The 461,072-nt window shown below is 41.7% G+C and overlaps 2 protein-coding genes, 1 non-coding gene and 1 pseudogene across 4 annotated transcripts; 2 read left to right on the top strand and 2 right to left on the bottom strand.

Annotated features, from left to right (window-relative positions):
- Window positions 1-45,779: 45,779 nt before the first annotated feature.
- Window positions 45,780-47,785, top strand: LOC124789574 (V-type proton ATPase subunit S1-like). Its single transcript, XM_047256980.1, has one exon. It carries the CDS (start codon window positions 45,876-45,878, stop codon window positions 47,079-47,081), a length of 1,206 nt encoding a protein of 401 aa, XP_047112936.1. The 5' UTR covers window positions 45,780-45,875; the 3' UTR covers window positions 47,082-47,785.
- Window positions 47,786-136,572: 88,787 nt separating this feature from the next.
- Trnaa-cgc lies at window positions 136,573-136,645 on the bottom strand. The gene has a single exon. It is a non-coding gene; the product is annotated as a tRNA-Ala (tRNA).
- A 928-nt stretch (window positions 136,646-137,573) lies between these two features.
- On the bottom strand, window positions 137,574-449,928 carry LOC124790026 (heparanase-like). Of its 2 annotated transcripts, XM_047257580.1 has the most exons (8): window positions 449,476-449,928; window positions 351,012-351,232; window positions 337,042-337,212; window positions 304,723-304,954; window positions 288,981-289,114; window positions 236,563-236,744; window positions 208,103-208,341; window positions 137,574-139,353 (listed from the first exon to the last, which is right to left on the bottom strand). In XM_047257580.1, the coding sequence occupies exons 1-8, from the start codon at window positions 449,667-449,669 to the stop codon at window positions 139,188-139,190; spliced, it is 1,539 nt and encodes a 512-aa protein (XP_047113536.1). In that variant the 5' UTR covers window positions 449,670-449,928; the 3' UTR covers window positions 137,574-139,187. The 2 variants fall into 2 exon arrangements, with proteins under 2 accessions (XP_047113536.1, XP_047113537.1); XM_047257581.1 differs by lacking the exon at window positions 208,103-208,341 and having other exon boundaries at window positions 139,201-139,353.
- Window positions 449,929-459,336: 9,408 nt separating this feature from the next.
- On the top strand, window positions 459,337-459,454 carry LOC124790759 (annotated as a pseudogene).
- The last annotated feature ends 1,618 nt before the right edge of the window (window positions 459,455-461,072 follow it).

Here is a 461,072-nt window from a genome sequence, read left to right as displayed (position 1 = left end):
GCAGAAATGTCAGGCTCTGCAGGAAAACGCGCACTGGAGCGGAAGAAAGGATTAAAAAGAAGAAATGAACAGGCACCATTCAACAACACCAACAACAAATAACAAAGGACGTAAACATTCCGACAGCGCTCAACAACGGTATGTCTGACAATTTTAATTTAAACGAAAGATCAATCTCCCTTCCCTGCAGGGGTACTTTGAGGATGGCACAGGTTGGTAACTCATTTAGCACTCAACTTACGCAAGAAAAGAGTAGTAAACCAAGATAAAGGCTTTCGCAAACAAATGTATAGGATCAAAACAAATGTAACAGATATCATAGTGAAGCAGTAGGTCCATTTTATGTATTTGTTGATGGACTTAATGGTAATGTAGGTAAATACCACCCCATGGTCTTGGGGAGGATACTGTTTACCTCCGATTCTGAGTACAAGCAGAAAATCACAAATCTCAAGGTTTTGGGGAAAAACTGTGAGGTTGCAGGGAAAAACCGAGTTCGGATTGCTTTATCAACAAGAGAGGCTGCGATCAAGTTTGAAATTTGTACCCATCCAATGTACAAGAAGCTGACCTAATAGAAACGTGTTGGAAAGTGATTAGTCATTCATATATACATAAATTTGCAGTGCGGCACCAGATATTGAAGTTTGAAGACCACCCAAAAATTGATAATTAATGCCACAAGTACGAAACTTCGTATCTAAGTAAGTAAATACATATATTTTGAAAATATTTTATTTTTAGAGCTATATTTTTTATTCACATTCCTTGGAATACGATACTCACACTTTATTTGTTTGTAAAAAAAGTTGTCAATCCTAGCCATGGTTCATGTATAGCGGAAACCACTGAAAGCAGGTGAGTAGGTTGTCTCGCATTGAATGAAGCCACTCAACTCCAGTGAATGAGTGAAAACTCCCACATAGCTGACATGACTGCAGAGACTAGTTTAGTTAGTTTTTTTTTTCATTCGATTGAAAAAACCAACTGAAGGAAAAAGCAATCGATTGGCAAATCAATTGTTAAAAACAATTGGTTGTTCCATAAATATTTCTGGAAATTGCTTCAGCTAGTTTAGCTTAGGCTGTTAAATCACTGTTTTCTATTTGTAACAGAGCTGAAGATGGCAGTGGTCAAACCTAGTAATTGTGAACTGTATAATTTATGCAATAAAGTCAGACCTCTACAAATAAAGAGGCAATACGGTTACATAACAATTAATTATCCTTTTCTAGGAAAGAGCAGATCAATGACTAATGTGGCATGAACAAAATTCCGAACGTGGTCCTAGGCATAAATAATCAGTTACCATGAGACACTTAAAGTAGTAAGGGAGTTTTGCTATTTGGGGAACAAAATAACTGATGATGGTCGAAGTAGAGAGGATATAAAATGTAGACTGGAAATGGCAAGGAAAGCGTTTCTGAAGAAGAGAAATTTGTTAACATCGAGTATTGATTTACGTGTCAGGAAGTCGTTTCTGAAAGTATTTGTATGGAGTGTGGCCATATATGGAAGTGAAACATGGATGATAAATAGTTTAGACAAGAAAAGAATAGAAGCTATTGAAATCTGGTGCTACAGAAGAATGCTGAAGATTAGATGGGTAGATCACATAACTAATGAGGAGGTATTGAATAGAATTGGGGAGAAGAGGAGTTTGTGGCACAACTTGACTAGAAGAAGGGATCAGTTGGTAGGACACGTTCTGAGGCATCAAGAGATCGCCAATTTAACATTGGAGGGCAGCGTGGAGGGTAAAAAACGTAGAGGGAGACCAAGAGATGAATACACTAAACAGATTCAGAAGGATGTAGGCTGCAGTAGGTACTGGGAGATGAATAAGCTTGCACAGGATAGAGTAGTATGGAGAACTGCATCAAACCAGTCTCAGGACTGAAGACCACAACAACAACAACCATTACCCAAGGCTGTATCATTCGTTCACACTATACACGACATTTCTGCATGTCACTCTTTTTGAGTTGTCTAAAGAAGCTGCGTCTGGATTCGATGGTGAAAGGAGAGTGCGGATTTCATGGGTAGAGGTAGAATAATCAGCAGTTGTACCTCAGAGTGTGATACAGGTATAAGTAGTATTGAACGTCTTTCCATCAGTCATGTGAAATAGCTCCACTGGAACAGTGGCTCTCAGCAGCGATGTGGCAGTGCATGACGTCGGTGAGCAGTGAGGCCAATAAACTGGTGAGGCTGCCGGGAAAGTTTCATGTGTAGTCTCTTTGAATATATTATGACTGAGGGCTCGTTATTTAATGATGACCTCATAGTCTCTGACTGGAAATCGGTGTTGCTGTCAGCTGTCAGGTGGCAGTGAGAAACATTTGTTTTGTAGGAGCAAATAGTAACTGGATGGATGGAACAGTCCAGGAGACGTCAGGTACTATCCATATAGTTAGATAGGTGTGTAGATAGGGCTGATCCAAACCATGATCATGGCTGATGGCAAGACGTGTTCTCCCAAGGAGAAAAAGTAGATATTACAGAAATTTTGTCCCTTAATGTAGATCAGCTTAACAGTTACAGACCAGCTCAATGATAAAATGCGTCAATTAGAAATGTAAGAAGGTAAAATCGTGGGTTTCCTCACACAAGTCTAGCTGCTGCTCCGACAGTGGTCCTTTAGTGGAACTACAGGCCTAATTAGAGCCCAGCCTCGTTGTTGCTTCCTGCTCATTCCTGTGACAACAGGGATTAAACGTGACATGCGACCCTAGCATACACCAGTCAGTCTCTTGGCGACTCTGTCTCAGGTATGAGTAAACATTGGCTGGAAAGATAGTTCAGAATATGTTCTTGGGATGTCCCTCAGTATAGTAGCCCAGCCTGGCAGCTCAGGGGTGCGGCCGTCCCCCAGTCCTGCTTGTTGTGGAAGCTGCCATGCTTCACCTCGAATGTGGGTCACCGCTGTCTCTCATCAGGCCGCCACATGACAGCGCACCGCTATTTCTGAGACATCTGCCTATCTCTGCTCTCCAGGAAATCGATCGCATGTCGACTTCTCATGTCGCCAACCGCCCGGGCCCCATCTGGACAAATATTTCGCATGCCACATAAACAACTGGCCTACACAAGTCGTATGCACAGCACACATGACATACACTAAACGTTATATCTTGAATAATAGTGAATAAACTCCTGAAGGAAGGACTGAAATACATACTCCTATGATCTTCTCTGGTAGTCATAGTTACATATTAAACGAATAAATTGACAAATAAAAAAAACACTTTAGACATCATACAAATAATAATAAGTACAAGTAAACCTGAGCTTTGGGAGTAAATGTATGTGGTGTCAGAATCCAGTAGTAGATTAGTCTTAACTAATCTGTCTACTAGCACAATATGACTCAAAGTGACTCCATCCTCAAGTGCCAGTAGCCTACTAGTCACCCGTGAAGAATTAGTACCTTCATAGTGAACTAAAGGTAATTACATTCTTATGCTGTTCCTCTGAGGCTTAAACACGACAATGTAGCCTATCATGCACACAATTAAACTAAGCTTAATTGAGGAATAGAAAGAAGTTACAGCTGGTAACCTTACTCTCCAACATTTCCTTTGCAAACTTTTCGTTGCCATCCTTGGGCAAGCTTCGATGACTGAATTGGTCAATCAGTGATCAATTTAGAGCACACAACCACACAAACAAATCTCAATCAATGACGTACGGCTTCTGGATGGATGGAATTGTAGAAAGATACACGTGATTCGTCACTGCCATAACTGGTCGCAACGGTTCTACCCAGTATTCTCTTACCTTCTGTCCTGCAATACATATTTACCAAATAAGACGGATGTATCACATCCCTTAATTTCAGTGCCTTTACCATTGATGTGTCTATTTGAAACGTAAATTCTCACTCTGTCTCTTTCATTTCAAGGCATTTTTTTCTTACTTTTTTTAATATTTTGCATCTGAAACTCACAAAACGATTTTACCCGAATGCTTCAAATTCCAAACACATTAAGGGGCTCCGGAAAGGCTCAAAATCATGAAAAGTTCAATTTTTACTTTTTTGCGTTTTCTGAATCTGCAGACTATTACCTTTTAATAGATATATAATTTATTCAATTCCGAAGACTACAACTATTTTTAATTGTTTTTTGAAATGTGTTCTACATGGGCATGACCCACTGTGGCGCTGTTAAACTGCTGTCAAATGGTGTTATTATTAACGTCCGTGTTCATCAGGTACATTTTAGTGATGAGAGATAAAGTATGTGTTGTGGCTAACCTGCGATGGTTCAATATATATCGCTGGTGTGGTTGTCGATTGTTTCATGTTTATTTACTCTGTCGTTATCTCGAAAATATTCGTAATTAATTCTGTTTCTTGAGTCTCTGTTTTGTTGAAGTATAATAATGAGTAAAAGTAAAGTTATTAGAAATCCTCTGAAGGCTTTTAAGAAAAGGAGAAATGTTGGAAAGCCAAAGGTATGTGTTATTACTGTAAACAATAAAGACGATAACCAAGTAAGTGAACCTAACCTCTCAAGTACACCTGCCCATAGCAGTCAAAGTGGGAAAGAAAATACTTCACAGAAGAAGCTTGGTTCAATGAGTGAAAACTATAAATGTTTTATGGGCGAATCGGATGTGAATGAAATATTTGATATGTCGGTTCTCAAAGGAATTTTTTCAAACTGTGTAAGATGTATTCATTGTAGTGAAGTTGGTCTGGAACTCTCCATAATAAAGCACGTAGGACTTGCTAGTGAAATACAACTGAAATGTGGTAAGTGTTCATACATGACCACCTTTTGGAACAGTGTTGCAGTAACTGCAACTGAAGAAAATGGTAGCAAAATCTACGAACACAACAACGAGCGATGCTTGCTTTAGACAAGGAACGCCTTCGGGCTGCAGACAAGGCTGTAAAGAGTCTAGAAATACAAGCAAGAGTAAACAGGAGGAGGAACAAGAGGAAGCTGGAGGAGGAGTTTGCAGAGGATGAAGATAATCCATCATATGGACCTGGAATGCACTAAAAAGTTAATCCAATCTTTGTCGCTCGATTCCCAAAACTTTTATTTTCTCATACTAATTACATGTTTTCTAAGGATCTTCCAAACATATTTGTTTCAAACTTTCAGTAAATGTTACACAGTACCTTCTACATAATTTAACACAGCCTTTTTCCAAAAACCAGAATATATAAATAAAAAATTGCAAAAAAATGTTGTGAATTTTCATTACAATTGAAAAAAAATCATCTTTAATAACTGAACTAAAATTTTGTAAAATCCCTGTGTTAAGTTGTAGCCCATATTCCAATAAATAATCTTTAAAAAGTTCAACTTCCTACCTCAAATACTTTGTGAGGAAAGATGTAATTTATAAGCGTTATTTTAACATTGCAAGTATAGGGCGTTCCGGAGCCCCTTAAGATAAGCACAGCTATCGGTTATCACAATGGTGTTAATTTGTGCCATAGAGCAAATACTGCACCCTGCAACTGTACTCCTCCTCTTGGTCAATCTTTTTCTTCCCTTCATACGAGGGAACCAGAACTCATAGCGCCCTGCATTGAGTGTGCAATAAAAAACATCTATAGCGAGATAGTGCACACGCGCCATCGCTTTGCACACATACTGAGATGTGGGGTGTCCACAAATCTCTTGCACATCACCAATCGTAGGATCTGACTACCATCCCAGATTGGACCAAACTCTTTAGGTTCAACTCGAATAATATACACATCCAGCATGTGGACACAATTGAAGACACCCAAAAAAAAAAAAAAAAAAAAACAAAGGCATGATGCTTCAGCTATGTGGTCAAATGCAGTGACACAAAAAAGGAACACCAACAACGTCGACTATCAGAGCAATGAGGACGAAATCTTAGATCCTAAATAATTTGAAACACAGAATGTTGATCAAGCAAGCAAATTCTACCACTTCGCCCAATGCCAACAGGATGTGATGGGCAAGCACAGCTTCCTGGATCATCTCTCTGGATAGGTGACAACAATGACATCTGATTCTGTTATCTGCAACACAACTATGTACACTGACAGGGTAAGAATCGCGAGGCCAAGAAGGAGTTGTGCGACATAAAAAAAGTTGGTAGAAATGGCTCTACGTATGAAAGATGATGTCCGTTCATATTTCGCACCAGTTACATATGAGTGGCGCTAGTAGTGATACTATGAGGATGCCGATCAGGTTTGCTTTAAATACACACTGTAACGGTCGCGAGCGTTAGTCATCTTTTGAAACTGGTCGTGGTGAGTTGATGTTAGTCAAGAATGCCTTTAAGGCGACAAAGACGCCATTGTCAACACCTCACTGAGTTTGAACGAGGTCGTGTGACAGGGCTTTGAGGAGCTGGATGTTTCCTCTGCTGTACTGCAGAAAAACTTAGCAGGAATGTAGCCACTGTACATGTTTGCTGGTAGTGGTGGTCACAGGATGTATGATAGCAAGAAGACTGGGCTCCAGATGGCCACATGGTACTACGGAGAGGGAAGACCATCATGCTAGACGTATGGCTCTGGTGCATCGTACTGCATCTGCAGCAGCAATTTGAGCAGCAGTTGTTACCACAGTCACACAATGAACTGTTAGACATTGGTTACTTCAAGGACATCTCTGAGCAAGATGCCCTGTAGTATACATTCCACTGACCCCAAATCACAGCCATTTGAGACTTTCGTGGTGTCAAGCGAGAGCTCCTTGGAGGACAGGTTGGAAGTCTGTTGTGTTTTTGATGAAAGCTTGTTCTGCCTCAGTGGTCAAGCGCTGGTTAGAAGGAGGTCAGGTGAGGGCCTGCAGCCCACCTATCTGCGTGCTCCTGGACCTACACCTGGAGTTATGGTGTGGGGTACGATTTCATATAACAGCAGGAGCACTCTCATAGTTATCCCCAACAACCTGACTGCAAATCTATATGTCAATCTGACGATTCTACCTGTTGTGCTGCCAGTCACGAGCAGAATTCCAGACGGTGTTTTCCAATAGGATAAAGGTCGCCCTCATATCGCTGTTGTAACCTAACACGCTCTACAGTGTGTCGACATGTTGCATTAGCCTGATCGTTTACCAGATCTGTTTGCAATTGAGCAAATATGCAAAATCATAGAGCGACAACTCCGAGGCCAACTACCATCACAATAACTGTCCCTGTATTGACTAACAAAGTGCAACAGGCATGGAACTCCACTCGTAAACTGACATCCAGCACCTGTGCAACACAATGTATGCATGTTTGCATGCTTACATTCAACATTACCACAGTTATACCGGTTATTAAAGTAGCAGCATTTCACATTTGCAGTGGCTTATCTCTCACTTACATTAACCTGTGATCTTGCAATGCTAATCACCTGAATATGTTACCTAGACGAATGTATTATGGAAATTTCATAATTCCACATTAATTATTTTTTGGTGTTGCGATTTTTTTCCATCGATAGATTTCCTCTGTATACCCTGAACAAAATAGTTAATCACGCCTCAAACTACCATGCTAAAGCTGGTGCTCTGTGCATATCCACAATTTATCTATGACACGGTACATACACAGCCATCCATAAAACTCTGAACAGAAACATCGTGTACATTCCCACACAAAACATGTTATACGATAATCCACAATATAACATACCTAAAACTATTCAATCTAACCTAATAAAAATTTCATCTTTCAGCTTATCACTCATTCCACAAACATTTTATGTGGCTGACATGGTTGATGCCGACCTACTTTCTTGACTTTAATGCCTCTAGTTCTACAGCATTTGACTGTGCAGTTCTTTTGATGCATACCAGTCCATTGTCGACAGCAAAAACTTGTGACACAGTTTCTTCTGTTTGTCGCTGAGCTGAAACGATATAACACTTTCTGTCTCACAAAGAATTCTCATTCTCGAGCTTTCCTGTCAGAGTATTCCTTAATTCCCCTCCCTGCAATCTGGATGTTGTGCTGTGTATCCTCTACTATCTTTTTGTGCTGTTCTTAGAGTCTCGGGGAGAAGTTGATGACTTCTCATTTTGGGTCATTAATCTGACGATTCTTGAGTACTGAGACAGCGATTATCATTGTCTCCCTGTAGGGTATTTCGTTCATTACGGCCTGAAAATCTTGTAGGAAGATGTCCCACATCGTGTGCTGTGTTGCATAATATATCTGACATAGATTGCCCAATTCGTTCATCATACATTCTGCTGGATTTTACATGGGTGTTGTGACGATGTATATATGAGGTCGATCCAATGACGCCCAAATGTCGCCTGCCACATTTTGGATCGATATTGTGGCCCACTGTCTGAAATAATTTAGCCACGCGGGGTAGCCGCGGGTTCTGAGGCGCCTTGCCACGGTTCGCGCGGCTCTCCCCCTGCCCCCCGCCCCCGCGTCGGAGGTTCGAGTCCTCCCTCGGGCATGGGTGTGTGTGTGTTGTCCTTAGCATAAGTTAGTTTAAGTTAGGTTAAGTAGTGTGTAAGCCTAGGGATCGATGACCTCAGCAGTTTGGTCCCATAGGAACTTACCACCATCTGAAATAATTTTGTCAACATGTCCTACAAATGGCAAGAAATCTTTTCTTAAGACCTTTGCCACTGTTAAGCCTGTTGCTTTTCTCAGAGGAGTCAAGGTGACATACATTTATGTCAACTCGACATTTTTCACGGAAATAAAATGTTTATGGTCGAAATCAAAGACCTCAGTTGCATGTGCTCTCACTCCTCTCTCTCTGACCCCAATGCATTCGACATCCTGTGGAACTTCATCCCATTGACCATTATAGCTCCATAGAGCTCCCATCGTAAATTTATGTGTCGAATCTCCTAATAGGGCCGGCCATTATGGCCGAGCGGTTCTAGGCACTTCAGTCCGGAACCGCATTGCTGCTACGGTCGCAGGTTCGAATCCTGCCTCGGGCATGGATGGGTGTGATGAACTTAAGTTAGTTAGGTTTAAGTGGTTCTAAGTCTAGGGGACTGATGACCTCAGATGTTAAGTCCCATAGTGCTCAGAGCCATTTGAACCATCTCCTAATAGGTATGCAATTATGTTCATTGTTCTACTACCGTGATGTGGGTCTCTACTTGCGCATATACATGGAATACAAACATAAGTAGATCTCTGCTGTAGGGATTCAACGACATTTACGGGTTCAGTAGTATCAGATCGAGTGCCTGTTCGATTCGCTGCTGACACTGCTCATCCTCCTTCTGCCTATTAGCTCATTGAACCTCCGACTATTTTAGATTCCTACTTGTGTCCTTAACTTCCTTCAGAATCACAGGACCCTATCATTGTCTTGTTGTAGCTGCGACAACTTTGTTGCTTTTCTTCCAGTGACATAATTTTCATGAAATGCTCTCAGTCTGTTATTGAGTCTCCCATATTATGTCGTGTCCTTGAGCCTGCACTGCATTATGAACTTTGCTGGTTTGATAGTTACACACTTGACTGATGTAATATACTTCTCAGCCACCAATGTGACCTTCCAGGTACCAACTGTCAGCTTTCTAGCAACACAAATGTCTTTTTTGCTTCCGTGTGATCTCCTTTGCTTCACCTGCTAGCTTCTTGATCGTCGCTACCTCTCCTAACACATCCTTGATACTTTGTGATAACCTGCCTTAGAATTCTGTGGCCGCTCTTTTTTTTCCACTTGCGCTTTCCCCATCCTTTCCGCTCACTCAAGCTCCTTCTTCTTAACTTTTTCATTTGCTTTAATCACCTTTCTAGATTATTAGCTTCTTCGTACCTGTTCTCTTCGAATTGCCTCAGAAACTCAAGGATGTGCTTCATCTACTGCTACTTTATGCATTTGCGCTCAGAGATAGGATCATCCTGTTATTGTCAGCCGCTGATGGGTTTCTAATGTTAACTTCTATATCAACATGACGCGAGTCTTCAATATCTTCGCCTCTCTCACAGTGTCCCCTAAATGTGATACTGAACCGAGCCTGTTAGTTACATCTGAATTTGAGTGTTCTTTCTCCAGATTCGACCTGATCTATAGTCTGATTGTTTTCCATATTAACAGAGCTGGTTATTCCACACCTAACCGTAACGACTCTCGCCCTGTTTCTAGTTAACATACAGACGTTAAATAAGCATCTCAGAACAAGATGGGACCTGCAGTGAACATAATTACTCCAAAACTATGGATGAAGGGCAATGGGCAGATTCCATATTCCTAGATATCCGAAGAGCATTTGATATACTGCCGCACTACAAACTGTTAAAAAAGATGTAAGCGAATCGAACAGATTACCATATATGTGAATGACTCAAAGAATTCTTTAGTAATAAAACATAATGTCTTGTCCCTGATGGCGAGTGTTCATCAGAGACGAGGTTATCGTCTGGAGTTCCTACTTAAAAAATCGCAGTTGATATCTGTTTGACCTAAGGCAGTGCCATTTAGCGGGCCAACCATAGCGCCATCTGGTTTCCCCCTTCAAGCTAGACGAGTTTAGTTCTTTGTAGTTATTTCGCTTGATACTTATTTTGTGAGATATTTGGCCCAGTCACTATCAATGGACCACCCTGTATACATAAATGACTTGGCAAACATAGTGGGCATCAGTCTGCTGTTGTTTGCTGATGATGCTGCGCTGTACAGGAAGCTGTCGAGGTTGAGTGACTGTAGGAGAGTACAAAAGTACAAAATGGCTTAGACAAAATTTCTAGTTGGTGTGGTGAATGGCAGCTAGCTCTAAATGTAGAAAAATGTTAAGTTAATGCATATGAGTAGGGAACACAAACCCTTAACGTTCGGATACAGCATTACTGGTGTCCTGCATGACACAGTCACGTCGCTTAAATATCTGGACATGAGGTTGCAAAGCGAAATATTAGATTTTGGTTTATTGGGACAATTTTGGGAAAGTGTAGTTCATCTGTAAATGAGACCGCATATAGGACGCTAGCGCGATCTATTCTTCAGTACTGATCTACTCTTCAGGATGTGCACCGGGTTGGATTAAAGAAAGACATCAAAGTAATTCGGAGGTAGGCTACTAGATTTATTAACACAGATTCGAACAAAACGCAAGCATTACGGAGAAACTTCAGGAGTGTACATGGGAGTCCTTGGAGGGAAGGCGACGTCTTTTTTTAAGATCGTTATTGACATTAGAAGCAGACTGGGAAACGATTCTACGGCTACCAATATACATTTCTCATAAGAACCAGAAAGGTAAGACAGGGCAAATTAGGGCTCATACAGAGTCATATAGACAGTCAATTTTCTCTCACTCTGTTTGCGAGTGGAACAGGAAAGGAAATGACTATATGTGGTACACATGACCATCTGCCACACCCTGGACAATATCTTGCAGAGTATGTATGTAGATGAAGATACCTTCACTACCCAAACACACCTACCCATCAAAGAAATAACCCTCCAAAAATTCAAAACGCTATTTTCAGTTCCTGTAGTCAAACAATATATGTGGTGCATAAACCACAGGACACAAACATACAATAAAATTAGCACCTGAAAAGAATATACCTGTATTAGTATATATGGCGACAGCAACATAAGATTACTGTGAATCTAATTTGTTCAGTCTCTTTCTGACATGAAACACTATAAGGTAAACACTATTTATCTGACTACATAACTGAATTATTATACTGGAAATAACCTGGCAAACATCCCCAATTTATACAAAAAACCATGATGGTTTGGAAATACAAAGAGGTAAAATATAATTTACGTTACTGGTACACCTAACGCAGAATCTCCTGCCCATGTCAGAACCATCCTTAAGGCTCACCACTGATAATATTCGAGTAACAGACTAAACAACCCTAACAATCACACTGTGGCCCCCAGCAGTGATCTCAAGTTGGGTATTGTATTATAAGAATCATCCCCTCCTAATGTATCCTTAACTCACAAGAAAATTAATAAATTCGTAAATGATCAGGAAGAATAAGCCACTGAAACGAAATATTGTTTTCCTCACACTTAGTTTATCATAAAAAACATGGGGATACACGGAAGTAAAAGACTGGTCAAAAATGAAAAACAAACATGAAATAAAATTCACACTCACAGATGATAACGACGGTTGGGAAAGTTATTAAAGGGGAACGGTGTGATAAAGTCAACATGATGACTCCCATAGAATAACGGCAACAAACGCCGTATGACTGACATGAGTTGAATTCACAAAGATTATGAACGTTCGAAGAGAGATGCATTGGCTGAAATACAAGAGCTGCCAGTCAGACGGACTGGCTGCAGTGAAGACTACGATCCTCAAAGAAAGATCCCTAATATTTGTGGGCTGGCTCACCAATATACTGTTCAACGAGTGATGTGGAGACAACTCGTAGGTGCATAACAGCTAAGACTGCAACCAGTGCACCCTTGCACCAAAATGAGTGGAGAATCACCATTGGAACCCATCGGAACACCAAGACCATACTCTCTAGTGTACCTCCATTGATTGCCACGAAAGATCTTCTCATCATTCCCTTCTCAACATCATTGCTACATGAGGAGCACCGACAAAAATTGTAATCACTAATCACCAAGCAGTGCCCATTTCGCGCCAGTGGGGTGATTAGGACACCATGCCAGAACTCACTCCTAGACATGGCGTAAAATATTCTGCCAGTGAGGAAGCTTGCCGCCAAAGAACTACGTACACTCCCACAACGAGTTCTGATTTCTATGGCTGGCCTCCAATCATGCTGCAATATCATCCCATACGTGGAGGTCGTCCCTCGTCAGAAACCTTGAGGTTTGGCTCCAATGCTACTCTCATGCCATAGCGTCGTACAAGCATGCCTTCCTGTGGCAGACAATTCTCTTCTACCCAGAGCGATACTTAAGGTAGACAGCAGGGTGGTGCATGCTAAATCCTGAAGTAAATGGCCAGCACCTTCCGAGCTGGACAATACGTCCCATAGCGCAATGAAAAGCGCCAGACAATGTCCTGCGGCATGATGGTTGTTCACCTGGGCTTCCAGGGATTAGAAGGTCAAACATGAAAGGCGCCCAAAACTATCGGTATCCACGATTTGGTGCGGTCATTACTTTTGTGGCAGACTAGGTGAACCAGTGTGCACCTCCCACAAAACTGCTAAACCACCACCACACCCCCATCCTCACCCCCTCAGCTTTCACCTGGGCACAAAACGATAGAACTACCTGCCAGGCATACTTGCTGACACGAAAAATGATTCACACCTCTAACTGTAAGTTGCTCCCAGCTATTAGTCCTAGCAGAAAACAAACTCTGCGTTCTATGCTACACATTCATTTAATTTGCCTGATTGGTCACTACATAACAGGTGGCTGTAATGCCTCTTATTTAATTAAAAAAGATGAAAGAAAGTGAGCCCAAAGACTTATCTACCTTTCAATCCAAAACGATTACCTATTTTTGTGGTGTCACCGCCAGACACCACACTTGCTAGGTGGTAGATTAAATCGGCCGCGGTCCATTTAGTACATGTCGGACCCGCGTGTCGCCACTGTGTGATCGCAGACCTAGCGCCACCACAAGGCAGGTCTCGTGATACGAACAAGGACTCGCCCCAGTTGTACGGACGACCTAGCTAGCGACTAGATGTACGAAGCCTTTCTCTCTCATTAGCCGAGAGACAGAATAGCCTTCAGCTAAGTTAATGGCTACGAACTAGCAAGGCGCCATTAGCCTTACAGTGATTGTAATTAAAGTCTCCTGTGTATCGTCAAGAGCGATGTACCACAATGATTGATTAAAGATAAGTATTAATCCAGCTACGTACTTTTCTTCATAGCATTAATTACATAGCCTGTTCCAGTACTTCACGCCCGTCTGGGTTAGTCTAGCGTGCATTTTCAGCCATCTCGATCTACAAGGTGTTGGCCCAGCTGCCGACACATCACATGGCGACGAGTCTACAAAGGATCTTGTGTTTTACTTTGCTCTGATTTATTTGTGTCATGTCTTCGCCACATTCTCCAGATGTACTGTCCGAATTTTATCGCTTGCAGAATCAACAGACGCAGGCGTTATTGGATGCCCTTGGACAGCTCGTCCAGGGTCAACGTGCCATTCAAACCGATGCGGCCGCCGCCGCTTCACCGGTACCGCAGCCACAACCTGCCATTGCACCACCATTTCGAAGTTTTGATGAAACCCACGAGACTTGGCGGGAATGGTCCCGCCAGTTTGCCTTCCACCTCGCCGCCTACAGAATTCAAGGTAATGAGCGGCAGCCGTTTTTGCTTTCTTGTGTCGGTGTGTCCACCTACCGTGTGATAGTGAAATTGTTTCCCCGACGCGATGTAGCAACTCTGTCCTACGAGGAAATGTTGTCTGCTTTAGATGCCTATTTCAAAGAAACAGTTAATGTGGTTGCCAAACGGTATACGTTCTTTCGTACAAAACGTACGGCCGCTCAAACTAATAGGGAGTGGGTAGCAACATTGCAAGGACTTACTAGGGACTGTGCCTTTGACTGTGACTGTGGTCTTTCTTATTCAGATACAATGGTACGTTATGCTATTGCACAGAACGTTTCTGATGTTCGCATACGGGAGCAAATTTTGAAACTAGTTAATCCCTCCCTTCAACAAGTGATAGACATATTGGATAGACAAGACACACTTGACTGTGCTCAGGAATCTTTTGAAACTTCGCCAGCAGTGTGTAACATTAACCGGCCCGCCGGGCGAGCTGCGCGGCCCGGTCAACTGCCCTCGCGCAAACAAACGCAGCTGCCGCCGCGCTCTAAGCCACGTGTGCCGCGCCAGCCCACAAATACAGTGAAATCATGCCCGCGGTGTGCTACTAGACATTCGCGTGAACATTGCCCGTCACGCCAAGCTATTTGCTTTTTCTGTAATAGGAAAGGACATGTTCCAAGTGTTTGCCAGAAAAAGCTCCGATCAGACAATCACAATCATTCCAGGCCCTTTGCTTCGCGCCGGAATCGAACCAAGGACACTCAGGATCGTGGACCTTCGCCCATGGACATTCATGTAGTTAATTCCGATTCGTCCAGTGCCACTTTCTCTAACAGTGACTGTGTTCGTCCCACAAAAACTGTGCATCGACGTCGCCGGAAATCACGTCAATTAGCAAGTGATTCTGTACCAGTGTCTGTTCAAATTGCACAAAACCGTCGCTCTTGTCGTCAGCAGAACAATAAACTTTTTGTGGACTTAGACTTTGAAGGCAAAGTGATACCATTCCAGCTCGATACCGGAGCTGCAGTTTCATTGCTCAATCACGACACGTACAAACAACTGGGCGCACCTCCGTTGCGTGCCGCAAATGTTCAGTTAAAAAGTTATTCCGGACAGACAATTCCTGTGTTAGGACAGTGCACTCTTCTTGCAACATATAAAGGACAAACAAAACTTGTGTCATTTTACGTTCTTCGTTCTTCTTCTGCAGTGAACTTGTTTGGCTTAGATTTATTTCAGTTGTTTAACATGTCTATTGTAAATCAGGTCCTATCAGTGAATCAGACTGTGCCTTCAGACAGTGTTTCTCGTCTGTGTGACGAATTTGCAGACATTTTTGCACCGGGCTTAGGTTGCGCTAAAAACTATGAAGCACCATTGGACCTGACAGTAAACGCGCAACAGCAATTTTTCAGAGCGCGCAATGTTCCTCACGCATTGCGTCATGAGGTCGCAAGAACATTGAACAATGTAGAATCACAAGGTGTGAGTGAATGTGCGCAATGCCTCTTCTCTTTCAGCTCCGCTTCATCGCGTACGCCGTGCAGGTGTTCCGTTTCTCTGGACGACGGAATGCGAACGTGCTGTTCGCCAGTTGAAATCGGCGTTGCTTTCTAATACTTGCCTCACGCCTTTCGATCCCCAGAAACCCCTTTTGTTGATGGTAGATGCATCGGATTTCGGGATCAGTGCTGTGCTTGCGCACAAAGTTGGCTCGCATGATCGCCCTATTGCCTTTGCGTCCAAATTGCTCTCGTCTGCGCAAAGAAATTATTCCCAAATAGAGAAAGAAGCTTTGGCTCTCGTGTTTGGTGTTACTAAGTTCCATGATTTCTTGTATGGTCGTCATTTTACCATCATCACAGACCACAAACCTTTGACATCGCTTTTTCATCCGAACAAGCCTGTACCTCCGCGTACAGCGCAGAAATTCATTCGCTGGTCTATTTTCCTCTCGCAGTACCGCTACGATATCTTGTATCGGTCCACTGCTAAGCACGGCAACGCTGATGCGTTGTCCCATTTGCCTGTTGCTGAGGATAAAGCATTCGATTCTTCCGAACTTGCTTGCCTGTTCATTGATTCGGAAACCGATGAAGTGGTCGAATCGTTTCCGATCGATTTTCGTCGTGTAGCTACAGCCACAGCTGCTGACCCTGTCCTTGCTACTGTTTTGCATTTTGTTGCTACGCAATGGCCTTTGTCAAAGTCTCGGATCGAGGATCCGTTGGTTCGCCGATTTTTTGCTCACAAGGAGAGACTTTTTGTTCGACGTGGTGTTTTGTTGTTGCGTTCTGATAATGATCAGTCCAGAGTCGTGGTCCCACGTTCGTTACAGTCCTCTGTTTTACGGCTTCTTCACCAAGGACATTGGGGTATAGTGCGAACGAAACAACTTGCTCGTCAGCACTGTACTTGGTTCGGAATCGATGCTGCGATTACGAATATGTGTTCTTCTTGCATGGCGTGTGCCGAACAACAATCCGCACCTCCGCGGAAAGTCTTTGCATGGCCAAAAGCCACTTCCCCTTGGCAACGCTTGCACATTGATTTTGCTGGTCCATTCTGGAATGCTCGATGGTTGGTTCTGGTCGACGCCTTCAGTAATTTTCCTTATGTTGTCCGGATGTCTTCTACGACGTCCTCCGCCACCATCCAAGCATTGTCTGCTATCTTTTGCATTGAAGGTCTTCCGCAGACTATTGTTTCCGACAATGGCCCACAATTCACGTCCGCAGAATTTCAGTCATTCTGCCAGGCCAATGGTATTCAACATCTGACATCCGCGCCGTTTTCGCCTCAGTCAAACGGTGCCGCTGAACGATTGGTCCGGACTTTCAAGTCACAGATGTTGAAATTGAAAGAGTCGCATTCTCGGGAGGACGCATTGTTGCTCTTTTTGTCTTCGTATCGCTCTCAGCCCCGAGATGGTCGCTCGCCGGCTGAGTTGCTCCATGGTCGTCCTCATCGTACCTTGATGTCTTTGCTGCATCCGCCGCATCAGGTTTCTGTGCTGCGGCAGACTCCTGCTTTTGCTCCAGGCGACGTTGTATTTTATCGCAACTATCGCGGTTCACGGCGTTGGCTCGCAGGGCGCATTCTTCGCTGCCTCGGCCGCGCGATGTATTTGGTTTTGGGGGCCTCTGGTGAGGTGCGTCCGCATCTCAATCAGCTGCGCCTCTGTCGTCGCACGGGTTCCGCCGCTCCCCGTCTGCTTTCAGCGACGGTGCCGTCCGGTCAGCGCCCTAGGGACCCATCTACTGGCTCGCCTCATCCCCAGGTGTTACCGACGATGCCTTCCATTTTGCCCCATGGCGACGCGCCGCCGCCGCCGCAGCCGCCGCAGACGCCGGTACTCCGGCCGGCGCCGCCCGCATTCGACGCTTCGCTGCAGCCGCCAAGCGCCTCCCAGGGTCACGCGCCGCCGATCGCTTCCCGTGACCAGCTGTCCTCCGCCATGGAACTCCCACCCGCTCCGGACCACATGACGTCATCGCGCGTCGGCTACCCCGACGCAATGGAGGTCGACCCTTCGGCCCCTCCTGTTTCTTTACGGGCGCATACACCGCATGTTGACGTGCACCCTGGACTAGGTTTTCAGGCGTTTCCTAGCTCCCCTCGGACCGAATGGCCGGGTGCGGGTGGCACAGCCTCGCCTGTTGTTAGGCTCCCCACCTCATTGCATACGTCAACATGGGGTCCTCCCCACGGCGGGCGGAAGCCTTATCTCACGACCGTTCGCCGATTTGCGGGGGAGGAATGTGGTGTCACCGCCAGACACCACACTTGCTAGGTGGTAGATTAAATCGGCCGCGGTCCATTTAGTACATGTCGGACCCGCGTGTCGCCACTGTGTGATCGCAGACCTAGCGCCACCACAAGGCAGGTCTCGTGATACGAACAAGGACTCGCCCCAGTTGTACGGACGACCTAGCTAGCGACTAGATGTACGAAGCCTTTCTCTTTCATTAGCCGAGAGACAGAATAGCCTTCAGCTAAGTTAATGGCTACGAACTAGCAAGGCGCCATTAGCCTTACAGTGATTGTAATTAAAGTCTCCTGTGTATCGTCAAGAGCGATGTACCACAATGATTGATTAAAGATAAGTATTAATCCAGCTACGTACATTTCTTCATAGCATTAATTACGTAGCCTGTTCCAGTACTTCACGCCCGTCTGCGTTAGTCTAGCGTGCATTTTCAGCCATCTCGATCTACAAGGTGTTGGCCCAGCTGCCGACACATCAATTTTTCTGTCTTCCTATGCTTGCCATTACAACTTCTGTCATTATGTGACTGTCCACCGAGGTTCTTTTCACCGTTTCCCGAAAGCCTCTATCGTATTCGAGTTCTTCACTTCCCTGTCGTCCATACAATGTATCTGGTTGTCCCAAAGATGACTTTATTGCGTCTACTTCGGTCCTTGAGGATCCCATCAACATTTCCTGAACAGCTACCAGCAATTTACATTTGACCAGGCTCATCCACATACTAGTTTTTTTCATAATAGTCTTCGAAAAACTTTTTAGATTTGTGTCGCATCCTCTTTCAAAAACTTTTGCCTTGCCACAAAGTGTTTTGCATGTCATTCTGATTTCACCTGTACTATATTATTTTAAAAACTCCTTTTCAAAGTCATCATACGTCTAGCATTTCAGTCCAGTTCTCATTCCTCAAGTTCCAGCTTCACCCTACAGTCGTGATTGAATGAAGCGTATCTTCTGCTTTTCATCCCATAGTTAATGTAGCATCCCTTTAAAGTGATCTAAATAGTCCTCAGATGACATCTTCCGTTTGGACCAAATTTTCTGAAATTCCAAATTGTAAGGAAGACTTCCTCATTTTTTCCCATCCACTATATTGCCTCCTTTTACGTCCCCAGCACGTAGTAGTGATTAGACTCCATTTTCACCTCTTGTCTAACCCCCTGCTTAACATTGCCGATAAGTGATCGTGTCCCGGTCACATCAACACACACCTCCTCCAAACAGTGTGTGTAAGCATCGTGGTTCAGTGCCAAGGTCTGCACTCTGTGTTTACACTCCTGAATTTCCCAGTCCTGTCTGTGCAAGTGCTCATCGTAGACTGTAATTTTTCTGCTGAGTTTGCTTTGCCCTTCACCGATTTGACATTCTCAAAACGTTTTCAGTACTCTTCGACCTGTTGATATAACCAAGCAGTGAGCATATCTGTTTTTTGGTTATAGCTTCATTGGTTTCATCAGTCTTTGCAGGAAGCCTTATTACTCTGTTCTAATTGCTAACTAGTTTGGTCTATTTGCTTACTATTCTGTTCCATTTGCTTACTTTCTCTTCTATTTTTTATTAGTTTGTTCTATTTTATTAGCGCTCTCCTCAAATACCTTCTTCAGCGTCTTCATCAATGTTGTGAACATGTTAGACTGGGCCCTACGTTCTTGTCATCTGTGTGTCCCTGGATAGGTGACGATTCATCACCTCGACTTCCCATGTCTACTAACAAACTACAGTCCCCTATACCGGAATATTTCGACATATCACCACCGCTTGCTTCGTTTTTGATGTTTGTAGGACCATTTTCACGTGATGAGTGTGCATCTGCCTTTCTGACTATTGCTGCACCATTGATCTCATTGACTGATATGAGCAGAAAATGTAGTTGGGACACTGAATCACAATAACTCTCTTCTGCAGTGCACAAACAGAACGATAAATCAAACTACTATGCTTTATTCGTTTCAACGCCACATTTAGTGTAAAATTCACGCCAGGTTTCGATCTCTTCGAGGAAGACTATTCAGAAAATTTAGGGAACTGGCGTTTGAATCTGACTGCAGACCGTGTCTACTGCTACCAACATACATTTTGCGTAGGACCATGAAGATAAGATAGAGAAATTAGGGCTCATAAGGAGTTATAATGACAGTCGCTTTTCCCTTGCTCTACTTCAAAGTGGAACAGGAAAGGAATTGCTACCAATGGTACAAGATACCCTCTGCCACATACCTTTCAGTGGCTTACAGAGTAGGCCTACGCATGTAGATGTATATTGATGTAGGCATACATACAATGAAATAACACAGGAATGAACTTATATTTGTACAGTTGATTCAATTCTGATTTAGTATTGCATTAATAAATTAATATGGGCTACTATGGCAAAACTGAGCAACTACATTTACCTTACTGATTAATAAGCAGAAAGGTATAATACCAATATTAAAAGTTGCCATCACTATATTCATTTATTCCTGTTTGATTCTACTGAAATTACCTGATCTAAAGCCTGCATTACCAGTCAGTTACACTCCAGTGCTCTAATTGCTTGAGAGATCGTTGCACAGCAATCAACTCTGCTCGGCTGCTGGCATGTCTCCTTTGATGTCGCTCCACTTCCAGATGTTGTGTGTTGATGTGCAGCAGTGCCACCCATTGGCCATCTGATGAACCATTGCAATAGTCGCCTTGTAGTTGCTCGTAGGTGTCGCCTGTTTCGCAGGTACTGTAGCATGAATACTAGAATCACACCTCAACACAGGCTCTTTGTACTGCACAAACGCGAGTATTATCACTGTAATCCAAGATCCTTGTCTGAAGCCACAGTCTGTCTAATATCACACAACAATGAGAATTCTGATCACTGTTTATGCCCAATCACTCACAGTTTTGAAATTACAATATCGGCACTTCATCACCGAAGATTACGAGTCCTGTCACAGTTACCATATAAGATGCTTAGGGGCAAAGCATTGTAATAACGACCGGTCTTCCCAACTTTGTTAACTGCACAGCTAACATAAATACAGGTATGACAGCTGGATATTTAATGATCGCATGCCTAAGCCCTATGTAAGTGGATTTCTTATGGCTTTCTTCTTGCTTCTTCCAGTGCTAGTTAAAGATTTTGTCCTGTAATGTTAATTACTTGTGAGAGATTGGGTGTCTACACACAATGAGATCCAAGTTAATATATTCTGATAACCAAACACTTTAAATTTTTTAACGCACTGTTCACATATATCAGCAGTTGGTGTACTCATTCATGGGCACTTGTTGCATGTTAATCACTCATTTCGAATGCATGGAGCGCAACACATGAAAATCCATTGTTCAGACGGGCTGTAATAAATTTACAAGAGTGATACAGCGCTTGCAATTAGCGTTAATCAATTCTAGTGACGTTATTAGCTATTTTCGTGAGTGATTGATCGTAACATGTCTGGCTAATGATTTGGTGGTACAGTGTCCAAAGGAAAAGTACCTGCACTTGTGATATTTGGCCAAACTGATGACATGTCTCTCTCTTCATTTTTAATGTTCACCTGGATGACTATTTAGTACACGTTACTAGTACTGCAACCAACGCAGTTGATTGTTCTTCTCTGGTACGAGGCATGACTGCTCAATTATCATTCTGAAATAAATCACCAATACTGAACTTCCACACTGATAAGAAATACATAATTTCTGTGACATAAATTTCAAATACTTGGACAAACATATAGTATATTGTGTTCTGCAATTGCAGCAGTGACGCTGTGTGAGACACCCACCAAGGAAGCTAACCCACGACTCCCCTGCAATCATGCTCTGTACTCGCCCGAGAGGTGACTATCAATATTCGCGTGCAGGATAGGTATTGATACTACAACATGCTTACACATACGAGCCCTGATTTTTCTTATCTTGTTTCTGTGATCCTTAAGTAACATATACATAGGTGGCAGAGGAATTGTTCTGCAGTCTGTTGCAAATTCTGGTTCTCTAAACTTTTTCAAAATTCCTACTTCAGTTCATGGGGGATTTCTATAACGCTTACACATCTGGGAGCCTATTCCATATTCTTGTACCTTCGTTAACAGTCTGTATTGGAACACCATGTCAAATGCTTTTCGAAAATCTAGAAAAGTGGAATATGCCCGTTGTCTTTCATCCATAATTCACAGAATGTCATATGAAAAAAGAGCAAGCTGATTTTCACATGAGCTATCCTTTCTAAAATCGTGCTGATTTGTGGACATAACCTTTTCAGTCTTAATTAATTTTAATATTCAAACTCAGAATATGTTCAAGAATTTTGCAAGGAATTGGTGTTAAGAGTATTGGTATGTAATTTCGTGGTCTGTACTTTTAGCCTTCTTATATACAGGAGTTACCTGCAATTTTTTCCAGTGGCTTGGGACTTTGAGCTGGGTGTGAGATTTGCTACAAATGCAAGTTGCATTAGAAGCCAATGCCATAGAATACTCTTTTTAAAATGGAAATGTGATTCCATCCACACTTGGTGATTTATTCGTTCTCAGCCCTTCCATTTATTTCTCTATGCCATGATGCTCATTACTATGTCGTCCCTATGGGACTGTGTGACATGATCAAATGACAGTGTGTTTGTACAATGCTCCTCAGTGAACAGTTTCTTAGACGCGAAATTTAAAGTCCAGCTTTCGTTTTGGTATCTTCTACTGCCGCAGCAGTACGGTCAACAAATGGTCAACGAGTGACTAGATGGAAGCCTTACACCTTTTTACTAATCTTACATATATGGTGTGCACAAACATAAAACGTAAGAAAAACATTTTCCCATGGCAACAGATTTCAAACGTAATGACAGTTTGTTATCAGATATTAAATTTATGCTGCAGCAAATAATTTGTGATGTTGTTATACAGCTGTTCCATTCAAAGGAACTTTCATACTAATTTCCTCAGCGTACACATTTAGATTACAGATGGGTCTTTCGCGAACTAATGGAACCAAAGGAATGGTTCACCAAGATGAACGGAAGGACCGAAGAACGAATTTTAAGGAACGGTCTTTCATAGTTCACTTCGGTCGCCGCTGTCTACTTACAGTTGCCGGTAACAGGAAACGGTCGGTCTCGTTCTCGTAACGGCACATCGGCCGGTCTCGTTTCAGGCTGGGTCCCGTTCCCGTCTCTGTCTCGTCTGCCTTGGCCAGACTCGTCCTTCTTCGCGTGGCCACTAGTCGCAGTTCCACTGCCGACTGCTTCTAGTTAGTTCAGTATCGAGTTGTTGTCCATATCGTTCTCTGTGCACTTCCATTCTAGACCTGTTTCAAACCTTTTTTGAACTCTGGACTTCTGGTTCTTTTGGTATTCTATTCAGCGTCCATTACCGGCAATTAAAACGTATTTTATAATAATGTAAATTATATGAATTTATGTGTTATGTAATACATACATCTTTTCAGGTAATAAAAGGGCATATCACCTTACTTCACTATTTCGATAAACAGGTGAAGCCATATTACAAAAAGGCAAGCTTTTTTGTTATTACATATGCAAATGAAGTCGACACAGCTCACATGAGTGGCCATTTTCCGTCTTTTTTTGATCCAAGGTAAAACAGTATGTTCATTGTTATGGGAGGAAGATGGACTTACAACCGAATGAACCCCGTGCTCCATAATCGACTGTCTGGTGTCGCATTTTGTAAAGAGAACATGATAACTTCTACAATATTATTTCTGTGGTACAGCGAGGCGCACAAAAATCGGCCCCGCATACTAGAATGCTCATTGTCGCCCACCAATCGTCATCTATTGTTTCGAATTTGTTGTTTTCATTATTACATGTCTTTCTCTTCTGCTTGTAGCGGTCAACAAATTGTGCGTAATTGGCGAGCATTCTGTCCTCGGTTTTTCGTGCGCCATGTTATATGACTCGTATTTTACTGCGACTAGCCACATAAAGCTATAGTTGGTTAAACGAGAGGTTTTGCAAAATCACGAAAATTACTTCTACAAGTGTATGAGAATTCTGTAATGAATGAAAACTCTGTACACCAGGGGGGAGGCAAATGCCCCCTCGTAGCGCTTTCTATCTTCAGTCACCTATGTTACTAATTTTCAGTTTTTCATAAGAACCTTATACCATGTACAAATGAACGGTGAATGAGTAAAACTGAACGCTTCTCAAAAAAGAGCGGTCACCACTGAACTAGTTCCCAAGAATGAACGAGTTTGCCCATCTTCAATTTGGATACAGTGCCATGCAAGCTTTCACAAGCAATGCAGTTGTGATCAGGAACTTTCATAAATCATTCCTAATCCCTGTACATTGACAGGGTTCTGGGTGGCAAAATGTTAAAAATTTTTGTGTAGCTCTAAACTTGATATATTACTTATTTGATCCTCTAAAATCTCGGCCATTCAAACGTGCATCAACTGTTATAGGTAAAAGTGAACATTTATTATCTATCCAACTATAGACTTCACGTTTGAATAGGCCTAAACATACTAAATTAAAATGTTCAAAGTTTTTCAATAGGCATGAAACCCAATATAATTTGTTCCTTTGCAGGAAGCTCTTGGTTTGCAAGATCCTGAGCAATCTGAATGGTGTTGTAATTTAATGCAACACTTTCTGTCAAGTACGGGAATCTACTGGCGAGTTCCAACTGCTGCATACAACCCAAAGAGCACCTCAAACAAATACAACATAACTCAAATCTTAGCACAAATGCATAACATTGTATGTAAGAATGTAATTTAGAAACTCTAACCTTTAACAGAAAATTAATTACCGACAACTTTTCTCATTTATAGATGATGAAGATACACAAAACTTCGCACCTCTGACTCTTAAAGGAAGAATCCCGAATTTAGCTCGCAAAAATACTGTATCTTTAGACATCCTGGCAAATACAAATGAGTAAGTATGTTACTATTTTCTAAGAAGTCTGATTCAAATATTAAACATTATAATAAATATAATTTTTCTTTTTATTTATATACAATAGATATGTAAACACAGTTCATATTTGTCTTTCATATTAAGTAATTAATTATTATTCATCTAGTCCAAACATTCATACTATTATGTACTGATTCTTAAAAGCAACTAATTGAAGGTACATCAGGTAAGTACCCAGTCATAATTATGACAATTAAGTATGAAATGTTTTGACATAGGTTTATGTGACTCACGAGTATATTCAGCTAAAATACTTAAGGAAGCAATACAATCTGAACCCAAGTTTGAATTTTTATTTCCTTCCACTGACAACCTGCAGAAATATAATGAATTACAGTATGGTATCACTTCCACTAGTCATACCTAAATTTTTACACTCATCTGTGAAACTTTTAATCTCACTTTACTTAAGCCACTCTTAGTTTCTATTGTGACGTATCCTTTTGTTTCAGTGTCTTTCATTTATTTTTTTCCAGACTCACAAACTACTTTGCTTAAGTAATGTGGCAGACTTTGGAATGTTATTGCTATCCCATCATCATCTGCTTTTGGTCGAGGGTACTGTTCTTCATTTTCATTGATCCAGTTTTCATTTTCATTGCATCCAGTTGAACAATTTCGACCCTGGATTTTTTTCTGGTGGAAGCGAAATTTTTGGTTACTCTCTAATACACTTAGGTGATATTTTTAATGATTTTATATGTATGATTTGTACAAATATACTTTGTATGTATAGTTTGCATGTACCTGTTTTCAAGGCCTAAAATAAATCATTTTGAAATATTCACTGTTGTAATAAATAAACTAATAAATCAGTAATCACCAAGCAAAGTAACGATAATGATATTCAGTTATACAGTGGAGTAGAATTATCCAACATTTTCCATGAATTCTGGCGATGACAAGCTTCTGTGCACTGCTACATTCACTTGTTGATGTTTGTACAGTGATGTCCAACAGGTGAGTGTACTTCTGCATGATGAAAAGACTAAACATGCACTGATGTGTATATGAGGTTGCCATTAAGGAAAAATATTTCTGTTGCAGTTAATACACATTAAATATTAATGTACACAATTAAAGCCAGTGGGTCTAATAGGGTTAATAGCAAGAAATCTTGTTTTAGCTAGAGTCAGAAATAATGTAACATGAGAATTCATATGGGTGGATGTTGTATATAAGGTTATTTGATTTATATTCAGATTAAATCTGTAAGGAAGCAACATTTGTAACCGGCAGACTTTATAATAAATTAAATTTAGAGTCGTTCCATTGATATCCATTTATTACCTTCAGTCTTACCTGAACTTAGAGACAGCTCTGTAAAGATTTTAATTGTATTTTCTGTAATCTAATCTTCATTTTTCTAATGAATGTCATCCTCTCACTTCAGTCTTCTTTTACCTGGGTCTATCTCAACACATATTTAGCTGGTTTCCTTAAACAATGTGGTAGATTGTATTAAAGTCTTGGACTTGCACATTCATATAATTTTAGTCTATTGCCTGACTATCTCTTCCCATTTTTTTGCAAATCTTGAAACTTGAACAATATCACTTGTTATCATGCCCTTTTCTTCAAAATGCTTACTGTAGACCATGAATCTCCTTTCTTCAAAATGGTTTTGTACATGTCTGCATCATTTGGTAACTGGAATAGTGTCATATAGGTCTTGTTGTCACTGTACCAATAACTGCCTGCATATACTAGGAAACAGTTGTAGCGTATCCTTTAGTGATTTCCATTGCAAGGTAAGCTCCTGACTTGATATATTAGTGTGTCAGCTCTGCTACCATCATAAGTAGCTCCCCATGTGAAGTTGATTGTGGAGAGCTATGTCAGATGAACTGCAGGAGTAAATCCCAAGATGTCTGCTCACCTCAGGTCTTTTATAGACATCCCAATGTCCCATTGATTAACTTCTCTATTGTTTGCATATTCTTGGCTTCCAGATAAACAGTGAGATTTATGACTGTAATCAGGATCGATATGAGAGGGTACTAGGGTAGGTCTGACATTATTTTATTGGTATCATTTGCATATTCTTGGCTACCATATAAACAATGAAATTTATGACTGTAATCAGGATCGATATGAGAGGATACTAGAGTAGGTCTGACATTATTTTATTGGTGAGAATTTATACAAGTCAGTCATATGATTAATAGGAAAATCCCATACTAGCTTGATGCATAACAAGTTTATATAATTGTGCATCTAGGAAAAGTTGAATAGAAAAATCAATTCGAGGATTAGAACTATCTTTATTATGTATGAAGATTCATTATGGAGCACATTCTGTTGTGGTTCATTCTATTTATTTGTCTGAGGTATTGCTAAGGGGCAGAGTGTGGCAGTGAGAGCTGTAGTACTGTAATTGACGTCTCCACATGCTAAGCAGAGAGCTTCTGCATCATACACAGCTCCAAGGATATCAATTACTTGAACATGGTCCACAGCTCGTGGTCGTGTGGTAGCGTTCTCGTTTCCCACGCCCAGGTTCCCGGGTTTGATTACCGGCGGGTCAGGGATTTTCTCTGCCTCGTGATAGCTGGGTGTTGTGTGATGTCCTTAGGTTAGTCAGGTTTAAGTAGTTCTGAGTTCTAGGGGACTGATGGCCATAGATGTTAAGTCCCATAGTACTCAGAGCCATTTTTGAACTTGAACATGGTACAGTGGAATAAAGTCACTGTTTGCTGAATCTCTTTGAATCAGAATTTTGCTTAGTTGGTTGAATGTGAGAGTCTGAATAGGATGTCAGACTCTCACATTCAACTTGAAAGACTGCACCAGGCGAACGGTCTACCCGAAGGGAGGCCCTAGCCACACGACATTTCATTTCATATGCATAGTCAAAGTATGATAAATCCTGTTGGTAACTCCAAGTAGTGAGGATACTGATTTAGTAGATATTGGCGTTGAATCAAGTATTAAGAGGATTTCATCTAGTCAGTAGTTTGACAACTGCTATAGAAGAGATGTGTAGTTTATTTTTAAGACAAACATTGACCACACTATTGCATGTGGCAATCCTGGAATGAAAGTAAAGTGAAAGGAAAGAAGATTAAACTGGGAATTAAAAATAAAGAAGATGAAACGAATTACAGACCTATCGGTGAAGGGAAGAATTCTTACTGGTCTGATATTATGAGAATGATTTTTAAAGATACCCTGAGATCGTGCAGCTACATAATAAACTGGATAGATGTAACTTATAAATAAACCCTCCAATCTAAATGTCCTCTGTTTCCCACTTTTTGTGAAAAAATCGAGTGTAATCAAACCTGAAGTTCTTGTATCAGATTTGTTTTACTATTGTGTAATGATGTGTGACCTGGTGTACTTCACGTCTTTTTACTTTATTGTGAAGCTTAACTGCTACATCTAACCATCTATTAGCATGTAACAATATTAGAGAAGGAAAGTTGCTACTCACCATGTAGTGGAGATGCTGAGTCACGATAGGCACAACAAAAAGATTCACACGATTATAGCTCTCAGCCATTAAGGCCTTTGTCAACAATACACACACATACACACACGCACAAACACACGCATTTTTTACACTGCACAAGCACTTTATTAAGCACAATTTTCACTAAATTTGACCATGTATTACACACACTTTCAAGGCAATCGAATTTTTATTTCTAAAGTGTAACGTGGATGTGTGGTTCGATTATAATCTGTAACACCAACACAAATATTCCACTGCACTCCGTACATAATTTATCCCTTACATAACTTGGTTCTATCCACTAATCAACGATATTGTTGTTAAAAGACAAGTTGAGATCTGGTATTAACATACCATGTGACAATCCCTCTGAAACAAATGTTATTCTAACAAAAACAGTCGCCATCTTGGAAGGAGCAAAAGTTTAATTTTTATGACATTTACTATGAAATTCTGAAACTTATAACTTTATCTACTTTTATACTTGAATACAAGATGGGTGCAAGCAACGTAGTTATTATGTAGCTCTGTGGTAACCATATATAAGAACATGAAGCATGAATAATTATTGAAAATAGTCATTAACAAACTGTATATGCAATTCAAACGAATTTACCATTTATAAGCAAAAGTCAATCACAACCATCTATATTAATATAAGAGTAGCTGCTTGAGGTTAAACAATAACAATATCATAAAAAACAATATCAAAAAATCTGATGTGATATTTGAAATATCTATTAAGGTGATAAAACATTATATTTTTAAACTTTGATCAACATCAAACATGTGTTCATAACTGACTATAATTTCTTTGCACACTTCCAAGAAAATTAGTTACAATAAAGTTCTTGCCATGAGGGTTGTTGTGTCATCGAAAACTATGGTGCCAAATAAATTTCATAGCAGTTGTTCACACCTCTGTTCATGTGGGTCAACAAAGCATTGTAGGCCTATTGTGGCTCCCAATGGAGATGGACTTGCATAGTGCAATTCCAAGGAAAGGCTCGATAAATGTCAATAGATCCATTATGAAGAAGCAGTCATATTAACAAATGGTAATTTTAAAGAATTGCAAGGATATGAGCAGAGGTGCCTAAGAACTCCACTTGAAGGAGCGATTCCTAGAATTTTTCCCAGTCTACTGCAATAGTTAAGTACACAAGCAAAATCTGTGTATGTGAAAGACTGAAATGAAATAAGAGTGAACCAAGAGAAATGTCTCTGTAAGAGAAGTGAACAGAGGCTTGTAGACAATGTAATTAAAATGTTATAGATATTTTTTCCTCGAACACTTCAGGTAAAAAAATACATCAATTAAACATATACTAACTGATTCTAATAATTACATGTTGGTTTTCATGAATAAAATACTGTGGTGATAAAACAGCATAAAGTAAAGGATGCACAGATTTCAAAACGTTTACTGAGCGAGATGTGGCAAGCACACTGGACTCACATTTGTGAGGACGACAGTTGAAACCCGTGTCTGGCCATCCTGATTTAGGTTTTCCATGAGTTCACTAAATTGCTTTGGGCAAATGCCAGGATGGTTCCTCTGACAGGACATGGCTGTCTTCCTTCCTCATCCTTCCCTAACCTAATTGGCGAATGACTTCACTGTTTGGTCCCTTTCCCAAAATCAACCAACCAACCAATCAAAAAGTTATCCTACCACAAAGCTTTTAAAACATTTACTGTAGGGAAAGCTGTGTTCACATCGCACGCTTCTTCCAGGATTACTGACTTTTTATTTTTCTATTTGCATAAAAAATATTAGGACAGCAGCATGCCTATAGATCAGAATGCACAAATGTACAATAAATGTACTTTTTCGTAATGTGTGGATAATTCTGCTGCCGACTGCTCGTTTTGATTGTTCCAGGTGCCTTTGACAGACATGGTGCTACAAAATGAGCCCTCCAGAGTTAGACACCGAAAACTAGCGAGTGCATGACGTACACAGCAGAAACAAAGTGGTGAAAGTGTAAGACTATGAAAATGAGAGTGTGAATGTTATGTGGACAATAAAGTGTTATTATTCATGTTTTTACCTCATCCAACTTATGTCTAGGAAATTTCATGTAAATGTTGGATATTTTAACTAAGAATGATTAAATTTTGTCTAAATGAGATATGTTTTATGTTGTATGCATACATGTAATTGAAATAATGTAAGCCTTGACTACATCTATACAGTGGAAATTGTCTTATGCACAGTGTTCCGTATTCACATTTCATAACTTTCAAAATTTGTTGAAATTACATTTGTGACAGTTTGAATGGGAAGATATTGGTGATTTGATCTTGTATGGATATGTTAAATGTACAAATTGTATATATTAGAGAGAAAAGTCTGATTCACACTAGACTTCAATGGACCATCCCATCATTTTCCTGTCATATTAAGCCATATTCACACTAGATGTCTCTTCATATCAATTCACTTATACCCAGCACTGAGCGGTGTAAATAAGGCTATGCAAATGATACTCGCATTTGAATGAGCTTGAGATTTCCTGATATACTGCAGTATTTGATACAGTATCGAGGTAGTTCACACAGTCATGTGACAGTTGACCCACATGGGGCGAGTGCAAGGGATACACAAGAAGCTATGGACTAGCCACAACAATAAGCTGCAGCTCTTCATAGATTTCACAATTTCGGGAAACAATGGACAAAAGAGATTTAAATCCTACCACTACACAAACTCCTATTGCGTTTGAACAGATTTACAGTACGTGTTCTCATACATTATACAGGGTGGTCAAATTGATAGTAACTGGGCTAAATATCTCACGAAATAAGCGCCAAACCAAAAAAAATACAAAGAACAAAACTTGTCTAGCTTGAAGGGGGAAACCCAATGGCGCTATTGTTGGCCCTCTAGATGGCGCTGCCATATGTCAAACGGATATCTACTGCGTTGTTTTAAATAGGAAGCTCCATTTTTTATTACATATTCTTGCAGTACGTGAAGAAATATGAATGTTTTAGTTGGACTACTTTTTTCGCTTTGTGATAGATAGTCCTGTAATAGTCACAAACATATGGCTCACAATTTTAGCCGAACAGTTGGTAACAGGTAGGTTTTTTAAATTAAAATACAGAACTTAGGTACGTTTGAACATTTTATTTCGATTGTTCCAATTTGATACACGATGGCTGCGACAAGTGGAACATTGGTGGGTTAATGTATAGATGTATAGTGCGACATTATAGGAGGAAGGATAATTGGCCACCATTTTATCGGTGCAATGTATGCTGATTTCCTACGTAATGTCCTACCGATGTTACTACAAGATGTTTCGCTGCATGACAGATTGGTGATGTACTTCCAACATGATGGATGTCCGGCACATAGCTCACATGCGGTTGAAGCGGTATTGAATAACACATTTCATGACAGGTGGATTGGTCGTCGAAGCACCATACCATGGCCCGCACCTTCACCGGATCTGACGTCCCTGGTTTCTTTATGTGGGGAATGTTGAAGGATATTTGCTATCGTGATCCACCAACAATACCTGACAACATGCGTCAGCGCATTGTCAATGCATGTGTGAGCATTACGGAAGGCGAACTGCTCGCTGTTGAGAGGAATGACGTTACACGTATTGCCTAATGCATTGAGGTTGACTGAGATCATTTTGAGCGTTTATTGCATTAATGTGGTATTTACAGGTAATCACGCTGTAACAGCATGCGTTCTGAGAAATGATAAGTTCACAAAGGTACATGTATCAGATTGGAACAACCAAAATAAAATGTTCAAACGTATCTATGTTCTGTATCTTAATTTAAATAACCTACCTGTTACCAACTGTTCATCTAAAATTGTGAGTCATATGTTTGTGACTATTACAGCGCCATCTATCACAAAGCAAAAAAAGTGGTCCAACTAAAACATTCATATTTCTTTACGTACTACACGAATATGTAATAAAAATGGGGGTTCCTATTTAAAACAAAAACAGTTGATATCCGTTTGACTATTGGTAGCGCCATCTAGTGGGCCAAACATAGCGCCATCTGGTTTCCCCCTTCAAGCTAGACAAGTTTCGTTCTCTGCAGTTTTTTCGTTTGACATTTGTCCTCCAAAAAATATTGCTTGATGAAACCCTGTATAATATTCTATTTCATTATGAGAGGCGGTAATGATTTATCGGGGGTTGCTGAAGAGCAGTTCAGTCCCTGTTCACATATTTACATAACAGATAAATTCTTTACCAGTTTATAATCACTCTGAAAACAAGACAACAAAATTCAGATGAATCAATGAAGACAACTAAACAAAAACTACATGTTGAATAAATGAATGTACTGTAATTATCATGAGAATAAATTACAGTGTAATCTTTTATTTGTTTATTAGTTTGCATTGTTACGGTTGACCTGAACCCTAGAAGATATTTCACTGCGTGTTTCAAAGCATTTTTGTTGATAAGCCCATAATGCATTAATATACTACGATAGGTCGTTGTGTTATTACCAACAAAAGACACTAGATCGCAGACCGATCGAAAGATCGAATAGAACCCAAGATTTCCTGAACTGTGATGTAAAATGTTCAAACACTTCGACTCATTTGTAAATGAGGTTTTGGGGTACTGGTAGCGTCTATGGTACAGAAGGACAGAACACCGTATCGTAATTAAGGAACTAAAAACAATAAAATTTATTTATGGCCAAAGCAAACTTCATCAGTTTTATGTGATAAAATGCTGAGAAGTGAAACAGCGTTCCAAAAAAGTCGACATTTATTAATTAGAGACTATATATGTATATATACATGCACATCAAACAATATTTATAAGGGAATAACAGTATAGGGGTCAGTTCTATTCTCTTATTGTACAACTTAAATCATTTTTCGCCTTAAGATATTTGACACTGCTTATGAGGACAATCAATGAAAAAAATACTGTTCAGGAGCAATAACACAAGAAAAACGTGAAAACCTCACAATTAGAAGCAAAGTATATGAATGAAGTAGTATATATATATATATATATATATATATATATATATATATATATATATATATATATATACTGTTTTCTGGATGGTAAATAAAAATTGAGACACACATAGCAATGCTACCAAAACTGCATACACTGATGACCACAGCAGTTAAGTCCCATAGTGCTCAGAGCCAAAACTGCATAAAGTACAATAAAAGTAATCCTTGTAGAAATTCCTATCTATTCAGTCAGTGATTTCATGCTAAATTCAAAAAACTGGAAATAGGCATAGAGTTAATAGGTTAAAATATGGGTAGGTAGACTAGTAGTAGATGCAAGATGTGCACTTAAGTGTGGTGTAAGAGAATTAAAATGTGCTGAGATAGACCAGTAGTAGATTCAAGATGGAGTAATAGATTTAAAATATATACAGGTATATTGTACTGTGGATTCAGAATATAAGAATTTTTAACATCGTGCAGACCCATCAGCAACATTGATAACTAAACATATAATACGTCAGCCTCAGTTGCAAGTAGAAACAAATCTTTATGTAGGTTTCAGCCAAAATAATTTTGCCTTCTTCAGAAGCTATTGCATGCCAAAGTTTGGCCATGTGAAGTATAAAACTATAGCACAGTAGTACCCAGTCATAAATCTACATTACCTCGCTGAAGAGAAACAGCACGCCCCACTGCGCAGACGAGGTCGGTAGGCCGCGAGAGCAGCGCCGGAACTAATCACAGTGAGCAGCTTAAAGGTCCATGGCTTTAAGATTGCATATTCTACGAATAACAGCCTCAAAAAGAACTTGGGCCACTCGTTAAAGAATACTAATGACAAATTATCTCGTTCTGGGGTGTACAAAATCACCCGTAGTGATTGCCCAAGTTATTACATCGGCCAGATAGGGATAGCCCTCTAAGCTAGATCTAAAGAACATGTACCCACGAAAACTGGTGATGGCACGCATGGCTGGACTTTTGCTGAGCACATTGTTCTATTGGTCCATGCTCCCAATCCAACAAATAAGACAGAGCTTTTAAATTGCCAGGTTAAAGGCACTAGGCTTGACATCCTTGAGGAGTTGCAGACCTTTAAACATCTGTTGCTTGATAAAGAAAACCTAATGACCAGCTACAACTGAGAAATAAGAACTTTTTCGAAGGTTTTCAACCTTTGCTTCACCGGGCCCTGATGCTACGCTGCCTTTGCAGTCGCCGACCCCACTTTCTTTAGTCGAATAGTGATGTATTCAAAATTGACAAATAATTTTGCCGAGTAATAGCTAGTCTTTCTTACAGGCTCCGAATCCGTTTATAGGGTTCTCGTTCTTCCCAAAAGTAAGTTCGATTACATATTACGCCATTAACGGTTTTAATGGTTATATTAATACAATTCCTAACGTAAAAGTAGCTACTGTTATGCATCTATATGGTCACGTGCACATGCACATGACTATCAGCGGTGCTCGGTACAAAGCTGCTCGCTGCTATTAGTTCCGGCGCTGCTTTCGCGGCCTACCGACCTCGTCTGCGCAGTGGGGCGTGCTGTTTCTCTTCAGCTAAGTAATGTAGATGTATGACTGGGTACTACAGTGCTATAGTTTTATATTTGACATGGCCAAACTTTGGCATACAACAGTTTAATGTCAATAGCTTCTGAGGAAGGCGAAATAATTTTGGCTGAAACCTAGGTAAAGATTGGTATCTATCTGCAACTCAGGCTGACGTGTTATATGTTTGATTCAAAATATGCTCTTATGTATGGTGTTACCATATTTAAAAACGATAAACCTGTGATAATTAAATAGTGTATGAGATCATTAATTTGTAAAATGGACAATGCAAAATTGTTCTAGTTCTGTTGGTGTCTAAGTAAGGAATTCAGGTTAGAAGTATTTTCACAGTCAAGTGCTTTTCTTCAATATTCATGTCCAATTTTGAAATGAAAAACTGACTAGAGTCCATTCATTTCAGAACACTAAATCTAGTTCCTGGATTATGTCAGACATTAAGATAAACTGTAGGAATTTAAAAATGCACATTCTCAAATGAAAAGATCCACAGATACCGAGTTTATAGAATATGTAAAGACATGTAAGGATATAAGATAATTGTAAAGGCCTCTTAGAAGTGATATAATATTGGGCAGCAAATCACAATCTGTATGGATATTGTAAAGATTAAACCAGGGAAGATACATGAGGAGCAGGAAATTACACTTATATATACTGACGATACTGTTGTGGGTCTAATAAATTCACTTTACTGCAACATTTGAAACTATCCCAGAACACATACAACTTTTTCTAGACAGAAAATTCAAACAACAGACTAATTAAAGAACAGGGAAGAAACATAAGTCAAATTGGGAGATTCAGCATCTACATCTACATGGAATCTCTGCCAGTTACACTTAAATGCCTTCACAGTAATATTCTGTTACTCCAATCTCGAACAGTGTGTGGAAAAAACGAACACCTATACCTTTCCATACGAGCTCTGATTTCCCTTATTTTATTATGATGTTCGTCTTTCCCTATGTAGGTCGACATCAACAAAATATTTTCATATACAGAGAAGAAAGTTAGGGTTTGAAATTTCGTGCGAAGAATCTGTCACACTGAGGAACGCCTTTGTTTTGATGATGTCCACCTAAAATCCTGTATCATATCCATGACAATCTTTCCCCCTTTCCTCAACATCACAAAACGTGCTGCCCTTCTTAGAACTTTCTCAATGTATTCAATTAATCCTATCTGGTAAAGATCCCATACCATGCAGCAGTACTGCAAAAGAGGACTGACAACTGTATTGTAGGCAGTCTTTTTAGTAGTTTTAAGTGTTCTGCCAATAAAAAGCAGACTTTGCTTCACCTTCCAAACGACTTTTTCTATGTGTTCTCTCCAATTTGAGATGTTTCGAATTGTAATTCCTATGTATTTAGTTGAAACTATGGACTTTCGCTTTGACCGATTTATCATGTAACCAAAGTTTAATGGAGTCCTTTTAGGACTCATTTGGATGATCTCAAACTTTTCATTATTTATGGTCAATTGTCAATTTTCGCAAAGATTCAGATATCTTTTCCAAACAGTTTTGCAATTTGCTTTGATCTTCTGATGACTTAACAAGATTGTAAACTACAGCATCATCTGCAAACAACCTAAGACAGCTGTTCAGATTGGCTCCTAAATCGTTTATATAGATAAGGAACAGTGGAGATCCACAACACTGCCTTGGGGAACGCCAAACATCACTTCTGTTTTACTCGATGACTTTCGTCATTTACTATGAACTGTGACCGGTCGAACAGGAAATGCTGGCCGGTGTGGCCGAGCGGTTCTAGGCGCTTCAGTCTGGAACCGTGTGACCGCTACGGTCGCAGGTTCGAATCCTGCCTAGGGCTTGGATGTGTGTGATGTCCTTAGGTTAGTTAGGTTTAAGTAGTTCTAAGTTCTAGGGGACTGGTGACCTCAGATGTTAAGTCCCATAGAGCTCAGAGCCATTTGAACAGGAAATCACGAATCCAATTGCTAAACTGAGACGATATTCCATACTATGCAATTTCATTACAAGCCACTTGTAAGGTACAGTGTCAAAAGCCTTCTGGAAAGCTAGAAATATGCATTCAATCTGATATTCCTGTCAATAGCACCTAACACATCGTGAAAGCAAAGAGCTAGTTGTGTTTCACAAGAATGATATTTTCTAAATCTATATGTCAATAGACCATTTTCTTTGAGGCAATTCGTAATGTTCGAACACAAGTTCCAAAATCCTGCTGCATATCGACGTTAATGATACGGGTCTGTTATTTTCTTGAATACTGGCGTGACCTGGGCAACTTTCCAGTCTTTGGGTACAGATCTTCCATCGAGTGAGCGATTGTATATGATTGTCAAGTATGGAGCTATTGCATCAGCACACTCTGAAAGGAACCTAATTGGTATACAGAGTGGACCAGAAACTTGCTTTCATTAAGTGATTAAAGCTACTTCAGTACTCTGAGGATATCAACTTCTAAATTACTCATGTTTGCAGGTGTTCTTGACACGAATTTTGGAATATTTGCTTCTTCTTCTTTGGTGAAGGAATTTGGGAAGGCTGGATTTAGTAACTCTGCTTTAGCAGCTCTTTCATCGATAGTACTTCCATTGCTATAGCACAGAGATGACACTGACTGTATCTTGCCACTAGCATTGCGTCAGAGATAATCAACACTTGGAATAATGACTTGCAAGCATAACGCTGTACTTCACTCACGCTGCTCTTCAGTTCCCCCTTTAGTGTCAACAATATTTCTTGTTGAATCAGACATGTCATGCAGACCATCCAGACAGGCCTTACACAGGCTGCTCCTGGATAATCAGAGATAACCTCTCATACCTATTGCGGCTTATCTGTGTTGGGCAGTGGAGCAGTTGATGCATTTATGAAGCCTATAGTGGCTGTGTCCATAGCTGTGTCTGTACCGATGAAGAGGGTGCAGAAACCTGGTTTAAGCGTTTCGATGATGATGGTGGTTGGCATACCCACCACGTCGGCCTAGAACGTCTTTTCCTCCTTACTGATAACACGATAAAGTCCATAGTAAGTTGACTGCAGCGGCTTGTGCACTTTGTCATGCCATACAAGAACATGATCACATCCCTGTAGCTCCTCGAAAAAAGTGGGTTGACGGTCTATTGGTCCCTCAAGGAAACAGGACATAGCTGCCGGATTTGTGCACACAGATTGTGTACGAGGTCTCACGGTTCAAAGTGAACGTCATTGTGTGAAACAAGCAGTGGCAGTAAGACAGTAGGTATACCCTTATGATGGTGGGAGCGGTCTGATGATGTCCAGATACAAATATTTAAAACTTTGCTCCGGTGGATCGAATGTGCCAAGAGGTGCCTTGAGATGCCGGCTAGTTTTGTTCTGCTGGCAGTCCATGCAATGGCGCAGATAGTCCTTACAATCTTTGTCAATTCCTGGCCACACAAAACCTCGTTTCACTATGTTTGTGCCGCCCTGAACTCCAGGGTGCGATAGGTAATCTACGGAGGCCAATGCCTGCAGTCGAAAGTCAACGGTCACAAATGGCTGCAGTTCGGTAGTTGCGACATTACAGATACAGTAGTGTGTTTGATGGTGGCGCTGCAACACGGCGGAGCTGTAGGCCAGATGGTTGCATCATAAAGTCTTGCAACTCGCTAACTTCTTGTTGCGGTGCAGCAAGAGATCCGAAATCAACTGCATAAGTGATTACTTCGATCCAAGAGAGACTGTGCGCTGCCACAGCCATGTCTCCCTCGATATAGGCTATATAAGTGGTTAACTGTCCGATATGGTCCAAATGGCGCAGTTAACGCGTGAAGCTTTCCCTGGATGCTAGCGGAAAGCGTGCGTCAGTGGATTGTGGTATGTGACTAGGTTGCACTGCTGTTCCTCTTAACCTGTAGCGAAACTTCTCAATGGAAGCATATGAAGTGCACATTTCACGGTCGTACATGGCTAGTCCGACAGTGATGGCGATAATTTCTGACTGAATAAGGCCGAGGGCTGCCGTGTTCACCTACTTGATGTTGTAGTGCAGAACCGATTGTAGTGGCAGACAGGCCGGCCATTAGATCGAGAAGCATCTGTGGTACTGGTTGTGCTAACAGAGTAGCTTCTTCAGTAAGCGTCTACACCTCGTTAAATACCCGCTCGGCCTTGCTATGCAACAGCAGTTTGTCTTTTGACCTAAGTTCACCACACAATAATTAATTCAAAGGTGCATCCAAGGACCGGCCGGTGTGACCGAGCGGGTCTAGGCGCTTCAGTCTGGAACTGCGCCTCCCTCGGGCATGGATGTATGTGATGTCCTTAGCCAGGGGGGCATGGCTGGGAACGAGACGACGACAGAAATTGGTGATGGCAAGGAATCGTCGTATTTCTCTAACTATCTGAGGCCAGGAAAAATTAACTATAGCATCGACTTTCTTCTGTGGAGGCCATGCATCTTGAGCATTTATATAGTAGCCTAGGAACTGAATCTCAGCTGCTTTGAAAATATACTTCGATGGGTTGATAATAAGACTGTGTGCATGAAGAAGAGTGAAAATCTGCTATAAGTGTGACAGGTGTTCTGCCTCAGAGCTTGACGTGACCAAAACAGCGTCTATGTACACACAGCAAAAATCTAGGTTGCGTGTAGCCTCAACCGTAAATCGTTGAAACGTTTGAGCAGTATTAAAAAGTCCAAAAGGTATTCTAGTGAACTCAAACATTCCAAATGGTGTGCAGACAGAGATCTTATTAATGTCATCTGGTGCCACACGTATTTCATAGAACGAACATACTAAATCTATTGTAGCAAAAATGCGCTTACTATAGACAATGAATATGAAATCTTCGATATACCATATCCGATACTGTTCATGGATGGTTCTGGCGTTGAGCCATGTATAATCTCCACATGGGCATCATCCATTGTTCTTCTTTGGGACCATATTCAGTGGGGGTAACCAACTGGTGCTCGATGGGTGGCAGATTCCCTGTGAAATCATGGACGAGAATTCCTGTTTCACTACCTTCAGTTTCTCTGGTGTCAGGTGGCGTGGTTGAGCATGAAGTGGGAGTCCTGGTGTGGTTAATATGTAGCATACTGTCGAGTGTTGCACAGGTACTAGTGTGGGCGTCCGGTGTATGATCTCTTGGAAGTGCTTGAGGAACTCTGTAAATGGAGAGTTATTGGTTATCACCAGCTCTTTAGTGTCATTTACACAAGGTGCTTGCCCTTGGCTTACCATGCTGGTAATGGTGTCAAGGAGGCACGAAGGTCAGGTAGGATTCCATAGAATGGTAGGAAGTATGGCTGTGTTGTGTCCACTATGATGAACTACCAGTCGAATTTGCGCCGCCGACCTCAGGTTAATTTTAATGTGAATCGGCCATTTGTTGAGGTCGCCTGCAACGACATAATTATAACTGGTGTCATCTGTGGTTATGTGTGCTAGCACAAACTGACATGTCAACACTCTTGTCTATCAGGAACTGTAGCAGTATATTATACTCTGCCACGAACTGTCGACGGCTGCCATATGGAGAGTGAGTAGCTGTCATCACTAACTTCCTGCTGAGTTTAAATTCTCAATGGAATTCTACACCTCAGAGCCAAACCATCGGTGGTACCAGCAGATCCTTGCTGACAATGGTGTGAGCAGCTGTGCAATCCCTGACAGGATTGGTGACAGGATTGGCCACAGTTACTCTGAGTGGTAAGGCACTTACTTGTGAAGTGAGTCAGTGATGTACACTTGTAATGAGGCAGGAGCGTTATCTGCGTGAGGCTATGGGCATACTTAGGCGACCATCGGATACATCTCCACAACGCAATCTGGAGCTTGCATGAGTGCATCGAGATTTCCTGTGAACACCATTAATATCTTCTGTTGATCATATGGCAGATGTGATAACCAAATATTCTGCAGGATGTCTTAATTGACAGTACTGCTCGCTAACATATGCAGGTGGCACAGTAGCTGTGATGGAGTATGATTATCTAGATTTTCGGTATGGAGTAGCTTCTCTAATCTCTTTGCCTCACATTGTGAGAGGTGGGTAAATAGAACGTTCTTGATAGCTGTTTAGCGATCAGCGCCCGTTGGTAACACCAGAATGTCTTACACCTCCAAGGTCGTATCTTAACTGAGCCCTGCAATGACATAATTGTAATTGGTGTCATCTGCAGTAATGTGTGCTAGCAAAAATTGTCTTTTTAACTGTGTGAGCCACAGGACAGTATTCTTTTACCAAAACGGTAGTGATTTTATTATCATATAATTGATTACTGTGCCTGTAGGCATGGCTGCAGCTGGTAGCAGGTATAACATCATTGAGTTACCATGACAGACATGTGTGACACAGTTGACATGGACGTTCCTTACTTTGTGTTAAAGCAATCCTGTAACTCATACGACTATTCTTGGACAGGGAATTTCAACAATAGAACAATTAATAAACAGAGAACAAATGTAAATCAAATAGTGTGCGTGTAACAGAAATAATGAGTGCATGGACTTATCACTTGCATGTGTAGCACTACACTTCACTTTACACTGAACTTTAGTATCAATATTTGCAACAAAGACCTGTCATAATGCTTTAAAATGTTTCCCAGATATTTAGCTTAAATTTCTTTAATCAAGATAAACTTAGATTTTGTACACGAGCATACAGCATGAGGTTAGTTATAGCTAGTGAGCATGGTGCAGTAGAGTTGATTAAAATCCTCAAATGGAAAATATGAGCTGCTGTTGATGATGTACCAGAGTCACTTATAATCTGTACGCTTCAAAATTGCAAAATCCTTAGATCACATTGTTAATTGAACTTTCACTGAGGAAGCATTCCCCCAAATATTAAAATTATCGAATATGATATCGTCATTCAAGAGTGGGAATATGCATAAGGTCGAAAATTACCGAGCCATTTCACTCCTCTTGGCATTCTCTAACTTAACTGACAGATAAATGAAACACCTAATCGCCAAGTATTTAGACAATCACAGCCTCCTGAATAATAATAAGCATGGATTGCGAACAGATAGAAGTACAGAAACAGCCATAAATGATTACAACAATGAAATAATTAGAAATTTGGATGATGACAATACTGCTGTAGGAGTTAATTTGTATCTTTCTAAAGCTTTCTGTATGATTAGTCATGAAGTTCTTTTAGCTAAGTTGGAAGTAATGGGAATAAAATATGTAGTAAACAAGTAGTTTCAATTACATTTGAAAAATAGATCACAGGTTGTGAAGCTCACATCAGCTCATGCTAATCATGAAATCAGATTAATATCTGATGCAAGGAATGTCGAAATAGGTGTACCTTAGGGTAGTGTGTTAGGTCCCCTTCTTTCGTTATTTACGTAAATGACATAAACACCTCAGAAACTTTTATTCATGATGCCATTAGCAAAATAGATCATATGTTGTTAAGCTGCCATCACCTCATGCTAGTCATAAGATCAGATTAGTATCTGATGCAAGGACAATAGAAATAGATGTACCTTAGGGTAGTGTGATAGCCCCCCTTCGTTCTTGTGACACATTTCGTTTGTATGTACCCATCTTCAATTTTCCATGGATTTACATTACCCTCACTTAAGTTCCACTGAACACAACTTGTGGCATTGCTAGTGTTTTTGTTGTGATAGCGTATTTATCGTCAACTTATAGATTGCTGTCACATGCTCATTGTCTTACATTTAACAGACGTATTAGATTTGCTTATGATCTAATTACTGTCATGTTGTGTAGCCTAATCACTGGCCAATTAATAATGTGGTTTGTCTTTTAGACGATATGTATGCCTGGTATGTTTCTTTTGAAATTTTTCCTGCTTGGATGTAATGACTTTTTGTTTTAATGTGGTGGAAAAACCAATGTGTGGACTGGTATAGTATTCTTATTAATAAGTATATGTCATTTTAGATTTAATTTTATTTTTTGTGCTCACTTGTGTTTAATACATATGAGTACTTTTTGAGTGATTTGCTAGTCAGAAAGCTTTACTGATACTTCATGAATAGATACCGCTAAGGCATCTTTTATGGTGTATTGCATCCTCACAAGCTAGTTAGTGTTCTTTTGTGTTATTGTTTCATGGCAGTACATGACATATGGATGCATTCACCTGTGAATGTTGTTCACCACGAACAGTTCTTGTGGAGGTTTTTCATATGTTCTGCATATGTTATGTTCATAGGTGGTGTCCTACATTTGGTCCTCTGACATGTTTTGGACAATCATTTTATCTATATGACATGATCGTGTGCCCCTCAAAAGTTTACACCACAGCATTTTATACTTTGACACAACTGTCTCGTTCACACATTTATCATTTTCTAGTTATTGTGTCCTTCAGGTGTTATTTCAGGCTGTCCAGATAATGTATCATCTGACTGGCCAATAAAAATTATGGAATATTTGTTTAATGAAGCTATTAATAAATAGTATACTTGTATAATGTAATGAGTGGAAATTCGTTATGGTATACTTTAGGTATGTGGCAGTCAATGTATTTATTCGTTCTATCAAATGATTACCGTAAATGCACTTGTAGAGTCTTGTCTTTGATTCTCATTTTGTTTTTAATCTGTCTTTTTACTACAAGGTTGATAAATTCGTAATGCTATCATCACTGTTTATGCATACAGGCCTGAAGATAGTGCATTGAAGCGCTGAAACTGGTAGCTACACACTAAATGGCAGCATAATAAAGGCTGTAGGTGTTTCATTTTCCTACTCTAGTGAATGGCCATAGTCCCCCAGATCTCCTGGCGCAAGGTTGGACATACAAAATCTAGACGCAGACTTGGTGACCTGCAAAGCTACTTCGATTACCATAGCTATAATATTTGAAGCTATGGGTCCCTCCATATAGCCACTTTGGTGTTATTCTTTATAATTCACTACCAACATACATAAAGACATTGGAGATGGAAACAGATTTTAGAACAGAGTTAACTCATTTTTTAGAAGTATTTCTACAACATAAATGAATGCATTAGCTTAAAAGACTACTAGACCCTTATTTATTGTTGAGTTCCTTTAATTCGCCTAACTCATATACCATGTATGCTGTGTTTATGTATTCCCTGTCTGGCCATCCCGACTTGGGTTTTCCACAGTTTCTCCAAGTTACTAAAGCCGGGTCCATACGCAACGATCTGTCTGCGCAGACATCGGCACAGATGTCTTTACATGCAAAAGATTGCTGCAAATGTGGTGTGTTCACACAACACAAACCCCAATCTACTACTCGCCCGCTATCTGTCGGTGTACAAAAGAAATCAGTAGCAAGCGACTATGCTCCCCATAAACGTCAAAAATTTAATTCAGTTATTTTGAAATACAGAAATGGAGGAAGTTCTGTTGTGGTCTGTGTTCGCAACTTGTGTTGCAAAAAACATTCAGACCAACCGCAGGAAACAGAGAAAGTGGTCAAAATGATGTAGACAGTGGCTGCTAAAGCGAAAGCAGTTTTCTCACGTAAATTTACTGCGAAAGTTGAAGGGTGAACCTAACGACTGGCGAAATTATTTGCGGATGGCTATCGAAACTTATAATTATCTCTTAAAGCTTGTAACCCCTCATATTATGTGAAGAAATACTTGTATAGAGAAGGGCCATTTCTCCTCATGAACTGCTGGCGGTAACATTAAGATTCCTAGCAAGAGGAAGGAGCTACAAGGATTTGGAATTTTCAACTGCAATATCGAAACAAGAGTTGAGTGAAATAATACCCGCAATTTTTCAATTAGAGCATTGTATGCTGCTGTCTTTTTGTCTCAGTCACTATATTCTTTACTTTAATCTTCCACAAATATTGGTGGTTTCTATATATTTCAATGAATTCACTTACAAACTCTCGAGAACACTGACGAGTATCAGCAATTTTAATGCCCTGTGCGCACAAATACAAACACTAGACTGAACAAACAGCTGTTTCGCGCCAGATTTGCGGCGATCTCCTGTTCACACGCTCCAATTTGTCTGCGCAGATGTGGTTTGAACGCACAGATTTGAGAGGTTTCGCTCGAACCTCCCACTCCAACTTCCAGGTTTGCACATACCTCAGGTTGGCGCAAATCTTCTGTCCACACGCAACGATCTGTCTGCGCAGATGTGATGTGCGCAGACAGATCGTTGCGTGTGGATGGGCCTTAAGGTGAATGCTGGGATAGTGCCTTTGATTAGGCCATGATCGATTTCCTACTCTATCCTAACCTAATCCTATCCTACGTTGTTAATGTTTTGTATATGTAAATTATATATTATTTCCGTAAAATGTCTGATTATATAGTACTAAATGGTCTATAGACGAGTAAATAAATATGTACATCCAAAGCTGCTAATCGAAATACATAAATAAACCCCCTAGTCGTCATGGAAAAATTGGGATTTTTTCCAGGAACACAAAGCAGAATAACAAAATAAAGATTAAGAAGAAACAATAGCACGAAATTCACTAGGTACTAGAACGTGAACGACCGCGGTGAAAACAGGTTAGCTACCGATATTAGCAGACAACGACATCCGCCTAACTCTCTTCCGGGGAACGGTGACGAGACGTAACAGTCCGTTGATGGTCCGTATGAATGTTGCCATTCGAAATGCATCATGGCACGCTTTGATGATGCTGCACGTGTGAAGTAGCCTTAAAACAGCTTCGTTTTTAACTACAACGAGATGCCTTTTCTGAACTCGCGGCAGTCTATTTGATACCCACACGATGTTCTCATATTGAAGGCTCTGCCTTGTGTAGACTAGGTTATGGTCCAGCCCACCAACAACATCGTCAAAACTTTCTTCCTGGCGAATCTTGTAGCTGACGTTCTGTTACGCCCCTTCCCGTTGACATCTTGACGTTCCATTCCGTCAAGTATAAATCGATAAAACTCTTGGGCAGATGCGCTCTGCAACTTTGATTTTACGACGCCAAAGATGTAACAATAATATCTTTGAGTCATATGACCGATAGGGCGTAAGAAGTGAGAGTTTTGGTGCAAATTTGGCTGGAATTGTGGAACATATAGCCAGAATGATGTTCAATTTGTATGTGGTTGTGCTGTGTATTTCCTTTGTTGGGACGAACTCCGAATACATACCTGTATTATTGTGGCAGCCTGATGAAGTTAATGGTAAAGTTGCTGGATCTCCACCTTCTCTTGCAAAAGTTAGTGTTGAACAATTTTCGGACTATTTTTCAAAGAAGATTGGTGAGCGGAAACATATTGTGGTATTTCTGGAAGAGAACTTAAGTATGGAAGATTTTGGAGGTTTGAATTTGGATGACACTTTCAGTAGCTTGAAAAATATAACCAGTTCATCTCATGTTAATTTTCTGCCATCTGTCCAATCTCCTTATAAAGCCTTGAAAACTTTGGGACTGAAAATGAAAGCTGTGAATGTTAAGGACTTTGATTACACGTTTCCAAAAGCAGGAAAAAGTATCTTGGTGTTTAAACTGGGCGACGCTCGGTCAGAAGAAGATCGTCCAGACTTCTTAAAGCGTCATGATAATATAATTGGTGAAGTATATAACAGTTTGGTTAACAAATATGATGATGTACTTGCTGTATACACAGCCCATCATTCATCGTGGATAGAACCATATTTAAAACCCAATGTTCGCAGGGTTAGGCAGTTGTTAGAAACCAGCAGTGAACTCGAAACTAACGGTAGCTTCTGGAATCGGAATAATACCCTTGTGTACACCAAACGCCCACCTGTCTTTCGTCATGGAACCGACGAAATTAATATTACTGATGTGATATCGGTAACCACTTCAACAATAGCAGGCAATGTCATGTTAAGTGTTAGAATGAAGAGTTCTGTTTCCATGAGACTTACTTTTAGTAAATCTAGCGGGTACTGGTCCTTCGATAAAATTGAAGTGAAGAACGACACGCAAAATTATACCGTTTTGCCATCAGCTCCCATAACTGCACCACTCCATTTCTCGTACCACTGTTCCTCCAACGTTATTTTCACATCTAAAGACAATGAAGCAAGTGTAACATTTTATGGGCTCCAAGTGGAGCCCTATGTTTCTTCTAATGATACATTTAACGACGCATATGACTGCGTCCCCTTTTTTTCTGCTCCAATATGGTCTGGTATTTTCATTACTGTACTTCTGGCTATAGTCATGATATGGGCCCTAACAATGATAATGGATATCAAAACCATGGATCAGTTCGACAATCCAAAGGGGAAGACAATCACCATTAATGCCACTGATTAATTGACATGAGGGAAATTTGTAACAGCTATTTCAGGTTTTTTTTTTATTTTGGCTTGTTACTGTGCAGGTGACATTGAAGAGCACTAAAACCAGTAAGGTTTTTGAACAAGTAGAAGTTGAATGTGACGTGTAAGCTCACATTAGGTAGTCACATTGCACAAAGAATGAATTTTATTTTGTATGTTTACGAAACATCTAATTTTTGGTGTAATGGTTGTTGATTTACTGTAATATAATTGAGTGTAGATAATGTATAAAAGTCTTTTGTTGAAATTGTGTGTGGGATATAATGTTAATAGCTGATAATATTGTAAAAATATTCATTGTTATATCCATGTAAATGCCCATTTTTCACCAGTATTATAATGTAGGATAATTTTTTTCATAAAGTGAAAACATTCCCTATGTGTCAGCATTTACATAGTGAAGATTTACTGTGATTGTTATAAAAGTTGGTTGCAGCTCAGCGTTACTTAAAATATTGGTGTTTTTTCAGTATGTTGTGACTTTATATCCTTATCCTTTAATTTATTCTGAGAACACAGATTTTATAAATGAAACTTACCAGAGTAGAGAACTGTAGGTATTGAACATGTAAAAAAAAAAAAAATGTATATACTATGACTATATGGAGAAATTCTGACATAGCTTGTAAATATAAATTATACAATAAATTAAGTGGCATTATATTGCCATCACTTGAATGCCCTGCTTTTAATGTTTTGATGCCCTCAGCATGTAAAGTTGTGTACTATTACTCTTTCATACTAATTACCAGTTACGTACTGGGATATTACCAGAAAGTTTCACTAGCTCTCTCTGGTGTCAGTCATCTTTGGTGGATTAAAGTTACGTAATGGGGTCATTGGAGGCAACTTATTCCACCTGTCTGCTTTGACTTAAGACATTAATGCAGTGTGTGACATCACTGTGGCACGGTGTTTTTGAGTTAGTTCATGTTTGTAAACGTGGTGTTTTACTTGATGATGTCCTATTGTAGCAGTTGTTGACTAACATGTGGTATTGTTTTCATTTGAGTCGTGGTTATCACTATGGTAATGTGGGTTTATGTCTGTGTGGGTAGTTACTGCTGTAATGTGGATTTTGAAGTGTTTACTTTGTTTTCAGTGAGTTGTTATGGTTTTTTCCTTGTTTGTTTGACAGTTTTGTTTTGTATTTTGGTTGTGTTTCAATTGACCTAATGAATATGGAGATTTTTGGAAATCAAGTTATTGGTGTTTTGGTTTTGGTGGTGTTTTGTGAGTTATGCAAGGTTCTCCCCCACCCCCCCTTAGATATCAAGAGTGAAGGAAAACATTGGATTCCACATTTTGGAGTTTTAGGTGCTGGTGTGGTTTTTTTTCCCGAGAGCACAGCTGTGTTTGAGCTATATAGGTTACTGGAAATACCCAATTCCAGTTTTCGGGGGTGTTTGTTTTTGGTATTGAGAGCTTCATTTGAACTAGCCTATATAGGTATAGTGAGGCTTAAGATTTCTGTTCGTTTTGTTTTGTGGGTGTAGTGTTATGTTGTAAGTTCAGTTTTTTTATAATAGCCTATTTGTTTTGGGATGGTGCAGTGTTTTGTACTGTTATATATTTAGCTTGTCCACACCATAAACCCGCTATTTACTGTGGTTGGCCTGTTAGTTTCATTTTGTTGTTGGCGTTAGAAGTTCTTGTAATTTTTATTTCTTATAGGTTAGTTTTCAGTTTGAAAGTTTTTATTTCTGTTCACGTTTGTTCCTGTGTACGTAGTGACAACATCTTCGCTATTTTGTATATGCTGGAAGTAGGTGTTTCTGCCATATTGATGACATCATGAGTCAAAGCAGACGAGTGGAATTGGACGCTTCCCTAATGCCGCATGGTGGACACCCTGTGTTTATCTCCCATTATATTTTTTGTAATCTATGTGGTACTTGCAAATGATAAGTCAAAATATTCACCAGACACTTTTCCATTATGTAGTGTAGGTTTTCTGAATTTACTGTATGATTTGTTTTTATAATGAAAAATGTGTTGGATATGGTGCAAGTATTGATAGACTGTGCCACAAATCAGTCTGTTAGCACAACCTTTGTTTCATAGTCACATTTATCAGGGTGGCGATTTTATCGGAAAACCAGGAATGTCTTAAAATCTAAAGGTCTTCTGTATTTTTAATGTAGCATTGAAACTTGAATTTATTGGTTTTTATAAATCACAAATTTTAAAGTACGTAATATTTCAAAGTGTATCGATTATATGAATATTATTCCATATAAATTGATGTTTAAAAGCTCTGGTTAAACTACTGCTTATCGGTGGTATAGCCCAGCTGATAGGAAACAAAAATCATCGTATGCCATCCTTCACTCACCATCATTTTATCAGGTAGTTCTTGAAACCATCTCCTCCTCTCACGTGGAATTCTGAGGGAATTATTGTTCCAAATTTGCGTAACCACCATGTTTATTAAGACATCACAGAATCGGGGGGAGGGGGGGGGTGCTATAATCACACTGTAACCTCTTTGGTGTATGGATTGCCCTAAAGCAGGTACTAAAATGTTGTGTGATCATAAAAAATCATATCAGATCTTACAACCAAGGAAAAACATTGTTTCACTTCAGATTTTTTGTTTCACTTTATAGGTTTAATTAAGAGACTGATCAGTTTAAGTTGAATTTTAATTATTTACAGTCATTCAGCCCATATTTATGAAATAAAATTTAAAAAATTCACTGTTACTGTGATTTAATATAGTTTATGGTAACTGGTCAGAAACAAGATTAACTGATTTTTTCTCACTCTGCTATGTTGTCAGTTTGCACCATTTTATAGTAAAACTGTGTCTACTATGTGGGAAAGTGAACTACTGTACTTAGTTTCATGCTCTACATGAGGTTCTGGCATGTCTTGTCTTTTTCCCTTAAATAGTTGCGTTAAATTTGTGGGGCCAACAAGTGCACTCTTTTTATCTAATAATAGTTTTTGTGTTATGTATGTCATATAACTCACCTAAAGCCTAAATTGTCAGGGTCAGTGTGAAATAACTTCTCAAAAATGTTGACACGTGTGAAAATTTCAGAGTGCTCAAATGAACCATCTTGAGTGCCAGTCTTGGGAGGTATATATCTGACTAAGTAGTCACTTCACATATGAAATTAAAAAAAATAAAAGTTGAACTGTTCATTCATCTGTTAATCTTTCTTTCCTTAATGATACAGATGTATTGTGATAAGTGCTAAATGTTTTTCACAACATGAAAATGGTGGTCCTGCTTTAAGCATGTACTTGTCTACAGTACGAGTAGATATTGGAAGCAGTGCAAACTTGCCCAGAAACTGTTAATGTTCTCTTATGAAATCCCATTCTAAATTTGCACCAATGTTTGTGTTGAGAGCAAATAATAGTCCACTGAGGATGTACAGCCTTTGTCTTGCCTCAGAGAAGGGTCAGCATGGTTATTAATGGATGTGGCATGTTTAATGTAAGTGGTGGCAGAATACCCTTCCTGTCACTGCCCTGTTAGCCCCATGATATGGAATGTGTGTACCCCAACTGTCTGCATATAGAGTTATTCATGTGAAAGTGGGCACTAATTTTCTAAATATATGTGTATCACATAATTGAGGCAGGACTTGGGTTCCAGCCCAGTATTCACCTAGTGCAGTGGTTCCCAAATTGAGGATAACAACCCCCTGAGGGTAAAATCAAGGTGGTTCAGTTCTGTTTTGGTCACAAGAATAAATAAATTTAAAAAGATAATTACTATTATCATTATTTCATAAGACAGTGATGCAGATTACATGAGTTACCAATAATTACTTTTTTGTGAAATACTAGCTTTAGTGCGCGACACTATATAGTAGATATTGTGGCCTGTGAATTAAATTGCTGGGTACGGGCTTTGTGACGCCAGGTTCCTGAGCTGAGGACTGGTAAGTGCTGCCAGTCCTCTGTTACTATAAGCTCCAGGCATGCTTCAGTGACCACTGTGCTGCGCGACAGTGGAATGTAGGGTGATTCGGAGAACAGGGGGCTTGGCTTCACTGTCTGGACTGTGAGGAAGGTATACACGTCTGTAAAAAAAAAACCTCAACAACCTCAAAGTGTGCTGCATGCTGATGAGGTGATGGCTGTTGAGGTAAAACAGTCTGTAGCAGGCAGCCTCTGGGGCAGCTTCCTGTTGTCAACCCCCCGCCCCAGTTGTATAAGGCTCGCTGGGCTCTCCCTGGGTTGATGTTTGTTTCCCTAGAGTCTCTCATGGTGTCACTGTGGAACAGTGCATCAAACAACTGCTCCTGACGGGGTGGGTGTACCGTCAGGTAGCACCTACACTCGTTCATCAAAGAGAGCTCGGTCCGTTAGTCCATCCCAAAAGTAGTTTCAGAATCGCAGTAACAGGGCACTAGTGTGCCATAACACTTTCATTGTAATCAAGAGAATGGGGAACCTTTGAGAAGGTCTCCCCCTTTCTGTATTCACAAGAAACTGGAAGGTATTGCTGGGTCCGTAAAAAGTGTCAAATGACTTTGTAATGGAACACTTATAGTCGGAACTGCCAATTCAAACCAAGGATCTAAGCTTCTGGGGTGTAAGGCCTTAGGTGATTTCATGGTCAAGGCTGAGTTGCACAACACGCTTTACTTCTGTAAAGGCATGGTTACCTGCTCCAATATAATGGAGTGGCCCCTATGGAGTAATGCGAAGAATGGAAAAATACGGGCTTCACAGAAGTGCAGAACTATATGAGGAGAGTCAATGGAAGAATGTAAAAATCTGCGACATTTCTTCTAACGTTTAGCACTCTAGAATGAACACATTCTTGCAGGCTATATCTGTCTTAAGGTTTGCCCATTTGTTCCTAACCCAATGTGATGCTTCAAATATCAAAGCTTTGACCATACCACTGTCAGGTGTAAAGGGAGAGCTATGTATGGAAATTCTGGAGGCTCAGCTCATGAATCTGGCAGTTCTTGTACACTTCCCCTGAAATATATAAACTGCTCCAGGCATCGCCCAGTATGGATCAGAAAGTGTGACATTTACAACAACGAAAGGAAAGTTGAGGAGTTGACATTTACGAGTAGCAAACCCTATGGTGAAGCTAAAAAAAAGCTTTCAAAGCGTCTTTTCCATCGACTCTTAAGAGGCCAATCGCCAAGTGTGATGCCTCCACACAAACTCGAACCACAGATTCAAATATGAGCAGTTGCACTTGTCATTGTACCTGTGGGGGAAATGCTACACTTGAACCAGAAACCATTTGGAAGCCATTGGCAACGGGCTTGCAACTTAAGCCACATGTCGCTGCCCACCATCACAAGCCTGCTAAGCCATCCCCTCAACCGAAGCAACCAGCTTCTCCCACAAGTAAGAAAAAACATCCCTCAAAAAGTAGTTCAAAGTCAAAGAATGTAACAATTAAAACTTTGAATCACTGAGCTCTCTCCTTCTCAGATGGGGACTTTGTCTTGAAGATATGGATTTCCACTTGGAGGAACCGGCTAATGTATCTCCCGACCTTCCAGGTAAATCACTATCTCAGAGGGAGGAAGACAAGACCTCCCATCGCTAATCAATAGCTCCCGTGGTGACTTCTGTGTTGCAGTGAAGTTAAAATAGATACGGATCACATTTGGAAGAATTACAGCTCCTGGTGTAGGAGTAACAGTTCTGCATCTGCGTACAAGAAACTCATTTTAGTCACTGACACCTGCATTAAGGGAAGGATGATATTACTGGAGACAGGGCTAAAGATCGAGTGGCTGTTTCCATTGCTGACAGAAGCTGCCCTCTTACACGGCCATAGTAGCAGTTGGTGTGAGAGCTCTAGTACCATTTAACATCAGACTGTGTTCTTTATATCTTACATCCATAATCTTTTGGATGCAGATGCACTGACAGAATTCTACTTGGCTCTCACATGCCCATTCCTCCTTGTGGGGGACTTCAGTGCACAATGTTCTGAGACACTCGGCTACAACTTGCTCCAGGGGTCGAATTATCAAGCAATTCATCCATTCTGAGAATATCTGCCTTTTGAACTCTGGTCAGATGACACACTTTCCCACAGCTACAGGGTCTTTTCAGCCGTTGACCTTTGTTTTGGCTCCCCAGCTATTGCAGGATCAGTTCAGTGGGAAGTGGTTACAGGTTTACTGACCACTTCCCATGTGGATATGTCTGTTGACTCGGATGGTGGTCTACAGGAAACCAGGAAGATGGATGATTCAAAGGGCTAATTGGTTGCTGTATAGTCGATGATTTTTGAAGAAAAGTGTTGTGCACAGGATATTGTGACCCACATCGCTTGAGAGTTTCAACTGGCTGCCAAAGATTCCATCCTCCAGTTTAGCAACCACCCCACACAGCAGCTTGTACCTGGGTGGAATGACGGCTATTGCTTGGCAGTCAGAGCCAGACGAACAGCTCTGCAGAACTCCAAACACCATCCAACTACAGAAAACCTTCATGCCTTCAGTTCTATGAGAGCACATGCGAGGTTAGTGATAAAAGAATGTAAGAGAGATTCCTGGAAGGAATTCATGACTGCCGTTAGTCAGTCAACTTCCGCTGTGCAAGTTTGGGAATCAATGAGGTGGAAGGCAAGGGAAGCACGCATTTTCTTATGACCTTGTTGAGAAATGGGGTCGTGGTGGACATGCCTAAAGACATGGCTTGGGATTTAGCTGAACACATTTTTACAGTCACTGCACCATCCAGACAAGCAAACTCCTGCGTTTCAGGTGTTCCATAGGACTGCAGAGATGAGGAAGATCTTCTTGCATAATGAGGAAGTCTACAACCTTCCATTCTCCATGTGGGAACAGGAATCTGCTCTATCTGTGGCCAGAAACACTGCTCCAGGAGTTAAGATCCATTATGCTATGCTCCGTTATCTGTGCCTCGAAGCAAAGGGACAGCTCCTGTCTTGTTTCAGTCAAATAGCTGGTTTGGTGGACATTATCCGATGACTTGGAAGGAGGCAATATTAATTCCATTATGGAAACCAGGCAAGGACTGTAGTGTCCCTAACACTTACTGGAGTGTAGCCTGTACCAGTTGTATAGGTAAGACTGTTAAATGTGTGGTCAACTGGCACTTCATCCGGCTGCTCAAATCCCAAGGTCATCTGAGCCACTCCCATTGCAGTTTCAGGTGCTACTGTTCCACCCTTGGCAACTTAATTCTACTGGAGATGGTGATACAGGAGTCATCACACAGAAACCATTTGGTTTGTAGGCTTTTTGGCTTTGACAAAGCATATGACACTACTTGGACGTACAACATCCTTTGCCAGCTTCATGAATGGGGGACTATGTGGACATCTGTTTCTTCGTATCCAATCTTTCCTTTAGAACCGATGCTTTCGATATCACATTGGTGACTCCTTGTCTGACTGCAGTGTTCAATAGAATGGGATCCCCCAGGGCAATGTACGCATTGTCACATTGTTTGCAATTGTTACTGAAGACATTTCCTCTACAGTCAGGAGCCCTGTCAAATGCTCTTTGTTATTGGATGATGTCACAGTCTTCTACTCTGCCTCCATTCTTGCAGTAATGATGAGACAGTTAAGCCGATCATAGGGAGGCCAGAAACCTGGGTCAAGACAACTGGTTCTCGGTTCTCACCAGAGAAGACTACACATGTCAATTTTAACCAAGCTTGTTCAAGATTTAATCAATCAGTGCTCACAATGGGGGGGAGGGGGCAATATTTTATGTTTTCATGAAACGGTGCACTTTTTGGTTTTATTATTTGACTCCCACACCTGAAAGACTTATGAACAAAGGGCTTCCAGTTGAATATTTTGAAATGCCGTAGCAGAAAAGCATGGGGAGCTGACCACAACCTGCAGTTTTATAGGGCATTTGTTCAGTCAGGTTTCGATTCTGGCAGCATGGTCTATGGCTCAGCCCATATTTCCTACCTCAAAATGTTAGACGCTGTCCACCATGAGGGCATTCAGATATCGACTGGAGACGTTCGGACCAGCCCGGTTCAGAGTCGGTGTGCAGAGGCTGCTGAACCACCACTCCGAATTCAGTGACATATCCTTTTGGCTCAACAGGGACTGAAACCTGCATCATCATCTCAGTCATTGACATTTAGTGCTGTGGCCCAACCAAACTTTGAATGGCTGTTTGAAAATCGGCCCCATGCAACCAAGCCATTCAGGATACATGCTACTGACTATCTCAAGGATCTCTGATGGGAGGATCCACCACTCTGTGATGTTTGTGATGTGCCGCTTTCAGTTCAGCATATTTTGGCAATGTGTGTCTTTATCTACTGATGTGAGGGTAGCTCAGTCTCGATGGAGATCTGCCCACCATTCTCGCCGATACTGATTCAATTTCCCCCGTACTACGGTGTGTTCAAAAAGCCTCTCCGCAGTGCCGTAAGATTGTTAGCCACCTGTGCCGTATGCTGCAGCGAATATGTTATTAATTTATTGAATATTCATTTTTACTTACAAATTTTGACATTAAATGTGGAATGTGACCCCCCCCCCCCCCTGTTGTTGAATTCACTATTTAATTCCTCTAATCATGTTTCCAAACACAAGCTGTAACATTTCTTATGTAATGGAAGCAGTGATAGTGGATATTGCAGTTTTCAATTCATCAATGGATTTTGGATGGTTTTTATAGACAGTTGCTTTTGCTGCATCCCAGAAAAAAGTCATGGGGTGTTAAGCCAAGTGATCCTGGAGGCCAAAGTCCCTGTGAAATTATGCGATCACCAAAAACATCAGCAAGCAGTGACATTGAAATGTGATCTGTATGCGCGGTTGCACCACCTTGTTGAAAATAACCATTCAGTATTTCACTTAACACAAGTTCTCCTATGAGTGGGTACAGAATATCACTGCAGTATCATTGTGCGTTTATTGTTTCGTTGAAAAATATGGGACCCACAATCCGACTTCTTATTTTCACAGAATGAAGTGGTTCCTCATGAATACACAATGGATTTGCAGTACTACACATAGAGAATTTTGGAAGTTCATGTACCCATCGCATCAAAGACATGCCCAATAGCTGGTTGTGACAGATTGACAGTACTCATGAGGGCTGTATTTGGAAATGAACATCTTCCGTACACCTCACAATGGTTCTATCTCTCCCTTGGCATCTTCTAAATATGATGATGATCTCTTTGCTGCAGAAGACACACTTAGATGCGGCTTCATTTCTGAACTGGTGTTGTAACACTGTTGATTGTAGGAAAATGAGGAGCTACTTTTCAGTAAAGAGGCACTTCAGTATACTTTAAGTGATGCCTTGTTTTATTCCACACTGTAAGTCATGCCACAGCATCGTTACCACCAGATGATTACACAATCTGTCACACATGTAAACTGCTGACACACACACATCCAGTAATGCTTGATAACTTTATTACAAATTTTCTGAGTGGTGCACCAAGCTATGCAGACTACCATTCGTACTGTTAACAAAACTTTACGCTCATGACCGCAACTGACTTTCGCCATCACATACAAGTCTATTATTGACAACAACCTGCACACAATTTGTATAATGCACTCTCGTGATGCACATATATGACTGAAATCGATTTAATCCATCACAAACCTGACCTTTCACTTTTGCATTCACCACATAACTGTAATAATAATGTAGTTACTTTATATAAATGGCTGTGGCCATCACATGTGTGACTGTTCACATTGGCCATTGCCAGCCCACTCTCACCACCAATGACAATAGAATTGCTGTCTCAAATCTTTCAATCAGGGGCCAGGAAAATCCACAGTATGTTATAAAGGAGTCTGCTTCCTTCAGTCAGTATGAAGTGAACAAGCTTCCTCCAGATGGATTGTGATGCTGTAACTCGCCACAAAGATGCCTCCATCTCATGACAGGCTCCTTAACAATAGAGCTTGTTACATATTGCACATTATTACACTCTGATTCTATTTTGCAGTAAATGTTCCCGCCATTTTTTAACTAAATCGTGTATGCTACTCTTCGTTGAAATTGGTGTTCGAAAATTGTTCTTCAAACACATGACATGTTTCTTCCGATGATAGAAGAAGAATACTGGTCTCAAATATAGCTATCTTCTCCTCGATTGACTAGAGAGCATTTTATACAAGCACAGCTGCACCCACAATAGTGCAGTGTAATGAAACCTATACTGCAATGACACGCATGAATGTGATGACCAGCAGCAACACTCATACATCTGCTAGAAGCACTAATTTTGAGAGAGTCTTTAATAAATAGTTTTGGCTAGCATTTTCATTACGGGTTCAGTTTTGTACTGCTTATTCTCTATATTTCTATAAAGTCTACTTTTATTTTTATTAAACAGCAGTCTCACTGACTATTAGTTTTTTTATATACATTGGGATGTGGGTAACTGACTGAAAACCTCATCCAGGCGGCCAACACATCAATCCTCATCATTAATCAGCCAGGAAGGTTCGATCCGCACACCTTCCTGTCCCAGAAGCGACGCTTTAACACACACAGCTATCTGGGCGGGTGTCAGTTATAAAAGACATGTAAAATCTGTGCACCAGGTTGTGACTTGAACTCTGACATCTGTCTTTTCCAAGCAGCACCTGCCTGCATAAAAAAACCACCTTTAATTTGCAACCTAGCACCCAGTTTGTCACAAATGATCCATAAAAAATATAATTTACTGCAAGATAATTTCATTTCATATCTGCTTTATATTTCAGTTATGTATTTCAACTTTGACTAAGCATACTGCTGTAGAGGACAGCCTTGTACACAGAATGTAATGAAAAAAAAAATCATTTAAGTGTAACAGTAGTTTGTGGTTCACGCAGCTGTCTCATGAGAGAAGCCCATGAAATTTCTGATCTCAGAATTCTGGTATTTGAGAGCCTGGGATATTTTGTGAAGTCTAGGGATTGCTGTAGCACCAAATCGTAACTCCAACTGCTTGTATGGGCTGGCTGGAAGCAAGATACTGATCACACCATCCACTGTCAGACAGCAGCTAATCAACTGGAATGTGCCACTCTTAACCCTGTAGAAACTTTAAATAAAGCAGAGTTCGGTGGAAGTCATTATAGTGGAAAGTCCAGCTCTAATTTCTGAAGAGAAACACTATATATCTTTACTAACACAGAATTTAACTTTTTTTTTTTTTTTTTTTAACATTCAGTGTACTAACTCTGTAGCTGTATTACATTATTAGAAGGCCTGCATCTGATAATTGTAACAAATTTTGTAATATTCACAGAGTGTATAGTGGCTGCAGATTACAGTCTCATAAGTCAATGATTGTTCTGCATAGATTTGCACTTTCTGATGTGAGATTTATTGTGATATAAGTAGGAAAATGGTGTTCCAATTTGATTAACCTCTTGCAGAAAGTTACCTGTTGATGGCTATACTACTGAAGTGAACAAAATTTGTGATGATTCAGTGTCCAATCCATAAAGCCAATTTTCTGTCTAGAGCAAGTTACATATTATAAGTCCTCATACATGTTTGAAGCCTTAGTACAATGGAATCCAAAGTTGATTGTTCACTTAAGATCTATTTCCCTGCAATGAATGGTGTTATCTGTCCATATTGCTGGGGTGGTGAGAGCTAACAGTGAACTTGACTAGTCATATGAAAGCTTGCTCTTGCTATGAGACAAAACAAATTTTTTTAAAGGTATTCAGTATTGTCAGCATAGAATTATACAATGAAACCAGCCAATCAGTTTAAACTCCTTTCCTTGTTCCTTCTATATCTTCATACTGTGAGTGTATGTTTAGTGTGAAGTAATGTATAAAGACACCCTTATTGAAATGATAATTTTTTCCTAGTATGTTTCTAAACTTGATTGAAAATGAAAAGAAGTGATAAAATCAAACAATGGAAACTATAGGTTGGAATTCAACCATGTAAGTAAAAGATAGATTGCTACTCACTGTGAGGATGATACGTTGAGTTGCAGACAGGCACAACGAAAAGACAGTTAAACATTTAGCTTTTGGACACACACACACACACACACACCAATGACCCTCTTCACCTGAAATCGCGATTCAGAGCAGTCCTCACTATCATCAAAATCCTCTAAGGATAGTAAAGACAAAAAAAGTCCTCCAAGAAGCAATACATTCTGGTGGCCTCCATGTCACCAGATCCCACCTGTTTCAGTCCTGTGGCCAAGGTAGAGATTCTAGCGGCCACTGAGGCCCTGGTTCGCATCACCCAACGGAACCCAGAACCTATATCCATTGAAGCCATAACCCTTCAACCAGTGGCAGCAGGTGATCCTAAGGCAGAACTTGGCCCCTTGGTGCCTTCATGGCCTCACAGTACATTGACAACATTATTCTCCAGTGGAATTATAGTGATTTTTTTCCACCACCTGGCAGCTACATCTTTTAAGCACATCACCTGTCTCCTGCACTGCCCTTCAGGAGACTTGGTTTCCAGCAATGCGAGCCCCAGCCCTTGTGGATACTGGGGACGATATAGGAATCGTGCAGCCTGTGACAGGGTGTCGGGTGGAGTTTGCACATGTGTTCTAGACACTCTATACAGTGGCCTCGTGTCTCTTAATACGCCTTTAGAGGCTGTGGTTGTTTGGGTAAAGGCATTTCAGAATATTAACATCTGCAATGTTTACCTCCTTCTCAATGGTTAAGTGTCTCAGAACATACTGTTTGCATTGGTTTCTCATCTGCACTCACCTTTTCTACTCTTTGGCGATGTCAATTCCCAAAATGGTTTGGGGCATGGAACTGTGGTCACTGGCCACAGTAAAGACCTCACAAATGTATTGGCACAAATTGACATTTGCCTCTTGAATACTGGTACCTCCACACTTCAGTGTGGTGCACTGAACCATCTTAGCCACAGACCTCTCCATTTGTAGTGCTTGTCTTGTCACACTCATCCACTGGAGGATCCAGGATGACCTGTGTGGTAATGACCAGTTCCCGATCTTCCTGTACCTACCTCCATGTCACTCCCCTGGACGACTGCCCAGAAGGGCTCCCAACAGTGCTGTTTGGGGTGCTTTTGCCTCTACTGTTGACCTTGGCTCCCTTCCGCATGAAGATATCAATGCAGTCCAGAAGATACCTGGTGAATACTCAGTATTGTAGAACACTCAGTATAATGTCCTTTATTGAAACTGAACTACACTTCTCGAACAATCATTACACACACACACACACACACACACACACACACACACACACACACACACACAAAAACAAATAACTTGTAGACGACCATTCATCCTGAGCATCGGTGAGGTCCGTCGGAGCTGGTCCTAGCTCGGCGAGGAACTGGCTGTACTGCTGCTGCGCTGGCCTTATAAAGCCGTCGGAGCCCGGTGGAGTACTCCAGCTTTCCCTGTATCTGTGAAGCGTGACCTCTGCAGAAAAAGGTTCGCATTAGTCTCTAGCAAGTTCTGTTTGTTTTGAAGAATTGTTTTCCTCTTGGTTGCACCTGCAAGTGCTTGTGTATGTTATATGGTACACAGGGGTGTCTTGAGTGTAGTCTGCATGGCAGGGGCCGTCTGTGGCAGACGTAACAATAACTACAACCTTTATTTTGGTAGCTGATTTAGCACCTGTTTCTTGGTCCTCGGAAATCACAGAGGCCATTTGAGATTATAGGCAGGCTCTCCAACGCCATAAGCAGTACCCATTGATGGAGCACCACATTGCCTTTCAGCTCTGTGCCTAGCTAACAAAAAGACAGAAGCGAGAATGCTTGGAATGGTACATTTCAATCATCCGGTCACGTACCTCTGCTTCACAGGTTTGGGCTAAGATCAGACGTCTCTGTGGATACCAGACACCTGCATGTGTACCTGGTATGACCTCGAATGGCACTGTCTACACTGACCCAATGCCATCGGTGAATTGCTCTGTACTACGCTCAAGAGTCAACGGCTGAAATTTATCAACCTGCCTTTTATGTCCTAAAATGGTGGTTGGAATGAAAGTGATTTTCTTTCACTAAACGCCACTTGGAGACACACAGCACTCCATTCAGTGAGTGGGAATTTGTCAGTGTCCTCGCCCACTGCCCTGATGCAGCCCCAGGGCCAGACCTCATCTGCAACCAAATGATCAGGATTGTCAGCATCATATCCTTGCCCTCTTTAACCACATCTGGAGCAAGGGTAAGTTCCCATCACAATGGTGAGAAAGCTTCACTGTCTCAGTATTGAAACTGGGCAAGCACCCTGTAGAGATGACAGTTATCATCCAATGAGTCGCACCAATGTTCTCTGTAAGTTGCTCACACACATGGTGAGCCGGTGGCTAAGTTGGCTCCTTGAGCCTCAGGGTCTTCTGTACCCATCCCAGTGTGGTTTTATGTAAGGCTGTTCCACTGCTGATATTCTGGGCTACCTGGAGTCTGCCATCCAAACAGCTTTTGCCCAATGTCAACAACTTATAGCTGTCTTCTTTGACCTGCAAAAGACTTATGACACTACTTGGTGATACCGTACATGAGTGAAGCCTCCAGGATCCGCTCCCAATTTTCATCCAGAATTTCCTTTCTGTTGTATTTTCTGGGTTCAAATTGGTGCCTGCCACAGTTGACCCAAATTCAAGAGAATGGGGTCCCACAGGGCTCTTTACTAAGTGTCCCTCTCTTTCAAGTAGCCATCAATGGTCTAGCAGCAGCTGTGGGGTCCTCATTATCACCCTCCTTGTATGCTGAAGACTTTTGCCTCTACTATTTGTTCTCTAGTGTGGCTGTCATTGAATGTCAACTGCAAGGCACCATCTGAAAGGCACAGGCATGGCCCCTCACCCATGGCTTTCAATTTTCCGCCGCCAAGACTCGAGTCGTGCACTTCTGTAGAAGTTGTACCATTCACTCATAACCAGAACTTTACCCCAACAACCAACTACTCAGTATGGAGGAGACTTATCGCTAGGACTGGTCTTCGATTCTCAGTTGACATGGATTGGATTTCCCATCTTCACCAGCTTAAGCAAAAGTGCTGGCTGCACTCTAATATACTTTGCTGCCTGAGTAACAGCAGGTGGGGTGCCAATTGCTGTACCCTTCTGCAGCTTTACAAACCCCTGATACAATTCCGCCTTGATTATGTGATTATGGTTCAGCATTAACCTCAGCATTGCAGATACTGGATCTGTTACACCACTGTGGTGTTCAAATTGTGACAGGAGCCTTTCGAACTATCCCTGTGAACAGCTTAATTGTGGATCACATGCCAACAACTGCTTTTTAATTATGCTACACACATTCGCAGCTCCCTAAGCATCCAAACTACCTTCTCCTCTTTCCAAACACAGTAATCCATCTCCCGCAATGGCGGCCCCAATCAGGGCTTACGATCACATTCTGCATCTAGTCTATCCTACCTCAACTTCAGTTGCTTCCTCTTCCACCAGTCCTCTGGTCCCACTCCTGTACACCTCTGTGGTCTATCCCTTGGCCACAACTTCATCTTGACCTATCACAAGGTCCGAAAGACTGTTCATCTCGAGGCCCTCCACCACCAATTTTTCTCCATTCTTGACACGTCCCAGGGCTCAGAAGTCATCTACACTGATGGCTTAATTGTTGCTGGTGATGTAGGCTTCGCTCAAACTCATGTGGGACATACTGAATCGTTCTCCTTGCCGGATGGCTGTAGTGTTTTCATTGCGGAGTTGGTAGCCATCTGTATTTCTCTTGATCATACCCATTCGTGCACTGTTGGGGTCCTTTCTCATCCAGTTCCCCCTGCGGGCCCATGAGTTAGAACAGACCAGAGGTATTCCTGCTTGTCTTCAGAGGCCCTGTAAAGTTGACCTCCATTTTTATAAAATTTTCCCAAAGAGTTAGCCAATTGAGAAAGGGCACCTTACATGGTGCATCGTGTCCATTGTGCACTGAGATCTTCAGCCCACTTTCTCATCGTGGCATTGCAGTCCTGCTCATCCTCCATCTCTTGAGCAAGGATACCTTCCTGGGTGCATTTTCCCCCACCCACTATGCAGTGTCGTTTTCTGCACTGACGAGGACCATGGAATTCTTTGCACCTCATATCTAGCACAGTAGTCAGTCCATTGTGGTGGGGCCACCATGTACCATGTTGGTTGTAGCCCCCTGACTACACAGGGATCACTCTGCTGATGCCTGTGCCATTAACTCCCTATGTATGCCAAGGAGTAGATGGCCATCACCCTGGGGCATCAGGACTCCCGGTAATGGCCATCCTGCCAGGAGGTCTTTGCTGTGGCTGGGTGGTGCCCGTGAGGAGGGCCCCTGGACAGAGTGGGTGGCATCAGGACAGATGACATGCAATGAAGCATACCATGTCATCACTTGCTGGTGATCAAACGCCAGCAGTCTCTAAGTGTTCAAAGTCTCAGTAAAATGCAAGGAAGTATGATCCTAAATCATTCCCCTCCCTGGCCACACCATGGGAGGACACTAGGGTGATGGCAGCAAACCTTATTCGCCCTGGTACTTCATATGTATGAGCTGATGGGGACTCCTTTGTCTTGATGAAGCCTCACTTTTTTGTGGAGCATTTAGAGGACAAGTTTGGGGAGGTGGAGAGCTTGTCCAACATGCAGTCAGGGTCAGTCTTGATAAAAATAACATCCTCTGCCCAGTCACAGGCATTACTCACTTGTGACAAGCTGAGGGATGTTTCTGTTACCATCACACCTCATAACATTAAATATGGTCCAGGGTATTATATTCCACAGGGACCTTCTTTTACAGTCTGATGACGAGCTGCGCGCCAACTTAGAGTGACAAGGAGTTCATTTCATCCGGCACATCTATCAGGGTCCGAGGAGTAATCAGGTTGCCACCGGTGCCTTCATTTTGGCCTTCAAGGGTGACACATTACCTGAAAAGGTCAAGGTGATGGTCTACTGCTGTGATGTGAAGCCATATATCCCTCCCCCAATGCGGTGCTTTAAGTACTGGAAGTTCAGCCATATGTCTTCCTGCTGTACTTCCAGCATCACATGTCGAGATTGTGGACATCCATCCCATCCCAATACTCCATATGCCCCGGCTGTCAACTGCGGAGAGCATCATTCCCCTCGCTCATCAGACTATAGGATTTTATAGTAAGAAAGGAAAATTATAGAATACAAGACCCTGGACCGACTGACATACACTGAAGCCAAGAGGAAATTTGAGTGCCTACATTCTGTGGCTATGACCTCCTCTTATGCTGCCGCTACGAGAACAGTTGTAGCCACATCAGTTCCGCGAGTTCCAGTCGGCTCTCACAGCCAGAAGACTTTACCTGCCCCTTGATGGTGGGGGGCACTAACCTCCCTGTTGCTCCCGCAACACCTACCTCGAGAGCACTGTCTTCCCCAACCATTGGGGACACCAGTCCCCACTTCTCAGCCGGAGAAGTATAAGTCTTCTTCAGATCCTCTAGCTAGGAAGGGGTCCCTTGGGTCACACCCTTCCCAGGCTTCTGCTAGTGGGAAAGATGATAGCTGCCAGTGGCCAAAGTGTCCAAAAGCAGCTGGTCATAGGGCTTCACGATCATCCTCAGTCCCGGAGATTGAATCAGTGAAGCCCACCCAGCCAGAGAAACCCAAGGATCAATGAGAGAAATCCAGAAAGAAGACCCCAAGACCAAGGGAATTCTGGCGGCACCCACACCACTGCTGCCTACAAGCTCAGTGTCTGAGGATGAGGTGAAGATTCTGGCATCTGCTGAAGACCTAGATCTCGCCAGACCCTCAGACACAATAGATATAGCCTGTGCAGGAAATAAGTTGGTGGCAACAGGTGACCCTGAGGCACAGATTACCTCGTTCAGTGTTTCATGCCTTCCCAGTCTCACGATCACGTCGTCCTCCAATGGAATTGCAGTGGTTTTTTCCACTACCTGGCTGAGCTATGGCAACTGTTAAGCTATACACCTGCTTTCTGCATTGCCCTCCAGGAAACCTGGTTCCCGGCAATGCAGACCCCTGCCCTTTTTGGCTACAGGGGATAATACAAGAACCGTAGCGAATATAATAGTGTCAGGTGGAGATTGCTTTTATGTCCTGAACTCGGTATGTAGTGAACCTGTGCCCCTACGAACTCCTCTTGAAGCTGTGGCTTTCAGGATACAGACGATGCAGGAAATAACTGTCTGCAACATATATCTCCCTCCAGATGGTGCGGTACACCTGAATGTATTGGCTGCACTGATTGATCAAGTCCCTAAGCCTTTCCTACTTCGTGGAGGTTTTAATGCCCATAACCCGTTGTGGGGTAGCACCATGCTTACTGGCCGTGGCAGAGATGTCAAAACTTTACTGGTTCAGTTCGACCTCTGCCTCTTAAATACTGGGGCCACCACACATTTCAGTGTGGCTCATGGTACTTACTCGGCAATTGATTTATCAATTTGCAGTCCAGGACTCCTCCCATCTAGCCACTGAAGAGCACATGACGACCTGTGTGGTAGTGAGCACTTCCCCATCTTCCTGTCACCCCCCCGGCGTCATGCCCACGGACACCTACTCAGATGGGCTTTAAACAAGGCAGACTGGGTAGCCTTCACCTCTGCTGTCACCATTGAATCTCCCCATGTGGTGCCATCGATGTTGTGATTGAGCAGGTGACTACAACAAAAATTTCTGTGGTGGAAAATGTGATCCCTCATTCTCTAGGGTGCCCCCAGCAAAAGACAGTCCATTTGGTGGTCGCCGGAAGTCGTTGAGGCGATTAAAGAGCATTGGCGAGCTCTACAGTGACATAAGCAGCACCCTTCCAGAGGGCACCTAATAGCCTTTAAGTGGCTCCGTGCCCACGTTCGCCTGCTTATAAAACGATGGAAACAGGAGTTTTGGGAGAGGTATGTGTCGACCATTGGGTGCCATATGTCACCTTCCCAAGTCTGGACGAAGATAACACGTCTTTTTGGGTACCAGACCCCAAAAGGTGACCCCGCCATTAACATCGATGGCGTGCTATCTACCATTGCAAATGCAATTGCTGAGCGCTATGCTCGAGCCTCTGCATCGGAGAACTACCCCCAGCTTTACGCACTCTCAAATGGCGGATGGGAAGGAAAGTCCTCTCATTCACTACACACTACAGTGAACCCTATAACGCTCCATTTACAGTGTAGGAGCTTCTGAGCACCCTTCCACATTGCCCCAACACAGCTCCTGGGCTGGATTGGATCCACAGTCAGATGTTTTAACATCTCTCGTCTGACTACAAACGATATCTCACCATCATCTTCAACCGGATCTGATGTGATGGCGTCTTACCATCACAATGGTGGGAGAGCACCATCATTCCGGTGCTAAAACCTGGTAAAAACCCACTTGACGTGGACTGCTATTGGCCCATCTGCCTCACCAACGTCCTCTGTAAGCTGCTGGAATGTATGGTGTGTCGGCAGTTGGGTTGGGTCCTGGAGTCACAAGACCTACTGGCTCCATGTCAGGGCGGCATCTGCCAGAGTCTCTCTACCACTGATAATCTTGTGTCCCTTGAGTCTGCCATCCAAACAGCCTTTTCCAGGCGCCAACATCTGGTTGCCATCTTTTTTAACTTACATAAAGCATACGACACGACCTGGCGACATCGTATCCTTGCTACATTGTATGAGTGGGGTCTCCGGGGCCCGCTCCTGATTTTTATCCAAAACTTACTATTGCTCCGTACTTTCTGAGTCCAAGTTGGTGCCTCCCATAGTTCCCCCCATGTTCAGGAGAATGGCGTTCTGCAGGGTTCCATATTGAGTGTATCTCTATTCTTAGTGGCCATCAACAGCCTAGCAGCAGCTGTAGGGCCGTCTGTCTCGCCTCCTCCAGTACTGTTGTTGCTGAGCAGCACCTACAGAGAGGCATTCACAAGACGCAGTCATGGGCTCTAGCCCACGGCTTCCAGATTTCAGGCGTGAAGTCATATGTCATGCAATTCTGTCAGCATCGAACCGTTCGTCTGGAACCTGAACTTTATCTTAATGATGATTACAGTTCAGCAGCGCCCTCAGCATTGCATTTCGTTGACCCAGTGCACCACTGTGGCGTTTGCCTAGTGACGGAAGCTTTTAGAATGAGTCCAGTGACCAGTGTCCTTGTGGAGGCCGGGGTCCCTCCATTGTGGATCTGACATGCACAACTGCTCGCCAGTTAATTCATAGTTCCAATGAGCATCCGAATTACAGTCTCCTTTTCCCACCCACTGCAGTTCATCTCCCGCATCGGCGGCTCACGATTGCGGTTCGCGTGCGATCCTGGAGTCCTTCCCTTTACCACCTCTACTTGAGGTCCTTTCACGTATACCTCCATGGTGTACACCTTGGCCAAAGCTTTGTTTGGACCTTGCATGGCCCTAAAGATTCTGTTAACCCCTCCGCTCTCCGCTGTCACTTCCTCTCGATTCTTGACATGTTCCGGGGCTCTGAAGTTGTTTACACCGATGCCTCGATGGTAATGTTGGCTTCACCTATGTCCACAGAGGCCATATTGAACAGCATTCCTTGCCTACTGGCTGCAGTGTATTCACTGCAGAACATGTGGCCATATCTCGTGCACTTCAGTACATCCGTTCCTGTTCTGGTGAGTTATTTCTTCTGTGTTCGGACTCCCTTACAAGCTATCAACCAGTGCTACCCTCCATCCTTTGGTAGCGACCATCCAGGAGTCCATCTGTGCCCTGGAATGGTCCAGTCGTTCAGTGTTGTTTGTGTGGTCCCCAGGACACGTTGGAATCCAGGTAACGAATTTGCTGACAGGCTGGCCAAACAGTCTACGCGGAAACTGCTTCTGGAGATGGGCATCCCTGAAACTGCCCTGCGTTCTGTCTTACGCCACAAGGTTATTCGGCTTTGACAGATGGAGTGGCATAACAGTATGCACAAGAAGTTGCATGTCATTAAGGAGACTGCGAATGTGTGGAAGTCTTCCCTGCAGGCTTCTCGCAGGGAATCAGTAGTCATTTGTTGGCTCCGCATTGGAGATACATGGCTCTCACATGGTTACCTCCTCTGTCATGTCGCTGTGGCTCCCAAATGACAGTCATCCACCTCTTCCTGGACTCCCAGCATCCTACCTTCGGTGTTGGGCGACAATGCCCCAACAGCAGCTTTAGTTTTACGTTTTATTCATGAGGGTGGGTTTTATCGTTTGATCTGAGTTTTAACGCATGTCCTTTGTCCCTCTGTGTCCTCCACCCTAGGATTTTTAGGGTGGAGGTTTTAATGGGTTGCAGAGTGGATGGCTTCTCCTTTTTTATTCTCATAGTCAGCCAGCCATTGTAATCTGCTTCTTGTTTTTAATTTCCTCTCCTTGTTTTTTGTGTGTCTCTCTGTGGTTTTCTTGTCCTGTTTTGTCCACTGTAGTTTTTGTTGTCATTCAGTCATACTTCTGGTTCTTCCTTTCTCCTGTTATTGTACTGTATGTCGTCTTTGTTTTCTTCTTTCTCTTGGGTAATTGTTCTACTGGGAACAAGGGACCAATGACCTTGCAGTTTGGTACCTTTTCCCTCATTTTAAACAAACCAACCAACCATCCAATCATCCATTCCTTGCTCATTGCTATCCAGGATTCCCTGTATGCCCTTGAACAGTGTGGATGCTGAGCGATCTTCGTCTGGACCTTGAGCCACATTGGGATCCCAGTGAACTCTCCGATAGCCTGGCCAAACTGGCTACCAATAAACCGACTCTTGAGATAAGTATTAGAAACAGTTCACTGTTAGGCTATTGTTTCAGGTGCCTGAAATATGAAATGGCTCACTCTGCCTTCACCAAAAGAACTACGAGTGATACACAAGACTACGAATCTTTGTAGGTCCTCCATACGAGCCTCTTGCAAGGACTCTACCATCCTTTGCCAGCTGTGCATCGGCCATACTTAGCTGACTCATAGTCATCTCCTCCATTGCAAGGACCCACCCTACTGTCATTTTAGTGCCTGTTTGATGGTGGTCAACATTTTGCTGGGCTGTTCCGACCTAGCCGCCCTGTGGTGGAGTCTTGATCTCTCTGACTCACTACCCCTGGTGTTAAAAGACGATGCCTCAGTGACTGACTTAGTTTTACATTTTATTCGTGTTGCAGGCTTTTATCATTCTCTTTAAGGGAGGGCCTCTTAACCTTATCAGCCCACTGAACACTCTTTTGCCGCCTCAGCTGTATGGGCTTGGTGATCCAGCCTGGCCCTCAACCTACCTGCTTGCTCTTTCACTCTCCTCCCCCCCCCCCCCTCCCCTCCTTGTGTGGTTTGTTAGACTTGTTCATCTTTTGTCTCTCTTTCTTTTTCTTGCCCTGTCCATGTTGCTAGTCTTTCCAAGGCAGTCTTGGAGTAGAGAACCTTTGGTAAGTGTAAGGGGCTGGGAGATGTATGGTCCCTTCTTGCACTCTGCTTTCAGGGGCTTCCAGCTGCTCCCTAGATGGGGCACTTTGCTCGCATTTCCTCCTCTGTCGCCCTGTCTTCTTTTTGTCCCTTACCTCAGCTCCACTGACATTGGTAGACCTTAGGGTTTTCTTCCCGTGGGTTTTGAACCATTGGCAATCTCTGATCTACAATCGTATAGACCCGTCTGTTCAAGAACACAGGCTGGTGTCCCTGTAGTTTGGTCCCTTTAAGTATGCATCCAACCAATCAACCACCCAGTGGGGCTCAGAATGTGAAAATGCACTAGGAAGATACAAACAAGCTTTCCAGGAATCAACAGAAAAAAATCCCAAGAAAACCTGTATCATGCTTTCCAGGAATACAACCGTAAAAAATCCCCAGAAAACCTAACTCATTTTAACAAGTTGAGAAAACGGGCAGCAAAACTGACTAGGCAAACCAAGAGAAAGTACATGAAGAAGCAACTGGATGCTATGAGGAAATTTTCTGCAACCATAACACGAGAGAATTCTATAGGATTATTGCAAGAAAGGTCCATGGGTACACACCTCAAAACTTAAGGCTTCAAAAAATAAGACGGATAACTGGCATTAACTAATGAAGAGAACTGTCAGGAACTTGTGCATTGCTTCTCTGACCACCTTAACCAGTCTGAACCTGAAATGAGATTCGCAACACAGGACTGCATCTCCACTCACCCAGAATTACTGCCACCAACATGTCAAGAGATCTGTAAGTATATACTTAAATTAAAAAACAACACATGGTGAAGGCAGCATCATTGCAGAACTGTCAAAGAACCTCAAATCAAAGTCTTTATAGGATTATACACAAATAATTACATGCAGCTGGAAAACAGAAAAATTTTCTAATGTCTTGAAATGTGCACTTAGCCACAAGAAAGGAGATAGGGCGAATGTGAATGACTACACAGGAATCCCCCAGCTCCAAGTCACCTCAAAATATTCTCAACATACTTACCCCAGAAAACACAAGAACAGTTAAAACACAAAGTTAGTGAATACCAGGCACGCTTCTGATCCAGTTGTTCTTGCGCAGAACAAATCTTCAGTCTGAAAACAATTCTAAAATACAAGGCTGTCAGGAATACTCTGCGTGCGAGCAGACGACCACCAACAAGACTCACCAATAGAATTGTGATTCACATGCAAGGGGTCAGGTCAACAATACCACGGATCACAGAAGTCAAACATGGGCTGCAAAAAGCACAAATCGATCAAATAGCAACTGAAGACAGAAACACGTACAGATGCAAGATATATAAGTGGAATGATAGGTCATAGGATGAAGTCCCAAAGAAACCAGGGACAAAATGGACAGAGGATAGGAAGGGACTTTATGGAGAGAAAAAATGAGACTCGTGGAAGATCAGATAGAATGCTCAAATGAGGCACAATGGTCTGTATGATCCTAAGGGTCTCACCACAAATAATAATAATAATAATAATAATAATAACCCATATCCTTACCTAATGGTCTGATCTGTTGTAGCTATTACTTTATTATTTCTACAATATTAGGAAAAGATAAGATTGCTACTTACTGTGAAGATGACACGATTGAGTTGCAGACAGGCACAATGAAAGACAGTTACAAATTTAGCTTTTGGCCAAACCCTTCTTCAGAAAAGGGGACACACACACACACACACACACACACACACACACACACACACACACACACACAGGGTATGGGTGATGGGAAAGAGAAGAACTGTCTTTGACACAGTGTGCAGGGGCTAGACTGCCAACAGGTGCAGCATTGGAAGGCAGCCACACCTCCCTGCCCCACAGCCTCCCTCCCTGGTGAGAGATGCCAGAGGCAGGTGACTTGTCTCCAGCTGGGAGGTGGGGATCAATGTCCCTGGTGGGTGAGAAGCCATTGATTCTGATGTAGATGGGGGGGGGGGGGGGGGGAGAGAAGGGGAAGCATCAACAGAGGAGCCCCCAACCATCACAGGGGCAGGCACGATTAAGCAGCCGGGAAGGCCCCCACTGTAGGAGATGTAAAGGGCAGGAGTACCATCACCAAAAGGGCAATATCATCGTAGCTGTAACATATGACATTATTTGACATGCTTTCACCGCTCATACTTCTTCTTGGCCTTTGAGTTTGTCCAGTCTTGTATCCTTGTATTTTCTTTTCCCTCTGGAAAACAGTGCAGTGCAGTGCAGTGCAGTGCAGTGCAGTGCAGTGCAGTGTGGCGAGCAGGGAGAATGGTGCTTTCCACAGTTGACACAGATTGGAGGAGGTGCACAGGGAGCATTCACATGCAGTGCTCATCAACAGTCTCTACAGATGGGGCTAGTGTTGTAAAGATATGGGCCTAGATTTCAACCAGTTGAAGCACTGTCTGTGGGAAATAATGCCCTGAACTAAATTTAAACTATTATGGGGAATGACAGTCACTGGTATGTCACCCATCATGTTACAAGCAAGCAGCGCCTGTAACTCGGCAGGGATTCCGTTTTGATCAGAATTGACCCACTTTTCATTTTAGACATGGCTGCCACTTCCCCAAATATGTCTTCTAAGTTCTCCACAAAGAACAAGGGCTTTGTGGCCAAGAAGGAATCACCATCAGTCCTTGTACAAACCAAGTATTGCAGGGATTATTGCTCTGCTTGCCGCTTACTTCTACACTCCTCCCACGGCGTAGCCATGGAGGGGAATGTTTTAGGGTCATATCTCTCTGCATTGAAGGAGGACTGTCCTTTCATAGAGACTGCTGGGGTTGTATGGCCACCAGTGGGAGATAACTTCATCCACTTCATTCGCTTCTGATCTGCAACACTGCCACCAGCTCCAAATGGGGGCTCTCCCATAGGAGACACCCATTCTCAGCAATGGCTATCTGGCCAGTAATCCATTGCTTGGAGTCCTCGTAGCCCAGTCATGATGAGCACATACTCCTTGGCATGCATGGGGAGTTTTCACCTCAGGCACCAACAGTGCGATCCCTGCGTGGTCAGGGGGCTACCACTGTGCAAGTACTTGATGACACCCCATAACAGAATGACTACTGTAGTGAGTTTTGGGTGTATTACTGTGTTAAAGTGAAGGGTGCACAGATGAAAAGGTGCAAAGGTGGAGCACTGGGTGACCTTCCCTGCACGATTCGCACTTCTGGAGAATTTTGAAAACTAGTGGCAGGTCAGACTCAACTATGGGGATCATGTGTTTTATTTGATGAAAAGTTGTAGAGTATGCTGGAAGTGGAAACTTGAGGCCAAATCATAAAACAGACCCAAGCAGGGTTGGCACCAAGAAAACCATCCAACGGAGAGGCAGATGGAGAAAGGGAGAGTGGTAATATATGCATGTAACACAGAAAGTAAAGTAATACCGCAAAGGTTGGTGCCCTGTGGTAGCCAAGCATGTACTCACACAAGAGTTGTGAGACCCCTGGGAAGCAACCATAGGTGTTTAATATTCTTTTTATATGATATCAGTTCTTGTGCTTTTTGTGTGATATTTCTAATTAAAACATAAAGTGTAGTAAAATGCCAGATTACACATCCAAAGCTCTTCTTACATACTCTTGGCCAGTCCAGGTTAAGTCAGTTAAAAGAGTTGAGGACAGTAACGGCCCACCACCTCAAACAGGACCACACCCAGGAAAGCACTGTAGTGTTTGAACTGGATTCCGGACTGATGCCTGCCTTACCTAAAATATAACAACCAATCAATACATACTTTTAACTTAGCCAGCAGTGGCCCAAAGACCATATCCAAAAAGTAAGACGGGAAATATGTACTTTATTTCGTCATATATAATCTCATGCTGTGCATTCATTCACTGGGACATAATTTCTGTACACAGAAGAGTTTACTCACATATAAAATTCCATAGACCACATACTGCCATCGTTACAGGGTGAATGAGTCAGACATCTTTAAAATCTTCTTCAGACCAAGTGGCTTGATGAACCAACGGGGACTACATTTCTGGTAAACCCTGCGTTTGGAGATAGGGACTATGACCTTACTGACTGGAGATCAGGGTAACACTTGGGCTCCACCTTTGTGTGGTTGATCAGCTTGTTTCAACCTGTCAATGAATATTTTATTCCTATTTGGCTACTGCATTTGCATGACTGTCTCGAATGTGTTGTTAATGTCTGGTGTATCTCTTTTTGGAAACTGTTAGTTAGCATTGAATGTCCTGTCAACAACAAGGCCATTAGAGTTTTGGAAATTAGTTGGAAATTGAACTGGTGGTCATTCTGAACTGTGTAGTAAGAAAATATTCCTGGTAAGTTACTATTCAGCTGTGCACTTTATGTTTGAAGAGAGAAGCAATAATTGTTATAAAGAATCACCCTATCACTCAGTTAATTTCTGAACAGTGGGGGGGCTTCAGAGTTTGTATTCTCTGTATCATAAATTTATCTGACTGAAGTGATGCTAAATATGATTATACATCTTCACTTCATCAGTTCATTAGTCAGTGCTGAAGGCATCACACTGATGCAGATTCTGACATGTTGGTTGACCACTGGTAACTGATGGCATTGTGATAGAAGATTGCACTGTAATTCAGTTGAGGTCGCATTAGCTACCAACACAAAGTGGGTTCTCCGATGATATATGTGCTTCACCAAGTATGGGCCAATGTACAGAGGGCACTTATTGCTTGTTCTAACTTCAGAAACTGATGTTGGTGTTTGGGAGGTGATAGGCTAGCTTATCTTTTATTAGGCAATGATGTAGTGGTGTGGCAGCATAATCTATACTATGAGAGATGTCATGGACAGACATGGTTCTTGAATAAGGGCATGCATTGTCTTCATATTTTCACAGCTTAAAAGTTACTGGGGGGTAATCCTCCCAAGTATTGGTGGGTAAACCATAAACCTTAACTGACATGAGAAAATCCTTGTCAGGTACTGACCATCTGGTGCACAACAAAATATTAATGCAAAGATCCATGATAGACCTAGCAAACCAGTGTTAGTGAATCATCATTGCTTTCAGCAATCAAATGAGCTTCAGATCAAAATCAATGCTGAAAGTGGCAAAGCCTTTGAGCAGACCTGTCAGGTATGATGGATAACATGGCACCAATCAAAGATGGATTTGTCTGAAGAAATATATGATAATTGGTATTAATTATGTTGAATTCTCAGAAAAGGGCACAGGAATTCATGGAATCACATCAATAATGACAGAAAGGAATGCACTGATAGTGGGTCTAAGTGAGGTAAGAAATAAAGGGAATGGTAGTAGGGTGCTGGAAAAAGAATATAAAATGTGATGGTCAGAAGAGGCAAAAGAAGAAATGTTGTTGCAATAATACCAGCAAACAAAGTACTTAAAGTGGGAAATGTATGCGACAGAATAATTAAAGTTAAGATAATGTAGTGAAGAAATATCCTTGATGTAATCCAGGTTTCAGCAAAACAGCTGAAAAGGAAAAATTCATCACCAAACTGAAGAATGCTGTAACATCTAACAAAACTGTAACTATAGGAGACTTCAGTGCTAGAGATGGAAATTATAGAGGTGAATATGAAACAGTCATAGGAAGCCATGGAGAAGGTTAGGAACTTGTTAGGAATAAATGGATAATTGGTAATATATATAGGGAAACATTCCACGTGGGAAAAATTGTATATAAAAAACAAAGATGAGGTGACTTACCGAACAAAAGCGCTGGCAGGTCGATAGACACACAAACAAACACAAACATACACACAAAATTCAAGCTTTCGCAACAAACTGTTGCCTCATCAGGAAAGAGGGAAGGAGAGGGAAAGACGAAAGGAAGTGAGTTTTAAGGGAGAGGGTAAGGAGTCATTCCAGTCCCGGGAGCGGAAAGACTTACCTTAGGGGGAAAAAAGGACAGGTATACACTCTCTCTCTCAAGCGCGCTCGCGCGCGCGCGCACACACACACACACACACACACACACACACACACACACACACACACACACACACACAAGCAGACATATTTAAAGAATATATATATATATATACACAAACCCCCCCATGAACCATGGACCTTGCCGTTGGTGGGGAGGCTTGCGTGCCTCAGCGATACAGATTGCCGTACCGTAGGTGCAACCACAACGGAGGGGTATCTGTTGAGAGGCCAGACAAACGTGTGGTTCCTGAAGAGGGGCAGCAGCCTTTTCAGTAGTTGCAAGGGCAACAGTCTGGATGATTGACTGATCTGGCCTTGTAACAATAACCAAAACGGCCTTGCTGTGCTGGTACTGCGAACGGCTGAAAGCAAGGGGAAACTACAGCCGTAATTTTTCCCGAGGGCATGCAGCTTTACTGTATGATTACATGATGATGGCGTCCTCTTGGGTAAAATATTCCGGAGGTAAAATAGTCCCCCATTCGGATCTCCGGGCGGAGACTACTCAAGAGGATGTCGTTATCAGGAGAAAGAAAACTGGCGTTCTACGGATCGGAGCGTGGAATGTCAGATCCCTTAATCGGGCAGGTAGGTTAGAAAATTTAAAAAGGGAAATGGATAGGTTGAAGTTAGATATTGTGGGAATTAGTGAAGTTCGGTGGCAGGAGGAACAAGACTTCTGGTCAGGTGACTACAGGGTTATAAACACAAAATCAAATAGGGGTAATGCAGGAGTAGGTTTAATAATGAATAGGAAAATAGGAATGCGAGTAAGCTACTACAAACAGCATAGTGAACGCATTATTGTGGCCAAGATAGATACGAAGCCCACACCTACTACAGTAGTACAAGTTTATATGCCAACTAGCTCTGCAGATGACGAAGAAATTGAAGAAATGTATGATGAAATAAAAGAAATTATTCAGATTGTGAAGGGAGACGAAAATTTAATAGTCATGGGTGACTGGAATTCGAGTGTAGGAAAAGGGAGAGAAGGAAACATAGTAGGTGAATATGGATTGGGGGACAGAAATGAAAGAGGAAGCCACCTGGTAGAATTTTGCACAGAGCACAACATAATCATAGCTAACACTTGGTTTAAGAATCATGAAAGAAGGTTGTATACATGGAAGAACCCTGGAGATACTAAAAGGTATCAGATAGATTATATAATGGTAAGACAGAGATTTAGGAACCAGGTTTTAAATTATAAGACATTTCCAGGGGCAGATGTGGACTCTGACCACAATCTATTGGTTATGACCTGTAGATTAAAACTGAAGAAACTGCAAAAAGGTGGGAATTTAGGGAGATGGGACCTGGATAAACTAAAAGAACCAGAGGTTGTACAGAGATTCAGGGAGAGCATAAGGGAGCAATTGACAGGAATGGGGGAAATAAATGCAGTAGAAGAAGAATGGGTAGCTTTGAGGGATGAAGTAGTGAAGGCAGCAGAGGATCAAGTAGGTAAAAAGACGAGGGCTGGTAGAAATCCTTGGGTAACAGAAGAAATATTGAATTTAATTGATGCAAGGAGAAAATATAAAAATGCAGTAAGTGAAACAGGCAAAAAGGAATACAAACGTCTCAAAAATGAGATCGACAGGAAGTGCAAAATGGCTAAGCAGGGATGGCTAGAGGACAAATGTATGGATGTAGAGGCCTATCTCACTAGGGGTAAGATAGATACCGCCTACAGGAAAATTAAAGAGACCTTTGGAGAAAGGAGAAACACTTGTATGAATATCAAGAGCTCAGATGGAAACCCAGTTCTAAGCAAAGAAGGGAAAGCAGAAAGGTGGAAGGAGTATATAGAGGGTCTATACAAGGGCGATGTACTTGAGGACAATATTATGGAAATGGAAGAGGATGTAGATGAGGATGAAATGGGAGATACGATACTGCGTGAAGAGTTTGACAGAGCACTGAAAGACCTGAGTCGAAACAAGGCCCCCGGAGTAGACAATATTCCATTGGAACTACTGACGGCCGTGGGAGAGCCAGTCCTGACAAAACTCTACCATCTGGTGAGCAAGATGTATGAAACAGGCGAAATACCCTCAGACTTCAAGAAGAATATAATAATTCCAATCCCAAAGAAAGCAGGTGTTGACAGATGTGAAAATTACCGAACTATCAGCTTAATAAGTCACAGCTGTAAAATACTAACACGAATTCTTTACAGACGAATGGAAAAACTAGTAGAAGCCAACCTCGGGGAAGATCAGTTTGGATTCCGTAGAAACACTGGAACACGTGAGGCAATACTGACCTTACGACTTATCTTAGAAGAAAGATTAAGGAAAGGCAAACCTACGTTTCTAGCATTTGTAGACTTAGAGAAAGCTTTTGACAATGTTGACTGGAATACTCTCTTTCAAATTCTGAAGGTGGCAGGGGTAAAATACAGGGAGCGAAAGGCTATTTACAATTTGTACAGAAACCAGATGGCAGTTATAAGAGTCGAGGGACATGAAAGGGAAGCAGTGGTTGGGAAGGGAGTAAGACAGGGTTGTAGCCTCTCTCCGATGTTGTTCAATCTGTATATTGAGCAAGCAGTAAAGGAAACAAAAGAAAAATTCGGAGTAGGTATTAAAATTCATGGAGAAGAAATAAAAACTTTGAGGTTCACCGATGACATTGTAATTCTGTCAGAGACAGCAAAGGACTTGGAAGAGCAGTTGAATGGAATGGACAGTGTCTTGAAAGCAGGATATAAGATGAACATCAACAAAAGCAAAACAAGGATAATGGAATGTAGTATAATTAAGTCAGGTGATGCTGAGGGAATTAGATTAGGAAATGAGGCACTTAAAGTAGTAAAGGAGTTTTGCTATTTGGGGAGCAAAATAACTGATGATGGTCGAAGTAGAGAGGATATAAAATGTAGGCTGGCAATGGCAAGGAAAGCATTTCTGAAGAAGAGAAATTTGTTAACATCCAGTATTGATTTACGTGTCAGGAAGTCATTTCTGAAAGTATTCGTATGGAGTGTAGCCATGTATGGAAGTGAAAAATGGACGATAAATAGTTTGGACAAGAAGAGAATAGAAGCTTTCGAAATGTGGTGCTACAGAAGAATGCTGAAGATTAGATGGGTAGATCACATAACTAATGAGGAAGTATTGAATAGGATTGGGGAGAAGAGAAGTTTGTGGCACAACTTGACCAGAAGAAGGGATCGGTTGGTAGGACATGTTCTGAGGCATCAAGTGATCACCAATTTAGTATTGGAGGGCAGCGTGGAGGGTAAAAATCGTAGAGGGAGACCAAGAGATGAATACACTAAGCAGATTCAGAAGGATGTAGGTTGCAGTAGGTACTGGGAGATGAAAAAGCTTGCACAGGATAGAGTAGCATGGAGAGCTGCATCAAACCAGTCTCAGGACTGAAGACCACAACAACAACATATATACAAAGATGATGAGACTTACCAAACAAAAGCGCTGGCAGCTCGATAGACAAACAAACATACACACAAACCCCCCCTGCGGGTTCAGGGGTAAGAATAGGCCCGCGGTATTCCTGCCTGTCGTAAGAGGCGACTAAAAGGAGTCTCAAACGTTTCGGCCTTCTGTGATGGTCCCCTCTTGGGTTTGACCTCCTTTTTTTTTTCCAAATTTCCGTTGTCAGTGCGTGCCATTTGGGGAAGGACACCTTACGTGGTGTTTTTCTATTGGTCCATCATGCTCCACCATCTTGCATGTTACCTATTGTCGTGTGCGGGGGGGGGGGGGGGGGGGGGGGGGGAGACTACGCCCAACATCTTCTGGGTTGTCTCCTTCTCGCCTTGTGCGCACTCTTCTTCTTAGCGCCTACGACAACTGTGGACCCTTTAAACACCTAAAATCCAGCACGGTAGCCAGTCCGTTGTGGTGGGGTCGTCATGTACCCTCTTGGTGGTAGCCCCCTGACCACGCAGGGATCGCACTACAGATGCCAAGGCTGTTTCCTCCCCATGCATGCCAAGGAGTATGTGCCCATCTTGTCTGGGGCACGGGGACTCCAGGCAACGGGATATCGGCCAGGTACACGTTGCTTTGGCTGGGTGGCGCCCTTGGGGAGAGCCCTCGTTCGGAGTAGGTAGCATCTGGGTGGATGTGGCGCAGTGAAGCGCAATAAATCACACCAAGCTGGTGGTCGCACGGCCACCAGCGTCTCTAAGTGTGGTAGAGTAGACTCTGATGCTGCACAATATGACCCTCAGTCGTTCCCCTCGTTGGCTGCGCCATGGGAGGGACGCCGATCTAGTGCCAAGCGGGAGCCTTACGTACCGCAATACCTTGTCTGCAGCAGGACTGATGGTGACTCCTTTCTTATGACGAAGCCTCTGTTTTTTGTGGAACACCTGGAGGATAAGTTTGGGGAAGTGGCGGGGTTGTCTAAAATGAGGAATGGGTCCATCCTCCTCAAGACGTCCTCCCCAGCCCAGTCACGAGCGTTGCTCTTGTGCGATAAGCTGGGTGACGTCCCTGTTACCGTCACTCCCTACAGTAGCTTAAATATGGTCCAGGGGATTATTTACCATCGTGACCTCTTGTTACAATCCGATGACGAGCTGAGAGCCGACTTGGAACGACGTGGTGTACATTTTGTCCGTCGTGTACATAGAGGGCCCAAGGCTAACAGGGTGGCTACCGGTGCCTTTATCTTGGCCTTCGAGGGTGATGTCTTGCCCGAGAAGGTCAAGGTGATGGTTTACCGTTGCGACGTGAAGCCATATGTCCCTCCCCCGATGCGGTGCTTCCAGTGCTGGAAGTTTGGGCATATGTCCTCCCGTTGCCCATCCAGCGCTACATGTCGAGATTGCAGACGCCCCTCTCATCCCGATTCTCCATATGCGCCTCTGCCTGTATGTGTCAACTGTGGGGAGCACCACTCTCCATGCTCGCCGGATTGCCCCGTTCTTCATAAGGAGCGGAAGATCGTGGAATTTAAGACCCTGGACCGGCTTACTTATCGAGAGGCAAAACTGAAATATGAAAGGTTGTATCCTGCTTCCATTCGACCATCTTATGCTGCAGCCACATTATCGTCGCCCACGCGAGCGACGGTTGTCGCCTCATCTGTGCCGCCTTCAGTGGGCCCTCGGGGCCGTGTATCTCTGTCTGCCCCCCTCGTGTCTGGGGGCAAGCCTTCCTCTGTTGCCCCCTTAGCAGTTGGGGGCAAACCCTCTTCTGTCGCTCCCCCCACGCTTACTTCGGGAGTGACATCTGCTCCACAACCGGGAGGCTCGATTCCTCCCCCTCCTTCTCCGCCGGCGTTGCCTCCGCCGGTTCCTCTCTCGCGGAAAGGGTCCCTCGGTGCTCTCCCTTCCTCCGTTTCTTCTCCTTCCCAGCCAGATGTCAGCCAGTGGCTGAAGATTCCGCCACCTGCTGGTCGTAGGGCTTCTGCGTCATCGTCAGCCTCCGACGCTCCTTCAGAGAAGCTCTCCCAGCCCTCTCACCCTAAGGGCCGACGTGAGAAGAAGGAACGGCATGTGTCCAAGAAGAAGGACGTTCCACTGGTTTCAGCACCGCCTGCTGTACATAGTCCTGGCTCCGGGGATGAGGTGGAGATCCTCGCCTCTGCCGCAGATCTCGCCCTCACGGAACCCTTGGGGGCCTCTCCTATGGACTCAGCTGACTCTCCCCCGGTGGCGGCAGTTGGCTCTGAAGCGCTGTCTGCGTCTTAGTCGCATTCACGCCCTCCCAGTCCCTTCCTGCTTCCATTCTCCAATGGAACTGCGGCGGTTATTTCCGCCACCTGCCTGAGCTCCGGATGCTTCTGAGTGATTCCCCTGTTCTCTGCATTGCTCTGCAGAAAACTTGGTTTCCTGCACTGGGGACCCCCGCCCTTCGCGGTTATCGGGGATACTATAAGAACCGTGCTGCCTGTCAACGAGCGTCAGGTGGAGTTTGCCTCTTTGTTCACCACTCTGTCTGTAGCTCGCCAGTACCCCTTCAGACGCCTTTGGGTGGGGAGCTCCCCCGACATGTCTTGGCTGCGCTGCTGGCTCAACTCCCGCCACCATTGCTGCTTCTGGGCGATTTCAATGCCCACAACCCTCTATGGGGTGGGACTGTCTCTGATGACCGCGGTCGGGCCGTGGAGCATTTGTTGGCTCAGCTCGACCTTAGCCTCTTGAACACCGGTGCTCCCACGCATTTCAGTGTTGCCCATGGCTCGTTCTCGGCCATCGATCTCTCTCTTTGCAGCCCTGGACTTGTCCCCTCCCTCCACTGGAGGGTGCACCCTGACCTGTGCGGTAGTGACCATTTTCCCATCTATTTGTCACTACCCCAGTGTCGTTCTTCTGGGCGCCTGCCCCGCTGGGCTCTCCACAGGGCAGACTGGCCGGCTTTTACTTCTGCTGCAGCCATTGAGTCTCCCCCATAGGGTGACATTGACGAGGTGGTCCGTGTTTTAACCACGTCCATCATTTCAGCGGCCGAGGCTGCCATCCCCCAATCTTCTGACCTCCCTCGGAGGAAGGCTGTACCCTGGTGGTGGCCGGAGATTGCTGAGGCTATTCGCGACCGTCGGCGGGCTCTCCAGCGTCATAGGCGGCACCCGTCTCTCGAGACCCTCATCGCCTTTAAGAGGCTCCGTGCCTTGGCCCGTCGTCTTATTGCACGGCGTAAGCAGGAGTGCTGGGAGAGTTATGTCTCATCCTTGGGCTCCCATGTCTCCTCCTCACTCGTGTGGTCCCGGATCCGGCGGATTTATGGATACCAGACCCCTATGGGTGTCCCTGGGCTCTCCTTGGATGGCGCTGTCTGCACGGACGCTGCCGCCATTGCTGAACGGCTAGCCGCGCACTTTGCTCAGAGCTCTGCGACTGCATCCTATCCCCCCGCCTTTCGCTCTCTAAAGGAGCGAGCCGAGCGGACGCCGTTCTCATTCCACACGCGTCATTCTGAACAATACAACGTTCCTTTCAGCGAGAGGGAATTCCTCGCTGCCCTCGCCGATTGCCCTGATACAGCACCAGGCCCAGACTGCATCCACGCGCAGATGCTGAAGCATCTCTCCAGGGACTGCCAGAGACACATTCTCGCATTTGGAGCAAAGGCGTGTTCCCGTCGCAATGGCGAGAGGGTGTTATTGTCCCCATCTTGAAGCCCGGTGCGGACCCACTGGCGGTGGACAGCTATCATCCCATTACCCTCACCAACGTTTTGAGCAAATTGCTCGAACGTATGGTGGGGCGGCGTTTGTGTTGGGTCCTTGAGTCACGCGGTCTCCTCGCTCCATCCCAGGGTGGCTTCCGCCGGGGCCGGTCTGCAGCGGACAATTTGGTGCGGCTGGAATCTGCTGTCCGTACGGCCTTTGCCCGACGTCAGCATCTCGTTGCTGTATTTTTCGATCTGCGGAAGGCGTATGACACCACATGGCGGCATCATATCCTCGCCACGTTGCATGAGTGGGGTCTTCGTGGTCAGCTCCCAGCTTTTCTTCAAAGCTTTTTATTGCGCCGCTCTTTCCGGGTGCAAGTCGGTGCCACCTCTAGTTCATCTTATGTACAGGAAAATGGGGTCCCGCAGGGCTCGGTGTTGAGCGTCTCCTTATTTCTAGTGGCCATTAATGGTCTGGCTGCAGCAATGGGGTCGTCGGTGTCTCCTTCTTTGTATGCCGACGACTTCTGCATCTCATTTAGCTCCACGACTACGGGAGTCGCCGAACGCAGGCTGCAAGTCGCCGTTCGCGAGGCAGCATCATGGGCTCTGTCTCGTGGTTTTCAGTTCTCTGCTGCTAAGACTCGAGTTATGCACTTCTGCAGGCGTCGGACGGTCCACCCTCATCCTGACCTTTACCTCGACGGCCACCTGCTTGAAGTGGTGGACACTTGCCGCTTCTTGGGACTCGTGTTTGATGCCCGGCTCACATGGGTTCCTCATGTTACTCAGCTGAAGCAAAAATGCTGGCGGCACCTCAACGCCCTCTGCTGCCTTAGCCACACGTCTTGGGGTGCAGATCGCTGCACGCTGCTGCGATTGTACAGAGCCCTTGTGCAGTCCCGGCTTGATTATGGGAGCCTGGCCTATGGGTCTGCGTCCCCCTCAGTGTTGAAGTTGTTAGACCCCATACACCACTGTGGGGTTCGGCTGACAACTGGCGCTTTTCGCACCAGCCCCGTGGATAGTCTACTGGTGGAGGCCGGGGTTCCCCCGCTGCGGGTTCGCCGCCATCGTCTGCTCGCCGACTATGCTGTCCACGTGCATTGCTCGCCAGGCCATCCCAATCGTCGCCTGCTTTTCCCTGCCATGGTCCTCCATCTGCCCGAACGGCGACCTAGGTCTGGGCTTTCCGTAGCTGTCCGTGTCCAGTCCCTGCTGTCAGAACTGGGGTCATTCCCTCTTCTGCCTCCCTTCCGGGTCCGTACACCTACGCCTCCCTGGTGTTTGTCCCGGCCGTCCGTCCGTCTGGATTTGGCACAGGGACCTAAGGACTCGGTTCCGCCTGTGGCCCTCCGTCGCCGTTTTCTTGCGCTCCTCGCCTCATTTCCGGGCTGTGAGCCTGTCTACACTGATGGTTCCCTGGTTGATGGTCGCACTGCCTACGCTTTTGCTCACGCTGCCCATGTTGAGCAACGCTCCTTGCCGGATGGCTGCAGTATTTTTACTGCAGAGCTGGTGGCCATCTTGCGCGCTCTTGAGCATATGCGTTTCTGCTCAGGTAGGTCCATCGTCATCTGCAGTGACTCCCTGAGCAGCCTTCAGGCCATCGACCGCTGCTATCCCTCTTCTCCTCTGGTGTCCTCTATTCAGGAGTCTATTTCCGCCATTGCCCGCTCTGGTCATTCGGTGGTCTTGGTTTGGACGCCAGGTCACGTTGGCATCCCGGGGAACGAACGTGTTGACAGGCTGGCCAAAGGGGCGATCGACGCCCCAGCTTTGGAGATTGGCCTCACAGCTCGCGACCTGCAGCTGGTGTTGCGCCGTAAGGTGCTTGGGGTGTGGTCTGTTGCGTGGCATGGCATGACAGCCCAGAATAAACTGCGGGCCGTCAAGGAGACGACCGATGTGTGGCGCTCCTCCCTGCGGTCTTCTCACAGGGAGTCTGTTATCCTGTGTCGGCTCCGCATCGGCCATACATACCTGACGCACGGCCATCTTTTGCGCCAGGAGGATCCCCCCCTGTGTCGGTGTGGGTCCCGGCTGACGGTCGCCCACGTTTTATTGGAGTGTCCCCGACTGCGCACCCTTCAGCAGTCTTTTAATCTCCCGGGCACCTTTCCTTTGATTTTATGCGACGATGCCTCCATGGCTGACAGTGTTTTACATTTTATCCGTGCTAGTCCTTTTTATGGTTCCATTTAGAGTGGTCCTGCACCTTTCCCTTTGTGTGTCTCTTGTCCTCGAATCTCTCATATTTGATTGCAGATTTTAGTGTGTAGTCGGTTGGTTGACTCTTTCCCTTTTTTGTTGTCGTGGTCAGTCAACCAGTCTCCAGTCATCTTCTTTTGTTCTGTTTCCTTTTGTCTGGTGTCTTCATGTCTGTAGTGTTCGTTACCGCATTTGTGTTCTTTTAGGGCCTGGGGGGGTGTCTCCTTCCCCTTGGGGTTTTACCTGCTTCGTGCATTTATGTCTCGCCTTTTTTTGGAATGGGGGACTGATGACCTTAGCTGTTTAGTCCCCCTTCAACATCCCAACAACCACCACCACCATACACACAAAATTCAGGCTTTCGCAACAAATGGTTGCTTCATCAGGAAAGAGGGAAGGAGAGGGAAAGACGAAAGGATGTGGGTTTTAAGGGAGAGGGTAAGGAGTCATTCCAATCCCGGGAGCAGAAAGACTTACCTTAGGGGGAAAAAAGGATAGGTATATATTCGCGCGCGCCCACACACACACACACACACACACACACACACACACACACACACACACACATCCATCCGCACATACACGGACACAATCAGACATTTGTAAAGGCAAAGAGTTTGGGCAGAGATGTCAGTTGAGGCGGAAGTACAGAGGCAAAGATGTTGTTGAATGACAGGTGAGGTATGAGTGGCGCAACTTGAAATTAGCGGAGGTTGAGGCCTGGTGGGTAATGAGAAGAGAGGATATACTGAAGGGCAAGTTCCCATCTCCGTAGTTCTGACAGGTTGGTGTTAGTGGAAAGTATCCAGATTACCCAGACGGTGTAACACTGTGCCAAGATGTGCTGGCCGTGCACCAAGGCATGTTTAGCCACAGGGTGATCCTCATTACCAGCAAACACTGTCTGCCTGTGCCCATTCATGTAAATGGACAGTTTGTTGCTGGTCATTCCCACATAGAAAGCTTCACAGTGTAGGCAGGTCAGTTGGTAAATCATGTGGGTGCTTTCACAAGTGGCTCTGCCTTTGATCGTGTACACCTTCAGGGTTACAGGACTGGAGTAGGTTTTTTCCCATGTGGACTGTTTCCCTCTATTATATTCATATCATTAATTTGAACCCAACAATTATGTTTGTTATTGTCACTGTTGCATTTCGTAATCTTTCCTGTCACTTACTTTCTCTTTCTGTTTTTGCAAGTAGTTTCACTTTGTATTCACCTTCTCCTTTTTACCGTAATCTACCATACAATTTTATCCCACCTATATATATACTCAATAATACGCAACCCAGTTCCAAACCATTAACAAAATTTTTTTCCCGCTTTTAATACTACCGCTGCTATAAAATCTACCGTTTCCAGTTCACAAACAGTTCCTTTCACTTATTAAACAACCATTTCGGCTAGTTCTAATAACTTTCGCTTTATTTCCATTTCCGTTTTTCCCACATCACTGATCATTTTTAGCCGCTTCCCGCAGGTTTTAACGTCATTATTTCTTCGTCAGACAATTGTTAGCCTCATTTTCATAATCTGCCACCACAAAACCACTCCTTTCAATACATTTACACTCAGTTTTTTCGAAATTCTCCCAAATTTCTCCACCCTTTAACGTGTTTTGGCGGCAACACAACCACCTAACCTTTGTGCACATCGTCGTTTACCAACCCAAGTTCACCACAGGATCAACATAGCTCAGCTTTAACCAACATTTTTTCGACTTTTTTCACACCAGATCTCCAGTTGCTTTCTAGTTCACCTTTATCTCTCCCCATATATTTTTATTTTCGTTTTCATTTCAGCCTCATGTTACACTTTCCACCTTCTAATACCATGTCACCCTCACAACATCCCCAGAACGACCCCATTAAGTTTTATTTACATTCCTCCGCAAACATGCCTTCGCTCTAGCCAGATTACGCTCCCATATTTTATTTACTCAGGCTTGTCTGACATTTGGCATTACCCCCAAAGGCCTCACACTTAAAGTTCCCATCTCCGGCTGCAACCCATCTTTCCATCAGTCCGTATACCAATTCCAAACTGAACAATCCATTGCCCTCACCCACCTAATCCTTCACCTACACATCAACTCAGCCAATGAACACACCCGTCAACTCCTATCCTTAATAAAAGTCCTCAATCTTTCCTCTCCCACATCCACACCGGCTGTTCAGAGCATCCTCCTACAGGCCAACCGCAAATTAGAACAGCATGACACCCTCCACCTCAAAAAACTATCCAATCTCCTGGTTTCCCACCTCCGGGAAGGCAACTCACTCACCCTTCACAACCTTTCCAACAAACCTCAACCTCCTCTCATTGCACACAAACCCAGTCTCTCCCATCTATTCAATCTCCCACTTCCAGCTCCACTCCCCCCAAAACCTCAAAATTCCAATCAACACAATCTGGAACCACAACACCCTAATGCAGTAGTTAACCTTTCCTCCAAACCTCTCTCCCAATCCGAAACCTCTGTCCTATCCAAAGGCCTCACCTTCAGCCCTACTCCCAGATTCAACCAAACAGCGCTCGTCAAAGATTTACTGTCCTACACTCGTACTCTCTGCTGGAAAAATTACTTTGCCACGAAGAAAAATGATCCTAATCCTACTCCTAATGATTCAACTCCCCAAGACACTATGCAGATTGAACCCTGCCTGGAACAGTTCCGTCCTCCATCACAGCAGGACCCAACTCCTCTTCCTCAAAATCACCCTCTTCAAACTTTCCAGGAATTTCTGACTTCCAGCGTTGCCTCTCAATCCTTCTTAAAAAACCTTAATCCTACTCCCAACATCACCACTGCTGAAGCCCAGGCTATCCGTGCGTGATCTGAAGGCTGACCGATCCATTGTCATTCTTCCGGCGGACAAGGGTTCCATGACTGTGGTACTTGAACATCGGGAGTATGTGGCTGAGGGACTGCGTCAGCTTTCAGACAACACTACATACAAAGTTTGCCAAGGTAATCCCATTCCTGATGTCCAGGCGGAGCTTCAAGGAATCCTCAGAACCTTAGGCCCCCTACAAAACCTTTCACCTGACTCCATCAACCTCCTGACCCCACCGACACCCCACACCCCTACTTCTACCTTCTTCCTACTTCCTAAAATTCACAAACCCAATCATCCTGGCCGCCTCATTGTAGCTGGTTACCAAGCCCCCACAGAACGTATCTCTGCCTACATAGATCAACACCTTCAATCCATTACATGCAGTCTCCCATCCTTCATCAAAGACACCAACCACTTTCTCGAACTCCTGGAATCCTTACCCAATCTGTTACCCCCAGAAACCATCCTTGTAACCATTGATGCCACTTCCTTATACACAAATATTCCGCACGTCCAGGGCCTCGCTGCGATGGAGCACTTCCTTTCAGACTTGGGTAACCAAGAAGGCTTCCTCTAAGCGACCCATGAATAGGTTGGCGTACGAGGGGGCCATCCTGGTGCCCATGGCTGTTCCCTTTAATTGTTGGTATGTCTGGCCCTCAAAAGTGAAGAAGTTGTGGGTCAGGATGAAGCTGGCTAAGGTGATGAGGAAAGAGGTTTTAGGTAGGGTGGCAGGTGATCGGCGTGAAAGGAAATGCTCCATCGCAGCGAGGCCCTGGACGTGCGGAATATTTGTGTATAAGGACGTGGCATCAATGGTTACAAGGATGGTTTCCGGGGGTAACAGATTGGGTAAGGATTCCAGGCGTTCAAGGAAGTGGTTGGTGTCCTTGATGAAGGATGGGAGACTGCATGTAATGGGTTGAAGGTGTTGATCTACGTAGGCAGAGATACGCTCTGTGGGGGCTTGGTAACCAGCTACAATGGGGCGGCCGGGATGATTGGGTTTGTGGATTTTAGGAAGAAGGTAGAAGGTAGGGGTGCGGGGTGTCGGTGGGGTCAGGAGGTTGATGGAGTCAGGTGAAAGGTTTTGCAGGGGGCCTAAGTTTCTGAGGATTCCTTGAAGCTCCGCCTGGACATCGGGAATGGGGTTACCTTGGCAAACTTTGTATGTGGTGTTGTCTGAAAGCTGACGCAGTCCCTCAGCCACATACTCCCGACGATCAAGTACCACGGTCGTGGAACCCTTGTCCGCCGGAAGAATGACGATGGATCGGTCAGCCTTCAGATCACGGATAGCCTGGGCTTCAGCAGTGGTGATGTTGGGTGTAGGATTAAGGTTTTTTAAGAAGGATTGAGATGCAAGGCTGGAAGTCAGAAATTCCTGGAAGGTTTGGAGAGGGTGATTTTGAGGAAGAGGAGGTGGGTCCCGCTGTGACGGAGGACGGAACTGTTCCAGGCAGGGTTCAATTTGGATGGTGTCTTGAGGAGTCGGATCATTAGGAGTAGGATCATTTTTCTTCGTGGCAAAGTGATACTTCCAGCAGAGAGTACGAGTGTAGGACAGTAAATCTTTGACGAGGGCCGTTTGGTTGAATCTGGGAGTGGGGCTGAAGGTGAGGCCTTTGGATAGGACAGAGGTTTCGGATGGAGAGAGAGGTTTGGAGGAAAGGTTAACTACTGAATTGGGGTGTTGTGGTTCCAGATTGTGTTGATCGGAATTTTGAGGTTTTGGAGGGAGTGGAGCTGGAAGTGGGAGATTGAGTAGATGGGAGAGACTGGGTTTGTGTGCAATGAGAGGAGGTTGAGGTTTGCTGGAAAGGTTGTGAAGGGTGAGTGAGTTGCCTTTCCGGAGGTGGGAAACCAGGAGATTGGATAGTTTTTTGAGGTGGAGGGTGGCATGCTGTTCTAATTTACGGTTGGCCTGTAGGAGGATGCTCTGAACAGCCGGTGTGGATGTGGGAGAGGAAAGATTAAGGACTTTTATTATGGATAGGAGTTGACGGGTGTGTTCATTGGCTGAGTTGATGTGTAGGTGAAGGATTAGGTGGGTGAGGGCAATGGATTGTTCAGATTGGAACTGGTATAGGGACTGATGGAAGGAAGGGTTGCAGCCAGAGATGGGAACTTTGAGTGTGAGGCCTTTGGGGGTAATGCCAAATGTCAGACAAGCCTGAGAAAATAAAATATGCGAACGTAATCTGGCTAGGGCGAAGGCATGTTTGCGGAGGGAATGTAAATAAAACTTAATGGGGTCATTGTGGGGGTGTTGTGAGGGTGACATGGTATTAGAAGGTGGAAAGTGTAACATGAGGTGAAATGAAAATGAAAATAAAAATATAGGTGAACCAGAAAGTAACTGGAGATCTGGAATGAAAAAAGGCGAAAAGGTGTTGGTTACAGCTGGGCTATGTTGGACTTGGGTTGGTAGACAACGATGTGCATAAAGGTTAGGTGGTTGTGTTGCCGCCAAAACACGTTAAAGGACGGAGAAATTCGGGAAAATTTCGAAAAAACTGCGTGTAGTATATTAAAAGGAGTGGTATTGTGGTGGCAGATTATGAAAATGAGGCTAACAATTGTCTGACGAAGAAATAATGGCGTTAAAACCTGTGGGAAGCGGCTAAAAATGATCAGTGATGTGGAAAAAACGGAAATGGAAATAAAGCGAAAGTTATTAGAACTGGCCGAAATGGTTGTTTAAAAGGTGAAGGAGCTGTTTGTGAACTAGAAACGGTGGATATTATAGCGGCGGTAGTGCTGAAAGCGGCAAAAAAAAAAAAAAAAAAAAATATTTTTTTGGTTATGGTTTGGAAGTGGGTTACGTATTGTTGAGTATATATATAGGCGGGATAAAATAGTATAGCAGATTACGGTAAGAAGGAGAAGGTGAATACAAAGTGAAACTACTGGCAAAAACAGAAAGAGGAAAATAAGACGACAGAAAAGATTTCGAAATGCAACAGTGACAATAACAAACGTAATTGTTGGATTCAAATTAATGATATCAATATAATGGAAGGAAACATTCCACGTGGGAAAAATTATATATAAAAACAAAGATGAGGTGACTTACCGAACAAAAGCGCTGGCAGGTCGATAGACACACAAACAAACACAAACATACACACAAAATTCAAGCTTTCGCAACAAACTGTTGCCTCATCAGGAAAGAGGGAAGGAGAGGGGAAGACGAAAGGAAGTGGGTTTTAAGGGAGAGGGTAAGGAGTCATTCCAATCCCGGGAGCGGAAAGACTTACCTTAGGGGGAAAAAAGGACAGGTATACACTCGCACACACGCACATATCCATCCACACATACAGACACAAGCAGACATATTTAAAGACAAAGAGTTTGGGCAGAGATGTCAGTCGAGATAGAAGTGTTGAGGCAAAGAAGTTGTTGAAAGACAGGTGAGGTATGAGTGGCGGCAACTTGAAATTAGCGGAGATTGAGGCCTGGCGGATGACGAGAAGAGAGGATATACTGAAGGGCAAGTTCCCATCTCCGGAGTTCGGATAGGTTGGTGTTGGTGGGAAGTATCCAGATAACCCGGACGGTGTAACACTGTGCCAAGATGTGCTGGCTGTGCACCAAGGCATGTTTAGCCACAGGGTGATCCTCATTACCAACAAACACTGTCTGCCTGTGTCCATTCATGCGAATGGACAGTTTGTTGCTGGTCATTCCCACATAGAATGCATCACAGTGTAGGCAGGTCAGTTGGTAAATCACGTGGGTGCTTTCACACGTGGCTCTGCCTCTGATCGTGTACACCTTCCGGGTTACAGGACTGGAGTAGGTGGTGGTGGGAGGGTGCATGGGACAGGTTTTGCATCGGGGGCGGTTACAAGGATAGGAGCCAGAGGGTAGGGAAGGTGGTTTGGGGATTTCGTAGGGATGAACTAACAGGTTACGAAGGTTAGGTGGACGGCGGAAAGACACTCTTGGCGGAGTGGGGAGGATTTCATGAAGGATGGATCTCATTTCAGGGCAGGATTTGAGGAAGTCGTATCCCTGCTGGAGAGCCACATTCAGAGTCTGGTCCAGTCCTGGAAAGTATCCTGTCACAAGTGGGGCACTTTTGTGGTTCTTCTGTGGGGGATTCTGGGTTTGAGGGGACGAGGAAGTGGCTCTGGTTATTTGCTTTTGTACCAGGTCGGGAGGGTAGTTGCGGGATGTGAAAGCTGTTTTCAGGTTGTTGGTGTAATGATTCAGGGATTCCGGACTGGAGCAGATTCGTTTGCCACGAAGACCTAGGCTGTAGGGAAGGGACCGTTTGATGTGGAATGGGTGGCAGCTGTCATAATGGAGGTACTGTTGCTTGTTGGTGGGTTTGATGTGGACGGACGTGTGAAGTTGGCCATTGGACAGGTGGAGGTCAACGTCAAGGAAAGTAGCATGGGATTTGGAGTAGGACCAGGTGAAACTGATGGAACCAAAGGAGTTAAGGTTGGAGAGGAAATTCTGGAGTTCTTCTTCACTGTGAGTCCAGATCATGAAGATGTCATCAATAAATCTGTACCAAACTTTGGGTTGGCAGACTTGGGTAACCAAGAAGGCTTCCTCTAAGCGACCCATGAATAGGTTGGCGTACGAGGGGGCCATCCTGGTGCCCATGGCTGTTCCCTTTAATTGTTGGTATGTCTGGCCCTCAAAAGTGAAGAAGTTGTGGGTCAGGATGAAGCTGGCTAAGGTGATGAGGAAAGAGGTTTTAGGTAGGGTGGCAGGTGATCGGCGTGAAAGGAAATGCTCCATCGCAGCGAGGCCCTGGACGTGCGGAATATTTGTGTATAAGGACGTGGCATCAATGGTTACAAGGATGGTTTCCGGGGGTAACAGATTGGGTAAGGATTCCAGGCGTTCAAGGAAGTGGTTGGTGTCCTTGATGAAGGATGGGAGACTGCATGTAATGGGTTGAAGGTGTTGATCTACGTAGGCAGAGATACGCTCTGTGGGGGCTTGGTAACCAGCTACAATGGGGCGGCCGGGATGATTGGGTTTGTGGATTTTAGGAAGAAGGTAGAAGGTAGGGGTGCGGGGTGTCGGTGGGGTCAGGAGGTTGATGGAGTCAGGTGAAAGGTTTTGCAGGGGGCCTAAGTTTCTGAGGATTCCTTGAAGCTCCGCCTGGACAAGTGCCCCACTTGTGACAGGATACTTTCCAGGACTGGACCAGACTCTGAATGTGGCTCTCCAGCAGGGATACGACTTCCTCAAATCCTGCCCTGAAATGAGATCCATCCTTCATGAAATCCTCCCCACTCCGCCAAGAGTGTCTTTCCGCCGTCCACCTAACCTTCGTAACCTGTTAGTTCATCCCTACGAAATCCCCAAACCACCTTCCCTACCCTCTGGCTCCTATCCTTGTAACCGCCCCCGGTGCAAAACCTGTCCCATGCACCCTCCCACCACCACCTACTCCAGTCCTGTAACCCGGAAGGTGTACACGATCAGAGGCAGAGCCACGTGTGAAAGCACCCACGTGATTTACCAACTGACCTGCCTACACTGTGATGCATTCTATGTGGGAATGACCAGCAACAAACTGTCCATTCGCATGAATGGACACAGGCAGACAGTGTTTGTTGGTAATGAGGATCACCCTGTGGCTAAACATGCCTTGGTGCACAGCCAGCACATCTTGGCACAGTGTTACACCGTCCGGGTTATCTGGATACTTCCCACCAACACCAACCTATCCGAACTCCGGAGATGGGAACTTGCCCTTCAGTATATCCTCTCTTCTCGTCATCCGCCAGGCCTCAATCTCCGCTAATTTCAAGTTGCCGCCACTCATACCTCACCTGTCTTTCAACAACTTCTTTGCCTCAACACTTCTATCTCGACTGACATCTCTGCCCAAACTCTTTGTCTTTAAATATGTCTGCTTGTGTCTGTATGTGTGGAGGGATATGTGCGTGTGTGCGAGTGTATACCTGTCCTTTTTTCCCCCTAAGGTAAGTCTTTCCGCTCCCGGGATTGGAATGACTCCTTACCCTCTCCCTTAAAACCCACTTCCTTTCGTCTTCCCCTCTCCTTCCCTCTTTCCTGATGAGGCAACAGTTTGTTGCGAAAGCTTGAATTTTGTGTGTATGTTTGTGTTTGTTTGTGTGTCTATCGACCTGCCAGCGCTTTTGTTCGGTAAGTCACCTCATCTTTGTTTTTATATATAATTTTTCCCACGTGGAATGTTTCCTTCCATTATATATATATATATATATATATATATATATATATATATATATATATATATATATATAGTTTGAAGTAAACACAACAATCACAGAAATACTTAAAGCATCTTAATACACATTCATCAAAAGTGAGATTCATGTAAGAGGTCTCAAGAATTTAAAAAATAGACAGGGTGCTGGACTGTCATCAGGTCTATTAAATTCCCTTTGGGAAGACCTCAGTGGTGCTGTAGGAACCAAAGCCAAAAGGTCCACAAGATTACCAGATACTGTTAGAATTTGCAACAGAAATCCTTAACACATTATATAATAATAACTGAAGGTATCAGGAGATGCCTGAGAGAAGTGAAGAATTAGTCTGTGGCAACCACAGACTATTGGTAGGGACACTGAAGTGATTCAGAAAGGGTAATATGGGAGGAAATGTCAGGCAAACATCAAATGCTGGAAACACAAGAGATATGTAGCGACAGGATTCAGACACAGTTTCCTTAAGATGAGAGGAAGAATGTAGAGGTAAAATGGATGATGTTAAAACAGGCCATCATCAAAGCAGCAGAAATACATTTGGAAAGACAGCAATAAATATCAGACCAAAGAAACTTTATGGTGGAATGATGAGAGAATTTTCAGAAACAGAACGGAACATAAGAGAGACAAATGGAAACTACTAGGCAGGATAGGAAGGAAAATTATAGCATCAGCAAATTGTTTCTGTAAAAATTCATAAAAAAATAGGAGAGACTTCCTAGGATGGCAAGAACATATTGCACCACAATTTAGGTAATGGAAGGAAGCAAAAAGAAAGACTCAAAAGATACCAACAAAGAAGAAAAACCTGCTTGGGAGGAAGAAGTAGTAGTCTTGAAAGTATGGAAAGGATACTTCCAAAATCTCTCTGAAGGACAGTATGAAACAAATACAACACCTTCACAGAAGAACTGATATATAAATGAATTGACAAAAAAGAAAGAGGAGACTTGCCGATGTTGCAGTAGAGGAAGCTGCATTAGAAATTAGAAATGGCAACGCTCGTGGAGTGGATGACATCACACGATCAAAGTTACAGGACCTATCAGAATTCAGTGGCTGTATAGAATAATGAGTATAGTATGGACCTATGGAGAGATTCTTTATGACTGAACAAAGATAGACACTGTACCTCTTTTTAACCCTTTACTGTCCAAATTATTATTTACTGTAGAAAAAAATATATGCACGGAATGTTAAAGAATAATGTATTTAACACATATAAGGTGAATGTTTGTTTTTAAAAGTATTTATATTTTCAAAATGGTCTGTGACTTTGAGGTCACATTAGGCAGTTGAACTTTTTGTTCAGTCTTGTATGAATATTGTAGTTGTAAGGGTCTACGGATTGCGCGCAGCAGTACAGTGCATTAACATGCGCTCGGCAGCCGACCTGTCTGGAGTGCTGACGATTCACTTGGCCAGTAGACGCGCGTCCGGCCGCACTGCGACGGAAAGTACACGACTGGCCGCCAAGCGCAGCGGGTAGTATTAACTAGTGCAGCCTCGGGCGCGAATATGTCTCTTTCCTTAGCTCACCATGGAGCCTTTCGATACGACCATAATTAGCCGATGTTAGGATGTCAGACACAGTGATGATGGGTGTGTGTAAGCATACGTGTTTTAATCCGTCTTTGTTAATAAAACTGTTTACAATTACTTCTCGTGTTCGCGTATTGCCGTACCTCAAGGACCCACCGCTTACAAATCCTGACAAAATATTCGTGTAATCATCATCAGGGGCAACAACACAGACTAATCCCCTTATAGAAGTGTCAGCACGGGGATAATTGTGAAAAATCTACAGTCCTGAAGAGACGCAGTACAATGTGAACTTCGAGCAGGAGCAGTGTGAACATCTTCCGACTATGCGGGGACATCCAACGCTGGAATTCAGGTTGGTCTACTCCAGTTTGGCTGGAATACGAAAGTCAGTGATGGATTTTTATTTTACATTTGAGTGACTCATTGGTGTTAAATTAGACGAAATGTCGCATCCCAGTCAGAGTAATGTTGTTGATCTACAAACTCTTATTAATGAACTGCAAGAAGAGATTCGGCAGTTAAAAGCAGAAAGAAGCGAGTGTAACATTCCGAGAGACTTGTCAAATGATAGTTCATGCAGTACAAGTACAACTACAATAAAGAATTTTTCAATATTGCCATCAGTACCCGAAGATGATGTGAAAGTGTTTTTTCGTAAATTTGAAGGTGCCGCCCTGTTAGGATCATGGACAGATTTCGATAAGCTAGCGGTTGCCAAATTAAGAATTCAGGGAGCAGCACAAGATTTCATTAGTGCCGAGCCTACTTGCATGAAAACCGAATATTACGATGAGTTTAGAACGATTGTTGTTCAGAGATTTAAATGTAAAAACGCGATCAGATTTTACGGAGAGCAACTTCACAGTTTTCGAATATGACGAGACGAATCTATCGAGCAGTTTGCCGACAGAATTTGAAACATCAACGCGCAAACGTACGAGTTAGTAGAAGATGAAAATGAAAATCGAATTCAGTTTTTCGAAGCCGACCCGAGAGCCTTGGACACATTCATTCGTGGGTTGCGTGGAGAGGAAGTAAGCAAAGCTGTTAGATTGGTGCGATGTAAAACGTTTAGGAAGCAGTAGAATCAGCTGTTGGTTTCGTTGAAGCACTAAGAAGACTGAATGAGATGCAGAAACAAGAACGCAGAGTTTTCAACACATCAGTACAATGCTACAGATGCAATAAGCTGGGTCACAAGCATAAGGATTGTAAAGAGAATCGAATCTGCTATCACTGCTGGATGTAGGGTCATGTTTTGAGAGATTGTCGCAACAAGAAGAAAGGTAATGCGAACAACAGAAAATCTGCCAGATCTTTAAATGAGTACGGGGATGTATGGGCCACCACTCCGTCCACCCATTGCCAGAGACAGCAATTCCTGTTAGTTCCAGCGAAAATCAGACCGAAAATTACTTCGTGATAGGTGCTGTATATCGTGGGAGAAACATCAAGCTACTTATTGACACAGGAGCACAGACCTCATTAATGTGGTGTTGCGTAGATAAACGGGATAAATTGAATCCGCCGCTATTAAAAGTGTGAGGGTTAAACGGAGGAAAGCTACATAACTATGAAGTAGTTGATGGAGAATTAATTCTTGGCCAAGGCCAAGATGAAGGTGGAAATAAAGATAAATAAACAGCAAGGTTGCAAGTAGTTTCAAATAACGAAACACGTTATGATGGTGTACTTGGATATGATTTCTTGTCCACTAATGAGGCAGAGATATTTGTCACAGAAAGAAAGAGCAGACTAGGCTGTAGTAACTACAACCTAGGAAATCTTTCTTCAGATCGTACTCAAAGGAGCAGCAATACTGATGTCGTGGGAATGGACCGCCAAAATGATGCATCAGTTCAAACTGAGTTGATGTTGAAACTGATCAGCCTCAGCAAATTCCCAAGGGAGCAGGAAAGACAATCCACGTTGAAGTTAAGTCGGAAGGAACTTTGTTATTAATTGAGCGATCCCAGAAAAGTGAGTTATTGGATACAATGCATTGGTATGTTGCTAGAAGTGTAGGTGTTGCTACAGTGGTGAGACAGAATGTCGCTAAAGTCCCGGTTACAATAATGAATATGAGCAATGAGGATGTTGTTTTGCCATGAGGAACAAAAATTGCTGAAGTGTCGAGCGTAAGTAAAAATGACGTAATACAGATTCCAGATGACGTAACAAATGCTGCAGTTATAAACACAGATTTTTGTAACAGTACCACAAAATTGCAATGAGGAGACAAAGCACAAGATTTGGGAAAAGATAGAACATTTGACAGTTAATGAACAGAAGATTTTAGCACCTGTTTTGCTGGAGTATGCGGATTTATTCCAAGAACGTGCGAATTTACCTGTCACTCATTTAGTTCAGCATCGTATTCATACAGGGAATGCTGCCCCAATGACACAGAAACCTTACCAAATACCATTTAGTCAATGAGAGTGGGTAGAAGACATGGTTAAAGAACAATGAGAAGCCGGAATTATAAAACCAAGAGATCCTTCAGACCCACCGTGGTGTTCGCCTGTTGTAATTGTAAAGAAGAAATCAATTTCAGGACAACCACAGTTCCGTTTTTGTGTTGATTATTGATCTTTGAATCCCGTGACCACACCCAAAATTTACCCCTTACCAAATTTAGTGGAAACCTTGGTTTACTTGGGCAGATGTCGAATTTTTTCAGTATGTGATTTAACAAGTGGTTATCACCAGTTAACAGTGCATCCAGATGATCAAGCAAAAACTTCATTTGTAACAGCAACAGGAGTATACAAGTATCTTTGTATGCCGTTTGGACTTCGTAATGCTCCAGCTACATTTCAACGCCTGATGGATTCAGTTTTACAAGGGCTCACCCCAACACAAGCACTTGTTTACCTTTATGATGAAATAATTTTTGGTGAAAACATGAAGCAGCATACTGAAAGCCTACAGGCTGTTTTTGAGTGTATAAGAATTGCAAACCTGTCTTTATCAATAGATAAATGTTGTTTTGCACAAAGTAAATTTAACTACCTGGGTCATGTTATAACCAGTGAAGGTGTTCGACCTGATCCAAAATTAATTGAAGATATAAAGAAATTTCCTGAACCACAGAATTTGAAAGAATTACAATCATTCTTGGCATTGTCAAAATTCTACAGACGATTCATAGCCGGTTATGCGAATATAGCATGTCCAAAGACACAGCTACTGAAGAAAGGAGCCACATTTAATTGGTCAACAGAATGCAAAAAGGCAATGGAAGAGCTTAAAACTGCTCTAACCACAGTCCCAGTGTTAGCCTATCCGGATTTCAGTAAACCTTTTATTCTTTCAACAGATGCATCCAATTTTGCCATAGGTGCAATCTTGTCTCAAGAAGTTGATGGTCATGAACATCCAATCTTATTTGCTTCCAGTCAATTAAACAAAGCAGAATGTAATTATACTAGTACTGAGAAGGAGCTTTGTGCTTTGGTTTTTGGCATAACACATAACATGTTTCTTAACAGGAAGAGAATTTACAGTTATTACAGATCATGCCACACTTAAATGGTTATTGGGATTAAAGGATCCAAGTTCCAGATTAACAAGATGGGCATTAAGACTGAGTGAGTACCAATTTAAGGTTATTCACCGACCTGGTAAACAACATGTGAATGCTGTAGCGGAACTTTGAATTTCGCCGCGCTACACTCGTTCCCTCAGATATAAATTATACTGCCGCAGCGGTATGAGCGCTCGACGGCAGAGAAAACATATAAGAAAACGAAATTGTAACTCTTGTTGTCATCCATCCGTCTTTTGTCTCTTGAGAGCGGAAGCTTAACTTACATATTAGCTAGTCTTGGTCGGATTAAGACGAAAAAACTTATTAATGTGCAGACGTATTGTGGAAGTTTGTGTGGTTTGGAGGATGGAAGCAGCAACATAAAATACATTTACATTTAATATCAAGACGATTTTGATTTGTATAAATTGGTGATTCTTGGACGATTGCAAGATTTCGGAGCAGCTACTACTTTTCACGCAGAAATGAAGTAGGAGATTTTTGAAGACCTAGACGCCGCACGAAAGAAGACATGTTAACATGGTAAAGGATGAACTCTTATCTACGCCCTTTAATCACATTTTGTTATTCTCTGTTCTCTTTCAAATAATTTTTGTAATGGAAATTGGTTTGACTTTTGCTCAGAAACGCCACAAGGACCACCCCAACAATACCTTTTCCGAATCACAAAGTCCGATAACTTTTCTGTAATACGAAGTCCGATTTGCATTTCATTCTTACCCTTTTTCACGGTCATTAACGATTTTAAAACCCCCTATTTATTCACCATTTCTTCCCGCATGTTCAATCCAACCTTTTCTTTTCTTCTCTTCTCTTTTCTTCTCTTCTCTTTTTCTTTTTTATTAACCACTACAACTGGCTCCCACGACAGGACACAATCTTCGGATGTGTCGTTTTTGAGCAAATTTTAAACTTTAATTTGTATTTTTTCCCAACAGACAATAACCAAAAATCCTGAAGTTTAAATGGTAACTAAAAGACCAACTTTATTGTACCTAAGCAAATGATTATACAAGAATATTGTAAAGAGTTTTTGTAACTAATTTAATCTGTTTTTCTTTGCATGGCATATATTGCTGCAAAACTGTTATTTTGAGACATTTTGGTAATTATCCGATGGAGATGTATTAAGAAAAGCGATATTTTGACGAATACGATTTATGCAGAAGTGACTGACCAGCCGCTGCAGGACAGAAAATTTAATGGCGAGTCACACAATTATATTTCATTCAAACATTCAATAGCCATCTGCAGAATCCATTTTTCCCTTTCCACACATCCTGTAGTTTTCTTCTAGATTTTTCCAAAATTATCTCTATTGTAGTTTGTTGTAATTATAGTATTGTTGTAGCATATAAAGATCGTGAATCTGACCGCCAGTCAGTCATTTGTTACGAAGAATTTTGCCCGCGCTGCTATATCTTTCTCAACCATTGTTGCAATAGTGCAATCATTTACATTGACGAGAAAATATTTCAACCTAAATTTGAGTCAAATCTTTATTAATCAGACTTATATTATTCCCTTTTTTGACTTACGATTATACATCCTATTACAATGGAAAGCGGTATGGTCGAGATAGTTTCGGCAGATGAGTTAAGTGAACTAGATTTATCGTTCAACCAACAAGAACGTCCGCGTTTCCCTCCATGGACGAGTTCACAGATCAATGCAATGATTTTGCCTCAAACTCGCAACATTTGTGATAATACACAGATAGCGACTTTAAATGATGAAATGTGGAATGGACACGAGACTAGACCATCAGCGCCATTGTTAACATCAATGTCAGAACCGAATAAGAGACAAATTCAGCAACGTGACACAAATCGGATACAGGAGACTGACAAACTGGACTGACTATTAGTTATTTGCAGACATGAAACGAGACGTTAGTCAGAAAATTGACGTATTAAACCATACTATGACCGAAAATTTTGAACAAACGACAAAACAGATGACAGATTTAATACCACCACTCAACAGCTCAGCCAGCGATTTGACATTGTCCGACCGAGTCACTAAACAGGAAGAAACTTTGGTTACATTCACACATGAAACAAAAAGCAATATCACCCGATGTGAGAATCAGTTAACTCAAATATTTAATGTGCAGCAGGAAGTGAACACCCATGTGGAAGAGTTAGCTCAGGCCCACACTTCAGCTAGCTCCACCCAAGAAAATCAGACTGAAGAAGTGGGAAATATTACCCAACAGTTCACAATGGTAGTTCTTGAACTAACCCACCTCCAAGGAATGATAGAAAAATTAGAAGACCGAGCGGACCTCGCGTCACCAAACAAAGACACCAACATGGCCGAAATAACTGTACATGAGTGTAAATTGTGTGATGATTATCTGGACAAAAACTTGAAACAATTACACAGGACATACTTTCAAAAACAAAGATACATATTAAAGACGAGACAAAACATATAGAAGATGAAGTGACAAAATTACGAGACAATGTTGTGCCGTGTTTGGCGATTGGTGGAAACACATCGTCAGGGAACGACAGAACAGCTAAAACCATGGCTAATGACACAGACAGAACACCTATTGTGGAATCACCCATTTCCAATCAAAATTACACTGTGCCGCTTTCTTTTCCATCACACGAGCAATATTACGGTATAACACCTAGAGTAGCAAGTGACACAAACCACATTGATACAGTTATGCCAACCGATATGGCCGATGACACGTTTATAAGGCATGGGTATTTCCAGAGACGACAAGCACAAAGTCCACCCTTATGTGTTTATTAGATCATTTGACGGTGTTTTTCCACGTAGTTGGTCAGAAGTCGATAAAATCAGATATGTCACCAATCTCACGAGAGGACGAGCAGCTAAGTGGGGTGCCGCTATGAAATGGCGGTGCCTTACGTTTGAACAGTTTGAAGAAGCCTTTCTGGACGAATTCTGGTCCGAGAATGAGCAACAGAGTCTAAGGAGAGAAGTGTGCAACTCCGAGACCTATGACCCTAAAAAAGAGACATTAAGACAATACTTTGAGAGGTACCTAGACAAGACACTGTACTGGTCCAAACCAGCCGACTTGCCAGCGATAATTGGCACTTTAAAGAGCCACTTACCCTGTCCATACCGAGACAGATTAACAGGAGTACCGGAGAATGACATTAAGACTTTCTTAAACTTCTTAGATCAAATGGATGTAGTTTACAGAGGCAATTCACGCCATTCAGATTTTACTCACATTAGTAACCATAATCAGCACTCACCCTAAAGGAACCGTAGTGACAGTGGTTGGTGGAACCATCCGTCTGCGCCGCGACACAATACGATGCCTGCGTGCGAAACATATTCAAATGGAAACGTATACGACGGTAGAAACAACCGCAGGAATTCGTGGAATAATAATAACAATAATTATCACCCATATCAAAATGGTAACTACATGCAAAATGAAAATCACAGACAGTACAACAACAACTGCAATAGGAGACGTGAGAATAACCGGTACAACCCGGGTACTTTGACAGGAACATGCCGTATAACAGACATAATTATCACCAAAACAACAACAATCACCGACAGAATATGTGGAACACACAAAATTCATGCATGACAAATCATAACCCTCCACGGAATCCGCCGCCGTTCCCCAGTACAGTTATGCACTCCCCGCCACGAAGTAGCAATAACAATTGCGGCGCGCCATCAGCTGACGCGTGGGCGCCAACCGGCCGGAATGTAAACATAGTGGAGCTGGTCAATGAACCCAACCAAACACAGCAGACGAAGGTAAACAGTCGACGACTGAGCTAAGTGCTCGTGCTTCGGTCATGAGGTGTTGTAAGAGCGCAACGGCTGAGATGGTTTGTTTCCTCAGGTACAATGACAAAATGACAGCAGAACAGGAATTAACCGACGAGAAAAACATTAAATCAGACAGTTGTGTCAAAGAATTCATACAAGCTACGGCATGGGTTAAGTTAGTGGGAGTGACAAGTCTATAGTCGACAAGACACGGAGAGATTCTCTTTGCAAGTGGGGTTCTTTGGAGAAAACAATGAGTGTTCATTTTCCCGCATTAACCTATGTAACCATTGTGTTTGTGCGGTACAATAAAGGTGGTGGTTCACAGTATAAACTCCACACAAGTGTTTTCCTTTATGTAGTGAAATTACTCCTACATAAGTGGTGACCCCGTAACTAAGCGGTGTGACAGTAGGCAAGTTTCTTTAGATATCTTCCTCGACGTCTTGTATCGACATGTCGTCTGCACAGAACCTCTTCCACGACATTGACAGCGTCATCCAGAACATCAAGAAGGAGCTCGACACGATGCAGCAAAACCCTCAGTTCACAGTGCCACGGACGCCTACATCTCAAACCGACTTCGTCCACGACATTACGTTTCCAACCGCGCCGATGCCACAGGATATTGCCTCGCACAACCAGCCCGCAGGACACGCCAATATCAGACCAAAAGTGCTCCTGTTTTCTTCACCCGCATCGGTACCGCTCCCACTAGTTTCGCACTTTCCGTTCACCAGTGATTGTGGCGCACCCGCGTCATGGTTACAAATCCGACCCCCACCTTTCGTTCCCGAGCGTCAGGAAATTTGGTTCGCTATTATGGAGAACATTTTCGTGCAGCAGCAAATAGTCGACGATTTTGAACAGTTCACACTAGTGATATGCAACTTGGACCAACGTGCGTCGTCAGTGGTATCGGATATAATTATGCAACCCCCACCACAACAAGCCTACGCCACTCTCAAGACGGCTTTAATTTCGTGTTGTACAAAACCTGTGGACCAGCGGATAACACAGCTCCTGTACCATGAGAAATGCGGCGACAGGCGCCTTCAGACTTTTACCGGCATTTACATGCTATGGTGGACCATTCCATGTTCTCAGACACATTACTTTTGCACATATGGCAACAGCAGTTACCTCCGCAGGTGGGCTTAACCTTAATTGCTTACGAGGGCCGGCCATTAAGCGAGTTGCTGCAAGTGGCCGATAGAGCACACTCCCTGTTAGACTCGCGCGCCACAGTGGCCGCCGACGCAACCACCTCGGCCAACGACACCAGCCCAGCATGGCCGGAGCCGGTCGACGCAGTGCCTCCAGCTTGTGCTGCCATGACTGCACGACGAGCGCCGGATGTGACTGAAGATTTCCAATCTCTCCGCGCTGCCATCGATCAGCTGACCGCCCAGCTACAGCAGCTATAGCCACACGATGTTGCGGCACCTGACACACACACACGCGTCGTCGCCAGCCGACGCGCCAGCCGCGTCGCAAACAACGGCACCGATTATTGCTGGTTCCACCAGCACTTCGGCATGCAAGCTATGAAGTGCTCACACCCAAACGCATCCCACGGCCCGCTTTAGGCGCAGCCGACCGTGACAACAAGCAACTGCGCCTACTCTCAGAGACGCATGGAAGGAGAACACCCCCATTTCAGCACGAGCTTATGTTATGCGGATCGACTTCTCCCACAGCTGTAAGGTACGCTGCTTCACAAAGACTTTTCATTCCTGATTGCTCTACAGGATGGATGTTCTTGGTTGACACCGGCTCAGATGTCAGCACTCTGCCTGTAAATTTGTTCCCTTCAGACAAACGCACTGAAGAGACCACTTTGAAAGCAGTCAAAAATTCAGTCATCCACACATATGGACAGAAAACACTGCCAGTGGACATTGGGCTACCAATAAATGCAGCTGGACCTTCGTTATAGCTGATATCGATCAACCTATACTAGGTGCTGATTTCCTGGCAAAACATGCATTGTCCGTGGATTTACGCAAGTCACAACTCGTCCATTCTGCCAATGGATGGGTTATTCCGGGAATACAAGGACGTCTGACCTCTCATGCATACCAAAGGGTAGATAACCTCAGTGCACTCACCTGGGAGGACACCATAGCAACGAAGGAATCTGACCGGCAGATGGCTCAAACGACATCAAAACAGTTGACGACACAACAACAGGCTCCTGCTGTTTCAACCACAAAGGCGACACCCAAACCACAACACGGAACAAGAAAGAGCAGGACGAAGCATGAGACGGTGCACCACATCCGTACAACACCAGGCCCACCAGTCTCCTCACGTGTTCGCAGGCTTGCACCTGATCGCTTGCGGGAAACCAAGGCCATTTTCAACGAGATGCTACAGGAAGGAACTATACAGCCATCCAACGGTCCGTGGTCCTCTCCTCTGCATCTCGCCCGTAAAAAGAATGGGTCATGGCGCCCGTGCGGTGATTATCGAGCTTTGAATGCCCAAACCATTCCAGACAGATACCCTGTGCCACATATACAGGATTTCAACCATTAACTGGCCGGGACAACCATATTCGGTGTTTTGGATTGCCGTAAGGCTTATAATCAGATCCCAATGGCAGAGCAGGACATACCAAAGACTGCAGTGACAACCCCATTCGGGCTGTTTGAATTTTTGGTGATGCCATTTGGGCTGAGAAATGCTGCCCAGACATGGCAATGGTTCCTATACAGCGTGCTAAGAGGGCTAACATATTGTTTCGCCTATTTAGACGATATTCTGGTGTTTTCGGGGAATGTTTCTGACCATCAGAAACACGTAAGCGAGGTGCAAAGCAGTTTTAGTGCTCATGGAATAACACTTAACAAGGACAAGTGCGTGTTTGGGGAACAGGTGGTAACCTTCCTGGGCTATAAAGTGTCAGCTCAGGGCATTTTCCCACTGCCAGAGAAGCTGGAGTTGTTGCGTACCCTACCACGGCCTAAAAACTACCACGATCTCCGACGATTCCTAGGGACGATAAATTTCTATCATCGCCACCTCCCCAGAACAGCAGCAATCTAGACGCCACTGAACAATGCCTTGGCCGGACACAACAAAATTGGCAAGCGCCCACTCCCATGGACACCCGAGATGGACTCGGCTTTCAAGGCACTGCAAAACAGCCTTCACAACGCAGTGGGGCTTGCACACCCTGCACCAGGAGCTCAGCTAGCCCTAGTAGTGGACGCAAGCCAAGTTGCAATCGGTGCAGCACTGCAACAGAGAGAGAAGGGTCATTGGCAGCCACTAAGTTTTGTTCTCACAAAAACTACAGATGAGTCAAACTCGTTGGAGTGCATACGACAGGGAACTCCTCGCAATGTATGAAAGTGTCAGGCACTTCCATCCCTTCATTGAGGGCAGGCAATTCACCATATACACCGACCATAAACATCTCGTGGCAGCTTTATACAGAGTCAACGATTCATGTTCCCCCCCGCCAGGCCCGCAATATAAAGTTTATATGCCAGTTTTCGACAGATGCGTGTCACATCCATGAAGCCGACAACATTGTGGCAGACTATTTCTCAAGTATTAATGGGATAAGTCCAATGTTGGATTATTCCGAATTGGCAAGGGCACAGGCTTCGGATGCGCACCTGCAGTCTTTGTTGGTGGACCCGTCCACTGGCCTACGTTTACAACTTGTGGACGTCCCCTGCAGCCCATGTAAGGTATGGTGTGACACCTCCATGGTTAGACCATGCCCATACATCACCCCCCCAGTTCTGACGAAAGGTATTCGACAGCATTCAGAACCTGGCACACCCGGACCATACCGAGTGCTAGGACGGGACACACACACAATGGATATCCTCCTCCAGGGAAAGTCGACCAAGGTTTCCATTGAGCGGGTAAAACCCACTTGGACAATGACAGCACCGACTACAGTCTCACAGACGACTTCAGACACAACTTGCAACGAACCCACACCTTCCACAGAACCAGACAGCTGTGACCCTCAGGAACCCCACACCAGGGGACCTAATGCAGCAATGGAACCATCAAGCAGCACCCACACCCGCACTATCCGCACTCGGGCAGGCCGAGAGGTGAAGTTTAAGTACCCCACCATACCGGGTGCTCCGCACTTTGGGGGGGGGGGGGGGGGGGCTGTGTGGGAGTGACAAGTCGATGGTCGACAGGACACGGAGAGATTCTCTTTGCGAGCGGGGTTCTTTGGAGAAAACAACGAGTGTTCGTTTTCCCGCGTTAACCTATGTAACCATTGTGTTTGTGCAGTACAATAAAGGTGGTCGTTCACAATATAAACTCCACACAAGTGTTTTCCTTTATGTAGTGAAATTACTCCTACAAGTTTAACGATTATGATGAACACATTTTATTCGATACTGGTGCTGCTGCAAGTGTGATGTCAACCGCATTCTATAATGAATTGAAACAAATTATAAACATACCTACTTTACCCATACAGAATTGCCACGTGGTTAGTGCCTCAGGTACTAAATCTAAGAACATACGCATGCAAGCCCTAGTTAACTTCACGTTTTCCAATACACAGTTCAAGTGTAATTTTCTCATTGTAGACAAGCTTATTGTACACTGCATCCTAGGGATGGATTTCTTGAATGAACACAAAGCAATCATAGATTTAAGTAACGGCATATGTCAATTATCTGTAGGAGAACAACTGATCAATGTTGAACTTAACAAGAATACCCGTTATCTCACAAGCCGAGGGGGCTGCACCCCCACAGACATTTGAAACCCTTTGTGCACTAAAACAACATAATATAATGACAACTAATGTGAACATGAGCTAGTTGCTGTGAAAATGAGATCGTAAATATTTGTATTGAATACACGGACATTAAGTTATACAGCCTAAGAACACAAACGTTAATTTATGGAAATTATATACTGCAGTTACACTTGTACACATAATTAAGAAGAGAATGTAAACCCAGGTAAGTACACTTATTGAACGAGAAAAGATATTCATATAGGAATGAGATCTATGCAGGCTACATTTGTTGTTAATTGTAAATTATGAGTTATTTCAAGGCACTCTAATGAGAGGAGATAATAGCTATTGAGATCAGTAATAACATAGGTATGTAGCAGAATGAATGAGGATGTAAGAATGAATGATCAGTATGAATGAGTTAATATTTAGGTTAATATAAGAAGGTAAGTTACTGTGAAGTAGTTGATGGAGACAAGAGATTATTTGAGGAAGATATTATTGGAGTTTTATGAGAATGGAAGTGCCAGATGGCCCCACATATGTGATATATTAATGTTTGATGAGGAATATGCTTAATGTATAAGGATATATACAGGGTGAGTCACCTAACATTACTGCTGGATATATTTCGTAAACCACATCAAATACTAACGAATCGATTCCACAGACCGAACATGAGGAGAGGGGCTAGTGTAATTGGTTAATACAAACCATACAAAAATGCACGGAAGTACGTTTTTTAACACAAACCTCCGTTTTTTTAAAATGGAACCATGTTAGTTTTGTTAGCACATCTGAACATATAAACAAATACGTAATCAGTGCCGTTTGATGCATTGTAAAATGTTAACTACATCCGGAGATATTGTAACCGAAAGTTGAGGCTTGAGTACCACTGCTCCGCTGTTTGATCGTGCGTATCGGAGAGCACCGAATTATGTAGGGATCCAAAGGGAACGGTGATGGACCTTAGGTACAAAATAGACTGGAACAGCACATTATGTCCACATGCTAACACCTTTTCATTGGTCTTTTTCACTGATGCACATGTACATTACCATGAGGGGCGAGGTACATGTACACACGTGGTTTCCGTTTTCAATTACGGAGTGGAATAGAGTGTGTCCCGACATGTCAGGCCAATAGATGTTCAATGTGGTGGCCATCATTTGCTGCACACAATTGCAATCTCTGGCATAATGAATGTCGTACACGCCGCAGTACATCCGGTGTAATGTCGACGCAGGCTGCCACAATATGTTGTTTCATATCCTCTGGGGTTGTAGGCACATCACGGTACACATTCTCCTTTAACGTACACCACAGAAAGAAGTCCAGAGGTGTAAGATCAGGAGAACGGGCTGGCCAATTTATGCGTCTTCCACATCCTATGAAACGCCCGTTGAACATCCTGTCAAGGTACTAAAATGTAGACTTTCACGGCCGGAAATATCATGTCCATTATAATTATCCGGGCTGTTATACAGTGGTTGTGTAGGGAAGCAGCCTACTCACGCCGTGGTAAATTCACAGCAGTCTTTCCATTGTGTGCCAGCCAGTCCGTTGTAACTAGCTCTGACGTCATAAATGTTGTGCAATACTTTAAAAATCAAATAAATAACCTGAAATGTTTCTAGCATGTCAGGAGTAATACTAAATTAATATGTGTTGAATATCAGTTCGATAACTTTAGCCATTTTCGAAATTTGGACGTTTTTCTGTAAAAATCATTGGCACAACAGAAAAGAGCTAGAAAGTTAAAATTTTATATTTAGATTCATCTTTCATAATAATTTAATAAAAACAGTACTTTGGATTTCACAAATTAAAATTTTAGTGGAAATTCATGATTTTCTGGTTTTCGTCTTAAAACTTAAGGAAGCAAGATAGATTACGTAGGCTAATAAATAAGGCTAGGATGTTAAGTAGAATGGAGATCCGCTATCACCATAAGGATGTGAGAAGTTTCATTTGAATACCTATAAAACTATAGCGATAGCGTATCTCCAAAGGGCCAGTTTAGAGCTCGTCTACTGCGTGCAGTGTAATTAAATTAATTCTCTCGCCCAAAATATTTAACTTAGCCACATCAAAATTTTATTATGATTACTTACCTGTGTGCTGAATGCACATTTAAATTGAGAGCTTAATCGGCCATCAGCAAAAGAAGCTATGATTTATTCAGTAACCTAATGTGGTGCATTACTAGCCCAGCGGCTAGTCGGGAGAGCCGATTTGATCAGGTGTTCCCTTAGCCGTCCGCACCGCGGCTTTATATATAAGAACGCTGCGCGAGGAAGGAAGGCCCCAGTTCTCTCCAGACGCTGAATAGCACGCCATCTGTGTCGGGAGTCGCGTCACGTAGGTATCATTGCTACAAACAGCCTCGGATGCCGTCTTAAGTTACTCGAGATACGCGTAACCATGAAATCATTTTCGAGTGAAGTGTTAATTCTGGGTTGACTTTAATTATCAATCTTCAGTTTGTGTATTGTCGTATTTTCACGTGCCGCCGCGGGACAAACATTCTATCATTATTTAGCGTGGCGTTTGATGAACCTAATCATCAAATTATGGCGAGCATTCTTTTAAATATTTAATTTGGACAGTTATAGTGACTTCAGCGCATTAGACTCTGAACTGCTCTGTTAGTTAGATTGTGTGGATTCTTTTATTTTAATCTGTAACTCTCAGAATACAGAACGTTTTTTCACGACCGTTTTTGATTAGAAATCCCAGACAATCTCCTAATTCCTCAGAGCTATAAGCTGTAACTATAAGTGTATTCTCAGATGAAGTGGGCACTAGGAATTCTAATTACAGGCTTCACGTTTTGCTAATCACTTTCTGGTTGCCAATATTGTGGTTAGAAAGCCAGTGTTGAGAACGGCAAAAGACAGCATAAATAATAGGAACATTTAACAACAATAATTCCACCCGCCGCCGCACATATGGTTAATCGGCTGGGAAATGCAGTGTTTCTACATTCAAACATTAATATAACAATTAATTCTACCCGCCGCCCCACAGTTGGTTGATGAATTCAGCATCGATTCCCAACGTTTCGTCTCCGACTGCGGGAGACATCTTCAAGGGGGTCCGTAGCTCGAGGGAAGGTCCAACACACCCACTGGCTCGCTACTGAAGATGTCTCCTGCAGTCGGAGATGAAACGTTGGGAATCGACGCTGAATTCATCAACCGACCACGGCATAACAGCCCGGATAATTATAATGGAGACGATATTTCCGGCCGTGAAAGTTTACATTTTAGTATCAGTCACCTCTACGGGGAGGAGATGTCAAGAGAAGTGCGACGCCTGGAAGGACTCCAGAAGAAGAGAGTGGAGCTTTTGTGTTCCCTCACATCCCTTTCTCGTTGCAGAGCCGTCGGCGTTATACTGAAGTTTCTGAAGATAAAGCGACTGTTCTATTCGGGAAAGGCACAACGCATTTTCAAACGATCTGAGGAGGCCTTACTACGAGAGTGCATTCCGTAGACCCGACGGGACTTGGCAAGCACAAACTGTAAGTTAATGTCTCTCCATATTACGATCAGTAATAAACTATGCAGCGGTGACTGGGATAAAATTGATAGACTACTGCATGATACCATCGGGAAGCGTATGTTGACAACGTCTAGTAGACAGAAGAAGTAGTTTGATAATTTGCTACCTAATCAACTGTTCGGCATTTAGACGTTTCCCGGACCATTATCAATTTGTCCAAACGTTCGTTATCTGACGATGAGACATCTGTGCTTGCCAAGGGAGGAAATTTTGCTGTTAGTCTGTGTTTTGTGCCCACGGAAGAAATTATAGCCAGTGTAGAAGCAGGAATTCGCAGTGTGGATTGTGTAACAGCTGAAGAAATCCGTATAGAAACAGTAAGAATATTAGCCAATGCAAAACCGCCGAAAAGTAATATAACTGTGGGCGAGAGAAGAGCTTTAAAACCCCTGAATGACGACGATAGTGTTTTGGTTCTCCCAGCTGACAAAGGAAGTGCAACGGTGGTTATGGATGTGGCCGACTATCAGAGTAAAATTACTGATCTACTGGATCCGCAAGCATATAGGAAGCTGAATAAGGAGCCCACTAACAACGTTCTCAGAACTGTGTCGCGGTTAATAAAAAAGTCCTCCATTGAAGAGAGTGTACAGAAAGGTCTCTGCAATTCGGTTGCGCTACCACCGAGGCTTTAAGGATTGCCCAAAATTCATAAAGAAAATGTGCTGTTAAGACCGATACTAAGTGCCATGGGTACGCCCACCTACTCGTTAGCCAAGTTTTTGACTACACTGTTAAAACCACATGTGGGCCGTTCGGATTCTTATATAAAGAATTCGACACATTTCATCAGCAGATTGAATGGCATAGTGGTCCAGCCGGAGGACATATTGGTCAGCTTCAATGTGGTATCGCTGTTTACCATGGTTCCACTTAATGATGTATTGGAACAGCTGGATCGAATTTTTCCTGCCGATATTTCAGAACTGTTTAAGTGTTGTTTGACGACCACATACTTAAAGTGGAATGAACAGTTTTATGAACAAACGGATGGCGTGGCTATAGGAAGCCCCCTAAGTCCCGTAATTGAAAACTTCTTTATGGAGAAATTTGAAGAACAGGCCTTAGGTACTGCCAACAAAAAACCAAATGTATGGTTCCGATACGTGGATGACACGTTTGTGCTGTGGAGACATGGTTTGGTGGAACTAAGCCAGTTCCACGAACATCTGAACAGTATAAACTCGAGAATTCAGTTTATAATGGAGGAGGAGGTAGACGGCAATTACATTTCTTCGATGTGCTTGTTTTTAGAAACGAAAATGGTAGTTTGGGCTACTCAGTATACCGCAAACCCACGCACACGGACCGTTATTTGCACCGGGATTCGAACCACCACCCACAACAGAAGCGGGGTGTTATCAAGACGTTAGCGGACAGAGCTAGAAATATTTGTGAACCTGAGTTGCACGGTGCTGAGATGGAACATCTCCACGACACACTAATGAAGAACGGATATTCGTCCGCCGAAATAAAACGTGCGTTGAGGCAGCCACGCAGAAATAATACTGACGTACAGGCTACTGCAAAATCTAAGGTTTTCCTGCCGTTTGTTAAAAATGTAACGGAAAGAATAGGGAGGATCTTGACGAAGCGGAATATTACCGTAATTTACAAGCCCACCAGGAAGATACAGGAATACCTTAAGCCTGCCAAGGACGCTCGCAAACCATTGGAAAAGGCTGGAGTGTATAGGATCCCATGCAGCTGTGGTGATGTTTATGAGGGTACCACTAAAAGAACTGTTTCTAAACGTTTGGAAGAGCACATGGGAAATTGTAGAAGAGGAGAAACGGAACGATCAGCTGTTGCGGAGCATGCTTTCCATCCAAGGAACCACAATATTCGTTACGAGGAGACACAAGTACTAGCGGCCACCTCTACAGGGAGGCAATCGAAATCACTAAACACCCAAATAATTTCAACCGAAAGGAGGAGGTCGTGAAATTAAACGGTATATGGATGCCGGTGTTAAAGAAGATGTGTACCACCTGTCCACTACTGGGTGATGGCAACGGCGATCAATAGCAACGGACAGCGGCCAATTGCACTGACGTTTTCAAAACACGTGACGTCACGCCGTGGGAGCGCGTGGACACAGAATTTAGCGGCAGTCAGTAGCGAGCCAGTGGGTGTGTTGGACCTTCCATCGAGCTACGGACCCCCTTGAAGATGTCTCCCACAGTCGGAGACGAAACGTTGGGAATCGACGCTGAATTCATCAACTGACCACGGCATAACAGCCCGGATAATTATAATGGACATCCTGTCAAGGGTCAGCCTAGTGTTAATTGCGGAATGTGCAGGTGCACCATCATGCTAATACCACATACGTCGACGTGTTTCCAGTGGGACATTTTCGAGCAACGTTGGCAGATCATTCTGTAGAAACGCGATGTACGTTGCAGCTGTTTGGGCCCCTGCAATGAAGTGAGGACCAATGAGGTGGTCGCCAATGATTCCGCACCATACATTTACAGTCCACGGTCGTTGTCGCTCTACCTGTCTGAGCCAGCGGGGATTGTCCACGGACCAGTAATGCATGTTCCGTAGATTCACTGCCCCGTGGTTTGTGAAACCCGCTTCATCGGTAGAACAGCAACGCATTCTCTATTAATGCCCATTGACAGAATTGCACTCGATGATTAAAGTCATCACCATGTAACTGCTGATGTAGCGACACATGAAACGGGTGAAAGAGGTGACGATGCAGTATGCGCATGACACTACTTTGACTCAGTCCACCGGCTCTCGCAATGTCCCGTGTACTTATGTGTGGGTTCATGGCAACAGCAGCTAACACACCAACTGCACCCGCTTCTCCTGTGACGGGCCTGTTACGGACCCGTTTGCATGCTACGACCATACCTGTTGCATACAGTTGGCGGTAGATGTTTTGCAATGTGCGGCACGTTGGATGCTCTCTGTCCGGGTACCGTTCTGCATACACCCTGCAGGCTTCAGCTGCATTTCGTTGACACTCACCATAGATGAGTATCATCTCTGCCTTTTCAGAGTTCGAATACACCATGGTCACAGTTCCTGCAACACTACACTATTACAGACGTCTGGTAACACGGTGTACTACAGTTGGTCTGCGTGCGGAGATGAATGCAGAATAACTATAGCAGCAAGCTCTACATGCGGACACTGCGACAGCTAGACCAAACCACAAGAGTGCACTACAGCCACACTCGTAAATATGGTTGTCATCGTAAACATGTCCCTGCAGATGCTGCTCGCCGACCGTGGCCCGTGTTTGTTACAACACGCAACTGAACGTCGGAGGTTTCAAGCGTCAACTTTAGGTTACAATATCTCCGGATGTAGTTAACATTTTACAATGCAACAAACGGCACTGATTACGTATTTGTTTATATGTTCAGATGTGCTAACAAAACTAACGTGGTTCCTTTTAAAAAAAATGTAGGTCTGTGTTAAAAAACATACTTTCGTGCATTTTTGTATGGTTTGTATTAAACAATTACACTAGCCCCTCTCCTCACGTTCGGTCTGTGGAATCGGTTCGTCAGTATTTGATGTGGTTTACGAAATATATCCAGCGGTAACGTTAGGTGACTCACCCTGCATATATTATGATGAATAAGAGAAATATGTGAGTAAGGAATGAGTGAGAATGTTTTGGTACATGTTTTGTGCTACATAGAGAAATGAGAAAATAGTCTACATCTTTAAGATTACATAAGAATTTCAGTTTGAAAGAAAAGATTTGTGTTGAGTTAGAACATGTGAGTACAAGACGTTAAATGTGAATCTATTTTCAGTGCCCTTGAAAATGAACGAATGCAAGAAAAGCAGAGTGAACATAATGATGATTACAGCTGTTGAAAGAAGTGTAATAAGAATGTAACTTGGAAACACATTAACTTTAATTTATTTCAGAAGTGTAACTTAGTAACTTTTCGTTAAGTTTTGTTAAGCCACTGTGTGGAGAACGATATTTTAAGGAACTTAAGTTGACATATAGTTTTTACACAGCCCTCATGTGAATACATTTGTATTAAAAAAAAAAAATTACCAAAGTGAAATTTAGTGCTATGTTAGCCTTTATTATACTTACACATGACAGAAAACCCTGAGGAAGCAAAAGATAGGAGAGTTATTAAGGCCGTTTTGCGACTCGTACAACACCTCCACTTAAGCGAACGGATGACAAAATTACATCTACTTTGAAGACAACATTTGGACTTTTCAGGTAATGCAAGGAAAGGAGCAGTGACCACCCGTGCAACCGACGTCGAGCAACGGACACTGAGAAAGAGATATTTTACCGTCAGTTATAATGCTATGTTCTTTATTTATGTTTTATAGAAAGAAATGATATATATAAACAACATACATGATGTTTAACCTTCACTAAAGTAGAAGGAAGTTCATGGTTGAACTCTTGAGAGGAAATTTGATACGTTATTATATAATACACATTCTGAGAGAGACAATCTCTGTGAGCTATATTTTCCATTTGTATAGACTGTATCCACAAGGAGTGGAGATATCGAGGAAGTACTGAGCAGATATGTGATTTACTCATGCAAGGATTTGTTAAGGTATAAGACACTTAGTGATATGAACAGTCAGAACACAAACTGAGAATCTGTCATGATGTTATGCTACACAGACTTGACGTAAGGACACTTACATTTACCCATGATTTGGTAAATTGTAAGCACCTCCTTTCGCACACCCCTTGAAAGTGATGCAAACGTTATAATGTATTATGTTCTCTTTTTATGTAGTAGCTGTAGGATTTGGTAGTTTATAGATAGTGAATAGTTTCTTCCATTCTATCTTTCTTTCTTTCTCCATTATCCTACCACCTCCTGCAGCTGGGTATTGTTTGTTTATGGAATGTAAGAATATGTTGTGTGACAGTAAACTTTCAGGTATGAATAAAAAGACATGAAGAAAATTAAAAGGATTATTGATGGCATTACAAGCCTGGTCAACCACTAGCCAGATATGGAATCAAAAGAAAGAAATAGATAATAAATGAAGGAAAGCCCGTGATTTAAATATTAAGTCTGATATCCCTTGGCACGCCCAAACCTGAATTAAGAAACTTAATACCCCAATAAAAGAAAGCCAATGGGACTTAGTATAATTTTAGTGTAAATATTTCACATGCATATTCTTGTAAATTTATATGTATTTGTATGTGTGTTAAAACTTTGCATATTGTCAACATATTTTGAAATGTGACTACGAAGGGTAAGTTTTCATAATTAACGATGTAAACATGCTTGGACACAGCGAACTTTGTTGAAATGTAAATATGGCAAAAAGTGTTGCAAACTGTGAACATTATAAACGACGAATTTTGTGTTATTTGTGAAACTTATGGTGCATAAACCAAATAACTGTTTGTAAACCGATATAAACTGCAATTTACTTCGATGATAATGAGGATTTTCACACTGCAAATGAACGTTTGTTGGCGAGTGTAAACAACGTGATGAAACACCTGCCTTTGCGGCGTTGTTCCTGGCCGGCCTTCAGATGCTTTGGAGACAACAATCTCAGCACCTGTTGTAGGCGATGTGGAGGCTAAAAACTACATCGACCACGTATGCCCCGGGAACAATAGTCATGAAAACGTACAAGAACCTGGAGTGTTGTGTCGTAACAGAAGACATGGACATTGTTTCAAATCACGCAGACGCTCAATTTTATGGTGTCGCCAGACTTAACATGTCATTTATGCTGGAATAATAACTTATAATGAACACTATGTGAAAGTGAATACTGTACAAGACTGTCTTAACACAGCGATTTTGAAACTGCCGCACGCGAAATTCAGTATTGCTATTGCGCATGCGCAGAGACTACGTGCTGCCAGAGATGATTGGGAAACCAACCATAGAGTAAATATTTATTCTATGAAACCAACGCTGGAAGCACACAACATTAACTACACTGGTGAGCAGCTCGCTCAAACAAACTCTATGTAAATATATATGTATATTAATTTTGTAAAAAGGATCAAAACTGTAACAATTGTATTTAGTATATAGGTTTACAAATTAAGTATTGACAAAGATTATCCCCTATGAATGCACGTGGTCTTTCCTATGAAAATATGTATATATTGACATTTAGGTATATCTATTATATTGTTTGCTAGCCTGCCACGCTAAATGTTTTAGAGTGACAGTCGAGGGGGCGATGTAGCGGGACTTTGAATTTCGCCGCGCTACACTCGTTCCCTCAGATGTAAATTATACCGCCGCAGCGGTATGAGCGCTCGACGGCAGAGAAAATATATAAGAAAACGAAATTGTAACTCTTGTTGTCATCCATCCGTCTTTTGTCTCTTGAGAGCGGAAGCTTAACTTACATATTAGCTAGTATTGGTTGCATTAAGACGAAAAAACTTATTAATGTGCAGACGTATTGTGGAAGTTTGTGTGGTTTGGAGGATGGAAGCAGCAACATAAAATACATTTACATTTAATATCAAGACGATTTTGATTTGTATAAATTAGTGATTCTTGGACGATTGCAAGATTTCGGAGCAGCTACTACTTTTCACGCAGAAATGAAGTAGGAGATTTTTGAAGACCTAGACGCCGCACGAAAGAAGACATGTTAACATGGTAAAGGATGAACTCTTATCTACGCCCTTTAATCATCTTTTGTTATTCTCTGTTCTCTTTCAAATAATTTTTGTAATGGAAATTGGTTTGACTTTTGCTCAGAAACGCCACAAGGGCCACCCCAACAATAGCTTTTCCGAATCACAAAGTCCGATAACTTTTCTGTAATACGAAGTCCGATTTGCATTTCATTCTTTCCCTTTTTCATGGTCATTACCGATTTTAAAACCCCCTTTTTATTCACCATTTCTTCCCACATTTTCAATGCAACCTTTCCTTTTCTTCCCTTTTTCTTTTTTATTAACCACTACAATACTGATGCAATGAGTTGAAAAGTCAATGTTGTGTTACAATAAGTTGAGAAGAAGAGTTAAAGGCAGCTCAAGAAGAAGATCCACAATGCAAATTATGGGAAAATGATCAGTGTTTTGTAGAAATAGATGGATTATTGTACAAAATCACTAGTAAAGGAAACCGCCTATTTATTCCAGAAAGCATGAAAGAGCAAATCATGAGAAAGCAACATGATTCTTCATTATTAGATTAGATTAGATTAATACTAGTTCCATGGATCATGAATACGGTATTTCGTAATGATGTGGAACGAGTCAAATTTTCCATTACATGACATAATTAAGTTAATTTAACAACATAATTAAGTTAATGTAACAACGTTTTTATTTTTATTTTTTTATAATTTTTTTTGTTTGGTTTTTTTTTCTTAATTTATATATAAAAATTCTTCTATGGAGTAGAAGGAGTTGTCATTCAAAAATTCTTTTAATTTCTTCTTAAATACTTGTTGGTTATCTGTCAGACTTTTGATACTATTGGGTAAGTGACCAAAGACTTTAGTGACAGTGTAATTCACCCCTTTCTGTCCCAAAGTTAGATTATCAGAACTTTGCGGTAAAAAAGCAACAAATATTAAAATAGCTCAAATGTTTTGGTGGCCGAGTCGCAAAGCTGACATTTTTGAATTTGTTTCACAATGTGATTACTGTAACAGACGGAACAATGTAGGAAAAAGTAGAGCACCATTGCAAGAACTGCCAGAAACAAGTGAACCATTTGAACGAGTAGGACTAGATGTCATAGGGCCGTTGCCTAAGACTAAAGACGGAAACAAATACGTATTGACAATGTTAGATCATTTCTCTAGATACCTTCTCATGATATCAGTACCTGATCAGATCGCTGAGACTATAGCTGAAGTTTTTGTAAAAGAATGGATTCTTAAGTTTGGATCACCATTATAGTGATCAAGGAACGAATTTTATGAGTGAATTACTTAAACAGACTTGAAAGATCATGCAAATAACTCAGTTAAGGACTACACCAGCACACCCTGAAGGAAATGGAAGCGTCTAGTGAGTCCACAGAACAATTATTAAAATGGTTAGCCATTATGTGAGCAGCAAACACGACAATTGGGATGTCTGTTTACCGTACTTGGTAATTGTTACAATGCCAAAATGCACAGCTCAACTGGCCTAAGTCCATATGAGATCGCCAATGGAATCGACAATGAACACGTAAGGGATCTAGGAAGCATGGAGGGGAGTGAAACAGTGGAATCATCAATCCCTTCTTCAGCAAGCAATACAACACGACCGCCAGACAGCAGTGCCACAGTATCGAGTTGGAGATCTTGTGTATCTGAGCAACGTGGTGTTAAAGAAGAGTCAAGTCAAAAAGTTTAAGAAGTTTTGGAAAGGACCATATCCAATCTTGGAGGTGTTGTCGCCAGTCACTCTTAAGCTCCAACTGCCCTTTCATTTGCATGTAAAGCCCTTTCTGAGTAGATTTCCTGTAGTATTGCAAGATGACAAGGACTGACTGAGAGGCAGACCTGTTGTTCTCAAACCCAGGAAGCGAGAATTGTTAGTTCACAGTCCAGACTTTGAGGCCGAGGCATCATCACGTTCCAAGCGATTCTGTTCCAGACACCCCTACAATCTGCGTAAACGTGTGTAGTGCATGCGAGTGCAATGTGTGTGTTTATTTCAGCCATGTGCTTATGTGAATGTGTTGTGAAAATTTAGTATTGAAGCTATTACACGAGTGCACAAGTGAAACTAAACCTTTTATTCCACAGGTTACCCCAAGAAACTCACATTATTTTATGTTCATTGTTAACTCTAGTATTTAGAACTAATTAACCCTGTTCATTTTTATTCTAATGCTTGCTATGATAGCATATTCTACTAATGCTGTAGTAATAGTACCACAGAGTAAAGGTGTTTTGTTTGAACCACGATCAGACATAGCAGTTTCAACAAGTAATACAAAACTTGTCCTCAAGTACAATCTGAGTGAAATCCAGCAACAGTTCAATTCTGTAAAGAAGCAAATTGACCTAATTCGTTCTGTTAAGGGTAATGATACAATTTTGGAAATAGGTACATCTTGGTATAATAACTAGATCACAGCCAAAATGCAGTTAGAGTCTACATTTGCTAATTAAGAACAAGAGATTTACTGTTTTTTAAAGCTTTTGCCACATAAAACTTTAATTAGGCATAAACGAAACTGGCTTGATTTTGAAGGGAGTATCCTTCGTACTGTATTTGGTACTTTAACTAGTCAAGATCTACTGGAAGTTAAAGGCAAAATATTAGCTCTTGAACAACAGTCCAGTACAGATTCAACTAATCTCTCTAATGAAATTATCATGTTAAAGAATATGCAAAGAACCATTACTAACCACACAGTTTTCATTGAACAGATTGTAAAGCAATTTATCTCACATTTCCATGTACTCCGTAATGAAATGAACGCAAATATCCAAGAACTATTCCAAGGATTAAATGCTGTGAGTGCACACTTAGATTTAGACACTCTTTTGTTAAGGATTACTGATAGTTCATCAGATGCTAGAATTGATGCCCTTAACTTAAGAACAGCCTTAGAAAGTAGTTCAAATTATTGTCTGAGCAGCGTACTACTATGTCCAGAACAATTTTTACATATCCTACTATCAATTGAACGAAAGCTAGATGCAACATACGGTATACCATGATTTACCCTGTTAACTCTTACAATTTATATGCTTACTATAAGTTAACCACCACACACTCCTTAATGATTGAAGACGAATTAACTGTTATTGTTTGTATTCCCATTGCTAGATCAAAGCATAATTTTGAAATGTATAAGATTTATACATATGCTGTGAAATGGAGACAGGCAGGTATTCATGTAAAGTATGTACTGAATGATTATCTACTGATTAGCAAGGATCAAAGATATTTTGTGTCCCTAAATGAAAATGATTTGCATATGTGTAAACATAGTCATAAGTTAATTTGCCCTGAATCAGCAGTATTCTTAGACAGTAGAGTGTACAGCTGTGAGAAAGAATTGTTTATGAATCATCCCCCAACAGATGATTGCTCTAGAATTTTAATGCATTTTTATCATCTATTTCTGAACCGATGTTCTGAAGGTGTAATTTTCTCATTTAACTCCACCCGTGATGTCACATTTACATGCAAAAACTATGATACACCTGAGCTACCCTTTACACTAAAATTGAACAATAGTGGATTAATCTTGAATGCCACACATTGTGATTTATCATGTGAACTACTTGATACGCCTAGTGTGTTGCCAACATTTCATGCAGCTGGACATTTGCCATTAACTAGAATGTTATCTGTTTATTACAATGATTTATACATATTAACATATGGAAAGCATTCCTTATCAAGTTTTTCTGAAGACAATAATTTTATTAAGGACATCCATGAAAATGTAATCTCTTCAAATAATGAGTTAAATTTCATTGAAGCAGAATAGAATAGAATTAAGTCCTTAGATTCCTCCAGTAATGTTAATTCTTACTTGATTGTCAGTATTGTGTTTTTATTGCTTTTATTAATTTGTCTTTTGTCAACAGCATTTGTCATGTATGAAATTGTCATCTTGAAGGCATGCTTCTCTGTACCGAACATTACTGTGTCTGCAAATGAAAAACATGTTGCAATGCCTTCTGATGCCACAAATGGCGAAATAGATTCATAACGTCCAGGAGGTCATTTTGAGCCACCTATGGTTGCTCTTTTTCTCTGGAGAGAGTGATGTAAGGATCTACAGATTGCGCACAGCTGTACGGTGCGTTAACATGCACTCACCAGCCGACCTGTCTGAAATGCTGATGATTCACTTGGTCAGTAGACGCGCGTCCGACTGCACTGCGACAGAGAGTACATGACTGGCCACCGTCCGCAGCAGGTAGTATTAACTAGCAAGGCCTCGGGCGCGATTATGTGTCTTTTCTTAGCTCACCATGGAGCCTTTCAATACGACCGTAATTAGCCGGTGTTAGGATGCCAGACACAGTGATGATGGGTGTGCGTAGCATCCATGTTTTATAATCAATCTTTGTTAATAAAACTGTTTAATCTTACTTCTCTTGTTCACATATTGCCGTACCTCAAGGACCCACCACTTACAAATCCTGACAAAATATTCATGTAATCATCATCCGGGGCAACAACACAGACTAACCCCCTTATATAGTATTTCTATTACATGACAAGAATGTAGCTGCATGTTACAATAAAACAGGAAGTAAGGAAAGAAGAATGGGATAACAATTAATTACAGGCAGAAATACACATAATACAATAATTAAAAAAAAAGTTAAAAATTTATTTTAGTGTCATCATTTTTCAGGCTTATTTTCAGCTTCTGATATGAACTGTTTTGTATGAAAATAAAAATAAAAAATTAGACTTTGGTGTAAAGCAAAGATGCACTTTACATTTTGTACAAAGCACTTTTGGTGCACCATTACATCCTGGCTTCTTGCAACATTCTCTTTTTTCTGAAAATTGAAGCCTTGGCCCACTCCATCCTTCCTCACATCTTTTTGAGGCAGCGGTGCTACTGACCTAATTTTCTTCTTCAACTGAATTGCAGTTTCAATTGACGAACTACTAGGTCTTACCCTTTTTCTCTGTCCATCCTTATTCTCTTTGCAAAGACAAGCAGCAACAGTAGCCTTGAAGACCAACAGGCTGAGCTGATTTAGTTTTCCCAATTTACACTCTGTACAATCTCTTCTGTATAGTAGCCAAACATTGACTACAGTCAGATCAAGCAAGTGAAATACAAGTCTCAAATACCACTTCTTCGACTGGATCTTGATGCAATACAATGCTGTCAGCGAGTCCAACAGGTCAACACCACCCATGCACTGATTGTAATAATAAACAGTACTGGGGCATTCAACATTTTTTTTCTTTGTACAGTCCCATCTCTCCACTGTTAATGTTGGATGAGCACCAACAAAAGTACTGAGCAAATGAACAGGCTTGTTGTCATATTGTTTTACTGCACACAACGTAATGCCATCAATTCTAGATAAATGTTCCTCACAACTCCCTCGACTGCTCTTTTTCATCTCTTTGTCAGATGTGAACGTACAACCTTTCAGCTGATTAGGTCTCGTAGTTCCTAAAGACTGAGTACCCATTTTTTCTAGTTCAACTACTAACTCAACTCCTGTGAACCAATTATCAAAATACAGTTTATGAAACATGTGTCTAGGTATCACAGAAGCCAAGCGAAGAACGTCGTTTCCACTCGCATCGACATCAGGCAAGACACAAGACAAATGCTTTATAACCCCATTTTTTAGGTTTTCTTTTCACATAATTCTTTAAGCTATGTCTTCCCTAGAAAGGAATCATCTGTTCGTCTACTGACAACTTTTCATTCATGGGGATACTTCGAAAATTTCCAGCCAATGACTCCAGAAAGGGCCTGATCTTATACAATTTGTCAGATGGATCTATATTTTCGTTACCACTGAAATGGAGCCGTAATTTCAGCTGCTCTTACCTATTGCGGCTTCTTATACCAGCAACAGGTGGAATCCGAGTAGCAGTTTTCCAATACATAGGAGATGATGGAAGTCCATAGATGGACATGTACATACAACAACCAAATAATTGTTCAATTTCATTTTTATCAGTGTTTATTTGGTTTAGTAGTGTCTGTCTGTAGTGCATATAAGTTGGTTTGAGAAGCAACATTTTCCACAACTTTTTCATCTAACAACTGCCTGAAATAGATCACAGGTTAATGAAGCTCTTCCGGTGCACAAGAGAGAGAACTCTTGTGTGGTTGAACAGGATGAATAATACAGTGGGTAGTACGTCCCCAGTCATTATTGACTTGAACTTCATCACTAATGTTCTCGTTATCACTTTCATTATGCACAAGTATGACATTATCACTGTCCTCTGCACTATCGTTTATACTCTCTGCTATAATTATATTACCTTGATAATTTTCTGTTATCTCAATATCATCCTCACTATCTGAAGCCAAGACAGAATTTGGGAAAGCCATCATAGTTGCATTCATAGAAATACAAAAAGCTTATAACACTGTTAGTAGGCAAGAGGTATAGCAAAGTCTCAATATACCATCACTGCCCAAAGAAATGCAACTCAAAATGAGAAACATATATAACAAAGCCGAGAATTGTGTAACAATTGAGGACAGAAAATGCGGGTGGTTTGGAATAGACAGAGGTATTTGACAAATAAGTGTGCTCTCATCAGTGCTTTTCAATAAAACCATGAACAACATCAAAAGGACAGTTTGCAAAGGGTCAACAGCAGGCAAACAGTATGATGATATGGGAAGACAATGGGCAGAAACTGGAAGAACAACTAAATATCTGTCAGAGGGTAACTGAAGAAGCAAGCATGGAAATAAGCTTAACAAAAATTGAGGTAATGAAAATAAGCAGGGAAAATGGAAAAATTAAGGATGTAAGTTGTAATGAAAAACGTGCTTTCAAATGTCTACAAAGTAAGCTAATCACCAAAGGAAATATCGGGGACGAAATTCAGAGAGGATTGCAAATTGCTCAAAATTGTTGTATCAGACATTACCAGGAACTGGAAAATTCATGCCAAATAAATACCTACTAGTTTTGGCTTATGGATCAGAATTTGGCCTTGACAAAGAAAGATCTGAGAAGAATTCAAGTGACAGAGATCTGCTTTCTGTGTGATATCCTAGGTAAGACAAGAAGGGACAGGATAAGAACTGAAACAATATGAAACACACTTTGCACAGATGCCCATGTTAAAAGGGGGTGGGGGGAGGGGGAAGAGAAATGCTACCTAGAAGAGCTTTGGAACTGACAGAACTTGGAGGAAGACCAGTTGGAAGATCACAAACAAGATGGAGGATGATGTGAATTGGGGAGTACTACTATGGGAGGAAACGCTGAACGACAGACTGCAGGAGAAAAGAGAAGTTTAAAAGAGGCTTTGTGGATGACTTGCATAATTATAAATCTTTGAGAAGAGGAAGAATAAGAATTATTAAATGTACAAAGAAACTTATTGCCTGATGAGGTGTGGCCTGTAACTCATGCATGGATACATGTTCCACACAGTCCTCAATATCGGATATGTCTGCTTGTGTCTGTATATGTGTGGATGGATATGTGTGTGTGTGCGAGTGTATACCCGTCCTTTTTTCCCCCTAAGGTAAGTCTTTCCGCTCCCGGGATTGGAATGACTCCTTACCCTCTCCCTTAAAACCCAAATCCTTTCGTCTTTCCCTCTCCTTCCCTCTTTCCTGACGAAGCAACCGTTGGTTGCGAAAGCTAGTATTTTGTGTATATGTTTGTGTTTGTTTGTGTGTCTATCGACGTGCCAGCTCTTTCGTTTGGTAAGTCACATCATCTTTGTTTTTAGATATATTTTTCCCATGTGGAATGTTTCCCTCTATTAATATATATATATTATATATTTTTGCTGTTCCACCATGTAGACATTCTGTATGGATTTCACCTACAAATTATAACAACTTCAAATAGTGTGATGCTTCCACTTACTAGTGAGTTACTTACACTTTTACACGACCACATAAGTGTAAGTAACTCACTAGTAAGTGGAAGCATCACACTATTTGAAGTTGTTATAATTTGTAGGTGAAATCCATATACACTCCTGGAAATTGAAATAAGAACACTGTGAATTCATTGTCCCAGGAAGGGGAAACTTTATTGACACATTCCTGGGGTCAGATACATCACATGATCACACTGACAGAACCACAGGCACATAGACACAGGCAACAGAGCATGCACAATGTCGGCACTAGTACAGTGTATATCCACCTTTCGCAGCAATGCAGGCTGCTATTCTCCCATGGAGACGATCATAGAGATGCTGGATGTAGTCCTGTGGAACGGCTTGCCATGCCATTTCCACCTGGCGCCTCAGTTGGACCAGCGTTCGTGCTGGACGTGCAGACCGCGTGAGACGACGCTTCATCCAGTCCCAAACATGCTCAATGGGGGACAGATCCGGAGATCTTGCTGGCCAGGGTAGTTGACGTACACCTTCTAGAGCACGTTGGGTGGCACGGGATACATGCGGACGTGCATTGTCCTGTTGGAACAGCAAGTTCCCTTGCCGGTCTAGGAATGGTAGAACGATGGGTTCGATGACGGTTTGGATGTATCGTGCACTATTCAGTGTCCCCTCGACGATCACCAGTGGTGTACGGCAAGTGTAGGAGATCGCTCCCCACACCATGATGCCAGGTGTTGGCCCTGTGTGCCTCGGTCGTATGCAGTCCTGATTGTGGCGCTCACCTGCACGGCGCCAAACACGCATACGACCATCATTGGCACCAAGGCAGAAGCGACTCTCATCGCTGAAGACGACATGTCTCCATTCGTCCCTCCATTCACACCTGTCGCGACGACACTGGAGGCGGGCTGCACGATGTTGGGGCGTGAGCGGAAGACGGCCTAACGGTGTTCGGGACCGTAGCCCAGCTTCATGGAGACGGTTGCGAATGGTCCTCGCCGATACCCCAGGAGCAACAGTGTCCCCAATTTGCTGGGAAGTGGCGGTGCGATCCCCTACGGCACTGCGTAGGATCCTACGGTCTTGGCGTGCATCCGTGCGTCGCTGCGGTCCGGTCCCAGGTCGACGGGCACGTGCACCTTCCGCCGACCACTGGCGACAACATCGATGTACTGTGGAGACCTCACGACCCACGTGTTGAGCAATTCGGCGGTACGTCCACTCGGCCTCCCGCATGCCCACTATACGCCCTCGCTCAAAGTCCGTCAACTGCACATACGGTTCACGTCCACGCTGTCGCGGCATGCTACCAGTGTTAAAGACTGCGATGGAGCTCCGTATGCCACGGCAAACTGGCTGACACTGACGGCGGCGGTGCACAAATGCTGCGCAGCTAGCGCCATTCGACGGCCAACACCGCGGTTCCTGGTGTGTCCGCTGTGCCGTGCGTGTGATCATTGCTTGTACAGCCCTCTCGCAGTGTCCGAAGCAAGTATGGTGGGTCTGACACACCGGTGTCAATGTGTTCTTTTTTCCATTTCCAGGAGTGTATATATAAAACATGGTCATGTAAAAGTGTAAGTAACTCACTAGTAAGTGGAAGCATCACACTATTTGAAGTTGTTATAATTTGTAGGTGAAATCCATACAGAATGTCTACATGGTAGAACAGCAACTTAGCAGACCTACTTGCTGTATCGACATTTAACTGTGCCACACTGTCACCACTTGGTGTTTTGGATGTCTCAGGGAAGAAGAGCCATCAATACGTGTAAAAACAAATGAAGACTGAAAAACGATTTGTTCATTCTTTAATAAGCTGAACTTGGGTCACTAGACATGACAGATATATTTAAATATGGACTCATGTAATGACATGGAAATTAGAGATCTGTTACAGTATATTATAAGGTTGTTCAAGACAATTTAAATACAATGGTTTTGTGAGAAAATGTTAAGCTATAATTTTGTAGCTGCTGGACATATTTAGAAATCTTCTACAGTCTTTGCACCAACTGCATCCGAGAAGAACCATACGTGGTAACCAGTGACCTTGATTAGCTAGTCCACAACATCAAGAAATCATCAGAAAGCGACCATAATTGAGAATAATTCCAGGTAAAACTTGTGGTGCAAGCTAGCAAAAGGTGACAGAACCTTAACACTGTTATCAGCATTAATATTACACAAAGCACAGGCCAGCACTTTCCTTAAAAAAGCACAATTCTTAGCATTGGCAATGGGTACACCAGGAATTGCACCTCCTTAATGTAATAACTATTCATTCTTTCACTCTGTTATTTTATCAACTGAATTTTCCATTTGAAACTGTATTTATTAAATGGTTCAAATGGCTCTGAGCACTATGGGACTTAACTTCTAAGGTCATCAGTCCCCTAGAACTTAGAACTACTTAAACCTAACTAACCTAAGGACATCACACACATCCATGCCCGAGGCAGGCTTCAAACCTGCGACCGTAGCGGCCGCGTGGTCCCAGACTGTAGCGTCTTTAACCGCTTGGCCACCACGGCCGGCTGTATTTATTACTTATGTCCTTGCATCCTTTGCTTAAAAGTCATTTAATAGATTCTAACACTGTTCATTCCTACATTGTCTGTCTGGATCTTAGTTTAGTAAACTGCAAGTTTGCCCCCAGTTCCTTGGTTGTTGTGGCTTGAAACAAGGAAGAGGAATCAAGAGTTACAAAGTGAAGGTGAGGAGTAACTGTCACTAAACCATTGGTCAACTTTGACATTAAAACAGATTTAATAAAACTTTGCCTTTGTTAATTACACCTGACTCATAATTGGAGGCATATTTGGTACAGTAATTACAACAAGGAGCATCAGAGGAAGGTGCAGTTGATTAAATTTAAATGGTGAGGGGAAAAGTCTATATTTAATTGAAATCATTAAGCTCTGTACTTTATATTTGTTGTGCCCCAATGAAGCTAAAAGATGGCAGTTATTGCAATTGAAAAAGAGACAAACAAATGTTTATGTCAACTAAAAAAAAGAGATGAAAAAATATTTATGTAATAGTACACCTGGTGGAAAAATGAAAAATTTGAGATTTTTACCTCTTGGGAAAACTAAAATGTGAAAAAGAGATCTATAGTGCTGGCAATGTTCATCTGCCTGAGTGCAGCAATATACTGATAGCAATTGTTGATGGCAGAAAACAAGATAAATACTTCAGTCTGAAATTAGATTCACGACCTGGAGGCAGCTGTGAACTCCATTACAGACATTGAGTAGAAAGTGAATGCTATGTATGGTAACTGTATGGAAAGACACTTGAAAATTGAGGTAAATGTGGGTTAACAGTTATTAACATTACAGTGATCACAAATAATTATGAATAATTGCACGTGTTCATGGAACTTGAAATTTTAGTGCTGCACGTTTCTCAGGCTGAATATTACTAATATTTTATTTATTTGTTTCTAGTTACTCCAGTAAATAATTTTAGTACACTGTACATATAATGTAGGACAAGTCAGGTGTCACATAATTAACTTACAACTACAGTAGTTCTTAAGTGAGACTACGTGATCAACACAATCAAAGTAAATAACAGTAATACAAACTTACAATAATACAGATTTGTACACCAAAGTACAAAAAAAACTGGTGTATGCATGTGTATTCAAATACAGAAATATGTAAACAGGCAGAATACAGCACTGTAGTTGGCAATGCCTATATAAGACAACAAGTGTCTGGCACAGTAGTTAGATCAGTTACTGCTGTTAAAATGGTAGATTATCAAGATTTAAGTAAGTTCGAATGTGATGTTATAGTCGGTGCGTGAGCGATGAGACACAGCATCTCTGAGGTAGTGATGAAGTGGGGATTTTCCCATATGACCATTTCATGAGTGTATCATGAATATCAGGAATCCAGTAAAACATGAAATCTCTACGTCGCCGTGGCCAGAAAAAGATCCTGCAAGAATGAGACCAATGATTACTGAAGAGAATTGTTTAATGTGACAGAAGTGCAACCCTTCCACAAATTTGCAGATTTCAATGATGGGCCATCAACAAACATCGGTATGCGAATCATTTGACAAAACATCATCGATATGGGATTTCGGAGCCAAAGGCCCACTCATGTATACCTGATGACTGCATGACACAAAGCTTTACACCTTGCCTGGACCCGTCAACACCAACATTATACTGTTGATGACTGGAAACATGTTGCCTTGTAGGACAAGTCTCATTTCAAATTGTATCAAGCGGATGGACATGTACGGGTTTGGAGACAAGCTCATGAATCCATAGACCCTTCATGTCAGCAGGGGACTGTTCAAACTGGTGGAGGCTCTGTAATGGTGGGGCCTGTGCAGTTGGAATGATATGGGACTCCGGATACTTCTAGAGATTTCTCTGACAGGTGACACGTACGTAAGCACCCTGTATGATCAGCTGCATCCATTCATGTTCGTAGCACATTCTGATGGACTTGGGCAATTCCAACAGGACAATGTGACACCCCACATGTCCAGAATTGCTGCAGTGTAGGCCCAGGAACACACTTCTGAGTTTAAACACTTTCGATGGCCACCAGACTTCCCAGACATGAACACTGTTGAGCATATCTGGGATGCCTTGCCATGTGCTGTTCAGAAGAGATCTCCACCTCCTTGTACTCTTATGGATATACGAACAGCCCTGCACTACCTCATGCATTAGTCGAGTCCATGCCACGTCGTGTTGCGGCACTTCTTTGTGCTTGCAGGGGCCCTACATGATGCTAGGCAGGTGTACCAGTTTCTTTGGCTCCTCAGTGTATAATTAACAATATTTGATAAACAATGGAAAATACAGGATTGAATACTGACAGTATTATGAAATGGACAGATTGCTACTCACCATGCACAGAAGATGTTGAGTCATTGACAGGAACACTGAAAAGTCTACTACACATGTGAGCTTTTGGCCAAAATGCATTCTTCTTAAGTAGACAACATACACAAATTTATGCAAACACAACTCAGATACACATTACCACTGTGTCTGGCCAGACTCATGGCCTCTGTGGCCATGTGCAATGTGAGTTGTACTTGCTTGAGTGTATGTATGTCGTCTACTTTAGAAGAAGGCCTTCTGAGCAAAATCTCACATGTTTAGCAGACTTTTTAGTGTGCCTGTCTGTGGATCATCATCTCCTCTGTGTAGTGAGTAGTTTGTCCTTTTTATAATATTGCCAACTTTACTTTAAATGCATTTAATGCCAGTATGCATTTTAAGTAAAAGGGGTATGTTTACATAACGTAGCTCCAATATCTTCTGCATATGTTTGTACTTACTGTGTTTACACGCAGGTTATGCTTCTGCCTAGTTTCATATGAGGGTAAATCATAGTTATGTTTGAAATAGTTTTCTTTTTTTTAAGATACTCCCTTTTGTAAAAATTAGTATTTCATATATGTACAAACAAGTCAGAGGCAATATTTTTTACACATTTAAAAAGACGTCAACAGGAATCCCTACAATTATTGCAGTTTAATTGTTTCTTTTTTAAATTGTGGAATTCCTCCAAAAATGACTCCATACATCATACTGCCAAGGTACATTGTCACCAATGATGAGCAGCTTGTATTTTGATTATCTTAACAGGATATGTAAGTGTATTTAGTTTTTTATTTAGATTATTAACGTGCATCTGCCACATCATATCCTCCTGAATATGTATGCCTCAAAATTTTATATGACTCACATTTGAGACATTTTGCCCTTTAATGGTTAAAACAGGGTTTGGAGGCTGGAGGTTTTGTGTGATGAGAAAGATTAACTGCAACAGTGTTTTCAGAACTTCTGATAAGCCTGTTGGTCCTGAACCACTGTGCTAAACATTACATAACCAGTGTTGCAGTTTCCTGCAGATTTTCCTCACTGTGGAATATAATTAGAATATTAGTGTCATCTGCAAAGAGTACCATGGTTCTGTCACTTATTTTACCAGCCCCATCATTTACCTACAGGAGAAATAGGACATGTCATCTCATAACTGACCCTTTGGGCCTCCATACATGATTTTTTTCCCCTTGTTACTGTAAAAACCAGAAATTCTATGTGGTTCACTGTCTCTGTACTTTATTTCTGTGATCTGTTGATGATCATTGAGGTATGATTAGATCCACCTTTTATAGTAAGATTCGTGAACAACAGTGGTTCGTGCATGTCAAGGCAGCGACAAGGATTGCATTGTTGCCAGTTCCAAGCAACAGTTGGGGTACATGTATACTTGTGCTTTGTGTTTGAAGAAAGTGCATAAACTGTACATTATCTCTCTCACTTGCTTATGTAAAGTTGTCACTTACCACCACCATCATCGATGACAACACGTAACAAGTGGAATAGAAATTCACCAAATGACTCATTACGATCACATTTAATGTTCGTGTTTGCTATGGCACTCACAGCTGAGCTCTCAGAAGACTACTCAGTGTTCATTTCTGTTGGATAATGCAGGTTGTAGATGTGCAGAATAAGCCTAAACTTGTCTGCCATCATTCGTGGCTCCAACTATAGACTGGCCTCTAATTCCATAATTACTTAACTTATGCAAGAGAATGTCATGATTAATAACATCAATGGCTTTATCCAGAAATATTCCAGATACATGTTATTTCTCATCCATTGATGTTAGTATTTCATCTAAAAAGGCAAAAATTGCTGACTGGCTTGATTTTCCAGCTCTGAACCCACGCTGCAAGTAATTTGAAAGCATTTTTTTAATTTTTACTTTTTTTTATTTAAGAAGGTTGTTAATCCTCTACAGAACATTTTTTCCATAAGTTTGCTGAAGCCTTACAAACCTGAACCTGGTCCGTAATTAGCAATTTCCATTTGGCATCCTTATGTAGAGGTGTTACTTTTGCAGTTTTTAGTTTATGTGGTAATACACCATTCTAAAATGAGGAATTTGCTGTGTCTGCTAGTCGTTCTACAATAAACTTTGCGCTAGCTTTGTTGACAGTATCTGGAATCTCACTGAATACGTATTAGGTAATCCCTTTACAATTTTCAGTTCCTCAGATGTTGAAGGGCACATCAATAATGCATTTGCACAAATTTTTGATGTCACTGTGAATTCTGATTGCCTAGCTGTTTGTCATGATATATATTTATCAGTTGCTATGCAACATTTGAGAAATAATGATTGAAAGCACTAGCCCTTGTCTGGGGCCAGTTACCTTATTGCTATTCTTAATCAGCTCTATATTACTGTGATTAACTGTCCTTACACCTATTTCTCTTCTTGTAACTTACCAGGTTGCATCAGTTTTATTCTTTAGCTTGTGTTAGTGTTTGCTTATATCTTTTGAAGTAGGTAATAAAATCAGGACTTTTTTAAAAAAGGATTTCATCTTGCTTTCAGCTGAGAGCAAGATGACATTCTTTAAGAAATTTATAGAAGCTGTGGACCCATATTACAAGAGAATATAATCAGGACTAGTATTTTGCTCGGAGTACTCATACAATCTCCTCTTTTTTTAACATGATATCTTTATTCTTCATTTGATCCCCTGGTTTGTTTATTAAATAGAGTTAAATATAGTTGTTTTCTTGGGGAAAGCTATTTTTCATTGATATTATTACAGGCATATACACACCACACCCAACCACTTGTATATCACATATGGATGGCCTCAGGTGGTGCACTGTTAAAGAACAGGCTAGGGTTGAGCAGCATCACCTCAGTCACCCTAGAATATGCCACAGTGAATCTAAGCATGTTACAATGCACAGCTTTGATATTACAAATGAGCAGAGTCTGATTTCATAACTGTGCTAAGATGTGCATTGCTCTTTTAGTTTCATGAGGCTTATTCTTGCATTTACTGCTCCCCTTCAATCTAAGCCCACATACACTCCAGACATGCATGTGTTGCAAAACTTTTTTTAAATCATTTATGTAGCTTTCTCCATAGAGCATCTTTTCAAAAAGATGAGTTGTGAGTCAGTTAACAACAGAAGCATTTTGAAACAACTAGCTGGAGTGAAATGTGATAATAGAGTAGTTTTACTCTCCTCATTTTTTCATAGAAGTATCACTAGTACGTAATTTATCAAGGAAATTATCTGCTTATGTTCCATACAACAAATCATTCCACATTCACAAATCTCCAGAAACGTTTATATAGTCTGGAATAACAAAAAAGACAGTACTAAAGCTTTGTTAAATGTTGTAAAATAGTTTACTCTGTTTGAAATTACACGAATGCACAATGCGGAAATAAGAAAACACGTTGATGAGATTGCCTGCTCACCTTCCACGTTGTTTTACGATCAAGTGTTTGTAATTCAGGATTTGAAACCAAAACACTGCTACTGCACAAAGCCTGCGACTAAGATCATTTATCATCTGACGTGTGCAAAGGCGAATTCGAAGTGAAAAATCTGGCTCTGTCATCAGTGCTGCAAAAATGATTTAGGTCTAAAACTAGAAAATGTCGCCAACAAAAACATTGTCATCTCCATACTACTGGACAAGATAGAAGTTTTGAATCATAAATATGATGTATTATCGGAGAAAAATGGACTTAATGAATGTGAAACAGTAAAGAAGTGTAATTTGCAAGGTGCTACCAAACATTGCTCGCGTAATTTCAAACTGCCAAGGAAAAAAATAGCTGTACGCCAACGAAAAACGTAAACGATGCTGCTAAAGGCACAGCTGATATCATAGAGAAAACAGTCGGCCACTTCACAACCACAACTAAAAACGTTGCGGATAAAACTAGTAGAACTCCCAAGAATATAAAAAATATGGCAAACAAAGTAGTGAAGTCGAAGTGTAGTAATAAAATACTTATGCTGACTGATAGCCATGGACGTGGCTGTGCATCAGTCATTAATGAGATGTTAACCTCGGACTACAAAGCATCAGTGATAGTTAAAGCAAATGCACGTTTTGAAGATGTTGTGAAGGAAGCAAGTGAACTCACTGGTGACTTCACAATGAATGATTCAGTGATTGTTGTAGCAGGCGCTAATGACATTAACCAACAAAGAAGAAACTTCAGTGCTACTGCTCAGAAGCTAATCTCGGTGATAAACCATACACAGCTGATACTATGTACAATACCATACTGATATGACAAGCCATACTTGAACAAATCTATATTTAATCCAATAGCATTCTATTGGATGTTATGAGTGATGAAGTCCGAGTAGTGGATATCAACTATCTTTTACAGAGGTATGATTACACAAAACATGGGTTACATCTCAATGCAAGAGGGAAACTTAATTTGTGCAGAAGCCTTGCTGTTTCAGTTAAATGCACATGGAATAGAACAGAGGTAATGAAAACAGTTCCCAGTTCAGAAAATGGGTTTAAATCGGACCTGAGGCAAAGTACTCAGTTGATGGAATGCAGTAGGACTACTACCCAGCCCCCTGGTACATTATAGAACTCCCAACAGAGGAGGATGCCTGCAAAAGCCAACACAGAACCTGCAAATGTTAACTGTGATACATCTTTATTCTCTGCTGAGGTGGTGCAAAAAGCAAGCAGCCAGACCATGTGTAGCATGAAACAAACTGCAGTACGGGTGTCCTCTAGGGCAAGAAAGCTACCAACGAGAAGCAACGATTTTTTATGGTTAGCTCCAGTGAATCTGCATCACCAGCACCTGGATCCAGCACCAACAAGGAGTTAGCAGCATGTGTGAGTAAGCCAACTCCAAGTAACAGAAGACTCCACAAGGCAAGTTCACAAACTGATGTACAATTGCAGAACAATTTAGACCTACCATCATGTAACAATGAATCCCTTTTATTCATGCATATAAATATCATGTCTTTAAGAAATAAAATTGATGACTTGAGTATTCTTTTAGGAAAGAACAAAACCACCATACTATGTGTTAATGAACATTGGCTAAGTGAAGGTCAGTTGGATTTGTATGTACCACTTTGATTTAGTTACAGGATTCTGTAGAAAAACACAACAGTGTGGTGGAGTTTCAATTTATATTAGTAGTGATCTAGATTTGCAATATAGTGTCTTTAACATTGCTGAATACTGTATAGAGACTGTGCTTGAAGTTGCTGCAATACTACTTCCAACACTAAAACTCACAATAGTGTCAGTATACCATACTCCAGGTAGTGACAGTGAATTATTTACACAGGTCTTAGAAAAAATGATCTTACACTTTGAAAAGTTAAGCAAATATAGAATATTAATATTTGGAGACATAAACATTGATATAAGGCTAAAGACATCAAACCAGCTTTATCTACAGAATATGTTAAGATCACATGATCTATATTGCATTAATAACAATCCAACAAGGCAGTTATCCTGTCTTGATAATGTTATCATCAATGTTGCAAAAGATCTGTATGAGCTAGGGTTGTTCAGTACTTATTTTCTTTCAGACCATAAGGGGATATGGTTAAAATTAAAAATCAATAAACCTATATCTAACTGCCCCAAAGCAAAGCGTATCAGGCTACTGTATGATCAAAATATTGACAACTACAGGACACCGTTGCAGATGGTTAGATGGAATGACATCCTACTTGATAGTGTCGAGGATGCATTTACAGTTTTTATCAATATACTCACAGACATTTTTAAGACCTGTTGTCCAAAAGTTCTGAAAAGAAATACGGCAACAACCAGAAAATATGACTATACGCCCAAGTGGTTCACACCCACTCTGCAGAGGCTTAGAGCATTGCTTATGATTTATTATGATAAATATAAAAATCATGATGCAGACAAAGCTAGTTATATTAAGTTAAAGAGTAAATACAGAACAGAAATCACATTAGCAAAGTGTGAGACAAATGACACTTACATTAATAATTCTGACAACAAATGTAAAGCTGCATGGAATGTTGTAAAGACTGAACTGGGGAGAAGTAAGAACTGTAAAAGTGATGACTGTAATGTGAATATCACACCAGATGAATTCAATGCCTATTTTGTTAATGCTTGTGACATTAGTTCCTCTGCTTCAGCTGAGTCAAATAATAAATGTCAACAGGACCTAAAGGAAGCTGTATCTTTCCTACAACATTTGGAACACATTTTTCCTGCATGTGAATGGCGGTGGGTAGTGTTTAACGTCTCGTCGACAACGAGGTCATTAGAGACGGAGCGCAAGCTCGGGTTACGGAAGGATTGGGAAGGAAATCGGCCGTGCCCTTTCAAAGGAACCATCCCGGCATTTGCCTGAAACGATTTAGGGAAATCACGGAAAACCTAAATCAGGATGGCCGGAGACGGGATTGAACCGTCGTCCTCCCGAATGCGAGTCCAGTGCGCTAACCACTGCGCCACCTCGCTCGGTGCATGTGAATGGAAAGAGATCCAGTTAAATGATGTCATGAGATCAATTGCAAAATTAAGAAGTTCAAGAGCAGAAGACATTTATGGTCTTTCTAATTTTGTTATTAAAAAAAAGGAGATATAATAGCATTTCCACTCTGTGTACTTGTAAATTGGATGTTTACTAGTGGTTGTTTCCCAACATGTTTAAAAATGACAGTGGTCACACCACTACACAAAAAAAGGAGACAAGTCATGCCCAAGTAATTATCGACCAATTTCTCTTATACCCATTCTATCGAAAGTAATAGAGCATTGCATGCAACTCCTAATCCATAAGCATCTATCTGCCAACAACCTCCTTAGTGATTCTCAATTTGGATTCAGACCTTTGTTATCAACTGTGAAGGCAGTGGAAAATATTATTTCTTTCACTTTGTCTGCATTTGAATCCAAACTTTCTGTAAATCCCACACTTGTCGATCTAAGTAAAGCTTTCAGTTCTGTCAACCACAGAATTCCATTAAATAAGCTCTGCTCGTATGGTTTTGAAGGCAAAGTACTATCTCTGATTATGTCTTATCTGAGTGAGAGAAAACAAATAGTACATTTTAACAGAAACATATCAAACACACTGGGTGTAACACGAGGTGTGCCACAAGGGTCTGTGCTTGGAACCTTGCTTTTCATAATTTATGTAAATGATTTGTCCAATATATGCAGACTATATGCTTACTATATGCAGACGACACCACCTTTCTTACAGTAGATAGGGCCTTGGACATACTCAAGCACAAAAGAGCAGAACAGCTCAGAATATTCAGTGTATGGTTCGGAGCAAATGAATTACAAATTAACCACTCTAAAACTGTAAACATTATATTCAGCTTATGTAACAATGACAACTGTAGTTCCTCAGTTAAGCTTCTTGGCATTCATCTGGACCCAAAATTAACCTGGGAAACTCACACCAATTATGTATGCAAAAAGTTATCCCGACTCACCTATCTGCTAACTAACTCAGGACTTGTGTGACGGACGAGCTACTGCTAAATGCCTATTATGCCTTTTTTTCATAGCCACCTCACGTATGCAGTACTGTTAAGGGGCAATGCCTCTGGGGCAAAAAGAATTTTTCTTTGGCAGGAAAAGGCCATTAGGTCTATTGCTGGAGTGAGAAACCATGTATCATGTAGAGACTATTTCAAAGAGTTAAAAATACTGACACTTACATCACTGTTTATTCTCAGTTGCTTAGTGCACATAAAGGAAAACTAAGAAAGCTATAAACTGCGCGAGTCTGTACATAGTCATTACACACACCAAAGGCAGATGATGGACATCCCAGTTACTAGGCTTAAACAAACCCAAAACAGTTACACATACACAGGGATACAATTATTTAACATGCTACCTCCTACAGCACACAGTGTATCACTGAATGTCTTCAAAAATATTACAAAAAGGTGGCTTGGACAAAAAGCATTCTATACAATAGAAGAATTTAAAGTATGTAATAAAAATGGTCTAATGTATTAAAACTGCTGTATGATATGATCACCATATTATATGAGCACTTCTGAAAATGTTATTGTATCATGCAGTTGTGCTTTATTTACATAATGTATTTTTACTCAATAGTTAACTGCTGTATGACATGACCACCCTATTACATACGTTCTTCTGAAAATGTTATTGTACCATGCTGTTGTGCTTTATTTACATAATGCATTTTCCCCAATGGTTAACATGTATTAAGCCTGTCTCATTTATATTCGTTAAAATGTTTTTTCTTAGCATGTATATTGTGTTACACATATAGTATCTCCTTTTGTCATTCTGCAAAACACATTTATGTTTAATGACTACTAAACATGTGCAGTATAAAACATATTTACTCATTCAGAATGTTAAAAATGTACGGCTTATTTTGTAATTATATAATGTATGTAAAATGACGACATCAATTGCATGAAAAATGCTTAAAGATGGATCAATAAATCAATCGATCAAATTCAGCAAGGCTAGAAAGACACACAATTACTGTTTTATGGTAAATATATTGATAATACAGCAACTCACTAGGTGAATCAAATGTTTCTCAACATTTCAGAATATACATTGTATAATATCATTGTACAGCCATATGCTATACACTAATGTACATATGGTACACATCACTGATTAATTGCACTAATAAAGTTAACTGCTGGAACAGTTGCATTTTTTGGACTATAACCCCGCTTGCAGTAAGTTAAGTATGAAAATAACATATGGTAGATTGATTTGCATTGAGATTACTGCTGTGAAACATCTGTTGGATACAGAAAGTGAAGAGCTTTGTCCAGGAAGGCACTTCAACAGTCTTCAAAGATGAAATATTTTTATACTGTACGTATGTTTAAAAAACTATTTTTCTAGAATCCTTTGCTGCATTTATATAACCATACTGCAAGTAATACATTTCATTGGAACTTTTATATGCAAGTAAATACAGTACTTAAGTATTTTCAGCACACATGCTGATATTCTAAAAAATGTAAGGTTCAGTATTTGAAAGTTACAGAATATAGCATTCTTGAACTTTGTAGACAGCAGTAACCCAGAAACCGAGAGAAAATCCTGGGATCAGTATTGCCTCATCCAGACTTACGTTGAGTGGAATTACTGGTGGCAGGGTTCTGTCTTTATTGAGCTGAAGTGTCTTTCCATTAAGCAAAACTGACCTGGAAAAGAAAATTGTAAACTGTTTATCTTAATTGCAGGTCACAGAAGAAAAGTATTATATCACAGAATTACAAACAAATAACTCAGCAGCAGTGTTTAGAGATAAATTAAAAGGAAGAAAGCTGGGAAGAGATTTATAAAGCAGACAATGTCATTCTTTAAACTAATGCTCGCAATACAATAATTCTTGTTTTCCTATGGAACAACAAGGGCAAAATAAAATAAATGCTGGGACCTGAGATGGATAGCTCCTGAGATTAAAGCATTCTGTGTTAAGTAGATAGAGTCCTGTCTAGCTCAGAGGACAACCTGCAGTCAAGCGCATTGTAAAATGATCAAGTCTGTTATTAAAAAAGCAAAACACTTGCATTATGGGCAATAAATAATCCATCCCAGAGCATAAAGCAAAAATAATTTGTAACAGTTTAAATAAGAACCTACTGCTGGCCGCAGTGGCCGAGCAGTTATAGGCGCTTCAGTCCGGAACTGGCACACAGTTTTAATTGCCAGGGAGTTTCATATCAGTGCACACTATGCTGCAGAGTGAAAATCTCATTCTGGAAACATCCCCCAGGCTGTGGCTAAGCCATGTCTCCACAATGTCCTTTCTTCGAGGAGTGCTAGTTCTGCAAGGTTCGCAGAAGAGCTTCTATGAAGTTTGGAAGGTAGGAGACGAGGTACTGGCAGAATTGAAGCTGTGGGGATGGGTCGTGAGTCGTGCTTTGGTAGCCCAGTTGGTAGAGCACTTGCCCGCGAAAGGCAAATGTCCTGAGTTCGAGTCTCAGTCTGGCACACAGTTTTAATCTGCCAGGAAGTTTCATATCAGTGCACACTCCACTGCACTGCAGAGTGAAAATCTCATTCTTGCATTCTGGAAACATCCCCCAGGCTGTGGCTAAGCCATGTCTCCACAAAATCCTTTCTTCCAGGATTGCTAGTTCTGCAAGGTTCGCAGAAGAGCTTCTGTGAAGTTGGGAAGGTAGGAGATGAGGTACTGCAAGAATTAAAGCTGTGGGGATGGGTTGTGAGTCGTGCTTGGGTAGCTCAGTTGGTAGAGCACTTGCCCGCGAAAGCCAAATGTCCCAAGTTCGAGTCTCGGTCTGGCACACAGTTTTAATCTGCCAGGAAGTTTCATATCACACTCTGCTGCAGAGTGAAAATCTCATTCTGGGATACAGAACAATACATTTTTTCTGATTTTGTATCATTTTGTTCATACACTTACCTACTCAGAGTAAAAGCACATATGATAGAACCTGTACAGTTTTCGTGATTGTGTACCATTTCCCAACTTATATACTGCTTTTGTGTAAGTGACATAAGCATTTTAACAGAAGGAAACATTCCACGTGGGAAAAATTATATATAAAAACAAAGATGAGGTGACTTACCGAACGAAAGCGCTGGCAGGTCGATAGACACACAAACAAACACAAACATACACACAAAATTCGAGCTTTCGCAACCTAAGGTTGCTTCATCAGGAAAGAGGGAAGGAGAGGGAAAGACAAAAGGATGTGGGTTTTAAGGGAAATGGTAAGGAGTCATTCCAATCCCGGGAGCGGAAAGACTTACCTTAGGGGGAGAAAAGGACAGGTATACACTGGCACACACACACATATCCATCCGCACATATACAGACACAAGCAGACATTTGTAAAGGCAAAGAGTTTGGGCAGAGATGTCAGTCGAGGCGGAAGTACAGAGGTAAAGATGTCGTTGAATGACAGGTGAGGTATGAGTGGCGGCAACTTGAAATTAGCGGATGTTGAGGCCTGGTGGGTAGTGGGAAGAGAGGATATATTGAAGGGCAAGTTCCCATCTCCGGAGTTCTGACAGGTTGGTGTTAGAGGGAAGTATCCAGATAACCCAGACGGTGTAACACTGTGCCAAGATGTGCTGGCTGTGCACCAAGGCATGTTTAGCCACAGGGTGATCCTCATTACCAACAAACACTGTCTGCCTGTGTCCATTCATGCGAATGGACAGTTTGTTGCTGGTCATTCCCACATAGAATGCATCACAGTGTAGGCAGGTCAGTTGGTAAATCACGTGGGTGCTTTCACACGTGGCTCTGCCTTTGATCGTGTACACCTTCCGGGTTACAGGACTGGAGTAGGTGGTGGTGGGAGGGTGCATGGGACAGGTTTTGCATCGGAGGCGGTTACAAGGATAGGAGCCAGAGGGTAGGGAAGGTGGTTTGGGAATTTCATAGGGATGAACTAACAGGTTACGAAGGTTAGGTGGACGGCGGAAAGACACTCTTGGCGGAGTGGGGAGGATTTCATGAAGGATGGATCTCATTTCATGGCGGGATTTGAGGAAGTCGTATCCCTGCTGGAGAGCCACATTGAGAGTCTGGTCCAGTCCCGGAAAGTATCCTGTCACAAGTGGGGCACTTTTGTGGTTCTTCTGTGGGGGATTCTGGGTTTGAGGGGACGAGGAAGTGGCTCTGGTTATTTGCTTCTGTACCAGGTCAGGAGGGTAGTTGCGGGATGCGAAAGCTGTTTTCAGGTTGTTGGTGTAATGATTCAGGTATTCCGGACTGGAGCAGATTCGTTTGCCATGAAGACCTAGGCTGTAGGGAAGGGACCGTTTGATGTGGAATGGGTGGCAGCTGTCATAATGGAGGTACTGTTGCTTGTTGGTGGGTTTGATGTGGACGGACGTGTGAAGTTGGCCATTGGACAGGTGGAGGTCAACGTCAAGGAAAGTGGCATGGGATTTGGAGTAGGACCAGGTGAATCTGATGGAACCAAAGGAGTTGAGGTTGGAGAGGAAATTCTGGAGTTCTTCTTCACTGTGAGTCCAGATCATGAAGATGTCATCAATAAATCTGTACCAAACGTTGGGTTGGCAGACTTGAGTAACCAAGAAGGCTTCCTCTAAGCGACCCATGAATCATTACACCAACAACCTGAAAACAGCTTTCGCATCCCGCAACTACCCTCCTGACCTGGTACAGAAGCAAATAACCAGAGCCACTTCCTCGTCCCCTCAAACCCAGAATCCCCCACAGAAGAACCACAAAAGTGCCCCACTTGTGACAGGATACTTTCCGGGACTGGACCAGACTCTCAATGTGGCTCTTCAGCAGGGATACGACTTCCTCAAATCCTGCCCTGAAATGAGATCCATCCTTCATGAAATCCTCCCCACTCCGCCAAGAGTGTCTTTCCGCCGTCCACCTAACCTTCGTAACCTGTTAGTTCATCCCTATGAAATCCCCAAACCACCTTCCCTACCCTCTGGCTCCTATCCTTGTAACCGCCTCCGATGCAAAACCTGTCCCATGCACCCTCCCACCACCACCTACTCCAGTCCTGTAACCCGGAAGGTGTACACGATCAAAGGCAGAGCCACGTGTGAAAGCACCCACGTGATTTACCAACTGACCTGCCTACACTGTGATGCATTCTATGTGGGAATGACCAGCAACAAACTGTCCATTCGCATGAATGGACACAGGCAGACAGTGTTTGTTGGTAATGAGGATCACCCTGTGGCTAAACATGCCTTGGTGCACAGCCAGCACATCTTGGCACAGTGTTACACCGTCCGGGTTATCTGGATACTTCCCACCAACACCAACCTATCCGAACTCCGGAGATGGGAACTTGCCCTTCAGTATATCCTCTCTTCTCGTCATCCGCCAGGCCTCAATCTCCGCTAATTTCAAGTTGCCGCCACTCATACCTCACCTGTCTTTCAACAACTTCTTTGCCTCTACACTTCTGCCTCGACTGACATCTCTGCCCAAACTCTTTGTCTTTAAATATGTCTGCTTGTGTCTGTATGTGTGGATGGATATGTGCGTGTGTGCGAGTGTATACCTGTCCTTTTTTCCCCCTAAGGTAAGTCTTTCCGCTCCCGGGATTGGAATGACTCCTTACCCTCTCCCTTAAAACCCACTTCCTTTCATCTTCCCCTCTCCTTCCCTCTCTCCTGGTGAGGCAACAGTTTGTTGTGAAAGCTTGAATTTTGTGTGTATGTTTGTGTTTGTTTGTGTGTCTATCGACCTGCCAGCGCTTTCGTTCGGTAAGTCACCTCATCTTTGTTTTTATATATGATATAAGCATTTTGTTGATTATCTATAAATCACTGTTTTGGCACTTGACCCATTATTTGCCTACATACCACAATTAATGTTAACACATTAGAAACTTTCAAACATCAACTGCAGCAGATTAATTGAACCCCACTGTATACAGAAAGAAATTTTAATACTAAATTTAACCTATCTGCAGATGAAGTCAAGTCTCTATGTGAAGCAGTATTTCATTAGAAAACTTTAAAAATTAATCCACAGGCTATCAAAATGAAACCCTGGATTACAAAAGGAATAAACATTATATTCATATTACAGCTCCAACAACAAAATAAAAACCAATAAGGGTTTTATTAGAAGAGAGCATGGGAAGAAAAATGAAAAGGGATTCAGCACAGAAATAAGACACAGCTGCAAGTGTCTTCAATAATCGCTTTCTAACAGCTGCTGAGAAAACTGGCTGTAAGGGCTCAGTCAAAAAGGACTACGGATTTCTGAAAGGAACTGGATTGTGCAAAATAAGGAAATGCATGTAGCCTCTTTCATAGTCAGTAAGGTGAAAAGGCTCATCACTAAAATGCAAAACAAAAATTCATTTGTCTACAGTAATATTTCCACAATGGTGCATCAAAATTGCCATAATGCTATTTATCTAATACTTTGTCATATATTTAATGAATCCCTTCAAAAAGGTTACATCCCAGACTGACTTCATAAGCTGCCGCTTCATTTCAACTATCTCCTCATTCTTTATCCCTTCTGCTATGACACTAAAACACTTATTCGAATGTGCTAAACTAATGTATATACTCTTAATGTCCTTAACCATTACTATTATTAATGCCAATTATCACCACCACCACCACCATTATTATTACTACTATCCTGTGATTTTTTTGTAATATCTTTGGTACGTGCTGTTCCTGGTCAGGTATAGAAGAGGGCCTTAAGACCTTAATACGCTCAAGCTAAATAAATAAATAAATAATCAAGAGAGGGAATAAAAGTGATGCTTCAAACTACCACCCTGTTCTGCTTTTAACATGTTTCTCCACAGTTCTGGAGAAACTTATGCATAAGAGAATTTTTGAACATTTGAACATCCATAACGCACTTAGGCATGTTTGGAAACTGAATTGAAGACTGGATTGAGTTGGTACATTTTATGATCTTACCAACCATGAAATTATCCTTACAAAGACAGTCTTTTATGGCTTACATGACACAGCAAGAATATGGCTTAGATTGTAACTAACTGACAGAAAACTGAGAGTATCATAGAGATGGTACAATAGCTTCATATGACTGGGTAATGCTAAGTATATGAGTGCTACAAGGTCCTATATTGGGCCCCTTGCTCTTTCTTATTTTTATGAATGATCTACCACTATGTACAAAAGCTACAAGCACATTTACTCTCTTTGAAGATGGTACATCTGTCATATTTGAAAATACATCAGACAACCATTTTTCAACATCTGCCAACTATGTTTTCTCTTATCTTAAAAAATGGTTCAGTTGCAATAGCCTCACTTTAACATTATCACCTTTCTTTTCTGTCCGAATTCTAAATGGGGTTAAAAGAAGTCATTCATGCAGAAATCTTTCCAAAAACATAAAACATTATTGTAGTGTAGTTACCAAGTTTCTTAGCAAAAGTAATAAGAAATAGAGAGAATACTGCCATTAAGTATTGCATTAGCAGCTGTAGGCAGGTAGCTGGCGTGTGGTGATGTGGGTCAGAATAGCTTGCACATAGGAGGATTGAGAGACTAGGATAGCTGCATTCAACATGAAACTGCACCACACAGTGCTAATGACTGTGGCAGGCAGGCTGATGTCATCACACTGGGCAAGTCTCTTGTTATGGGGGATGTGACTAGGTGCTGGACTTTAGTAAAACAGATATGCTTCTTAGTGACATAAATATATCTGAATTTTTTTAGGCAGCGGCACTTCTTGCTGTCGGAGTCCGGCAACACCACCACAATGTCAGGGCCATGCTGGACAGCAAGACGAATGAGCATCACCAGCAGCAGCTTTGGGTTCAGGAACAGGATGCACATGTATCTGCCACAACTAAGCTTCTAATGGGGCTGCCTACATGCCACCTGCCAGCTGCACCTGTGGCCACCAGCTCACTAGCTTTGTGCTCCCTCTCTGGAAGTTAGTACCACAGTGCCAGCCATCATCCAACTCCTGCCACAGAGCAGTGAATAAAATCCCGCACATAGCAGGCTTCACACACCGCCGTAGTAACTGCCAGTGGAGGTGAGGAGCCATCCCGGGAGCCTTCCTGACAGCAGTAACAAGCTGCTGACATAATGACAGTGGCCTACAGGGGCTACTGGTCATCTGTGGGCCTGCCATCAGCATTGCAGGATGCCTAAGCAGCGTCCTCTCTCTAGAGGAGAGGGAGGGAACGGGCAGGTTGCAGCCTTACATCAGTGCGACTGTGGTTAGCCCCATGAGGTGTGTTTTGACTAACCGAGCCGTGACAAAGCATCTGCCAAGACTTGAGTAAAAACCTTCTTTATTGTCAGCAACATTCCACTGGGCCATCACCATCGCCACTCACCTCTGCGAGTGCAATACCATTCTTCAGAGTAGTGTCAGAATGGTCATCTCCTCCCCCTTTGGAGTGGTGCCAGAAGTGGGATTTTGGAGTCTGTCACCAGCAGTTTGCTGACAGCAGAGGAAACATCACCTACAGTATCTTCGTTGCTGGGTGAGTGCAGTCTTGTTTCGTTTTTGTTTGAGAGCAAGATAACAATAAATCAGTGAGTTTTGCCAGGGGTTGAGTTGCCCTTGCACATACAGCATGCAACAGGTGACCTCTGATGGTATTTTGAGGAAGCATAAATATAAGTGTTAGTTCATATGGGAAATACAGGTGTCATGAGTTATTGACGTTAGGCGGGTCATGGAGCCCCTCAGGAACATAGCGGCTAGGGCAGGGAAGAAGTCCAATGTTCACTCAGTGTGCTTTCTGGGGAGGTGGGGGGGGGGGGGGTGCTTGTCTCGGATGTGGAAGAGGCTCTTCCAGCAGCTATCGAATGTGCGGGGTGCAGACAGCTGCAGATTGTCGCACATATCGGCACCAACGATGCCTGTCGTTGGTGTTCTGAGGAAATCCTTGGGTCCTTTCGATGGCTGGCTAAATTGGCAAAGGCGGCCTCCATCTCTCGAGGAGTGGAAGCTAAGCTGACAATCTGCAGCATCGTACCCAGGGTGGACCGGGGACCTCTGGTTTGGAGTCGAGTGGAGAATCTAAACCAGAGGCTACATCGACTCTGTGACAAAAATGGTTGTAGATTCCTCGACCTACGTTATGGGGTGGAAGGTTGTAGGACGCCCCTTGATAGATCAGGAGCGCACTACACACAGGAAGCAGCTACATGGGTGACAAATTACAAGTTTATGTCACTAATGTGGGTGTGCTTGTTAGTTCGCTTAAACAGGACATTCCAAAGGATTTAAATATGCTTAATCTCATGTTAGTAAATTGTTGAAGTGTCTGTACCAAGATCCCCGAGTTACTCTCTGAAATAAACAGTAGCAATGCCAATATTGTATTAGGTACCGAAAGCTGGTTGAAACCAGACATAAAAAGCAGTGAAATCTTGAACTCAGATTGGACAATGTTTAGGAAGGACAGGACTGATGCTATGGGAAGTGGTGTGTTCATTGCAGTTAAAAGCTGTTTAAATGCAGTTGAGATCAATACTGGGCTGGACTGTGAAATAGTCTGGATAAAGCTGTCAATCAGACAAGGATTGACCATTGTATTAGGATGTTTTTATAGACTGCCAGCATTTGCAACAAACATCGCAGAACGTTTCAGGGAAAGTCTTGAGTCTAGGAAATAAATATCTAAATTATCCATTAGTTATAGGCGGAGACTAATCTGGCATCCATTGACTGGGAAAATTACATGTTTATCACAGGGGACAGAAGCAAAGATTCGTGTGAAGTTATTCTAGGAGCGCTCTCAACTTGCAACCTTGAGCAATTGGTTAGAAAACCAACTCGAGATGGGAACATATTAGATATCTTGACGACAAACAGACCTGATCCTTTTGAGAGAGTTAATCCAGAATAAGGTATTAATGTCCATAATGTCATTGTGGCTTCTATGTCAGTGGAAGTTGCAAAAAAACTGAAGAAACAGTGTAGAGTTTTCTTGTTTGGAAAAGCGAATAAAAGTGTCATTAATGAATATCTTCATAGTCAGCTCCAAACATTCACTGCGGGACACAAAGATATTGATCATCTTTGGTAGGAATTTAAAGGTATTGTCCACCATGTGCTAGAGAAGTATGTGCCTAGCAAAAAGATAGGGGAGGGAAAGGATCCACCTCGGTACAACAAACATATTAGGAAGTTGCTGAGAAAGCAGAGAATTTTGCACAGTCATTTTAAACATAGTCACTGCCCCGCTGACAAAGAGAAATTATGCAAAATGAAAGCATCTGTCAGAAGGACAATGAGAGATTCTTTTAACGAATTTGAAAGCAATATTTTATCTGCAAATTCTAAAAATAACCACAAAAAATTTTGGCTGTATGCAAAATCTATGGGCGCTACAAATAATTCAATACCTTCTCTTGTTGACAATACAGGTAATGTAACTGATGATGATAAACAGAAGCCCAAAATTCTAAACCTAGCTTTCAATAACTCATTTACGATAGAGGAATGCAGCACCATTCCCCTTTCAATTATCAAATGAAAGGATGGCTGACATAGTGTTTAGTGTATCTGGGATTGCAAAACAGGGGATTGTAAAACAGGGGATTGTAAAACAATTAAGACCCTTAGACGCCAGGAAGGCATCTAGCCCAGACGGCATCCCTGTAAGATTATATGTTGCCTATGCTACCATTCTTTCCATCGTCTATCAGAGATCATTGGAACAGCGGAAAGTTCTGCGGGACTGGAAGAAGGCCCAGGTAATAGCAATCTATAAAAAGGGTAGAAAATTGGATGCACTTAATTACCAGCCAATTTCACTGACATTGATTTGTTGTAGAATCATGGAACATATTTTGTGTTCACACATAATGACCTTTTTAGACTCTGAGAAGCTCATCTGCAGAAACCAGCATGGTTTTAGGAAACAGCGGTCATCTGAGACACAGCTGGCCCTCTTTGTGCCTGATATACAACAGGCTCTAGATACTGGCTCCAGGTTGATGCCATATTTCTCAACTTTCGAAAGGTGTTCGACTCAGTTCTACACTATCGCCTCCAAAAAGTGCATGATTATGGTCTATCCCATGAAATATGTGGTTGGATAGAAAGTTTTCTAACAGAGAGGGAGCAGTATGTTGTCCTGAATGGGGTGACTTCAGCAGAAATGAGCATAACTTCAGGTGTGCCCCAGGGCAGCATGATAGGTCCACTGCTTTTTACGATTTACATAAACGATCTGGTTGATGGTATTGACAGTGGTATTAGACTGTTTGCTGATGATGCTGTGGTCTACAGGAAAGTAGTATCACATGAAAGTTGTGAACAAATCAATGAGGATTTGCATAAAATAAATGTGTGGTGTAATGACTGGCAGTTATCTCTCAATATCAGCAAATGTAACCTACTGCGTATAACAAGGCAAAAATCCCCATTAATGTACAAGTACAAGTACAAAATAAATGACCAGTCTTTGGAAGTGGTAACATCTGTCAAGTATCTGAGCGTGACTGTTCAAAATGATCTCAAATGGAATGATCAGATTACACTAGTAACGGGTGAGGCAAACTCTAGATTGTGGTTTATTGGTAGAACCCTGAAGTGATGCAGTCCTTCAACAAAGGAAACAGCTTACAATATGTTAGTTCGTCTAGTCTTAAGAGTATTGTTTGTCTGAATGGGACCCTTACCAGTTGGGTCTGACTCAAGAGATTGAGAATGTCCAAATAAGAGCGGCAAGATTCATGACTGGTACATTTAGCCATCGCGAGAGCGTTATAAATCTCATAGAAAGTTTGAAGTGGGACACACTTGCAGACAGACGGCGTGCTAAACGGAGGGGCTGCTTACTAAATTCCAAAATCTGATCTTCACCGAGGATGTAGATCATATATTTTTACCACCAACTTTCAAATTGCACAATGATCACCATTCAAAGATAAGGGAAATCAGAGCTCGTACTGAGGCGTTCAGACAGTAGTTTTTCCCTCGTGTGATATGCGAGTGGAACAAAGGGGGGGGGGGGGGGGGGGGGAATATGACTTTGACGTGAATTGTGCCCTCCACCACACACTGCTTGGTGGCTAGTGGAGTGTATATGTAGATGTAGATGAGCATGAGCTGTAGATCACTGTCTACTAGTATGAGCTGTTAAACATGGGTAGTGATTCAGGAGGTACAGCTAAGTTGGGTTGTTGTTTCAATGTGCAGTGTGATTATAAGCAGCCACTCGGGTAATTTGTAATTTGTAATTTATTTGCGTGAAACATGTAATTACATGTATAGCAATTGTCAGTACAATACAACAGTACACAATCTAATTCTACTTTATAATAGGAACTTAGGGTTAGAGTGATTAAGTGATAGAAACATAGTGTTACAGTTAAGTGTTATTGTTGCTTGATTTTGTTTTGTACAGAGCGAGGTATATGATTCAGTATTTAAGCATGCGAGGTAATGAGAAGCATAAGGATAGTAGGTATGTGTTAACGGTTTTTTCCACTTTAATTTATGTTTGTGTAACTGGTAAGAGGTAATCATGTTGTGGTCAGTATTGCAGGTAGTAGGGTTGTTTATACTACAAGGACACACCAGAGAGGGGTTGTTTAAAATTTTAAGAGATGAAGTAGATAAATTGTAAGCAGAAAAGGTGGATTGAGATAAGAGATTAGAAGGTCTTGATGCTGAGGTGGAGGAAATGACTTATCACAAAATTCCAGATTGCACAGAGAAGTTGTGGGGGAGCATGAGGACCCGATATTGGAAAGCAGACTTACGTTGCATATGCAAAGGATGGAAAGAAAGAAAAATGAGGAAGTGGAGAGAAGGGAGGAGGAGGAGGAGGAGGAATCTAAAAGGGAGAGAAGCATGCTTGTGGGTAGTTACTCATTCTGGCAGAGTGACCATCTACTGTTAATGTAGTTGAACCTGCTAGTCCTGAGAAGAGTAGAGAAGAACGTCAGAGATGGGTGGACAATCTTTTTAGTGGAAGACTAAATTAGTTGGAGATGGTGCCATAATACAAATTCATGGTAATGCACACGACGCACAGAACAACAACACTGTTAAGTTAAGGAGAATAATGTAGAAGCACCAGCTCTTATGCCCAGTGAAATTGTGGAGTCTGGGGTAACTGTAATGCCAGCTAGTATGAGTGTGGGCTGTATCGAAGTGATTGAACGTGGGAATGGCTACGTGCCTAATTTAAGTGCAGTAGTATGGGCCTCATTTGGTGAAAATGGGTGTTGTGTTGAGGCCAGAGTGCCTGGGCCAGATGCACAGGGAACTGCATGGGCCAGTGATCATACATCATCCAGAGTGGAACTGCAGACAATGTTGTTTTATTAGATACTATAGGGAATTTAAAAGAGTTTGTCGATAGTTGCGTTGCAAATGTTGCAGTATAAACGGTACATGCACATATATTTCATCAGCAGCAGTATGAATGGAGGAAAAGGAAGAGAAGACAAGTCTGTAGAGTGAGCAATCAAGTTCACAAGGCTGAATCTGTTGAAGAGTGTGTGTGCCAGAAGTACAGGGTATAGTGCGAACACATTACTTGGTTACAGCCTTGCATGGCAAGCAGGTGACATGTGGACTGCCAAAGTCTGATGTACGTGAATAGTGCGATGTGGATGTACAATGCAAGCCTAAAAATAAATGTTCTGACTGAACATCATGCCAAAGTTAACCTATGGTGGCAGAAAGATGTTGCCAATGTAGAGTTGTCATGAGGTGTGTCTACTGTACGAGACAAACAAGTTAAACTGTGTACAAATACATTAAGGAGAATTTTGTCTGGTACAGTGCCACCAGGCATCAGGATGTTTTGTTTTGGGTTAGCAAGAGTACCAGAAAACCAAGCATTTCAAGGAGAATATGGTTTGTAATGGGTCCTACAGGAAGAGGAATAAGTGGGACTACTTGTCAAAGTATTGTGAATGGTTGTGGTATATGTGGTTCCCTTAAGAGGATTGGTTTTGGAGTTTTGTCTTGGGAAACATAAGAAGAATTGTTCTTGTAAGGAAGAAGTTCTGAATGTTGTTCCAAATCAAGAAGTTTAATGAAGCCGTAACAGGTTTTGTTGAAGGTTGACATGTTAGCGACAGTTTATTAAGAAAGAAACAGAGTTATTTTAGTTTGTTAAGTGTGGAATGGGGAGTTGGAAGTTGTTTGTGCATAAGTGTGTCAAGAGGCCTAGCACTAAAATACATTTTGTAATATGTGAGTTAATGAGCAGTGCAAGGTATTCTTGAGAGATGTTGTTGTTGTGGTCTTCTGTCCTGAGACTGGTTTGATGCAGCTCTCCATGCTACTCTATCCTGTGCAAGCTTCATCATCTCCCAGTATCTACTGCAACCTACATCCTTCTGAATCTGCTTAGTGTATTCATCTCTTGGTCTCCCTCTACGATTTTTACCCTCCACGCTGCCCTCCAATATTAAATTGGTGATCCCTTGATGCCTCGGAACATGTCCTACCAACCGATCCCTTCTTCTAGTCAAGTTGTGCCACAAACTCCTCTTCTCTGCAATTCTGTTCAATACCTCCTCATTGAGAGATGATGTGAGATGATGTGAGATTAAGCAGTGCCATTAAGAGATAAGAAGTACGTTTCTAGAGCTTTTAAAGATTAAGGTAGTAAATATATAGCAGTTAAGAATAGCCAATTTAGTAGCATTTACTACTTTTACAGACTGAGGGTAAAGCAATTTCAATAGAGAATCAGTCTGAAGCCAGATCCAATGGACCACGTCTTTTCCTGGAAGGGGGCAGTGTGTTGTCACCACCAAATCTTCTGACAAAAGTAATTAGAAGTGGTGAGAACGCCACCATGATGTATTGCAATAGCAGCTGCAGGCTGATAGCTGCAGTGTAGCAATGTGTGTATCAGAATAACATACACATAAGGGGATCATGAGACAAGGCTAGTCGTGCTCAGCAGGAAACTGTAGTACCACTTTGCAGCAGGTGAGTGATGTCACCACACCAGGGCAAGTCCCTTGTTATGGGCCATGTGACAAGGCACCAGGTTTTAGTGAAACAAATGTGCCACAGAGTGACAAAAATATGCATTAATTTTGAGGAATAGGCATTTCTTGTCACTGAAATCCAGCAGCCATTCCACAACAGCCACGGGTTCGAGACTGGTATCCACCTGTCGCCATCTCACTCACTTAGAGCTCTCTTAGCAATTTATGCCCCTGCACACTGCCTGCAGTCCACTTTATAACAATTGCTGTATCTCTCTGGCACTCATGGCACTCTACTATTGATATCTAGCCTACTTCAACCTGTGTGAGGTAGACCTACATTTACCTTTACTGAGGACCCCTCACATCCCGACCCAAAAGGCTCCCTTGTAGGCACTAAAGAATATAGGGAAAGTTCATACAAGTCCAAAAAGAATGAAGACATTAAATCCAAGTACACCATGAAAAAATTCCCTCAGACTCCAGTCGTAAACTGCCTCTACACAAAATGTTACACAAAATACTCAACACATCTTACTGGAAAAATGGGAAATACTTTACACAAATTTTTTATGTTACGTACAATAAATTTCTCTGTTCAATAGTTTGTGTGTGCCATAAAACGCTAGATATCTATTATGTAGCACAGCACAAAAACATTTATTAACTTTATTTCAGATACCCCTTGGGTTTGCTGGCCTTTCAGCAGGGCTTGCAATCCAAAAACACTACCACTATCACCTCAGTTCAGCACAACACAAGGAGGAGAGGAAATACCTCTAATTATTGACTATTCTCTATTCCTAACACACCAGTAACACAAAAGACATCCGACAACATACAATAAATAATACAAATAACTGGCAATCGCCTTACTCCTTACCAGGTCAAGCAAATGAAAGTCTATCACTAATGTGGTTGTATCAGAACCAGTTTTCAAAGAGATGGCTATATTAATCTGCCCTAGGCTATTTTTACCCAATTTGAACAGTTGTTATTAACATCGCACAAAGGATACCTTTTGTTACATAGATTCAAAATTTGAAATATCAGTTCTCATCATTTACCACACGGTGCCAACATTCTACCTTTACATTCAACCTCGATTACATATCTTATTGACCTTGACAGCTAATTAGATCACTGAATAATTATTTCTCTACTCTTCATGAATTATTCTCTATCTATCAATGTACCTTCTTCATCATTACAACTTGTAAATACACACTGATAAAAAATAAGATAACTCATTTGAACATAAATAACATTCAGACATCAATTATTATTCTACATGCATCATACTCCACGCATCTTACAACTTATGTAAATCTACATGAACATATGCATATCTACCTTAACATCACAATTCAATATCACCTTTACTTCAAATACATATTCCTTTGTCATCCACTAATCATCTTCATTAATCTTCATATACACAAAAACTCAACAATGCTTCATTAATTCTCAACGTATTATAAACCTCATTAACTTCATAATGTGAGTTCCCTTTATATCTCAATATTACTCGCGCAGACCATTACTTGCCAATTACATGCCACTATACACTTTCTCCTATTGACCATACCCATCAGCTGTTATTTAGCTACAATTCCGTACAGTTTGCTTACACTTCCATTACCCATGAGACAAAAGTGGCAAGATTACATAAAACCACTTACTGATACTAATTAGTTCCTTTCCATATTTCAAAAGATGCTTACCTTCAGGTCTGGCATTTCTATTTTTGTAATTTAACTTCCAAACAATTATATAAGATATGACTTCTTCAATACTTCATATTTATTTCCTGTTACCATAATGAAACGTACCATAGGTATTACTAATTGGTCTTTGTTGGAATGTCTGGACAACCACAATGACTATGACAACAAAATAATTTAAGTAATTAATATAACCAATAACTCCCATTTCTAGATGTTCTCTGAATAACCAGTATTTAATCTATTTATTGACCTAATGAATAAACTCTACTATTTTCTTAACTGCTTCTTAGTACTAACCTGGATTTGCTAATCATCCAATGAATTAATGCCTAAAAACTTCTTAAACCTATGGACAGGAAAGATGGTAAAGGAATGAGATCTGAAAAAGGAAGAAAAGTCTCACTCAGCTGGGAGTGCATCAATCGCCAATTGGTAGACAGGCAAAAGAACTGTCTGTTCCCTACACTTTAACTATCTTGGTCATTCCTTTCATCCAGACTGCTCTTCCATCTACCGTCTCCCCCCTCATAATTCTGAAACCTCATCTCTTCTGGAATCATTGTAAAACTGATGGCCATTTCCTTGGTTCCTGTACCCATGATGACCTCCTCTTCCTCGGTGGGATGATTGGTTACCAGAGTGATTTCGTTGGCAGTTATCTTCTCCTTGGTTTTGCTCATTCATGCTCAAGTACCTCCATCAGTGCATCTCTATCCTTGATCACGCTTACTAGTAAGTTCTCTTGCATTCTTCTAACCAATCTTCCCTTAATGGCAGACATCATTATATCCCCATTTAAAGTTGCATTAAAGTTCATTCACTTCCCACAAATGTTCAGCAAACTTCCTCAGCGTATCTCTCCAGTTCTTACTTGATTTTTAATGTAGTAGGCCTTCCAATGTTGCACACTGACGACTTCTCAATAGTACTTCTTTAGAAGTAAGTTCTCCTTCAATTTGATCATAACTGTTAACTACTTCTTTCTTCTTAACACCCCCCCCCCTCCCCCCCCCCCCTTGTGAAAGATTTACACTCCATACTACCAATCACAAATTGAATCTTGTCTTTACCCTTGAAATGTGCAGGGAAAATGCCTTTTAACAATTTTGACAATATCATTGGGTGCAAGATTCCCTTAAGTTTATATCTTTGTCCTTCATGACTCTGGGTGTATCTGTTATCACAATTTACCATATTAACCTTAACCACCACTAATGCTGCACTGCCAATCTTCTTATAAATTTCATCAGTTTTCATTTCTAGTGGTTAGATTTCTGCCTATAAGTGCCACATATCCTGCATTATCTTCTGATTATCTTTCCTACTTTGAACTGCTATAGCATTCTTTATATTTACAATCAGTTCAGCTTGCGTATCCCCATGTTCCTGAATAGTGGCATGACTTTGCCATTGCTTGTGTGTCACCTATTCAATCTGTTGACCAAAACGTATCCAACTTCTTGGATCTTTCCATCCAATTCTTCCTTGACTTCCTTAACATCATCTTCAATTTTACTTGTCTCCTCCTCTTCCACCTTGACCCCTGTAACTCTTTCTTTAAGTGGCAGTCCTGTTCTTTTAATATCTTCCAAAATATTTCTTCATTCTTCTGGTCAGCTTCTCAAAACACTTCATTCTTCTCGTAACACTTCATTTTTCTTGTCAATTTTCTGGAATCTTTCTTCATTCTTCTGATCAGATTCTTTATTGCTTTGCAAAATCACTGATAATTGATTGCATCTTTTCCCACCTCTTCTCATCTGGATCTCGTTTGTTTTCTGTTAGTTTTACTGGCGTCTTGGATTATCACCTGTATCACAGTTTATGGGTCCTCACAGAACTGATCAATTTCAATCATTTAAAACGCAATTTCAAGCATAATATCACTGGAAAACAATTCACTGATATTCTCATTATGAGTATCTGGTGCATTTCATCATGATAACGTTCACTTGTGTCTCTCATTGGTATTCAATTTTCACTGTTTTTCGTGTGGATTTTCACGTTTGCCTTGTGCGGCACAATTTGTTGATATCATTTGTATTGTCTGGAATGCTGAAACTAGTCTGTTCACTATTACAAGACTCTGTTGCATTGTACTGTCCAAAATGTATTGTTTCTTCCCATGATTTTTTAAGTTTGCACACTATGTTGTAGTAAACTGACCAAAGTTCAATACTCATTATTACTCAATTCAGTTCACAGATTGTAGTCACAGTTGCAACAATAAATTATTGTGTACTGAAATACTGTTCTTCACTCAAAATTTTGCAATTGTTTATCCACCCATAAATCAAGATGAAATGAAATGAAATGTCGCGTGGCTAGGGCCTCCCGTCAGGTAGAACGTTCGCCTGGTGCAGGTCTTTCGAGTTGACGCCACTTCGGCGACCTGCGCGTCGATAGGGATGAAATGATGATGATTAGGACAACACAACACCCAGTCCCTGGGCGCAGAAAATCTCCGACCCAGCCGGGAATCGAACCCGGGCCCTTGGGATTGACAGTCTGTCACGCTGACCACTCAGCTACCGGGGGCGGACAGGAACGTCAATGAAACTGTATGTGCCAATCGAAGACTGATTGTCCAAGAGATTGCAGAAGATGAAATAGCAGCACAAAATCAAACATTATTTACAGTAGTCCCCTTCATCCGAAAATTGCAAATGTCCTGTCATGGTCATCACAATTGGTTTGGATATTATTAATCACCGAGTAGCAGCCTAATAATGAGTTAGATTGACCATGTCCTAGGATAATGGGCTGATCAGCTAATACTCCCATGAGAGTTGTTTTGTATCAGTGTTTTCGCTGCTAAATAATGCATTCACACACTCAACTTGTTTTTATTGCAGTAATAAAAAATCAGTATGGTGTTCCATTGCAGTTAAGTTCTATATTCTTGATCTTACACAAATGTGAGGCAGTTACTCCCTTTGCCTTACAATTTAATGATGGTTATTCTCATCACAGGTCACACTGTGATACCTTCACAAGCTATTGCGTTATTTAGCACGGAAACATCACAATCTTCAGTGCAATCCAATTGCAGGTAGCCAGCACTGTTGAAGCAAAACACGTAATCATGGTATGATGTAGATACTAAATAAAACATTTCAATAAACTCTCTTGTCATGATTGGTAAATTGCTGAGGGTCAATCCACGGCATCGGGGACATGCTCAGTCAACAATATGTATTATGGGTGGCCTTCCACCATTACACCACGTCCTGCTTGCTTAGAGCTCTCTTAGTGATTTCTGCCTCTGCACACTGCCTGCACTCCACTTACTAACAACTGATCTCTCTCTCTCTCTCTCTGGCACTCGACTATTGTTATCTAGCCTACCTCATCCTGTGTGAGGCAAAACTGCACTTCTCCTTACACAAGGGGCTGTGGACCCCTTACAAGCAGCACTACTCTTCAGAGTGGTGTCAGAGTTATTGTCTCCTCTAAGCACTCTTCATGATCAATGGTCTCATGGTATATCCTATGCCTTATATACTTTTTAATTAAGAACTGCTTCATGTACATAACCAATAGTGCCTATAATGACCAAGAAAAATGATCAAAACATGAATTGCATACCAACAGTAAGAACTTGAGTCTAGTGCAAAAGGAGGAGGTAGTGGTGGTGGTGGTGGAGGAGGGTTACAACATTGCTCAAGCACATAGATGTTCAAGGCACTCCCATCTGACATAAAAAGCACTACCACCATAACACCACAGTTAAGATTATCTACTGGAAAATTCTTTCACTTTCTTCATTAATTTTTTAATGTATATGTTTCTCCATTTCAGTTTGCAAAAGAGACACTGTACAAGTAATATTTGTTATTATCACTTATTATTACACACAATATAAAGAACAATAATTCTTACTCTGCCTATTCTCAGTTTCCTAATACACTTGGAAAAAGTTAAGATCCTCACTCTGGAGCACATTCAGGGTTTGTTCATAAATAAATAACCCAGTATTTTTGTACAAGTCTGCTCACATTAAATGACAATGAACTGCCATTAAATTTTGCTTAAATAATGATTTATGCCTTCTTGACAAAAACATGTTTTGGTTCTCTTTTCAGCTGTAGTGTCAATGTGACTGACAACTTTTATATTAGCACAGTTTTTAGCAGCCCTTGCACAATAGTAAGCTGTTCATTAAATAACTAAACAAGCATGACAATATGTGAGGTATTCATGCTGTACTCCTTTATTGTGTAATTGCAGAGAATACAAGATTCTTACAAACATTTGCATAATAAACATGTCATAAAAGACATCATAAGTAAATGCATAAAACAGATACACCCAAGAGTGGCTTTCAGGATTGATAGCCATCACGCAATGCTTTCATCTGAAATATTGTTTGTTGAAATCGCTTGAAAGTTTTAAAAGTTGTTGATTCAGAGATTCATTGTAAAAATACTGATTTGCTGTGAAATACACACTTCTGTAGTTTTAAGGATATTGAAATAGTGTTGTGTGATTGAATGCACTACATTTTTATGAGATTGCAGATGTATTCAGATTTGGTTTAATACTCGACTGTGAATGATTACACTGTCTGCATTTCAAACTTTTTTCCTGTGGCCATGGGTTTTTTAGGTGCTCTTTTATATTCAGTGCACACCGAATTCAAAAATGTAACTCGTGTTCCTGAATCGGGGTACATTTCTTTGCTGCTTTGCTGCCTCAGTATTTAGGTAGTAGCCTGTTAGGTTATTTCAAGTGTTTGAAAGTTTAAAGTTTATTATCACAAAGCAGAATTATTTCCATATCACAGAGCTATGTTAAGTATCTGTTATTCAAATAAATGCAGTTAACAAGGATGAAAATATACTTCTAATTATCTGTGTTTTCTTTAAGCTCTTGAAAATGACACTATAGGTACAGTCATTGCTGCCAGCACTATATAGAGAGATGGACCTGGCAACCCTGTAGAAGAGAGAGTTGGAGGTTGAACGGAACTGGCCTTTCTTCTACCTTGTATCAACCTTCAGGCTACTATGACTTGAGCTCTCTGAGTGAAAGCAACATTGTTACACAATAAATTGTGGTAAAGTCATCAAGCCACACAGATAGTTAAAAAATGCTGCTTTTGTTAGGAAAATGAGCCATGCATACTTTGGAGTTTGAATTGGTAATGGGGGCATGTCCTTTGAACCACACATGCGCTGCAAAATGTGTGCTGAAAGTATGCAGTGCTGGAGCAAAAAGTAGTTGAAGTGTTTCAGTTTTGGTGTACCTATGATTTGGAGGGAAGGAAGAGATGATACTACCGACTGTCATTTCTGCATTTACAAATTTATGCGGTAAGATGATGACTTTGATTCTCCTGCACTTAATACATCTCTTTATTACTGCTTTTTAAATTAATTGGAATATGTCTCTTATTTGAATTAATTTAATCAATATATCTGCCTTTACTTTCAGTATAAACCAAAAGAAACAAAGAGAGAGAGCATCTGCTGTAACATCAGTGCCTCATGGACCAGGAATCTGATCCAAACACCTGATAACCAGAGTGAGTTAGCTGGCCAAGATGATGAAGTGAACATGAAGAGGAGATTAGGTGTATTGGTGACACATATCAAGCCCCCTGAGATTCATGCTAACCAAAACCCCTAACCCAAGCTGAACTTAATGATTTGACATGTGATTCGTGCTTATCCAAAGAATCTGTCCAATTACTAGGACCATGCCTTTGTGAAAACAGATTGTTAGTTTCTGGAACAACTGTTATCATGAAGAAGAGCTCTGACAGTTTTTCAGAAAGGATGCAGAAGCTTCTCTAGTTAACTGTCATGACATTGGTTGTCTCATAGAAGCTTCAGGCATATCTCTACTGAATGGTGGCTTTTCATAGATTCTTCAAAAAAAAAAAAAAAAAAAAAAAAAAATAACAAAAAAACAAAAAAGTTTGAAAGCCGTACTATCCACATTTGTAATGTGATTGTTCCTGTTCCAGTGGGTCATTAACTACAAACGTGTGAAACCTACAGTAATATGGAACTTTTGTTAACTGCTCTGAAATATGATCATCACAACTGGAAGATATGTGGAGACTTAAAAGATATATTTTTGAGCTTAATTCACTGTATGTTTAATGTGTTAATTTTGTATGTCATACAATATAGGTATACATTAGCCCTCTTTGTTATAGGTTGTGGCCATACTGCTGGGTCTAGGTGGTGTCTACACAAAATATGCGTGCTTTCTCTGCCTATGGGACAGCCAAGCAGATAAGAAGCACTACCTACCACATATCTGCAAAGCAAGACGTATTTTGGCACCATGTTTGTACAATGTCAAATCACAAGCTCTTGTGGAACCTCAGAAAATTCTCCTTCCATTGCTGTGCATCAAACTTACTTTGATAAGTGCCTTTTTAAAGGCAGTGAACAAAGAAAGAAGGGCTTTTACTGTCTTAAAACAGAAATTTCCACATGTCAGTGAGGCCAAACTTAATGCACATATTCTTGATGGTTTTCAGATCAGGGAGCTTATGAAAGATCCACAATTCAATGGAAGTGTGGATGATACAGAGAGGAATGCTTGATCAGAATAAAAAAAAAAAAAACAATAAAAAAAACTTACTTCACAGCTATAGGAGGCCAGAATATGAAAATGCTGTCAAGAAACTCCCGCAAAACTTTCAGGTTCTTGGTGCTCATATGTCAATGAAAACACACTTTCTCAGCTGACATTTATGTTACTTCCTTGCCCACTGTGGACATTATAGTGAGCAGCAGGGTGAGCATTTTCATAGAGATATTAGTGATGGAGGGGAGGTACCAGGGTTGAGGTGTGAACATGCTTGCTGACTATTGTTGATGCCTCAAGGGAAACATTCCTACAAGCGAAGCATCTACAAAAGTCCTTGAAATGAGCCTTTCTTCCATACACTGATGTTAATGTATGATCTTACACACATAATTTAGACTTCATCCGAATGCAAGACAGTTTCCAAACCATGTTGTTGTTGTGGTCTTCAGTCCTGAGACTGGTTTGATGCAGCTCTCCATGCTACTCTATCCTGTGCAAGCTTCTTCATCTCCCAGTACCTACTGCAACCTACATCCTTCTGAATCTGCTTAGTGTATTCATCTCTTGGTCTCCCTCTATGATTTTTACCCTCCACACTGCCCTCCAATACTAAATTGGTGATCCCTTGATGCCTCAGAACATGTCCTACCAACCGATCCCTTCTTCTAGTCAAGTTGTGCCACAAACTTCTCTTCTCCCCAATCCTATTCAATACCTCCTCATTAGTTATGTGATCTACCCATCTAATCTTCAGCATTCTTCTGTAGCACCACATTTCGAAAGCTTCTATTCTCTTCTTGTCCAAACTATTTATTGTCCATGTTTCATTTCCATACATGGCTACACTCCATACAAATACTTTCAGAAACGACTTCCTGACACTTAAATCTATACTCAATGTTAACAAATTTCTCTCCTTCAGAAATGTTTTCCTTGCCATTGCCAGTCTACATTTTATATCCTCTCTACTTTGACCATCATCAGTTATTTTGCTCCCCAAATAGCAAAACTCCTTTACTTCTTTAAGTGTCTCATTTCCTAATCTAATTCCCTCAGCATCACTCAACTTAATTTGACTACATTCCATTATCCTTGTTTTGCTTTTGTTGATGTTCATCTTATATCCTCCTTTCAAGACACTATCCATTCCGTTCAACTGCTCTTCCAAGTCCTTTGCTGTCTCTGACAGAATTACAATGTCATCGGCGAACCTCAAAGTTTTTATTTCTTCTCCATGGATTTTAATTCCTACTCCGAATTTTTCTTTTGTTTCCTACACTGCTTGCTCAATATAGAGATTGAATAACATCGGGGATAGGCTACAACCCTGTCTCACTCCCTTCCCAACCACTGCTTCCCTTTGATGTCCCTCGACTATTATAACTGCCATCTGGCTTCTGTACAAATTGTAAATAGCTTTTCGCTCCCTGTATTTTACCCCTGCCACCTTCAGAATTTGAAAGAGAGTATTCCAGTCAACATTGTCAAAAGCTTTCTTCAAGTCTACAAATGCTAGATGTGTAGGTTTGCCTTTCCTTAATCTAGCTTCTAAAATAAGTCGTAGGGTCAGTATTGCCTCACGTGTTCCAACATTTCTACGGAATCCAAACTGATCTTCCCCGAGGTCAGCTTCTACTAGTTTTTCCATTCGTCTGTAAAGAATTCACATTAGTATTTTGCAGCTGTGACTTATTAAACTGACAGTTCGGTAATTTTCACATCTGTCAACACCTGCTTTCTTTGGGATTGGAATTATTATATTCTTCTTGAAGTCTGAGGGTATTTCGCCTGTCTCATACATCTTGCTCACCAGGACTGGCTCTCTCAAGGCTGTCAGTTGTTCTAATGGAATGTTGTCTACTCCGGAGGCCTTGTTTCGACTCAGGTCTTTCAGTGCTCTGTCAAACTCTTAATGCAGTATCATATCTCCCATTTCATCTTCATCTATATCCTCTTCCATTTCCATAATATTGTCAAGTACATCGCCCTTGTATAGACCCTCTATATACTCCTTCCACCTTTCTGCTTTCCCTTCTTTGCTTAGAACTGGGTTTCCATCTGAGCTCTTGATATTCATACAAGTGGTTCACTTTTCTCCAAAGGTCTCTTTAATTTTCCTGTAGGCAGGATTATTTTCAGACCATGATCAGCATATACAGGGCTATTACAAATGATTGAAGCGATTTCATAAATTCACTGTAGCTCCATTCATTGACATATGGTCACGACACACTACAGATACGTAGAAAAACTCAAAAAGTTTTGTTCGGCTGAAGCCGCACTTCAGGTTTCTGCTGCCAGAGCGCTCGAGAGCGCAGTGAGACAAAATGGAGACAGGAGCCAAGAAAGCGTATGTTGTGCTTGAAATGCACTCACATCAGTCAGTCATAACAGTGCAACGACACTTCAGGACGAAGTTCAACAAAGATCCACCAACTGCTAACTCCATTCGGTGATGGTATGCGCAGTTTAAAGCTTCTGGATGCCTCTGTAAGGGGTTATCAACGGGTCAGCCTGCAGTGAGCAAAGAAACGGTTGAACGCTTGCGGGCAAGTTTCACGCATAGCCCGCGGAAGTCGATGAATAAAGCAAGCAGGGAGCTAAATGTACCACAGCCGACGGTTTGGAAAATCTTACGGAAAAGGCTAAAGCAGAAGCCTTACCGTTTAGAATTGCTAGAAGCCCTGACACCCGATGACAAAGTCAAACGCTTTGAATTTTCAGCGCGGTTGCAACAGCTCATGGAAGAGGATGCGTTCAGTGCGAAACTTGTTTTCAGTGATGAAGCAACATTTTTTCTTAATGGTGAAGTGAACAGACACAATGTGCGAATCTGGGCGGTAGAGAATCCTCACGCATTCGTGCAGCAAATTCGCAATTCACCAAAAGTTAATGTGTTTTGTGCAATCTCACAGTTTAAAGTTTACGGCCCCTTTTTCTTCTGCATAAAAAACGTTACAGGACACGTGTATCTGGACATGCTGAAAAATTGGCTCATGCCACAACTGGAGACCGACAGCGCCGACTTCATCTTTCAACAGGATGGTGCTCCACCGGACTTCCATCATGATGTTCGGCATTTCTTAAACAGGAGATTGGAAAACCGATGGATCGGTCGTGGTGGAGATCATGATCAGCAATTTATGTCATGGCCTCCACGCTCTCCCGACTTAACCCCATGCGATTTCTTTCTGTGGGGTTATGTGAAAGATTCAGTGTTTAAACCTCCTCTACCAAGAAACGTGCCAGAACTGTGAGCTCACATCAACTATGCTTTCGAACTCATTGATGGGGACATGCTGCGCCGAGTGTGGCAGAAACTTGATTATCGGCTTGATGTCTGCCGAATCACTAAAGGGGCACATATCGAACATTTGTGAATGCCTAAAAAAACTTTTTGAGTTTTTGTATGTGTGTGCAAAGCATTGTGAAAATATCTCAAATAATAAAGTTATTGTAGAGCTGTGAAATCGCTTCAATCATTTGTAATAACCCTGTATACTGCATAAAAATTTTTTCTTAAATGTCATATCTTAATTTCAAGACCGTCAAGAAAACATCGTTGTCAATAAGACAAACGACTGCACCGCAACTGGCCCGACAAGCGGAGTAGCACTTCATCAGCGGTGGAAGGCCAACATGTGCTCGTGTTGCAGTATCGCTGACGCAGCGAAGCATCATGTGGCAGCTGCTACATGACGTGGCAGCCGTCTACCCACGGAATACCAGGCGACCATTGACCACGGAAAGGCCATGAAAGCAACACACACACACACACATACACATGACCAGCTGAGGCCATACTGTGAGCAGCAGCACTTGATGGGGTTAAGGAGATGGCTGGGATGAGGAGGGGGATGGACGGCAGTGTAGGGTTGAGGGTCAGTAAACTGCTGCTTGTGGGAGTGCGCAGGGATGAGGCGAAGGGAGGGAAGGAAAGTTAGGTGCAGTTGGGAGATTAGATGGAGGGAGGAGTAGTGGAAAAGAAGAGAACTAAAAAGTCTGGGGATGTGTTGATGCAATAGAGGGCTGTGTACTGCTAGAATGGGAAGGGGCTGCATGGGTAAGCACAATGACTAAGAAAGGTTGAGGCCAGGGGGGTTACAGGAACGTAGGATATATTGCACGAAGAGCTCCCACCTATGCAATTTAGAAAGGCTGGTGTCGGTCAGATAGCACAGGCTGTGAAGCAGTCACTGGAATGAAGAACGTCATGCTGGACAGTGTGCTCAGCAATGGGGCGGTCCAGCCGTTTCCTGGTCACTTCTGCGAAGCAGTCACTGAAATGAAGAATTTTGTGTTGGGCGGTGTGCTCAGCAACAGGACAGCTTGTTGGTTGTCACACCCACATAGAATGTAGCACAGTGGTTGCAGTTTAGCCTGTAGATCACATGGCTGGTTTCACATGTAGCCCTGCCTCTGATGGGATAGGTGATGCCTGTGATGAGACTGGAGTAGGTGGTTGTGGGAGGACGTATGGCGCCCAGGTCTTGCATCTTAGTCTGTGACAGGGGCATGAGCCATGAGGAAATGTGTTGGGAGCAGGGGTTGTGCTGGGATGGACGAGGATATTGTGTGGGTTCAGTGGGCGGCAGAACACTGTTGTGGGAGAGGTGGGTAGGACATTTCTCATTTCAAGGCACAATGAGAGGTAGTCAGAACCCTGGCAGAAAAGGTTACTCAGTTGCTCCACTCCCGAGTGATACAGAGTCATGAGGGGTATGCTCCTCTGTGGCCAGACAGTGGGACTTTAGGAAGTGGGGGAAGACTGGAGACATCAGGCATGGGAGATGTTTCTGTACAAGGTTGGGAGGGAAATTATGGTCTGTGAAGGTCTCAATGAGACCCCTGGTATATTCTGAGAGGGACTGTTCATCACAACAAATGCGAAAGCCACGGGTTACTAGGCTGTGTGGAAGGGACTTCTTGGTATAGAATGGGTGGCAGCTGTCAAAAGTGGATGTACTGCTGGTGGTTGGTAGGTATGAAATGGATGGAGGTACTGTTCAGCTATCTTTGAGGTGGAGGTAATCATTGAGGAAAGTGGCTTGTTGGATTGGGGAGAATCAGGTGAAGTGAATGTGGGAGAAGGTGTTGAGGTTCTGGGGGAATGTGCATAAGTGTCCTCACACTTGATCCAGATCACGAAGATGTAATCAATGAATCTGAACGTGATGTGTAAAACCACCGCAGAAGTTTGGCAAAGACAGACTTTAAAGATTGTCTTTGTAACAAAATTACACTGTCAGGAGAATATTCAATTTTTTCGAGTACTTATGTTTTAGATCTCATACAAAAACGATGTGCAATTTCTACTCGTGCTTCAACAATGTAGTAATAAATGCTATGTGTCATTAAAAAAAAGAAAATACATATATTAAGAGTTACCATAGACGATCAATGGACCACCTGAAAGCAGGATACAGAGATGAATTTTGCAGATACTTTTTTTTTTACAGGGTAAAGGTAAGTGAAAATGGTGATGTACTCAACAGAACAGGTGAATAAAGTGGCTGCATACTGGTGTAAAAGAATGACTGAATCAGTGGCCTCTGAGCTACTACACATTTAGTTTTAAGTTTTTTTCTTTTCAGCGACCAGTGCATTGACACGACATGAAAGAAGAGATGATAAGCTTCAAGGGTGGCATGGTACCACACAATTTTAACAGGCCACACCTAGCGAATAAAATTTAGTTGTGAGAAATATTATATACAGTAGAGCGTCGATTATACGAATGTCGGTCAACCGAACGATCACTTAACCGAACTGCGTACTCGCTCGCACCTGTTACTCTCCCACCCTGCCGTCCATCATCCTCCTCACTCCCAAACCAAGTTTCCCACAGTAGTCGCCGCACTGGGCTACCGCTGGTGGAACAATGCTTCTAATGGGGCCTTCACAAGGCGCTGCTGACCGTAAGTTATTGTTAGAAAGAGAAGAGGATGGAGAAGAAAGTCTCTTAGGAAATCATAAGAATATTGACTTGAAAGACGCGTCCTACATGATCAGTGCAGCATGGAATAGTGTAAAGGAAGAGAATTTGAAGAAAGCCTGGAATAAAATTTTGGACACAGAAGAAAATTCACAATGTATGATTGAAAATGACGAACAGAATGATATGTCCGAAATTCTCGGTATGCTAAAAGAAATAGATTGCCACGAATGTGATGAAGAAGATGTTCATGAATGGATGAATATCGATGATGCAGATCCAGGACACCAAATCATGCAGGACAGCGAGATTGTAAACGTCGTCACTGATAAAGATGATGCTGCCAGCATCTCATCAATCAGTGCTCCAGAAAGTGAAGATGAAAGTATACCAACAGCTTCTGAGGCGATAACTTGTTTAGGTACAGCCTTGCGATGGCTTGAAGCCCAAGATGAAAAGACCAGATTCAGATATCTGTAATGAAAAAAGTATGTGACTTAGCTGCTCGTAAGCGTGTAGGCTTGCTTAGACAGACCAAAATAAAGGATTTTTTTTAAATGTTAATTTTGTATACTGTGTGTATTGTTCATGCAAAATGCGTATGTAATACATATATATTTTTGTTTAATAAACTGTGCCACATACTATATATTCCTACTGAAGTTGCCTTTGTATGTTACTTTGTAATACTAAAAGAGATGCCTGTTTTTATGAATAAATTTACTGTACAGTACTTCTTTTTGGCAAATAAACATGTACAATTCGATTATCCGAACAAACCAGCTTTCTGAACCCCCATGTCCCCCAATTACTTAGGATAATCGACGCTCTACTGTATATATAAGTGATGTGAATGAATGATTCAATGTACATGCAGTGGCAATCAGGTAAGTGATATCGTAATGATATGGGTTTGATGCTACCGAACAAGTAAAGGGCCAACTTACACACTTGGTACAGTCACTGCTTCAGGAACACCCAACACCCATTTTTCTCATTACAATATTTATATATGTATATGAATATAATAGAGGGAAACATTCCACGTGGGAAAAATATATCTAAAATCAAAGATGGTGTAACTTACCAAACGAAAGCGTTGGTACATTGATAGATGCACAAACAAACACTAACATACACACAAAATTCGAGCTTTCGCAACCTAAGGTTGCTTCATCAGGAAAGAGGGAAGGAGAGGGAAAGACAAAAGGATGTGGGTTTTAAGGGAGATGGTAAGGAGTCATTCCAATCCCGGGAGCGGAAAGACTTACCTTAGGGGGAGAAAAGGACAGGTATACACTGGCACACACACACACATATCCATCCGCACATATACAGACACAAGCAGACATTTGTAAAGGCAAAGAGTTTGGGCAGAGATGTCAGTCGAGGCGGAAGTACAGAGGTAAAGATGTCGTTGAATGACAGGTGAGGTATGAGTGGCGGCAACTTGAAATTAGCGGATGTTGAGGCCTGGTGGGTAGTGGGAAGAGAGGATATATTGAAGGGCAAGTTCCCATCTCCGGAGTTCTGACAGGTTGGTGTTAGAGGGAAGTATCCAGATAACCCAGACGGTGTAACACTGTGTCAACATGTGCTGGCCGTGCACCCAAGGCATGTTTAGCCACAGGGTGATCCTCATTACCAACAAACACTGTCTGCCTGTGTCCATTCATGCGAATGGACAGTTTGTTGCTGGTCATTCCCACATAGAAAGGTGGTGGGAGGGTGCATGGGACAGGTTTTACACCGGGGGCGGTTACAAGAGTAGGAGCCAGAGGGTAGGGAAGGTGGTTTGGGGATTTCATAGGGATGAATCAAGCGGTTACGAAGGTTAAGTGGATGGCAGAAAGACACTCTTGGTGGAGTGGGGCGGATTTCATGGATCTCATTTCAGGGCAGGATTTGAGGAAGTCATATCCCTGCTGGATAGCCACATTCAGAGTCTGATCCAGTCCCGGAAAGTATCCTGCCACAAGTGGGGCACTTTTGGGGTTCTTCTGTGGGGGATTCTGGGTTTGAGGGGACGAGGAAGTGGCTCTGGTTATTTGCTTCTGTACCAGGTCAGGAGGGTAGTTGCGGGATGCGAAAGCTGTTTTCAGGTTGTTGGCGTAATGATTCATGGGTCGCTTAGAGGAAGCTGTCTGCATGAATGTCCTCCGCCAAACTGTGACCAAGAAACAGCTGGACCACTCAGCTGCTGAGCATGCTGTCCAACACAACATTATTCATTTTAATGAGTGCTTCACAGACTGTGCCATCTAGATCCTTATCTTATTTTCCCAGTCCGTCCTGGCCTCAACCTTTGTTAGTCATTGTCCAACACCCACCAATCCCTTCCCTGTTCCCTCTCCAGCATTACAGAGCCTTTATTCCACCAACATGCCCACTGTGGAGTCTTTTAATTTCTCTCCTTTTCTGCTTTTCCCCCACCCCCTCCTTTCACCTTCAACTATCTGCCATATCCTCTCTCTCTACCTATCGCTGTATGCCCCCATAAGCAGCACTTTATTGTCCCCTGCATCTACCTTGCTATCCACCACATTCCCCCCCCCCCCCTCCCCTCTCCCCCCCCCCCCCAGCCTCATCCTTACCTCCATACCCAGATTGCTTCTCTTATCATGTGCTGCTAGTTGCAGTCTGCCATCAGTAGCCAGAGACTGTGGCCATGTGTGTGCAAGTTGTGGTTGGGTGTGTGTGTGTGTGTGTCATTATGTTTAAATCCAATGACAGCCTTTTACGTCGGAAGCTTGCTTATTTGACAGTCTTTTTGTTGTGCCTATTTGGGACTCCATCTCTGCTACACAATGTGAATCTATCCTCAGTGGAAAACTGCATTCTAAATTCGTCAATGTCCTATTTACATAATAAAAACTTTAACATGAATTCATCCCCGTAATTTTACATACCCAAATAGACTCAAAACCCTCCGAAAACAACATAAATTATATAATTAATCTCAGTAATATTCCCCCAAAAACTTAGCTTATACATTGCACCTAACCCCGTGTTCTACTACCACCAGAAATGAAAATTTTAATGAGATCTTATAACCTCCATGCACCAAATTTTGTGTGAACTGTAATTACATATTACTGGAGAAACCCATCCACAATACTAATATAACATACTTAAATGATTTAAATGAAGTGTTGAAATTTCACCCTTAGTTCAGTACAGTTCATTCCTCACTTACACAACTCATGTTCTGCCGACCTCCGTGCACCAAGAGTTATGTGGCCAATAGTAGCTGACTCCTTGCACTACGTTCTGCCTCCACACATTTTACGTACATCTCAAATTCACCATTTTTGCCCTTTACACAAGCTATACAACACCCTCCCAAAATATATATATATATATATATATATATATATATATAAAAAGGACAGGTATACACTCGCACACACGCACATATCCATCCACACATACAGACACCAGGTGTCTGTATGTGTGGATGGATATGTGCGTGTGTGCGAGTGTATACCTGTCCTTTTTTCCCCCTAAGGTAAGTCTTTCCGCTCCCGGGATTGGAATGACTCCTTACCCTCTCCCTTAAAACCACTTCCTTTCGTCTTCCCCTCTCCTTCCCTCTTTCCTGATGAGGCAACAGTTTGTTGCGAAAGCTTGAATTTTGTGTGTATGTTTGTGTTTGTTTGTGTGTCTATCGACCTGCCAGCGCTTTTGTTCGGTAAGTCACCTCATCTTTGTTTTTATATATAATTTTTCCCACGTGGAATGTTTCCTTCCATTATATATATATATATATATATATATATATATATATATATATATATATATATATATATATATATATATATATATATATATATATAAATAGAAGGAAACTTCCACGTGGGAAAAAATATATCTAAAAACAAAGATGATGTGACTTACCAAATGAAAGTGCTGGCAGGTTGACAGACACACAAACATACACACAAAATTCAAGCTTTCGCAACAAACTGTTGCCTCATCAGGAAAGAGGGAAAGACGAAAGGATGCGGGTTTTAAGCAAGAGGGTAAGGAGTCATTCCAATCCCGGGAGCGGAAAGACTTACCTTAGGGGGAAAAAAGGACGGGTATACACTCGCACACACACACACATATCCATCCACACATATACAGACACAAGCAGACATATTTAAAGACAAAGAGTTTGGGCAGAGATGTCAGTCGAGGCAGAAGTGCAGAGGCAAAGATGTTGTTGAATGACAGGTGAGGTATGAGTGGCGGCAACTTGAAATTAGCAGAGATTGAGGCCTGGTGGATAACGGGAAGAGAGGATATATTCAAGAGCAAGTTCCCATCTCCGGAGTTCTGACAGGTTGGTGTTAGTGGGAAGTATCCAGATAACCCGGACAGTGTAACACTGTGCCAAGATGTGCTGGCCGTGCACCAAGGCATGTTTAGCCACAGGGTGATCCTCATTACCAACAAACACTGTCTGCCTGTGTCCATTCATGCGAATGGACAGTTTGTTGCTGGTCATTCCCACATAGAATGCATCACAGTGTAGGCAGGTCAGTTGGTAAATCACGTGGGTGCTTTCACACGTGGATCTGCCTTTGATCGTGTACACCTTCCGGGTTACAGGACTGGAGTAGGTGGTGGTGGGAGGGTGCATGGGACAGATTTTACACCGGGGGCGGTTACAAGGGTAGGAGCCAGAGGGTAGGGAAGGTGGTTTGGGGATTTCATAGGGATGAACTAAGAGGTTACGAAGGTTAGGTGGACGGCGGAAAGACACTCGTGGTGGAGTGGGGAGGATTTCATGAAGGATGGATCTCATTTCAGGGCAGGATTTGAGGGAGTCTTATCCCTGCTGGAGAGCCACATTCAGAATCTGATCCAGTCCCGGAAAGTATCCTGTCACAAGTGGTGCACTTTTGTGGTTCTTCTGTGGGAGGTTCTGGGTTTGAGAGGATGAGGAAGTGGCTCTGGTTATTTGCTTCTGTACTAGGTCGGGATTTGGAGTAGGACCAGGTGAATCTGATGGAACCAAAGGAGTTGAGGTTGGAGAGGAAATTCTGGAGTTCTTCTTCACTGTGAGTCCAGATCATGAAGATGTCATCAATAAATCTGTACCAAACTTTGGGTTGGTAGGCCTGGGTAACCAAGAAGGCTTTCTCTAAGTGACCCATGAACCTAATGATCCAACTCCCCAAGACACTATCCAAATTGAACCCTGCCTGGAACAGTTCCGTCCTCCGTCACAGCGGAACCCACCTCCTCTTCCTCAAAACCATCCTCTCCAAACCTTCCAGGAATTTCTGACTTCCAGCCTTGCCTCTCAATCCTTCTTAAAAAAGCTTAATCCTACTCCCAACATCACCGCTGCTGAAGCCCAGGCTATCCGTGATCTGAAGGCTGACCGGTCCATCATCATTCTTCCGGCGGACAAGGGTTCCACGACCGTGGTACTTGATCGTCGGGAGTATGTGGCTGAGGGACTGCGTCAGCTTTCAGACAACACCACATACAAAGTTTGCCAAGGTAATCCCATTCCTGATGTCCAGGCGGAGCTTCAAGGAATCCTCAGAACCTTAGGCCCCCTACAAAACCTTTCACCTGGCTCCATCAACCTCCTGACCCCACCGACACCCCGCACCCCTACCTTCTACCTTCTTCCTAAAATTCACAAACCCAATCATCCCGGCGCCCCATTGTAGCTGGTTACCAAGCCCCCACAGAACTTATCTCTGCCTACGTAGATCAACACCTTCAACCCATTACGTGCAGTCTCCCATCCTTCATCAAAGACACCAACCACTTTCTCGAACGCCTGGAATCCTTACCCAATCCGTTACCCCCAGAAACCATCCTTGTAACCATTGATGCCAGTTCCTTATACACAAATATCCCGCACGTCCAGGGCCTCGCTGCAATGGAGCACTTCCTTTCATGCTGATCACCTGCCACCCTTCCTAAACCTCTTTCCTCATTACCTTAGCCAGCTTCATCCTGACCCACAACTTCTTCACTTTTGAAGGCCAGACATACCAACAATTAAAGGGAACAGCCATGGGTACCAGGATGGCCCCTTCGTACGCCAACCTATTCATGGGTCGGTTAGAGGAAGCCTTCTTGGTTACCCAGGCCTGCCAACTCAAAGTTTGGTACAGATTTATTGATGACATCTTCATGATCTGGACTCACAGTGAAGAAGAACTCCAGAATTTCCTCTCCAACCTCAACTCCTTTGGTTCCATCAGATTCACCTGGTCCTACTCCAAATCCCATGCCACTTTCCTTGATGTTGACCTCCACCTGTCCAATGGCCAGCTTCACACGTCCGTCCACATCAAACCCACCAACAAGCAACAGTACCTCCATTACGACAGCTGCCACCCATTCCACATCAAACGGTCCCTTCCCTACAGCCTAGGTCTTCGTGGCAAACGAATCTGCTCCAGTCCGGAATCCCTGAAGCATTACACCAACAACCTGACAACAGCTTTCGCATCCCGCAACTACCCTCCCGACCTAGTACAGAAGCAAATAACCAGAGCCACTTCCTCATCCTCTCAAACCCAGAACCTCCCACAGAAGAACCACAAAAGTGCACCACTTGTGACAGGATACTTTCCGGGACTGGATCAGATTCTGAATGTGGCTCTCCAGCAGGGATACGACTTCCTCAAATCCTGCCCTGAAATGAGATCCATCCTTCATGAAATCCTCCCCACTCCACCACGAGTGTCTTTCCGCCGTCCACCTAACCTTCGTAACCTCTTAGTTCATCCCTATGAAATCCCCAAACCACCTTCCCTACCCTCTGGCTCCTACCCTTGTAACTGCTCCCGGTGTAAAACCTGTCCCATGCACCCTCCCACCACCACCTACTCCAGTCCTGTAACCCGGAAGGTGTACACGATCAAAGGCAGAGCCACGTGTGAAAGCACCCACGTGATCTACCAGCTGACCTGCCTACACTGTGACGCATTCTATGTGGGAATGACCAGCAACAAACTGTCCATTCGCATGAATGGACACAGGCAGACAGTGTTTGTTGGTAATGAGGATCACCCTGTGGCTAAACATGCCTTGGTGCACGGCCAGCACATCTTGGCACAGTGTTACACCGTCCGGGTTATCTGGAAACTTCCCACTAACACCAACCTATCCGAACTCCGGTGATGGGAACTTGCTCTTGAATATATCCTCTCTTCCCGTTATCCACCAGGCCTCAATCTCCGCTAATTTCAAGTTGCCGCCACTCATACCTCACCTGTCATTCAACAACATCTTTGCCTCTGCACTTCTGCCTCGACTGACATCTCTGCCCAAACTCTTTGTCTTTAAATATGTCTGCTTGTGTCTGTATATGTGTGGATGGATATGTGTGTGTGTGCGAGTGTATACCCGTCCTTTTTTCCCCCTAAGGTAAGTCTTTCCGCTCCCGGGATTGGAATGACTTCTTACCCTCTTGGTTAAAACCCACATCCTTTCATCTTTCCCTCTTTCCTGATGAGGCAACAGTTTGTTGCGAAAGCTTGAATTTTGTGTGTATGTTTGTGTTTGTTTGTGTGTCTGTCGACCTGCCAGCACTTTCATTTGGTAAGTCACATCATCTTTGTTTTTAGATATATTTTTCCTACGTGGAATGTTTCCCTCTATTTTATATATAAAGAAAAAAGAATTCTTACATACCGTCAAATGGGGTGATTTCGGATGGTTTTGTTGTTATCTTGATTGTAACTTTTGTATATATTGTTAGATTAAATTGACTGTTATGGAAGTGGTAGGGTATATGAGTAACGAATAAAATATCACAGAACCAGAAAGTGTATGTCTAGGTATATTTATCTGAGGCAGTTAAATAAAGTGTCTGAAGTCACCCCATGGATTGGGGTGATTTCTGATGTGTTTTTTTAAATCTCTATCTGAAGTTACAATATATCAGGGCTTAACAACTGGCCGGTTTTGAGCGCGAGTACTTGTGTCTGCTCAGGCACGAGCTCGTGAACAGGTTCAAGGTCGCGGAGTAGGGAAGGAGGGGAGGGAGGGGAAATGCGCGCGCACGTTTGAATAGGGCCGCAGTATGCCTATTGAATTTGCACCGACTGTGTAACATTTAAAGTACTATGATCAGCTCTAACAGTCACTTCGCTGGTTAAGAATCATGTCAAGTCGCCGTTGTGTAGCCCCAACCATGCTTTCGCAGTTCAACCCCCATTGGGAGGAATTGTATCTGTTTACAGAAAAAGATGGAGTTGCAAAATGTTTAGTATGTCACAAAACGCTGAATTCTTTTAGGAAATTTAATTTGCAGCGACATTATATCTCGTACCACGCGAAAGACTACGGAAGTGGAAAATGTGATGGACCAGATCGTGCACAGGAAGTTATTAAACTTAAAAGGAAACTATCCGAAGAAGATCTGGACGACGAAGAAAAATCAACTGAGGCAACTCTCAGAGTGAATTACAAAATTGCTTTGCTTTTAGCAAAATCCCTGCGCCCCTTCACTGATGGCGATTTAATAAAAGAATGGTTGGTAGCTGCAGCGGAACATTTGTGTCCATCTCAAGTTGAACAGTTTCTGATTGTGCCATTATCTAACATGACCATTATGCGTCGCATACAGGACATGGCAGACGACGTCCAGAGCCAGCTTGCAAATATCTGTAAAGATTTTATGGCGTATTCTCTAGCTCTGGACAAAAATGTTGATATCACTGGAACAGACAGCTTGCCATATTTATTAGAGGTGTTAATAGAGATCTTCAGGTGAGGGAGGAGCTCCTCGATGTAGTAGTCATGAAGAACACTGCAACTGGAGGTGATATTTTAAGTACTGTTGAAGAAAGTGTTGAAAATATAGGATTGTCATGGAATTCCTTAGTTTCAGTGTCTACAGACGGTGTACCAGCGATGACAGGGAAAAAATCAGGTTTCGTTGCGCTGTTGAAGGAGAAAATGCAAAAACTGATCGTGCCGAATGAAATAAGCGGCGTTCACTGTGTGATCCACCAGGAAAACTTATGTGCAAAGAGTATCACTCTAAAAAATGTGATGAGTGTTGTTGTTCATACAACCAATTATATAAGGAAGCGTGGGCTACAACACAGACAATTTAAAAGCTTTCTTGAGGATGTAGAAAACCAGTATGGTAACCTGCCTTATTACAGTGAGATCCACTGGCTTAGTCGTGGCGAATTATTAAATCGATTTTTTTGCCTATTAGATGAGATAAATATGTTCATGGAAATAAATAACATGTGTCTTCCTGAATTGAAATAGCCTTCATAGAAATGTGATCTCGCGTTCTTAGCAGATTTAACTAGGCATCTGAATGCTTTGAACATTTCACTACAAGGTAAAGATCTGCTAATTACTCATTTCATAGATCGAATATGAGCTTTTAAAATGAAATTGACACTTTGGGTGAGTCAGCTGGAAATAGGAAATCTAGCTCATTTTCCTAAATTACCATCCATGCAAGATGTTTACAAAAACTGTGAACATTATTCACATAGTTTAGTTGCCCTTAAGGAAAAATTTGATCAACACTTTCAAGATCTGACAGCACTAGACAGTGATTTTGATCTATTCTCCTCTCCATATTCAGCGAATATTGAAGAGATTCGTCCTGAGTTGCAACTAGAAATTATTGACCTGCAGTGTGACAGAGAATACGGAGACAAATTTTAGAACAAGAAAAACATTTTGGAATTCTACAGACACTTCCCTCAGCATAGATTTCCTCGTTTGCACAAACTGGCGGCTACAATAATATCAATGTTCGGTTCCACGTATGTTTGTGAACAACTGTTCTCTGCAATGAAATGTAACAAGATGCACCTGAGAAACACATTTTCTGATCGAAATTTAAACTGCACGCTGCGCCTACAATGCACAAGAACAATTACTCAAAACATAAACGCAATTGTAAAGGGCAAAAAATACAAGATAACCGAGAATCCCACACTTCAGTGACACTTTTTATTGTGTAACAGTTCACAAATTAATACGAATGTAGAGGCATACACTAAGCTAATAAAATTATCTGGCACGTGTACATTCGCCTTTATTTGTTTCATTTGTCGCAGTATAATTCATGAGTGATATCCCTGCAGGTGGCCATGGATTTACATTGACTGGCGGCAGCTGTTGTGTGCCTCACATGACTCTCCCCACTCTCTGCTCTGGTCCGGTAGTGGGGGTAGCGTGCTCGCGCTGCTCCGTGCTTGCGCCTTGCTGCTCACAGCTTGCTCCGCGAGCACGTATGTTGTGAAGGCCTGCAGTATATAGAGGGCAAATTCAGACAGTTACTGCCTTTTTTTTAAATTCTCCATGCTTTCATGCTTTTTATTTGATTTTGGTGACATTTCACACATTTAAGGTAGCCCTTTGTTACGAATAAGTGATATGGAATGATATAATGAATTTTATATATTACAGATAAGTTTTTATTTTGCAACAATTTAAATAAAAATTTTTTACAGTTCTTAACTGAAATATAAGAAACAGACAGAAACAAACGAAGTAATTTAACTAAAAGTCCAAAATAATTTTTCTCACTCATCATTCTAAATTAAGTTACAAATATTTTAAATAAATGATCATCTTCGAGTCTAAAGCACATCTTCTTTAAAAATGGAAATTCCTCTCTTCTCAACTGGTGCGGGGAAGTATGCTTGAAATTTACAATTTTTGTATTGTGTCTTCATTGGTGACATTAGGAAACACAAATATGTTTTTACTGTTCTCGTGTGGGTGCATGAATTTCACACTTACTTCTGTAGCACCAACATTTGTGGCCACTCCAACATACTGCCCTGTTTGCTCCTTATTTCCACATTTATATTTGTACTCTGCAACAAGAAAAGCCTCTTCTTTCAGCAGTAAAACTTCATTGGATGATGTGTCGTTTTCACTTTCACTATTGCTAGAAGCACTGTCACTTGTCTCAGCACTGTTTTCGTTTACTTGAAAATCTCGGCCAGGGATTGATTTTCCAAGCTGAATGTCTAGTTCATGGGCGGCGGGAGCTACCAAGCTTATTTGGACGATACTGAATTTCTTTGAGCATTTCTTCAAAAGTGGAAGACCATGACTCTGCATTGCTTTGCTGGCTCTCCTCATTAGCAGGCAATTTTTGTAAGACATGATCTGTATCAAAAGGGATTAGGCCTGTGGCACAAAATCCACCCTTTATGTTTTCCTTGGAGTTTGCTGAAATCTTAACCAGTGTCTGCTTCAGAAGAGATGGGATGGCATCCTTGGAAATGGTCCCACGAGTGTGTTTCTTCCAATCAGTTAATACAGCTCGCCACGCTACTTTCATTGGCCTGAAGAAGCTTACATCGAGAGGAGGAGGTTAGTGCTCTTGGGGGGAAGGAGAATGAATGAAATATTGTTCCGCTCACACTCTTTAATAACACGTAAAGACACGTGACTGGATGAGTTGTCTCCAATCATGACTGTTAGCCCATTTTGCCTCTTCAAATAGGGCAAAGCGATTGTAAAGAACCAGTCTTCAAATACTGGCAGGTCAAACCATCCACTTTTGTTCCTATTGAAACGGGTTCCTTGTGGTCCACCTTCTTGCCACATATCCCACAAATGCTCTGATTTGTAAAGGACGTACAGAGGAAGCAGTTTACCATCAGCACTAGCTGCCGTCATTATTGAGACACTAGATTTTGATGAGCCCATCACTTTTTCAGCATGCTTACTCCCTCGTTTCGTAATTATCTGCTGCTTGCCTGGATCATGTGACATGTTGGTTTCATCATAGTTGATCATGCTGCTAGGTGGGAGATTTTCCAGCTTTGCCTTGATATTGGAGAAAAACATCTTAACAGTCTCTTTGTTCACTTCAGCACGAGCTCGTTTAATATTTTTGCTTAATCAAACGGAAAGATCTTCTGACTCGTTTGAGGAATAAATGCACCCATTCTTCTCCTGGCTAATTATTACGAAATTTCTTCTCTTTTCGGCCAGATTTATCAAGGTAGCCTTTAACTAAATATCTAATATCCAATTTAGCGAAGGGAAATCCCCAATGTGCAGCCCTCCAGATACCTTGCTTCAACATATCTTCTTCTTTATTTAGCACTGGCTGTCCTCCCACTTTTTTCGGATGAGCTTCCTGCACTTAATTTTGTAGGGTTGATTTAGGTATACCATACAAATCACATGCTTTTCTGTATGATAATTTACCACTCTGAATATCACGAACAGCTTTATCTAGAAGTTCCGGGTCATAATTACACCGTACTGTAGCACCTCTCCTGCTCTGATATATTCTTGGTATTGTCCGATATCACCCCACACAGTACACAGTTTTACAAAAACCTTCGTTATTTTATAACTTTGCACGAGAAACTCAACAAACTTGTACAGAAATTGTCTCAATGCTGTTAGCTACTAAGCATGTCGACAATTACGGTTACAATAGGGTGCCCATTTCATTTTCATTGAAAAAGGGGACATTTAAAATAAATTAGAGAAAAACCTGGGACAATGAAGAAAAAAACGGGACATAAATATTGTATTGACTAAATTTAATACACATACAAGTTTACCTTTACAACGTGCACTCAGATGACCCCAAATCAGTTTTTACAATTATTTTGCCACACTATCACCATAATTTTCACTTTTATGTACTTTATCACGAAGTGCATTTTTGTTTGAAATTGTATCATAAAAGTCAGTACACGATACACCATTAAAGTGTGAGTTGACAATGAGCAAGGCCCTCACTGTTTCAACTTTCATTCTGGTTTCCCCCCCCCTCATCTGATCACAAAGAGTTCACTAACGACAACACACGTTCCACAGCAGCATTTGACCCAAGAATTGCCAGACAAAACTCCACCAAATGAATCATGTTTTTCATGTTAATGTTTTTACTTTTGAAATAAGCAAATATTTTACACCAAGTTGCACTAACACTTTCTTTGTCTCCTCCTTCACTTTTTATGAAGTTCTGTGCACATGAAAATTCATTGAAACGTTCATCTTCATCAACAGGAAAATTTGGTACAATACTTTTAACAAAAACACAACAGCCATGAATATCCTTCCACTGTAGCTGCTCCTTTCAGTATTAGCCCAGTAAAATGCCTTAAAAGATGTGAGAAATGGTAAACACCATTCATTCTTTAATATACTCAATACAAGAGTCATAGAAGATGTCAGCATAAATCTGAAATTGTTCTACAGTGATTTCACCCTTTTCTTCCAGCTTTCTTAGAGTATCATGTACAAAGGATGTGAGAAATCTTTCAGATGTTCTACATTGTTATTTGCCCAATAATTTGTTTATTTCTTGATAAACTTCCACTATTGTGATTTCTTGTTTCTCAATACATTTAATTGTTGTGGAGAAAGGTTTTAGCTGGCTAACAAGAAAATGTCTAAAAACAATAGACACAGGGTTATCAAAGAGTTGTTTAAGGACAACAGGACACTTATCAAGGGAAATGAAATATGATTTCAAAGCAGGAAATATCTCTACAATTCTTTCCAATGCTGGTAGCAAAGATAGCCACCTTGTCTTGCTGTGCCCAAGTACAGTTTTGTATTCAGTTTCAGTAAACTTACAGAATGACTTCAGAGATTCAACCCTTACTGTATATATGTGGAAATGCTGGTTGATTTTGTTTACAATTAATTGGCAGTCGATGGGTAGGCAATCTGAGCCAGTTTGTATAGAATTGTGCACCACATATGCTGGACAGCCAACACCTACTATATTATTCACTGTGTTCTGTTGCAGTTTATAGAACAAATTGTTTTTTTTTTTCCTTTCCTCTACTTACCACCAAAATTGGTGTTAGTGTTGTCTGCAGAAACTGCAATCACCTTTCCCTCAAGATCATATTTCTTTAAAACCTCCAGCACATAATTCTGAAGTAAATCTGAAGTTTCTCCAGCTAAATTAACCAGTTGGAGCGCTTTCACCATGATGCCATTTTCAGGGTGAAAATACCTGATAAGGAGAGGAAACAACTTCAAATCCAGATCATTCTATGTATCAATCATTTCAGAAATGAATCGAGGACTTTTCAGTTCATTTAAAACCCGCTGAGCTACATACGGTGCAATAACATTTGAAATGATTGCATTACATTTTGTGTGTCCACATGTGAATTTAGGATTGAAAAGTTTTTTAACAACTGCTGTAGTACAGTCCATTGACTTAAAGCTATGGTTATGCATGGCACCGTGGTATGCAAACGTAGCTTCTTGTGCTGCCAACTGCCTATCCATTTCTGTTACTGATTTTAAGTTTACATAGTAATCACTCACGCATTTATTTGCTCTTTTCGTTTGATCACTCATGCGATGTTTCTTCGTCTTAATGTGATTCACAATGTCAGACCTTCCACCATGACCAACAGCAAATTTTGATCTGTACAACGTACATTCTACAGTTTCTCCACTACCAGTTATAAAAAGAAACTCGCTTTTTATATTGCTGTTAAAATTATACTTTCGTTTTGGCATAATGAAACAGTGATTGCATAGTGCAGAACATTAACAGTGTGGTGACGAAAGCCAGAGAGCAAGTATCAGTGGTGTAGAGTATCCTGGACCGAAAGGACGGATTCAGTGGATTGATTTAGAAGAGAAGAATCTTCGTTATTATTGTAATCTATAGTGCGTTTAAAATTACTTGCGATTTTTGACAGTTCGGTACATTTTTGGGGTATGATGAAAGTCAGCACATGCTTCCTAGCGTAAATAATTCCGCAGTTAATAGCAAGTCAAACCACCAGCAGCGTAAAACACTCTAGCCAAGCAGAATCATAAAAAAACGGGACGTTTGAGCGACCCCAAAAAAAATTTCGGGACAGCAGGACATTTTGGTAAAAAACGGGACTGTCCCAGGAAAAATGGGACTAATGGACACCCTAGGTTACAATAACTTCCCATTCGGCACAACAATAGAAAGTTTCCACTTTACAATAATACATGGATTTTTAACACCGAGACTGTTCATCAATTATTCACCTATGGAAACAATTGACGCAAAATAAAAGTTGTGGAAACCGATTAATGCAGTCTTGCACTTAAAATAACTGGCACACGGATGTTAAAATAAGTAACTCTTTGTTTCCATGCAGTGGCAAAGAGCAAATAAGCCATACTGTCCGAATTCGCCCCGGTGTCCAAAATCACCCCGTTTGACGGTACTGCATATGAAATTACACTTAAATACATTCGTATAATTATAAACAACCAGTTCTTCAATAACGAGCTGCAACTCTGCCACCGTTGCTCAATAGTGTGAGTACCATTTAAATCTCACCTTTTTGCACTTTTTCACCTGCTCAGATTCAGGCCTTCTATCTTCATTCGCCTCTTAATTTCACAGACAAGTTTAAAGGTGATGTTCCAGCGGTAGTCACAAATTTTGACTCCTTTCTCAAATTAATGACATCAGTAGCTGCAATATTCTCACAATTAACCACACAACTTAAAACTTTCTCTCTCTTAAGCAAATCCTCACTTATTTCCTTCAAATAACTACAAACTTTATTACAATTAACTCCATTAACACTCACTGATAACTCATAAACTTCTTTACTTAAAACATCCATCAATATATTATAGAAATTATCACCACAAACTCCTTCAACCTCAACCAATACACCATATAAATTGCCACTACTCCATTGTTGCAAATTAGAATTCACAGTACACTCAATTTGGGCCAAACTCAGATCTACCTTTGTCTGTGTGGCCTGAGCTCCCAGTTGGTGCACATCGACAGCGCAGAAAGATACGTATATAGCTTCTTTTCTGTGTTTACTTCGTAGATTCTTACTTACATTGCATGTGAGTTTCGTGTAGGAGGTGTAGTTTCGAGTTTTAGTTACTGTAATCGTAAATTCAGGCAGATTGTAGTGCAGTCGTTAGGTATTTGTTTTGTTTTGGTACGTCAGTGGCACTTGTCTGTCTAGTAGGCTCTCAGAGACCAGTGTAGCCTGAGCTCCCAGTTGGTGCACATCAGCAGCACAGAAAGATACATATATAGCTTCTTTTCCGTGTTTACTTCATAGATTCTTACTTAAATTGCGTGTGAGCTTCGTATAGGAGGTGTAACTTCGAGTTTTAGTTTCTGTAATCGTAAATTCAGGCAGATTGTAGCGCAGTTGTTAGGTATTTGTACAGGTTAGTTCATACATTCTTTGCGTGTTTCCCTTGTGTTACCTAGGCACGGACTTGTGTTTCAGTAACTGTTGTTCAACATCGATTAGAATGGACAGGGACTGTGATTGCTGTGTTCGAATGAGGGCTGAGTTGGCATCCCTTCGCTCACAGCTGCAGGCAGCGCAGACTTCGGTCACGCAGCTTGAGGCTGTTGCCAATGGGCACCACTGTGGGGAGCCGGACTTGGGTATCACGGGGACGTCAACCTCGTCCCATCTGTCCCCAGATCGGTCTGCCGCTGTGGTTGCCCCGGTTGCTGCTCGTAGTGGGGCTGAGCCCTCGCCTGTGGTTGATTGGGGGGTCACTCCAAAGCGTGGCAGGCAGCGAAAGACGTCCCCCGGAGGCTGATCAGAAAGCCTCCCCGGTGCGCCTGAAAAACAGGTTTCAGGTACTGTCTCTGGCTGAGCCAGATGCAGCTGCCTGCCCTGTTTCAGAGGATGATTCTCAGCCTTCAAGGTCCGGGCAATCGCAGAGGGTGGGCTTACTGGTAGTTGGGAGCTCCAATGTTAGGCGCGTAAAGGGGCCCCTTAGGGATATGGCGGCGGCTAAGGAGGGGAAGAAATCAGTGTGCACTCCGTGTGCATTCTGAGTGGAGTCATTCCTGATGTGGAAAGGGTCCTTCCATATTCCATGAAGAGCACAGGGTGCAGCCAGCTGCAGGTGGTGGCACATGTCAGCACTAATGACGTGTGTCGCTTTGGATCTGAGGAAATTCTCTCTGGATTCCAGCGGCTATCTGATTTGGTGAAGGCTGGGGGTCTTGCTTACGAGTTGAAGGCAGAGCTCACCATCTGCAGCATCATTGACAGAACCGACTGCGGACCTTTGGTGCAGAGCCGGGTGGAGGGTCTGAATCAGAGGCTCAGACGATTTTGCGGCCATATTGGCTGCAGATTCCATGACTTGCGCCATATGGTGGTGGGGTTTTGGGTTCTGCTGAATAGGTCAGGAGTTCACTACACTCAGCTGGTGGCTACACGGGTAGTGGAGGCTGTGTGGCGTGGACTGGGCGGTTTTTTAGGTTAGAAGGCCTCGGGAAATTACGGGGTGGGCTGCAACCTCAAAGGATGCATGGCAAATACATGACGTGCTTGGATCAAGGAACAGTCGGAATTGTAATTGTAAATTGTTGTAGTTGTGCTGGGAAAGTCCATGAGCTTCAAGCGCTAATAGAAAGCACAGAAGCTGAAATCGTTATAGGTACAGAAAGCTGGCTAAAGCCTGAAATAAGTTCTGCAGAAACTTTTACGAAGTCTCAGACAGTGTTCACGAAAGATAGATTAGGCAGAATAGGTGGTGGAGTGTTTGTGTCTGTCAGTAGTGGTTTATCATGTAGTGAAGTCGAAGTAGATACCCTGTGCGAATTGGTATGGGTGGAGGTTATACTTAACAGCCGAAATAAATTAATAATTGGCTCCTTCTACTGACCCCCAGACTCCGATGATATAGTTGCTGAACAGTTCAGAGAAAATTTGAGTTTCTTAGCAAATAAATACCCCATTCATATGGTTATAGTTGGTGGGGACTTCAACCTTCCCTCGATATGTTGGCAAAAATACTTGTTAAAAACCACTGGTAGGCAGAAAACATCTTCTGAGATTGTCCTAAATGCTTTCTCCAAAAATTATTTCGAGCAGTTAGTACACAAACCCACGCGAATCATAAATGGTTGCAAAAACACACTTGACCTCTTATCCACAAACAATCCAGAGCTAATAGAGAGCATCATGACTGATACAGGGATTAGTGATCACAAGGTCATTGTAGCTAGGCTCAATACTGTTTCTTCCAAATCCACCAGAAACAAACGCAAAATATTTTATTTAAAAAAGCGGATAAAGTGTCACTAGAAGCCTTCCTAAGAGACAATCTCCATTCCTTCTGAACTGACTATGCAAATGTAGATGAGATGTGGCTCAAATTCAAAGATATAGTAGCAACAGCAATTGAAAGATTCATACCTCATAATAATTGGTAAGAGGTGGAACTGATCCCCCATGGTACACAAAACAGGTCCGAACGCTGTTGCAGAGGCAATGGAAAAAGCATGCGAAGTTCAGAAGAATGCGAAATCCCAAAGATTGGCTAAAATTTACAGACACGCGAAATTTGGCACGGACTTCAATGCGAGATGCCTTTAATAGGTTCCACAACGAAACATTGTCTCAAAATTTGGTAGAAAATCCGAAGAAATTCTGGTCGTATGTAAAGTACAAAAGTGGCAAGACGCAGTCAATACCTTCACTGAGCAGTGCCGATGGTACTGTTACTGACGACTTTGCTGCTAGAGCGGAGTTATTGAACGCAGTTTTCCGAAATTCCTTCACCAGGGAAGACGAATGGAATATTCCAGAATTTGAAACGCAAACAGTTGCTAGCATGAGTTTCTTAGAAGTAGATACCTAAGGGGTTGCGAAGCAACTCAAATTGCTTGATACGGGCAAGTCTTCAGGTCCAGATTGAATACCGATTAGGTTCCTTTCAGATTACGCTGATACAATAGCTCCCTACTTAGCAATCATATACAACCGCTCGCTCACCGATAGATCTGTACCTACAGATTGGAAAATTGCGCAGGTCGCACCAGTGTTTAAGAAGGGTAGTAGGAGTAATCCATCGAACTACAGACCTATATCATTGACATCGGTTTGCAGTAGGGTTTTGGAGCATATACTGTATTCAAACATTATGAATCACCTCGAAGGGAATGATCTATTGATACGTAATCAGAATGGTTTCAGAAAACATCGTTCTTGTGCAACGCAGCTAGCTCTTTATTTGCACGAAGTAACGGCCGCTATCGACAGGGGATCTCAAGTTGATTCCGTATTTCTAGATTTCTGGAAAGCTTTTGACACCGTTCCTCACAAGAGACTTCTAATCAAGCTGTGGGCCTATGGGGTATCATCTCAGTTGTGCGACTGGATTCGTGATTTCCTGTCAGGAAGGTCGTAGTTCATAGTAATAGACAGCAAATCATCGAGTAAAACTGAAGTGATATCAGGTGTTCCCCAGGGAAGCGTCCTGGGACCTCTGTTGTTCCTGATCTATATAAATGACCTGGGTGACAATCTGAGCAGTTCTCTTAGGTTGTTCGCAGATGATGCTGTAATTTACCGTTTAATAAGGTCATCCGAAGACCAGTATCAGTTGCAAAGCGATTTAGAAAAGATTGCTGTATGGTGTGGCAGGTGGCAGTTGATGCTAAATAATGAAAAGTGTGAAGTAATCCATATGAGTTCCAAAAGAAATCTGTTTGAATTCAATTACTTGATAAATAGTGAAATTCTCAATACTGTCAATTCAACTAAGTACCTGGGTGTTAAAATCACGAACAACTTTAGTTGGAAGGACCACATAGATAATATTGTGGGGAAGGCGATCCAAAAGTTGCATTTCATTGGCTGGACACTTAGAAGATGCAACAAGTCCACTAAAGAGACAGCTTACACTACACTCGTTCATCCTCTGTTAAAATATTGCTGCGCGGTGTGGGGGCTCCTTACCAGGTGGGATTGACGGAGGACATCGAAAGTGTGCAAAAAAGGGCAGCTTGTTTTGTATTATCACATAATAGGGGAGAGAGTGTGGCAGATATAATATGCGAGTTGGGATGGAAGGCATTGAAGCAAAGACGTTTTTTGTCACGGCGAGATCTACTTACGAAATTTCAGTCATCAACTTTCTCTTCCGAATGCGAAAATATTTTGTTGAGCCCAACCTACATAGGTAGGAATGATCATCAAAATAAAATAAGAGAAATCAGAGCTCGAACAGAAAGGTTTAGGTGTTCATTTTTCCCGTGCGCTGTTCGGGAGTGGAATGGTAGAGAGATAGTATGATTGTGGTTCGATGAACCCTCTGCCAAACACTTAAATGTGAATTGCAGAGTAATCATGTAGATGTAGATGTCTGTTACATTTTCTCTACTCTTGGATTTCTCCGACATGTTGTGATCTACTATCTAACACATTACTTTCACATTCGTCCTTCCACATACACTCATAATTCATGCTTTCATCACAAGCCATTGGTTCACTTCCATCAATAGAAATAAATGCAGAAACTCCTTCCTTTGATATATCTAAATCAGTAGCTTCAATATTTGTAATTTAAGCACCTAAAACATCACCTTTACCTCCCTTTAACAATGACTCACCCACATCTGCTGATACGTTATAAAATTCATCACCAGCAGGTGAGACTGTTACTATGCCATCTTCACCATTTCTTTCACTTTCTGCTGACGGAAGTGAACAGGTGGCTCTTGATGAAAACAGAATTTTGAGTGGATGTTGAAGGATAAATATGAAAATGTGTCAGACAGTATATTAAAGTGTAAAATGGCAGAGGCATCTGATAAAGGAGAAAAAATAAAGGAGAAATGATTAGAGCCTAGTCTGGCAGAATTCAAGTTTACTTTGAATTCTAATGTGGAGCGAAGCAATAACAGCAGTTTATATGGTGTATTGACGGAGGTTAGCAGAACTATTGTTGGTGATTTCTGTAATGTACCAACATATGTAATGGATGTCTTAAATAATGAATCTTATGAGTTGTCCAAGGATTTTACTGGAGTTAATTGTGATAAAGTTTTTGCTGAATAGGCGGAAATAAGTGTCTTTTCTGTAAGGGAGACAAAGTTTTAAATTGTGTGGTTAATTGTGAGAATGTTTCAACTAATGATATCATTAATTCAGAGACAGGAACCAGTGCACTTGATTCCGAACAAGATAATGAAATAATGGATTTTGCAAAAGATTTAGATGCTGCAGATGATTTAGAGGTAGACAGGAAGAATATAGAAATGGGTAAAGGGGAAAATATTTTTTTAGGATGGAATGGTACAATAAGGAAGAAGGTGACTATTAATGATTGGAAATGACATGGGAAAATTTTGAAGTTGGTAGTACCTCATTAGTGGACACGGGAGAAATATAAAGTAGCAATAGGAAGGCAGGAAAGATGAAACTGTGGTGAAGGAAGTGTTTAATGAATTATTTTATGGTGATAATGAGACTGAGGGTTTTCTGACATAGCAATGTGTACAACAGATATGGAGGACAAAAGAAGGCATACTGAAAATGATAATTCCAGGGAACAGTGTTTAGAGAGGGATGAAATTAAAAATATGCAGCCTATAAGTGAAATGAACATTGTTTATGAAAAAAGAAAGTGTACATATCTTGAGTTTAAAAGTGTTGTTCCAGCAGTAGTCACAAATTCTGAACACAAACAAGAGTCCATTGGTGAATGAGGAAAAAGAGCTTGAATTTAGTAAGCGAAGAAGTGGAAAAAAGTGAGATCCAAAAGATACTCCCACTGGTGAGAAAAATACTATAAAAGGCAACAGTGGTAGAGTTGCACTTTTTGAATGAAGAATGAGGTGTATATATATATATGGAAACATTCCAAGTGGGAAAAATTTATCAAAAAACAAAGATGATGTGACTTACCAAACGAAAGCACTGGCAGGTCGAAAGACACACAAACACAAACATACACACAAAATTCAAGCTTTCACAACAAACTGTTGCCTCATCAGGAAAGAGGGAAGGAGAGGGAAAGACGAAAGGATGTGGGTTTTAAGGGAGAGGGTAAGGAGTCATTCCAATCCCGGGAGCGGAAAGACTTACCTTGGGGGAAAAAACATATGTGTGTTTGTGTGTGTGTGTGTGTGTGTGTGTGTGTGTGTGTGTGTGTGCGCGAGTGTATACCCGTCCTTTTTTCCCCCTAAGGTAAGTCTTTCCGCTACCGGGATTGGAATGACTCCTTACCCTCTCCCTTAAAACCCACATCCTTTCGTCTTTCCCTCTCCTTCCCTCTTTCCTGATGAGGCAACAGTTTGTTGCGAAAGCTTGAATTTTGTGTGTATGTTTGTGTTTGTTTGTGTGTCTGTCGACCTGCCAGCACTTTCATTTGGTAAGTCACATCATCTTTGTTTTTAGATATATTTTTCCTATGTGGAATGTTTCCCTCTATTGTGTAAAGAGTAAATTTGGTGAATTTAATATGTATTTAATAAAGTATGGAAACACAACTTAGTGCAAGGAGGGTGTTGATATTGGTCACACAAATCTTGGTGTAATGAGCTCGACAGAATGTAATTAATGTCATTATTTATGTAAGAGAGGAAGATTAACTGTTTTTATGTACGATTTGGGGGAAATTTCAAGGGGTTATATGTGTATGTTGCTTGTAGTATTTTGGACTTGCCTCTCATGTACCAGATGTAGTTTATTTGTAACTATTGTTCGCACAAAATTTGATGTGTGGAGGTCATTATTAAAATTTTAATTATTTGGAGTAGAATATGGGGTCATGTGCAAATTATAAGCTTTGTTTTAGTGGTATATTACAAAGGTTACTTTTGATGGGTTTTGAATAGACTTATCCAAGTAAAATTACAGAGATAAGTTCACAATACATTTGTGAGAATAAAGTCTGGGGATAAATCATTTTTAGTGCAAATAAAGAGTTGACATTTGCTGAATTTATGATACAGCTATCCAATGAGTTAAAATTGACAGTTAAATGGGTGATTTCTGTACAGGATAGTACTAGTTTTAAAGTTTCTAACTAGACACAGTAAAAGTGGAAAAATGAAAAAAAGGGTTAGTTGATTTATGGTGCTAAATAAATTTCATAGCACAAAAGATACATTTTCTAACAGTAACATGGACAGAATGTTTGAAATGTTAAGCTGAATCAAATGTGTTTTGCTAACGATATATACCAGTTTCTGCTTGCCATCTTGTTTGTGAATGTATCAATTCAACTGCGGAGGGCGTTCAGTGGGTCATGAAATTCTGCAGAGGTGGCCAGACTGTGAACCATCTAATCTTCGATGCCAGAACACCAATCGTGTGTTGTGTTGGTGATGACAGAGTGCTATGTTTTAGTTAGAGCAATAAAGTGCTATCAGATGAGTGCGAAAGCTCTAAAAACATAATGTGACATATCCTAGGACATACATGCTGCTTAATACACCACCACATTACCTACACTATTGTTCTGACATGCGTATAGGGTATTCTGTTTATGTATGTGGTGTATTTATTTATCAGGGAAGTATGTCAAATCTGATGTGACTATATGCACCAAGTTAGCAAGCTAATGTGTAAGTGGTGGCATGTAATGTTATGAGCAAGTAGGAAGGTAATTTGTCCATGTAGGGCTGGTATTGAAGAGATCTGATTTGTTTGCTTGGCTGAGTGCGAGTCAGCAGGAAAAGGGTGTCACGTGGCCACACCAGGTGAGCTTAACTGCAGAGACAACGTGTGCTTTGCAGGAAATGGGTAAATCCCAAAGCTGGAAACTTGGACGGCTGTTGTTCGCATGGCTTTTGTGCAGGAGACAATGCTCCAAAAATGTTGGAGTGCCAGACAAGCTGAAAGGTAGCTTAGTCTATAATAATTCACAATCAAATATAAATGCAAAACTGAATACATCAGTGATCCCAGAAATAATTCACAATCAAATATAAATGCAAAACTGAATACATCAGTGATCCCAGAAAAATGAGGTGCATCCAATGACACAACAATTTCAATACCTTTGAAACAACAAAAGTTAAATGTTATGAACATGGCTGCACTTCAGCAACGGTTAAAGAATAGCAGGTGAATAAGACAGCCAACTGGTTGTGATAAACGGTGGTATTCAAGTAACCTTAACCATGGTTTCAATGCATTTAAACACATCTTCTTCAGAAGGACAAGAAACCTGCATACAGTTTGACAACATAAATTACAATCTCCCCAAAGTCCTCTTCTATGCCCTTTGACTTCTCTGTGTCATGCAGATGCTGTGTTCTTGTGATCTTCAGTCCAGAGACTGGTTTGATTCAGCTCTCTATGCTGCTATATCCTGCGCAAGCTTCTTCATCTCCCAGTACCTACTGCAGCCTACATCCTTCTTAATCTGCTAAATGTATTCATCTCTTGGTCTCCCTCTATGACTTTTACCCTCCACGCTGCCCTCCAATACTAAATTGGAGATCCCTTGATGCCTCAGAACATGTCCTACCAACTGATCCCTTTTTCTAGTCAAGTTGTGCCACAAATTTCTCTTCTCCCCAGTTCTATTCAATACCTCATCATTAGTTATGTGGTCTACCCATCTAACCTTCAGCATTCTTCTGTAGCATCACATTTTGAAAGCTTATATTCTCTTGTCTAAACTATTTATTGTCCACGTTTCACTTCCATACATAGCTACACTCCACATAAATACTTTCTGAAATGGCTTCCTGAAATTTAACAAATTTCTCTTCTTCAGAAACGTTTTCCTTGCCATTGCCAGTCTACATTTTATATCCTCTCTACTTCAACCATCATAAGTTATTTTGTTCCCCAAATAGCAAAATTTTTTTACTACTTTAAGCATCTCATCCCCTAATTTAATTCCATCAGCACCACCCAATTTAATTCGAATACATTCCATTATCCTCGTTTTGGTTTTGGTGATGTTCATCTTATATCCTCCTTTCAAGACACTGTCCATTTCTTTCGACTGCTCTTCCAGGTCCTTTGCTGTCTCTGACAGAATTACAATGTCATTGGCAAACCTCAAAGTTTATATTTCTTCTCTATGGATATTAATTCCTACTCTGAATATTTCTTTTGTTTCCTTCACTACTTGCTCAATATAGAGATTGAATAACATCGGGGATAGGCTACAACCCTGTTCACTCCCTTCCCAACCACTGCTTCCCTTTTATGCCCCTCGACTCTTATCACTGCCATCTGGTTTCTGTACAAATTGTAAATAGCTTTTCGCTCCCTGTATTTTATCATTGCTACCTTCAGAATTTGAAAGAGAGTATTCAGGTCAACATTGTCAAAACCTTTCTCTAAGTCTACAAATGCTAGAAATGTAGGTTTGCCTTTCCTTAATCTATCTTCTAAGATAAGTTGTAGGGTCAGTATTGCCTCACGTGTTCCAACATTTCTACAGAATCCAAACTGATCTTCCCCGAGGTTGGCTTCTACCAGTTTTTCCATTTGTCTGTAAAGAATTCATTTTAGTATTTTGCACCCATGACTTATTAAACTGATAGTTCGGTAATTTTCACATCTGTCAACACCTGCTTTCTTTGGGATTGGAATTATTATATTCTTCTTGAAGTCTGAGGGTATTTCACCTGTCTCATACATCTTGCTCACCAGATGGTACAGTTTTGTCAGGGCTGGCCCTCCCAAGGGTATCAGTAGTTCTAAAGGAATGTTGTCTACTCCCAGGGCCTTATCGGACTTAGATCTTTCCATGCTCTGTCAAACTCTTCCACTTTATCTTCATCTACATGCTCTTCCATTTCCATACTATTGTGGTCAAGTACATCGCCCTAGTGTAGACCCTCTATATACTCCTTCCACCTTTCTGCTTTCCCTTCTTTACTTAGAACTGGGTTTCCCTCAGAGCTCTTGATATTCACACAAGTGGTTCTCTTTTCTCAAAAGTTCTCTCTTAATTTTCCTGTAGGTAGTATCTATCTTACCCTTAGTGATATATGCCTCTACATCTTTACATTTGTCCTCTAGCTATCCCTGCTTAGCCATTTTGCACTTCCTGTCGATCTCATTTTTGAAACATTTGTATTCCATTTTGCCTGCTTCATTTACTGCATTTTTATATTTTCTCAATTCATCAATTAAATTCAATATTTCTTCTGTTACCCAAGAATTTCTACTAGCCCTCGTCTTTTTACCTACTTGATCCTCTGCTACCTTCACTATCTCTCAAAGCTACCCATTCTTCATCTACTGTACTTCTTTCCCCCATTCTTGTCAATCATTCTTTAAAGCTCTCCCTGAAACTCTGTACAACCTCTGGTTCTTTCAGTTTATCCAGGTCCCATCCTCTTAAATTCCCATCTTTTTGCAGTTTCTTCAGTTTTAATCTGTAGTTCATAACCAATGGGTTGTGGTCAGAGTCCACATCTGCCCCTGGAAATGTCTTACAATTTAAAACCTGGTTCCAAAATCTCTATCTTACCATCATAAAATCTATCTGAAGCCTTACAGTATCTCCAGGCCTCTTCCATGTGCACAACCTTCTTTCATGATTGTTGAGCCAAAGCTATGATTAAGTGTTAGTTATGATCAAGTTATGCTCTGTGCAAAATTCTACCAGGTGGCTACCTCTTTCATTCCTTATCCCCATTCCATATTCACCTACTACGTTTCTTTCTCTTCCTTTTCTTACTATCAAATTCCAGTCACCCATGACTGTTAAATTTTTGTCTCCCTTCACTACAGAAGTTACGTACAAGTGTAGGCACGTCACAACCAACTTGACATATACCAGCATAGGAAAAGTAATACTTAAAAACTTCACATTAGCAAACAGTCACTCAGTAAAGTGATCTAACATATCCACATAAAATGTGTCGGCAATGATCTGTACATACATTTACAAAATCTGAGTCCCTTAAAATCAAGGACTTGTCACGTTAGTAAAATCAGTCACGTAAAATGGCAGGCCACGTTAAGAGCTAAAAGCTGACTGAGGGAGAGTGGGGAGTGTATATATTGGGAAAACAAATCCTGCTGCTCATGCACCTCTAAATGTGTACACTGGGCTGCATAAACAGCCAATATGCATAAGCTCATTAAATATTACCAACAGAATTACAGAAGTACACCATGTGAATAAATGGGTATAGAATAAAATGTTGAAAAAGACAAATACAAAATAAAATAGACTAGCATACATTAAGATCTTTACAGGACCCTAAGTACAATATCATATGAAAATAATGATGCCTGTGCGTAAGTACATTATTGCAAGCATAATGATAGTAAACAGATTAATATGACCGCCAATATATCATTGTATGAAAAGGAACAATAGTAATAACACTTGTGTGTAAGTGAGCTATTAAACATAATGACAGAAAAGAGCAAAAATTCATAGGTCCCTGTATAATGACAAACATAAAAGGAATGGGTGGTATCAATATTCCTTTTTTGCCTCTGAAGCAACTGTTCACAAACACCGTTCAATGTCTCTTGGTTTCAGCTCACACTGGACCCAAGTTCCTTCTTTCTGAATCATGCCCATAACCTTGAGACATTTTGAAATGGCTTGCTGTGTAACTTCCACTAATCGTACCAATTCTTCTTGAGTCTGACGGGAGTTTTCATTCAACAATGTCTCCAATTCTGCATCTTGGAAAAATTCTCTCTCCCACCACTATGCCAACCTAAGACGTTAAAATCACCGTTCTTGAAGCATTGAAACCACTCACAACATGTTATTTCACTAATAGCGTCCTTATCATATGTACTTGAAAGCATTCGATGAGACTCAGGCGCTGTTTTCTTCATATTGAAACAAAACAGTAGCACCTCTCGCTAATGACGAGAATTAGGCTCATAAACTGACATTTTCAATCAAGAACAACTTTATGATGCAGATACAAATCAACTAATGTTTGAATGAGGTTACGTTGACCAAAGTCCAAGCTAACTGCCTGACATCTGCAATCTATTTCTTTCGACCGCTACTTACTGTTGTCGCCACCTATCGGCAAATGACGGAAGCAAACTTGTACACCTTGTACATATTGGCTCCTGCTGCTGCTATTGCTATTGCAGACATATGTCCATGACATATGTCCATGAAGCTCTTGCTAAATTAAGTGGTTAATACTGAAATAAGAGCTAATTTAGTTAATATTACATTTTAGACTAGTGCATTTACTTCTTCTCTAGACTATCTATTGAAGGTTTTGCTATTCTGAGTGTATTTAGATCAAAAAGAAAAAAATTCATAAAGGCCACTAGTCATTAGTTTTGTTTACATTTTAGGCGTAAATTTTGTGCGAGTGTATATCTTTATTTTTGACTAGACTCAGCAATTCAAAGTTAAATTAATTCATGTCTGACATACAGAGTTTAGATAGTTAACTAAAAGTTTGGAAAGTAAGGTTGGTTGGTTGTTTGGGGAAGGAGACCAGACAGCGAGGTCATCGGTCTCATCGGATTAGGGAAGGACGGGGAAGGAAGTCGGTCGTGCCCTTTGAAAGGAACCATCCCGGCATTTGCCTGGAGCGATTTAGGGAAATCACGGAAAACCTAAATCAGGATGGCCGGAAGCGGGATTGAACCGTCGTCCTCCTGAATGCGAGTCCAGTGTCTAACCACTGCGCCACTTCGCTCGGTGTTTGGAACGTAAGTCTAACAATACATCTACATCTACATCTATACTCCGCAAGACACCCAACGGTGTATGGCGGAGGGCACTTAACGTGCCACTGTCATTACCTCCCTTTCCTGTTCCAGTCGCATATGGTTCGCGGGAAGAACAACTGCCGGAAAGCCCCCGTGCGTGCTCAAATCTCTCTAATTTTACATTCGTGATCTACTCGGGAGGTATAAGTAGGGGGAAGCAATATATCTGATACCTCATCCAGAAACGCACCCTCTCGAAACCTGGACAGCAAGCTACACCGCGATGCAGAGTGCCTCTCTTGCAGAGTCTGCCACTTGAGTTTGCTAAACATCTCCGTAATGCTATCATGCTTACCAAATAACCCCATGACGAAACACGCTGCTATTCTTTGGATCTTCTCTATCTCCTCTGTCAACCCGACCTGGTACAGATCCCAGACTGATGAGCAATACTCAAGCATAGGTCGAACGAGTGTTTTGTAAGCCACCTCCTTTGTTGATGGACTACATTTTCTAAGGACTCTCCCAATGAATCTCAACCTGGCACCCATCTTACCAACAATTAATTTTATATGAACATTCCACTTCAAATTGTTCCGCACACATACTCCCAGATCTTTTACAGAAGTAACTGCTACCAGTGTTTGTTCGGCTATTATATAATCGTACAGTAAAGGATCCTTCTTTCTATATATTCGTAATGCATTAGATTTGTCTATGTTAAGGGTCAGTTGCCACTCCCTGCACCAAGTGCCTATCCACTGCAGATCTTCCTGCATTTCGTTGCAATTTTCTAATGCTGCAACTTCTCTGTATACTACAGCATCATCTGCGAAAAGACGCTTGGAACTTCTGACACCATCTACTAGGTCATTTATATATATTGTGAAAAGCAATGGTCCCATAACACTCCCCTGTGGCACGCCAGAGGTTACTTTAACGTCTGTAGACGTCTCTCCATTGAGAACAACATGCTGTGTTCTGTTTGCTAAAAACTCTTCAATCCAGCCACACAGCTGGTCTGATATTCCGTAGGCTCTTACATTGTTTATCAGGTGACAGTGCGGAACTGTATTGAACGCCTTCCGGAAGTCAAGGAAAATGGCATCTACCTGGGAGCCTGTATCTAATATTTTTTGGGTCTCATGAACAAATAAAGCGAGTTGGGTCTCACATGATCGCTGTTTCCGGAATCTATGTTGATTCCTACAGAGTAGATTCTGGGTTTCCAGAAATGACATGATACGTGAGCAAAAACCATGTTCTAAAATTCTACAACAGATCGATGTCAGAGATATAGGTCTATAGTTTTGCGCATCTGCTCGATGACCCTTCTTGAAGACTGGGACTACCTGTGCTCTTTTCCAATCATTTGGAACCTTCCGCTCCTCTAGAAACTTGTGGTACATGGCTGTTAGAAGGGGCGGCAAGTTCTTTTGCGTACTCTTTGTAGAGTGGAACTGGTATCCCGTCATGTCCAGTGGACTTTCCTCTGTTGAGTGATTTCAGTTGCTTTTCTATTCCTTGGACACTTATTTAGATGTCAGCCATTTTTTCATTTGTGCGAGGATTTAAAGAAGGAACTGCAGTGCGGTCTTCCTCTGTGAAACAGCTTTGGAAAAAGGTGTTTAGTATTTCAGCTTTACACGTGTCATCCTCTGTTTCAATGCCATCATCATCCCAGAGTGTCTGGATATGCTGTTTCGAGCCACTTACTGATTTAACGTAAGACCAGAATTTCCTAGGATTTTCTGTCAAGTCGGTACATAGAATTTTACTTTCAAATTCACTGAACGTTTCACGCATAGCCCTCCTTGTGCTAACTTTGACATCGTTTAGCTTCTGTTTGTCTGAGAGGTTTTGGCTGCATTTAAACTTGCAGTGAAGCTCTCTTTGCTTTCGCAGTAATTTCCTAACTTTGTTGTTGATCCACGGTGGGTTTTTCCCGTCCCTCACAGTTTTACTTGACACGTACCTGTCTAAAATGCATTTTACGATTGCCTTGAACTTTTTCCATAAACACTCAACATTGTCAGTGTCGGAACAGAAATTTTCATTTTGATCTGCGTTTTGTACAGGTTATGAAACTCCAGTGCTCTTGTGCCAAGTCATTCCCTACTTTTGTGTAATTTTTTTCTATCAAACCATGTGTGACAAATGTGGTGGCTGCCATAGAAACCTGGAGGACGGGGTGTTTTGTGAAGACTGTAAGTTATGGTTTCATTGGGGAGAATGTAGCATCAAGGAAACAGGGGTAGATAATGAGGCTCTTCCATGAAAATGTAGGTTATGCAGAAAGAACAGAAAAACCAACTACCAGGCAAGAAGTTGTGCCCTTAAGGCTGACTTAGAAAACGCAGTCTTGGAGTTATATAGACTAAGGGAGGAAAAAGAGATGGGGTACTGGGAAAAAATAGCAAGCAAACTTTCAAAATTGAGTTAGTAAATCAGTTCGGCTTGCTATCTGAAATAGTTGGGAAAGGGCCTTATCCAGATGTTGTTGAATGTAGGTTGAAGCAGAGTACTAGCTTAAGTGATTGGGATCAAATCAGAATAAGAAAAGAAGAATTCTGCTTCTAGGTAGCAGTCATGGAAGGGGTGTAGGCCAGCAGCTTTGGGAGAAATTAGGTACAGGATACCATGTCACAAGTTTTGTGAAACCAAGTGCTAGCCTTAGCCAAGTGACAGAAAACTTAGGTCAGTCATGCAGGGACTTTGAGAAGGAAGATCAGGTAATTAATGAGGGGGAAGTGGGAAACAGCCTGGCTATGAATCGAAGATGTAGTATTAGGAGTGACTTGGATAAAATAGGAGCAGAAACTGGTCACACAAGTGTGGAGTTTGTGGAGGTCTTTCAGCACCATGTTTGGCCCTGGGAAAACACTGCTGTAAGACGTTTTAATGCTAAGCTGAAATGCATGCTTCAGACACTGCCAAAATCTCACGTAAGTGTTACTCCAGTTGATGATGTTGGTAGGTGGGGATACACTACACATGGCCTACACCTAAATAGGAAGGGGAAAGATAAGTTAGCTTCTCTTTTAGCATATACTGTAAGGGAGGGCACAGTCACACAAGGGATGAACCCTGTGGTTAATGGGACCAGGCAGACAACGATCAATACAATAAAATAAAATAAGCTTCATATAGAAGAAATAGGGATAAAGTTAAGGGCAGTATCAAATTATTTCATCAGAATATCAGGGGAATAAACAATAAAGTAGAGGAGCTGTTAGTGTGTTTAGATGATCTCAAAAATAAGAATGAGATTGATACACTTTGTCTGAACACCACGTAACTATGGGGAGGGAAAGGGTCAGTATAAAGCAGAGAAGTTAAAGCATCTTACACTTGCAGATCCAGCATGGATAAAGGAGGAGTTGCCGTTTACACAAAACAAGGGTATAAATACAAAACTACAGAAGTAAGCAAATTTTGTGTCAATTAGCAGTTTGAAGTTTGTTCATGTGAACTACAATTAGATAATGTAGTTTTGAAATTAGCAACAGCATACAGGTCTCGATTAGGAGGTTCTGAGCTATTCATGAAAAAGTTTGACTCCCTATTATGCTGTCTGCCAGGAAACAAGAAGAAGTTATTAATCAGTGTTGATTTCAATGTAAACTTTCTACGCAATTCTGATAGGAAAAGTGAACTAGAAGTGTTGTTAATGACATATAACTTAGTATCAGTCATCAATTTCCCTACATGTACAGTGCAAGACAGTAGCGCTAATAGATAAAGTGTTTGTACAGCAAGAGGACATGCTTCCCTGTGATAAATGGATTATTAGAACTTGATGCACAATTGATTAACTTACAAAACCTAGCAGGGAGCACAGTTCAGAAACCATTAAGTAAAAGTGTGAGGTTGCTCAACCCTCAGAGAAAGTTTCAGAAATGTTAACTGAGGAGATGTAAATAATGAGCCAAATACTAATGATAAATGCAACATATTTCTTGATAAGTTTATATCCCTTTTTGAACACTGTTGCCCAAAAAATATTGAGAAATGTAACATCAAACAGTTTTCAAAGAAACCTTGGATTACTATAGGTATTAGTGTCTTCAGAAAGAAAAAGAAAACTGTATGAGACAGCAAGAATTAGTAAAGACCCAGAAGTAATTTTACACTATAAAAATTATTGTAGCATACTGAGAAAAGTTGTCAGAAAATCAAGAAATATGTAAGTTAGAGATGAAATTAACAGCTCAGGCAATAAAATCAAATCAACATGGAATATTGTTATAAGGGAGACAGGAAAATAACCACTGGGGTAGGTAGTATTACTGTTAAAGAGAATGAGGCCATCTTAACACTTTGCCGTCCGCATGTCTCATACTAATTTATTTGCTTGGCGCCGGCAGCGATAAGTCGGATTACTTGGCTTGTCGCCAGCCACTTGTCACCTTTCCGTTGTGACAACCTACAAACACATTGACTTTTGCGCATTTTAATTTTCCAGAAATCCTCTACTTTGCTGTATCGTTCCACAAACTCGAATTTTCTTTTCAGTTAACTTCTCTGCAAGTTCTACACTGTTATAATAATTATCCATGCAGAGGTGATCCCACTTTCCATGAGAAGGTGTCAATAGTTCCATCACTTTCCAGCACTGAAATATATCTGGAATGAAGAAATGTATCCCGTACTTGAATCACACAGCATCCGAATGAGTATGCCGTATTTCGTAATTTTCGATGGATTGTAAAGTTTAAAATTTAACCGTCCACACCATGGTATCATTCCTTCATAAACTGAGAAGTTTTGCTTAGATTAAATGTTTATTTAAACTTTTTGGAAAAATAATCAATTACAAATTGCACTTTGACAAGCTGGTCAGCATTATCCAGTTTACTGTTGCTGTTGGAAAAATGTAAAAATGATAACATTTGTCTGAATCAGTTGCCGGACATTTTTCTTTGAAATATCAGTGTGTCTATCAACGGATTCATCGACCAGTAATCATTTATCCTTGCTTTTCTTACATTTCCCCTAAGGATAGCAAGCCCAAATCATTTTCTAAGTTCAGGTCCCGTAACGTCAACAAATTTGGCATTTTTTAAATCCAGTTTACTTCTATTGCAATTTTGACTGTAGTAATTTTTGGTTTTGTTGCTAATATATTCAAATATATCGTTCCCAACATATAATTGTACAATATCTTTGATGCTCTGTGTACCTTTGGGAAATATGTTTGAACACGGGGATCCTTCAAATTTGTTATTGGTCCTCAGTAAATCGAAGTCTGGCCACTGTGCACTGTCTTCTTCGCCTGACTCAGCCAAATCAGTTGACAACCGTAGCTTTCGCCGAATTCTTCTTGGACATATTTCACTATCTTCCTAAGATTCTGCTTCACTTTCATTTTTTTTTTCATATCCAATGTCTTCTTCCCAATCGGCCAAGTCGTCCGGAACGTCAGACAAGATGTCTGTGCATTCATCATAAATAATCCTATTGTCTCTTTCGTCCGCCATGATGAAAGGGCACAAGTACTTATAAAAACAAAACACTTGTTGACGTGTGTAACTTATTGTTACCTAAACAAAACACCAACAGAAGGCAAAAGATACTAACGTGCTGTCGCCGGCCACTGCGCAATACTATGCTCATTACACCACTGTGGTGTCGCCGGTCACTGACCGCTGTTTTGCGCACGACACCACTGTAGTGTCACCGGACGGCATAGTGTTAACCAACAGTACACAAGTAGCTAATGTATTTAACAACCATTTCTTAAGTTAGGTGAAAAAAATGATAAGAATAGTTCAAAAGAAAAGGCCAAGCAGTACATGGAAGTGTCAGTTTTGAGAAATCTTCATCAGATTAATTTTCACCTGACAACCTCTTGTGAAATAAGGAAAAAATCTTTGAAAAATAAATGTTTTGTTGGAGTAGATGACATCTCAAACAATGTATTAAAACAGTGTGGAGATTTATTTATTTTTATTATTTATCTTATGGCATACACTTTTTATGCTTAGGTTAATTAGAGATTGACATCAAGCCATTTAATATAATCAATTGCCTCCTCCGTTACAGCGAGGAAATTGTTTAAGGTTTCCTTGTAGGCTCGAACTGGGCATTCTTCCACTATTTGTCAGGACTGTTTGTTTTTCAGCGCCGCAGTCACAATTTGGTGTTGGTATCATTCCCCATTTGTAGAGGGTGTCAGCCCATCTTTCGTGGAAAGAACGAATGCAATTTTGAGTTGTCCACACTTTGCATGACTGGTAAAAGCCAGGAAGTTTCTCAGCTATCGTGAAACTTTGGCATTTTGGTGGGATCTGTTCTTGCCAGTGTTGTTTCAACAGATTGCCAACATCAAAGTTGGAGTTTGTCATCTCTTTAGCACAGAGTAATGGTGGTCTTCTTGATTTAAGTCTTCTGCACTCCAAGTCAGCTATGTCGCTGTGTACGGGCAGCTGTGGATTATTAGTTATCTTGTTGAACTCGCTGAGAAGAGCATTTTTTCTCCGCATTTCTGCGGGTGGTAGTATGTGGCTCAGGGTTGGCAGCCATACAGTGGGTGTAGATTTTATTGTGCCACTGATAATGCGCATGGTGTCATTTAGTACCACATCAATCCTGCTTGTATGTGGGCTGTTAATCCACACAGGAGCACAGTATTCTTCCACTGAGTAGACAAGCCCAACTGCTGATGTGTGGAGTGTGCTTGCTGTGGAGCCCCAAGTGGTGGCGTACAGTTTATGGATGTTGTTGTTTCTTGTCCCCATTTTATCTGCAGTCTTTGTCAGGTGTTCCTTGTAAGAGAGCATCCTGTCCAATGTGACTCCTAGGTATTTGGGATAGTAGTTGTGGCTAAGGCGTTTCCCTTCAAAGATGACATTAAGCTCTGTTCTTCCTGAGTGGTTGCAAAGGTGGAAGCATGACACTTATGTCTTAGCCAGATTTGGCTGCAGTCTCCATTTGCAGAAATAGCCACTCAGCAGCTTCAAATTGGAGCACAAGGTGTCTTCGGTAGCCTCGAATGATTCATGTTGTGCAGCTATAGCCCAATCATCTGCATAGCCAAACTTCCTAGACTGTGTGTTTGGGTTGTCGGAAGTATAAAGATTGAAGAACAATGGAGCAAGGACTGAGCCTTGTGGTAGCCCATAGTTGAGAATTTTGGTAGAGCTCATTTGTTCTCCAGTAATCACTTGTAAAGGCCTCCCGGCAAGCATGTTATTGATGAGTCTGATGATATTACTGCATGGGATTATGAGTTTGTACTGCAAGCCTTGTCTCCAGACAGTGTCATAAGCTGCACTCAGGTCTACAAATGCAAATGATGTTTTTTGCTTTTTCTGGTAGCCTGCCTCTATATGTGTTGTCAGAGAAAGTACTTGATCAGTGCAGCTTCTATTAGTCCAAAATCCTGATTGTTTGTCTGGAACTGATTCCAGTATTTTTAGGCTCAGTCTGTTATACAGGAGTCTCCTGAGCAGCTTGTATATGACACTGAGCAATGCGATTGACCTATAACTCTTCGGCTCATCGCTTGGTTTCCTTGGTTTAAGCAGTGCAGTGATCTTGTGAGTTCTTTGTTTTCTGTGGCGTTTTCCCTGTTGCCATTATATTTGAGTAAAACTCTGCAAACCATTTTTTGGCATATTCCCCACAATGAAGAAGGAATTTTGCATGTATTCCATCCAATCCAGGTGCCTTTTCCACCTTGACACTCTTCAGCACTTCTCTGACTTCATTAGGAGTAAATTTTGAAGAATACTGGTCCAAAAGTGTGCTGTTTTTCTTAAGAGCACTAAGCTCACCGTGTATTAACCTTGTATGTTCCTTGTCCTTTGGCACTCTAGGTGTTGTCTGTATGTGAGCTGAAATCCTATTTGCAGAAATATCTGTTGACTTATGATGTAGTTTGTTAGCTCCACCTAGTTTTCGAAGGAGAGACCTGGCCTGTCTAGCCTGTCTACTAGATGCCTTGAAATCAAGAGACTCAGTGGTTTCAATCCATTTCTCTTGCCATGCATTGTCTAGGCTATCTGCAATCTCAGGGTCTCCACTCTCCAGGAATCTCTGATACTTATTTTCACACTCTTTGTCCCATCCTGGTACATATTGTTTATGGAACCCTCTTGGGACAGCAGCTTTCGCTGCACTTTTAACTGCACCTATGAGTCTGTCCTGAGTCCATCCCAAGCACTTATCCAATTTTTCCTCGTAGATATCCCACTTTGCCTTTCTGAAATTCCACCTTGTGACCTTGTACGTTGTACAGTTGTTATTAGTGGGATATTGATTCCAATCTCAATCAAAGTGGGCAGCATTGGCTATGAGGGAAGTCTGTTAATACACGTCTTGTAGTTCTTAGCGGTGTATGGTTATTGCCAGCCATCAAAAAGCATATATCTGGATTATATTCCTTTCTCCAAGCTGATGACCTAAATGTTCCTTGGGCCTTGGGTTGAAAACTAAGAACAGGTTGCTACTGTCTGCCCAGTTAGTAAGAGCCTCGCCATTTCCATCAGCTGTTCTACATTTCCGCAGAGAGTGGTGGCTATTAAAATCCCCCTCGTATATTGCTGTGTGTGGCAGGTATGGCAGACATCTTGGGGCCAGGAAATGGTTGGTGGCTTGTACATATTGCTCAGATCTTCTGTCTTGACAACAATTCCATGTATGACAACATGCACTGTTGCTGAGCACAAGTGGACATCTCCAATTGATATTTGCACATACGTAGCCACACAATAGGCACGATGATATATTGCGTCAACTCGGTTGCAGCCTGGAATCATACCGCTCTGTTTAAGTTAGTCTTCATCTTTAACATGAGTTTCCTGAACTGCAATGAGATAAATGTTGTCATCACATAAAATCTTGACAGTTTTCTTCCACACTTGGTGATGAGGCAACATTCCATTTAATTTAAATAGAAAGGTGAACCATCATAATGTGAGAAAATGGGGTAAGGAACAACCACATGAAGTTGGACAACATGAGTGGGACTCTCTAAAATGTTAATTAATTGAAACCCTCAGATGCCAAGAGGTGTTGTTGATATACCTCGGTGGGGACAGCTGAAAATGTGTGCCCCAACTGGGACTCTAACCCGGGATCCCTTGCTTACATGGCAGACGTTCTATCCATCTGAGCCACCAAGGACACAGATGAATAGCGAACTCTTGAAGCATGCAAGGGATAAGTCCCTGCAATCACGCTATTCATCTGTGTCCTTGGTGGCTCAGATGGATAGAGCGCCTACCATGTAAGCAGGAGATCCCGGGTTCGAGTCCCGGTTGGGGCACACATTTTCAGCTGTCCCCATCGACGTATATCAACAACACTTCTCAGCAGCTGAGGGTTTCAATTAATCATCATTTATCCTACATAACCTGCACGGTCATCAATTGTATCCGTTCTTTTGAGACCAGTTACTATCTTCACATATATCTCCAAAATGTAATGTGTTTTTTGCAGTTTCATGGGAAAACGTGTATGGTCCATTTTTCTTTGGCAAGAATACTGTTACACATATCTTGATATGCATGCAAACTTTCTTTTCCCACAACTGGAAATTGATTCGAATAGCTTAATTTACCAACAGGATGGGGCACTGCTGCACTGACATCTGGACGTACAGGAATTTTTAAATCAAAGGACTACTGAAGATGGATTGGTCATACTGGACCAAATGATTCAGCCTTACATTACTGCCCTCCAAGGTCACCAGACCTGACTGCATGTGATTATTTCTTGTGGAGGGTGCAGCATGAAACACTCTTTTTATGTGCCTCCATTACCAACAACAATGAATGAATTGAGACAGCGCATAACAGCAGCTGTGGAAGCTGTAACTCAAGACATGCTCACTGCAGTTTGGGAACAATTTGAATACCACATTGACATATGCCGTGCATCTCAAGGGGTGCATGCAGAAACACGTATGAAAAGCTGAGGAAAAACTTTCTTAGTTTCCCACTCATCAAAAAACAAAATTCATTGTACATGTTTATTAGTTTCAGAAATATAGACATGTCAAATCGGTTGATTTTTTTTTTTTTTTTCCGATACTCCCAGTAGTCCAGGGACATAATTGTGACTGGGGAGAAATTACATATGGTGTTCCCCAAGGTTCAATCTTAGGTCTGTTACTGTTCCTCATACACTCCTGGAAATTGAAATAAGAACACCGTGAATTCATTGTCCCAGGAAGGGGAAACTTTATTGACACATTCCTGGGGTCAGATACATCACATTATCACACTGACAGAACCACAGGCACATAGACACAGCCAACAGAGCATGCACAATGTCGGCACTAGTACAGTGTATATCCACCTTTCGCAGCAATGCAGGCTGCTATTCTCCCATGGAGACGATCATAGAGATGCTGGATGTAGTCCTGTGGAATGGCTTGCCATGCCATTTCCACCTGGCGCCTCAGTTGGACCAGCGTTCGTGCTGGACGTGCAGACCGCGTGAGACGACGCTTCATCCAGTCCCAAACATGCTCAATGGGGGACAGATCCGGAGATCTTGCTGGCCAGGGTAGTTGACTTACACCTTCTAGAGCACGTTGGGTGGCACGGGATACATGCGGACGTGCATTGTCCTGTTGGAACAGCAAGTTCCCTTGCCGGTCTAGGAATGGTAGAACGATGGGTTCGATGACGGTTTGGATGTACCGTGCACTATTCAGTGTCCCCTCGACGATCACCAGTGGTGTACGGCCAGTGTAGGAGATCGCTCCCCACACCATGATGCCGGGTGTTGGCCCTGTGTGCCTCGGTCGTATGCAGTCCTGATTGTGGCGCTCACCTGCACGGCGCCAAACACGCATACGACCATCATTGGCACCAAGGCAGAAGCGACTCTCATCGCTGAAGACGACACGTCTCCATTCGTCCCTCCATTCACGCCTGTCGCGACACCACTGGAGGCGGGCTGCACGATGTTGGGGCGTGAGCGGAAGACGGCCTAACGGTGTGCGGGACCGTAGCCCAGCTTCATGGAGACGGTTGCGAATGGTCCTCGCCGATACCCCAGGAGCAACAGTGTCCCTAATTTGCTGGGAAGTGGCGGTGCGGTCCCCTACGGCACTGCGTAGGATCCTACGGTCTTGGCGTGCATCCGTGCGTCGCTGCGGTCCGGTCCCAGGTCGACGGGCACGTGCACCTTCCGCCGACCACTGGCGACAACATCGATGTACTGTGGAGACCTCACGCCCCACGTGTTGAGCAATTCGGCAGTACGTCCACCCGGCCTCCCGCATGCCCACTATACGCCCTCGCTCAAAGTCCGTCAATTGCACATACGGTTCACGTCCACGCTGTCGCGGCATGCTACCAGTGTTAAAGACTGCGATGGAGCTCCGTATGCCACGGCAAACTGGCTGACACTGACGGCGGAGGTGCACAAATGCTGCGCAGCTAGCGCCATTCGACGGCCAACACCGCGGTTCCTGGTGTGTCCGCTGTGCCGTGCGTGTGATCATTGCTTGTACAGCCCTCTCGCAGTGTCCGGAGCAAGTATGGTGGGTCTGACACACCGGTGTCAATGTGTTCTTTTTTCCATTTCCAGGAGTGTATATGTAAACAATCTTCTGTATAGTATACAATAAGCAGAATTAGTTCTTTTTGCAGATAACACTAGTATTGTAGTCGATCCAAGAATATGTACAGAAACAGAAGAAATGGTAAACAAAGTTCTTAAAAGTATCACTGACTGGTTTCTGCAAATCGTCTCACTCCTCAATCTTAAAAAGAAACAACATACTTAGTTTGCACATATAACACATGGTGAGTAAATAATTATTAAGGGTTCACATTGATGAGAATTTAAATTGGAAAAAAACACATTTTGGAACTCCTAAAACAACGTAGTTCAGCACCATTTGCAGCTGGAATCATGGCAAGTTTTGGGAAGTGACAAATGAGTAAGGTGATCTATTTTGCAAATTTTCATTCAATAATATCATATGGAATAATTTTCTGGGGTGTTCCATCTTTAAGAAAGGTAGTCTTCATTGCACAAAAATGTGCTGTAAGACTAATATGTGGTTCTCACCCACAATCATCTTTTAGACATCTGTTTAAAGAGTTGGGCATTCTGACTACTGCTTCACAATATACTTATTTCCTCATGAAGTTTGTTGTAAATAATCCACTTCAGTTCAAAAGGAACAGTGAAGTACATAATTACAATACCAGAAGGAAAAACGGCATTCAGTACTCCACACTAATGTTATCTTTAGTGCAAAAAGGGATCCACAATGCTGCAACAAAAATTTTTGACCACTTCCCCAGTGATATAAAATGTCTGAAAGACAATGTAGTAAAATTTGATAACAACCTCAGAAAGTTTCTTCTTGACAACTCCTATTCTGCAGAATTTCTATTACTGTAATGTGTAAAAGGTGGTGGGTAGGAATTGTTAACTGACATCTGTATATCTTTTCCCTTTTTGGGAAAAAAGGGGGAGTGGGAGGGGGGGAGATAGATAGATAGATAGATAGATAGATAGATAGACAGATAGAGAGAGAGAGAGAGAGAGAGAGAGAGAGATGTTCAGTATGTAACTGTATGTGCAAATTAATTTGTGATGTGACTGCAAAATGCAAAATGACTCATTCCACATCATTACAAACTCATCTAACATGTAGCCAGTAATAACTGTGAATTTGTCACACTAATACTCCATACTCTCCTTCAATTTTTGCTGCTGGCTACTGTGGTAGTTCCTGGATACTTGTTTGACATAATCTACATTTATCCTCCCTAAACTATTGCTTTTGACATCACGCGTAACTGGACCTCCAGAAATGCCTTACTAGGTCCAGTAAAATAAGTATTACTTGATGAACTGCTACTAAAGCACAATAATGAAAGACAGTTCTCCAATTATTATTACTGTAATGTAGAACAATGAAGAATATATCTTTTTTCAGTGTACAAATGACAGTCATTGCAAAATAAATATTAACTCTAGAACATAAATAAAACCATACCTGGAACGAAGACCATTGTCACTGCTAAGTATATATGCATTTGCAGTTCCTTCTAAGCCTTTGATATTTAACCATACAGGTTCGTTCCCAGTATTAAGCCCATATAATGTTACTGATCCTTCACCAGCATCAGGATTTGCACAGTGAGCATACATTCTGACTGAGTCAGAAGCTGTTTGTTTTACAGAAAATACCTTCTGTCCAACAAGTTTCTTGAACAACACAGACAGCCACCAGTCCTAAAAATTGAAAGAATCTGATTCTAAATATATTTCTGCACATTTTTAAAAAAGGAATATTTATTTACACATTTATTTCAATTCATTCAGTCATGCTGAAACTCTTTTCTTCTTTTACAGGTAAGCAATAATCATTATACCTAGTTTCCTTCTCACAGCATGTGTGCTTCATACAAATACATTCAAACCGTTGTGTCACAACAGTACAACTATGTTATGAATAGCAACTATTGGAATTAAAATAAGGACCTTTTCATTAGGCACATTTTGCTCAGCAGGTGCTGTGAGACAGAAAGGATTAAAAATTGGAAAATTATTTTTACCAACATTTTAAGAAGGTGAAGTAATATTGGTGAGTGTATGAAAGTTGAAGTTGTGGCAAACATTTGAGAACAAAAGTGCTGAAAGTCAGGTTGATACATGAAAAATTAAAGTGATCTCACCTAATGTATCCGTTTCTATGATTGGGTCATATGGCAGTGTAGTCATTCCTGTGGCATATAGTGTGAGGGGCGGCTGGTGGAATAAATGGTTTTTATTTAAATGTAGAGTGTAATGTAGAAAAGATGCATTTCCCGGCCGATTAGCACCATTATGTGGTACGGGGGGTGGAATTATTGTTATTTAAAATGTTTTGTTTTTCACGGCCGAATAGCAACATATGTGGGGCGGCGGGTGGAATTATTGTTGTCAAATGTTCCTATTATTTATGCAGTCTTTTACCGTTCTCAACACTGGCTCTCTAACTACAATATTGGCAACCAGAAAGTGATTAGTAAAACGTGAAGCCTGTAATTAGAATTCCTAGTGCCCACTTCATCTGAGAAATACACTTATAGCTACAGCTTATAGCTCTGAGGAATTAGGAGATTGTCTGGGATTCATAATCAAAAACGATTCTCTAAAAATGTTCACTATATTCTGAAAGTCACAGACCAAAAAGAATCCACACAATCCAACTAACAGAGCAGTTCAGAGTCTAATGCACTGATGCAACTATAACTGTTCAAATTAATGTTTAAGTGAATGCTCGCCATAATTTGATGATAATGTTCATCAAACACCACGCTAAATAATGGTAGAATGTCTGTCCCGCGACGACACGTGAAAATACGACATACACGAACTGAAGATAGATCATTAAAGTCATCCCAGAATTAACACTTCACTCGAAAACGATTTCATGGTTACGCATATCCCGAGTAACTTATTACGGCATCCGAGGCTGTTTATAGCAATGATGCCGACGCGACGCTAATCAGCGTCTGGAGAGATCTGGGGCCTTCTTCTCTCGCGCAGCGTTCTTATATATAAAGCCACAGTGTGGACGGCTAAGGGAACGCCTGATCAATTCCGCTCTCCCGACTAGCTGCTGGGCTAGTAATGCACCACTTTAAGTTATCGAATAAATCATTGCTTCCTTTGCTGATGGCCGATGGAAGCTCTCAATTTATATGTGCATTCAGCACACAGGTAAGTAATCATAATAAAAGTCTGATGTGGCTAAGTCAAATATTTTGGACGAGAGAATTAATTTAATTACACCATACGCAGTAGACGAGCTCTGAACTTGCACTTTGGAGATACACTATCGCTATAGTTTTATAGTTATTCAATTGAAACTTCTCACATCTTTATGATTATAGCGGATCTCCCTTCTACTTAAATTTAAACATCCTAGCCTCATTTATTCACCTACTTAATCTATCTTGCTTCCTTAATTTTTAAGACAAAAACCAGAAAAACATGAATTTCAACTAAAATTTTAATTTGTGAGATCCAGAATACTGTTTCTACTAAATTATTATGCAAAAGGAATCTAAATACAATTTTTTAAGTTTCTAGCTCTTTTCTGTTGCGCCAATAATTTTTACAGAAAAACGTCCAAATTTTGAAAATGGTTAAAGTTGTTGAACTGATATTCAACACATATTGATTTAGTATTACTCCTGACATGCTAGAAACTTTTCAGTTTATTTACTTGATTTTTAAAGTATTGCGCAACATTTATGATGTCAGAGCTAGTTACAGCAGACTGGCTGGCACACAATGGAAAGACTGATGTGAATTTTATACGGCATGAGTAGGCTGCTTCCCTGCAAGTGGCAGGATACAAAGTACGTTGTCCTCACTTTCTGTCAGGAGGAAAGTGTGCAAGCAGGCAATGAAATTATGTCAACTTTCACTAGTCAAATAAGTACTTTCATTAATATGCAGCATTCCATTTTATTGGACTTAAATACAATTGTATGAAGACAATTTTATTATTATGCTGACCAGGAAGAAATGTGTTCTCTTCAAATATCCCTCATGCAACTACGGTTTGTCAGAAAGTGACGGCCATCAATTGCTCATCTGAAAAAATTCTACAGTAGATAAAGACACACATCCAGTGAGAAAGTAATAGAAGCAGTTAATGATTAAAAAAATATCTGTAAGCAAGAATGAACACTGTGCTTTGCATTTGCTTTGTCTTTATTAATTTTGCCTTCCTTCTGTGACTAGAATTCTCATGCAAGTTTTGGTTGATGACAGCTCACTTATCTGAAACTGGTTTTCATGACTGGTGGATATGCGTGTAGGCAGGGCTGGTTTGAGAACATTTCTCCACACAAGTGACTTATCATTCAACATCCTCCCCATCCTTGCTTTTCCCTTGTACACTTTGAAAATCCACGTCAGTTTTTGCTGCTAATTGTTAAACACATTGTGTTAGTGTCAAACACATCGTATACAAATCTTGCACTTGGACACCTCCTCCTCCTCCTCCGCCTCTTCGCATCTCAACTGTGATATGCAGCGTATTGAAATCTCAGAGTTATGGCACATTTGGTGTCCCTCTGCTGGCTTGTGTTACTTGTGCCTTAAACCGACCCTATGTGTAGGTGTCAGTAGGCATTTAAATTCTTATAAGAATCATTGTGTATATGAATATTTAATTTTGAAGCTGATCTTTTAAATTGTTGCTAGTGGCCAAACATATTGCTGGGTAAAATTTACATTTTGTGGAAGAGAAGAAGGATGTTCATTTATCCATTGCTGTAAAAGAGTTAACACAATGACAGAAAAGTATATCAAATATCAGCATTTGGAATTGCCAGTTTCTTCATCGTTAAAAATTGTTGTTGTTGTTGTTGTTGTTGTTGTTGTTGGTGTGGTCTGCAGTCCTGAGACTGGTTTGATGCAGCTCTCCATGCTACTCTATCCTGTGCAAGCTTCTTCATCTCCCAGTACCTACTGCAACCTACATCCTTCTGAATCTGCTTAGTGTATTGATCTCTTGGTCTCCCTCTACGATTTTTATCCTCCACGCTGCCCTCCAATGCTAAATTTGTGATCCCTTGATGCCTCAAAACATGTCCTACCAACCGATCCCTTCTTCTAGTCAAGTTGTGCCACAAACTTCTCTTCTCCCCAATCCTATTCAATACCTCCTCATTAGTTACGTGATCTACCCACCTTATCTTCAGCATTCTTCTGTAGCACCACATTTCGAAAGCTTCTATTCTCTTCTTGTCCAAACTGGTTATCGTCCATGTTTCACTTCCATACATGGCTACACTCCATACAAATACTTTCAGAAACGACTTCTTGACACTTAAATCTATACTCGATGTTAACAAATTTCTCTTCTTCAGAAACGATTTCCTTGCCATTGCCAGTCTACATTTTATATTCTCTCTACTTCGACCATCATCAGTTATTTTACTCCCTAAATAGCAAAACTCCTTTACTACTTTAAGTGTCTCATTTCCTAATCTAATCCCCTCAGCATCACCCGATTTAATCTGACTACATTCCATTATCCTCGTTTTGCTTTTGTTGATGTTCATCTTATATCCTCCTTTCAAGACACTGTCCATTCAGTTCAACTGCTCTTCCAAGTCCTTTGCTGTCTCTGACAGAATTACAATGTCATCAGCGAACCTCAAAGTTTTTATTTCTTCTCCATGGATTTTAATACCTACTCCGAATTTTTCTTTTGTTTCCTTTACTGCTTGCTCAATATACAGATTGAATAACATCGGGGAGAGGCTACAACCCTGTCTCACTCCTCTCCCAACCACTGCTTTCCTTTCATGCCCCTCGACTCTTATAACTGCCATCTGGTTTCTGTACAAATTGTAAATAGCCTTTCGCGCCCTGTATTTTACCCCTGCCACCTTCAGAATTTGAAAGAGAGTATTCCAGTTCATGTTGTCAAAAGCTTTCTCTAAGTCTACAAATGCTAGAAACGTAGGTTTGCCTTTTCTTAATCTTTCTTCTAAGATAAGTCGTAAGGTTGGTATTGCCTCACGTGTTCCAACATTTCTACGGAATCCAAACTGATCTTCCCTGAGGTCCGCTTCTACCAGTTTTTCCATTCGTCTGTAAAGAATTCGCGTTAGAATTTTGCAGCTGTGACTTATTAAACTGATAGTTCAGTAATTTTCACGTCTGTGAACACCTGCTTTCTTTGGGATTGGAATTATTATATTCTTCTTGAAGTCTGTGGGTATTTCGCCTGTCTCATACATCTTGTTCACCAGATGGTAGAGTTTTGTCATGACTGGCTCTCCCAAGGCCATCAGTAGTTCTAATGGAATGTTGTCTACTCCCGGGGCCTTGTTTCAACTCAGGTCTTTCAGTGCTCTGTCAAACTCTTCACGCAGTATCTTATCTCCCATTTCATCCTCATCTACATCCTCTTCCATTTCCATAATATTGTCCTCAAGTACATCGCCCTTGTATAAACCCTCTATATACTGCTTCCACCTTTCTGCCTTCCCTTCTTTGCTTAGAACTGGGTTGCCATCTGAGCTCTTGATATTCATACAAGTGGTTCTCTTCTCTCCAAAAGTCTCTTTAATTTTCCTGTAGGCAGTATCTATCTTACCCCTAGTGAGACAAGCCTCTACATCCTTACATTTGTCCTCTAGCCATCCCTGCTTAGCCATTTTGCACTTCCTGTCGATCTCATTTTTGAGACGTTTGTATTCCTTTTTGCCTGCTTCATTTACTGCATTTTTATATTTTCTCCTTTCATCAATTAAATTCAATATTTCTTCTGTTACCCAAGGATTTCTATTAGCCCTCGTCTTTTTACCTACTTGATCCTCTGCTGCCTTCACTACTTCATCCCTCAGAGCTACCCATTCTTCTTCTACTGTATTTCTTTCCCCCATTCCTGTCAATTGTTCCCTTATGCTCTCCCTGAAACTCTGTACAACCTCTGGTTCTTTCAGTCTATCCAGGTCCCATCTCCTTAAATTCCCGCCTTTTTGCAGTTTCTTCAGTTTCAATCTGCAGTTCATAACCAATAGATTGTGGTCAGAATCCACATCTGCCCCTGGAAATGTCTTACAATTTAAAACCTGGTTCCTAAATCTCTGTCTTACCATTATGTAATCTATCTGATACCTTTTAGTATCTCCAGGATTCTTCCAGGTATACAACCTTCTTTCATGATTCTTGAACCAAGTGTTAGCTATGATTAAGTTATGCTCTGTGCAAAATTCTACAAGGCGGCTTCCTCTTTCATTTCTTCCCCCCAATCCATATTCACCTACTACGTTTCCTTCTCTCCCTTTTCCTACTGATGAATTCCAGTCACCCATGACTATTAAATTTTCGTCTCCCTTCACTACCTGAATAATTTCTTTTATCTCGTCATACATTTCACCAATTTCTTCATCATCTGCAGAGCTAGTTGGCATATAAACTTGTACTACTGTAGTAGGCATGGGCTTTGTGTCTATCTTGGCCAAAATCGTAGTTAAGAAAAAATGAAGATGTAAAGAGTAAAAAATGACTGTACAAGCAAAGCATATGAAGTTATTCCATATAGGGTTTTGGAGACAAAAGATCTAAAACATGGAAAAGAAGTGAAAGTAATCCGAACTGAAATTTTTGCACTGCAGCATAGTTCATATTCTAGTGAATGTTCATAAGACACTAATTTTGCTTTATTACAAGTAGACACAAAGGCTAGCCACTATTTACATCTGGGAGGAAAATTCCAAGTAAAGGTGGTAAATAAACTTTCAGCTAGGGGAAAAAAAATTCTCAGCTTTTAGAGTTGACAATGTCTACCTCAGTGAAGAAAGAGAGATAGGTTTGGGCAAGGTTAGAAATGAGTGGCAGATTTGACTCTAGGATGAGAGGGACCTGTCTACTGACCTTTCTTCAGAGCTGACTGACTGTGCTGGCCTCATCAAAACATTCATTATTTTTATGAAATCATTGCAACTCAACTTCATGCTCCTCCTTTCCAGCCTTCTCTAACCTATCCCTCTTTCTTCCCATAGGAAACAGCTAACAGTTCCAAAGGCTAGGAATAGTTTCATTTACTTTTAAGTATTTCTACTGGCAGTGCTTGAAAGATCATCTAAACATAAGTACTGGCCAGCTACTCTGTCACTTTGTAATTTAAGAGTGTTCTTAGTTGAATTATCCTTATGGTATAATTATGCTTTATAACATAAACCTTAAACAGTAAACAACCTTCAGAAGCTAAAAAGCACAAATCATGTGGTTCCATAACAGATTAAGAACTAGATCAATAGCACAAGCACCACACATTACAGACACGTATGGGGGATGGAGAAAAATATGTAACACCAAAAACACAATACACAATCATGACTATGGTGTAAGAAAATGTTGCCATTTGATACAGCCTGCAGCCATCACAGAATGGATAAATACAGATCTTGTATGGTTTCAAGAGAATCTTATATTATTCTCCCTGCAAATTAGCGGCAAAATCAAGTAATAATGATTGAGATGATTAGTGATCATACTCTCGTCTCTACAAAGTAGACCACAAAAGCTCAGTAATATTGAGATCTGGTGACTGTGGTGACCAGGAGAGATGTAACAATTCATCCCTGTGCTCACAAAACCAGTCCTGGATGATGAGAGCAGGATGAACAGGGGTCCTGTCGTCTTGGAATACAGCATTTCCTTTGAAGATCAAACATTTTAACATGGGATGGACCTGATCAACCAAACTGATCACATGATCTTTGATAATAACGCAACCTGTCAGGATAACCACGGTGCCCTTGAAATACCACACTGTTGTTGTTGTGGTCTTCAGTCCAAACTGGTTTGATGCAGCTCTCCATGCTACTCCATACTGTGCAAGCCTCTTCGAGTGACTCTTGCAACCTACATCCTTCTGAATCTGCACACTGTATTCATCTCTTGATTTCCCTCTATGATCCCCCCCCCACACACTCACATTTCCCTCCAGTACTAAATTGGTGATCCCTTGATGTCTCAGAATGTGTCCTACCAGCCAATCCCTTCTTCTAGTCAGGTTGTGCCATAAATTTCTTTTGTTCCCAGTTCTATTCAGTACCTCCACATTAGTTATGTCATCTACACATCTAATCTTCAGCATTCTTCTGTAGCACCACATTTGAAAAGCATCTATTCTATTCTCTCATCTAAACTGTTTATTGTCCACATTTCACTTCCATACATGACTATAATCCATACAAATATTTTCAGAAAAGACTTCTTGACATTTAAATCCATACTTAACGTTAACAAAATTCTCCTCTTCAAAATACTTTTCTTACCATTGTCAGTCTCCATCAACTACTTTCAGTTTCTCATTTCATAATTTAATTCCCATAGCTTCAACTGACTTAATTCAACTACATTCCATTACCCTTGTTTTGCTTTTGTTTATGCACATCTTATTTCCTCCTTTCAAGATACTGTCCATTCCATTCAACTGCTCTTCCAATTTCTTTGCTGTCTCTGACAGAATTACAATGTCATTGGCAAACCTCAAGGTTATTATTTCTTTTCACTGTGTACAGATCGAATAACATCGGGGATAGGCTACAACCTTGTATCACTCCCTTCTCAACCACTGCTTCCCTTTCATGCCCCTTGACTCCTATAACCGCAATGTAGCTTCTGTACAAACTGTAAATAGGCTTTCTCTCTCTGTATTTTACCTCTGTCACCTTTAGAACTTGAAAGAGAGTCTCTCAGTCAACCTTGTCAAAAGCTTTTTCTAAGTCTACAAATGCCATACATGTAGGTTTCCGTTTCCTTCACCTATCTCCTATGAGAATTCGTAGCAACAGTGTTACCTTGTGTGTTCCTACATTTCTCCGGAATCCAAACTGATCTTCCCCAAGTTCGCCTTCTACCAGTTTTTCCATTCTTCTATAAAGAATCTGTGTTAGTGTTTTGCAACTGTGACTTATTAAACTGATAGTTTGGTAATTTCCACACCTGTCAGCACCTGCTTTCTTTCAAATTGGAATTATTATATTCTTCTTGAAGTCTATGGGTTTTCCACCTGTGTCACACATCTTGCTCACCAGATGGAAGAGTTTTGTCATGGTTGGTTCTCCCAAGGCTATGAGCAGCTCTAACACAATGTTGTCTATTCCAAAGGCCTTGTTTCGACTTTGGTCTTTCAGTGCTCTGTCAAATTCTTCACACTGTGTCGTATTTCCCCATCTCATTTTCACCTAGATTCTTTTCTAATTCCATAATATTGCCCTACAGGACATCTCCCTTGTGTAGACCCTCAATATACTTCTTTCAACTTTGTGCTTTCCCTTCTTCGCTTAGGACTGGTTTTCCATCTGAGCTCTTGATATTCATAAAGGTGGTTCTCTTTTTTCCACAGGTCTGTTTAATTTTCCCAGAGTCAGCATCTATATTATCATGATATATGTTTCTAAATCCTTACATTTGTTCTCTAGCCATTCCTGCTTCACCATTTTGCACTTCCTGCCAATCTCATTTTTTACATATTTGCTTTCCCTTTCATTTGCTTTATTTTTTTGTTTTCTCCTTCCATCAATTAAATTCAATATCTCTTGTGTTACCAACGATATTTAATAGACGTCATCTTTTTACATACTGGAACCTCTGCTGCCTTCATTATTTCATCTCTCAAAGCTATCCATCCTTCTTCTATTGTATTCCCTTCCCTTGTTCTTGCCAGTTGTTCCCCAATGCTTTTTCTGAAACTATCTACAATCTCTGGTTCTTTCAGTTTATCCAGGTCCTATCTCCTTACATTCCTACCTTTTGTGCAGTTTTGTCTGTTTTAATCTACAGTTCATAACCAATAAATTGTGGTCAAAGTCCACAGTTGCCTTCAGAAATATTTTCGCAATTTAAAATCTGGTTCCAAAATCTCTGTCTTACCATTATGTAATCAGTCTTGTCTTACCATTATGTAATCAATCTGAAACCTTCTGGTGTATCCAGCTATCTTCCACATATGCAGCATTCTTTCATGATTCTTCCATCAGGTGTTATCTATGCTTAAATTATGCTTTGTGCAAAATTCTACCAAGTAGCTTCTTCTTTCATTCCTTTCCCTCAGTCCCTATTCACTACTATTTTTCCTTCTCTTCCTTTTCCCACAATCAAGTTCCAGTCCCTCATGACTATTAAATTTTCATCTCCCTTAACTATCTGAATAATTTCTTTTATCTCATCATACATTTCTTCAATCTCATCATATGTGGAGCCAGTTGACATATAAACTTGTTCTACTGTGCTGAGTGTGGGCTTCATGTCTATCTTGGCTACAACAATTTATTCACGTTCCTGTTTTTTTATTCATTGTTAAACCTATTCCTGCATTACCCCTATTTGATTCTGTACTTACAACCCTGTATTCACCCGACCAAAAGAGCTATTTCTCCTGCCACTGAACTTCACTAATTCCCACTATATCTAACTTTAACCTGTCCATTTCCCTTTTTAAATTTTCTAACCTACCTGCCTGATTAAGAGACCTGATATTCCATGCTCCGATCCATACCTCCGAAATATTTTACCCAAGAGGATGTTATTATCATTTAACCATACAAAAGAGCTGTAAGTCATTGGGAAAAATTATGGCTGTACTTTCCCTTGATTTCAGCTGTTGGCAGTACCAGCATAGCATAGCCATTTTGGGTGATGTTAACAAGGCCAGATCAGTTAATCATCCTGACTGTTGCCCCTGACTGAAAAGGCTGCTGCCTCTCTTAAGGAACCACAAGTTTGCCTGACCTCTCAACAGACAACACTCTGTTGTGGTGACAACTGCAGTACAGTTACCTCTGTCACTGAGGCACACAAACCTCCCCACCAACAGCAAGGTCCAAGGTTGGTAGGTTGGTTGGCTGGTTTAGAGGCATGAGAAGGAACCAAACTATGTGGTCATCGGTTCCTTGTTCCTACTAAAACAATACCACAAGTATGAGAATAAAACAGACGAAACGTATAACACGAAACAGAAAGAAACGAAAAGCCACAAGAATGAAGGGAAGGCAACAAACACTAAAAGAAAGAAAAGAGGACAAGAAAACAACAGAAACAGTAGAGAGTAAAACATGAAAGCAGATTACAGTGGCTGGCCAATCACGAGAATAAAACGGGAAAGCCATCCACTCTGCAACACATTAAACCCTCCACCTTAAAAGCACTAGGGTGGAGGACACAGAGGGAGAAAGGACATGTGCTGAAATCTACATAAGAGTATAAAACGCACTCTCATGGATAAAACGTAAAACTGAAGCTGCTGTGGAGGTATTTTTGCCCAACACTGAAGGCAGGGTGCTGGAAAAGTTAAAAGTCTGCCGCAGAGCGGCTAAAAGTGGGCAGTCCAGCAAGAGGTGGACGACTGTTATTTGGGAGCCACAGCAACACTGAGGTGGGTCCTTGCAACCAAGTAGGGTACCATGCGTTAGTCACATATGGCCAATGCAGAGCCGGCAGAGGACAACTGATTCCCTGTGAGAGGTCTGCATGGAAGACTTCCACACATTCATAGTCTCCTTAATGAAACGCAGTTTGTTGTGCGTGCTGTTATGCCATTCCGTCTCCCAAAGCCGGAAAACCCTGCAGTGTAAGACAGAACACAGGTCAGCTTCGGAGATGCCTATCTCCAGAAGCGGTTTCCGCATTGCCTGTCTGGCCAACCTGTTGGCAAGTTCTTTGCGGGGGATTCCGACGTGTCCTGCGGTCCACACAAACACCACAGAACGACAGGATTATTCCAGGGCATAGATGGGCCAATGAATGGGCGCTATCAGAGGGTGGCGAGGGTAGCACTGCTCGATAGCTTGTAGGTTGCTCAATGAGTCAGTACACAGGAGAAATGACTCGCCGGGGCATGAGCGAATGTACTCAAGAGCACGATATATGGCTGCCAGCTCTGCATTGAAAACACTGCAGCCAACTGGCAAGGAGTGCTGCTCAATATGTCCTCCATGAACATAATGCGAAGCCTATGTGACCATCAGCCACTGAGCTGTCGGAGTAAACCATTTCAGAGCCCCGGAACACATCAAGAATCGAGAGGAAGTGACATCGGAGAACTGCGGGGGTAACGGAGTCCTTAGGGCCATGCAAAAGGTCCAGCCGAAGCCAGATTGGTGTTGCTCAGGCAATGGAGGGCATTGAGGTGCTGCCAGCACTTCTGCTTAACCTGATGAAGATGAGGGAATCAAGTCAATTAAACGTCAAAAACCAGTCCTAGGAACTGATATGTCTCCACTACAGTGAGTGGATCGTCATTAAGGTAAAGTGCATGACACACGATTTTGCAGCTGAAAACTGGAAGCCGTGGGCTAGAGCCCACGACTGCACCTTGTGGATGGCTCCCTGGAGGTGCCACTCAGCAACAACAGTACTAGAGCAACAGTACGAAATGCAGAAGTCGTCTGCATACAGATAAGGTGAGACGGAGGGCCCGACAGCTGCTGCTAGACCGTTAATGGCCACTAAAAATAGAGAGATGGTTAATACAGAGCCCTGTGGGACTCCATTCTCCATATATGGATGGAACTATGGAAGTCACCAACTTGGACACGGAAAGTACGGAGTGACCGGAAGTTTTAGATAAAAATCGGGAGTGGTCCCCTGAGACCCCACTCATACAATGTGGCAAGGATATGATGTCGCCAAGTCATGTCGTATGCTTTACATAAGTCAAAAAAGATGGCAGTCAGGTGTTGCCATCTGGAAAACGCTGTTCGGATGGCAGACTTGATGGACACGAGATTATCAGTGGTAGAGTGACCCTGGTGGAAGCCACCCTGACATGGAGCCAGCAAGCCACGTGACTCCAGGACCCAACACAACCGCCAACATACCTCACAGAATGAGATTTTCACTCAGCAGCGGAGTGTGCGCTGATATGAAACTTCCTGGCAGATTAAAACTGTGTGCCCGACTGAGACTCGAACTCGGGACCTTTGCCTTTCACGGGCAAGTGCTCTACCATCTGAGCTACCGAAGCACGACTCATGCCCGGTACTCACAGCTTTACTTCTGCCAGTATCTTGTCTCCTACCTTCCAAACCTTACAGAAGCTCTCCTGCGAACCTTGCAGAACTAGCACTCCTGAAAGAAAGGATACCGCGGAGACATGGCTTAGCCACTGCCTGGGGGATGTTTCCAGAATGAGATTTTCACTCATGAGCACTTGCCCGCGAAAGGCAAAGGTCCCGAGTTCGAGTCTCGGTTGGGCACACAGTTTTAATCTGCCAGGAAGTTTCAACATACCTCACGTTCCAGCAGCTTACAAAGAATATTGGTGAGGCTGATGGGCTGATAGCTATCCACATCAATCGGGTTTTTACCAGGTTTGAGCACTGGAATGATGGTGCTCCCCCGCCACTGTGATGGAAAGACGCCATCACACCAGATCCAGTTGAAGATGACAGGATGATGTCACTTGTAGTCAGATGAGAGATGTTGAATCATCTGGCTGTGGATGCGATCAAGCCCAGGAGCTGTGTCAGGGCAATGTGCAAGGGCACTGAGGAGCTCCCACTCTGTAAATGTGGCGTTATAGGACTCACTACAGCCTGTAGGGAATGAGAGGACGTTCCCTTCCAGCCACCGTTTGAGTGTGCGAAAGGCTGGGGGGTAATTCTACGATGCAGAGGCTTGAGCAAAGTGCTCGGCAATCGTGTTTGCGTTGGTACATAACTCGCCATTTATGATAACACTGGGGACAGCTGTTGGGGCCTGGTACCCAAAATATGTTTGATCTTTGGCCAGACTTGGGTAGGCGACATGTGGCACCCAATGGTGGAGACGTACTCTCCCAACACTCCTTCTTCCGTTGTTTGATAACGTAGTGAACACGGGCACGGACCCGTTTAAAGGCTATGAGGTACTCCAGGGAAGGGTGCCGGTTATGCTGCTGTAGAGCTCGCCGACACTCCTTAATTGCTTCAGTGACTTCCGGCGACCATCAAGGGCCTGCCTTATGCCTTGGGCACCCAAAAGAGCGAGGGATCACGTTTTCTGCCACAGAAACAATTGTGCTAGTCACCTGCTCGACCATCACATCGATGTTACCATGTAGGGGAGATTCAACGGTGACAGCAGAGGTGAAAGTTCCCCAGTCCACCTTGTTCAAAGCCCATCTGAGCAGGTGTCTGTGTGCCTGAAGCTGGGGCAGCGACAAGAAGATGGGGAAATGGTCATTACCACACAGGTCATCATGTGCTCTCCAGTGGATAGATGGGAGAAGTCCTGGGCTGCAAATTGATTAATCAATGGCCAAGTAACTACCACGAGCCACACTGAAATGTGTGGCAGCCCCAGTACGAGGTGCATTCAAGTTCTAAGGCCTCCGATTTTTCTTCTAATTAACTACTCACCCGAAATCGATGAAACTGGCGTTACTTCTCGACGTAATCGCCCTGCAGACGTACACATTTTTCACAACGCTGACGCCATGATTCCATGGCAGCGGCGAAGGTTTCTTTAGGAGTCTGTTTTGACCACTGGAAAATCGCTGAGGCAATAGCAGCACGGCTGGTGAATGTGCGGCCACAGAGAGTGTTTTTCATTGTTGGAAAAAGCCAAAAGACACTAGGAGCCAGGTCAGGTGAGTAGGGAGCATGAGGAATCACTTCAAAGTTGTTATCACGAAGAAACTGTTGCGTAACGTTAGCTCGATGTGCGGGTGCGTTGTCTCGGCGAAACAGCACACGCGCAGCCCTTCCCGGACGTTTTCGTTGCAGTGCAGGAAGGAATTTGTTCTTCAAAACATTTTCGTAGGATGCACCTGTTACCGTCGTGCCCTTTGGAACGCAATGGGTAAGGATTACACCCTCACTGTCCCAGAACATGGACACCATCATTTTTTCAGCACTGGCAGTTACCCAAAATTTTTTTGGTGGCGGTGAATTTGTATGCTTCCATTGAGCTGACTGGCGCTTTGTTTCTGGATTGAAAAATGGCATCCACGTCTCATCCATTGTTACAACCGACGAAAAGAAAGTCCCATTCATGCTGTCGTTGCGTATCAACATTGCTTGGCAACATCCCGCACGGGCAGCCATGTGGTCGTCAGTCAGCATTCGTGGCACCCACCTGGATAACACTTTTCACATTTTCAGGTCGTCGTGCAGGATTGTGTGCACAGAACCCACAGAAATGCCAACTCTGGAGGCGATCTGTTCAACAGTCATTCGGCGATCCCCCAAAACAATTCTCTCCACTTTCTCGATCATATCGTCAGACCGGCTTGCGCGAGCCCGAGGTTGTTTCGGTTTGTTGTCACATGATGTTCTGCCTTCATTAAACTGTCGCACCCACTAACGCACTTTTGACACATCCATAACTCCATCACCACGTCTCCTTCAACTGTCGATGAATTTCAATTGGTTTCACATCACGCAAATTCAGAAAACGAATGATTGCATGCTGTTCAAGCAAGGAAAACGTCACCATTTTAAGTATTTAAAACAGTTCTCATTCTCGCCGCTGGCGGTAAAATTCCGTCTGCCGTACGGTGCTGCCATCTCTGGGACGTATTGACAATGAACGCAGCCTCATTTTAAAACAATGCGCATGTTTCTATCTCTTTCCAGTCCGGATAAAAAAAAATCGGAGGCCTTAGAACTTGAATGCACCTCGTATTTAAGAGGCAGAGGTCGAACTGCGACAGTAAAGTTTCGACATCTCTGCCTTGGCCAGTAAGCAAGGTACCACCCCACAAGTGGTTATGGGCATTAAAATCCCCCAGAAGTAGGAAAGGTTTAGGGAGTTCATCAATCAGTGCAGCTAATATATTCAGGGGTACTGCACCATCTGGAGGAAGATATACATTGCAGACAGTTATTTTCTGCATCATCCTTATTCTGACAGCCACAGCTTCAAAAGGTGTTTGAAGGGGCACATGTTCACTACAGACCAAGTTTAGGACATAAACGCAAACTCCACCTGACACTCGATTATAGTCGCTACGGTTCCTGTAATACCCCTTACAGCCACGGAGGGCAGGGATCTGCATTGCTGGGAACCAGGATTCCTGGAGGGCAATGCAGATAGTAGGTGTAAAGCTTAATAGTTGCCATTGCTCAGCCAGGCGGTGGAGAAAAACCACCACAATCCCACTGGAGGATGACGTCGTGAGACTGGGAAGGCATGGAAAATTCAATAAGGCAGTTTACACCTCAGAGTCACCTGCTGCCACAAACTTATTGCCTGAGCAGTCTACATCCATTGTGGCTGAGGGTGTGGCGAGATCTAGGTCCACAGCGGATGCCAAAATTTTCACCCCATCCTCAGCAGCAGAGCTTGTAGGTAGAGATGGTGTGGGTGCCACCGCAATTTACCTGGTCTTAGGTGTTTTCTTTTTCGATTTCTCTCGCTGCTATTTGGGTTTCCCTGGCTGGGAGGATTTCACTGGCTCAGTCTCCAGGACTGAGGATGAGTGTGAAGCCCTACAACCAGCAGCTTTTAGGCTCTTCAGCCACTGGCAGAGGTCATCTTTCCCACTAGAAGAAACCTGGGAATGGAGAGGGCCAAGGGATCCCTTCCTAGTGAGGGAAGCTGAAGAAGACTTATGCTTCTCCAGCTTAGAAGTGGGGATGGACGTCCTCAATGGTTAGGGGGGTGGGGGGGGGGGTGTTGCTCCCGAAGTAGGTGGTGCAGGAGCAACAGAGAGGGAAATGCCCCCCCACCATCAAGGGGGCAGGTGTAGTCTTCCAGCTCTGAGAGGTGACCTGGGTTGGTGGAGCTGATGGTGCCAGAACTGTTGTAGCGGCGGTATAAGATGATGTCATACACACAGGATGCAGGCATTCAAATTTTCTCTTAGCCTCAGTGTAGGTCAGTCTGTCCAGGGTCTTCTACTCCATGATTTTCCTTTCTTTCTGGAGAATCCTGCAGTCAGGCGAGCATGGCAGATGGTGCTCTCCTCAGTTGACACAGATGGGAGGCGGAGCACATTGAGTATTGGGATGTGATGGACGTCTGCAATCTCGGCATGTGATGCTGGAAGTACAGTGGGAAGACATATGGCCAAACTTCCAGCACTTAAAGCACCGCATATAGGGCTTTACATCACACCGGTAGACCATCACCTTGACCTTCTCGGGCAATGTATCACCCTAAAATGCCAAGAGGAAGGCATCCGTGGCAACCTAATTATCCTTCAGACCCCAGGGGACACAGCAGATGAAAGTACACCTCGCTGCTCTGAATTGGCGCGCAGCTCATCGTCGGACTGCAAAAGAAGATCTGTGTGAAATATGATACCCTGGACCATATTTAAGCTCTTATGGGGGGTGACGGTTACAGAAACATCCCCCAACTTGTCACAAGTGATTAACTCTCGTGACTGGGCAGAGGATGCTGTTTTGATCAAGACTGACCCAAATCTCATTTTGGACAAGCCCTCCACCTCCCTGAACTTGTCCTTGTCCCTTCCCAACTGACACACTCTTTGGGAAAATTTTGTAGAATGGAGGTCAAACCCTACAGGGGACCATCACATAAAGGCCGAAATGTGTGAGGCTCCTTTTAGTCACCTTGTACGACAGGCAGGAATACCTCGGGCCTATTCTAACCCCCGCACCCGCAGGGGGCCAAGGTCCAAGGCTCATTATGACTGCTCAAATCTTCACTGAACCCCCACCACGTTTCCCTCCTGGGACATAAACTTGAAAAAGTGTGAAGCAAGACACATCCAACCAAATTACTTTCTTCTGTTGTTCCATAGTCCAGGTTTTATGGCTTCGGCACCACATTTTCCTGTTACTGGCATTTGCATCAGTGATGAGTGGTTTCAGAATTCCAGCTCACTCTGCAATTCTCAGCTCATGGAGCTTTTGGTGTTGACAGGGTTTGCGAGTGTGGCATTCAAGTTCTAAGTGGCTTTTGCGGCTGTCCTCATCTGATTTTTCACAATAATCATCTTCTCATCTGTTACTATCACCAATCACACACTTTTGTCCACATTATGACTTCACAGATAATGTTTTTCTGCTTACTTTGCATGTGGTATAGATCTTCAATACAATGCCTCTTGAAACACCAAATGCTCCGGTATCTTGGTTACCGAACATCCACCATATGAGCACCAATGATTCAGGCACATTGCAATTCATTTAATTCTAACATAACAAACTCACAACTACACAGAACACTGTTCTGACCATGAGTGACACTTGTAAAATATTGATGACACTACACAAGTGCCAGTCATGATCTGCACAACCTGCAGACTTGACTGGTACCTGTACTTACATCTCATCTGCACCTACACCTACACCTCCATCTACATGGTCACTCTGCAATTCATAATTAAGTCCTTGGTATCATCGAACCAACCTGAAACTACTTCTCTACCATTCCATTCTTGAATGGCACATTGAAAAAAATGAATACTTAAATATTTCCGTGCAAGCTCTGATTTGTCTTACTTTATTATGATAACAATTTCTCCCTATGTAGGTGGGCACCAACAAATAGCTGATTGAAATTTTATGAGTACATCTTGCCACAGTGAAAAATGCCTTGTTTAAATTACTGTCAACCCAATCTGTGAATCATATCAATGGCACTCTCTCTCCTATTTAGTGATAATGCAAAATACGTTGCGCTACTTTCGACTCTTTCAATGTCCTTTGTCAGTCTTAAATGATGCAGATTTCACACCGCACAGCAATACTCCCAAAGAGGATGGATAAGCATTGTGTAAGCTGTCTCTTTAGCAGCCCTGTTATATTTTCTAAGTGTTCTGTCAATAAATTACAGTCTTTGGTTTGCTTTCCCCACAACATTATCTATATGATCATTCCAATTTAAGTTATTCATAACTGTAATCCCTAAGTATTTAATTGGAATGATAACCTTTAGATTTGTGTGATCTATCATGTAACTGAAATTTAGTAGATTCCTTTTAGTGCTCACATGGATGACTCCACACAGTTTAGAGTCAACTGCCTCTTTTCTCACATTACAAATATCTTGTTTAAATCTTTTGCAATTGGGTTTGATCATTTGGCGACTTTACAAGATGGTCAATGACAGCATTGTTTGCAAACAACATAAGAGCACTGCTCAAATTGTCTCCTAAATTGCTTATGTAGATAGCAGAGAACCTATAACACTTCCTTGGGGAATGCCAGATATTACTTCCTTTTAAACGATGATTTTCTGTCACTTAAAATCACCTTTCTGACAGGAAATCATGAATCCAGGTGCACAACTGAGACTCTACTCTGTAGGCATGCAGTACAAGTTGCTTGTGAAGAATGGTGCAAAAGTCCTCTGGAAATCTAAATGTAGCAAATCAATTTGACATCACCTATCAAAACCATTCATTACTTTGTGAGAATAAAGATGTAGTTGTGTTTCACAAGAACAATATTTCTGAAGCAGTGTTAGCTGTTTGTCAAATCATTTTCTTTGAGGTATCTCAATGTTATGTATATGTTACTGCAAATTGACTTTAGCGATATGAGTCTGTAATTAAATGGATTTCTCCTATTTCCTTCTTGGGTATTGGTGTGACTTGTGTAACTCTCTAGTCTTTAGGCACATATCTTTCAATAGTTGAGCAGTTCTATATAATCGGCTTGATTGTTAAGTATGGAGCTATAGTATCAGCATACTCTGAAAGGAATCTGACTCGTAAACAATCTGGACCAAACTGAATTAACTTGAGAGTTTTGCGTACTTTTAAATTAGGCATGCTTTTTTTCATTGCTTCTGCTTCTCTGTGCTGTTTTGAACACCATGGGGGTCAGGACCACTTCTTGCTAATTTATTTGGTGTAGCTCTCAGTTGCCATTGATACTATTTCTTTGAACTTAAATCATGTTTTGTAGATGCTTACATAGTCAGATAGGAAAGAGTGGAAACTGTCTCTTAGGAAGGCATCAAGCAAAATTTTATCTGTTTTTTCAAACAGATGTATTTTGCAGTTGTAATTGGTGAATTTGGATGCTTCAGTATTCACCCTTGCTGCAACAAATTTGTGGTCACTAAAGCCTGTATCTGTTATGATGCACCCCGTTGGCTCAGGATTGTTTGTTGCTAAGAGGTCAAGTATGCTTTTGCAACAATTTACACTTTGGGTACACTCCTGGACTAATTGTTCAAAATAATTTTCAGAGAACACATTAGGTACAATTTCAGATGACATCTTACTATTACCTCTGACTTTAAACATGTATTTTCATCAACATTTTGAGGATAGATTGAAGTCACCACCAAGTATCCATTTGAAGAGATTCAAGTCTTCTTTCAGCTGTTTAGTAACTGTATCATCTGAGTTGTGGGGTCATTAAAAGGAATCAGTTATTGATCTACTCTGGTTAACAATATACCTCTGCCCATTCTAGCTCATAGGCACTATCTGCTTTGATCTCACTAGGTAAACTACTTCTGATAACAATAAACACACCATCACCAACTCCAATCTACCCTTTTTGAACACAGTTGTTGTTGTTGTTGTGGTCTTCAGTCCTAGAATGGTTTGATGCAGCTCTCCATGCTACTCTATCCTGTGCAAGCTTCTTCATCTCCCAGTACCTAGTGCAGCCTACATCCTTCTGAATCTGCTTAGTGTATTCATCTCTTGGTCTCCCTCTACGATTTTTACCCTCCACGCTGCCCTCCAATGCTAAATTTGTGATCCCTTGATGCCTCAGAACATGTCCTACTAACCGATTCCTTCTTTTTGTCAAGCTGTGCCACAAACTCCTCTTCTCCCCAGTTCTATTCAATACTTCATCATTAGTTATGTGATCTACCCATCTAATATTCAGCATTCTTCTGTAGCATCACATTTCGAAAGCTTCTATTCTCTTGTCTAAACTATTTATCATCCATGTTTCACTTCCATACATGGCTACACTCCATACAAATACTTTCAGAAATGACTTCCTGACACTTAAATCTATACTCAATGTTAACAAATTTCTCTTCTTCAGAAACGCTTTCTTTGCCATTGCCAGTCTACATTTTATATCCTCTCTACTGTGACCATCATCAGTTATTTTGCTCCCCACATAGCAAAACTCCTTTACTTCTTAAAGTGTCTCATTTCCTAATCTAATTCCCTCTGCATCTCCCGACTTAATTCGACTACATTCCATTATCATCGTTTTGCTTTTGTTGATGTTCATCTTATACCCTCCTTTCAAGACACTGTCCATTCCGTTCAACTGCTCTTCCAAGTCCTTTGCTGTCTCTGACAGAATCACAATGTCATCAGCATACCTCAAAGTTTTTATTTCTTCTCCATCGATTTTAATACCTACTCCGAACTTCTCTTTTGTTTCCTTTACTGCTTGCTCAATATACAGATTGAATAGCATCAGGGAGAGGCTACAACTCTGTCTCACTCCCTTCCCAACCACTGCTTCCCTTTCATGTCCCTTGACTCTTATAACTGCCATCTGGTTTCTGTACAGATTGTAAATAGCCTTTCGCTCCCTGTATTTCACCCCTGCCAAATTTAGAATTTGAAAGAGAGTATTCCAGTCAACACTGTCAAAAGCTTTCTCTAAGTCTACAAATGCTTGAAATGTAGGTTTGCCTTTCCTTAATCTTTCTTCTAAGGTAAGTCGTAGGGTCAGTATTGCCTCACATGTTCCAACATTTCAACAGAATCCAAACTGATCTTCCCCGAGGTCAGCTTCTGTCAGTTTTTCCATTCGTCTGTAAAGAATTCATGTTAGTATTTTGCAGCTGTGACTTATTAAACTGATAGTTCGGTAATTTTCACATCTGTCAACACCTGCTTTCTTTGGGATTGGAATTACTATATTCTTCTTGAAGTCTGAGGGAATTTCGCCTGTCTCATACATCTTGCTCACCAGTTGGTAGAGTTTTGTTAGGCCTGGCTCTCCCAAGGCTGTCAGTAGTTCTAATGGAATGTTGTCTACTCCCGGGGCCTTGTTTCGACTTAGGTCTTTCAGTGCTCTGTCAAACTCTTCATGCAGTATCATATCTCCCATTTCATCTTCATCTACCTCCTCTTCCATTTCCATAATATTGTCCTCAAGAACATTGCCCCTGTATAGAACCTCTATATACTCCTTCCACCTTTTTGCTTTCCCTTCTTTGCTTAGAACTGGGTTTCCATCTGAGCTCTTGATATTCATGCAAGTGGTTCTCTTTTCTCCAAAGGTCTCTTTAATTTTCCTGTAGGCAGTATCTATCTTACCCCTCATGGGATAAGCCTCTACATCCTTACATTTGTCCTCTAACCATCCCTGCTTAGCCATTTTGCACTTCCTGTTGATCTCATTTTTGAGACGTTTGCATTCCTTTTTGCCTGTTTCACTTACTGCATTTTTGTATTTTCTCCTTTTATCAACTAAATTCAGTATCTCTTCTGTTACCCAAGGATTTCTACTAGCCCTCGTCTTTTTACCTACGTGATCCTCTGCTGCCTTCACTATTTCATTCCTCAAAGCTACCCATTCTTCTTCTACTGTATTTCTTTCCCCCATTCCTGTCAATTGTTCCCTTATGCTCTCCCTGAAACTCTGTACAACCTCTGGTTCTTTCAGTTTATCCAGGTCCCATCTCCTTGAATTCGCACCTTTTTGCAGTTCAAATGGCTCTGAGCACTATGGGACTAAACATCTGCGGTCATCAGTCCCCTAGAACTTAGAACTAATTAAACCTAACTAACCTAAGGACATCACACACATCCATGCCCGAGGCAGGATTCGAACCTGCGACCATAGCAGTCGCGCGGTTCCGGACTGAGCGCCTAGAACCGCTAGACCACCGCGGCCGGCCTTTTTGCAGTTTCTTCAGTTTTGATCTACAGTTCCTAACCAATAGATTGTGGTCAGAGTCCACATCTGCCCCTGGAAATGTCTTACAATTTAAAATCTGGTTCCTAAATCTATGTCTTACCATTATATAATCTATCTGAAACCTTTTAGTGTCTCCAGGGTTCTTCCATGTATACAACCTTCTTTCATGATCCTTGAACCAAGTGTTATCTATGATTAAGTTATGCTCTGTGCAAAATTCTACCAGGCGGCTTCCTCTTTCATTTCTTAGCCCCAATCCATATTCACCTACTACGTTTCCTTCTCTTCCTTTCCCTACTGTCGAATTCCAGTCACCCATGACTATTAAATTTTCATCTCCCTTCACTACATGAATAATTTCTTTTATCTCATCATACATTTCATCAATTCCTTCATCATCTGCACAGCTAGTTGGCATATAAACTTGTACTACTGTAGTAGGCGTGGGCTTCGTATCTACCTTGGCCACAATAATGTGTTCACTATGCTGTTTGTAGTAGCTTACCTGCACTCCTACTTTTTTATTCATTATTAAACCTACTCCTGCATTACCCCTATTTGATTTTGTATTTATAACCCTGTATTCACTTGACCAAAAGTCTTGTTCCTCCTGCCACCAAACTTCACTAATTCCCACTATATCTAACTTTAACCTATCCATTTTCCTTTTTAAATTTTCTAACCTACCTGCCTGATTAAGGGATCTGACATTCCATGCTCCGATCCGTAGAAAGCCAGTTTTCTTTCTCTTGATAATGACGTCCTCTTGAGTAGTCCCTGCCTGGAGATCCGAATGGGGGACTATTTTACCTCCGGAATATTTTACCGAAGAAGACGCCATCATCATACAGTAAAGCTGCATGCCCTCGGAAAAAATTACGGCTGTAGTTTCCCCTTGCCTTCAGTCATTCGCAGAACCACAACAACAAGACTGTTTTGGTTAGTGTTACAGAGCCAGATCAGTCAATCATCCAGACTGTTGCCCCTGCAACTACTGAAAAGGCTGCTGCCCCTCTTCAGGAACCACACGTTCGTCTGGCCTCTCAACAGATACCCGTCTGTTGTGGTTGCACCTACGGTACAGCTATCTGTATCGTTGTGGCACGCAAGCCTCCCCACCAACGGCAAGGTCCATTGTTCACGGAAGGGGGGGGGACACAGTTAGGTCCTTCGTAAAATTTCTGGCTGAACTTATCACCATACCTTTACCAATGCTTTCTATTAGCACTTGGAGCTCTGCTAATTTGCCAATACCGCTACAAAAGTTTACAACTACAAAACCGATTGTTGCTGGGTCTACATTCCTGTTTTTGCCATGCAGCCTTTTAGACTGATGCCATTTTTATAGTTTCCCCAGAACTTCTAACATAATAAAAAAAACACATAGTCCCCGCTATCCGTGTACCACTTCCTGTGCATAGTGAACCCCTGACCTATTAAGCAGAACCCGGAAACCCACCACTCTATGGCACAAATCAAGGAATCTGCAGTGTACAAGGTCATAGAACCATCTGAGCCTCTGATTCAGACCCTCCACCTGACTCTATTGTGAAGGATCAAAGTCAGCTCTGTGAGCTCCACCTTCATCTCACATGTTCAAGCATTTCCATATTTTTATCCAACCCCTGTATATAGTGTACAGCTGCAGACTACATTGTACATTTAAATGCAGTACAAAAATAGTGTACCCTCTCTCACTAAATACAACAAATTTTTGTCAGCAGTTGTTTCCTCACAAATCAGTTATGCGAAATTGAAATTTTACTTATTTACAGTTAGTGAACAAGAAGCATGAGTACAAATATAATCCACCAGTATGTGATATGGCTCAGGATAGTTAGATATGACTACTACTATTCGGTCAATGCCAAAGACTTCTCAGAAATAATAACTGAAATGTAAAACAAAATGTTACCACAAGAAAACTATAAAGTGGAAGACTGATAAAGTAAACACTTGTACAATTGGTAGTAGCCATTCACCTGTGTAAATAGGTACAAGAAAGCATACTTCACAATACACAAAACTTTCAGTGTTCAATGATTAGGGCTTACAGGTATTCAGACTCTTATGTGTAATACACAACACAGTACTGTCACATGCTATTCCTTATATTGTTGTTTCTTTCTTGCCCTTTTTGTTATTTTTTTTTCCAAGGTACTAGATGATGGGAGTTTAAACTGACAATAATATAAATAAGTGCCTTTGCTTCATATTGATCATATGTTAGGAGTATGTTCGGGATGGCACAATATAACCAGGGGCAGTTATAAGATCCATCACGAAATTTAAGTTTACCCGCCATCACAGGCATAAAATATAAAGAAAAGAATAGATAATTCAATCAGAGGTAATTCATTCATTCATATACTCTATAATTAAGGGGAGCACAGAAGTGGTATGTGTTAAGGCACACAGCAAAAAGAGAATCAACTGTTAAAAACGAATTATGTAACAGTTGAATATCACTAAGCCCCAATATAGTATTTTTGATTACAAAGGTTGCTATTTGGAAAGGAAAACAACTGCAGCATCAGTAAGAATATGAAGCTGTTGTTTATATACTACTGTTCACTTCATATTTATGTAACAGCCATCATGTATGTGAAAGAATTGGTTATCTGTATGTCATAAGCATGTAGGTATGTTAACAAGGAACATTTTTACTTGTCATAATATTAACAGAAGTCTCCAGTCCTTGAATTTAGCAAATCAGATACCAATAATAATTTGTAGTATGGCTTGCTGAGAGGGCATGCTTACATTTCCTATCGATTTTTATAATGTTTCCCTATTTCTGGCTTATTTCTTCAGCGAACTTGTTGAGAAGTTTGCACCATAATACAGAACCTAACTTTGAACCTAAAACAATGTCTATATCACTGATTCCCAAAGTGGTCAACTGATCTATATCAACTCCCATAGGTAGATTCCAGCCTGCAAGGGTGTCCATGCAAGCAGAAAAAAAAAAAAAAACAGCTGAAGCTTGCTCCTTTGTACATTACTATTTGTCTCATGAGCTAAGAGAGAGGGTGGAGACACTATTTACTTTTGCTCTCCTGCTTGCAACACTCATCGACACTATTAATTATTTTTCTGGCTCAAGCCATTAAGGTTCTACCACCTGCTAGTCTCCAAGGAGTGGGCAGAGTATTTGGTATTGCCCATGATCGTCCAGCAACCACTTGGTCTGTCATCAAGAGATTATTAGTTTGTGACACAACACAACACAACAAACAATTTGCAGTGACTACCTATACATTGTTCGGTGTTACATTGCTGAGGTTGGCAGTACCTGGACACAAAACCCCACACAATAATGCAAGTCTAGAAATTTTCAGCGAGGCCATCACAGAATCAATGAAGCCTTTGGTCGAGACCTTCCACTTGGCTCCAAAACAAAATACCCTGATCAACTTTTGGAACGATGCTGCAAATTGTGAGCTCTGCTTGCACCCCACATGTGAGACCAGCAGTCTTTACCACCTTCACCAGCTGCCCACACGAACTGAAAATCACCTCTGAACCCATGCGGCAAATGTCATCGGTGCTGATGTGAGCCACAACATGCACATGACTGCACCCTGCAGGTTCGATATCCCCAGACAAGGCTGCCTCCATGCCTTGGAAGAGGCCCCCTGACATACATACCAAGTGCACATTGGTTTTCTTTCCAGCCTTGAATGCTATCTGCCTAAGGGGCTCCATAACACGCCTAGAACTGGAACTCACAATAACTACTAAACCCCTTCCCCCGTGTGCAGTGAAGGAGCAGCGACTAGTCCGCCTCGAGTGACATGAACACATTACCATCTGCCAGTCACCCAGCTGTGAGGGTGGATCCACTGTGTCGGGCGCACTAGGAGGTGCCACGGAAGCAGATCCCAAGGGAAAAACAAGCGACACCTGACGTGTTCCAAGTGATGCACCAGATTCTCTTCCACCGCTGCACCCTGAGGCAGCAACCTGAAGGTGACTGACCATAGCCAAAAGTACATTCAGCTGTTTGTGAACTGCGGCCAGCTCCTTCTGCATCCGCACAAAGCATGCACACATCCTAGGAATCCTAGCAAGATTCACTGAAGAAGCGAACTATAAAAACTGACAGTTCTAGATATTCAACTTACTACCCTTCAGATGTGTCACCAATGGACACTAATGTGTTAATGAGCTACATAGCTGCATGTTCAGTGAGCAACTATTTTGCTACGGACTGAATCAATTTACACTTACAAAAATGCGAGAAACTGCAGAAAACAGAGTAATCAGCAGGAAATTTAATAAATATACTAAGAGGAAAACACAGAAAAATATGAACACTTAACTTGTTGCTCTGAAGTTGTACTTGTACTCATATATCAGCTGAGAGCCGGAGCCTGACTGATGGGCTCACTAAATAAACGGATGGTTGCTTTCAAAACAAAACTAATGAGCAACTACTGCACTAAAGACTGAATTTACACTTACAAAAAAAAGTCAGATTAAACCTTTTAAACCTCTTATGAGATGGTATCATCCTGATAGAACACATAAAAGTTTGAAATAGTTTCAAATACTTAAAAATAAATTTGAGAAGGGGCCCACAGTTGACAGTATGTTTACTCTGATGTCGCAAATAGATGATGATGGTTTGTGTGCATCTTACAATATCTAAGCTATTTACAGCAAAATATGAAGAAATGCAAACTATTGCGGAACAGTTATCTTGCAAGCTACTGAAGAGATATTAAAACCTGTTCTACACAAACCAGCTATGGTATACTCAAAAGAGTTCCTCTGAACAGCGACACAGTTCAGAGATGTATTGATGAAATGAGTTATGATATTGAAAGCATCTTATATAATTAACTGTAAATGACCCATTTCTCCATACAACTGGATGAGTCAACTTTACCTGTTAATGAAGCATTATTATTGTCATGCGTTCGTTTCACTATAGACAAAGAAATCTATGAAGTATTGCTATTTACAAGAACTGTGACAATAGACACTGAAGGTGAATCGATACCTGTTGTTTTAAAGGATTATTTCATGAGAAAAGCTATCCCTTTATCAAATACACAGGTATTCAAAAAGATCAACCCAATTTAATTGATTGATGAAGTATAAAATCTACATGAATAGTCCACCTACTAATGAAAGAATAAAGTTTAAAATGTTTCTTTAACACAGGTTACAAACATCCAATGTGCCCCCTTCACTGCATGGTAAACATCTAAGCGGTAGCCAAACTCATCCCACAAACAAAGAAGCATGTATCTTGTGTAGGGCTTGTACAGCAAATTCCATCTCAAAACTTGCCACACAGTTAGTGGAGATATTCCTGTTCAATACCAGCTCTATTGGTTGACTTATATGGACTACAAAGAAAGCTGTCTTGTATTTGCCTGGCGTCATCCTCTGACACACCTGGTCAGCATGGGTTTTTTTCCTTTGCAGAAAGACCGACTTTGTTGAAATTGCTTAAACCAATGGCTTATGATTTTCCTAGTTGGTATTTCAGTGCTTGATTGTAGATGAAATGTCTGCTGCACTGTAACTGCTGAATCACTTCTTGCAAACTCAATAATGCAGAAACCTTGTGCTGCATCATAGCCATCTTACTCATAACTGTCTACTGGTGTGAGTACCCTAACAGCTGTTTATGCAACTAGCATTGCCCTAGCATCCTTCAACACAGCTCCCCGTCGATCCATGGTTAAGAAAATAAAATTTTAGACCTTCCTCTTTCCTTTGGTATGTAGACTGTTCATAGCCCATTTATGTGTCACGAAATGCAAATAATTAAACTGAGACCATCTTTTTGAGTAACCCATATACCTTTAGTGGCAGCAGATAGAGCATCTGTCATGTTTGGGTGCTATCATGGACTTATAAGCCTCTATAAGATGTACAATTATATATTGCTTCATTACATTCTTCTTGTTTTTCATGAATAAATGCATTATTAACATAAGCTCTGTATCTCTGAAAATAATTTCATATGATAACAGAGAGTTAAAGAGTGTAAAATGAATATGAGTGTTGTCTAAAATTAACACAGTGAGGGTAGTCTTAAGATCACAAACATGCCTTTAGGGAATGAAAGGTGTTGCTTCTACTGAAGAAATACTAAAGCTATGAACCTCCTCCTATCGAGCGAAAACAAAGATGCTTACAATAATGTACTTACTGGATGGGGTTCAAATTTATCACAATCAATTAGAGAATAATGGCCACCACATAAGGTCTGCCGTATGACCAAACTGATTCCAAGTTTAGCTGCAAGTCCTAGTTTATCTAGCCACATGAAGCCTGCAGCATATGTGTCAGAAAGGCCTCTGGCACCACCACCCCATGCTGAACTCGTCTCTGCTGCAAATAATAAACAAACAATTTGTGTGTACATTAGTTCTATTGGTATATGACAAACTATTTGCATGTACTGTGACTGTGACATTTTGTGTTTGCTGAAATAAGCAAAATTAAAAATTTAGATACTGAACTAAAAAGTAATGTTTTCTTAAGTCATAACATGCTGTCTATGGGGCAGAGTGATTAATGCACTTTACATTTATTTTAATTTTAGACTCACCAGGAAAGTACTTAGGCACAAACAAACACAAATACACCAAAGTCGTGTGAGAAATAATGTAAAGGTCTCTTACTGCACTAGTGATACTCCTGCATCTGCAAAACTCTGCAGTCGTCTGTTAGAGGCCTCTGCGTATGCCATGCCGCATTGCATACTGACCTGCCGGTACACCAGTCGGGACCAGTAGGGATGGTGCAGTGTGCCTCTGAAGTTGCGTTTTGTGACATTATTTGTGTATTGAAGCGTCAGATGGCTCAGTGATTGGTAATCAATCCTGCTAAGGTATTGTGATTGGTTGAGATGAAGTTACGAAGAACCCTTCTTCATGAAGATGGTATTGGTGCAGAAGACGAATCATTCGCATGTTTTCTGGTATCTATTATAGTGCAGAAATATGAGCATAAGTTAGAAACAGATACTGTTGTAACACTAACACATAATGATGATGATAGGGATGATAATGATGAACAACTCATTGCAAACGGTAGTGCTACGGCAAGTGCGGGAAGAGGCAATGGAAGCAGTGACAATGAATACCAACCGTCTCCCAAGAAGAAGGTTAAAGTTGCAAGTATCCTCACGGCGTTTGATGACAACACACTGGAGAACATGTACGATGATCATTAAGTATGAGGTTTCGACACATACGACAAGCTTCTGAAAAGCTACCCTAAACTGAAGTCTAAAAGCAATATTAAAAACATACTGGATTATGTGGCAAAGAAAAGAGAAGGAAATACAGTTTTCAAAGAAAATCCTACACTGCTGTTCAAGACCATCAAGGAGCATGTAATGGCGACATTCTATGAAGTGCGAGAATGCGGTTCCGCTGTACATTATTGGCATTTACAACATTGGGAATTGGACATAGCCAGAAATCTTGGGTGTACAAACTTTACAGCTTCACTAGGATTTATTACTAATTTGAAAAAGGAGTTTAGGATAACATCATGCTGTATCACTATGCTCCAAGCACGAAAAGATAAGGATAACGAAGAAGAGCTGATTGAAAGAGCTCAAACGTTTGTTGCTGACGTCAATGAGCATATCACGAGAGAAAACATCGATATTAGTTCTGTTTGGAACTGTGATCAGAGTCAGTTTAACTATGAACTTTCTTGTGATAGAACACTATCCATGAAAGGGGAGAGAAACACTGTCGCGATGTTGCAATCATTTAACTGTGCAACACGTAGTTACACGATCGATGGTGGTATATCAATGGACTGACGATTGGCAGACAAACTCTATATTTGCTTCCAAGAATGCAGTGCAAAGTTTGGACCCCGCGTGTCAAGGGAAATAGAAATGCGGTGCCCTCCAAATGTCATTGTCGATGCAAGTGTGAGTGGGAAGATGATGAAACAACATCTGAAGACATTTTTTCTGTCAGTTTTGAATCCACATTTATCAAGAAAGTCATTAGTACTTTGTGACTCCTGGTCTGGACATAAAGATGAACGAGTACTACTGGAAGCATCTGGCGGAAAACATGTAGATTTAAAAATCATTCCGCCTAAACGTACAAAATATGCACAACCTCTGGATGTGTATTTCTTCAGGCAATATAAAATAAATGCCAAGAGAATAACAGACCTCATTAAACTACATTCCAGTAATATGCAGCCAAAATTGCACGACAGATTCTTTATCATGAATATGCATTCTGTCATTTACAATCAGTTATCTGCAGGAGTATACAGACCAATGCTTCATTACGTGTGGCAGAACGCTGGCTTCGATATTGGTGAACCAGTGAACAACTTCAAAAGTGTCATTGACGTGGCGTTCAACACTGATATTATAGAATGTGCAAATACACCATGCGATCAACTTGTATTTCTTCACTGTGCATTTTGCAGTCATTCGTACTGCTCGGAGCATTTTATTGACATTCCACATTTACATTTATAGTTCAGATTGCTGCATTGCGTATGGCGTCTACAATGACATCTACAGTGATATCTAGAGCATGACTGCAGAGTTTTGTAGAAAAACGACACCCACCAGCACATTCAGAGGTACATAATGGTCCTGTAACCAAACGTTCATACAGATCTGTTTGTTTGAGCCCAAGTACTTTCCTGGTCAGTCACATAATTTTGGCTTCATCCATGCATTGACGTATTTAGGTTCTATATGTCATAGGTAACATTTACAGAACAAACAACTGTCAAAAGAAATGTAAGGATGTCCCAAGAGAAATTGTCAATATTCCAGGCTATAAAAGGAACTATCATTTGAAGCAAAAAAAAAAAACTTCATCTGGAGATATGCCCAATTATGAATGGTTACCAAGGTAGAACACATTTAACATACTTTATCTTGGGGCTAGTGTTGTGCACATGTGTATCTTACCCATTCACCCTCTTCCATTCTTCAGAAAACTTATTTGTTGGACAACATGAGCATGCTCCTTTGACCACACAGACTGCAACATAGTTTTAGCATTTTACCACACGTGTGGGAACTGACATGTTGTGGCATTCCACCTGTACAGCCGGAAACCCATCTGGCACAACATTATGGGTTGCCTATATGCCACACAACTGCTCCGCACCAAAACACAGTTTTGCAGCAGTTCCACTAGGTGGCCTTAGCAGTGCCAGCAGGAGCCATGAAATGGGAGAGGGGGTGCGGGGGACCTATTTGCAGTTTGTGACCAACATGACATGGGCAATGGGTCCACTACAACAATGCTACCTGCTGCCGACCCATTGTCTCCTCGATGGACACTGCCTGGCAGCTCTACTGCCAGCCGATCCCTCAACAGACACTGCCTGGCCTCTGCAGCTCCACTGCTGGCCCAGTCTCCCTTGTTGCTCTCGTAATCTCATTCACAAATTTTGGTAGAACAATGACTATATTCTGTTTTTCCAACAAGCTATATCACTGTGCATCTACTAAAAGTAAACTTTTGTGGAAATTGGTTTCCGTGTGCAGTGGCACAACTTTGCAAATATTAGTTTGTGGAAACTTGTCCAATTACGAGACTTTGGGTTGTTGAACAAAGGCCTTCTGCCTGTCAGGCATTTTTAATGTTAATTGTGTTTCGTTCATCAGAGCGACGAGAATATTACACACATCAAAAAAAGTTTTGCATCACCTCGGTTCCGAGAGTTCCGTAAGGTGTACAGAAAATTGGAAGAGAGATCAACATAAACTTCATTTCCACCTTTTTTATTGGTTATGAAAACTACACATTGCATGTTGTACCACCAGAGAGACCTTGAGGTGGTGCTCCAGATTGCTGTACACACTGGTACCTCTAATGCCCAGTAGCACGTCCTCTTGCATTGATGCATGCCTGTATTCGTCGTGGCATAAGTACTGCTGGTGCAGATTGTCCCACTCCTCAATGGCGATTCGGCGTAGATTCCTCAGAGTGACTGATGAGTCACATCGTCCATAAACAGCCCTTTTCAATCTATCCCAGGCGTGTTTGATATGGTTCATGTCTGGAGAACATGCTGGCCACTCTAGTCGAGCGATGTCGTTATCCTGAAGGAACTGATTCACAAGATGTGCATGATGGGGTCGCAAATTGTCATCCATGAAAACGAATGCCTCACCAATATGCTGCAGATATGGTTGTACTATCAGTCAGAAGATGGCATCCATTTACAGTGACTTCCATGACCAACAGTGGCATACGTTGGTCCCACATAATGCCATCCCAAAACAGCAGAGAACCTCCACCTTGCTGCACTTACTGGACGATGTGTCTAAGGCGTTCAGACTGACCGGGTTGCCTCCAAACATGTCTCCGGCATATGCAACACTCATTGGTGAAGAGAACGTGATGCCTATCCTGAGCGGTCCATTCGGCAGGTTGTTGGGTCCATCTGTACCACGCTGCATGGTGTTGTGGTTGCAAAGATGGACCTCGCCATGGGTGTCGGGAGTGAAGTTGCGGATCATGCAGCCTATTGCACACAGTTTGTGTCATAACATGATGTCCTGCATTGCTGTCATGGTTCCTCCAAGCCATAATCCGCAGGTAGTGGTCATCCACTTCAGTAGTAGCCTTTGAGCGGCCTGAGCAAGACATGTCATCGACTGTTCCTGTCTCTCTGTATCTCCTCCATGTCCGAACAACATCGCTTTGGTTCACTCCGAGATGCCTGGAGACTTCCCTTGTTGAGAGCCCTTCCTGGCACAAAATAACAATGCAGATGCGATCGAACCCCATTATTGACCGTCGAGGCATGGTTGAACTCCAGACAACATGAGCCATGTACCTCCTTTTTAGTGGAATGACTGGAACTGATCGGCTGTCGGACCCCCTCCGTCTAATAGGCACTGATCATGCATGGTTGTTTACTCTTTGGGAGGGTTTAGTGACATCTCTGAACAGTCAAAGGGACTGTGTCTGTGATACAATATCCACAGTCAATGTCTATCTTCAGGAGTTTTGGGAATCAGGGTGAAGCAATACTTTCTTTGATGTGTGTATTTCTCCTCTCAATAAACTAAATTTGTGAAAAATCAGTAACTTTAGTTCCCCCTACAGCAGATTCTTTAGGAACATGTCAACCAAACTTACCCAAATCTATGGATTGGTCATGGCAATACAATTAACTGGCCACCAATATCACCAGATCTTATGCCATTAGATTTTTGTTTATGGTGTTGTGTTGGATGAAGTCTGAGGTGATCAAAAGAAAGGTGAATATGCGAGATGAACTGCTTGTTTGCATGCTGCTGCCCTCATTAAGGAATGTGCAGAAGCACTCAGACAAGCAAGGCTGCACTGATGCATTGAAGCTGATGGTGGTAACAAATCAACAGAAATAATCAATTTTTGAAAATATAACTGGATATATCTACTCACCAGCTGGTGGCAGGAGAAAAAACACACAAAAGTTAAGGAAAAATGATCATTCCTGTCATATCCATGAATACTGACTATCCCTCCTGGGACACCCTTTGTACTAGTGACCCACATCTTATTCACATGGGCCTCACTAAGTACAGCCGGATGACTTTTCTGGTGTATATACACAAGCCTTTGTTGTGAACCAGTCTGCAATTAGTGAAAACCATATCAAAATCTTTACAGTAGTTCCTAAGACTAGCCTTCACATATAGGCTGATTAATGCAGGGAGGAGGACTTTAATTTAAATATATGTATAGATCCTAGTGCTTTGTTCTGCAAATGCCTGATATGACACACATAATCTGAAGATGACCAATGTACTGCCAAAACTGGTTACGATTGTTATTGCATTACAGGTATGTGATTATGTTACAGACTGGCCCTCTTTGATTTTCTTGTTACTTATAGGGTTTTAAGGCCATTGCCCAGACATCAATTAACTAAAGCAATATGGCGCAATTTTCACAGTAGCTCAAAAAAATTTCTGTTCAAGATTTGAAAATTTTTGAGTGCTGTTAAGTACAAAATATTTAAGATCAATTAACAGAACCATTGGTAACAGAACGTGTAGTGCCAAGGCACAGTAATCGTGAAGTCGCTGGTTTGAATCTAATAAGTGGCAAGTTGTATTTTTTTATTTATTTATTTAAAAAAATAAAAGTCTTATTTTCTGTTTGATGTCTTGCATTTTTGCACCAAATTTTAGTTTACTGTGAATACCAGCATTTTAATGCAGTTGGTAATTAAAAATTAAAAACATGTTACTTTTATTGCATATATTGACATTTAGAAGCAATTAGTAATAAAAAATAAAAGTTATGTTATTTTTATTAAAACAAATGACTCAATATCTGTTATTTAACATTTCTGTTTTTTAATATGGCATTTCATTTATTGGAAGCCAGATTTGATGTCTGAGAACACAATGTATACAATGAAGTGCAAAAACAATCTTGAAATTAGACTGCTATTCATTTTATTTGCTATATAGATTATAAATATGTACGTCCAGTTGTGCTACCCTATAACCTGCTCACCTACACAAAGAGCAGTTTCTCATAGTCTAAAATAAGTGACTCAAGGTCACAGGAATTCGAAAGAATACTGTACTCATTAACAATTTCCTAGGTGAATATGTGATAAGGAGAGAATTAATTCTGGAGGCAGATAGCCACTTCCAATAATTTCAGACACAGAAACTTACAAAGTTTCAAGAACCAGTGTCAAGTGAAGAATCAAGCCCCTGTCTATGGCTCACATAGGAACTGCCAAATCAAGATTAGACTAATTACAGCATGCATAAAGACATTTAAACAGATATTCTTCCCATGCTCTACAAGCAAATAGAACAGGGAGAAACCCTACTACCCAGTACAATGGGAAGTGCCCCCTCACATTAACTTCAGGGTGGTCTGCAGAGTGTGGATATAAATATACCACGAAAGATGTTGGCCATCTCTTAAAATTCTATATACAAATGTGAAGAACTAATTTTATGGATGAAATCTCCAAATGTTTCTGAGGCACATGTTACATACTGCCATACATACCATGAAGATGAAACAAGATTAATGGCAGTTGCATGTACACAGTCAATCTCCCCAAACTCTATGTATGAACTAAACGGAAAGAACTCCTACTGTACAGTAAAAATTACAAAGTAGCTTGTACTGTATAGTGATTTTCATAGTGTAGCTTTAGATGTCCAACAAATTAAAACCACTACCTTGTTCATAGTGTTCAATTTTGAAATTTACTCTACCAAGTAGCAATCCATACGGGACCTTCTAAGGGCACTAAGTGAATCTGAAAACATACTCTTGATAAAAGCAGTAGATATACTGTAAAATAATTATGTCAAATGTGAATCTCCTTCATAAATGGACACAAGAAATGAAAATGGTTTAATCTCTAGATGTCTACTTCTCTTCATTTAGTTGATATTTTGAATGGGTCATATTATTTCCTGGATAGTGTCACTGTGGCGCACTCTTCAAAATCTGTGATGTCTGCTGACACATATCCAGACCAGACATAACCACGATAAGAATGGAGGAGGCATGCAATTGGTTCACACACAATGGATTAACTCTGACTCTTACAAAGATTCAAATTATGAAATTTCAAAAAATAAGAATGGCTTACAAGTACCAGAAGCAGGGGCCAATAGGTATACATTGGGTGAGGTTCATGTCTAAAGTTCTTAAGCATACAGACAAATAATAAATTCAGTTGGCACCACACTTGGATAAGTTAAGCAAAACACACAGTCCTGTCTGCTTTGCACTTTGGGAAATTTACAACCATGATACTAGAAGTAAAAATAATGATTTTGAAAAGGATAGGTTGCTACTCACCATAAAGACATCATGTTGTGTTGCAGACAGATACAACGAAAAGACTGTTAACTACCAAGCTTTCAGCCAAAGTCTTCTTTTCTTTTTTTTAAAAAAAGCAGGCACACCACACACACCCTATCTCTAGTCCCTATAGTCTGGCCAGAGTGGCTGGAGTCAGCGGTCAAATGTGTGTGAGGCATGCCTGCTTGTGTGAATGTGTGTGTATATTTTCCTTTCTTTTCAGAAAAGGCTTCGGCTGATAGCTCATAACCTGAAATTTTGCATGACATAAACACAAAAAATTCTATACAAGTTTTCTTGCCAGTGCAAAATTCATTTAAAAAAGTTTCTTCAGTGTCTATTGTCAAAATGAAAGTGTAATTAAATGTTTCTAAATCATATTTAACTAACACATTTTGTATTGTTTACTAATTAGATAGATGCGGTCTAGGCCTAAATTTTCCGAGTTATAAACGTTTACAAACCTGACCAAACACGCCTGATAGCGTACATTCTCTACAAGCAAATTAATTACAAATTCATTCTTCTGTCATTGTATCTCTAAATCAGTACAAAAAAAAAAACAACCACCACACATAAGACCTTTCTGTCATTTTTCGTTTACACACAGCCAATCTCGCATGCTTGACAAATTTAAAACATTCTTTAAACTTAATTATTCCTTCGAAACTGACCATGAGTAAGAAATGTGGGAGCTGTTAGAGGGCAGTGTGTAGAGGTTTTTTTCTGCCAATCTTGTAGGGGGGGGGGGGGGGTGCAGTGGGGAGAATGTAGGGAGAACAGAACAGAAGAGGCTCTCTCCTAGAACTGCAGAGTATGCAGTAGGAACATTTTGATTGGGGAACAGGAAAGGAAAATCTGTGCCCTTCAGGCACAGCTGGAGGAAGCTAGGAAGGAACTCATAAGGATCATGGGAGATAGGGGGGAGGAGGGTGGTTGGGAACTGGCAGCTGGTAGGAGGATAGGAAGAAAGAGAACACGATCTGTCAGTTTTATCATCAACACCAAAAACAGGTATCTACCACTGCCAGAGTTAAGTGGAGAAGAGCCTCCAGGTAGAACGAGGAGCAGGAAATGTGTAGCACATTTCAACCGAGGCCAAGAAGCCTAGGAATGTACAAAGTGTTAGGAGGAAGAAAGTGCTGCTGCTGCTAGGTAGTAGCCATGGGTGAGGTGTAGGCCCTCAGCTACAGGAAAATTCAGGGGCAGAGTACCAGGCCACCAGTATCTTCAAGCCAAATGCAGGGTTAAGTCATGTGATAGAGGACCTAGGGTCTTTATGTAAGGACTTTACAAAAGAGGACCATGTAGTGATAGTGGGTGGGGCGGAAACAGTTTGGACAGGGATGGGGCATATGACATAGGAGATGACCTGGACAAGGTAGCTTCCCTGACTCATGGCACCAACGTACACTTTGTTCAGCTGCTGTGGTGTCATGATCGACCACACCTTGATGGAACTGTGAGGCAAATCAATGTGGGGTTCGGGATGGCTCTGAGGACAGCCAACTCTGCTCATGTTTCTCTGGTGCCCGTCAGAACTATCAACAGATGGGGTTTCACTAGGCATGGCCTACACCTAACAGGACTGGGAAGGGAAGATTGGTACAGCTGATTCATGAAAGTATAGGAGGTGGAGCTCAGGCCATACATGGTCGAATACCTGTTGTCATAGGTAGGAAAAGTACATCTTTTTAAGGATAAATCCAGACAACAGGTTCCCTTGCCTAAAGAGTAACTCCAGCACTGAATCACCCACAAGATAGATTTTAACACCTCAAATATCCCATATACCAGGTGTCACAAAGAAAAACAAAACATTGGAAAGAGTAACATGGGGCATTTCACAGACTTAACAATCCTCCATCAAAACATGCACTCAGTAAAAAATAAAATACAACTATTAGAAGTTGATAGCTCCAATCTATGAACTGCACAGTAGTTTGTATTACTGATCACTGGTGTAGATACACACAAATACAACATGTAGTATTATCATTGTATGAAAAGGCAAACTCTTACTGCAGAACTACTTCAAGGGGTGGAGGATCATGCATTTATATCAGAAAAGGAACACAGTTCAAATCAACACATGGCCTCAGTACTGTAAGTGAAGACAAACACTCTGAAATATATGCTATTTAATTAACAGGGCTTGATATCACCAAGAAATTAATCATATTGTATGTGAATTTAATTGATGAAAGGAGAAAATATAAAAATGCAGTAGATGAAGCAGGTAAAAAGGAACACAAACGTCTCAAAAATGAGATCGACAGGAAGTGCAAAATGGCTAAGCAGGGATGGCTAGAGGACAAATGTAAGGATGTAGAGGCTTATCTCACTAGGGGTAAGATAGATACTGCCTACAGGAAAATTAAAGAGACCTTTGGAGAAAAGAGAAGAACCTGTATGAATATCAAGAGCTCAGATGGAAACCCAGTTCTAAGCAAAGAAGAGAAAGCAGAAAGGTGGAAGGAGTATATAGAGGGTCTGTTCAAGGGTGATGTACTTGAGGACAATATTATGGAAATGGAAGAGGATGTAGATGAAGATGAAATGGGAGTTACGATACTGTGTGAAGAGTTTGACAGAGCACTGCAAGACCTGAGTCGAAACAAGGCCCCGGGGGTAGACAACATTCCATTAGAACTACTGACGGCCTTGGGAGAGCCAGTCCTGACAAAACTCTACCATCTGGTGAGCAAGATGTATGAGACAGGCGAAATACCCTCAGACTTCAAGAAGAATATAATAATTCCAATCCCAAAAAAAAGCAGGTGCTGACAGATGTGAAAATTACCGAACTATCAGTTTAATAAGACACAGCTGCAAAATACTAACACAAATTCTTTACAGACGAATGGAAAAACTGGTAGAAGCCAACCTCGGGGAAGATCAGTTTGGATTCCGTAGAAATATTTGAACACGTGAGGCAATACTGACCTTACAACTTATCTTAGAAGAAAGATTAAGGAAAGGCAAACGTACGTTTCTAGCATTTGTAGACTTAGAGAAAGCTTTTGACAATGTTGACTGGAATATTCTTTTTCAAATTCTAAAGGTGGCAGGGGTAAAATACAGGGAGAGAAAAGCTATTTACAATTTATACAGAAACCAGATGGTAGTTATAAGAGTCGAGGGGCATGAAAGGAAAGCAGTGGTTGGGAAGGGAGTGTAGCCTCTCCCCGATGTTATTTAATCAGTTTATTGAGCAAGCAGTAAAGGAAACAAAAGAAAAGTTCGGAGTAGGTATTAAAATCCATGGAGAAGAAATAAAAACTTTGAGGTTTGCCGATGACACTGTAATTCTATCAGAGACAGCAAAGGACTTGGAAGAGCAGTTGAATGGAATGGACAGTATCTTGAAAGGAGGATATAAGATGAACATCGACAAAAGCAAAACAATGATAATGGAATGTAGTCGAATTAAGTCGGGTGATGTTGAGGGAATTAGATTAGGAAATGAGACACTTAAAGAAGTAAAGGAGTTTTGCTATTTGGGGAGCAAAATAACTGATGATGGTCGAAGTAGAGAAGATATAAAATGTAGACTGGCAATGGCAAGGAAAGCATTTCTGAAGAAGAGAAATTTGTTAACATTGAGTATTGATTTCAGTGTCAGGAAGTCGTTTCTGAAAGTATTTGTATGCAGCATAGCCATGTATGGAAGTGAAACATGGACGATAACTAGTTTTGACAAGAAGAGAATAGAATCTTTCGAAATGTGGTGCTACAGAAGAATGCTGAAGATTAGATAGGTAGATCATATAACTAATGAGGAGGTATTGAATAGCATCGGGGAGAAGAGAAGTTTGTGGCACAACTTGACTAGAAGAAGGGATCAGTTGGTAGGAAATGTTCTGAGGCATCAAGGGATCACCAATTTAGTATTGGAGGGCAGTGTGGAGGGTAAAAATTGTAGAGGGAGACCAAGAGATGAATACACTAAGCAGATCCAGAAGGATGTAGGTTGCAGTAAGTACTGGGAGATGAAGAAGCTTGCACAGGATAGGGTAGCATGGATAGCTGCATCAAACCAGTCTCAGGACTGAAGACCACGACAAGAACAACAACAACAACAACAATGTGTGTAGATCTCCCAGTGGTAGTGTGGACACTTTTTTCAATAAGTTAAAAGAAGTTCTAGATAAAGTCTCAAGTACAAAGGTCAACATAATTCTGTGTGGGGACATTAACATCAACACTAACATCATAAATGAGTCCAGCAGCACCTTCATAAACATCCTTCAAAGTTTTGGTATGTCCCTATTGGTCAATAGTGCAACAAGGGTTACCACAACGACTTCATCAGTAATTGACCAAGTGACCACAAATATGGACAGGGGAAAATGTGATGTAACTGCAAAAGATATCAGACTATCTCTGTCATATAACAACAGTAAAGTCAGGCATCGAATCATTCCCTAAACTACAAGCCTACAAATGAAATCCATCAGAAATCAAAAGAAAAGATTTTTCAAAGGAATTAGAAAAACAAAGCTGGGATGGAGCGTATAAGGAAACCAATGTGAATATGAAATTCACTAAATTCTCCACATTGTTTAAACTGAACTTTGAAACGGAATTTCCAAAAGTATGCATGTCTGTATCAACGTCCCACAAAAACGGATGGATAACAGCAGGTATTAAGAAGTCCATTTAAACACTTCAGCTCCATGAAAAAGATTCGCAATGATCCAGAATTCTTAAACTTCTATCATAGATACAAAAAGTTCTATAGGAAGGTGCTGATTGCTGCAAAAAAGTCATTTAATGACAAAATAATATATAATGCAGAGAATAAAAGCAAAGCAGTCTGGGATGTTATAAAAAAGGAAACGGGGAGAGGCAAACAAATGCAGAATAACATATTGCTAAGGGAAGGGGATAAAGTAATTAATGATCCACAGCACTTAGCAAACTATGTAAACGAGCATTTTTAAAGTGTTGCAGATAAGTTACATCACAAATTCCCCAAAACAAATATAACACCTGTAAATAATGTTGCACTAAATACAATGATGCTACTTCCAACCACAGAGATTGAAGGCAGTAAAACAATTCAAAAACTAAAAAATTAAAAGTCAGTAGGCTTAGATGAAATACCAATGTGTGTACTGAAACAATACATAGGGATTATTCAAGGCTCCTTAACAAATATAATAAATGAATCCTTCACATTTCCAGAGCAGTTAAAACAGGCAAGAGTTGTACCTTTGTTTAAGAAAGGTAATGCAGAAAACATAGAAAATTATCGGCCCATTTCCCTGCTGTCAGCATTCTCAAAAATAATAGAAACAATTATGAAAGACAGATTAATGAATTACCTGAATAAATACAATCTTTTAAGTGGGTACAGAAAAGACCCTTTTTTAGGGTGGGGAGAACAGGAAGAAATCAAATTTTAAGAGAGGTTAGGACTGGGACAAACCTTCAGTTTGAGAAAGAAACCAAAAAACATAATTCTAGCTTATTACATCAGCATAAACAGCTATTGGTTAATAATTTTCAACAGTCAGCAGATATTTCAACTCTACCCAATTTTAACTCAGTCAATGTGAAATGTCGGCTATCTTTATTGCAACAAAATATTCAAGGACTGAGAAATAAAATTAATGAATTAATTATCTGCATAGATGAATTAGAGTCTTCAAACCCAGCTGACATAATCTGCCTCTCTGAACATCATGTGACCACTGGTACAGAACTTTTAAGTGTTACAGTGTTTAGGTTAGCATCTCACTTTTGTAGAGCAGAAATGGAGAAAGGAGGCGTTGCCACATTCATCAGGAACTGTCATAAATTTAAGAACATAAACATTCATAAATTTTGCCTAGAACAGCATTTGGAAGCATCTGCAACAGAAGTAGAATTTCACAAAAAATCCCTCATAATATTAAGTTTATATCAAGCGCCTGCAGGTAACTTTAATCTGTTCATAAACCACCTTGAAGCTGTACTGGCCCATTTAACAACCAAAAGCAACGAAATAGTGGTTGCTGGTGATTTCAATGTAGATTTCCTTAAAGACTCTCCCAATAAGAACTTATTTCAGTTAGTAACACAATCATTCAACTTAATTCCCACTGTAAAGTTCCCCACTAGGGTAGCCAATTGCTCACAAGCAGCCATTGATACTGTAATATCTTTATCGAAAAGTCCACAGAACAAAATTATGTTACAAAACCAATAGTCAATGGCCTCTCAGACCATGACATGCAGTTCCTTCTGTTAAATGTTAATACTGAACAAGATATAAAATCTGTTAAATCTGAGCTCAAGTGGGCAATCAATATGCCAAAAATCGATTATTTTAGGACACTCCTCAGACACATTCACTGCACTGATGTTTACAGTGTTCATGGCATTAATGAGAATTATAATACTTTTGCTAATAAAGTGCTTACCTTATTTGAACACTTTTTCACTGTTTTTCCCCAAAACTAACCAAGGTTAGAGAAAAGTCTACAAAGAAGCCATGGATTACTCAAGAAATAGAGGTATCTTGTAAAACAAAAATAAAACTGTATCTGTCAATCCGAAACAGTTCTGATGTTGATGCTACAGCACATTACAAGAAATACTGCAAAATATTAAAGACTGTAATACGGACATCAAAGAAAATATAATACAAGGAAAAGATAGTCATATCAGATAACAAAATAAAGACAATATGGGATATAGTAAAGGAGGAGACTGGTAGAACCAGAGATGAAGAGGGACAAACAGTATTAAGAGTAAATGATACAGTGGTGACAGAAGTGTACAGTGTTGCAGAACTTTTTAACAAACGTTTTATAACCATTACTGAAAAGATGGAGTTGTCAGGTTCGGTAGATGCTGCTATGGAATACCTCAGACCAGACATTTCAAGTAACTTCCATAATATGAATTTGACCCTCACTACCCCAGCAGAAATAACGTCCATCACAAAATCTTTAAAATCAAAAACATCTAGTGGGTATGATGAAATATCAGCAAAGTTAATTAAAGAATGTGATTCTGAGTTAAGTAATATATTAAGCTATCTGTGTAACCAGTTGTTTATCAGTGGAAAATGTCCTGAATGGTTGAAATATGCTAAAGTTAAGCCACTGTTTAAGAAGGGAGATAAAGAAATAGCATCAAATTTCCATCCAATTTCACTTTTGCCTGCATTCTTAAAATTATTAGTAAGAGTAATGTACAAGCAGCTTTATAACCATCTTATCTCAAATAACATACTGTCAAAGTCACAGTTCGGATTTCTAAAGGGTTCTGATATTGAGAAGGCTATCTACACTTACACTGAAAATGTGCTTAATTCATTAGACAAAAAATTGCAGGCAACTGATATATTTTGTGATCTGTCAAAGACATTTGACTGTGTAAATCACAATATCCTTTTAAGTAAATTAGAATGTTATAGTGTAACAGGAAATGCTGCAAAATGGTTCAAATCTTATATCTCTGGCAGGAAACAATGGGTGTTATTAGGAAAGAGACATGTATTTAGCTATCAGGCATCATACAGCTGGGAACTAATTACATGTGGGGGTCCCACAAGGTTCCATTTTAGGGCCCTTACTTTTTCTGGTGTATATCAATGACGTTTCATCAGTAACATTACCAGACACCAAGTTTGTTTTGTTTGCTGATCATACAAAAAATCCAATAAATACCAAATCAAGTGTAGTCTTAGAAAGATCGTCTAATAAAATATTTGTGGACATTAATCAATGGTTCCTAGCCAATTCTTTGTCACTAAACATGCAGTTCAGAACTTGTAAGGGGTGTCCCACGAGTATATGCCTAACATACAATGACAAGCAGATAGAAGAAGAGGACAGCGTTAAATTATTGGGATTACAGCTTGATAATAAATTAAACTGGGAGGAGCACACCACAGAACTGCTGAAGTGTCTTAACAAATCTCTATTTGCAATGCAAATTGTGTCAGACATAGGGAATATAAAAATGAAAAAACTGCCATACTATGTTTACTTTCATTCCATAATGTCATATGGGATTATTTTTTGGGGTAATTCATCAAGACAAGCTAAAGTTTTCCAGGCACAAAATGTGCAGTAAGAGTTATATGTGGTGCGAACTCAAGAACATCGTGCAGAAGCCTGTTTAGGGAACTAGGGATACTAACTACTGCTTCCCAATATATTTATTCCTTAATGAAATTTGTCATTAAAATATATCACTTTTTCAAACCAACAGCACAATTCATGGAATCAATACTAGAAATAAGAATAATCTTCACAAGGATTTAAAGTCACTTACTCTTGTACAAAATCTGTGCATTATTCAGGAACAAACATTTTCAATAACTTGCCAGTAGCCATAAAAAGCTTAACAACCAATGAAATTCAGTTTAAGAGAAGCCTAAGGGATTTATTGGTGGCCAACTTCTACTCCATTGATGAATTTCTCAGTAGAACCAACTGATATATATATATATATATATATATAAAAAAAACAAAGATGAGGTGACTTACCGAACGAAAGCACTGGCAGGTCGATAGACACACAAACATACACACAAAATTCAAGCTTTCCCAACAAACTGTTGCCTCATCAGGAAAGAGGGAAGGAGAGGGGAAGACGAAAGGAAGTGGGTTTTAAGGGAGAGGGTAAGGAGTCATTCCAATCCCGGGAGCGGAAAGACTTACCTTATGGGGAAAAAAGGACAGGTATACACTCGCACACAAGCACATATCCATCCACACATACAGACACAAGCAGACAAACTCTTTGCCTTTGTCTTTAAATATGTCTGCTTGTGTCTATATGTGTGGATGGATATGTGCGTGTGTGCGAGTGTATACCTGTCCTTTTTTCCCCGTAAGGAAAGTCTTTCCGCTCCCGGGATTGGAATGACTCCTTACCCTCTCCCTTAAAACCCACTTCCTTTCGTCTTCCCCTCTCCTTCCCTCTTTCCTGATGAGGCAGCAGTTTGTTGCGAAAGCTTGAATTTTGTGTGTATGTTTGTGTGTCTATCGACCTGCCAGCGCTTTCGTTCGGTAAGTCACCTCATCTTTGTTTTTATATAAAATTTTTCCCACGTGGAATGTTTCCTCCTATTATATATATATATATATAATTTGTTTTTATATATAATTTTTCCCACGTGGAATGTTTCCTCCTATTATACACTCCTGGAAATGGAAAAAAGAACACATTGACACCGGTGTGTCAGACCCACCTTACTTGCTCCGGACACTGCGAGAGGGCTGTACAAGCAATGATCACACGCACGGCACAGCGGACACACCAGGAACCGCGGTGTTGGCCGTCGAATGGCGCTAGCTGCGCAGCATTTGTGCACCGCCACCCTCAGTGTCAGCCAGTTTGCCGTGGCATACGGAGCTCCATCGCAGTCTTTAACACTGGTAGCATGCCGCCACAGCGTGGACGTGAACCGTATGTGCAGTTGACGGACTTTGAGCGAGGGCGTATAGTGGGCATGCGGGAGGCCGGGTGGACGTACCGCTGAATTGCTCAACACATGGGGCGTGAGGTCTCCACAGTACATCGATGTTGTCGCCAGTGGTCGGTGGAAGGTGCACGTGCCCGTCGACCTGGGACCGGACCGCAGCGACGCATGGATGCACGCCAAGACCGTAGGATCCTACGCAGTGCCGTAGGGGACCGCACCGCCACTTCCCAGCAAATTAGGGACACTGTTGCTACTGGGGTATCAGCGAGGACCATTCGCAACCGTCTCCATGAAGCTGGGCTACGGTCCCGCACACCATTAGGCCGTCTTCCGCTCACGCCCCAACATCGCGACAGGCGTGAATGGAGGGACGAATGGAGACGTGTCGTCTTCAGCGATGAGAGTCGCTTCTGCCTTGGTGCCAATGATGGTCGTATGCGTGTTTGGCGCCGTGCAGGTGAGTGCCACAATCAGGACTGCATACGACCGAGGCACACAGGGCCAACACCCTGCATCATGGTGTGGGGAGCGATCTCCTACACTTGCCGTACACCACTGGTGATCGTCGAGGGGACACTGAATAGTGCACGGTACATCCAAACCGTCATCGAACCCATCATTCTACCATTCCTAGACCGGCAAGGGAACTTGCTGTTGCAACAGGACAATGCACGTCGGCATGTATCCCGTGCCACCCAACGTGCTCTAGAAGGTGTAAGTCAACTACCCTGGCCAGCAAGATCTCTGGATCTGTCCCCCATTGAGCATGTTTGGGACTGGATGAAGCGTCGTCTCATGCGGTCTGCACGTCCAGCACGAACGCTGGTCCAACTGAGGCGCCAGGTGGAAATGGCATGGCAAGCCGTTCCACAGGACTACATCCAGCATCTCTACGATCGTCTCCATGGGAGAATAGCAGCCTGCATTGCTGCGAAAGGTGGATATACACTGTACTAGTGCCGACATTGTGCATGCTCTGTTGCCTGTGTCTATGTGCCTGTGGTTCTGTCAGTGTGATCATGTGATGTATCTGACCCCGGGAATGTGTCAATAAAGTTTCCCCTTCCTGGGACAATGAATTCACGGTGTTCTTATTTCAATTTCCAGGAGTGTGTGTGTGTGTGTGTGTGTCTATATATATATAAAAACAAAGATGATGTGACTTACCAAATGAAAGTGCTGGCAGGTCGACAGACACACACACAAACACAAACATACACACGAAATTCAAGCTTTCGCAACAAACTGTTGCGTCATCAGGAAAGAGGGAAGGAGAGGGAAAGACGAAAGGATGTGGGTTTTAAGGGAGAGGGTAAGGAGTCATTCCAATCCCGGGAGCAGAAAGACTTACCTTAGGGGGAAAAAAGGACGGAAGTAACACTTTGCCACGAAGAAAAATGATCCTAATACTACCCCTAATGATCCAACTCCCCAAGACACTATCCAAATTGAACCCTGCCTGGAACAGTTTCGTCCTCCGTCACAGCGGGACCCACCTCCTCTTCCTCAAAATCACCCTCTCCAAACCTTCCAGGAATTTCTGACTTCCAGCCTTGCCTCCCAATCCTTCTTAAAAAACCTTAATCCTACTCCCAACGTCACAACTGCTGAAGCCCAGGCTATCCGTGATCTGAAGGCTGACCGGTCCATCGTCATTCTTCCGGCGGACAAGGGTTCCACGACCGTGGTACTTGATCGTCGGGAGTATGTGGCTGAGGGACTGCGTCAGCTTTCGGACAACACCACATACAAAGTTTGCCAAGGTAATCCCATTCCTGATGTCCAGGCGGAGCTTCAAGGAATCCTCAGAACCATAGGCCCCCTACAAAACCTTTCACTTGACTCCATCAACCTCCTGACCCCACCGACACCCCGCACCCCTACCTTCTACTTTCTTCCTAAAATTCACAAACCCAATCATCCCGGCCGCCCCATTGTAGCTGGTTACCAAGCCCCCACAGAACGTATCTCTGCCTACGTAGATCAACACCTTCAACCCATTACGTGCAGTCTCCCATCCTTCATCAAAGACACCAGCCACTTTCTCGAACGCCTGGAATCCTTACCCAATCCGTTACCCCCAGAAACCATCCTTGTAACCATTGATGCCACTTCCTTATACACAAATATCCCGCACGTCCAGGGCCTCGCTGCGATGGAGCACTTCCTTTCACGCCAATCACCTGCCACCCTACCTAAAACCTCTTTCCTCATTACCTTAGCCAGCTTCATCCTGACCCACAACTTCTTCACTTTTGAAGGCCAGACATACCAACAATTAAAGGGAACAGCCATGGGTACCAGGATGGCCCCTTCGTATGCCAACCTATTCATGGGTCACTTAGAGGAAGCCTTCTTGGTTACCCAGGCTTGCCAACCCAAAGTTTGGTACAGATTTATTGATGACATCTTCATGATCTGGACTCACAGTGAAGAAGAACTCCAGAATTTCCTCTCCAACCTCAACTCCTTTGGTTCCATCAGATTCACCTGGTCCTACTCCAAATCCCATGCCATTTTCCTTGATGTTGACCTCCACCTGTCCAATGGCCAGCTTCACACGTCCGTCCACATCAAACCCACCAACAAGCAAGAGTACCTCCATTATGACAGCTGCCACCCATTCCACATCAAACGGTCCCTTCCCTACAGCCTAGGTCTTCGTGGCAAACGAATCTGCTCCAGTCTGGAATCCCTGAAGCATTACACCAACAACCTGACAACAGCTTTCGCATCCCGCAACTACCCTCCCGACCTGTTACAGAATCAAATAACCAGAGCCACTTCCTCATCCTCTCAAACCCAGAACCTCCTACAGAAGAACCACAAAAGTGCCCCAATTGTGACAGGATACTTTCCGGGACTGGATCAGATTCTGAATGTGGCTCTCCAGCAGGGATACGACTCCCTCAAATCCTGCCCTGAAATGAGATCCATCCTTCATGAAATCCTCCCCACTCCACCAAGAGTGTCTTTCCGCCGTCCACCTAACCTTCGTAACCTCTTAGTTCATCCCTATGAAATCCCCAAACCACCTTCCCTACCCTCTGGCTCCTACCCTTGTAACTGCCCCCGGTGTAAAACCTGTCCCATGCACCCTCCCACCACCACCTACTCCAGTCCTGTAACCCGGAAGGTGTACACGATCAAAGGCAGAGCCACGTGTGAAAGCACCCACGTGATCTACCAGCTGACCTGCCTACACTGTGACGCATTCTATGTGGGAATGACCAGCAACAAACTGTCCATTCGCGTGAATGGACACAGGCAGACAGTGTTTGTTGGTAATGAGGATCACCCTGTGGCTAAACATGCCTTGGTGCACGGCCAGCACATCTTGGCACAGTGTTACACCGTCCGGGTTATCTGCATACTTCCCACTAACACCAACCTATCCGAACTCCGGAGATGGGAACTTGCTCTTCAATATATCCTCTCTTCCCGTTATCCACCAGGCCTCAATCTCCGCTAATTTCCCCCTAAGGTAAGTCTTTCCGCTCCCGGGATTGGAATGACTCCTTACCCTCTCCCTTAAAACCCACATCCTTTCGTCTTTCCCTCTCCTTCCCTCTTTCCTGATGAGGCAACAGTTTGTTGCGAAAGCTTGAATTTCGTGTGTATGTTTGTGTTTGTTTGTGTGTCTGTCGACCTGCCAGTACTTTCATTTGGTAAGTCACATCATCTTTGTTTTTAGATATATTTTTCCTACGTGGAATGTCTATTTTATATATATATATATATATATATATATATATATATATACACACACACACACACACACACACACACACACACACACACACACACACACACACAAAGATGATGTGACTTACCAAATGAAAGTGCTGGCAGGTCGACAGACACACAAACGAACACGAACACAAACATACACACAAAATTCAAGCTTTCGCAACAAACTGTTGCCTCATCAGGAAAGATTTTTATAAAGTGAAAGTTATTAGAACTAGCCGAAATGGCTGTTTAATACATGAAAGCAGCTGTTATTGAACTAGAAACGGTGGATTTTATAGCAGCGGTAGTATTGAAAGTGGAAAATAAATTTTTTTTGGTTATGGTGTGGAAGTGGGTTACGTATTATTGAGTATATATAGGCAGGATAAAATTGTATAGCAGATTATTGTAAAAAGGGGAAGGTGAATACAAAGTGAGACTACTGGTAAAAACAGAAAGAGAAAATAAAGTCTTTCCTGATGAGGCAACAGTTTGTTGCGAAAGCTTGAATTTTGTGTGTATGTTTGTGTTCGTTTGTGTGTCTGTCGACCTGCCAGCACTATCATTTGGTAAGTCACATCATCTTTGTTTTTAGATATATTTTTCCCACGTGGAATGTTTCCCTCTATTATAACCATATATATATATATATATATATATATATATATATATATATATATATATATATATATATATAAAACTTCTGCACCATTTCAGTGCAGTAATGTGTTCATTGTATGTGTGTGTGTGTGTTCAATCTAGTTTCTGCACCATTTCAGTGCAGTAATGTGTGTATTGTAAATAAGTATTATAGTAGTTATATTACATGTTTATTACCTTATAAATAAATAAACTTTTTAATTTTAAATTCAGTGCATTTGTGTTTGTAGAATGATTCTTTCATATAGTGTTCATTAAAAAAAAAAAAAAAAAAAGATGATCATTACACTTGGGACCTGTGGAATGGTACATTAGCTTATTTGACTGAGTTGTAAATATTTATCATGTATTACTGTTTATCTGACATGTTCTACATCTTGGAGGATCTCCCCATTACGGATCAATTGGAATGAAAGTAAATCTAATCTAATCACAGTTTGGTTTCCGAAGTGGCAAAAATACGGAGTCAGCCATAGTATAATTCACAAAAGTTGTACTTGATTGCTCTTGATAAAGATGAGTGTGTCACAGGCATATTTTTGGATCTTTCTAAGGCCTTTGATACAGTCGACCACAAGATTCTATACAATAAATTAGAAGCATTAGGAATAAGAGGGGTAGCTAATGACTGGTTTCGATCATACCAAACAGATAGGGTACAAAGAAGAGAGACAACACATACTTCAAATAGATCTAAACATTTAGTAAAACACTTATCAGAAACAAAATACATTAACATAGGGGTTCCGAAAGGTAGCATATTAGGACCAATACTGTTCCTGGTATACATCAATGACTTTCCCAGTAGCATTACTAATAGTGAAAAAATCCTCTTCACTGATGAAAGCAATATTATAGTCACTCAGAAAACAAGAGAAATCCTTGCCGACAAAGCAAATGAAACTCTCGAGGAAGTTTATTATTGGTCAATAAATAATAAAGTGACACTGGACATAAAGAAAATTAATGCCATGAATTTCAGTTTGAAGAGGAAAAATGACAATGTTAAATTAAATGTAGATGGCACCTCTATATACTGTGTAACAAATGCAAAATTTCTAGGAATGAATATTGATTCTCAGTTAAAGTGGTGTGAAGACACAAAGGTACTTGCAAACAGAATGTCATCAGCATATCATGCCCTTAGAATCCTATCACCAGTGTGTAACTTGTAGTGTCTTTTAGTTACATATTATTCATATGTACACTCAATTCTTAGCGATGGCATTCTTTTTTGGGGAATAAATGCACAAAATATGAACACGATTTCCAAACTACAGAAAAGAGCCATAAGAATATAACCAAAAATACTAGGTGAGCTCATCATAAAGATCTGTTCAGAACACTGGTGATTTTAACTGCTCCATGTGAATACATTTACCAGTCAGTTATACACATCAAAAATAACATTGATAATTACTGCACAAACAGCTCTGTCCATGACCATATAGCAAGAGATAGACTCAACTTACATTTACAAAGGAAAAATAAACATAAAACTCAAAACAGCATTTTTTACCAAGGAATAAAACTGTACAATAAATTACCAAAAGAGATTAAAGAAATTGCAAAAATACACTTATTTAAAGAGGCAGCTAAAAAGTACCTGTTATGCAATACATTGAAGGATTACTTAGCTAAAACAGAGTAGGGGTTTGATGAAAAATGTTATACAAATAAATAAATAAATAATAATAATAATAATAATTATTATTATTATTATAATATATCCAACATTCCACATAACATCTTCACTTCGTCTTTTTCCTTCTTTTTTTCCTTTCTAGAAATACTTACCCCCAAGCTATGCATGGCACAATACGAACACCTCTTCCTCTTTCTGAGCTCAACATGTCACTCATTATGGAAGGATGCTGACTCAGTTTTTCAGGATAGCAAATGGGAAGTTGCAGTACTTAAAATGGCCCAGAGATCACCAGTGTGTGTGTGTGTGTGTGTGTGTGTGTGTGTGTGTGTGTGTGTGTGTGTAGTATTATGAAACAATGTGTGTATAGTGTGTGCAGTGACTGATAGTGAGGTATGAGTGAACAATGTGGCATTACATTATTTAATAAATTATTTGTAAAAAAAGTATTGTATACCAGGAGTAAATGAGTAAATCTAATGATTGTCTCTAACTAGAAGTACGTAAATATATGTGTATATGAATTAGCTTATTTTAAATTGATCTAAATTTGTAAATATATTAAAAACAAAGATTCCATGACTTACCAAACGGGAAAGCGCTGGTAGATAGGCACAATAAAAAACACACAAACACACGCACAAAATTTCAAGCTTTTGCAGCCCACAGTTGCTTCATCAGAAAAGAGGGAAGGAGAAGGAAAGACGAAAGGATGTGGATTTTAAGGGATAGGATAAGGAGTCATTCCAATCCCGGGAGCGGAAAGACTTACCTTGGTCAGAAAAAAGGACAGGTATACACTTGCACACACACACACATATCCATCCACACATATACAGACACAAGCAAACATATTTAAAGGCAAAGAATTTGGGCAGAGATGTCAGTCGAGGCGGAAGTGCAGAGGCAAAGATGTTGTTGAATGACAGGTGAGGTATGAGTGGCGGCAACTTTGTTTAAAGTATTAGATAATAACAGCAGCTTAGTAGTATAAGAGGAGGAGAATATATATAAAATGCATCCATAACTTGGGGAAGTTTAAAGCAATGAACATGAATGATGAATGCTATGTATGTTATCATCATAGTAATGCTGTAGAGAACTATTATCTACAAATAAGAAGTTGTAGGAAAGTGAGAAAGACCTTGGGGATAGATAATTGGGTCTAATAGTGTTGTGACATAATTTATTGTATGAAATGTAATAGAAGTCCAATGGCAGATTGGAGGCAGGACAATGTCAGACAGTTTGATAGTTTAAATGTTCAGGCTTCTACCATTCATAGACTTTGGTGGAAATTTCTAAGCACAGATTCAGCATCCAAAAAGTTCAACCAATAATGTTCATAAGTCGTAATGTGTACTAATGACCAATACTTACCGTTATGCAATCAAAGGGTCATGACTGCGATTCCATTCCATCTCCGTCTTACTCTAAGTACAGAGGGTAGTAGTCTTCATTGTACTATGTAAGTGAAGTTACCTGCATCATACACACAACACTCCACTCATCACAAGAAGGAGTACTTCTGGTACATACACCTACATGAATAACAGTTTCCACATTAACAGTGAAACTTTCTCTTAGCAGCTGAAGTCAAACTTCTCTCTCAGAGCCACAGCAGAATTGTTTTAATTCAGTTAGAAGCCAGAATCTATTATCATTCATCAAAATCAATGGAAAAAAAGATGCTTTCGCATGAGAAGTGTTATTGTTATGGACGGTATAACTTAAAGTGAATGCACATGCTTCCATGTCTTCCACACGAAACTGCAAGTCTGCAGGACTATATGGATGATGTATTGAATGAGAGATGCTTCAACTGTGTAATTTTTATTTTGATATTTATTGTAACATCTCAGCTGCAATCAGTCACATTTGATAAGTAATTTCAATCACATTTATTCATCAGCTTCAGATCTAACAATAAAATAAAACATCAATAAATAAATATTAAAGTAGATAAAATAGACTGAAAATACTCAAAATTTAAAGTTGTACATGAATAAGTATGTAACAACGTTGACAATATTTTATTTAAAATTCTTGAAATTGTATCTGATTAATCAAGAGTTGTGAAAAGTCCAATTTATTTAAAAAGAACACAGTCATAAGCTGTAAAATAAAAGAAAGAGTGCTACAGTACACTTACGATAAAATTCAACCGGTATCGAGAATTTCACTATAACCACTTTGGGGAAAGGAAAGGCACTCTTGCTGTATTGTATTAAAATTTAACAATGATGCAATGCAATTAATTTAAAACTAAGAGCTAATTGGGATAATTCACCTAATATTGATACATGACACATCTTATTAAAATTCATAATTAAATTAAAACATTGCTCTAAAACACATAGTATAGAAAGTTTACACCACAGGGCACCTGAGATGAGTTTTTCTGCTTATGTACATTTGGCTCAGTCTGCTAACAGCCACACTGCCCTCTGCATGCTGCCTACAAGTGTGACAGGCTGCTAGGTAATCTTCCACTGAATGGTACTGTAGCAAACCTGGAGAGTTTCTGCTGACAGGACATCTGTGTATATCACCAAAATTTTTGAAGTCACACAGGAGACTGAGTATTTTGTCTGGTTCTTTACATGAGGGAGAACTGGAAGCAGTTCCCTGTCATCATCTTTAAGTCTCTTCAATTTTACTTCTAGAACTAGTTATAAATTGTGTATTCAGTTATCATACTTTTAACATGAACATAATCATTATTCCACTATTATCTCACTATTCTTATATTGTCTGGTTTCATACGATTAGTTCACACCCAATTAATCACTTTATTTCATTAATAACATCATCATCTCTCTGCTGCTTCTCCTGTTTTCATGTAAGATTGTTACTTCTTTCCTGTTTAAGTATAATTTAATGCACCTTCTCCTTCGTCTCACATTACCGCTTCAGTATAATCACTCTTTTATTGCCACTTTCTCATACTATTACACTCTGCTTGATTTTTGGCCATGCTGTGCCATCCTGAGGAGAACCCTGCACCTTTGTGTGTCACGCTTTGTGTCAGACAAGTCTGCCCAACCCTGAGCCTCCCACTCTATTTCCGCAGCCTACCCACCTGTGCCCATTTCTGCACACACCTTCCCCCCCCCCCCCCCCCCTAACCCCCACCACCTCTCAGCATTCTGCAAGGTCCTGGTCCATGTCTTTCTCTGGGGGCAGCCACCCCTTACACTTCTATGCTAATAGCGGGAGCGACTCGGGACACCTCTAAGCTACAGATTGCCCACATGGATGTGCAGTCCTTAAAAGCCCACTTGACTGAGTTCTGCTGCATATTTCAGGACCTCAGATTTCACATCACACTCCTGTCAGAGACATGGCTGAAGCCTATCATCCCCTCCAGTTCTCTAAGTCTAGATGGCTACAATCTTATGTGACATGATAGATGCAACAGATGAGGGGGTAGTGTGGCAGTATATATTAGGGCAAATTTGTATCCTAAGCTTGTGCTCACATCTAATAATGAGGACAAACAGTCCGAATGCATGTTCTTTGAAATTAAACCTTTCAATAGAAAGTGTCTCATCTGTGTAATATGCAATCCACCTAAAGTTGGAGAGCTCTCCAATTTTCAGCCTGCACTGTCAGATCTTGAATCTTCATATGAACATGTAATTCTAGCCAGAGATATCAAAATAAATTTTCTGAGCAACAGTCCGTCCTTCCATATCAAAATTCACTTGCATACTTTTCTCCTCAAACCTCACACTCATTCCACTTGGACCCACTCTCCATAGAGCAACCATTCATATGTCCATCAATATATTCACAACCAAATCACCAAACACACCAAACACAGTAATTCACACTGATCACATTTCTGCACCAGGCCTGTATACTCATGATGTAACATTCATGAATTACTCACTGCACTGCCCAAAGAATAAACCACAAACTACAACCTTTAGAGAGATTTGTCTGAGCTTACAGTGGGCACTCAAGATATTTCTTGGCAGACAACAGCAAGAAATAACGTTGACATAAATAAAAAAGTCTCTAATTTGATTGAGAGACTCAATAACTTATATGATAAATGTGCTCCCCTATAAAAACAGTAAGAGTGAGCAGAAAACCTGTGCCATGGCTCACAGGTCATCTCAGACACCTCACGAATGTTAGAGACGCAACACACAGAAAATGCAAGTGGCACCCAACACCTGATAATCACATCACATACAAACAGCTATGCAACCAAGTAACTCAATCCATCAGGAACGCAAAACTCAGGTATGCCCACTCGATAACTGAAGACATTTACAGACATGCCATACTGTGGAAAAATCTACGAGGCCTATGAATAGGCAAACCCAAATCTGCTGCTGAATCTCTACTTCCTATTGAAGGCCCAAATGAGTATTTCGCAATGCTGACATCCATACTTGACCAACACACAAGGCACAAACTATTGATTGCCTTAATGCATCAGCAGTTAGTGGATACAAGAAATTGTATTCGCAGACTGTAAGCCCTAACATGGTCACGAAATCAATTGTGTAAATTCATTCTGCAGCTGCAGGACACAATAATATTACAGTGCAAATGATCATTTTTATAGTCAGTCCACTGCTGCCTGTAATAACAGAAATTTTTAACAATTCTTTAACCTCTTGCACCTTCCCATTAGACTGGAAGCAGGGACTCATAAAAGAATTACCAAAGAAGGAATCTGCCAAAGAACTCTCCAACTACAGACATTTGCATTCTACAACTACTAGCCAAGGCTTTAGAATATATAGTTCATGGACAACTCAGTTATTATTTGACATCACATAATCTATTAAATGAATACCAGTCAGGTATCTGGCAAAATCGCAGCACGATGACTGCTCTTATAAAAGTGACTAATGATTTAAAACAAGATTTGGACAAACAGCAGATGACTATTATGTGCTTTTTAGATTTCAGCAAAGCATTCAAGACTGTGGATTTTGGTAGTTTACTTGCTAAACTCAAAAGCCTAAACTTTTTTGAAAGAGCTGTAGAATGGTTCCATACATACCTCACATCGCACCACCAATGTGTATGATTGGAACAAAAAGATCACAATGGAAGAATGTAGTATCAGGAGTCCTTCAAAGATCAATACTGGGCCTGCTACTACTCTCATTGTATGTTAATGACGTCTCAACTGTTCTCTCTCACTGTAAATATCACTTATATGTTGATGATCTCCAGCTATACCTAAGTGCAAGCCCAACAAACTCGTGCACAACCATCCAGCATGTAAATGCTGATTTACTTGTCTTGTCAGACTGGGTACAGAAATTAGATTTGAAACTTAACTCATCTAAATTAAGTAATTTTAGTCACTCATAAAAGACTCATTACTGTCAATACACAGAATTTCTTCCACCATTCATCCTAAACAACACAGAAATAACCTCTCCTTCTTCTGCAAAGAACTTGGGAATAATTCTGGACCATCATCTATGCCGGATGAACACACAATTGCAGTCTGTAAAAAAGTATCAGTGTCACTTCACTTGCTACGTTAATGTAAAAAAGTTCTTTCCTTTTAAGCTTAAAAAGAAGCTTGTAGAGTCACTTATACTTCCTATAGTCAAATATGGTGATGGAATTCTCCAAGAATATTCATATCAAAGTTCGTGCAAGTTGGAACTGGCGATGAATGCTTGTGCACAATGCATTTGTGACATTCACTTTTTCGACACTATCACTTCCGCCTACAAACAGTTATCATGGACAAGTGCCAATAAGCGCTAGAGACTATCGTTCCCTATTTTTGCTCTTTGTCAACTTTTACACTGCTATCTGAACAGCACTGCAGAAGCAACCACTCTCCTCTCTACACCAGCACATCACACTGCCATATTCTCTAAATTATTCTCAGTGTCAGGAACCCAACTCTGGAAAATTGTCTACAAAATATCAGAGAAACTAAATCCCTTCCAAGCTTCAAAAGACAGCTAATGGCCAGCCTTCTATTACGATCTGCAGCTTAGTCTCGCAAACCACCTCTGCCCCACAACTGCCCCCCAACCTCCCCCTCATCAGTAGAGTTCTCTATTTGTATTTTATTGTTTCCTATCTTCTAACATCACTGTCACTTCAATCTTCTCCTTCATCTATATTATCTCCTGATAACTCTAATCATAGACTCAAATGTACTACAATAATTTATATAATTCCTTATGCCATTCAGTATTATTATTATTATTATTATTATTATTATTATATTATTATTAGTGTCAACTATTACTATTATCATTGTTAATATTATTATGACTATTATTACTGTGACCTTTTTTGTGAAATCTTTGGAGTGTGTTGTTCCTGGTCAGATGTAAGAGAAGGCCCTTAGGCCCTAATCTAATCAGGCTAAATAAGCAATAAATAAATATATCCAAGTTCTTCCAAGATGTTCAGAAAAGCTCCAAGGTGCAGTGTGTAAAAAACCAGGTACAATTTTAAACAATGTACATTGTAGGTACAATTATAAGAATTTTACATTATAAGTACTATCAGTCTCTGTTATCTACTTAAATAGTTATTTATTATTGTTTTGTTTTATTTTTAAATGTGAAGACTATCATTCAAATGTGATTGGAACAAGTTATCACATCTGACTAAATGCAACTGAGACTGTTACAATAAATATGTTTATGTATATCTTTATAAACGTATGGTCACATTGTGGCAATTCCTTTTCCCCATGGCAAATTGTGACCACACAATTGTATGTGCAAATGAAGCATTCTATTAACATAAACACCATACAATAATAGAAGCAAACTCATACAATGGCTGGTGATACTTGGACTGTCGAAGATCATAAAATATATCCACAATAGTTCTTGTCAAAGTCGATAATCACACAGGGTTTCTCTTGTCGATGAATATCTTCAGTAGTGTACAATTCAGTGTAGGAAGTGATAGCTCATGAATCCCATGTTATATGGCCCTTATAGCCTGGTGTGTGTGTGTGTGTGTGTGTGTGTGTGTGTGTGTGTGTGTGTGTGTGTGTGTTTGTTTGTTTGTTTGTTTGCGCCCAAGGGAGGGGGGTAAACTGAAAACGTGTTACCTTCAACACACTGTTACATAAAAATTTGATGGAGTGGGGTCTAACAATGCATAGGGAATGCATGAAATAACAATTTGTCTGTACACAATATGCTGATTCAGACAGACAGCACAGTGCAGTGTTTTTGTGTGAGATCCTAAATCTGTTTTTACCCCAACTTGATCATCCATACTTTTTTTCTTTTCGGTGATATGATATGTTTCCAATGGGTCAACTTGTGCTTTGTTTCTAGACATATGATGGGATCTGGCAGGAAACCTGTTGCCTTTGTTAATTATTCCATGTTGTCAGAGCAGTTGTTCTTCTTCTTTTTTCTGTTTTTATCCCACGTAAAGTTTTTCAGGAAGATTCTTGCACCCATTTTATCATGTTCAATTCACCATTCAGTATTAGTCACAGTGTCTCTGTTGCTTTCCACCACATCTGAGACCCCTATAGGTACACGTATCAGTCTTTCACACAATTTCATAAATTCTCAAATTGCTTCTCATGTATTGCAGTCAAAGGAGGTCATCTCCAACCTCTTCTTCAGTGACAAACACATGCAAACCTCTTATTAAGTGAAAACATACAATCTAATATTTTTTTTGTTTTATAAGGAATTTGAGATAAATGTCCACCAACATCCACACTTCATTACACAATGTATACTTAATAAACAAAGCTCAAGAAGTCTTAAGAACAAAAAAAGACTAACTTGTAATAAATCTAGATTAGATTAGTACTTGTTCCATAGATCATGAATACGACACTTCGTAATGATATGGAACGTGTCAGCTTAATAAAAGTTGTCTCTACAAGATATTACATTACACAAAATATTACATGACACTTAATATTTTTATTTTATTTATTTATTTATTTTTTTTTTTTTTTGGGGGGGGGGGGGGGGGGGGTTGGGAAAATTACCCACTTACTATATCCAAAAATTCATCTCATGAGTAAAAAGGAGTAACCAATAGGAAATTCTTTTAATTTCCTTTTAAATGCTATATGGCTATCTGTCAGACTTTTGATGCTATTAGGTAAGTGACCAAAGACGTTTGTGGCAGCATAATTTACCCCCTTCTGAGCCAAGGTTAGATATAACCTTGAGTAGTGCAGATCATCCTTTCTCCTAGTGTTGGAGCCATGTACATTGCTATTACTTTTAAATTCGTTTGGATTGTTAATAACGAATTTCATAAGTGAATATATATATTGTGAGGCTACAGTGAAGATCTCTAGCTCTTTAAATAAGTGTCTGCAGGATGATCTTGGATGAGCTCCAGCAATTATTCTATTACACGCTTTTGTGCAATGAACACTCTTTTACTCAATGATGAGTTACCCCAGAATAGGATGCCATACGAAAGCAGAGAATGAAAATAGGCGGGGTAAGCTAATTTACTCAGATGTATATCGCCAAAATTTGCAATGACCCTAATAGCATTAGTAGCTGAACTCAAATGTTTCAGCAGATCCTCAGTGTGTTTTTTCCAGTTCAACCCCTCATCAATGCATACACCTAGAAATTTTGAATATTCTACCTTAGCTACCAATTTCTGATTAAAGTCTATATTTATTAATAATGTCATTCCATTTACTGTGTGGAACTGTACTGTGTTTTGTCAAAGTTTAATGAGAGCCCATTTGCAAAGAACCACTAAATGATGTTCTGAAAAACATCATTTACAATGTCACCAGTTAATTCTTGTCTGTTGGGTGTGATAGCTATACTTGTATCATCGACAAAAAGTAGCAGCTTTGCATCTTTGTGTATATAGAATGGCAAGTCATTAATATATATTAAGAACAGCAGAGGACCCAAGATCGAACCTTGTGGCACCCCATTCTTGAATGTTCCCCAGTTTGAGAAATCACCAGTTTTTTTGCATATTATGTGAACTGCTTATTTCAACTTCCTACACTCTTCCAATTAGGTATGATTTAAACCATTTGAGCACTGTCCCATTTACACCACAGTACTTGAGCTTATCTAGAATTATTCCATGATTTACACAATCAAAAGCCTTTGATAGATCACAAAAAATCCCAACGGGTGACTTAAGGTTACTCAGAGCATTTAATATTTCATTAGTGAAAGTATATATAGCATTTTCCATTGAAAAATCCTTCTGGAAACCAAACCGACATTTTTCTAAAACTTTATTTTTACAAAGGTGTGAAGCTACTCTACAATAATTACTTTTTCTAGAATTTTGGATAAGGCAGTCAGAAGAGAGGTTGGGCGGTAGTTGTTGACATCAGACGTATCCCCATTTTTATGCAATGGTTTAACAGTGGCATACTTCAGTCTATCTCGGAAGACACCCTGCTTCAGAGAGCTATTACATATGTGGCTAAGAATCCCACTTATCTCTTGGGAACAAGCTTTTATTATCCTGCTAGAAATGCCATCAACTCCATGTGAGCTTTTATTCTTGAGAGAGTTTATTATCTTTCTAATTTCAGAAGGAGAGGTGGATGGAATTTCAATCATATCACAAGGTGTGGGTAAGGCCTCTTCCATTAACTGCCTTGCTTCTTCTAATGAACATTTAGAGTCTATTTTCTCTATAACATTTAAAAAATGATTATTCAAAATGGTTTTGACTTCCGGCTTGTTGTTTACCAAGTTTCCATTCACTTTGATGGTGATGCCATTGTCCTGTACTCTTGGTTGCCCTGTCTCCCTTGTAATAATATTCGAAATTGCTTTGATTTTGTTATCAGAGGTATTAATCTCAGACATGATGCACTTGCTTCTGGACTTTTTAATAACCTTCCTTAATGTAGCACAGTAATTTTTATAATATTTTGCTGTTTCTGGGTCATTACTCATTCTTGTTGTTAGATACAGTTCCCTTTTGTGGTTACAAGATTTTTTATTCCTTTAGTAAGCCATAGTTTTTTGCATGGTTTCTTGTAATTAGATTTAACTACTTTCTTGGAGAAACAGTTTTCAAATTCTCTTATAAGTGTATCATGAAATAAGTTATATTTTAAATTAGCATCGGGTTCCTTGTACATCTCATCCCAGTCTCACTGCTGAAGATTTTCTCTGAAATTTCTAATTGTTGAGTCATTAATTGAACACACAACTTTGGAATGTAGTTTTGAATTACTGAATGGAGCTATGTCACATACTGTAACTAGCTGAGCATCATGATCAGAAAGGCCATTCACAACAGGACAAGAATTTATGTTTTTAAACCTATCTTGGTCTATAAAAGTGTTATTTATCAATGTGCTGCTGTCCTTTACTACCAGAGTAGGAAAATTAATGACAGATGTCAAATTGAAAGAACCGAGCAAGACTTCCAGGTCATTCTTTCTATTACACTCTTTCAGTGAATCAACATTGAAGTCCTCACAAATAATAATTTGCCCTCCCCTATCTGACAGATAGCACAACAAGGCATCCAAGTTTTCCAGGAATAAATGAAAGTTTCCTGAATGGGACCTATATACTGTTACAATTATAAAAGAGCCCTCCTTCAGTTTAAGTTGACAGGCACATGCTTCTATATGTTGCTCTAGACAAAACTTTTTTGTATCTAAGCTTTCTACACAGTGATAACTTTTGACACATATGGCAACTCCTCCTCTCACCTTATTCTCTGTACTCATATGTTCTGCTAGTTTATAACCACTGATATTTACCTTTTCCATATCAGACACAATGTGATGCTCAGACAGGCATAGTATATCTATTACATTATCAGATTCAATGTCATCTAAACAAACAAGGAGCTCATCTACTTTATTCTTCAATCCCGGAATATTTTGTTGAAAAATGGTAACATTACTTTTGTGAGAATCTACTTTCTTCTTTAATCCACCAATATTTTAGTTAAATATGGTAACATCATTATTTACTTTCCTGTTGTGAGAATTTTGTGAGTTTTGGACCTCTTTAGCACCTGCCTGTCTGAACTTCTCATTGGACACTGATATTAGTCTAAAAAAGAGGTACATCCATGAGTACTAGTGTCCCTCCTTACGGATTTTGCTAACAACTCTGCCAGTTTATCCTTCCCTTTCCTATTGAGGTGTAGGCCACGCCTTGTGAAATCCCCCCATCAATAGCCTAGACAGGAACCAATTCAATGTCTGACAGAGTAGCCGCCCTACGCAACTGATCCAACTCCATATTTACCCTCTTGACAGAGCAGTTCAACCGGGGCTGATCATGCCGCACGAAAGCAAGCACCAGCCCAACATTGGTATAGGTCGTTGCCGAGGCTATTTTCACCAGGTCACACTCAATACTGTAGCTCTGATGCCTATCGATACTGTTTCCCACTTCACCCACTATCATCATATGATTCTGCTATGTGAAACCCTTGCACAAGGAACCCATATCCTCTACCACCTGGCTAAGACTTGCACTTGGCTTGAAAAAGTTTGTGACCTGGTACCTGTCACCTAATTTTTCCTGCAAAATCTGGCCCACACCTCTACCATGGCTGCTACCTAGCAACAGAACTTACCTTCTACTTTTTTTGAAACAGTTGGTTTCCTAGTGAGATTCTGTTGCATCTTAACTACATCTACTTCTACTGGAGACTCTTCCTTACTTAACTGTGGTAGCAAGGCAAATCTATTGGTTGTGCCAATTGGGAAACTGTCAGACACTGTCCTCTTTCTGTGGCCCCTGTTCCCAGCTACCACTTCCCACCACTGTTTACCCTCCTCCCCCCTTAACCTCTTCAGTTCCTCCCTCGCTTTGTCCAAATCAGCCTGAAGGGCTCTAATTTTCTCCTCCTGTTCAGCTATAATCCTACCTCTTGTGCAAACCCTGCAAAAAATGGAAGAGTCTTGTTTGCTTCCCCAATTCCCACACCGCTACAATTTCCCGAATGAAACTACCCGTCACAGCAGCTGCACAAAACCCCTGAACTAACTTTCTTATTGCAGTTCTCACACACTCTAAAATATGAAGAATATGTAAGTGAACCTGATAAACTGGTTTTCTCTGAACATCATATTACAAATGGAGTGCAGGTGTCACATATCGAAAACTTTTGTTTAGCTGCTCTTTATTGTAGCTCTAGTAAGCAGAAAAGTTGAAGTTGCAATTTTTGTTATAAATAATGTAGTATATAAATCTCTATATTTAAGCAAATTCCGTGCTGAACAGCATTTCGAGGTTAATGATATCAAGATAACAGCAGACAGCACTAAAGTTGTGCTGTCAATTTAAAGGCCACCTGCTGAAAATCTGAGTTTTTTTCTGAGACACACTGAATCACTTATGTCACATCTGTCTAGAAAAACCAATTCATTCATTGTAATCAATAACGTCAATGCTAACTTCTTAACACACAATGGAAACAGGACAGAACTTCAACACCTGATATGCTTTTTCAGCTTAGAACCAGTGGTACCCTCTCCAGCTAGAGGGGCAGGTTCCAGTACTTCAGTAAATACATATTGATAGATAAGAATAGTTACAATAACTGAATTCCAAAAAGTGTTATAAATGGGCTCTCTGACCATGATGGACATTTCTTCACTACTTGGTGAAGAAATGTCTGACTCTCTCTAAGGATGAGTTCAATATCAACGAAAGTATCATGGGATTCGGCATATGACTGTGTGAAATTTAATTGGGATAATATATTTACAGATTCTGAAAATTTTAACACGTTGTCTTCTAAAGGTATCATCACTGTACAAGGTATATCCAGAAAGTAAGATCACAAGATTATTTTACACCAACATAAAAGCATATATTTCAATTAAACATACAGGAACAGTAGCATAGGTATTAACTAGTTTTTAGGGTTCTAGTTTCTGTACCTCAAAAGGTAAAAATGGAACTCTTATAAGCTTTCTTTTTTATTTTATTTATTTATTTATTGTTCCGTGGGACCACATTTAGGAGAAGTCTCCATGGTCATGGAACGAGTCAATACATGAAATTATAACACGATTGTAGAAACAGATAAAATGAAATATAAGAAACATATTCAGGCGACAAGTCGTTAGTTTAAATAAAGAAAATCAAGAATGTAACACTGGAATTTGCTTAATTTTTTAGCTCTTCCAGGAGCTCCTCGACAGAATAGAAGGAGTGAGCCATGAGGAAACTCTTCAGTTTAGACTTAAAAGTGTTTGGGCTACTGCTAAGATTTTTGAGTTCTTGTGGTAGCTTATTGAAAATGGATGCAGCAGAATACTGCACTCCTTTCTGCACAAGAGTCAAGGAAGTGCATTCCACATGCAGATTTGATTTCTGCCTAGTATTAACTGAGTGAAAGCTGCTAACTCTTGGGAATAAGCTAATATTGCTAACAACAAACGACATTAAAGAAAATACATACTGTGAGGGCAATGTCAAAATTCCCGAACTATTGAATAGGGGTCGACAAGACGTTCTCGAACTTACACCATACATAGCTCGAACAGCCCGTTTTTGAGCCAAAAATACCCTTTTTGAATCAGAAGAATTACCCCAAAAAATAATACCATGTGACATAAGTGTATGAAAATATGCGAAGTATACTACTTTTCGTGTTGAAATGTCACTTATTTCAGATACTGTTCTAATGGTAAACAAAGCGGCATTTAGTTTCTGAACAAGATCCGGAACATGGGCTTTCCACAACAGCTTACTATCTATCCGTACGCCTAGGAACTTGAACTGCTCCGTCTCGCTTATAACATGCCCATTCTGTCTGATTAAAATGTCAGTTCTTGTTGAATTGTGGGTTAGAAACTGTAAAAACTGAGTCTTACTGTGATTTAGCATCAAATTATTTTCCACAAGCCACGAACTTATATCATGAACTACATTATTTAATAATGTTTCAATATTACACACAAGATCCTTCACTACCAAGGTGGTGTCATCAGCAAACAGAAATATTTTTGAATCACCTGTAATACTAGAAGGCATATCATTTACATAAATAAGAAACAGCAGTGGCCCCAGCACCGACCCTTGGGGAACACCCCATTTAACAGTGCCCCATTGGGACTGAACATCATTACCACTCTCAATATTGCGGAGGATTACCTTCTGCTTTCTGTTCTTAAAGTAGGAGGCGAACCAATTGTAAGCTACTCCCCTTACTCCATAATGTTCCAACTTCTGCAATAATATTTTGTGGTCAACACAGTCAAAAGCCTTCGTTAAATCAAAGAAAACACCTAAAGTTCGCAACCTTTTATTTAATCCGTCCAAAACCTCACAGAGAAAAGAGACTATAGCATTTTCAGTTGTTAAGCCATTTCTAAAACCAAACTGTACATTTGACAGCAAATTATGTGAATTTAAATGCTGCAGTAACCTTGTATATACAACCCTCTCGATAACTTTAGCAAACACCGATGGCATAGAAATAGGTCTATAATTGTCAACATTATCCCTGTCTCCCTTTTTATAAAGTGGCTTCACTACCGAGTACTTTAATTGGTCAGGAAACCGACCACTCCTAAAGGAAAAGTTACAGATATGGCTAAGTACTGAGCTAACATACGTGGAACAATACTTCAGTATTCTGCTAGATACCCCGTCATATCCATGAGAGTTCTTGGTCTTTAGTGATTTAATTATTAACTCAATCTCCCTCTTGTCAGTATCATGGAGGAGCATGTCAGGTAACAGTCTCGGAACACTTCTTTCTAAGAGCGCTATATGATTCCCTGTTGGGACTAGGTTTCTATTTAGTTCACCTGCTATATTCAGAAAGTGATTATTAAGGACTGTACATATATGCTACTTATCAGTAACACGGACATCCCCACTACGCACTGATTCTATATTCTCGACCTGTCTCTGCAGACCAGCCACTTTCTTTACGACTGACCATATGGTTTTAATTTTATCCTGAGACTTAGCTATTCTATCTGCATACCACATACTTTTTGCCTTCCTAATAACTTTTTAAGCACCTTACAATACTGTTTGTAATGGGCTGCTGCATTTAGATTGTGACTGTTTCTAACGTTTTGATATAATTGCCACTTTGTTCTACAAGATATTCTTATCCCTTTAGTCAGCCACCCAGGCTGCCTGTTTGTGCTAGTACCCTGTTTTGAACGTTCTAACGGAAAGCAACTTTCAAAGAGCACGAGAAAAGTCTTGAGGAAAGCATTATATTTATCGTCTACTGTATCAGCACTATAAACATCTTGCCACTCTTGTTCCTTGATAAGGTTTACAAAAGTCTGTACAGCAACTGGATCTGCTTTCCTAAAAAGTTGGTAACTATATTTAACATGTGTTGCAGCACAAAAATCTTTTAGACTTAAAATTTGTGCATCATGATCTGAAAGGCCATTCACCTTTTTGCTAACAGAATGCCCTTCTAATAATGACGAATGAACAAAAATATTGTCTATGGTTGTTCTACTGTTCCCTTGCACTCTCGTTGGAAAGAATACGGTTTGCATAAGATTATATGAATTAAGGAGGTCTACCAGCATCCTTTTCCTTGCACAATCACTTATACAATTAATATTGAAGTCACCGCATATAACTAACTTTTTGTATTTCCTATAAAGTGAACCAAGAACCTCCTCTAGCTTTAGCAAAAATGTTGTGAAATCGGAGTCTGGGGATCTATAAATAACAACAGTAAGAAGTTTAGCTCCACTAAATTTAACCACACCTGCACAACATTCAAACACCTTTTCAGTGCAGTACTTTGAAACATCAATTGACTCAAATGGGATACCATTTTTCACATACATGGCTACTCCCCCACACCGCAAAGAGCTCCTAGAAAAGCTGCCAGCCAACCTGTATCCTGGTAAAGAAAGCCTCTGAATTATCTCCTTATTTAAGAAGTGTTCAGATATACCAATAATTTCAGAGTCAACATCTATAAGCAGTTCACTAACTTTATCTCTAATACCTTGTATATTTTGATGAAATATACTAATTCCCTTATTAATCGGATACCCAAGCTTTGTAGAAAGTGGTTTCTTTGTTAGACTTCCCTTAAGCAGGAATACCTATCAGCTGACTTCAATCTAAAAAAGTTACAGCTCTAACACCCACAACTACCGGAATTTTCCCATGAGTGATCCCACCACCCCCACCTATGCTGTCACCTATAAGTTTTGCCAGCCTCCCCTTCCCATACCTGTTGAGGTGCAGGCCATGTCTAGTGAAACCCGTCCTACTGATAGACTCCACCGACACCACTGAAATGTGACTCATGCCTTCTGTCATCAGCGCACCCCCAAGTCTCATGTTATTATGCCTGACGGCTGTATTAAGATGAGGCCGATCGTGACGCTGAAACAGTTCCACGAAATGCACATTCGTGTTCCCAGTCTGAGTGGCTATCTTTTCCAGGTCACCATCTATGTCATACTCCCCATCCCTATCAATACTATTACCAGCCCCACCCACAATCACTACCTGATCCTCTTTAGTAAAATCCCTACATAACCCCCTATGTTAAAAGTCACCTGAGCCAATCCTGCATTAGGCTTCACAATGCTGGTGACCTGGTACTCACTCCCCAAAACTTCCTGCAACTGCTGGCCTACACCTCTACCATGAGAACTGCCTAACAGCAGAACCTTCTTCTTTCTCTTAGACTTTGCAACTGTCCTAGCCACCGTAACTGCTGAGGTCTGCTGCATACTTCCTACATCTACAGCTACTAGAGATTCCTCTCCACTAGACTCTGACAGTTGGTCATATCTATTACAAACACCAATAGTAAAACTATCTGAAAATCTCCTTCTCCTAGCAGATCTCTTGCCAACAGCCAGCTCCCATTCTCCAACCCCCTTCTCCCTCCTCATCCTATCTAGCTCCTCCTGTGCGTTTTTCAACTGCACCTGAAGGGCACAGATCTTACGCTCCTGCTCCTCTATCAACTTACTCTTGCTACATAACCTGCAGTTCCAGGAGAGGATCTCACCAGAATGCCCACTGGCTTCCCCACTGCATTCCCTCCAGTGAAAATACTTCGAAAAAGTCTCACACCGCAATCCACTACTCACGAACCTACGGCAAAGCCCACACTTCTCATTCATGGTAAAATTTTACAATTATTGAAACAAGAAAACAACTTTATCTAAGTTCCGCTACTACAATAAGAAGATGTTAAAAACTGACTACAATTATCACAAACTTGCTCTACAAGGGAAGTAACTACTATTATTGACAGTATTAATCAACAACAAATGAGAATATAACAAAATACTAACACAGAAAGAAAATCAAACGTCTAATGACAGTAACGAAACTGAAAGCAGTTCGCAAAAATTTCTTCTGAAGTTATTTCACCGGAAAACACCAAGAACACCGGTTGAAGACTACTAAAGTTCCTAAATAAACTACTATACACAAACAATTAATTAGTAGTTAGCTTTCGATGCGCCGCTACAGCTGCAACTGGTCAGCGCGGAATGTAAACACGGGTAAGAGGTTAAGTTGCTCGATACGAAACACTCACAAATATCAGGCCACAACACAAGAAATGCAGAGGTGAATGAAGAAACCACTAATAAGTCACTCATATAGTAAATATTATCACAAAAACAGTTAAAATATATATCTGAAACCTAAAAATAGATGAAAACTTAGAGAGCGATCTCACACGCAGTCAAGCGCTTTATTGGCCATCTATCCGTTTGTCCAGGTGTTAAGACCCTTTTCTCTCTGAAATGAGTAGACGTATCAAGTCAACATTGATGTTACATACTAAGGTCTATGGTTCCTTGGCCATGTAAAACATTTAAGCTTCTAAGTCAATGCAATCAAATGATATGGCCATTTATATCACATATTTTAATACTCACAGACTCACTCATCAAAACCTATAATGTACTTCCTCTTGACCTAGAATCATGAAATTTGACAAGAAGTAAAGTTGCATAGTGCCAGTAAAGGAAAAAATCTAAAATTGTTAAATTGTAATTATATTACATAAAAAAAATTCTGTTTGTCATGAATCACAGGCAAAAATTGTCGAGATTTTTAATACTTGTGTCACAAATGCCTACCGCCGACTCCTTAAACCCCTTTTTCACTTCGATTTTCACCCCCTCATTGTGAGAAATGTGTTTTCCACTCTCATACTCCTTCAATTTAGGAAATAAATTACAGTCGCGAGGTATGAGATCAGGACTGTGAGAAGGGTGGCTTATAATATAAATAACACCCACAAAATGAGGTCAACAACTCTTGTGTCTCAAGTGCAGTGCGGCCTAGTGTTGTCATGAAGGAAGCAGACTCCCTTCACCAGCATTCAGTGTTGTTTGTTTCATATGATTCTGCGGAATTTCTTGAGGTTCTCACAGTATCGTGCAGGGTTGAGCGTTTTACCACTTGGCAATAGCTTGACAAGTAGAGCCCCTTTTTTGTCCCAAAGAACAGTTGGCATGAATTTTTGCACTGATTGCTGGGTTTTGAATTCTTTTGTTGGAAGTGAACAAGTGTGGTGCCACTGCTCTTTTCCATGTTTTTTCTCGGAGGTATGGTCGTAAACCAATGTTTCATTGCCCAAAAGTCCCTCCATCATTGCAAATTGATCAACAAAATTATCATGCGGCCTTGACTCTGCTGATTTTGTGTCCTGCTGTGAGCACCATCAGAACTCTGCATGCACACAACTTGCGATATTGTAGCTGACCACTCACAATTTCATGATTAATTGTTTGGCATACTTCAGGACACAGTTTGTGCAGGTCATCAGTAGTCACACAGTAATCAGAATGAAAATGCTCTTCAAGTTTTTGCATCAATTCATTTGTCACCACAGATAGACGTCCACTTCTTTCTTCATCATGAATTTCCATTCTTCCGAAAGTGAAATACTGTACTCATATTGTCGTGTTATAACCTCCTCTACATACACTGACACAATTTCATGATGAATTGTGATGTTGTTCATGCCATTTGCGTTCAGGTAACATACCATAGCATGCTCTTGAAACTTGGTGGAAGACGGAATGGGAGCACCCTCTTTAACCAATACCACAATGAGAGTTGGACTGCTGCTGATGACTGTTACCACTCATTCAGTTCAGTGTGTGCTATCATACCCAATAGTGGTACCAACTATGAAAACCTCAATTCCCTGGTAGCATTATGGGCCTTGTAACCTTAGTTTCTGGATATCACTTGTTCTTAAAACAACCAAGGGCTCAAGGCTTATGGATCCCAGGAAAGCTCCCTCCAAGTGACCCATGAAAAGATCGGCATAGGAAAGGGATTTCTGGTTCCCATGGCCATACCACTGATCTGTTTACATATCTGCCCCTCACAGATAAAGAAGTTATTCATAAGTTTAAAATTGATTATGGTGAGCAGGAAGGACATCATAGGTTTTTTGAATTAAGTGGACACTGACTGAGGTAAGGTTTTGCAGCAGACAGACGATGTACATGTGGAATGTTGGTGTAGAGGGAGGCGGCTTCAATGGTGATAGGTAAAGAGTATGGTAGGTGTTTAATGGTCACAGCTTTGAGAGGATATAGGGAATGGTTGGGGTCTTTAATGTAGGAAAGGAGTCTTTGTATTATAGGTGCAGGTGTTGATCAACTAGGGTATAGATATGTTCACTTGGTGCTTTGAGGCCAGCAACTATGGGATGGACAGGGTGATTGGGTTTGGGGATCTTAGGAAGAAGGTAAAAGGTGAGAGTGTGTGGTTTGGGTGGGGTGGGGTAAGAATTTCTATGGCTTCAGGTGTTTCTCTTTGTGAGGGGCTTAAGATTTTAAGGAGGGACTGTAGGTCAGTTTGTAACAGAGGGATGGGACTTGATGGCACATGCTGTATGTAATAGTGTCAGAAAGGTCACACAGACCCTCACTTACATACTCCCATCAGTCAAGTACCACAGTGATAGATCCGTTTTCTGCCAGGAGGATAACGAAAGAGTCATCAGTTTTCAGGGAACAAAGAGCCCGGAATTCCGCAGAGGACAGGTTATGGTCATACTGTAGAGACCTGAGAAAGGATGGTTAAGCAATGCTGGATATTAGAAATTTTTGGAATGCTTCTAACGGGTGATTTTGAGGTAATAGTGGGGGTCAAGTTGGGATTGTGGTCAGAACTTTTGAGGTAGTAATGGTGGATCAAGTTGGGATCATGGTCAGAACTTTCTAGGCAGAGGAGTTCTTTGTCTGGTTTGCTGTAGGAAGGGTTTTGAGATTGAACTGCAAAGGGATACTTCCAGTTGACATTGTGTGTGAAGGAAAGTATGCCCTTAACCAAAGCAGCATGATTAAACGAAGGCTTAGGGATAATACAGATAATTCAGTTGAAGAGAGGGCCTTAGATGAGAGATTGGGAACACTGTACTGATGTGGTTGGTTCTTGATCATGAGTTGATATCGCTCTGGGAAGCAGTGGTGGAGGCTGTGGGATGTTAAGAAGGTTGGTCAAACTCAGTTTGTAGGAGGGTAGTTGTCATTGATGATGTGACTGTTTATGGAGCGGGAGTGGGACACTGATGGAAACACCAATGTTGACATAGTTTAGGGGAAGGTAGGATAGCTTTTTAAGGTGGGGTATGAACTGTTGTTGCAGTTTATAGTTTGCTTGATGGATGATAACCATCCAAGGAAACATGAGGAACAGATAACTGCAGAATTTTGTAGAAGGAAAGAAGTGCGGTGCTTTGGAGGTTGGCAGACAACGTATTACAGGCCATCATTCCTCCTTATGTAGCTACTCTTTCAGTCTGAATTTTCATCTACCTTGCCCAAGATGCTGTCTGTTTTCAACATTTTGTGCTAGTTTGTTTGTTAATTTAGCTATATCACCTATTATTAATGAACATCTTGAACCTATATATTTTCTAGTACAACTTTTTGTGCACCTACATAGGTCCACAGTTATTTATGATTTTTTGTGTACCACTTTGTTTACAGTTCACTATACACCACAGGATCTTCTGCTGATCATCTTTCACTGATTTATCTGTGAATCTGATGCCACTTTTGTGCCCTTCTCAAAACTTACCTTGCTTCTACATGATTTGCTGACTTTTTGCACATTTGTTTTTTGGCAAAACACACTGATTGAAAGTTACTGCCATTTCTTGTAATATTTTATTTCCCAAATACAGAAGATTTCATTTCCTCCAGTGGTTTCCCCTTTCTGTTTTCATACCTTTTTCTCAAAACTTCCTTATTTTTTGTTGTAATTGTTTCCTATTGTATATCCCAGTTTTCTAAAAACAAACTCCTGCCTCTTCTCCCCCATTCACAATATATTCTTAGCTCTTGTCTGTTCTTATACTTTTAATTCGAATTTTTCCATAATTTTCTGAGCTTTTCCTTGCTTGGCTTCCTTTTTATACCTTGACCACCAGCCTAGTTCAGTAGCAGGTTTCCCAGGCCATCACATCCAGTCCTGGTGCTGCTGATTCCTCCATAAAACGACACGGGAGCACACATCTTATCACTCAGTGCTATCCTGTTCCTGAATGTATTAATCAGCCACTCTGATGGGGCTTCATGCTCTGCAACAAGGCCCATTCTGTCTAATATTCTGCCCATCACTCCTAGAATAGCTTTCTATAACCTCCCCCTACCCAAATCAGCTCAATGACCTGGTCAGGACCTATGTTCCTCTCACACTCATTTCTGTACCTTATGGCTCCTACCCCTGTGAATGTGCCTGCAGTAAGACTTGTCCGATGCACCCTCCTACCACCACTTATACCAACACTAACTGGCAAAACACATATTTTCAAAGAGAGAGAGCAACATGTGAAATGATGCATGTCATGCACAGCCTCTTTGCAAACAATGTTCGACCTCCTGTATTGCTACCACAAAGTTATCAATTACGATGAATTGGCATAAGACAATATTCTGTTGCACAGCATGCTCTACATCATCATGACCTCGGAGCCTGTTCCCCCATACATGCCATCTGGATTCTCCCTCCTGGCGCCTGTTTGTCAGATCTCCGATGGTGGAAACTGTGTTACAACATATGACTGTTTTTCGCCTACCACCAGGCCTAAATTTATATTAATTTCTGTTGTCTCAGCAATTGTTTTCAATAACTATTCTTTTTCTTCACTCCCCTTTTATTTTTCTATATCTTTTGTTTTCCAATTGTGACAAAGCAAGCTGGGGTATTTTTACTTCCCCTCTTGTTTTGCCATCTGCCGTCTTAAAATTCACTTTTTCATTTCTGACTAATTACCATAAACATATGTGAGTATAATTTGCATTTTCATAAAAAAAGAAAGGTTGGCCCTCAGTTTTAATGAATATAACACCAGATCTAATTTTGTGCTTAGTTTATGTATGTAATTGATTTTATAATTTATTTTGACTATCCCTAGTTAATACTTCACTATAGGATGAAATCAGTAATTGTTTCGTAACTTAAATTCTGTTGTTGACTTATAAACAAATATAAATTCTGTACTAATTATAAACATTTGGAAGATGAAACACCAGTAATTTTAAAGGATCTGTTTGGCTCTATTCAAAAATGTGTTAGCAAAGCCAGCCCTCAATTAATTCCAAGGTAATTTTCAGTTTCATCAAAAGCATTGTTTGTGCAATTATATTTGTTACCTTCATGATTTAAACAAATAATACGGCTTAACCCATGTAGTAGAAGAAACTGTTAGAAAGAAGGAAGTTTTCTATGTTCTCAGTTAACTGAATGAAGTTAGTTTTAATTGTAATTTCTGTAAATTAAACATCGAACAATGTGCAGTTTCAGCACCTATTATTGTGAGGATATATAAGGGCCTGATTTTTGCTCCCAAGACTGTCAGTCCACAGCTGAGTTTCAGACAAGAAATATATGTTGATTAGGACATCAACAATGCATCAAATTAACTGTGAAATAAGTGGAACACAATTAGGCTATCATATTAAAACAATGATAGGATCTGTTCAATACATACTGTATCATTCTACAATAACTGAACTGTGTGGTTAGGCTTTTACTGTTCGTAGATGTTCAACAGTAACCTATTGTAGCAGTATGTGGATGTTTGCCTGCAAACTATTAATGAGGCTTATTGAAAGTTAACCAATAGTGCACTGGCCATATAACTGTGTAATATTGGGGGGTTGTGAACAGTGAAAGCAAAAAACTATGAAATGCAACTGTGCACCTGTTGACTACATCATTCACAGTAGTCAGGACTGCACTTGCACCCCCTATTTTTTCAGCCAGTATCACAGTGCAGTACCTCGACACCAAGGACCATCAACGGAGAAATAAAGCACACAAGCGTCACATGATGGGGCTATTCTTCACGCCCCTGTCTACCTTGTAAACTTCACATTCTTTTATACTTTTATTAAATCTTGCATGATGTTCTATCAGTAATCTCTGTCTTGTTTATTATCCCATCTTTCACCTTTAAGTTCTCAGGTTTTCAAACCTCATCCAGTGCAGGCACCAACAGTCTTTCCTTCTCATCTCATCTGGTAAATCTCCCATGATCTGGGGCTCTGGCTGATTTTTCCAGAACTCTCCCCATTTCCTAACCCATGCCAGTCTTCCTCCTTCATCCCTCTTCCTTTCCCTTCAAGCCTTCTGCCAGAAGATGGAGCCACTGACTCTGAGAACTCACACATTTCCATGACCTTTATACGTATCTTCTCTGGCTGTCACTTGGCGAGTAGATTTTTTATTTATCCAATTACGTTAAACTTTCTAACAGTAACAAAACCAACAGTATTACAAGATACCATAACTCAAGCCATGAATTGTCTGAAACCCGGTGTACCTAACAGTACAACAGATCAAAGTAACAACAGTTACTAAACAGGAAATGGGAAGCATCATTAACGCTCTGAAAAGTAAAAGCTCTTCTAAAGTTGACAAAATATATAGTACAATATTAAAATACTGCTGCAGCCCCATAAGTTAAATTTTTCTCCATATTTTCAGTGAATCTCTTAAGCAGGGAATAGTTCCCAAAAGGTTTAAGTATACAGTTGCAAAACCACAGTGCAAGAAGGAAAATAAGGCAGATACTGCTACCAGCCAATCTCACTACTCAAGTTTTTCCAAGATATTAGAGAAACAGCATCACGCCAGGATTGTTAAGCACCTTAGTGACCATAACAACATCAGCAAAAGTCAGTTTATGAAATATTTGTATCTGGAGTTTTTTCTGACCTAAAAATGTATTTGTTTGTGTCAGTCACCAAATACTATTACACATACCAGATGTAAGTGATGCAACAGGGAAGTGACTTGATTCATATCTTTCTAACAGAAAGCTGTATTGACAACATAAGGAAAAGATAGACTGCTTCTTACTGTAAAGACAACACTAAGTTGCAGACAGGCACAATAAAAAGACACTCGCACATGAGGTTTTGGCAAAAGTCTTCATCAGAAAACGAAACACACAGACTTTCATTCACACAAACGAGCACACTTCAGGCACATATGACCATCATCTCCAGCAGCTCAGACTGGAAGAAAGCTGTATTGAATAGTCGCAAAGGTGTTTCAGCATCATTATAGTGGGATACCATCACATGTGTAGTCCCTCAGGGCTCAGTTCTGGGATCCCTACTTTTTTTAATGTTTTTTATTAACGGTCCACCTCTTCATCTAAAATATTGTAAATTTACCATCTTTGCTGATGGCACTATGGTACTTATTGCTAATTCACAAGACAAACTTGCTGTGTCAGCTAATGAGGATTCCAATGGTATAGTGAATTTCTTCTTCTTCTTCTTCTTGTTTCGAATAGGCCTACTTTGGACCCCCCTTGTTCAACTGTTGGGGTTTGATCTTTGCCCAGTACTGTTACATCCTCTGCAGATGTAACTCCTTCCTTCCTTCTGTCCAGGGGTACCTTTCCTTCAGGGCTTTTCCTGAAATCCTCGGACTTCCTTAAGGGTACATCTCACAGACTGTCTGCTCTGAAGATCAGTTATTCTCGGTTCTTTAATGTCCTTTTCAGTTTCTGTCAGCCAAGTGGTGTGAATCTTCTTGTTTTGCCATAAGGTGAACAGACAGTTGGTCAATCTGTTTGATGGCAATCTTGCAGCATGGCTATAGAAAGCTACCCTTCTTTACCTTGCACAGTCAAAGTGCCTCTCTATACGTTCGTAGAGCTCTGAGTAAAGTCGACTTCTGAATTCCCCATCTTCTTCTTCCAGGCTTAGGATCTTCCTGAGGATTCTCCTCTGTCTGACTTCCAATTTCTCCATCAGATGGTGGTGGTTAGTGTTTAACGTCCCGTCGACAATGAGGTCATTAGAGACGGAGCGCAAGCTTGGGTTAGGGAAGGATTGGGAAGGAAATCGGCCGTGCCCTTTCAAAGTAACCACCTCGGCATTCGCCTGAAATGATTTAGGGAAATCACGGAAAACCTAAATCAGGATGGCCGGAGACGGGATTGAACCGTCGTCCTCCCGAATGCGAGTCCAGTGTGCTAACCACTGCGCCACCTCGCTCGGTCTCCATCAGACCTCTCCTGTTCATGGAAGACAATCCATGGTATACAGGGCTTCTGGCCGTATGATTGATGTGTAGTACTTAAGTTTCAGGTTGTGTGACAGGCATTTTTTGTTGTAGGGGTTCATAGTCAGTCAACAGGCTAGTTCCAACTCTTTGACTCTCATGGATAATGATGCTTCTTCTGATAAGTTGGGTTCAATCCACCCGGCAAGATACTTCAACTTCTCAGTCCTTTTGGTGTTTCCCTGGTCTAGTAACATCTCTCTGAGAGCTTCTTTGATGTTGGTGAAGAACTCTCTTTTCTCCAGTGGCACTTGAAGACTCACTTTGGCTGCCTGTTTTCTGAGGCATTTTACCTGCATTGTTGCCATTTCAAGAGAATCAGCAATCAGTGGCATGCCATCTGCAAAAGCCAGGCAATCTACAATCAGCCCTTTGTTCTTGCAGCCCAGGTGGACACCACTTTGAACACCTAAATTGGCCAGTTCCTTGTGCACCATTCTCTTACCACATTTTCAAGGACACAGTTGAAGAGAAGTGGGGAGAGTCCATCCCCTTGTCTCACTCCAGTTTTTATCTCGAAGCTTTCTAAGATCTCACTTCTAAATTTGACCTTGGAATGGGTGTTGGTCCAGGTTTCTAGAATGAGTCTGTGGGTTTCGTTGTCTAGTCCTAGTTCCTGGAGTATTTTGTTAAGTATTTCTCTATCAGCAGAGTTGTAGGCCTTTCTGAAATCAACAAAGGTGATGACCACTTTGCAGTTTTTCACCTTGGAATACGCCAGTACAGTTTTAAGGTAGAGGTTCTGTTCAGCATAGGATCAGGTCTTCCTGAAACCTCACTGATATTCTGCCAGTTGACTAACCAGTGATCTTCTGCCCTTGTTAGTAATGCCCTGGAGAGGATCTTTTATGTTACCGGAACAAGAGAACTTCCACGGTAGTTGTTCAGATCAGTAAAAACTCCCTGTTTGTGAAGCTGATGGATCAGAGCCATGTTCCAATCAGGTGGTAATTTCTCTGTTTCCCAGATGTTCTAGATCATCTCGGTGAGCTTGTCATGGCATCGTTTCCAGCACGTTTCCAAAGTTCAGCAACGATAGAGTCCTCTCCAACTGCCTTATTATTCTTTAGAAGTTGAACGATTTGTCCAGGAAGGAGGCAGAGAGTCCTGGTTTGGTGTGGTTTGTCTGTAGTCGAAGTCTTCGCTGGGTGGATCACAGTTGAGTAGGTTTTTAAAGTACTGAGCTAAGAGGTGCAATTATCCTTGTCATCAAAAACCAGTTTGCCCTGCGAGTCTTGGCAGACTATATTTTCTGAGTGTCTGCTTGGAGGTTCTGTTGGAATCTCTGGAGTTATTCTTAGCAAAGCTCTCTTCGATTCGGGTTAGTTGGTTTTGTGTGAAGGTCCACTTGGTTCCTCGAATTACCTTAGCTGTAAGCCTTCTTTGTTCCAAAAAGTTCTTCCAATTTTTCTTGGTTTTCTTATAATTGCACTTCCCTCAGAGTGAGTGTCTTTGGGCTATTGCATTGTCACAGTCTTCACTCCACCATGGATGCTTCCGTCTTGTCGTGAGGAGGATGGGTTCATTGGCAGTCTTCACAAGAGTCTCCTTCAGTTGGTCCTAGCTGTTGAAATCTGTTCTGTTCAGTCACTGGCTTACTTATTGTCTGTTATTAAGTCACTCTATGTCAAATCTTACCAGCTTGGAGGTTCTATGTACTCTAGTGTTTCTAGGCTGGAGTATCATTTTGATCTTTGAGAGGTAGTTTTCTGAGTCCAGACTGGTACTTCTTAATACATTCAGATTTTGTATTTCTTTTTGCTGTTTTCTTGAAATGGCCACATGCTCTATCTGGAATTCATCCAAGTTGTTGTTAGGTGAAATGCAAGTCTTCTGCTTCCTTGGCAGGTGTTTAAAGGCTGTAGACTTCATGACCAACCCAAAAGTCCTACACAGATCTACCAAACATTCCCCATTGAATTTGGTATAGTGAAATGGTACAACATAAATAGTCTTTCTGCTAATGACTGTAAAACAAGCTTTATTCAGTTTCACACAACCTCGAAAGATGACCAACCTGGATTGCCACTGCTTCCGGGATTCAGGAGGTGCAGCTGACCCAAATCAAATCGACCCAGTTGATTAACAATGAAGGCCGGTGTGCTGGCCAGACTGGTTGTGTTTTTTAGACCATTTCCGACATCTGACAACGTAAATACTGGGCTGGCAGCCATGCACAAACATTTTCAAAATGTTTTACATGGAATAAAACTAGTTGCAGGCAGCAGGGATACACATATTTCATTCCATGGAGGGCGGTGGTGATAGGAAGGCCATTCAGCCATCTTCTGGCCCTAACACTACCACATACAGATTAAGATGCTGACCTCATGAAGTTACGAGATAAGGCCAGGAAGAAAAGATGAACAAGAAGAAAAGCAGACAACCTGTAAATATGAAGAAATAGTGAAGAACTAGGTGACAAGCAGATAGATATGGTGGATACTTCAAAATACCTGGGCTTAATACTGACACAAACTAGACTGGTCAAATGATATCCTGGATCTGTGCAAAAGATTGTGTTCTGCACCTTTGGTTTTATAAATTGTTAGCTCTTATAGAAATATGGTAATTATTAAATAAATTTAGGGTGATTATTCTCATGCCATTACGGCACATGGAACCACATTTTGAGACAACCAACCACTGGCTAGAAAAGTGTTATATGTACAGAAAAGAGCCACGAATTTTTTTAATGAACTTAAATCCTCCTCATCCACTGTACAACATATATTCTCCCCTGTGTGTTTCACAAAGGAAAAAGACCCCTTTCAGACCTAATAGTCTGTATCATAGTCATGACACTAGAAGAAAAGATGACATCTACTGAGAGCATACAAACCTTAGTACGACACAGAAGAGGGTCCATTTGAGTGATAAAGATTTTTATCAACCTCCATTCACAAATTAATGTTTAGTGGATGGTGAGCTCTTCAAGTTAATGCAGTTCCTATTGCAAAGATCACTTTACACTGTAGAAGAGTTCGAGGAACACAATATATACCATCCATGTACCTGTAACACTCAGATACATTCCCAGATTCATATGTGGGTGACTGTTTATTTACTGTTGTAAATATTTTAAATATTTTTCTTTTTCTACAACAGAACCTATGCTGTAGGTACCTTAATATCAAATTGATAACTACTGCTTACACAATACTGCAGAATGTAACCACAATAAACTCGTAAAATAGACACTTATTAGTGACGAAGTCACAACGTGGATCACCAAACAAAAAACTAAATAAAACAAAACCAGTAATAAAAGGTGAATTAAACCACATCATGACAATGTCATGGTAAAGTGTATAATTAATTCCAGTAACCCTTTCCAAACCTGAAAGTCTCAAGGCTATGGAGCATATGGTTTCATTTTTAATTGCCACACTTGTACATTTGATTGTATTAAAATCTCCTGTATTTCTCTGATAGTACTGGAGAGCTATAATACTATTCTCAAAAATAGGATATTTTAAAGCTCCCACTTTTTAAGTGGCTCATCTGAGTTTATTATTTTAGTATCACATTTGTCTTCAGTACCTATCTAATTAATTCATTATTTTTGTGCTGTATCTCAGTTATCTGAAAGTTATTTGTCTTAGATGCTTAGAAAGAGAGATTAAGTTCCAGAAATCCCTGTAACAAAATACTGTTATAGTACACCTGTGATCTCTGGTGACAGACTGCATTTTCTCCTGCCAAGTGAAAAGTGTTTATTTCCCCTTTAGACTTACAGCAGCAGCAAACTTTTTTATCCAATGTATTAATATAACTAATTTGTAAAAGTATGCTGTCTGGTTTACTTACTTAACCATAGTGGTAAACTATTGTCCACAGTATGTACAGCCAAATTCATTACGTTGATTTCATCCTCAAGTTGATCTAGCACACTTGTGTTAAGAAAGTCGCTCAGCTTTGCAGTTCTACCATTCACATAATACCTAAATGATGAAACATACAATTACAAATATGTATGCCTCATTAACATAACTAATTTATTTTGAAGATGATAAAAAAAAGACAATAAATGACTCTTCAAAAATAATCATTCACTGTTATACTTATTTAAGGGAGACAGGGCTACATGACTATAATTACAACTTTTTACAAGAAATCCAGTTAGATACATGTGGTATTATTCCATTTTCCTGTTTGCACTTGAGGAACATCATTACTGAAGTTTTGTGTACTGCCCAGCTCTTTTATTGTTCATTTCCCATGAGCAGTATTTAAATTATTTCTGTTAACCTCTTATTTTAAGGTACTACTATCCTCTGAAGATCCTTTTATATGTAACATGCAGACAAGCCCACAAAAGTTTTATCTTTCCATATAAAAAGTCACATGAAACCCTCTGGCAGGCAGTTTGAGCAATGTTACTATAACTATAGTTGTTTTCTTAGAATGATCAACTGTCTGGACGTTGTCAGTTGTGTGTTTATATCCTTTTGCATTTCAAAAGGAAGAAAGGAAAGTAAGTCAGGGCTTAATGTCCAGATCACAAAGAGATTGATGCAGATGGAGCACAAGTTCGTATTGGAGGTCATTCTCTTCGAAATACCTCATTAAGTGAGCTCAGAATATGTTCTAAGATTCTACAACAAATCCATGTCAAGGATATTGGACAGTAGTTTTGTGGATCACTTCTACTATCCCCTCTTGTAAATGGGAGTGACCTTTACTTTCTTCCAACTACAGGCCAGGCCTCAATCTCCGCTAATTTCAATTTGCTGCCGCTCATACCTCACCTGTCTTTCAACAACATCTTTGCCTCTGTACTTCCGCCTCGACTGACATCTCTACCCAAACTCTTTGCCTTTACAAATGTCTGCTTGTGTCTGTGTATGTGCAGATGGATGTGTGTGTTTGTGCGAGTGTATACCTGTCCTTTTTTCCCCCTAAGGTAAGTCTTTCCGCTCCCGGGATTGGAACGACTCCTTACCCTCTCCCTTAAAACCCACATCCTTTCGTCTTTCCCTCTCCTTCCCTCTTCCCTGATGAGGCAACAGTTTGTTGCAAAAGCTTGAATTTCGTGTGTGTGTTTGTGTTTGTTTGTGTGTCTATCGACCTGCCAGCACTTTCGTTCGGTAAGTCACATCATCTGTGTTTTTAGATATGTTTTAGTTTTCTGTTATACTTGGGTAATCATTGTTGCCATAACTGTGTCTGTAGGTCAATTCGTAGTTTGTAGTAGCGGATATCTCATGTACCACTGTCACTTCTCCCATTTTCTGTTCCAATCAGCAATAGTGTGTCAGAATAATACCTGTTGGAAGCCTCCATGTGAGTTCGAATCTGTCTAATTTAACCATTTTTTCCTCAGATATATGTAGCAGGACGCAATAAGTTGGTTGACACTTCCAGGGACACACAAATTTGTAATTTTAACAGTAAACCACAGTCATACACAATGCCTCTCTTGCAGCATATGCCACAAGAGTTGTATGAGCCTCTCTTTCATGCTTTTGATCTTACTAACCAGACCTGTTCTGTGAAATGTTCTGATCTTCTCTACCAGTTCTGCTTCATAATGGTCCCAGACAGAGAGACATTACTCTATTATTGGACTAATGAGGGTTCTGTATGGTCCAAGTGGACTACACTTCTTGAGGATACTTTCAATTAATCTCACTCTGACAGGTGCCTTTCCTATCGTTAGTTGTATGTGGTTGTTTCACTTTAAATTGCTCGGTACACATACTTCCATATATTTAATACATGTGACTTTTTCCAGTTATAGTTTGGCATATGTGAAATCTAACAGTAACAGGAATCTCTCTCTGCTAATTCCTGCACCAAGTAATGATCTTCTGATGTATTCCTGCTTCTCTATGTACAACTGATTATCTGTCAACAATCTCCAATCTCAAGGAGCTTTGACAATATCCACTAGGTCATGTATATTATTTCCTGCCGCTATGTGATGTTCAGTTGAGTGAGACTCAATCTTTATCCTCCTTTCAAATGTAAGTCCAGTGTCTTATCTACTGTACACAATCACCCAGCTTGTGTGTAGAGAATGATTAAAGAGCTCAGTTGTTGGACCTGACAGCTCAGTTTACTGATTGGATTCCTATCTTCAACAAGGAAAATACTACAGTTCCAACAGCTAAAAATCACATAAAACTGATTTTAAAATACACAAATGTGTCTTTTCTACAACACACCAAAATCATTTATCTATAAAACTCTGCATTTGTGTGAAATCAATATTTAAAGGTTAACAAGTTTACAGACTACTGAAGCACAAGTTGCTGACGAAACAATATTTTGCAATATATGATAATAACTAGGATATTCACAAGTGATGCAAAGTGATGTACTATTTGGCAAAAGCCATAACTTTTGTTTGAAACAAAATATGTTAACACATGCAATACTTAAAAGACACATGTACCCCAAAGTATAAGTTCATGCATTATGTGAGCACTTCCTTTATTTCTCCCTCTACACTACAAGCTATTCCATTATGCTGTGTTTAAATCTCTTAAACGACACTCAACATTTTCACTTCGATGTGAATAAGAGAAGAATGTATGAACAGACAACTACTACACTCCTGGAAATGGAAAACAGAACACATTGACACCGGTGTGTCAGACCCACCATACTTACTCCGGACACTGCGAGAGGGCTGTACAAGCAATGATCACATGCACGGCACAGCGGACACACCAGGAACCGCGGTGTTGGCCGTCGAATGGCGCTAGCTGCGCAGCATTTGTGCACCGCCGCCCTCAGTGTCAGCCAGTTTGCCGTGGCATACGGAGCTCCATCGCAGTCTTTAACACTGGTAGCATGCCGCGACAGCGTGGACGTGAACCGTATGTGCAGTTGACGGACTTTGAGCGAGGGCATATAGTGGGCATGCGGGAGGCCGGGTGGACGTACTGCCGAATTGCTCAACATGTGGGGCGTGAGGTCTCCACAGTACATCGATGTTGTCGCCAGTGGTCGGCGGAAGGTGCATGTGCCCGTCGACCTGGGACCGGACCACAGCGACGCACGGATGCACGCCAAGACCGTAGGATCCTACGCAGTGCCGTAGGGGACCGCACCGCCACTTCCCAGCAAATTAGGGACACTGTTGCTCCTGGGGTATCGGCGAGGACCATTCGCAACCGTCTCCATGAAGCTGAGCTACGGTCCCGCACACCGTTAGGCCGTCTTCCGCTCACGCCCCAACATCGTGCAGCCCGCCTCCAGTGGTGTCGCGGCAGGCGTGAATGGAGGGACGAATGGAGATGTGTCGTCTTCAGCGATGAGAGTCGCTTCTGCCTTGGTGCCAATGATGGTCGTATGCGTGTTTGGCGCCGTGCAGGTGAGCGCCACAATCAGGACTGCATACGACCGAGGCACACAGGGCCAACACCCGGCATCATGGTGTGGGGAGCGATCTCCTACACTGGCCGTACACCACTGGTGATCGTCGAGGGGACACTGAATAGTGCACGGTACATCCAAACCGTCGTCGAACCCATCGTTCTACCATTCCTAGACCGGCAAGGGAACTTGCTGTTCCAACAGGACAATGCACGTCCGCATGTATCCTGTGCCACCCAACGTGCTCTAGAAGGTGTAAGTCAACTACCCTGGCCAGCAAGATCTCCGGATCTGTCCCCCATTGAGCATGTTTGGGACTGGATGAAGCGTCGTCTCACGCGGTCTGCACGTCCAGCACGAACGCTGGTCCAACTGAGGTGCCAGGTGGAAATGGCATGGCAAGCCGTTCCACAGGACTACATCCAGCATCTCTACGATCGTCTCCATGGGAGAATAGCAGCCTGCATTGTTGCGAAAGGTGGATATACACTGTACTAGTGCCGACATTGTGCATGCTCTGTTGCCTGTGTCTATGTGCCTGTGGTTCTGTCAGTGTGATCATGTGATGTATCTGACCCCAGGAATGAGTCAATAAAGTTTCTCCTTCCTGGGACAATGAATTCACGGTGTTCTTATTTCAATTTCCAGGAGTGTATTTGGAAAATATGATTGTGTAATAGGTGAGTTAACATAGGCTATATGGTTTCAAGCACATGCTTAGCCAGATGACTCTTGTGAATCTGCTAGTCATAACTATCTGTTACACAGCATTGTTTCATCAGTGACTTGTACTTCTGTACATTAGTTAACCTTCAAACATTAATTGCATGCAAATGAAGTGTCTTAAGATAAATGACCTAGAGAGACAGTAGAACAGGCATCTTTGTACATTAAAGTTATTTTTGTTCAGTTTTAGCCATCCTAGCTGGGCTACTTTACTTGTCAGAATTCACGTGACTTTCCCTGTATGGAAGAGGAGGAGGTGGTGGTTAAGACACCATGTAATTGTAAAATAAAACCAAAGGAACTATGCCAATACGTTTGATGCGTGATTTGTATATAAAGTAATCAAGATGATAGCATAATGTTGCTATCCATGAATGTAATAGGTTTGTACTTGGTTGTAGTAACAAGTTAACATTCTAGAAACTTTCAATGCGACTATCAATCCACTTGCATAACATGATGATATGTACTGCTAATAAATAACAAAAGGAATAAAGGTAACCATTCACTATATAGTCAAAGCATTAAATGGTCAGCAAGTGCATAAATGAGACTGAAAATACTGCTGAGCTTAGGGAAATGTCCTCCTTCAGAATCTATTAACACAAAATAATCACAAGTACAGTGTCCCAACTGAAATTTTTATGAGCCATGTGTTTCTAGCACAAGCTGAAGTTAGTGATAACTATTCCACACTATGAAGATTTGTTTCTAATTCAGGCATGCCATGGGAAAAAAAAGAGAGAAAGAAAGAAAGACTGTCGTGAAACTCCAGCAAAATAAGCATAACAGTAAGAATGATCAGAAAACAGTTGATCTTGATTAACATCAATGTGGCGTCGATAGGTCACACAGGCCACGTAAAGCATGATCTTTGAACTCTTAACTGCTCGGACGAGCTGCCATGTTAATGTTCCACTCAGCCTTTGTACCTTGTACAGTGTACACGTGTATCTTTCTTTCTGCTGAAATATATGTATGTATAGACATTATGGGAACAGTTTCTTGCGTATACATTTATCTGTATTCCTGTTCCCCATATTGGTGACCCCGAAGTTTCTATGTTTTCTGCAACTTCCGCGCCAGTCATGTGGAATCAATAGGTTTTACGTTCGATGCCACGGCTGCCTCACCCAACATTCTATAAGAGGATTTGGAGGCTCAGCTGCTACTACTACCAGGCCACTCCAATCCCCTGTCAATGGTTGTTTCGCTGCAAACGGACAGTGATTCATGATCTCCAATGAAGTTAACCTCAAACTTTGCAGCGTTACAACGGCTGAGTGTTACACCATTACCTCAAACAATGGACTCAGTTTTCGTGTCACCGGACTGTGCACGCCACCATGTGAAAGGTGAAGTGGACGATTTCCAGAATCTTGTAACGATCAATTCCTTGTGTAGTGTTCAAAAGGACCCAATATCGCACACGTGCTTTGATCTTCTACGCACCGCAATGTCGGTTACACTAGTGCTCTGTGCAACGCCGCCCTTCGTGCAAAATGCACAAGCGGTCGACTGCTATCAAGCTATGCCAGTTTTGCCTTCTTCACAATTTAATAACGGACATTTTTATACATCAAGTTTGATAGGCTCAACCACCAGATCTGTCACCCAGTTTCTCGACCACGTGGGTTCGAGAACACCTGACGGCGCTTCGCGATCCAGGAACCTTGTACCACGACAATGTGACCGCCAGTAGGTTTCACCAGTGATTTATGAGTACCAAACCACCTCCCCCCCCCCCCCCCACTCGCTCCTTCCGCAGTAGTCTGCACCTGTCGTGCCGGCCTTCCGCATCATTTCTGAGGTGGACAAGTTAAGTACTGTGCCTATAACCTCCGGTCCAATTTATGGGCCTACCTCAGGTGGCACTTACGCATTCGTTCCCACGGTACCGACCATGCCAGCTGCATCTCGCTTCCGTGACTCATCAGGGACATTGCATACCAGCTGTTGTTTGGGATGTGTTTGCTAGTAACACGCCCACGCCAGTAGTGCCGGGTTACAGGACAGCCTATCCTACCACGGGACAGCAGCACTTCCACCAAGATACACCGAAGCCAGCCTTGTCCCCGGCCCCCTGATCGTCTGCCGAAGGAAGCTACCTCCTTTACACGAGGACAACCCCATTTCATGGTTCGCACTTGTGGAGCACCTTTCCGAGTTACATCAGGTGACTGACGACAACTCTAAATTTCTATGTCTCGTCATGCACCTCCATGATCACTCAGATTTAATTTGTGACCTCCTTTCACCACCGCCGCTGCCAAAATAAGAGTTTGCCAAGAACACCATATTGGACTGACTCGCCAGCTCGCCACAGGAATTAATAATCAAGATCCAGTACGAGGAACAACTGGGGGCCGCACTCCGTCACAACTCTGGTGCCGCCTTTGGCTACTTGTGAGTGAACACACAATGCCAGACATTACCCTGTGGGCGGTATGGTCTGCCAAGTTACCTACCGATCTGCAGACACACCTGCTACTGCACTCCTTCGATTCTATCGGCTCTTGCCTTCGCATCACAGATCAGCTGTATCCACTACTGCGATGAAAACGACCAGCACACCTCTCACCGCTGGTTGGCACTACGCTGCCTGTTTACCGGCCGTCTGCGGGCAGAGGCAGGGCTCGTTCTGCCTCCACACCATCTACACCACCGGGCAGTACTCATTTGCTCTCTCCTCTTTCCGAGCACTCCAGAATCACACACGCACCATATGTCCCAGTTTACATTCTGGAACAGATCAATGAGGACAAACCACCTACGTTGTCACAATCACCACCACTGCCACATCTGGCTCATCCGTACTGTTGGTACCACTAGATTTTCGGCGATGAGGCCAAGAAGTGCAGATTACCTTGCCAGCACCCAAACGCCAACCACAGGATCCAAAAGACATTGAGTACTGCAGGGAACTCCACAGGTGTCCCCAAACATTGCACTCCAGCCACTCGTCCTCTCAGCTGAGTGGTCATTTATACGTGACCGACATTTTGTTGCGGCTTGTTTTCCTAGTCAACACAGGCACTGACGTTCTATCATACCCACATCAGTGGCTCCTCATGTTTTTTTACCGACGAAATCGCTTCTACGCGTTCTCAATGAATCAACATTACAAACTGTCGCTCTGCTAAAGTTATGGTGCATCTATCTCCTTCTCTACGTTTCCTGTAGACTTTTTACATCGCTGACATTGATGAACCAATCGCCGACGTTGATGAACCAATTCTCAGTATGGGTTTCTTGTCCCATTACAAACTCTCCCTGAACATAGTCCAAGGGTCAGTGCTACACCACCCTTCTGACACTCAGATACTGTGCTCAGGCATTTATGCTCATCATTCTGTTTCTGTCGCGACATGTGATTTGGTTCAAGAGTGCTCCACTCTCGCAGACAAAATTATGAACAGTGTCACTAATCTACTGTCAGAGACTTACACAGCAGCGCAAATCCGTCGGCAAAACGACGAGTTGCAACAACACATTGCTGACACTTTCGACGAGCTCACTGCGGCTCATACCTCGCTGCCGCAACTGCAGTCCACAATTCCTTCACCTGATCAAACTTCATCAGCAGACACCAGCATGGACACTCATCAGGTTAGTTCAAAAACATTCACTGCATGTGACAATTCGTGTTCAGTGATCTCTGCACCTGCCACACCCCCCGTACGTTCAGTGCCATGTGATTCAAACAGTGCTTCTAATGACAGTCGCGCACGCGAAGTGAACACGCCCACCGTGCAGACAGCCGCTCCAAGTGTTGGTTAACATTCCCCTCCCTCGTGCACCAACCACGTGATTTGGTGGCCATCACCATTCCCTGCGCGACGCCAATGCCTCTCTTGCCCGCGCTGGTTACTCAAGGCAAAGCTAACAACAGACGTCACTGCACGCCCCAATCCGCTCCGTGCTGCGCGCGCAGCCGACCTCTCCAAGCAAGCGTACGCTGCCCTCACATAATAGGCATATGACTTTCATGCTGCCTTTTCCCACTCGCGCTAACGGCTACGCCTCATCGCATCCCACTTGTCCCAAAACTTCAAGTCAGGACATTACTCAGCCTTGTGTGCAGTTCTCAGTCTCTTTTGTCACTGACAGAACAACACACAAGATAATTACCACTGCCGATCCTCCTATTAGGCAGAAGGCTAGACGCCTCACCCATTAAGTTGCACGCGGCACGGCTGCAAATTAATGAACTTCTGGAGGCAGGCATTCTACAGCCATTGGACAGCAATTGGTCTTCACCGATTCACCTTGTCACCAAACACGATGGTTCTTTTTGAATGTGTGGTAATTACAGATGCTTAAATGCTCTTACCGTCATGGACAACTACCCAGTGCCGAACAAAAATGATTTCATCCATATGTTATCGGGTGCCACAATCTTCAGTGTGATTCATTGTAAACATGTCTCTCACCAGATTCCCATAGCGTCGGAAGACATTCCAAAGACTGCTATCATCACACCACTTGGTTTGTTCCAATACAGCTTCATGCCATTCGGTTTAAAGAATGTGGCACAAACGTAGCAATGTTTCATTGACTCAATCTTAAGACAGTTAGAGTTCTGCTTTGCGTACCTGGATGACATCTTCATTTTCAGCAAGTCAACTGAGGACCATGAAGATAATTTATCCCAGGTCTTCCAGACCTGGAACTCCAATGGTGTCAAGATCAACAAAGATAAATTCCAATTATGCCAGTCTTCTGTGACATTTTTGGGTTACACCGTCTCCGCAGAGATTGTGGCATTGATAGGTCACATTGACATGTAAAGCATGATCTTTGAACTGTGTACACGTGTATATCTCTTTGTGCTGAAATATATGTATGTATAGACATTACGGGAACAGTTTGTTGCGTATACAGTTATCTGTATTCCCGTTTCCCATACCACCATTCATTTGATTTTTGTAATTGGATTTGAGACTAGGAAAGTTTACACAAATATGATGTCAAAACACCTTTCTCATAATTCATAGAAAAACATGAAAAAAAGTGGGTTTTAGCCTTATGGGACAGATTGAAAAGAGCTCTCATTTTCTGGAATATTTCATTTCTGATGATAAATCATGAGTTGCCTAGTAAAACTCAAAAACTTACATCTTGGTCAGGAATAGTCATGACAGACATCAGCTTAGAAATTTAGCTATCACAAAAATCAAATGCTGGCTGACTGAGTGGTTTTATGGCCAGAGAATTAGCTACAAGGAATTCACATTTCAAGGTCACATGGTAAACTAGCATTTTTACCACAATGTACTCTAGTTTTTGAAAAATGGCCATTCAAACAAACTGAAGCATTGAAACTTCCTGGCAGATTAAAACTGCATGCCAGACCGAGACTCGAACTCAGGACCTTTGCCTTACATGGGCAAGTGCTCTACTGGAAACTGAAGCATTGTGCATAAGTGGTTGCTTCAGCATAACACTGTACCTCATCACACTATGCTCTTTTGTGAGAAAAACATTGTCTTGGTTCTACAGCTCAGTTAGCTCCAGACCTTAGGTTTTGTGACTTTCTTCTGTTCCCAAAACTGAAAACTCACCTGACAGGAAATGATTTCTTTCATTTATTTATATTTCTTCCACTGGTTCTCTTTGTTAATGATGCAATTTTATATAATATGGCATAGTTTATTCAGAGGATCATAAAGGGAAAAAATCAAAATGAAAATAATGCACAGTGAAATGCCTAAATGGGAAAAAAAAATGTAAATGCTATTATTAACCTTTATACAGACGCAACATGCAGTTTTTTGTTGATACCCACAATAAGTAATTGGTGTGATACATTCTACTGAAATGGTTACAGGAATATATCATGCAAAAATAAAACACTTTTATTTAAAAGAGTAAATTGTGGCCTAGGCACATGTGGACTATTCACCAGCACTCAAGACCATTTATTAATGGACAAATTAATTTGAATATTGTTGTATGGGTGCTAAGCACTTGGTATGCTTTGAGTGCCTATTTAAGAGTTATTCTGAAGAAGTAATTGATGAAATTCATGCTATAATGATAGGAGCCTATGCCATTAAGATTTATGTGATTGTTGAGATGATAAATATCTCATACGAATGGAACATGATATCAAGGATAAAGGTCAGCACACAAAGAAGCTGAGTGCACTAAACAAGGTGCAATTATAAACTGCAGATGAAAAATATAACAATAAATTGTGTAGAGACAAGTAATAATATGGAAGACAGTAGGTGCTGTTAATCGAATGCAGACAAAACTGCAGTCACAACAGTCGGTTGGCAATGATAAAAGTGTATGATGTAGGCAAAAACAATTTTGGTGGGAGGGAAAGTGACAGCAACTGTATTTTGGCCTCACAAGGTGCCATCATGGTTCTCTATGGATAGTGTATCTGTGTGATAAAGTATGAAGGCACGAAGTTGGTATACTGTTACTGTTTTCCTGTTTAAATCCTATCTTTCTCCTTGATTTGTATGTCACACTCTGCCTCCTCCATTTCATTACATCTAATAACCCACCATTACATTGCTATCATCAAGAACCAGCTGTCACCCTACCTACAAATCATTCTAATAAAGACATAGCATACAAATATATGTGATTTTGTGGTTTTACAAAGCACAAGGAAAGAAAAAATGTCCATCATGGTCTGTTACTAAGAACTGCAGGAAACTCAAATCACAGTGGCTAAATTAGGCTGAATCTTCTACACATGAACATTCTTTTCTATTTCTCAATTCATCTAGGCAATAAGTTATAAATTTTGGAAGAATAAATAACAATAAGTAGCCTTGCAAACAAACATTTCTGTTGTGTCTTAAGTTACGTTGTGCAAGACGCGACAGTTGGCTGCGACTGCGACGCTGCCCCCACCTCTTTTCCCACCCTGGCAGACGGCGACACGGCCGCAACACGACAGGAGTCGCCGTTTCCCAAGCTCCGGTCGGCGGCGGCGGATTCAAATACATAAGAAAAATAAGAATTCCGATTTTCTTGCTGTAAAAAATACTGTATGTTAATGCAACAAAGTTACATCGGCTCCCAGAGTTAGTTTTTCGATACAGATTCTCCTTTTACTTTAAAAAATTGAAAAGTATCTCTTCCGGTTTTGCGTGTTTTTTTCACTGTATATTACTTCTCTATTAATTGTGAGGAAAGTAAAAGGCACAAAAAATTGATGTTTGCGTATCTTACAGTTTCACATCACAGCTTGATAATGAGGGGTCTAGTTTTCCGATATTCGTCACAGTTATTCCGGTACTTAATTTACAAGTAACCTACTGCATAAAATTTGAATTGTGTACAGTGAAAAATGTGGTCGCTGGCTACTTTACGTATGGTTCACGTTATGTCATACATCGTTGGCGATGAAAAGAAGCTAACATATCGAAATTATTTTTAAAGTTGTGATCAGAAAGATATCGATCTCCGTTTCCGAGATTTGGGCTTATATATCTCCGGGAGCGTCGCGACTAGCCGCCAGTTCTGTCGACGCGCAACGAGAATCGTGTGGTCTTCACACGATAGAGAATGCATTTGTTTTGTTTCGCTGACACATTTGGACCTAATGAAACCATTTTATGTCATATTTCTCCGGTATGAGTTACTAATATTTCTCCATATGCTCTTGACAATTTCATTTAAAATGCCACGAAATGTAGGTTTCTTAAAGCCAAGTGATCAAGCAGAACCCATTTTCTTGGTTTTGCTGAGGCATCTGAACCTGTTCCAAGCTTTCTTTCTCGTTTATTTCTCTGATACGAGTCCCGAATATTCCTCCATCTGTTTTTGCACATTTCACCTAAAATTCCAATGAAAGATAAGTTTATTAACAATAAGCGCACGCTAGCGTCATTGCATTGTTTCAAGTTCTTGACAACAAGGTAGGGTTACACCTTAAACATTTCTAGAATTTTGATTCTGAACGTCTAAAGTATACATTGGCAGAAATGTGGAAGAAATAATGTCCGTGCTTGTTCACAAAATTTCCCCAAATTATACTTGTCAGTTTCTCCCATGCAGAAACTTTTGGAACAAGCTAAGGCAACTTTCATAGCTGACTGAATCTTTATTCCCATCCAAATGAACTTCCATATTCTTATATTCTGACAGCATACATCGTTATGGATGACATGAACATTTAATCTTGCCAAGCTGCACTCAAAAGATGACTCCAGGATTTACAAAAGACGAATTTCAATTGTGAACTGAGTCAGACCAGAAGGGCCTTGTAAAACGGTAGTGCACTTTTGGCACAAGTTTTTTGAGCACCATCTTCTACCAATGAATTGAAGTGAATGTGACAAATTACTTATTGCAGCATACTGTTTGCGCAATCTGTTGAGAAACGCCTTCCTCAAAAACGAACATCTATTGATTACAGAAAGCTGTACAACAATCTGGTGGTGGTTTTTCACAACTAGAAGGTATCATCAAGACACCAATTTACCGTTTACTATCAAAGTGAAGGTAAGGTAAAATGTAACTTTCTCGTTGTACTTTAGATTGTTCATTTTATAATGTACTTGCCGTTTTCAATTTTTATCGTCACAAAAAAGAGTAATGCGAAAATTGACCTTCAAGTTCATTTTCATCATTCTAATTCTACATCTGCATGGATTATACTGATTTTCATAACAGGCCTGAAAAATTTGCATTAATGGGAAAATATTATATATTTCACTCACCTGCCAGTTTCAACTGTGCACCAATTTCTTCCCAAATTCTGTCTCTGAACATAGTGTCTCTATATTTAGGGTTCTTCAAATCGTAAAGGCAAGGATGTTGCGAGACCAGCTCACAGATCATCACATCCTGTGAGTGACTCATTTCAGTTTTCCTTGACTGGCTCGATATCTTTCTGGCAGCCGTACGTCTTTGTGTCGTGCGACTTCCGTCGCAACACTGCTCACTGGTGCAGTGCTGCGGCAGCTGCCGCAACAGTCGCGCGTCGCATCCCAAACTCGAACTGCGCATGCGCCAGCAGGCAACTTCTGACGTCACGTAGCGACCCGTCGCAGTCGCTAGTGTGCGTCGCGTCTTAAGGTACGTTGTCCAAGACGCGACGCACGCTAGCGACTGCGACGGGTCGCTACGTGACGTCAGAAATTGTCCGCTGGCGCATGCGCAGTTCGAATTTGGGATGCGACGCGCGACTGTTGCGGCAGCTGTCGCAGCACTGCACCAGTGAGCAGTGTTGCGACGGAAGTCGCACGACACAAAGACGTACGGCTGCGAGAAAGATGTCGAGCCAGTCAAGGAAAACTGAAATGAGCCACTCACAGGATGTGATGCTCTGTGAGCTGGTCTCGCAACAGCCTTGCCTTTACGATTTGAAGAACCCTAAATATAGAGACACTATGTTCAGAGACAGAATTTGGGAAGAAATTGGTGCACAGTTGAAACTGGCAGGTGAGTGAAATATATAATATTTTCCCATTAATGCAAATTTTTCAGGCCTGTAATGAAAATCAGTATAATCCATGCAGATGTAGAATTAGAATGATGAAAATGAACTTGAAGGTCAATTTTCGCATTACTCTTTTTTGTGACGATAAAAATTGAAAACGGCAAGTGCATTATAAAATGAACAATCTAAAGTACAACGAGAAAGTTACATTTTACAATACCTTCACTTTGAAAGTAAACGGTAAATTGGTGTCTTGATGATACCTTCTAGTTGTGAAAAACCACCACCAGATTGTTGTACAGCTTTCTGTAATCAATAGATGTTCGTTTTTGAGGAAGGCGTTTCTCAACAGATTGCGCAAACAGTATGCTGCAATAAGTAATTTGTCACATTCACTTCAATTCATTGGTAGAAGATGGTGCTCAAAAAACTTGTGCTAAAAGTGCACTACTGTTTTACAAGGCCCTTCTGGTCTGACACAGTTCACAATTGAAATTCGTCTTTTGTAAATCCTGGAGTCATCTTTTGAGTGCAGCTTGGCAAGATTAAATGTTCATGTCATCCATAACGATGTATGCTGTCAGAATACAAGAATATGGAAGTTCATTTCGATGGGAATAAAGATTCAGTCGGCTATGAAAGTTGCCTTAGCTTGTTCCAAAAGTTTCTGCATGGGAGAAACTGACAAGTATAATTTGGGGAAATTTTGTGAACAAGCATGGACATTATTTCTTCCACATTTCTGCCAGTGTATACTGTAGACGTTCAGAATCAAAATTCTAGAGATGTTTAAGGTGTAACCCTATCTTGTTGTCAAGAACTTGAAACAATGCAATGACGCTAGCGTGCGCTTATTGTTAATAAACTTATCTTTCATTGGGATTTTAGGTGAAATGTGCAAAAACAGATGGAGGAATATTCGGGACTCATATCAGAGAAATAAACGAGAAAGAAAGCTTGGAACAGGTTCAGATGCCTCAGCAAAACCAAGAAAATGGGTTCTGCTTGATCACTTGGCTTTAAGAAACCTACGTTTCGTGGCATTTTAAATGAAATTGTCAAGAGCATATGGAGAAATATTAGTAACTCATACCGGAGGAATATGACATAAAATGGTTTCATTAGGTCCAAATGTGTCAGCGAAACAAAACATGCATTCTCTATCGTGTGATGACCACACGATTCTCGTCGCGCGTCGACAGAACTGGCGGCTAGTCGCGACGCTCCCGGAGATATATGAGCCCAAATCTCGGAAACGGAGATCGATATCAATCTGATCTCAACTTAAAAAATAATTTCGATATGTTAGCTTCTTTTCATCGGCAACGATGTATGACGTAACGTGAACCATACGTAAAGTAGCCAGCGACCACATTTTTCACTGTACACAATTCAAATTTTATGCAGTAGGTTACTTGTAAATTAAGTATCGGGATAACTGTGGCGAATATCGGAAAAATAGACACCTCATTATCAAGCTGTGATGTGAAACTGTAAGATACGCAAACATCAATTTTTTGTGCCTTTTACTTTCCTCACAATTGATTGAGAAGTAATATACAGCGAAAAAAACACGCAAAACCGGAAGAGATACTTTTCAATTTTTTAAAGTAAAAGGAGAATCTGTATCGAAAAACTAACTCTGGGAGCCGATGTAACTTTGTTGCATTAACATACAGTATTTTTTAAAGCAAGAAAATCGGAATTCTTATTTTTCTTATGTATTTGAATCCGCCGCCGCCGACCGGAGCTTGGGAAACGGCGACGACTCCTGTCGTGTTGCGGCCGTGTCGCCGTCTGCCAGGGTGGGGAAAGAGGAGGGGGCAGCGTCGCAGTCGCAGCCAACTGTCGCCTCTTGCACAACGTAACTTAAGACAACGTACCTTTACAGTACATTCAACCAAAGTAACTGCAGGAACAATTTGCTTGAAGTGCTTGAACAATTAATCTGCCAGGAAGTTTCAATGTGACCTAAGCTAATGAGATATGTGAAAGTTAATAAGGATTGATTTTGTTTACTCTGTAAGTGGAAACAAAATAACAGTTACCAAATCAAATATGATTTTCAGTTATTGAGATTGAACATACTGGTGAAATGTAGCAGCACGGACAGTACCATTAGCAGCCTTCAAGAACTTGTGCATAAAACTAGCAGATGGCAACTGAAGTAGTTTAGGTCTAGTCACATCTGGTCCCACTAAATTAGAGTTCTTGTAGCAGGAAGGAAATTCATCCAGCAATCGACGAAGTTCTTTAAAGTCCTTCCCAAGCTGTTTCGCTGATATGTTGACACCAAAAACATGTTTGAATGAATTTGGTTCTGTAAAATGAAATAAATAAAGTTATTGTAAACTTTCCAAATAAATGTATAACAGATAATTCTACACAAACTTATAAACTCCTCATGAGGGGCACTTTAAATTACTGTGGGGCACACTTATCATCATGATCAAAATATGTACTGAATTATGTTGTATAGTGTCTCTTTTATTTTTGGAAAAATTAATTTTAACAGCTGTATCGAAACTTCTCAGATTTACTACAGCCACATGAAGAACAACACTATCATTTGATCCACTGTTACCAGAAGAACATAATTGATACATGCCCTGGAAATGATATTTGCCATTTTAAAATGAGAGCACAGAATCACTTGTTATTGTATTTGTAGAATTTCTTGTGAATCAAGTTAATAAGCTGACATCTGTTTAAAAAGTTGAGCATTCTGACTAGTGTTTCACAGTTTATTTATTCTCTTGTCACGTTTGTTGTAAATAATCTACTTCAGTTCAAAAGGAACAATACTGTGCACAATTACAATACCAGAAGGAAAAATGATAATCATTACCCCACACTATGGTTGTCTTTAGCGCAAAATGGGGTGTACAATGCTGCAATGACATTTTTGATCACATATCCAGTGATATAAAATGTCTGTCAGCCAGAAAAATAAAATTTGACAACAAACTGAAAAAGTTTCTCCTCGACAACTCCGTTAGTATGATGGTACCCTATCAAGACAAGGACCCAATTCATGTAAAATATAAGACAAAAAATTTTGTGAATATATTATTTTATTCTATAAGATCAACTCTGTAAGTACTAAATGTACAGAAATATTGGTGTAATATAAGGGGACTGCCCTTTTGTCATTACCAATTACATCCAAATTTATGGTGTATGACAGGCTTGGCCCAAAAAAAAGTGACAGAAATGGGAACTCCAGATGACCAACTGTTTAGAAAAATATAGAATTTTTGACATGGATTAGGAGAGGCATGAGCCATTTTTGTTCAAATAGTTTCCAGGCAGTGACTGCCACAGGGAAAAAAGAGTACACAACGGTAACCCGAGGGACATGGGGTTGAGCCCCTCTGGGGAAAGTTTTATTTTATTTTCAGTTTTGACATTTTTTAACTGGCAGATAAACTGAAATAATGATCAACATACTGTATTTATTAATATTTTCATAAACGACATGAAAAGCAAAGGCAATGGATGATTTTGGATTGCAAATATATTTCCAATAAAGAATTATACTTGCAGTATCCACAAGAGCTCTGCAAATAACTCTCCAAGAAGGGATTTTAATTAAAGCATCCAATCAAACAAGTTAATCAAGAATTCTCACTTGCTGGCAGCAAACTAAATACTCTTTAACATCATGTATAACAAAATATCTCCATTCGTATGTTCTCTTTCCAGGTAGCCAGTACCAATCGACTAATAACTGAACACTGGACCATTCAGGGACAAAAGTAGTTCTTGTAAAACGACAAGATATAAACAAAGTAACCCACTCGTATACAGTGCTCTATGCTACACCCTTTCTGGATAATTATTGCCAACATTTACATATGCCTGCAAGAGAGTAGTGGCTCTTTTGGACTGAGGATTCAAAATACCAAGGCCGTGTACATGGCAAAACACAAATTTATTATAAATGATTGAAGCAATTTCATAAATTCACTATAGCTACATTAATTGATACACTGTCATAAAACCCAACAATCAGATAGAAAAATTCAAGAAGTTTTGTACTGTACACTTCAGATTTCTGCCACAAGAGCACAGCAGTGAGCAGTTAGATAAGATGGTGACAGTTGCCAAGGAAACATGTTGTGCTTGAAATGCCTCCACATCAGTCTGTCGCAACAGTGCAATGACGCTTCAGAATGAAGTTCAACAAAGATCCACTATCTGTCAACTCCATTCAGGATGCCTCTGCAAGTGTAAATCAACGAGTTGGCTTGCAGTGAGTGAAGGAACGGCTGACCACATGTTTTGCACATAGCCCACAGAAGTCAACGAAAACATCAAGCAGAGTGCTGAACACACCGCAAATGACCATTTGGAAGGTCTTAGGGGTACGTCTGAAGCCTTGCCAATTGCAACAACTACAGGATCTGACTACCAATGACAAAGTCATATACTTTGACTTTTCAGCACAGTTGCAAAAGCTTATGGAAAAGGATGGATTTTATGAGAAACTCATCTTCAGTGATGAAGCAACATTTCTTGTTAATGCCATAGTGAACACACCACATTTGGTTTTCACTAAAAAATGAATGTTTTGTGGAATCTTAATGTTTTGTGGAATCTTACAATTTAAAGTTTATGGTCCCTTTATTTTCTGCGAAGAGCATTACAGGACACACATATCTGGACATTTTGGAAAACTGGCTCATGCCATAACTGGAAGCTGACAGTGTGGACTTCATCTACCAAAAGGATGGGGCTCCACCTCAGTCCATTATGATGTTTATGAATTCTTAAACAGGAAACTGAGAAATTTATGCATTGGTCTTGGTGGGGTTGATGTCCAGTAATTCATGTCAAGGCCTCCATGCTCTCCCGACCTAACAACATGCAACTTTTTTGTGTGGGGTTATGTGAATGAGTCAGTGTTTGTGTGTTCTCTACCAACAAACCTACAAGAACTGTGAGCTTGCATCAACCTGGTTTTAAGTAGATTGATAGGGATAGGGACATGCTGCACCTAACATGGGAAGAATTTGATTATTGACTTGATATCTGTAGAATCAGTAGGGGACACACAGGCAGCACTTGTAATTGATATAGCAAAAAAAAATTTAAGTTTTTCTATGTGTGTGCAAAGCTCTTTGACAATGTGCCAACTAACGCAGCTGCAGCAAATCTGTGAGATTGTTTCAGTAATTTATAATAACCTTGTATAGGAATTTGTCATTACTTCATCACATCTACATCCACACGACTGCTCCACAATTCACAATTAAGTGCCTGGCCAAGGGTTAATTGAACCATCTTCAAGTTATTACTCTACTGTTCCACTCTCGAACAGCATTGTGGAAAAATGAACACTTAAATCTTTCTGTGTGACCTCTGATTTATTTTATTATGACGATCATTTCTCATTATGTAGGTGGGCAGCAACAAAATATTTTCATACTTTGAGGAAAAAGTTCATTCTTGAAATATCATGAGAAGATACTGCCATAATGAAAAATGCCTTTATTTTAAAACTGCCACTCCAACTTGTCTATCATATCCATGGCACTCTCTCCCTTATTTAGTGATAATACAAAATGTGCTGTTCTCCTTTTGACTTTTTCGATGTCCTCTGTCAGTCTTAACTGATGCAGATCCCACACTGAACACAGTAAAGAGTAGACCTGTTGCATTTTCTAGGTGTTTTGCCAATAAATCACAGTCTTCGGTCTATGTGATCATTCCAGTTTAAGTTAGTCATAGCTGTAATCCCTAAGTATTTAGCTGAATTAACAGCCTTTAGATTTGTGTGATCTATCATGTAACCGAAATTTAGTGGATTCCTTTTAGTACTCATGTGGATGACTTCACACTTTTCACTATTTAGAATCAACTGCTACTTTTTGCACCATACAAATATCTTTTATAAACCATTTTGCAATTGATTTTGATCATCTGATGAATTTACAAAGTGATTAATGACAGTATCAATTGCAAAAAAAACAAAGCAGGCTGCTCAGATCGGCTCCTAAATCTTTTACGTAGGTAAGGAACAGCACAGTGCCTTTAACACTTCCTTGGAGCACACCAAATATTGCTTCTCTTTTGTTTCTATGACTTTCTGACAATTACTACGAACTGTGACCATTCTGACATGAAATTATGAATCCAGTCACGCAACTGAGACGATCCTCCATAGGCATGCAATTTCATTAGAAATCACTTGTAGGGAAAAATGTCAAAAGCATTCTGGAATCCTAAAAATATGGAATCAATTTGACTGTCAACAGTACTCATTACTTTGCGAAAATAAAGAGCTAATTGTGTATGACAGACTGACATTTTCTGAATCCATGTTGGCCATTTGTCAATAAGTCATCATCTTCAAGGTAATTCATAATGTTCGAGCACAATATATGTTTCAAAATCCTACAGCAAATCGACGTTACCGATACAGGTCTGTAATTCAGTGGATTAATCCTACTCTTTTTCTTTGATATTGGTATGACTTGTGTAACCTTCCAGTCTTTAGATATGGATCTTTCGATGAGCAAGCAGTTGTATATCATTGCTAAGTAGGGAACTATTGTATCAGCATACTCTGAAATGAACCTGACTGGTATACAATCTAGGAAACTTACAACATCCTTATTCAAAAATTTTTTTCACTCGTGTTATAAAGTGTACATGCAAGAGAAGAAATTCTTTCTGTTAATTGATTCATGAGGAGGACAATCAAGCCCAAAACTATGCAATGAGATTTTATAAGATGAAGACGGATTGCCATCATTATATCCAAAAGCACTCCATTAGTGCAACTCTGAAATGTCTGTTTTCATGGTAAGGTAAGGAATTTGATTAAAAAGTTTCAAAACTGCTCTTATCTCATCAGGAGAGAAAAAGAAATAACATCCAAAGAAGACTGCATCAAAATATAGTCCACTGTTCATCACCAACTATCCTTGCCAATATTTGGCAACTTGATGCATTATGCATGGTTTGATGCAAAACTGTGCAACGAGACAGAACCTTTTATGAATGTAAACCAAGTTTGGTTTCCTATAGAAACCTTAAAACAATAATGTAACTATAAAAATGTGTTGCCTGTAATGTGTACAAGATGCGAAGAAATTTACTGCTTCCCCTATTTTTATAATGGATATCACCCAAGTATGTGTAAATCATCAACTACAAAATAAGAAAAGCACTTCATTTTATATATAAACTTCTCATGTACACCTTAAATTCCCTCCTGGAAATTTATTTTTAATCCCAAATTTTCCTCTGCCCTTCCTTATCATGCATTTTATTTGGATATTAAATAATAAAATATATTGTGCATTAGTTTGGTTTATTTGCAGTGTTCATTTGGATTGTTTACTGAGAGGGACATGACCCCATGACCCTCGGATTACCGTTCTTACTCTTTCCTCTGCTTCATTGTTGCCTGGAAGCAAAACTAACATAAATGGCTCATGCCTCACCTGACCTGTGCCACAAATGTTATATTTTTCTAAACGCTTGGCCACCTGGAGCTCCCACTTCTGTTACATCCATTTCCGACCAAGCCTTGCATACACCACCAAAAATCAGTGGTTATGAGTAGGTGCGGTCCCCTAGTTAGCTATTTGATGAAGGCAATCATTCATCATACAGTGTCACAATATAGTGGAGGCACAGAGCAGTAGATGGGCACTCAAGCAAGAACTGCAACATGGCAACTGAGTTTGTGAATTTGTCACACATACGCACCCTCCCTCCCCCCCCCCCCCCCCTCCCACCCCCACACACAGTAACATTGTCATTGCACCATAGTACAAGTGTAATTGCGTTGAAAGGTTGCAGCGTCTGGAGTGAATGAGATAAAAAAGAAGCTATAAGCTGGAAGAAGTGGTGAAAGGAAGGGATGGCTAAGGTTAAACAAGGTTATAGAAATAAGGAATTAGGTTAATATTGTCGCTAATACATGCTGGGGTGGAAACCTCTTGCATTTAGTAATACACAGGTAGGACTAGAAGTGGGCTGGATAGAATACAAGGAGACAACTGTGAGAACAGTATGGATATACATTCACAAACTCTTAGACCTGTAAGTTGAAAGTTGGAGGTGAAGGTGGAGGGGGTGAAAGAAAGACAATGGAAAGTAACAAACAATGCTGAAGGTGGTGTACGAGGACCACTGGAGAGAAACACCAGGAGGATTAGGATCATGGATTTTAGGAAGTCAGTCTTCTGCCAGCTACACACTGCATTTTGTCATGACACACATTAAATGTTTGTCTTCAGAAACAAAGAAGAAGTTGCGCTTGTTTTAAGGCTGTAAATGGCATGTCATTCCATTTTCAAGAGGTTTGTATCATTTGGCAGACGTGTGTAAAAGGAAACTGAGCAGAGACTGAAGGCAAGGAATTCATGTAAGATTGCTGGGGAGTAGTTTGGTTCCTGTGGGGAAGCATTGTGACTGCACTGAAGTATGAAGTAGGAGAGGCAGTTTCAACATGAGCTTTAGGTCAATTTTTGCCATAAGTGTTGGAGGCGACAAAAATTTCTAAATAAAGGAGAACAGATCTTTGACTATATAAGCAAAGTTGAATTTGTGTTTAGGGCTAAAGGTAAAGTCACTAGAAATGAATGATACTTCTGTAGGCTTAAAGTTCATGCAGAATTGGTTGAGAACAATGTTGTGGGTTTGTTTGGATTCATTAGTCTGTGTCACTATGAGAGTTTTTGAGGATGTGGTATAGGTTGACAGAGCAGGGTCTGTATGCTATTATGGGCTGAGTAGGGGGGGGAGGCAGGTCTAACAGATGGAAAGACAGCAAGAGAAGATGTGAGTATGAGACCAGAAAACGCTCGCCCAGGTGCAAGCAAGGAAGATTCACTTTGCATATGGTAGCACATGAGGCAGGGACTGGAAAAGGTGGGGGAGGGGAAGGAAGGGTAAGAGCAGGAGGAGGAAGATGGGACAGAATAAAATAGAGAGAGGGGGAAACCACTGTATGATGCAAATGAAGGAGGGTAGATCTTTGACAGATCAATTGAATGGATGGCTGCAGGTGAAGTCAGCACCTAAAAAAATTACTATATATATACACACATGTATTACTCATGTTCTCACAAACATAAACAACACACAGCCACCTTATAAACTATGCATCTGACCACAGAGCCCTTACTATAGAAACTGATGTAGGGAATGTATATGTAATAAATAACATTTTTGTATATAAATTAATTATGATAAATTTGAGATGGCTTCAGAGAATGAAAAATAGGAACCAGGATACAATGCAACTGATTTGAATGATTAATGGAATAAGTTTCATCATCTGTTCAATAAAACCTTAAATCAAGCATATCCTGTAGTAATAGAACTCAAAAAAAGCTGAGAAGCCACCTCCTGAAATAACTAAAGTGAGAGAGAGTATGCTTTAGACCAAAAGCTGAAATGCTTAACTCTGTTTTCAAATATTACTTTACAGAGCAAAACTCAGGAAAACTGCCCCAATTTAATCCTCGTACCAATGAAAAGATGAATGAAATAAGTATTTGTGTCAGTGGTGCTGAGAAACAGCTGAAATCATTAAAATTGAACAAAACTCCATGACCCGATGGAATCTTTGTCAGGTTCTGTACTGAATTTGTGGCTGAATTAGTCCCTCTTCTAACTATGATCTATTGTAGATCCCTCGAACAAAAAGTCATGCCCAGTTCTTGGAAGAAGGCATAGGTCATGCCAGACTACAAGAAGAGTAGTAGACGTGATCCACAAAACTACCATCCAATACCTTTGACATCAATTTGTTGTAGACTCTTAAAACATCTTCTGTACTCAAACATAATGAAGTATTTTGAACAGAATGACCTCCTCAATGCCAACCAGCATGGATATCAAAAACATTGATCATGTGAAACCCAACTCGCACTTTTCTCACATGGCATAGTGAAAGCTTTGGAACAAGGCATTGAGGTAGATATAGTGTTTCTTGATTTCTGAAAAGCATTTCTCTCAGTACCACACTGTCACATCCACGAGATAAATTTTAACTATAGTGTGACGAGAGGAAATTATGCCTCTAACAGTTATAAACATTATCTATCCGACATATGGAAAAACAGTGAAATAAAACAAAATTATGATGAATATTAATTATTTATATAATATTTTATTATGTAATTGGACATACCGATGTGTATCATACAAAGACAATGATAACTGTAAATTCCTTTTATGACCTGCATTTGTCTTCCTTTGTTTTTACCTTTTTTGGTTGGTTTTTGTAGGTTGCGGATGCAAGACGCATATCAAACTGACGTCTGTTAAGAAACTGTAATTATTTGTTATTTATTACTTGAGAATAGAGTTCTTTATTATTATAAATATGTGTGAATAATTATTTGTAACTTTAATTCCTCTCCCAACAAGCATTATCTGTGTTAATTATTTCTTTCCACTGCAAGGAGTGCAGCCATTGATGATAGCGATTTGTATCACATTTTTATCTGTGTTTCTTACGAAAGTATCAAAGGTTTGCTCGATGAAAATTAGTCTAAGTAGTGCACAATAGAAAAGTTAAGTTTGATCGGCATTAGTTCAGATACTTATCCTGTTAAAAGGAAATTTGCTCTAACAATAGAAAGTCTCTGTCAATTGTCTGCCGCCATCTTAACAATTATCTCAGCGGCAAATTCAAATTATGCAACTCTGCAGACATAAATGCCAAAGGTAATTAAAATGTGTAAAAATAAATGTGCACCAGTGGTCCCGAACTCATTTTAATGAAAATAATTTGAATCAGATTGGTTCTTTAAAATCAGTGCACAAAGCACGATCCATATAACAAACTTTTTCTTGCTGATGTATGGAGCCGAAATTAATTACACACGCAAAGGATATTGTTTCAGGTAACATACATCAGTGTTATGCACGGCTGGTATTCGGTGGTTTTAATGATCATTTTGCTGAAGATAACTGTTTCCATCATAATCAATAGTTGTATAGAATCTGTTGTATGAACTGTGATTTAGTGACACTTACACAACTTACAGACAACACTTTAACACAACGTTAACTTGGAGTTCTTTAGCAACTTGACCAAATCTTTAGCCAGGAGAAAAAATTATTTTGTGATTACTCATTGTAATAAAATAACATTATCATTTTCATTTACAAATTAGTTAAATACCAAACCACTGAATAATACAGCGAACACCACACTGGTGCCCAACGTTGGGCCACCAATGCACATCTATTCATTTTAATATTTGAAATTGTGATCTATTACAGGTACGGGGTACCAAAACAAACTATTAATCATTGTATATTTACTTGTTTCATGAGCATTGACATCTTCCTACCAAACTGCTGGACAAATCTGTATCTGCACTGGTGCGAGAGACACGAGTAACTTCATATAAGCAGTGCTGTCCACCACTCACAATCAACAAAGGTAGGAACAGATGTTCATGTTCAGTAATTACACAGCAGCACACGAATCAACAACCACTGCATGTGACATTTAAAGTAGAAACCAGTACCTGCAGTCATGAGTAGTAATCATTGAATATTCTGGCTGCAAGAAAAATATTTTCAAGTGTAGCAATTCTACAAAAGATTTTGTGCACAGAGTGAATTATTTAGATAGTGTTATTTGTGTATATGTGTTAGTTATAAGACTATTTTGTGTCAATTGGTGCTTGTCAGTGATTTATATATTTGTTGTGCTATATTGGAGATACAATGGTTAAGCAAAAGAAACAGATTAAACCGAATGAGCATACTGATGCAGAAATGACATCAGAGTCTCAGGTAGAACAATCTACCCATACTTCTGTCGAATTATTAGAAAATTTAATTATGAATGATAATTTAGTAACTGATGTCCCGACTGATAGTAAAACTGAGGAGTTGCCAAAACAAACTGACACTCCTGTAGTCAACCAGTTAGGAATAAATGACAATATTTCTTCTGGGCAAGGGGCAGAAGTTAGCAATGGCTCAAGCTATGCCGATACAAGATATACTAACAGCATTATTTGAAAAGTTTACTATTAAAGAGCAGGAGCGTGAAAGACAATGTCAGCAGGAAAAGGAAAAATGTAGACAGGAAAAGCTTATACAAAAACAGCAACAGGAGCTCAGGGACCAACAAAAGGAAAAGAAATTTACGGAAAACTTAAACAATACTTTTCTGGAAAGAGATAAAGAAATTGTACATAGGATAAATCAAGTGTTGGTCGATCGTGATAATGCTATTACTACCGATTTTAAGCAGGAGATCGACACAGTAAAAACCACTATTGAACCGTTAACAAACATTCCAGTTCAGGTCAATAGTCTTCAAACTGAAGTAGACAGACTAGAGAACCAATTCAAAGCTTTGGCTACTGCTGTGGAAACAATGCAGGAGGACATTCCCTCAGAAATCCGAAAGCAAGTCTGAACAGAAGTAGCCAGGGTGCTGAACTCAGAAAATCAATACTTTGAAAATGTGACAGTATGCAGTAATGACAACACTGGTACTGACAGGCAAAAGATTGCAGATAATCTAACGGTGAATTTTAATGCACCACAAGGAAGACCAAATTTTGGTAATCAACCGATATTACCAGAGCAATATGTGACACCAAGGAACAATAATAGTGAAATAAAATGTACTTGTAATAAAGTAACCACACCACCTGCGAATGATAGCAATTCCATGCGCTTAACTACTTTGATGCATGACGAAAGCCTGATTAAGCATAGACAGTTTCAAATATTTACCGAAGAAAGCAAGAAAAACATACATCCAGTAGTTTTCATTCGAAACTTCAAAAGTGTTCACCCAAAATCATGGCCGGAAAAACAGAAAATACAGTTAGCGGTTTCACATATTTCTGGTGATGCACTGCTCTGGGCATTAAATGCAGCAGAAACTTGCAAGACTTTCCACAACTTTGAGAAGGCATTCCCTGATCAATTCTGGTCAGCATCTACCCAAGAGCGACTCTGTAAAATTGTTTACAATGCATAAATGTACAATCCGAGGTCAGGTTCCTTAAGGAAGTACTTTGAAAAATATATTAAAATGACCCGGTACTGGGATGAGCCAGTAACCACCAGAGACATATTGCGAGTGTTAAAAGCTAGGTTACCCATACATATCAGAGAAAAATTATTTAATGTTACAGATACCAATCTGAAAGTATTTCTGTTTGTAATTGATTCTCTGGATCGAGTGCAAGAAGACGCCAGAAAAAATTCTGACATGATCAGCAATACCAATAGTCCTAATAGAAAAAATTCATGGAATGGAAATAGGGACGAAGGTAGTCCAAAGAAAAATAAAAGTAAAGCATATAGTACCGGAAAATACAATAATAATAATAGTAGGAATCTATACAACCAAAATTTTGGTTATCCTAATAATAATAATAATAATAATAATAATAACAGTAATTATCAAAAGGCCGAAGAGCACCAACAACCAAATGGTAATCAGAGGCAGTACCACAATGAAAATCCAAACAATAACAATAGAAACCGAAAGAGACGAAATGACAACAGGTCAGACAGTCCATATAAAAACAAACCTAAAAATATGCGCGGTGACAGTGAATACTGGCAACAACCAGGGGCAAGTCATTGGCAGCTGCAGCAAAATTCTATCAATTCAGGTCAGACAATAAATTATGCACAAGCTATACCTATACCAAGCAATCAATATCCACCGTGGTGGGATCCTAGCAGGCCACATCCGAGTGAAAACTCACAAAATGTTAGAATAGTGGAAGTACCTTCAGAAATAAAACAAAATGATGATAAATATTAATAATTTATATAATATTTTATGATGTAATTGGACATATCGATGTGTATCATACAAAGACAAGGATAATTGTAAATTCCTTTTATGATCCGCATTTGTCTTCCTTTGTTTTTACCTTTTTTTGGTTGGTTTTTGTAGGTTGCGGATGCAAGACGCATATCAAACTGACGTTTGTTAAGAAATTGTAATTATTTGTTATTTATTACTTGAGAATAGAGTTCTTTATTATTATAAATATGTGTGAATAATTATTTGTAACTTTAATTCCTCTCCCAACAAGCATTATCTGTGTTAATTATTTCTTTCCACTGCAAGGAGTGCAGCCATTGATGATAGCGATTTGTATCACATTTTTATCTGTGTTTCTTACGAAAGTATCAAAGGTTTGCTCGATGAAAATTAGTCTAAGTAGTGTACAATCGAAAAGTCAAGTTTGATCGGCATTAGTTCAGATACTTATCCTGATAAAAGGAAATTTGCTCTAACAATAGAAAGTCTCTGTCAATTGTCTGCCGCCATCTTAACAATTATCTCAGCGGCAAATTCAAATTATGCAGACATAAATGCCTTAGGTAATAAAAATGTGTAAAAATAAATATGCATTTTAATGAAAGTAATTCGAATCAGATTGGTTCTTTAAAAACAGTGCACATAGCACGATCCATATAACAAACTTTTTCTTGCTGATGTATGGAGCCGAAATTCGCACGAGTTGCAAAGGATATTGTTTCGGGTAACATACGTCAGTGTTGTGCAAGGCTGATATTCAGTGGTTTCAATGATCATTTTGCTGAAGATAACTGTTTCCATCATAATAAATAGTTGTATAGAACCTGTTGTACAAACTGTGATTTAGTGACACTTACACAGCTTACAGACAACACTTTAACACAACGTTAACTTGGATTTCTTTAGCAACTTGACCAAATCTTTAGCCGGGAGAAAAAATTATTTTGTGATTAGACACTGTAATGAAATAACATTATCATTTTCATTTACAAATTAGTTAAATACCAAACCACTGAATAACACAGCGAACGCCACAATACCTAAGCTTATTGCCAAAGGTATGATCATATGGGTTATCAAGTGAAATTTGTGACTGGATTAAGGACTTTTGACATGGAGAACACAACATGTTATCTTGGATGAAGAGTCATCATCTGATGCAGAAGTAACTTCAGGTGTGTCCCAGGGAAGTGTGTTGGGAGTCTTGCTGTCTATGTTGAATATTAATGACCTTGTAGACAATATTAACAGCAACATCAGGCTTTTTGCAGAGAGTGCAGTTATCTATAATGAAATACTATCTGAAAGAAGCTGCGTAAATATTCAGTCAGATCCTGATAAAATTTCAAAGGGTTGCAGAGATTGGCAGCTTGCTTTAAATATTCAGAAATGTAAACTTTTGCTATACGTGAAATGAAAAAAGTAGTGTCCTATGACAAAATCAATGAGTCACTGTTGGAACTGGCCAACTCATACAAATACCTGGGTGTAGCACTTTGTAGGAATATGTAATGGAATGATCACACAGGTTCAGTCGTAGGTGAAGGAGGTGGTAGACTTTGGTTTATTGGAACAATTCTGTGGAAAGTCAATCAGTCTACAAAGGAGATTACTTACAAATCCCTTGTGCAACTGGTTCTAGATATTGCTCAAGTGTGTGGGATCCAAACCAGATAGGACTAACAGGAGAAGGGCAGCATGAATGGTCACAGGTTTGTTTAATCCATTGGAGAGTGTCACAGAGATACTAAAGGAACTGTACTGGAAGAGTCTTGAAGTTAGATGTGAGCTATCCTGGGAAAGTCTGTTAACAAAGTTTCAAGAATGGGCTTTAAATGATTATTCTAGAAGCATACTACAACCCCTTACATATCGCTCACATAAGGATTGTGAGGATAAGATTAGATTAATTACTGCACACACAGAGGCATTGAACAATCATGCTTCCAGCACTCCATATGTGAATGGAACAGGAAGAAACCCTAATCACTGGTACAATGGTACATATCCTCTGTCATGCACCTCATGGTGGTTTGCAGAGTATAGATGTAGATGTAGAGATGCTAATTTACAGTGTTTTGGGAGTAAAGGAGACCACTCACCATACAGCAGAAGCATTGAGTTAATGACAGGCACACAAAAAAATGAAAATTTTGCATCTTCCAGAAGAATGCTCTAATGAGCTGGAGCATGCAGAAGTGCCCCCCCCCCCCTTTTTCCCAAACCCACGCACACGTACACATGGAGCTACATTGTGCCTGTCAAACGCACAAATAGGAATGCAACACAAGGGCACTAGAGCTGGTGAGTTTGTGCTGTGCATAATAACAATTACATGGAGTTGCAGACTGGGAGGGGATGACAGGACAGGGAAAGAGGAGACTTTTGTACAGGATGTGGGCACTGTGGGTTAGCAGAGATCGAGGCCAGGAGGACTATGGGAGTGAAGGAAATGTTGCAAGGATGACTCCTATCAGTATAGTTCAGGAAAGCTGATGTTTGGGAGTAAGGATAGAGATGGCATGGTCAGCAAAGCAACCGCTGAAGGAAGAGAACTGTGCTCAGCAGAGTGTCCTGCACTTGTTGATCAACTCTGCTATTGACCACATTTGGCAGTGGTCATTCATTCTGGTGGACAGCTGATTCATGGTCATGCTCACATACAATTCTGTGCAGAAATTGCAGCAGAGCTGGTATATGAGATGGCTGCTTTTACAGGTGGCCCTGAATCTGATGGGATAGGATAAGCCTATGACAGGATTAGTCTATGATATTAACAGAGAGATAGAGGGGCTGGCCAGTACTTACCTCAGCTCAGTACAGCCGATAGATACACAAAAAACAGAACCGAAAATTTACGTTTCTAGCTTTCGGAACAAATGTTCCTTCATCAGGGAGGAGAGAGGGGAAAGAAAGGGAAGAAGGGAAAGTGGATTCAGTTACTCACAACCCAGGTTATGAAGCAACAGGGAAAGGAAAACAGGGAGGGTAGCAAGGATGGAGGCATGGTTGTCAGAGGGAAGCCAAAGATATTCTAATGTGAGTTCTGTGCCAGCTTCAAACCAAAGAGGATGCATACAGAAGTAAAGAGGTATATAGTATAAAGATAAACACAACTATGTAGGATGAAAAGATGTGTGAATGGCTAAAGAGGAAAGGGAAAGAGGAGAAGACTGAAGAGTAAATGGGAGTGAGGTTGTTTAACGTAGGTTCAGTCCAGGGGGATGGTGGGATGAAAGGATGTGTTGGAGTGCAAGTTCCCATCTCCGCAGTTCAGAGGGACTGGTGTTGGGTGGGAGAAGCCAAATGGCACATACGGTATAGCAGGTTCCTAGGTCCCTAGAATTATGCTGGAGGTTAGGGGGGCGACAAAAGGCAACTCTGGGTGGTGTGGGGAGAATTTTGTCAAGCGATGATCTCATTTCAGGGGTTGACTTGAGAAAGTCATATCCCTGGCGGAGTAATTTGTTGATGTATTCGAGGCCAGGATAATAATGGGTGACAAGAGGGATGCTTCTGTGTGGTCTGGGGGTAGGAACATTGATGTTGGATGGGAAGGAACGTATTGCTTGGGAGATCTCCCCACACCACCCAGAGTTGCCTTTTGTGGCCCCCCTAACCTCCGTAACATCCTTGTTAAACCCTACAATATTCCCAGACTACCTTCTCTACCCAGCGGTTCCTACCCCTGTAACCGACCCCACTGCAATACCTGCCCCATGCATCCCACCACAACCACCTACTCCAGCCCCGCTACACAATTCGTACACAATTCAAGGCAGGGCCACGTGTGAAACTACACATGTCATTTATCAGCTGACATGCCTGCACTGCACAGCCTTTTACATCGATATGACAACAACTAAACTGGCTGAGCGCATGAACGGACACAGACGAACTGTCCGCCTTGGAGATGTCCAATATCCAGTAGCGGAGCATGCCCTCCAGCATAATTCTAGGGACCTAGGAACCTGCTATACCGTATGTGCCATTTGGCTTCTCCCACCCAACACCAGTCCCTCTGAACTGCGGAAATGGGAACTTGCACTCCAACACATCCTTTCATCCCACCATCCCCCTGGACTGAACTTATGTTAAACAACCTCACTCCCATTCACTCTTCAGTCTTCTCCTCTTTCCCTTTCCTCTTTAGCCATTCACACATCTTTTCATCCTACATAGTTGTGTTTATCTTTATACTATATACCTCTTTACTTCTGTATGCATCCTCTTTGGTTTGAAGCTGGCACAGTACTTACAGTAGAATATCTTTGGCTTCCCTCTGACAACCATGCCTCCATCCTTGCTACCCTCCCTGTTTTCCTTTCCCTGTTGCTTCATAACCTGGGTTGTGAGTAACTGAATCCACTTTCCCTTCTTCCCTTTCTTTCCCCTCTCTTCTCTCCGATGAAGGAACATTTGTTCCGAAAGCTAGGAACGTAAATTTTCGGTTCTGTTTTTTGTGTATCTACCGGCTGTACTGAGCTGAGGGACGTACTGGCCAGCCCCTCTCTCTCTTTGTTAGTATTTGTTTCACATCTTTACATGAGATTTTCCCCCCCCCCATGAACCATGGACCTTGCCGTTGGTGGGGAGGCTTGCGTGCCTCAGCGATACAGATAGCCGTACCGTAGGTGCAACCACAACGGAGGGGTATCTGTTGAGAGGCCAGACAAACGTGTGGTTCCTGAAGAGGGGCAGCAGCCTTTTCAGTAGTTGCAAGGGCAACAGTCTGGATGATTGACTGATCTGGCCTTGTAACAATAACCGAAACGGCCTTGCCGTGCCGGTACTGCGAACGGCTGAAAGCAAGGGGAAACTACAGCCGTAATTTTTCCCGAGGGCATGCAGCTTTACTGTATGATTACATGATGATGGCGTCCTCTTGGGTAAAATATTCCGGAGGTAAAATAGTCCCCCATTCGGATCTCCGAGCGGGGACTACTCAAGAGGATGTCGTTATCAGGAGAAAGAAAACTGGCGTTCTACGGATCGGAGCGTGGAATGTCAGATCCCTTAATCGGGCAGGTAGGTTAGAAAATTTAAAAAGGGAAATGGATAGGTTGAAGTTAGATATTGTGGGAATTAGTGAAGTTCGGTGGCAGGAGGAACAAGACTTCTGGTCAGGTGACTACAGGGTTATAAACACAAAATCAAATAGGGGTAATGCAGGAGTAGGTTTAATAATGAATAGGAAAATAGGAATGCGGGTAAGCTACTACAAACAGCATAGTGAACGCATTATTGTGGCCAAGATAGATACGAAGCCCACACCTACTACAGTAGTACAAGTTTATATGCCAACTAGCTCTGCAGATGACGAAGACATTGAAGAAATGTATGATGAAATAAAAGAAATTATTCAGATTGTGAAGGGAGACGAAAATTTAATAGTCATGGGTGTCTGGAATTCGAGTGTAGGAAAAGGGAGAGAAGGAAACATAGTAGGTGAATATGGATTGGGGGACAGAAATGAAAGAGGAAGCCGCTTGGTAGAATTTTGCACAGAGCACAACATAATCATAACTAACACTTGGTTTAAGAATCATGAAAGAAGGTTGTATACATGGAAGAACCCTGGAGATACTAAAAGGTATCAGATAGATTATATAATGGTAAGACAGAGATTTAGGAACCAGGTTTTAAATTGTAAGACATTTCCCGGGGCAGATGTGGACTCTGACCACAATCTATTGGTTATGACCTGTAGATTAAAACTGAAGAAACTGCAAAAAGGTGGGAATTTAAGGAGATGGGACCTGGATAAACTGAAAGAACCAGAGGTGGTACAGAGATTCAGGGAGAGCATAAGGGAGCAATTGACAGGAATGGGGGAAAGAAATACAGTAGAAGAAGAATGGGTAGCTTTGAGGGATGAAGTAGTGAAGGCAGCAGAGGATCAAGTAGGTAAAAAGACGAGGGCTAGTAGAAATCCTTGGGTAACAGAAGAAATATTGAATTTAATTGATGAAAGAAGAAAATATAAAAATGCAGTAAGTGAAACAGGCAAAAAGGAATACAAACGTCTCAAAAATGAGATCGACAGGAAGTGCAAAATGGCTAAGCAGGGATGGCTAGAGGACAAATGTAAGGATGTAGAGGCCTATCTAACTAGGGGTAATATAGATACCGCCTACAGGAAAATTAAAGAGACCTTTGGAGATAAGAGAACGACTTGTATGAATATCAAGAGCTCAGATGGAAACCCAGTTCTAAGCAAAGAAGGGAAAGCAGAAAGGTGGAAGGAGTATATAGAGGGTCTATACAAGGGCGATGTACTTGAGGACAATATTATGGAAATGGAAGAGGATGTAGATGAAGATGAAATGGGAGATATGATACTGCGTGAAGAGTTTGACAGAGCACTGAAAGACCTGAGTCGAAACAAAGCCCCCGGAGTAGACAATATTCCATTGGAACTACTGACGGCCGTGGGAGAGCCAGTCCTGACAAAACTCTACCATCTGGTGAGGAAGATGTATGAGACAGGCGAAATACCCTCAGACTTCAAGAAGAATATAATAATTCCAATCCCAAAGAAAGCAGGTGTTGACAGATGTGAAAATTACCGAACTATCAGCTTAATAAGTCACAGCTGCAAAATACTAACACGAATTCTTTACAGACGAATGGAAAAACTAGTAGAAGCCAACCTCGGGGAAGATCAGTTTGGATTCCGTAGAAACACTGGAACACGTGAGGCAATACTGACCTTACGACTTATCTTAGAAGAAAGATTAAGGAAAGGCAAACCTACGTTTCTAGCATTTGTAGACTTAGAGAAAGCTTTTGACAATGTTGACTGGAATACTCTCTTTCAAATTCTAAAGGTGGCAGGGGTAAAATACAGGGAGCGAAAGGCTATTTACAATTTGTACAGAAACCAGATGGCAGTTATAAGAGTCGAGGGACATGAAAGGGAAGCAGTGGTTGGGAAGGGAGTAAGACAGGGTTGTAGCCTCTCCCCAATGTTGTTCAATCTGTATATTGAGCAAGCAGTAAAGGAAACAAAAGAAAAATTCGGAGTAGGTATTAAAATTCATGGAGAAGAAATAAAAACTTTGAGGTTCGCCGATGACATTGTAATTCTGTCCGAGACAGCAAAGGACTTGGAAGAGCAGTTGAATGGAATGGACAGTGTCTTGAAAGGAGGGTATAAGATGAACATCAACAAAAGCAAAACAAGGATAATGGAATGTAGCCTAATTAAGTCGGGTGATGCTGAGGGAATTAGATTAGGAAATGAGCCACTTAAAGTAGTAAAGGAGTTTTGCTATTTGGGGAGCAAAATAACTGATAATGGTCAAAGTAGAGAGGATATAAAATGTAGACTGGCAATGGCAAGGAAAGCGTTTCTGAAGAAGAGAAATTTGTTAACATCCAGTATTGATTTAAGTGTCAGGAAGTCATTTCTGAAAGTATTCGTATGGAGTGTAGCCATGTATGGAAGTGAAACATGGACGATAAATAGTTTGGACAAGAAGAGAATAGAAGCTTTCGAAATGTGGTGCTACAGAAGAATGCTGAAGATTAGATGGGTAGATCACATAACTAATGAGGAAGTATTGAATAGGATTGGGGAGAAGAGAAGTTTGTGGCACAACTTGACCAGAAGAAGGGATCGGTTGGTAGGACATGTTCTGAGGCATCAAGGGATCACCAATTTAGTATTGGAGGGCAGTGTGGAGGGTAAAAATCGTAGAGGGAGACCAAGAGATGAATACACTAAGCAGATTCAGAAGGATGTAGGTTGCAGTAGGTACTGGGAGATGAAAAAGCTTGCACAGGATAGAGTAGCATGGAGAGCTGCATCAAACCAGTCTCAGGACTGAAGACCACAACAACAACAACATGAGATTTTCCATTAATCATTTAGTCTATGATATGCTTGATGTGTGGATTGGGCAGGTCTTGCCAACATCCCCTCAACCCAGTCCGCCTGCCAAACTGTGCGCCCAATATTGTGTATTCACTCAGCACAACATAATGCACAGAGGTACGTACATACGCGTGCAAGCTTATGTATGTGTACCCTACCTTTTTAGAGGATTCGAGTGAAAGGAAGCAAAGCTTAAATTCTTTTTTTGTGTCCTGTTGATGACTCCATGCTTTTACTATTCTGTAAGTGCCCTCCTTTATATCTGAATTATTTGCTTTCTGCCAGAATTTTCCTTGCCATGTTAATTTAAAATAGTTTTTAACAATATACAAACCACCCAGGAAAAAATACAGAGACCCATTGACTAATTTTAAACCTACGAAACATGAATGTCAAAGTTTTTCCAGCTGTGTTAGTAAAAGAGCTTTGGAAATAATATATAAAGATGGTGAGGGAAAAGTAATATTGCAAACAATACAGCGTAAAAAATTAAATACTAAATGATCCAAAAGAAAAGTGTAAGCCCTTCATAGACAAGTTCAGCACAATTAACACACATGAAATATATTACTGGACACCCGACTTCACTATTATAAACAGCACCCAATTTTTTCATCCATAGCTCTACTGAGGGGGTCTCCTGGTATTCATCTTCTAACTTCAAGCAAAAATGTCTTGCAGCTGGGATGTTATTTCACTGAACTACTAAAGAAATACCACGGAGGATTTCCTGACCTCTTAAAAAAAAAAAAAAAAATCACTGAGATTCTTCCACTGTATAAAAAGGGAATAAAAATTGACACAAAACACTACAGACCAATGATCCTTAACTTCTAAACTCAGCAAATTGTTAGATAAAGTAATATTAAATCAAGTCAAGGTATCTTTCATCAAATATTATGCATTAAACAATCTTACAGCATGGTTTCACAAAAAGGAGATCTATCATAACAGCAGTAGCAACTTTTATACACGAATTGTTACACAAACCTTATGAAGGAGACACTTTCCTGGATATGAGTAAAACTTTTGATACCGTGAAACATACCATTTTACAGCAAAACTTAAAAGAATATAGGATGAGAGGGGACACCTTAAAACTACTTACCTCATATTTAAAAGACAGAAACAGTGTTTTAAGATAACATATAGAAGGAATAAACAGTTGTTAACAACTAAATCAACCTACAGAATACTTCACGGTGGTGCACCTCAAGGAAGTATAATAGGATCTTTCCTATTCCTTCAGTCTGTCAATGATTAATTTCAACCTCAAAAGTGCAAGCTCTTAGGTTAAGCATATCACACATCCTTTGTCAGTTAGTATAGTGATATGCAAACTGCGGCCAACAGTAGTGAAATTAATTACAGTAGTCTGTCAACATGACTTACTGCAAATAAGCTACTCACAACTAAAGAGAAGAGTGAGACAATATAATTCCTGCCTAACTATAATCTAAATATACACAATATGCACATTCTGCAGGCAATCATGTTTGTGAAACTTAATTCAGAACATAATACAATGAACAGTAATGAACATAACTACAACCGAGCGAGGTGGCGCAGTGGTTAGACACTGGACTCGCATTCGGGAGGACGACGGTTCAATCCCGCGTCCGGCCATCCTGATTTAGGTTTCCCTAAATCATTCCAGGCAAATGCCGGGATGGTTCCTCTGAAAGGGCACGGCCGACTTCCTTCCCTAATCCGATGAGACCGATGACCACACTGTCTGGCCTCCTTCCCCAAACAGCCAACCAACCAACCAACCAACCAACCATAACTACAATACATAGGGAAGGAAAATCATAAAAAGACTGCGGGTCATAGAACACACACAATAAAAACTTTTTTTTTTTTTTTTCAATAGACTGCCATCTAATTTTCCTCTTTACTAGTTCCACTGCTTCTATCTGGGCTCTCTCGAGGTCATTTTTAATATGTTGAATCCATGACATATTCTTTGATTTTCCTATATATGACATCATTTTATGTGTATGCCTCAGTGATGGGAACCTTCGAACATGTTCATAAAATTTCAGTCTTTATTTTCCAATGTTGGTTTGACAATTTCTCTATTGCTTTATGGGATTTCAGTCTGCATCTGTCTTTCAATTTTTCTGGGCCTAGAGTTGTCCTCACAATTCTTCATTCTACCTTCAGGATGTTTTCCAGATCACCTTTTACATTGAGAACTGAAGTTCTGCTTGCATGAAGAGCTTCAGGTTTAACCATTGTCTCATGTCTAACCTTTATATGTGTGGATATGCAACACTTCTTGTTAAATATGTCATGCCTTCTCCCATATGTTCCATGGACCTTTTGTGATCAAACTCTGTGTTTCCTTTTCTAATCCTGTTGGTCCTGCTATCTCACCAACACACTTGAAGTGTCTGACCATACTTCATGTTTAATTTCTGAACGTTAAATCTGATGCAAATGAAAGCAGTCTTTTCAAAAGATACCTGTACACCACCTTTTTCAGTATGTTCCGTCAGGACTTCTATATGCTTACCTGCTGTTATTTCACTTGCCATTAGTATTTATAAATCATCTGTGAAAGCCAAACAAGTGATCTTGATGTCATATTTAGCTTGACCAAGTTGAGTAGGCTTCCAGAGATTCCAGTTTTCCTAACTAACATTTTACCCATGGATTCACCTGTACCGTGTATGTCACATATATAAGGGGTGTTCAAAAAGAAATGAGCCAGAGACATAATTACAGAAACCAGTACCTGTATGTTGGAAGTATTGACCCTGGCTGTTGAAGACATTTGTCCCACTGTGACACATGGTGGTGAATGGCTGTCTCATAAAATTCCCGGGGCTGCAATGTTAACCAGTTCCGCACCTACAGCTGGACGTCATCGTCCACATGAGTGCAGGAAAGGTTATGCTGACGTTCTTCTTTGATCAAGATGGCCCCGATTCACTTCCTGCAGCACTTGACAACAGTGAATGCCCAGCATTACTCGCAAACCTTGACCACCCTTTGCCAAGCGATCAAATCAAAACGACCAGGCAATCTCACATGTGGGGTCATTCTGCTCCACGACAACGGAAAGCCTCATACGGCCAACACAGTCGCCCCTTATATTACACAAATCTGCCCATTCTTCCTCTCTCTGTTCATTGTCTCCTCCCCACTCTCCATCGACCATCTATTCCCCCTCTCATTATACATCTCCTCCTCCCCTTTCTCACTCTGTGCCCATCTTCTACTCTTCTCTCTCTCTCTCTCTCTCTCTCTCTCTCTCTCTCTCTGCCTGCCCTTCTCCAACTCTCCTCTCATTCTGTTTGCTTGTTGCTTGCCTCCTCTCTCTCTCTCTGTCTGAACATCTCCTCCTCTCCTCTCTCTCTCTCTCTCTCTCTCTCTCTCTCTCTCTCTCTCTCACACACACACACACACACACACACAGGTGTTGCCAACCCTTTTCACCCTCTCCTCAATCTTGGAGGAGCTAGGTGGTTCTTAATGCACAGTAGTTATTTCTAGACAGTAAGTGTTATGTGTACCAAGTCTGACTGAAATTGGTCCAATGGTTTAGGAGAAGATGTGGAATAAACATACATACACACATACATCCATTTTTATAATGTACTAGCTTTTTACCTGCAGGTTCAACCATGTACATGTGTATCGCCTGTATTTCCTACATGTGTGTCGGATTCTCTGCTGTTTTACACCATGTGATTCCAGAGAAGATACTAAATTTATCTGTGGTATTCAGCAGAGTGACATGATTTTCAGTCCCTTAACATGCCAGCAAAAATGTTGGCTCATTCTCATGACCTGCAAACAGCACAAATAATAGATAACTTACACTTCATACTTTCAAAATATTCCCAGTCATCCAAATACAGGAAAGAAAAACCAAAAGGTAGTTTTAGAACATTTTTCTGTGTCATGCCACTCTCATCCCCATCCCCATACATAGGGGAAGTAAGGGTGTCTTACAACCACAGTACTTCCACCTGTTTCCTCACATAAACTTCCTTTTACAAGTAATCATTTCCCCTTTCCATATTCCACCGGCCTCCAACACCTCCCTCTCTCTGCGAACATCTCCTCCTTCCCATTCTTTCTGTCTTCTGCACTTCCTCCGGCTCATTATCCATTTCCTCCTCCCCTCTCCCCCTACTCAGCCGTGCATGTCTGCACATACAACACCTAGAACAAATTCTGGGGCATCCAAGATGTCAGGTGTTACCAATCCTTTTGGCCCATACCACCACCTCTATGGAAGAAGACTAGTGGTTCTTACCCTGCATGACCTCTTTCCAGCAAATAAGTGGTATGTGTACTGAATTTGGTTGAAAAGGAGCCATTTGTTTAAGAGGAGATGCAGAACACATGGACACACATGCGCAAAACAGAAATCCATCTTTATATATGTACCAGATTTTTACCCACAGCTTTATCATCTGTGTACGTATATGTCACATATATTCCATATACTGTCCTTTTGCCTGCCCCCCCTCCCCCCCAAAAACCCTTTTCTCTCTCTCTCTCTCTCTCTCTCTCTCTCTCTGTCCATCTCCTGCTCCCCACTTTTCTGTCCTTATCATTCTCTCACCTCTCTGTCCATGCCACGTCCTGCCCCCCCACCCCCACCCCCTGTCTAAACATGTCCTCCCCCCTCTCTCTGTCCCTCTCCAACATCAAATCATTTTCACTTCCAACCCCACCTAAATGGGAGGTGGTTCTCAACCACATAGCACTTTTTATTCAGATAATACATATTATGTCCACCTAGATTTGTAACAATATTATGAGAAGGAAAGTTGCTACTCACCATACAGCAGAGATGCTGAGTCGCTGATACTCACAACGAAAATACTTTCACAATTAAAGATTTCGGCCATGGGCTTTTGTCAACAATATACACACACATGCACAGACACACTCACACAAACGCAACTCACACACATGACTGCATTCTCAGGCAACTGAAATCACATTGCGAGCAGCAGCACCAGAGCATGATGGGAGTGGTGACTGGGTGGGGGTAAGGAGGAGGCCGGAGTGGGGAGGGGGAGGGATAGTATGGTGGGGCTGGCGGAGAGTGAAGTGCTGCAGGTTAGACAGAGGGCAGGGGAGGGGGCGGGGGAGTAGCGGAAAAGGAGAGAAATAAAAAGACTGGGTCTGGTGGTGGAGTGACAGCTGTGGAATGGGAACAGGGTAGAGGCTGGATGGGTGAGGACAGTGACTAACGAAGGTTGAGGACAGGAGGGTTACAGGAATGTAGGATGTATTGCAGTTCCCAACTGTGCAATTCAGAGAAGCTGGTGTTGGTGGGAATGATCCATATGGCACAGGCTGTGAAGCAGTCATTGAAATGAAAGATATGATGTTTGGCAGAGTGTTCAGCAACAGTGTGGTCCACCTGTTTCTTGGCCACAGTGTTCCGTGGCCATTCATGCCAACAGACAGCTTGTTGGTTGTCATGCCCACATAGAATGCAGCACAGTGGTTGCAGCTTAGCTTGTAGACCACATAACTGGTTCCACAGGTAGCCCTGCCTTTGATGGGATAGGTGATTTTAGTAACCAGACTGGAGTAGGTGGTGGTGGTGGTGGTGGTGGTGGTGGTGGGAGGATGTATGGGACAGGTCTTGCATCTAGGTCTATTACAGGGGTATGAGCCATGAGGTAAGGGATTGGGAGCAGGGGTTGTATAAGGATGGATGAGAATGTTGTATAGGTTCAATGGATGGTGGAATACCACTGTGGGAGGGGTGGGAAGGATAGTGGGCAGGACATTTCTCATTTCAGGGCACAATGAGAGGTAATCGCAAAACCACAGGATGTAAATAGTCCAAAACTTTGTAATTCTTACAAGTTACAGATTACAACTGTGCTAAACACTGTCACTGAAGCTGCTATCCTCACAGATCCAACAGCAGGAGAGGTGTCTCTCTTATCCCATACACCAATGATCCCAACCGATTTACTCATTCATTCATTTTAAGTGACTTCAGTTCTCAACCGAGATTTCATTTGCAATAATAATAAACAAAGCTCTAGGTCAGAGAGAGGGCTAAGAGGACAGAAAGGTGAGAGGGAGAAGGTGAGGATATGGACACAGAGGAGAGAAGAGGGGATGGATACAGAGAGGAGGGTGGAGGAGATGGACAGAGAGGGAGGGGGGGGGGGGGGGGGGAAGGTGATGATGCACAGACAGAGGGCTGAGTAGGAGAGGATGAACAAAGAAATGGGGGAGGAGAAGGTGGAAAGAGTGAAAGGCAGGTAAGGAGTTTAGGATGTACATCAAATTCTCATAAATAATTAGCAGTTGTATAGGGTGCACTTGTCCCCTTCCCCACCCCCTCCACACACCAACCCACACCCTGACCTTCTAGGATGTCAAAAACCGACTGTCAGTCAGTTGAGTCATATGTGTAGGGAAATACTAGTATTCAATAGAAGATTTCAAATTTTAGTGACCCCTTGTGATATTCTTAGTAGGTATAGCCACTAGTTTATTTTTGTAACAGAAAACTGGTAATTTCTGATCATCACTAACTACAGCAATGTATGCGTTCATCTTTTACTGGTAACAGAAGTACAATCAGTACAACATTGTATCTCTTCATACAGATAAACTAAAGCTATAACAATCTCATTACATGGAGAGTAAATAAATAAATAAATAAGGACAATGTGGATCAAGATCCACAGATCTGCAGGCCTAAAAGGTGAGCTAAAGTGAGAGAGTAAACTGAAATGTCTGAAGATGGCCTTGTAAGCCGAAAACCAGTTAGCAATAAAAGTAATACTGTAGAACAAAATCAAACTGGTGCTTTTCATTTATTGAAATAATGAGAAGTAAAATAATGAAAGAAGAGAGATGGAAGGAAATGAAAAAGGAATTGGCAGGGAGAATGGCAGAAGTGGGTCAGTCTGTATAACATAGACTAGCTCAGAACATTGCACAGATATTGGGGAACTGAAAGAAATATTGTAGTGACAATTCCCACCTACGAAATTCAAAACAGCTCACACTGTAATAAGATACAAATGACATGAATTATAAAGGAGCCACTGAATTTGACCAAATTGTGTTTAGTGGTACACTGTGTTACTGAGGAGTCAAAATTGACTCTGGCCACAATTTGACCGTGACCATTAGCCCTCGAGCGGGCGTGCCTGTGTATAAAGTGCGCCAACCAAAAATAAAATGGTTTTGTGAGGTTCCATTTCTGTTTCACAACTGCAAACCTATACCTATTCCTTCTGTATTGTTTCAGGTAACAGCAATAAATTGTGTTGTCATACGTCCAAGGGAGCAGCAGTTATATAAAACACAAAGCAAACTTGGCGAGAAAAAATTTACAATCAGTTCAAAAAAATGACCCCAGTTATGAACTAGCAACATAATCCCACATTGAGGCAATTGTCTACAAGATAATTAGTGATCAAAGAAGCAGCTGACCAAGATCTGATGCAACTGCACTGCTTAGTGCTTCGAATGCATCATTACTGTCTCTTTAACACCTGTCCTTGGCAACAGAGAGTTATAGTGAAAATTTATTTCATTATTGCTTAATAAAACAGTAGTTTAGCTCATATTATGTAAGTTTATTTTCTCCTTGTTGAAATAAACTAAGATTAAACTGTGATTTTGATCATACATTTTTACCTTGGTTACATAAAGACAGCTATTCCGTTCGTGTGTACAAAGTGCACCACGCGCCTGCGGGTGTTACGAAAAACAGCGCACCTGCTCAAGGATTAATCTGAATGGTTATGAGCAATCAAAGTATTTTACTGTAATTGCAAGGAGTTTGCATCTGATGCAACTGGTTTCAAAAGGGCATTTGATAAAACAGGGCATATCTGTGACAGAACTGGCACAACATGTGCCAGGTGAATGCATGGAATAGGTATTGCAACTAGGTTTCACCACACAGATATGAGCCATGTGATGTGAATTATTGGGCATAATAAAATTGAAGAGACAGACTATGAGACACCGAACATAAAGGGAGACAGGACTTAGGTTGTAAAATTACAAGACCAGATACCTACACCCTTGCCATCATCTTTTATCACACCAACACACAGTCCAAAACTAGTTGTTATCTGTACCATAGATGGGTTCTTGAATCTATAGGTTTTATATATGCATTTTGTGCCATTTAAGGGAATGGGGCAGGTAATAAAAATTTTAGGCTTTAAGAAAAAGCCTTGATTCAAGTGTGTATTTCTTATGCACTTGACACTTTCCGCATCGTAACAGTTACTGTGACATAGGTCAATGGAAAATGTAACCAACTAACAATTGTTAATGTTTACCCTTTTCCGAATTAGAGAATCACGATTGTACCTTGTGGTCCCAAAATACAGTTGGTGACACTTTTACCACCAACACAATAGTTTTTCCTTATTTCACACACTGTCATCTTTGTCAACCTACTGCTTTGCTACAGTTTTGTATGCATTTGCTTGGCAGCACCAGACATCTTTCATATTATGCTTAACTTTTCTCTGTGAAATTTATTGTAATTTTCTTCATCTGGAGTTCATAAATGCACCATCCACAGTGCAGTCTTCTTCATGTGCTCGACTTCATTCAGGATGTTGTGTACCAGTCACATGAGATGAATATCATTTCGGCAATCTCATTAATCTTAATGAGGCAGTCTTCTATCATTACTTTTTCAGAAGAGCTCTTAAATAGACTCCCAAAACATACCAAATACCCAGTGCCCATAAAACACAAGCAAATTCATATATCTGAAAACAGATGCGCCTGAGTGCTGGGTAAAAGTCACCATTTATCTGAGGCACAGTTCACTTTTTTAAATAAAAATCACTGAATGACAATTCTCTTCAACCATTTCAATAAAATGTGTTGGACCAATTACTTATTATGGGTATCAACAAATAACTGCATATTGCGCATCTGAGTATAGCTCAGTATTAGCATTTTCATTATTACTTCCAATCAGGCATTTCACAATTCAATACTTTCATTTTGATTTTTTTCTTTTATTAAATTATGTCATATTGTACACGGTGTCCTTAAGAATCTGATGTCATTTCAATAAACTATAACTTGGAAATTACAAGAATCGTGGTTTGTTGCAAAATGTTTAGAAGCTCTCATAGTTTTTCCCTGTATCCTTTATCACAGATTTGACTCTAACTGCATCAACATGGTGACAGACCAAGAGCAGGGGCAGTCTGTCATCTCATCTGCAGAATCCAAATATATGACAACAGTACTGCAGAATTATTGAAGCCAGTATGGGAGGCCACCACTAGCAAAAAAACAAGCATAATGAGGTGGTTCAAAACTTTAAAGCAACCAGAAGTGTCAAAGACCTCCTTCGAAGTGTGTCCCCCTCTGTGCCCCAAGCACTTGTTGGTCAACTGCATGCCACTTTTTAATGCAGCCGCCAGAAGTCAATTAGCCGTGCACCATGCAAATTGCAGGAAATAACATCAACTGTCTATAAAGTGAATGGGTTGTGATGGTTCCATCACACGGGATGAGCCCTGCCCCTATGTTATGCCATTAGACTTCTTTCTATGGGAGTACATCATGGATAGTGTGTACACAACACCAGTCAATGATATTGCCTCCCTTCACGCATGAAGCAGTCTGAACTTGTGATGATGCAATGCTGACCTGCACACAGGCAGAAATATAATATCACCTTGATGTTCAACAAGTAATGAGCAAGGCACACACTGAAATTCTTGTGTGTCAGGAAAAAGGAAGAGTTGCTAAATGCCATACAACAAACCATGATGCTCTCTCTCTATTAGTTTCCAAGTTATGATTTTCTGAAATAAAGTGAGATCTGATGGACACCCTATTTAGCGGTGTGTCACAGATGATTCTTTATTATATGAGGTGTGTTCAATAAGTAATGCAAAACATTATCTTTTTGAAAGCAGGTTGGTTTTATTCAGGTTCCAACTCACCATCTTACTCCCCACTCTTTTCACTGCAAAATTCTATTTTTTAACATAATTTCTGCTCAATGCATCAGCCTTATGCCACCTTACTGGGAGGGCTTGTATGCTTGCATGATACCACTCTACTGGTTTGAGGTGATGAACCCATGTTTCATCACCTGTGATGATATTTGATAAAAGATTGTCACTATCAGCCTCATAATGCACAAGCAATTCTGCATGGATGGTCCTTCATTGCTTTTTATGGTATTCTGTTAGGGGGCAAGTAACCCAGAGGGCACACACCTTTGAGTACTCCAACTGGTGAACGAGTGAGTCAGGCCCAACAGAGCTGTCCAGTTGTGTACTGAAAAATTTGATTTTGATCTGTCAATCACCTCGAATAAGGGTGTCCTTACGTTCCAACATTCCAGGAGCCACAGCTGTGTGCAGCCATTCGGCACATGGGAGATAGGACAGGTTTGCATGACCTTGTTATGACAACGACAGATGCCTTTCCCAATGCCTCACTGTGCTTGTGTTCACTGCCAGGTCTCTGTAGACATTCTGCAAGTGCCTATGAATATCTGTGATGCTCTGGTTTTAGTGTTGTCACCTGTCGGAACTTATGAAACTATAGGGGCTGACGTGGGAATGTTCCACAAAGTCACATAGCAAATTCCACTTGTTTTTTCATTTGAAATTGGCTGAGAAAAAAAAGTGTGTTGCATTATTATTGACTGCCCCTTACAGATGTCAATACACAGCTGCATGTGGGTCATATGTACATCAAATATAGGAAATCTATAAGCTGGTGAGCTAATCACAGGAGGTGAGTGCAGAGGGCAGACTGGCACAGTATTCCTGCAAGAACTCAGCATGAGAGATCTGTTTACACCTCCAGAGGAGGAGTGAATGTTTCATGTGAAAAAGGAGAACATTAAAGAGTAAGTACTTCTTTGAAGGAGGACATTATTCCACCACACTGTATTTTAAATTACTTTATTTGCACTACTAGTTTCAGGCACAGCCCATTCTCAAGCGTATCTGTAGCACTAGATGTGGGTACATCATCCTCCTCCTGCCAAAATATGCGTGCCATGTGTATTCATGCATAGCATCTTTGTCAATTTGCATCATCTTGTAATGCACAGGTATAAAACAAACTTCTTCCTGGAAGTGACAACATGTATGACTGTGTGTGGACCAAGCATCCACATCTGTTGCTATAGATGCACTCAAGAATGGGTTGTGCTCAAAACTAGTAGTGCAAATAAAATAATTTGAAAAACAGCCTGGTGGAATAATGTTCTTTTTTAAATTTATTGAGGGTGTAGAGCCCAACCAGAAGAAAATGAGTTAAGTATTGCTGTTTGTTGGTTGGCTAGATGTGTAGTGATATGTGTGTGGTTTACATTGAGGTTGATGTCAATATCAAGAAAAATGGCATGAACTTTAGAAATGAATCCTGTGAAAATGACATGAGATATTCAAAGAATTTCAAAAGCTCATCTCACCATAGGTCCATGTGATAAAAAATATCAATAATGTATTGAAACCATTCAAAGCGATATGAGGATTCCAAGAAAACCTCCTTCAAGCAGAACATGCAAAGGGTTGACATAGTGAGGAGCTACCCTGGATCCCATTGCCATGTTATTAATCTGCTTTTATGTTATGAAATACTTTCCAGTAAGTACAAAGCTCATAAAAGAAAGCAGAAAGGATGTTATTAGTCTGTTACCAGGAAGGCACTGGTTGATACTGTCTTCAGCAAATGACAAGCTAAGTACATACAAAAGTTCAGTGTGGAAGGAGATAGCACTAATGGTGACTAGCAAGTTGTGTGGTGGGAGGGGTACAGGTGTCAATTTCAAGCAATTCAGCAAATGCCTTTAGTATAAGAGAGGATTTTTAGTGCAGTAGGTTGCAGATATTGATCCACTAGAGCAGCAACACATTCAGTGTGCACTTTGGAGCTATGGGATAACATGGGTGGCCTGAGTTTGAGAATTATTGGAAGAAGGTAGAAGATGGGAGTATATGATTTGGGTGGAATGTGAAGATAGAAGAGGAGAATGTTTGGTTTCAGTGGAATAAAATGATCTGTGGATTCAGATGAGTGTCACTTGGAGACTTTTGAGTTTTAAGATGTGATTCTAGATCAGTTTGAACCAGAATGGTGGGACCCTGACAGTATAAGGAGCAGTCAAATGAAAACGAGACAGATGGAAAAAAGTAACTAAATTTTTTATTAATTCAAAAGTAACCACAATAACTGTTAATACATTTATCCCACTGTGAGACAAGACAGTTGGTGCCTTAATGGCTATTGATTTGCTTCAGATGAAAAGGTGCGTGCCTAGGTAAAAATCAAGGTTCTGTAGGCAACTGCAAACATTTTTTCCATGAACGTACTGACTGTCTTGTATCACAGTGAGATAAATGTATTAACAGTTGCAGCAATTACTTTTGAAATAACAATTTACTTGCTTTTTCCATTTGCCTTATTTTTATTCGACCAAATAAAATTACTTCTGAGATCACAGACATAAGAAAAGGAATTGGTGTTCAAAGGTTTATGCCTTACTAGTGCCATTCTGGGGCATAAGAAGTAGTGATGTAGTAATGAAACACAAATGACAACTGAATACTTTCACTCAGCCTTTGTTACAGTCAATCAGTTTTACTTGTTTCAAGAGTTGCTAATACTGTAATGTACACAGCTGTTCACTTTTTTATTCCTACATTGGCAGTTAGCTATTGCTGTACTCAATATACACTACAATGTGCAGTAATAAGTTAAATGATATAAGAAGAGATACCATTTCCAAGTTGCCATGAAACATTGCAAGCAAAACCTGTTGATACAGTCAACAACTTCTTTGCATTTGTACTATCCCACGTGTTGTTATGCCTCAACAACACATTCAAGTCAAACAACAGCCGCAGATCAGTTTCTTTAACAAAACGATTCATTGTCAACCAGTCTTCCACTGTAACAGAAAGAAAGTTCATAAACATACATAAATATATGCTATCATTTACGGAATTTTTCTATTTCTACTCATTATGTAGAAATGAGAAAGAGGATACATTATGCAAATTGTGCACTCTCCTCCTTACTTGCCACAGACTCACGCATAAACAGCTTTTGAATTAGAGATAGTTGCAATGTTGTAAATAAGGCACTTCTGTTACATTAGTGGACAGCATAATACTTGCGGCTTCCATTAATGCCAGCAGATCTAATACCAGATGCATTAAGATAGGAAACTTCTCTGTGAAATACATTAAGCATATCAGCATATTTTATAGCTTACAGATTACTGATATCTGAAACACAGGACTATCCTTTTTGAAAGTTGTGCAGACAGTTGGCACTCATGGGCTAGTGTATATGAAAAAAAGGGGCAAAAACTGCAGACTTAATCAAATAAGTGGATAGAAACAGTAGGTTAGTGAATAATATCATGAAAAGGATGAAAGACAAAGGCATAAAAATTCCTGAAAAGATAAGTAAATGATGGAAATATATCTCCAAAGTCCATGCAATACGAAATTAAATGAAAGAGTGAGGGGTGGGGGTGGGAGTGGGGGCAGCGGAGGTTCATCTGATTTATGAATATTCTAATTAACTCATAATACATAAAACAATAGTTGTACTTATAGAATAAACTAAATCGACAATAAACTTACAGTACATAATAAAATATTCAATTTGTTATTTTGACATTCATAAATTATTTTACTGTAAAAAAGCAGTTCTTCTGACACTCTCCCACTTTGGCAATGGGAAAGGCCAAAAATATAAATGAGGTTACAAGAACAATCAAGGACAACATTTTAACTGATCAGTCTATACTGATCAGAGAGGGTACAGCCAGCAGGTGCACAATACACTGCAAACTGGTGGCAATAACCAGTGCAGAAACTGGCAAAGACAAAACACAGACAGACAAGCAAACAGTCCACCAACAGATGATTATAGTCTACACAACTACAGTTATGTTTCAAATAGTGGGTATGGCCATCGAGATTTTGAATCAAGAGCTGCACAAGACAGCAATTGGAAGAACCAAATCCACAACATACACTTAGTTGACATCTTCTCAAATGAAGTGATCAATATCCCAGTTAGCCAGGAAAACTTAAGCAAGTCTCAATCCCATTTGATGACCAATAAAGGGGGTGGGGGCATAAAGCTAATTAAAAACTGTTTTATTAGATATGATCAAAGTGGAGATATCAAAGACGAATTGTGCCAGAAATATACCACTAACCACGAAAGGGAAGGTGAGGAAACAGTGCAAGCAATAGTTAACGCTCAAAAATGTACCTATGGTACTAGATACCAGTGCCACGACTAATGCGATATCTCAGGGACTATTCGATAAATTGCGAAAGTGAGGCTGCATATCAACACTTCCAGTTCAGAACCACAAAATACAGACAGCAGTAAAAAGCAAGTCTAAGGGAGCCAAACTGCATGCATTAATCCCTGTTAAAATTGTTTGTTTTCTTTCTTTCTTTTTTTTTTCAAATTGCCTTATTGGTATGGACACTTTTCGAAAATATCAGGCACAAATTGATACAGGAAAAGAGAAATGCCATTACAATAAACAACCCAACAATCTCAGTAGATTTGGTTAAAACAAACACCAATGAAAATAGACAAGGGCACACCTCAAATATCCACATGCAATTATTTTATTCAACGGTCATGTTTTTAAAAGTATAAGAGATTGTACAGCTACAAGAAGAGGACATAAATCCTAACTTCATACACAACAAGGCAAGCCAATCTGCGTGTTGGACCCAAGATCAAAAAGAGAAGCTTCAGAATCTGATAGATATGAATGTGTTTTTGGGAGATGCCCTGGTGTAATAACAGGATGTAAATATAAAATGGAGATGTACCTCCACAAAACTTTCTGTTTCTCTCCATCTGTGAACACTTTTAATTTCACGTGCAAAAGGTAAATCAAAACGACAGCTGCACTATAAACACTTGTGCTCTTGTAACACAAGATGATCGACAAATACGGCTCTGTACTAATGGAAAATGTGTATGTGTGTATTGAAAAGGTGATGCATTAGTAGGCATCAACCAACTATACACCTAGTTTTAAGTCAGTATCAAGTTTCCTTCCAGTGAACGTTGCAAGGACATGTCCTGAAATAAATTAGGAACACAATGGTTAAGAGTTAGGTACCAAAGCAAAAGGGCGGCGCTGTAATACAAATAATTATAAGTCTAAAAGTATGTGTGAGAATGTGTGCATATGAAAAGCTTACAGTACATCAGATGTTATAAAAGTTAAATTGAGGTCTCGTACTACCAAACCACATACTATACGTTGCTGATAAGACTGTAAAGCACTTGTGTTCATGGTGCGTTTGCACACTATATACAGAAGAGGTGGAGTTACACAATCCTCCCCATCTCCTGCAGATAGCATGATAATAGAAACGTCAGGGTGGCATCGCCACTGCATACACCAATCACTGCCACTGCCTTCGAGGATGAACGACAGTCATATCGATTCACAACAATTAACATCAATACCGTGTGGTCACACGAGAAACTGTCATTGTTACGCATCACACTTTATGCGGCCAATATCGACATGGCCTTATTGCAGGAGGTATACGTTCTTGGCTTCCAGAAGATCACCGGATACATGACATGCATATCACACGCATCGGATATGGGCAGTGTTATCGCAATACTTCTCAAAGAAGGGTTAATAGCCACTGAAATACATTACCTACCGAACGTCAGGGGTATGGCACTTACGGTACAGGGGATACACCTCATCAATGTTTATGCACTGTCCGGTACAAGCAAGAGGCTTGGACATTCATTGTTCTTTGCTGAGGAATTAACACAATTATGCCAAGTCAGGCTAGATGATATGGTGATTGGAGGTGATTTTAGTTGTACACAGCCTCCAAAGGACCAAATTCCTCAGCATTCAACATGCCCAGCACTCGGCGCAGACATTCACGAACGCGGTTTGGTAGACACTTGGAACATCATTTATGCTGATGGACAGGGTTTCATGCACTTTACGGAACATTCGTCTAGCAGAATTGATAGGATATATATCTCCAACTCTCTCAGCGATGCGATCACAGCACCGAACTGTGGCCAGCTGCATTTATGGACCACACTGCTTAAAATTTATACCATCAAGCTTCGATGCCAACAAGTTTGGCACAGCCGCAGCCTGTGGAAATTTAACACCGTTTACCTGGCTTTACTGGAATGTCAAGTGGCATTAGGAGACTGTGCCTATGATTACAAGGAGCATATACATCTGCTTTACAGTGGAGGCTGGACTGTGCAAAGCTGAGCCTTCAACGTACTTTGAAGACTTTTAGTAGGGAAGCTGCAGCATGGAGGTGCAGCACTACAGAGTTCTACTACACCAGCCTCAGGGAGTGTTCTGTTATGCCCCATCACCGGGCCACCAGATGACTGTCAACTGAGCAAAAGTGAAGATTTTGAAGTTGACACATCAACAGTTGGAAGGAACCATCTTTTGTACATGACAAACAGTTGGAATCGCCCACGAATGGTCCTCTGTGTACCATATAGCCATGGAAAGAAAGTGAAGATGCAGGACATTGATCCACGAGGTGGCGACAGATGGTGGCATTCATCACGTCATGCAAAGAGACTCCTTTACCCATTATTCTCACCTGTAAGCAGAGAAGAGATCTGATCCAGAGATCATTACTGCTGTCGCTGGTTTGATGCATGCAACGGTTACTCCGGGATCCAACAGGAACTGCTAGAACTGGTAACTGAAGCAGAAGTGTTGGATTCCATAGGAAAAGGAGCACCCAATAAGTCACCAGGATCGGTCGGGTTACCTCTGGAGTTTTATAGGACGTTCCAGAGACTATTGGTGCCCTATTGGACTACTATATGGCAAGAGCCCGTGACACCAGAAGCACAACTTCTGGCTGAATTTGTCAGAGGTGCAACTTCTGGCTGCATTTGTGAAAGGTATCGTCAGCCCAATCCATAAACCCTGCAGAGGTTCACGTATTACAGACTAATGACCATTAATTTTGTTAAACTGTGATACGAAAATCTTCACACATCTACTGGCAGCTCAAATTTGACATAAGACATCTTGTGTCCTATCAGTGGATCAGACATCAATGGGTGGGACACATCATATCCGCTCCACCCTGTGCCACAACAGGGACCTGATTGCCTTTGCTAAGGGGCATCACATACCAGGAGCTCTGGCTGCGATAGACTACAGTCAAGCATTTGATCATGTCAGTCATATGTACTTAACTGCTGTTCTTCAGAATATTCATTACCCGGGCACTTTTGTAGAGGTAGCTCTCTGTCTCCTATGTGGCAAAACATTGAAAGTGCTTGTCAATGGTAGATTGTCGAACACCTTGCAAATTCGTCACACTGTTAGACAGGGATGCCCATTATCAACAATACTGTACGCTTTAGCATTAGAACTTTTGTTGTGTGGGCTGCGACACTGCCTCATGGGTTTGTCTCTTGGTGACTTCGTTTTTAGGTGCACTCTGTATACAGATGATCTAATGTTAACTCTTTGTGATGAACATGATGTTCGCAGAGCCTTGGATTGGTTAACCACTTATGGTGAAGCTTGGAGGAGCCTTAAAAATGTACAAAAATCAATGGCTTTGAATACTGGCACTGGGATGACACCTGCAAGTGTCACCCCACTCAGACTGTGTGATAAAATCTGCTGTCTTCATATTGACTCCACAGATGACATCTCACACACGACGACCATTAATTATCGAAGCCTCTTGGAATACATCCGTGCTGGACTTGTGAATCGTCATCTTTGTGCATTGGACCTCCAACAATGGACCAAATTTGTTGATGACTATCAGGTGATCACAAATTCCGCATGGAGCGCAAACAAAACTGATGCCTAAACACATAGCTCGGACCATCATAGTGGCATTTGGTTCCTCTGTCAGTGCTGTAATGATATTTAAGGTCTGATACAACTCCCTCACTCTTCCTAAAGAACAGGGCGGACTTGGCCTTGTCAATGTTCACAATCGAGCAGTTTGTCTATATGTTAGTATGCACCTCAAGCTTTGGTGACGATGCCCGACCAGCCTCAGGGACCTACTGATGGAGGCTCAGCACCATATTCCCTTGACCCTCCAGTGGCGCTTACTGACATACCAGTGCTCTTTTCCTGCTTTGGGAGGTTTTATCTGGAGTATAGCTACTTACAGGACATTCTCCCCATCTCTCAGCTACCGATAGCCAGTGACATCTACCACACAATAACTCGCCGCCGGTCACCTGATGTCGCCGAACTGACATGTCCTACCATGCATTGGAATGTAGTATGGCACTCTGTCAACGTGGTAATGCTCAGTTCAGCTGTACGTTGAACCTGGTACTTGACGATGAACAGAAAACAAATTACTCAAGACAGACTTCATAGGATCCATCGTGCAGATTCACCTGTATATGTGAACTGCAACGTCCAGGATACAAATGAACACCAGCTCCATTGAGGGCCGGCAGAAGAGATCTGGTATTCTGTGCATCAAATTTTGGCGCTCTTTTTATGAATGTCACCCTCTTATGCCGATTCCCACACTCTCCTCTACCCGGACGCTGTTCTTTACCCGAGGAAAAAACACTATGCTGCCACGTGGTCAGAAGTCATGCGATTCATTATTTACTTGGAGGTGGTGTTATAGATCTTGTGCATTTTTGGAACTGTTTAAAGGATCATCACTGAGGTATTGTGAAGAACCCTAAGTACAGGTAATACTTTTTGAACTTCTTGTGGAGCATCTTCCACAATCCACCACACAGCTGGATTACTCATCTCAGGAGATAAATTTGATACATTCACACAAGGACAAGAACAGATGACAGTACCGACATGACATTACAAGAAGGCATGCCTTGAAAACGGGGCAGCATCAGCGTCCATGAAGTATCGACACTGCACGTGCACATTACATATAGCTTTTTGTTTATTTTTCTTTCTTTCACAAACAAGTCATGGAAAAGATGGATGTATTTTTTGTCAATAAATAAATGAATATTCTCCTATGGCCATTTGCCCCTTCCATATGTTCCTGTTTGGTGATGGAGACATCTTGGCCAAGCCTTGTACAATGACCCCTGCCCACTTTGACCTCGAGACCATTCCTTCTAAAAAGGGGTAGCATCTTTGATTAGTAATCAAAATGTCATTGGTCCTGGGTTCGTAACCCACCACTGCTTAAATTTTGATTAATAATCAGCAATGGCGGCCGAAGACTTCTGGCATAAGAAGTCACTCTCATTCTACCGACAGCCTTGTCAAAGAGGGTGGAGGAGTGGACAGAAGTTCAGGGAACTCTCTCATCCTTGCAGTGGGAAACTGCCCCAAAAAGGAAGAAGATACAGCAATGATCAATGGCATGAGGAAGCATAAGGCAATGGAAACCACTGCATTAAAGACACACAACATGTGTCCACAGGACATGTGGCCTGTAAATGAAAAAGTGTCATGATGGTCTCTGCAATGGCAAAAGATTCCAGAATAGTCCTCCATTCGGATCTCTGTAAGGGGACTGCCAAAGAGGAGGTGACCATGTGCAAAAGATTCAATAATCAACGAAAGGATAACATTCTATGAGTCAGGGTGCGGAATGTCAGAAGCTTGAACATGGTAGAGAAATCAGAAAATCTGAAAAGGGAAATGCAAAGGCTCAATCTAGATGTAGTGGGGGTCACTGAAGTGAAATGGAAAAAAGATAAGGATTTCTGGTCAGATGAGTATAGGGTAATATCAACAGCAGCAGAAAGCAGTATAATGGGAATAGGACTTGTTATGAATAGAAACGTAGGGCAGAGAGTGTTTTACTATGAACAGTTCAGTGATAGGGTTGTTCCTATCAGATCTGACAGCAAACCGGCACTGACATCGATAGTTCGGGTGTGTGTGCTGATGCTGCAAGCAGAAGATGAAGAGGTAGAGAAAGTACATCAGGATATTGAAAGGGTAATACAGTATGTGAAGGAAGATGAAAATTTAATACTCAAGGGGGGCTGTAACGCAGTTGTAGAGGAAGGAGTGGAAAAAAAGGCTAGAGGAGAATACGGGCTTGGGAAAAGGAATGAGAGAGGAGAAAAACTAATTGAGTTCTGCAATAAATTTCATCTAGTAACAGTGAATACTCTGTTCAAGAATCACAAAGGGAGGAGGTACACTTGGAAAAAGGCAGGTGATATGGGAAGATTTTAGTTAGATTACATAATGGTCAGACACAGATTGAGAAATCGGATACTGGATTGTAAGGGGTACCCAGGAGCAGATATAGATTCAGATCACAACGTAGTAGTGATGAAGAATAGGCTGAAGTTTAAGAGAGAGTCAGGAAGAATCAATATGCAAAGAAGTGGATATGAAAGTACTAAGGAATGAAAGTTCTCTAAGGCTTTAGGTAGAGCAATAAGGAATAGCTCAGAAGGCAGTACAGTTGACGAGGAATGGACATCTCTAAAAAGAACAATCACAGAGTTGGGGGAAAAAAAACATAGGTACAAAGAAGGTAACTGTGAAGAAACCACAGTTAACAAAAGAAATACTTCTGCTGATCAATGAAAGATGGAAATACAAAAATGTTTAGGGAAATTCAGAAATACCAGTCACTGAGGGGTGAAACAATTATAAAGTGCACAGAAGCTAAGACAAAATGCTGCATGAAAATTGTGAAGAAATCAAAAAAGAAATGATTGTAGGAAGAACTGACTGAGCATATAGTAAAGTCAAAATAACCTTCAGTCAGATTAAAAGCAAGGGTGGTAACATTAGGAGTGCAACAGGAATTCCACTGTTAAATACAGAGGAGAGAGTGAATTGGTGGAAAGCGTACACTGAAGGCCTCTATGAGGGAGAAGATTTGTCAGAAGTGATAGATGAAGAAACAGGAATCAATTTAAAAGAGATAGGGGACCCAGTACTAGGATCAGAACTTAAGAGACTTTGGTTAAATGATGATGGTGTTCTCTTGGGTAAAATATTCTGGAGGTAAAATAGTCCCCCATTCGGATCTCCCAGTGGGGACTACTCAAGAGGACATCGTTATCAGAAGAAAGAAAACTGGCATTCTACGGATCAGGGTGTGGAATGTCAGATCCCTTAATCGGGCAGGTAGGTTAGAAAATTTAAAAAGGGAAATGGATAGATTAAAGTTAGATATAGTGGGAATTAGTGAAGTTTGGTGGCAGGAGGAACAAGACTTCTGGTCAGGTGAACACAGGGTTATAAATACAAAATCAAATTGGGGTAATGCAGGAGTAGGAATAATAATGAATAAAAAAAAAAGGAGTGCAGGTAAGCTACTACAAACAGCATACTGAACACATTATTGTGGCCAAGATAGACACAAAGCCCATGCCTACCACAGTAACACAAGTTTATATGCCAACTAGCTCTGCAGATGATGAAGAAATTGAAGAAATGTATGATGAAATAAAAGAAATTATTTAGATAGTGAAGGGAGATGAAAATTTAATAGTCATGGGTGACTGGAAATCGGCACTAGGAGAAGGGAGAGAAGAAAATATAGTAGGTGAATATGGACTGGTGGTAAGAAATGAAAGAGGAAGCCGCCTGATAGAATTTTGCACAGAGCATAACTTAATCATAGCTAACACTTGCTTCAAGAATCATAAAAGAAGGTTGTATACATGGAAGAAGCCTGGAGATACTGACAGGTTTCAGATAGATTATATAATGGTAAGACGGAGATTTAGTAACCAGGTTTTAAATTATAAGACATTTCCAGGGGCAGATGTGGACTCTGACCACAATCTATTGGTTATGAAATGTCGATTAAAACTGAAGAAACTGCAAAAAGGTGGGAATTTAAGGAGATGGGATCTGGATAAACTGACAGAACCAGAGGTTGTAGAGAGTTTCAGGGAGAGCATTAGGGAATGATTGAGAGGAATGGGGGAAAGAAATACAGTAGAAGAAGAATGGGTAGCTTTGAGGGATGAAATAGTGAAGGTAGCAGAGGATCAAGTAGGTAAAAAGACAAGGGCTAGTAGAAGTCCTTGGGTAGCAGAAGATGTATTGAATTTAATTGATGAAAGGAGAAAATATAAAAATGCAGTAAATGAAGCAGGCAAAAAGGAATACAAACGTCTCAAAAATGAGATCAACAGGAAGTGCAAAATGGCTAAGCAGGCATGGCTAGAGGACAAATGTAGTGGCTTATCTCACTAGGGGTAAGATAGATAGTGCCTACAGGAAAATTAAAGAGACTTTTGGAGAAAAGAGAACCACTTGAATGAATATCAAGAGCTCAGATGGAAACCCAGTTCTAAGCAAAGAAGAGAAACTAGAAAGGTGGAAGGAGTATATAGAGGGTCTGGACAAGGGTGATGTACTTGAGGACAATATTATGGAAATGGAAGAGGATGAAGATGAAATGGGAGATATGATACTGCGTGAAGAGTTTGACAGAGCACTGAAAGACCTAAGTCCAAACAAGACCCCAGGAGTAGACAATGTTGTGTTGGCAAAAGAGCCAACACCGTCTTATGAATGGAGGCCGAAATGCACGCGTTTTAGCTCATGCAGGCTGGCGTGAAGAGGGAAGAACAATACCGACGTTAGGTCTGGAACATGACAAGGAACTAAAATTCAGAAAGCAGACGTAATTAGTTTGATACTTAACTTTAATCCATTAATGATGAACGTCGCTCTTGACAGTACATGATTCACAATATTATCTGTTCAGAATTAAATCTAATTACTGAATATGGCGCCTTGCTAGGTCGTAGCGAATGACATAGCTGAAGGCCATGTTAAACTGTCGTCTCTGCAAATGAGAGCATATGTAGCCAGTGAATCATCGCTAGTAAAGTCAGCTGTACAACTGGGGTAAGTGCTAGGGAGTCTCTCTAGACTAGGCCTGCCGTGTGGCGGCGCTCAGTCTGCAATCACTGACAGTGGTGACATGCCGGTCCGACGTATACTAACGGACCACGGCCGATTTAAAGGCTACCACCTAGCAAGTGTGGTGTCTGTCGGTGACACCACAGACAACATTCCATTAGTACTGATAGCCCTGGGAGAGCCAGCCCTGGCAAAACTCTACCATCTGGTGAGCAAGATATATGAGACAGGTGAAATACCCTCAGACTTCAAGAAGAATATAATAATTCCAATCCCAAAGAAAGCAGGTGTTGACAAATGTGAAAATTACCGAACTATCAGTTTAATAAGCCATAGCTGCAAAATACTAACACGAATTCTTTACAGACAAATGGAAAAACTGGTAGAAGCTGATCTTGGGGAAGATCAGTTTGGATTCCATAGAAATGATGGAACATGTGAGGCAATACTGACCTTACGACTTATCTTAGAAAATAGATTAAGGAAAGGCAAACCTACATTTCCAGCATTTGTAGACTTCGATAAAGTTTTTGACAATGTTGACTGGAATACTCTCTTTCAAATTCTGAAGGTGGCAGGGGTAAATTACAGGGAGCGAAAGGCTATTTACAATTTGTACAGAAACCAGATGGCAGTTATAAGAGTCATGGGGCATGAAAGGGAAGCAGTGGTTTGGAAGGGAGTGAGACAGGGTTGTAGACTATCCCCAATGTTATTCAAACTGTATACTGAGCAAGCAGTAAAGGAAACAAAAGAAAAATTTGGAGTAGGAATTAAAATCCATGGAGAAGAAATAAAAACTTTGAGGTTCGCCGACGACATTGTAATTCTGTCAGAGACAGCAAAGGACATGGAAGAGCGGCTGAATGGAATGGACAGTGTCTTTAAAGGAGGATATAAGATGAACATCAACAAAAGCAAAACGAGGATAATGGAATGTAGTCGAATTAAATCGGGTGATGCTGAGGGTATTAGATTAGGAAATGAGACACTTAAAGTAGTCAATGAGTTTTGCTATTTGGGGAGCAAAATTACTGATGATGGTCGAAGTAGAGAGGATATAAAATGTAGACTGTCAATGGCAAGGAAAGCGTTTTTGAAGAAGAGAAATTTGTTAACATCGAGTATAGATTTAAGGGTCAGGAAGTCGTTTCTGAAAGTATTTGTATGGAGTGTGGCCATGTATGGAAGTGAAATGTGGACGATAAATAGTTTGGACAAGAAGAGAGTAGAAGCTTTTGAAATGTGGTGCTACACAAGAATGCTGAAGATTAGATGGGTAGATCACATAACTAATGAGGAAGTATTGAATAGGATTGGGGAGAAGAGAAGTTTGTGGCACAACTTGACCAGAAGAAGGGATCGGTTGGTAGGACATGTTCTGAGGCATCAAGGGATCACCAATTTAGTATTGGAGGGCAGTGTGGAGGGTAAAAATCGTAGAGGGAGACCAAGAGATGAATACACTAAGCAGATTCAGAAGGATGTAGGTTGCAGTAGGTACTGGGAGATGAAAAAGCTTGCACAGGATATAGTAGCATGGAGAGCTGCATCAAACCAGTCTCTGGACTGGAGACAACAACAACAACAACAACAACAACAACAGGCAACAAAATAACCAATGACAGATGGAGCCAGGAGGACATCAAAAGCAGACTAGCACTGGCAAAAAGGGCACCCTTGGAGAAGAAAAGCCTACTAGTATCAAACATAGACCTTAATTTGAGAAAGAAAATTGTGAAAATGTACATTTGGAGCACAGCATTATATGATAGAGAAACACAGACTGTGGGAAAACTGGAAAAGAAGAGAATTAAAGCATTTGAGATGTGGTGCTACAAATGAATGTTGAAAATAGGTAGGCTCATAAGGTAAGCAGTGAGGAGGTTCGGTGCAGAATCGGAGAGAAATGAAATACATAGAAAACTCTGACAAGGAGAAGGGACTACAATGATAGGACTTCTGTTAAGACATCAGGGAATGACTTCCATGGTATCAGAGGAAGCTTAAAAACTGCCGAGGAAAACAGAGATTGGAATACATCCAGCAAATAATTAAGGATGCCTGTTGCAAGTGCTACTCTGAGATGAGGAGCTTGGCACAGGAGAGGAATTTGTGGTGGGCCGCATCAAACCAGTCAGAAGACTGCTGACGCGCGCGAGAGTACTACCCTATGACTATAATATCAATGAGTCACTGCTGGAAATGGCAACTCGTAGAAATACATGAGTGTAGCACTTCGTAGGAATGTGAAATGGAATGGTCACATAGGCTCTGTCATGAGTAAAGCAGGTGGTAAATTTTGGTTTACTGGTAAAATACTGGGGAAATGCAATCAGTTTACAAAGCAGATTGATTAGAAATCACTCATGCGACTGGTTCTAGAACTTGATTCAAGTGTGTGGGACTAACAGGGGATAATGTATGTATACAGAGAAAGCAACACGAATGGCCATACGTTAGTTTGATCCATGGGAGAGTGTCACAAAGATACTCTGGAACTGAACTGGAAGACTCTTGAAGACAAACATAAACTATCTTGAGAAAGTCTACTAACAAGGTTTCAAGAACTGGCTTTAAATTATAACTCTAGGAATATACTACAATCCCCTATGTGTCACTCTCATGTGGATTCTCAGAATATGGTTAGAATAGCTACTGCATGCACAGTGGCATTCAATCATTCTTCCCATGCACCATATGTGAATGGAATGGGAAGAAACCCTAATAGCTGGTACAATGGAACATACCCTTTGACATGCACCTCATGGTGGTTTGCAGAGGCTAGTTGTAAATGTAGACATGCCCTATGTTAACAGCACATGATGGCAATGGTTAGAATGAAGAAAAATGAAGACAGCCTGCTCTAAGATTCAGCCTTAAACAAACAGAACTACTAGCTTGCAAGTACACAATGGACTTAGTCTGCAGCCACAGCTACTTGAGATGAAGCATTTTATGATCAGCTCCCAGGAAGCCGTGGTGGGCACCTCTGTTATAGAATACAAAGTACACTTTTGATTACTTGTTGTTAAAACTAAGGTGAAATTGCTACTGAAAAAATAAGACAGAATCTGAAATCTTGCCTTTCACAGTGAATGCTCTTAGCAACTGAGATATCCAACCCTTTAGGAAGTTAAATAACAGTGTATACACTACTGTAGAGTAAAAGAGCCATTCTGGCTGGATATAAGTCCAAAGTTGTGGCTAAGGCCTTCTGCACCAAATCCTCTCTCTCAGGAATGCTAGTCCAGCAAGATATACAGGATATCTTTGGCAGAACGAATAAAGCAGGAGATGGGTACTGGCAGTTAAGTTTTGATGTGTCTGATTAGCTAACTCGGTGAGAAAATTGTCCACAAAAGACAGTGGTCTAATTTTGAGTTCTTGTGAACTTTGGTACATAGCTTAAAAATAATTAACACAGATGAAGACAAACCGAATAAATACTAAACACTAAAGCTTTTTAGATGGGAAGTTTTTGTTTCCTCCTTTAAGCAGCAGAAAATGCGTGAGGTTGCATTCACTATCCTAGGGACTCACTCATTCTGTACTACTTAAATATAAGCAACATCATGACAGCAATGGACTTGTAATGGTAAGTATCATTTAGATGGATGTAGTGTTGAAAGAGCAATTAGGTAGACAGAAGCTCCATTTTGTTATTGCAGAGGTCTATTCACAGTAGAGCCTACAAAGAAAAGGCATAAAAGAGACTGCAAAGTTTATTTCAATACAATGGCTAGCTTGCAAAAAACGTTTATATATTATTGTGAACTCATAATTTCTATCTAGATTATTAATAATAATTACACCAAAACTAGCACATCCTATCATACAGCTTTCATTACCTGTCATATTGAATGTATCAGAGACATTACGGTTACAATGGTAGCCATAATCACAATAATCCACATGTTCTGCTTTAGCATCCACCAAAGGCTTCAATAACAATAAATCTTCTTGATTCGTTTCCTCATTTGGTACAAAAATAAGTTGATCTGCTGCAGTTCCTCCCATTCGGAGATATGCTGGTGCAAGTGGCCTTGTGAGAGCAATTAATTCTCTGGAACTAAAAGACAAAATCTCAGTTACGAAAGAGAATGACTATAATTTGGTCTTTCAATCAACATCTGCGGGAGCAATAGATGACAGTGATGACAAGAAAACAAGGGGGAAAAATCAGAATGTTCACTAGCCTAGCATACGAAGATATTTACTGCTACACAGAACTCTAAAATAAGCTTTTTGGGGAATTTTCTTTGAAACATTCACTCAATAATGAAGTAATGATCTCATCATTTATTTATATATAAAAACAAAGATGAGGTGACTTACCGAACGAAAGCGCTGGCAGGTCGATAGACACACAAACAAACACAAACATACACACAAAATTCAAGCTTTCGCAACAAACTGTTGCCTCATCAGGAAAGAGAGAAGGAGAGGGGAAGACGAAAGGAAGTGGGTTTTAAGGGAGCGGGTAAGGAGTCATTCCAATCCCGGGAGCGGAAAGACTAACCTTATGGCGAAAAAAGGACAGGTATACACTCGCACACACGCGCATATCCATCCACACATACAGACACAAGCAGACATTATCATTATATTATCATCTATTATATTGTCATCATTTACTTAGACGTAACAGAATTTAACTAGATAAAACAACAAAAGATATTTGTCTCAGATACTAAGTGCCATCTAGTATGTTCATAACTCTTTTAACTTAGTTCTTAAATTTTTGTTTAATTAATTTTACTGTCAAAATATTACTGTAAACTTGATGCTGTCTGTCCAGCCATGGTTGGTGAATGATGATGAACTGGTAATAAATAATAATAATAATAATAATAATAATAATAATAATAAAAGTAAAAGATCAGGGCTACCCAGGAAGCAGATGCTGTTACAATTAACAGAAATTTCACAAATATTAGGACCACATTACAGAAGATGTCTTCATCACTCCTTGATTATGGAGAATAAGTAATTGATTGTAACACTAAAAAGTGGCTTAAATACTAAACGTTCAGAGTCATAACAGTTGATAATTGCAGTAGTAAGGTTAAGTACAGGGTGTATCAATGGACTGTGTCCAAACTAGAGATAGAAAAACTATTCTTTTTGGATATATTGTATCAGAACCATTCACTCACTGAAAAGAAAAACCTTCTTTTCATGACTCACAACTCAACATTCGCTTACTAAAATAAATAAAAGGAATGTGTCTTGCCTTTCTTATTCAAGGTCACTTTACACGTATTTTTACTTTACTTTAATCCGTTTTGAAAGAACATAGAAAGAGGATCAATAATTTTCTGATACATCCCTTGTAGCTTTAATATTTACAAAATGGCCAACATTTCATCTTCAGGAAAAATTTAAAAATTCACAACTAAATCAGGGAATTATAAAAATTCTTGTTACTTTTTCATAATTTTATTGAAAACAAAATACAATATAAAAACAACTGAAATTAATTTTCTTCTTCCCGAAATTATCTACAATTGTCATTCACAATCAAACTGACAATATGTGTGTCTAAGAATAAGGAACTAATGCAGGTTACAATTTATGAACAAAATTTGACCAATTTTATTCGAAGTGAGTTGGCTTCTGTACTTGGTGCATCTCTGTCCGTTTGAAAAGATATACTCCCAGGGCACTGACATACCTGGGATACATATTTTCATAACCACCTGGCAAAGTGTTCGGTATAGCAGTTATCTGAATTCCCGCAATTTAAGGAGTCATTACTTCTATGAGAACACACCTCAGATCAATATTTGTCAAGTTTGACAATTTCCACAGCCTCTGGGGCCATGGCTTCCTCGGAGCTGATTGATGGTATCATAAATCCCAAATAATTTCCACCTGAGATGGTGATCTGTTGCACTTTTCTTTCAATTTTCTTGTATTTCAGCAAGTTTGCTTAATGAAAATTGAGTCTTTTTCAAAAGTGTAAGTGCCTTTTGACCTTATCAACAGTTTCTGTAATGCCTTTTTTTATATTGCAAGTCGCACAATGAGATTTAAAGAATGTGCAAAACACGAGACGTGTGGAAGGTTCAAAAGCATGGAAGCTGTTTTCATGTTTGAGGAACTGTCAATAATAATTATTATTATTCTAGCAGTGATTTTACACTTAATATCATTTTTGTGATAATAGCCTTTACCCAGACTGAAATGTTTCTTCTGTGCGTGTTTCTCCAGACTGACAGCTCTCTAGAACATATGACAATGAGTCTTCTTACCTATACAAACTAATATTATTTACAGTTGTCCACCCACCACTGTCTTTGCAGCAGTTAGATCATTTTTATTTTTTTCAAATAATAGGGCATTAGACAGTAGATAACAATGTTCAAATTTGTAACTTATAATTTGGGTGAAGCATATTTAAATGAAGTGTATTGCACTGTTCGCCTTCACTCAATGTAGGTTAATTAATATATATTCTTTGTTACTTTTTATTCTTTTTGACCTTGCCCTCTAGGAAGGCTACGACTTCTTCACCAATTGCCTCACAATTGCTGTTTGAAAAAACTCAACACTACGTTTCTAATTACTCTTGAATAACATACTGTCTCATTTCACATCAATGAACTGTATATTAACAATAACTAATTACGTCATAAAATGTATTACATCAAACTTCTCACAATATCAATGTGCAACTCGAAGTCTCTAGATAGAATGAATCAATCTATCTGAATGTAAGATTTCATTGGTTATTTTGCAGAACATCATTTGCATTATCAAAATCACATATCTTCTTAGGGTTTCTGTGCCTCTTCAAAGCAGGCTGACTATCCTTGGCACTTATATATTCATGCCCCCATACAGTATTTCCTTTTGCAAAGTCTCTTCCCTTGGCATGTCTCATGCAAATAAAATGACAGTCCCATAAAATATCTGTGCTCTCACTACAGTACCTTTTTGTATAGTTTTGATTCACATTCATCAGCAAGGGGAAATAGGAATACACATCACTTCACTAGAATGGTATTTAACACTAACACCGAAAATGCAAATAAAATACCTTCTGCACCATACAAAATTTTTTTCGGTGTTTAATATCCATTGATAACTTTTACAGTACTTCTAATTCTGAATCTGTAGTCTTTGTTATAGATACTATATTTAATATGTAATGGATGTAATATTCCATTTATTTCTGAATGTATATAATTTATTGTAATTATAATGTAAATATTGTAAATTGCTGGGTAATAGCCAAGAGAAATTTATTTAAGTGTATCGATAGAAACAATGAGATGGCACTAGCTGGGCCAGTGTTTATTTTTGCATATGGAGAATCTCTGTCATGCTGCAAGCAGAGAGGAAGCAAAGCAGCTTGAGTCTTGAAAGAATGCAGAAGTGTTTGTTGGGTGCAACTATGACCACGCCAGTGTAGGCACACCTAATTTGTTAAGCCATGAGTATTGAGAGCACGGTAGGAGTGGACAGGTGGAGGAAGCTGCAATTCTAACTATTGCCTCCCCATAATTATCCATGGCTCTGGAGATGACTCGTGGTTCTCAACCAACACAGCCACTTGCTCAATGTGCATTCGAGGAACTTACAGAGAATGTCAGTAAGGCTGAATGGGTGATAACTGTCCATCTCGAGGGGACTCTCAGCTGGTTTCGGTACCAAAACTATTGTGCTTTCTTGTCACTGGGATGGGAACTCATCCTCGTTTTAGTTCCAATTAAGGAGGGCAAGGATGTGACACTGGCAATTCACTGAGAATTGTTTCAGCATTTGGTTGTGGATGCAGTCTGGCCCTGGTGCTGTATCAGGGCAGTGAGCTAGGGCACTGTGGCACTGTAGAGTTCCCATTCACTGAACATAGCATTATATGGCTCCAGGTGGCAGGTAGTAAAAGATATGCACATTTGCTCCAAATGCTGTTTTATGTGCCAGCTCTTAGATGTAGATGCACAAGTGTAATGCTCAGCAAAATTTTTGATGATAGTGTCTGGATCAGTATAAATGGCACCATCTAAGGAAACATTTGGTACACCTGCAGGAGACTGAAAGCCGTAGAGTAGTCCGATCTTTACCCATACCTGTGATGGAGAGGTACGTGATCCAATGGTACAAATTTTCCATTCCTAGGATCCTTGCTTTCATCATTTTATGAGGTTGTGGGCACGCGTGTGGTACTAGAAAGCCCATGTACAATCTTCAATGGTCACAGTGATCTCTGGGGTCTACCACGTTACCGTCTTCCAATGGGAGGGAGTGGGACGGTGGGGGGAGGCACGTCCACTGAGACCTCATTTCTCAACAAGAGCATAAGAGGACATGTAATGCCCTTGCCTGACATCCACCTTATTGACTCCAAAACTTGCAAAGTGGAAGTGGACCGATTAATGGAAGATATGAATTCCTTCCAGAAATCCTTCATCTCTTCTTTTATCACTCATCTCACATGTGATCTCGCAGAACTGAAGGAATGAAGGTTTTCTGTAGTTCAAAGGTGTTTTAAGTTAAGCAGAGCTGTTTGTCTGGCCTGATTGCCAAGCGACAGTCGTCATTGTGGCAAGGTACAGGGCGTCATCTGAGATGAATGCTAGACCGGGGGTGGACTCTGCGGCAGCCTGTTGGATTTCAGATTAGATTAGATTAGATTAGATTAATACTAGTTCCATGGATCATGAATATGATATTTCATAATGATGTGGAACGAGTCAAATTTTCTAATACATGACATAATTAGGTTAATTTAACAACATACTTAAGTTAATATAACAACTTTATTTTTTTGGTTTTTTGTTTTTCTTTATTTTTTTTTATTTCTAAATATTTTTTTTTCTTTTTTTTCTTAATTTATATCTAAAAATTCCTCTATGGAGTAGAAGGAGTTGTCATTCAGAAATTCTTTTAATTTCTTCTTAAATACTTGTTGGTTATCTGTCAGACTTTTGATACTATTTGGTAAGTGACCAAAGACTTTAGTGCCAGTATAATTCACCCCTTTCTGTGCCAAAGTTAGATTTAATCTTGAATAGTGAAGATCATCCTTTCTCCAAGTATTGTAGTTATGCACACTGCTATTACTTTTGAATTGGGTTTGGTTGTTAATAACAAATTTCATAAGAGAGTATATATACTGAGAAGCTACTGTGAATATCCCTAGATCCTTAAATAAATGTCTGCAGGATGATCTTGGGTGGACTCCAGCTATTATTCTGATTACACGCTTTTGTGCAATAAATACTTTATTCCTCAGTGATGAATTCCCCCAAAATATGATGCCATATGAAAGCAATGAGTGAAAATAGGCGTAGTAAGCTAATTTACTAAGATGTTTATGACCAAAATTTGCAATGACCCTTATTGCATAAGTAGCTGAACTCAAACGTTTCAGCAGATCATCAATGTGTTTCTTCCAATTTAATCTCTCATCAATGGAAACACCTAAAAATTTGGAATATTCTACCTTAGCTATATGCTTCTGATTAAGGTCTATATTTATTAATGGCGTCACAAGTGATATGGGTCACCATCACCTGTGCACAATACTATTATTCAAAAATATCCTGTAGACAGTATAGCAACCAATTTGTCATTTGAATTACCCATCTCCATGGCTTCCTGTCGACCACTGCCCAAGTCAGCACATGGATCCACACTGGTAAGTGGTCACTAGAATGTAAATCTGTAGCCACTTCCTACTGACCAGAATCTGTAATAGCTGGGGAGCAGAAACAAAGATCAATGGCTCAAAAAACCCTACAGCTGTGGGAAAATGTTCCATCTGACTAGAGTTCAAAACACAGATATTCTCAGAGTGGATGAGTCGCTCAATAATTCGACCTCTGGAGCAAGTGATAGCTGAGCCCCACAGCACATTGTGTGCAGTGATGTCCCCCACAAGGAGGAATGGGAGTGGGAGTGCCTGGAAAATTCTGTCAGTGCATCTGCATCCAAAGCATCACGAGGCGGAAGATATAAAGAACACATTGTGATGTTAAATGGTACTAGGATTTTCACAGCAACTGCCTGTATGGCCATGTTAAGAGGAACATGAGAAGAATGGCATCTGTTATCAATGAAACCAGACACTCCTGTTTTAGCACTGACTACAGTAATATCATCCTTCCTGTAGAGGTGGGAACCCCTTAATGCAGGTGTGTCGGTGACTTTCAAATGAGTTTCTTGCATGCAGACGCAGAACAGTGTCTCCTGGACCAGGAGGTGTAGTTCTGCCAAATGTGATTGGTACCCATTTAAATTCCACTTCCGTTGATTGGCAATGGTTAGTCTTGTCTTTCTCCTTCAGAGGCAGTGATTTACCCACGAAGTCAGGGGAACATTACCTGGTGCCCAGCTCTCTAGTTCCTCCAATTGGAAATCCATATCCTCAAAAGTAAAATCCCCACCTGAGAGAGAGAGAGAGAGAGAGAGAGAGAGAGAGAGAGAGAGAGAGAGAGAGAGAGCTCACCAATCCGAAGGTGTAACTGCCACTATCTTTGACTTTGAACTACTTTCTGAGGGACTTTTTCCTTACTTATGGGAGGAGTTGGTTGCTTGGGTTTTGGGGATGGCTTAATAGGCTTCTGGTGGTGGGGCAGTGGTATATTGTTTGGATTATATGCTCATCACAAACAGCTTCTGAATTATTTCTGGTTCAAGTGTAGAGTCTTTCCCACAGGTACACCAACAAGTACATGTGTTCATTCTTGAATCTGTGATCTGAGTCTGGGAAGAGGCATCACACTTGGCAATTGGTTCCTTCAGGGCCGATGCAAAAGAAGTAGCAAAAACTGGAGGTTGCATAGCTTTGAAAGCTTTTCTAACTTCACCATAGGTTATGCGTCTCGTGACTTTCAACTCATGAATTTTCCTTCCCTCGTTGTAAACTTTACACTTTCAGTTCCATACTGGAACCAGATAACTATCACGTAACTAATGAGGAGGTATTGAATAGGATTGGGGAGAACAGAAGTTTGTGGCACAACTTGACTAGAAGAAGGGATCAGTTGGTAGGACATGTCCTGAGGCATCAAGGGATCACAAATTTAGCATTGGAGGGCAGCGTGGAGGGTAAAAATCGTAGAGGGAGACCAAGAGATGAATACACTAAGCAGATTCAGAAGGATGTAGGTTGCAGTAGGTACTGGGAGATGAAGGAGCTTGCACAGGATAGATTAGCATGGAGAGCTGCATCAAACCAGTCTCAGGACTGAAGACCACAACAACAACAACAACAACTGGAACCAGTTTATACAGTTCAGAGGAAGTTTACAAGAATTGCCTGCCATGTGAGCTGAGCCTCCACAAGTTCCACACATAGCCCTCCCATTACATCCCACGGAGGTAGGCCAAACCTCTGACATTTGAAGCATCGCATTGGCTTTGGAACAAACACCCGAACCTTAAAACGGATACAGCCTGCAAGGATGTGTTCAGGTAATTCTGGAGTGCTAAACGTGAGAACAAATGTTGCAGATTTTTGCGTGTGTTTGGATCTGATTTGTGATCAGCATCCTTACACTTATAAAAACAAACAAATGTGGAGACAAACTAAACGTGTTGTACACACATGCACTCGAAACAATCACGATAACAAAACACAGAGAAAACAGAACACAGAAGAACTAAAAGAAAAGCAAAGGGGTAATGTTACTGGCTGACCACTTACAAAAAACTAGGGTGGGCCAGCCACCCTTTGACACATTAAGAACATATCACTAAATTTTGTTAAAAATGTTGGACAATTCAAAAAACTTTAAAACCCCAACCACACTTGTTTGATCATTACATAAAATAGATGGCAGATCTACTGACAAATCCACCGCAGTCCGCTGGTCGGCAAATAAAATGCAATCCAATAAAATGTGGCACACCGTTATCTGCACACCACAAGCACCACACATTGTAGGGTCCTCTTGCTAGAGTAAGAATCTATATGTCATAGGGCTGTGGCCTATGCGAAGACAAGTAAGAAGGACCTCGTCCCACCGATGTGGCTAGAAGGAAGTACTCCAGGACCGAGTTGCAGGCTTGATGACAAGGAGTTTGTTATCGGTCACTGATAGCCATTCATATTCCCATTGACACATGACTTTGTACCTCAACAGTAAGGTGATAGCATGTAGGGGGATAGCACACCAAAATACCAGAGGATCACGACACGCCTCCTTGGCTGCTCAATCTGCCCTTTCATCCCCGCAATTCCAATGCGCCCAGGTACCCAGCAGAAAGACACCTCCTTCCCCAGTCATCGTAGTAGTAATAGATGGACATCCTGGATATTCTGGGTTACTATATCTGCTGTGTACAAACGATGAAGAGAGTATAGTCTGTCGGTAAACTGAAGAGCGAGCGCGCGAGTCCCCACTCTGCCTACCCTGCTACGTCACAGGGCGCTTCTACAGGCTGTTCCACAACGTAGTACCAGCCCTGCCGCGGCGCGCGCTTTAAATCTGTGGCGACGCTGTGTTCAGATACGTCCCGTCCGCGTTTATTTTTAGACAAATGCGTTAAGAGTATAAGGAAAACAAAAGAGGATAGCGTCTTCGAAACAAAACATTATAGAGTAAATAATATTAACATAAGAACGGAAATCAGGATTCTACTACAAACATAGAACCGAATGCCTATTTATATGAATGTATGTTTCTCTATTCGTAAGACGAACCAGATTTAGTGCAATCAGTCTGAAGAATGTAAGGCTTGCTCTTACTTTGTATTTCTACTAAAAGGTAGAAGTTTTCTTTGAAAGGCTGCATTAAAACTTAACAATTCTTGCAACACGAAGAGTGTTCAAAAAGTAACCAGGTAATTATAATTATGTGTGTTGTATTAGTTCGATTCGCACTGCTTTTTTTGTCATTGTCTTCGTAAACATGTTTGAAAATATTTCCAGGTAAATCCCATTTCACTCAATGTCTTGTGTAAAATATCTTTCTGCAACGAAAATGTATTTTTTGTTTCACGCCAGTGAATAATTTCCGTAATGTGGGCATTATTTTTTTGGTTTATGTAAAAGTCCTCCATCATTTGTCGAATGACCGATTTTGTGAAACTGTCAATAACGATGGGTTTCCTCCCTAAATTATTAGTTTTCCTTCGTGGCGATTCCAGTAAACCATGCGCCTTGTTTTCGCGTTCCTTCCTTATGCGTCCTATTTTGGCGAGGCTGACGGTTACATAAACTGCAGACCTTTGATTGGGACTGGTAATATTAGCCAACAGTTCTTTTTGTGTAGCCTCTTTAACACAAGATGTAATAACGTTAGAGACGATCGAAGGCTCGTTCTGCGCATATATCTTCTTCGTATTCTGCACAGTTTCTTGCAATGCAGGGCGATTACCCATCACTTCCGGATACTGAAGTATATCAGTGAGTACACAAAGTCAACTGACTGAGATTGGCAACTAAGATCCCACGAACAGAAACGACGTATATCACTGCACGCGGAACTACACCGCAAGATAGGTAACGGGCAATTGATTTTGGGTTGCCCTGTAGGCTGGTGGCAGGGTTCTTCCGGGAAAGACCACTTCCCCCACCAAAAGCGCTGCTCGCTCTTGAGTTTACAGACAGACTATAAAGGGTGCTCAGAGAATCTGAGCAGACAAGAAATCTAACACCACGAGAATGTCTCCCCTGCTCCAGTGATTGCAAGATCGCATATAGTTCTGCGTCAAAGATGGTAAATTCTGGAGGCAGTCTGACGGTGAGGATGCGATGTGGGAAAACAACAGAGCTACCAACAGATTCCCTCTACTTAGACCCATCCTTAAAAACAGCTACAAGGTCGTGGTACTCAGATAAAATATCAGAGAATATCGCATTAAAAATGGAAGCAGGAGTGTTATCTCTTCGGTACCACACCAAATCTAAAATCACTCTGGGCCTCTCCAGTAAGCAGGGTGGCAGATGGTTGAAACCCTGGATTTGAGGTCGCACTGGCTCCACACTGAGCGACTCCAGCACACACTGCACGCAGATCCAAAATGGCATTGTGGCTCATGGATGGTTGGAAAAAAGGCATTCCAGAGGTTGGCGAGCAACAGTATGTTGTGCGGGTAAAATTGGAGCTACAAAGAACTTGTACGCCTGACGCACCATGAGGAGCTGGCACCGGGTGGTAAGTGGTGGTTCCCCGCCTCAGCAAATATGATAGGTACGGGACTTGTCTGAAAAGTACATATGGCCAGCCAAATCCCCTCATGATCGACAGCATCAATGGTCTGCAAGTAAGAGGGCCTCACTGACCCATACACCATGCAACCATAGTCCAGCCACGAACGCATAAAAGCCCGATAAAACTGAAGGAGACGCGCCTTGTCCGTTCCCCAAGACCTGTGGCTAAGGCACTTTATGATGTTCAGTGCCTTCAGGGCTCTGGCTTTCGGGTCTCGCAGGTATGGTAACCACGATAATCAGGAGTCAAAAGTGAGGCTCAGAAACCGCACTGTGTCTGTAAAATGTAGGATGGTGTCCCTCATATTAAAGGCAGGCAAATTAAAAAGATGATGAGAACAATTAAAAGGAACACACACACAAACACACACACACACACACACACACACAGACACACACACACACACACACACACACACACACACACTTATTTGTAGGAAAATGGAAACAGATCTTTGCAGCCTACTCCTCTAACCTCTGCACTGCAAGTTGCAACGGATGGCTCATCATTGCAACACTGCAGGAGGAACAGAAAAGAACAAAATCAAATACAAATAAGGAGTACAGGACTCCTTACCTTAGATGTGATACTGTTGATGGCTATAACAAAGAGGGTAACACTTAAAACACTGCCCTGAGGAACACCGAGAATGGTAGAATCAAATCAATCAGACAGCATGTCATCAACTCGGGTTCTACAAAACTGCTGAAACAGGAAAGACTGTATGAAGATGGGGAGGTGGCCACAAAAGCCCCATTGATGCAGTTTTGCAAGAATACAATGTCTCCAAGTAGTATTGTGTGCCTTACTTATATTGAAGAATATGCTGATAGTGATGCTTACGGAGGAAAGCCTTCTGAATAGCCACCTCTAGGAGGGTCAGATTGTCGATAGTGGACAGAAATCTTCAGAATCCACACTGAAAGTAGCTAAGAAGTTCCTGGTCTCTAACAACCAGACCAGACGATGGTTAACCATTTACTCCAGGGTCTTTCCTACACAGCTCGTTAAGGCGATACTCCAACAACTGCTGGGACATGTGCAGTCCTTTCCTGGTTTGAGGAGAGGGATCAGAATTGCCTCCCTCCACGAGTTGGGGGAGCTGCCTGTCTACCATATTAGATTAAAACATTAGAGGAGGACTTCCTTTGAAGCATGTGGTACCAGATTTGATTGTGACTGGGTGCAGTATCACAAATCTCAGGCAGCGCTGATTCGAGCTCCCACATAGGGATAGGGGAGTTGTAGACCTCAGAACTGTTGGACCTGAAGTTAAACTTTTCCCTATCTACAGTCGCCGATAGCGATGAAATGCCAGAACCTGGCTTGCATTGGCAGTAGTTTGTGCAAAATGTTTGGCCAGCATCCGAGCAATGTCTCTGGGTGTTGTTTCGAGGCACCCCTGTTTCAGCATTGTTGCTATCGGTAAATGGCTGTATTTACTAGAAATCCTCCGGATGGTTTCCCATACTTTTATAGAAGAAGTGGAACGACTGATGGAGCCCAGAAATGCTTACCATGACCTTTTCATACTCTCCCCAATGACGTGTCGAGCCTTGGCCCTTGCAACTCGAAAGGCCCTAAGGTTGTCTGCTGTTGGTTGGCATTTAAAATGTCAAAGAACCACACGCCTTTGCCGGATTGTGGAACAGCACTCATCTGTCCGCTAAGGTACTGATCGCCTCCTAAGATGACCTGAGGACTGTGGGTGGAGAGCTCAGCGGCACGATGGATCACTCTTGTGATGTGGTCCACCCATCCTTGGACACTGTCACAGTGTTCGAACACAGCCAGCTGGCTGAAACACGTCCAGTTAGCCCTGCTGACCATCCATTTTGGGGGCTTAACTTCAGGTCATGAGCCATTTAGTAGGTGAAGGCGGATTGGGACATGGTCACTGGAATGAAGGTTGTCAATGGCCTCCCACTGAACAGAGTCAGTGAGGGTGGGAGAACATAAAGAGAGGTCAACAGCTGAGAATGACCCAGTAGCATTAGAGAAATGTGTGCTAGTACCCACGTTGGGCATCCACATCTCATGAGACGTCGTGAGGCCCTCCAAAACCCGACCCCGAGGACAAGTATTGGTTGAGTTCCACAGGACATGATGGGCATTGAAGTCTCCCAGGAGGAATGGTCGCGGGAGCTGTGTGATAAGATCTGTGAGAGCCTCATGGAGTAGTGCATCTTGTGGAGGTAAATACAGTGAGCAAACAATGATCCTTTGACACACATGAAGCTGAATTGCAACCGCTTGCAGGTCAGTAGCCAAGGGGAGAGCAGAGGCTTGCTGTGCATTAGTGACAAACACTGCGACACCTTCTTTGGCCATTTCACCCGATAGGTCATTTTAGCAGTATAGCATATATCCCCTGTAGCACAGGGACATCTGTATCTTTAAAATATGTTTCTTGTAAACAAAAGCACAAGGAACATGCCTGTGATAAGAGTTTCAGTTCCTCCACATGAGTCCTGAACCCATTCATTTTCCACTGTAGTACAGAAGCCATGTTATTGGTGCGGTTTTAATTTATCCCTATCTTTGCACCAGAGAGGTGAAGCACTTGAAGAGAGGGGGAGTGGAGGGGCTGCTTGGATCCAAGGCATCTAATTCCATGATATCCTCCTCATCAGTCAGAGGGGAAAGAATGACATCTGATGGCGCTCGGGACAGCTTTTGACTCGAAAATCGTGAGCCTTTCCCTGCACCATGTCTCTTCGAGGATGAGGGGAAAAGGGGGCGTTGAGAGATACTCTGCTTTTCTAGTACCTTCTGGATGCTCGCTGTGGGACTCGTGTTGGTCTTTCCTGGTGCAGCTGCCTGGATTGCTTTATCCTTACTCTTTTTCCCTTGACTTGTACATGTGCAAGTACTGGTGCTTGTGGTGGATACAGGCACACTAGGCATCGTCTGTGTCGAAGCATCTGCCTTGGGAATAGGATTCTGCACCATGGAAGAATATGAGGTGGCAAAGACAGGGGGCTTCATTGCCTTTTATTCTCTTTTGGCTTCAGCATAAGGGTTCCTCTGGGTCACTTTTATCTCCTGTATTTTACGTTCTTCAGCAAAAACAGGGCAGTCTCGGCTCCAGACCGCGTGGATCCCAGAGCAGTTCATGCAGATCGCCAGAGACAGGCAGTCCGTCCCAGCGTCATGAGCAGCTTTTCTGCAGTTCCCACAGGTCGCTTCACCTCCACAGCTCATGGTTGAATGGCCGAAATGCTGACATTTATAGCACTGCATAGCATTTGGAATGTAAGGCTGAACATTAAGTTGAAGGAACCCCACCATAAGATGTTCAAGCAGTGTCGGAGAATTGAATGTGACAATGAAAGTGGCAGTCTTTTCAGTTGCTCCATTATTCCTGTGTGTTCGTTGCTCCACATCAACTGTTCCCTGGGATGCCCATTCTTGCTTCAGTTCTGCTATGTCCATATCCACGATATCTCGGCATGTGACAACGTCATTACCGGAGTTGAGAGAGGTGTGTATTCAACAATTATATTATAGTCACCCAGTTCCTGAAATTTTTTAAGAAGGTCTACCTGCTTTGACCTGTTAGTTTCGACCAACAATGAGCCATTATTCAATCATTTTACAGATTTTAATGTTCCAGCAGGCCTTCCAAACCCTTATGGATATAAAATGGGGACACTTTTTCAAATGTCCCCTCCTTCCTCTTTATCACCAGAAACATATTATTATTCACGACTCATGAGCCCTGTTACTGCAGTCCAAAGTATTCTTATTATTAGGAGGACTAGCTTCTCTCATTCTTTTGGATGAATGGATGTGAATACTCCCAGCCGGTACCCCCTTCCAGCTGGGAGGAGAAGATGATTTCGAGCATTCCATCTCATTTCCATGAGCAGCTAGGGAAATAAGGGTCCACTCAGACAGAGCCCCGTGTGCCTAAGTAAGCCTTATACAACTGAGGTGTGGCAGGTTCCCCAGAGGTTGCCCGCTAACGACTGTTCCACCTCAATAGCCATGCGTCCCATCAGCACGCAGCACACCTTGAGACTGAGGGGATTTTATAGAAGTTTATCCCACCCTCGTGATTCGGGCAGTCAAGCCAAGATCCCTGTTCCCTTAGACACACAACGTTGCACCGCTGCGCTGCACGGTGGTCGCTGAAGCGTGCCCAAAGCTTACGGTGATGAGGGATTGGTGGCGCTTACCAGTCCCCATCTCAGGAACCCCGGGCTCGCCAAGCTCATATCGAGCAAATCAATGTTGAGTCCCTGAGAGCTGCAGATTTTTCCAATGAGACATTGACTCTCCTCATATAGTTCTGCACTTCCATGTTGCCCATATTTTTCCATACTTCACGTAACTACACAGGGGCCATCTCCATTACATCAGAGCAGGTAACCACCACGCCTTTGCAAAAGTTAAGGGTGTTACAAAACTCAATCTTGACTGGGGAATCACTCAAGGCCTTACATCCCAGATGCTTAGATACTTGGTTTGAATGAGCAGTTTCAAATACAAGTGTTCCATTACAAAGTCTTTTGACACTTTTTAGGGATCCAGCAACACCCTCCAACGCCTTGTGACTATAGAAAGGTGAGACCTTCTCAAAGGATCCCCCCAGTTCTCTTCACTACAATGAAAGTGTTATGGCACACTAACACCCTATTTCTATGATTCTGAGACTACTTCTCAGGAGGATTGAACAACCGAGCTCACTTTGATGATTGGGTGTAGGTACTAACTAACAGTACATCCATTCCGTCAGGAGTAACAGTTTGACTGCTCAATTAATTGAGAGGAGTTGTGGGGCCAAACAGCAAGGTCATCAGTCCCACAATTCCGGAGTTAGTCCCTGAAGAAAGACAGTCTGCTAAAAGTGGATGGTTCCAGTAAGGGGAGTCAAATTATAAAGTAATAAACATTAAACAAACACAGTAAAATGCATAAAATGTGAAACCAAATCTAAAAACTAGAAGAAATGGGGTGGTCATGAGGTCACAGACTGTAAAGACTGGGAAAGAGGTCCCAACCACAACCAACCTGCCCCTGCTCCACGACTAAAGTAGAACCTTATACCTGGAAATAAAAACCACTTTCATGGAGGAAACTGAGGACCAGTTCAACCGTCTGTGAATCATCAGCTAATATTAAACTTAAGGAATTGAGAAGACAACACTTAGCATGAAGGGCCAGAAGAAAGGGACACATCACCAATATGTGGGATACCGTCAGTCTGGCTTCACAACCACATTGTGGGGGTAGGTCGTTATGTAGGAGGAACGATGGGTGAGCCTGGTATGACCAATGCATGGACAGCATAAAACAGTGGACTCCTTCTGAGAGGAGCGGAAGAAAGTGCCAAACTGCTGTAGGCTCCTTGATTGTGCGGAGTTTATTACTGTGAGGAGTAGTGCACCTGATGTCATTTCATTTTTGTGCAAAGAGGGATTTGACGCAGATACGCATATGCACAGCTGGAATCATGAAAGGAAATTGGGGGTAAGTATCTGCTCCCCTAGCCAAATGGTCAGCCGGTTCATTACCTGGGATGTCCACATGACTTGGGACCCAGAGAAGGACAACAGAACAGGCAGTACGGGCAAGAACAGAAAGAAGGTCGAGATGAGTGACAAGAGGAACATCGGTCGATAGCTGCTGTCAGGCTGCTCACTGACCGTGAACAAATTAAAACACTGTGGAGGGAGACCTGAGAAACAAAAAGGAGGGCTCTGTGAATGGCTAGAAGCTCCGCTGTGAACACACTGCATGATCCCAGCAATAAATGGTGTTCTAAGTCAGTAGGAGACATGAAAGTGTATCCCACCTTATCAATTGTCTTAGAACGGTAAGTGTAGAAGATGGTGGCACCCTGGTACTCTGCAAGGATGACACATACAAGACACCAGAAAACTATAGGAGCAATAGAAATCTTAAGACCCTGCAATAGATCGGTCCTAATCCGTGGTCCAGGCACCATTCGAGAGGGGGTGGGGGGGCAGGGTATGGGAGGAAAGACACGGAGTGCATTCCAGTGAGTGGAGATGAAGATCCCGAGACAGAGGGAAGTGAGACACATGCCAACCAGCAATGCCACCTGTGGGAGGATGTCAGGAGGGAGGCATCCCTCATTGGCAAAGAGCACAAAGTACACGGGATGGTCAGGGAATTGGTGAATGGCGATTGCATAAGAAACCAGGAGTTGGCTCCATCGTAAGTGCAGAGGGGGAATCCCCACTTCTGTGAAGAGACTATCAACGGGACTAGTGCGAAAGGCACCAATAGCAAGACGCACCCCGCAATGGTGAACAGAGTCAAGCAGTTTCAAAGTGGAAGGAGCTGCTGAGCCATAAACCCGACTACAATAACCTCGTTTGGACAATGCCATAGCATGGTAAAGATGGAGAAGAGTGGAACGGTCTGCACCCCAAGATGTGTGGGCCTGGAGGCAGAGAGCATTAAGCTTCCGCATACATGTAGTCTTTAGGCAGCGAATGTGGGCAGTCATGTCATCTTGTTATCAAAAATAAGACCCAAGAAACGGGACTGTGCTACAACACCAAGGAGTTGATCACCTAAATAAAGTTCCGCACCAGGATGTACTGGGAGTCAACGACAAAAATTCATAACTCGTGTTTTCAAGGGAGAAAACTGGTAGCCACGGGAGGTGGCCCATGCAGAGGCCCAGTGGGTGGTGCCTCGGAGCTGGCGCTCAGCAGATGCTACCAAGTGGGGGCTGCACCAGATGCAAAAATCGTCGACATACAGTGCAAGAGTAACCAGAGACCCAATAGTGGTCACAAGCCCATTGATGGCAATGAGGAAGAGAGTGACACTTAACACAGTACCCTGTGGGATACCATTCTCCTGAATCTGAGGGGCGCTGAGTGAAGTGCCAACTCAAACCTGGAAGAGCAGGTGAGATAAAAACTTGCACATAAAAATCAGAAGGGGACCACAGAAGCCCCAGTCATGGAGGGTAACTAAAATGTGATGGCCTCAAGCTATGTCGTACGCCTTATGTAGGTCAAAGAAGACCACGAAAAGGTGCCAGCGGTGAGTAAAAGACTGTAGGATAGCTGATTCCAATTGGAGTAAATGATCAGTTGGAGGCTTTCCTGCCCAGAATCCACACTGAAACGGGGACAAAAGGCCCAAGATTCAAGTACCCAACATCATCTGAAACTGACCATCCTTTTGAGCAGTTTACAAGGTACGTTCATCATACTAATTGGGTGATAGCTGTCTAGAGATATTGGGTTCTTCCTGGGCTTAAGGACAAGGGTAACTATACTGTCTCGACATTGTGTCGGAAAAGCACCCATGAGGGAAATGCGGTTGAAGAGCCTGAGGAGATGTTCCCTCTGGGGAACGTCCAAGTGTTGGATCATCTGGTTGTGGATGGAATCTGGGCCTGGGGCTAAGAGCCTGCAACAATTCCCATTCAGTGAGGGTTCATTATAGGGCTCAGTGTGGTGTGGGATGAAACAGAGGGGGGTCTGTTCAACTCTGTGTTTATGCTGGAGAAAGATAGTAGGGTAGGAAGAGGACGCCAATGCCATTGCAAAGCGTGTGCAAGGACCAATTGATCAGTGCACAGAGCACCTTGGAGTTTAAGACACTTGACAATTGACTGTTGCTGGCAGCCCAGAGAGCTGTGCAGCTTGGACCAAACCTGCAACGAAGAGGCATAAATTGAGGCTTAAATCGCGGCAGCACCTGTTGGTGGCCCTGGACAGTGACTGTGACATCCTTGGTCTACCACAGTACCGGTCAACAAAGAGGGGGACCTGTGGATAGAGGGACAGCAGTGCCAGCAGCATGAAGGATAGTGGCAGAGACGCCTTGCATGACTAGATCAATGGAATTTGAGAGAGAGGTGTCCAACTGCACAGCGGACGTATATAAAGGCCAATTGGCCCTGTGGAATGCCCAACGTGGGGGCCTGTTTGCCTAGTGGCAGCAGTGGAACAATAGAACCACCAGAAAGTGGTCACTGTCACAGAGGTCATCATGGGATGACCAATGTAAGGAGGCCATGAGGGCAGGGGAGGAGATTGTGAGATCAATAGCGGAAGGTACCTTGAGCGGCATCCCTACCTGCTGAAGTGACATTCCACCACAGTGGGTAGTGTGCCTTTAAGTCCCTATGGAGGAGAAATGGGGGCGGGAGTTGCTGGATTACGGTAGACAGTGCAACGTAAACAAGTGGCCTACCTGCAAGGAGGTAGACATTGCAAATAGTGATTGCCGGAGTAGTTTGCACTCTAACCACTCTTGCTTCCAAGTTGGTACATAGGGGGATCCAGGCACTAAATACATCGGAGCAAACCAAAGTGCAGACCCCTCCAGATGCTACTCCGGGACCAACACAGTTCTGACATAATGCCCGATAGCTACGAAATGTTGGAGAGTGATCATCATGGAAATACCTTTCTTGAAGAACAAGACAGAATGTAGAATAGGAGGAAACAAGACGTTGCATTTCTGGTAGGTGACAATATTATCCGTTATAATAACATTGGATGATTGTGCGGCGAGAGTCCAGGTTAGACATAAAGAAGTCGAGAGGTGGTCATGTCACTAGGTCACAAGGATGGGGTGACATCCATAAATAAGATGTCAGACTCAGGTTGTGAGCAGGGAGATGACACCTCTGAGTGCACCAGAGGGGGCTTTGTCTTGGGATTTATGTTTCTTCTTCTTCTTCTTCTTCTTCTTCTTCTTCTTCTTCTTCTCTTTCAGAGAAAGAGGAGCACAGGGCACAGGGGGAGTACAGGCTTCTGCAAGATCTGGAACTGAAAGAGAGTGGGCGACCTTGGGGTGCACAGACGGTGCATCTCGTGGCCGAGTGCTGGAAAGAGTCTTCCAGCCTGAGAGGTGCCAGGGAGAAGGGTCCAGAGAGGGAGCCTGATCACTAGCAAGTGCCGAAGAAAGGGGGAGGGGGTGCAATTCTTCATCCGGGGAGGGGGAGTGTCTCCCAGATGGGAGGATGTGGGAAATGCAAGAGGGGGGGGAGGGGAGAGGGGTTTGGGGCTGGGGTAAGGAAGTGGTAGGGGGAGGAACTGAAGTAACAAAGGCAAATGTTGAAGATAGTGACACCGGATGGAGTCTCTCAAACTTTTGGCGAGCCTCAGAATAAGACAGGTGATCCAGGGACTTGTATTCTTGGATCTTCTTTTCTCTCTTGTAAGCCGTGCAATCCGGCAAGCGAGAGGAGTGGCAGTCAGCAGAACTGACACACACAGGTGGCATAACACAGAGGCTTTCCACATGGAGTGGGTGGCCATGGTCACCACACATAGGGTCTGCCATACAGAGGGAAGACATGCCCAAAACACAAGCACCGGAAGCACTGCATAGGTGGAGGGACGTACAGTTTCACGTCACATCTGTAGCACGTAACCTTGACCTCCTTCAGGAGGGTATCCCACTCAAAAGCCAGAATGAAGGTGCCAGTATCGGTGCAGTTGTCTTTGTGACCCTTCTGCATGTGTCGAACAAAATGAGGAGTGGCAGTCAGCACAACTGACACACACAGGTGGCATAACACAGAGGCTTTCCACATGGAGTGGGTGGCCATGGTCACCACACATAGGGTCTGCCATACAGAGGGAAGACATATGCCCAAAACACAAACACTGGAAGCACTGCATAGGTGGAGGGACGTACAGTTTCACGTCACATCTGTAGCACGTAATCTTGACCTCCTTCAGGAGGGTATCCCACTCAAAAGCCAGAATGAAGGTGCCAGTATCGGTGCAGTTGTCTTTGTGACCCTTCTGCATGTGTCGAGCAAAATGAACTCCATGCCTCTGCAGATTAGCCCAGAGTTCCTCATCTGTTTGCAGGATGAGGTTCCGATGAAAAATCATTCCCTGGACAAATTCAGAGATTGGTGAGGCGTAATAGACACTGGGACATTGCCAAGGCGATCACAGGCATGAAGAGCTGCAGATTGGGTGGCAGAAGCTTGATCAACAGGGAGCCCAACCGCATCTTACTAAGAGACCCCACTTCACCAAAATTGACATCAATATTCTCCACAAAAAACAATGGCTTTGTGGCAATGAATGTGTCCCCATCCGTCCTAGCACAGACAAGGTAACAAAGAAAGTGTTTCATCCTAAGATGGCGAGCCTGGCCCTCCTCACATGGTGTAGCCAGGGAAGGGAAGGTTGCCGGGTCATACGAAGCAGTATTCAGTCATCCTTCACCATTCAAAGAGACGGCCGTTTGATAATGGCCAGATTTTTGCAGCTTGATAGGCTTCATGCGCCAAGCGTCCACCCTGATACCACCCACTTAGACCATGTTCTTTCCCCATGGGAGTGGGTGACCATTGCCAGGGAACAGCTCAGGTATCAGTAGTGTGATACCTCTGCTGTCAGGGGGCTCAGCCACATGGGTACATAACAGCTGCACCACATGGAATGACCTAGCAGGGGTGAAAGGGGGCTACAATGGGGAAGGGAGAGGAGAAGGAAGGGGGGGACAGGAATCCACACCGTAGATGCTAGAGAGGGAGTTCTTCCTGAAATGGTTCACACTAAAAACAGGAAATTTTGAAGTGGAGGTCAAACCTCAAGTGGGGACCTAAACACCAAAAAAGAGTGACAGAACAGGCAAAAGGAACAAAGTTGCACCCAATACAGGAAACCAGGTGGATAGCCAGGTCGACATAAATCAGAATGCCGAGAGAGGGAAAGGAGGGGACTACAGGGAAGGAGTGAGGAGAGGTAGGAAGGGCTGGGTGAGGGTTTGCAGCCAGGAAAGGAAGCACTGGCTGCACTAGTTCGGGGCCACGTACGAACTCACGAAAGAACCGTGAGCCTCCTGCAGTGGAGTAATAGTTTGATGAGACCGTTCCATAGGGATCCCATTAGTTGCTATGGAAACAATCTTCAACGCCGGTAGAACCCTGATGTCCTAGCAAGCTTTATACAACTGGAGGGGGGAAGGGGGGGGGGGGGAGGGGGGGAGGTGGCAGGTGCCCCCAAAGGTTACCTGCTAGAAACTGTTTTACTTCACGGGCCATTCACCTCATCACCATGTAGCAAACTTCGAGGTTGTGGGTTCTTTTTTATAGAGGTGTGAATGTCTCTCACAGTCCAGGAAGTGAAGCTAAGGCCCCTCTTCTCAGAAAAACACACAACATTCCATGACCGCATAGCATGGTGGTCACTGAAGCATGCATGGAGCTTATGGTAACAAAGGACTGGTGGTGCTTACTAGTCACCACCTCAGGAATCCAGGGTCGCCAAGCTCATACCCAGCAAATGGATGCTGAGCCCCTGGGGGCAACTTTCCTGAAGGGCAGTAAATTTGGGAACTTTGGTACAAATACTTTGACAATTTACTGATAAAATTTTTACAGTCAAACCGTCTTTACTCTGAATGAAGTCTGATTTCCCTATGCACATATCGACTGGTGAGTGTACATGAGAATACCTCAAACTACCGCCTACACTAAGAAACCCTCTAATGCACTCCACAAGTACTTAACTACAAGAGTAGCTGCTCCTTTTGTGTAATGCAACCCTGACTTACAAAGGGGAGTCCTACAAGCCCCACCCGATAATCCAAGTCCAGAAATGTGCAGTAAAGACCGTCACAGAGACAACCAAGCCTTTTGTTGAGACCTTCCACTCAACTCCAAACCAAAGAACCCTGATCAACTCTGGGAACTATGCTGAAAATTGCAAGTTCTGCTTGCAAACCATGTATGTGGCCAGCAGTCTCCACCACCTCCGCCAGCCACCTGTAAGAACTGAGGATGGCCTTGGAACCCATGCAACAGCCATTGTTAGTGCCAACATGCGCCACAACTTGCAGGCAACTCCACCCTGTATGCTCGATGGTCGCAGACAAGGCCGCCTTCACATTTTGGATGAGGTCCCCCAGCACACACATTGAGTGCACATTGGCTTTCTTCCCAGTTCCTAAGGGGCTTCATAACACGCCTAACATTGGAGCTCCCAGTAACTAGCAAACCCCTGCCCACATGTTCCTGCTTGGACTTTGCTGAAGAAACGGACGCTTGTTCACCCACAGGGTGAATAGGCAAGGCCATATAGCCAGCCTCCAGATTGGCCCTCTGTCTCGAGCAACATGAATGCATTAACACCCTGCAGATCCACCACATCAGGTATATCAGAAGGTGCCTCAGCAGTAGAGCCCTTTGCATGAAACAAACGACACCTGAGGTGTCCCATGCTTCAGAATCTCCGCCACTGCTACACCCCAAGGCGGTAGCCTGAAGACGACTGATCACAGCCAAAACCACATTCAACTGGTCCCGAACTGTGGCCAGTTCCTCCTGTGTCCGCACACAGCAGGCGCACAATCTACCCATCCTAGCACGACTAACTGAAAAGTAAACAGTAAAACTGGCAGAAACCTAGGTAAGCAACTTTTTACCCTCCTGACGAGTAACCCAGGGTCACTGATACCTCAATGAACTATGTACCTGGCTGTTCAGAGGAAATGACAACTGTGCTACAGACCGCCTGAATTTACACTTACAGTTAACAAAAAAGTGAGACTAAACTTCTTAAATACCAAAATGTGCAAGCAGTTAAACAAATATATACTACTAAGAAAACACAGAAAAGTATAAATACATAACCTGATGCCCTAGAAATGTGTCACAGGCGATAGCTAGCAATGGTAACTAGTCTCAAAACAAACAGCTGAGAAACTACTGCACTACTGACTAACTGAATATACACTTATGAAACACGAGATTAAACTCTGAGATTCTAAGGCTGGAGGTCTACTGAATATTTACTATTCGCGAGGATCATGGAATCAAGTAAATAAAGCAGCACTAGCAACTTCTGCAGCAGAAAACTATGTTAGAAAGTAAACTCACTCAAGACAAAAGATCGAAAAATACACAAAGTCCAGAAACACAAATATATAGCACTATTAAAAACAGTTAAATAATCCACTATCGTTTGCTTCTGCTCAGAAGTAAGTTAGAAAAGCACTAAACTATATTATGTAAACAAACTGTGTACAACCGATAAGCTGCTGCTGCTGCACTTGCGCAGCACTCACGTACCTGATCGAATTGGTAAACAAGTTTTCCAACACTATAATATTATGATGATCCCATGGACCTTTTTGAGTTATGTTCATAAATAAGAGAGATCATCAACACACCACATACGAGTGTGCCACACAAATTACTGTTAATGAAAATTATACTTGTTGATCGTATGCTATCAGGTATTTTCACAGGACAAGAAACTTAGGGTTTCACATCACACTGGTAGACCATCACCTTGTCCTTCTCAGGCGATTTATCACCCTCAAAGGCCAAGATAAAGGACCCGGTAGCAACTATTTTTTCCCTTGGTCCCCTATGGACACAACGGATGAAGTGCACAACCAGTCGCATGATGCCCTGGACCATACTGAGACTCTTGTGAGGAGTGACAATCATGGGAATGTCATCCAACTTTTCACAAGAGAGCAGCATCTGTGACTGGGCAGGAGATGATGTTTTAATCAGGAGTGATGCACTCTCCATCTTAGAAATGGCTGCAACTTCCCCGTATTTGCCCTCAATATGTTCAAAAAAAATAAAAGCTCTGTGAAGTAAAAGATGTGTCCCGTCGGTCCTGATAGAGATACTGGGGGAGGATTTTGCTCCTTGTTGCCCAGCCCTGCATTCCTCCCATAGCGTAGCCAGGTTAGGGAACTCCTCGGGATCGTACTTGGTCCTTTCCTTGTGAAGAGACTGCTGGGGTCATGGGACCACCAGTGTGAGAACGTTTAAGTCGCTTCATGTGTGAACTATCTGCATAGTGCCACCCATCTGTGATGAAACAAGTGCTGTATCATTTGTGAGGTAAAGAGGCAAGCGACTGTGCCAGGAGTTACCCCAGTTCACTGCTAGTAGTGCCACATCACCATAACACATCTGTCCATAGCACACAAGTATTGCACCATAATTTAAGAATGAAATAAAAAGTTAAAGTTGCTTTTCCAAACGTTGTCAGCTTGTGCTTTAATATATTAAATTGTCAAATCTCAGAGTGATCTGATGAATATCTTCCCCTAGATATATGTTTTTAAGAAAAAAATAAGTGGTGCTAAATAATAAAGCTAGGAAACCAAAATTTGGTCATAATGTGCAGATGTACGTAAAAATTAACTGGTACAGGTCTCAACAGGATTAAAGCAATACTTTGGTCAGAATCCACGTTTTTAAGAAAAATTGAAGGTGCTAAATATTAGACTTAGAAATATGAAAATTTGCATGAAGCTTCAGATCAACATAAAAATACTAACTACATAACCCCATTGAGCTGCCTCTAACAGTTTTCGAGTAATTTACTGAAAACTAAATTTGGAACAAAAACGTCCTTATTTGTAGCAGATTAAGTATCTGTTATATTAATGATAGAAAGTTCTGATTACAGCACATGATGAAACCGATTAAATAATAGATCTGTAGTAAATTTCAAGGCCTGGATGTAAATAACAACACATAACAGGGCTCTAAAGTTGTAGATCAGATGTCATGTTTTACTGTCAGTTCTGTTCGAAAAATTCAAGACAGCAGAGTTTAAATGCAGCCGAGCTAAAACTTTTTCTGTTATTTTAACCAACTTAACTACATTTACACAAAAATTATGAAGATTCTAAATTGATTAATGACATTGTTATAAAATATTGTGTGTCTGTGTGTCCGAAAACGTGGCCATTCAGAGGCTACTACTGGGGGCATAGAGCGGATGACAGCAGGCGTTCCCTTAGCCATCTGCTGTGCCTGTGTGTGTGTTTGTGTGTGTGACACACACACACACGTGTATACAAGGACAATGAAGAGGGTGACATATAAACAGATTTACCAAAGTCTTTATTTGCAAGTTCTCCAATATGATAAGTGCGGTATGCAATAATGTCTCTATCAACAAAACTTTCAAGGCCACCAACAGACGGAACTCCAGAACCACCTCGTACAATGGCTACAGTAAGCTAACCATTACCATGAGTAAAAGAATCGTTAATGTCAATTCGCGCTGCTGCTGCCGCACACGCAACTGCATTGAACGCCGCCACGATGCCTTACAGAAGACTACGTCGTCGTTCTAAACAGACAATTTATAAAACAATTGAGAACATCGAGATGACAACATCTGCTGCTGACAAGAAGAAGAATACAGTGAAGAACATTGCTGCTACTGCACTTGTCGATGGACCATGTGTTTTCTGTGGATGTAGACTTAATTTTAGTATTGACATTAACGATTCTTTTACTCATGGTAATGGCTGGCTTACTGTAGCCATTGTACGAGGTGGTTCTGGAGTTCCGTCTGTTGGTGGCCTTGAAAGTTTTGTTGATAGAGACATTATTGCGTACCGCACTTATCATATTGGAGAACTTGCAAATAGGGAGAGGCAGTGACTTCACTTCACACCCAGCTACCGCATCAGTCAAACGCCGGAGTACGTGCTGCCTCGGATGACGTCACAAACAGACTGCAACTAAACTAATGTTTTCGGTTCTACATCTACATCGATACTCTGCATATCACATTTAAGTGCCTGGCAGAGGGAGTTCAAATAGGAAGTAAACTCACAAGGACTGTACACCGTCCTGGATCATTTAGATTTCTGGAAAAAGACTTCACTTCGCACCCAGCTAAAATACAATCCACGTCAGTCAAACGGTGGAAAACGTGATGCCGTGGATGACGTCTCAGCCAGACCGCAACTAGACTCATGTTTTCGTTACAAATAAGAACTGAACTTGTGACGACTGTACACAGCCCTGGATCACTTACATTTCACAAAAGTAACTGTTAGTGTGCCACCCACAATATTAACAAATCCGCGGGGCATGTGGTGATACTTATTTTCCACTTCTGTGGCAAGCAATTATTTTGATTATCAAAGGTCAGGGTGAGAGACCATTTAATGGGAACTTGCTGTAGAGGTCACCTCTGAACTGCTCATAGTGCTGTTTAGATTAGAGAGATTTATTATTAGTATTAACATCAAGAATATTACGATGCTGTGCATGTGAAAGGTGATCAAATATATCTACCAATTAGAACTCAAAATATTCATTTATAATCATAGTTCCTGATCCTGCTGAGTAAACAGAGAAGAGAAAAATTTCTTTCAGTGGGCTCGACAAGAGTGTGGACTTGCAGCCTGGAAATTATGGCCAGTATGTTCTCCATCGCTTTCTAGTTGATCGCAAAAATAGTTATCAGGCTCTCATAAAAGAAGGCGAACAATATTCTAATTTTTTCTATTACTTATGAAATATGAATTATTATTAACCTGTCGCCCCACACACCCCAAAATGAGGGCTCTTCACATGGGCACCACCCAGCCACAGCAATGGCTACCTGGCAGGCAAATCATTGCTGGGAGTCCCCGTGTCTCAGTCATGACAGACACATACTCCATATATGAGGAGTATGCAGTGCAGGCACCAAAACTGCAATTCCTTCAGGGTCAGAGGGCTACTGCCATCCAGGTACTTGACTTGACTTGATGATCCCCACCCCCACCCCCACCCACAGCAAGATGGCTACTGTGCTGCGTTTTGAGTCTACAGCATGATGAAGGAAAGGTGTCAGGCAGGAAGTGCACAGGTGCACAGAGGCGGAATGTACACCACAGTGGGCAACCTTCCCAGCAGACAGGTACTTCTGTAAAATTTGAAAAATATGGTATGTCAGACCCAACAATGGGCACCTTGTAATCATTAATAGAAGATGGAGATGGTGCTGGGAGTGAAACTAGAAAACAAGGTCAAAATCATGAATCAAGTCCAGGCAGGGATTGCACCAAAAGGACCATCTGACAAAGTCAGATGAGGTAAGAGGTAGTCAAAGTGTAGGGTTGGAAAACAGAAAGAGAAGGTAGGGCTGCAAAGGCTGGGGCCACTTTGTAGCCAAGCACATACTAAAGAACAGTGAGCCCCTTGAGGGATCAGCAGAAGCAGAACCTAGTTAGTTTAAATTGTTCAATTTAGTAGTTCCTTTCTGTGCACTTGAGAAGTAGCATACTGTAACTGTTTATTTATCAGTTTTTAGTAGTTTCACTAACTTTTTTTTGAAGACTTTGCATTCTTTTTTGATTATAAGTGTTGTGCAAACTGAGTTTGTAGAGTAGATTGTCATGTTGTTTGTTGTTGTTGTGGTCTTCAGTCCTGAGACTGGTTTGATGCAGCTCTCCATGCTACTCTATCCTGTGCAAGCTTCTTCATCTCCCAGTACCTACTGCAGCCTACATCATTCTGAATCTGCTAAGTGTATTCATCTCTTGGTCTCTCTCTATGATTTTTACCCTCCACGCTGCCCTCCAATACTAAATTGGTGATCCCTCGATGTCTCGTCCTACCAACCGATCCCTTCTTCTCATCAAGTTGTGCCACAAGCTCCTCTTCTCCCCAATTCTATTCAATACCTCCTCATTGGTTATGTGATCTACCCATCTAATCTTCAGCATTCTTCTGTAGCACCACATTTCAAAAGCTTCTATTCTCTTCTTGTCCTAACTATCTATAGTCCACGTTTCGCTTCCATACATGGCTACACTCCATACAAATACTTCCAGAAACGACTTCCTGACATTTAAATCTATACTCGTTTTTAACAAATTTTTCTTCTTCAGAAACGCTTTCCTTGCCATTGCCAGTCTACATTTCATATCCTCTCTACTTCGACCATCATCGTATTTTGCTCCCCAAATAGCAAAACTCCTTTACTACTTTAAGTGTCTCATTTCCTAATCTAATTCCCTCAGCATCACCTGACTTAATTCGACTACATTCCATTATCCTCGTTTTGCTTTTGTTGATGTTCATCTTATACCCTCCTTTCAAGACACTGTCCATTCCGTTCAACTGCTCTATCAGGTCCTTTGCTGTCTCTGACAGAATTACAATGTCATTGGCGAACCTCAAAGTTTTTATTTCTTCTCCATGGATTTTAATACCTACTCTGAATTTTTATTTTGTTTCTTTTACTGCTTGCTCAATATACAGATTGAATAACATCGGGGAGAGGCTACAACCCTGTCTCACTCCCTTCCAAACCACTGCTTCCATTTCATACCCCTCGACTCTTATAACTGCCATCTGGTTTCTGTACAAATTGTAAAGAGCCTTTTGCTCCCTGTATTTTACCCCTGCCACCTTCAGAATTTGAAAGAGAGTATTCCAATCAACATTGTCAAAAGCTTTCTCTAAGTCTACAAATGCTAGAAACGTAGGTTTGCCTTTCCTTACTCTTTCTTCTAAGATAAGTTGTAGGGTCAGTATTGCCTCACGTTCCAACATTTCTATGGAATCCAAACTGATCTTCCCCGAGGTTGGCTTCAACCAGTTTTTCCATACGCCTGTAAAGAATTCGCGTTAGTATTTTGCAGCTTTGACTTATTAAACTGATAGTTCGGTAATTTTCACATCTGTCAACACCTGCTTTCTTTGGGATTGGAATTATTATATTCTTCTTGAAGTCTGAGGGTATTTCGCCTGTCTCATACATCTTGCTCACCAGGACTGGCTCTCTCAAGGCTGTCAGTTGTTCTAATGGAATGTTGTCTACTCCGGGGGCCTTGTTTCGACTCAGGTCTTTCAGTGCTCTGTCAAACTCTTAATGCAGTATCATATCTCCCATTTCATCTTCATCTATATCCTCTTCCATTTCCATAATATTGTCAAGTACATCGCCCTTGTATAGACCCTCTATATACTCCTTCCACCTTTCTGCTTTCCCTTCTTTGCTTAGAACTGGGTTTCCATCAACTGATGTTCATGCAAGTGGTTCTCCTTTCCCCAAAGGTCTCTTTAATTTTCCTGTAGGCAGCATCTATCTTACCCCTCGTCATATATGCCTCTACAACCTTACATTTGTCCTCTAGCCATCCCTGCTTAGCCATTTTGCACTTCCTGTCAATTTCATTTTTGAGACATTTGTATTCCCTTTTGCCTGCTTCATTTCCTGCATTTTTATATTTTCTCCTTTCATCAATTAAATTCAATATTTATTCTGTTACCCAAGGGTTTCTACTAGCCCTCATCTTTTTACCTATTTGATCCTCTGCTGCCTTCACTATTTCATCCCTCAAGGGATTTCTTTCCCCCATTCCTGTCAATTGTTCCCTTATGCTCTCCCTGAAACTCTGTACAACCTCTGGTTCTTTCAGTTTATCCAGGTCCCATGTCCTTAAATTCCCACCTTTTTCCAGTTTCTTCAGTTTTAATCTACAGTTCATAACCAATAGATTGTGGTCAGAGTCCACATCTGCCCCTGGAAATGTCTTACAATTTAAAACCTGGTTCCTACATCTCTGTCTTACCATTATATAATCTATCTGATACCTTTTGAGTATCTCCAGGGTTCTTCCATGTATACAACCTTCTTTCATGATTCTTGAACCAAGTGTTAGCTATGATTAAATTATGCTCTGCACAAAATTCTACCAGGCGGCTTCTCTTTTGCAAACCACTTATTGTTTCTTAATTACTGCCCAACCAAGAAATTTTTTTGTGATTTCATATAGTTTTTACATATAAGGAAACAAATAAGGACTGTTGCGTATGAACACAAAGTTAATTGAACACTGTCAAGAAATAGCTGGAAGCTCCATAGCCATACTTCATAGGCTTCAGGCCACTGCCCTAAGACACAGCAACATTGAGGCTCCATGATGAAAGCTGGAACGCCTCTGGGGTCACTGGAATACCCTGGAAACTCCAACATCACTTCATCTTCAGATCCACATCACATACACAATTTGTCCTCATGTGCAGGTGAGAAGTGGACAGTGGTGGTTTTGTGTATCTCTGTATGGAAGGTGAATTTGACACCTGACCACACAACCATCACCTTTCATCTTAACAAACAGTGCTGGTAACATATCTGAACTGGAAAGAGATGCCTCGTCTATTGGGCCAGTGGTCAATTTTCCTGATAGTCCAGACAAGAACAGATGATGGATATTTTGATCACTGGGACATTATATAGGCAATCGAGTCCCTCAGGGAAATAATGGACAGATAAGATAAGAAGACCAGTGAGCACTCAGTATACTTTCATGAGAGGTTGTGTCAGATGTTGAGGAGACTCTGCTGGCAGCAACTGAAATGGGTGCAATGAACTGCACATAATAGCTCACGTTGGCATGAATGGTGCTTGGTGCCTAGGTTCTGACATCAGCATCTGTTCCTTTATACAGATAGCTGAACAGGACAGGACAGGAGGCACAAGCATGGCTTGCTATTTGCAGCATGGTGCCCAGAATTGATCACTGTCCTCTTGTTTGTGGCTTCATGGAAGGTCTAAACCAGAGGGTGATCCTACTTAAGTAGCAAAGTACTTGTGGCACACAGTTTGAAGCAAGTTCATTCACATTACTCTCCGATGACAACTTACATCCTTGCAGATCAAATGGAGTAAATAATAATGTGATATTAGTAAACTGCAGGAACATTCATGGGTAAGTCCACAAATTAGTCTTAGTATTAAGAACAGAAAGCTGACAGAAAACTGAAATGAATAGTAGCAAAATCCAAAATTCAGACTGGAATATATAGCACAAGGAAAGACTCGACATCAATGGTGTCACAGCATATTTACTGTAGCAAGGACCTGATATCTAGTGGCGCTGCTCACAAATACAAATGTGAAGTAACCTGTGTGAAAGTATGCATAAAAAGTGTGTCAAACAAAGTTAAGTGATGCTTTCATAGACCAATGGCCTAAGGAGCTGTAGTGATAAGGTGCTTCATAGAATATTGGAAGAAAATTGCAAGTAAATGTCCTGATCATTGTTGCATGTGGAGATTTCAGTTTGCCAGCTACAAAGAGGGAGGGTTAGTTGCACTTGTGTGTTGACAGATGTATCTCATTTTTATGGAAACTTGAAGTTATAGAAGAGGAAAAGATGAGTTGAGAGCAGATAAAAGAAAACAAACTGAAAAACTGACGGGCAAAGCATTGGGGTACCTGGAGAATTATAACAAAGACTATTTTAGAATGTGTTTTGAGATTTTTAATGGTAAACTGCTAACAGGAAAACAATGAAATGCCTAATTTTGCTGCTTGACAATGAACCATTGCTTTGTGTTGGTGAAAGCAAAACTGCCAAAGATATTTGGGGCAAGTGACATAAGATTCATGATATTCCTCAATCAAAAACATTGATTTGCTTCAACACAAATTCCATAATATCATGTGGGAAGCATCTGGTGATGTGCAAGGTAATATAGCCACATTTAATGAAATATAAACTCAACTTTCTTTGTTAGACAAGTCCTTTAACACAATTTCTGCAAACTTTATCCAAAATGTTCGTTTATGTCACATGGAATGATTTATTTGATGAAGATAAAACCTGGAGTAAGTTACAAAAATGGTGTTTAAGTTACGAGTTGAGAATAACAGATCATGATAAAAATGCTACAAAAATGGCAAAAAAGGCACAATCAAACTATATCTGAAGCAGATGTATCAAACATGTCTCATTACAAAAGAATGAAGATCGAAAATACTTTTCATGTAACTAAGTAGGTCACACATCAAAACAATGTAACACACATTTGGTTTGTTTTACAAGCAACAAAAAAGGCCATTGATCAAATGAGTGCCCTAGGATCAATAAAAGAGAAGACAGTGCTATACTGTCAACTTGTCTGACATCAATAGGAAGTTTAAGACATTATAGCCACACAGACAATTCAAAAACTGAGAAGAAAGTTTCAGTGGTGAGACGCAACAATTTTTCTGCAAGTGTAAACAAGTTGGACGGTGATGGGTGGTACATTAACAGTGATGTAATAAATCATGGTGTAAAATTGAAGTGTGGTATGGGTGGATTTAATGTACAAGCATTTAATTGGCCGAATGATATTTCAAAGGTTTTTTGTTTTTGTCCAGATGGATCTTGTAACTTCTTTTCTATTAAAAAAGTTTCACAAAAAAGAATGAATTAAGTAGCTGAAAATGATGGCAAACCATTGGCATATTCCAAACACTGTTGCTCCACCCAATGGTCAAAATGGGCTTTATTTTTTGTTATTGTGAAGGGTGATCATCAAGACAAGTCTTGTGGTATTGCTGAAGTTGATGACACTTTACAGAGATAGCTTGATAACCTAGATTTTGAAGGACCATGGTACAGACACAATGACTGTAAGCAGCTTTCCTGAGATGTGTGTCAATGGTAAACATCACCAGCTGGTTTTTGGTGAAAAAGAGGAGAAACCCACTAAACTCTGAGAATTAGTTTATGCAGATGTTTGCAGATCAATGGAAGAAAATGATTTGCAAGGTCACCAATGCTATGGTGATTTTTTGATTTTTTTCAAATTTCAGGGTAAAGTACCTATTGTGACAGAAAGATACAGTAAAGAAATGTTACCACTGTTGATTAAAATGATTAACACTCAAGCCAAAGGAACTGTGAAAGAATTATATACATATGGTGCCAAGGAGTTCCGTAATAAAGATGTACATTGGTACGCTGACTGAACTGGACTGAAACATTCAATTACTGCACCATATACTCCTCAGCAGACTGGAGTTACTGAGTGGAAAAACAGAATCCTATTTAAGGTGACACATTCTTGGCTCTGCTCTGTCAAACAGCTACTGGAAGCACTACAGGATGGGGCAATTTTGGCTGCAACATACACTCTGAATGGAACTGGTCCACAAAAAAATGTAGAACTCCAATTGAGATATCCTTGAAGAATCACACTCATTTTGATAATTTGGTGATATCTGGGACAAAATGCTATGCATGGATTCCCACACAAAAATAGAACTAGTTTGATGCTAAATCTTCAAAAGTATATGTGGTTGGTTATCATGATTGTGGGTATCACGTTTATTTGTAAAATGTAAACTTTCACGGCTGGAAATGTCACAGGTAATACAGGCTATTGTGCTGTGGTTGGATGGATTTCACAATAAAACCCAATGCTTCATCCCGCACTGGTCGTATTGAGCCAGTGTGTGTATCAGATACACAAAGAAGCTACGATCCCCCTTGAAAATTTCCTCCCCAGATGGGAGGGGGGGGGGGGGGGGGGTGTGAAATGTTGGGTTTTAATGTGAAATCCATCCAACAATTGCTACAAAATTAAATGCAAATAATGAAGTGGTTTGATATAAGGTTCAGTTGGTGGCAAAAGGATATACTCAACAATTTTGAATAGATTATGTTAACACATTTAGCTCTGTAGTAAGATCTGAGAGTTTGAGGCCCATGTTGAGTGTTGCAGTTCAACACAATTGGTGTATAAGGCAATTTGATGCAAGGAAAGCATTTCTCAATGATATTTTGAAGGAAGAAATTTGCAAGTAACAACCACAGGGCTATGATGATGGTACAAGCCATGTATGTAACTTGCTAAAGAGACTGGACAGTTTAAAGCAAGCTTCAAAATGCTGGTAAGAATGTCTTGTTAAATTTCTTAGTGTATGTAATTTACAAAAGAGCTGTCCAGATGCACATGTGTTCTGTAATGAAAACCTGATACCACTGTTTTATGTTGATGATGGGCTCGCTGTTGGCCCTCTTGATGCAACAGTTTATTGAACAGTTGGGTACATGATTTTAATATCACTGTAGAAAATGCTCATTACTTCTTGGGTTTACAAATCAAAGAATTTGATGACTGTATTCAAGTAAACCGGTGTGCAAATATGAAGAGAACTGTAGAGACATAATGGCATCATGGATCTAAAAACCGTCATCTTTACCAATTGAATCAGCACGGGTACTGGCGTCATCTCCTTTCAACCCTCCAGCTGCAGGTGATGCACATGCATGCACTCAGCTCTTTCCATACGATCCCTTTGGGTACACTGTTGTCGTGTCATATACAGTTTCTGGGCTACTTGTCTGTACATTCATATTTTCCCTTAAAATCCTTTTCTGTTGCTCTGGAACATCGGGACTCATAGTTTACATGTTCTCAAGTCACATGGCTGATGGAAAAGGGGAAATTATAACCTGTTTGATCGCATCATACAATATATACAAGGCACCACATACCCGTAAGCAACAAACCGTTGTTAACAGTTTACAGTAATACCATGAAATTTGTATCTAAGCAGCAAGAGAAATGCGTAAACAGGATTTTTCACTAAACTACGATCAATCATCTTGTTAGAAAAATCATATTTCCACTTTAAATTCTATCAGACTTATTACACTACTTCACTTGCTGTGTAGTTAACATTGTTTTCAACTACTGGATGTCATTCAAAAATTGCTAAGGACAATAAAGTAATGTGGTACAATATTGTGTTCCCAGTATTGTTTAAAAGTACAAAGCAAAGTTACTTTGGACATGCATGCATGTCCGAAGGAACAGGCAATGTGGCGACTACAGCAGTTATGAAATACATGAAATATATTCATAGTTGCAAATATGGAAAAACATAAGCTGTATAATGGAATGCTGACAATGAAAATTTCTGCTGAAACATGACTCAAACCTGGATTTCCTGCCTATCGCGAGCACTCACCTTCCCATTTGGCTACCTGAGCACAGCTCACAGCCAGATCCCAACTTCCATATTGCTTGGGTAGCCAAATGGTAAGGCAACCACTCACGATAACCAGAAAATCCAGGTTCGATTCCCGGTCCGCCATAAATTTTCATTGTCATCATTCCCTTATACAGCTGATGGTTGTCCATATTTGCTAATGCGAATACATTTCATGTATAAAACAATACACTTGTGTTGAAATTATTTCTTCAGTTGTCACTCAAGAGCTGTGGAATCTCAGCAATGGAAAGGGCTGCACAGTAACAATTTACATTCAACTGTGCAGCAGCAGAGTTGACAGTGAGCCTATATTCTACATATGTTGAAATGTGTAATACATCCTGGTGGCAAGACCGATGATACTGAATACAGTAAATCTAGCAAAGATTCCGCGAATTTGGGAAGTAACAACAGCAGTTCCAAAAGAGATCTTCACTGATAGTGCTGGAGATACAGATAAAGATGATGGATTTATAAGTTACTTCAAAGGAAGGTTTGGCTGGAACTAGTATACACCGACGAAAAATCTCGCTTTGTTGTAAAATCATTTGTTCAGTGTGAATCACAATCAGGTTGCATATGGATGGTGTGACATCACTGACGCCAAGGTCGGGCGGAAGTAGGGGTGATGCACCATTGTTAAGTGGAATGTGGCTGGCAGTTGGAGCAGACAGAAAAGCAGCAAACTTCAGCTCCACAGTTATGGCATAATTAGCTTCGTTTCTACACACAGTAAATCAACATGACAAAGGAATTGAATCTGTTTGGTATTGCCAAAGGTATATTTGGATTTGTGACAACTTCTGCGGACTCAGACAATGTGCAAAGCTTATGCCTGGAATGATACCTTCAGCACACTTCATGTTGGTAATATGCTCTAAGTTGAAACCTCCCGCAAAGTTTGGTACTTTTCGACTTTGTGCCTCTCCGATGGAATCACTGCTTGTGGAGAACCTTTTTGCCAGAGAGGCTTGTGGTGCAAATGTGGTCCACGAAGTGGCGTGGGAGGGAGTTTTGAGTTAGCAGTGGCATGAGGAAGGTGGCGAGTTGGGCCCTGTGCTGGGAGCAGCCCATGTACATACTGGAAAACGACTTGGTCACACCTGGAGTGATAGCGCGGCCTAGTGGTAGTTCACAGTCATCGTTTGGAAAGCTGTAATTTGGAAAGGAGCTCCCTTTTCACATGCAAGAGGGTTTCGGTTGCACAATACTGGTGTTGCCCAAAGGAGATCGGCAGTCAAAGCAATGGTTGGAGACCTGTACAGCCGTCACTATACTGTCACTACGCTCTGATTTCATTGACACACAAGTACTGGATAACTCCACATGAAAGTGAATCACCTCATTATTGAGTACTTGCCCCATCTGTGTGTTTTAGTTGTTCATCTTGCAAAATTGTGTTTAATGTATTGCCATGAAATGTGCACAACACTGACGTGTGAAATAAAATAAGTTGCACGATTTTGGCTCTGTAAACAAACTGAGGTTACAGCGGATGAATTCTATGCTGCAGGTTTGTTCTTGAGTCAAGTAATTACCTTTTGTAATTGAACTATTCACATCTTTTAATTTGGTTTTCATCTGAAGAAGTTTGCCACTAAACTTGTTTGAAATTGTCTGATACTCCTATACAGAAGATGAGCACATTTTAAATTGGGGCACAAGAAAAACTGGCATGTGCAAAACTCGTGATAAGGTGGTCTCATTGTAATTTGTAGTGTGTTTCAAGTGCTTTGTTAAACTGAATTTATCCGAATACTGTTTTTACATTTGAATTGCTGTCAGTTTGTTTTCATAAATTTGTTTAAATGTTACTGTAGTAGCCACCAGAAAGATCGCGGGAGGCGCACATTGGCACGGCGCGTCACGGACGGTAGTTGCCGCAAGTAGAGTCCCATCCACCAGAGGGCACGCGAGAATTCGGACGCGACCTCTGCCGGCATGACAACAACAACAAGAACAACTCCGGCAGCACGGGCTGTGCCCAGTCAGTCAAGATCGGGCATGCCTAGGACACAGTCCCGGTCTACGCTAAGTGCAGTGCGACGTAAACGTGAACAGTGTTACTACACAATTGGCGACGAGTAGGGTCGTTCTTTCGCGTGTTGCGTCGTTGTTCCGGTTTCGCAGCTTCTCCACGGCATGGAGGATTTGGTGCGAGTTTTGGTTGCGCAGCAGACGGAACTCATGGCCACCATGAAACAAGTGCTTCCGGCGTTGCTCTCCACACCGTCTGCTCCGGCGCAATTCCCTCCTCCCTTTCCCCCGTATGACGAGACGGCGTAGGATTGGAACGCATATGAACATCGCCTTCGGCAGCATTTCCAGGCGTTTCATGTTTCCGATGCGGAGGTATGTCGTGCTCTCTTCTTGTCTTGGATATCTCCCTCGCTGTATCAAGTTTTGCGGCAGCTAGCACCGTTGCAGGAAACCTCGTCCTTGTCTTTTGACGCATTGTGTTCATTGCTGTCTTCATATTATCGCCGCCACACGCATGTTGTGGCAGCTAGGGTTGAGTTCTATCAATGCAAGAAACAGCCCCATCAGTCTTACCGGGCGTGGGCCGCTACCCTGCACGGTCTTAGTCGCAAGTGTCATTTTGTCACGGAGCAGTCGCGAGAGTCGTACGCCCACGTTATGGTACACGACGTCATTGTTCGTTCGGCCCCTGATAGGGAGGTCCGGAAACGGGCCCTGCAGTTAGAGAACCCTTCCCTCGAGGAAGTCCTGTCCATTGCTCCATCGTATGAAGTCTCTCACGCAGCAGGTCAACAGCTGGAAGCGTGGTGCGACGTCGCGGAGGTTCAGGGCGGCGCGGCCGCGTCCACTGTGTCGGGGGTTCAATCCGGCCGTTACAGCCACTCCCGCACGGCGTGTAAACAGAATTCCAGTCACCGGCCCCTGTTGCCGTCCTGTGCTTCGTGCTATATACATCATGATCGGTCAGAGTGCCCCCTGCGTTGGGCCGTTTGTCGCAAATGTAATAGAAAAGGTCACATTGCGAAAGTTTGCCGCCCGGCCTCAAAAGACTCGAAGGAAGCAGGTACAGAGGACATAGATGTTGACATTCAGGAAGTTTCATTGGGCCAGGCTCCCGACGCATCGGCACGCAAACTCTTTATCGAGGTGTCGGTTCGGTCGCGCCGGTTACAACTGCAAGTCGATACGGGCGCGGCAGTTTCGTTGTTGAATGCACAAACTTATTCCGACCTTGGATAGCCCTCGTTGGCGCCAGTTTACCAGCGTCTACGTGGTTATGGTAAACAGTTCATTCCCCTACTGGGTCAATTCACTGCCGACGTGACTTACAAATCAGTCACTCGGCCTATTACTTTTATTGTTGTCAGTGATGCGAGCTTAGCTAACCTTTTTGGCCTGGATGCCTTTCAAGCTTTCGGTTTTTCTATCGCTGACACCATACAGTTGGTCTCCGAAGACGTTCCCTATCAATCATTGGAATCTTTGATCTCCGACTTTCCAGATATTTTTGAGGAGGGCCTGGGGCGTGTTTCAGATTTTGAAGCTCACTTAACGTTGAAGGCGTCGGCTCGCCCGCGTTTTCTACGCGCGAGGCAGATCCCCTTGGCTCTCCGCCCTCAGGTAAAGGAAGAGCTAGACTGGCTGACAGCCCTAGGGGTCGTTCTTCCCATTTCTTCCAGTGAGTGGGCTTCGCCCCTCGTTATTGTAAGGAAGCCCTCGGGAAAATTACATCTTTGTGGCGATTTCAAGGCCACCATTAATTCCCAATTGGTGGTGGACACCTATCCTTTGCCTCGTGCTGATGAATTGTTCTCCTCCGTGGCGGGAGGCCAATATTTTTCGAAAATCGATCTGTCGGAGGCTTATCATCAGATACCACTTGATGAGGACTCCAAACGGTTGGCGGTCGTCAACACCCCGTTTGGCCTTTACCAATACCAGCGGTTGGCCTTTGGAATATCCAGTGCCCCGGCGATATTCCAGCGTTATCTTGAGCATGTCACGTCGACAATTCCTCATTGTATTAATTACCTGGATGACATAATTGTCACAGGCCGCAGCACGAAGGAACACTTGCACAACCTTCGCACCCTCTTTCTCAAATTCAGGTCTGTGGGCTTGCGTTGCAACCCGCATAAGTCAACCTTCTTTCAATCATCCACTGAGTATGTGGGCTACACCATCTCTCGGCACGGTATCCAGCCACTAGGAAGTTTGGTCCAAGGTATCGTCAACCTTCCTCGGCTCGCTTCGCTGAAAGAGTTACAAGCTTTTTTAGGCAAGATAGCCTATTACCACCGGTTCATTCCCAGGGCTTCCACTATAGCCCACCCCCTGTACTGCCTTCTGTGCAAGGGTGTTCCTTTTGATTGGTCGCCTGCATGCGAGCGAGCGTTCACCTCGTTGAAGGGCCTCCTCACGTCCGCCCCTTGTTTGGCTACTTTTGATCCCCGTAAGCCGTTGGTCCTGGCTACAGACGCTTCGCAGTATGGGGTGGGGGCGGTCCTGGCCCATCGCAACGCAGATGGTTCCGAGCAACCACTGGCGTTTGCGTCTACAACGCTTAGTCCCGCGCAGGCCCATTACTCCCAGGTGGAAAAAGAGGCTTTGGCCATTGTCTACGCTGTTACCAAGTTTCACCCTTTCTTGTATGGCACGAAGTTTCAGTTAATCACTGACCATAAGCCGTTAATATTGTTATTTGGCCCCGCCTCTCAGATTCCGGATAGGGCGGCCCACAGACTACAGCGCTGGGCCTTGTTCCTCTCTAAGTACCATTATGACATTCATTTTTGCCCTACAGGATAGCATGCCAACGCTGACGCTCTTTCCCGTCTCCCGGTGGGCCCGGATCCTACGATCGATCGCGAGGAGATTATGTGTTTTCATTTGGATGTGGCGTCCCGCCAAGCAGTTGATGGCTTCCCGACCACTAGTTCTCGAGTCGCCAGGGAAACGGCAGCTGACCCGGTTCTCCGGCAAGTAGTTCGCTTCATTCAGCAGGGGTGGTCCTCCCGCCCTCCGGGCCGGGCCTCGGACCCTCTTCGTAATTATTTTCTTCTATGGGACCGCCTCTCGGTCTTGGAAGGCGTTCTCCTTCTGGCTACCGATGATACAGCTCCTCGCGTGGTTGTTCCTGCAAGTTTACGACGGGAGGTCCTCACGTTATTACATGCGGGGCACTGGGGTGTTTCACGTACTAAAACCTTGGCTCGCAGACATGTGTACTGGCCCGGTATTGACAGAGAAATTGAGCACTTGGTGGCCGCCTGTTCCCAGTGTGCGAGCCAACAAGCATCTCCCAGGGCGACATTCTCTTCATGGCCACCGGCAACCCAAGCATGGGAACGTGTTCACAACGATTTTGCGGGCCCGTTTCTCAACGGTTTTTGGCTCATTGTCATTGATGCTTATTCCCGATTCCCATATGTGGTTCGCTGCTCCTCAACCACTTCCGAAGTTGCAATCCAGGCACTAGCAAAAATCTTTTCTGTGGAAGGTCTGCCAATCACCCTGGTCTCGGACAATGGACCGCAGTTTATTTCGCAGACCTTCCAGGATTTTTGTAGGCGCTTCGGTATTCAGCACGTTTGCTCTCCCCCCCTTCCATCCACAATCGAATGGGGAAGCCGAGCGCATGGTGCGCACATTTAAGACGCAGATGAAAAAGTATGTGCACGAATTTCCTGCGGAGGAAGCATTGACGTTTTTCTTGACGGCATACCGGACCACACCAATGGGAGACCGCAGCCCCGCAGAGCTCCTCCATGGGCGTCAACCTAGGACTCTGCTGCACCTCCTCCGGCCTGGTGCTCGCCAGTCTTCACAAAACGGAGTACCTGGTTTTCCACTGGGTATGTCGGTCTGGGCCCGTGGGTTTGGTCGCAATCCACGTTGGCTACCAGCGGTGGTCCTGTGCCGAAATGGCCGCCGGCTCTATACCTTGCAGGCGGGGGACCGGGTGGTACGTCGTCACCAAAATCAGCTACGCCCACGTTCGAGCACCCACCCTCCGCCCTCTCGGACACTGGCTTCCCCATTGCCGGCACCTGTGTTGGTTTCGCAGGGGACGTTGCCTCCTCTCCCCGCTGTGCCTCTGCCGCACTGCGATGGTTCTCAGCCTTGGCAGCCTCCAGTAGCTCCAGCACCGGCATCGCCATCGTTCGAGATGCCCCAGCGAGAGCCGGCCCCCCTAGCGGGCCCGGTTTCTCAGGAGGTTGGTTCACCTGTGGTCGTCCCTTCCCCTTCGTCCCCGCCACTGGGTCTTGCCCCTCCCAGGGTGGAACAGGATCCGGAGTTCAACAGCTTGTCGCCCGTTCTGTCCTGGGCTCCGGTTGTGGGACAACGGGGGCCTCTTCGTGTGGGTCACTTCCAGCCGTATTCGAAGGTTCCAGATCGAGGGTTGGCAGATCCCCTCGCTTCCGGCCATCCAATGGATGTGGAGGTCATCACTCCTGCCCGTCGCTCCACCTTCCGATGCAGTGGATCACAGTGGCTTCACCCCCCAAAGGAGGAGGAGTGTAGTAGCCACCAGAAAGATCGCGGGAGGCGCACACTGGCACGGCGCATCACGGACGGTAGTTGCCGCAAGTAGAGTCCCATCCACCAGAGGGCACGCGAGAATTCGGACGCGACCTCTGCCGGCATGACAACAACAACAAGAACAACTCCGGCAGCACGGGCTGTGCCCAGTCAGTCAAGATCGGGCATGCCTAGGACACAGTCCCGGTCTACGCTAAGTGCAGTGAGACGTAAACGTGAACAGTGTTACTACAGGCACTTTCGAAATAGCCTTGGACATTTTAAACTCTTTATCACAAACAGTTATCGAGCTTCAGTTGAAACTTTTAATTGGAGTTATAATTGCTTTGGGCTCAAATTGGCGCTACTGTATCACCAGTATTTTACCCTTGATGTTGGATCAGTGAAAATATTATTAATTAAGAGTAATCCTTGTATTGGATATCCTTTAATAAAAAAAATTTAAAAAGTAAGGGACTCTGACAGTATGTTTTCTAATAACTGTTGAATAAGAATTGTTTGTTAATAAATTTGTTTCAAAGGGTATCTGAATTCATGTTAGCCCAGAACCTTACCACTCCTTAATAGTTCCTACCATACCAATGGTAGCAGAGTGCAATAAGAAGGTGGTGGGGTTCTGAGAATGTCGTGTGGTAGGATTTGTTCCCATTTTAAGTGCTTGGCACCAACTGTGATTGCCTTAATGTAGTCATTCTTACATTGCAGGTTACACTGGATGTACTATGGAAGCCAGAAACATGCTGGGGACATCATATTTAACAAAAAGTCAACTTGAATATAAGCTTGCAATTCGTCAAGAAAAAGTTGATGGAAGCGTAACTGAATTAGCGCGGTGGATGCACACCGTGCTGGGATGCTGTCTTGTTGTCAACACGGCAACTGTGGGTCAGGTAAGTGAAGCCTGCATTGTTGTCATAGCCTCCTAGAAACTGTGCTGGCTAGTATAGAGTTATTGCAGAGTAAGGTTCCTAACTGTGATCAAATTTTCTGAATACAAGAGCAAAACCATCATCTGCCCAATTGTGTGGAAGATCTTTAAAATTTACTGGCTGATTCCAAACAGAAAGCGCTTATTCAGGATTTACATAGTAAAGTAATAAAAGTACAGTTACAAAGTAGTTACCTAACCTGGCAACAAAATGAGGCCAAGGAAGGCATGCATGTTGTGAAATGGTCAGTGATTGCAATAGAGTGGGCGTTGGTACAAGGGGAAGGGGGGGGGGGGGGGGGGGTGAGAAATATACAATAAACTACCCAATCCTTTTTTCGACCTGTTTGCTATTGCATTAGAGTTTGCAATACATACTATGAACAAATCGTGCAATTACTACAGTTCACAGTGTGACTACAAAATTTGAGTCAAGCTTTGCAGACACCTGACATAGTAGGGTTACAGATGGTGTTTCCTCATGCTGTAGGGAAACTTAAAAAGAGTGATTACTGAAGCTATTAATGAAAAATCTATCATTAAGTAATTTTAGGAGGAGATTTTTGCAAAATAAGCTCTCAGAAAGAGCACAAAGTGAACTTACAAATTCTGGTTTATATCATGCACAAAGGAATTCAGAAAATTTGACTCAAGAAATTGAGGGAATCAGAGCAGCATTGTCAGTGCTGTGTGTAGAAATCTCAGAGAGTGATGCGGTAAGAAGTATAATTGAGGGCCTTCTGGTAGGAGACAGTTCTAGGGCAATATTTTGCACTAAAATGCAGACATTTATTGAATTAGATCAATTAATCCTGCACATTGAGCAAGAATGGGTAAATAAATCACTGTGACAACCAAGTACAGTCTCCCGCAAGTGAACAAACTCAGCCTATGGTTGAATTTAGAAATGATATCGTGCGAGTCCAATGTAATAAAAAAGGACATTTTGCACATGATTGCACCACAGCTCAAACAAAGAAACAAGCCTTTCTGAGAAACAGTTACAGGTGTTCTTGTTGTAATGAACAAGATCATTTTGCACGTGACTGCAATAAAAATCAGGGAAGAGGGAGAACTAGTAGACACCATGAGAAGGTGCAATGGAATTATATCAATGAACTGATTAGGAAGACGCACAATTATTTATGGAGAACCTGTTTGTCCGCTATTAGACCCAGGCAGTAAATTCTCTCTCATAGACAAACAGTGGTATCAACATATTGTGCGTCTTTCCGTGGGTTCGAAGGTACAGAAGTCGGATTTACATTGCTTTAGTGTCAATGGACAGCCTCTTCATATAGTAGGCAGTGTTTTCTTGTGTGTAAAAATTCAGGAGCTGAGATGGCCTATTCAATTTATTATTGTTAAGCAATTGGCTATGTGTGTTGTATTGGGATGTGATTTTTTTTTACGGAAAAACAGTTGTGTTTTAGATTATATGCATTCCGCCAGTCAATTTAAATTTAGGCCGGGTGTAAAGTAACGTGGGTGTAAGCATCAGTGTTGACCTAATATATGTACCATCCAATCTAGTGTTTCCAAATTTGATACATCACATTTGAGTACTGAACAGAGGGCGGCCTTGTTAGAGGTGTTAGGGCGATTCCCTGAAGTGCTGACGGACCGTTTGGGCGTCACAAATAAAACTGAGTACACCATCCAGTTGACTGATAAGGTACCAGTTCACCAGTCCTCCTTTCATTTATCCCCTCCTAAGATGAAGGAGTTGTGGCAGTTGGTAGATCAAATGCTGGCAGAGGTAGTAATCAGACCATCTGTGTCTCCCTACGCCTTGCCTATGTTCTTAATGATTAAGCCTCCAGGGCAAGGTTGCCGACCAGTAGTGGATTATAGAGTGCTCAATAAAAAAAAAAAAAGTGGTTTAGGAATCCGTCCCATTGCTCGATTTGCATAATTATTTTGCTTGGATATTTTTCCACCTTGCACTTAAGCCAGGCCTATCATCAAATTCCTTTGGCTGAGGAATTTAAAGTGGTGATTGCATTTGGCACCAACCGGAATTAGCAATGTCATGCTTGAGGAAATTAGTGCAGAAAGGAAGCCTATAGCTTACACCTCCCGAACATTAACTGAGGCAGAAAAGAAATATTCTGTTTAGGAACTGGAAGGTTTGGCTGTGTAGTTTGGACTTCAAAGGTTCAAATTCTATCTTGAACATAGGCAGTTTTTATTGGAAACCAACAACCAGTGTTTAATATCTTTTTATTTTTCTCATATTGTCAATTTATATGAATGTTTTCTTTTCCTCATTAGTAATACGAAATTGGTACATCACCACAGGAGAGAGCAAAGGTAGGATTTTAAAATAATCTTTGTAACAATAGAGATATGCAAAGAGAATAATGTGTGATAAAAATGCAAATGGAAAAAATATACAGGGTGAGCATAAAGTCTTGCCCTGATTATAAAAATTTATAACAAAATAACTGTTTGACATAATAAGTTACATTTTGATGCCTTTAAATAGGTTTGTGTTATTAGTTTTTAAGACCACTTACGTTAGTAAACTTCAACGTGTGCTCCCTTGGTAGCTCGGAGAATGTCGAGGCAGTATTCCAGTTCCTGCCAGCTGTTTCGTAACACGTGTTCTGTCACAGTACCCACAGCAGGTTGTATCCTAGCCTTCAGTTCATTTATGTCAGCAACTGGTGTGATGAAGACTCTGTCCTTGATATAGCCCCAGAAAAAAAAGTCAAGGGGCATAATGTCTGGAGAGAGGGGTGGCCAGGGTGTTGGGCCGTTCCTTCCAATCCAACGATCCGGACAAAACTCCCCACTCCAGACATTACGCCCCTTGACTTTTTTTTTTCTGGGGCTATATCAGGGACAGAGTCTGCATCACACCAGTTGCTGATGACAATGAACTGAAGGCTAGGATACAAGCTGCTGTGGGTACTGTGACAGAATACATGTTAAGAAACACCTGGCGCCGCCTCAACATTCTCCAAGCTACCAAGGAAGCACACACTGAGAGTTACTAACATAAGTGCTCTTAAAAAAAACTAATAACACTAACCTATGTAATGGCATCAAATGTAAATTACTATGTCAAACGGTTATCTGTAATAAATTGTTATAATCAGGGCAAGATTTTTTGCTCACCCTGTATATTATGAGTTATAAAAGAGGCAAGATTTTTTTTTTATTTCTACATATGACTTTAACCTGCAATTGTAAAAAGAAGCAGTAATTGCTCCCATCTGGCAAAATGTCTGCCAAACATCAAGATTTAATGGATGGACTATATTATTGGCAACCACAGAACATTAGAGGTAACATCAGCGTAACTTAACAGTGACTTCTATTATATCTGTGTGTGTGTGTGTGTGTGTGTGTGTGTGTGTGTGTGTGTGTGTGGGAGGGGGGGGACGTGTGCGCGCGCGCGCTGTTCATGGCACCAAATTTAGTTTCAACATGCTTTAATTCCAGTACTGCAAGTATTAATTACCTCTCATTAGGTGAATTTCATGTCAATTCATACACTTTGTGTTAGCTGCTGGGCTGCCTCCAAGCACGGTCATTCCAAAATCGACCAACAGAACTAACACACCAAGCATTGTCCTGGGTGCTGGCTTGTCTGCACACGATGGGAAGACTTGCAAGGTGTGTGTTTTGCTTTGAGGTCTGACACGTTCGGGGAACTGATAACCAAGTAGCTGTTTCCCTGAGCCAGATGTCTCAACCTGATGACGAAACAGCAGAGTTGGGAACTGAAGGAATTAATGAAATGTGTGTGTGTCCTATACTTAGGGAAGTAAATCAACTATTTGGTGATCTGGGTCCTAGGCAAGACAGTGATGCTATGTGCAATTAAGGGCCAATTAAAAGTGGGGCAGGAGGTTCCATGGTACTGGTTGAATAAGGGGATTTTGTGTTTTACTACCCATCAGGATGGAAAGCCTAAGATTTGCTTGCCCAAGGAATTGGTGCCGACCGTATTTAAGAATGTTCATGAATCCCCTTGTCACTTAGGTATCTTAAAGACGCTTTTGAAAATTAAAGAGAGCTTAATGTGGCTGAACCTATGTAAGGAGATGAGGTGGTTGGTTAGCATGAGTATCTTACACCTACACCTAATCTGAATTCCAAGAAAGTTGAATTAAGTTCTGATAGTGCAGAACATCCCATGAAAAAACTTTTATTCATTATCCAGGTCCTTTCCCACGCACTCAGCAGAGAAACTAATATTTATTGGTTGTAGTAGATGCATTCTCTCACTTTGTTGGTTGTTTCTGAGTAGGGTGAATACTGCTGGGTCCACTACTCAACATTTGTCTAAGGTTTTCTCCATCTCTGGGGCACCTAGGGCACTGGTAAGTGATAATGCTCAAGTCTTTTTGTCAAGGGAATTTAGGAAGTTTCGTTTTGGTAATGCTATCCGTATCCACCATATGACTACTACTTGTTACCACCTGCAACCGTCATTTGCAGAGCAAGTGAATCGCAACCTGAAATCTGCCCTTATTATACTTCATCCACAGGCTCAGACCTGGTGGAACCAGTCAATATGGTGGCTGACCTTTGTTTTAAATACTGCACACCATGAGACTCATCGGACTACACCTGCTAGTCTCATGTTTGCCTTCCCTTTTCATTCAGCGCTGCCTAATGTCTGGTCAATCAACAACATATTGCCCACAGATGGAGATGGTAGTCCAGAGACTACAAGAAAAAATTGGCGGGCCACTAGGAACAACATTCTGCATGCGCACAAGAGGGAGGCTGCGCATTACAACAAGGGCAGGCTCCCATCACTCTGAGTGTTGGCAGTTAGGTTTATATAAGAAATTCTGAGCGCAGAGTAAAGGCACTGACAAAAGCACATCTAAGATGATGCCTCGGCTGTTGGGTCTGTATGAAGTGAGCAAGGCTCTTTCCCCGGTTATGTTCCTGGTATGTGAAAAACCTGGTGGTAAACCAATAAGGGCACACATTTCTCAATTAAAGGTGGTAAGCATCCAGTGTGTCATAATCATCTCCCCAGAGTTTTGACTTAAGGAGTGGGAGAACTGTGCCGTGTGTCAAAACCTTCTGCAAAGTTCAGTATTTTTTAACTTTTTGCCTCTCTGGTGGAGTCACTAGACGTGTAGAAACTCTTTGCCAGAGAGGCTTGTGGTGCGAATGTGTTCCGCGAGGTGGTATGGCTCAGGCAGAGAGGGAGTTTTGAGTTAGCAACAGCACGAGGAGTGTGGCGAGCTGGGCCCTGTGCTGGAAGCAGCCCATGTATGTGCTGGAAAATGACTTGGCCACACCTGGAGTGATAGTGCGGCCTAGTTGTAGTTGGGAGCTGTTGTTTGGGAAGCTGTACCGGATAACTCCATCTGAAGCTGAATAACCTTACTATTGAGTACTTGCCCATCTGTGTGTTTTACATGTTCATCTTGCAAAATTGTAATTGAGTCTGCTTTTGTGGGACAGCATTAGTTCCACTATTTTGTGATTGGTCATTTGTTCATTTTAACTGTTCATCTTACAAGGCTGTCACTGAGTTTGCACTAGTAGGGACCATTATTTGTATACATGAGCAGGACCAGTGGTAACTGATTTATGTTTCAGGTCTTATCCCACCAATTTAATGATGTGTGTAATGTATTGCCGGGAAGTGTGCACAAGACTGATGTGTAAAAGAAAATAAGGTGGCAAGATTACAGCTCTGTATAACCACTGAGGTAGCAGCGGATGAATTCTAATGCTGCATATTTGTTCTTGAGTTAAGTAATTACCTTTTGTAATTAAACTATTCACTCCTTTTAATTTGGTGTTCATCTGAAGGAGTTTGCAGTTAAACTTGTTTGGCACTCCTGTACAGTAAATGAGCAAATTTTAAACTGTGGCACGAGAAAAACTGGTGTGGCTCCATTGTACTCGTAATTTGTTGTGTGTTTCAAGTACTTTGTAAAATTGGATTTATCTGAACACTGTTTTTAGGTTTTAACTGCTGCCAGTTTGTTACTATAAATTTGATTACAGGTTATACATGCACTTTGAAATAGCCTTGTGCATTTTAAACTTTTTATCGCAAACAGTTATCAAGCTTGAGTTCAAACTTTTAATTGGAGTTATAATTGCTTTGGGCTCAAATTTTGTACTACTGTATCACCAGTATTTTATCCTTGATGTTGTATCAGTGTAAATACTGTTGATACTGTTGATTAAGAGTAACCCTTGCAATTGGTATCCTTTAACAAAAAAAATAAAGGGGCAGAACAAAATGTTTTCTAACAACTGTTGAGTAATAATTGTTTGTTAATAAATTTGTTTCAAAGGGTGTCTGAATTCATGTTAGCCCAGCACCTTACCACTCCTTAATAACTTCTACCATATCAAGTAAGTTGGATGTTTCAACTACTTAAGTGTCCACTGCCTTGATGTTGAGAATTTACCATCACTGATGACAACTTGGCTGCAACAGTGAGATTATTTTATAATTTTGTGTCTGGAGAATATCAGGTTATTAAGTGCCGACCGTTTCTAAACTATCCTGGTATTACAGTTAGAAGTCTCACGTGGCCTGTAGCAACAGTCGTATGCTGCAAATCACAGTAGACTTGTGGCACCTTAGCTGTGTAAATACATGTATGATCAACTTTTTCTTGAGTAAGGATTTACAGTTGTGTAAGCTCCGTTTAGTCTGATAAAAGCATTTGTTGCTTCGTGCAATTCCTGTAACAAATGTACACATATAAAATTGGAGGACACTGGGTTTTGACAACATATTAAGCTTTTAGCAGATTTGTCTGTTATTTTTTACAGGTGTACCATCTTCCAACAGCACTTTGTTGTCATAGCATAATTCTGTTATCAGAGGTCACATATTGGTGTGCAATGCATAGGCACCTGCACTGTAGCTAAGACCAAGTGAGTTTAACAGATGTTCTGTTAGACTTTGAAGGTACAGGACCAACAGATACGTCTTGCTATTCACTAGCCACAAACCCCATTAGAGCCCCACTTCCTGATACAGGCAACTTGTCTACGGTACACCGTTGATCAGGTGTTGTACATCAGTTATTTTCTCTTATTGTCAACCGATGTATTTTGTTTCATAAAATATGAGAGGAAGTAGTGGAGAACGTTTCGAACTATTCTGATTATTGAATAAAATTGGCTGTGATTCTACATACAAAAATCATAAAAATGCATGTGTTTTGAAGGTGCACATATATGATATGCTGTTAATGAAGCATAAAGAGTTCAAAACTCACCAAGCTAAGTGCATTTTGTAATGCTCAAACAAATACTCAGATATCTTAAATCAACAATTACAGATGGCATTAAGTTTTAGAAGAATGAAGATTGTAGTACTGAAGCTAATAGTGATGCTGGTCATTATGTGGACAAAAGCACAAGACGAGCAACAAGGTTGAAAGTACACTACAGCAGTGTGTTGCTTTTTCTTCAATGGAGGCATAATATGCAGCTGCAAGTGAAGCTTCCAAATCACTTACATGATCAAACTGACTCTGAAAGAAACTGCAGCTGTTAATGAGTCCTCAGTTCCTATTTTGCAAGTAGATCAACAGAGCACTATCAAATTAATTCATGGTTTAGGACTTTACAAAAGATCAAAACACACAGAGACAAAGTATTATTACTTTCAACAACTAGTTAATGAAAGAAAGATTAGAATGTCTTACACATTCTAATCAATTTGCAGTGCTTTGGACATTTGATGGGCATTTCAGTATTTTTGTTCTTTTGAGGTTAGAAATAGATGCTTTATTTTAAAAATGGTCTATCATATTTTATAAACACCATGCAAGATAGAGGTATTGGAGAGAGCCATTGTGGTTCAATAGCTACATTAGAAAGTTGCTATGAAAGCAAACAGAGCTTCATCACAGATTTCAGTGAAGTCATCATTGTCTAGTTACAAAAACTGCATGAAGTCAAAAATAATGACAAGGAGAGCAATGTAAAAAGTGTTCAATGAATTCGAAAGAAAAAATTTTGTCAACTGATCTGTTGGAAGTATGAAGATATTTTGGTTCTGTATAAAGCCATGTAGTGTAACATGGGATTCTTTGAAATAATATACAGAGTGAGGTGGTGCAGTGGTTAGCACACTGGACTCGCATTCAGGAGGACAACAGTTCAAACCTGCATCCAACCATCCAGATTTAGGTTTCCCATGATTTCCCTACATCGCTCCAAACACCAAGACAGTTCCTTTGAAAGGGCATGGCCAATTTCGTTCCCAATCTTTAACACAATCCAAGCTTGTGCTCCATCTCTAATGATCTCTATGTCAGCAGGCTATCAAACCCAATCTTCTTTCCTCTTTTCATCCTTGGGATAACATGTTCCACTCTTATCCTGTTAGGCTAACGACAGACATTTGTGACATAAAATGTAGTTTAGGTAGTTGGTAATGGCAATATTTGATTTACTTAAGGTAATTATGGTAATTAGTTATATAGCTACTGACATTTAGTTCACTAGCCTATTACTGTTGTCAAGTCTAACTCAATGAAGTTCATTAAATGCTGACTAAGATTAATAAACTGCAGTTCATTAAAGTCTATTGTATTGATCTGTTCAAGTTCCTATAGTGAACTGAGAAAAAAAGAACTAAAGAAATAGATCTTGTTTGATAGCCGTTTGTGTTTGTTACACACACTACTTGGTATCTCTTAGAGGTGAAAATATTAACAAGATGGTCACCGTAGAATTCTGTATGCTCCTCACTGCTGCAGCTGCTATTTCTTATGGTGCTGCTTTGAAGAAGGATTTAGCAGAGCACTTCACACGGATTGGAGATGGCCATGCAATTTAATGGTGTCCATGGAGGAAATGATCACTGGTCTGCACAAGGAAAAAAATTATATTTGATGCTACAACTTTAACGGAGAAAATTCTTCCATATATAAACCCAGACCGCAAGCAGGCTCAAACTCACAACCGTTCCTCATGGGTTCTAACTGTCTGAATGCTGTCTGTCTGTAGTGGTAATTATCTCAGTAGGTTCTGTCAAAGAAAAGTACTTTACCTCGTTAAATATCTTTGACTTATTCACAGAAAACCTTTTGCTAGCTAACTGAACACTTTTACACTTATAGAATGCTGTAGCCCAATCCAGAACAAAAGTAAGATCATAAGTAATTTTTCTCATTACATACAATGAATCAGAGATAACTTAGCATCCCTGAGTAAGGAGCACTCTTAACATTCTTAAGAGTTTATACATTATTATGTGTGCTTGGGACTAACTTACAGTTGGAAAAAACATTCATTTAAAACTGTTGCGCGAAAGATGCTGTAAATCACATTCAAATAAACTGTCTCTTAGGTCTGCATCCTTTATTAATACTAGTTCACATCAATAGATTTTAACCTATGACAAATTAATACATGTACATCACATAATTAAATCTGATCCATTATATGGGCTTTCCAATATTGTTATACTTTTGAGGTTTAAAAAAAATGCTTTATTTTTAAAATGGCCTATGGTATTTTATCAACACCAAGCACAATAGAGGGATGGGAAAGACCTGTTATGGTTCAACAGCTGCATTAGAAAACTGCAACAAAAGCAAATAAGGCTTCATCACATATTTCAGTGAAGTAGTTGTAGTCTAGTTACAAAAACTGAATGAAATCAAAATATGGATAAGGAGAGCAATGAGAGAAGTGTTAAATGAATTCACACATAAAATTTTGTCAACTGATCTGCTAAAAATATTAAGATATTTTGATTTTATAATAAAGCCACGTAGTGTAACATGGGAGTCTTTGGAATAATATGTTCCACTCTTAGCGTCTTAGACCAACAAAAGATGTTTGTGACAACTGAAGATTAGTTTAGGTAGTTCGTAAGGGTAAAACATAGCACTGTGCATACTTTTGTTTGTATGTCTGTGCAGATAAAGTGTCAGTTGCATCAGCTCCAGACATCCACAAGGTGTGACAGCAAATAAACCTCTCAACTTGCTGTGGTGGAGTGCTTGTTCTTTTGACATCAAGATCAAGAAACAGACAGGCATGCCCAAGAATATAAATGAGCAGAAACAAACGAAAAATTGTTTTAAGAGCTGTTACGGTTTGGTTCGATTGCTAATGTCCAAATAAGACAAATGTATGAGATGGATCCAGAAAGTAAGTTCTGATGACCGATAAAGAAAACAGAAACACCACTAAGTAAATTTATTGGAATATTTATATAGTTTTCACTGGCTAATTTTCAAGATAGTCACCACCATTGCTGAGGCATTTATTGTAATGGTGCACCATCAAGTATGCCCATGTCATACGAGTCTGCTGCAAATGTCCAGAGCCACGAAGTCACTTCAGTCTGCACCTCAGTGTTATTGAGGAAATGTTTTCCTGCCAGAAAATGTTTCATGAGATGGAAGAACCGAAAGTCAATTGGGGCAAGGGTGGGGCTGTAGGGTGGATGGTCAGATATCTCCCATCCAAGCTGATTCAAAACATTTTATGTGGCGTTGGCTGTACAGGGTCTTGCATTGTCATGCACAAGTGGAATGTCTCTTCTCAACATCACACATCACATTCTGCGTCCCCCTCTTCAGATTTTTATTGTCTGGTGATACCAATCAGCATTTACAGTCTCCCCTCGAGCTGAAAACTCACACATGAGGACACCACATCAATACCAGAAGACAGTGCTTATGATTTTTCTGACATGCTGTCTGCCCAAACTTGGTATTCACAGGTGAAACACTATGCCGCCAATGTATGAACTATTCTTTTGTTTCTGGTGTGGCATGCAACACCCACATTTCGTCAGTTTCCTTGGCAACCATCTTGCACACACTTTTTTTAACAGCAAGTGTGACATCTGGGGGAATTGTCGAGAGAATTCTAAAATTGTGCAGTGTGGGTTCTATAAAATTACTTGCCGCATTTTCCATCAGTTCTGGCATCACCATGGATGGTCGGCCACTATGGTATCCACTCAGAACATTGGTTTGTCCTTCAGCAAATTGCCTGCACCATCATCTGACCATACTGTCACTCATAATGTTGTGTCCATACACAAAGCACAAGTGGCAATGGATCTCTGCTAGAAATTGCTTCTGAGTGTGCAAATATCAGATAACTGCATGAACCTCACAGTTGGCGGAAGACAGTATCAGAGTAGCCATTTTATCCCAGCACCAATGCTGTGACAATACAAACTGCACTGTATTGTTCCCACTTACCTCCTCTACTCCTGAGCATTCCTATCCGACTACTCTGAATGCAATCTGAACTTACTTTCTAGATGCATCTAATATGTTGTAATAGGTTATCATCTGCTATGAGAACTGTTCACCCATCATTGTAATTGAAGTTGCATACCAAAAACAGTGGCCATATGTACAAAAGAGTTACCACTAAACTGTTTACTGCCTTTAGAAGCTTCGACTGATTAAAGCTCTCCTCCAGCACCAGCACATCACAACGAGGAGGAGAAGTCCATCAGCAAGGCACAGTGGAACTGCATAGCAGGACCACAAAGGTAATTAACTTCAAAAAAAGGGACTGGAAATTATTTATAAGGTAAAATTGACATACATACATCAGGGTGCAGCCCGCACATAGAGTGTTGCCATGAATCCAATGCACAATGAAAAAACATTTCATTTGGATCCCCAGTCCAGCATCAAATTAGTGGTGCAAAAAGGAGAGAGCATACATAAACTTTCAAAAATTTTACAAGAATAATAGAAGAAAATAAGACATTTCCAAGAGCAACTGAAGTTGACAACAAAGACTGCTACTGACTAAAGTTATTAGATTAATCAAGTATAGATAAGTTTATTTAGTATTAACTAACATTAATATTTGTGAAAAACCAACTGTTGACCACAGAGACGAGAGCAACAGTAATACACATTTGCATGCTTAAGCAATTTTGGGCATGGCATTAAAAAGAAATTTGTCGAAGATTTGGAAGAATTCCAAATGGGGACTATGAGACTACAGTTTCAGCAGCGATCCCAGGCAGCATCCCTCAGGCAGGTGGCACTGCACAGCTTCACAGTGCACCAGTCAACCAGCAGACCATGCAATGCGTATGCAGCAACTCATCTCTACATCGCTTTGCACACGTGCCAAGTGTTGGCAGATCAGGCCAGCTTGCTATGCAACTAATTAGGTGAGATGTAAGCAATACAGACTTTAAATTTTTTTTTTTTTTTTGTCCAGTGACGAACTGTAGTGAACCATTTTACCACGTGTGTACAGTGGTGCTTAAACTTAGTCACCACAGTGAGGATACAATTATTTACTTATTTTTACTTTGGGCCTATCACCACTCACAAAATGGTTAGCAGTATGTCAGCAAATGTAAAGAAACTAGAAGAACTGGTTAGTTGGTTGGTTGGTTTGGGGTTATAAAAGGACCAAACTACAGGTTCATCAGTCTCTTTTTCCTGACGCAAGCAAGACTCAAGGTACAAAAATACCGAAAGTACGTTTGAGAAAGTAAGAGGGGGGGAAAAGGAATGGGCAAACACTCCTACAAAGAAAATGAATGGAATGAAGAACAAAACAGGGGAAACATATACTACAAGGAAAAGTAGAAAAAAGTATTAAAACCATAGAGCAGATGTACTGGGCTGGTTGATCACAATAATAAAAGAGGATGAGTCGGCCACTCTGCAATACATTAAAATCTCCACCCCAAAACGACAAGGCGAGATAAACATGAAGGGAAAAGACAACCACCAAGACAAACACATGCAAAGAAAGTGCAACAGAGTTCAAATGGAGGGAGGATGGCAGCCTCGAAGAGAAGGCTAAATGTCCACCCTCAGATGGTACGATAAAAAAAAACCCTCATGAATAAAACGTACAACTAAATCTGCTGTTGGGGCATTGTCACCCAACACCGAAGGTAGGGTGCTGAGAAGGTTAAAAGTCTGCTGCGGAGGAGCTAAAACTGGGCAGTCCAGCAAGATGTCGACGACAATCATATGTGAGCCACAGTAACACCGAGGTGGGTCCTCGCGACAGAGCTGGTAGCCATGTGTTAGCCACATATGGCAAATGCGAAGCCGGCAGAGAACCACAGCGTCCCTGCGAGAGGCCTGCGTGGATGTCTTCCACACATTCATAGTCTCCTTAATGACATGCAGTTTGTTGCGCATATTGAGATTATGCCATCCTGTCTCCCAAAACTGAAAAACCTTGAGGCATAATAACGACCGCAGGTCAATTACGGGGATGCCGACCTCGACAAGCGTTTTCTGGGTAGCCTGTTTGGCCAGCCTGTCGGCAAGTTCATTTCCTGGGATTCCGACATGGCCTGGGGTCCACACAAACACCACAGAATGACTGGATCATTCCAGGGCATAGGTGGACTCCTGGATGGTCACTACCACAGAACGGCAGGGGTAGCACTGGTCAATAGCTTGTAGGCTGCTCAAGGAGTCAGTACGCACAAGAAATGACTCCCCAGGGCATGAACGGATGTGCTCAAGAGCACGATAAATGACCAACAGCTCTGCAGTGAACACTGCAGCCACCTGGCATGGGGTGCTGTTCAATATGTCCTCCATGAACAGATGTGAAGCCAGTATGACCATCAGCCATCAAGCTGTCGGTGTACACCATTTCGTGGTCCCGGTACTTGACAAGAATCAAGAGGAAGTGACAACGGAGAGCCGTGGGGTCAACTGAATACTTAGGACCATGTGAAAGGTCCAGGCAAAGCTTCAGCCTAGGTGTACACCATGGAAGTGTACGTGAATGGACCTTGAGTATAGGTGTTTAAGGCAAGACTCCACTTCAGACAAAAGAGATTGGATGTGAACTGCAATCGGAAGACCTGACCTGGGCCTCCGATGCAGATGAACCACAGTGGGTGGGAAAAGGAGACAGTAATTCAGATGCTCAGGAGGACAAAGAATGTGTGCAACGTAACTGGCGAGCATTTGTGCACACCTAACCTTCAATGGAGGGACGCCGGCCTCCACCAGGACGCTGGTCACGGGACTCGTCCTAAAAGCTCCCGTTGCCAGTCAAACGGCACAGTGGTGCACTGGACCGAGTACATACAACGCTGAGGGTGCCGCCGAATCATAAACACGACTCCCAGTTATGGCGGAATTGAACAAGGGCTCTGTAGAGCTGCAGCAGCATAGAGTAATCTGTACCCCAGTTGGTGTTGCTCAGGCACCGGAGGGCATTGAGGTGCTGCCAGCACTTCCGCTTCAGCTGACGAAGGTGAGGAAGCCAATCAGCTGACGAAGGTGAGGAAGCCAAGTCAATCAGGTGTTGAAAACCAGTCCTAAGAATCAGTATGTCTCCACTACAGTGAGTGGATCGTCATTAAGGTAAAGTTCTGGTTCCAGATGAACGGCGCAATGCCGACAGAAGTACATGACACATGACTTTGTGGCTGAAAACTGGAAGCTGTGGGCTAGAGCCCATGACTGTGCCTTGTGGATGGCTCCCTTTAGATGCCGCTCAGCAATATCAGTACTGGAGGAGCAGTATGAAATGCAGACGTCACCTGCATACAGAGAAGGTGAGACAGACAGCCCAACAGCTGCTGGTAGACCATTAATGGCCACTAAAAATAGAGATACACTCAATACAAAGTGCTGCGGGACCCCATTCTCCTGGATGTGGGGGGAACTATGGGAGGCACCAACTTGGACACGGAAAGTACGGAACGATAGGAAATTCTGGATAAAAATCGGGAGTGGGCCCCAGAGATCCCACTCACATAAAGTGGCAAGGATATGATGTCACCAGGTTGTGTCGTAAGCTTTTCGTAAATCAAAAAAGATGGCAACCAGGTGTTGGCATCTGGAAAAGGCTGTTCAGATGTCAGACTCAAGGGAAACTAGATAATCAGTGGTAGAGCACCCCAGGCAGAAACCGTTCTGGCATGGAGCCAGTAGTCCATGTGAGTCCAGGACCCAACACAACCGCCGACTTATCATACATTCTAACAGCTTACAAAGAACGTTGGTGAGGCTGATGGGCTGACAGCTATCCACATCAAGCAGGTATTTGCCGGGTTTGAGCACTGGAATGCTGGTGCTCTCTTGCCACTGTGATGGAAAGACACCATCGCACCAGATCCGGTTGAAGATGATGAGGACATGTCGCTTGTAGCCGGACGACAGATGTTTGATCATCTGACTGTGGATCTGATCTGGCCCAGGAGCTGTGTCGGGGCAATGTGCAAGGACGCTGAGGAGCTCCCACTCTGTAAATGGAGCATTATAGGGTTCACTGTGATGTTCAGTGAACAAGAGGGCTTTCTTTTCCATCCACCATTTGAGGGTGTGAAATGCTGGGGGATAATTCTCCGACGTGGAGGCTCGAGTATAGTGCTCAGCAAAGTGCTTGGCAATTGCGGTTGCATCGGTAGATAACAAACCATTGACGTTAATGCCACTGACACCTGTCTGGGTCTGCTACCCAAAAACAAATCTGATCTTCGTCCAGACTTGGGAAGGTGACGTACAGCACCCAATGGTTGAGACTACCTCTCCCAACATTCCTGTTTCCGTCTTTTTATAAGTTGGCAAACGTGGGCACGGAGCCATTTGAAAGCTATTAGGTGCTCTAGGGAAGGTTGCCGCTTATGTTGCTGTAGAACTCACCAATGCTCTTTAAGGGCCTCAGCGATTCCCGGCAACCACCAAGGTACTGACTTTCGCTGGGGGCGAACAAGGGATTGTGTTTTCCACCACAGAAACGATTGTTCTAGTAACCCGCTCAACTACTGTATCAACGGTACCATGTGGGGGAAATTCAACGGTGACAGCAGAGGTGAAAACTTCCCAGTCTGCCTTGTTTAAAAGCCATCTTGGTAGACGTCCAGGGAATGGTGCTGGGGGAGTGACAGGAACATGGGAAAGTGGTCACTACCACACAAGTCATCATGGGCTCTCCGGTGGACAGATGGGAGAAATCCTTGGCTGCAGAGGGATAAATAAATGGCCGAGTAAGTGCCATGAGCCACACCAAAATGTTTGGGGGCCTCAGTATTTAAGAGGCAGAGGTTGAGTTGAGACAGGAAAGTTTCAACATCTCTACCTCAGCCAATAAGCACTGTGCCAACCCACAAGGGGTTTTTGGCGTTCAAATCTTCCAAAAGTAGGAAAGGTTTAGGGAGTTGATGAATCAGTGCAGCCATTACATTCAGGGGTACTGCACCATCTGGAGGAAGATATACGTTGCAGACAATTATTTCCTGCATTGTCCTTATCCTGACAGCCACAGCTTCAAGAGGGGGTTTGAAGGGACACAGGTTCACTGCATACTGAGTTCAAGACAGACACAAACTCCACCTGTCACTCTATTATAGTCACTAAGGTTCTTGTAATCCCCTATAGCTGCGGAGGGCAGGGGTCCGCATTGTCAGGAACCACGTTTCCTGCAGGGCAATGCACAAAGCAGGTGTAAACCTTAACAGTTGCCGTAGCTCAGCCAGGTGGTGGAAAAAACCGCAGCAATTTCACTGGATGACGTTATCGTGTGGCTGGGAAGGTATGAAGCACGCAAGGAGGCAGGTTACACCTCAGGGTCACTTGCTGCCACCGATTGAGTATTTGTATCCACTCCTATTGTGGATGAGGCATCAGTGACATCCAGGTCTCACCCACAGGTGCAGAATTGGTAGGAGGTGGTGGTTTGGGGCCACCGGAGGGTCCTTTTTCTTAGCAGACTTCTTTATTTGCTTGCCCTCTCATTTCTCTTTAGGGGCCTGCTGGGAGAACTTCTCCGAAGTATCTTCAGGCACAGGGGTAGACCGTGAAGCTCTTCGTCCAGCAGCTTTTGGCTCCTTTAGCCACTGGTGAGTGTCTGCTGTGGCATTAGTGGAGAGCTTGGGAGAGAGGGTCCCAAGGGACCCCTTCCACATGAGAGGAGCTGGAGGAGGCTGTTGCTTCTCTGGCTGGGGGGGAGGGGACTTATGTTCCCTGCATTTGGGGGGGGGGGGGGGGCTTTTTCCCGAAGTAGGTACTTTGGTAGCAACAGAAGGAGATCTTTCCCCCTACCACCAAGAGGGCGGATGTATTCTGGAGGCCCAGAGGGCCCACTGTTCATGCCACATAGTGTGGTATGACTGGTTCTTGTGACAGCGATGGTAATGTAGCTGCAGCATATGTGGACATCAACTGAACGGGGTGTAATCGTTCAAATTTGTGTTTAGCCTCTTGGTAAGTCAACCAGTCCAGGGTCTTGTACTCCATGATTTTCCGCTCCTTTTGGAGAACTGTGCAGTCTGGCGAGCAGGGGGAGTACTGCTCTCTGTAGGTGATACAAGTGAGAGGAGGTGCACATCGTGTATCTGGATGCAGTGGATGTCCACAGTCTCGACATGTGGTGCTGGAAGAACAGCGGGAAGACATGTGCCTGAATTTCCAGCACTTAAAGCACCGCATAGGAGGAGGGACGTATGGTTTAACGTCACACCAGTAAACCATAACCCGTCACACCAGTACACCATAACCCTGACCTTTTCAGACAATGAATCACCCTCAAAGGCCAAGATGAAGGCACCGGTAACAACGCTGTCATCTTTGGGTCCCCTGTGAAAGCTCCGGATGAAATGAACACTCCGCCGTTCTAGATCGGTGAGGAGCTCATCGTCAGACTGCAAGAGGAAATTGCGATGGAAAATAATCCCCTGGACCATGTTGAGGCTTTTATGGGGAGTGTCGGAAACAGGAATATCACCCAGTCGGTCACAAGCGAGTAATGCCCCATATTGGGCTGGGGATGCTGTCTGAATCAAGACTGCACCACTTCTCATCTTGGACAGTGCTGTCACTTCCCCAAACTTATCCTAAAGATGTTCAACAAAAAACTGAGGCTTCATAGGTAGAAAGGAGTCCCCATTCATTCTGCTACAGACTAAATACCGAGGCGAATATGGCTCTCTTCTTTCTATAGCCCTACATTCCTCCCATGGTGTAGCGAGGGAGGAAAACGATTTACGGTAATATCTGTCAGCATTGTACTCTATCTTGCCCTTCTTAGAGACTCCTGGCACCGTACAGTCACCAGCAAGAGATGACTTAGTCCGCTTCATCATGCGTCATCCACCCTGATGCTACCCACTCCGATCAGGGGCCCTCCCCACGGGTGCCACCCAGCCGCAGCAAAGGCCACCTGGCAGGATGGCCATTGCTGGGAGCAGCGATGCCCCAGAGTGATGGGTATCTACTCCTTGGCATACATGGGGAGTTAACAGCACAGGCATCAGCAGAGCGATCCCTGTGTAGTCAGGGGGCTACAACCAACAGGGTACATGGCGGACCCACCACAATGGACTGGCTACTGTGCTGGATATGAGGTGCAAAGAATTCTATGGTCCTCGTCAGCGCAGAAAACGACACTGCATAGTGGGTGGAGGAAGACGCACCCAGAAAGGCGTCCTCAATCAAGAGATGAAGGATGAGCGGGACTGCAATGCCAAGACAAGAAAGTGGGATAAAGATCTCGATGCACGATGGACACGATGCACGATGTAAGGTGCCTTTCCCCAATTGGTTTGCTCTTCTGGAAAATTTTGAAAAATGTAGGTCAAACCCTACACGGGACCATCACATAAAAGCCAAAAGGTGTGAGATTCCTTTTAGTCACCTCTTATGACAGGCATACCTCGGGCCTATTCTAACCCCTGGGCCCGTAGGGGGGGGGGGGGGGGGGGGGGGTCTACTCCTTGGCATACGTGAGGAGTTTACAGCTCAGGCATCAGCAGTGTGATCCCTGTGTTGTCAGTGGGCTACCACCAAATGAGTACATGACAGCCCCACCACAATGGACTGGCTACCGTGCTGGATATTGGGCACAGAGAAATCCAATGTTGTCATGTGGGCGAAAGAGGACAGGCGACAACGGAAGATGAGGACATACCCCAGAAAGTGCTCTCACCCAAATAGTTGAATTGCAGGTGGAGATGCAAAGCCATGACAAGAGGTTCAGGAGATCGAATCTAAGGGCACTATGGATAACTCATGCACCATGTAAGGTGTCCTTCCCCATATCGCCTGCACTTCTGTAGAATTTGGAAAGTGATGGGTCAAACCATAAAATGGGACCTGAACTTACAGGGCCGAAAAGAGTGAGACCCCTTTTAGTTGGCTCTTATGACAGGCAGGGACGCCTCGCACCTATTCCAACCACCAGACCCCCATGGGAGAGGGAAGAACTGTCGAACACTGGTACAAACCTTAAAACTAAAGGATATAAATTAAATAGTAGTATCAAAACCACCAAAGATGAATTAGTTAATACTTTTAAAGAATTAAAATACTAACTTCTCAAAATTAAAAATACAAAGGAAAGATATAGCTAAAACGTAGATAAACACTCTAATGTAGAAACACTAACAGCACATTTACCTAACGAGTTATGTACTGAACTAGAGACCTTCAGCTTCTGAAACTGAAAATATAAATAACAAAACCTAAGATGTGCAGGTATTTAGAGATGTTAAAACAAAATAGAAATGTCAATGAAGTAAGTAGTGCCCAAATACTGTGACTAGTTTGGAGAAGCACCTACACGAACTAGATGAACCAAAGGAACAAGAAAATGTAGATTTTACTAACATAATCACCAACACTTTGGATGTTATTGTAGTGCACCAGATGGAATTTATTAAGTTCAAACTAAATGGTTCTATAAACCCAGTGACTTTTTTGAATCGATTTAAGAAAGTGTTACCAAAGGGTCAGACAGATACGACTAAAATTAGCTTTATTCTTTAACATTTACAATACAAAGAGGTACATTAGAATCCAAATACCAGTACATCTTTAAGACTTCTGTGTCAATTTGAAACAGCATTTAAAAGAGCTTTTGCATCATAATGAGCTTACTGAAATTTACGACATGAGAAAACCTAACTACAAAAAATATTTAAGATATAAAGAACACATTACTGACAGTTTGAGCTTTGGAAGCAGTTTATCTGGAGGCAGTGCATATTTGTGTGTGTGTGTGTGTGTGTGTGTGTGTGTGTGTGTGTGTGTGTGTGTGTGTGTTTAAGACTTATGGCCATACTCCTGTGTACTTATGGATTACTCAAGAGAAGTATTACATTATAAGTAAGCTGACATCTTGTTTATTGTTGATGAGAGGAGGAAAGCTTATTAGTACAAAACCATGTGCTGTATCACGCATCCTCTATTAAATAGAGGCACAGTACGTTCTAGTAAGAATTGTACCAATTAATGGATTTACAACGCATTTTCTCTCCTGATCTCGGTGGAGGTCAGAATAGTTGGCACCAAAATATAATTAGGGATGAGGTGTCCCTCACATTACCAGCCACAGAGCTGGGAAAAGCGATCATTCATTTATTTATTTCAGATTTATTTACAAAAAATTATACAGTAATAGCTATTTTAATTACCTGAGACAAACTGAGCCTTAGTTTTTTCCTCCTCATTTATTGGTTTTGTAAATGAAAAGGATGTACTGGAAGACTTTACGGTTTTACATATGATAACGAATGTTGTTATGTATTCATCTATTTTTGCAATCTAAGACAGAAAGCCTAGTATTAAATGCAACCGCTGACTCAACGATGGAATATAAGGTTAACACTCATCAAATTACATGTGGGCACTAAGGCACTGCTGCATATTAAACCTAGTGTTCATTTCATTAAATTGTAAGTGTTGGTACTAATGAAAACCCCACAGCAAAAACAGCGAAGTCCATTTACAAAGAGAATGAGTTTACGGCACATTCTGATGGCCAGCCGTCAGTACTACAAGGCAGTTAAAATGACTTTCAAATAACATGGAAAGGTATTATAAGTTTATATAGTGTCAAAGTAGTATTTCCAATAAGAGGACACTCTTGATAAGAAGGTTGTTGGAGCGATACCAAAAGACTGGGATTAATGCTTTTGAAACTGCAAGAGTGAATCCAAGGCGCTACACAGCCATTGCTGCCCAACAAGAGAGTATAAGAGGTTGAACAACCTTTCCCAGAGCATGTTACAAACCGAGGTGTTCTTTCAAGATACGACCACTCAGAGGATCTCTGGCTGAGAACAAAGATAAGTTGTTCAAATACAGGATTACTTACAATGGAGTTTGAGCATCAGTATGTTTGGAACACATTATTAGTCTACAAGTGTGGAGGTCGAGCCTGTGTATCAGCTGTAGGGACATGACAAATTTTTACGGCCTCAACGAGCACATAACGGTAAGTATTTTGTAACATGAAACTTTTTGAAAGGTAAATCATGACTATTTTGCAGATAACTAATTTTGTGGGCATATTTTCAGAGCTTCTGCCAATACCTTACGAAAAATTTGCACACTTTCAAGAACTTAACAGCTGTGTGGTCAACAAGCAAGAAATATCTATTCCAGACTACCACATAAAGAACCAAAATCCAAGACTAACAAAAAGTAACTTCCAGTGCTACACAACACAACAAAGCTACAAAAGCTTATCAAAAAGTGGTGGACTTAACACATACTTTTTGTGGTAAAGATGTACTTCCCTTGCATTTACTGTATTTTTTTATCACATAACTTCAATTGTCACTTTTTTGCATCAAACATCCTCTGCAATCATCAAATTTGGCATCATAATTATATTACTTCAACCTGATTGAAGTGTTTTATGTAGTTTTTTTTCTAATTTTGAAAGTTTAAATCTCCTCTCCTGAGCAATGTACAAAATATGACTTACGGTTCCAATTTTTTTTTCTGTGGGCTCTTCAAATATGTTTAATTATACATTTTATTTATTGTATTATTAATTTCATTTAGTTCTACATTACACAAAAAAGGAATCATGCATTCAATTGTTATGGATTAGCTGAAATAAACTAGTTGAAGATTATTGCTGGAGCAGGGGAGGCAACACTGTATTGTTGCCTAGTATCTGTTGGAAACAGTACAACAGGCCATCAAGTTATTACACAATGTTATACAACACTGATATGATAAAGAAATTACATCCTCAGGAGAATCTGCCACCTCTGCAGATTAGGGAGACTGACAGCTGCCAGGTTCCCAGTTACCTGCTTCAAACTTCCATATTTTGTTTTCCCTGGGGCAATTTCTTCTACTCTTACCATTCTATGATCTTCTGCTTGTATGTATCTCTCTCTGTACCATCCTCATTTTAGTCATAGAACAACATTAAAATTACCACTGTCCTATTACAGAGGGATTTAACATAATTCTCTATTAAATGAAAGAAATGAAAAGATGATATAAACATACTCTATTACAGTTATAGTATATAACATTTTAGAATGAACAACATGTATTATTTAACTTACGTATAATGAGACCTGTATGCTTCCTCTATAGCTGACGTGTTATGGTTGGATTCCTATGAATTTTTGTACGGGAGTTTACATACCATAAACCAATAAAAAAAGCTTGTGGGGATGAGGACAATTGAGTGACTTACTTGTAATGATGACAATTTGATAAATTAAGAATGTGTTGTTATTCCACACCACCAGGCTTACAATAGGGGTACATTATGACTAATTTTCAGCGTCTGTACAAGTGAAGCCAAGACAAGTCTATTATGTGCAGTATGCCAACTACACTTCATCCTCCAGTGTTTCGGTGATGAACCCATTACAGAATGGGTCCTGAGGTAGCTGATGGTACAGGATTTTGTCTTTGGGGCTTCTCTCTCCATTCTTCCTCCATGCCTAACACACACATACTTATTTCTTTTTCTTAGTTCTCTGACTGGAGAACCTATTCTGTCAGCACTCTTTCCACATTCATACGTTTCTATCAGAGACCCTCCCTTCTTCAGACCACACTGTGGTACCTACAACCTAGTAAGTAGGACAACATGGGGCAGTAACACATGTACGGCAACATGAAACACATACAGTTAATTGGCACAGATGATGTATTTGGAAGTAATACATACAGTAACCACATCACAATAACAGAGAGAAGCATGGGAATGGAAATCATTCTCTAAGTGAAGATAGATGTGACAGAGTAACGTGTAATTAAAAGTAAATCATTAGCTCATAGAGAAAATAGTCCAGAACCTGTATTTGAGCATGTAATTATCTCTATAGACACGCAGGAATGTTATCAATAAGAAATAAATTAATAAACACAGGAAGAATACCATACGAGCAGGCTTTTAGTAGATATTTTCATATTCAGGATGATTCAGCCATCCCTACCGATGTCGTTTTATGAACCCACAATGCTATATCTGGTCATATTCTCTAAATTCATATTCTCTCAATCACCACGCACAAACTATTAATCCTACAGAAAAAATGAACAGAACCCTTTTGTAGGAAATGTAATGTAGTCAAATTTCACACTGGGATATGTTTCCACTAGAGGCTGTAGTTTTTGAGTTGTTTTTTTTTTTTTTTTTAAAAAAAAAAAAAAAGCATACAAAAGTTTTCTTCAAACGTAACCCCACTCAGCCCCCATCAGTCAGGATTTCTAGTGTGTTTTTCATGACACTCCCTCCTACTATTATACAAAAATTTATGACTGCATGAATTATTTCCCCACATTCAACCTCTTTGCTCTTCATTGACTGGCCTTATTACGCCACCAGCTTAGTCAAACACTTTAAAATTGTAAAATTGACAATTGTGTAAATTTTACCTAATAATTTTATGAATTTTAAGAGCACAAAATAAACAGTCATATTTAATTATTGTATTCCTCAAGCCTTCTGACTACAAAACTACTGTGCTTGTAAGGGTTAAGTTTGGATTGAAATGTCAACGTAATTAGTTTTAGTATAACATTTACAAATCATTACCCCAATAGGCACATTTAAATAAATAATGTTAACGAAATAGGCGACTATGCTGGTGGCCTAGTAGTCCACTTCAGCGAAGTGTGCCGCAAAATATTCGACAAGTACTACAAGATCAGTGCAGATGTTACCATTAACAAGGATGCCAGGAACTGCCACGGGTGGTGGATGGTCCATACTTGGGGCGATGGGGTGTGGGATCGCATAGTTCAGACATATTCCTCTCAACACTCCTGCTTCCTCTCCTTCATTAAGAGCCATGCTTTTGCTCATGGTCTCTTGAATGGTACTAAATTATCCATAGAGGGATGGTGCTTGTGCCGTTGAAGCACCCTGTGGCATTCCCTGATAGCTGTGGCTATATCTTCAGACCACCATGGCACTGGTGGTCATCAAGATGAGCTAGAGGAGTAGGGTATCATTCCTACTGTAGCACGAGTAATAGTATGCGTAGTACCCTGTACCAATTTGCCAATATCTGTCACGCAACTGGCTGCAAAATTGGCTGTATGGGACAAGCTTGCCAATCAGCTTTCCGAAGCAACCAACGTGGAGCAGGTTCTAGATGTCTGCAAGTAGAGAGGGAGAGAACAACAGGAAAATGGTCGCTGTCACAAAGATCGCCATGGACACGTCACCAGATCAGAGGTAAGATACTCGGGCTACAAACTGCAAGATCAATAGCTGAAAACATTTCTTGGGTCACAATGAAATAAGTTGCAGCTTCAGTTTTGAGCCAGCAGACGTCCAATTCTGAAAGGAGGTGTTCTAGTACTCGGCCTCTGTGAGACAGTGTTGCAACCATGAAGAGGATTATGATCATTAAAGTCCCCCAATAAGAGAAAGGGGGCAGGGGATAGATTACATATTGTCATTTGAACTGACAGGTAGACACTAATGGCCATGCCCTCTAGTGCAGTGGTAAGGGGCACCTGCTCACCGAAAATATCAGAGCATACGAGGGTACAGACCGCACTGCAACATTAACGTCATTGGTACAGTAGGGATGGTAGTTTTTCAGATCATGGAGGTGTGTTGCCGTAAACCATGTTTCCTGAAGCACTATGCCAATTACTGAGAAACTAGCCATTAAATGCTGGAGTTCGGCCAAATACCAACAGCAGTCATCACAGTTCTGTTGAAGGTGCATTAGAGTCAGGTCTGAGAAAGTGGTGAATGGAAAAGATGAATGTGATTACTTAGTTACCATGTCGTGGTCCACTTGGTTGCGTGATCCATAGTCCATGTGCATAGACTTGACTGCAGCAGGGCTGGGGAACAGAACATCCGATGCCTCAGAGAGTAGCTTATCTTTATGCTTATCCTTCTGAGACTTTGATTTCTGCAAAGATTTCCCCATTTTCTCTTCCATAAGAGAAGTGGACTGTACTTTTCTTCAGCTTTCAGCCTGTGGCTGCTGGTCCTTGTCTTGAGAGGGAGCCACCTTGACAGGTGCCCTCATCTCTGATGCCAGAGTATGACTAGGATTCTCTGGTAGCACCAATGGTTTGCGGTGTTATAGGTATAGGAGACGAGGAAGATGTCGTTCCCTCCCCCAACTGTGGGGCAAGCCCTGGAATACGACAATAAGGGCCATGAGGTATCGTGCCAGACCTTGTCATCATGTGAGGTGTGGAATGTGACACAACAGTTGCAAAATTGTAGGTCATATTAGTCAGATAAAGTCTTTCAAACTTTTTCCTTGCACCTTGGTAAGACAGGCATTCAAGTATTTTATACCTTCGAATTTTCTTCTCCCTCTTGAATGCTGAGAATTGCAGTGATTGAGGAGGTTGTGGTTCTTGACAGTACGCACATTGAGTGGTTTGGTCACAAGGGCTGTCCTCATGGGATGCCCATCCACATGCCCTACAGACAGCCTCACTAGAATGGCGGGAGGACAGGTGCCTGAACCTTTGGCACTTAAAACATCTCATCGGAGAAGGAAAGTAAGGCCTGACATCACACCTACAAACAATGACCTTAACCTTCTCACGTAAAATGTTGCCACTGGGGGCTAGGATAAAGTTCCAGTGTCCACTCTATCTTTGGGTCCCTTCCGGATGCAGCAAACAAAATGGACTCCAAGATGCACCAGATTAGTACACAGCTCTTCATCAGTTTGTAGCATTAGATCCCGATGAAAGATAACTCCTTGAATACTGCTGAGCTTTTTATGAGGAGAAAAGGTGATTGGTGTGTCTCCTAATTTGACATGGACCTGAGGTGCTCTTGATTGGTTGGTATGTGATGTTTTGATCAGAAAAGATCCACTTCTCATCTTCTCTATTGCTGCAACCTTCCCACACTGATCTTCAATTTTTCAATGAAAAACAATGGCTTCCTTGAAACAAAAGAGCCGCTGTCAGTGCAGAAACAAACCAAGAAGTCTGATTTAGTTTGGGGGGGGGGGGGGAGGGGGGGTGCTCAACTGCGCGGTCATCAGTGCCCGTACAAAGTCCCAATTTTTACACAGTCCAATTTTTAACTCAATCCAATCTAGCAACTGTCACGAATTCTGATGAAGAAGAAGAAATTATGAGGACAACACAAACACCCAGTCCCCAGGCAGAGAAAATCCCTAACCCGGCCGGGAATCTAACAGTGGACTCCACTAGCTTCTGCATTAGAATCAACTGTTCCTGACTGATGGGATGGCTGTACTGGCACGGCCACCATTAAGTTTGATTCACTTCATTGCACACCATCCACCCCGATGCCACTCACTCCGATCAGAGACTCTCCCTGTGGGCGCCACCCCACCAAGGCAAAAGCCACCTAGCACACAAGCCATCGCCCAGAGTCCTGGTACCTCAAAGTGGACAGGCACCTAGGCCTTGGCAGACACGGGGAGGTCGCAGCTCAGGCATTGGCAGCACAATCAGGGGCTACCAATGAGAGGGTACATGACCATATCACAGCGGACTAGCTACTGCACTGGATTTCGGGTGCAGAGGTAGATCCACTTGATTGGTAGGCGCATGAGATAACAGCTCATAGTGGAAAGGTAATGCACCACAGTAAGAGGCCCTTCCCCAATTGGCCCACACTTCGGTAACATTTGGAAAGAGGAGGCCAAACTCAAAAATGGGACCAGAATTTAAAAAGCCAAAAAACATGAGGGGGAAAAAGTATTTAAAAAAGGTGAAAAGAGCGAAAACCTTCAAAAGTCCAAAGAACAGTCACAATACCTAGGTAAAAAATCTGACACAATAAAAAAGACCCATATTAGTCGCCTCTTACAAGAGGCAAGGAAGAGCTGCAGGTCTATTCTAGCCCCTGACACTGTAGGGGGGACTTGCACTCTGGCCAGCATTAAAGTCTGATGTTAGTTCCACCACTGTTCACCGCCTGTCCTGTTTTACTAGTCTGCACAGGCTACAATGTCCAACATCTGTAATGATGTCCAACCTCATGATGTCTGTACGTTGTCTCGCCTTGGTTTCGCCACACGTTGAAGACACTCACACAGTGCTCCGCAAACACCCGAAACGTAGTACAGTTTCCAAAATTCCCATGCCGAGCCTCTGGGCCATCATAATCTGACCTCGGTCAAATTCAGATACATCAAACACCTTCCCCATGCTACACACTGACAACACACCCACTGATACTACATGCACCATGCATCTGTCTGATTAGCAGTCATTCCTAGCTACGTGACGCTGCTATCGTCTGGATGGGTTGATATTGACAGTAGGTCACTGGTCATAAGGTTCTGGATGATCAGTGTTGTTGGTAAGATTCGATCCTTTGTCAAATTGAATTAGATTAATAGATGGAGCTTCATTTTCAGAAATAAAAAATGGATTCCGCCTTAAAAGTCTTTAACTGTGGAAAAATCATGATAATAGAATAAAAATAAACCTATCATTATTTAAAGCTTATTCAGTTGTTAAGCAGTGTTGCACATCTTTTTTCTAAGTGGGGGAATCTGTAGTACAACATGGGATTCTTCAGAATAACATCTTATGCTCTTATGCTGACAACAGATGTTTGTGACAGTTGAAAACTTAGTTTACGTAGCTGGTAAGTGTAAAATGTCCCACTGTGCACACACTCATTTTTATGTCTGTGAGATAAAGTGTTAGTCACGTCAGCTCTGGGACATCAGTGAGGCCCAACAGTGAATAAGCCTCTCCACTTGCTGTGGCAATGCATTTGTTCATTAGACATCATGGTTTGGTGGTGCCTTGGAAGTTAAGGGACAAACAGACAAGCTCAAGAATGTAAATGAGCATAAACAAATGGAAAAACTGTTCAAGACCTATCACGGTTTGCTGTACTTCAGTTGGAAACCTATATCCAGCAGCTGGTCCATGTGGTAGCATAAAGTTCACTACAATTTCATTTAACTCATAACTGGTGTCTATAATCTCTGCAATCCACCAGTCACAGTCATACACACATGCCACAAACACCCCTCTTCTCAGGTAGCGAATCTGAATTTTATCCTGCTGTTTCTAAGGTGTTGGTCGAACAAATGAAATTTTTTCTTTCTTGCTCTTTAAAGTGCGTGCAGTATGAGTTTGCCCATCACTTTGAGTGCAAAAATGTGTCTTTTGTGCAAAAATGTGTCTTTTGAGTTCCTTTCACAGGAGTAGTTTGTTTGGACCATTCTTCTTTTTCCTTCCCATGGAATTCTTCGATTTCCTCTTTGGACAAAAGAATGAGGGCTGAGGATGTGTAAGATCTCATGACTCTTGTTAAATCCTCAAGCATTCTGAATGGCACCTGTATTTGGTCTGGAAAGATCATGATTTGTAGCATGGTGCTTCAGCAGGCCTCCTACACCATCACAAGGCCCCTTCCCGTGATGAGTATCACTGTATACCTAGTCAGTTGTCACAAGCGACTTACTCAATTCAAACAGCTGGTAACGATTTTTAAAATGACTAGGAGCACCATCAGAAATAATGATGATCTTTTCTGTCCCAGTTTACAGCTGAAGAATTCTGCGCATTTCTAGCAAAGCATGTGCTGAGTCATGTCCTGTGTCATCACTTATAACTGCAACACTTGTGGTCTTGTTTTTAAAATATGTCACGCCTGTAAAAATTGAAGCCTGGTCATTACTCCAATGATACCCTTGTACTTCTTGTGGGAGAATTACAGACCAGTTCTCAGCAAAATCGCAGTGAAGCACTAAACATAGTTCTTCAGCCTGTACACACTCTTTCACTTCTACAGAGTGTTGTTGCAATTTCTTCAGATACTGGTGTGTTACTGCTTCCACTGACCATTTACCAAGTTCATCAATGAAACTGTCAAAGGCTACAGTTTTCTCAATTAGTTTATTTTCCTCCCATGTCGCTTGTGTAATTTCTGCAGAGTTACCTGCTGTGTCTTCCAGGCCAAGTGTCTGTAAAGACAGTCCTCCCTTTCCAGGGCAGTCACCACATTCTTGAAACAAACAAGTCTCTCGCTTTACGTCACTGACTACTAATGACTTCATATGTCTAACCAATGTGTCATATGTCACATGCTCCAGTACGTTCTTCAAAGTTACCACACAATGTTCAAAATTCACACGGTACACACACAAACAGACATCTCTAGCTGGGTGTGGAACTACCCAAATAGGTGGTTGTGCATAAAGTTTTGATCTTCCAATATGTGAAGTTGTATAGTTGCTCTTATAAATTACAAAACATTCTTTTAATACTGCGAGTCATGTACCTCTTCACTTTCACAACTTTTTGGCCTTCTGCTGCTACAGTTATAGTTTCTTTTCCGTTGGCACCCTGGTGAGAACAGCCCCTTGTATCTTCCACATTAAATGACTACACTATTTGAACTTGAGCTGCTTCTACATGATGACCATAATATGGATCTGGTCTTCTAAATACTCCTTTTACAGACCTCACATTTCTTGATTTGTATACCATGTACTTTGATACTGATGGAACATGGTTCAAAATTGTTTTCTTTGAAAATGTCTATGGAATAATAGTTAAAACTTGCACCTTTTCACTCTAGGATGCACAATATTCAACAGTTTAATTGATATTTGTGTGGAAATTCCTGGCAAGAGGAAGATGGGATTCTACTTTGAAGAGTTTAGTCAGTTTTGCTGTAGTGTATTCATCCATAGCTTTAGCAATTTCTCTGCACTTTCTTGATGAATACAGCTTGACTTGACTCCACTGACCACAGTTTCTTAACAGGACTAACAGCTACCTCTGTAGTTGACTGATTCAGGGTATTTAATTCTTCCTCTATTGCTGCAAAATATGCATCATCTGCACCATGGGAAGCTTCACCTTGTTCAGATACTATCATTGTTGTTATTCTGTCAAAACATTTAGAGCACAAAAAGTCGTCCCTGGAAACATCTTCACTTTGAAACAGAGTCTTCAAATGAGAACACTTATTCCCAACCTGAACAAAGTCTTTTTTTTTTTTTTTTTCCTTCCTCCCCCCCTTATATATTTGGTAAATTTGGAGAGGATATGGAGGCCAACAGGAACGGGAAACAACTCTTGGATTTCTGTACCAGTATGGGCTTAGTAATCACAAACTCCTTTTTTAAACATAAGAACACTCACCGGTATACTTGGGAAGGCAGGGGAAGAACCAGATCTGTCATTGACTATATAATAACAGATCAGGAATTCAGGAAGGCTGTGAGGGGCACACGTGTATTCAGGGGATTCTTTGGTGACACTGATCACTATTTAATCTGCAGTGAAATTGGTATTGTGAGGCCGAAAGTGCAGGAGGTAAGGTCCATATGTAGCAGGATAAGAGTGGAGAAACTTCAGGATAAGGAAATCAGGCACAAGTACATAACAGTGATCTCTGAAAGGTACCAGTTAGTTGAATGTAGTCAATTACAGTCATTGGAAAAGGAATGGACAAGGTACAGGGACACAGTACTAGAAGTGGTTAAAGAATGTCTTGGAACAGTAGTGTGTAAAGGTAGGAGGAAGCAAACAGCTTGGTGGAATGACACAGTCAAGGCAGCCTGTAAAAGGAAAAAGAAGGCATATCAAAAATGGCTACATACTAGAACTCAGGTAGACAGAGAAAGTTACGTGAAGAAAGAAACAAAGCCAAACAGATAATTGCAGCATCCAAGAAGAAATTTTGGGAAGACTTTAGAAACAGGTTGGAGACTTTGGGTCAAGCTGCTGGAAAGCCATTCTGGAGTGTAATTAGCAGTCTTCGAAAGGGAGGTAGGAAGGAAATGACAAGTATTTTGGACAGGTCAGGAAAACTGCTGGTGAATCCTGTTGATGCCTTGGGCAGATGGAGGGAATATTTTGAAGAGTTGCTCAATGCAGGTGGAAATACAATCAGTAATGTTTCCGATTTCGATGTACAGTGGGCTAGGAATGATGATGGAAATAGGATCACATTTGAGGAGGTGGAGAAAATGGTCAATAGATTGCAGTGCAATAAAGCTGCTGGGGCGGATGAAATTAAGTCGGAACTCATCAAATACAGTCGAATGTCAGGTCTTAAATGGCTACACAGGATAACGGAAATGGTGTGAGAGTCAGGACAGGTTCCATCAGACTGGACGAAAGCAGTAATCACACCAATCTTTAAACATGGAAACAGAAAAGATTGTAACAACTACAGAGGTATCTCTTTAATCAGCATTGTGGGTAAAATCTTCTCAGGTATTGTTGAAAGGAAAGTGTGAGTATTAGTTGCGGACAAATTGGATGAAAATCAGTGTGGGTTTAGGCCTCTTAGCGGTTGTCAGGACCAGATCTTTAGCTTAAGGCAAATAATGGAGAAGTGTTACAAGTGGAACAGGGAATTGTATCTATGCATTATAGATCTAGAAAAGGCATATGACCAGGTTCCTAGGAGGAAGTTATTGTCTGTTCTACAAGATTATGGAATAGGAGGCAAACTTTTGCAAGCAATTAAAGGTCTTTACGTAGATAGTCAGGCAGCAGTTAGAGTTGACGGTAAATTGAATTCATGGTTCAGAGTAGTTTCAGGGGTAAGACATGGCTGCAACCTGTCTCCACTGTTGTTCATATTATTTACGGATCATATGTTGAAAACAATAGACTGGCTGGGTGAGATTAAGATATGTGAACACAAAATTAGCAGTCTCGCATATGTGGATGACTTAGTTGTGATGGCAGATACGATTGAAAGTTTGCAAAGTAATATTTCAGAGCTACATTAGAAATGTAAGGACTAAGGTATGAAGATTAACATCTCCAAAACGAAAGTAATGTCAGTGGGAAAGAGATATAAACGGATTGAGTGCCAAATAGAAGGAACACAGTTAGAACAGGTGGACGGTTTCAAGTACTTAGGATGCATATTCTCACAGGATGGCAACATAGTGAAAGAACTGGAAGCGAGGTGTAGCAAAGCTAATGCAGTGAGCGTTCAGCTACGATCTACTCTCTTCTGCAAGAAGAAAGTCAGTACCAAGACTAAGTTATCTGTGCACCGTTCAATCTTTCGACCAACTTTGTTGTATGGGAACAACAGCTGGGTTGATTCAGGTTACCTTATCAGTAAGGTTGAGGTTACGGATATGAAAGTAGCTAGGATGATTGCAGGTACTAGTAGATGGGAACAATGCCAGGAGGGTGTCCACAATGAGAAAATCAAAGAAAAACTGGGAATGAACTCTATAGATGTAGCAGTCAAGGCGAACAGGCTTAGATGGTGGGGCCATGTTACACGCATGGGAGAAGCAAGGTTACCCAAGAGACTCATGGGTTCAGCAGTAGAGGGTAGGAGGAGTCGGGGTAGACCGATGAGAAGGTACCTGGATTCGGTTAAGAATGATGTTGAAGTAATGGGCTTCACATCAGAAAAGGCACCAGTGTTAGCATTGAATAGGGGATCATGGAGGAATTTTATAAGGGGGACTATGCTCCAGACTGAACGCTGAAGGGCATAATCAGTCTTAAATGATGATGATGATGATGATGATGATGATGATGATGATAATTATGATGTCTTATATATCACTCTTATGGATATGCAAATATTCAGCACACTTCACTCTCCTGTAGCCCCAGTCAGAAGACATTTCAAACAGCCCTTTTCATAAAACACACAGCAACTGGCAAATTCCTCACGAAAACACAAAATTCACCGGATGGTCTCAGATTTCTTAGAAGCCTCTTCAGTAAACAAATTAGCTATGAACAACTACAATACAGGAACCTGCAACGAACAACCACAACAAAGAGACTGACAAGAAACTACAACAAAGCGTAAGAAATATCTGCAACAATGAAAGTCAAAAGAAATAACTGCAACAAAGACAATAGAAATAAACATTGTAACAAAGAAATTAGTAAGAAACTTCAGTGAAGACTCATTACCCTCGAAAGTTAGAAAAAGGATTTTTTTAAAAAGACCTGTTCAACTTAAAAATGGAAGCTCTCCTTTACATAGAATATAGTACTACATGGTACTAGCCAATGGGGAAAATATCTAACTTTTCTGGATTGGAATTTTTTAAAAAAAATTTCTTTTTTTGTAAATTATAAAAAGAATTCAAAAGATGACAGTAAAGGAACTTTGACAGATATGTCCAAATGGAGGGTACCATTGTAATTATAAAGCAATTATCTTTCAAATAAAAAAAAACTCTAACAAAATATCTAGAACTGTTACAGAGATACAGCATTTTTTTTAAAAATTCCGAAATTCACATCTTCAAAATGGCGTTCAGAGTATCATCTTTGGATGCCTGTAGCTCGTAGCAGTAATTTTTTTGGAGAAAACAAAAAAATGTGTGTTTCTTACTTACTCCTGAATTTTAACATATGCTAAATTCAATAACATCCAAGACTATGAAGGTAGCCCCCCTACCTGAAGTGATACAGATTATGCCATCTTCTACGAGGGCCGTTCAGAAAGTAACCTCCGGTTGATTTAAAAAAATACACCAAGTTAAATAAAAATATTTTAATATATACATCTTACAACTACATCTTTGCACTATTTTTCTACATAGTCTCCATAGCGATTGAGGCACTAATCGTATCTCTTCACAAGCTTTGAAATTCCTTCTGCATAAAAATCACCCGCTTGTGCCTGGAGCCAGCCTGTGACCGCATCTTTGAGCTCTTCGTCGTCATCAAACCGCTGTGACCCGAGCCATTTCTTCAATTGCATGAAGAGGTGATAATCACTTGGCGCCAGATCTGGGCTGTAAGGTGGATGGTTGATAACGTCCCACTTGAAGGACTCAAGAAGGGCCGTTGTTCTGCGTGCAGAGTGAGGACGGGCGTTATCGTGCAAAAAAACGATACCGGAAGTCAGCATACCACGGCGTTTGTTCTGTATAGCCCGTCGTAACTTTTTTATTGTTTCACAGTAAACGTCTTGATTAATGGTCGTACCACGTTCCATGAATTCAACCAACAACACCCCTTTGGCATCCCAAAACACCGTTGCCATCAGTTTTCTGGCAGAAAAATCTTGCGAGGCTTTTCTTGGTTTGGTAGGCGAATTTGAATGTGCCCACATCTTTGATTGTTCTTTTGTCTCAGGGTTCACGTACTTAATCCAGGTTTCGTCACCGGTCACGATTCTGTTTAACAATGGTTCTCCTTCGTCCTCATAACGTGACAGAAAGTCTAATGCAGAGGCCATTCTTTGAGTTTTGTGGTGGTCGGTAAGAATTTTGGGCACCCATCGTGCACAGAACTTACGGTAAACCAATCTTGCTGTCACTATCTCGTACAAGAGAGTCTTAGAAATCTGTGGAAAACCAGTAGACAACTCCGACATTGAGAAACGTCGATTTTCACGAACTTTTGCATCAACTGTCTGAACGAGTTTGTCAGTCACCAATGATGGTCTACCACTCCTCTCTTCATCATGAACGTTTTCTCGTCCACTTTTAAATAAACGTACCCATTCACGGACAACTCCTTCACTCATAACTCTTGGTCCGTACACGGCACAAAGCTCACGATGAATAGCTGCTGCAGAATATCCTTTGGCTGTAAAAAACCTTATGACAGCACGCACTTCACATTTGGCGGGGTTTTCTATTGCAGCACACATTTCAAACTGCCACAAAAACTAAACTAGCGCAGGTACGACGTTCACTCGACCACGGCTTGATGCCGACTGACCTGTTGAGTGCGTGAACGCACAGATGGCGTCGCTACTCCCCCCACAACCCGCACTGTGACCAATCGGAGGTTACTTTCTGAACCGCCCTTGTATTTTGCTATATAAAAGTAGCAAGTTTTTTCCTTGTGACACATGACATTACTTTAAATATTATGCCAATAAAACTACAATTTAAATATTGAAGGACTCAATTAATATTTAATTAAATGTATTGTAGTGGCACCACCGTTTAGGATATGTAAAGTTAGTTTTGTGTGATATTCTGAGCACAAGTTACAGCCAGGAGCGGGTCGGACTACAGTGAGTTACACATACCAATGGTTGCGAAGTAGAATGGAGGCCACAGGGCTGTCGAACTGCTGAAAAGAGTAAACGCAGCGGTATGCATGGCGCAAGTTACAGGCAGAAGGGGCCCACTGCCTCAACCCAGGTGTTCTATGTATGTGACTCGGAGCAGTGCGTTAGCAAAACAGTGGCGCACAGCCGATTATAAATAGGTGCCGTTTTCTAACGAGATTCATTCAAGTGTGGCAGCTCTCCTGGACAGCGAGGCATGTCACACCACTGGGCGACACGCAGCAACAGATGGGGCTCCAGCGTCCCAGTCCACGGCGGGTCATTGGTTCGACCCTCTGACGCTCACGCAGGGTCCGCAGCCAGCCAGCGGCGGGCCACTCTTTGGCTCGCTACCGCGGGCAGTCGTCTCGGCTCCTGACACACGCCGGAGAGATGCTGAGGCAATGGCCACAGATTCGGATGGCAGATCACAAGCGCTTGTTCGTCGCCACGATCTCAGCCACACTGGGGAGGAGAAGAACGCAGCTGGCTGTCCAGACCGCTGAGCCAACACCTGGCATCCTGACGCACAAGGCCGGCACACAGCGCGTTGCACTGGGTCGCTGGGGCAGTAGCCTCAGCATTACGTGACCCAGACCAAGGTGAATGGGGTGCAGCAGTGGAAACAAATAAATCACTTGGAAAGTTCTTGACGAATTTTAATATGGCACCTCCTGGCACCCAGCCACTACATTTGGTGTCTTCCCACTACATTTGGTCATCCTGATACATTTGGTGGCAGAAGTCGCCCCAACATTTGGTGTCAGAATAGTGGAAGTCATCTGTACAGTATGACGTTCGAGCCCACTGCCTGCAGTACAGTCACAAGATGTGGTGAGTGCTGGCAAAATTGTTCTTTTTGAGTGTTGGATGTTTTCTTTCTTGTTTGTGTTTTGAGTATGGCCTGCCAGAAGCCACATTTTTAGATGTTTTGCTTGGGTATATTATTTTTTGTCAGAGTAAGTGTTAGTATATATGAGGCAGTACGATTTATTGTTTTTTTCATGGCATTTAATTACTTTTGTATTGGTTTATGGTGATACTGTCTATGACGATACAGAGCTGTAGGAAGTCAGGTTATTCTTGTACTTAATTGTTTTGTTTCAGGACTAACTGGGAATGAAAGCAAACACAATGGCAGAGTCAAGAACGCAAGGTGTGTCGGAACCAGAAGCGGTGCGGATTATGATGGAAAAGATAGTACAATTGACAGCGGACAATACTGAGTTAAGAAATGAATTAACATCTGGAAGAGAGCGGGAAACCGCATCTGATCAGTTTCGTTGCCTAGGGTGCAGGAGATAGATCCAGCTGCCGCAAGTTTGATTATTCCATTTTCTGGCAAGGCATCTGACTGAGGATGTGCATTTGTCTGTGGAGGACTTGGAAACTTAAGTGGTGGTGAACGGTTGGTCTGATGAGCAGTTGTTACATATAGCCAGGATTAGATTAACGAGTGAAGCGAAAACATATGTAAGGTGTTCTGAGACCTTAAGGCAGGCAGAACAGTTTAAGCAGTTAAAGGAAGGGCTTTTGCAAGCAAGAAACAGAATAGTGCTTGGTACTTTAGGGAGAGGTTGAGTACAATGTCAAAGAGACAGAAGGAGACGGTAGAGAAATTTGTGAACAGGATAATGGAAATTAATGAGTATACTTATGAATTGGGTCAGAGCGATGAAGCAAATAATGTTCTGTTGCAGGAGGCCAAGCAAAGGGCACTTGATGTATTTTTGAGAGGGTTACCAGTGCATTTGTCATGGAAAGTGCATGAAGGGACTCCAAAAGATTTGTATTTGGCCATTCAGCTGGCAATTCAATGTGAGGAAATAAGACGTTGCAACAGGGGTACGTGATAGTCAAACGGTGTTCACAGCGGGTATAAAATGTTGTTAGTGTGGTCGTACGAGACATGTGCAGAGGCAATGTACCCAGTCACCAGGGAAGGGGTGGAAATTGGCAGCAGGAAGGATGGAGAAGTGGAGATAGGAGAGGTGGACAATTGTGAAACGGCAGAGGGGGCCCAGCCCAAGACCCACGTAAGGGAGCTCCCATTTAACTTCAATGCTACGAGTATGTATGCAGAGATGGAATGTTCAGTGGTATGATCCATAGGACCTAATAAGTTTAAGATTTTGTTGGCCACAGGGGTGCAAGTGTCAGTGGCTACTAAGAATATACTGGGACGAAGGAAGTTAGACCCACGACATTACAGGCTGCGTGGAGTGGGGGATAAGGAAGTCACGACTTTGAGGTCGGTGACAGTTGACTTTCGAATAGAGAAAGTCCGATTTAATTCATGCATGGAGGTAGTACCATGGGTAAGTGAGGGCTACGACATGATCCTAGAAGTAGATTTCTTGCATCAACATCATGCCAAAATTGACCTTGGACAACGAACTGTGGAACTTGGTGGAATGTTATTTCAGCTAGGGGAAACTGTTGTCAATGCAGAGCAGTCACGAGGGGCATTCAACGTAATGAACAAACCAATTGAACCGCATACATTAGCATTAAGGCTTAATTCACATGTGTGTGTGTGTGTGTGTGTGTGTGTGTGTGTGTGTGTGTGTGTGTGTGTGTGTGTAGTGGCACCGGGAAGTTGCTTTGGGTAAGTGTGGAGTCGAATCTACCTGTGGGTACGGTATGTGTTATTGAACCATTGGAGGATAATGAAGTTTTGGGTTCACTGGGGGCTGCTTTGTGAAACGTAGTGTTGTACGCTACAGGAGGGGAACGATGGGCGAGTAGTTCCCATGAACGTGGATAATTTTAGCGCTGTAGACATGAATTTGAGAAAAGGAGTTTTAGTAGCAAATTTGGATGTGCCAGATGACGAAGACTGGTGTTCGAGAGGTAGGCGAAGCAATCAACCACTAACTGCCGATAGAACTGCACTGCGTGACAAAATTAAGCATTTGAAAGGAGGAGAAAGAGAGCATATGGAAGAATTATTGTGGTAATTTAAGGATTAGTTTTTTTCCACAAGGGCCGTTACCAGCAACTCCATTAGTTCAACATAGGATACCAACAGGGAATGAAGCACCGGTTCACTATAAACCATACAGTATACCAAGGTATTTGCAGCCAACTGTGGAAGATTTCATTGATCAGCAGCTTGCGGATGGTGTTATAGAGCATAGTGATAGTTGCTGGGGAGCAGGCATTGTCGTTGTACCTAAAAAATCTGCAGATGGAACTAAGAAACACAGGTTCTGTTGTTACTACCGATACCTCAATAATAAGACAGCAATGGATGCATACCCCATTCCAAACATATCGGAGACTTTGCATCATTTAGGACAGTGCCAGTACTTTTCGACAATGGAATTGACAAGTGGTTATCATAAATTACAGATGGCTCCAGAGGATCGTCCAAAAACTGCTTTCTCCACACCTGGAGGCCATTACCAGTACATTAGAATGCCATTCGGTTTGAAAAATGCTCCGGCAACATTTCAGAGGTTGCCAGACAGTGTCTTGAGGGGTTTGAAACCACGGCAGAGTTTGGTCTATTTGGATGCCATTACAGTGTTTTCAAGTAGTATGGAGCAACATAAACAGTGGTTAAGGGAAGTCTTTATGAGGTTAAGAGCAGCTCGTTTGATGTTGAGCCTGAAGAAATCTCAGTTTGCATTAGAAGAAGTAAAATATCTGGGTCATATTATCAGTAATGACGGAGTTCGTGAAGGGCTTTGCAAATTTAGCACAGCTGTTGACACGATTGTTATGGGAGGGTGTGAAATTTGAGTGGACAGAAGAGTGTCAGAAAGCATTTAACAAACTGAAAGAAGTGTTAACATCAAGTCCGGTTCTTGTGTTTCCAGATTTTGAAAAGGAGTTTGTATTAGCTTGCGACGCATCGACTCAAGCATAAGGGTGTGTTCTTCGTCAGGAAATTGATGGGAAAGAACATCCTGCAGCCTACATGTCTAGGCAGTTGAATGCAGCAGAGAGGAATTACTCAACAACTGAGAGAGAGATGTGTACTGTAATCTTTGGAATCACATATTTTAAATGTTATTTGTATGGGAGAAGATTTCAGATAGTGACAGATCATGCTGCATTGAAGTGGTTGTTCGGGCTGAAGGATCCGTCCACTAGACTCGCTCGATGGGCTGTGAGGCTTAGTGAATTCGACTATGAGGTGGTGCACAAGCCTGGGAAGAAGCACGGTAACGCGGATGCACTAAGTAGGAAAGTGGCAAAAGTAGAAGCCGTAGGTTATGACCTAGCAGTATGGCAAGAATCACAGGATGCGGATGATTGTAAATTGTATCAGACACAGCCACTATTTAATATGTACAATGGTCTTCTGTGCAGGGAAACAAAGTTAGGACCTAGGGTAGTAGTGCCAGTAAAGTTGAGGGATGAGATTTTAACGGAAGAACGTGATCACGTGTTATCCAGTCACGGAGGGTGGAGAGCGACGAATAGGAGAGTGGCAGAGAGGTATTGGTAGAGAGGTAGGAAAGTAGATGTGGATCAGTATGTCAAGAATTGTGTACCATGTGCGCAGAGAGCAGATTTGAGTCAGAAACAGATACTGCTACAACAATTACCGGAAGCGACATGTCCATTTTCTTTGTTAGGGATTGATGTCTTAGGACCTTTTAGGCGAACAACATAAGGTAACAAATTCATTCTGACAATAATAGACCATTTTTCAAGGTATTTGGAGATGGTGATGAGGGTGAAATTAGTAAAACATGTTGAGCACTTCCAGTGTGGCACAAATAGTAAACACAGCTAAGGGGGTTCAAAAACTTCAGCCTCAGTTTTAGACCATGTACTTGCGGACAATGACAGAGAAGACTGTAAAGTATTTATAAGAGATCTTGGCATTTTGAATCATTATTGTCACATAATAAAGCTAAAGACAGGTTCAATGGAACCTGCAAAATTACAGGGCTGCAAAAGGATTTTTTCAGAACATACAACACATACTTTTTCTGGGGCATTGCCAAATCAAATCTGGGATGAAGTGTATATGGAAAGCAGTGTAGATGTTATGTTCTCAGAGTTTTGCACATTGTTTAAATTCATATTTGAGGTGACATTTCCAAAAGTAGCCATTTCTACTGCTGCAGATAAGAAAATTGGATAGATAACTGTGGGTATTAGAAAGTCATCACAGACACTTAAATTTACGAGTTCACTGCAAAACTGCTGCACTGATCCATAATTCGTTGAGTAGTGTCTCAGGTATAAAAAAGAATACAGGAGGGTACTGTTCGCAACAAAAAATCATTTAATTATAAATTGATATACAATGCAGAAAATAAAAGCAAAGCGGTATGGGAAGTATTAAAACAAGAGACTAGAAAAGGCAGAACAGGCATTATAACATACAAATTAAAGATGGAGATAAAATAATAGGAAGTTCTCAGAAATTAACTAATTCTGTAAATAATTATTTCTCTGGTACTGCGGAGAAGCTGCAGAAAAATCTTCCCAAAACACCTGAAGCATCCACAATGACTTACACAACAAGCACAGTGATGTTTGTCATAACACAGCTTGAAGTTAAAGACAGTAAAATAAGAAGACAACAGGCATAAATAAGGTTTCTGTTTTTCTCCTAAAGGCATGCACAATAACATACATGCTCCATTAACAAAAATAATAAATGAATCTTTTAGTTCAGGTGTTTCCCCCAGAATACCTAAAGCAGGAAAGTACAGGCAATTTCATTGCTATCTTCATCGTCAAAAATAACTGTTGTAATCATGCAAGAGAGACTGATAAGTTACATCCAAAAATACAACGTCTTTAACAAAGCACATTTTGGTTTCAGAAGTGGAAGACGAACAATGCTGGCCACAGCAGAGTTTACGAAAGTGGTACCTGAAGCTCTTAATAGGAATGATGGGGTTACATGCATTTTATTGGACTTGTCCATGGTTTTTGACAATGTTGACCATACAATACTATTGAGCAACCTAGAGTGCTAGGAAAAAGGGGAACAGTGAATGAGTGGTCTCAGTCTTATGTGGAAACAGAGTGCAAAACACGGAGATTGTTCACAGATCTGCTGCAGATACATTTTTAGTAAAACAACTGTCAGGTAAGCAATATATAAACATAAGTATTCCTCAGAGTAATGTATTGTGTCCAATTCTCTCCTTAGTACATATCACTTTCTAGGCAGTGGAAGACATGGAGGAAAAATTCTCTTTGCCTGCATCGATGATTTCAGCCATAAATAGAAATATTAAAAAAGGTAGGAAGATTTTTCTGTTTAGCAAAAGTGACAAAAAGCAGATTTCAGAGTACTTGATGGCTCAACACCAAAGTTTTTGCCTCAAGTACAGATAGTGTTGAGGATCAGTGGACAAAGTTCAAAACCATTGTACTATATGCATTAGATAAGTATGTGCCAAGCAAGATCGTAAGAGATGGAAAAGAGCCACTGTAGTACAACAACCAAGTTAGAAAACTGCTGCGGAAGCAAAGGGAACTTCACAGCAAACATAAATATAGCCAAAGCCTTGCAGACAAACGAAAATTACGCGAAGCAAAACGTAGTGTGAGGAGGGCTATTCGAAAGTAAAGTTCTATGTACTGACTTGGCAGAAAATCCTAAGAAGTTTTGGTCTTGTGTCAAAGCGGTACTGAAACAGAGGATGACAGACTAAAGTCCAAAATACTAAATGTCTTTTTCCTAATCTGTTTCACAGAGGAAGACTGCACTGTAGCTCCTTCTCTAGATTGTCGCACAGATGACAAAATGGTAGATACCGAAATAGACGACACAGGGATGGAGAAACAATTAAAATCGCTCAAAAGAAGAAAGGCCGCTGGACCTGATGGGATACCGGTTTGATTTTACACAGAGTACATGAAGGAACTTGCCCCCTTCTTGCAGCGGTGTACTGTAGGTCTCTAGATGAGCATAGCGTTCCAAAGGATTGGAAAAGGGCACAGGTCATCCCCATTTTCAAGAAGGGACATCAAACAGATGTGCAGAACTATAGACCTATATATCTAACATCAATCAGTTGTAGAATTTTGGAACACGTATTGTTTGAGTATAATGACTTTTCTGGAGACTAGAAATCTGCTCTGGAGGAATCAGCATGGGTTTCGAAAAAAACGATCGTGTGAAACCCAGCTCGCGCTATTCGTCCACGAGACTCAGAGGGCCTCAGACCAATCGTGTGATTGGATTGAAGAGTTCCTAGATAACAGAAAGCAGCATGTCATTCTCAATGGAGAGAAGTCTTCCAAGTAAGAGTGATTTCAGGTGTGCCGCAGGGGAGTGTCGTAGGACCGTTGCTATTCACAATATATATAAATGACCTTGTGGATAACATCGGAAGTCTACTGAGGCTTTCTGCAGATGATGCTGTAGTATATTGAGAGATTGTAACAATGGAAAATTGTACTGAAACGCAGGAGGATCTGCAACGAATTGACGCATGGTGCAGGGAATGGCAATTGAATCTCAATGTAGACAAGTGTAATGTGCTGCAAATACATAGAAAGAAATATCCTTTATCATTTAGCTACAATATAGCAGGTCAGCAGCTGGAAGCAGTTAATTCCATAAATTATCTGGGAGTATGCATTAGGAGTGATTTACAATGGAATGATCATATAAAGTTGACCATCGGTAAAGCAGATGCCAGACAGAGATTCAATGGAAGAATCCTAAGGAAATGAAATCCGAAAATACACTTGTTCGCTCACTGCTTTTTTGTTTTTGTTATGGTTTTAGGGCGCAAAACTGCTATGGTCATTAGCGCCCGGTCCGTGACGTGCGAAACAGTAAAAAACCGAAAATGGAAACCAGCAGCAATGGGAATGAAACTCAAAAAATTGGAGAAACTAAAAGCAGAAGGAAGGCTTAAAAATCCACTACAGAAAGGGGTTGGTTGTCCCCAAAAAAAGCTTCAAATGACTGACATCATTTCACTGGCACTAATAAACTCGAGAACGCGATCGGCCGAGCGCGTGTCATCTGCTAAAATTGACGATATATCAGGCGACAGCTGTAGACGGGCGCGTAACGGAGTAAAATAGGGGCACTCAATTAAAAGGTGTCTTACCGTCCACAGCTGAGAGCAGTGGGGACAGAGTGGGGGACGATCGCTGCTTAAAAGATGTTGATGGCTAAAAAGACAGTGCCCTATCCGGAGTCTAGTTAAAATTACCTCCTCCCGACGACGCGTTCGGGAGGAAGAGGTCCAAGCACAAGGAAGAATTTTCACGTCCCACAATTTATTATGGGGAAGTGTCGACCAATGTGCGTGCCATAAAAGAACAACACGACGACAGAAAACGCTCCGTAGATCGGCGAAGGGAATCGATTGAATAGCTGGCCGAAGACAAGAGACTGCAGCCTTGGCCGCTATATCGGCCGCCTCATTTCCACAGATACCAACGTGTCCCGGGAGCCAGAGGAACGCCACCGAGACGCCCCCCAGGTGGAGCAAGCGCAGACAGTCCTGAATCCGGTGGACCAGAGGGTGGACAGGGTAAAGAGTTTGGAGACTGAGGAGAGAGCCGAGAGAATCTGAACAGATAACATACTGTATCCGCTGATGGCGGCGCATGTAGTGGACAGCCTGGAGAACAGCGTAAAGCTCCGCAGTATAAACCGAACACTGGTCGGGAAGTCGAAATTGATTTGGGGTGTCGCCAACAATATAGGCACTCCCTACACCAAACGATGTTTTTGAACCATCAGTGCAAATAAATGTGGATTCCTTCATTTGTGCACATAGAGCAGAAAATGCCCGACGATAAACAAGTGAAGGGGTACCATCCTTGGGAAAATCGACAAAGGTCACGGAGCAGGCAGATCCGGGGACGGAGCCAAGGCGGTGCTGTACCCCAAGTTGTCAAGAAGGTTTTAGGAAAGCGGAAGGAAAGAGAATGGAGCAGTTGACGGAAGCGGACTCCCGGTGGTAGTAGGAAGGAGGGGCGGCCTGCGTACCCTACATCAAAGGAGGCGTCAAAAAAAATGTCATGGGCTGGATTAGCAGGCATGGAAGACAGATGGCTAGCATAACGACTCAGAAGGACTGCTCACCGATTGGACAGCGGAGGTTCAGCAGTCTCAACATAAAGGCTTTCCACAGGGCTGGTGTGAAAAGCTCCAGACACTAAACGTAATCCACGGTGGTGGATAGAGTCGAAATGCCGAAGAATAGACGGCCGAGCAGAGGAGTAGACTGTGCTTCCATAGTCCAATTTCGAGCGCACTAAGGCGCGATAGAGGCGGAGAAGGACCACTCGGTCCGCTCCCCAGGAGGTACCATTCAGGACACGGAGGGTGTTGAGGGATCGCAGACAGCGAGCCGAAAGATAGGAAACGTGGGAGGACCAGCACAGTTTTCTGTCAAACATAGGACCCAAGAATTTAGCGACGTCCGAAAACGGAAGGTTGACAGGTCCTAGATGTAAGGAGGGTGGAAGAAACTCCTTACGTCACCAAAAATTCACACAAACGGTCTTACTGGGAGAAAAACGGAAGCCGGTTTCGATGCTCCAAGACTGGAGGCGATCGAGACATCCTTGAAGACGTTGTTCAAGAAGGCTGGTCCGTTGAGAGCTGTAGTGGATTGCAAAATCGTCCACAAAGAGGGAGCCCGAGACATCAGGAAGGAGACAATCCATAATTGGATTTATGGCAATGGCAAACAGTACAACACTCAGCACGGAGCCCTGGGGCACCCCGTTTTCTTGGGAGAAAGTACGGGAGAGAGTAGTGTTCACCCGCACTCTAAATGTGCACTCTGCCATAAATTCGCGAAGAAAAAGGGGCAGCCAACCTCGAAAGCCCCAAGAGAACAGTGTGCGGAGGATGCCTGTACTCCAACAGGTATCGTATGCTCTCTCCAGATCAAAAAATATTGCTACTGTTTGGCATTTCCGGAGAAAATTGTTCATGATATAAGTGGAGAGAGCAACAAGATGGTCAACTGCAGAACGATGCTTTCGGAATCCGCATTGGGCAGGTGTTAAAAAGACTGTGGGACTCCAGCCACCAAGCTAAACGGCAATTCGCCATACGCTCCAAAACCTTACATACACATCTCGAGAGAGAAATGGGGCGATAGCTAGAGGGGAGATGTTTGTCCTTTCCAGGTTTCGGAACAGGAACGACGATAGCTTCCCACCATCGTCTGGGAAAAGTACTGTCGGTCCAAATTCAATTATAAAGGCGAAGGAGGTAACGCAGACTATGGGTTGATAAATGCAGCAACATTTGGACATGGATACCATCTGGTCCTGGGGCGGAGGAGCGAGAAGAAGAGAGTGCATGTTGGAGTTCCCGCATGGAGAAAACAGTATTGTAGCTTTCGCGATTTTGAGAGGAGAAAGCAAGAGGTCGCACCTCCGCTGCACGTTTCTTCGGGAGAAACACTGGCGGGTAATTTGAAGAGCAAATCTCAGCAAAGTGCTGACCCAATGAGTTAGAAATTGCAACGGGCTCCACTAATGTATCATGCGCGACAGTGAGCCCAGAGACCAGGGAGAAACTAGGCACGCCTGAGAACCGTCGAAGCCGACTCCAAGCTTCCGAGGAGGGAGTGAAGGTGTTAAATGAGCTAATAAAGAATATCCAGCTTCCCTTCTTGCTATCGCGGATGACGCGACGGCATCGTGCACGGAACTGCTTATAGCGGATACAGTTGGCCAAAGTAGGATGGTGGTGGAAAACGTGAAGAGCACGTCGCCGCTCACGTATTGCGTCACGGCACGCCTCGTTCCACCAAGGAACTGGGGGGCGCCGGGGCAATTCGGAGGTGCGTGGTATTGAATGTTCCGCAGCTGTAAGAATAACGTCGGTAATATGTGTGACCTCATTGTCGACGCTGGGAAAGTGACGGTCATCGAATGTCGCTAGAGATGAAAAAAGTGTCCAATCGGCATGGGCAAACTTCCAGCGTCACGGGCGCATATATGGCAGTTGAGGCTGCAGTCTAAGGACACATGGAAAGTGGTCACTGGAGTGTGTATCATCAAGGGTGAACCATTCGAAGCGCCGAGCTAGCGGAACAGTACCGACCGAAAGGTTCAAATGAGAGATATTTGTCGTGGAGGCAGACAAAAATGTAGGGACCCCAGTGTTGAGGCAAACTAGATCCGCTTGGTGGAAGACGTCTAGCAATAGTGAGCCACGTGGACAAGGATGTGGAGATCCCCAAAGCGGGTGATGGGCATTGAAGTCCCCAACCAGCAAATAGGGGGGTGGAAGCTGACCAAGAAGATGAAGGAGATCAGCTCGTGCCATTGGTGTGGACGATGGAATGTATACAGTACAAAGAGAAAAGGTATATCCAGAAAGGGAAAGACGGACAGCGACAGCTTGGAAGGAACTGTTTAAGTGGATTGGGTGATGATGGAGAGTATCATGGAGAAGAATCATGAGTCCTCCATGGGCTGGAGTGCCTTCAACAGAGGGGAGATCAAATCGGACGGATTGAAAATGGGGGAGAACAAAGCGGTCATGGGGACACAGCTTTGTTTCCTGAAGACAGAAGATGACCGGCGAGTAGGATCATAAGAGGATCGACAATTCATCTCGATTGGCTCGAATGCCGCGGATATTCCAGTGGATAATGGACATAGGGTGAACAGAAAATGGAGGAATGTGACCAAGGTTGCCATCAACTCAACGACTGCTCAGAGCTTGCGACCGACAGCATGGAATGACATTCAGCCGAAGGCAGAAGATCCTGATCCATAGGTTGTTCAGGAGCAGCTCCTGCCACCAGCGATCGGCCGGTTGATCGGCCGCCAGCAGTGCGCCTCGGCGACACAGAAGACGGCCGAGGGCGATTTCCGCCAGGTGGTGCTGTAGATGGGACACGCCTTGGTGGAGGAGGTGAACTGGGTTTCTTAGTAGCCTTCTTGGAAATATGATGTTTAGATGAAGGAGGAACCGATGGTTGTGAAGTTGGATTACGTAAAAAATCTTCACGAGTATGCTCTTTTTTCGAAGTCTTCGTGTCTGACTTTTGGGCTCGAGATTTAGCAGAACCCGATGAAGGGCGAGCCATAGAGTGGGCAGGCGAAAGTGGTGAGGTTGAACGGGCAATCTTTGCGCTGGCCGATCTGACGACCGTGGCACTAAAGGTGAGGTCGCAAGTCTGCGTGGCCGCCTCCTTTGTTGGCTGAGGAGAGGCAAGGACAGTGCTGTATTTTCCTGTCTGAGGCACGGTGGGCTGTCGACTGGTGAATAATTTTCGAGCAGCAAAGGTCGACACCTTTTCCTTCACTCTGATTTCCTGGATGAGCTTTTCGTCTTTAAAAATGGGGCAATCTTGAGAGGAAGCAGCGTGGTCACCCATACAGTCGATGCAGTGAGGGGATGGAGGGGGACAAGCACCCTCATGGGCATCCTTGCCACACGTAACACATTTGGCCGGATTGGAACAGGACTGGCTGGTGTGATTCAACTGCTGACACCAATAGCAACGCGTAGGGTTTGGGACGTAATGGCGAACGGAAATTATCTCATAGCCTGCTTTGATTTTCGATGGGAGTTGAACTTTGTCAAATGTCAAGAAGACAGTGCGGGTTGGAATGATGTTCGTGTCAACCCTTTTCATAACTCTATGAACAGCCGTTACGCCCTGGTCAGACAGGTTGTGCTGAATTTCTTCGTCAGACAATCCATCAAGGGAGCGTGTATAAACGACTCCAAGCAAGGAATTTAAAGTGTGGTGCGCTTCAACCCGGACAGGGAAGGTGTGGAGCAGTGAAGTACGCAGCAATTTTTGTGCCTGGAGGGCACTGACTGTTTCTAACAACAAGGTGCCATTCCGTAATCTGGAACAGGACTTTGCGTCGAAACCTTTCTGAATAATGAAAGGGTTGACCGTGGAGAAGTCGTGACCTTCGTCAGACCGAGAAACAACAAGGAACTGAGGCAACGATGGAAGAACTGTCTGTGGCTGAGACTCAGTGAACTTACGCTTGTGAGCAGACATAGTGGAAGGTGAGGAAACCATTGTGGAAGAATCCCCCATGATTAACGGTGTCTCCGACGGCGTGCTCCTCCCTTGTGGGGGCCCTCTCTGAGGGCACTCCCGCCTTAGGTGATTGTTCACACCTCAGGTCACACCTCCCGACAAACGGATGGAGGGACCAATCGGCACTTTCGGAAGGTATCAGCTCGGATAATCACCCCTCCCTGGGCCTGGCCGTTACCAGGGGGTACGTACGTGTCCTACCTGTCTACCCGGGGCGGGGAATTACGCATTACCCCGTCACCGGCTACACACAAAAATGCATGGGTCAGCCTTCAGACACACACAGGGAGGAAGAAAGAGCAAGGGAAAAACAAAGAAGAGAGGTCTCAAATGCCGCAGCGGAGAAAAGGGTAAAGAGAAGAGGTAAGGAAAAGAGAAGGACAAAGGAAGGATGAAGACATACAAGCAGAGAAGGCGAAGAATGTGTTACATTTACGAGCGCCCGTCTCCGGACGTAGGCACAAACCATACTCCCAGAGGGGGAGAAAGGGAAGGAAAGAGCCAGAGGTGAGGGGAGGGGGGGCGAAGATGGGGGATAGGGAAGGATGCGGAAAAGGAAGGTATGCAGCCCGGAAAGGAAGGAGGGCCACATTAGCTCAGGGTTCCGTGCTCGATACGCATGTATCCACAAAAGAGTTGTGGACCCCCTGGGGGGCACTCACTGCTTGAATACCGCTCACCAGCGTGGGATCCGTACCAGATAGGGTTGATAGAAGAGATAGAGAAGATCCAACGGAGAGCAGCGTACTTCGTTACAGGATCATTTAGTAATCACGAAAGCATTACCGAGATGATAGATAAACTCCAGTGGAATACTCTGCAGGAGAGATGCTCAGTAGCTCGGTACAGGCTTTTGTTGAAGTTTCAAGAACATACCTTCACTGAGGAGTCAAGCAGTATATTGTTCCCTCCCATGTATATCTCACGAAGAGACCATGAGGATAAAATCAGAGAGATTAGAGCCCACAGAGAGGCATACCGACAATCCTTCTTTCCACGAACAATACGAAACTGGAATAGAAGTGAGAACTGATAGAGGTACTCAAGGTATCCTCCGCCACACACCGTCAGGTGGCTTCCGGAGTATGGATGTAGATGTAGATGACTGCAACATCATAGTCACTGATAAACATCAGAACTCCTGTTACAGAAAACAAATGAAACCATTAAGAATTTTTAGAGTTTGGCAGTGTGTAATAAATTTACGATGAACATAAACAAAATGAACAATATGCATTTCAGGATAAAGAGAGGAAGTAACACTGTCACTTTCTACTTCTACATCTGCACCTATACTCTGCAAACCACCTTGAGGGGCATAGCAGAGAGTACATCCCATATCAGTTATTAGGGCTTCTTCCTGTTCCATTCACATATGGAGTGTGGGAAGAATGATTGATTGAATACTGCTCTGCATGCAAAAATTATTCTAATCTTATCCTCAAGATCCCTATGTGACTTATATGCAGGGGATTATATTATATCCCTAGAGTAATCATTTAAAGCCAGTTCTTAAAACATTGTTAATAACCTTTCTCATGATAGTTTACATCTTTCTTCAAGACTCTGCCAATTCAGTTCCTTCAGTATTAAACAAACCTCTTCCTAAAGCTTTTCTCTTTATATGTTCCATATCCCCTGTTAGTCCTATCATGTACGGGTCCCACACACTTAAGTAATATTCTACAACTGGTCGTATAAGTGATTTGTCAGGAATCTCTTTTGTAGACCGACTACATTCCCCAGTATTCTGCCAATAAAACTAAGTTTACCACCTGCTTTACACACAACTGAACCTATGTGATCACTCCATTTTATATCCCTACAAAGTGTTATACCCATGTATATGTATGAGTTGGCAGATTCCAATAGTGATTCACTGATATTATAGTCATCACATACCACATTTTTTTGTTTTGTGAAGTGTAAAATTTTACATTTTTGAATATTTAGAGCAAGCTGCTAATCTCTGCACCAAGTTGAAATCATATCAAGATCAGACTGAATATTTATGCAGCTTCTTTCAGATAATACTTCATTATGGATAATTGCATCATCTGCAAAAAAATCCTGATGTTACCATTAATGTTATCAGCAAGGTCATTAATATAGAATATGAACAACAAGGCTCCCAACACACTTCCCTGGAGCACATGTGAAGTTACTCATACATCTTGCAATGACTCTCAGTCCAGGCACAAATTTCACTTGATACCCCACATGATCATACCTTCGATAACAAGTGTAGGTGTGGCACTGACTCAAATACTTTTCGGAAATCAAGAAACACTACATCTGTCTTGTTGCCTAGATCCAAAACTTCCAGTATGACACGTGAGAAAAGTGCAAGTTGGCTTTCACATAATCAATGCTTTTGAAATCCATGCTGGTTGGCATTGAGGAGTTCATTCTGTTCACGATACCTAATTATGTTTGAGCTCAAAATATGTTCTAAAATTCTACAACAGATCGATGTCAAGGATACTGGACAGTAGTTTTGTGGGTCATTTCTACTACCATTCTTGTAGTCGGACATGAACTGTGCATTTTTCCAAGGAGGATCTACAACAGATTATAGCTAAAAGAGAGGCTAACTCAGTCGCAAATCCAGTATAGAATCTGACAGGGATTCCACTGGGGCCTGGAGTTTTGTTCATTTTTAACGATTTCAGCTGTTTCTCAATACCACTGACACTAATACTTATTTCATTCATCTCTTCAGTGATAAGGATTAAATTGGGAATTTCTCCCAGATTTTCCTTTGCAAAGGAACATTTGAAAACAGAGTTAAGCATTTCAACTTTCGCTTTGCTACCCTCAGTTTCAATTGGACAGAGAGTCGCCTAATTCTTAAGCCCACTCCACACACCTTCAGCTACCTGCAGCTTCTGACGTGTAGTGCACACCTGACCCATTTAGAGGCACCCTATAGTTCTCAATCTTATAGCACAAGTCCAGGAAGTCGCAGACAGCTTATCACAGAACCTGTAAAGTCTCTGGTTCAGTCCTTCCTCTGAACTCTGGTGAACCAAAGGGTTGGTTGGTTTAAAAGAGGGGGTGAGGGGTGGGGGCGGTAACGGACCAAACTGTGAGGTCATCAGTCCCTTGTTCACGGTAAAATAATTACACAAGGGAAATAAGAAAAAAAGGAGACATACAGCACAATAACAGGAGAAAGGAAGAACCAGAAGAATGACAGGACACCCAACACTACTATGGGCAAAACAGGAAAAGGAAACCGCAGAGAGAAGCAAGGAACAGGTAGAAGTGGTAAAAACAAGAGCGCAGATGACAGTGGCTGGCCAACCACAAGAATAAAAAGGAAAAGCCAGACACACTGTGATACACAAAAACATCCACTCTAAAAGCATTAGAGTGCAGAATAGAAAGGGACAAAGGACATGCGCTAAAACTTATATAGAACGATAAAACCCACTGTCCCGTATAAAACATAAAACTAAATTAGCCAATTAAAATTAAAAGCTAAAATTAATGGTAATGAATCTGGTAACTGAAGAGTCCATCGCAGGGCAGGCAAAGAAGGACAGCTCACCAAGATATGGGTCACTGTTAGTTGGGCGCTGCACTGACACAGAGGTGGGTCATCACAGGACAGGAGGCAGCCATGTGTCATCCACGCGTGGCCAATGCAGAGCCAGCAGAGAATCACAGAGTCCCTGAAAGAGGCCCGCATAGAGGACTGCCACACATTCATAGTCTTCCTAATGGCATGCAGTTTGTTGTGCGTGCTGAGGTTATGCCCTTTTGTCTCCCAAAGCTGCAAAACCTTGTGGCGTATTACTGAATACAGGTCAATTGCAGAGAAGCCAATCTCCACAAGCGTGTTCCGCGTAGCCTGTTTGGCCAGCCAGTCGGCAAGTTTGTTGCCTGGGATTCCGACGTGACCTGGGGTCCCCACAAACACCACTGAACGACTGGACCGTTCCAGGGCATAGATGGACTCCCAGATGGTCGCTACCAAAGGATGATGAGGGTAGCACTGGTTGATAGCTTGTAGGCTGCTCAAGGTGTCAGTACACAGAAGAAACGACTCCCCAGGGCATGAACAGATGTGCTCAAGAGCATGAGATATAGCCACCAGCTCAGCCGCGAAAACACTGCAGCCATCGGGCAAGGAATGCTGTTCAATATGTCCTCAATGGACATACGCGAAGCCAACGTGAGCATCAGCCATCGAGCTGCCAGTGTAAACCACTTCGTGGCCTCAGTACGTGTCAAGAATCGAGAGGAAATGGCAGCGGAGGGCCGCGGGTTAACTGAGTCCTTAGGGTCATGTGAGAGGTCCAGGTGAAGCCGCGGCCTAGGTGTACACCATGGAGGTGTACATTAATGGACCTCAAGTATAGGTGGTAAAGGCAAGGACTCCTGTTCGGAAAGAAGGGATCAGACACGAACTGCAATTGGAAGCCCTGACCTTGGCCACCAATGCGAGAGATGAACCGCTGTAGGTGAGAAAAGGACACGGTGATTCGGATGCGCACAGTTGTGCACGCCTAACCTGCAATGGAGGGACTCCGGCCTCCACCAGGATGCAGCTCACTGGACTCGTCCGAAAAGCTTTTGTTGCTAGGTGAATGCACAGTAGTGCACTGGATCGAGTAAATGCAATGCTGAGGGTGCCACCAAACCATAAACCAGACTCCCATAGTCAAGGCAGGATTGAACAAGGGCTCTGTACAGCTGCAGCATCGTAGAGCGATCTGCACCCCAGTTGGTGTTTCTCAGGCAGCGGAGGGCATTGAGGTGCTGCCAGCACTTCTGCTTAAGAAGACAAAGTTGAGGAAGTCACGACAATTGAGTGTCGAAAATCAGTCCTTAGAATCGATATGTCTCCACTATAGTGAGCGGATCGTCATTAAGGTAAAGTTCTGGTTCTGGATGAACGGTACCAAAGGGTCATGATCTGTTATGAAGACAATGCTGCAAATTGTGAGCTTCACTGAAACTCCACACACAGCACTGGTCTTCTCAACCTTCTCCGACAGCCACTGGAATGACCCAAGAATGACCTCGGAGCCCTGACAAGAGTCATCATTTGTTCCAACATGTGTCACAATCTGCAGTTTGTTGCACTCTGTCCCCTCAGTAGCTGCTGGAATATGTCCTTTCCTGTCCCTTGCTGCCATTTCCCTAAGGGAAACGGCTGCCATTCGCCCTATGTTCGAACTGCCGACTATTAAAAGACCCCTGCCCTTTTACGTCTGCCACCTCCTCACACTTTAAGCATAGATGATAAATCTATAGGTTGTATAGCAAACATAAAAATGCTACTGAGGATCAGCTATAAACATGAAAACTGGTTGAAAATACCACTTCATTTGTAAAGTTCTTTTATTATCACATGACTGGTTTTGGGCTCTTATAAGCCCATCTTCAGGTGATGTGACCCCCCGAGCGCCATGGTGAATGTTATATATATTTGATAACTTAGTGACTTTTTATGATCTCATAACATGTTTTGTAGGCTACAAATTGCATTTCAAGCATGCCTCTAGAGATCATGAATGAATTTGTTTTCTAAAGTTATTATGTGAATTTCTTTTGTTACTAAACCTCAGTTCCTCTTACAAATCTTATAGACAAAATAAAATTTGGTTTGAATAATGAATAAATTGTTTTATTTACCACAATAAAGTCTCTCCGTAAAAGGGATCAAGTGTCCCACATATGGTGAGATTTGATCCATTCTGCATGGCTTTAGTTTTTAATTTTTTATGATGATAGTAAATGGCAAAGGATTGAATTAAAAATAGGGACAGAAAGAGTTAAAAACTGACTATTTATTACACATTTTAGTTCTTTCCTGATGTTTATACCAACCGCTTTAAAAAATAAAATGTAAAAAAGGGATCAAGTCTCACCACTCTCCCCTAACATGTATGAAAAGTCTAATTTATCTTTTTGTGTTCATTATAAGGAATTTAGTGATTTTGAAGAATATGGTAATGCGCACCCTGTTGATTTTATTAACCAATTCAACAATCTACCAGAAAATATGAATGGTAAAAAAAAAGTCTTTTGTGAGGGAATATTTAAGAGGATGATTATATTACTGCCCTGCTGCTATTGCTGAATCTTATAGTGCATGGCAGTGTTTGATTTGGAGAGAAAAAAAAAACTATAAAATGCATGTTTGACCATAAGCTACTTTTATTTTAAACCCAAATATCGACCAGTTTCAGTCATGGACCACTTTCACGGATAAGGGTTAAAATGGTTTAAGCCAGCAACGATTACATATGTCATTACTTAAATAACGTGGAGAGCATGTCATGAATATCAATAGATGATACAGGACTTTTAGAAGTCAAAAATACTAATACCAAGTGCATGCAGAGCGATACTCCGTACTTAGTATATTACAGGCAATAAAACACTGTTCTCAACTTATTAGTTTACAGGCTTTTCCGGGTGCTCTTATTTATTGTCTTTATCATTAAAAATAAACTACATAGTTCATTTGAACTAGTTCAATAAGAACTATCTCAAAACGAAAGGTTCCGCAAAAAGAACAGCTTTGCCCATACATATTACTCATGACATCATAAAACTGTTAGGTTAACTGTATGAGTATCAGAACGAAAATAGTGATGGTGAATAAAATTTGCTGCGAGCAAAACAAAAAAACATTTAAAGATTATGTAACAGAAATTTTTACAATGCTTGTGATATGGAAGTTGTTATGGGGGCTGGATATGAAAACAATATAGTGTTTTGTAACCAGAGACCATGAGGCAGAGGTCTACTTTACAACATATGGTGTGTGTGGTTTGTATGCTTGGAGCAAAGAAAATGTTAAGTACGTTGCACAATTTGCATTGCAGAGCCTTCTTGTAAGTCATCATGAGAAAACAAAGTGCTGAAGGTAATTTGTATAATTACTACTTATGGCAAGTGGTAAGCATCGTTACAGAATGTAGCCATATCCTAAGTGACTAGTATTCACAGCACTGTTGAGGAACAACTTTCAAGACTCCCTTATGACAGATACTTTGTGTTGTAGATGATGAAGGTTACGACAGTGTCGAAGATTGGCTTCTTAGTTAAGACGTCACAAGGGGTTCTGCATACCGACGTTCTACAGCTTCCATATCACAATATTACTGTGTTTTCTATTACAGAGCACACACTGTGATTTCGTGGTTACATGTCGATGATAACAATCCTCCACTCTGACAAACACATTGAACATGACTATCAAACACTGACATACAGTTTGGTTTAAAATAGATAGGAAGATAATGGCTTACCACCCCATGAAGATTTTTTTATTTAGCAGATTCACAGAAAAGCTAATACAAATGGCCGGAAGACGAATTTAAACTCACTCCTCCCAAATGTCAGGCCAGCTTTTTAAAAACTTATCTGAAAGAAATTCAGTTGTGGACAGTAAACTGTCATCAAAATGGAGGGCTAGTCCAGATCTATGCGCAAAAAAGCATGTAAGCTTATCTCATCTATCTTGCATTTTTGATAATGACATCAATCTCTTGATAGTTTAAGAAACCAGAGACCACGGTGTCGTGTTTCCTGTTGATCCCTTACCATTATGAAGGAGTTGCATCTCATTATGTTCTTTCATACAAATCACCATAAATACAATGACTTATAATTCTGGTCTCCAGTCACATCAGTACCACGACATCCACAACTGCTGGGTGAACTATTGAAATCTTATATCCCATCCAGCCACAAGTGCTCCATAATATCACATGCTGAATCAGTTATAAGAAATAAAAAGGTTGTATACTAAAATGGAGATGATATTGCCACAAACTAAGTTGCGTGCGATACTCTTTTTGTGCTAGTACATCTCATACCAACTATAATATGGGATTGCAAAGAAAAATACCTATGACCATTTTATTAATTAAACCCTAGGTAGCGAATTTATTTAGGCAACAAATTTCTTTTGTGAATGATAAAAGGTTAAAAATTACCCCAGCACTAGAACTTAACTACATATTGTCAAATTCTGTAAAGATAAATAGATCCAGAAATAAGTACTTCGAAGCACTAACCAAAGATTTCGTCGCACCCATCCGTTGCGTATAAGGGCAGTGTCTATGGCAATACTGAGGTATTCCCTGTCGGTAATAAAAATTACGTTCGATGTGTTTACAAAAATCTGTTGACGCTGTGATTGTTTAGGCAAAACAGTCGTTGTAATCCAGTAGATATAGAGCAAACTAAGGCTTGCCATAAACATATGCATGGTCAATGTTCTCTTGCGCAAGGTAGTAACATGCGAACAAAAACTCGTGCCACACCGATTTAGAGCTAATAGCTGGGCTGCCACTTTTCACAGTATTTGCATTTATCTAACGCACTGTATAGGAGGTAGTTGGCACACAATAATCTCTTCTACTTTCCTGCCTTTGCTGTTTTTAAAACCGAAAATCTTTGATGTGTACTAGTCACTATCATTTAAATTTCCGCCTTACACGCTATAGTATACGTCCAGCCAAAGTTTATACAACCCGTACCAAAGGCAATTGCTGGGTGTTGAAGCATTCCTTTCAAAACGAGGAGTATCTTTAGGGTAATGATCTTTGCTGTACTCGTACCTTCGATAACTTGGAAGACGCTGTATTTAATTGCGTGTTATGCCAGTATACTATTTCAAGGCAACTTCACATTGAAGATTTATCACAAACTCGTCACCATGGTACATTAAATTCAACTAATGGTGAATGTAAGCTAATAACGCAATGATCAGTGCGTGATGCCTTCAGTGACTACCGTAACGGAATATTATCAAATGACATTTCACAAACTCCAAAGAAATTCTGGTTCTATGTTCAGGGTGTTAATGGCACAAAACATAGTGTCTAGTCTCTAGTGAATGAGACAGAAACTGAAATTGAGGTCAGCAAAGCAAAAGTTGAAATACTTAACTCCGTTTTCAAATGTTCCAGGATCGATGACCTCGCTGTTTGGTCTCCTCCTCCAAATCAACCGCCCAACAAAAAGTTCTTTTACAAAGCAAACACCAGGAGAATTGCCCCAATTTAATCCTCGTACCACTGAAAAGAGAGAAGAAATAAGTATTAGTGTCAGTGACGTTGAGGAACAGCTGAAATTGTTAAAATTGAACAAAGCTCCAGGCTCCAATGGAATCCCCGTCAAATGCTATACCGAATTTGCGGCTGAGTTAGCCACTCTTCTCACAGTAATCTATCATAAATCCCTCGAACAAAAAATTGTGCCTAGTTTTTGGAAAAAAGGTGTAGGTCATACCCATCTGCAAGAAGAGTAGTAGAACTAACCCACAAAACTATCGTCCAATATTGTTGACATCGATTTGTTGTAGAATCTTAGAACATATTCTGAGCTCAAACACAATGAGGTATCTTGAACAGAATGACCTTCTCAATGATAACCAGCTTGGATTTCGAAAACATCGATCATGTGAAACACAACTCGCACTTCTCTTACATGACATACTGAACAATCTGGATCAAGGCAACTAGGAAGATACAGTGTTTCTTGATATCTGAAAAGCATTTGACTCGGTACTGCACCTATGCTCATTGCAAAAATTCGATCATATGGGGTATCAAGAGAAATTTGTGACTGTATTGAGGACTTTTTGGTAGGGAGAACAAAACAAGTTATCTTGGATGGAGAGTAACCATCAGATGTAAAAGTAACTTCAGGTGTGCCCCAGGGAAGTGTGTTGGGACCCTTGCTGTTTGTGTTGTATACTAATGACCTTGCAGACAATATTAATAGCAACATCAGGGTTTTTTGCAGTTGACGCAGTTACCTAGAATGAAGTACGATCTGAAAGATGCTTCATAAATATTCATTCAGATCTTAATAAGGTTTCAATATGGCGCAGAGTTGGCTACTTACTCTAAATCTTCTGAAATGTAAAATTTTGGACTTCACAAAACGAAAAAACGTAGTACCCTATGACTATAATATCAGTGAGTCACTGTTGAAATCGAACAACTCATACAAAAACCTGGGGGTAGGACCATGTACGGATATGAAATGAAATGTTCACATAGGTTCAGTCATAGGTAAAGCAGGTGATAGACTTTGGTTTATTGGTAGAATACTGGGGAAGTGCACTCGCTGAGTGGCAGTGAAGGGTTGAGCATTGCTCCTCTTACTAGCACACCTTCAGCCATAGTCCCCCGCTTGCACGGGTGACAAACCAGGAGTATCCTTGCCTTTACTTTTATCAAAGCATCGGCGGGAACTCAATTGAGGTCTGAAGTAAGCAATTACGGTGGGCAGGATAATTTTTGGTGACGCCCGACAGCAGAGTTGCCGTGTTCTTTTTTGATTTCCATGATGTCTAGCTCCAGTGGTGCCTTGGGGTCGAAGCTGTCGACAAGAGGCCCCAAGGTTGGGGAAAATGTGGGCCAGGGCCTGGAAGCCGACTGTGGAACTGCAGAGAAGGTTTCCGCCGCCGCCATCCAGACTTCCGTGTCACCAGAAAAATAGGGCCAGCAATACAGCCGGGTCACCTAACGGTGACAACGATGGCTGTAACTGACACTCCCTTGGCAGCAGCCCCCTTTTCCGCTCCCGACATGGCGAGAAATACACCAAATGCTGTTATACACAATACGCCAACATCAAGATACATCGTCAGTACTTGCGATCCCACCCCTCCTAGCCTCGTCCTAAGTCCGTTCCTGCTTGCCAACGCCACCAACAACCTACCAAACTACATTGCATCCCTGAGTAAAGGCAAGCAGACAACCCGTCTGCCAATCGAAATCCTCCCCAAACCCACCACCTCAACCCAACCCTCTACCCGATCCAAATACCTTAAATCCCCACCACACAAGTCCACCTCATCCAAACAGCGGCGTGTAAACAAGGACTACAAGGACAAGCACCCTAAGAGCAAGAAACGCTCCAGTACCACAACCACTCCCTCACCCTCTGAGGAGCCTGCGCCCCCGACAGCACCTGTAGTCGCCCTGGGAGGGAACCAGGAAACTGTCGCCCTGGAAGGGAACCACATAACCGGGCAGGATTCGGACGAAGAAAACCTTTCGCCAGCCGAGGCTTCCGGCGGCCAGGGGAGTGGAACTCACACAGAACATGTTTCAGGCGGTGGCTGATGAGCCAGAGACAACACAAAACAACACAACAGAAGCACAAACACAGAAATAGGTCATCCACCAACTCCCACCGATTGTCGCAGAGTTTCCTTGGAATTATGAGGAACTCTTCAAGCTGTTAAAATCGAAAATCGGGGAGACAGTTTTAAGGCAAAACCTGCTGGTGGTGACAAAATAAAAATAACACTTAACACATTGGAACACTACAACACAATCAAAACACTTCTCACAAACAAAAACATACACCACTACATGTTCCCCACAACAAAAACACGGAACAAGAACATAGTAATCAGAGACCTCCCAAGACGACTGTCCCCCCCCCCCCCCCCCCCCCCCAAGGCAATCAAAACAGACTTGACTGCCCAGGGGTACGTAGTCAAGGCTGTCCAGCAGATGGGCAAAGTTGAAAGTAAGTGGCCCCTATGCCAGGTCACGCTTCCAGATATCCTCCAAAACAAGAGGGAAATAAAAATGGTCTTGGCGGTGCCTGTCACCACTGAGCCGCTGCACCATAAAAACAAGACGGTGCAGTGCTTTAGGTGCCAAGGCCTAAACCATATCGCCGCACATTGCACCATGGCGATAAGATGCAGGAAGAGCGCCGAAGCACATGACACAAGGTCCTGCACACTAAAACACATGGACTCGCAAAAAAGGATCACGACGTGTGGAAAAAACCGCACAGCAAGTTACCAAGATTGCGAGGTCCACAAACGACATGCACAGCAGGTAAAGGGCGCAAAGGCTGCCCACCACACATGCAGACAAAACACCACCACCCAAAACTGTCACACAAAGAAACAATACACAGCAACACACACGGACAAGGCTTGGGTAAAACCAAGACCGGATCTACCAAGGGCAACATACGTGGAAGTGGTTTCTCCTTCGAGATGCCATGAAAACGTAGTCCTATCACCACAACACCAAACACAGTCACAAGAACAACACCAGGAAACACACTACAACAACAACCAAGCCCACCAAGACAGAGGAAACCTTAGGGTACCCCAAACACATTCCACCCCCTTGGATCAGGTGCTAAACATTATGGTCCAGACCACGAACCTCGTCATGGAAATGATGAAGGAATTCAGGGAGGCCCAGAAGCAGAACACCCAGATCCTCGTTGCAATTCAGGCAGTACTCCAGCAGTCGTTACCCTCTGCGACACCTTCAGTAGTTTCAAAACCCCATCATGGATAGATGACCAAATATCCAAGGCTTGACAATGTGCGTCTTTAACGCAGATGGCATTGTTAATTAAGAGGTCGAGTTCAGAGAACTCATAAAGGAGTTCTTCATCGGCATATGCATGATGGGGGAAACCCACTTAAAGCAGGGAATACAAGCAACAGTCCCCAACTACGTTAGCTACCGCAAGGACAGGCCAACCCAAGGCGGAGGAGTGGCCATTTACATAGAAAGAGGGATCCCCCACCACCAGGTATTCTTACCAGCTACCGATAAAATCGAAGCTGTGGCATGTGGTGGTAGAAGTAACCACTGCCGCTGGACCCCTAACAATCGTTGCAATCTACAGACCCCCACGAGACTAGATAGATGAGGGAGACATACCTGTTTAGGGCAAATTGAAGGCAAACTCGTAATAGGAGGTGACTTCAGTGCCAAACACCCAGATTGGAACTCTAGAGTAACCTCCAGAGCAGGCGCCAAACTGCAACGATTAGTGCGCATCCACCACTTCGAAACATGGGGCCCAGTCGAGCCCACACACTTTCCAAAAAATGGAGGTAAGCCCGACGTGTTAGACATAACCCTCACTAGGAGGATCGCAGGGTTTGTGGCCGCAAGGACAGTCAACAAAATGTCCTCTGACCACAACCCAGTAATTCTAGAGATCGATGTGGGAGAATGACTAGCACTCCCACTGTACCAGACGTCTTACAAAGGTACAGACTGGGAGCGATATCGAGTAACTGTCGCCTCTGATATCGCTCGCGCTCCGCCACCTACTGCCGAAACAGTACGAGGTGCATTCAAGTTCTAAGGCCTCTGATTTTTTTTTTCTCCGGACTGGAAAGAGATAGAAACATGTGCATTGTTTTAAAATGAGGCCGCGTTCATTGTCAATACGTCCCAGAGATGGCAGCACCGTACGGCAGATGGAATTTTACCGCCAGCGGCGAGAATGAGAACTGTTTTGAATACATAAAATGGTGACGTTTTCCTTACTTGAACAGCGTGCAATCATTCGTTTTCTGAATTTGTGTGGTGTGAAACCAATTGAAATTCATCGACAGTTGAAGAAGACATGTGGTGATGGAGTTATGGATGTGTCGAAAGTGCGTTCGTGGGTGCGACAGTTTAATGAAGGCAGAACATCGTGTGACAACAAACCGAAACAACCTCGGGCTCGCACAAGCCGGTCTGACGATATGATCGAGAAAGTGGAGAGAATTGTTTTGGGGGATCGCCGAATGACTGTTGAACAGATCGCCTCCAGAGTTGGCATTTCTGTGGATTCTGTGCACACAATCCTGCATGACGACCTGAAAATGCGAAAAGTGTCATCCAGGTGGGTGCCACGAATGCTGATGGACGACCACATGGCTGCCCGTGTGGCATGTTGCCAAGCAATGTTGACGTGCAACGACAGCATGAATGGGACTTTCTTTTCGTCGGTTGTGACAATGGATGAGACGTGGATGCCATTTTTCAATCCAGAAACAAAGCGCCAGTCAGCTCAATGGAAGCACACAGATTCACCGCCACCAAAAAAATTTCGGGTAACCGCCAGTGCTGAAAAAATGATGGTGTCCATGTTCTGGGACAGCGAGGGCGTAATTCTTACCCATTGCGTTCCAAAGGGCACTACGGTAACAGGTGCATCCTACGAAAATGTTTTGAAGAACAAATTCCTTCCTGCACTGCAACAAAAACGTCCGGGAAGGGCTGCACGTGTGCTGTTTCACCAAGACAACGAACCCGCACATCGAGCTAACATTAAGCAACAGTTTCTTCGTGATAACAACTTTGAAGTGATTCCTCAAGCTCCCTACTCACCTGACCTGGCTCCTAGTGACTTTTGGCTTTTTCCAACAATGAAAAACACTCTCCATGGCCGCACATTCACCAGCCGTGCTGCTATTGCCTCAACTATTTTCCAGTGGTCAAAACAGACTCCTAAAGAAGCCTTCGCCGCTGCCATGGAATCATGGCGTCAGCGTTGTGAAAAATGTGTACGTCTGCAGGGCGATTACGTCGAGAAGTAACGCCAGTTTCATCGATTTTGGGTGAGTAGTTAATCAGAAAAAAAATCGGAAGCCTTAGAACTTGAATGCACCTCGTAGAACAAGCGCTACAATATCTAACAAGCTCCATCTTGCAAGCAGCGGAAGAGGCCACGCCCCCGGAATGGGATTGGCCGCCCCCAAAAATACAGCTCCCAGAATATTTGCTAGCTCCAATTCGACATAAGAACAGAGTGGAAAACGAGTGGAAGATCATCAGAGATCAGGCCACCAGGTGGCTCCTCAATCGTCTACAGAGAGAGCTGAAGGTCCCACTCAATGAGCACAGAAACCAGCAATGGCAAAACCGCCTCACGGCTCTCAAAGTATACGATCACACACTTTGGCAAGCAACCAAGCAATTCGCCAAAAGACGCGCTTGGATGCCGCCACTGCATGGCGAGTGGGGTCTGGCCTACAGTCACGCTGAAAGGGCCAACGCCCTCGCCGACTCCTTCGAGAAGCAGTTTCAAGCGGCAGAACCCCAGGATGAAGAGCATGAAGAGGCGGTCCATCATCAACTGGCCGTCTTCCTCAATTCTGAGGAGGACCCAGAGGACGAACCCACACTTTTTGCCCCAGAGGATGTGGCAAAAGTAACTAGGTCTCCCCCCCGCAAATAAGGCCCCAGGACACGATGGTGTCTCCAATCAGTTAGTTAAAAACCTCCCGCCCTCGGCAATCACACACCTAGCGAACGTCTTCAACGAGATTACTCGTTCCCGCAAGTTCCCAGCTTGCTGGAAACACGCGGAAGTGGTCGCGATACACAAACCAGGAAAGACCCTCTATTCCTGCAGCACTACAGGCCGATTAGCATCTTGCCAGCTCTTAGCAAGATCTATGAGCGCCTCCTGCTAAAACCCATACAGGAACATATTACCAGATAGCAACTTCTGCTGGACTTCCAATTCAGATTCCAGCAGAACCACTCTGAGAGTGGTTGAAGCAGCCACAGAGGGCTTCAACCACAGACGCTACTGTGGGATAGTGCTACTATATGTAGCCAAAGCCTTCACTCCGGATGGCATAGAGGGGTACTCTACGAGTTATACACACAGGGGTTCCCCGGGAGCATAGTTAAGCAGATCAAAAGCTATCTCACAAATAGGACTTTCTCTGTCAAAGTAGAAACCACCACCTCCACCAAAAGGCGTATTCGTGCTGGGGTGCCACAGGGATCGGTCCTGGGGCCCGTTTTGTACAGTCTGTACAATGCAGGCACCCCAACAACCCCAACAGCTCCCCTGGTGCACACAGTGTAGTACGTAGACGACACAGCCTTCTACACACGAAATACGATTAAGGACCTGGTCATCCGTAGGCTACAAAGGGTTTTAGATGACACAGAAACTTGGGCCTGTCGTTGGTGCATTACCATCAACTCTGAAAAGATGCAGGCAATGCTGATCACCTGGAGGCTCGGAAGGTGCAGACCTCCTCAACCCCCCCCCCCTCTCCACCTTCACCTAAACAGAACCCAACTCCCCTGGCGCAGAACCGCCAAGTATCTTGGCATAACCTTGGACTCTAATCTTATGTGGAAACCCCACATAAATGAGGTCCACAGGAAGGTCTGTGCCAGAATGTCCATCCTATACCCAATCCTCAACTCAACCAGTTCCCTTCCCTGCTCTGTGGATGTGAACGTATATCAGGGCTTGATACGGCCAGTAATGGAGTATGCATGCCCTGTCTGAGGATACGCGGCGAAGCAGCACCTGGACAAACTCCAGCGGTTGCAGAACTGCGCCCTCAGGAGGGCACTGCACCTACTCCTCGGATTCCCTATTGACGATATGAACGCCGCTGCTGAAATCTCACTCCTAAAAGAGCACTTCCAAGATCTGGCAAGGGCCTTCTATGAAAGCTCTTCCAGGTCAGGAAACGTCTTCATCCACTCCCTAGGTCGGTATGACATGTCCCGTGACAAGTACAAACGCCCAATGACGATCTTCGACGACTAAGTTGAAGAGAAAATCCCTATACCCAACTCCTGATCCTCTTGCCTCCCCCATAATACCAATCATCTCGCCAACCCCAGGCAAGTACCAGACACATACAGAACAATCATCACTTCACACTGTCTGAAAGAAGCTGCACAAATATTCAGTCAGATCTTAATAAGGTTTCAACATGGCGCAGAGATTGGCTACCAAATGTTCAGAAATCTAAAATTTTGCACTTCACAAAACGAAAAAACGTAGTACCCTATGACTATAATATCAGTGAGTCACTGCTGGAATTGAACAACTCATACAAAAACCTGGGAGTAGCACTATGTATGGATATGAAATGGAATGATCACATAGGTTCTTTCCCTAAATCGCTTCAGGCAAATGCTGGGATGGTTCCTTTGAACGGGCACGGCCGATTTCCTTCCCCATCCTTCCCTAACATGGGCTTGCGCTCCGTCTCTAATGACCTCGTTGTCGACGGGACGTTAAACACTAATATCCTCCTCCTCCTCACATAGGTTCAGTCATAGGTAAAGCAGGTGGTAGACTTTGGTTTATTGGTAGAATACTGGATTGTTTACAAATCACTCGTGCAACTGATTCAAGAATATTACTCAAGTGTGTGGGATTCAAACCAAATAGGACTAATAGGGGATATTGACCATATACAGAGCATGAATGGTCACAGGCATGTTTAATGCATCTGTACAGAGATAATGAAGGAACAGAAATGGCAGTCTCTTGAAGACAGATATAAACTATTCTGACAATGTCTGTTAACAAAGTTTCAAGAACCGGCTTTAAATGGTTACTCTAAGGATAGACTACAACACCCTACATATTGCTCAGAGAAAGATCATGATGATAAGATTGGAATAATGATTGCATGCAGAGAGGCATTCAAATAATCATTCTTCCCACGCTCCATATGTGAATGTAACAGGAAGAAACCCTAATAACAAGTTCAATGGGACCCTCTGCCATGCACCTCACAGTTGTTTGCACAGTATAGATGTAGATGTAGGAGGTGAAAGCCCTCAGGAAATTAACAGTTGGAGTTGCGTATAATCACTGTGGTCTTGTGGTTCAACCAGGTTCACACATGGAACAAAGTGTCACCACAACTAGTGGCATGCTGCAATATCAATGCAGTTGCATGTGCAAACTACCAGTTATCATTAGCAAAACTTAAGAGACGCTACTGTTGCCAAGCCACAAAAAGTTTCACTCGATTCTAACTGTTACACCACTTTCCTTCCTGCACAGCCCCCTAATGGCGATATGTCGAAACATGAACATTCTGTCAGAGTGATAGTGGATTAATTTCTGCTGTAGTCCATTCTATTTCAGCGTGTTTGTTTTTTGTTAGTGAAAAGGGTCAAAACGATGGTTGGTAGGTATCACTCCCACAGCTTAAAACAAGCTATAACTAATTTTCTGTAGTACTGTATGTGTTTGTAAAATACGAGGAGGTTAGAACCTCCCTGACACAATATTTGCAAAACCGATGATTTAGGCCTATCCCAAAAGCTTCAAAGACTTTTGTATGAATAAATAAATAAGATGTAACCAAAAAAGCTGGCAACGGCCTTGCCGCAGTGGAAACACCGGTTCCCATGAGATCACCGAAGTTAAGCGCTGTCGGACGTGGGCGGCACTTGGATGGGTGACCATCCAGTCCGCCATGTGCTGTTGCCATTTTTCGGGATGCTCTCAGCCTCGTAATGCCAATTGAAGAGCTACTCGACTGATTAGTAGTGGCTTCGGTCAAGAATACCATCATAATGACTGGGAGAGTGGTGAGCTAACCCTCCACTGAGGATGACACGGCGGTCGGATGGTCCCGGTAGGCCACTCGTGGCCTGAAGACGGAGTGTGCTTAACCAAAAAAGCGAGTCATATAACTTCATGATTTGTGAGACCAAGTACTGCATAAATTGTTGATCATATGTGGTGAATAGCCTCCGAGTGTGATTTGGCAGCTGTTAAACTAAAAATTAGTTATTTGAAATGCATGGGTAAACGAATACGATAAAGTCTGAAACCCTGGAAGAATGACGTGTCTGCAGATGATATTTAATGATATTTATATTCCAGCTGTTGCCACAGCAGCCAGCATTTTCGTCTTTGAGTTTTTTTTTTTTTTTTTTAATGTGTTTGTGGCACCTGATTTATCCCTGTGCGAAATCTATTTTCGAATCTAAGATTTACGTTTCACCTACCTTGTCATAGCTCTAAGGCGATAACCTGCACTGTAACATTAATACGCCGGCCGAAGTGGCCGTGCAGTTAAAGGCGCTGCAGTCTGGAACCGCAAGACCGCTACGGTCTCAGGTTCGAATCCTGCCTCGGGCATGGATGTTTGTGATGTCCTTAGGTTAGTTAGGTTTAACTAGTTCTAAGTTCTAGGGGACTAATGACCTCAGAAGTTGAGTCCCATAGTGCTCAGAGCCATTTGAACCATTTAATATGATTTCAGCTGATGTTATGTTGAAAGCTGTGCAACTACATAGAATTTGCGGCGTTCTGTGTGAACAGTAGCTCACGGTGTCACTACAGAAAGCCACAAGCTGCGGCGTCATATTATAGTTGAATCCATGAAAGATGGCAGGCAGGTTTGTGCAATGTAGAGGCACAGACAGGCATTGCCAGTTGCAAAAGGCGGATGCGGTATGCGCATAGAGATGTGGATGCCAAATGGTGCGTAAGCATGTGCACTTACTTGCTAAAATATAGATCAGCCGAGACAATCGTTGAGCATGATCTCACCACCTCAGCAATGCACAAAACTACTAGTAATCATGTGGCTCTGCAGTTTGGAAGTTCACTGAAGATGCTTCAAAGTAAATCAAAACGCATCTGGTATTTAAAAAAAAAAAAGGCTTCTATTACAGCAGCAAAAGACAGAATATATCCCAATATTACTTGTAAAATTGCGGATGCGGAAGAGAAGCTTTAAGAAAGAGACAATATGAATATTATATGTGTGCCTCACCTTTTCTTGTTTCCTATTGTTGCGATCATTCTTATCTACATCACTGCAGTCCGTGACTATGTCTGACTCATCTGGTCTTCGAGTGATGATGGTGGGATCATGCAGATTGTCAATTTTAAAGTTTCCCTCTCCATATCCTGCTCCTATAGTTGTTCTGCACACCAAAAACATTTTGTGCAAAAGCCTTTCTGTGTCAGAAATTTTAAATGTCATGTTTCGTTCTGTGACATACCTTTTTACTTGACTCATATGAGCTCTATCGGATTATTTGATATGGTGGCAAACACAAAATAGTATGTCCACGCTCCTGAGGAATACAAT

The sequence above is a fragment of the Schistocerca piceifrons genome, chromosome 3 (assembly GCF_021461385.2).
Source record: "Schistocerca piceifrons isolate TAMUIC-IGC-003096 chromosome 3, iqSchPice1.1, whole genome shotgun sequence".
Taxonomy (NCBI): domain Eukaryota; kingdom Metazoa; phylum Arthropoda; class Insecta; order Orthoptera; family Acrididae; genus Schistocerca; species Schistocerca piceifrons.
This window is presented reverse-complemented; position numbering and strand designations above follow the sequence as displayed.

What these genes read in the sequence shown, in the direction of transcription:
- LOC124789574 (XM_047256980.1), top strand. Translation starts at nt 45,876, where the DNA reads ATGATGTTCAATTTGTATGTGGTTGTGCTGTGTATTTCCTTTGTTGGG.
- LOC124790026 (XM_047257580.1), bottom strand. Translation starts at nt 449,669, where the DNA reads ATGCATATGTTTATGGCAAGCCTTAGTTTGCTCTATATCTACTGGATT. An exon ending in TTCATGGCAACTTGGAAATG is followed by an intron (nt 304,955 to 337,041) that starts GTATCTCTTCTT and finishes TTCATTTTACAG; the next exon opens with AACCAAATTCATTCAAACAT. An exon ending in ATAAATTTGAACCCCATCCA is followed by an intron (nt 208,342 to 236,562) that starts GTAAGTACATTA and finishes TTCAATTTTTAG; the next exon opens with GACTGGTGGCTGTCTGTGTT.